Source organism: Lissotriton vulgaris, chromosome 1_1 (genome assembly GCF_964263255.1).
Source record: "Lissotriton vulgaris chromosome 1_1, aLisVul1.2, whole genome shotgun sequence".
In the NCBI taxonomy this organism is placed as follows: Eukaryota; Metazoa; Chordata; class Amphibia; order Caudata; family Salamandridae; genus Lissotriton; species Lissotriton vulgaris.
In genome coordinates this window covers 1,952,059,968-1,952,571,685 of record NC_141685.1, presented here as the reverse complement: position 1 = coordinate 1,952,571,685, position 511,718 = coordinate 1,952,059,968, and the positions used below count along the sequence as shown (strand labels likewise).

At 44.7% G+C, this 511,718-nt stretch overlaps 1 protein-coding gene across 1 annotated transcript; it reads left to right on the top strand.

Moving 5' to 3' along the window:
* The first annotated feature begins 29,748 nt into the window (after positions 1-29,748).
* SLC6A15 (solute carrier family 6 member 15) lies at positions 29,749-344,095 on the top strand. The gene is made up of 12 exons (XM_086919649.1): positions 29,749-29,875; positions 99,212-99,652; positions 150,350-150,507; positions 191,656-191,782; positions 204,904-205,085; positions 237,872-237,982; positions 253,706-253,947; positions 254,053-254,245; positions 297,789-297,981; positions 324,607-324,766; positions 325,395-325,557; positions 337,495-344,095. The coding sequence occupies exons 2-12, from the start codon at positions 99,364-99,366 to the stop codon at positions 337,879-337,881; spliced, it is 2,205 nt and encodes a 734-aa protein (XP_086775775.1). The 5' UTR covers positions 29,749-29,875; positions 99,212-99,363; the 3' UTR covers positions 337,882-344,095.
* The last annotated feature ends 167,623 nt before the right edge of the window (positions 344,096-511,718 follow it).

Here is a 511,718-nt window from a genome sequence, read left to right as displayed (position 1 = left end):
TTGCGCAACCGGGAGCCAGTGCAAGGTTTTTAACAGCGGGGAGACATGTTGATGTTTGGGTTGCTGGAAGATTAATCTGGCTGCCTGGTTTTGCACCAGTTGAAGCCGTTGAAGATGGTAAGCTGGGATCCCCACGTATAGACAGTTGGCATAGTCTAAACGTGAGGTAACCAGGGCCAAGATGACAAGAATAAGAGCCTCTGGAGAGAGGTACCTTCGGATCTTACCGATCCTGCGGAGGTGGAAAAAGCAGGCCGAGGTAACAGCATTGATATGCGGCCGCATCGAGAGGTCGCTGGAGATGACGACACCTAGGCTCTTCACGGAGTCAACTGGGCAGGGGGGGGGGCCGAGGGCAGGGGGCCAGAAGTTGGAAGTCCAAGGATGTGAAGGCCCACCGATCAGGACCAGCTCTGTCTTGCTAGGATTGAGCTTCAGCGGGCTGAAGTTCATCCACTCGTAGATGGAGAGCATGGTGGTTTGGAATTTAGAGCAGGAGAGAGGAGAGGAGTGGATAGGGAAAATAAGTTGCAGATCATCTGCATAATTAAAAGTGGTAACAGAAGAGTGACGGAGGGAGACCAACAGAGGCTGCATATAAAGATTGAACAGAAGGGGCGATAAAGCAGAACCTTGGGGGACACCGCAGGAAAGTGAAGTGCAAGGAGCAGAAAAGGAAGATAAGTGTACAGATTGGGTCCGGAGTTGGAGAAAGGACACAATCCTCTGTTCCTCTTGGGCACATTAAGCATATTTAATCAAAGTTGACAGGTTGTTGTGGGTTGAGCCACACCTGCCTATTTTAAATATGGCTGCATGCTTATGTTTACTAACAAAAGAGACATACTTTACTTATTTTCTGCTCCTGTTTTGAATGGTATAGCAGGCCTTTAGCTTTATCTTTACTTTTACTTTGTGTTTGTCACATGCTAAATCAACTGTATACTCTGTGTGGATTTTCTGGACTATAATTTATAGTCATATTCTATCACCACCTTAATATTGCCATATAGGTATTAGATGCTGCCTTGAGTCTGTCAAACTGAAGCTACAGGTATCTAAGCATGTATTACCCAAACATTAAATTAGATTGTTACATGCAATGTAATGAGAATCATGCTTACTGGGGGGGTGTTTTGTTGTTGTTGAAACACACAAAATTTGTTTATCTTTCTATGGAGTTTTTCGACCAGTATATTCCATGGCTGAGTGATATAACACTCCACCTACTGTTTTTTTTATAAACACTTTGCCACTGTTTTAAAGTTATACATGTGATTACTGTATCTCGCTTTCTGCACTTCTTTTTGGTCCTGATAAAAGCCACTGCATTCCTACAGGGAGCACTAGACTGAAACATGTCGACCTTTACATCACTTTGACAGATTGAATTGCCCTTTGTCATAGCTACTTTTCTTTTAATCCTAGCCTATGAATGCACTATTAAAATTGTTTAGCATATCATAGAGCTAGTTTTAGTCACCTTCACTACCACCTCTCCACATTGTGCTCATCTAGAGGTTTAGTATACCTCATTATCTCTACCAAAACATCCCTGAGCTCCTCCTTCTCAGAGAGGGGGTTGTAGTCCTCACTACATCTAGGTTTGTAGTGCAAGGAGATCCCCTATGATGAAGCATGCCACCCTCTGGTGGGTGAGGGGAATCGTCCTAAGAAATGGATACCCCAATACTCTATTTCTATACGAGACCCAGGGGCCGTCTATTGTGTTTTAAACATATATATTTAACAATCATAAACTTTTTTTAAACACTCACAGTCACTGGATGATGTCATCAGTGATGTCATTTGAGATGTTGTGAGTGATGTCACTGACCATGTCATGAGTGATGTAATGTGTGAGGTCATAAGCAGTGTATTGTGGGGGCGGATCGCGGACATAATATCAAGGGACAAAATATAGACTACTAAAAATATAGATGCCAAAATATTGAAAGACAAAATATCGAATTTCTATCTACAAACCGGTAAGTAAAAAAATATCGAATCCAAAATATCGTTTAAAAATATATACTTTGTAAAAATATCGAATTTCTTAAAAATAATGTAAAATTAAACAAATATTAAAAATAAATCACTAAAATATACTCAAAAATACTAAAATAACCTTACATTTATTAAATAACTAATTTAAGTTATACAAACATAATACAATGTTGTTTGTTAAAACATATATATATTAACATAATAATATTAAAAAATATACAATATTATTACCGTAGGATAGCAGGAGTGTAAAAATTACTATTCCCACTCCAGAGAGTGCAACAGTAGGGAAAGCGTTGGATAGCGTAGGGGTAAAAATGACTATTCCCACTCCAGTGAGTGCAACAGTAGGGAAAGCGTGGATAGCGTAGGAGTAAAAATTACTATTCCCACTCCAGTGAGTGCAACAGTAGGGAAACTAAATACTTCATATATTATTTAAAATATATATATTTTAATATCTATAAAAAATTAATTAAAAATAATTACCAATTTAATATAATATAATAATTAATCAATTAAAAATAAAAATAAAAATGAATGATTAGAATTAATTACCTATTATTACACATTAATTATACATTAACAATTAATGAATTAGCAATTAAAAATTAACAATTCAAAATATATACCAATAAATACATTTAAATATTTGATTAATTATAATTAAATTGCTTCCCACCCTATTCCCCTATAAACCCACAACCCGCTACGGAAAATAATTATTAAAATTAACATAATTATCAATTAATCAATTAAGTAAAAATAATTGCCAATTAAAGTGTAATTAATTACCAAATAAAAATTAATTAATCAATTAAAAATCAAAATTAATGATTAGAATTAATTACCTATTAATACACATTAATTACACATTAACAATTAATGAATTGGCAATTAAAAATTAACAATTCAAAATATATACCAATAAATACATTTAAATATTTAATTATTTATAGTTAAATTACTTCCCACCCTATTCCCCTATAAACCTACAACCCGCTACAGAAATAAATTATGCAAAAATTAAATAACATAATATTCATTTCTTAAAATAAATTATAACATAAATATACACTTTTCACACATAAACTAACATACAAAACACTATAAAAAATTTGATATTATTAAGTTCGATAATTTTAATAACCAATATTATATACTTAAATATTTTGACTTTCTATATTTATAAAATTCGATATTACATTACTTACCTTAAAAACAATATTTTTGATGACTATATTCCGTCCATTCGATATTTTGTCCGTTCTATATTTTGAAGTTGATATTTTGTCCATTCGATATTTTGAAGTCTATAGTTTGTCTGTTTACCGTGGGGGCATGAGTTATAGTTAGCTCAGCTAACTATAACTGCTGACTCTCTCTGGTTTTGTACGAGTAAAACCTGACCCTAACTATAACATATCTGTAACCTTTTTATTTTTTCAGTGAATATCTAAGGTTTTTAAATTCTATTTCCTAACTATAATATCCCTGTAAGCTTTGTTTTTTTCAGTGAATTTCTAAGGTTTTTTAAATGCTAATTCCTAACTATAATATCCCTCTAACCTTGTTTTTTTCAGTGAATTTCTATGGTATTTTAACTAATAGTCATGTTTGCAGAGTGGTGGAGAAAGGGGGCTGGGCAGTGTAGGACTTTCCAGAATGGCTTCTTATCCTGCAAGGTCCTTCAGGAGAAAAGTGGATTACATCATCAACCAGCTGTGTTTGCAGAGTGGTGGAAAAAGGGGGCGTGGCCTCCAAAGACCTCTTAGCAATCCCGCTGTGTCAGACTTATTGTAGATAACGGAAGGGGTAGTTTTTTAAATTCTATTTACTAACTATAATGTTGCTGAAACTTTTGAGGGTTTTTTGTGAATTTCAAAGATTTTTTTAGTTTTGTTTCCTAACTATAAGATCCCTGTAACCTTTGAGGTAATTTCTAGGGTTTATTTTTAATACTAAATATACAACAAAATATTTCGATTTTTAAGTTACCTTTTTTTTTAAATGCAGACATTTAAGAAAATATTTTCTTTAAACATGTTTTGAAAGGTCAAAATGACATTCATACATACTTAATGTAAAATAAATAATGTTTTTGTAAATGTAATTATCCAAGTTTCATATTTTTAAAATAATTTTTGTTTCCGTGGTACCTCCGCGGGTCCTAAAACATAGACGGGACCACAAGTACTGTATGGTTTTTAATTCCGATCATGTGATCGGAATGAATTTGCAAAGTCAGATCTGCGGATTCACGTAAAAATGTAAATTATTTCACATATGTACCTCCCTCTATTTTCATTAATGACATCAGTGTGAACATATTTACAAGTGTGTGTATGTACGTATCTATATATATATATATATATATATATATATATATATATATATATATATATATCTCCCCTATATCTGTTTTTCATGAAAGTCACTCATTTTATTAGTTTCGCAAAACCTTGAATCTGTTGACCGGATTCGTGAATTTGCTCGGTGACACACCCGAACCTTGCCTTTTGATTGGGCGCATCATCCCACCGATGTACATGTAAAAAAATACCCCCAAAAACTTTTTTCTTCAGTGAACTCTGTAGAGTGAGGATTGAGAATCAGAGGTGCTATGCTTTCATAGGATGGCTAAACCTTCATCTTCTGTCCAGAAGATGCACCACCTCCAAGAAAGCAAAGTGATGCATGGAAGTATTTTATAATGTGTTCAGGGGCAAGGAATGGTAGAGCTAAATATGGGCAGTCCAGGGGCACTTCCACAAAGTATTCACATAGAACACGTTTACTTTTTGTTTTTAAAAAAAACCTAAAAAACCCTTCTACCAAGAAACTTCTTTTTAGAACCATCATATGGCCAAGCAAAGAGCTAACTCTGTGTTTTTAATGTGCTTGAGACTGTATCGGTGTGAGACTGGGTGTGTCAGTGGCTGTATCGGTGTATGCCTGGTCGTGTCAGTGGCTGTATCGGTGTATGCCTGGGTGTGTCAGTGGCTGTATTGGTGCGTGCATGAATGTATCAGCCTCTGTATTGGTGGGTGGGTGGGTGTGTCAGTAGCTGTATCGATGTGTAAGGGGGATGTGTTATTGATTGTATCAGTGGGTGCCTGGGTGAGTCAGTGTCTGTAACTGTGTGGGACTGAGTATGTTAGTGGCTATATTGTTGTGTGCCTGTGTGTGTCAGTGTCTGTAACAATGTGTGCTTAGTTGTGTTAGCGTCCGTGTTAGTGTGTGGCTGGGTGTGTCAGTAGCTGTATCAGTATGTGCATGAGAGGCTGTATCAGCGTTTGGCTGAATGTCTAATTGGCTGTATCGATATGAGGCTGAGTGTTTTATTGGCTGGATGAGTATGTGCCTGGGTGTGTCAGTTTTTGTATCAGAGTGTGGCTGGGTTCGTCAGTAGTTGTATCAGTGTGTGTCCGGGTATGTCAGTGGCTGTAATGGTGTGTCCCTGGGTATGTCAGAGTGATCCTTGGTGTGTCAGTGAACCTTGGTGTGTCAGTGACTGTATTGGCCGGTACATGGATGTGTCAGTCTCTGTGTGGCTTAACCAGCATATGGGTGGGTGTGTGAGTGGCTGTTGTGGTGTGTGGCCTGATGTGTGAGTGGCTGTATGAGTGGATGTGTGAATGAATATATAGGTGTATGAGTCTATGTGAGTAGGTGTGTGCATGTACAAATAGGTTTCTCTCTGACTATGGGATTTTGATTGAGTGTTTCAGTGTATGTGCGGGTGTGTCAGTACCCATGTGAATGACTCTATAGGGTGTGTGAGTTTAAATAAATGTAACATACCTTATTTAACTATTTACAAATACAAGAACACACCCAAACCTGAACTTCTCATTAGCTACACTTGGACCACACTGGAGTACTTGCAGTGCTGCTATCTATTTACTTTAAATCTCCAAATTTGATAAATGTGTGATGTTTTGCCAATGTGGGACCAATGAGTACTGGTATCTCAAGTGCATGTTGCGACATTTAGGAACACCAACTTGGTTTCTAACCCTCAGTTGTGCAGAATTTCTATGGGATGACTTCCATGACATTTTGAGAGAAGCAAACTCTAACATTAAAGGCATCAAATTCAAGACATTAGGAGAACTAAAAGATAGTGTATTTGTCAAGTTTGTGCAGTTTAACATCTGGAGCAAGCAATTATCAAGAGGGACTGGTAAAAAGTATTCTTATGGGATAAGTTCCATGTACAAACATCTTAACACCATCTACGAAAGGACATACAATCACTTGAGGCTGGAGAAGGGAAGTGGAGGAGAATCAGACTCGTCACCTGTAGTAGTCTTGGGGGAGCATTCAGATATTCAATAAATAACACTACCAGCTTACAGCAACACGTTATCTGAGATGGTAACATTATCATACAAATTAAACAAAACAATTAACAAATAAAAATAAAATAATTTATTTAACTATTTCCAAATACACTTAGGAAGAGATGCCACTTTCAAAAACGGAGAGTAACGTTTATAAACATTTTAATATTTCTTCAGTAGAGAAAATTTTAGTGCCAATTTTGTTTGGTACAATGTCTGCAGCATGCGATTGTCGAGACAGACTGGGAAGAAGGATTCCTATAAGACAAGTTCCATGTGGAAGTACGTCAAAACTATCCATGAATGCATGTGCCATCGCACAATATGGGATATAGCAGGTGCAGCACAAGAACAACTATTATTTGCAGTAGCCCTACGGGAATCATTGTCACTGGCTTTCATAACTGTTCCAGCTGTCTCCAACAAGTTATCTGAGACAGTAACTCACTGGACCAAATGCCAGAAGACAGTGCCTAAAGATGTCGCCCGTAGCTACAAACCTAGAAACAGTAAAGACTCACTGTTGTTAAAATTCATGAGCTCCTTGTTGACCCTTCATGTTTTTCATAGATTTAAGCCAGTTGCTTCTTCCCAGTTGTCTTCCATTACCCATTTTAATACCTCGTTTGTTTTCTTCCTAAAATAGAATTAGAAAAGAAATATAAAACTGTTAGTGGTGCAGTACCATAACTAGCATTTGATTTACAGGCCCCGTGCACACGTAGTGCACTCTACTAGTGACATACAGATGCATTAAATATCCTAATTGTGGTTAAGTCAATCAAACCATGTTTAGGGGAGAGACTCATATACTTTACCACTCATTCTGACCATTCATTATGAGCAGTGGTCCTAAAACTGTCAAATCTAAGACATAGCAGATTGAGGGACTCCCTTTTCCTAAAGTTAAAAAATTGAATTATTTAAGGATTCCTCTTGATTCTACCTGAATTTGGCGCCACCTTTTAAATTTAAGATATCATCAGCTCCATGGAGTGGTTGAAGTGATCTTTAAATATGGTTTGATATTAGGTCATAAACCAGTGAAGGAACTAATTTTGATATACATGAGCAAATGTATTGCAGTGGGGCTCTTTGGGGCTGATGCCTAGGGATACATTAACGTAGAAACCCTTCAAAAGATAGAAAATATTTTTTTTGTGTAGGATTTTATCTGTACCTCAGTGCACAGCTACTTATATCTGCCATGCGGAGATAGGAATTAACTATTTGTAAGTCATGATTACGGTGACCTCTCTGAGGCTTGGCTTAAGCCTGAGGCTGGTTTCTCAGACAGTCCTTATGGATTGCCTGTTACTAGATAACATAGACTAGATCCCATGTCTCTCCTATGTAAGACAAACATCTGCAAAGCTGGGTTTACCAGAGCTTTTCACCAACCCAGACCTTGTAGATGCTACTATTAAAGTTAAAAATGTTAATTAAGCAATGTACTAGTGCCTGTTAAAATAAGGTATAAACCATGCAGCTGATAGTTAAATATTCTTGATGATACCCTTTCCTAATGTTGGAACTTACTCTTGTCCTACTAATCAACCCTCAATACAGATTTTATCTTCCTTAATTACAACTTTGCACATTGCTCATTTTGGTAGTGTTTCCTTTTCAGGGTACATGGATTTTGAGCCTCTTGAGCTGCCCCAGTGACAACTTGCCTGGTCAAAACACTATTCACTTTATGATCTTTTGTACTTTATACAGCCATTTAAGCAGACATTTTTTTATTTCCATTTTGCAGACAGCTAACATCAGAGAATATAAAACTGGTATGATATGTTCACTGCAATTCAGGTCTTCACAAATTGGCCATGCTGTAATAAACTACATCACGAGTTCATTACCAATTTAAAAAGGTTATGGTACATCTATTTCATAGTAATTATATGTATTTTAGAATCCGTATTTTAGCAATGTTTGTCCAATCATCTAATCTCAGAAGTTAAGTGATTTTGTTATTGAATTTTATATTATGATATATTATGTTTAACAATTCAGTTTTTTTATTTATGTGTTTAAAAGATTTGTATGAATTGGGTGTTAAGTTGCTCTAGATCACGGGTCTTCAAACTCTGGGGCGCGACCCCCAGGGGGGGCGTGGAGTGATGCCAAGGGGTTTGCGCCGTCACACTTCTGCTGAGGCCCAAGGGCTTTAGCCCCCTCCTCCCTCATCGTGTGTCCCAGCCCGGCTGCTGCTGCAGTGAAACTCGAGCTGCTGGGGGCTCGGCTGGGCAGTGTCTGGAGTCATCTCCTGCACGCTGAGTTTTTCACAGGTCTTTAAAGACCATTTCCATATTTACATGTCTTTGTAAACTTGTTACAGAGGCTTAGTTTTTTTCCTGGTTCCAGTACCCCCTGGGCCCCCACTCTGCCTGTTCCTTACATTTGTATTTTACAATTACTGTTGTACTATGAGAATGCATTTAATGAAAAGGAATATAAAGTAGGGTTGCCAAAAGAAAAATGCCTGCCTGTTTTGTTTAAAGAGCCTGGAAAGACCTCCTCTTGACCCTAAATAGACTTTTAAATACAAAAGTATGTATGCATTCCTTATGTGACTTTTCTGTCTTTTTTCTCTTCCTCAGTCATGGATCATTGAGGCAGCCCTAGAACACAATTAAAAGTGCTTTCTATTTATATTTGCTGTTCGAAGTATGCACAGATAAATGCTGAAAATACAGCTTTAGGTGACTGCTTATTTTTGTACCGACTGGGCCATCAAAATAATCTGCTGGCAACCTAACCATAGGACTGTAAGTTTGTTGCAGGATGAGCACATTATTTATTTCCTCCACCCTCGTTCCCCGATTAATACCGCAATAGTTTAACTTAGATCTTAAACCCTACGCTGCCGTCAATAACATGATGAGATACTTTAAGTGTCTGGAATGCGCCCTGCATTCAGACAACTCGCTCCTCATTCACGCTCACCCTGCACTCACACTGATCACGCACTCACACCATTCACCCACTCACCCTGCACTCACAATGCACGTGCACTGTTCACCCTATACCTCACCCTGCAGTCACACGAGTACACTACTCATCCTGCACTCATGTGACACTTCACTCACCTGTCCCCCTCACTGCTCAATATGCAACTTACTCAAACAAACCCATCAGTAATCATACATTCATTCGTCCCATTCTGAACTTGCATTCGCACCCAAATTCATAAATTCATACGCCACCTCACTCACCATGCAAACTTCTCTTACCCTACTCTCGCACTGTTGCATCGCTCATAGTGCACTCACATTGCCACTCTTGTCACCCACACAGTGTGCAGAGGGTTATTCTGCCTGCTACAAAGAACATGTACTATGCAGTTCACAGAACTGAGTGCGAGTAAACTATGAGTAGCGCTATAAAAAAATGAAATGTTTGTCAGAAAGGTGCTATAGAGAGATGAGGTGCATTGTTGGTGAGTGGCAGTGAAGGAATTCATGGAGAAGGAGGAAACTGGGGTGGGGCACCAAAAAAGACTGTTGCACCGTGTGCGACCAGTGTTAGGACCAGCCCTGGCTGGGAGTGTTAGTCCTCTCTGAATTTCTGGTCTAGTGCCTCCCCTGCTTCTGGCTATATTATTATTTACATTTGTAGTGCGCTACTGTTACCAAAAGATGTCCTGTGGCTAATAACCATCTGCTGCCTGTAGGCAAATGAGAAACACACAGAAGTAGAAGGAGAACCAGCCAAAAATATTGTAACCTACAGAGCATAGAGAAAGGTTTTTATATCTTCCTTAAGGATAATAGATTCTTGGAGGAGCAAAGCAAAGGAGGGTGTAAGTTCCATTACTGCGCGGCCTGCACGAAAATAGCGAGACAGACAACTCATGCCTTCTTGAATTAGGGAACAATAAGCAGAGTGGCACAGGTTGAGAGGATCATACGGGTCTGACCCGTGTGCTTGGTGAGGAGAGATGAGAGGATGAGAGAGATCAGCAAGGGTGTGCGAGAATTCGATTGAAGAGGTCAGGGATGAGGAGAAATGTGAATTGCCGAAGAGAAGTGTGGACACGCAAGAAGTGAGTGTGAGCCAAAGGTGAGGGCTTCTGTTAGAACAAAGGGGAGATGTGAAAGTTCAGTGGGGCGACTGGAGAGGTGTAAGATACAAATAGACAAAAATTTGAATGGAGAGACCAGGTGAATGAGAAGTGCTGAGGGGCACGGGAGGTGACGGGACCAGAGAGGCTATGAGATAAATGCGAGAGATTGCTAGAGATGAGGGCAGTGAAAAGAGAGACTGGCAAAAGTGATTAAAGGTGAAGTGAGAGGTTGAATGGGGAGAGTTCAGAAGTTGTAAAAAGGGGTGACAGAAAATGGCCTGCAAAGTGAGAGAGGGATCCAGGGTTAGGAGAGGAGAGAGGGATGGAAGGGAGGGGGTGAGAGGAAAGCTGCATGGGTAAACTGCTTAACTCTGCACAAAGCCGCCAGGTTTTTAAGGGATCCCGGCTTCTCCTAGCCTGGGCCAGGTAAGCTCCTAATGTGGCAGCACATATTCCTGCGAAGTGGAAGGCCCTTTTCAAAGGTTGACTAGAAATCTTTCTGATGTTAATTGTTGTATTTTGGTTATAAACGGGTACTGATGGGGTGAAATCTTTCCTCAGTGTTACTGTGTGTAAAAAATGTCAAAATAATGAAGCAATGCTATCCCAAAATACACAGCATCACATAACATCATTTACATTTTCTTCCCACACAATTTAGTCAAGCTTGCCGCGTAATTTGGTCCTCACCTGCCTCATAATTCTAGTAGCCCTGTCTAAAAGTTTAGAAATTTTTGTCAGGAGGGGGTCCTTATGCCTCAAAATGTTGACAGGGGGGGTCTTGGCATCCAAAAGTTTGAAGACCTCTGCTCTAGATACACAGTTTAGACCTGTATATTTTTGGGCTTGGTGTTTCTACGTACTGCTGCTTTTGAGGGGTATGCTATTTGGTTTTATATTTATTTGTATGTTTTGTGTATAGACTTCTACGCCTAAAACTATTTAGGGCCATATGCACAAAAGCACTTTGCTTTTCCTGATTATGTGAATTGCAATTTCGGGCAATTAGGAAATGCAAAATGCCGTTTTGGTATGTATGAAAGGCATTTGCAGTGGCGCAAAATGTGATTTCTACCTAGTAGAAATCGCATTTTAGAACTCACAAAATAGGAATCGCAGATAGGGATTTCAAATTGCGAATCAATTTGGATCAGTTGGTAAAACTATAAAAAAGCACCCATAATGCATGAAGCTCTCTCATAATGGTAGCTTTGTATATTCTGGCAAGGAAAATGAGGATTTTGTCTTGTAGGCAGAGAGGGACGAGGAGACAGGAGAGGATATTTAGGGTGAGTGTCATCCATTTTTAACAGAGGAGATTTAGGAGAAGTACAGACTCAGTAGTCAGGTAATTCTTTATTTAATTGCTGAGTTTCAACCTTAGCTAAAGTATCCAACACTCAGAAGCAATGCAATCACACCACATGTGAAGTTATTGTGGTGCCAACACCCCGTTCTGGCAGTTGCAGGGGGGGCTGTCACAAAGTGCCTGTTACAGGTTCTTTATTTAATAGTGATAATCAGGGTTGAGATATTTTATTTTAGTATGGTCTGATTTTTTTTATGTATTCCAGATCCCATCTGATGGTTTTATTATGCAATGTTAGTTTTATTTGTGCATACTTTTATAGTTTTTTTTGCCAAATAAAGGAATTTTAACTGACTGCTGGAGAGGAGCTGTTCGGTTAAACGCTTTGAGGCTGATTACGATATCGGTCGGTAAGGCTCCGAACAGGATTGAGATTCTCTGAATCCGATTCGAAACCTATTATTCCAGATAAATCGGATACATTTCCAACCATCCGATTATGATTCAAGGAAACCGTTTGGGCTGTCTGATTTGATTTTGATCGGCCTTCGGACAGCCCGAGTCGTTGGGCGCGAATCGTACATCCCTATGGACACGGTTTCCGACCAAGCGATTACGATGTCCGATTCTGACAGCCGTTCTGAATCGGTCTACCCGACATGAAATGACTGTCAGAATCTGACTTTAGGGGCCTGTAGCAGGCCCCCCTTCACCCGTAGGCCTCCTGTTGGGACCCGTGTGGGTACCAAAGGGACCCATCTTTCCAACCATGCACAGTGTGGCAGGCACAATGAGTTGCCAGCCACAGAGTGCAAAGTTTTCCTGAACCACACATTTTTAGGTTGAGCCTGAGCCAGCGTGCAAGCACTGCTCTGGCGATGATCTTTTGTAGTACAGTACGGGAGAGAAGCCTCCCCCACTCCCCCGTCCATATTTTTTATTGGCTTGTGTCTTTGTAAATGCTGTTTTCTGATTCCTAAATGGGCTTGTTAGTCCCTCCTTAGTACGGCCATGTCTTCATTTGTATCCTCCCATGGCTACTGGTCCCTTTACTTGGTTGTTACACGGGTACGTGTTATTTACTCTTGTAAGCACGATTTTCTCTATTGAGTTTCTCCTACTTCAGGCATGACGACGTTTGTACTCATGCTCCGTGACTCACGTATTAGGCTACATCGCACACCATGGCAGCAGCGTACCTTTAATTCTTCGGCACGGCGCCTGCAGCGTCTTGCACCTATGACATTCAAGGTTCCTCCCCGCAGCCCAGGCTTTTGAATCGCTGCTGCGAAGCTCCCCAGCAGGCATTGCGCAAACAAATCAAGTTGTCTAAAATGGCTTCCGCTCGCTGTCTGCAACTGAACAAGCGCTTTCACTTTCACAAGTGCTTTTAAAACCCCAGTTATACCAAATCCATCCGAGCATGTCACCTGCTCCTTATTAACTCCCCATTTGTATCAGATCCACTCGAGCATTTCACCCCACTCCCTACTAATCCCCCAGTTAGACCAGACCCAGCTCAGCCAGCACTACCCATGGCTTGCCATCCTCCCATAGCACTAGCCTCCTTGCCACGCTCCCATAGCACTAGCCTCCTTGCCACGTTTCCCAGGAACCTGGCCTCCAAACAAGAAATATGAACATGGATGCTACACACTCCTGCATCTTCAGTAAGATGTTCTGAGCTGGTTTTTGTACCACAATACTGTGTCAGAAATAACAGGTGTATCTCAAGTCAGATGTTTAGCGCAAGCCGGTATTGGATGTTGTTGAGGTGAACGACCCCCACATGATTTTGTGAGCGTGCACCCCAGTCCTGAGTTCCCACTGTAAGTAACCACTGCATTCCATTTCAGTGCTCGCCCTGCACAACAGTGCTTGCAGCCTCGCTCTCCAAAGTGCCACTGAAGTGCTCGGACTTAGCCCTGTGCAGTCATCCCGAGGGGGGTGTGGTATGCGTGCAAGGCGAGTGACATTAAGAATCTAAGGGACAGGGGAGCCAGTGGGATTTAATTTAGGCTGTATGTCATGATCTCTGTTTGGGGTGCGTCAAATCGTATTTTAGTCAGTAAAATTCAGATTCTTTGCCCTGGTGACACATTCAGAGCTCTGCTGGTCACCAGCAGTCCCTCTCACCTGCTCTGGCCCATCATTGCCTTGTAGTATACTCGCTTCCATTTGGGACATTTGACTCACACCCATCTGATGCTCCTACCCAAGACATGCGGCGAGGTTGGTGCCTCGTGCTCATGTCCGCTGGGGGTCTGGAGAGTGCAAGGAAGCTCAAACCAAAGGTGTGGTGCCGCCGCCAATTTTTCAGACTTCAGTTACAGTAAATGAGTTCCCAGTTGACCCCACTGAATACATCTTAGAGTTGTTCTCGGAAGTGCCAATATACGTAGGTTGGGGTGACAACAGAGTGGCCTGATGCATTTTGGAAGGGCCAGCGACAATGGAACCCAGTTAGAAAGAGCCCATTATTCCCTAGAGATGTCATGCCTCCCGTCACAGTGGAAAGGGATGGGGCAGCCATGTCTATTCAGGTACTACTGCAGCTTAGAGGAAGAGACATTTGTCTGGCGCTAAGCTTGATGAAGTGGGAGGTGCGATGGATGGCAGGGCCTGGGTGTCAGGCCACCCTTTGAAGATCCCACGGCCATTACTTCTCCTTTTTTTCCACGTGTTCAGTAGTCTCCATGTGCCAATGCCCACCAGAAGAGGGTAGGCAACGTTATGCTTCCTGGAAAATTGGGCACACCGGAAATCAGGCTTAGGGGTGGGGTGGATGGAACTGTGAGGTTCTTCACCCTAAAAGGGTAGGACAAAAACTCATATAACAAAGGGTCACGGCATGGGGAGTGGGCAGAATCGCTGCATTATCGCTGTGTCAGTGCTGTGCTGAAAACAAAGTGCATGGAGCCCCAGTGAATCCATATATAGGGAAAACTGGAAGAGAAGAGAAACCCGCCCAGCTTTCTGCACCAGTAAACCAGTTAATGGTGGAGTTCTCAATGTAACGGGGCGTGGGCCACAATGGGTGTAAACACTCTTTCAATACATTGTCATCATGTGCAGTCTTCTTCTATACATCACTATTTTTTTAGAGTCAGGTGAGTTCTGAAGCCAGGATAACTCCGTTGGTAGAGCATCAGATTTTTAATCTGGGGGTCCAGAGTTCAAGTCCCTGTGTTGGCGGGGCAGATTCTTATCTTTTTACATGTAGTCATATGCATTTTATATTTTCTTTGCTATGGAGACAATTTTCTTTTGTCTCCTTATCAGCAATAATCTGGCAGCTTTTCCTTCTTTGATGCTTTGATGCTCTCAGTCTGTGTTAGTGCTCCCATGTTAACAGGTGTTTGATAAAGACTCAGGAGCCCCACATACTGCCTCATCGGAAATCCTCAGTTTCTCAGCTCCACATTTTGAAGGTACTCTGTGAAGTCCTGTGAAATTGTGATGAACTTGTGATAGTCACTGATTGACACACTTTTAAACATTACAAAATTACCAAGCCAAAGAACACTATTAATAAAACAATGTAATAATCAGATCAATACTCTTTATTTCGGTAATTAAAAATACCATAAATGATAAAAGAGACTATGAAATAACCAAGAAACTATAAGCATAACATCTTAAAATAAACCCACCAGATGTAGAACAAATTAATGCATTTCCGATAAGGTGACCCGATTTTTAAAACCAAAAAATGGGACACTCAACAAACATAGAGGCAGGAGTACAAATTAGCATCTACACATGTGCACAAAACTTAGGAAGCAGAGACAGTGAGGCATTTAGGGTAATTAAATACAGCTTTCACACACAATATTATCTGTTAATTAAATTATTTTCAGCTAAGGTCTGCTGGCCTTATAAGATCCCAAAGGCGAGACCAATTGCATTGCAAATGCTTGTTTCAATAGGAGACTGTGTTCTTGTTCAGACCACAGACTCCTATTGAAGTCAATGTAAGTCCAACTGAACGATGTTCGGAAGCCTCGTAATCGGTCAGTTGGGCTTGCAAAACCAGATTCGGTCAGAAACTATTCCGAAACCGGTTCGGTCGGAAGAGTTTCCGACTGACATCGTAATCAGCCCCTTTCTCTTGAAGTTTGTTAGGTAGATGAGCCTCTACCTTCTTGTTCATCTGTTCAGAAGTTTACATATCATCTGGCCCCCATGATTCTGGGTGATGAGGAGTTAAGAAAATGTTTTAGGTTCTGAGGCTTGATAGCCACCTGTCCTAGTTATTTTGAAGACTTCATTAACCTTAAGGTTGGGATTTGTTGTCTTTCCCTGATATAGCCTGTGAATTGTTTCTGCTAATGCTTCATTTATTAACCTAGTTCATGGATAATATTCAGTTGCAGTTGTCTATAGGTTTGTCTGGGAGTCGGACTACCCTCCTCCTCTATCCTCATTGTTGATGGAGTATCTTAGGAGCATTTGTACAAGGGGATTGCGATACTGGAGTGTCACTTTTTTTGATGTTCCAGTGGCGCAATGCCTGAACCATATTAACAAAGTGGCGTTAAGCAACTTGCCATGACTTAACGCCGCTTTTTGAATATGGTAACCTTTCATGCAGGTATCTGTGTAAAAGGAGGGAGCAATGGGAGTTGCTGTGGGCGTTCCACCACAACATCCATTGTTTTTTTTATGGTGCCCCAGATTTGCGAGGATGTGCAAGTCTGAGGCAGGGCCAAAAACCATGCAAAAGCACTTACTTTTATTTCTGCTTGTTGACCTTAATGATAAAATAATAAATAATAAAAAAACAGTCACTAAATATTGGCAGTTCGCTACTTCTATGTGTCCTGCATTGTGTAGGACACATAGAAGTAGCAAATTGTCATTATTGATTGTTTATTTGCAGGAAGGATCACCTTCCTGCATAGAAACAAACATCTACGCAATGCAAGTATCCTTGCACCATGGTGCAAGAGTGTCTGTGTCTGTGTTGGTGCCCGGCAGATGTTTTTAGTCCCAGCTCTAGGGAAAATACAGGGGTGTGCCCTATTCTAGTAAATATTGCACATCACTGCATTGTGGAAATGACAAAGCCCGGCACTGCAAAATGTGCTGCAGCGCAGCTATGCGCCATTTCCTTATACATTAGCCCCTTAAACTTCTTTTGTTTCTTTTTCAAAAATTGCTTTCCATGAATTGTCCATGCTCTGCTTGGTATTTTGCTGTCAGTGCTTGAATGGAAATGTAACCTTCTACAAAAAGTTATTGACTAGAACTTTTTGTTCTTTAAGATCCAGACATGTTTTTCAGGCAGGTCTTTTTTTTGCGGCTTGATCGGGTTCTTATAGTTGATTATAAGCAAGAGGAATTCAGTAGTTAGTGTGTTTACTGATAGTACTTGTAGAAAGACTGTTTGACCTGACATCCTTGGTGTGGTCTTCCCCCAAACTTTTTGCCTTTACCCCTTCTGTTTTCTGAATTTGGCTTTTGCTAGCACTAGGACTTTGTGCACTTTGCCCTATATGCCAATAGGGCAGGGTGCATTGTATTTTAAAAAGTAGGACACATATTTTAGGTTTCACATGTACTTGTACTGAAAAAGTTATACATTTATTTTTTACTAGTGTAAGGCCTGTCTCTCTAATTAGAAAACATTGGATTACCTTGTTACACTTACTAAGTGCTACCTTTTGACAAAGAACAGGTAGGAATGTCATGTTTAGAATCATATGAATTGCTACGTTAAATCCTCCTTAATAGTTCAGTTAGATTTTAAGTCCTAATTCTGAAAATAACACTTTTAGAAAGTATTCTCAAAAATTAGGGCAACCCAAAACTTCCCTTGTGGGCTTGGATACTGAAGAGTATCAGGTAAATTATGAAGATCAGTCAAACAACCTTGACTGTTGGAAGAAGACGCCATGCAGGGTTCCCGATAATGACGGCATTCGGACCAGCTTTAAAATGTATTCACTATCTCGTACTGTGTGAAGGACCACTCACTAAAACATGTGGCATTTAGAAAGGTAGCTACAGATTTACTCATCCATTCTCCTCTATTTTTGACAAGACCTACGATTCTTTTCATACGATCAGTACTTGCAAAAGGGTTGTTAATCTTCAAAAGATTATTTTTTCCTGTACGTGGTCTTCTAGATTCACCACAAGAAAGACCAAAACCTTGACTCAACAACCGTTTTTCTGTTCAATTGCTGTCCAAGAATGGTTATGGAATGAAATCTAGGCACTAAGTATAGGCCAGTTTTCTGATTTGCTAGAGAAATTGGTTTTGTACATTGCTGACTTGAAATATGTGCAATATACAAAGGTGAGACATGTGTCACCAATCTGCTTGAAGAAACATTTGTACACTCAAATCTGATGCAAAAGGCTATAAATGTATACATAAGAAATATACTTGTCTCTGCTGAGATTGATTTCTTTGAAGAACTTTAAAATTCTTTTAGAAAGTAGCCATTATCTTGCCCTAACCCTTTGGTGACTGCTGCCACTGCCGGGGTGACATGACTGTGAAGGGATCTGCTGCTGGGCTTTGTGTATTTCTTCCAGACATTGAGACAAAAGGGGAATAAATATTGGCAGGATGGTTGGGGAAGAGCTATTCCCTGCCCCAATTACATTTCAAAGGGCTTGTCTTAGCACATTCAAAGGAACCTGGCACTAGTCTTTTTTCATACCAGATTTCTTGGAGCCTTGGCAGGGTAAGGGTAGAACTTCCCAGAACCAGATGTAGCGGTAGTCCAGGATGTCCCCCCACTTCAAAGGCTGGCACCAGGTATAAATACTGTACCCTCAGAACAACTCTTTAGCACACTCCTGGCCTGTGGAAGATTTCAGAAGGACTGCCCTGTACTCCCAGAGGACTGCCCTGCTGCTTGATGCCTCCCTTATATCCCAGAGGGCTGGCCTGCTGCTTCCAGAAGATTGCCCTACTGCTTGAGGTCTTCACTGCTCCCCAGAGGGCTTACCTGCTGCTTTGAGGCCTCCTTTGGTGCTTGAAGAACTGGGCCTTCTCCAGTAGTAGGGGTGTCTTTCATAGATTCACATGCTTGAATATTCCCCGTCGTCGAAGTGGGAGTCCAACGGTACATAAAGATACCAATAATGCTAATATATATATATGTAATAACATAATACATAATAAAATAGAGATAATACACACTGTAAAACCTCCACAATGGTTCCTCCATAGGAATGCATTATAAAGAGAAAAACTCATTTGTAACATATCAGAGTCATTATGTTAGTCCAAACTGCGGCCAATCAGGCTCAAGCACCCTCTAGAACCTTCTCCTCAGAAGCTCCTGTCCTCAGATTTTCTACCGCACATCGTGTGAAGGGAGTCTCCCTGAGCTCTGCTCAGTTTTGTCTTCACAACTCTTCTACTTCTAATTCTCAAGATGTCAAGTAAGAAGTCTTTGTTTAGACCTTGCTCTTCCTGTGGGAAACTACGTTTGTTTGAGAAGGATCCCCACCAAAAGTGTATTTACTGTTTGTATCCAGAACACAAGGTGGCTGACTGCAAGTTCTGTAGAACTTTCCCTGCTAAAACTCTCAGAGACGGGGAGGGTCGTCTCCTTCTTTGGTTGAAGCGCCTTCAGGACAAGGACGCAGTTTTGTCAGACGCAGAGAGTTTCCAGTCAGGTCCTTCAACTGCTGCTTCCAAGCGTGGCAGTGTTCAGTAGTTACCATTTTGAAAAAGAAAAAGCTGGCCTTAACTGTAGCCCAAGTAAAACCTACGGCTACTATGACTTCTGTGTCTACACCCACGCCCAGGTGTCATAAGTGTTGTAACGCTTATGACACCTCGGTCGTCGACGGGCTCGTCGACGACCATTCCGTCGACGAAATTGTCTGCTGTGGCTTCGTCGACGATTACAGTGATGACGACGTCTGCTTCGTCGTCGTCTACGATTGTCTCGTCGACGGCTCTCAGGTCGACGAGAAATTAACTTCTTCAATCTCGTCGACAATCCCTATTATCTCGTCGACGAAGAAGCTTCCGTCGACGAAGAAATCATAGTCGACGCTGCATACCCCGTCGACGAGTTCAGCGACGAAAATCTCGTTGGCGATGAAAGTTCCGTCGACCAGCTCGTCGACGATGGCCTCGTCGACGAAGAAGATGACACCCAAGGAATCGTCAACGAAGTTCCCGTCGACGAAGGCTCCGTCGACGGTGGTGGGAAAACACTTGTCGTCGACGACTGTATCTAAAAAATCACCGTCTCCGACAGCTGTAATATCTAAGTCATCCTCGTCGACGGCTGCTCCAGCTAAAACATCTACATTGACTAAGTCAACGACAGCAACGGCTACGTCGACGGCAGCTTTGCTTTTACATGCTGAAGCGCAGCAGGAAGACGCAGCATCCACTTCAGGATCACTGTCTTTCGCCACTATGCCTCTAGTACCTTTGAACACTTCAAGTACTCCAGTCATAACAGAGCCTCCCATGGACAATACCCAGGCTACTCCCCAGTTGCCACCTCCTACACTCCAGCCTCCCTCACCACTGTTGGCTAATGAACAGGAAACGGAGTCCGTTGCGGACGACAATGCTTTTGGCGATGCCCACAGTCCATCGGCTTTGATTATCAAGTGTCGGGACACAAGTTCTGAAGAGAACGAGGAGGAGTACGATAACCAGCAGGAGGAACAATATGTACAGGTTCCCATGGCAACTTTTCCTGTATCCCTGTTTTCTAACCTCCAGCATATGCTGGATGATTACAATAGAAGATCTCCTCCTACACCTCATGATACTCCGAGCCATGCAATACCTGAGGTAACAGAGCCTGATCAACAGCAACAGCAGCCCTCAAGGCAGACTGCTCTTCAAGAACAGCCCCGTCTACCTATCCCCAATAATTCTCAACAAGAGGTGGAGGATGAGGCAGAGCTGGAAAGAGAGGAAGGAGAAGTTCCTCAGGATACGGATGATGAACAAGACCCTGATATGGCAGAATTAGATGACTATCGAATGCAAACGCCCTCTCCTCAGCCGGGCGACTCCGGTGATTCACCTCCGGTTGACATCGCTAGCTTCCATATATTGATGGATAAGGCGGCAGACCGCTTCAAATTACCGAGAGCGCAGCAACAGGAAGACTGCTTTCTCTATGACTTTAAGAACCAGCCCTACAAACAGGTCCACACCATTCCTATTATCGAATTTGTGTGGAAGGAGGGAATAAAGATTATGCAGGCTCCTAATTCCTTACTTGCTCAACTCCCTCGGCTGGAGAAGAAATATCGGGCCCCTACGGGTTCGCCTGCTTGCTTGCTCTCGCATCCTAAACCGGATTCAGTGGTGACCCAGGCAGCGCAACGACGGGCACGTAACCCTGCAACTCCTGTCACTACTCCATCGGATAGAGAGGGTCGACGTTTGGATGCGATTGGCAAGAAATTTTCAACCATGGCGTCTACATCAGTCCGTGTCGCAAATGCGTTGGCTGTTTTAGGTCGTTTCGACCGTCAAATGCGGTCAGACATTTCTGCGCTAGTCTCCTTGATTCCAGAGGCATCCAGAGCGGAAGCGCACCAGATCCTTCAGGATGGCATGAGGACATCAGAGGAGATCATCGACTGTGCTGTGGATGTTGCGAGTACTGGTTTTCGAATCCTTGCCAGTGCTGCGGCTCTCCGACGTCAGGGTTGGCTTAAATCCACGTCGTTTCGACAGGAGGTCCAATCGAAGATACTTGACATGCTGTATGACGGTGAGTCTCTCTTTGGCTCTCACATCCATGAGGCACTAGAATCGATAAAGAAGGATACCGATACGGCTAAGTCGCTTGGATCCTTACGGTTCAAAAAGCAGCCTTTTCGTGGGGCACGTGGACGAGGCACATCTTCAGGCACTTTTCGTGGAGGGCAGTCCCAGTACCGCCAATACACACAAAGAAACCAGCGTTACTCCAGCCAGCAGTCCAATCGTCAGCAACAGTCCAAGCCCTATAAAGGAAAATCTAACTATAGGGGTAACAACAACAAACGTCAATGACTTTCTAGTACCACAGACTCTTGGAGGGCGAATCTCGCAGTTTTATTCCCAGTGGTCTATGATAACTTCGGACCAATGGGTATTAGACATTGTGCACAGGGGTCATGCCTTGGAGTTCACAGAGATTCCTCCACATTGTCCACCATCAGGCCCGCCACCTCCCCATCTCGGGGAATTACAACATCAGGTTCGTCTTCTGATAGAAAAGGGTGCAGTCGAAGTGGTTCCTGTATCTCAGCGAGGGAAAGGTTTCTACTCACGGTTTTTCCTCATTCTAAAGAAGACGGGAGAGTGGCGGCCCATTCTAGATTTGAGGGCTCTCAATTTATTCCTAAAGCAACAATCTTTCCACATGCTAACGTTATCGGAAGTCTTGCGACTTCTCTGCAGCGGAGATTTTCTGACAACAATAGACCTGCAGGACGCCTATTTTCACGTGCCGATACTCCATCGGCATCGCCAGTTCCTGAGGTTCAAAGTAGGTCAAAGACACTATCAGTTCAAGGTACTACCTTTTGGCCTACGATCGGCACCTCGTGTCTTCACGAAAGTTTTGGCTCCAGTCATGGCTCATCTGCGTGTTCAGGGAGTTCAGATTTTTCCTTATCTGGACGATTGTCTTCTAAAGTCCCAATCTCCTCAACAGCTGGTTCACGACACACGTCTATGTCAGCAGACGTTCGAATCATTTGGGTTAACCATCAATATGGAGAAGTCACACTTTGCACCGCTGCAAAGAAGAAACTTCCTGGGAGCAATTCTGGACACGAACCTGTCAAAAGCCTTTATCTCCCTCGAACGTCTTCAAAAGATAGTTTGTCTGGTCTCTCTCATCCGGTCAAAGCAGTCAGTTTCTGTGCGGACGTTAAAGTCGTTTCTGGGGATGGCATCATCCTGTATCGCAGTGATCCCAAACTGCAGATTACGCACTTGTCCTATACAGGAAGAGTTAGACCTCCAATGGCGCCAGGTGTCGGGGTCTTTCAACGACCTGGTGTGGGTAACGTCCCGCATGAAGAACAGTTTGCTTTGGTGGGAACAACCATCCAATCTGGACGAAGGAACTTCGTTTCTAGACCAGTCTCCGGATCTGACGTTGACTACAGACGCGTCCATGGAGGGTTGGGGCGCTCATCTCCAGGACCTTTCCATCAAAGGCAAATGGACGGCGACACAACGAACCTGGCATATCAACCGGCTAGAGTTGATGGCGATCTTCCTAGCGCTCAGATCATTCTTGCCCTTAGTGCAGGGGGAGTCGGTGCTGGTTCAAACAGACAACAACACCAGCATGCACTACATGAACAAACAGGGTGGCACAAGATCTCAGCCACTATCCCGACTAGCTCAAAGGATTTGGGACTGGGCTCTTCGTCATCAAATTTCATTAACGGCGGTCCATCTGCCGGGGGTATCCAACATCTTGGCAGATTCTCTGAGCAGGTCCACGTCATCCACTCACGAGTGGGAATTGCATCAGCCTACTCTAGACCTGGTGTTCCGCCGTTGGGGTCATCCCACGATAGACCTCTTTGCAACCCCAGTAAATCGGAAGTTCCGATCCTTCGCAAGCTGGCATCCCCACCCAGAATCCAGCGGGAATGCCCTTCTCATGGATTGGAACGGACTGTTTGCTTATGCATTCCCACCAATCCCGTTGGTGTCGAGAATGTTGTGGAAGATGCGCAGGCAACCCTGCCGTTTAATACTGATCGCCCCTCTTTGGCCCAGACAGGCATGGTTCTCAGAACTGCTTTTGTTATCCCAATGCACACCCATCCATCTGCATCCACATCCAGACCTCCTGACGATGGACGAAGGTCAAATTTGCCATCCAGACCCATCCATGCTTCAATTATCGGCATGGAACCTGAATACATTGAATTTGCAAATTTAGATATGCCCCAAGAATGCAGAGACATTCTAGCGTCTGCTCGAGCTCCATCAACCATCAAGACGTACAAGCTAAAATGGAAGCGTTTTTGTCACTGGTGTGCTGCATCCAATATCCATCCAATCAATTCCACTCCGGAACAGCTTTTGCCTTTCTTTCTGAGCCTCGCTCAGTCTGGTCTCTCTCATGCCACCTTGAGAGTTTTTCTAGCAGCTATTTTGCGCTTTCGGCACGATGGTTCAACGTCTCTCTGTTCATCCAGAATAATCTGACAGTTCTTTAAAAGGTCTCTCCAGGAAATTTCCTCCTGTTCGGCGCCCTCCTCCGGCATGGCACCTAAACGTGGTGTTATCGCAGCTCATGAAGCCTCCTTTTGAGCCAATTCACAGAGCAGACATCAAGTATCTTACATGGAAGGTTGCATTACTTTTGGCCTTAACATCTTCTCGTCGTGTAAGTGATCTTCACGCCTTCACAATCAAGCCTCCGTATTTGCAATTTAAGCCCGATGGAGTGTCACTTCGTACCAATCCTTCTTTTTTGCCGAAAGTACCTACTGATTTCCATTTGAACGAACCTGTCTTCTTAAAGACTTTTTTCCCTGATCCAAGATCTCCGGCGGAACAACGTTTACATTCTTTAGACATCAAACGATGCCTGAAATTTTACATTTCAAGGACTACCCCTTTCCGTAAATCCGATCAACTGTTTGTAGCATATGGACGGATACGAAGGGGACATTCAATAACAAAACAAACAATTGCAAGATGGCTCTCAGCAGCCATATCTTTTTGTCACCAGCAGGCTGGCAAGCCTTTGCAGTGTTCAGTGAAGGTACATTCAACGAGAGCGATGGCATCTTCCACCGCTTTGTTTGCTGGGGTGCCCCTACACCAGATTTGCCGAGCAGCGACATGGTCCAGCAGGCATACCTTTACCAGACATTACTGTTTGGAGGCCATCAACGAAGCGGATACCGCAGTGGGGCAAGCAGTGCTTCGTCATTTTTTTAAATAAGGTGAGCCTCTGTTCCCTCCTCCATTTCTTTCTGTGATTGCTATCTGCTTTTAAGCTGTATATTATTGTCTTCCAATTGGAGAATGTATTTGCAATCCCAGCTCTAGGAGGTTACTGCTATCTATTCAAGCATGTGAATCTATGAAAGACACCCCTAATACTGAAGAAGAACAATTGTTACTTACCTGTAAACAGGTGGTTCTCCAGTATTGGTGTCTGTCATAGATTCACATGCGACCCACCCGTCCTCCCCTCAGAGGCTCTTTTGACTCCTCATGCACTCTACTTCACTTTGGTGCTACGAAAATCTGAGGACAGGAGCTTCTGAGGAGAAGGTTCTAGAGGGTGCTTGAGCCTGATTGGCCCCAGTTTGGACTAACATAATGACTCTGATATGTTACAAATGAGTTTTTCTCTTTATAATGCATTCCTATGGAGGAACCATTGTGGATGTTTTACAGTGTGTATTATCTCTATTTTATTATGTATTATGTTATTACATACATATATATATATATATATATATATTAGCTTTATTGCTATCTTTATGTACCGTGGGACTCCCACTTCGACGACGAGGAATATTCAAGCATGTGAATCTATGAAAGACACCAATACTGGAGAACCACCTGTTTACAGGTAAGTAACAATTGTTCATTTCCTTGAACCCAGGACCACCAGATGTGAATCCAAGAGCTAGTTGGCTGTCCTTCTGTTTTACCTACAGGGACATAACAAGCTCCAGACAACTTGAACCCTGCACATGGCCTCTGCTAGAGGAAGTTCTTACAACTGAAGTAGTGCCCCCCATGCCCTGGACCCTTGGAAGTGGTGTGAGAGGTGCTGCTTCTGTCTAGCCCTAAAAGTTGGAATTCAGAAAATGTTTAACCGAAGAGTACCAGAAGAAGCATGAGAGAACTGGGAACAACCTCCCAGCCAATCCAACTTAGGTCATCACAGAATGTTTGAATTTGCAGTAGCTCCCACTACATTCTTCTCCACAGCAGCAAATCCTGGTCAGCAGGATCTCCCAGCAACGGAATCCAGCCTTAGGAAGCCCTCTACATATCTGTCCCGCTGGAGGTTTTTGACTTCCAAAAAGTTGCTCAAGTCGGAAGGTGAATATCTTCACCGGGTTCGACGGCGACAGTTTCCCCATTGACAATGACCTCCTCGGTCTGAAAATCCAGTTTTGCTCACTCTATCTTTTCCCTCCATTGTTTATGGCTTCATTGAGACCTCATCCAGTGGCTCCCCGATGACAACAACGGAATTCAATTTGTTTTGTTGTCATTTTATTTATTAAAATATTCTCTAATCTTGTAAATTGGTTTAGGATTTCTCTTATGTCGTGTTTTCACTTTATTACTGTTTGTGTGCTGCATAAATACTTTACTCATTGCCTCTAAGTTAGATCATATCACTGCATTGAGAAGTACTTATTAAAAGTGAACGATTTTAAACATAAACTTAGAAACATTCATGCCCTCCCCAGCTGCAATGCAATAAGTGAAATAATATTGTATTGTAAAATAGGGGTTTACCCAATTATCCCTACTTAAACCTGGGCAACTATATCAAAAACAAGACGCAGTATACTGAAGAGAATAAATCAACCTAGGGTACTCGTGCCACAATGAAAAAATTTATTTCCACTGTAAATTTTACTCAATCAAACATAAGTTTCTTATATCAATTTATTCAATAAAGCCCGTCTGTACAGTTGTCTGTATTCCAAAACATAACCTCCTTCTAGATCTCTGGGAGGGATATTAAGTGGAATGTAGGCAAGGTAATTGTCAAGCGCACACTACGTGTGACCTAGATTCTTATTATACATGGAGCAACATAATAGCCGATTAAATTAAATATAAGGTTTTTGTACAAGTCACAACCTGAAAGCACATAGTATAAGTTGCTGCCATATGTGACAATGAAGGACAATGATGAACAATGTGGCTTGGTGAAGTTAAATACATCCTTTGGATCACACAATTTGGTCAAAAGGAGAAGCCAGGATTAATCCCAGATTTTATGGTTGCACATTGTGCAATTCAGCCACTACACAGTAATTGCTTTCCCTATCCTGCTTTTAATTAAAGAGTAACTATTTGTATTTCATTCTTGACACATAAGGATAAAGTGTAAGCGGTGGGTCACACTAAAACTCGGCTCGTTTTGGGCTCAAAGAGGACCTCAAACTGAATCATAGCTAGGCACCTGGCTCAAGCTTTACAAGTCACGCCCACATCTATGAGAGCAAGCAAACTATAAGAGAGATGTGCCCACCAGATTGTGGAGAAGTGTGGCTCAGGGGTTAGAGGCGGCAGACCCGGAAGCTGAGATCGGCCCTGGACCAGGGTTCAATTCCCCGCCTCGGCGGGTCTTGGGCTCAAAAATTCCACGGACTCGATAATTCTCGCTCCGGTGCCTTCTCGACTCACGGGTTCACACTCTGCGACTCTGGGCAATAGCTTGCTTAATCTCCACAATGGCCCCTCGCGGCGGGATGCCTGGCTTTCACCTTGTGGATACCCTGCCGGGGTTATCTCACAGGGGAATACCAGGACGGGTTCCCTAAGCAAGCGCCGGGAAACCCTTTGTGGGTAGCTGTGCGCTTTATAAGCTCAAATACATTTACATTTACATACACCAGATTGAGCTTTCTACTGTGGGAATCCTGTGACATCCTATAAGGCATACAGGAACTCCAACCCACAACCTGCAGCCTATAAAGCTAGAGCTCACTTTACTAGACATCTACAGTGAACCCTGTTGGTCCTCTTCCTCCCTGAGAAGTGAACAGTAGGAGGCCGGGAACTCGTTAGCTCTTCATAGGCACTGGAAGTTGGGTTGCTGTGAGTGCAGCGGCACTCCCATATTACTATGCTTGATTTAAGGAGGTGAATGTAGAATATAGAGGCCTGCTTTGGGTTTCGTTTTTTTTTTCTTGTCACATCTGTGGGTTGTCAGGCTATGTCTTCTTACAAATCGCTCCTCAGACTTTAACAGTGAGATTAGTTTTTTATTTTCTTTCTCTAACTGCAAAGTAAGAGTATTTTGTTAAGTGAAATGTGTGACAATCTTGCTGGGGTATAGGGAGTGTAAAAGGGAAGGCTGTAGGATGTAATTTGTATTCTAACACAACATTTAAATACGAGTAAATGGACTGTACAAATAATTCAAAATATATAAGACATTAGGAAAGTACTCTAGGCATTTTTTTTGCAATCGTGATGCAAATATAAATTGTAATATGCTTCAAACAAATCAAGACTCTTTTCTTGGTGATGTGCAATTGATAAATATTTGCTCAAACCTGATTTCGGTTAGTTCTTGGTGGAACCAATTTTCTGAAATAAATGGGCTAGAAATAGCTATTATTAAATGCAATCCAGAAAGAAAACTACGTGAAAAAATGTCGGCTCTAATAATTGAGTGGACGGATTTAAACAACTAGCCCACTTAAGAGTGATTATATATTTTGGTTTTGTAGATTTTATTTTCTTCTTCATTAACCCTCTTGTATTTTGGTACATTACATTATGTATGTATGAATGTAACGGTGTCAAGATGGCTTGTAATATTTTAGGTGTAATACTGTGTATCAACTGTATGATTGTTTTTAATAAATAAAAAAACTTTTAAAAAGAAACCATATTCCCACATATTATCATTTGTGCACTATATAGTTTCATCAGTAAAACTACGTCTGCAACTTTAGCGGTCATTTCAGTAGAAACTTGCAGTCTATAACTGACCGTATTATAGCAATACTAGTAGCTACATACTACATCAGTATCACTCTCCTTCTAAATGTCCTTGGCTCGTTTGTTATTCTTGTTCTTTGCGTGACGCTTGGATGTGCCTTAGTCTTTATAACTTCAGTAATATAACAGTTATGGCAGCACCTCCGTTCTGAAAATTGTTCCAGCACCATTGGCGTTCTCAATCACTCACTCTCACGAGCGCAGCATGACAGGCAGGGGTGCGGCCATTTGAGGCGCCAGGGAGATGCGCAGCCCTACATCAACAGCCGGCCCCGAGTGCCAGCCAGAACACTTGTCTCCAGACGTTCTCTTAGAAAATGACTAGGGGAAAGCGGAATGTGTCGTTTATGCAAAATGTGTATTATCATCCTCAAGTGGCGTGCGCCGCTGGCCGACGTGCTGTAGGGGGCGGGCTCACGCGCCATGATCTGAATTAGTACTGATGCCTCTGAATGCATGATGCAACATCTTCCTTCTATGTGGTCAAAGAGGGGCTTTTGTAAAGTACACGTTGTCGTGCAGTGAGACCAGAGCAGGAGCTCTGGATGGGTATGAAGTGTCCGTGCTTTAGCAAACATATTTGTGCAGTAAAACGTCCCTGTTCATCGCTTCAATGCACTTGCATTTTAGGAATATTTCTCAAAGATTATATGTAATATTGCGTTTCACGCATGCATTCTATGGGAGACGGGGAGCTTATAGGTAATTTACCACCAAAAGAAAACAAAACTTTCAGTTTCACGGAAATTCTGCGAATGCAAGTGCCATGTGTGACTTCCTGCAGAAATGACGTGAAGAACATTTTGGTTTTGGCGCTGAATCATTGGTACTTCCCTCATACGGATCATACCACGAGGTGTTCATTGAATTCTCTCAACTAGACGAACCCAATAGCCCCCGGAAATTAAGCGCCTATGCTACCCGACGACGCTCTGTGCATGGTATGGTCTTCTGTTTCCGTGTACAAAGGGCAGTGTTCTTAATCATTTAAGCCACCACCGGCGGGATCATAGGGGATGACGGTGAGACGCCAGTGTTCTAGGTACCAGAGCCGGATTAGTCTGCTGACTAGTAGACTTTAGCATACGGTTCAGCGCGAGGGGTGGGACTGAAGCATCTACAGCCATTAAGCGTTAAGATCCTCGTTTTTAATGCCTCTTATATAGCTCATGGTTTTGGTCCGAAATGTCAGCGTCAGTGTTACTTTCTTTAAGCAAGTTTATATTGTGCCGCAGCAATCCTGGTCCTTGACGTTTTTTCACAAAACCCCCCTCACGTTAGCATGGTTTGGCCCATTCTCGGACCTGCCTTAGGATGCTGAGAAATGTGATGCGAGCCACCTCTGCCGCTCTGGCTTAACTGAAGCCACACGACGTCGATTGCCCTGAACGGCAGCAATTTGTTCAAACTTCCCAGCATAAGGATGCTACAGCGGTAGAATGCGCTCGTCAAGCACTGTAAGTACACAGCGCATTTCGGGGGAGGAGGAGAGGGTTGTAGGTTAACCTGAGGGCAATAAGGCATCTTTTACTACTAACTTGTGTGTATGTACGCTTGGTAGGGCAACGTTTATTGAAGAGCGGATCGATCATTATAGAGCCTAATTGTGTATGTTATGCCTTTCTCGGATGTTAAATATGTTATTTGCAAACACACGTTAAATGTATAAAAATACATTTAAATGGTTTGCACAGTATGTGTTTATCATATATTGAATGTATTTTATGTTCGTTTTACACTAAAATGTTTTTCTGCCAGACAGAAAAAAAATCCACCGTGCTACATACACAACCTTATCTATTCCATTGTTACTTTTACTCCTGTCTGCATGAGCACTTATTTGTCCGCTCGAGGACCAGAATCGTATCCCGGCCTGGCACCGGAGGGGCGGTGGGGGTATTTTGCTCCCACTTCATCTTGTAAAGTTGCAATCCTTCTTATCTGCACCGCAATACAGGTTCAGTCAAGTGTACAATGCCTGACCTCGCGCGCTGCTGTTTCAGTTGAATAATGAGTGAAAACACTGCTGTTTGGTTTTTTTTTTTTTTCAATTGCGGAGGCTTGTTTTATGGAGCTAGACTTTTAGAATCCACTCATCGGAGCGGCTTCAATTATTTGCCTTTTGATGTTAATAACTTACTGTGTGAGGGGAAGTGTTTGGAGTATTTTAGGAAGGCCGCAAAGAACAGAATATTAACAGCGAAGGAAATTGAGTAAATACCTCAGGGTCCCATAAACTTGGGTTAAAAAGATGAAAGCACAAAGGGGCAGCATCATACGAGGTAGTCAGAGTCTTGTGGTGAAGAGTCCGACTGTCAATTACACATTAAAAAAAATCTCTTACGCCAAATAATTTGGCAACAATGACAATTTAGATATTACATCTCTTATGGCTTACTTAGTTGATCGCAAACATTGCATTTAAAAGTATCGTATGGGGTAAATGCACGTGTTGCAGAGATCATTGTGTACGCAAGAAACTTCAGGGTATAGCCGCAGTAAGATATTTGTAGTGGTTAATGCACTTGCCGAGGAGACCACTCTGCAGGTTGTAATCAGACGCTTTATTCATGTATTTATCAGGAAATAGCATAGAAGCTGCTACAATTCACTGTGAATAACCTGTAGGTTACGGGTTGATATTTAATGTAGGTAGCTTAGAGGGTTACTGCTTTTGTTTCAGAGATCCTGGCTGCCTGCAGGTAACAAGTTGCAATCCTTTGTTATATAGCTGATTGAACTTAGTGAACTATGAACTGGCATCAAAGAGCCACATGTTTACTGGCTTACGTTTAGAACCTTCCATTTTGCTCAATCTTTTGTTATTCTAAGGTGGGTTAAACAGTATCCCTTTGAGTAGTAATAAGCAGTGCTATATAAATGGTTGTTAGTGTAATTATTGAAATAGACTGATATATCTGCCCTTCTTACAGTGTATCCAGGACCCAGATGTACAAAGCTTTTTTGAGGTCGCAAATGGCCCGATTTGCAAACTTTGTGACTGCAAAAAAAAGCCTTTTTCAGTGTACAAAAGTCAAATTACAATTCAGTAACAAGTTACTGAATTACAATTTGTGTTTCTGACCCAATTCTGATATTCGGTATTTGGAAGGGGCATGTTTAGGGCATCCCTTCCAAATACTCAATCACAGTTGTTAGACCTGTCAGCCTTAGGATGGTCTTCCTCAAAACATTTTGCCTTCCTCCTCCTGATTTTGCTGAATCCGTTTTTTTGGCCTGAGGACTCTGCACACTTTACCACTGCTAACTAGTGTTAAAGTGGTTGTGCTCCCTCCTCTGAACATGGTTTTGGCTTATCCACAATTGGCATAGTTAATTTACTTGTCAGTCTCTAGTAAGGTGGTATTACATTTACCCAGGGTATGTTAAATAAATGCTACTAATGTGCCTGCAGCACTCATTGTGCCACTCACTTAAGTAGCCTTTCAAACCTGTCTCAGAACTGCCATTGCAGCCTGTGTGTGTAGTTTAAAACTGACACTTCGACCTGTCAAACTAAACCTTTTGCCAGGTCTACACCTTCCTTTTCAATACTAATAAGCGATCCTTAGGGTCGACCCTAACAGCTCAGAAATCAGGGTACAGTGTATTACTAAAATTGGACATGTGGTTTTAAGGTTTATATGTCCTGGTAGTGAAAAACTCTTAACTTCCTTTCTCACTACAGCAAGGCCTACAGCTCCCATAAAATAATATTGGGTTACCTTATTGCAGTTAATAAGTGATAACGTTCAGTTGGGAGTAGGTATGAATGTCAAGGTTAGTCTCTAAAGAACCGCAATTGAAAACCTTTTGTGGTAAAGTTGGATTGTAAGTCACAATTATGAAAAGGCCAATTTTAGAAGGGACGAGGGAGGACCGGTGAGCTGAAAGAGATTCATACAAATATTTTTAAAGCAACAAGGACAGATCCTACAGAAGTTAGAGTGCCTCAAGGAATTCTGGAATAGACACATACAGAAGGATCAAGTGATAACTTGAGAGAAACCGTGTCACAAAAAAACAGCCCACCAGTAGCTGAAATGGATTTACCAAGACCACTAAGTCAAAGTCCTGAGGAGAACCCCCAAGTAGGACAGTGTTCGAAACACGTTGGCTTGTGCTCATGGGATAAACAGCTGGGTGTGCAACAAGGGAATACCTACATCTCTTTGTCCCCATAAAGATAACACTCTTTGAAACAATTATTCCTTGAGCGTTACACACAGGCAGGACAAGAGGCAGGAGCCTTTCTGGTTATATTTGAGTGTCTGCCAGGTGTATTTGTAAATCAAGGACTGGTTACTTGTACTTGTATTGTTTATATACTGTTCTATGTATTGTATTTGGAACTGTGTGTTGCATTTTTTGGTGTGACATTACTAGTTACTGTAGGACTTGGCCTCTTTGGTTAAAGTTCCCTAAGCTTTATGCTTCCCCCCTATCCCGTTTTCCTGACCTAGAATAGCCAATTTAGATGCTGTTGGTACTCTGCCACTGTTGATCAGTGTCAAAGTACCAGAGTTCCCTGTTTAAAATGTAATGGTTGGCCATGATTGGTATGTTTGCCTTACTAGTAAAAGTCCTAGTGATGTGCACTGTGTGGCCAAGGGCTAGTAATGCAAGGACGAGCAGAAAAGGGAACACATGCCTTCAGTGTAGGACCTTCGCTCAGAATGCGAAGTTAGCATGTTGTCCTGACAAGTGCAACCACTTGTCAGGCCTGAATTTCCCTTCTAAGTAGAAACACATTGGGCACCCTTGTGGCAGGTCCCAGGTAACCCCTGGGCAGGGTGCAGTGTAGGTAAAAGGCAGAACATATTCTGAGGTGTGTGCTATGTTCTGACAGTGAAAAACTTTCCATTTCGTTTTTCACTGCTGAAAGGCCACCCTGCCCACAGGACAGAATAGGGGAGGCTGGGTGTTGTGTTTGTTAGCCTAGTTTCCTGTCAGTTTATAATGGAGTGGTGAAGTTTAGTATGAATGAACGCACAATGTCATAACACACCTTTCTGTGAAGGTGGTTTTGTCACTGTGTGTTCTTAAAGCACTCTTTTAGAAAGTGGCTGAGTTTTTGTGCTCTGAGCACTTCCGTGTGTCTCTGCAATGTGGATTGTCTGCCTGGAACTGAAAGGTGAGAGGAGCTGGGAGATTTCTTGACCCAGCGAGGGGTTGAGATGGCACCAGGCTGTCCTGCATCGGGAGAGTAGGGGGAGGAGAAGCCCGGGAGGTGAAAAGGCCTGGGCTGGTGTTCTAAACCAATTGACCCAACTCCCGCTGAGTGATTAAGGATTCAGACCCCCAGTATCAAAGGGAGAAAGGTGACACTGGGAGAGAGACACCCAGAACTGATTTAGGGAGAGGTCAGGGACCCCTGAGCACATAGGAGCTTCAAAGACATTAAGGGGTATAATTAGGAGAGCTGAAACCCCTGAAAATGGGAATGAAACAGATATGGATTGAGACTGTAAAGGCTTGGACCCATTCTGTGGTCAAGAGGAACCTCTGCTAAAGAAGGAGCAACTGAAGAGACTGCTGTGGACAGACCAATCCTTGCTTTGTGATCTGGGGCTGGTCTGCACTTTGCTGTTTGAACTAAAGGAGAGGCTGTTGGGACTGTGCTTGGAGGTGCTGGGTCCCCCTGCTTGAAGAAGACTGTGCTTTGTGATGTGTCTTGTAACCCCTAAGGGCCAGTGGTAAGCTGTCTCCCTGTTTGGAAACACAGGATCATAAAAGTTCCTGGAGAAGTCCCAAGCAACGCGGTGTGCGCATGCTTTTGTAGCTTGAGACCGTCAGAAGTTGTGCCGCGTGACCGTGGGCACACAGGAGTAGGCAAGGCTCGGCTCGGACAAGCAGGGTGCGTGTTGTGGTGCAGCCCTGGTGTTGATGACGAGTGCCTGGGCCTTGTGTGCACCAAAGGAAGAAGCGAGACTTGGACGCGCTTGGTTATGTTATGTTATGTTATGTTATTTGTTCTTTTGTATAGCGCAACGGTTACTCAAAAAGAGTGTCCCGGCGTTTTGGGTAAGGAGAACAGATTTCAGAATAACACAACACAGATAAAAGAGGTTAAAAAGCAAACAGAAAAAAAGCGGAACTACTGGCAGACCTATTGGGAAAACAGCCAGGTTTTGAGACCTCTTCTAAAGTTAAGGAGAGTAGACGCCCCCCGCAAAGGGAGCGGTAATGAATTCCACATCTGTGGGGCCAACAGACTGAAAGAGCGGCCCCCGAGGCGAGCCCTCTTCACACGCGGAACAGCCGCCAAAAGTAGAGATTCTGACCTCAACGCGCGGGTCGGGTGGTAAAAGGTCAGTCTCTTTTGGAGATGTTTAGCTCCCACAGCATGGAGCGCCTTGTAGGCCAAGGTCAGAGCCTTAAAGGCGATCCGTTTGCGGATGGGTAGCCAGTGTAACGTCACCAACGTTGGTGCATGTCATAGTGCAGCCAGGGCATTGGTGAGGAACGACTGGACATTGTGTTCACCAGTGGACGAAGTGAGTCTCTGAGGCGCTGGGTTTGTGTTGTGGTATCCTGGAGCACCTGGGCCTTGTAGGCACCAAAAGAAGAAATGAGTTTTGGACGTGCTGGGTGTGTGTTGTGGTGCAGCCAGGGCATTGGTGAGGAGCTCCTGGACATTGTGTGCACCAGGAGAAGAGGTGAGACTCGTACGCGCGGAATGCGTGCCTTGGTGCAGCAGGGCATTGGTGAAGAGCGCCTGGACATCGTGTGGACCGGGAGAAGAGGAGAGACTTGAGCGCACGGTGTGTGTGTCAAAGTGCAACCTGAAGTGCTGGTGAGGAGTGCCAGAGTAGGGGGTGCACCAAATAGTAAGTAAATTCTCCACAGTGCTGAGGGCGGATCTTGGTGTGGACTGAGACCGCCGGAAGGAGGGCCAAGTCATTGGGCCCTCGGAGTCAAGCGCAGCGGTCTGGACCGGCAGCCACGGAAGAGCTGACTCACCGGTCTGAGTCCGCTGCACCCCGTGACAGAGTTCTGGATCAAGGCCCAAGTCGCTGACATCGGGGAGGAGAGTGGGGTCGCGCCTCGCCTAGGTAACGTGGATCAATACCTGGGGTGGGGTGTGGGCCCGAAGGGACACTCTTTCGGCTTCCTGTTTCAGTCAACTGCGCGAGCCGTTGCTTCAGCTTAGATCCTGGCCATTGCTAACCCAAGGAGGGGCAGTGCTGGGGCCAGAGTGGGAAGCAGTACTTTTGTGTCATCATTTGATCCATAACTGGGGCACTGGTAACGTACACGTAAATCTGTCGTATTACACTTTGCATTATTGTTGCTAACGAACTATCGCACTGTCGTTTGACGCCTGACCCATTTGTTCCTGACGAACTACATGCTTGGTTTGCTATGCACTGTGTTATATTCCCCTTTCATATTACCTGATTGTAACGTGCGCATTGCATTGTTTTCTCAGTGCACAGTATTTGAGTATAACGGTATAACGTGGCGCAGTGCATTATTTCTTCATTGCACCATACAGGATTGTAGCATGACGCATTGCTTTGTTTTCTCCTGGTACAGGTCATGCTGGTGGTGATACACATTGCATTATTCCTTTAATTACAAAGTACATGACTGTGGCGCTACATATGGCATTGTTTCTCTGTTGCACAGTATAAGAGAATATCGTTCTGCATTGCAGTATTTGTTTCCTTTTGCATCGGGTGTGATTGCAACAACACGACTGGCCTAACCTTTTGGAAACCGTTAGAAATAAGCCTGACTGTTGGTTAGAAATGGTTGTTGGGATTAGAACCTACCAACCCACCGGAAAGAATACTACCCATTCTTATATGTTGATTTTGTATTGAGTGGTCGTATCGTATAATTACTTATATAAAGATTATACTCATTTTATCAAAACTCGTGTGGAGTCTATTTGTGTTGACAACATGGGGTTACTGTGAGTGCGGTTGCACATACTGAACACTCATGCCTTGGAGATAAGCCTGGCTGATCGTGCCAAGCTACTAAGGGGGTGAGCAGAGCTATCTCAGATGGTGTCCTTACTTAGCCTAACGTTGAAGCTAGGGGTCGGGGACGCCCTCCTCCAGCATTTGGAGGCGGCGGTAAGCGATAAGGACCGCCACTTCCAACAGTTACTGTTTTGAATGTTTAATATTTCTTTGAAAAATATGTTTTGCCTGACAAGATGACATGAGAATAATGGCCCAATCTTGTTTGAAAAAAGTACAAAAAGAAGTAAAATAAAAAGACACAGGCTTTAGAACAAAGCACTGAAGTGCTATGATTAATTAAAAAGTGATCTATCCTGACACTGTGTTTGTTAGTACAGTTTAAGAGTGGTCTAGTCCAGATAGTGCACAGAACCAAGCCTTCCATGTTCATAAACATTTAGAAGGTTGGCATTTTCATGTACCAACCATGTGGTACCTGTATCCTGGATCACATGTCAAGGTATAGCTGGCAGTTGGTCTTTTTGTATTCCCAAAAAATTCCCCCAAAAATGTATTTCTTTGTTTGATTAATTACAATCTTACAAAAAAATTGCTAAAAATGTCATCAAATATAAAACTTTTAAAAATACTAAATATATGATTATCATATCTTATACTTGCTAAAATTCAATACACAATAATTTTTAGAATACAATGGATAAATAGTTCAAATATTATTCCTTTTTTTTTTCAACCGCACACAAAAAATTTACAAATGCAGAATTCATGAATATGTCTTTAGAGTTGAGGCATACTATCAGTGCTTGCCTACATGTCCTTACTCCACGATCATTAAATAATCTCTTAAGAATAATTTTCCTTTTAGTTTCTAATTCAGGGCAAAGACATAATAAATGTATAATGTTATCTTGTCCGGATTTACATAACCTACATTGAGTATTCTCTTCTGTGTTCTTCCATGTAGGTAAATGATATAAACCCGGCAATACGCCTAAACGTGCTTTGATAAAGATATGTTTGCTTTTCTGCGACCATGATGTTTCAAGATATTCTTGGACCTTTTTTTTTTTTACATAAATCCATTAATAATTGGCCATGCATGTTTTCTTATTACAAATATATCATTATCTTTTATTCTTTTATCAGCGACAGATGATTAGTAAGTTTGTTAATTGTTTTTTTAAAACTTTCCTGGGAAATTGTATTCTCCCAAATCGGTATTACATCAAATTCTTCCAGCGCTTTATTTAAAGAAGGCCTTGCCTGCAGTTTCCTATTATCTTTGACTTCTTGCCATAATAGCTGAGACATTTGGTTTTCTTGATCGTTTTTTATTCGATTCCACACGTTAAGAGCTTGTCCCTCTTATGCATCTAGCTAGTTATTTAACCCAAATTCCAGGCTCACCTGCGCTTGTGAGGCGCTGTTCGGCAGGCAAAATATATTTTTATACGTTTTTGCAACCGCATTATTATTAATCTCTGCATCTTTCCCATTTAATACCTCACAACCATATGTCAGGATAAGTAATAATTTTGCCGAAATAACCTTTAGTAATGGGCGATAAGACAAGTCACTTATTGTTTTTTGTAAAATCCTAAATGCTGCAACCGAAGTATTTGTTTTTCTGATCATATCCTTTTTTTGCGGAAGAAAATTTTCACTGTCATTAAATATAACTCCAAGATACCGGTAGGAGTCAACGTGTTCTAATTGCGTTAATTCCAACATCCATTTATATTTATTTTTAAATCTTGGATTTTTTAAAACCACCATTAATTTGGTCTTTGCTTCATTTATTACCATATAATTTTCTTTTGCGTATGTTGATATACGATCAATTAACCATTGCAAACCAAGAGATCTGCTAAAAATAAATATAAAAAGGATGGGGCAAGGACGCACCCTTTTTTTAATCCTCCAGTCGTAGGTATTTCCCTGGTTAGCGTCTGACCAACCCCAATCCTCACCCTGATCCAAGTATCATTGTACAAAAGTTGAATCATTTTTAATAGAGAGTCTGTAATTTCTTGATCTTTGAGTTTCTTCCACAGACAGCGTCTATTCACACAACCGAAAGCCGATTTAAAATCAACAAAACAAAAATACAAAGGCTGTTTTGCTAAAATTGCTTTATCCATTAATATCGAAAGTAATAATATGTGTGTGGAAGTTCCTAGACCTTTGATGAACCCTGATTGACTCGGGGGCAATATCCGTTTGTCCTTTACCCAGTCTTTTAAACTTGATAATAAAAGCCCTGCAAACAGTTTTGCATCAGTATTTTGGAGGGTAATCAAACGATAGTTCTCTGGTAACTGGCAATTTCCTTTTTTAAAGATAGGCGATATTAATGACCCTCTCCAAGAATTTGGAATCAAACCAGTTTGTAGGACTTCGTTGAAAACCTTTGTTAGATATATGGACCAAAAGTCTGTCTCTTCTTTGTAGAGAACAAACGGGATTCCATTGGGTCCTGGTGCCCCGTCTTTTTCTTTCTTTATTCATTTAGCAACTTGTGCTTTTGAAATACAGAATTCAATATCACATTCTAGGTCTGCTTTAACCATCCTTGTCTGCTTGCGTTCCTGAAGGTTTTCTTTGGAAACAGGGTTTATGAGCTTTATAAGAAATGCAAACCATTCATCTTCAGTTAATTCGTATGCTACCACAGATTTATTAGGTCTGGCTAGACCATTATTCATTTTCCAGAACTCCCTTGAGTTTGCTTGATTACTAGCGTAGAAGAATTTTGTCCACAATTCCTGCCGGGCTTTATTTTTTTAATTTCAAATTACTTTGCTCAAATTATGATTGATATTTTTAAATTTTAATTGTATTTCTTCATTGTTTGGGAACGTAATTAGCTGTTTCCTAAGTCTGTTACGGGTCCGTCTGATTTTTCTTACCGTATATGGGAGATTGATGTTCATATCCCTTTTTTCCGTTTGAGTCATTTGTTTTTTATGTACTCGAGTAACTGTATCATAAGGTTTAACTATTTTGTGTGTAAAGTTTCCCAATTGCTTAATTACAGACCTCGTGGTGTTATCTTGAAAAAATTCTTTGATTAGTTCTTGTGCTTTTTCCTTCATATCATCCATATTATTTGTTTTCCATAAAAGTTTTCTATAATTAATGGTACAGGTCTGACCTTGTGTTGTCTAATACTTTTGATGTTTCAAACATGCCAATTTTATATTGATTATATGTTGACTATGGTTGCTATCCAGCACCTTCCTTACATGGTAGGAAATAATATTGTTAAAAATATTTAGATACCATTGTATAGTCTATTTGTGACTTAAACTTGTGTGACTGAAATGTCCAAGCTGGTGGAATATCTGATGCAAATCTACCGTTTAATATTCATAGTCCCCATGCTTCCACGTCCATCAAATAGTTTCTCCCCATTAGAGTTTGCTTAGCATTACTTATGGGATCCAGCATTTTTTCTGGGATTGCCCATTGCTGATTTTGAGACTGTATAAATTCGTCCCGTATGAAGTGTATCAGTAAATTTATATTAAAATCCCCTGTTACAATAAAATCTGCAAACAGTTCTTACATTATTTGCTCCAATAAGAAGGTAGTAAGAGCAGCACACATATCTTTCCTTGAAGTGTGATTTGGTAGAATAAATATATTGATTAACATTAGAGTTTTTGATTTTTTTCCTCGCTTGTTACATATTTCAACTTTACCACTTGAAAGTTAGAATTATTCATAACTAATTTCTCATGTTCAACTTTAAGGTCAATCAGTACAAATATTGCTAGGCCCTGACAGGTACTACCACATTTAAGCTGTTTAATTTCAGGCTCAAAGTATCCTTTGTATCCTTGTAGTATAAAAGGGTCCATTGCCAATGTTTCTTGCAATAATATAATTTGAAAGAGATTTGATAGTGTAACTAATTGGGCATTTATTATCTTTTTGCATAAACCATTTATGTTCCATGAGCATACTCCTTTTGTTAAAATGTCCATATTCAATTCTTCTGTTTTATCTTGTAATGTATTCTGTCATTTTTCTTTGTTACCATGTAATGCTGTCAGAATCCATTTTTCATTTATTCCTGTTACTTTTTCGACTTTTATTTCATTCTTAGACTTTTCCTCATCGCAGCATATTTTCCTCAGGGGATTTTTTAATATAGAAAAGACTAAGTCGTCTTTTATCCCTTTTACCCTTCTCATTGGACTTTCTTCTTTTATAAGTGGAGTTGGATAAACCTTTGGGGCTGGTTGACTGATTGTTATCCCCCAGCTATGAAAAGGTTCTTGTTCCTGCATGATTTGGTCCGCTATAGAATGAGTATCTACAGATTAGAGTGTTATTGGTTGACTACCTTCGTGGTTTTGCAAAAAACCTTAACATTCAATATCTTCCATTCAATATCTTCCATTGTCAATTTTTCTAGTGATGGTACTGATTTCAACAGCCAAAGGATATTTCCTCTATTCAAAATATCATGGTTGCCACATGAGTCGTATAATGGAGTAAGAATCATTTGGGCAGACCTTTTAGAAAACAATGCTTCTCTCTTCCTATACTGAGAATTTTGGTGTTCCTTATATATAAATTGTGTATCTTAACCACTTCTTACAATAACTAGGTCATCTCATTTTGGTTTATGCCTCGTATCCACAATCATTTCTTTCGATATCATAGAGTTATTCTTAGTTTCCTCTATTGAATGTTTTTGCGCAACTAGGTTATCTTTTTGTTGTGTCAAGTTCCAGTCTACTCTTTGTGCATTATTTTAGTCTTGGTGAATTGTTCTCTGAAGTACTGGACCAATATACCTTTGTTCTTCATTTTTGCTAGTTAGTGAGATTTTAGGTTCAAGGGGAGTTACGGATTTCGTATTTTTAATCGGGTCGCTTTGAATATCACAAGTAGATTCCTTTGTTATTACACAGCCATTCCTTTTTAGGCTATATATTTTTTCTTTATCTTGGACTTTCTTCCCCTCCAGTTCTAATATGCCAGCTATTCAATCAGTATTATTCATTAATATAATTGAATTTATCGGGAGAGGGTTTTGGTCGGCAGGGTGTTTCCTGGGTTTTATAAATATATCATAATATTTTCAGTTTGTTATAAATATTTTTGCAGGTTGACTCCCAGATAGATCTCTATCTTGTTTTCCTATTGAAATTTTCCTTTTTTTCCCTCTACTTTTGTCACATCAGTTGGTGTTTCTAGTATGTTTTGACTGCGTTTTCTTTTTTTGCCATATTTCTTGCTTTACATAATTTTTTCCTTTTGTCTCTTTGTTGTTTTAAAGGCTATTAGATCTTCATTATCCTCTCTTTCTTTATTCAACTGTTCTGGGAAATCAAGCAGTATTTCTTTACTTGTTAACTTACTTGTTTCTTGTTTTGTGCTCTGCAGTATTTCTAAGTTTAGTTCAGTCAAGATATTAGACTCTATTATGTCACCAGTTTGCTCAATTTTTCCCTCTTCTGCAGAAGCAGATGGATTTTCGTCAGAATAACATATCTCTTCTTTTTGGTCTTCATGTTTTTTGTGCACAATCAGGTAGATGCATCAAGGATTTTTGCGAGTGCATGCGGGGCAAATCGCAAAATTCGTCCGTTTGCGCCCGCAAAAATGGCATTTGAGATGCATCAAGGGTTCATGCACTCGCAATTTAAGAATTTGCAAATAATTGCGAGTTCTCAAATTGCGATTGCATTTAAGGAATCGTAATTTGCGATTCCTTAAATGCAATGCATGAACCATTCCAAGATTGCGAATTCGCAATCTGGGGTCGCTATTTACCGCGAATCCAAACTACGTGGTAAATAGCAAAAACTTAGTTGTATATTACACACACACATGTCCTTGGGAAATGTGTGTGTGCAACACCAGTGAACATTATCATTTCAGGGGTGCAACAGGGTGTCCTTTGGACACCCTGGCACCCTTGAAATTGCGGCACATTTGCGACATAGGAATGAATGGAAAAGCCATTCCTTATTTGCGATTAGCAATTAGCGAATCGCAAATAAGGAATCAGTAGGAATCGCAAATAACATTGCGATTCCTACATGCATTCCGTTTTGCGAGTCTTTAATAGCGAATCCTTAAAATTTGCTATTAAGGACTTGCAAAACATAACTTTGATGCATCTGGGGGAATGTCTTTAACATCTTTTAGTATGGAGTTCACTACATCAGGAATAGTTGATAGTTTATTTATTATAATTTATGGGTGAACATGTACAATCGAAATAATTTGATTCTGCTTCTTTTTGAGCTTTGTTATTAAGGAGTTTAACTCAGCTAATTTACGATCGATTCCGGCGACTGAATTGACCATAACTCCAAGTATTTCAATTTTAGCATCTATTTTATTCGACTGATATGTCAGTGCTACCAGCGTTAGTGTTGATATTTGATAAAATATATCCCATATAGATTGTAGGTTGTGATTATCCTCATTTTTAGTATTTTTTTCGATGTGTATTTCCCTGTTACTAATGGGAGTTTTAGTGTAAGCCTGATGAATTTCTTGGTTTCCTAATTGGATTTTTGATTTAACCATATGATCGTATTTACCGCTGTATTCAGTTTTAGATATCACTTGATCATTGCTTTCCATATTTGTTTCCTTAATAAGTGTTGTTTTTAACTGGTTAGCAGTATCACCATCTTGATTTTCATAACACAATTCCATATTTATTTCTCCACTCTTTCTTATTGACATTATTGTTCCCATTGCAGAGTTAATCATACCAGTAATTTGGTTTTGCGTTCCTTGTACAAATGTGACTGCATTATTTACGGTTTGCTCGTGATCTAGTGATTTGTTATGTGATGTGTAATCATTAGCTGATTCACTTTTTTCCCGTATTTCAACCCTAACTTCTAATGGTAACGGAACCCCTGGAGTCATTGATCTCGTAGGTTTATCGACATGTGACAGGTCATTCGTTGGTATTTTCATCCCATTCCTAACCATATCTCTTTCCTCCGTTTGGGTTAGCAAACCTGGCTTTAGTAATTCAGATTGCACTCTTTGCTCAATTATTTGTCCCTCTAGATCCTTAATATGTATTGCTCTCACAGTTGCACTCCCTCTCTAAGCCAACTGCTATTACCTTTCCTTCCAAGTGGTAATTGGCTTTTTTGTATTGCTCCCAGACAATGAGACAAAGTGGAATACGTGTTGGCAGGATGGGCTATTTGTCAGGATGAGGGGAGAGTTCACTTTGCAGATCACAAAGGCTCTTCCTAAGCGCAATCACAAAGGGTTTCACATTAGTCTTTTGTGCCCCTAGACAAGATGGGGCCAGGGCAGGGAAGTAGAACATTTTAGTCACTTCTGTAGAGGTAGGACTTTCATAGTTTTTCCCACTTCAAAGCAGGCACCAAGAATAAATAAAGGACACTAAGATATAACTCTTCAGTGCACTTCTGGAGCTGTGGAAGACTGAGAAGAAGGACTGCTCTGCTGCAAGGACTACTGCTCTGCTACTTTGCTGCCCTGTTTTAAAAAAAGTACAGCTGCACAGTGGATATGCAGTCTTTAAGTAAATAATCACATCTGACAGGTGGTGTAGGGACAAAGTTAATTAATTTTGCCACAGACATAATGGATTTTTGCACCCATTTAATAATAGCAGGCACACAGAAAATGGAAAAGTGGATTGGAGTTGATATTCGTCTGAAATATGACAGTTCTGTCTCATGGACAACACTTGACAAGCTATATATGTTGATTTATGTACCAAGTAATGTCATATAGAGATGCAGCTGTATCAGTTATTGCATACTGGCACTTTAGAGGTGGCGCCCTGTTTAGCCTGATACCAGATCAGCTCTGCTGCATTGAAATCCCCTTTTCTGAAGCATTATTGTCTCCCCTGGTATGCCAGTAGCTAAGTCAGAACTCATTACAAATGCCAATTGAGAGATAGTAGTGTTGTCTAAAGTTTGACACTGTAATTCCTGTGGAACCTGAGTGATAAGGTCAGGTCTGTAATTATCCTGTCAAGTAAAAGATAGCCCTACTTCATAACTGATCCAGAGTCTACAAAGTACATGTGGCACGAGCGATAGTTCTTTTGTCAAATTTTAAATGTGTGCAATTTATTATCCAAGTTTTATCACTAATATTAGCACATCTTTAGGGAATGCTGAAATAGGACCAGTCAATTAGAATGGGTAACATGCTCGCACTGGCTACTACTGATTGGATGAATCCGAATCAATCAAGCAATCGAATAGTATTTGTAAATTGCTGCTTATCACCCCGTGGAGTATGCAGGTGTTGTGCTGCTGGTGTCAGTCAAAGAGCCAGGTCTTAAGTCCTTTCCCGAAGAGGTTGAGTGAGGGTAAAGTGTGCAGGTGGAGGGTGTTCCAGGCTTTTACGGCAAGGTGAGAAAAGGAGAGTCCTCCGTTGCGGCTACAGTGGATGCATGTTGCCTGTGCGAGGTGTGGGGAGCGCAGATTTCTGGGGGGTGTTAGTTCATGTAGTGTGGCCCAATATTGTGGAGGGCTTTGTAGGTGTGGGTCAGGAGTGGAGCTTGAGCTGGCACCTCTTGTGAATGGGAAGCCAGTGGAGGCCTTTGAGGTGTTGGGTGAGGTGTTTTCTCTTGGGCAGGTTGAGGATCAGTCTGGCTGCTGTGTTCGGTATGGTCTACAATCTTTGCATGAGTTTGGAGGTTGTGCCAGCATAGAGTGTATTGCCATTGTCGAATCGGTTGGTGATGAGGGCCTGCATCACAGTTTTCCTGGTGCTAGTGGGGAGCCATCTGAAGATGTTTCAGTTCATCGAGATGGTGTTGAAGCAGGCTGATGCAACGGTGTTGACATGGCATCGCATGGAGAGTTCGCTGTTTAGTATGATGCTGAGGTTGGGTGCGTGGTCTTTCGGCGTAGGAGTGGGTCCAAGCTCTGTCGACCAAAGGGTGGTGTGTCTGCTGAAGATCAGGACTTCCGTCTTGCCTGTATTTCGCTTGGGGCAGTTGTTTTTCAGCCATGTCAATACATTCTTCATGCAATTGTGGAAGTCGGTCTTTGTCTGGGTGGGGTTCGCTGATAGTGAGTGGACAAGTTGGGTGTCATCGGGGTGATAGATGATGTTGATGTTGTGTGCTCTGACAATGTTTGTAAGCGATGTCATATAGATGTTGAAGAGACTGGGGCTGAGAATTGAGCCTTGGGGTACTCCGCAGATGGTAGTAATTGGGGTGCGAGGTGAAGGGGGCAGGCAGACTTTCTGGGTGCATCCTGTGAGGAAGGACACCATCCATCTGACCACGTTGTTTGTGACTCTGATTTGGTGAAGTTCCTGGATGAGCATGTGGTGGGAGATGGTGTCGAAAGCTGGGGAGAGGTCCAGGAGGATTAGGGTGACCGTTTCTCCTCTGTTGAGTAGGGCTCAGATGTTGTCTGTTGCTGCAATGAGGGTTGTCTTGGTGCTGTGGTTGGCTCTGAAGCCTGTTTGGGTTGGGTCCAGTAGATTGCTTCTTTCTGGATGTTTGGTGAGTTGGGTGTTGATGGCTCCAGGACTTTGGAGGGGAATGGGAAGAGGGTGAGCTGACTGTAGTTCTGTGGATCTTTGGGGTCCACAGATAGTTTCTTTTCTTGAGTAGGGGTCTGACCTCCCCATGCTTCCTTGTGTTGGGGAGTGTTGATGCGGTTATGGAGGTGTTGAGGATGGAGGTGAGGTGGTGGCTGATCTGGTTGCTTCCGAGGTTGAAGAGCCATAGGGGGCAGGGGTTGGTAGGAGCCCCTGAGTGGATTGATTTAATCAGGGTAGTGGTTGTCGGTGTGCAGAGTTGTTCCCTCGAGGTGAGCAGGTGGTTGGTGGTTGACTGGTTGCCTAGGATGTCGGACGGCTGGGGTTTGCAGTTTGTGCAGATGATTGCTATCTTCTTGTGGATGTGGTCAGCCTGGGAGTTGCAGAGTTCTTTAGAGGGAGGGATCGCGTTTTCTGTGGCTGAGGGGCAGGAGAATTCTCTGACAATGTGAAGAGTTCCTTGGTTCAGTTGGTGCTGGTTTCAATGCGGCTTGCAAAGGCCATTTTTGTGGCTTTGAGCTGGCGGTGATAGTTGTTGAGTTTGGTTTTGTAGGCTGCTTGTTTGATGGTGTTCTTGCTGGTCTGCCACGTTCTTTCTCATTGTTTGCATTTGTGTTTGCTGTGTCGAGTTCTGGTGGGTACCAGCTGGCTTGTTTCGTCAGTCTGTGTGTCTTGGATGGCTTTGAGGGGATGACTTGGTTGGCAGCGTTGGTGATCCAGGTGTTGAAATTCTCTACTGTTTGGTTCAGATTGGCCGTGATGTTTAGCTGGGTGGTGCTGAGGGCATCTTTCCATTGTTGGTGAGTTACTGAGGTCCAGCTGAAGTAAGCAACTGTTAGCATGGCTATTTCTGGTAGGCTAAGGCTGACGCCAAAGCCAGGCAGAAACCACCATTCAAGTCAGGGCAAGGGAGTCACACGCCAAGATAACCCCTGCTCACCCCCTGGTAGCTTGGCACGAGCAGTAAGGCTAAACTCGGAGGCAATGTGTAAAGCATTTGCGCTAGCACACAACAGCAACAACATACTAGGCACACCACAAAAGGAACTCCACACAAGGTTATTATAAAATAACTTATGTATTGTAACACATCAGATAGTATCACACAAAATACATGGTGCCAACTGGCGCGGGCAATATTCACAAGGGATTATTTACAGGACAGGGCCACATGGGCCACTGTCAGAATCAGCGCTTAGTAGAAATTAGAATATAGGATATAAAATCACTTCTAGAACTTAGAATAAGTATAGCACAAAATAACAGTTATAAATCACATCCAGTAACTACTGGGAACATGTACCAGGACCTCACTAGGACCACATGTACTAAAAAGAACAACCACCTAAGAATAAAATACATTTAGGGGTAGAAACAAGAACACATTACCCATGATGCATGACACCCATTCAGAGGAGTAATAAAGGAAAAACACATGATGCCTAAAAACATTCAGAGGTGTAAGACAAGGGAAACACATGATGCATAAACCTACACATTCAGCGGTGTTCAGAACAAAGCACATGATGCAATAAAATACATTCAGAGGTGAAGCGCAAGAAGACACATGATGCCTAAAACATTCAGAGGGTCAGCGCAGGGAAAAGGAAGACACATGATGCCTAAAAACATTCAGAGGTGCCAGAACAATACAATAGCGCAAAAACACACAGTAGGCAATTACCACCCTAAACATAGCAGGTGACCACATTGCGCAAAACTCACATTAGCAATTACTATTAAAAACATAGAAATCACATTGCGCAGAAATAAAGTCTCATAACAGCCCCCATCTAATAAAGGGACTAAAGAGCCCTGTGTCCAGAATGTCAGGGCGCGCTGCCATGCAGCGCGAGTCAGAGGTGCGCCACTGGCGCAAAACCTAAACGTAGCAGGTGCCCACTACTTGCTGGGTACCTGAGAACCACACAAGACCTAAACGGTGCAGCTGCCCACTAATTGCTGGGCAGCTGAGAGTCCAAACTGCGACAGGGTCCTCACTGACCCTTAGAACAAAACTGCGCTCAATCGTTGGAGCCACACAGGCTCTTACACCACACTGCGCAGAACGTTGGAGCCACACAGGCTCTGGAACTATGTGTCCCCAGGGGCCCTCTAGGAAAGGTCAATGGCCCCCTAAATCACGCTGGAGCCTCAGGGGCTCTGAAAACGACAATGGTGCTTTCACTGGCACTAGAACGACACAAGCCCAGGAGGGGACGGGCATCGACAATATGCCCCGAGGTGTCCCGGGAGCCATCTAGGCTCCTTAAACAAATATGGCCTGCGTTGGAGCCACACGGGGCTCAAAAAGAAAACATGCCCCACTGTTGGAGCTCCTCTCGGGGAACTCGGTTTCCTATGCCCCCAAGAGCCTCTCAGGCTCAAGAAACACTAATGAGGGCTGGGAGCCACGAAGGCTCTGGCAACATTTTCCTCGTAGCGGTGGGGCGGCCCGCTGCCATCCGGGCCGCCCTAAAGGTACTCCATCCTGCGCCCGTCCTCCCGCACCAGCAGAAGCCTCAAGGACCCCTCCCAGCCCTGTCTACTCACCGGGTTGTCTTCGGCTTTACCGGGGCTCCTCCGGGCAGGCACCGGCACCTTCTGTGTTCGCGGTGGGGGCAGGCACCGGCAATGTGCCTCGCACCCCCTCCGCTTTTTTTCTCATGCCGCTCGGCTTCCTTCTCTTCCCGGGGCTCCCTCCAGATCACGGAAGCCCCGTGTGGCCATCACTCCTCTCGCCTCTTCTCCCGGCCGCACTTCCTCTCTCTCGGGCTGCGGGGGAGGGACTTCCGGCCGGCCGCGCTGCAATTGGCCGGCTGGCCAACCACTCCTGGGTCGTCGCGGGCAGCGTGGCGGCCCGTTTCAGGCACTTGTAGGCTGGGGGCTAATTAATCGAGGGGTGGGCTCCTTCGAGTTCAATTAAAAGAAATATAAAAAAAGCGGCTCGGGCACCCGCCATGTTTTAAAATTAAATCCAAAGACGCAGGGTGGCACCTGCATAATAAAACTTCAGCAGGCATAAAAAGGAGGGGGGAATCCCTACGAGGGGGATTCCCTTGGGAAGGTCTGCAGCGCGGCGCTGCTCAGCACTCAGGCTCCCCCATCAGCTGGGAACATCACCAGCATCCATAAAGCGCTCCTCCTGGCAATACAGTGCTCTGCTGCAGGGGAAATAAAATCCTACCAGGTACTTACAGAGAAACGGTCCACAAAGATAAAAGGGGGAATCCTGGATCTCAGAAAGATGGAGAGCAAGCAGCTCCCAAGGAAAAGTCCTCCAGCATTCAGGGATCCAGGGGCTGGGCAGGGCCCAAGGATTCCCCTTGGCCCAAGCAGCAGCACGCCCCTGGCAGATTCAAGTCCAAAAACAAGAACCAATCGGAAGGGGACACAGCCCCTTCTTAAACAGAGAAAAGTCTTTGAAGTCTTTGTGCAGGCAGTGTGAGAACCAGCTAGAACTGGTTATAGGGAACTCTCTTCAGTGTCAGGGACAGAGGTGACAGTCGCCCAGCGGGAGGTGGAGCCAGCATTGTGGTCAGGCAGGCACAGCCCTAGTCACTCCCAGGTGCCATCTCCTTCCACTTCCCTGGCAGCAGATGCAGCCTTTCATCCACGGGCTGACTCAGACAACCTCCTGGGGCTCCCCAGACCCCGTCATCCTCAAACCAGACAGTCAATCCACAAGCAGGCCCACGCACTCCTGGACCAGGCTCACCAGCCAATCACACACCAGACACAAATTACACAAATATACCAACTTCTAAAAGTGGCACTTCTAGACTAGACACAGTCATGCTGCATATACCATTACGCAGCATTCAATCTCACGAGTTCGCACATATCAAACTCGCCCCTGCACTCCCCACATATCAGGAACTACCATGGGCATACATATTCCCCATTCATTCCTATGGGAGGGCAGGTCACTCACCACACATACACAGAGAGCTCAAGCACTTTACACTGTACCACGGTGAAAAAGTGCGCAGAGGCCTAAAATCACCACCACCAGGTTCCAGAAACAGGCTAGGAAAAAGCAAAAAAGTCTCGGGGTGAACCTGCCAAAAAGGGCCGGGTCCAACAGGAACACTCTCTCGGATGGAGGTGGTGTGCAGTAGGCGATCAGGGGTAAAATGTATGATGTCGTGGTCCATCCAGGTGAGATCTGATTTGGGGCTGTATCAGATTCAGTTGCTGGATGTGAAGATAGGGCCCAGCGTGTGTCCTGCTATATGTGTGGGGTTCGGTGATGATTTGCTTGATTGATTGATACTCTGCTGCCCTGCTAATCTGCTGCCCTGCTAATCTGCTGCCCTTCTGCCTGAGTGAGAAGGAATTGACCTGCATCTTGATCCCAGGATTACCAGAGAGACTCCAAGGGCTTGTTGGATGGCCTCCTGATTAGAGCTTCAGAGACTAAAAAGGCTCCAACCTCCTCTAACCCTGCACTTGGTCTCTGACTGTTGTGAGTCCTGCTACCCCCAAGACATGCCATCCAAGTCTAGGACCCTTGGAAAGTTGGCCTGAAGGTGCTCTGCCAGCCCAGCTGCTTTCCTATCAGAACTGACACAATATGACACATCCCCGCACAGCTCATTGGAACTGATGATGTGCAACTCATTTAGACACATGACCTTGCATTGCAGCCTCATTGCTCCTCAGAACCACTGCTGCATGACTCATCCCCAATGCAAAACCTTGCATTGCATCCCCTCTGCTCCTTGGAAGTGCTCCTTTGCGAAGCATTTTTTAATCAAGACTTCGCATCACAGCCCCTCAGCTCCTCTGAACCACCACTGCGTGACACATCCACAACATGGGAACTCACAACGCTCCACAATCACGAATTAAGGTACTTTGCTCAGTGGGCCTAGCTTGGTCTCTGTATCCAGCCCGTGCTCCATCATGATTGGCCTGAATTTGTGACTATATCCTGGCCTGGCATGACCATCTAACTACCAGTTGGTGCTTTGTCTTTTTAAGTACTATTTTTATCCGAACCTTTACAATTGCATATCTTTGGTTATACCAATTGGGATTTTGTTGTTTTTGTGTCAAATAATTTATTAAATTGAACTCTATTTTTCAAAATTGGTGTGCTGTAGTGGTATGTATTAATGTTTTGCAACCAAATTCTGGTTGCAAAACAGTAATATTTTACCAACACCTTGAAAGATGTGTTAACCCATTCACAAATGGGAAGGGGTCTTCAAAGCATCCCCATCTCTTTGAAAATGTTCAAATAAATATTTTGCAAGGGCAGGCAGTGGTCCTACTCCTACTCTCAAAAAATAAAATGTAAAAGTTTCATTAAAAAAAAGCATCCCTTTTTCCGTTAAGGAAAACAGGCTGTGTTTAAAAAGAACCTTTTGCTTTATTCTACCTAATTAGTATATATGGGGTAGGTCAATTTGCAACACCATTGGAATCGCAATTTTAAAAAGAATTCTTTAGTACATTAGGAATTGCGATTTGGTAAGAATCACAATTTGGAAATTGCACTTCCTAATTTTAGTACAAAATGGACCCATATCTCCTAGAGATTTGAAAAGTCCGAATATTGCCTCTATAATAATTTATCTCTTAAGCTCCATCTTGCTCCCTGCTAGGATGGGAGTCAAACTAACTGGGCATTAAGTGAAAACTCCCTCACCACCTGCAGGTTTCTGCTAAGGACCAAAGCACACAGTGTGCAAACCCCACTGAAGGTGGGCCCACAGGCACACACAACATATGTCACTGGTGCCAGGCCGGAATTTGAATCCAGTTCAACATCACCTACTAGATCTGTGATCAGACTGGATGTCTCACCATTCCAGGGCTGGCTATTACAATAACTAGTTAATTGTAATCAGGTAAAAAATATATACTAGATTGCTTAGATAAAAATGTGTTACTTCATTATAGTCAGTATCTGGATAAGGAGCCGATACTACCTTTCAGTATGTACCTCAGCATAATCTGAGGTTTATTTATATTTATTAATCAAAAACTGAGACCTTGTTTTATCAGCCTTGAAAGAATGAAGGGATGAATCTGGTAGGGGCAATCAAACCTGCAACTTAATGCAGAGAGTACATTAATTTAATGAACTATTGTAGCTGGTTTACCTACTCCACTTTTTTGTGCAGAGGGTGGACTGATGTTGCTCAACATAAGCTGACATTTCCTTGCCCCAAAATCCACCTTGAGCAATGCAATGCAGTTAATAATATCTTTGGGTAAGAACAATCTGGTGGTACCCATTTTGTGAAACTCGCAAGACTGAAAGACTGAAGGGCACTGCTCAGATTAATACATGTGATGGATAGGCTGCACACAGATCTTTCCAGCGGCCACTCTACCCAGTATTCTTTTTGAGCCATTTTTTTCTGCTGGAAAGCATTTTACCATTAGTAAATTACTGACTGTTCAGGCCTGACCTAACAACGCTGCTGTGCCAGACCTTATGTGATCTACAGAAAAAGAACTTTCAGAAGTACTACGAAGAGAGGGGGTTGTGCTCTGCCCACAGGTTGGTTACACTGAGTACAGCATTTGATTGGGCAGAAGCTGTGTGCTTCCATTGATAAAGAGTGCTTATAGAGCCCTTTATGTCTTGTGGAAAAGTAGAAATTCATTAGTTATAGAGCAAGCCAGTGATCAAGGTTATAAGCCTGAATTGTTTATTATGGAAAGTAGCAATAAAGGAAACTAACAGAGTGGTACTGTCTGTAGTGTTTCAGGGCCTGATTCACAAAGGGCCTTCACACTCGTGGTGGAGGCTCAGCAATCGTGGGGGAGTCTCCGCACTCGAGGGCAGAATATCTGCAATGATCCGGATGGGCAACATGTTGTTTCTAAATGTGATGGCCACACTGGAATTTTATACCAACAATAACCATGTACTATACCTTTGCAACATGATCACCCACTGTTATTTTTAATTGTATGTGTTTTTGCAAGCATATGCTCACCGTATATATATTGGTGGGTTTGTTTGTGTTTGTTTTATTGTTGTGTAAATGGGTGGATGTAAGCATGAGTCGAGTTGTTGGGTGAGTGAGTGCATGAGTGCTAGGATGAGTGATAAAGTGTGTGTAAAATATTTAGCACCTAAACCATTAATGAACGGAAAGGCGTTTTCATGTATAAGCGATACCTGTTGCCATTTTCATAGCTTGTTTCTCTCTGCCACCTGTAGTAACCGAACAGTAAAAGTTGTCTAAATAATTTTCCAAACAGACGCCATGAAATGTAAGGCTGTATCCTGGTTAGGGAGACTGATTATCTCATAAAAAATTAGGCACGAGATGCCCTATCTCAAACATACTATGTGAGAACTATTTGATGCAGTTCGTTGAGAAAGAGTCAGCATCTCTACCATACTTTTTATTTGGGCGTGAAAGTAAAATATTACCCATCATGTTTGATTTCCGTGTCCTTCGCACCAGTGGTTCACCTTTCTGTTTCAAAATAAAATACCTTGGTCCTAGTTGTAATGTGAAAATACATTTACAGAGGCAGAGAAAACATTGGTTCAGTCCCGGAGATGCACCCCTCCAATTTAAGTAATGCTCTTCTCTCAAAACCCCACTCAATGCAACCCTGAAAGTGCCTCCTATTGATGAAGATGATTTTTAAAGATCTTTGCACATTACCAGGTACTCAAACACAGATATACAACGGTGAATAGGATCATTAATTTTCTTCCATGGTTAGATTTTAAAATTTCAAAGCCAATGACTGAGATTAATTCTGCAGGTTCACATTTCTAAACTTGCAAGGTAATGTTCCTTATTAATAATGTCCAGTCTTCTGCTATCGTGTTTATGTCCACAAATGTTGCAAAGAATAATTGTCCTGCACCAGCGGCGTCACTAGGGTTGGTGTCACCCAGTGCGGAACTCATGGTGTCACCCCCTCACAGAGAGGGGGTGACCTCAGGACTCACTCCATTTTTTTTTTTTTTTTTAATATATTTTTATTGCAGAGTTATAAACCACAGGATACAATTAGTCAGCCAGTTCACTCGTGACATCCCCCCGTTCAATAGTAAAACACAGATCGTACACAGCCATTCAGCCCGCATCCCGGAGGCCGGGCGGCATAATACTCCACTCAAGAGGAAAACATCACGGTGCACGTCCCATAGGGACCATGGTTGATATATCGTTTTACGTATCTGCTTTTACCCCCCCACCCTCAACATTGCTCCCGTCAGCCATCCCAGTGGTAATCAGTGGTACCGCCCCTGTCGGGACCTGCCCCAGGTGCTGTATGTCTATCCTGCTTGGCCGCTCCCCCCAGCCATTCCTCACTCCACGCAGTACCCCACCAACCTATTAATTCCAATGTGCCCTGGCGGGCCACCATCCATGTGGCTTCCGACCCACCCCAAACTCCCATTAACCAACCCCCCCAAACCTCCCCCCCCCCCTGGCAACTGCTAAGGTGTATGCCTCGTCCCGACAAGTTGGATGGATCTATTACAGTGCGGGTTATGATACTGTTTGTGTTCGCCCCGCGGTGTCCACCGGCCTAAGTCTCACCGTCCTCATCTTCCACCATAGAATCACGCAAGGCCTGCACCACTAACTCCCATGCACGTGCCGCATCCAATGCCTTCTCATTCCCCATCTTGACGGCCTGCTTCATCCGGAGCACACTCTCGCAGTCAGACCACCGCAGCAATTCATTCTTCCATCTACGCAGTGAGGGTCCCCCCCTGGACTTCCAATGCCACGATATTTCCCTTTGCGCCAATATCAGGCCCAGATCAATGAATTTGCTCGTCACCTTGGTGTGTTTGGTGTGCGGGAACCAGAGCAGCAGGCATGCCGCCATATCGAATTCCACCTCCCTATCAGTCACTTCGTTCAGGAGGTCCCCTACCTCCACCCAGTAGGCCTCCAAGTGCGAGCACCCCCAGAACAAATGGTCCATGTCCGCTCCCAGAGACGAACACCGTGGGCATCGGGCATCCGGTACCTGAAAGTACCGCTGTAATTTCTCAGGGGTTAAGTAGGCCCTATGAAGCACATAGAAATGTACTTGCTGAAAGCGCGCATTTCTCGTGCCCTTCCACGTGTGCCGCAGGATATGGCCCCACGCCGTGTCCGGTATGGGCCGGCCCACACTCTCCTCCCATTTAGACTTGAGCCCCTGGAGCGGTTCCAGTCCCTCATTCAGCATCCTACTATGGAGGCACGTCACAGCTTTGAACGTACCTGCCGCCATTACCACATACTGGCACGCCATAGTCGTTGTCGGTTCCATGAGTCCCCCTTTCCAGTGCTTCTGTATGGCAGCCACCACCGCCGCGTGCAGGAGGAACCCCCCGTCGGGCAGCCCAAACTGGTCCCGGAGCGCTTCGAACGGTGCCAAAGCCCCGTCTATGTATAGGTCGCCTATTACCTGTAGTCCCGCCTCTTCCCAATCCAGCAATGGGGACCAATCTCCCCCGTGCGGCAAGGCCGTCAGCATGCCGATCGGGATCTCCGGAGCATAAGGCCGCGAGGCCTTCGCTCTCCGAAGGCTCCTCTGCCAGCACAGCCGGAGTGTCCGCTCCTCCATAGTGAGGCCCCGCAACTCAAGCCTCTGTTGCATGATAATATAGGACAGTACGTGGCGTTGTATCCCCCGATCCCGGTCCTCCTCTGGACCCCGAAACACCCTAGCCACGTTCTGCGTAAGGACCTGCAACTGCGCCGCTAGATAGTACAGCTCGAAATCGGGCACAGCCATGCCCCCTTCTATCTTGGGGCGAAGTAGCGTGCTCAGGGCCACTCTTCGGCGGCCTTGCCCCCATAGGAAGCCAATAATCATTGACCTCAGGTCTCTGAAGACCCCCTGAGGAATCCAGACAGGCAGCGTCCGGAAATAGTAGAGGAAGCGGGGGAGCGCCACCATTTTTAGAAGTGCGATCCTACCCAGCACCGTCAGCGGGAGGGTCGACCAGAAGGGCAAGCTGCCCCTCAGTGCCCGGACACATCGACCAATGTTGCCCTCCAATAGGTCCGCAGTCGCGTGGTAGATGCGGACTCCCAGATAGGTGAAACAAGATGGCTCCCAGACCACGCCTAAATCGCCGCCGGGGTCGGGCGATCCCGCTCTCAGTGGAAACACACAGGTCTTCGCCCAATTGACCTTAAGGCCCGATAGCCGGCCAAACTCCGACAACAGGTCCATCGCTCCGTCCAGTGCCCGCGCCGTGTCAGCGAGGTACAGGAGCAGGTCATCCGCATATAGCGATATATAGTGCCACTGCCCGCCGCTGGCTATCCCCGCGTACCTGTCACCCGACCTCGCATGGACCGCCAAAGGTTCCATCGCCAGAGCAAACAATAGGGGGGATAGGGAACACCCCTGTCGCGTGCCCCTGCGCACCGGGTACGCCGCAGACACCAGACCGCCCAAACGCACCCTCGCCGTCGCCGAGGTATATAAGACCCTCGTCCACCTGCGGAACCCCTCGCCCATGCCAAACCTCTCCAACACTCCATCCAGGAAAGACCACTCTAAACTATCAAAGGCCTTCTCGATGTCCACGGACAGGGCCGCCGGAGCTCCCTCCCCGTCCAAGATGGCGTCCATTATTCCCACTAGGCGGCGAATATTCAGCGCCGTGCTCCTCGTGGGTATAAACCCGGCCTGGTCCCTGTGTACCAAACCCGTCATGTGTGGGGCCAGCCTGGTGGCTAGAATTCGGCTCAGAATCTTGTAATCCACCGTCAACATGGATAGCGGGCGATAGGACCTTACATCCGTTGCATCCCGGCCAGGCTTTAGGAGCGGTACAATCAAGGCCTCTCGCATGGATCCAGGCAATTCCCCAGCCTCAAAAGCTTCCGTATACACCACCAGAAGCCTGGGAGCCAAGCTGTCCACATACTGTTGGTAAAATTCAATCGGCAGTCCGTCCACCCCAGGCGTTTTGTTACGGGCCATATGTTTGATGGCCACCCGTATTTCTGCAAGCGTGATCGGGCCGCCCAGCTCCCTCGCGTCTTCCTCGTCCAGGACCGGAAGCTGCCTCTCCCCTAGGTATTCCGCAATGTCCTGAACCCCCACCCCCAGCTGACTCTGGTACAATTCCTCATAGTACCCCCTAAAACATTCCAATACCGCTGCCTGGGAGTACACCATCTCCCCCCGCGCATTACTAATGCTGAGGACCGGGCAGCCCCTAAGTTCCGGGTTAGCTAGTCTGGCCAAGAGGGTGCCCACCTTGTCCCTTTCCGCATGTGCTCTGATGATATACTGCCTATAGTCGTAGCACCTTAAACGTTCTGTCTCGGTGGCAACCACTTCCTTTGCTTCCAATAACTGGGTCTGCAAATCCGGCCTAGCCGGCCTGCGGCGCTCCAGGTCCCTCAAAGTCTCTTCCGCTTTCATGAGTGCATTCAACACAGTCGTTCGAGCATTCGAAAACCTACCCAAACACACCCCTCTCACCACCACTTTCATTGCATCCCATTCAGTGGACCTACTCGTGGCCGTGCCCTCATTCACTCCGAAATAGCTATCAATGCCTTGCTGGACCGCATCGCTGAACACAGAATCCTCAAGCGTCTCCGGCCGAAGCCGCCATGTTGGTATCGCTGAGCGCTCCCGCTGCCACTGAATATGTACCAATAGGGGGTTATGGTCTGAGATGGTCCTAGCCAGGTACTCCGTATGAGAGATCAATGGGGCTAGGGACCCACCGCAGAGCACCGAATCGATCCTGACATGCAGATCATGGAGAGCAGAATAAAAGGAGTAATCCCTGGCGTCCCTGTGCCGCTCCCGCCAGACATCCAGCAACCCCCATCTATCCTGCCAGTCCTTCCTGTGCGCGGCCAACCTGCGCACCGGGGAGTCCACCAGGGGGGGATGGGACCTATCCAGAGCCACATCCGTGATCGAGTTGAAGTCCCCCCCTAACACTATCGGGCCCGCCAGGAAAGAGGCCAAGGACCCCGAGAGGCCATCAAAATATCGAGCTTGATCAGTGTTCGGTGCATACACACAGCAGAGAACCACATCCCTTCCATATAACCTCCCCTCCACCGCCACAAACCGGCCATCTGGATCCACCACTTGATTCAACACTTGAAAGGGTATCCCCGCCCTCACCCAGATCAACACCCCCCTGGCATACGCCGAGTAAGTGGTGCCAAACACCTGGCCCCGCCATCTTTTCTGCAAAGCAGTGCACTCTTTTTTGGTGAGATGAGTCTCTTGTAGCATAGCAATCTGAACCCCCCTACGCACTAGGTATGCATGAACTTTGTGGCGTTTTATCATAGTTCGCAGCCCCCGGACATTCCACGTCAGGCATTTCAAATTAGGTAATGTCCCCATTCCAACTTCGAGCAGTCCGATTCAAATAACGAAGGTTCATAGCCCCCCCAATGCAGTTGCCCCCCCCCGAACACACCCAGAACAGAAAAACTCCCCAAACCCCACTCCCCAGGACAGAGCACACGAACCCAATGTCAGCCCCCATCCAAACCTTGATCCAACTTCCCACACTCCTACCCTGTGGTCTCCACCACAGTCGGCCTTAAGGGCCCAAGGGGGGTGAGTCACCGCCGACCCCAGCTAGCGGAGCCCGCGCCCCACATCTTCATCCCCTACTAAGCACTCAGCCCCCCCACCCGGCAACCCGCCCTCCGCCAACAGGATACCACCCTACCATGAAGTCTCGATCAAGTCCCAAGGCAGTCTCAGCCGCAAAATATGCCATCCGATGTCTGTGGGGTCACTATCGGCCCCTTCGAGCTTTCCGCCTCTGAGAGTTCTTCTCCCGTTCTGCTGCCTTCCCCGCCTGAGTCAGATTCTGCCAGTTCACTGGTCTGTTGCGACCCCGTAATGGCCGCCGTCACTGCGAGTGCATCCCTCTTCTCCGCCGCCATTTGAGCCTCCCGTTTCTCCCGCTGGCGCCTGTTGCGGGACCTGATGCGCTGCGATTGCCTCACCCGGGGCGGCTTAGGTTGATCTCGCCTACTTTTATGCGATTGTCCCCGCTCTATACAACTCCAGCCATTGCCAAACTTCATCCGGAGTCTGAAAAAAGTGCGTAGTGCCATCCATTATGATCCGCAGCTTGGCTGGGTAGAGCAAGGAGTACTGGATGCCTTCCTCCCTGAGCTCCTTCTTCACCGCTAGGAACGATGCCCTATTCTTCTGGACCGCTTGGGTGTAGTCCGTGAATATCGTGACCTTACTGTTCTCCACCTCATATGGGCCCGACATCCTGGCCCGCTGGATGAGGAGATCCCGGTCCTTGTAGTGGAGGAGCCGCACCACCATCGGTCGTGGGGGGCTGCCAAGCCCCGGCGGGCGAGCAGGTACCCGGTGAGCTCGCTCCAGAGTGAAAAAAGGAGTAAGCCCCTCCGGCGCTACCACAGTACGGAACCAGTTCTCCATATAGGCCACCGCATCCTCCCCCTCAATCCTTTCCGGCAGGCCTACGACCCGCACGTTGTTCCGTCTATTGCGGCCTTCGGCATCCTCCGCCCGTCGCTCCAGCGAGTCCAACCGGGCCAATATATCCGTGATCCTGTGTTACGCGGTCACCACCGATGGCTTCAGGTCCAGCAACAGTTGGTCATGGTCCTTGACCCTGTCCGCTAGCTTCGCGTGGTCCGCTCGTAGCAGCCCCAGGCCCGTGGCCACTTGGGCGATGTCCTGGTGCAGCGCCTCCTTAGTCGAGGTGATCGCTTCGAGTATGGCATCCAAACGCCGGTTCGGCCGCTGTTCCTGGCCCAGCTCCTGGGAGGGAATCTCGCCCAGCCGGGTTGATGTCGCTGGGTCCCCCTCAGCACGCTCCTCGGCCATCGACCCTCCGATTGCCGCCATTCCAGGGTGTTGCGTCACAGGCCCAGGAGCCCGTTTGGCGTCCGCTCTCTTAGTTCAGTGCCAGCCCCCTGGCACCGGGCAGTGTTCAATGTCGCCACCGATGCCCTCGGGAGCAATGACCAGCTTGACGAACTCCGTTCAGCTGACCCCCTCGGTAGCCTGAGGGGGGAAGGATGGGTCCCGGGACGGCGGCCAGCGAGGGTCCCCAAGGTCCGGGCGAGGCAGGTCAGCGTCCCCTGGTCTCTGGACACAGCACCGCTGATCCCAGTGCTTCGGACAGCTGATTGCAGGATCTCTCGCCAGTCGGCGACAACTCGGCTCAAAGCGAAAGTACGGGGCCGCCCGGCCTCCTCGCCGCCATTTTCTTCGCACCCTCGGCAACACCTCGGTCGTCTCTTCGGCTCGATCTCCTCGGGGCCAGCAGTCCCCCAGCGACTCTCCGATCGTGCCCGGCTGTCCCCTTACACTTCAGAGGGCAGGAGCGTCGTCTCCGGGTCGCCCAGGGTACCGAAAACAGGAGAATTAGCGGGATTCCGCGCGGAGCTGCGAGCTCACGCCGCCATCCCGATCGGCGTCCAAGCCACGCCCCCTCAGGACTCACTCCATGGACTTCCTCCGAGTCCACCAGAGTGAGAGAATTTGGAACTTTATTGCTCTAATAAATCAGAAGGCGGGCTCCCGCTCTTTCAATAAACGGTTGATGGAAGACATGCTCCGGGTAGAAATTGGCACCACCTTCTAGTAGTCAGGTGTGCTGCGCACCCATCTGCAAGCAGCAGAGAACACATTCAGTGAGTAGAGGTCCCCTGTCAAGTATGCGTCCCACCGATCCGCATGCATCAGAGAGCGCATTCAGAGAGGACAAGTCCCATGTCAGGTATGCTGCCCACCCACAGTCAGGTGTGCTCCGCATTCAGTGAGTAGAACATCCCCCGGATTGCCCCCTCCCCCTCAAATCTGGTCAGGTGTGATGCCCATCCATTTGCATGCAGCAGAAAGCACCTTCAGTGAGTACCCCCACCCCCGTTTTGGGAGGGCACCAATACAACTAATTTCGCCGGGTGGTACCTCAACCCCCCAATGCCCAGCGCACGGCCCTCTCTCCCGCGCCCTCCCCGGGCACTGACTGCCCCTCTGCTCGCTCACCTTGCTGTGCTTGACGCCCAGGTTCCAGACGGGCCGGGGCGGAGCGGCATCTTCTGGGGCTGCCCGTTCTTACAGGTGCCGTTCATGGTGGCCATGGCGGGTCGTGCAAGGAGAGCAGACAAAGGGGCCTGGGGCGGGGGGAGGGGCGGCAGGACGGCAGGGCCGTGGAAGGGGCGCAGATGTTACTGAAGGAGCGTCCGGAGGGGGTACAAGTTCCGAGGGGGCCTCGTAAGTGCTGGGCAGGGGCTCTTGCTGCCTGTCACACTCAGAGCTGTGTGGCGCCACAGCAATTATTCTTTAAGAGACATTGTAAAACGCGGAACCTGCCAGCCAGTGCTTTAGGTCAACTGGAGGGCACGCCCGAACTTAGCCTGCAGCGGGAGCAGGGCAGGCAGACACAGACAGCGCTCCTCTGCCTACTGCTGCCGTGCCCCAAACTCAGTGCCAATGCTACATTGACAGTTGACACCTATGCAAATATGCATGACAACGCATTTCAGTGAGGTGATGGGGAGCACTGTGGTGATGGGGCCCTAGGCCTGCATGCTAGAATGAAATGGGACACCGGACACCAGTTGTGGATATAGGATCTGGCCTCGAGCACGTGCGCTCGGCCTCTTTTATTGACGGGGCCACATCACGCGTGGCACCCGTGATGGATGGATGGATGGATGGATGGGTGGGTGGGTGCAGTGTGTCCAGCCCTCATGGGAGTGGCTGGGATTACAGCTTCCTTCTGGACACTAGACCGTGTCCAACAGTGAAGTAGTGTGGCTCACTGGTTAGAGGCGGCAGACCCGAGAGTAGAGGACGGCCCGGGACCAGGGTTCGAATCCCAGCGCGGCAGGTTTCTGGACCAGGGTCAGCGGACTCGATAATTCTCTCGCCTCGGTGCCCACTCTGATCAGCGATCACACTCGGCAACTCTGGGCATTAGCTTGCCTCATCTTCACCAACGGCCCCACCAGACCGCCGGGGATGCCTGGTCTCACCCTGGAGATACCCATTAAGGGACCATCTCTCATGGAAGCCAGGAAGGGTTTCGCAGCGGTCGAAGCGCCTTGGGACCCTCCGGGTAAGTAGTGCGCTATATAAATGCCTATACATACATACATACATACACTACATTCCTTTCCAACTTTATTAAAGAACAAACAAAAATGTTAGTCCAACCTGTGGGGACAAAACATATAACTAAAACACCACAGGGTCCATCAGTCTTCTGAGACGGGGAGTAGGAAGACGCCAGACGTGGGCTGACGACTCTGCCTGCTGCTGGACCTTCTCGGTTGGCACTCGTAGTTTAACCTGAAGGGTTCAGGACACGACCGCTGGCTTGGAGATGTCCGCTGCATAGCAACAGTTCACTTGTGATGGCATGTCTTGCATGACTTCCCTTTTGTTGACGTCGATGATGGTCTATGGGGAATCCAAACAGTTCTTTCAATGGGTTGCATCGTGAGCATGGACAGAGTTCATGGTGACGGTTCATGGAGGTGTTGCCTGAGCACTTGTCACTGTGGACCATTTTGGCTGTATCCACTGAACCGTCGGTGGGGCAAAGTCTCTTTTCACTCTCCTGTCTGGAGAGGCCCATTGCCGGGGTTGCTGTGGGACTGCAGGAAGGTTACGCTGGGGCCACTTGTGTGCCGATGGGGGCAACTGCAGGACCACCTAGGAGCCGTTGCTTGGTCGCACGCACAACCCTCTAGGGTGGAGGTGTCTTGGCCGATGCTTGCTCTCACTACTGTGGTTCAGGGGTGTGCCCGGTTCACAAATAGCCTCTGGTCTCTTTTCTTGGCTGGTGTGGCAACAGCGTGTGACTCCAGTCCATCGATACTCTGGTAGTGGTTTTTGACGCATGTGGTGATGGCTGGCGTGATGGCGGTTGCCAGCCATGTGGTGACTCAGGATGACAGGTGGTGGTGACGTGCTGGGAGAGTTGGATGTCAGGAGGGACTTGGTAGCCCTGTGCCTCTGCCTTGTTGAGGTTGAGTTTCAGTGTCGGCGTGACACGTAGTGTGTGGATCCTCTCTTGCCTGACTTGGGATTTCTGATGACTCCGTCTTGAGGTGGTGTGAGGAAAGACACTTGATACCCAACTTCACCCATGGCATCTGCAGTCAAAAGCAGGGATGCTGTTTGACTTAAACTGCTGACATTCTGGGGTGGACGATCCTCTGGCAACGCGTTGGGATGATACACGGTTTGCGTTTGCTGTGGCTTGTGTTCGGCTCTCCCGTGAGGCTGTATCCAGGGACACCGGTTGACACTCACCTGGGGAAACTTTGGGATGATACTCAGTCTGCGCTCGCTCCGGCTTACTCTTGGTTCTCCCTTGAGGCTGTATCCGGGAACGCCGATTGACGCACACCTGGAGACGCATTGGGATGAGACCCAGTTTGCACTTGCTGCGGCTTACTCTTGGTTCTCCCTTGGGCCTGTGTCCAGGGACGCCGATTGACGCTCACCTGGGAAAGGGGATGAGACTCGGTTCTCACTTGCTGCCGCTTTCGTGTGGTTATCCTTAGTGCTGTCGCCAGGGCCGTCGGTCCGCTTTGGTTTCTGTCTGGTGTCTTTGGAGGTGTTCTTGGGTTGTGTTGCTACGAGTCCTCGTGATTCTCCTCTCTTTGTCTTTGATACACCTGCATCTGGGCCGCTTCTTCTGGGTGACACGGTTTCCACTCTTCTGCTTCTTCTCCGGGTGCAGTGACATGCACCATGTTTTAACAAGGCCAACGGGCCTATTAACTTCAATGGTCTCCGGGCCATATGGGCAAATCTTCAGTCGCTCTTCTTGGCAACATGGCAAGCAGCCACTCCTATTGGGTGCTTTTTCTTCAGGCAGATTCTTGACGCTCCTACTCCGGGTGTTCCCTCTCCAGGGAATGACTTCCACGGGCAGTGGTGAGCTGTGGTGGCGGCTGGCCACTTGCGGTGTACGACTCTCCTCTCGTCAGCCTTGGGTCACTGACGACTCCTGCTTGCGGCAGTGTGAGGGAGGACACTCTGCTGCGGTTGGCCCTGTCTGGGGTCCATGGCTGTTGCTGCTGTGGAGATGTGTAGGATCTCCCTGCTGGTTCCAGACGTGCTTTTTCTCTTGGCAACCAGACTGGGTGGTCGGCTTCTTGGGTGCGTAACGTCGTGTGACCGTCCGTGGTACCAGACTTGCGCGATGGCGCTCCATGTGCTGTTCTCCCTCCGTACGGTGGCGTCTTGTCGCCACGTGGCGCGCATTCTGCGCCCTTATGCTTCGTCTCTTCTGATGCTTTGTTAGCTGCGGAGGGTTACGTCACCGCTCCTAGGGCCTTCTCTTGGGCATGCCGTCATATATGCTGATGATGGCGCTCTGGTTGCTGTGAGACGTCGCTGCCTTACTCTGGCACCTTTGTGTGCTGTCCTGTGGCGTTGGCGTGTCGCTGTGCAGCGTCACACTGGCTGTTTAGTGACCTTGCGTCACTCTATCACTGACGGTCCGTGTGCGTGGAGTTCTGCCGCTCCTGGCCCGTTCCGGCGCAGTCCTGTGCGGTCCTGGTGTGTGCTCGGATGTCTTGTGTTGTCTTGTGGACCAAGACTGCTTTTCCTCTGGGCGCTGCTACACTGTGCTGTGCTCCTCGAATGCTGTTCTCTTTACTGCGGTTGCGGTGAGAACCTGTGGCCACCAGGCGTCACCCCGTTTCTCCTCAGCAGAGAGTGTGGGTCACAGTCTCCGTTTGCGTCGCTGCAGGCTTGCTTTCAACTAGTGATCCTTTCTTTGGATTGTCTTGGGTTTGTTTGCGGCTTTTGGCGCAGTTACACCCAGTGTCCACTAGATGGCAGTGTAGGATTAGGCTTGAATCCAGCAGCAGCCTCCTTTCCAATTTGACTTTCTTTCCGTGATGTTTCTTTCCTTCTTGCAGGACCTGCTTCTAATGGACTGTACAGGGGGCTGGAGCCACTTCTGACCCGAGACATCAGAAGCAGGACATAACCTCCTCCTCCCGGTGAGTTTCTTTCATTTTGTTTCCTTGTCTGGGAGCATGAAGGTACAGGCATCATTTTCGTATTGCCAGAGGGAGGCAAAGCATTTCTGTGCGTATGGCATTTCTGAATCTTTGCTGGTTGCATGGTGGCAGCTTGTACCATCGCATACACGGTCCTTCCACTTGTTAACTTCCGCGGCACTGGCTGCTTGCAGGCATTTCCTTACTCTGCTGCGGCTCAGGAGGTAGGGGCACATTCCTTTCGGCCATCTTCCGTATTTTCTTCGCCCTCCCTGCCCGCGGCAGCCTCGCACAGTCCTCACCCGGGCAGGGGGGCTATGGGCCATGTGTAGCTGTGCGTGGTTGGCACCGCCGGCTATTTATATCCCTTTACGGCGGCGTTAGGTGTTGTTGCATGGGCGTGTGCCCGGAGATGGCTGCAGGGCTTCACTTCAGTGCCCTCGCAGCGCTGTCGGTAGGGCTTCGTGCAGCGCTTTCCTCCGGGGCGCTGACCAGATGCTGATTACTCCCCCTTCTCTCCGGTCCAGCATTATAAACCAGGGAGGGGGTTTTGCTGGTGCCGCGGGCCGCATATCACTTCCGCTCCTGCGCGGGTGGAGATCGGAGCTACCGTCTGGGCCCAAGTTTCTACCGCTTTCTCTTCTCTCACCCCCGCCGCAGCCTCATCTCACACATGCTGCGCGACGGAGACAGGGGACGCTGCAGGCAGGCCGCGGGTGGGCCCCGCTGGCCTTGCTTCACTTAGTGTTTATAGTGGACCGCCATTGAGTTCGGCCAGGCGCCATAACTATGCGGGTGGGCTCCGCTTTAATGTGCCACCATGAGGAGGGGGGGTCGCTTCATGTTTGCGCGGCTCCCCCAGGCATTTCTCCGTGCCTGAGCTCGCCTTCGGCCCGCAGGCCTCACTACAGCGGGGCCACCTTGTTGCGGCCGACGCTGGTGGGCTCCGGTCGGTCCGCTCTCTCCCGGGCACTTCTCTTCGGGCCCCTAAGGTGCAGGGTAGGCTCCCGGTCACTGCGCAGCTCATGGGCTCAGTTGCGGCCGGCGAAGGTGGTCTCTGCTCGGTCCGCTGTTTCTCCTGCGCTGGGGTTCCACGTGTGGGGTAGGCTCTCGCTGGGCCTCGCTTCGTCCTCCAACTGTCGCAACCGATGTGGGTGGGCTCCGCTCGTCGCGCTCATTCCGACCTTCACAGGGGTGCCCTCTATGCGGGCAGCAGTCTCCCCCTCATTTCCTCCATTTTGCGGCCGCTGCACGCCTGGGCAAGGCTCCTCCTCGTCGCCAATGTGGTGATGGGGCTCTAGGTCCGCATGCTAGAATGAAATGGGACACCGGACACCATTTGTGGGTATAGGATCTGGCCTCAAGCACGTGCGCTCGGCCTCTTTTATTGACGGGGCCACGTCACGCTTGGCACCCGTGATGGATGGGTGGGTGGGTGCAGTGTGTTCAGCCCTCAAGGGAGTGGCTGGGATTACAGCTTCCTGCGGGACACTAGACCGTGTCCCGCAGGACACTACAAGCACCACACTGAAATGCGCTAGAGTCTGATGCGTGATACTTGGCAGGACTGCACGGTGTCACCCCATGTGATGGTGTCACCCGGGGAGGTCCGCACTCCCCCCGCCCCCCTAGTGACGCCCTGTCCTGCACAGTGGGTCTGTTTTCATTCACATTATATACAAGTTTTGCTTTTGGGTGTGTGAAACAGTGCAGTAAACACAGCAATAGGATACTGCTGTAATGCAAAGTAATCCGTGGCATACAGAGAAGGCTGCTGCATACTGCTCCCCAATGATGGCTACAATTGAATGAGATCAGTTAAAAAAGGCAGGAGTACTTTTATCCTGATAGCTGCTTCCGTAACAGTCCAAGCACACACTCTAAGCCTAGAGACCTAACAAGATTACTTGTAAAACATCGTTCACATTTAAAAAAACGGCTCCTGAAAAATCACATCTGCAAATGCGGAACACAAAATCATGTTTATTTTCTAGATATGACTCAGTGCTGGTGGTGTAGCTAGGTTGTCATGAGCCTTAATGCTAGCAAAGAAAATTGTCATTCATTCTTTATCCTTTATTTGGCCATATATGGCCATAAAAGACAGAAACAATACAGAGCAATTAAATGGTTATGAAACAACTCAATAAAGCACAACATAATTTTTGAGATAAATGATCCAATAACCATATAGCATGATATCTAATGCTCAACAAAATAAAATTACAGCACATAAGTCCTTTAAAACAATTCTCATATATCCGCATATAAAGAGCATGATGCATCTATAAAATATGAACTAATCAAGTACAGTAAATATCTAAAATCTGAATAATTTATTTTGAAACAGGCAATACTATTCCTCCATAGATTTACTATCTAAAACAGCTGCTTTAAGGAAAGAACACACTAATTGGGGTATCTAATGATTGCAATTTGTGCAAGGCCTGTTTACAGCTTTGGTACCCAGAGGATTTTAAAAGCGGTTTCAAAAAGAGTCTCTGGGCACAACAAAAAAGGATGTAATACATTAGTGATTGTAAAAGAAAATTGTCCCTTTTACCCCCAAGTTGTTTTTAAGTTAGTCACAATTTGGGTCCAGTGGGTCTCACGCACCAATGCCACTACAGCTGCTTCACCAATGATAGATTTGTCCATGCAAAGGGATTTGGAGCACCCTGCTGACACGTCACAGCTGAATTACCTCATGCATCATGGTCGATGTGGTTCAATGTTGCTCGCTTCACACACAGTTCTCACAGTTTGTTGGCCAGTGCCAGTGCCAGTATTCTTTTCAAGTGTATCCCCAGACACGTGTTTCTAGATTCCTCTTTCATCAGTGGGGAAAAATGTTCGTAGGTCGCTGGACGTGCTGCCGCAGTTTCCTCAGGGTTAGTGCCACTCTCAGCACGCAGGTGCTCACAGAGCTGGTACTGGCACTGTCCAACAAACTGTGAGAACTGTGTGTGAAGCGAGCAACATTGAACCACATCGACCATGATGCATGAGGTAATTCAGCTGTGACGTGTCAGCAGGGTGCTCCAAATTCCTTTGACTGTTTAAGATTTGTCCATGCATAAAGATCTCCGAGTAGCCCATTGTGTGCTTTTTTTGTCTTACTTTCCTTTCTCCACCCTCTCATTTTCTTCCCTGTTCTCACATTGTCTTTATCCTGACCACTACCAATTCTTTCTCTTCCCCTTTTTTCTCACTATCTCAATCCTCCCTTTCTACTTTTTCTTCTCCTGTTCTTGATGTCCTTCACCCTCTTCTTTATTAACATATTTTCTCTCTCCTCCACTTCTCACTAATCATCTTTTCTATAGATATGCTTCTGTTCTTTCCTTAATCTTTGTGTACTCTTTACTTTTTACCTCTTTCCCTTATCTTTTCTTTCACCTCTTTTTCCATGTTCTCTAACATGCTGATTTTGCTGGTGCCTGCCTTGGGCTAGTCTCTCCCTGCATGATGGTGACTCTTCCCCCCAATTACTTGAGGAAGAATCAAACCTGAACAAGGCACTAGGGAGGCTCTTGCAAAAAACTATTTGCAGCAGACAACCTTTTAACTAAACTAAAGCTGGTGCCGAGAATGTTGAGATTCTCTTGTCTCTGGGCCCTGTGCCACTGAACTGGCTGCACCATTGGTAGCTACGCCCCTACTCACAACTTCCCTTCATAATTTCTTGCTACTTGTTGCTTTGCTGAAAGCCATCTTTTGACCACCTGCATAGACCTCTCATCCTACTAACTGCCCATAGTGCTCACTTTAGTTTTTTGCTCCATCATTACTTGTTTCTTTATCACCTGAGTGTCAGACATTTTCTAATTTGTTGCTTTGGGCCATTTTAAACTGTAGGTTTTGCTATTGTATTAATTTCATCATTTAATTGTTCTAGACCATGGCATTTTGGAAATTTGTTATTGTTTCTCAAAAATATATGAAACACCATAACGTCCTGTAGGATGTATTTCCTTCGCAAAAACATACATAGTAAAAAACAAAATAAATATGAACAATAGTCGCATATGAGCAATGTTGCATGCACCACTGTGAGTAACACAGCTACCCCAGCAGCTATATCTCAATCCATTAAAATGAAATTTGTAATTTATCAAAAATATCAATTTGGGCCATTTTGTGTGGTCACCCCCTTTTTGTTGGATTATATTGCTGGTTTTCTGGCTCTGCATACTGGAACACTGTTGTCCAGTGCCCAGTGTATGTGCTCTGACCCCATATACATGGCAACATTAGCTATGCACCTACTTGGCATATTTAAATTACCTATAAGTCCATTGTATGTGGTACCCAGGGCCTGTAAGTTAAATGTCACTAGTGGACAGCAGCCCACATTGTGCCACCACAAGAGTAACAATACCAAATATGACTGCAGACCTACCACTTTAACCTGTCTGCTCCGTTTTAAAACTGCAAATTTGACTGGTCTAAATAACCTCTTTTCACCTACTTAAACACTAATTTAAAATATTAATAGGTCACCCCTAATTATGTCTTAATGCCAAATAAGGCAGGGAACAAGGTATTTAAAATGTTTAATGTAAAACATGGCCTTCTAGTGACAATGCCCCAAAAGCTGTTTTTGCTGTTGCAGGGTTAGCTGTTCCATAAAAACTCATTAGGAAAGTTCTTGACTACACATCTAGGGTGGCCACAGGTGCTTTGCACAGGGTAAGAAATGTTCTACCATGTTGGATTTTGGTAGCAATGGGGACTGGGATTGTGTGCATTGGGCACACAGGGAGTGCTGCAAAAGTGGGTAGCTGTCCCCCAGGGAACTTTTTCTCTTTTGGTTAGGTAGGTGTCAAGATTCGCCCCACCCCCAGACTAGTGGCAGGCACAAATCTGGCACCATTAGGCACCCTCTTCAGAACACTACTGGACCTCTGGAAGACAGAGGAAAGATTGCATCTGCTCTTTAGACCAGTGAGAACACCTGAGAGACTGGACGTGCTCCCACTTGTACCCAGGACAAAGAAGTAGAGTCCAAAGGTAATTTGGCTGACCTACTGTTTAGCTTCAGGGACACAAAGCTACAAGGAGCCCACTTTTCTGAAGAGCCCAGCTGAGCAGTTCCAACTAGACTTGATCTGGGCCCTGATGGTGGCTTCTGCTGGAATTATTTTTAACCCCCAGTGCTGTTCCTGAGATCCTGGGACACTTGGCTGTATCTAAGTGTACTTCTTCTAACATCCTGAGAACCTGTAACCTTTTGGCACCAAAGAACTCTGGAGGACCGGGACAAGTCTGCCAAGATAATTTGATCAAAGTGCATTGTAGCTGGGCCAAAGGTTCAGTCTGCTACCCCTTTACGCAGCAGAATTTTATTTTCAGCCGGACTTTGCGGAGAAGCTATCTGGCCATGATTGTCTACAGCTTGTAGGCATGGCCTGCTGGAGACATCTGAGGTAAAAAAAGTGACTAAGTCCCAATATAGAAATTTTCACAAGGAGAAGGCACTAAAAGTATCCAGATTGTGCAAGACCTACCTTGGCACGGATTTTGAATTTCTCTCAAACTGAGCTTTCACACCAAAAGTCAATAGCTTCCACAGGACAACTATATGGACTCTTGTCGCCCTCCTCAGCCGCAGCCTGCTGCCTGTCCCCGCTCAAAATGTTTTACTTAAATCTCAGAGACTAAGAGGGTCATTAGGATCTCGGGCGGATCTCCACCGCCCGCATGGTGGAGGTGATCCGCCCGAGATCTGTCCCAGCCCGCCACCCATTTCCCCCGCCATATTAATATGAGGGGGACCACGGCGGACGGAAAGACCATCTGCCGCTTTTCCGCCTGGTCGACTTTAAAAGAGTTTAATATGGTGGCGGTGTCTGCTAGACACCGCCATCCATATTATGATGGGGTGGACACATGCCGCCGCCACGGAAAGGCATGCGGGAATCTCTTGCGGGGGCCCGTTGCGTACCCCCACATTGCAATGTAGAATGTGGCAGGCACCGCGCAGTGCCTGTCACGTTGTGCATTGAAATGCATGACGTGCATTTTAGCATTGCGGCGGGTGGTGCTGACAGCCACAATGTTAAATATGTGGGATGCGCCCGCCACTATGGCGGGTACAAACTAATGGCCTGCACGGGACCCCCGCTCTTATGGCGGGTGTTCCCTTTTTACGTCGGGATGTCCGCCCGCCATCCTAATCCTAAATCTGAAGGTAAACCTTCTGACTAGGAATAACTTGGTTTCTGTATCCGACCCACACTCCATCGCTGTCACCCTTAAATCGTACCGAAGTCCCTGCCAAGTGCAACAAGGCTGTGGTTGGTGCTTAATGCTTTTTAGTGCTATTTTCATTTGAAACTTTGAAAATGTATCACTCCGGTTTTCATTATTGGATTTTTTGGCAATAACTTTGGCGCTGTTTGACAAATCTTCTCAAAACTTTCCGGAATGCTCTTATTTGGTTTGTTTGTGCATGGAAAGTTTTGGGATGATCCCTCAAGTGGGGGCTGGGAAAAAGTGGAGATACCAAAATGTAAAATCAAAATTAAGTTCCATAGGCTTTTTAAAGAAGCACTACTACAAACATTTCTGAAAAAAATTGCACCAATTTTGGCATCAAGCTAGATTGTGGTCCAGAAAATGTGTTTTTTGTGATTTGGTATTCATCCGTTCAGTAGTTTGAGATAATAAGTCTCAAAACTATTCATATGTTTGGACGGTTGGACTCGAGGGACTTTTTCTAGAGTCTCTTGAACCCAATTAAAAAAAAAATGTGATTGTCCTAGGCAGCTTTTTTTCCCTTGGGCCAATTCACTCCTGTGGCAGTGAGCACTCTGATTGGTTGCCTGAAACAGAAGCCAAATGTTGCAGGCAGCCATTACAAGACTTTATGCCTGATTATGATCTTGGCGAATGGGATACTCTGTTACAAACGTGACAGATATCCCATCTGCTGTATTACAAGTTCCATAGGATATAATGGAATTGTAATTTGCTGGACGGGATATCTGTCACATTTGTGATGAAGATCGTTATCAGGCCTTTAGTCCTCTATTCTGAATTTGATTGAAAAAATATGTAAGGGCCATGGAGGGAAACCCTGTCCCCTTAAGCCTTGTTCCAAGACGGCCACCCAGGGCTAAAATATATATATGTTTTAAAATAGCCACAATCCTCCAGGAGTCCCACAGGAGTCCTACTGGACTCTTGTGGCAGCACAAATTTAATAGTGGTACCATCAGAGTGAGGCAGGACTCGGGGGTCTTATTAAGAAATATTTGGGGAGTGTGAGTGGGGCTCCTCTCACCTAAGCAGTCATTGCCCAAGGGACCCCATCACAGGGGCTAGCTAAACTCAATAATAAAGGGGAGGGAGCAAGCAGCCCCCCTTCCCACACCGCCATTGGGCCGTGGAGACCCAATCCCCCAGAGCTAAAATACCAAGAAAGGGGGATGGGTTAGTCATGCTATTGGCAACAAGGACTCTATCACCCAGGGTGCAATAATCTCTAGTGCCCAGGTATCCACCCCTGAACCCCTGAGACACTGTCGCTCTCTGCCTGGGAGAGTGTGGGCATACCCTGCCCACACTCTTTCGGGCAGAGAACTCCACTTTGCTCCTGCCCGGTGGGAGCAGTTGTAAACAGCTGCTCCCATCAGGTGGGAGCAAAGACAAAATAAGGGCCTGATCATGATGCCAGTTGGACCAGCTTCTGCAGTCCTGTTGGAGGTGGTCGATCACTGCGATCTCGACAGAAGCAGTTGGTCCAGCCAATGGATAACAATGCATGCCTCCTGTGGTCTGACCAACCTCTGAAAGACTGCCAATTCTGACAGCCTTTCTCTGAGTGCTGAGATGGAAGTCAGAGAAAAACAGCACCCATAGGGCAGAACAGGGATCTCCGACCGCCATTTGGATTACGATGCACCAGGACACTCCTTGGAGTAATAGGTAGCACTCTAGAAATACCTTCACAATGACATTGACATTGCTCTGTGTTCCTGATGAGCCGACCGTGGTGCTAATCTAGCTATCGGAAACAATGAATTTGGGGTGCATACTCGCCCAGTCAGCTTCTCTCTAATTGTCTCCAGCCAGGATCCCTTTCTCCAGGTAGCCCCTACACTGAGTCAGCAGAACCCCGACTATGACCCTGTGGGCCCCGGAATGCGGGTAAGTCAGTTGGTGGCATGTATCCCCTTGACTGCTCTGTGCACAGCTCACCACACTCCAATCAATGGGGTACATGGTGCACAAGGCATATCCTTACACATACTACAACAATCAAAAGGATGGGTGGAGGGTCCGAGGAAATGTGTAACAACCTCAGCACAGTTACAATCCCCCTAACAAACTATAGAATACACAAAGAGTAACTGTGGGTCTTTAACAAAGAGAAGGCTAAGTGTGTGTGGGGATGACTATGTGTGTGCTTCCAACTTAAAGCAAACAACCGGACATTTACCCCATGTGAAAAATGTCCATCAGTTACTTTTCCTGTGCCGCCCAATTCATCAGTTGGTCTACTTCACATAGTAGGCAATCCATATTTTTACCATCTCTTGAGATATTAAAATGAGATGGATGGTTCTGGTGATGTTAATGCCCAAGATGATTGGTGGATGTTGTCTGTTTGTAACTGAAAGCAGTGCATATGTGATTTGTGAAAAGAAGAAAGTGTGCTCGTGACGCACAGGTAAGTGCCATGCGATGTAGTTGGCTCCTCAGAAACGATGCGCGCGTTGTTTAGGATGGGGGTTAAAACATGCAGTTAAATGCAGGCCTTTAAGCGAAGGGGAGACAATGATTTGCTGTATAGATTAACTGTGGCATCCATTCTTCTGTTCTAAAGCGGAGGTATGCTCCCAGAAACGATCGCGTTTTTTGACACACACTTAGCCTTCTCTTTGTTAAAGACCCACAGTTACTCTTTGTGTATTCTATATCCTTACACATGTCATGCATGTGTGTACGTATCATTTATCCTGTGATTGTGCAAGAGCTTGCAACAACATATTTTGGGGTATGTGTACAGCTATAGATGAGACCTCAAGTGGTAAAAGTGATTGCATCAGAATATGGCAGGAGAATTTTCCTGGCCTTGGCGGTCGGAATCGGATTGCAGCAGCGGTGTTCAGATGGTCGGTCCAACCTGCATGTAATCAGGCCCAAAAAAGTGACAGCTCCTGCAAAGCTGGCTGGGGTAATGGGCAACAGGGGCCCTGGGGCTTTCCCTGTGGCCCCCAATGTAATGCCTTGTGGTTAATAAATTGGTCAAGAAAACAGTCAATTACACTGTACTAAATCCTCCATCCAAATATTTATTTATATATATCCACTCATTCTTCAATGCAAATTGCTATATATATATATAATGCATATTTAAATACCGAAGCAAACCACATTCACTGGATGATGTCATCAGTGATGTCATCAGTGATGTCATTTGAGATGTCATCAGTGATGTCACTGACCATGTCATGAATGATCTAATATGTGACATCAGCAGTGGATTGCGGGTGCGTGAAATATAGTTAGCACAACTAACTATATAGGAGCAATTTCAATGGTTTTTTAAATGCTAATTCCTACTACATAAGGCCTGAAACCTATGGTTTTTTCAGTGAATTCGCAAGGTTTTTTAAATGCTAATTCTATTAGCGGATAACGTTTAAATATGTTAATATCCTTGTGGGACCACCTGAGCAGCCCTAGGGGGTCAGGTTCTTTCTACCCTGCCACCTTTTTGCATTCTACACGTTTGTTTTTCTGCTTCTTTTGTGCCTCGGTCTTCCTAGCACAAGATGAATGCCAACACTTCCTGGTTAGAAGTATTGACAGCCAATGAGCATGCTGCTTTCCTGTGAAAGGCATGCTGAATGGCTGCCACTGTCTGTCAACTCTCCAAACCAGGAAGTGTTGGCAGCCATCTTGTGCCTCGGTAGAACCAAGGCACAAGAAAGCAGTGAAACAAAGGTGCAAAACACGCAAAGGGGGCAGGGTAGAAGCCCCCTGACCCCCTAGGCCTGCTCAGGGGGTCCCACAAGGACCGCCCAGGCCCAAAAATATATATTTTTTCTGGTTTTCCCTATGGTACGCTCAGGGTACGCGTACCGGGAAGCGCACATGTGAACGCACCCATCGCTTACCCCGTGAAAATAAAAAATAAAAAGTTTTTTGCCCTTCAGGGTCCTTCTAGGCCCCCCTCAGAAAACCTAGGCGGGTCAGGGGGTGTCTACCCTGCCCCGTTTTAATAATTTCCCCCTTTTTATTTTCACCTCTTGTGTCTCGATTCTACCGAGACACAAGATGGGGGACTCTCCGGACTGTTTAGAATGTTGACAGACATCCGAGAGCCAATCAGTTTTCCGCTCGCGCAGTCCCGTGGCGCGCCGGGTGCACTCCCCGGTACTCGTACCGGTGAGCGCTCGGAGCGTGCCTATAGATATATATGTGTTTTTGAAGTTAATTTTCGAAAAAAACACTGGAGCAATTTTCACCAAATATAGCAAAGGCACATCTGCGTACCAGTCCCTACAAGTTTGCAAAGTTTGGTGTAATTCCGTTCAGCGGTTCGGGCTGTAGCCTTGTCAATTTGTCCAATGGAAATTAAAATGGGGAAAACACGTTTTGGGACCCCCCTTTTTTCTTGGCCCCCACTTCACGAATCCCCCCGAAACTTTCAGGGAAGGAGCGGAGCGGATCTGGCCTAAAGTTTGGAAAATTAAACGCAAATTTCTCAACCGCCGCCAAAGTTATTCCCAATAGAATGTTGCGGATTTCCTATGGTAGCTAGGTCCTAACTATATATACCTACTGGCTATTGCCAGTAGGTAAATATATATATATATTTATATATATATACTTTTTGGGTTAATTAATAATCTTCACATTAAGAGTTTTATATTTGTTGAAAATGAAAGGGGTTATTCAAATATGTTAGGTGTTTTGAAGTAAAGTACTTTCCCTACTGTTACTAGGGAATAGTAAATGTAACCCCCCCCCAAAGTCCAATGTTTTCCCTATTGCTGCACAGACTCGAATTGGAATAGCAATAATACCCCTCCGTGGTCCAGCACTTTCCCTACTGCTGCAAATACTGAAGTGGGAATAGTAAATCTTAACCTTCTGAAGTCCAATGTTTTCCCTACTGTTGCACAGAGTGGAGTGCGATTAAGGTAAGTACATTTTATTCTCGATTAATTGAAATCAGACAAAATAAAATCATAAAACGAAAACATATTACGGGATAGGATTTTAAAACCACTTAAGTACGTAAAAATGCTTTCAAATTACAATTTTTAAATTTATTTAAGATTCCTAAAATATCATCCACCAGGTTTCTTTGATTGAACAAAATTACTCACTGGTCCTCCTTTCTATCCCCACTGAGTAGACCCTTGAGTACAAGTCTTAAAGTGCAAAATTGCCATCTCGTTTGTAAATAATTTTGTCACCTCATTTAAAATATTTTGGCAAATACGTGCAGTGAAATTAAACTGAAATAGGATCATAAGGTTCCAGTTTTTTAGTCGCAAGTATCAGAAATGCGTTAAAAGTGCAATTCAGACTTGTACCTGATGTTCTAAAACATGCTTTTATTGCTTGTCTGCATGTACGTATTCCCCGTTTATTAAAGAGTGTCTTTAATAGCCCCCCTCTTTCTTCCAATAATGCAGGACAGAAACAGACTTAATGAATAATGTTTTCTTCTCCATTTTTGCATAATCTGCACCTTGTGGTTTTTGTTACACACAACCAAGGCATTGCATGAACCAGGTTCGGGAGAGGACCAAATCGTGCTCTTATAAGAAAATGTTTTGCTTCATAGTCCCACCAGTCTCTAGATAGGGCTCTGATTTAAAAGATTTACATTCGTTCAGTATCATCCAGGCAAGCGCCATTTTATTCCGTTGATGACTTTTTAAAGAGTAAAAGAGTATAGGGAAGAAAAATAATGCATACAGATCGAGCTGAAAATATGTCTATTGCTGTTTGTTGATACTTCCAAGATGGTGAGTTTCAAGTTGTTTGGACTTCTTTCCAGGAGAATTTGGCACAGAGGATTAGTAAATCCTACCCTTCTGAAGTCCAATGCTTTTCCTACTGTTGCACAGACTGGAGTGAGAATAGTAAATCTTACCCTATCGAAGTCCAATGCTTCCCCTACTGTTGCACAGACTGGAGAGAGAATAGTAAATCTTACTCTTCTGATGTCCCATGCTTTATCTACTGTTGCACAGACTGGAGATGTAATAGTACATTTTTCCCTTCTGAAGTCCACCACTTTCCCTACTATTGCATAGACTGGAGTAGGAATAGTATATCTTACCATTCCCAAGTCCAAGGCTTTCCCTCCTGTTGCACAGATTGGAGTGGAAATATTACATCTAACCCTTCCAAACTCCAGCGCTTTCCCCACCTTTACAAAGACTGTAGTTGGAATAGCAAATCTTACCATTACAAAGTCCAACACTTTCCCTACTGTTGCATAGATGGAGTGGGAATAGTAAATCTTACCTTCCCAAAGTCCAAAGCTTTCCTTACTATTGCACAGCCTGAAATGGGCATAGTAAATCTTACCCTTCGGAAGTTCAACACTTTCCCAACTGTTGCAGAGACTGGAGTGGGAATAGTAAATCTTACCACTCTGAAGTCCAATGTGCTCCCTACTGTTGAACAGACTGGAGTGGAAATAGTAGATTTAACTCCTTTGAAAGCCTTCACTCTCACTACTGTTGCATAAACGGGAGTGGGAATAGTATATATATTATTCCCAGACTTCAGTAGTGCTTTTTATTTATTTAAATATATATATTATTATTATTTATTTAATTGTATATTATTTGTGTGTATATATTATAAATAGTTAATGTTTTGAGTCAATGTCTTTTTGGGGATTTGTTTGAGTTTAATAAAATTGTTAATTTATTTAATGTTTTGTAGCTGATTTGTTAATATTACCTATAGTAAGCTGAGTAAACTATAACTGGTGAATATTCGTTTTTTTTGTTTTTTAAACTTTAGTTATATGTTAAAGCGTCACCTAACTATAACCTGTGAGCTTCTAGTTTGTTTTAACACAAGCTTGGATCTTATTACCACACCTATCTATAATGTTACTTTAACCTTTATTTTTTCAGTAATTTGTTTTATTTTAACGTAAGGTGAGATCATATTACCATGACTAACTATAAAGTCACTTAAAGTTTTATTTTTTCAGTGAATTTCTCGGTTATTTTGATCATATTTAGCAATTCCCCTACTAAGCATGGCTTTCAGCTGTGCACAGGGGGTTGCTGCCCTGAGCCCAGCCCGGGCCCAACATCCATAGGTACCTAACCCCCACTGTGCATGGCCTTCAGCTCTGAGCAGCAAGGGGCGGCCGTGGGTTGGGCCTTAGGGCCCTGCACCCAAACCCACCATGGGTTGCTAACAACCTGTGGCTCACAGCCTTCAGCCTCTTGCCATGCACTTGAGAAAAGGTTTGCTTATTAGTTTGCTGAAGGGGCTGGACTCCAGTCAGGCCCAGTGCCCAGCTCCTCGCAGGTTGCCTACTCCTGCTGTGCTGAGTATTCGGCCATATGTTGCAGGGATTGGCTGGCAGGTTTCCACAAGTAAACTGGTGTGGTACCACAGTATTATCAGATTGACCCTTGAGGGACAGGTCCCGCAGAGTTCTCCAGTACCTCACAGGAGTACCACGCTGGGTCCTGTGACAGTGCTGCGGTGTCCACAGCACCAATTGTCTTTCTTTTGGCGCCGTGGAGGGGGGTCCCTGTGGCCCACAGACGCCAAGTCCCCTAGTCCCTTGATGGCAGGCACAATATTTTCTTCTAAATTGCGGCTAGCCAATCAAATCACTCGGTACTGTGAACTCTAGACCAGTTCTGATGTACCAAAATGGCTGACGGGATAAAAATATCTCAAAGACAATCAGAAGGCTCTATTTTTTAGCTTTCAGTACCCTTGGCTCCTGAGGGTCCAACCTTCCAGCTATATGTACGTTTTTAAACCCCTTCAAGCCCAACAAAACACCTTTTTGAATTAAATTTTTCCAGAAATGACTTAACTGAATTACACCAAATTACATAAAGCACACGCCTTCTAAGAAAAGGTCTAACTTTTTTCCAAATTTTGAATAATTCCATTCAGCCATTTTTTTCTGTTTTGGAAGGCAAAGTTTCCTATGGGAATGAACATGAGAAATCAATGTTTTGGGATGCCACTATGTTTGGCCCTTAATAGATCAGCGCCCACCTTTCCATGAAGGAGCTGAAATTGATAAACTTTCTTTGGTAAGTTTCATGCAGTTTCCTCAAACAACAACAAAGGTATTAGCAAAACAAAAACGCTCTTGCCATGTACACTCTGACATATCTATAAGTACACAATGGTGACAACCACTACATATATCACAGTTTTACTCTTGCCACACTGACCACGTTCTACAAGCATTGGTTAAGGCGTTGATTTCGCATATGTAATGAAGAAAGAACTGTTTTCATCAATCATCGTCCTGCAAAAGGAAAGAGCTCCATGACAGGTAACACAGGAGGGGAGAGGATGTGGCACAGTGGCCATAGCTGCTGCTCAAGCACTGGGGATCCTGGTTCAAGTCTTTGCAGAGCCGCGCAACATCCTGTGATTCCATGCAAATCACTTAATCTCTCTGGGTGATAAATTGTTATATAAATATGCTACAAGAATAAAGGGCAACATTTTAGGAAAATATAGTCCTACCAAAGCGGATGGTAACAGTATTTCGGTGTGGAAAACTGATAAGAGAAATAGACGAGGAACAAGAATTGGTAAGTGAGGGAAATAGGCTAAAGCCAATAGAAATGGAGGAAAGGTAAGTGGCGCACACAGGAATCAATGAGAATCCAGGAAAGAGAGGAAACGGGATGTAAAGTCCCTTTTAAGTTAATATTAAAAACAATAGATTTCTCAAGTGCAGCGCAAGCGCTGTGCAGGCGAAACCTACTACCAACCTTGGAGCTGATCTATAAGCTCTTTCCTTAACATATTCCACTTCTTGTCACATGGGTGTCAGACTTTGAGATAAACACAACACTTTTTGAACATCTGGCCATATTTTCTATCGCACATTTTCAAACTGATACTACAAACATTCCTGTCTGGAGTTTATGTGTAAGAAACTTACTTTGTAATAAATGAAATGCAGCAATAAATTACCTCATGGATTTCAAAAATTACATGTGTTTTAAAAGCATTTTAACATATACTTTTTTTAATTGTATTTTTCATTTATACATTTGACATAAGCATATTTGACTTCTAAACAATCTTTTCACAGAATTAATTTTAAAACTATATGCAAAATAGTCATGTGAATTATTAGTAATATTTCTATGTGTATCTCTAGTTACATTTTCATTCATCAAACCTTCCCAGTTCATTATTCTATTTGGGATATGTTGTACAGAACCATCAATTATTTAGGACTACACACAGCCGGACTGGCTGTAGCGTGCGCGGGACATTTCCTCAGTGGGTCGCCAGGGCGGGGCCCGGTTTTTGGCCCCTGGGGACCCGGTTTCATTACCAGGGGCCGGCAATATCAGCCCCCTGTAACAAAAGCGGCTGAAACTGGCACTAGTAAACAGCTTGGCCGCACCCCTCTCTCCCCCACGGGGTCAGTCGACCAGTATGCCGGGGCCGGTTTCGGTTACCATTCCGGCCAGTGCTTAATTTGAGCCTGTTCTTTCCGGTTCTCAGTACCGGCACTTAATTGGTTTACGGTGCTTGGCACAGGCACCTAATTGCCAACACCATACTAGGAACAGTCCACCACATGGTGGCGCTGCTTATCTAATTGAGAAATGGGCAGAACAACGGTAGTTTAGGACTACAATACACATTAAAATTGCTAATACCTGCCTCCCCAGCCATTCCTTTAGCTTTGGGAACCTGAAATTATCTGAACTGTCACATTTATATGCAAGAGAGATGGTTCATAGTTGTTTTGGCAGTGATGACAGGGCGATGGGTGGTGCAAGCTGCAGTGTAAGTGCAGGTTTACCCGTTTTACAATCCAGGTGCTTTCCCCAGCTGTCATGGTTCAGTGGAATTCAGCGGTTTTATTTGGGTCCAGCCGGAACCCCTGGAGAAGCTAAAGTTAAAGGCTGCAAAGATTGAAAGGTATTCCTTACGGCATGGGTACTCACAAACTTTTTCTCGGGGGCCAAAATTACAGTCTGGCTTGTGGCTGAGGGCCGCCCAGATGGGCCTGCGTGATGGAGGCAGGGGTGGTGGGAGAAGCGGGGTCAGGAGGGGCAGGGCTACTGGGGTGAAAATAAAATCAACCCCTTTTCAAAACATGACTAGACAGTGCTGTATTTCGAAATGCGATATATGTGTGTATTTAACCTGAAAAAATGCTATCAATATTTTTTTTTTATTGGGGTCTGTGTGCTTCTGACCATAGTTTTCTAATTTTGCCTTGTTTTGACAAAAACCCAGTTCCCTGCTCTTGCGCCCTCAGTTGCGCAGATACTTGGACACACCCTTCATTTGTCACTCAGAAGACACAACTCATACCCCATGCCTCTTAAAGTCGCTACGAACAACCCTCAATGGGTCTGTTGAGTGTTTGCAGTACCAAGCCCCAAGATCATCCAGAAACACTCAGAAGCGTAAAAGCTAAGTGCATTGATAGAGGTAGGTTTTCTGTTCCCTGTCCAGCCCGCTGTGCACACCCCAGCTAATGAAACTTACCACATGAATGTAACCGCAGGCAATACAAGCAACAGTGACAGCAGGAAGCCATATTCATAATGAACTGAGACAGTACATGCATAAATGGCCCCATGCTGTAATGTGGATGTACCATGTTACTCCGCATACTTTTACTCAGCATACCGTTACAATGCGGTATTTACAATGCATACCATTACAACGCATAGCACTTTGGGGTGCTGGATAGTGGTAAGTATAATTTACTATTCTAACTCCAGTCCCCGTGGACCCTAGGGAAGGTGTTGGATAGTAAATTATACTTATTCCCTATCCTAGAGCGCCCCCCAGCGCAATGCGTTGTAATGGTATGCGGAGTAAAAGTCGCGTTGTAATGGTAGTGTGGAGTAAAAGATGCGTTGTAACGGGTGTATACCCTGTAATGTGTATGCTTGGGCCCACACAATACATTCATTCATGTACTTGGACTGTAATGCACACTTAAAATGGCACAATGTCCGGCATAATGGGCAAGAGAAGTGCTGTGTCTCACATTGCCTTCTCCTAGTCAATGAGCTTGTCCAACAATAGAGCAGAGTTATTGTATTGTCATCTACAAAATGACTATCATCTCAGGTAGGTGCATATCATTTATTAATAATGCATGTATCAGGCAGCACGTCTACTGCTATTCTCCCCTGAGCCCCACACTCAATTACTCTGCTCTTAGGGTCTGCTGTGATCCTTGGTTTTCACTCTGTCCCTGCACTCTGACTCTGACCCTACCTTATGACTGTTTCATGGTTGCCATATTCCTCTACTCTACCCCCTCATCCCACTTCTTTGGCCTTAATAATTTCCTGACCCATCCTGCAGCCTGTCACAACTTTACACTTCTATTGTTTTACCCTTAATGTACACCACTTGTTCTGCCTCTCCTGTTACCCATGGTTATTTCCTTATCTAATAAATGCCCCTCACACTGTCCCTATCCCCACTTTCCATTACCATCATCACAATCTGCTCCCAGTACCTCTTTGCTAAGCTCATAAGCTTCCTCTGTCTGACTCTCCACCTCATGATTACACTGCTCTTCACTCTGCTTCTACTCGTTTCCTGTGCAAAAACAACAGTTGATGGACAGAATGCAGAACAATGTCATGCATTCATCCTAGTACAGAGATCTGGGACTAAATCCATCGTTTTTTGCACTCCACACCACCCTTGTTCAGACATGGCCATATGCAAATCAGCCTTGACCCTGTGCCTCATTGGAACAGTCCAGCCCGAACTGCCAAGCCATGTCTTCCCTGGACCGGAATCAAGCATTCTAGGACCGGTTTCTGGCTATCAGCCAGGATAGCTTGACTCCAGTGGTGTGGAGAGCACGGGACTCACGTTTGAGCATACCCGTCTCACTCGGGGTGACAAATGCAAAAACAACAGTTGATGGACAGAAAGCAGAACAATGTCATACATTCACACCAGTACAGAGATCTGGGCCTGCAGGGTCAAGGCTGATTTGCATATGGCCATGTCTGAACTGGGGTGGTGTGGAGTGCAAACTGGGGTGAATGTATGACATTGTTCTGTATTCTATCCCTCAACTGTTGTTTGTGCATCTACTCATTTGCTGGCCCTTCTATTTCACTATGCTCATAGCCTGTCATTTAACACCTACTCTGGCCCCAAGTTCTTAAACTGCATTCTCTCTCCACACCTTGATGTTTAATGCTGCTCCTGCTCTCCCTCCATCACAGTCTACCCCTATCTGGTGACACCCTTTTAGGGCCACATTTGTCTACTTTTTTCCAGCATTATTTCTCTCACTCTCCTCATAAGCTATCAAACTGCCTACCCTCTAAGTGTGCCCCTAACACCTCATCCTATGCCTAACCTTGCATTGCACGCTAATGCACCACTCTGCGCCCTATTGCGTCACTCAGCGCCAACCCACTCATTGTGCCTGTACTTCTTCACTCTACTGACGGTTCATCCTATTGACAAGACAGTCCCGTGTTCTTCCTGCAGTTTCTTGAGTAATGCACATAGCAAGTTAAATAGCCTGTAAGAATCGTGGGGAAGCTGGGATTTATACATCCGGCTGCTTCCGAGGCATATAACGTTGTGTATAAACTGCATCCCCCTATCCCAATTCCACATGCAAACTTTTCCTAGCACCACTGCTGTCAACATTGAGCCTGTAGGTATCTCATGGAAAGCCATGCCATAAAACAAAAGGCTAGGCGCAGCCCACGGATCGACATTATGACATTTCTGGATCCTTGTTTTATTTCTTTTGTTTACACTACGTGCGGGCATTGAAAGGCTGAGGAAGGAAAGGCCCAGCTTGGCTGAAACCTAACTCAGGGCCATAAAAACATAAATGTAATTACAGAGACAGCTGATTTAGCAGCACCAATTGAGACATTAAAGAGGCCACACTGTGAGCAGCGTGCACAGAGGCGCAACTAGAGTCAAATTTCGGGGGGGCTAAGAAATATTTTCGGGGGGGGGGAGGGGTGGCTGATTCTTAAAGAAAAAGGCAGAGTGGAGCTGCAGGGGCTTTAATCAGGGGTGCATCAAAGCCTCATCAACAAACAAAAGGTCTTTAAAAGACCTGTGAAGTGCTCGTGTGCGGTGCGGCTGTGTGCGCTCGGGAAGCTGTCTCAGCCCGGGCTGACACACACAACGTGGGGGGGGGGGGGGCGGAAGAAGCCCTTTGAGTCCAATGGGCTTTGCGCACCTGCACAGGCAGCACAGGAAATGCTCTCAAAGGCAGGGTGAGCAAGTGACCTCAGAGAGGCAGGTGAGGGCGGGGGCTCCGGGTGAGAAAATGGTGTTGAGTCCTTGCCTGCTGTTTTTCATGGGGGCTGCATGGAGTGGCTTTGAGTACTGCCACCTTATGGGTTACATGGCAGTGTTTGCAGTCAGTTAATAATCAACCGAAATATTTTACCATATATGGAGTTTGGAACAGCAGATAACATGGATCTCTGCAAAAAAGCCATAATTTAAAAATCTTACTTATGCAGACAGGTGACTCGCACTATGCATTTCTCTGTAGCCCTGTAATCAACCAACTAAATTACTTTATGATAATTTAAAACCAAAAACCTTGCACTAAATAACTTAATCATGTAAATTCTCTTGCAAGCATTGCACACTGAACCTTGCTCAATATGCATAGATCTCTGTAAAACGTGGTTTCACTAACAAAGCAATCCAAAATAAGTTTTGCTTTTGCTTTGTTTCATAGCTATGGCCCTGACCACAAAACATTTATGGTCATTGTTATTTTGCTGTAAAAAGCACAGCACTTGATGCAAACATGTTTTAATTTTGTAAGCTAAGAGTCTTTGTTCATGTTAAGGTAGATGCACTACATTTGTAGGACAATAACAACACAAAACCAAAACACTACAAATCATGACTGTGGGTCAACAGCACATCTCAATAGCAATAGTAACACACACATCACACTAGAAAAACATTGCAACAACGCAACAAAATGCAGTAACCTATGTATACAGTACAATAAAACAACACCAACACCTTGTTGCACTCCATGTACACTCGTCCAAATGTGTTTCCTGTTGCACTTCATGTACAGTAGTGGTGGGCTCTTTGGTGAGGGAGAGGATGAGCTGGGTGTTTTCGGCATAGGATACAATGCTTAGGCGGTGTTATCAAACGATGGCTGCGTGGGGGGCCATGTAGATGTTGAAGAGGGTAGGGCTCAGGGATGAACCCCGTGGGAATCAGCAGGTGATTTTCATGGGGTCGGAGAGGAAGGAGGGGAGTCTGATCCTTTGGCTTCTTCCAGTGAGGATTGATCGGATCCAGTCCAGGGCTGTTCATTGTATGCCTGCATTATGTAGTCTGGCAACTAGCGTGCGGTGGGAGACGTTGTCGAAGGTCGCTGATAGGTCGAGTAGGATGAGGGCTGTTGAGTGGCCTTGGTCCAGAAGGTTGAGGATGTCATTTGTGGCAGCTAGTAGTCTCTGTGCTGTGGTTGCTTCATAATCCGGATTGGGACAGGTTGAGGACTGCGTTCTCTTCAATGAATCGTGTCAGTTTCCTTTTGACTGTTTTCTCTGCAACTTTGGCTGCGAAGGGGAGGAGCGAGATGGGCCGATAGTTTTTGATGACGGTGGCATCAGCTGTGGGCTTCTTGAGCAGGGGTCTGACTTCTGCGTGCTTCCAGTCATCTGTGAAGGTGGCTGTTTTTAAGGTGGTATTGATGGTGCATTGTAGTTCGGATTCAATGGCGGCCGCGGCTCAGTGGTATATGTGAGGCAGGGGTCAGTCGGGGCTCCTGAGTGGAGGCTTTTCATGGTCGAGGTGGTGTCTTCAGCCGTGATCGGTGTCCAGTTGGAGATGGTGGGCTGGCTGGTGTTTCTGAGGGAGTTGAGTGGGGGCGTCTATGGCACCTGGTGGATGGTCGATGAAGTTGTCGTACAGGTTTATGATCTTGAGGTGGAAATAGGTTCCAAGCTTGTCGCTGAGGTCGTGGGATTGGGTAATGTCTGTGGCTTCGCTGCGTGGGTCGGTGAATTCTTGAATGACACTGAAAAGTTCCTTGGAGTTGGTGAAGTTGGCCCGGATTTTGTTGTGGATGAAGTTCCTCTTGGTGGCTTTGATCTGGTTGTGGTATTCCGTCATGGTGTCCTTGTAGGTGGTGTGGTTTTCTGTTGTTTTGTTGTTTCTCCAGTTCTTCTCAAGTTGTCTGCAGGTGCGTCTGGCTGCTTGGATAGCAGTGGTGAACCAGGCGGGTTTCCTGGGGTGTTGTCTGTCGGGGTTGCATAGCGAGCGAGCTCGTCCGCACAGTTGGAGATCCAGGTGTGGAGTTCTGTGGCTGCATTGTTTGCATCGGGTGTCCAGGTGTGGTTGTCTCGGGTGAGGGTGGAGTTAAGTTGCTCGTCTGTAACCTTGCTCCAGTTTCTTCATGATGGGAGTGGGGCTGGTTTGGGTGCGTTGGGTATGTTGATGGCGAAATGCACGGAGTGGTGGTCCGTCCATGGCGACTGAGTTGTGTTGTTTGAATTGAATGTTGTTTCCTGCCACGAAGATGGGGTTGAGGGTGTGTCCTGCTCTGTGGGTCGGTGTGTTGACGAGTTGTTTAAGTCCGATGCTGGCAAGGTTGTCATGAAGGATAGTGGAGTTGGCGTCGCTGGGGTTTTCGAGGTGGAAGTTCAGGTCTCCAATGAGTATGTAGCTTGTTGAGGCGATGGCGTGGGGTGCGATGAAGTCGGTGATGTGGTGGCAAAGGGTGTTTGGGGGCCAGGGGTCTGTAGATGAGGCTTCCTTGGAGTGTGGCTTTGTGGGTGGCCTGGATCTGGAAGTGCAGGTTTTCGACGGAGGGGATGGTCTAGCTGGAGGTGTTGAGGCAGTGGGTGCTCTTGTGGGCAATAGTGAGGCCCCCTCTTGGGTGGTTGGGGCGGTTTTTCCTCTAGATCTTGTATCCTCCTTGGATGGCGGTGCTGATGTTGGGGGCAGAGAATGCGTTGGTCCAGGTCTCTGTGAAGAAAGCAATGTCGGGTGAGAGAGAGTCGAGTAGGTTCCAGATTTCCATGGCGTGTTTGTCTACGGAGCGTACATTGAGGAGGATGCATTTTAGTGTGTCGCCGGTACTGGTGTTGGCGGTGTTTGAGGTCGGGGTGGCAGTTAGGGTCTGGTGGCAGTGGAGGCAGGAGAACAGGCAGTGGGTCATGTTCGGCGAGGCCTGTTGGCATTCTCTGAGTCATCCAGGGTTGAGTGCGAGGAGGGTGGTTGTGTCGTAGCGTTGGGTAGTGGGAGGTCCAGGGTCGCGGACGGATGCAGACGGGCTTGCCTTTGGAGCGCCGGCGGCGCGACCGCGCAGCGACCACCATTAAGTAGGGAGGTGGGAGGGAGGTGAGGCTGGGAGGTGGGAGAAGGGGAATTCCGGGGAGGGAATATAGGGGGGAGGGGCCGCAGGAGCAGCAGCAGCGAAAGGTGAAAGGAACAGGCAGGCACGAGAAAATAAAAACAGTAGTGGAATTAGAGCAAGACCCAGATGGGCACAATAACAGTGGCACAACAGGGAAAAATTAGGAAAAAAACGGCTGAGAAAGGTTACGGTGGTTGCAGGCAGTCTGGTCCCAGTTGGAGCGGGCAGCAGCCTTGAACCTTCCAAGGAGGAGGTCGGGGTCTGGAGGCAAGAGACGGCACAGCGGAGCTGCGGGGAGAGAGTCGACCTAGACTGAGGGTCGGAGGTCTTATGAAGATGTGACTAGAACGTGCATGGTAAATGGTAAGACCCAGCTGTGTTTTAATTATTTTGAATCACAAAGGTTTCCTTTGGATATATTTATACTTATTATTTTGTCCCATTCTCATTTCCACTTGGTGTACCTTAGCACCAACGCCACTAACAGAGACTGAGGTATGTTGAGGGCCTAGGATGAATCTTCATCACTCCCATTAAATCTGGATACTGAGGTTAGCGCACTTGTGAGATTGCCTAGCTCATGTTTACCTTCCAGCCTGAGCAATGTATCTGTCAAACACTTTACTGATTGCTCTAAATGTTACCACAACAGTTCTCAGAACAAGACTCTCCATTTTGAACTACTAGCAGTATGACGGAAGGTAGAAACCGGTGTTCAAGGCACAGAAAGGGAAAAGTCAAGAAAAACAGCATTGTTTCTAGATCTACATGGTACCGACCCGTAGGCGCTTCTTCCTCCCATTTGAAATCATAGGATTCCCAGTTTCTCCCAACCTACGATTGCTCCAAGAACAGTTTATTCCTCACCACCAGTTAATGCATTTCATCATGTCCAAGTGATTGAACCTTCTAGTCTAACCCTAACTCCACCTAAGGGCTGTTATAAAGATAGCCATAGATTTAATTTAATTTAATTTAATTTAATTTAATTGCGGGTTTATATAGCGCTAGGATTGATTCCCGGAGGAGTATCTCCGCGCTTCGACCGCTGGGGAACCCGTCTTGGCTCACCCTGAGAGATGGTCCCTAATGGGTATCTCTAAGGTGCGACCAAGCATCCCTGGCGGTCTGGGGGGGCCGTTGTGAAGATAAGGCAAGCTAATGCCCAGAGTTGCCGAGTGTGGTCCCTGACTGGAGTAGGCACCGAGGCGAGAATTATCGAGCCCGCTGACCCTGGTCCACGACCCTGCCGCGTCGGGAATCGAACCCTGGTCCCGGGCCGTCCTCTGCTTACGGGTCTGCCGCCTCTAACCAGTGAGCATAAAACAATGTAGAGCATTCAGGTACAGGGGTTTCATCACTTTAATGATTGTATGGCTATCATCCCCAATGCCGCCCCTAAGAACCTCTCCACAACACTCAGTTATCTTTGATAAAGTAGCACCCTGTACACATTTGTGAAATCATGTGTGAAGTTCTTTGAAATCCTTGCTAAAGAAAAATCTGCATATATACCTCATGCAAATACTGTAGGAGACCAGGATTGGTTAGCAAGAAAAAATCTACGACAACTAGGTTCCATTAAGTAAAAATTATGTTTCGTTTGACCTTTTTATGTGGAGTAGAAAATCAACCCAGTGGCTCTGAAAATGAAATGACCTAAATCTATGCTTAGAAACCATGTGCTCCATATTAAACCCCTACTCGGTAGACACACGCCTCTTTCCAAAACCTGCAGCAGTTCAAGAAGCTGGAGAGTTGGAATATGAAGTTCAGCGAATACTGGATTATACATTGTTTGACAGCACTGTTTGCTATCTAATTGACTAGAAGGGTTTCGGTCCTGAAGAAAATTCTCGAGAACCAGTGACCTACCTCCACACTGTCAGGCTGTTTTACAGTTCCATACTCTGTAACGACAGGCACTCCAATTTGTAAATGGTAAAGCCTGGACTGGAACAAACATGGTAGAGGGCATATCTAAGGCTCTGCTGTGTTATTCATTTTTTGGTCCTATTCCCCTTTCCTCTTGGTGCACCTTAGCAAAAGGGTCAGATCCTGAGACTGAGGGGCAAGGTTTTATCTTCATTGCTCCGGTCAGAGCTGGATACTGAGTTTTAGGCTTATGTTAAAATAAGTAGAACTACAAAAGAGTAAAGAATGGAATTCTTAAATCAGTCTCAGCTATTAGCAATTGCTTTGGGCCCCATTCCAGTCCATCATTTTTCTCTCATCATGCCACTAAAGACAGAGGCTCACTTATGCAAATCAGTACCAACCCTCATGGCAGCAGTCCACCCTGAACTGCCAGGTGAGGCCTCTACTAGAAGAGACCAGAAGCAATCCCAGTCCAGCCTTGACCTACTAGGTCTAATCAGTGAAGTATAACTTGAGTCTTATGACACAGTGAGCATGGGACTCACATCTGGGCATACCCGTCACACATAGGGCAGAAACTTCAATAACTACAAAGTGATGGATGGAATGCTTGTATTAATCTCAGCCACTGGCATTCGCTCTGGTCCGCATTGCAGTCCATTGTTTTCTACACTTCATGCTATTTTAAACAAAGGCAACCAACAAAAAAGCGTAACACATTAACAGCACACACTAACGCAGTAGAGCAATGCAACTAGAAAATAGCAACAAAAAAACTATACAATCCAGAGAAAGAAAGCAGCACAACACAGTTAAAAAACAAAACCTGACAATGTATCATAACATGACACCAAACATGAACACAGAAATAAACTGGCACAGTGGCAAAATACAGCAAACAAACACTACAGAATAAAAAGACAATAAAATAAGTAGAAACTTCAACACAACAGACCAAATAGACAATAGAGAAAAACACCCCAAATTAACAATACATCACCGAACGCATCAGCAAAGGACATCAGTGCAATTCACAAAATAACAACCCAGTATACCACAACACACATACCTAGAAAAAAAAAACCGTACTGTAAGGCCATGTTAGGTTACGTTGGTGTGCCTTCTTTTGTGATGTGATAATTTGGTGTTTTGTGTGATTGTGCTGTATTGTGTTATTTTATAATACTTTGTTTTACTTTGCACTCAGTTGTTTTGTATATATTGAGCGTTCACAGTTCACACGCTAGGACTCCATGAAGTCGGAAGTGGTGCAACTGCTGTTCAAAATGTTGAGAGCAGGCATTGCTTCATTTTCTGAAGCAAGTACATTCAGATTTTATTTAGCTGTAGTTTTAATAAGGTGCATTGTTTTACGGTTTTACCGGTTAAAATAGGAAGCACAATGGAAAACACTAACCTTTGAACAATTAATTATGAACGCTGCCCTGCCAAGGTCATAGAAGCTTCGCGGCAGACTTTTCAAATGGTTGACCCGCCTAATTAACGAGCTACAGAATATCAATAACTAGAGCTTTCAACTGCAGTATTGTCTTCTGTATGGAGACTGTGAATTGCTTTCCTTTCACAGACCTGATCTCTGACCTGTTGCCGCTCGTGAGTACCTGAAGAGTGTCACTGAGGAGAGGGCGAACAGACCCGCACTTTCCGTGCATACATTTACTTTGCAGCCATGTCTCAAATGTACTTAGTTTCTACACGAACCTATTGCTGTATGAATGTTGCATACGCGTATCCACTGTGAGTTAGTGTGTTGTTGAATGTTGTACTGTTGTTTAACTGTGTTGTGTTATCTATGTAAGGGAGTGTTTAGCACCTGTTGGTAATCTAACTTGACAATCATTTTCGACGACATGGCCATGTGGCGAGCGGCGTGGATGAACTCTACGGCCATGGAAAAGTCTTTTTATTCTGTAAAATAAACTGAGACGCAGACAGCAAAACATGCACGACTACATCCTCCTTTGCAGCACCCCCGTAGTTTTAGCAGAGACCCCGCGGGACAATGTTCCTATTATCGTAGTAGTTGCCAACCAAATGTATCATTGTGCTCGGTCATATCTGCCTCTCAACCAGTTATTCTGATGGGATTTCCTTGCCTTGACAAGGCACATTTTTGTGCCCCCCACTCCCCCCCCCCCCCTCCCCCCGCACCCGCACCTCATTTGGCATTTGAGCAGCCACATTCCTACTCAATAGCTTCCTTTATGGCTTGTCAGGCGGGTGACTGTATGGAGTCAAACTATGATGGACTCTCTTTTATGGACTGAAATAAATGTTTGAATCCCAGTGAAGGGACAATTGAATCATGAAGTTAATTCATTGGACTGCTGGGACTGTGCTGGTCATAGGAGGACAGGTTTGCTTGGTGTTGACCTAACTTATAGAATTGGGAATGGACTGCTGAGGCTTCGGGCTATTTCTAATAAGCCAATGACTGTCTTGACAATGCATCACCTATTCAAGCAGGCCTATGCCCGAGTACACGGAGGCCCTTATTTCATATTTCTTTCATTGCACAGGTTAAGGGGTTTGTGCTGAACATAGTGTTGTGATGAGGGGGTTATGAAATGTGTCTTGTAATGCACATGGACTAGTGCCCTCTGTTGAAGAACAGTTTATGTACAACATATGGGATTTTTGAATATTTTGTTGCTCAATTGAAGATAGTTTCAAGCAAGCAGTATAATTTTTTTTAAGCTCGGACCAATCTGAAATGTGATTTTTCCTCAGCCTTTCGTACTTCTTCGCGTGACTTTTGAGCTATCCATTGACCTCAGTTTTGCAATAATTCAATCTTATCAGGGTCAGTGGCTTTGCTATCTGGCTGGGAAAATCTACTTCATTGTCTATACTTTGCCTTTCTTACACCTGACCACTCCATTGATCTGTGGCATGAAGGACAGCTTGCGTAGTTACCTTACGAGGCCAGCCAAAGGTTGTGATGTGGGAAGGGACTCCTTAATCTCCTACTTTTCCCAAACTTTCCATTGCAAGGGTGGTCCAGCGTGGTTGCCAGACATAGTCTCCTTATCCTCTTATGGTCGCCCACTGGGACCTGGGCCAACTGACTTCTCTTGCTAATGCTCTGGCAGATTTGGTTGAGGGCAGATTGCATATCGCCTGGGGGGGAAGATTTTGTTCAGTACTCTCTGCGTGTTACAACAAAGACAATCCATGCGTTATTCTGCCTCTTTATTCGTCATGACAAAAAGTGGTGAATACCAGCCTTTTTCATAATTTTTAAAGCACATTGCAGACATAGTTATTGTATACAGCTGTACGCGGCACAGTATTGACATCAGTGTACAGAAAAATCAAATCACCTAAGGCTTAACATTGATGCTGTGAGTCTACACATATACTTAACATTCTTATTGAGGTCATTGGTTTTCAGTGAATGAAAAATGCAGGGACAGCAATTTTATCCGCCTGAAGAAATTCATAACGAAGTGTAATATGTGAGGACAAAGTAGTTTAAATACCCATAAATAGCTTAGCCACATGAGAGACCCTAAAAGAACTACAAAGCTGCCAATGAAATTGCCTGAAGAGGTTGGCAAGCTGCCAGGCCCTGGTGGAATTTAAATCATGTGACAGCCTTCTTCGGGGATTACGCAGAAAGCTGAAAGTAAAGTGAAATGCTGATGATTAAGCCTACTAGCGGCTGGCTGATAGTCTTACCCATGAGTAGTTATGGATTACAGGCCACCACCCACTTTTTTAAAATTTCTAAGTGCGTTGTATATGGACCTGGAGCAAAAACCACCTTATTAAACTGCACAATGGTCGCTATTTGTCTACTTCGGAGAGAGAAATGAATGTGATTCAATTTGAACCAGCGGAAAGAATGGAGCAAACTCATTTCGCAGCATAAGTGGCCTGTACATAATGAGAAGTGGGTCCAATTAAATTCCTCCTTATTCAAATATTAAGTGTGGGCCTCTGTTTGAGGAAATAACTGTTTTTCCCACTGCCAGTTGTATAAGCATCAACAATAATTATCAAAAGTTTTTTTCTGACAAAATACAAAAGCACATAATAAACAGAAAGTAGGAGAAATGCAGCCACCTGAGTGTCCTTCGACAAAGAACAAAATGCACAAAAAAAGCTCTGAAACTCTCAGATATAACATATTTACCCTGGTTACACTGGAAAATATCTGGTGCATAGTTTAACCCCCTCAGGAGGCCTTTGACTCGCTACGCAGTGCTGGAACCATGCTGCTATAACCGCTTAACTTTAGGAAACAGAGAAGCACCCTAGTCTTTATTTGAAGCTTTTCTAAATTTGGAAGCTATGGGGCATATTATCAAGAATGGCGTTAAAATATTGCCGATTTAGCGGAGGAAACTGCCGCTAAAGTGACGATAATGCGCTTGATAATAGGCCCTTGCGAATTCCCTTAGAAGCCCAGGTTCACACCAGAACCTGGGCTTCTATGGGAATTCACAAGGGCATATTACCAAGCTCATTATCTTCGCTTTAGCGGCAGTTTCCTGCCGCCATAGTGGCGATAATTTTAACGCCGTTCTTGATAATATCCCCCCATATACCCTCTGAAATACGAACAATTGCCTCTTTTGAAGTATTCAGAAAGGACTACAACACCTGCTAATCTTATCGCTAGCCCCTCGGTCCCTCTACTTTCTCCCCAGTATCTCCTAAACTACACTTGGAGCAGCCAATATACTACCAACATTCATTTTGTCATAAAAGTGTGATTTCTGTATGTTTATTTGCAGGGAATCCGATAATCCTCCACCCAATGTTATGCACTCATGAAAAACTTGTTCTATATGAAATGTTCAAAGCTGTATCGCTGTTTTAATTTGCGCTGACTTCTGTAAAACATGTTGGGTTTAGTAGAACTGGAGTAGTACTATTAAAGTACTACAAAATGCTATTCACTAACCTTCGTGTGGAGATCTTCTCCTCCGCCGTCCGTCTTGCGTATCTTCTATGTGTGGCGGTCTCCGCCCTGGCTGCGAAGGTCTCTGCACATGTAGGTTTTCTTTCAGTAGTAAATATGTGAGGTCCTGTGGGGGGCGGAAAAAATGGTGAAGAATTACAAATATAGGACTTCCTTGCCAACATACTGATCCACTATACACACTCTAGAAGTGTACGATCCACCAAACAGAACTTGGTGGTCACACCCAAAACACTGTATGCAGCCTGAAACTCCAATCTCTCTACATTTTTGCCCCATCATTGAAGTTCACTTTGACAAATGCTATGAATTAATAGCGACACTGAAAAGCTAGCTCATGAGACTGGAACAACAGAGCAATTCATGGTGCACTTTGTACCAAAATTGTTAATATGTTCCTATGTTAAGCAGAATTGTTTTATTTTTCTCTCTTTAGATCTTCTACTGGGTCTTCATCTCGAAACATGCCTGTCACATATTTTGTTTATGTATTTATGAATTTGTTAGCAGCTTGGACATATTTACCACCATAGATCTATATGAGACTTCATGCTCATGGATTCTAGATAAATGCATTAATTTGCTATGATTATAAGTGCAAGTATAAGAAGTGTGAGACTGCTTCTCACACAAAGTGTAGCAGTCTCACATTAGTCGCAGTTTGACCTTTCCATCCGCATCCATTAGGGTGTCCGAATAAGCAAAGGTAAATGGATAAAACATGGCATATTTCGACCAAGGATCTCCTTACTGGCCATGTGTAAGCCAATTTACCTTCATTAATTCTTTGTCCAGCACACAGTTATGTCACATCTTGGCCTGTATGTACTCTACTTCCATTGTTTTCTTGAATGGGGTAAACCAGCTGAAAGTCATTTATATGAATCTGAAAGTTCAAGTATGGCTGTCTTGATAACGTCAGGCAGTAGGCAGAGATTGCATGGAGTTAGAAAAGTGATAGTGTCCATGTGAATAAATACGAAGTATAGCGAGGTGGAAGAAAGATGCATACGGTGGGATCATGCTTGGGCCCTCTTGGCATTTGACACGTCAAGATTCAGACGTTCCAGAGAATAATTTTGGCACATGCACATAACAAATTACGCCATGGGCCTTTGGATTCTCTTGCTCAGGCATAACTTATTTTTCTGAGTAGACTTGTTTTGAAAGTACCATTTCTCTGTATCAGATATAGTATGGTATGATTTTACTTTACAGATAGGGGTCCCATTACATAATTGTAGGAAATACCGCTTTTTGTACCATCACCCCCAGAGTTTTGAACGGATGCTGCTAGTTTCTTTACTCAGATAGTGCTCTGAGGCCTGCTAACCGACCTTGGTGCCTGTGCCCTGATCTAAAAGTGTGTATCTTTGATTTGGCTTATACCCTATTGGCAAAATCTAACTTGATTGTAAGTCCCTAGTATTTAGTACTCTGGGCCTGTAAGTTAGGGGGTTTCTCCAGGGACTTCCATACTTGTTGGGCTTCTCCGGCCGCGACAAAGGTAAAACATGACTCGTAGTCTACCACTGTAGACTAAAAGGACAGTTTTTAACTTCTCACTCGACTGTGTCATGTAAAGTAATGGCATAGATAAGTCCTCCCTTTTTAATATATGCAAGTCACCCCTACAGTAGGTCTAGCGAACCCTAAGGCAGCGTCCTATATATTAGGACGTGGAACGTGTGTTTTTCCATGTTCCAACTGTAAAAACATGCAACTTTTGTTTTTACTGTGGAAACTAGTAGCCCCATTGGCAAGTGCAGAGTTGCAGGCTGGCACAACAGCGCATGTTAACTTCTGACTGGGACTACTAAAGTTGGTACTGTAATGTAACAAACAACTCATGCCATTAAGCCCGACTTTGATTCCTAAGTCAAAATTACTGTAACTTGTAGCAGTGTGCAACTCATACAAAGTTGCCACTTGTGCTCTAAATCCCCTGTGCCCATCCATGGTTGCACATGAGGTCTGTTCCAGAGACAGCTCTCTGCCCTCCTTATGAGACATACAGACATCTCCCAGGAAAGGAGACAATAGAAGCCTGGCAGGAAGCTGCACAGGTGTTAGTCTAAGAGGCGAGCTTGAAAGGAGAGCCACCTTTGGAAAACAAATGTTGAACATTTAGGAGAGGGGCAGCTCTATTGTTTAGTTAGACATGATGGCACTCAGGAAGGAGAGGGGAACCAATTGCCAAACCAGTTTTCAAAGGACATGGAGCCCCCTTGTTAGCCACACCTCTGGACTGTCTAGAGAGCCCTGTATGCCAAGAGAAGGGCTCTGCCATGTTGAAATCAGGGTGAATGCTGCATCCTTAGATAGCCAGATGCCACACGTTGCAGAAAATGGTCATCAAGAGTGATGGCACATGTTAGCACATCGGCTAAAAGCTGCTTCTTACCTTGAGGGCATTATCTGAGCATAAATAGGACACTCAGAACCTTATTTCTTATTGAAATGGAAAAGAGTACCAAAGAAGAACTACCCTGCTGCACCAAGGACCCTAGGAAGGAAGGCTGCACCAATGTGGGCTGCTCCTGTTGAACACGGGGGACAGCAAAGGAGAAGGACTGTGCCTGCTGTTTCCTGCTCTTGGAGAAGTCGTTTCCTGCTGGGGCAAATTTGTAGTCCAGATCTTTGCATTGTCTCCACTTGACGCTGTGCAGCTCCAAAGAGCAGAACATGACGCTCAAAGTTTCACCCGGTCTCTGAGACCTGGGAGAGTTTTCAGAGTGCAGCTTGATCACCCATAAGACACGTTATCGCCCAGGGAAGGATTCTGCAGTAACCGTGATACTGGGCAACTGATAGCTCACTGGTGATTGGACTTCTACCAGGACTGAGAGGACCTTAAGGGAAAACGACCCCTGTGGCCAGGACCACCTCACCAAGTTTGTGGACTGAGCAGGAGCTGCAGAAAGAGCCCCGTTGACTGCAGCGCCTTCATTGCATCCTTGCGCATCTTCATCATCCTGCATCCCTTATATCAGAACCACTTCCATAGAAACCTATAGCAAGAGAAAAAAAGTGCCTGGAACTAACTGATAATTGCTTCTCCTGCCAAAGTAACTGTTTCTACGGACCTTGCTGGTTTCCCTTAACTAGTTCCCAGGCAGAGTTGGTCCCCTATGTAAGGTAACTGGAAATAACTGCATTGATACTTTCACAAGTTTTTCATGGAAAGATTTCTGCCAAATTTGTTGAAGTTGCCAATGTTTATTCACTGTTAAGTGAAAAAGTGCATATTTACAATACCTTGTAAATGCTGTAACTCTGGAATCCTTTGGTGGATCTTTTTCATTGTGGTGTCTAAAACATATAAAAATGCAGTCTATTTTTATAAATTGGTGTCAAAGTTTTGAGTGTCTCGTTTATTTTTTTTCCAATTGTTTTGGCGCTGTTTAAATGCTTAACTTGGTCCCTTCATGTAAGCCTGAGTGCTCGGAACTACAGCTACCTAGGGTTGAGCTAAGGGTTTCACAAACTAAACCTACTGGGCCTTAATGGTTTGACATGTGTATTAAACTGTGAGATCGCACAACCACACCATATACTATACCCAATTTCCTTGCACTCTGTAAGTCAAATCAAGTGAGAGTAAGCTAGCCAGGGAGCAATGGAGTTCAGTGGTAGATGGCATTGATCGAGGTGTGGCGGGGCAGGGAGCAGGGCGCTGGTAGGGGTGAGGGGGTGTAGAAAAAGAAAAAGAAACTTACCTCCTTGTCTCGTCTCACCTCCGTCATCTCTCCGCGTCCAGACGGAACTGGGGGCGAATCACAATGCTGCTGTCAGCAGCGTTGTGGTTGGTCTGAGCACTGTGGTTTGGTGCTCAGACAGGGACTGGGAGCAAGGGCATGTTCTCCACCCAGGCTGTAATACAGCCAGGATTATAAACATGCAAAGTACGCATGATTGTTTGGCCGGCCCAAGACAGCTGGCAATACCGTCATGTGCACTTTACAGAGTGCCCACCACTCCTCTACCTGCGCTGTGAGCAGAGCAGCCCTGCCGCGCCCTGCAAGTACCTTAGCAGGAAAAAAAGGACAATAATGTTGAGTTATTATCATTATCATTTTTTTTTTTTTACACTGCTGAAGATGTTTGGCGCCGCCACTGTGAGTGCTGTGCTTGAGGGGCGGGTCCAAGTAAGAGTTAAGCAAGTTAGATATTAAAGGGGACTAGGAATAAAATGCATCTGGTATAATGTCCCCGCCTTTGTAGCAAAATGACAACAGCCCAGCAACTTAAAAATATTCAATTCATGAGGGAGAATAACTAACCGCTCTTTCCCAGAAGTGCCTGGTATGTCACTCATTTAACTCTATTCTGCAAGTAAGAGCCGGACCACAAGGTATCAAATTTGTTTCAGAGCCTGAAGGAGTGATCACAAGAAGGGCAAAGTCTCACTTGTCTATATCGCTCATTATCGCTTATGCTAGCTGACGTTTGTGGATTTTGTGTTGTGGTATAATTGGTATAGAAGTTAAAAATAATTTATAACACCGCTGCATTTATTGAGATAAAAAATTAATGAATTTTTCTCACTTCGGAAAAAAACATGTCCTTATAGTTCCTAAAGTCTTGTGGAGAAATGTAGTTGTGAATCGGATATTTTCTCATGTATTTCTTGACTCTTGATGTGAGAAAGTAGAGTACTCCTAACCTCACTTCCCCTTCACTTGCAGAGGATTTGTATATTTATTCATTTTTATATCGTATATTTCTAACAATTTATAGTTTTTTGTTTTTTTCTCATGGCCCCTCTGCCCCCACCTTCCCTGCCTCTGTGGTATTTTATATCGCTTTCGTTTGTAGTCTTATGAATACTTTATAAACATATGCTTACAAATATTCCCGCTAATTGAATTAGTATTTGTGAGGGAATTATGTTGTGGACACAATTTACTGGTTTATACTAACTGAATTATTTTTTGCAGGTACTGTGATCCAATTAAAATTTGAACCCGAAGTCCTCAGCTCTACCTCACTAATATTTTAGCAAGGATTTGATTTGGGACCTTGTCATCTTTAAATTCATCACATTGTATACGGACATCATCCCTACACATAGACTTGTCCTCTACACCAAATGCCTAAGAACAGTAAGGTGATAAAAAGAGATCTAGACGATGACGTCATCGAATCAGTTAAAGATCTTCTTTCCAATGAGGACTCTGGTGATGAAAGCTTCAGGAAGAGTGAGTTGATGGTTGATGATAAATTGGACAAAGACGGAGACATAGAAGAGGGCTCTGATGTAGAGGATGAAAGACCAGCATGGAACAGTAAACTCCAATATATTCTGGCACAAGTTGGATTTTCTGTTGGTTTGGGGAATGTGTGGCGGTTTCCTTATTTGTGTCAAAAGAATGGCGGAGGTAAGAATAACTTTTCATACACGTGTATCAAGTAATGCATATATGGTTTGCTGTTTAGGCCTTTCGACAATTCTTCTGTTAAGTGTTTCTCTACTATAAACATGTAGGCAACGATGCAACTCATTCCTAAGAAGATATTATTAATGTTTTGTATACTCCAACGTTATTATTGCTTCATCAAATTTAACGTGTCCTTCTTGCTGTTCGGGTCAAACAGACTTTTAAGCAAAATCTATGGAATGTTTAATTTTGTCTCAGATTTAAAAAGTGGGAAGCGAGCAGGGACTTCATAGAATAGGGACACACTACGACATTTTTCACACTGTGCCTCATTTAATAGCTTTCATTGTTTCTAAGCACTGCAGATAACCGGTGTTAATATTACACACGTTAACATACTCAATTTACTGACCTTGGAAAGCTTGAAGGCGGAGTCGGACTTGTTAGGATCAGAACTTGTGGCTTGTTGGTCACTGAAGTTGTCAGCAGTGAGTAGTTAACTCACTGACCCGTCTTACCAGGGAGATTTTGTAAGGATACATGTTGTCAAACAGAACAGTTCTAGGTATGGACAGGAGAGAAGAGAAGAATGAGGCTAAGATTTGTTTTCAAACTGGCACATAGATATAGAAACAAACAAAGAGAAGAAATTAACACATTTTCTTTTACTACCAAGACAAGGTGGCCTGAGTATACCATGCCAAGAAGTCTGTTTGAGCCTGGAGGGATACAAGAGCAGAAGATGCAGTGGCTGAATTTCAGGAGAGCACATTACTCTTAATGCTCTTTTAGGACTGAATAATAAGTAAATCCTCCAATGTCAAGAGGAAATGCTAAATTCGGAAAACAATGCACCTGACAAACTACCTCCACCTTACTATTCCTATTGTGGAGGTTGTCATGATTATTGCTATTATCATTACGTGATTACTACTATTATTATTATTATTGTTATTCAATGAATGCAAGTCTTGATTCATAAACCCAACCATCTAGAAGCGTATCACCAATGCCCCTCACTAACAATTGGAGTTAAAGCCATACCACTTCAGAGGCAACTGACTAAGCAGACTTATAATTAAATCCATCCCAGGACCCATCCGATTCCATTCCTGACCTGCAGAGGCTGGCTTCCTCCTTATTTTATCTCTTTTCCTGAGTAACATACTCCCTCAAAGATCCTCATATCATATACCTATCACACTGGACGATCCTAAGCAAGCACAATCTCTTTTTGGAAAGAATACTTTACTAGTGTAAGGCCCATTCAAACAGAAGTCCAAAACAAGACAAGCATTTGCAATGCAGTCAGTCTTGCATTTGTGAAAAGTTAGAGCTACTGGCATTGTAAATGACAATGGGCCAGATGTACGACCCTTACAATTTGCGAGTCGCAAATTATGTAGTTTAGCAACTTGCAGTTTGCTACTCGCAAAATGTAATTTACAACATTGTCTCTGACACTGGTAGCGATTCCTAATGGGTTCTCAAATTGCATAACACCTTAATATTCATGAGGCAGCTGCAGTTTGAGACCCCATAAGAATGGGTAGCACTCCCAGGGACGGTGACCGGCTATGGTCAATAGACCACCATGTCTGTAACTGCTTTTTTATATAAAGCAGTTAAAAAAAAAAATCCCGTTTTCCTTAAAGGAAAACGGGATGCATTTAAGAAAGTAAAATTAAACATTCCATTTTTTAAGAGTAGGCAGTCCCTGATGTTAAAAAACATTTTTGCATCCATTCACAGAGGGGTCCCCTGGGGACCCCTTCCCAGTGCGAGTGGCTTACCACCTACTTCAAGTTGGTGTTAAACTGCGAGTGCTTTGCGACCGCAATTGCGTTCGCAAAACAATTGTACATTGAAGTGCGAGTCACTATTAGGAAGGGATGTCCTTGGCACGCCCTTTCCTAATAGTGAGTCGCAAACCCTATTTTGCGAGTAGGTAATAGGTTACCAACTCGCACAATAGGGTTTGTACATGGGGCAGACCAATTTTGCGGTCTAAAATGGGCTGATTTCCCGTTTGCGACTGCAAAAATTGGTCGTACATCTGGCCAAGTGTTTTATACTTTTGTTTTTTTGTTTGCAGTGGAGTTATCTTTTTTGCATAGCGCTATTGCCATTTGTATGAACTGGCGGAGCTGGAAATCCAGAAAAAGGGAAATAGGTTACTAGGGAGGGTAGTTGGAAAATAAATGACATAAATGGAAATTAAAAAATAGGGAAGCAGTTGCTGTAAAGGGTCAGGGATAATGCATGACAGGAGAGACCATGATACCAGAGAAGGATTTGTGTGTGAGAGACAGAGAAAGAGAGAGAAAGAGGGTCTAGAGAAAAGTGTGCCTGAGGGACAGGGAGAAAGGGATGGTTAGAGACGAAAGGGGCAAGGGAGAAGGAATATGAGAGGGAGTGAGAAGCAGAGGGCGGTTGTGAGTTTGTGAGAAAGAGATTTGAGCAGAATAGATGAAAGAGAGAGCTCGGGAGTGTTATGGGAAAGAACCCCTTGTGGGAATGGGGCACACTTTTTTTTGTTAAAAGATTAGAATAAGGACAAAAACTCTTGCAACCAAGTAGGCTCTAGGCTTGCCCCACCTGTACATTCTATTCACTATCCTGCCACGACGCACCAAATAATTGGCATCTATTAAAATGCACTTCAATAAACCAGACATGTTCAATTTAAGAATAGAAGAATCTGTCTCACAAAACAATGGTAAGTTGAGGGAGGCTGTGTGAAAAAAACCTTGCCATTCTCAGCGCCTTCCGATCAGGGAGATGTCAAGAAACACCATGAGAGTCCTCATGCAACTTGACAAACACATATTAGGACAACCAAATGGAAAAATACACTATTCCTACATTCCTTATAATTGCTGACCCAATTAGGGATGCACATCAATAGATACCTGAAACATTTTTATATATTTATTTATTTTATTTATTTATTTATAAAGTTTTATATAGCGCAAACATGATCCCGAAGGATATCAGAGCGCTTTACAATTTGAGGAAAAGGAAGGTAATAGTAGCAGTACAATCTTCAGAAGGGGTACCAACCTAAACAAATCACATATGCATACCAAACGCAGGACTTTGAGTGTAGGTCCAAAGCATTAGAGCAGAGGATCTGAGACCCTTTAAAGATAGGAACTTCTTCATGAGGAATATTTTTACCTCCAATTTTAAGCCAACCCTAGACGAGATTCTGAGTATTTCCGGTGGGAAAGCGTTCCAGATCTTGGCGCAGAGCCTGTGAAAGCTCAGTGACACGTATTGTTTTTGCAAAAGATCTGAGGTTTCAGGAAGAGTGATTTAGCACTCTGAGAAGGTCTACCCCTTCTGGGTAATTCTAGCTATTGCGCTAGATAACTGGGGGTTTTGAAATGGAGGGTTCTGTGAGATAGACAGGCAATCTTTAGTTGAATTCTTGCTTCATAGGGCAACCCTTTTAGGGAGTTTAAGACTGGGGAAATGTGCTTGTTCCTTTTGGTCCCCATGAAAAGTCTGGCCGCCGCATTAAGTGATGCCCTTAGTGGGGCCAAGGTATATTTGAAGAGGCCACAGAGCGTAGCACTGCCATAATCTAGCCGCGGCAAAATAAGTGTTTGGACCACTTGCTTGAAGTCAGCTTGTGGGAGGAAAGGTTTGAGATTAATGAGTATCTTCATACACTGATTCACTCCCTTACACACCTTGCTGATATGAGTTTTCATGTTCAGATGCTTGTCTAGGGTGAGTCCGAGAGATTTGGCTGAGTCAACAATGAGGGGGGAGCAGTTGAAGGCAGTGAGGTGGTTCATCCAAAGGTCTATCTTGGGGATGTGATTCGTAGGGAAAAATGACAAGGAATTCTGTTTTTGAGGTGTTGAGCAAGAGGTGGTTCTCAGTTAAGCAGTTATCAGTATTTATTAGGGTAGAGTTGAGTGCTTTAAGGTTATTCGGGGAGGAGATTTTCAGATAGAGTTGCGTATCATCCGCATACATATGAAAGAGAATGTCAGCGAAATTTAGAGCATTAGCTACAGGTTCCAAGAATAAACTACAATTAACTATTTTCAAATCAGCATACCAACTATAATGTTGCATAATTTATGAGCTAATTGCAATGCTTATAACTAACTCCGCGATTCAGAAAAGGGGGGGTGGTGATGAGCAGAGTGTCTGAATTAAGCAGACCACTCTTACCCAGTCCAAAGACCAGGGCTTGATCCATCACCGTTATTTATCTCACTGCATCATCCCAGTTCAGAACCTGGCTATATGCAAATCAGTCTGTCCCTGGCCCAGTGCATCATGGGAACAGGGCAGACTAAACTACCAAGCCAATTCTTCACCAGAAAGGAGACAAGCTACCGGGGACCGGTTTCTGGCATTTCAGCCGTCGTCGGCCCGGCTTGCTTGAATCCTGATGGTGCCGTGAGAAAGGGACTCATGTCTGAGTATACCCTGCCACACCTATAGTGGCCAAAAACGATTCAGAAAAGGGGGTGGTGATGAACAGAGTGTCTGAATTAAGCAGACCACTCTTACCCAGTCCAAAGATCAGGGCTTGATCCATCACCGTTATTTATCTCACTGCACCATCCCAGTTCAGAACCTGGCTATATGCAAATCAGTCTGTCCCTGGCCCAGTGCATCATGGGAACAGGGCAGACTAAACTACCAAGCCAATTCTTCACCAGAAAGGAGACAAGCTACCGGGGACCGGTTTCTGGCATTTCAGCCGTCGTCGGCCCGGCTTTGTCCACCATAAGCGTGGAAGGGTATACTCAGATGTGAGTCCCTTGCTCATTGCACCATCAGGATTCAAGCAAGCCGGGCCGACGACGGCTGAAATGCCAGAAACTGGTCCCCGGAAGCTTGTTTCCTTCCCAGTGTAAGAATTGGCTTGGTAGTTTGGTTTGCCCTGTTCCCATCATGCACTGGGACAGGAACAGACTAATTTGCATATAGCCAGGTTCTGAGCTGGGATGGTGCAGTGAGTTAAAAAACGGTGTTGGATCTAGCCCTGATCTCTTGACTGGGTGAGAGTATTCTGCTTAATTCAGAAACTCTGTCCATCACCACCCCTTGTTGTTAAATATTATAACTAACTCTGGGCTTCATGAACTAGCGTGCTACTCCTCTGCAAAGAGCTTCAACACCTTGTCAGGGGTAGTAAATACTATATAAACCTATATTTTGACAGCCTGTGTTTAAGCGGCACAGTCATGGCCATTTAAAAACACCCCTTCAGCGAAATAAAAAAAAAGTTCAGCATGAAGTCTGCTCATAAAAGATAGCCAGTCGCTCCCCAGTGAACATCTCCAGTAATTTTTTGTAGGACACTAAACAGAGCACATGAGGTTCAAATTTTAATTGTATTAATATTGCGCTTACTAACCCTGACAAGGCGTTGAAACACTTTTCGGCGAGTAGTAAGCTACTTTGGAATCCAAACGGATTAGTGATGGATTAGTATAGGGAATTATTATTATAGTATTAGTATAGGGAGGTACGAGTTAATTTGAATGTGTCCTACATAGACTTTAAGATAGATACACAGCAGAACTGACTCCGCCTTTCCTAATTGTGAAATTGATAAAACCATCTTGATTGAGTTGGATAAAAATGTACGCCTATTATTTTAGCCCCAGGAGACATTCAGTTTGCGGCATTCTGTATAAAGATAACTAATGCTATCTGCCCAAAATTGTGCAAAAAAGTTGCTTAAATTATATGGCAAGAAAAGACAAATTATGTGACAAGTTGTGGAAGTATACATTCATCATTTTGTTTTTTTACACATGCTAACATTGTCACTGCAACATTTCCACCTAGGTAGCATGCGTTTAACACCTAAATACAGCAATATGCAAATGAGAAGCAACATGCCCAGAAAAGATCCTGCCACAGGACAGTAGCACGTATGGTAGCATTTTCGGTAACTTTTGATCAGTTTGAGCTGCAAAAATGTATTTGTCATAATCTAAAAATTATGCTGAAGATGAAGAATTAAATGGCATATGTGGCAAATCCATTACTATGAGGAAAACACAGCGGTTATAGACCATATAAATCCAGTGGCCGTGATTGAAACATAGAAGCATTGCTCTGAATTTCTGCGGATGCGTTGGGTAAGTATGATGAGATTTAGGGCCTTCTTGCTCTTTTACACCATCTCTTGTTGGACACAAAGCCCAGGTCCCTATCTACTTGGAAGTCAATGATTCCGGCTCTTGAAAGGAGATGTGTAAACGAAAAGAACAGGTCCCTATCTACTTGGAAGTCAATGATTCCGGCTCTTGAAAGGAGATGTGTAAATGAAAAAAACAAAGGAGTTATGGCCACATCTGCCCAGGTCTTTGGGATCAAGTACCATCACATCTGGCTGTTGGTGATGCGTGCATTGTCCCCCTGACTTACTCCTCCTAACCTATGTCTACAATAAACCTGCTCAGGTGACTCGGCCTTTATCCAGCATCCCTCTCTTTGTGCACTGGGCCACATCTTTGCATTGATGACGACCCCATGTGAACCAGGAATTTGAAATAGCTCATGATTCTGGAGAAGCAAAGTATCAGACTAGGCAAAAAGAAGAAAAGAAAGTATATAAAGCCCCTCCAGTGCCTTTGTGCCACATGGAAGTCACTTGGAGAACAGCAGGTCAGCAGCAATGGTGACAGCTCTTGCAGACCAGAATGTAGCCTAAAGGAAGTGAGCAAGGAAGCAACAGATGGCTAACAAAAAGAGACTATGACTGAAATCACAAGCAGCGGCATGGGAAGGACGGCAGCAATGAAGGGAAGGAGGGAGTGTGGGCGAGGAGGCAACAGATGGCCAGATATGCCAAAAAAAAAGAACAATCAGTGATTCTGATGGGAGGGAACCAAGCACCCAAAGGTGGGACAGATGTACACTATTCACCAACCAGAGCAGAGGAATTTTGAAAGGCAGGCCAAACAACCAACCAAAAGCTGTGGGTGTGTTGAAAGCCCATAGACTGATTATAGCATGTCTTGCATCCGCGCATGAGCGCTGCCTAGCTCGACCTAAAAAACAAACCTATCAAAGTAAAAAAGTAACTTAACACCTAAATACACAACAAAGGCTGAAAAGAAGGACAGGGCACACTAGTAATTGATGCACTGGCATAACAGATATCTTTAAAATGAACAGTTTTTAGTCTCATTTTAGTCACATACCTTTGTCTACAACCATCAGGTTGGCGATGATCTCATACCAAAATTAACGAACCCCGCAATCATACCCCTTCCTCCATCCAGGGTAATCATGTAGCCATTCATATACCATACATTGAAACTTGACCACCATGCATCTGTTGTAAACTCTCTGTGGAAGAGGCCTTCTGGGGGCATTCTTCTCCATGGATTTGTGTGATCTTCAAAGTGTAGAGTGAGTTGAATTGCCGATTCCATTGCCAAGCTATATGTTTGCCAACAGGGTGAGTCTTATATGGCTTAGCACCCCAGTGGGAGAGAGGTACTAATACCACCCCAAGGTCCTATGGTGTACTAGTTGCAAATATCGATTCTGTTCCCTGCAGTACCATCTCCTTACAAACGCCCTTCTTCAAACAGTTCCAAAGAAGATGAAGTAGCATTCCCATCATCTGACAGCCGCTCCATCGAATGGATGACTTTGCATTGTTTCACTTGTGCAATTCTTTGGATGTTTAATACCAGTGTGTGAGGACTTTTTACATGGCCCCCTTCCATTCAGTTTCTAATTGCCACTCTGTGTTTGTCAAAAGCTTTCTCCTACTTAGTCTCGATTATTGGTCTGCTCTTTTATGACTCCCACCATTTCTGGCTATAACATGGTTGCTCGTGTGAGGAAAATATTCTAACAATATTGTCCTAAATGTGCTTGAACTACCTCTACACTGTGTAGTTTTACTCTGTACGTGTGCACAGGACTGTTGCTATTGTTGTGTGTGGTTGGTCTTTCCACCACAAAGTAAGGGGTTACTAGGGTCGGCCCTTTCCTGTGAGCACCGTAACCAATAAGCTTATGTCCAACTGACCTATGTTAATTTGCAGAGCGCCTTCAGCTCCTATATACTAAAACCCTAGTCTTTGGCCTCAACTATTCTATCTATCATAGAAACCAGATGCTTATTGGGTCACCCCGCTTTGCCCACTTCTCAAACAGTGTGAACTCATGCTCTGCTTCTTTTCTTGCTGGCATATGCAGCACCCAGAGGTGGACTTGATGGTATCTTAACTAATTTAACTGCGGAGGATTACATTATTTTCTGAGCTCTTCAAGTTATTTAACATTTTTCCTTCAAAATAGGGAACATAGCATAAAACATTTGCAGTCGCTCCAATCTCTTAAACTGTCACAGACTAAACCCAGCTTGAAATTAGGATTCTCGCAGTTGAATGAAATGGGAGAAGGGTACATCATGAAACTTTTGATTTTGCCCAGGGTGCCCCACATGTCCAACAATTCACTAGCCAGAGAGGATGAATGTAGCCCCCTGTTCTTGTGCTGCTTATTGATTTATGGGACGGTTCTAAGAACTACATCTGTAATGGTGTGGTATACAAAGCACAATTGTTTGTCAGTTTTCTCCTTGCCCTCATCCTAACAGGATGTGTAATTGTGTAATTTGGAAGTAGTCAGCCAAAAGTTAGAGGACCAATTCCTACTGCAATCCAGAAGTACAGAAGTATAGCCTCCACTCTGGGCCTCTTCTTGCCTCAAAAGAAGATATTAAGAGTCATTTGAAACTGTCACGGAAGGGAAGGCGAAATTGGGACCAGGATATTTTAATAAGATAAATGTTCTCTAGAAGAATTCACATTGACCCTACTAAGCCAAGAAACTGGCCGCTTGTACCATTATTGTAATTCCTTATGTATTCCCGCCAGTGGCAGTGAGTAGTTTAGGTTGACAAATTATGCCATTGTGGGGAATTCTGAATCCTCAAGCCAAAAACTACATTGAAAAAAGACTGCCGGAGGGTAATGGCAGCCCTGGGTTTGGTCAGGTGATTATTGAAAACCAGGGCCTCAGAATTTATAATATTTACATTAAAGTCAGAGACTGTGCTATATTCCTCCTATTCCAACTTCAGCAAGCATTGTTAATGTGAAAGCAATAGTCAATGGTGGTTTTGAAAGCCCTAGTGATTATCTGGCTTCGTATTCAGTTTGCAAAAGGTTTGAGTGCTAGTGCAAAGAGTAGGGAGTACAGTGAGCAGCCTACTTAGTTGGTGCTCCTCTCTGTTGGGAAAATACAGGATTTAAAGTGGTTCACTTTTAATGGCTTGAGGGTCTCAGTACCAAGCCATTAGCCATGTCTCCAATCTTGGGCCAAAGCCAAGAGAGTGCCCTAGGCATTTCATTCTTACCCAGTTGACCCTCGTCAACACATATTTAACATTGAGAGATAGGGACAATACATTGTTTCACCTCAGCTGGACATTCTCCTCTACTTGCAGAATTTTGTTTGTGTTTTTGCCCCATTGATGGACCACCAGAAAGCTAGACTGGTCCTAGTGCACTAGCCACATCATCTTTAAGTTCACCCTGGCCACAAAAATACCAGTGAACGGTTTAACATCAATGTTTAGGAGGACGGGAGACTGGGACATGATCTAACTCCTGCCCCTGAGGAGTACCTACCCCTAAGGCCATATTGGCCACCCCTGTATAGGTCCCACCAGTGGGTGGCTTCCTTGCACACAGTCCCCCTGCTTGTGTCCTAGCTGGGAACACTGAAATCAGTGGGGTTGGAAATGGGGCAACTGATCCACCGCCCTCCAGAACCTCCCTCCTTCTCAGAAAGGACATGGAGACCCTTACCTTCCCCCTTAACCTCAGACTTATCTGAGTCTCTCTTGACCTCCCCCTCACTCTGAACCATCCTCCTTGAGATCACCCCCAGGTATTTTATTGGACATTCTGGTGCTGACCCAGAGTTTCGCCCCCTCAGCAAGCTAGCTTCAGTCAGCAAGCTTGCTATCTATGACACAGCCCTGTAAAGCGAATATTGAGCATGTGCTCCCTCAAATATAGGTTGTATAGTCCAGTAATATATCAACTTTGCTGTCCCTCACAAAGCCCCTTAGTACCTTGCTGGCATGATCTAAGAAATACACTCAGGACTGATTTGGAAGCTTGTGGCTGTCCAAAATCAGCAACATAGGGGCTTACATAGTCTGATCCTCTGCCACTAGCATCAGGAGTGTGTCCCTTCCCACAGTGGGTATGTGTTTCCACAGGCTACCTCCACAATACTCCTCTGGGACCTTATGTGCCCTGATTGCAACTTCATAAGCAGCAAAACACTTGTCTATATTCTCTTCCACCCCATAGTTAAGCACCAACTCCTTGGGTATGCCGACTCTCACTGCTTCTGCAGACACTGATAGTACACTGCCACTATTACTGTTGGGTCTTGCCGGTTGCTTGCCGATAGCCCTCCCTCATGCTTTTTTCATGCTCCAACAGTAACATTTTCTTAGCCAAGGCCCTCTCAGCCACAACCCTCTTCTCCTCAGCCATGGCTTTATCTCTGGCTAAGTTCCTTTCAGCCCCAGCCCTTTTCTCCTCCTTCTCCTCCTTTAATGTGGCCAGATCTAGCATGAGCTTCCTTTCCTCTCACCTGTTCTCCATCTTGTCTGGGGTCAGGCCCCTGGAAGACACACTGCTTTCTGCACGGGGAGAGATTTCCAATCCTGGGAGTAGGTTACCCCTCTCCTCAACAGGATGCATTCCAAGGCTTTCTGTAGCTCCTACTCCAATCCTTTCCAATCATTCTCTCCCTCCACATCATCTGTCGGCCACTGGTGGGCCTCTGCCCATTCCCTCAAGGCCTTCGGGACCTCCGCCTTCCCGGTGTTCCTTTTGGTGGGCGCTCCCCTCTCTCTCCAGGTTGACAAGCTGAAACTCCATCATTGCAGATGGGGCCACATACATAAATATTCAGGTACCAGTAGGAATGAATTAAAAATACAAAAAGGCCAATCAGAGAAATATGGGGATGAAAGTGTACACCGAATCTCTGCATGGCACTGCATAAATACAGTCCAGTCCTCACCTCTGATCACTAATGCTGAAACTGGGCTACTATTTGACTGGGGTGTCAAGAAGCAACCGCAGTCCTAGCAAGGGTAAGGCACAAGCAAACCCCAAATTAACCTGTGATCACCCCCTGGTAGCAGTCAGGTTTAACCTAGAGGCTATGTGAAAAGAATGTGTGCAACCCTTCAAACAGTAAAACAGTGCAAACACCACACAAAAATATCCCACACTAGGGGGTCGATTAGGATTGCGGTGAATCTGAATCCTCTGGGCCTGCGGAAACCACCGCCGGCCTGGAGGATGCGGATTCACCGCCGTGGACATCTGAAACACCCACCGTCACATTAGGATGGTGGTGGGATCAGCGGCGGACAGCAAGTCCGTCTGCCGCTGATCCGCGGTGTATGCAAGCACATATTGTGGCGGTGTCTGCAAGACACCGCCAGCCACATTAGGATGCAGGCTGAAACATGCTTTTCCACGGTGGCTTTTCCGCTGTGGAAAAACATGTGGTCTTTTGTGTTTGGGGGCCCTTTGCGGGCCCCCAGGGTGTCGGGGGGTGGGGGGTGCACATGGGGGGTACCTATGGTCCCCCCTGCATTTACATGCACAAAGTGGCAGGCACCGCGCAGTGTCTGCGCTTTGTGCATGTAAATGAAAAACTTGCTTTTTTAACCTTGCGGCGGGTGCTGCTTTAAGCAGCACCCGCCGCAAGGTTAGAGATACGGGATGTGACTGCCAGGGTGGCGGTCACATCCTAATTGGCATGCAGGGACCGCCGCTGCCCCTGCGGACGGTCCCTCCACCTCGGGGGTGGCGGACGGAAGCAGGACCGTCGGCCATCCTAATAGGCACCTAGGTTAGATAAATAGAGCTTAATTTAATAAATAAGACAAAACCAAAATGACAAAAATCCAATTATTAGAACTGGAGTTCTGAATTGTTTTGAGGAATAAACTGTAAACTAGCACCAAAAAATACAAAGAGCCAACTGCAGTTATCTGGTCAGGTTGGACAGGGTCAAAGTCAGAATTTCAGGCTGACCACAATTGAGTGCGGGTCAGATACAGTACCAGGTTAGTTCCACTGAAGTTTTAACTTCTCAAGTTTTGTGCCACGAGTCCCGCTCACTTTCGTCAGGGTCGCAGGTGGTTCGCCATGGTGCGAAAAGCAGGCCGGGCATCGCGGTTAGGGGGGCTGGAGCGTTGTGGTAGCGTTCCTCCAAGGGCGATTGATTCTTGCTCTGTGAAGAGATGGGCTGGCGCCAGCTTGTGCTGCACTTTGGTGCGAGTGGAGTGGTTCTGGTGCAACCTGACCTATTTGCAGTCACGTAGAGCCCACATGCTTGATTTCAAAAGCTGTGAGGCCCACCAGGGTCAGGACCTGAGAGGCACCACTTGGAGAGTCAGGAACCCACTAAAGCTGGTTCCAGGAGCTTTTGGGGAGCCTTTGATGTCCCTCAGGCTCAGATCAGGAGGCCAACAGGCGAGCCCTTAGAGTCACTCTTGAGCCGTGAAGTCAAGATGAAATTGCAGGTCCAGTTGTTCTTCCCCAAGCAAGATGGCAGCAGGTTAGCACAGAAGAGCAGCAGTTCCTAACGAGCAGCAACCGACTGAGTGGCAGTCCTTGAAGAAGCATTGCAGTCCTTCTTCCTGGCAGAGTATCCACAGGTTCAGAAGTGTACAGAAGAGTTGATGTATGAGGTCTTTCTATTATACACAGTTGTGCCTTTGAAGTGGAGAGAAGCTTCAAGAGGCATGCCTTTGTAGTTCACAGATGCCCTGCATTCCTGGCCCTGGCTCCAGGCTAATTGCAGAGGGTATGCAGCCCTTTGTGTGGAGGCAGGGAACCGCCTATTCAAGTATAAGTGGGGCTGTGCCCAGCTTCTCCCTTTAATCCTGGCATTGATGGCCCATCATGTCACACCTAAGCTCTCGTTGTAGGAATACACAATGCTCAACTGTTACCCACACCCGGTATCGTGACTCAGAGATAGTCTGCAGGCACCAAATGGCTAAGGCAAGAATATGACAACTTTCTAAGAGTGGCATTTTCAGAATTGTAATTGCAAATCCAACTTCACCATGAGTTAGGATACCAGAGAAAGCAAACATGAACTGGTAATCTTTTCCCATTTAAAAATTACACTTATATGATGTAATAAGGGACCCACAATGTTATCATCTGTCTAGAAAGGCCTTGCAGTAGTGAAAAGATAAATGTAGGAGTGTTTCACTACCAGTTCATGAAAACCTTAAAAGTAAATGTCCTACGTTTTAAATGCATTGCACGTAAACTTCGGGACTGTCCAGGGCATAACATAGGGGTGACTTATATGTATTAAAAAGGAAGCTTTGAATTTATTTTGCCAGGTCAAATTCATAGTTTAGACCACACACAGGCTCTGCAATGGCCGAACCGAGACATGCTTAAAGTGCTACTTACATGGGTGGCACAACCAGTGCTGCAGGCCCACTAGTGACATTTAATTTAAATGTCCTGGGCACATGTAGTGCCACTTTACTAGGGACCTATTAGTAAATTAAATATGCCAATAGGGTATACACCAGTGTTACCATGTTTTAGTGAAACTGCACAAGCACTTTAGCACTGGTTAGCAACTGTAAAGTGTGCACAGTCGTAAGTTCACAAAAACGAATTAAGCAAAATGTGGAGGGAAAAAGGCAAAATGCTTAAGGGTTACCCTGCTAAGAGGGCCAGGTTCAACACCCATGCATGTAGGACTCAACCCAGAAACCCTTCTACCAATGCCTCATCATACAATTTTTAATAAACAACAAAAAAGGCTATGGCTGTTTCCACGTGTTTTGGGACCAGTCTCCCAGCTTCAAACCATATTCCCTCAACCTCAGGCTTCTCCAACGAGTAGCTCGTGAGCTACTGGTAGCTTTCAGCTACCTGATAGTAGATTTCCTGTGTGCAGTCCAGTTTACTAAATTTGAAGTATTTGTCTGCTGAATTATCATATGTATACCAGCATTGAAATGTGTGTGTCTGAAACAAAGATCTGTGCATTTTCAGATCTCATAAGCTTATGTTTGGAGACAAATGGGTGGATTTCCAAAATATATTTTAAGCTTATATTTAAGTGTTAATTCAATTGGCTTTGGGGTAGACATGTTACATATAATATTACCTTGGCGCCATGAGCATTGTAGATATTGTGGCTATGTATTATTCATGTAAAGGCATTCCAAATAGACAAAAACCTTTTACATTGCTTCTGGCAACACTGCCTGATGCTCTGAAGTGGTCCCTTCTGGAAACTCTGCACTGAAGTGACCACTGCTAGCAGGGTCGGATTGGGATCACAATTCGGCCCGGGCACTGACGAAAAAAGTGGCCCACATTCAAGAGGCGTAGCCCATATTTAAGGGGCGTGGCCCACATTCAAGGGGCGTGCCCTTTCATGAAACACCATTTGCACAGACAAGGAATGAAAGTGGGAGGATACTGTTCTTGCACACAACACAGGGCCAAGGTAACAATGGCCTACATGCTGAGCAACTAAAAAAAATAGCAAGGCCCCTTTTTGTCACAAAATTATTCCAGCCCTCCAGCACAGGAGCACCTGAAAAGCAGCAAAGTCCCTGCTATTACTAACCTACTCAGCCCTCCCCAGACCTTCAGCTCAGGAGCACATGAACAGAGGTAAGGCCCCTGCAATTAGTAAATTAATTACCCTCCAGGCCTTGGGAAAATGTCCTGGCAGGGGAGCACAAAACACAGCTTTCTGGGTCATCCAAGGTAGCCAGGTAGCCAGGTAGCCAGGGGGGAGGCTGAGGTGAAGCTGGTGCATGGGAAGCGCCTTCCCAGTGTGTTCTGGCAATTTGAGTATTTACCATTTACTGTTGTAGTACCCTTGTACCTGTGTATGGTACCCTTTTGTAACTTGCACAAGTCACTTTTCTCCTGTAACACACTGTTTGCTACCTCTCACTTTTGTTTGCTTTAGATACTTGCACAAGTGCCACCATTGCCTACGTAACGTTTGTTCTTGTGCTGGAGTGTCTGCCATTAATTGCAGTATTATACCTCTACTTGTATTTTGTACGCTTTTGTGACCTGCACACATACCTCTTTTTCCTCCTGTAATGTATCGTTTGCTCCTCTTGTATTTTGGTTGCTCACTATTGTCACTTTTGATTCATGTAACTTAACGTTTGCTTTTGTATTTTGTCCACTTATAATTTTCTCCTCATGTATTATTGCTGTTCCTAGTGTGAAGCGCTCTGACACCTTTGGATAAAGTTCGCGCTATATAAAATCGCATAAATAAATAAATAAAACAAAAAATTCCAAACATCACCAGGCCCCCACAGCAAGACCCATTCTTCCTCGCCCACTATGCCCTGAATGTGAAGGGCTGTGGGCGAGGTGTTAAGACTAACACCGTTTCTGGGCTGCATGGGCGCCAGGGGGCCGAGGTGCAAATGGCTCAAAGGCCTGAGAAACACCTGACCCCCAGGGAGGCCGATTATTGCAATCCATCACCCCTCCCCAGCCCAGCCTCAGCTTGATTGCTTGGCAGGGCAGGGGTGAAGGAGAGCCCACAGCTGAAAATCGCTGTCTGGCCGCACAGCGAGGCTGCTTGCATTTTCTCAGTCTCCGTCTCCGTGCACTCTGTGGGCCGTTTTTTTACCTCCCCTTTCCTAGTCCACTCTCTGTGGACTGGGACAGGGGAGAAAAAAAACGGCCCACAGAGGGCACTGAGGCACCGGACCTTCGGCCCATTCCCGAATGCCCGCCTTGCCAATCCGCCCCTGACTGCTAGTAATCTTGCACAGGGTGGCCACAAATGTAATTTTGTCTGATGTGGTCATTATTACAATACTAAAAATATTACTAGCTCTGGAAGATTTCCATTTAGCGTAACTAGCTCTTATAGTAAAGGTTGGAGCCCCAAGCTATACACTTTCTTCAACTCTTTTTGCTGCAAACTTGGAGGCTGAGAATCTACTTTCTTTAACTCGAGGTATAATACTCCTGTTTGTTCCTCAGAATAGCAAATTGTGCTTTATCATTATCTATCACATGCATCTAAGAGAGTAATGCAAGATCACAGCTTGGCTGCTTTAGTTCTCATACGTGCTGCTTTGAGTGTGCCTAGGTTTTTTGTCTGCTCTAACCTTGTTGAGGTCGAAGAAAACTGAAATGAAGATTCCCCATAGAACCCTTTTAAGTGTGTGCTATTGCATTAAGCTACACATTGTATCCCTCTCTTTTTGCCATTCCAGATACGCTTACTCAGTGTTTTTTTAAGCGATATCTCATGCCAGCCCCTTCAGTCAGTCAGTCAAAGATCTTTATTTGGCTAATTTAGCCATAAAAGAGCAATAAAAAACATTTGAATATACATAACAAAATCCATCTCTGACAAAATCAAAACACCAGAATAATTTTTTTACAATGTTACGAAGCCGAAAGGCAGAGGAAATAAGCCTACAAATCATTAAACAAGTAAATTCATTGTTTAAGAGAAGTAGATGGTGTAGCACAGGTTGGCACTTTCTAATATTTAAAAATATTAATAATGGTTTTAAAAAGGTGCGTCTCGGGCCAGAATAGAGTTTACAAAAAAACATGAAATGTACAGTGCTCTGTGCAGAAAATGAATCAAATGGACACATTTCTAGTTTAGTATCACAGTATACATCACATGGATACGACACCAGGAGATGAGCAATGCCCATCCTAAATCTAATCGAGTAAAACATTTTAACCTGATTAAAATAGAAGGAAAGGTCTGGTTCAATTTTTAGATAGCTGACTAATAATGAGTACTCTACAACCATTTTTTGCCATCTCTTTACTGTCTCTTACTTGCTTCCAATAAAAGAGAAAATCATTTTTCAGATTATTTTGTGGGATTAGAGAACTATCACCCAGTGTGCTGAAACAGTCCTCCAAACCCAGCTTCACTAATTGTTCGTGAATTTAAGATAACCAAGGATTTTTTTACAGAGTTTAGTTTCAAGCAATCTAAAATGATATCACGATTCAGGGCTGGTTCCTCCTTAGTCAATATGTTATGCCAAAGCTTCAGGGGAACTAATTGCGTATAAAAAGTCAACGGTGTTACACCTAGTTCTTTGTGGCACATAGTTGTAGATGTGCTTTTAGGTAATGTCAATATGCGTTTTAACATCATATTTTCCGCTCTCTGAAGCCCCAGAGTATTAGTTAAGCCCCAGACTCCAGCATCATACAAAGCGACGGCACGTGTCCATGCTTTGTAGATGTCTATTATGTCTTTAATTGGGTGAGAGCCTAATTTTGTTTGTGAATCTGAAGATGGCCTCTGCGATTTTGTTAAAGCTTCCAATCCTTGCATCTACTAGATGTGTCCATTAATTTTTTTCATTAAAAAGTATGCCTAAATAAGAAAAAATTGGTACCCGAGACAGTATTTCATTATTTACATAAAAAGTTTTTTTTTTTGTTGGAGATTTACCTATTACCATTACATGTAATTTTGCAACATTGTTTTTTTTAGGCCAAGGTCACTCATAAAATCATTAAAAACCATTTAAAGCCTTTGTAATCCCACCCCAGTTCTCGACCTTAAAACACAATCATCAGCATATAGTAGGGCCATTAGAGACCTGTTACCTACTATTGGTGCATCTATATTGCCAGTTCTGATGTTACTTTCTAGGTCATTTATATATAAGCAGAATAAAAATGGAGCAAATACGCATCCCTGGCGTACCCCACCATCCATCTTTATTGGTGGGGTAAGCTCACCAGCTGCTCCATAAAGTATTCTCCCTGTGACTCTGTGATGCATTGCTGCTAAATAATGGATGATAGATGGATCAATGCCCATGTGCAGCATTTTCTCCCCCAGTCTCCCCCTCTGCACTTAGTCAAAGGCAGAAGTCAGGTCCATAAACCCAAGGTATAAGGTCCCCGGCTTTGCCATGGTATATTTGCCGATGACTAGGTGCAGATTTAGGCATTGATCCAAGGTGCCCAGACCCTCTCTAAATCCATACTGAATGTTGGAAAATTTCCCATTTTCTGCTATTTGGGGTCTGACCTTTCTCCCTTTTTGTATATCTGCACTATTATTACCCATCTCCAGGAATCTGGTGGACCCAAGGCCGTATAGCAGCCTAGTATATTTGTTAACACTGGTAGCCATAAGGTTGTATCTGCTAAAAAATAAATCCACAGGTACCCCATCAAGCCTAGGAGCCTCATTCTTTACAGTCTGGCAAAGCGCTCTCTCTACCTCATCTAGGCTCGGGGTTTGCAAGGGAGATACCTCATATTGAGTATCACTAGATGATTCACTACTGTTAATTAGAGGTCAGTAAAATGTTTCACCCATGTTTCCGGCAAAATAGTTACGTCAGTGTTACGGAAATATTCCTCATTCACTGTCTGCCAGAAAAGTCTGTAGTCTTTGCTCTGTGACGCCTGATGTGATTTACCCCAGGCATCTTTCCTGATCTCCATCTTACAATGCTCCACAGCACACCTATAATCTATACGAGCCTGCCTAACTTCCTCCTTGTCGCCGGGTATGACTTTTAAAATTGTAATTCATTTGTTATGCTGATAGAAACATTCTCTATTGAACCACCTTTTGTTTTTTTGTTTCCCATCACGCTGACTCTTGGTTAAAAGTTCCCTAATTGTCTCAGTTATTGCCTTATATGATTTAATCATAACTGGGATATTTAATTTAACTTCCAGACACTCCAGAACATGCTCAAGGTTACGCTTTATTATCTCCTCCAGAATGAGGTCTGGGTTAATAGTGGACAATTTCTTTATTAGCACCTTGGCTCATAGGTTGGGACCATCAGGTTCAATATTAATGGGTAGTGATCACTAAAATATACTTTAGGTATCTTAACTATTTGAGAGTTAAAATGATCAGACAAAATAATAAAATCAATCATAGTGCCTTGGCCTTTACCCACGTATGTTACCACATTTTGCCAGTTCTATAGAATCTAATGTTAAAAATAGTGAAAATTTCACCAACAGAGATTTGAAAATGTTCCAGCATGGACTGTGTTCAAAATGATAGCCCCCTCATTTCCCTGGGCATACGGTGACAGGCCCCACATTTGGACAGAGAGCATCATTTACAATTAAAATCACCCCTCATAGTACTACAAAATCAATTTTCATCTCTTCTATATGCTTTGTTAATGCCGTTAGCCATTTCTGTGCTGGTGTATGTATGGAGTAAAAACCATTCATATGAGCTGCATCATAACACCAGGTTTCCTATAAGCAGACTATATTATATTTCATAACAAAATCTAACCATTCTTTACTTTCCAGTTTGCTTTGCAGTCCTGCTATATTCCAATACAAACTGCCATTAGCAATAGCACTGGTCTGGATGTGGTGGTCATTCTCTAAACAACAAATAGCTGGATTAACTGAGACATCACTCACTACCGTCAACTTTTCTAGTGACGTACTGAGATCCTGCGCTTCGGCCAATAATATGTCATAGCGCGCTGACAATAACCCCATGGCATTCTCATGGGTGGTATTAACAAGATCAGGTGCTATCAGATCCACCGTACCATCCAAGATCTGATGATACATTTCCCCCATGAATTTTGTTTCAATATTACTGCTAATATTGGATAAAACCCTTCGAGTTACTATTGGCGCATGATAGCCAGCTCCATCTATTAGTGCTGATACACGCATCAAAGTAAAAATATCAGCTCCAGTCTTCATCCGGGGCTGGTGATTTAGTCATTCCACCTGGTCTAAGGGTGAAAAAGAATGAAATGTTGGAATAGAGAACAGGGGAGGCCTTTTAAACTGTGAGGGCACACGACTAGTGACAGTATTAAACAGTGGCTTATAAAAGTATCCTAATGGTACGGCTTCAATAGAGCCACCTGTGCTTTCGCTCCAAACAAGCCTATCCATGAGTCAATGTACCAAATTCCTATCCCTAAAGTTCACCACAATAGAATCTCCTACTTCAGTTTTTGTATGTGAACCTAACCAGGACATACGTTCAACACTATTGATGTTGTACATGTAATATATCACAACCAAACTAATCCAAGGTCTTTACCAACCAGCGCACTGGTTTTTTTTTTAAGTTGTTTCCAATCTTCTTCTTTACTTTGAGGCAAGGATGGAACATTTTTAAGAACAATAACATAAGGAGTTGCTTCTGGAGGTAAATGGAATGTTCTCAAATGGCTTTTCCTTGCATCAGCTAAGAGTGAATTAATATTCCTACCATTATGACTAAATTCTCCATTTTCCAAGATGGCTTTAGAAGGACCTGGACATACTTTATCTGATTGAATTAACTATAAGTTTGAGGGTTGCATTGGTGTCTCAATAATATTAGTGTTACAAAGAGACAAGGGAACCCAAAAGGTATAGTATAGGGACCTTGGGTAGTATCATGTTATAGAGAACACTGGTCCCTATTGTGGAAGGACAAATTACATTTAGACAATAATCATACTCTAAATAGTTAGTATGTCTTTTGCCCACGTGCAGCCGGACAAGCCATTGAGCTCCCGCTTTTTAATTTGTGCGATCGCGCACTTCTATGGATCAGCTATTACTTCAACCCAGTTGGATACCCCTTACTTCACGGTCTCTTCAGCTGGCCGACCGCCAGTACTGAACACGAGCAATCACGCCCGCTCCTATTTCTAATAATTTCACTAATGCGATTAAAGCATAGTGTAATTGTAATTCCGATGACAACAATGATTTATTTAATTGTCCTGAGGATGATGCCCAGTATGCAGCGCTGGCATCGAAACGTCGTCGACACCCAAAAGCCATATGCAACATGACTAAACAATATTGTAATGTGCAATGGTGTACAAAATAATGATTTAAGTCTGTAAAATTTTCAAATACGAGTGTACAGACGTATTTCACTTTGCCCCTTGGCCATTCTGTTTTCGTTGTTTTGTCTCAATGTTTTGTGGGTCACGGCTGTGCCCACTTGTCATCAACTGTTTTAAGCAATTTAACTCTGCATATAAAAGGAAAATAAATTCTTGTCTGGCTGGACAAAAGACATACTAACTATTTAGAGTATGATTATTGTCTAAATGTAATTTCTCCTTCCACAATCAATATTATTAGTGTCACCACCCACAGGGATCGACATCAGGGGGGGGGCTAGAAAGAATGAGGAAGCCCGGTTTGTGTCCAAATTTATATTTAGGGAGGGTTTAGTCGAATTAGTCAAACACCCTTGGGCAGAGGTTGCCTTTGAAATACTAGACCCAATTCATATTCTCAGCCCCTCCTCTCCTCCAGTCAGGGGTCGTAGTAAAGTGCTGGTGCTTCCTGGGCCAGGGACCAGCAAAAGTGGTGAGTGCTGTCTCCCAGCCCGTTCTCATATCTTACTAGTTCCATCAAGATAAGCCACACTCTGAACTGTGTCGAGGTGCATCTTTATGTCAAGTGGTCACTTGCCCCATGCAGGATGAGGTTTATATTGCCGCCTATAATCATTTCCCCTCCAATCTCCTAAATATATTTCCAATGCCAAATTTCATAAAGGGTATCTGGCTTACATTTGGGCAGTAAAGTGATAAAACTGTCATGGTTTGTGAGCCTAGCATGAAAATCGCTCTTAAACCTCTTTCTTCCTGCCTCAGCAGGTATGACCTGTGAAAGTGTTTAGGGCTGAGAAGCGCCACGGCTACCTTTTTATGGTTGTCTGATTAAGGAACTACCTGTATTTAACCTGCCCAAGTTCCACTTGAGGAGATGTGTCTGCTAAAGGAGGCAGAAGCTATCTTCCATGATTTAAAGAGGTTGATAGTGCCAGGTGTTTAACTGGTGCATTATTCAGTCTAATTGCATGCTGAGTAAATGGGAGCATCTGATTTAGGAATATGGCATGGACCTGTCCAACGTGAGCTTGCAATCGCCGTGTAATATCAAGCAACCTGACTGAATGAGCTAGGCAGTGTCTGGTATGTGTGTGTTCTCTGGAATTGATACTATCTCTCCCCAAATGCGTTGCAATGCTTGCAAACATACAAAAACTGAAAACAAAAACAAAAGTATCAAGTTCCTCTAGTTCTGTGTGGGTCCCCCATCAAACAGTATGTAAATCAGCATTAGCCCAAAAAAAATCCCCAAACATTTTCCTTCCCCTCCTGTTGCACTCCCTCAGCCCTGAGAGTTCCCCAGAGCACCAGGTTTGGTTCAGTTCTCCACGCCAATTAACTGAGACAGGTGCCGGGGCATCTCTTGACTGATTTACCTCTTCAGTGTCACCCCATTGGATACTTAGCTACTGCACCTCGTACTGTGGTAAATGTAAATTACCTATACTTAATTTATACGGTAAAGTTCAATAAGAATAACTCAGTCAAAAAGAAGAGGCAAAATCCGTGATATTTGAGGTTTCTCAAAAGGGGTTTTATTCCTTAAAAAGGAATTGGTATTGGTTCGAACCAAGGTGGCATACCATTCCGTCACCACGTAGGTTCGGGAAGGGACTGACAGACAATACTTTATTGACAGTTAATAGTATATATAGTCAATGCATTACAGTAAAGGCAGATGCAGAAGGCGTAACAGCTGAGAGGAGAGATAAGAATACACATACGTAATGAAAAGGCGTTACAATAGGCGTGCATGAAGGCGTGTACTAGAAACGTCATTAAGAAGATGTCACAAGTGGGTGGATCCATAAGAGAATCCTGCAGCGTCAGCAGAAATACATGGCAGAGATGCGCGCGCAGGCAGCATGACGTGTGATTGACGTGTAACTGGAGGGTGAAGGGGACTTGACATTTAGCCCTACATGAGGAGACAGAAGTCTGGGATGTCAGATCAACCTAATCCTAAATCGTATCTAATATCTCATGTTTAAGGAACTATATTATCTGGAAGGAAATGTCTCTCGGGCAGAGGCTATTCTATACTAACTGTGAGTGCGTGTATAAGCGTCTACGTGTCTGCATGAGATGCGAGGGGGCATGGGCCTACCATGGTAACAGGAGCTATGAATTACTTGCACGGAGACAGTGAGGCCGAGCCCTTTGCTCTGCAGCTGAAAGGATGTTTACTTGAACTACTAGACAGGAATGTATTTTTCGAGGAGCGGAGCAGATAACTTGAAGGTTGAATACAGTCTTGGCAGGCAACAGGCCGAGCCAAGCACCGCTAGCCGCGCAGGGAGTAAGACAAAGGTCACGAATACAGATGCAGGCCCTGGCTGAAACATTCAGAGGCAGAAGACAGGAAAAGGCTCGATGGCAGAATTCAGGGCCTACTTCGCCAGAGCTGAAAAACGTGTAAAGTACACCACATAAAGACGTTGGCAAGGCATACTTAGGAACGGAATATTCGACCCATTCATGGTGGATCTGAAAGAGGACATGTTAACGTTGGACACAAATGTATTTGCGTCTTCATAGCTGGAAGTGGAGGGAACATACATGTACTTGTAGCACGTACACGGAGTCGTTGGGGTCTAAGATTGGGGACACGATTGATCATAAAAATTCATATTTCCTCATTCCCTCCTTGTCCCCTACGGACCCTTCATGATATATCGATCCTCATGAATCGATCAATCTGTTCACGTAACATCATTTGCTCTTCTTTCTTCTTATGGCGTTTTGAATGGGAACTTGAATGTGGAATACATGATGTGGCACACAGGCCGCAAATCGCTGGCCCACATTGCAGACATAGGCAGCAACTGAATACTACGAGAAGGGCAATGCCTAGGAAGGATAGGACCTTCCATCCCCAGGCGGTCAACGTTGTCCAGAACCAACCGGACCAAGTCCAGGTGCCTGGATTCTGGTGTATCAAACTTGCAATCTTATGAAGACGGGTAATGGCTTTATATACTGATGGCGCGTTTTCTGGAATGAAAACACAGCAGCTTGACCCGATGACCTTACAGGCTCCGCCCCTATCGGCCAGGATGACGTCAAGGACGAGACGATTTTGAAGAACAACAACCCGCATAGCAGACTGCTCCTCTGTTAAGTTGCCTAGGGCGGAAGTAGTTTCATTCACTACTGCTTCGAGGGTTCTAGTTAATTTGCGTATCAGTTTACTATTAAAGACAGCACCTAAGTAGGGAAAGAAACCTTTATTGAAGTCTGTGTATTGCTCCCATGCCGTTTCAGTGTAATCGACAATCGGGAGATCTCTTCGGAGTCTATGGTTTACTAGATTAGTGTTTCTATGATAATCAGGAGGGGCTAGGAAAACAGGTGGCAGAAGGAATGCAATGTAACAGGTACCATCCCAATCTAGAGGTAAGCGTATATATGCGGTATGACCACAAATGAAGTAGGAATGACGAGTAGCTCTGAATGTAGACTTGCCTTGATCACTGAATTCGACCACAGTAGAACATTTACTATGACCTAAGTGTACTGAACCATTCTTTCTGACACATAATTCACCTGTGACTGGTAATACTGACATAGCAGGCAAAACTGGTGCAGCTTCGGATTCAACATTCAAAATCATGAGGTTAATGGTAAAGTTACCTAATCCATATACTTCATTTTCTAGATCAGTTCCTGTCCTTGTGGGAAGTCCCTCCTTGTTAGGGTAGCAGGCTTTAAGCAAAACTAAGTTCAGGTTTCCCCAAACCCAATTTCCTTCATAAACTATAGTATCAGAATCTAAAGAATTAATCAGTCTAAACCATGCACCACATGAACCATTGTGTGTGAACGGGTACGGAAAGAGGGGCAGAACTCCCTTGTATTTCTGGTAGGGAGGGAGTTGGCCACATATCCAACAATTTGTAGCGTTGTTGGTCAGATGGGAGTGATGTAACATACTAATGAATGTGTTGTTGCGCAGCGCAAGTCTGTAAGACAATTCATGCGGAGGTAATTCGCTAAAAGAATGTTCGGCAGTAACGTTGAAAGCAGAATGTGTACGCTTGAAAATAGGGTAATATATATGCAATAATATACTGGCAGCAATAATCAGCAGACTCAGAAAAAACATAATCAGTAGTGTCACTTTACAGTGACTACGAAGTGATTTACAATATGCACGTTTCTTGAGCTGTATCTGTCTATCTCTCTCTCTATCTCGGTCTAGGGGATACATGTCAGAGACTAATTTAACTGATTCACCTAGGGGAGGACTTAAACAATTAAACTGTCTGACTTGCTAGACCGTAGTTTCAGTCTATATTCCTCGGAGGCGGTTTTCTCAACCAGGGGGAGTTTTGAGTCAGTCTGTGGAGGAGGGCAGGGCTTAGAGTCCAAGTCCGAAGGGAGTCCGTGAAACTTCTTAACGTGGCTTGAGTGCAGCCACCCTTTTCTGCCCTCAACCTTCACAGCGGTCCTTGTCGTCAGAAGAACCAATTTCGGAGTTTGCCAGTGGGGCTCCAGCGGACTTCTTCGATCAAAATTGCGAACAAACACAAAATCCCCGGGAACCACTTCATGGGGCTTCACCTCGGAAAGGCTGCAGCTACCTGTGAACGACAAGATTGTAGTGCAGACATCAAGGAAGCAAGATAATCTGTCAGCATAATACAGTCAACATCTGTGATTTTACGCGGTATAGGCGTCCCCCACATATTTGGTGGCCTACCAAAGACCACCTCATACGGGGATAGCCCGGTTCGAGAATGCGCTACCATCCTCATATAAAAAAGGGCAACTGGCAAAGCTACTATCCAGTCAACGCCTTTCTCTCTGCAGATTTTAGAAAGTCGGATTTTCAGAGTCTGATTGTGACGCTCCACGAGACCTGCTGCCTCGGGATGCCGGACACAGTGGAATTTCCACTGGTAGCCTAACAGGAGTGTAATGTGTTTCACAAGCTCGGATGAGAATGGCTGACCGTTATCTGAGTACACAATACGGGGCAAACCATACCGTGGGAAGAATTCACGAACCAGCTGCTTGGCAGTGGTCGGAGCAGTGTAATCTGGGACTGGATATGCTTCTGTCCATCGGGAAAGCGCACATACGACTACAAGGACATATTTGAATCCTCGACAACGTTCCATCTGGATATAATCCATCTGGAGGACTTCAAAAGGGTGATCGGGAGGCTGAAATCCACCTTGCTCTACAGGAATGCTTTTACCTGGATTGAACTGACAACAAATCATGCAAGTACGCACTTTCTGTTTGGCTGCTGCTCGTAAGTTTTTATTGAACCATATGTGTTGAATACTGTCTAGCATGGCTTTTTCTCCTAGGTGTGCTGGACTATGTATTGTGTTAATGATGACTTGAACCATAGAGTCGGGGAGAAACCATGTAGATTTTCCCTTCGTCATCCATCCCTGATCTGTTTGGATCCCTCCTAATTCAGTCCATTTCTTGATTTCATCTGGTGTAGCATGTGTCTGTATGTCAATTACATCATGTGCGGGATCCCTGACTGTCATGCAATGTGTCGATGTCGGAACTATTGTCTTTGTCACGTCAGTTACATGAGTTTGATTCTGAGCAGTTTGCTTAGCTGTTCGATCTGCCAGGTCGTTACCCTGGGAAATGATATCGGTGACTTTTGTATGTGCTTTACACTTCATGATAGATATTGCAGTAGGCAGATGTATTGCATCTAACAGGGCTTGAATGAGGGGACCGTGTTGAATGTTGGCACCGTGAGAAGTTAAGTAACCTCTCTCTCGCCAGAGGACTCCGAAGTCGTGAACGACTCCGAATGCATAACGTGAATCAGTGTATATGTTAACTTTCTTATTTTTGGCTTGAATACAGGCTTGTGTCAGAGCGATAAGCTCTGCCGCTTGAGCTGACAGGGTGTCAATACAATTGGTTTCAATAACTTCAGTGTCTGTCGTGACTGCGTAGGCGGCCACTAATTCACCTGTACTTGTTCTCATACATGAACCATCCACATAAAGTGTCAGGTCTGGATCTGGTGATGGAACGTCTGTCAAGTCTTGTCTGGGTTTCGTCGTAATAGTAATGACTTCAATACAATCATGTGCCAATGGGTCTACACCACTTAATGGCAAAAGTGTGGCAGGATTTAATGTACTACAGCGTCTGATTTCTATGTGTGGCTGAAACAATGTTAATTCATAACCTGTCAGTCTTGCTATAGTCAAGTGTTGGGTCTGTGTACGGTTTAAAAGAACTTCCACGGAATGTAGAACTTGCACTGTCAATTGATGTCCTAGTACTATGGAATCGCTTTGTCTGATTGCTAAAGCGGTCGCTGCAACTGATTTCAAGCACGCAGGCAGAGCCTGGGCTACTGGATCCAATGTGCTAGAGAAGTAAGCACACGGTTTGTGTGAACCTGCTTGTTCCTGAGTGAGTACTGACAAGGCAGTACCATCACGTTCTGTGACAAAAAGTGTAAAAGGCTTACTGTAACATGGTGTTGCTAAAACTGGTGCTTGACATAAGGCTTTCTTTAAGTCTTCAAAAGCTTGTGTATGTTCTTGAGTCCAAGGGAGAACAGTCGATGTCGCTGCCTCCTGAGTCGTCAACTGAATAAGTGGTTTTGCTAGAAATGCATATTGGGGAATCCATTGTCTACAGTATGAAGTGAGGCCTATAAAGGCCCGCACCTCCTTTTGTGTCTTGGGTGGTGACATGTTTACAATTAACTGGATGCGATCAGGTGTGAGCTGTCTCCCCACTTTGGACAGCAAGTGACCAAGGTACACAACTTGCTGAACACAGAATTGCAGCTTCGAAGGGGATACCTTGTGTCCCTTGTCGGCCAGAAAATTTAAAACCGTCAGTGATGCTCTCTCACATTCGGGTTCGCTTCGGGCGGTGATCAACAGATCATCGACATACTGAAGTAGGGCGGTGTTAACAGGCATGTGGATACTGTCAAGTTGTCTTTTCAGTGCTTGGCTATAGATGCTGGGGCTTTCTGTGAATCCTTGAGGTGCGCGTGCAAATTTGAAACTTCGTCCATTTAAACAGAATCCGAACAAGTATTGGCTTTCCGGATCGATTGGGACGCTAAAGAAGGCGTTCTTGAGGTCAATTACAGTAAAGAACGCTGCTTCTGGATCAATAGCTGTCAGTAATGAAGAGATATCTGGAACCACGGGGTACTGTGGTACAATGCATTTATTCAATTCGCGCAGATCAATAACTAATCGATAAACTGGTGGTGCATTTGGATCAGTACGTTTAAGAACTGGAATGATAGGGGAATTACATACATTAGAGTCGGTCTCTACGACCACTCCTTGTGCAATGAGCTCGTCAATGATTTTCAGTAAAGCCACTACAGCATCTGGGGGTAACTTGTATTGCCGAATTCGTGGTAATACCACTCCTGCTTTGAGTGTGACTCGATATGGTGTAATGTGCATACAACCTACATCAGTGGGGCCCTGTGCCCACAAATGTGCAGGGACATTCTGTAATCGGTGATCCATGTCTCTCAATACATAGTGACCTTTAAAATCTCGCAAGAATAATCGTACTCCTTCCGGAGAACAGCATATTATAGCTCCTAGAGCTTTCAGTGTCTTTATACCTAGCAAGTTTTCTGGGCATGACTTTGTAAGCAATAAATCTGTAGTCCGTGTCAGAGGACCAACTGCAAGAGGAAGAGGTTGTGATACTTCGTTAATAATAGGTTTTCCTGAAAATCCAAGGGAAACATTCTGTGAGCCTGAGAGGGGAGCCCCTGGAACCTCATCGTGACTAATAGTTGTTCTGCTTGCCCCTGTATCAATTAAGAACTTTCTGTCTTTCCCTAATACTTGACTGTGTACATAAGGACCCTCTTGATCTACAGGAACCTCAATAAGAGGCAAGCCAACCTCCCTCTCTAGGCTGTTTCATGTGTATCGCTGGTAATCGGGGTAGTCATTCTGTGCATACTGGTACATCTGTTGTGTCGTGTTTTGTGTTGCGGCAATAGGCTGTGGCTGTGGTACTGCTACGGTCTGTTGTGAAGCTGGCATAGGCGGTATATGCTGTATATTCTGGCGTACTTGTTGTTGGGCTTGATCTTATCTAGGTGGACGTGGTCTCTCCTTGGTCTTACCCGTGGAGATATTGTGTTTCAGAACTGCACAATCGTTTATATAATGACCTGGCTGTTTACAATAGTTACACACCCCTTTAACAGGAGCCGTCGAATTACTGGGCTGGGTCGCACCCTTTTTGTGACCGTCAGCTGGAACTGACTGAGCAACTAACATTTTCATTTTCGTGTCTTTCATACGTCTTGTTTGTGTTCTTGTTCTTCTCTAATTCTATTCTGGTGATACTGTAACATTTGTAACATTGTGAAGGGGTATTAGCTTGCCAAGTACTCTCGACTTTTAGTACTCTGTTCTTAACCTGGGGCAGTGAATTCTCGACTAATTTGGTTACAAAAAGATGTGGATATGATTCGCTACTTGCCGCTGTTAATACCAAAACATTTTTCAAATCGGGAATAAAAATCACTAGTGTCCTCATCGGGTTTCTGTTTACAGGCTGAGATTGCACCCCAGTCTTCCTTTTTCGTACTTAATAAACGTGGCAATACTTGTACTAACAATCCTGGTAACGCTTTAACTTTGTCTCCAAGCCCTAGGCCTGGAATTCGGGTATTTTCTTCGTTTTCCAATGCAGCCCAATCAATCTTTGCATTTCCCACTTCCCATTCTTTTTCTTTGAGTTTCTCGTAAATACCAGCAGGCAGTAGTACTTTCAATATTTTCATAAGGTCAGGATAAGTGTAATCACCCATGAGTAACATGTCTTTTATTTCACGATGAAAACCTGCTGGATCTTTGTCATGGCTGGGTACTAATTTTTTCATTTCCAATAATTCTATTTTAGTTATGGGCGTGTACACAAACACGCGTCTAAGCGTATTATCAGCATTCTGGACTGGGTGCACTTCTCGTAACGGATTCTGTCTGTCTATGTAATACATTTTTCTTTCCATGGAGTGTGTTGAATCAGGCTGTGGACACAGGAAGGCACTATATCTGTGCCGTTGTTCTAGAATTACTTTAATTAGATCGGTACCTAGACCTCTCCATTTATTCATGAGTAGTTCTGCTAATATATCAGGCAGGGGACCTGGATCAGAGTGTTGGCTTCTATACAATAGGAGTAGGTGTTGTATCATGTATGTACCAGCTAAACGCTGTTCGCTTGGTGTCATATTCAAAAATGTGTGTGCTAACGCATCATCACTATATTTCTCAGGATTGTCAGCCCATTGTACTGCTGACCTAGCTAGTTCTTGTTCGTCCATAGAATCGAGTACATGGTACCCCATTCGTTCTCGAAGTCTGTTATCAGTGGCTTGGAATAAGTGTTCAGGCGTTCTCGGATTAGACATGGCTTCCTGAAAAATTCTTTTACTTTCCGGACGTACTGGACGCATTGAATTATTATAGGATCTTCCTTTACCTACATATGCTATCATTTCTCTAGCTGGTAATTGTGTTTGTCCTGCTGCCGTTTCTGGTGCCTCCTCCTCCCCTGAGGATTCAAACTTGTCTGATTCTATTTCTGGTTCTAACTGTCTTATTTCATGTATTTTTATTACTGCGCTTCTGATTCTTTGGTACATGTTTTTTATACAACTCTGTTTATCGTGGTTCCCGTCTGCTATATTCTGACCCCATCTATTAAGTGCTCTCATTTCCTCCGGGTCTACACCCGGCCTATCTTGTTCTCTTATCAGGCAGTTTATGAAAAACCGTAATATCTTGGCTTGAGTGTCAACTTTCTGGTGAGCCATGGCCTGGCCAATACTTTCAGGGCCTTCCCCTGTTTGAACAAAATGATATATTCTGTCTAGATGATCAACCATTCCAGGTAGTGTCAATAAAAAGTTGGTAACCCGTCTTAGTCGTACTGATGCGAGCATTAATCTGTCGTCATTTTTACCGGGTACTGGATCATATCTACAGTCCGAAAGACGTTCTTTATGTATGTCAAAATCGGCCGCTTGAGGTGTACGTTGTTGTGCTAAATCCCTATAAGTCCACCTATGTGTTGGTGGTGGGGTTTGGAAACCTACCGCCCCTCCGGACGCGCCTCCCGGGTCCGAAGGGATTCGTTGGGTGCAAAGTAGGAAGAATAGGTGCAGGAAGAGGTGGAAGAACGGCTGGAAGGGTTGGAACGGGAGGAGGAGTAGCTTGTCGCGGAGGTGGGGGTTGACTATCTCGGGGTCGAGCGCCGCCAGTAGGGGGTGTGTGCGGCGGTACGGGGCCTGCAGTATTAACATATTCGGGGGCTACATCGTCTAGATAGGAAGAAAGGAAAATATCCTTTGCTGTTTTATGATGCATTTTAGTCGGGAGCATTGGAGGTGGCAGATCTTTTGGTACTTCCGGGGTGGCCTTAGGTAAACCCTCGGCCAGAAGAGGATACATACCATTCATAAGGGTGTTTCGTTGTCTATCTACTTGCTCTATTTTTACTCGGATACCTTCCTCAACTAATACGTTTTCTTTGGCCTTGTCCGAATCCTCTCTACTTTTCTCTTCTTTTCTGTGTGCTTTTTCTGTACGCCTATGCGATTCTTTACGCATAATTCAATGGCATCTTTCTGTGACTGTCTGGCTTTCTTTTTCCATAATGCTTCTTCTACTCTCATGATGCAATCTGCATCCCATGTCCCAGCAGCGGGCCATCTCTGATTCTCTGCTAGATCCTTGGTGTAGTCCACCCATAAATCGAGATATAAAACGGCATCTAGGCCATGTTTGTGGTACATAAAGTACCCTGGAGTGTCCCTAGGTGGAATGGGAACGGCTTCCTCGAGTATCCCTTTTCTAGTTTTTATCTGTCTTAATTTGGAGAATAACGGCATCTTAAAACTCAGGCTACTTGATCCTTACTTAGATATGAACACAATTAACACAATAATCACAATAATGAAAATCGAACAATCACTCATACCACGACATTTTGAAAAACACATTAAAACATTATAAAACGAACAACAATGATTAGTATAAAACTAGCTAACGACATGATACTGGATGTACTGCTAAACAGTACAGATACACCGCTAAACAGTGCAGACAGGATATACTGCTAAACAGTACAGATACACTGCTAAACAGTGCATACCAGGTCTGTGTACCCAAACCCGTCTTGACCGGCACAAATTAATGCGCACGTCTAGATGCGTCCCCAGCAATGGTACTCACCGGGAAGCACGGAACGGAAGGCCTCGGAAACTGGACTGGACTGGACCGGACTCGATTCGTGACGCAGAAACTTTGGAACTTCGGAACCTGGTGGGCCTCTGTATACCTCGGATCTTGCTCTCTCAGCTAGGCTCTGGTCGGGATCCTCCGCACTCCTCACCGCCTCGTCTGGGTGTTGATCGCAGCCTCAGTCACCTCCGTTGGCCTGAGGGAGATACAGGAAATCCTGCGGGTACGCGTAGTTGTCCGTCCGGCTGTGGCAGGGGGCTAGGCCTGCAACGCAGCTCCGGCGCGTGAGATGGGGGAGGGGTCCCTATTCGGGCGCCAATTTTGTGGTAAATTTAAATTACCTATACTTAATTTATGTGGTAAAGTTCAATAAGAATAACTCAGTCAAAAAGAAGAGGCAAAATCCGTGATATTTGAGGTTTCTCAAAAGGGGTTTTATTCCTTAAAAAGGAATTGGTATTGGTTCGAACCAAGGTGGCATACCATGGCATACCATTCCGTCACCACGTAGGTTCGGGAAGGGACTGACAGACAATACTTTATTGACAGTTAATAGTATATATAGTCAATGCATTACAGTAAAGGCAGATGCAGAAGGCGTAACAGCTGAGAGGAGAGATAAGAATACACATACGTAATGAAAAGGCGTTACAATAGGCGTGCATGAAGGCGTGTACTAGAAACGTCATTAAGAAGATGTCACAAGTGGGTGGATCCATAAGAGAATCCTGCAGTGTCAGCAGAAATACATGGCAGAGATGCGCGCGCAGGCAGCATGACGTGTGATTGACGTGTAACTGGAGGGTGAAGGGGACTTGACATTTAGCCCTACATGAGGAGACAGAAGTCTGGGATGTCAGATCAACCTAATCCTAAATCGTATCTAATATCTCGTGTTTAAGGAACTATATTATCTGGAAGGAAAGGTCTCTCGGGCAGAGGCTATTCTATACTAACTGTGAGTGCGTGTATAAGCGTCTACGTGTCTGCATGAGATGCGAGGGGGCATGGGCCTACCATGGTAACAGGAGCTATGAATTACTTGCACGGAGACAGTGAGGCCGAGCCCTTTGCTCTGCAGCTGGAAGGATGTTTACTTGAACTACTAGACAGGAATGTATTTTTCGAGGAGCGGAGCAGATAACTTGAAGGTTGAATACAGTCTTGGCAGGCAACAGGCCGAGCCAAGCACCGCTAGCCGCGCAGGGAGTAAGACAAAGGTCACGAATACAGATGCAGGCCCCGGCTGAAACATTCAGAGGCAGAAGACAGGAAAAGGCTCGATGGCAGAATTCAGGGCCTACTTCGCCAGAGCTGAAAAACGTGTAAAGTACACCACATAAAGACGTTGGCAAGGCATACTTAGGAACGGAATATTCGACCCATTCATGGTGGATCTGAAAGAGGACATGTTAACGTTGGACGCAAATGTATTTGCGTCTTCATAGCTGGAAGTGGAGGGAACATACATGTACTTGTAGCACGTACACGGAGTCATCGTCTCTGCTTCAACATTTAGACAATAATCATACTCTAAATAGTTAGTATGTCTTTTGCCCACGTGCAGCCGGACAAGCCATTGAGCTCCCGCTTTTTAATTTGTGCGATCGCGCACTTCTATGGATCAGCTATTACTTCAACCCAGTTGGATACCCCTTACTTCACGGTCTCTTCAGCTGGCCGACCGCCAGTACTGAACACGAGCCATCACGCCAGCTCCTATTTCTAATAATTTCACTAATGCGATTAAAGCATAGTGTAATTGTAATTCCGATGACAACAATGATTTATTTAATTGTCCGGAGGATGATGCCCAGTATGCAGCGCTGGCATCGAAACGTCGTCGACACCCAAAAGCCATATGCAACATGACTAAACAATATTGTAATGTGCAATGGTGTACAAAATAATGATTTAAGTCTGTAAAATTTTCAAATGCGAGTGTACAGACGTATTTCACTTTGCCCCTTGGCCATTCTGTTTTCGTTGTTTTGTCTCAATGTTTTGTGGGTCACGGCTGTTCCCACTTGTCATCAACTGTTTTAAGCAATTTAACTCTGCATATATAAGGAAAATAAATTCTTGTCTGGCTGGACAAAAGACATACTAACTATTTAGAGTATGATTATTGTCTAAATGTAATTTCTCCTTCCACAATCAATATTATTAGTGTCACCACCCACAGGGATCGACATCAGGGGGGGGGGCTAGAAAGAAAGAGGAAGCCCGGTTTGTGTCCAAATTTATATTTAGGGAGGGTTTAGAAGAATTAGTCAAACACCCTCGGGCAGAGGTTGCCTTTGAAATACTAGACCCAATTCATATTTTTAAAGAAACATCAATACTATTTAAGACCACTACCAAAGGGTCAATTACTGACTTAATTATAGCTTCTACTGAATTTATTGTGTGTGTAGTTAATACAGTCTCTCCAGAGGCTCAGTATTCATAGTATCCGTGGCAACAGCCGGTACGTGGGCTTTTGTGACTAACTTTCGTGGGGGGGCCATGGTTTTCTCCCATGTGGCCATAGGTTAATGTCTCTTTTTTGGTTTTTCCACAGGCCTTGGGTTTTTTACATGGTGGAGGGCAAAGAGTATCAATGATTCCCCCTAACTGAATAATAACAGAGCTGACTTTGTTCCAGCTAGCTTGGGTGAAGCAGAGACGATGTCTTCTGTGTTGTCTTCGTGCTCGTGGACAATCACAGACAAATTACTATTTTAAAGGGCTCTTTGTGTTTCCCACAGTCTCTCCTCCTCCGACTCTATCTCACTTGTTATTGCCCTATTAGAAAGTTAGTAATTGATAAAGTTAATGATCTTGCTTTAGCAATAGGCATGTGTGTATTTCGTTTTCCCATCCTCTTGCCCTGGTATGCTGCCTTCCTTCTCGCTCTAAGAGTGGCAAAGATCTTGTTCCAAGCACTCTTCTATCCATTACTAGTACCAAATGACCTGGCCCAGCCCGGCGTCTTCCAGTCTATAACGGGCTAAGACCGGCCCGTCTTGGCCCGGGCGAGCCCGGGGACGCCCGCACGCGTCCCATGCTGCGGGACCGGCGTTGGCCTTTTCAGGCGTCCTCAGCCCCTCCTCTGCTCCAGTCAGGGGTCGTAGTAACATGGTGGTGCTTCTAGGGCCAGGGACCGGCAAATGTGGTGAGTGCTGTCTCCCGCGCTGCAGGACCGGCGTTGGCCTTTTCAGGCGTTCTCAGCCCCTCCTCTCCTCCAGTCAGGGGTCGTAGTAAAGTGCTGGTGCTTCCAGGGCCAGGGACCAGCAAAAGTGGTGAGTGCTGTCTCCCAGCCCGTTCTCATATCTTACTAGTTCCATCAAGATAAGCCACACTCTGAACTGTGTCGAGGTGCATCTTTATGTCAAGTGGTCACTTGCCCCATGCAGGATGAGGTTTATATTGCCGCCTATAATCATTTCCCCTCCAATCTCCTAAATATATTTCCAATGCCAAATTTCATAAAGGGTATCTGGCTTACATTTGGGCAGTAAAGTGATAAAACTGTCATGGTTTGTGAGCCTAGCATGAAAATCGCTCTTAAACCTCTTTCTTCCTGCCTCAGCAGGTATGACCTGTGAAAGTGTTTAGGGCTGAGAAGCGCCACGGCTACCTTTTTATGGTTGTCTGATTAAGGAACTACCTGTATTTAACCTGCCCAAGTTCCACTTGAGGAGATGTGTCTGCTAAAGGAGGCAGAAGCTATCTTCCATGATTTAAAGAGGTTGATAGTGCCAGGTGTTTAACTGGTGCATTATTCAGTCTAATTGCATGCTGAGTAAATGGGAGCATCTGATTTAGGAATATGGCATGGACCTGTCCAACGTGAGCTTGCAATCGCCGTGTAATATCAAGCAACCTGACTGAATGAGCTAGGCAGTGTCTGGTATGTATGTGTTCTCTGGAATTGATACTATCTCTCCCCAAATGCGTTGCAATGCTTGCAAACATACAAAAACTGAAAACAAAAACAAAAGTATCAAGTTCCTCTAGTTCTGTGTGGGTCCCCCATCAAACAGTATGTAAATCAGCATTAGCCCAAAAAAAATCCCCAAACATTTTCCTTCCCCTCCTGTTGCACTCCCTCAGCCCTGAGAGTTCCCCAGAGCACCAGGTTTGGTTCAGTTCTCCACGCCAATTAACTGAGACAGGTGCCGGGGCATCTCTTGACTGATTTACCTCTTCAGTGTCACCCCATTGGATACTTAGCTACTGCACCTCGTACAGTGCGCCAACTGTCGCTCTTTCCACTTCTGCAGTAGAGGGTGCGGTCATCTGCTCAGTGTGCCTTACAGTTCTCTTCTGCCTGGGATATCTCAGCCGGGCTGTCTTCCCCATACCTGATCTCAGTCATACTTTGCAACATCTAGGATTGCACTGGCTTTGTGTATTGACTTCAAAAAGAGCTTTGCGGCGTTCCACACAAAAATAAGTCAGAATGGACTTTTTCAGTCATTTGTCGAATTTCCTATCTTCTTTTCAACATGGCGAGGGCGAGCTTGTGGAATAGCTGTAGAGTGTGGTTTTCAGAGGTGACGGAATCTCTGTAGAGCACCAAAACCATGATTTATTACTCATCGGATAAATGGACGTGTGTCAGAAGGTCCTGGCGGTGCTTTATATTGTGTACCATGCAGACATCTGTATTCTCTGTGTAATGTTGAATTGCGGTTCAATACACTGATTCACATACGAAGGGATTTAGCTAAAGAAAGATGCAGTCTTTTCACCATGGCCCCTAAATGCCTGATATACGGATTTAAGAAATGACCGCTAAAAAAGCTGGCTCATACACCATCATAAAAGGAACACCTTTTAGGATATGAGAAACATTAGAACCTGTCCTATTGAAATGAACATAACTGATTATAGTTATATTGTAGATGATCACAATCCGTATAAAGGTCAAAGTTGAGTCACCTTTAACGGACTCTGTTGTGCCGTATTGCCGCTGTGAGCCGTGAGCCGTGACCCCGTGACCCGACGCGTGACGTGACGTGTGCTTCAGAGCGCTTCAGAGCGCGAAGGGAGCCAGCCGATTTTGAAGTTGCTGGTGCCGAGCGGCACGAGAAATATAAAAACCTTTAACTACACGAACTTCACGAACACAATATTACTCCCCAAAGAGGTGCGAGGAGTAAGTGGAGTGGGGGAGCAAGGCATCCAGTGCCTGTGGGACCCGTGTGTCCAGGCTGTGCTCCAGCCCTCGCCCCCACCCTCGGAGGATCGATCCCAGAGCCCTGGCCCAAAGAGGTGCGAGGAGTAAGTGGAGTGGGGGAGCGAGGCATCCAGTGCCTGTGGGACCCGTGTGTCCAGGCTGTGCTCCAGCCCTCGCCCCCACCCTCGAAGGATCAATCCCAGAGCCCTGGCCCAAAGAGGTGCGAGGAGTAAGTGGAGTGGGGGAGCGAGGCATCCAGTGCCTGTGGGACCTGTGTGTCCAGGCTGTGCTCCAGCCCTCGCCCCCACCCTCGGAGGATCGATCCCAGAGCCCCGGGCCAAAACCGGGTGGCCAGTAGTGGAAAATTAAGCCCCACAAACCCGATCTTGCTACCTCCTCCGTAGGTGAGGACGTGATAAAAAACTTGGACTACTTGGCAGAATAATCTGCTTAGCCCAGATATATATTATTTTAAAGAAAAAGTGGAGAAAGCCACGGGTCACGAGCGCAAGGGCAAGGCACAACAGAGGTAAGTGGAAAGAATTTTCATTTATTCAATTAAATTGTCGTCGAAGCACGAAAGGGAAGTGATTAAGGATTAAAATGGCCCCACGAAGAAATAAGAGCACACTAGGAACATCTAGGAAAGCAAAGCCTAGCAGCGAAAATAGACAAGACGACCAAGAGAGTCCGACATCACCTGTGGTCAAGGAAAAAACAAAACGTCCCCAAAAGAACAAAGAGAAAACTCCCAATAATGGCCAACAGGGAGGAAGTAAGGGGAATGTAGCAACCCATACAATTAAAGAATTTGTGGGAAAACACTTCAAAAGGGTTTTTTCACCGGCTAAGTCTAATGCTACTGAAGAGGAGGAGGAACCATGGAAAGGGGGCACGTCACTAATCTTTGATGACCGATTGGCAGACTCAATAAATCTAGTTGACCGATCAGTACAGTCCCTGCCAGGCCAAAAAGGGACAATAATGTCACCGCGACTTTCTTCCTCACCGCGACTTTCTTCCTCTCCGCTATTCGAACGACAGACGTTGGAGGATGTAGTTAGCTTGAGCTCGAGGCACAGTGATGAAAAAACCCCAAACATAGATGGAAGTTCTAATGGCTCAGGAAAAATGGCATTTTCAAGTAGCAATGACCTTGTGGGCTTGGTTAAAAATGGTGACACAAATGGGGAAAACCAGCATCCTGAGATAAACTTGGAGTCGTCGGAATCCCCAGCATCCTCAATCTTGGAACTGATGTTAATGGTGCAAAAATCATTACAAGGTCTGCTAGAAGTAACAATGTTAAATCATGACATTTTGAAAAGTCAAAAAATGCACCTGTCTAAAATTCAGGGAGAATTACACGGGATTAGGGTTCAAATGCCCTCAATGTTAAGACCCGTAGCAGACTCAGTGATGATGAGTCAAGAAGGGGAAGAGGAAGGTGGAACAACTAAACCCCGACCAGCAAGCCAGACTGACATAGCCCCTTCTGGAGGAAACCAAGTTTATGTGTCAAGATGGCCAATGCTGGTAAAAAGAAGAAGTAAATTTATGAGTCACGGTATACTAAAGAGAGACAGAGTGGCAAGAAGGAGGGTGAAAGCAAAGCTAAGTAAAAGAGCGATAAAAACCCACAAAGAAAGGCGTGAGTCAATAGAAGCAGTAGTGCATGACCCTAAGCCCCAGCCGCACAAGATGGCGAGTGTATCTAGATCAATGAGACTAAGATCTGAGAATCGGGACAGGGGCCTAGTGGATGAGGAAAGCAGCTGTAGAAAGCAAACCCTCCAGGAAAAGGTGATAAAACATAAGAGACAGGTGGCTTCAGAGCAAGTGACTACACCCCCCCGGAAGGCCACAGCGAAAAAGAAGGTATACTGGGAAACTAGCCTAGAGGAAGGTTGTAGAATTAATACAAAACTACACCAGGGTGAGGGTAAATTTGGAGAGGAGATGAATGAAGGGAATAAGCAACTCTATTTCGAACAAGTGAAATTGGGAAGGGGCGGAAAAAAAGTAAAAAAGTGCGCTCCTTTAAATAGGTCCTATCTTCTTAATATGTTCGCACTTTGCCCAAACCTAAAAAGTATAGGTACAGAAGACTTGAAACAGGTGGGCTTTCAAGCAAATGGCGATGGCAAGGAGGTTACTAAGGTACAGTTCTATTCCGCTCTGGCTGTTACAGCAATAATAAACGCAGAACAGGAGATTCAAAAAGAGGGGGTTAGACTAGTGCCCAAAGAAGAGCTAGGACTAGGCCAGATGGTGTCCCAACAGAGAACCTTCCTAAAGTACCATGCAGGGCTAGGAAAGAGACAAGTGAAATTACCTGGAAGAGAAATGAAACAAGGGCGGGAAAATATCAATATAGTGATAAATAACTCGGACCTAGTAGAGTCCTGGAAAAATTGGAGTAATATTGAAAGCCCGGCAGGCCCCTCACAAAGCTATAGGGAAGAATCAGAAATAAATGACCCCCTAAGCGATGTAGAATAGGAAAGGGGGCAACCACGGAGCACAAATACGGTCTCTTGGAATATAAATGGGATGGGTACCCAAGTAAAACAGGAAACTCTGAAGGAACTCGCAAAAAAGTGTGAAATCATTTGTATTCAAGAGACCTGGCTCAGTGGGGAACCCCCAATAGTGGAAGGGTTTAAACAAATCTACCGCCCAGCAGAAAAATCTACATCTGGCTGCCCGGCCGGGGGCTTGCTGACTCTGATCTCAACATGTATACTAATAACGACTTTACAGATACCTGTGACATCTAAGTGGCTGTTGGCTTGCAGAATACAAACATCATTTGCTGATAAAAAAAATATGAATGTATGTTGATCCTAAATGTGTATATGCAGTGGAGCTCAAGGAAGGAATATGGGGATGAACTGTTACATTTTAAAAATGACATGGATATGCTGTGTGATAAGTATGGAAATGATTTAATGCTGTTAATGGGAGATTTTAATCATAAATTAAACCCAAAACTGACTGATCAGTTGTATATTGAAATTCTAGATGCATGTGATGTGAAAAAAGCAGAATTCCTGGAAACAAAAATAACAACTGATGCGGCCAACTTGGGCAACTTCTTGGCGACAAAAAGTTTATTCTGTCTAAATGGGAGGACAACGCAGGATTGTCCCGCAAAGAAAACTTTTAATTATGGGACGCAAATATGCCCGATAGATTATATTTTTATGTTGGCTTGGAATTTTGAATTGATAAAAGATTTCAGGATTGCCCCTGCGGAATGTAGTGATCATAAAATGTTAAAACTAGAGCTTGTAATCGCCCAACATTTAGCATGTGATATAGTTATCCCCCAAGAGATGGATTATCCAAAACGGATAACCACTCGTTTAACTGAAAAATATATCGCCAGGTTGACTAAGCTGCAACAAAAGGTGCAATTAGGGCACTTATGTGGCCAAAATTTACCTTGGTATGTTGAGAAAATAACTCAAGTAGTGGAAAGCATAAGCGTAGAATTAAAGTATGATGTAAGCGCCAATAAGAATAATGGAAGGTCACAAGCAAAGCGAGAAACTTGGTTTAATCAGGAATGTTTACTAAAGAAAAGAGAAGTTAGGCGAGAAGAACGTAGCCTACGGAAAAAATTAGTGCAAACCAGGGCAGAAAATCTAATAAAAATAAAGAAGGAATATACTACTCTAATCCGTAATGCTAAAAGGACCTATAAAGAAAAGTGTTGGGGCAAACTATTAGAAGCAATCGAAGCCAAAAATATACGGCAGTTCTGGGAGTTAATCCAGACAGCAATGGTACCTGCGGTTGCCCCGATGAGTTGCGTAGTGGAAGAGGGGGCGTGGATACAGTATATACAGCAATTATATGCCCCAAGGGGAGGGACTGGAAATGAGGTAGCTGGGGACTGGCGTGGCCAAGTAGAGGATCTAAAACAAGAATGTTTAACAGCAAATGTTCTTAGAACAATAAAGACACTGAACCTAACTAGGGCAGCGGGCCCAGATAACCTACGAGCCCTGATACTAAATTCAAATCAGACTTGGTGGGCGGAATTCTACGCAAAAATGTTTACTTTAATTTTAGAACAAGGGATTATGCCCCCAAATTGGAAGGGAGCTATAATAAGACCGCTACACAAGAAAGGGGATGCATATGCCCCAAAGAATTATAGGCTAATTAACCTATTAGATATAGGAGAACATTTTTTCTCTAAAATAGTCCTTAGTAAGTTAAAAGTCTGGGTAGAACAAAGTTCTATCATCCCGGTTGAGCAAGGGGGCTTCAAAGAAGGCCACTCTACGATAGATCATTGTTTTGCATTGTGGGCCCTGGCTAGGAAATCGATGGAACAAAATGGCAAATTATTTTGCTGTTTCGTCGATTTCCGAGCGGCGTTTGACACAGTAGACCGAAATAGCCTTTGGGAGGTACTGGAAAATTATGGAATACCACAGGGATTATTGAACATCTTGAAAGAACTTCATAGTGGTAACTGGGCACAGGTCATTAGAGATATAAAGGGTTCCCTAACCCAAAAAATTCCAATAAAAAATGGCTTGAGACAAGGGTGCGTTTTGGCACCCTTGCTTTTCTCAATCTTTTTGGCAGACCTCCCAGCGACTTTGGAAATTGAAAAGAGTGCGAGCCCTCGTATGAATAATAATAAAGTGTCATGTCTCTTGTACGCTGATGATCTTGTGATTTTGGATCAAACAGAAATGGGCCTACAAAGGAAGCTAAATGTGTTCAATAAGTACTGTGATAAAAAGCTCTTAATAGTGAATATGGAAAAAACTAAGATCCTATGTTTTGGAAAGAGGGTAAACAATTTTAATTGGTTTTTAGGACAGGATAAATTAGACATAGTAAATGAATATAAATATTTAGGCCTCTGGTTTAATGGCGCATTAAAGTGGAATACCCACTTGGAGGCACAGAAGGCAAAGGCCTATTCGTCTGTCTGTGGGCTGAAAAAATGTAACAAAGATTATGGCGATATGTCACACAGACCGCTTTTGAAGGCTTTTGAAGCAATGATCCCCCCACAAGTGCTTTATGGAACTGAGGGGCTTTTTCTGAGTGGTAAAAATGGGTGGGATCGGGAAGAAGGAAAAATTGTGAAGATGTTGTTGTCCTTACCAAATAGCTCCATGATTCAAGCAATTAGAATGGAGGTGGGTTTAACATCATGGGAGGTAAAGTCCCAATTGTCTCTAATAAGATTTTGGAACCGACTGGAGACTGGTGGCGATGAGAACGTTTCAATCTGGTGTAGAGAGGAAATTCGAGTAAGCAGCTTACGCTGGGCGCGAGATGTGAAGAAAACCCTCCAGACGGTAGCTGCGAACTTGAAATTGAGCCTTTCCCAACCACTGTTAAATATAGCGTGTACGAAAAAGATGCTTAGAGACCAAGGGCTTGATTACTCTAGATCAAAAGATATGGACTATCTAAGGCTAAAAAAATCAGTGAATTGGGTAAAAAATGAGTGGGAAAAGAAGGTTCGGTACCCATACCTGGATTTATTGCCTAGTAGATGGCTAAGAAATGAAATTTTGAAGATTCGGGTGGGACTAAATCCATGGAAGATTGAAAGAAAAATAAGTGTGGCCCTGATCCATCCGGATGGAACTTGCAAATGTGGACTAGGTGTAAGGAATAATATTTTACATATATTGTGTGATTGTACATGTATTTTAGCAATTCGGAAAAAAAATTTACGTCCATTTTTTTAAAAAAATGAGGTGTTCTCACGGGCTGAGGCTATTGGCCTCCTTACAGAAATGTCTTCTTTGGATACTACAATTGCGTTGGGGAAATTTCTGAAAGCAATACGAGAATATGTAATGGAGACAACAAAGGAGAATGGGAGAGTTTGAATTTATAGAGTATCCCAATTTTATGTATATGGCCCTCATAAGTGTTGTAATTGTATAAAATGAACTGTGGTTTTAAATATTGTATGCGTATGGTTTTACAAGTGCTGTAATATGTAAAATGAATTGTGGTTTTAAATGTCTTATCACGATACGCGATCCATTGTTCTATGTATGATTTATAGACTATGGTCTAAATAAACTTATGTGTTAACAGTAACAGATTTAGCTAAAGAAAGATGCAGTCTTTTCATCATGGCCCCTAAATGCCTGATATACGGATTTAAGAAATGACCGCTAAAAAAGCTGGCTCGTACACCATCATAAAAGGAACACCTTTTAGGATATGAGAAACATTAGAGCCTGTCCTATTGAAATGAACATAACTGATTATAGTTATATTGTAGATGATCACAATCCGTATAAAGGTCAAAGTTGAGTCACCTTTAACGCAAAACATAGGGGTAAGTGGACGAATCTCTAACAAAATATTTGCAAACTCACGGTGTTTGCAAACACAAATTGTAATTCGGAAGTTGGCAAGAAAGGAGTAGTAATTGTATGACAGTGGCGGCTCCTCCGCTATGGTGGCAGAGTGTCGCCCCACTGCATTGCAGAAGTGAAGGAAAGGAAAAATAAAATGATTGTAACTTGATATTATTATAATTTTATAGCCTGGGGTTGAGGCAGGGCTGCTCTGCTCACAGAGCATGGTAGAGGAGGAGTGGTGGGCACACTGAAGTGCACCTGTTGCTTTGGCCGGCCGTCTCGGGCCGACTAAACAGTCATGCTCACTTAGCATGTTCTCCACCCAGAGAACATGCCCAGGCCCCAAGTCCCCGTCTGAGCACCGAATTATGGCATTCAGACAAATCACAAGAATGCATTGCAGCGTTGCTATTGGCTTAGGGGAACCTGGCTGCTGCCTGGTCAGCCGACGGAGAAGAGACGACATGGGAGATGAGCAGCGAGGAGGAACGTGAATGTCTTTTTTAACACCTCCTTACCCCCTCGCCCCACCACCCCAGATCAGTGCCAGTTGCCACTGGGTATGTATTAATAATTGGCTATGGTAATTGGGAAAGCAAAGCATTGATTAGCTATTTACACCTTAAAGGAGATGTTTACAGATTGGAATTCTTGTCAGGCGATCTAGGGGGGAGCAGGCAGTAAATCAGGCGACCACTGCCGCCTCCTCCCTATTTATTCCTAAACAGGAAACCATTTTTTAAGCAGTTCCTGTTCCTTTAAAGAACAAGGGCTGCTTTACAAAGGTTCCTTTTGATGATGCAATCCCAATGATGGCGGTGTGCTCTTCCTAGCAGGTCACCAACTCTGTTTGTAGCTAGTCTTAGGGGGTCAGAAATAGGGACCTGCATAATTAATATTCATTATGGATTTTATGCTGCAACTCTTTGCAACAGAAGATTTAGCAAAATCAGGGACAAGTTGCAAAAAATCTGCACGCAATTTGCTACCCATCTCTTAGCGCATTGGGAACATAGTTTGCAGTTTATTTAATTACTGTGCAGAGTATTTGGAATCCCTGGCTCAGTTTGGTGACTGGCTGGAAATAATTTGGGGTTCTCCTGGGGAGTAATAAAGTTCCTAAGTCAGGGATAAATAAAGCAATTTTACTAAAAAAATTCTTAGGCAACTATACATGTTATTGTCACTGCCATAAATCGCTACTCTATTGGGAGCGTTCTTATATGTGACCAAAGAGACCCAATATATATTCAAATGTTGTGCTTTTATTATATTAGAAAACAGTTAACCCCTTTGATGCGTCAAACGGCCGGGGGCCGTCCGAAGCATCAGTGCTCATGTGCGTCGCGCTCACGTCATTGCAGAGAAACCAAAACTGAAATGAGCCAATGGGCTCATTGCAGTTTCCCTTTCTAAGTGCTTAGCGGGCTGTATCATTTTCCTTGGGGGACTGAGGAGAAAGCTGTGTGGTAGGACATTTGTGCCGGCACTGTGATCCCACACAAAACATTTGTGGCAAATGTGATTTGTTTCAGCTAAATTTAAGGTTTGCAAGGGATTCTCGGTAGGAAAACATTGGGGGATCCACTCAAGCCATACCTCCCTGGGCTACCCCGGGTGTCTTGCTTCCAGAAATGTGTGGGTTTAGTAGGTTTCCCAAGATTGCCGCTGAGCTCGGGACCAAAAACCCAGATGCCCCCTTGCAAAACCAGGTATTGTACCGATAGGTAATTTTGATGTCTCCTTAATACGTTTTGCCTGTTGCAGATTCTTGGCCCACCCATGCGAGTGAGGGACCATTTTTATCGGAAGATTTTGGGGAATTGGGAGGGTGAATTTTGTGGATCCACGCAGATTTCATAACTTTCCATCACAGAATTGTCAGGATATTTTTTTTTTTACAAACTTTCAGTTTTGCAGGGGATTCTGGGTAACAGAACGTGGTGAAAGTCACACAAGTCACCCCCTCCTGGATGCCCCTGGGTGTGTAGTTTTCAGAAATATATAGGTTTGCTAGGTTTCCCTAGGTGCCGGCAGAGCTAGGGTTCAAAATCTACAGCTAGGCACTTTGCAAAAAAAGGGTCAGTTTTCGTTGTAAAAATCTGGTGGGTTCATGTTGGATTATGGTCCGCTTCCTGTCACGGGCACCTGGCCTACCTACACAAGTGAGGTACCATTTTATCGAAAGACTTTGGGGAATGCAAGGTGGGTGGAATTTTGTGGATCCACGCAGATTCCAGAACTTTCCATCACAAAAATGTGAGGAAAATGTGTTTTCTTTTACAAAGTTTAAGGTTTGTAGGGGATACTGGGTAGCAGGAATTGGTGAGAGAAACACAGGGCACCCCCTCCTGAATTCCCCTTGATATATTGTTTTAAAAAATGTATAGGTTTACTAGGTTTTCCTAGGTGCCAGCAGAGCAAGGGTTAAAAATCTACAGCTAGGCACTTTGCCAAAAAAGTGTCAGCTTTCACTGTAAAAATGTGGTGTGTCCACATTGTGTTTTAGGCCATTTCCTGTTGGAGGCACAGGACTACCCACACATGTGAGGTGCCATTTCTATTGGAAGACTTTGGGGAACGTGGGGTAGGTGGGATTTTGTGGACCCACACAGATTCTAGAACTTTCCATCACTGGAATGTGAGGAAAATGTGTTTGGTTTTACAAAGTTTGAGGTTTGCAGAGGAATCTGGGTAAAAGCACCTGGTGAGAGAATCACAAGTCACCCCCTCCTGGATTCCCTTGGGTGTCTAGGTTTAAAAAATGTATAGGTTCGGTTGGTTTCCCTAAGTGCCGGCAGAGCTAGGGTTTAAAACCTACAGCTAGGCACTTTGCAAAAAAAGGGTCAGTTTTCACTGTAAAAATGCGGTGTGCTATGTTGTGTTTTGGGCCATTTCCTGTCACCCACTAGGCCTACCCACATAAGCGAGGTACAATTTTTATCGGAAGACTTTGTGGTGCGCGGGGTTTGTGGAAATTTGTGGATCCCCACATAGTCTAGAACGTTCCATCACAGGAATGTGAGGAAGATTTGTTTTTTTTGCAAAGTAAGTGGTTTGTAAGGGATTCTCGGTAACAGAACCTGTAGGGAGCTGCACAATTCACCCCTTCCTGGATTCCTTTGGGTGTCTAGTTTCAAAAAATGTATAGGTTTGCTAGTTTTCCCTTGGTGCCGCCAGAGGTAAGGTTCAAAATCCACACCTAGGCACTTTGCGAAAAAAGTGTCAGTTTTCACAGTAAAAATGTGGTGGGTCTACGTTGGGCGTTTCCTGTCGTGGGCACTAGGCCTACCCACACAAGTGAGGTACCATTTTTATCAGAATACTTTGGGGAAAGAGGGGTAGGTGGAAGTTTGCGGACCTGCGCAGATTCCAGAACTTTCCATCACAGAAATGTGAGGACATTTTTTTTTTTTTTTTACAAAGTATGAGGTTTGCAAGGGATTCTGGGTAACAGAACCTGGTGAGCACCGAACAAGTCACCCCTCCTGGATTCATCTGGGTGTCTAGTTTTCAAAACTGTTAAGGTTTGCTAGGTTTCCCCAGGTGCTGGTATAGCTAGGGTTCAAAATCCACAGCTAGGCGCTTTGCAAAAAAAGGGTCAGTTTTCACTGTAAAAATGTGGTGGGTCGACGTTGGGCACTAGGCTCAGGGGCAGACTGGCTACCAGGCGTCTTGGTGTGCTGCAAAGTTGGGGGCCGATTTCATTGATGGGGACCTGCATGTGCTTAAAACCATTTGTTTTGCTTTGTTTATTTTGCAGCACACGCAGCTCCCCATCAACCAAATCAGCCCCCCCCTGCAGTGAAATCAGCCCCCAGCTTGGCAGCCCACCAAAACGCCCATGGCTAGCCCGGCCCTGACTAGGCCTACCCACACAAGTGAGGTACCATTTTTATCGGAAGACATTTGGGAACTCAGAATTGTAGAGCAACTGTTACCTATTGACTTTCTATGCATTTCTGCCTTCCTAATGTAGGACAATGTGTAAAAAAGAAGTGACTTTGAAAAATGTCCTACAATTCACTAAAAAGCCCCAAAAAGGCTTAGTACAGGGGAAAAGGGGGCGGGGGGGTTGGGGGTAAGGCCTAGCAGCAAAAGGCTTAATAAATATATACATATCAATCCATATACAATAGTAAATACTTCTTCTAAAAAATACCATTCATATCAATACTCATATAGGTTTCAATCATACAATCATGCATCCTCATTCATTCTTCTATATTGCCCAATGGAACATCACAATGAATTATCTCAATTTACATGTATCATGAGTACATGCTTTTCTATTTTTAATATTCAAACCTTTGAAAGCTAATATCAAATAGCAGGAAACTTCTTATATATGATGTTAGCTTCTTTCTGTAAAGGACAGTATTGAGATAATAGAGACTGTATGAATCAACTATTTTTATTTATCATGGCTGTGTGGTCCACTATGCGCGTTTCCTCTATAGAGCCTTCATCAGGAAGCCATGCATTTAAGAAGAAAATCCTGGTACTTCAAAATAGAAGTATCATGTCATTATATGATATTTTGGTACTCCAGGTGGCTGTTCTTGTCTGTAGTTATACAGGGGATAATGATGGTCCTGTTAGTAGCGTTGATACAGCTAATCAAGGTTAGGTCTCAGAGTGCAGTTTGGGACAGCTTCGGCCTGGAATCTGCTCCCATTCGCTCTTTGTAGCATCCAGGACCCCAATCTCTTCAACAAAAGACTGAAAACACTGCTCTTTATTTATTCATTTTCTCTTCACTCGTCAAGGTTCGCACCGGGACACTCCTTGGAGTATACTCATGCGCTTTAAGCATATATAACGTAACATATTTACTCTCTCTTTGATAGCTCACCTGTGATAGACCTGTGACATATCGATAACCATAATATGTTTGTGGCCAGCCAGCCAAACAAACAATGGGCGCTTCTCTGTAAAGACAAAGGTTGTCAGTTTGATGACCAACAGATGTCTCCATACTGAAATTATTAGATACGTCAAGATTTGAGGAAAACACAAACTACATCTTTAAATACAGAATTCTGTTTATGTGCATCTTGTTGGCAAAACCAATCATACATGCATTCATGTGAAGTACACAACTAACTTGTAATAATATCTTGTGAAAAAAAGAAAAATAATACCTATGTGTACATTGTATGTGATGCAAGAGCACTTACATGGTATTGTTTTCTAAGTGTTTTCCTATGTGGGACAGGGTGTTGATTTGAGACTTAGGGAGTACAATTTCAAAAGTCTCCCTTATTTGTGAAATTTGTTGTTTTAAAAAAGTTTTTATACTTTGTAATGAGATCTCTTAAGAGACAAGTTTTTAACAAAAAGATTAAGTTTTTAACACACAGTGAATAATAAAGATTCATTATTTTTCTACATTATGTTCTTGGGTTCTAATTAGTGCTGTCAGAGTGAGTCATGATTGAAAGAGTGTGATGTGTGCACAAAAAAAGAGCCTAAAGGGATTATTGTTTTTAGTGTTTAGTAAGTACAGAACTTACCCATACCTTAAACTTTGCTAACAAAATCAATTATTTACAGTCTTCCTTAAAGTAGGAGATCGGTTTTGACCGAAATCTATCAGTCTTCTGAAGGTACAGGGACACATATGACTGACTGACTGTGCACTTGCCAAGCTGTTCTTTCAGAGGCATCAACTTGGCAAGTGATCAGCTGTGATACTACTCAAGCAGACATTCGAAAAGCAAAAGATGAGCATTTAACTAAAGCTCTCCCAGCCATACTGGCTTTTCAGAGTAGAAAATGACATATGGCTAGCGTTGCCCAAATCCTATACATTCCTCATTGATAAGACTCAGAAGTGACCTCTGAGTTAACAGACTGTGGCTTAGCTGTATGGTACGCCTTAAGGTACCATTCAAAGAAGATGTATTACACTTCAGCTGAAAACAATCAAACAGGCCCTGACTTCTATCTTACTGTGGTCACCCTCTCTGCCATCTCATGCCTCAACCCATGCCATAATTAGCTACCAAGAGAAAGACCTTGGTACAGAGATGTAGTACTTGTAAACTGTGCATATGAACGAAAGTGATTCTGTGATAACTATAAATTAATTGTCGGTGCATTGATTTGTTCTTTCTTCCCTCCACTCCAATGGTCCAAAAAATAAGCATCAGATTTGCTATGTGGCTATAAACCTTGCCACCCAAAGAGAAATTCTGCCCTCTCCAAGTCACAGAAATGCAATCTTTCTGATTGTGAGTTTTCAAAAAATTCTTTAATAAGAGCTTGATACATTGATTGGCCGCTCATTAAAGTTTGAAAAGAATTGACGACTTGAATTAATTTGTTATTTCAATTAAGTTGTTGATCTGTTGCTTTATTTAGTTCAATAGTAGATACCATCCTACCACAAACACACACACATATGAAGAGTTCCTACAGAATGGGGAATAATCATGCAGCCCCATTATCACAGGAGAAAAGTGCACAGGGTAGGCCTTTCTTACTCTCATTTTCCACCTTCTCCGAGCATGTAGTGAGTGAGTCCGGGGGCAATGCAGTTCCGGTGGAATGATGATAGAAAAGTGAAGCGCAGGATGTGACCTGGTAGGTGGAGCATTAAATGCTTTCCTAATGTCTGAGAATGGGGTCAAATGAAAGTCAAGGGTAGTATTCACTTCAGGCCAATCCCTAGGCGATTTGAACAACTGGAAGGTGAAATGTGGGTCAGAGAACAGAAGGCTAGTTATAATAATTAGTAATCTGTTTTATTTTTAATTGAGTCAGAATTCAATTCCAAATGATGGGCTTGTGTGATGTTTGGTGGCACTGTCATATGCAAATCTTAAAGGTGAAACTCAAAAGTGCACAATTTCTCTTGTTTGAGTGCTAAGGCAGATAGGATAACTACAGTAAGTTTCCATGCATTTTGCAGAAAATGTTTATCCTTCTACTGTAGATTAAATATACTTTTCCTCTACTGTAGATTAAGTATACTTTTTCTTGCTCTGATAGGTGCATATCTTGTGCCATATCTAATTTTGCTGCTGGTGATAGGAATCCCACTTTTTTTCCTGGAGCTCTCAGTGGGACAGAGAATCCGACATGGAAGCATTGGTGTGTGGAATTACATCAGTCCAAAATTGGGCGGAATAGGATTTGCAAGTTGTGTGGTGAGTAGAACTTGAGAGGAGTTGAGAAGAAAGATTTAAGCAATGGACAATGTTCCTTCAGTCACATGTTATAAATGTAATGAATATAAACACTGATGCAATTGTTTTACATCCATTTTTTATAACTGTAAGGATATCTAACTTTTTGTTGTGTTCTCCAGACAATAAAGTCTATCACAATCTATTGCTTTAAAATTAGTATTGTAACATATTGCATGATCTCTAGCAGTGTTGGTATTGCTATGGGCCTTATTTGATTTTTATAACTGCGGTGTTAATGCTGAATATATATTTAAAGTACGTCAGTTTGCCTTGTTTAGCACCAAAGCACATCTGCTGACCCGTATGTCCACGCCACCCGTCGCGGTGTTTATGCTTTCTATCCTCCGTGTGGATTCTCGGCTTATTAAGAAAAAGAAGCCTTTGAAATTGCGCCATATCTCACCCAGCCCGTGTTTTTCTCTCACCAGACAAGCTTCCCAGACCTACACCTCGCCCTCTGATTGATTTGGGCCTTAATTGAATTCCTGCCCTTGCATCCTCAGACCTACACCTGGCGAACCACACGCTGGAATTATAATCTCGTGCTCACCAGAGGCACATATCCTCCTGATCTATAACCAGCTTCGTTGAATACATTTTCATACTCGCCCAAAAAACCTGTGAGCGAGATCTTCTCCTATTCTGGCCATTATTTGTGCAGCCCCTTTGAGCCAGCTGAAGTACCTCATTGAGTACCTAATAGGAATTGAAATTCCCCATTGTGTTTGTTTGCTGTCCTCGCCGTCCCATCCCTTCTTCCCCTTTCTATTGTTTGCCCTGACGAAGGTGCGGCCTTACGATTTGGCCTAGCACCGAAACGCTCTGAAACGGTCCTGTATCTTGGCCATCTTGTTTCCAAGTTCCTCTTTGAGACTCTGCAGGACCCCTTATTTATGTATAACATCGGGCAACTATAGGCTGATGTATATTGAATGGATATTGAATGTGGGAATATGTGTGAATCTTTGGATTTGCATGAGTTTGTTAGAATGTGTGATTTTGCTGGATAATTGGCTAAATGAGTGTTGGGATGTGTGGTACTCTTATTGAACTATGATTGATGATTTCATCTGTGTAATGTCTTGTTGAATTGTATTATCCGCTGTAAAATATGTCAATTGATTCTTTAGTTTTTTGAAAAATATAATAAAAGACAAATATATTTTTGTATCATGAATTGCATTTGAGTGAATCTATGTTGTTCTGGGTTTCAGTGAGCTCATGTCTGATAATTCTAGTATAGGACTCTAAACAGAGCCTTGTTTATTCATTTGAAGGGCTAGAATGTTCTTTGTTCGGAATTGATCTTGTTTCCCCTGCTTGTCTGCCCTATATCGGAGTCCTCAGGAGGCCCCCTTTTGCCTATTGATAGCACCAAAGCACACACTTATTTTCTTTAATACCAACATGCACACTGTGGGGTGTTGATTGTCTTAGGGGTAGACCTCAAGCAAATGAGGATATCTCTTTTGCCCTGGCGTGCGCTCCCACTGTTCTGCATTCATCAGGGCGAATCACCTTCAGTAACCAGTACAACATGTCTCTTATTCAAGGTGTGGTGCATATTTTAGGTCTTCCTGGGTGTCCCTTAAAAGAGAGGAAGTAGAACTCGTTTGACCACCAAGGACTCTGACTTGGGCTACAGAGGCTTTGGAAAGTTAGGAATCCACTGATTTCAGGTTTTAAGGGGAGCTCTGGTTAGGAATTGCCCATCTTAGAGGTGAAAGGTGCGGACCCATTGATAAGTTGTTGGACCCTGAGGCACACCCTAACAGTATAGTCTGGAAATTGATATTTTAGTTTGATCATATTTTTTGCACCATGTGATGAATCTTCAGAACATTTTCAGAATTTTTTTTTCATACACCTCAACTTCTTCCTGGAAAGATTTGGGGTGATCCATCAAGCTGGTCAAGGAAAAAAGGAGGGACCCAAAATGCATTTTCCCCAGGCAGTTTAAATGGGAAAATTCAATAGCAGTGCTTTAAAAATGGCTGAACGGAATTACACAAAATTTGACAGAATGCTAGATCTTGATACAGAAAGCGTGCTTTTCTGTAAATCTATTCAGTAGTATTTTGTGAATCTAGGTTCTAGGTTCAGGATTGAAGAGGAATTAATTCCCCAATCTAAAAAGCGCCACAGGGCGTGTTTGCACACATGTTACCTCAGGCCCCACCCCCTTCCTTCACTATTGAGCAAAATATTCCTGTAAAATCAGCCGAACTACGAATTCCGATTTACTCACCTGTTATCACAAGAAACATCAGTGCTGCATCTTTGAGCGCACTACTGATCCTGAAAAGTAATTCTAACCATACTTACAGTAACTTGAATTTCCTTCCATAGGCGAACATTGACTGGTTTCACTTGGAACTTTTTCTAGTTGTGGCGTTTCAGAACTTAAAAAAAATTCCTCAAAAATCAGTCGAACTACGAATTTCAATTTACTCACCTGTTATCAGGAGATACCTCAGCGCTGCATCTTTCAGCTCACTACTATTGCTGAAAAGTAAATTTAACTGTACTTACCAGTAACTTGAATTTCCTTCCGTAGGATATCATTGCCTGCTATATAAATTATATATAAATTAAAAAAAAATTAAATACAAAAAAAATATTACAATTTCAATATTAACATTTTTTTTCAATTTATAATAAAAATATGTAATGTAATTTAAAAAATCAAATATATAAAAATAAATACTTTAAAACAATGAAGTAAATTAGTATAAAAAAATAACAACTAATACATTTTAAAAAAATTATCATTTACAAAACCTTTGAAATTCACTGAAAAAAACATAGGTTTCAGCCACATTATAGTTGGGAATTAGCATTTAAAAAACCTTTGAAATTCACTGAAAAAACCATAGGTTTCAGCCACCAGATAGTTAGGAATTAGCTTTTAAAAAACCTTGCAAATTCACTGAAAAAACCATAGGTTTCACACATGTTATAGTTAGCTGGACACTTCACTCATACAAAACCATTGAAATTCCCCCGTTATAGTTACTCAGCTAACTATAACTCGCGCGCCCGCAATGCACTGCTGATGACGTCACATATTACATCACTCATGACATGGTCAGTGACATCACTCATGACATCTCAAATGACATCACTGATGACATCATCCTTGTGAAAGAGTGGCAGACCTCCTCTCACCCTAATATAACCTTTGACACACACATTCAAAAATAGAACCTACAATTTAAAAAAAAAATGGAGATCCCAATACCAGTTAGAACAACCTATTCAGTAATTCCAAAATCTACATACACATCCACTCATTCACCAACAGTTCTACATAGTCACTCATACATGTACTCCCTCATCATATGTACTCATACACCTATACATCCTGTTACCCACCTACACATATACATAGTTATTTACACATATACTCACACATGCAAATAAATGATCAAACATCCATTTACTTGCATATACAGCTCTACACACACCACTACACTTATTTCTACAGAAACGTACACATACTTACTCTCTTAAACAATTAGTTATAGAAACACATACTTATTTATACAGGAACTCTTCCAATCTGTCACTGTCATATATCCTTACGTATATACATCAATACTCACATATACTAGTTTAAAACATATGTGCTTACTCATAAAAACACTATTGAGGCAGTCATTCATTCACTAACACACCCATACACACACTCATCCACCCATAGAGTCCTGCACACATGCTGTCTTCAAAACATATACAAACAGTGAGTCAGTCATTCATGCATCTGTGCGCCAAGTAATACCCCCCACCAAACCATACAGACACTCATTCTGATATTCAAGAAAACAACTAATACCCAATATAGACACTCCTGTAGCTACTCACGAACCCATGCAGCCACTTATGCACAAAGTGAGACACTGATACAGATATTTACATATTTAAACATTACTCGCTAATACATGTATTCACTAAGATATACTTAATAAGTCAGTTATACAATCAATTTTACCAAAAAAAACATTTAGACACTTATTTACCCATTTATTCTTCCATCAACCTTTCGATATACATATATAAAAAATATTTATTTTTCAGAAAGACACACATTCACTGGATGTTGTCATCAGTGATGTCATCAGTGATGTCATGAGTGATGTCACTGACCATGTCATGAGTGATGTAATATGTGACGTCATCAGCAGTGCTTTGCGGGCGCGCAAGTTATAGTTAGCTGAACTAACTATAACGGGGAATTTCAATGGTTTTGTATGAGTGAAATGTCCATGTGTGAAACCTATGGTTTTTTCAGTGAATAAATATATATTTATACACACACATATGTATGTGTATATATGCCTTCTGATATATTGCTTGAGATTGCCTTTTCAAACACATGTTAAGGGGAAAATAAATAAAAAATACCAATGCAAGAAAGCCTGAGCTTCAGCGGTGTGAAGTCCGTAATTTCCGAATTACCGAATGAAAAAGTCTGCCACTCATGGGGTTCATGTACCATATTTGTTGTTCAGATTTTTATTTGTGTACATTTTAAACAAGGCATTTTACATTTAATAGGCCTGATTCTCAAAAGGCCTCCACACTCGTGGCGGGGGCCCCGCTGTCGTGGGGGAGTTTCCACACTCGTGGATGGAATCTCTGCAATGAGAATTCTCATTGCGGAGATTCTTCCCTGAGTGTAGAGACTACCCCATGACTGCGGTGCCTTGACCATGAGTGTGGACGCTGTTTGTGAATCAGACACAACAATGTTTAACTATTTTCCATTCCCTCGTCTTATCCTCACTAGCATCCCAGTCATTTAAAGTGATTTATGTTAACGAGAATCAATTAGTGTAGTTAGGTTACATGCGCATTAAGCTGCTGTTTATAAAGGATTAAAGGAGAAGAAAACTGTCTATCTATTAGCAGTAAACACTCCTAAGAATATTAGGCAAGAAGTACTAACAGGCATGTGACAGATACTGCATGCAAACTGTGTACCAACGTTTTGTGACATGCCTGTCATTTTGTAGTGTGACATATGCTCTAATAGAATGCTGTGCAAATGTAGATTTGTAAGGGGGCAATGGAATGACCTACATAATAAATGTTAATTAGGTTGGTCACTATTTGCGATCCCATTCAATTGGCTGTAAAAATAGGGATGTTGGCCAGAATGGGACAACAGTTCATAATTCCATGATTTTCTTTCTCACGGAAAAAAAATATTGTGAAGCACTCCTTGTTCTTTAAAGGAGCTGGTATTGGTGGATCACCAATGAGTAGCCCCAGGCCCTCCCAAGGGCATTTAACACAATTCCCTAAAGAGAAGGATATCAAACCATTGGTACATCTGATTATGATTTGCAAATCAGAGGTGGGTGCCCATTTGACTCCCGCTCCTATTTGTGATGTGGAATGAGTCATAAAGTCTCTTTGCGAGTCTGAAAGAGTTTGCAAAATGACCAAAAGAGCTCAGGGAACTGTGTAAAACGATTTGTTGTTAAACACCCAGTAATGGTGGATATTACAAAGTTTTCAACTGTAAAATGGTTTTGTACATCTGTCCTCTAGTCTCCAAATATTTCAGCTTCTAATTCAGGCATGTTACAGTATATGATAGCTACTGCTTCCTTCCGATAGTTTACATCCATGCTTTATAAATGTATTTAACAAAGTTTGAACTTGTGTACTTTGGTTCCTCACAATATTTGGGTCCATTAATGTGCAGATGTATTAGTGTGACAACTTGTTTAAGCACTGATGTCCATTTACCATGTCATCATATATGTTTTGTGGAGACTGTGATAATCGTAAGAGCACTTGTAGAAATATAACTGCAGTTTTGTATGCTATTGTTTAATGTAATTTGCAGGGCCCCCTCTGTAGTTCGAAACAAGCATATTCTTGTTGAATGCTTGCTTCAAGAACAGTTACTAAAGGGATTTCCTTTCTGCTTAATGACTGTAGTTTAATAATAATTCAGTTTAATAAATCAGCACAAGACAACAGTAAAACAATTGAGTCATTTCATTTCTTGTTATGACCAAGTGGATCATAAAACGTGGACATACTACTCCCTGGCTCTGTTGTGGGAGATTACATTTGTATAGGCAAGGACCAACAAGACTGAATTCTTTGGCCGGGGAATTTCTTGTGGGAAATATTACCCGGAGAAATCTACAATCTTCTCAGAATTTGCGACACAAACACAGCACATGCTTACAAGTTTGGCTCCTTTATATGACACCAGAAAGTAGAGCCCTTCGGGTATATAGTATTATGCAAACGATGTTGAATAGGTGAATTCTATAACTACTACTTGGCTTCAATATACTATTAGTTGAGTGTAAAATCTGAATATAATTTACAGGACTAATGATTTAGATCAATTGCTCACGATCAGGAATCAAGCTAATTGGGACCATCTGTTAGGGACACCAGCGTTCTGCCCATGGCAAGTTAAAAAGTCTTGCAAGAAGGCAAGGAGCTGATTAATCACACAGAGTTCGGGGAGACACCCAGCCACTCCTATGAAGATGTATCACTAAGTGGATATCGATGCCAAAGGCACAAGCTTTGGTGTCTCACTGTCACCTTTGGAAGCAATGATAATCTGAATAATAATATAAACCGACAAGAAGACAAAGGAGAACAGTGGGAGGTACACAGAAATATGAACTGGGCTCATGGAAAATCTAGACTGGATTAAGGGTTAGGAACACTAATGGACTACACAAAACAGAACATATTGGAAATCTGCACACTAACTAGGATAGGAACATGAGTCAGAACAGGAACAAAGAACTGCTAGACAAGGACTCTTCATATACAAACAGATCTGGATGTGTGCAGTCAGAACTAGAAACAAGGTGAACACAAGAACAAAGAGGCAGGATACCCAAGAGAAATGAAACAGACAGAATACCTAATCAGAATAGAAACAAGGAGTCAAACAATGAAAACAGAAATTAAAAGACTGGAGTAAGGATCAGAGCCAAGTGTGTGAATAGTCCAGAATGCATATATAGAGAGATCAGAAAGGCAGTGGGTCCAAAAATCAAGATAGATAATAGAATACCATCAACAGGCGTGACCAGGGCAGGGGTTGGAGAAAGAAAGGACTACAGGAACCATGATGCACCAGGAAGGTTGTGCAGAAGCCTGGACTGGAATATGAAGCATATCTGGTAATGGAATGTGTAGAAGTGTATATATTTCCATTCTGAGATAAAGGCCCTAGAGGGCCTTTGTGAGAACCACTTAGTTGCCGGATGGCAAAATCCTAACAACATGTACCCTGATTATGTGTTTATCACTCAAATTACATTGAATATAACCCTGGTGAATGCCAGTATTCATGTGCACCTAATTTTTTTAATCTAAGCATACTAATCATACCCTGGCCTACCTAGTCTTTTGGTACTTTGTTGTTCTCCAAAAACTGCTCACTAAAGACTGTTAGTGGCTTTTCTTATACTGCTGATGCTCCACTGTGAGCGCTAAGATGCTATGTTTCTGGTACAGCTGGTCCTTTGTTTGCATTGGGGTTCCCTCAAGAGAATAGACAGCTTTGCCAACTCTAATACATCATTTTTGCAAATCGCAAATTATCGATTTGCTAAGTCCACTATGTCATTCCTGCGAAATCGTTAATGTGTGACTTATTTCATGACATGAGGTTATTGGACAAAATATTGAGTCACACAAATATCAAGTTTTTAATATCGTGATAGATAAATATTTTGATGCAGGAATATAATTTACAAAAATATCGATTTTTTTAAGGTACGAAATATCACTATCAAAAATATGTTATTAATTTTGTTTACAAACTTTCAGTTTTCGTTTTTAATTATCTTTATGTAGTGTAGTTTATATTTTAATTGTTTATGTGTATATTTGATCTTAATGTTTTAAAAATAGGTTGTATTTTTTAATTATGCTTAAATGTAATTGAATTATTACTTGTAATTTATAGTGTCCTAGTGTGTTGTAGGGTTTTTAGGGTACAGAGTGGGAAGTGAACTAATTATACATACTTAATAATCATTTTTTAATTAATAATAATATAATTGATAATCATGTACATTGTGTAATTAATATATTTTGTAAGTGATATTTTAGGTGCGGATTGTTTGGTTTGTAGGGTTTAAGGGTGGGAAGTTTATTAAGGATAATTCATTAATTATTAATTGATTTATTATTAATTGTTTAATTGATAGTTATATAAATTGCGTAATAAATACATTTTTGTAGACCTATTTTAGGTGTGGGTGTTGGGTTTGTATTAGTAAAGGGTCAGAAGTTAATTAGGTTTAATGTATTTATAATTAGGTATTTAATACAATTATTTATTTGATAATGAATGATGTATTTGATCATATTTTATAAGTTAAATATTAGGTGTGGATTGTCTAGTTTGTAGAGGATTAAGGTGGAATGTTAAGTAATGATTAATTGCTAAATTCTAATAAAGTTTTATTGAAATACTTAGTTTAGTGATAATTTGGTAAATTATTTAATAATTTGGGATTTTTACATTATATATTAGGTGTATTTTGTTGTGTTTGTAGGCCAATAGGGTAGAAAGTTATTTAAATAATAATAAATAAATAAATATGTATTCATATATTAATTGTTTTATATATTAGTTAATATTTTAATTGCGTTATACTTTTTTATTTCAATTAGATTTTATTTGTTGGTTGTTATGTCTGTGGGAATATAGTGTGGCATTTTAATTTAATTATTTGCATTTCTTTAATTGACAATACTTAAAAATTGTAACATGTATGTATTTATTTCCTTTTTGTTTTAAATGTAGGCATATAAAGTTTATATTAAGAATGATATATTTTTTGTTAATTAGTAGAGCTGTTAAAATATGTTTTTGTTTGAAGTGAACTACTCTTTATCTACTGCGGAACAGAGTGGAGTGGGATTAGGAAATGCTACCCCTCCAGAGTCCAATGCTTTCCCTACTGATGCACAGACTAGAGTGGGGAAAGTAAATTGTTCCCCTCCGGTGTCCAACGTCTGTTTTACAGGTTCACAGACTGGAGTGTAGATAGTACATTTTACCCCTCCTTTATTCAACGCTTTCTCTACTGTTGCACAAACTGGAGTGGCAATACAAATATTACTCCTCCGGTGTCCGAAACTTTCCCTTCTGTTGCACAGACTGGGGAGAGAATAGTAATTTTTTCCCCTCTAGAGTCCAAAGATTTTCCTACTTTTGTACCGATTGCCATAGAAATAGTATATCTATTTTTCACAGATGTTGTTACTTTTGCAAGATTGTTTAAATGTATGTAATATTATTCATTATTTTAATTGTTCACATTTATACTGGTTTTTATATTATTTGTATATACATATATATAATTTTTGATCTTCCCAAAAAGTTTTTGGGTAAAAAAAAGAAGTTCATTCAATTTGTGAATTATGTTATGTTTTATGTATGTATATATATATATGTATGCATTTTATATTAATAAAATAAGAAAAATTATTTAACGTGAAATATTTTGTTTTACAAATAGGTTTATGTTATATATAAGTATATATAAATATACAAACATATATTTTGCATGTATGTTTCTGTAAGTAGATATTTATATAGTATAAAATGTTACTTAAAATTATGTATTTTTCATTACAGTTATGTCATATATTAAAATATTTAAGAAAAAACGTCCCAAATGCAGTACGCTCTCAATAACGCCAGACCAAGCCAGGAATAATTTCAGGGGTGTTTAATCCTTTGACATTTACTAACCTTTAAATTTCTATTAGAAATCAATATTTGTCTTTTTTGAACGATATTAGTGTAAACCGATTTTTATTTTCAATATTTTTTTGTACTTATCCTTATATGCATAGGAAAGCGATCATTTTGTGATCGATGTTTGTGACACGATATTTATGTATTACAATATTTGTGTTCTCGATATTATGTCACTGAACCGGCATGAGCCACAAATGCAATGACTTTTCTATTTCTTAAAATTCAAACTTTTATGAACTTGTATAGTTTTTGCCCCTAATGATTCTTTGTTTCATGTAATATAGCAGCTGTTGTTTGTTGTTTGACACTTGATAATATGTATGTACTTGATGGAAGCTATAAAATGCTCTCCATTTCCACTTAAATCCCTGGTGCAAGAAAGCACATTTGTTTCACAGTTCCAACAGTAATTAAGGTGATGAAATGTGAGTGAAATGTAACTATCAAGCCTACCTGTTACCTTTTGTCACACTTATTGTATGTAGACCAGTTTTGTTTTTGTTATATCATTTCATGCCATATTGTTCTCTGGCCATATGGATTTAGGCAAGCTCTTTATGCATAACTCAATGAAGTGCAGTTTTTAGGTCCCTTGCGCAATATACACTCATGCTACTCTATATGGATTGTTACAGCTTTTGGGTACTGCTCTTTTAGAAAGTATAAGGTACTCTTCATCATGTGATCCTCGTTTGTATTTCCAACTAAGCTTCAACTTTGGCTTTGCCTAATTTAAAAGTACTTATTTACATACTAGTTAAGCCCACGTATGACAGCACTTACTTTAATTCTGTTTACCTGTGTGAGCCCTTTAACTAGCAAGTAGCAAAAAATAGCATGACTTTTCACACTTCTTCAGGCAATAATAGCCTAACAGTATTTTTAAGAAAGCATTTGTATTGAGGTATTTCACTGTTTTTGCTCTTCACGTCCTTTACTGATTTACCCCAGTTTGTTATATGGGCCCACAGTGTTTGTAACTTTTACCTACTTGTAATTTGATTTGTTAAGATGTGTTTTGTACGGCTGGAACATGTTGACTTGTTGAAGAAGCAAGATGTTAATGATGTGTTTCCTGTGATTATACATTGTGTGTGTGAATACAGTTCTTGTGTAGGTATCTACTCTGTTTCCTTTACCAAATATTTAAATACACAAAATAAGCATATGTCTCTTAAGTCAGTATTATGGAATATTGTTGATTTTTGGTCGAAATATTTTAACTTTTGATCTAATAATAAATAAGAATGCATCTTTTAATACTTCCCATCATTGTGAATCCAGTTCCTGGCATATGGGCAGTTCCATTTGCAACCACTACGTAGACCATCATTGATATTGTGTTCCATTGTCTAGATTGCAGAGAAATAAGCATCCCTGTCTCCCCGTTTACTATTTAATCACAACAGTTTTTTCTTCCTGTATTTTATCTCAGTTGGCTATATCTTTGTAAATTCCTTGTAGCTGTCAGAATATTCTAACCTTGTACTCTAGATTCAAGGGGAGTAGAACACTCTTCTGTCTCTCACTGCTGCCACCAATGACCACATAGACAGAAACATGATGGCCAGGGTTAGAAAATGGGGAAGGAGGATTGGGATGAGTGAGAAAACAGTGAAACTGGATCAACTACGCTGACAAAGAGCTAGAATTAGTAACTAACTATGAAAATCCTGTATTAACTAGTAAGAGTCAATTGCTATACCTCGGTGATGTCTCTGTGTTACCAGCTCTATGTACTTTGATGTGAAACATAGTTCCTGAAATTAACCATGCAAGAAAATAGTATCTTAAACATATGTTTACCAGCGTTTCTCTGAACAAGTTGAATAACTTCCTCAAGCTTCATGTATTGTAAATCTACTTGACTCTTGTATCACTGCATGGTAATTTGGAAAGAGGAATGTTCTCCAATTCTAGACAAAGCATCTCTTATCAACATAACTAAAATTCTAATGCCAAACTCACTAACATAAATGTATTGCTTGAGTAAAATATTCTTTGCTTAATAGTCATTCCTGTTTCATCACAGGACAAATCTCAAGTGTTAAGGAACAAACCCTACAGTTTTTAGAAAGTTCATATTAAAAGCTTAAATAGTTCAACGTTTGTTTACATCACACTCTCAGAAACATTTCGCTGTATTCCCAGTGTCCTTCAAACAACTTGAACAGAAGCTACTGTTCTTTTCAAAGGATATCATAGGGCAACATAGCAAGATCCTGGCTACAGCACCATTGTATGACAATTGACTAGCAAAGATGTAATGCGCCATAATACCCAGAAATCGAAGATGGCCTGCAATGTCTATAAACTACATGAGGATGCTTGTCAATGATTTTTTTTTAAATATATCTTTTATTGATTTCACAGGATAAAAGACAACTGTATTGTTACATCTTGCATCTCAAGCATGTCTGTCATAGTTGAGGGACGTATCACATTTTGCAGTAGTACTGCGCTGCATACAGCGTAACAATGATGCAATACAATTGTTCCAGCCGTGTCAGTATAGTAATCAAGAAAAAATGATATCAATAAGTAAACAACAAGGGGTAGTAACAAAACCTATAGGAGACTTAAGGGGGGGGGGGTGTGTGGTCATCTAATGTGAGGGTGTGGTGGGTGTTCCGGATCAAGGATCTATCAGTGCATTTCGGGTCATGATCGCCATTTGGTGGCGAGTGCGGGGTATCTCTAGGCGTCGGGAAGGGGCGAGGGCCGGTGGCAGGAGGTGTGTCGTACGCGCGGGGAGTTAGGTATGTCATCACAGTGGTGAGCCCGGTGGGGCTTCGTCGGTAGGTGCATCAGTATCGTCTTGTGGACGATGAAAGGAGCCCAGCATCTCGTCCCACAATGTTGCGATCGGGAACTTTTGCAGTCCCGCGGTTTCCTCATTGTGCAAGGTGATGCTCTCTGCCTTCGCCCAATTGTCCAGGGAGGTGCGCCAGTGTTCAGCTAGGGGTGGGGTGGGTCGCTTCCAGTGTTTCGTGATCAGCCGCTTGGCCGTAAGGAGGCCAAGGTCCCAGAAACGAGAGGAGACTCTATTATGTTTGGTCCGCTTGTAGACGCCCAGTATGTAGGCCTCCCAAGTGTGTGGTACCCGCATGGCGGTGCAGCGTTCCAGTGCCGGCAGCACTGTCTGCCAATATGTCTGAAGTTGTGGGCATTGCCATAGCATGTGCAGTAGGTCTGCGCCCTCTAGTGTGCATCGCGGGCAGCTAGCTGTGGCGCCCGGGAAGTACCGGATAATTTTGTCTGGCGAGAGGTACGCGCGGTGTAAGATGTAGAACTGGATCAGCTTAAAGCGCGCATTTCGTGGGATGTTCCTGGGGCCCGATAATATCATCGCCCACTCTCCATCTGTCCAGTCCCTCCCCCTGTCATCCGCCCATTTGTTTCGCAGCGGCTGCAGCGTGTGTTGCGTGTGTGTCAGCAGCGCCTGGGTCAGCCAGTGTACCACATGTGTGCCGTTCCCCATGACGTGTAGGTGCTGTATCAGCTGGTGTGTGGGTGGTTCCTCCGCAATATTCCCCCATCGTTGCGTGTACGCCCTGACTATGGAGGCATGTTGCAAGAACTGCCCCGCCGAAAGACCAGTGTCATCGGCCAGTGTCTCGAAAGGTATCAGGGCGCCATCGGCATATAGGTCTGCCATGGTGTCCACTCCCGTGCATGTCCAGTGTGTCAGAGCGTCTTCCGTGATGACAGATGAGGCTGTGGGGGTGCCCAGGAGTGGTAACGCGGGGGCCTAAGGTTTAATGTGCTTAGTCAGTTTTAGGCACCTGGCGTAGCAGGTGACAGCAACGGCTGCATGTAGTTGTGACGCTCTCCTCGTGGGCGCCAGGGGGTGGAAGAGGGAATATATTTGCGCATGTGTCAGCATATCTGCGGCCGTGGCTGTGTCCTCCAGGTTCCTACCCGCGAGCCAGGCTGTTACCCACTGTAATTGCGCTGCTAGATAATATAGTTCTAGATTCGGCACTGCAAGGCCTCCGTCGCCCACCGGGGTGTACAGTTTGCGTAGGGCCACCCTGGGTCTTCCAGTGTTCCAGATCAGGTCCCGGAGCAGGGTTTCCAGTTCTCTGAAAGTGCGGGCCGGTATATAAGTTGGGACATTAGCAAAGTAGTAAAGGAGTCTGGGTAAGATGATCATTTTCGTCAACGTCACCCTGCTCGGTACATTGAGTGGGAGCGTCTTCCAGAAGGAGATCTGGGATCTTATGGACGTTATGGCGAGCGTCAAGTTGCCATCCAGGACGTCCAGGGGTGCTCTGTTTATATATATGCCGAGATACTTGAACGTGGTGTGGTGCCATGGTAGCTGTTCACCCTGGATTGTGATCCCTGGGTCGGGAGTGTCCGGAGCGAAAGCGTATGCCCCCGATTTGGCCCAGTTGACTTTAAGGCCTGACATGGACTCGAAGGTTCGAAAGATTTCTGTCAGCTCCGGTGGTATGAGGGTGAGGTCTTTGACATATAAGAGTAGGTCATCCGCATAGAGCGACACTATGTGCACGCCGTCTGCCATTGGAATGCCCCAGTACGTGCCTCTGGCGCGTAATACCTCGGCAAGTGGCTCTATTGCCAGTGAGAATAGTAAAGGGGATAGTGGGCAGCCCTGTCTGGTGCCGCGACGGACCCTGATGGAGTCAGACATCAATTTGCCGGTGCGGACTCGCACCTCTGGGTGGCCATAGAGCAGTCCTACCAGTTCAATATAGTGGTCTCCCAATTCGAATTTGCGCAATACCGATAGCAGGTAGGGCCATTCGACCGAATCTAATGCCTTTTCAAGATCTAGAATCAGGCAGCCCGAACGTGGCCACTCCCGCACCGCGTAGGTCTGTACGCGGAACAGCCTCCGTATATTGTGGGAGGTGCACCTAGTAGGCACAAAGCCGTTCTGGTCAGCGTGCACCAAGGTAGGCACCAGGGCCGCCAGACGTCTGGCTAGTGCCGACGCCAAGATCTTATAATCTGTGTTCAGCAGCGCCAATGGCCTATATGATCCAAGATGCGTGCCGTCTCGGCCTGGTTTAAGGAGGGTCACCAGCGTCGCCTCATTCATTGACTTGGGCAAGGCTGCGTCTTCCAGCACCGCCGAATACACCCTGATTAGCTCCGGGATCAGGACATCGGAGCAGGCTTTGTAGTACTCCGCCGGTAACCCGTCTGGGCCCGGGGCTTTACCGTTTGAGAGAGCAAAGATGACCTTGCGCAGCTCGTCCGCCACTAATGGGGCCCCCAGATCGTCACGCTGGTCGTCCGATAGGACTGGTAGTGTGATTTCGTCCGGATACGTCGCGATGGATGAACGTGGGGTCAACAGCCAGGACTCATATAGTGCTCTGTAGTGTGCTACAAAGGCCTCGTGTATTTTTGTATGGGTGTATGCAACTGGGCCGTCGGCTGGGTGGATCGCTGTCACGGGCGACGTGCGCTCTTCACTTTGTATCAGCAAAGCCAATAATTTTCCAGGTTTATCCCCAGTGTGATGTGTACGGGCTGAGTGGGCTGCGTAGTTGATGTGCTTCAGCCGATTGATCAGTCTGTCGTGTTCCGCCCGTGCGTCCATCAAGCTAGTGTTGTCGTCAGTGGACGCTGCCTGTTCCGCCTGTAGTAAAGTCGACTCCAGGCGTCAGAGATCAGTTTCCAACTGCGCCGGGAGTGGGCCTGTGTGCCCAGACAGTGCCCCCTGAGGACCACCTTGAACGCGTCCCATTCTATTTGTTGTGTCGATGCCGTGCCTGCGTTATCCTCTAAATATTGCGCTGTCTGCGTGGTATGGAGCTCCGGAACGGGCCGTCCAGCAGTAGGTCCGGTTGTAGCCTCCATGAGGGTACCGGGGGTCGTGGTTGCTCCCAAGTCAGGTCCAATATGTGCGGGTTGTGATCAGAGTGTGTGCGGCCCAAGTAGCAAGAGCCAGTGACGTGCGGCAGGATCTCGCTGGACACCATGTACCTATCGAGGCGTGCATGAGCACCTGAGTAATACGAGTAGAGTCTAGTATGTGGATTATGGCTACGCCATGCGTCGTGTAAATCCCACTGTGTGGACCATGCCTGAAGCGCATTAGCTGTGTTCTGTGCCTGTGAATGGGGTGGAGGAGGGTGCGAGCGGTCCAGGGCAGGGTTCAGCGTGCTGTTGTAATCACCGCCAAGTACCCAAGGTACTCCGTGCCAGGGGGCCAGTGTGTTCGACAACTGCGCGAGGAAGTCTGCTATCCCAGTATTAGGTGCGTACACGGAGACCAGTACCAGCGGGTTACCGCCAAGTGTGCCGTGGACCGCGGTGTGTCTCCCCTCAGGATCTATGTGTGTGTCTATCGTCGTCCAGGGAACGCCCGGTCTGACCCACACCAGAGCGCCTTTGGCATATGACGAGAATCCTGTGGCGTACAACTGCCCGCGCCACCTTCGTCGTTGCGTGGGTAATTCCATAGTGTTGAGGTGTGTCTCTTGGAGAAGGGCGATTTGAATGTGGTGGCGTTTGAGGTATGAGTAAATTTGATATCTGCGTGTCGGCGTGTGTATACCTCTCACATTCCACGTACACAACTTAACCGTAGACATTACTGGTCGTAGCGATCTCCGCCACCCGGATCCCTCTTCTCCTCCCCGAACACCCCATGTTCGCCATCAAGCAAGCGTCACCCACATTATGCTAGTACATAAGAATGCACACCACTTCGGAAAGAACGAGGGAGGGGGGATGGACATGGCTAACGGAACATGAAGCCATTGAACAGTATGTACATTAGAAATACCAAAAGGTCGGATGCGAAACGTGCTCCCGTCCATACTCTCTAGGAGAGCAACAATGTCTAAGTTCAAGGGGGTGGAAGTGCTATGCGCACAGTGTCAGTAGTTACAAGTCAATAGAATTATCGTGTGAAGGCTTGCCTCTATCCCGGGGGTGATATGCCAGTCTATGCCGCCCGTGCAAGCAGGGGACCCGAGTAGTGTATGCAGGAAATACCATACTTTACGTGTCTCAAGCCATCCGCAGCTGGACGAAGCGTCTCTGGCGCCATGCAGCAGGCGGGCTTGAGTGTCCCATGCCTCTTCCGGCCTGTTGTTTGCCAGGGGGGGGGGTATTCAGTTTGGATTGGCAACTCTCTCAACCGTGAGGTGCCAGGGTGTTGGCCGTTGTCTTGTGTACGTTCCTTTGCGGCTATGCTGCGGTCCCACCCTTGCACATCATCAGGTCCGGTCCGCCGTGGCTGTCCTTGGTGGCGACTCTGAGGTGTGCTGTTGTCCCGGCGTGGTTAGCCTATGTAGTCCGCTGTTTGCGGGGTGACGTCCGGTTGGGCCCCCGACGTCTGTGAGTCTGGCAGACCATAAATTGCTTCGTCGTAGCTGGGTAGTTCCTGCATGCTGCCACTCGCCGCTTCGCTCTGTGCGGGGGACCTGCTGAGCTCCTTGACCAGGCGGAGGGCGTCCTGTTTCTCCTGCCTCGCGGCATCCGCCGGGGGTGGAGTCGTCGCCGCACCCGGTGCGTCGGTCCGTGTCCGTTGGCGGGGTCTGCGTTTCCTTCTATTGCCTCCGGGCCGCCTCCGGGGCGCGGGGCCCGTGGATGTTCTGGGGTCCGTGTCTACCCCGCTGTCTAGCCACGCTTCCACGTCCGTTGGTTCTGTAAAGAAGTGAGTGCGTTCCCCCGCCACTACTCTTAACTTCGCAGGGAACAGCAGGGAGTATTGTAAGCCTAGTTGTCTTAGGCGTTTCTTCACTTCTAGGAAGGAGTGCCGCTGCCGCTGTACTTGTACCGTGTAGTCCGGGAAGAACATCACAGTCGCGTTTTCCACCCGGATGTCGTGGAGTTTGCGCGTTTCCCGTAGGATGGAGTCCCTGACACGATAGTTCAGGATGCGGAGCAGCATGGGTCGTGGATTGGAGCCTGTCGCCAGGGGCTTGGTGGGAACCCTATGAGCTCGCTCTATCACGAAGTGAGGGGAGAGTGAGCCCTCCGGTAGGATGTCTTTCAGCCATTGTTCCATGTGTTCTTCTGGGGTCCTCCCCTCCCATTTTTCCGGAACCCCGACTAGGCGCACGTTGTTTCTCCGTGCCCTAGCTTCCGCATCTTCGGCCCTGTCTTCAAGGAATTCCACTCTATTTAGTAAGTCCTGGATCTGTTTGTGCGACTGGTCGGTTTGAGGTTTGAGTTCCTGTACGTCGCTCTCCAGAGTCGTGGTGCGCTCCGATAATTTTTTATGGTCCGCCCTCAGGTGTGTTAGGTCTATGACCACGCTGTCGATTTTCGTGGCTAGGGATGTGCGGGTCAGTTGAATGGACTCTTCCAACCTCTCCATGGCCGCCAGCATAGTGTCCAGTTTCGTCGCGGTCTGGTCAGGGTCAGGGCCTTTCCCGGACTTGTCCATCTTGCCCTTCGTGTTGGAGCCGCCGGCCCCGGTTCCGGTACGGGTTCTAGGCCCGTTAGACATTAGTCGTTGTGCCTTGCTTCTGCCCCAGCTGCGCGGGCCGTGCCAGGTGGACTGTTCGTCGTGTTTGGTAGGCACGCGGTCACTGTGGGTCGTGGGTTGGCAGGAGGTTGTGGCCAGGCTGGCCGGATAGCGCTCAGTGCCGCCCCGCGTCAGCTGGGTTACAGGGTCTTTGGGGGTTTGCAGTTGTTGGCCGGTGTGCAGCCTCCTGGAGCGCTGCCGGCGTAGTTTGTGAGTTGCGCGGGTCTCCGGACCCCCTGTGTGGCGCCTCTGTTTGCTAGGACACTATAAGTCCGGGGATGTAGGTATTTGTGCTCCCCTACCGCTCTCCGCCGGGAAATGGGTGCTCTGGTCCCTGGCGTAGGCTTCCGGGTCTGCCTGATAATGGTGCCTTCGGGGTCGGCCAGGTCTGCTGCTCAATTCGGTTCTGTTCATTCCCTGGGGTGGGCAGCGCCTGCATGTCCGACCTTCCGGGACTGGGGCGAGTGTGCAGGCGCATTAGGCAGACAGCTGTGATTTCCCGCGAATGGCGGGTCAGTCCCGGTTTCCTCCACCCCAGGTCCGTGCTCCCCCGGTTGGCGCCGGTCCGCTGCGTGCTGTCGCCCTGGGGCCTCGTGTCCCAGTTGGCGGTGTGTTGCGGTGGGGAGCCCCAGCTAGGTCAGGACGGGTCCCGGGCGCCGTGTACCTTATTTTCTCGCTGTGCGCAGGCCCTGCGAGTGGGCCGCTGGTCCGGGCCTGGCGTGTCTGGTGAAGCCCCGGCCTGTCCTGAGCCCTCGCCGATGTTGGATGCGACGTGGGCGGCCTTGCCGTCGCTGGGTGCTCGGTGCGGCGCGAGTGCACCGATCGCCGCCAAAGTCGGCAGGGTGTCGGAGGACGATGCCTTATTGCCGCGCCGTCGGTTTTCGGCTGGCCAAAGTTCGTTTTTTCCGGATAATAGCACCGGGAAGGGGAGCTCGGAGCGGAGCCCTACCCCAAGGCGGCCATTCACGTTGCGTGCTTAGCCACGCGCCCATGAGGATGCTTGTCAATGATGGAGTGATATTGCATTATGCACCACTCTCTCACATACACACACACACACACCTACACATACCCTATCTACAGACTGTGACAGCATTCTGTGAAGACCGACATTCTTTCCTTCCTCCAGCAAGCCAAACACAAGGTCCCTGATGCTCACCAGGTCTTAAGCAGAGAACCATGCTTCCTGACAGCTGTGCCTTTTCAGTTAAGGATTTAAAAAATATAGCCTGTACGTTGGTTATACTTTGGGACTGTAAGAAGTTGGGTTACTGTTGGGGGGACCCTACTCAAGTAGGAAACACAATGCTTGTCAGGATGAACTCACAAGCAAAACCTAAATTAACCTGTGCTCAACCCTCAGGTAGTTTGTCACAGAGCAATCAGGCTTAAATCAGAGGCAATGTATAAAGTATTTGTGCAACATTTCAAACAATACCGCAGCAAAGAATACACTACAATTAGAATTCCACACCATATTTGAAAAATAGAGCACTTTTTTATAAATGACAACACCAACATGGCAAATCCTTAATCATTAGATCTGGAGATATGCTGGTTTAAAGATTTCAGCAAGAATTGCGCCAAAAATCACAAAGACCCAGACCCGGAAGATACAAGTTCAGGTCAACCACGATGGAATGTGGGACGGCTACAGGGACCAAGTTAGGCCTGCTGCACGGAGATTTTTACATCCTAGTTGCAGAGGGTTGTGAGATCCCACGCCGAGGATGCAGCACAAAGCTAAGGAGATGTGTTGATTCTAAGGAGCTGGGATGTGATCTTCTTTGTCATCCCTGAGGATCCCAGTAACAATGCCTTGCAATGCAAAGTCCAGTGTTGGAGGTGCGTCTTGCAGTTGAAGTGATACGCAGGTTCAGAAGAACTTTGAGGGCTGCAACGCGAGAACATGTGAAATCGTTGAGACTTCCATTGATGAGAGATTTGTGATGTGAAGGCCTGCTTCGAGGAAGCTTCTCACATTCGATAATTACAATGCGGGCTGCGACTTCAATGTAGAGACCTTTGTGTCGGGAAATCCCTCGCAGCATTGCGTCGGTTCTGCTCAGGTTTGCACTACTCAATAGAGGGGATGCATCAGTTCTGCTGAGTCCACAGATTGGCTGGTAGTGCACCTTTAGACCCACTTCCAAGGGTCCAGGATATGATCATTGTACAACCACTTTACTGACACTCCACACCTTCCAATTATTAATACACAGAGCATATAGATGTCTGTTGTGCTCATGTGTAGCAGATGAATTTGTCAGCTGCTCAATTTGAAATAATACAACAGTTGCTTAGTCCTTGAGCATGATTTAGAAAAGGGGGTGGTGATGAACAGAGTGTCTGAGTTAAACAGACCACTCTTACCCAGTCCAAATATCAGGGCTTGATCCATCACCGTTATTTATCTCACTGCCCCATCCCAGCTCAGAACCTGGCTATATGCAAATCAGTCTGTCCCTGGCCCAGTGCATCATGGGAACAGGGCAGACTAAACTACCAAGCCAATTCTTCACCAGAAAGGAGACAAGCTACCGGGGACCGGTTTCTGGCATTTCAGCCTTCTTCGGCCCGACTTGCTTGAATCCTGATGGAGCAGTGAGAAAGGGACTCATGTCTGAGTATACCCTGCCACACCTATAGTGGCCAAAAACGATTTAGAAAAGGGGGTGGTGATGAACAGAGTGTCTGAGTTAAACAGACCACTCTTACCCAGTCCAAAGATCAGGGCTTGATCCATCACCGTTATTTATCTCACTGCCCCATCCCAGCTAAGAGCCTGGCTATATGCAAATCAGTCTGTCCCTGGCCCAGTGCATCATGGGAACAGGGCAGACTAAACTACCAAGCCAATTCTTCACCAGAAAGGAGACAAGCTACCGGGGACCGGTTTCTGGCATTTCAGCCTTCTTCGGCCCGGCTTGCTTGAATCCTGATGGAGCAGTGAGAAAGGGACTCATGTCTGAGTATACCCTGCCACACCTATAGTGGCCAAAAACGATTTAGAAAAGGGGGTGGTGATGAACAGAGTGTCTGAATTGTCCCTCACCACCCCTTGTTGTAAATATTTTAGTCCTTGAGCATGCCCTCACACCTTGAAAGTTGTGAAATATTGATTGTGGAAATCAATTTAAAAGATCAATTTTGTTTGAAGCGCTCCCAAGTTGACTATGGCCTGCTTTGATATCTCTGCACTCTGAGTTCCTTTGACTAATCTATGTGTATGGTTTTTATACAGTTTTGAAATTTGAAATTTTAATAAGTCTATATAGTTCTTCTAGCCCTTTGAACTTTTCCAATATGCACTAGGACCTTTTTTTCCCGATCTTTGCACTATTGTGCCCCTGGAAAAGTGAAGTCTCCATTTGGTGGTGTCTCCTTCCAATGGCAAATCCCTCTGCTTCTGTCTGCACCTAGACCTGGCCCAGGGCCAGAGATGCTGGCTATACAGCAACCAAACTTTTGTGGGAAAATGTGCTTGCCCTGTGTAGGGCCACTTTCTGTTTCTTCCTCCCCCTCCTCCCAGCTGCAGGAAGTTTGTCATAACATGTCTTTCCTTCGACCCAATGGGTTTACTAAGGTAAAATTGTGTTTTAATAAATTTACCTCTGCTGCTGGTGCATATATACCTGTTCTTCTCAATTTTCGCTCTTCAATGTAAGATCTCTGCCGAAACACTATTCTGAAGTGCTGAATTGATTTTACACAATAAGCTGGATTGCTTATTCCTTAATTATTGGATGATTATACACTAGGGAACCCCAATTCCCCACTGGTGTTTCAGTGGAGTGAGGAAGCCATAAACAGGCTGGTGGTGAGTGTACTAAGGGCCCCATGGTGCCTCAGGCCATGGTGATGCATGCAGGGGGGCACATGACGTGCCCCCGTGTACATGCACCTCCTTTCCTTTTCTGACTGCAAAGGCACCACCGTGGGACTGCTAAAGGAACGCCAACCGGCCAACGAGAAAACTCACAATCTGGCGGGGGCTGGAGGTGGGATTTGGTGGTGTAGGTGCGGGGTGGCAGTGTGGTGGTCCTACTCCCACACATTCAAAGTCATTATCAGGCCCTAGGGTTTGCCTTCCAGAACACTCATTCCAGAGTATCTCACTAGGCTCTTCAGAGGTATTTAAGATCAAGTACATTAATAGGTTAAATAAACAGAATGGTGGGGTGGTCTGCATCTATGAAACTTCTTACTCCATCAACACTAGCCCAGTTCTAGGAGCAGAAGATCGTTGTGAGAAGGTGGCCTGATATGCAGTGGTCACTATTCTAGTGAACACTATGTATCAGTCCAGCAACCCTTATTGATGATTGGTTGTAAGTCAACCTTATAGACCAGCTATCCTAGTAGCGTGGATACGAGCAGTCTAAGGCTAAAGACTCGAGAGGGCGTGTTAAGCCAGCTGTTATACCACATATACCCCTTGAACACCAAGTGAAAGGACACCACACAAGTGTTATGAAAATAAACAGTTATTTATTAAAGATCACAACAGCCCTGTACTCTTTATGAGGACAGGGTAATAAGCACAAACCAAAACTCTTACAAAAATACTTAAGTTAGCACAGTATATACAAATGCCCGAGGGGCACGGAAAACCATATACTTGAAAAGTAGAATGCGAAATTACTAGCAGGTAAGTACGGTACTAATAGGCTTTGGAATCGCTAGGACTTGACCATAGAATCGTTAGATTACTTCTAGGAGACCCAGGGGACTCGGGTGCAGTGTGTGCACTCTCACGCGAGATGCGGGACAAAGTCTATGGTAGCTAGAAATTGCAAAGTTAGTGTTCTCGGGCGAACCCGACCTGGTAGGGAGAAAACGAAAGTAGATTCTGACCCTTGGATAGTGAGGCTATGCTGGGGCACCGAAATGCCGAAGTTACCTAGCCCAGGGGCTGCAGCTGCATAGGACTCAAAAGACGTCGGGAATCCTCGTTGACGGACCAGGAGCCTGGAAGAAAGAAGTTGCTGGCAGGCGACCAGTGAAGAAAGTTCGGTGGATCCAAGCCTGGATCGATGGAAGATGACACCTGAAAGCAGAGGGGACCAAGTTCGAGACTACTAGCCAGTAGTCAGTGGGCACCAGGAGGGCACCGGATGGTAGCCACCTCGACAAGGCGTGTGGGTGACGCTGGGCTCGGAGATCTCACGGACCAGGAGGCGTTGTCGGCGACCAGGAAGGAGGATCGAGCTGTCCCACGAAGATAGAAGCTGTCGGCGTCGCTGGACCCAGGATTGGGCAACAAAGCCTTGGCAAATTCAAGCCCACGCGGTGGACCTAAAATGGCGTCTGGAGTGGACCAGGAGGGTCCAGGGTGCCTCTCTTCAAGAAGGAAGCAAGGGCCAGTCTGGAGCAACCAGACCAGCAGCAGTGATGTCGTCGGGCGTCGTTCAGAAGGCCACAAGCCAGCCGGCTAGTAGCCAAACAACGCGGTGCACAGCAAACAGCAGAAGGGCCCCACGCAGATCGTGGAGATGCAGGGAGGCTGACCTTGGGTGCTGGAGCTGCGCAGGGTCGGGGCTTCTCGGACCCCAAAGCACTCACCCGTGGAGGACACGGTGGGCTTGCAGTAAAGATGTCGTGCAGTCTTGGCGATCGTCGGTCCCTCGAGGTCTCGTCGCACTCACGGTTCTCAGCTTTGCTGTAGAGGTGAGTAGAGGTCAGAGGTACCAGGGAAGCCGGGTCTCGTCGAGCTGGGTCGTCGGATTCGTGATGAAGGACTTGCAGCAGACCGCAGTGTTCTTTAGGATGGTGCCTGCGGATGCAGGGTGACTACTCCTTAGCCACAAGGGAGAATCTTGAGGAAGAAATCTTGACGTCCTTTCGCAGAAAGTCGTGTCTTGATTCCAAAGATGATCTAATTTGAACAGGGGGCCCGCTCCCATCTTTATACTAAAAAAGGGGGCTGACCCGGTGACTAGGTCCTGCCTATGGGTGGGACTAGGTGGGGGGTGGTTACACCCCTCAGCCATGCCGGACTTCCCCAGGCCAGGGGCTGGTGTGCCCCTGGAACTGGTTCAGACCGGCCTATGCGTAGTGAGCACCGGGGTGCCACTCAGCAGTCACCTTCCTGAAAAGCCCTGCCTACCCAGGATACACAAAACCATGTCTGGGACGGTGCTAGCACCGCCCCGGACAGGAAACCCTTTGTCCAGGCCTCCCTCGCTGGAAGGACTCCCAGCAGCAGGAGGTCAGACTCGTGTCTGTGGTGGCAGCATCCATTTTGTGGAGCTGAGGCTTCAGTTAACTTTAACCGGGGTTCACGGTTACATACATGTCGTGTCCCTCTAGAAGGGTGGAATGCTAACCCCGTCGCCAGAATTGGCGAGGGGTTAGTATTCCAATTCGTATGACACCTTACTCGACATGTTTTGATAAAGCAATACCAAAGTTAGCATTTAACCGCGAGGATTATAATGCACTTAAGAGTATATGGTATGCGATATCATGGAACAGCTATTAGGACTTGGTTCCGCAAGCTGCAGACAGGCTCAGCTCATGCCAGAGCACCATCTCACACGATTCCAAGCACTCTGCCTTCAGGATTGTCAAGGCCTGCCATAGGAGTGACTGATAGGAATTCGTGTGCCCATTTTAGGGTTAGGTATAGGTATACTACACCTACAGCAAAGGGTGGTTACACGCGTTTGCCCCAGCTGTCGTGCAGCCAGTTGTGTCAAATTTAGGAGGCCAGCCAGGGGTGGCATAATACATGCTGCAGCCCCTGGTAGCCCTGGGTACACCTATGCCCTGAGTTACAGGGTCTGATAAGGTGGCCCAGTACCAATTGGTAAATGCACCTAGGGTACATGTCGTAATTTAGAAAGAGAACAGCCAGGCTGTGGGTCTGATTGGCAGGCCCACAGCCAGAGAAAGTCGTAAACCAGTGAAACAAAAGCAAAAAATCTGGGTGATCATAGGATTGCAGACCCTACTCTCCTACATGACCCCCCCCCAAACTTTGGGACAATAAGCTAACCTTGGCCAGGTGAGTCTTCTTGTTCTAAGTGGAAATATCTGGAGAGCCCATCGGCATTGCCATGATCAGTACCAGGTCTATGTTCCACTGTAAAGTCCATCCCCTGTAGGGAAATGGACCACCTAAGCAGTTTGGGGTTTTCACCCTTCATCTGATTTAGCCACAAGAGGGGCTTATGGTCGGTCTGAATCTTGAAGTGAGTGCCAAACAAGTATGGCCTCAGCTTCTTCAGGGCCCAAACCACAGCAAAGGCCTCCCTCTCAATAGCTGACCAATTCTTCTCTCTGGGGGTCAGCCTTCTGCTTATAAAAGCAATGGGCTGGTCTTGACCATCAAAATTCAGTTGAGAAAGAACAGCTCCCACACCCAACTCAGAAGCATCTGTTTGGACAATGAATGGTTTGGAGTAGTCTGGACTCTTAAGGATAGGTGCTGTGCACATGGCCTGCTTTAGGTCATCGAATGCTTTTTGACAGCCTGCTGTCCACTGAACCTTTTTTGGCATTTTCTTACTTGTCAGTTCATTTAATGGTGTCACAATTGAACCATAGTTCCTGACAAACTTTCTGTAGTATCCAGTCAGGCCCAAGAAAGCTCGAACCTGAGTCTGGGTGGTTGGAGGAGCCCAGTCCCTGATTGACTGTATTTTGCTCTCCAGTGGCTGAACCTGGCCTCCACCTACAAGGTGGCCCAGGTATACAACCTGTGTCTGCCCTATCTTGCACTTGGTGGCCTTGATAGTGAGGCCTGCTGCTCGCAGAGCCTCTAACACTTTCCTCAGGTGGACCAGGTGATCCTCCCAGGTGGAGCTAAAGACAGCAATATCATCTAGATATGCTGCACAGAAGTCATCCAGCCCAGTAAGGACTTGATTCACCAACCTTTGGAAGGTGGCAGGTGCATTTTTCAGACCAAAGGGCATTACCACAAATTGATAATGCCCACCAGGGGTTGAAAATGCTGTCTTGGGCTTGGCATCCTCAGCTAACCTGATTTGCCAATACCCAGCTGTTAAGTCAAATGTGCTTAAGTAGTTGGCAGAAGCCAATCTATCTATCAGCTCATCTGCCCTTGGTATTGGGTGGGCATCAGTCTTAGTGACTGCATTGAGACCCCTGTAGTCTACGCAAAACCTCATCTCTCTCTTACCACCCTGGGTGTGAGGCTTTGGCACTAGAACTACTGGACTAGCCCAAGGGCTATCTGAGGGTTCAATGACTCCCAACTCCAACATTTTCTGCACTTCAGTTTTTATGCAGTCTCTAACATGATCAGGCTGCCTGTAGATTTTACTCTTAACTGGAAAACTGTCACCAGTGTCAACCTCATGGGTACACCAATTGGTCTGACTGGGTGTCAGAGAAAACATATGTCTGAAAGACTGAAGAACCTGTTTACAGTCTTTCTGTTGATGCTCAGAGAGGCTGCCACAAAAGACAACACCATCTACTGACCCATCATCAGGATTCTGAGTGAGAAGGTCTGGGAGAGGGTCACTCTCTTCCTCCTGTCCCTCATCTATGGCCATGAGCAAACTCATGTCCTTCCTGTCGACATATGCTTTGAGCCTGTTGACATGGAGTACCCGGTGGGGGCTCCTGGGAGTTCCAAGGTCCACCAGGTAGGTGACCTCTCCCTTTTGCTCAAGAATTGTGTGGGGCCCAGACCATTTGTCTTTGAGTGCTGCTGGGGCCACTGGCTCCAACACCCACACCTTCTGTCCAGGCTGATAAACAGTCAGGACAGCCTTTTGGTCATGCCAAGCTTTTTGAGGTTCTTGACTGGCCTTAAGGTTTTCTGATGCCTTCTCCATATACTCAGCCATCCTGGAGCGGAGACCAAGTACATAGTCCACTATGCTGGTTGCAGGCTTTTTGAGAGGTCTCTCCCATCCTTCCTTCACCAAACACAGGGGGCCTCTCACAGGATGCCCATACAAAAGTTCAAAAGGGCTGTAGCCAACCCCCTTTTGTGGGACCTCTCTGTAAGCAAACAGAAGGCAGGGAATCAGGACATCCCATCTACGCCTGAGCTTTTCAGGTAGTCCATGAATCATCCCTTTTAGGGTCCTGTTGAACCTTTCAACAAGCCCATTGCATTGTGGATGATAGGGTGTAGTGAATTTGTAATTGACACCACATTCCTTCCACATAGCAGTTAAATAGCTTGACATGAAGTTTGCACCTCTGTCAGAGACAACCTCCTTAGGGAAGCCCACTCTGGAGAACACTCCAACTAGGGCCCTTGCCACTACAGGTGCTGTAGTGGTCCTAAGTGGAATAGCTTCAGGATACCTGGTGGCATGATCCACTACCACCAGTATAAACTTGTGCCCTGATGCTGTCTGGGGTTCTATTGGACCAACAATGTCAATCCCCACTCTTTCAAAGGGCACCCCCACCACAGGCATTGGTATAAGGGGGGCCTTTGTTGTGCCACCTGACTTACCACTGGCTTGGCAAGTGACACAGGAGCGACAAAACTCCTTGGTATCCTCATTCATGTGAGGCCAGTGAAAGTGTGAGACAAGCCTGTCCCAAGTCTTTGTCTGGCCTAAGTGACCTGCTAAGGGAATCTCGTGGGCCAAGGTAAGTAGGAAACCTCTCTGAGACAAGGGTTCAACCAGCCTCCTGGTCATGCCAGGCTTGGGGTCTCTTGACTCAGTGTACAGGAGTCCATCTTCCCAGTATACCTTGTGGGTACCTGTGGTGTTCCCAGCAGCCTCAGCAGCAGCCTGCTGTCTGAGGGGTTCAAGAGAAGGGCAGCTTAACTGGTCCTTCCCCAGGTCTTCCCTTGAGGGTCCCCCTGAACCCAAGAATTCAACTTGATCAAGTTCAAACTCTCTGGGCTCAGTTTCCCTCAATTCCTGTAGGTCAGCCTCCTCTGAGACTTGATCCTCAACCTGGGGCAAGGGGGAAGGCACAGCCTTAACCCTACTGCTCTTCTTCTTGGTAGGTGTCTGGTCCATTGTTCCAGGATCCAGCACCTGTTCAGTGGGGCATTTCCTGACCTGTGACCTAGTCACAGCAAACACATGTGCTGGCAAGCCTAACATTTCCATGTGAGTCCTCTGCTCCACTTCTGACCATTGTGATGACTCCAAATCATTGCCCAACAAACAATCCACTGGGAGGTCTGAACTAACTACAACCTTCTTTTGGCCAGTTACCCCTCCCCAGGAGAAAGCTACAATTGCCATACTGTGATTGGTAGTGACATTGCTTGCATTGGTCACCAGGAATTCTGTACCTGGCATGATCTGTCCAGGGTCCACAAAGTTAGGTGTCACCATTGTGACACTGGCACAAGTGTCCCTATAGGCCTGAGCCATTTTTCCATTTATGAAAGGTGTCTGTCTGTATTTGCCCAAAGTATTGGGACTTATGTCAGGGGACATATCCATATCCCCTGTACTGACAAGGACAGCCTGAGTGAGTGTACCAACTAAGTTGTCACACCCCTCAGAACCCAGGGTTAACCCTACTAAACCCTTGGGAGGTGCACTACCACTGCTGGCTGTACTAGGGGGCACAGGTGCCTTAGGGGCTGCAGTGGCAGGAGTCTGCCCTCCTCCTTTCTTGGTGCACTCACTAAACCAGTGAGTTTTACTTTTGCAGTACTGGCACCACCTTTTAGATTGGCCTTCTTTCTTCTTTTGGGGAGCCTGACCCCCACCCTCTTTGGGTTGTTGGGGACCTGTCGAAGACTTCTGGTCATTTTGTTCCCCCTTAGAATCTTTACCCTTCTGGTCTGCTTTCTTCTGACCACCTTGATTCTGGCCCTAGTTCTGTTTAACTCTTGTTCTAACCCATCTGTCTGCCTTCTTTCCCAATTCTTGGGGAGAGGTCAGATCTGAGTCAACAAGATGCTGATGCAACAACTGGTTCTGACAATTGTTTAAAATTTGTTCTCTCGTCATCAAATTATACAATCCTTTATAATCAGTAACCTTACTGCCCAGCAACCAGCCCTCAAAAGCCTTAGTGGCACAATCTACAAAGTCAGACCAATCTTGAGACTGAGTTTTCTGGGTATCCCTGAACAGCACCCTGTACTGCTCAGTGGTTAGGCCAAACCCTTCAACCAGTGTATTCTTCAAGACTTGGTAATTGTTAGCATCCTCTACCCTTGTGGTGAGGAGCTTGTCTCTTCCTTTACCTTCAAAGGAGAGCCACAAGATAGCTGCCCACTGACTCTGGGGAACACCTTGCACAGTGCAGGCCCTCTCCAAAGCAGTAATCCATTTGTGGATGTCATCCCCTTGTTTAAAGGGGGGCACTATCTTCCCAAGGTGTTTTGTATCAAAACTCTTTTCCCTATTGCTAGGTACAATGCTGCCACCAGTGGGGACTACCCCACTTAACTGTTGCTCTCTAGCAAAGGCAAGCCTCTCTTTGGCCAGGGCAAGTTCTTCCCTTTCAATCCTCAGATTGGCTGCCCTTTCTTTAGCTTCATACACTCTCCTCTGAGGGGATGTCATCCCTCTTTGAGAAGAGTTGTGAGAGCCATTGGTTTGAAGGGATCTGCCAGAGCCTCTTGACAGAGATCTGGCTCGTCCATTCCCAATGTTAAGCTGACCTGATAGTGGCCCCAGGGGTCCCCCAGTACCACTGTCATGTTTGCTTAAGTTGGACCTGGTTAGTCTAACGACTTCTACCTGTCCCTTGTCTGCCTCATCTCCAGAGGGATCCTCATTCTCATCCTCCTCCACATCTTCATTCTCAGTTGAGAGGTGGATGAGGTCAGGGTCACCTCTGGTTCCCTCAAGGGGAGGCATGCCTCCTTCTGGATTAGAAGAGCTAAGAAGTCTCTCAGCTTTTCTGGCATCATAAGTCTCCAAGAGACCAATCAGAAAGGAGGTGGTGGGGTTAGCCCCTTGCTTAATCTTCCTAGAGGTACATACTTGTCGTAACTCATGGAAGCTAAGCACAGTATATCTTGAAGGGATGACCTGTGGAAGGTCAACTGACACAAGGGGAGACTCAGTGTTTCCTCCTTTGTCCGACATACTGTTTCTAGTGTGGTGTAAGTGATGCACCTACCTACACTATGTGTTTCCCTACTGATCCCTTGCTAAGAGTCGCAGCCAAGGTGTGCTAAGCCTTGAGGATTCTAAGCTTGATTATATGTACTAACAGTACTTATGTGATCTTTCACAAGATATTCTTAGGATACGTGTGGTAAAACAACAGCAAGCTCAAATCCCAACCGCTGCTCACCAATGTGAGAAGGTGGCCTGATATGCAGTGGTCACTATTCTAGTGAACACTATGTATCAGTCCAGCAACCCTTATTGATGATTGGTTGTAAGTCAACCTTATAGACCAGCTATCCTGGTAGCGTGGATACGAGCAGTCTAAGGCTAAAGACTCGAGAGGGCGTGTTAAGCCAGCTGTTATACCACATATACCCCTTGAACACCAAGTGAAAGGACACCACACAAGTGTTATGAAAATAAACAGTTATTTATTAAAGATCACAACAGCCCTGTACTCTTTATGAGGACAGGGTAATAAGCACAAACCAAAACTCTTACAAAAATACTTAAGTTAGCACAGTATATACAAATGCCCGAGGGGCACGGAAAACCATATACTTGAAAAGTAGAATGCGAAATTACTAGCAGGTAAGTACGGTACTAATAGGCTTTGGAATCGCTAGGACTTGACTATAGAATCGTTAGATTACTTCTAGGAGACCCAGGGGACTCGGGTGCAGTGTGTTCACTCTCACGCGAGATGCGGGACAAAGTCTATGGTAGCTAGAAATTGCAAAGTTAGTGTTCTCGGGCGAACCCGACCTGGTAGGGAGAAAACGAAAGTAGATTCTGACCCTTGGATAGTGAGGCTATGCTGGGGCACCGAAATGCCGAAGTTACCTAGCCCAGGGGCTGCAGCTGCATAGGACTCAAAAGACGTCGGGAATCCTCGTTGACGGACCAGGAGCCTGGAAGAAAGAAGTTGCTGGCAGGCGACCAGTGAAGAAAGTTCGGTGGATCCAAGCCTGGATCGATGGAAGATGACACCTGAAAGCAGAGGGGACCAAGTTCGAGACTACTAGCCAGTAGTCAGTGGGCACCAGGAGGGGACCGGATGGTAGCCACCTCGACAAGGCGTGTGGGTGACGCTGGGCTCGGAGATCTCACGGACCAGGAGGCGTTGTCGGTGACCAGGAAGGAGGATCGAGCTGTCCCACGAAGATAGAAGCTGTCGGCGTCGCTGGACCCAGGATTGGGCAACAAAGCCTTGGCAAATTCAAGCCCACGCGGTGGACCTAAAATGGCGTCTGGAGTGGACCAGGAGGGTCCGGGGTGCCTCTCTTCAAGAAGGAAGCAAGGGCCAGTCTGGAGCAACCAGACCAGCAGCAGTGATGTCGTCGGGCGTCGTTCAGAAGGCCACAAGCCAGCCGGCTAGTAGCCAAACAACGCGGTGCACAGCAAACAGCAGAAGGGCCCCACGCAGATCGTGGAGATGCAGGGAGGCTGACCTTGGGTGCTGGAGCTGCGCAGGGTCGGGGCTTCTCGGACCCCAATGCACTCACCCGTGGAGGACACGGTGGGCTTGCAGTAAAGATGTCGTGCAGTCTTGGCGATCGTCGGTCCCTCGAGGTCTCGTCGCACTCACGGTTCTCAGCTTTGCTGTAGAGGTGAGTAGAGGTCAGAGGTACCAGGGAAGCCGGGTCTCGTCGAGCTGGGTCGTCGGATTCGTGATGAAGGACTTGCAGCAGACCGCAGTGTTCTTTAGGATGGTGCCTGCGGATGCAGGGTGACTACTCCTTAGCCACAAGGGAGAATCTTGAGGAAGAAATCTTGACGTCCTTTCGCAGAAAGTCGTGTCTTGATTCCAAAGATGATCTAATTTGAACAGGGGGCCCGCTCCCATCTTTATACTAAAAAAGGGGGCTGACCCGGTGACTAGGTCCTGCCTATGGGTGGGACTAGGTGGGGGGTGGTTACACCCCTCAGCCATGCCGGACTTCCCCAGGCCAGGGGCTGGTGTGCCCCTGGAACTGGTTCAGACCGGCCTATGCGTAGTGAGCACCGGGGTGCCACTCAGCAGTCACCTTCCTGAAAAGCCCTGCCTACCCAGGATACACAAAACCATGTCTGGGACGGTGCTAGCACCGCCCCGGACAGGAAACCCTTTGTCCAGGCCTCCCTCGCTGGAAGGACTCCCAGCAGCAGGAGGTCAGACTCGTGTCTGTGGTGGCAGCATCCATTTTGTGGAGCTGAGGCTTCAGTTAACTTTAACCGGGGTTCACGGTTACATACATGTCGTGTCCCTCTAGAAGGGTGGAATGCTAACCCCGTCGCCAGAATTGGCGAGGGGTTAGTATTCCAATTCGTATGACACCTTACTCGACATGTTTTGATAAAGCAATACCAAAGTTAGCATTTAACCGCGAGGATTATAATGCACTTAAGAGTATATGGTATGCGATATCATGGAACAGCTATTAGGACTTGGTTCCGCAAGCTGCAGACAGGCTCAGCTCATGCCAGAGCACCATCTCACACGATTCCAAGCACTCTGCCTTCAGGATTGTCAAGGCCTGCCATAGGAGTGACTGATAGGAATTCGTGTGCCCATTTTAGGGTTAGGTATAGGTATACTACACCTACAGCAAAGGGTGGTTACACGCGTTTGCCCCAGCTGTCGTGCAGCCAGTTGTGTCAAATTTAGGAGGCCAGCCAGGGGTGGCATAATACATGCTGCAGCCCCTGGTAGCCCTGGGTACACCTATGCCCTGAGTTACAGGGTCTGATAAGGTGGCCCAGTACCAATTGGTAAATGCACCTAGGGTACATGTCGTAATTTAGAAAGAGAACAGCCAGGCTGTGGGTCGGATTGGCAGGCCCACAGCCAGAGAAAGTCGTAAACCAGTGAAACAAAAGCAAAAAATCTGGGTGATCATAGGATTGCAGACCCTACTCTCCTACAATCGTTCTTTCATACTCCGATTGTTCTAGCACTGCTCCTGGAAGGCATATCTCCTATAGATACCTCCTGAGCTATCTACTAACTTTAGCCTTTTTGAAACTTGCGTCAGCTTGACTATTAGGTAATAATAGATGCTTGTTTCTTGGAGACTTCATTATGCACCTTGGGGATGTGACTTTCAAAGAAAGTGCAGTATTTTCACCTGCTAGAGCCAGTAGTTCACTTTCTTCTAATAACTCAATGAATTCTTTCTTTGGATGTTCCTTCTTTATTTTTTTTCTCCAAACTAATGTATTTGTTTAAGAAACCAAATTGTGAATTATACCTTAATCCTCTCCTTCTCAAGTCCACGTAGAGAACTTCGTTGCATCTAGATTGCATCAAGCCATTGTTGAGTAACATCACTGGAAATGTTTATTAGTTGGTCACCGAATTGACTGGAACTTTAGTTCTTGCACCTTACCAGTTTTCTTTTTGACAGTGCTGCTTACACCTCTCTGTGTTTGTGCAAAACTGACTTGTATCTGTAAAGATTTTTATTACTGACATGGTGAGGGAAGATGGATTGTTCTGTGCTTCTCAGAATAATGTGCTCGTTAGTATGCTAGCCTTATTGTTTCTCGTCTGAGTTGCTGTACAAAATACTTGTTATATTCTATTAAGCCATAATCACTGCTTTTAGCATTGTGGCCAATTCCAGATTCCTTAAAGGTTTGGTAGCACTAGGCATATGGTAGTGCTTTGGAGAGTGACACCTCTTGAAAATGGATTCTGACACAAAGGAGGTGTGATGTTTGTGAGTGCACATTTCAACAACCACATGTGACTTTATTATTAATACATTTTGGATTTAAAAAAACACAAATATAAAACTGGTATGTGAGGAAAGATGGGAAGGCTGAAGTTGTATTATTGAATTGTCTTTGAACTTAATTGCTAAAGTGAAGAGTAAAAGATTAATAAGAGGACTAAGTGCCTTATTACGACTACGGCAGTCCATGGGACTGCCATAGCTGTGGTGTCAGGCCGGCCACCGCCACACTGTAAGACCATCGGTAGTGTTATAAGTTTGGCAGTCGGACTGGCGTAGATCAAGGATCCAGTGGAGATCTGGTAGTGGTTTGAGGCCAAAATATGCTGGTGGTGTCTCAGTTGCAACCCCGAGCATATTTTAAGTTGTCTCACTGCCACCCTTTTCATGGCGCTCACACCACCATGAAAAGGGTGGCGTGAGGCAACAAATGGGACCCTACAGGGCCCCCTTGTGCCTCTGTACATTAAAAGAGGCACATGTCGCGCCCCCTGTAGTTCTGCACCCCCAGTTCCTGCAAAGGAAAGAATGCAAGACATGGTGCATTCTTTCCCATGCAGGTACGTGCACTGGCAGTCCCGCATCAGTGCTGTTTAAGGGTCCCAATGAGTCTTTAAACAGCACCGCCGTGGGACCACCACACTGCCCTAAAGCCAGACCACAAAATTACTTGTAATATGACACACTGTGGTGAGTTTCAGTGGTCCTGGAGTGGAGCGGTGGCAGGCCGCCCGCTCCAGCACCGCTGAAATTCTATAATAAGGCCCCTTAATTCAGAAAACAAAAATGCACTTTCATTTCACAACTTACAGCCATTATCATCAACAGCTAGGGCCATTTCTTGGAAACTTTTCAGACAAGGACAATGAAGAAAAAGTGATTTATTTCTTTTTTCCGTTTCTCTAATTTGTTAAAAAATCTTAAAAGTAGCAGCGATACTGGAAAATCAGTTAATTAAAATTTGTCGTTTATGGACTAGTTTTTTTTTTATTAAATACATTTCTAACTTGTTAAGACATTTCCCAGAAATGCATAAACTATATATGACTTCACAGTATATTTCATGGGAAGAAGAGAAGGGCTATTGACTAAATAGCCACTTTCCCTTGATTATGAGTTTGGTGGTCCTGGAGCGAGCTGCCATGCCAGCGCCCCGCTCCAGGACTGCCAAACTTGCCTGTCCCTCAACAGCCGCCTGTCAGATTATGAGTAATCTCGTCGGCTTTCCTTTGTTGTTCCCATTTAATTTAATTTAATTTAAAGGAGCTTGTAGAGCGCCTGGTGACGCCTCCCGGCGTGTCCCCGCGCTGTGGAGAAAGTGTGAAGAGGTGTGAAGGAGAAACCCATCACCCAGTAAAGAGGCACGTTTTCAATTTCTTCCTAAACAGGATTTCATTATTCTCCATCCTGATATCCAAAGGAAGGAGGTTCCATTTCCTGGCCGCTAAAGTCCGGAAAGATCTGCCTCCCATTCTCGCTTTTTTGGGGCATGAAGTTCTAAGCAGGCCCATACCTTTAGATCTGAGCGACCTGTTAGGTTCGTAAACAGAAGCCAGATCCGACATGTAGGCCGGTGCTCTAAGATGAATTATTTTATGGCACCAAAGCATAGCTTTAAAGTCAATCCTCCTCCTGATAGGCAGCCAGTGGAGGGCTACCAGAGAGGGGCGTGATGGTGCTCGACGAGGGAGCCTTAGGACCAGGCGAGCTGCCGAATTCTGTAACACCTGCAGCTTTTTAATATTTTTCTCAGATGTACCCATGAGCAGTACGTTTCCGTAGTCAATACGGGACGTTATCAGTGCTTGCGTCATGGTACGCCTGGAATTGATGGGTAACAGGTCGAGGGTGCGGTACAAGGTTTTCATCACCCCAAAGCATTTGCCCACCGTTTTTCTAATGTGGCTATCAAAGGACAATTTATTGTCCACCCACACACCCAAATTCTTCGCCTCTCGAGAGGGGGAGGGCAAAGGACCAAGGCAGCTGGGCCACCACTCAGTCGTCCATTTAGCTTCATTGCCTCCTATGATGAGGACCTCTGTCTTAGTTCCATTTAGTTTCAGACAGTGGTCATTCATCCAAGTGGCCAGTTTAGTCATGCAGGCATTAAAATTATCGGCTTCCTTGGAAGGGGCTTGGGTCAGAGATATGAGGAGTTGCGTGTCGTCGGCGTAGGAGACAAGCTCCACGCCGAACGACTGCACTACCTCTGCCAGAGGGGCCATATATAGATTAAACAGGGTGGGACTCAGGGCAGAGCCCTGAGGCACCCCCTGCTCAAGCCTCACCCTATCGGAGAGAAAGCTCCCCCTTTGGACTTGAAAGCTTCTGTTAAGCAGAAAAGCTTTCAGCCATCCCAGTGCCTTATTGGTGACTCCCGCTTTGTTTAGACACTGTAGCAAGATGGAATGTGCTACAGTGTCAAAAGCGGCACTGAGATCAAGCATGATGAGGGCCATTGTCTTTCCCTCATCTGCTCCCTCACGTAGGGTTTCTGTGGCCCTCAGGAGAGCTGTCTCCGTTGAGAAACCAGATCTAAAGCCCGACTGGGATTTATGGAGAACATTATGGGTCTCCAGATGTTCCATCAGTTGGGTGTTGGCGATTTTCTCTGCCAACTTGGCCACATAGGGTAGCAGGGATATAGGTCTTAAATTATCCATTACGTCCAGACTGATGTTGGGCTTTTTCTTAATAGGTAGCACTATTGCCTGTTTCCATTCCTCCGGGAGACAAGAGGTTGAGAAAGAAGTTCGTAGCAAGTGCCTCAGGTGAGGTTCCAGTACTGAGAAAGCTTCAGCTAAAATTTTCGGTGGAGCCGGATCTCGAGGCGATCCTGATTTGATCTTGTTGCACATCTTGGACAACATCTCATATGAGGGAACTTCAAAAGATTTTAGACATACCGGCGTGTTTACAATTTTCACATTTTCAGTAAAATCTGCGGCCAGGGCTCCCTGTTTAGTAAAACTAGCATAGATTTTACTAATTTTACCCGCAAAGTACTGAGCAATGTTATTGCACGACTCCACTGAGTCATTTTGGGTGGAGGAGGACATCTCCACTATGGATATCTCCTCATATATTTGGAACAATTCCCTAGAGGAGTTGCCTGCTTCCGTGATACGAATATGATAATACTCAGCTTTTGCCAGACGAACAGCTTTGTAGTATTCTTTCTGTGCAGTTTTATACAGTATTTTTATGTCTGCACAGAAATTGAGGCGCCAGGCTCTCTCAAGTTTCTTGCAGGCCGTTTTCAAGGTCTGTAGTTCTTGTCCGAACCACGGAGCAGTTTTCTTAGACCTCCTAGCATTGGACATGGTACGGCTAGGGGCAGTGATGTCCAGAGCCTTAGTAACAATGTTATTTAGATTTTCATTGGCAGCCTCACAGTCAGTTCCTTTCGGAGGACCTTCATCTTGGACAATGTGAGTGAAAGAGTCTAAGGTAAAATTCTTCCATTTCCTGCGTGTGTAGCGCAAAGATTGCTGACGAAAAAGCTCAGTTTTGTCAATTTGGACTGAAATGGGGATGATAAAGTGATCCGACCAGGGTATGGGTATCGGGTCAGTAGTGTATACTCCCAGCCAGTTACCAAAGACGGGGTCTAACAGATGTCCTAGTTGGTGTGAGGGTTCTTTATTTTTAAGGTCAAATTGAACCGATTGCAGTTCCATACGAATTTCAGCTGCATCTTTATCTAAATGATCATCAAAGTGAGCATTAAGGTCTCCCAGAACTAACAGTTTAGATTTCCTTAGTGCAAGATGGGTGACCGCCTCCATAAGGGTGGAAGTGAAATCATATAATCTACCCGGTGGTCGATATATCAGAATACCAGAGATCGAGTGATTAGGACCAGTGTTGATAGTAAAGATGCCAGCCTCACTATGATCCACCTGTATGTGTACTAGGGAGCAGACGAGAGGTGCTTTAGTAATAATGGCGATGCCACCACCTCTACCGTCCTTTCTATCTAACCTGGATATAGAGTATCCATAAGGTAGAGCCTGAATAATGTCCGGATCCGAAAATTCATCCAACCAGGTTTCCGTTAGGAAAAGGATGTCAAGATTCCGGTCATCAATCAGGTGATAGATTTCCATCGCATGTTTGCGCAATGATCTACAATTCAATAGAGCTGCTTGGATAAAATGCCCGGGACTAATATCAGGGGCTTGGGGGCGGGGATCAAAGCTACACCTCCCGCATTTTGTAAGTGACTGGGCCAGCAAGGTGTGTTTGCAAGTGGCATCCGTGTTAGGTTGTAATGCAAGTAGTGTATGTCTATCATACCTTATGGAAGTTTGAGTCAATCTACCAGGGTCTGTGGCCCCGCGCCCCGTCCGGCCGCGGACGGGCGCAGACGGGCTGGACTTTGGCTCGACTTCGGCGCGCTTCCGGCGCGCCCGCTGCACGCGTCCGCTGCGCGGTCGCTGCCCTAAGCACATTTATAATGGAGGGAGGGGTCGCTAGAGCGCTGACCTCTGCTCCCAGAGCCCGGATGTGCAAGGCTCCTCCTCGCCCTCCGCATCAAACGTCCATGATTGGACGCGGCGGACCGGGGCGGGAGTGGGAGAGTATCTAACTAAACAGCACTGAGAGTGCACAGTGAATCACCCACACTGAACGTTTATAAAACACTAGCCTAAGATGCTATTTTAACCATAGTGGTTACTATTATAAAGGCACCTCAATTGGAATGCCAATGCACCTTCCTGTATGGCATGGATCGGTACAGTCCATACCGTGCTAGAATGGGGGTGACTGCACAGAGGGGGTCACAACATGTACCCCGCCCCAACCCCCCCTTGAAGGCACACTTTGGCCCTAAGGAAATAGGGGGCCTAGTAGGGTCCCCTTTGTTTCCTCACTGCCACAGTTTTCATAGCGGGCTCACAGCTGTGAAGACCGTGGCAGAGAGAAAACTCGTAATATGCTTGGCGGTGCCAAAGTGGCACTGCCAAGCATATTGTGGCCACAATACTGGTGCAACACCGCCAGGGGTCTTTGATCTTTGGTGGTTGCAGTGGTCCCATGGTGGTCCCACTGCTGAACTTGTTAGAGGGCAGTTGACCGCCGGTGCAGTGGGGCCTGCTCGCCACTGTGGCTACGGCAGGTGAAAAAAATCATACAAAAAAACGATCAAAGAAATTCTGTGAGATGAACATCATGCATATGCAATCATGCAGTAGCCGTCACAGTGGGAGGTCTAAATTATTCTCTCCTTCACTTCTTTCTACAGACATCAACATCATATTTAGAGAAAGAATTGTTTTTTTTTCATTAGCTGTATATGTATTTTGTTTACTTAACAGAGGACATTCTACTGATTGACGTGATATTCAGGGTTTTTCTTACAATACACATATGCCTCTAAGCTCACATTCCTCATGTTTTCCCTCAGGAACTATGAATACATTTTCAGGTCATCTCGGGTATCTTTTGCAAACTTTCTTCAGGTATTTAATAATCTCTAGCAACAAATCATTGGTCTTTTCTAAAAGTGCTATGTCCTTCCTTCTACTCATATAAGCAACTTAAAGCAACACCCCACAACTACTCCTAAAATTCTGTGTTGCTGTTATTCTCATACATTTCAAATAGCAGTTTATGATCTTTTGAAATGTAATAGTTCATATTTTGAAAATAAAAATCACACTGAACTTCTTTCCCCCGCTTTTCACCTATTTTCAGCAATTCCTAGCCCGGCTATGCCTACTCTTCCTCTAGACGTATGCTAGTTCCCCAACATATTTTTATTTGCCTCATTCCAAAAATGTGTTCCCACACATATACCACCCCTATAATTTTCACTACATATAGCAATAAGATACATTTCGAGTGCTGTGAACAACAGTGAGCGTCCACTCTATATTACATGCATTGTACTTCTATCTGACATTTACTTTATTTGTCACTTTTTGTTATTTTTCCTGTTTCTTATTTTTTCTGCCTTTCATCTTGAGTTACAGATTTGAAAAACCAAAGGGCTGAGCACCTTTTTATCGGGCACATAATGGCTGAACAAGTAAGGGAATGATGTATTTATATATTGTGCAGAGAGGGAAGTCCATCGCAACTGCGACTGAGTTCCCCTTGCTAACATAGTGGTCCTCCTAGCCGATTTAAATGCGGGCTGACCAAAAATGTGGTTATGTTGGTGACTGCTCCATCTCTGTCATAGCCAAATAAGTTATGTTTTGGCAAACCCTGGCGGTGAGGGACAGTTAAAATCAAGGGGGACATTATCTTTTTTATTTTCAGGAAAAAATCAAGCTTTGGGAATTTTGGAGGGAAATATAAAAAAAAGCTGTTTGGTGGAAGGCTCCATCATGTTGACGCAGCCTTGCACAAAACTGCTAAAAGCATTGAAGGAACTTCTGTGACGCCGGTTCCTGGCAATGCTTTAGAAATGACTGCCAGCTCGACGGTCATTTCTAAATCTGGGGATGTTACATCCTCCAGGACGACAGAGTAATTTCCTCCATCCTCCGGGTGGAGCAACGGCCTTCCGCTCTTATCTAAATCAGGACCAAAACCCGTTAACAAGATGAATGATCATCGCTATTAATTGTGCTAAATGCCATTCAACTGTAATTGTGCATACTCCTTTGTGTTTTCATTTCAATGTACACCAAATTAGGTCACATGCCATATGACAATTGTAAGGTTGTAATAACGTTAGTATGTCGTCTTCTTATTATGAACACAGTACACTATTTCTGTAGTATGGTCTGGAACAAAATTTCATTTTCTCATTCTTAATGAACTGGCAGAAGAAAGGATGCAAACAGATGTGCCTATATATTTACCTAAAGTCTGTGTTGCTGTAATATGGTCACTAATATCCATTGCAGAATACGTTTTGAATCTCCATTTGTTACACTGCTCCTATGGGTCAAATCCTGTTTAAGTGGTTGCACTGGGGGTATTCTGTGAGTGTTGTTCTTGTATATTATAGCTGTGTAATATTTTATATGACATATCAGACATTGAACTTGTACTGTTGGCTAAATAATTTGATTCATTCAAATTGTTGAACATAATTGTCATGCATGCATGGGGAAACTATAAAAAATGTGTAGTAATATTTGCCTTTTGCTTTCCTTGTAGGTTTGTTTCTTTGTAGCTCTTTACTACAATGTCATCATTGGATGGAGTTTATTTTACTTCTCCCAGTCATTTCAGCATCCTTTACCGTGGGATCAGTGTCCTTTGGTGAAAAATTCAACAGCTACATGTAAGGTTTACATTCAAACTTCTTTATGTCGGTCTTTCAGTTTCATCTATGTCTGTTAAATGTATCCTCATTATGATTTGATATATTGATTTGGGGCTGTATTATACGTAGGGCCCTATTATGAAAAGGGCGTACTTTCCCTGTTTGCACCAGGCGCACCTTAAAATAGGTGTGCCAGTCGTAAACAGGGAAAGGGTGCCCCTATTACATGCAATGCACTGCCCAAGGGCAGACGCCAACTAGCACTGCTCTGGGGGCGACACATTTCAGTTAAAAACAGAGCGGGCTTTTTAAAGCTGCTTCGTGTTTTCACTCTGCAGGCAGCAGATTAGAGATCCCCTTGTCACTGACTGCACCTGCCTGCAGGGGATATCTGGGGGGGGGGGGTCCAAAGGACCCGCTTTCCCCTCTCCAGAGGGCTGCTCTCAGGGGGCGCACTCACAGTGCACCTTCTTTTTGTTGGTGCTCTGTCAGTGCACCTCCTGAGAGCTTCTTTGCCTCTGCGTCCACGTCTGTAATATGGCGCGGGCACAGAGGCAAAGGGATTCCCTCATTTGCATGGGGCATGCCCCCATGCAAATGAGAGAACGCCCCCTGCAGATAGTGCTGGCGCTTTATGTTCGCCAGCACTATTGGTATTACAGAAGGGGCCGCACAAGCATCTTCGGTCCCTTCTGTAATACCAAAGTGCACTGGGGGGCACGCAAAGCAGGCGAGAACCCCCCTTGTGCACTTTCTGTATTAAGGCTCATAGTGTCCCTGGGGCACAACAGACTTGTGTGCTTGTTTTGTGCTCTCCTGGGGCACTACGGTATTACATAAGGGACAGGAGACACTTGTGCGGACCCAGTTGTAATACTGAAAGTGGTAACGCATATGTAGATCCATCGCTATCTTGCGAAGGCTTTCCTTCTGTTGCTCCATGCAAATGAGTAAATCACGTAACCTCTGAGCCATTGCTCTGTTACTGACATGAGTGCAGAGGCAAACCAGCTCTGACATTGTAACACAGAAAGACTATAAATAGTTAGTGTGCTACCTGAGCAAAGCCCTCTGAATGAATGAATGAAAATTGCACTTGTATAGCGCTAAACTACCCGGAGGCCTCGTAGCGCTTGTGACTGAAGTTGCTTAACGCGGGCTCAGGGCAGATCAGCAGAATTTGGCGTACAAGTGTGTTTTCAAGGCTTTCCTGAAGGACAGGTGATTACTGTTGCCTCGAAGGGATAGAGGGAGGGTGTTCCAGAGTTTGGCCGCAGTATGGGAGAAAGAGCGGCCTCCCCATCGAGCTTTCCTGACTCTGGCGGAAGTAGCCAGCCGGAGGGTGCAGGAGCGGAGGGAACGGGACGGGACGTAGGGAGTAGCCAAGGGATGCAGAATGGCGGGACCTGTGCGATGAAAGGCTTTGTGTAGGATACACATAGCCTTAAATTGTACTCTTGCCACTATAGGGAGCCAGTGAAGCTCCCTTAGGGCATTCCTCGCTGACTGCCAGCGAGGGAGATTGTAGAGTAGGCGGGCGCACTATTTTGTGTGACTTGGAGCTTCTGGGTGGCAAAGGTCGGAGCTCCCATGTAGAGGGCATTCCCGTAATCCAGGCGGGAGAGTATAAGGGCCTGGACCAGGATCCTCCTTGCCTGGAATGGGAGCAGAGGGAGCACCTTCCGCAACATCCTCATAAGCCCAAAGCAGGTGGCGGCGGTCTTTGTGGCTTGGACTGAAAAGTCCAAAGCTTTATCGAACCAGATCCCGAGGCTTTTTATTTGGGACTTGGGGACGGGGGGCAGGCCCAAACATGGTGGCCAGATGGATGCAAGAACAGAGGGAGAAGGATTGCCCAATAAGATGACATCTGTCTTCTCCCCGTTAAGTTTTAGGCAGGAAGATTGCATCTATCTGGCAACAGCCTCCAGACAGGGGGCTAGGGTGTGGGACGATCCCTCAGAGTGGTCTAAGGAGACCACCAGTTGGGTATCATCCACGTAGGTGATGATACGCACACCGAAGGGATGGACTATCCTGTCTAGGGGTTCCATGTAGGCATTAAACAGGGTGGGGCTCAGGGAGGAGCCCTGGGGGACCCCACACCTGAGTGGGTGTTTAGGAGACACCGCCTCGCCCTCAAAGACCTGGAAGAAACGGTCAGCCAGGAAGGATGTCAGCCATTCCAAGGCCGCGCCCGACACGCCCATGTCCGCCAGTCGATGTAATAGCGTGACATGGTTCACCGTGTCGAACGCGGCGCTGAGATCTAAGAGGATGATGGCGACTTTTCCACCCCAGTCCAACACAGCTCTTGCCTCTTCCGTCACCGCTAAGAGAGCTGTTTCAGTCCCATGCAGAGGACGGAACCCTGTCTGAGAGGCCCGCAGAAGACTATTAGACTCCAGATAGTTCATCAAGGTGTTATTTACGTGCCTCTCTAGCAGTTTGCTCAGCCAGGGGAGTAAGGAAATAGGACGGTAGTTCGCCAAGTTGTTCTGGTCAAGATTGGGCTTCTTCAACAGAGCCCTCACCATCGCGCACTTCCATGAAGGTGGTACGGATTTAGAGGTGATGGATGTGTTGAGAACGTCCAATATGACTGGGCGAATAATGTCCGTGACCTTAGTGAGGGTCTGGGGGGGTGCTGGATCGTTGGGAGAACCAGAGGTGATTTTGGGGATGAGTTTATCCAAGGCAGGAATTTCCAAAAGTGGGATTGTATCAAGCGTACAAAGAACAGAGGAGTCGGAGGTTGTAGATACGAGGGGTTCTGTATCATTGTTAGCGTCCCTGAAAGAGGAGTATATGGCCTGGATTTTTTGGGAAAAGAAAACGGCCAGATCGTTACAACGATTTTGGGCGCCCTCGGCAGAGGGACTCTCAGCAGGGGGGGAAATAAGGGATTTGACCATTTTAAAAATTTCCCTTGGGGCATTAGCGGCTGCATTAATTTTGCCACCGTAAAAAGAAGCTTGTGCCACCTTTATCTCCTGTTTGTAGAGCTTAATGGCAGCTCTATATTCAGTTTTCCTGAGTTGGGAGTAGTCCTGTCTCCAGGCTCTCTCGATTTTCCGGCAAGCTAATTTCATGGTCTTAAGGGCAGGTGTGTACCATGGGGCTGCTTTGGGTCTTTTTATGGAGTTACTAGATTGTATGGGGAGAACCAGATCGAGTGTGCTAGAGATCCAGCCATCGAAATTGTTGGTGGCTGTGTTGGGATTCGTTACCTTCCTAGGTGGGTCTCTAGCAAGGGCGTCTTCCCATGCAGGGAGGGGGATTGAGGACCACTTCCTACCTCGATGTCTAGCAGGATGGAGAGTCGAGGGAGGGGGGTTTGTGCGCCACGTGAAAGGTATCAAAAAGTGGTCGGTCCAAGGTAGTGGTGTAGGGGGGTCCACCACAAGAGCATCTATATTGCTATAGATGTGGTCAAGAAGATGACCCCTATTATGGGTTACGTGAAAGCCCTTTTGATGTAGATCCAAGGCTTGTAAGTTGGAGCGAAGATTATTAGCTGTAGTGTCGTGAGGATCATCTAGATGTAAGTTAAGATCCCCCAACAGGGTGAAATTAGGCGAGGACAACACAAGACTTGCAGCAAGGTCTGTTATTTTAGTAATGAAATTTTTAAGAGCGCCAGGTGGGCGATAGGCTAGGATGCTAGAAAAGGTGGTAGTGGGGGAGAATTCTAGTGAAAAGTGGAAGCTCTCACAAGTTGGTGAGGTGGTGGGGGTAATACGGCATTTATAGCTGTCTCGATAAATGATGGCCAATCCGCCACCTCTCCTGGTCTGGCGATCCAGTCTTTTAAGCGTGTATCCTTTTTGGGTGGCCCATACAATAGTCGGATCGTTATCTGTGTGAAGCCACGTTTCAGTTAGGAAGAGAGCTTCAGGTTTGAGCTACTCAATCAGTAAGTGCAGTTCGGTATAGTGTTTGCATAAGGACCTACAATTAAGGAGGAAGCTGGGAAAGAGTGTTTGTAAAGCACTGCTACTCATCTGTGAGGGTCTTACAGTGCTTTTCAAAATATCTGGTGGGTCTACTGGTTAGTCAACAGGAATGAATACTGCCAGTGTTAAATGTAAAAAACACAGAGACTGTAAACTTACTGAAGAATGTTAACTTTGGAAGAAAATGTTTAGGAAGTTAGACTGATGTATTAAATTAGAACATACATCTTTGTTGTGGTTTATTTTATTCTCTTAAGAGCAAATTTGCTAATTTTTCATACAATGCAGCAACTTTGGCCTGCGTTGCATGAAAGGGAGAGAGCTGAACAACACCATATTGTCCAACATATGGTCCCATATCATTGTACCCCTATGCTGGTGCACTTTAGGCTTCCTGTGCCAAGCACACCACCTTGAACTGTTGTGAATTTGTGTGTGTGAAGGCAATTGTTTGGATGGAAAAGCCCTCTGCATGGTAATTGATGTGCACCTCTGCCCTGATTTTTGTTCTCATGGGCAAACATGGACCATGCGTGTGCACCATGATGTACACCTGTCTCACAGATTGTGGTCTTGTTGGACCAGGAGAGGCATCTAATTGCTTCGCTCATAGTGGTGGAAGGTTACTGTCTTCACCAGGAGTTAAGAAACATGAGCGCGGTGGTGGCAGTGTACAGTGTGGTGTGCAGTAGAAGTGAACTGGTCTTTTTTAACCTGCACCATTATCGTGAGGCCTACAGGGTCACTTACCTTTGTAAAGTTCTGCTGCTTTGTGCTTAACTCACTTGTGGCCTACATCAGTTACATTTGAAGTGCTGTGCAGTGCAGCAGTGGTGACTCCAAACTGGTTGTATGTGTACCTGGGAATGGTAAAGAGCAGGGTTAGAGCAGTACTGTGCAGTTCATGCATGGTGAGTGCATGTACTGGGTGTATGTGCACATGCGAGAAGTATAATACATGAAGGGTGTATTGTTGAGCAACATGTGCATGGTAAATCTATGGGTTGGCTGTATGTCTCCCTACAAGTAACACTATACAGGAAGGCTACAGTACTGAGCAGTCCACACAGTGTGAAAAATGTGTGCTATGGCACAGAGCTTACTAGGAAGTGAAGTATTAACATAACAATAGAATCATGTGCTTTCATGTTTCCGAAATCTCTCTTAGTGAAGAATGCCCAAATATATTGTAAAAGTTACTTTGAAGTCCTGATAGACTGAGACCCAGTATGTTTTTGAATGCAGTCTTTTGCACTGCTTTTTAACTGAAATCAGAACGAACCTGAAATTTCTCATCCTACTCAAAGGAAACATTTGCCTTTTATTCTTCTGAAACTACTTGAATAAGAACCCATAACCAACTGTAAGACATATTAAGCCAACATGAATGTTACTTGTCTAGTGAGTTTTAAAATGCACCACAGGCCACGTATTGTCCAGAAAAATGGATCATCTTGGTATGCGGAGTTTCTCAACAGTGAAGGGGAACCACAAAAGGTATTTTGACCCAGGGTGTGAAGATGGCTCTGTCCCCATTGTTCAAAGTGTTAGCCCCCTGCCAAAGATTTGGCCTAATTGTGCCTATGCACCAAGTAGAATAAATAGCTCCTCAACACCACTAGACCAAGGAGATTTAAAGACCTCCTGGTTACCATGCACTGCTGGGCTGCCTACAACCTAGCGCACAATTGTTTGTATCTCTGGAATCACCCTCCATGCTGTGGAAGAAACTATTATGACTGTGTACTGGCATGCAGTGCCTAATCTGCAAACTAATATGTAGCGGGACAAAAAGGATTGCTTAGAAGCCTGCGGCTGGCGCTGTCAAATGTCGGGGTAATGAATACCAAGGCAATATAGTCCAGATTCCACACCATGCCTCTTTCATCCACCACCTGACACCCCATGCCCCTTTATTTCACTCATGAAGGTTCCTGCTTTCTTGTTTTTACACGTTTTTATATCTTTCCCGTTCTACTTTTTTCTCCTTATATGTTTTCACACTCATGCGTCATATGAAAGTCTAATAAAGGAAAATAAGTGCCGGTCCACAGAAATAAGTGCAGGTAAGTCCCACCTGCAACCACCGACTCATATTCAGTACTGCTGGCAGGCATGCATGATTTGAAGATTCGAATGTGTGGTGATGGAGAATATATACTCCTCTGGGCTGATTCAAGGTGTGATTGATATAGTCTCTAACCAATGGCTAAATGGTGCTCCCCAAAAAAGACAGTGAATAAAGAGGGCTACCCCACCAACCGCTGTGTATATTGTATGCAGCAGGGGTTGGAGACAACAGTCCTATCAAGAGATACCTACAACATAGACTACAAAACCGTACGTTCAGGTCACATTTGCTTTGAGTCCAGACTGGACCAATTGATGGACAGAATGCAGCACAATATCAAACATTCACCCCAGTACAGAGATCTGGGCCTAAATCAATTGGTTTATTGCTCACCATGCCTTTCCAGTACAGACCCAGCCATGTGCAAATCAGTCTTGACCCTGTTCCCTATAGGAAGAGTCCAGCCCGAACTGCCAGGCCAGGTATTCCCTGGACTGGAAACCAGCATCCTGAGACCGGTTGAGGGGCATCACCCCTCAACTGCCAGGCTAGCTTTACTCCAGTGGCATGGAGTGCACAGGACCCACATCTGGGCATACCAGTCCCACTCTGGGTGACAACTGCAAAATGATGGACAGAATGCTGCACAATATCAAACATTCATCCCAGTATAGAGATCTGGGCCTTAATTAATAATTTTTGTGCTCCCCATGCCTTTCCAGTTCAGACCCAGTTATATGGAAATCAGTCTTGACCCTGTTCCCCAGGGGAACAGTCCAGCATGAACTGCCAGGCAAGGTCCAACCTGGACTGGAAAAAAGCATCCTGGGACTGGTTTCGGAGCATCACCCCTCATCAGCAAGGCTAGCTTGACTACAGTGGCATGGCGAGCACAGGACACACTTCTGGGCATACCGGTCCGATTCGGGGTAACAAATGCAAAAAGAATAATTGATGGATAGAATGCTGCACAATGTCAAACACTCACCCCAGTACAGAGACCTGTGCCTAAATCCATAATTATTTTGCTCCCCATTCCGTGGCTTGAAGGACAAAAGAACAATAGTATAACCCAGATCTTTGTGACTGGGGTGAATGTTTGCATTGTTCAGCATTCTGTCCATCATTTGTTCCTTTTACATTTGTCTCCCTAAGTGGGAAGGGTATGCCCAGATGTGGGTCCCATGCTTACTGCGCCACTGATTTCAAACTAGCCAGGCTGATCAATCAATCAGGGGCTTTTAAAGTGCGCTACTCACCCGTGAGGGTCTCAAGGCGCTGGAGGGGCGGGGGAGGTGCAGCTCCGGATCAGCTGAAAAGCCAGGTCTTGAGGCTCTTCCTGAAGGTGTGCAGCATAGGGGAGTGTCTGAAGTTGATTGGGAGCTCATTCCAGGCCTTTGGAGCAACATAGGAGAAGGCTCTTCTGCCTGCTCTGGTTGTGCAGAGGCACGGGGTCTTTGATGAATGGTAATGCCCCAAAACCGGTCCCAGGATGCTTGTTTCTGGTCCAGGGAAGACCTGGCTGGGCAGTTTGGGCTGGACAGTTCCCATGAGGAAGACGGTCAAGACTGATTTGCATTTGGCTGGGTCGAAACTGCAGTGGCGTGGTGAGCAAAAGAATGATGGATTAAACCCAGATCTTTGTGACTAATGGTGAATGTTTGCATTGTTCAGCATTCCGTTCATCATTTGTTCCTTTTGCACTCAAAAGATATATAACACATGCAATTCATCCTTTTCAACATGTGAAAGTGACTACAACTGCCAGTCCTCAGTACAGATGATTCAACCATCATAGTAGATAAAATCACATGTGCCAGAGAGAAAAACTGGCACAAAACCATGAAAGACTACGATGTTGGTAGATTTGTACTAGTAATTTACTGCTACTTCAAATGATGCAACAATCATAGTAGATGAAATCACGTAATATCTGAGAGTACAGTGGTAGTTTTTTTCTGCCCGTAAAGATGATGCAACCATCGCAGTAGACCAAACCACATTCTGTTAGAGAAGAAAAAGTTACACCTGTTCTTCCTGCAGACCTAATCTTTCTTGTTCATAGCTACGTTATAAACTGCTGAAGAACTGCTAGCAGTGACCGCATCCTTTCCCCACTGCACAGTACAAGCTCAATTGCCATATACCATTTTGTGTCGGTGTATTTTGGAATACCCAATTCTATTGTATGGTGTTTGTGAAAGAAAGTTGATACTTCTCCAAATAGTCCTTTTTATTTTATGGATCAATAAACAAGGAGGTCCCACAAATGACCCTGATTGGGTAATGCGTTCTTATAGGTGCCCAACGTTATGTCTTTGCAAATACCAATCACACATTGTTGTACTTGGAACTTAAGACTCTATAAGTCTATACGGCGGCCAACACTTAGATACAAACAATAATTTTCTGTCGGTATTATCAGAATTTAGAGAAGGACAAGACATTCAGGTTTTAGAAAAATATAACAATGTATATTTATTTCAGTGTAAAAAAGTCGTTCGCAAAACACAAGTAAAAACAATTTATACAGTAGCTAGTTTAAAAACATGGTTAAAAACATTCAGTGATGTCAGCAACAAACAAGTAATTCATACATTAAGTTTATACACAACAGATTTATCAAAAAATGTTTTACAAGAACAGGGGTCGACGCAGCGTTTCGGTTTTGGGAAACGATTGGAAACCTTCTTCAGGACCAAGTTCTAGGAAGAAACATACAATTACTTCTTTTGCGTATGACAGATATTAAGTGCATATACATAGAGTTTTCTCTTTTTTACAACAACCTTCTCTACCTAAAGCATATCCTTGCAGTTATGGAAACGGAACGCTTGGTTTTTATTCTTAGTGGGCCATGACCTGCGTAACTGGGTTAAGTACAGATATTGGTATTTGTAAAGAACATATTGACTTAGAAGCGGGGCATGTCGCTGGTGGGTGTCAGAGATTGGTATATATAATATAATTTATCTCTGCGGTAGGGTTAGCAGTGATTGCCTTAATGTCAATTAAACTAGTTAGGTGATTCTGACATATCTAGGTGTGCTACACATAGGTAACTCCTTTTTAGTCAAATGTTGAGTAGTAGATGTCTCTAACTCAATCTAGATTATTATTTAATCAGGCTGAATTACCTTCAGTGTAAAATGCCTTTCCTCTCAGTCATTCAGGGGAGAGTTACTGCCCAATTATATTTTTGGGTTTCAACTGGGTTGCATATTGCCAGGTCTGCATATAATACGTATTTCCTATGGAAAGATGGTAATGAGAATGTTCACGTTAAATACCAACCATATATAGTGTCTTGGATAAAGGTATAAGTAATTGATTGCATCTACCTTGTAGTATCTCTCAGGAGGTTCTTACGATAGAGGTAGGAGCCACCGATATGTATAATTCATAGGGCTGAAAGATAAGTCAATAAGGAGTGCTAAGTAGCGTTTTTTTGGGCTTGTTACACTTTTACCAAAATACAGAAGTATGGGGTATTTGACTTACCCAGGTTTTTAATTGCTGGATCCCCAATCCAACACAACCTTTTCGTATGGCGTTGTGTTGATGAGCGCTGCTTGACAATACTGCGCTGCTCCTTGCTCTGGGAGTGAACAAGAGAGAATGGAGTGTTGTAGGTTACTACCCCAAGTCTGTAGTTTATGGTTTGTCCTGATACTTAATAAGCATATGTACTTCTTATTTCTATTTGGGTTCTAGATGTGGTAAAGAAAATGCTATTTATCTGCAGTTCATCAATAAATTCAGTCCTATAAAACCATGATCTTCTGTGTGATAAGCTATGTTTAAGTGGCTAATTTAATATGCATTTGTACAGCCTTGGGCGAATTTTTATCCATTTTCATGACTAGTTGTCAAGGCAAGCCTCCTTAAGTATTTACTTCGCGTTGCCTTGATCTATTGTCGGGTATATGGCATTATTCTTGTAAATTGAAACTACCATAGTCCAACCTTGCGTGTAATTCAATTAATGTGTATAGCCTGATGCTAAAAACGAGCATTCTTGGTGTATATACATTGTGTTGTAAATCGGTTACCTTAACCTATGTTCTGTTATATCTAAAAAGGGTGCACCGCTGAATATGTGTACCCTCGCCCCTCTCTACGTGATTTTTTAGCTCCATGTATGTCCGAGAGAGATTTAATAAACATTCCTACAAAACGGTACCCAGGTCATCTTCCTTGTATGACCTCAAATAGCGGTACGAATTTAGAAGCTACGGGGACGCGGGGGTATTTGACCTAGTCCCGGGAAACGGAACAGCTGGCTTACCTTTGTATTGAAATTCGGCCTCCCTGCTCCTACCGATAACGTCCTTCCGCGGTCTGCAATAGACGGATGTATGGAGATGGTGGCCATCCCCGTCGGTTTTATGCACCGGCGCTTGTGATTGGGCGGCAGATAGCTACCATATGATTGGCTCTGCGGCGGTCACGTGTGCGCGATGTTTGTTTACACCCCAAAGAGTTTTTTTATTTATTTATTGAACTCACAGCATACGTGCAGAAAAATGTGCTTGATTTTTATTGCTCATGGTCAAACAACGTGTGATTTTTGTGCACACTGGCCCACATTCATTAAGATCCTATGGTTAATGAATGTGGGCCAGTGTGCACAAAAATCACACGTTGTTTGACCATGAGCAATAAAAATCATGTGTAACGAACGGACACTCTGGTCTAGTAATAAACAAATATACGTCCACTTTACCTATGTGCATTATACCAATAAGCACATTTTTCTGCACGTATGCTGTGAGTTCAATAAATAAATAAAAAAACTCTTTGGGGCTACTTAGCACTCCTTATTGACTTATCTTTCAGCCCTATGAATTATACATATACTTCTAGCTCCTACCTCTATCGTAAGAACCTCCTGAGAGATACTACAAGGTAGATGCAATCAATTACTTATACCTTTATCCAAGACACTATATATGGTTGGTATTTAACGTGAACATTCTCATTACCATCTTTCCATAGGAAATACGTATTATATGCAGACCTGGCAATATGCAACCCAGTTGAAACCCAAAAATATAATTGGGCAGTAACTCTCCCCTGAATGACTGAGAGGAAAGGCATTTTACACTGAAGGTAATTCAGCCTGATTAAATAATAATCTAGATTGAGTTAGAGACATCTACTACTCAACATTTGACTAAAAAGGAGTTACCTATGTGTAGCACACCTAGATATGTCAGAATCACCTAACTAGTTTAATTGACATTAAGGCAATCACTGCTAACCCTACCGCAGAGATAAATTATATTATATATACCAATCTCTGACACCCACCAGCGACATGCCCCGCTTCTAAGTCAATATGTTCTTTACAAATACCAATATCTGTACTTAACCCAGTTACGCAGGTCATGGCCCACTACGAATAAAAACCAAGCGTTCCGTTTCCATAACTGCAAGGATATGCTTTAGGTAGAGAAGGTTGTTGTAAAAAAGAGAAAACTCTATGTATATGCACTTAATATCTGTCATACGCAAAAGAAGTAATTGTATGTTTCTTCCTAGAACTTGGTCCTGAAGAAGGTTTCCAATCGTTTCCCAAAACCGAAACGCTGCGTCGACCCCTGTTCTTGTAAAACATTTTTTGATAAATCTGTTGTGTATAAACTTAATGTATGAATTACTTGTTTGTTGCTGACATCACTGAATGTTTTTAACCATGTTTTTAAACTAGCTACTGTATAAATTGTTTTTACTTGTGTTTTGCGAACGACTTTTTTACACTGAAATAAATATACATTGTTATATTTTTCTAAAACCTGAATGTCTTGTCCTTCTCTAAATTCTGATAATACCGACAGAAAATTATTGTTTGTATCTAAGTGTTGGCCGCCGTATAGACTTATAGAGTCTTAAGTTCCAAGTACAACAATGTGTGATTGGTATTTGCAAAGACATAACGTTGGGCACCTATAAGAACGCATTACCCAATCAGGGTCATTTGTGGGACCTCCTTGTTTATTGATCCATTCTCCCCTGTCCCGGAACTGACAGTTAAGGGGGCCTCCTTCATTTTTATTTCTTTTTATTTTATGAACAACTTGTTTCAACATTCAGTACCGCTGATCAATGGCAATGCCTCCATCAAAGAGAGGATATGCTACAAATATCGAAGATCCTATATTTGCCACTCTCTTATTGAGGAAGCATTAGACCTTTGGAAAATGTGGCTGTTCTGCTGCATGTCCGAGGGAATCATATTTCTTTTGAAAAAGTTGTCCCACCTTGGCTTCTACCTTTTTCGGTAACTTAATAATGCTATAACAGTGCAATATGTACATGGGGAGAACATTCACTTTAGCACTGACAAGTGTAAAATTCTCATTATCAAACCTGCAATTTTATTAAAACGGTTTGGTGCTAGTATTTCCTTATTAACTGATTTGTTCAAAGAAGTAGTTTCGCAATAGCATGGAACACAATATAAATCAAAAGAAAAACCATAATACATGAATACATTATTAAATGGAAGGACAATCTCCTGTTGCCTGGGTAATGTACATGGGTGGGTAAAACAGGCAGTGTTTTTTTTCTTTGGAATATATCCACGTGTCCATTAAAGTTAGTTTTCCGTAGCATTAATATCACCTAACATACTTTCACTCCTCTGTAGGCTCTATGTGGCTTTCCTAAATCCCATAATGGGATAAGAAGTCTTTTTGCTGAGGTCTTCTTCAGGGTGGTATTATTTGTTAGTATGTGCGACACTTTCAGGTTGCTTTTTCATTACAGTTCTGAGAGTTCCACTACTTTTGTTCTGAGCTGGATGCAGTTTACGTCTGCTATATTGTTTTCTGGTCTATCTTACCCTGACAGAGGCAAAACCTCCAAACAAGCTGCACAGCCTCTCTTATGGTACTGACACCACTCCTAGCGTGCTTCAGAGAAGAAACCGTCTTCCAAGCAGCCAGATCATACCTTCCCATGATTCAAACTTGTGATCTGTAGCTTAAATCATATGCCAGCAGCAAACGTTTAACACTGAGACACCTGGGTAACTAATATGTCATACAGCTCCATTCTTTGCAGGAAGGAATTTCTGTGTGTGAATTGCCTATGTTTTTTTATTTCAGTTGTGGAGCCAGAATGTGAAAAAAGTTCAGCAACCACCTATTTCTGGTACAGAGGAGCCCTAAATATTACCAATTCAGTATCTGAGAGTGGAGGTCTGAACTGGAAAATGACAGTCTGCTTACTTGCCGCCTGGGTTATGGTTTGCTTAGCCATGATCAAGGGCATTCAGTCTTCAGGCAAAGTGAGTACATAATTCAACATTTTTCAAATTATAGTAATTTTTCATGAAATACTTTAATTGTTGTTTGTTTCAATTTGCCAGATGGAGTATCAGTTTTAGGATTCTACAATGGAATTTCTTCGTTTTTCCTTGCATCTTGCATGCAAAATTTAATGTTGGAGTAGTCCAATACAAGAAACATATGATAAGTGCATATACCTGAACACAAAATTAAATGAGGTCCCCGAATATTACCATTAAGAATTTCTGATTTTTGCTCGACCACGCCATGTATTAGCTGGTTGAACGTCAACCAAAACAATATCCTTCACTTACATAATTAGCTTTTCACTTCGTATGACACAAAGTTGCCTGCTGTTGCCACGGTCAAAGTAAAATGCATGGTTTGATCCTCAAAAAGAAAAGAAAAATTACCTTGTGTCTACAAATGAGTTATTTTTCCTTTGCTTCAGTGCTGGTTCTAGTCAGTATCTTGTCGCTTCAATCTTTCCTTAAAGGCCCTTCCGTTGCAAACAGCATTGGGTATTGAAATGCAGTTAACTCTACTGCAGACTCCGCAAACCATAATGCCGGATTTTTCCAGATACATCTAGCTGGGGTGTCGGGATCGACTGGACTTTCTTTTGTTGCCATTTTAAAAGTCAACCTGGAGATTGTTAGTCCAATACTTGTCTGCCCATGTCTGTTTTAAAATAAGTTTTCTAATATAGTAATATCATCTTACTTTCCAATACTGCGAATTGATTTTTGAAAACATATGTACCACCTGGCATTAGAGTTACCATTTTTAAATGAGATCTTGTAAATAGACATTACATTTAGTCGGCTTACCTAACCTTACAGTGGTAGGAGAAGTGGCATTATGCATCCTTTGACCACTGATGAAATCTCAGGGTTGAACTGTACCCCCCCCCCACCTAGCATAGGACCACCACACAATTTCTGATGAGTGGCGAAAGAAGGATAATGATGGAAACTACAATCAATCAATCAATCAATCAATCAGTCATTTGTTAAGCGCACTACATAACCACGAGGGTCTCAAGGCGCTGGGGGGAGAAGGTGGGGGCTGCTACTGATCGAACAGCCAGGTCTTTAGTATCCTCCTGGAGATCAGCAGGTCTTGGGTCTGTCGTAGGCTAAGTGGGAGGGTGTTCCATGTATTGGCGGCGAGGTGGGAGAAGGATCACCTGCCGGTGGTTGTTCTTTTGATGCGCGGGACGGTGGCGAGTGAGAGGTCAGCAGAGCGTAGCTGGCGGTTGGGGGTGTAGAAGGAGAGCCGCCTGTTGAGGTAGGCTGGGCCAGTCTTGTGGAGTGCCTTGTGTGCGTGGATTAGGAGCTTGAAGGATATCCTCTTGTTGACATGGAACATCCTCCCACTGAGCCTACAGCAGACCCGAGACCTGCTGACCTTCAGAAGGATACTAAAGACCTGGCTGTTCTATCAGTACAGAAACTAAACCTGCATATATCTTATATACTGAATCTGGATATAAAAGCCCTGTTGACATTCTGTTCATAGCTGTCTTCATGAGCTCTGAGAGCAGAAGTGGTAAAGCTGAGCATAAATTACACCTGCTACCACAAGTAATGTCCATGAGTAACAGTGCTTGGGAAAGTAATAATAGCTTACGTATTTTTTGTGTATGTGCTATGTGTTCTTTGCTGTAACTAGCGTATGTTGTTGTATGATATATTTGGACATCAGGGGCGTACTTTGGTCGGTAATATTGGGGTTGGGTGAGCTTCAGATTTGCCAACAATCACGCTGGGAAATAATCTTAAACTACAGAAGACGGTAAGCAGGGCGCGGAAAGGGTGAGGAATGCTGATTGATAGTGATACCAAGTGAGAGAAAGCACATTAGTTTGTGAAATAACCAATATTTTTCAAGCCTTTCCAAACAGGGAGTGTGCATACAAATTCCTGGTGAAATCCGACAGACACCTCACCATATGTGACTAAAAGCAACTGTTCCCAACTATTTATCACAAAATACATTAGAGGAGTGTAACACCCCTCACCGCCTGAAGCTATGCCTCTGCGTGTCTTACCAGCCAATTTCTCTTCTAAATATCGATATTAACCTATTCACTGGCATTCTGGCAGCTCACCTAGGCCCCCTTCTACCAAACCTCATTGCCCTAGACCAGGCAGGCTTTGTGCCCCATCGCCAATGTAGCAATAATGTATTGATAATATGAAACGGCTCCTACATTTATTTGATAAGGCCCAACACTCAAACCAAGATAGAATGCTCTTGGCTGTAGACGCCGAGAAAGCATTTGATCGTGTTCATTGGCCATAACTAACGGCTACAATTTCATTTAAGACTTGACCAACGCATCTGTTTGTGGGTTCTCAGTAAATGCAGCCATCCGGTCGCAACTGTTAGGGTGAATGGACAGACATCAGCCTCTGGCCCAGCGAGTAAGTGGTAATAATGGCATTAAAGGGATTCCTTTTGGTGTGGAAGAGCACACCATCAGTTTGTATGCCAAGGATGTCCTAATGGCCCTGGAAGAACCGTCCACTTCACTTTCGGCCATTTTGAATGAACTGGAGGCTTTCGGAAAAGCGGCAGCATTCCGAATGAATGTGCACAAATCCCAAGACCTTAATCGTTCTCTCACACTGCCCACAAAGATGGCCCTTTTCCACAGTCATCCGATGCAATGGGCAACAACTTACATCCCCTACCTGGGTATACAATTGGCCCCTACAGCCCAGACAACTGGATCCCTCAATTATAAAATTCTACACCAACAGAGCAAAATGGACTTAACTAGATGGAAGCCATATCGCCTCTCTTGGTTTAGTCGAGAAGCCGCCATGAAAATGTTGATCCTGCCTAAGATCTTATTCAATTTTCAGGCTTGGCTGATTGATCCCCCTACTGGTACCATCCAAACCCTGCAATGTGACCTGAAATGCTTTGTGTGGGCCGATGGCGGCTCCAGCGCGCAGAAGGAGATGAGATACACCCCCCAAATGGGGGTGGCCTGGGCATCCCGCATCGTTTACGCTGTTATCAGGTGGCACAACTTTGATTCCTACTTGCTTAGTCTCGCTAGGAATCTGAAAAGCATTGGCTTTTCATGGATAGGGCAGTGGTGGGACAGCGTCTTTGGAAGATCCCCTGCTTGAATAAGAGTTCCCGTACAAGAAGCTTCTATTTCTCCCCATTACTAAAACCTCTCTAGATGTTTGGGATCGAGTGGCCAAACGAGGTGGCCTAACTTTGTTCCCTTCCCCATTGACACTGATTGTTGATAATGTGAATTTCACCCCAGGACTAAATGCAATAGCATTCCAGCATTGTCAACGTGCTGGATACCGGTCCATAGGCTACGTGTTCAACGAGGAGGGTCCCCTGCCCTTTCAACAACTCCTATCCGACTATGCGATGCCTGAAACTGAACAGATGCATTCACTTCAGACTCGGCACTGGTGGATGCATTCTGCAGTTTGTCCTGGGGTGCAGCGCTCTATTACCACTTTTGAAAAGTGGCTGGTTACTAAGGCATCGGACAGATGCTTCCCCCCTGAACTCTACTTCCTCTTATGCCCACCCACTGCACAGGTCAAGTCGACAAGCCAGCGGTGCTGGGATTTAAAGACTGGCTGAGCACTGAACTAGTAGGAATGGGACGAGATATAAAATTGCATGTGACACACAGTCAAGAACACAGCCACTATCGAAAGGACTACCAAGATTGCCACTTGGTGGTACCTCACGCCAGTTCGCCTACATTGGGGTAATCTCATGTGCAAACCCAAGTGCTGGTGTCGCTTCAGTTCCCAGGGCACCTTACTGCATTTAATATGGTGATGTCTGAAACTCACCTCTTACTGAACACAATTATTATATGATTTAGACAAGCACCTGAACGCCCACCTTCCTCGATTTTCTGCCCATACCATTTAGGGGTTGTCCAATGCACTCTTCTTCCTGCTCAAACCCCATAGGGGATGCCTGATTGGATTAGCTTTGGGGCCAGCCCTACAGAATATCCTGACACACTAGGGTGTGAGACAGATTCCTACAATCAGGGTTGGCTCCACCGCCTCTTGTACATACTGGGGTTGGAAATGTTGACCCTCACTCTCTTGGCAGAAGGCACTTCATATTCTGAGCTCTTGCATCCCTTTATTGCTTTATTATCCTCCAAATTCTGTGAACTCACCAGCCCCAGATGCCTTAGTCTTCTCCGTTTAATGGAGGCTTCTGCTAAATCCAGCCAAGAGTGTACTGATTAGGATGCCACCTCAAGACATGTGAGACCACATTATTTACTATATTCTTTAGCACAGTGGTTCCCAGGTGAGAGGGGGGAGTTTGGGGACTGTAATGTTTATTCATATTTGTACCATGGATGCTGAACGATATTCGATTACGGTAACACTATAATTTTTCTGTTCCGAAAATCAATAAAGAGATTTGAACCATAAAATCCTAATTTATGGTGAAGTCAGATTTTAAATTACAATTCTGAAAATGCCACTTTTAGGAAGCTGGCATTTTCTTGCCTTAGCCATTTGATGCCTGCATCCTGACTCTGGTCACATGACTGGGTGTAGTTGGTAGTTGAACTTTTTGTATTCCTCCTTGACAGCCACAGAAAATGAGAGCTTAGGTGTGACTGGATGGGCCATCACTGACAGGATTACAACACTCTAATCCCAATCTCTCTGACTGTTTCAAACAAACTACAGTGGTGGCTGACAGTTCCTATAAGCAAGGTTACTTTCCTTTCTCCTCCAATCCTTCAGACAATTACAACGGATGCCAGCAGTCTCGACTGGGGAGCCATATTGGGGCACGCTTCAGTCCAGGGTCTAAAGATCTAGACAGAATTCATCCAACTGGAGGGAACTGTTGGCACTTTACAGAGCACGGTTGTTGTTCTCTCCTCAGATCCAGAACTGTCCAGTACAAACAAGAATGGACAATCAGGTGGCAAAAGCCTATGTGATCCATCAGGGTGCACCATATCGCCCCTGAAGGTGCAGGTGTATCTGGCAGAGGAGATAGATATATGGGCCAAAATGAACTTGATGTATCGAACAGTGATTTATTTTCTGGGTAGGGAGAATGGGCTTGCCGATCTCTTGTAATGGTTCTTTCCCTCCTTGGGCTCCCTGTCTCTCTCTTCTCTAATAATTCAGGAAATTGCTTATCAGTTGAGAAAGTTGTAGCTGTATCTATTTGCCTCTTCCCAATGATGCGCTACTGCACTACTCCATTGTCAAGAAGCCTGGGACTGGATGCAATGAGCTTTCCTTGGCCTCAGACAATTTTATATGCCTTTTCCCTGTTCTTGTCAAGAATCAGAGGAAAAAAGTTGAGATCCTGCTAGTAGTTCCATCCTGAGAAGGCAACCATTGTATCCAATCCTTCTCCATCTAGCAATCCAGCCTCCTTGGATCCTCCCGTTGATCCTGTCATCTCTCTGATTTCCCATTTTGCCGTTCACTTTGCTTCATTGACTGTCTTTGGGGGCTTATAAATTGAAAGGAAGAGGTTATAGTCATTACGTTTGTTGTCTTATAGTGCCACCTCTATTCATAATTCCAGAAAACATAGCACACTAAAGCTTTCCCTGCGTCATTGGGGCAACCTTTCAAAATAGTGCTCATCCAGTGGTTTACTTTCAGCCTCAAGTGAGGGAGGTAGCATTTTAGAATTTCTGAGAGATGGCCGCAATTAAAGCCACTTGAGGCCCTTCAATATTGTTGTTTGGTTCCCTAGCTTCTAGGTAACTGCCTGGTTTTCATGTAAAACAAGCACTGGCGTTGCCAATAGGTCTCGCAGTAGGAAAGTTGGAGCTATTACAATTGCAAATAACAATGCCTTTTATTTTTGTTTTCATTTTAAAAACATAAAGGGCTTTGTCATTTACAAAACCAATAGCTCCAACTTTCCTGTGAGTGGCGTTGCGTGGGTGAGTGGCGTTGCGTGGGTGAGTGGCGTTGCGTGGGTGAGTGGCGTTGTGTGGGTGAGTGGCGTTGCGTGTGTGAGTGGCATTGCATGGGTGAGTGTGGCGTTGCGTGTGTGAGAGTGGGCTTGCTTGGGTGTGAGTGGCGTTGTGTGTCTGAAAGTGGTGCTGTGTGGGTAAAAGTGGCACTGCGTGGGTGTGAGTGGATTTGCGTGAGTGAGTGGCGTTGCGTGGGTGAGTGGTGTTGCGTGTGTGAGTGGCGTTGCGTGGGTGAGTGGCGTTGCGTGGGTGAGTGGCGTTGCGTGTGTGAGTGGTGTTGCGTGTGTGAGGGGCGTTGCGTGTGTGAGTGGCGTTGCGTGTGTGAGTGGCGTTGCGTGTGTGAGTGGCGTTGCGTGTGTGAGTGGCGTTGCGTGTGTGAGTGGCGTTGCGTGTGTGAGTGGCGTTGCATGTGTGAGTGGCGTTGCGTGTGTGAGTGGCATTGCGTGTGTGAGTGGCGTTGCGTGGGTGAGGGGCGTTGCGTGGGTGAGTGGCGTTGCGTGGGTGAGTGGCGTTGCGTGGGTGAGTGGCGTTGCATGTGTGAGTGGCGTTGCGTTTGTGAGTGGCGTTGCGTGGGTGAGGGGCATTGCGTGGGTGAGTGGCGTTGCGTGGGTGAGTGGCGTTGCGTGGGTGAGTGGCGTTGCATGTGTGAGTGGCGTTGCGTGGATGAGTGGCGTTGCGTGGATGAGTGGCGTTGCGTGGATGAGTGGCGTTGCGTGGGTGAGTTTTGTTGCTTGGGTGAGTTTTGTTGCTTGGGTGTGTGGTGTTGCTTGGGTGAGTGTGGCATTGCGTGGGTGATAGTGAGATTGCGTGGGTGTGAGTTGCGTTGCGTGTCTGAAAGTGGCACTGCGTGGGTTGGCTTTGCGTGAGTGAGTGGGTGAGTGGTGTTGCGTGGGTGAGTGGCGTTGCGTGTGTGAGTGGTGTTGCGTGTGTGAGTGGCGTTGCATGTGTGAGTGGCGTTGCGTGTGTGAGTGGCGTTGCGTGCGGGAGTGGCGTTGCGTGTGTGAATGGCGTTGCGTGTGTGAGTGGCATTGCATGTGTGAGTGGGGTTGCATGTGTGAGTGGCGTTGCGTGTGTGAGTGGCGTTGCGTGTGTAAGTGGCGTTGCGTGGGTGAGTGGCGTTGCGTTGGTGAGTGGCGTTGCGTGTGTGAGTGGCGTTGCGTGGGTGACTGGCGTTGCGTGGGTGAGTGGCGTTGCGTGGATGAGAGGGGGACTATTCCACTTGCCAGTCAGTACGCCTGTAACTCCGCTCACCGCGCCTGCATTCTACCGCTCTCCCCCGCCGCCGCAGTTGCCATCGCGGTTGCAGAGAGGGGGGAGCGAAGGGGGCAAACTACAATTCCCAGCATCCCTTGCTGGGAGGACAGACGGGACGCCCACACCAGCGCCACTTTCCCGCGCCCGGAGGCGCATATAGAGGCGGTGCTCCTGCTGAGGAGCGGGGGACTATTCCACTTGCCAGTCAGTACGCCTGTAACTCCGCTCACCGCGCCTGCATTCTACCGCTCTCCCCCGCCGCCGCAGTTGCCATCGCGGTTGCAGAGAGGGGGGAGCGAAGGGGGCAAACTACAATTCCCAGCATCCCTTGCTGGGAGGACAGACGGGACGCCCACACCAGCGCCACTTTCCCGCGCCCGGAGGCGCATATAGAGGCGGTGCTCCCGCTGAGGACGGGGGACTATTCCACTTGCCAGTCAGTACGCCTGTAACTCCGCTCACCGCGCCTGCATTCTACCGCTCTCCCCCGCCGCCGCAGTTGCCATCGCGGTTGCAGAGAGGGGGGAGCGAAGGGGGCAAACTACAATTCCCAGCATGCCTTGCTGGGAGGACAGACGGGACGCCCACACCAGCGCCACTTTCCCGCGCCCGGAGGCGCATATAGACGCAGTGCTCCTGCTGAGGAGCGGGGGACTATTCCACTTGCCAGTCAGTACGCCTGTAACTCCGCTCACCTCGCCTGCATTCTACCGCTCTCCCCCGCCGCTGCAGTTGCCATCGCGGTTGCAGAGAGGGGGGAGCGAAGGGGGCAAACTACAATTGCCAGCATCCCTTGCTGGGAGGACAGACGGGACGCCCACACCAGCGCCACTTTCCCGCGCCCGGAGGCGCATATAGACGCGGTGCTCCTGCTGAGGAGCGGGGGACTATTCCACTTGCCAGTCAGTACGCCTGTAACTCCGCTCACCGCGCCTGCATTCTACCGCTCTCCCCCGCCGCCGCAGTTGCCATCGCGGTTGCAGAGAGGGGGGAGCGAAGGGGGCAAACTACAATTCCCAGCATCCCTTGCTGGGAGGACAGACGGGACGCCCACACCAGCGCCACTTTCCCGCGCCCGGAGGCGCATATAGACGCGGTGCTCCTGCTGAGGAGCAGGGGACTATTCCACTTGCCAGTCAGTACGCCTGTAACTCCGCTCACCGCGCCTGCATTCTACCGCTCTCCCCCGCCGCCGTAGTTGCCATCGCGGTTGCAGAGAGGGGGGAGCGAAGGGGGCAAACTACAATTCCCAGCATCCCTTGCTGGGAGGACAGACGGGACGCCCACACCAGCGCCACTTTCCCGCGCCCGGAGGCGCATATAGACGCGGTGCTCCTGCTGAAGAGCGGGGGACTATTCCACTTGCCAGTCAGTACGCCTGTAACTCCGCTCACCGCGCCTGCATTCTACCGCTCTCCCCCGCCGCCGCAGTTGCCATACCGGTTGCAGAGAGGGGGGAGCGAAGGGGGCAAACTACAATTCCCAGCATCCCTTGCTGGGAGGACAGACGGGACGCCCACACCAGCGCCACTTTCCCGCGCCCGGAGGCGCATATAGACGCGGTGCTCCTGCTGAGGAGCGGGGGACTATTCCACTTGCCAGTCAGTACGCCTGTAACTCCGCTCACCGCGCCTGCATTCTACCGCTCTCCCCCGCCGCCACAGTTGCCATCGCGGTTGCAGAGAGGGGGGAGCGAAGGGGGCAAACTACAATTCCCAGCATCCGTTGCTGGTAGGACAGACGGGACGCCCACACCAGCGCCACTTTCCCGCGCCCGGAGGCGCATATAGACACGGTGCTCCTGCTGAGGAGCGGGGGACTATTCCACTTGCCAGTCAGTACGCCTGTAACTCCGCTCACCGCGCCTGCATTCTACCGCTCTCCCCCGCCGCCGCAGTTGCCATCGCGGTTGCAGAGAGGGGGGAGCGAAGGGGGCAAACTACAATTCCCAGCATCCGTTGCTGGGAGGACAGACGGGACGCCCACACCAGCGCCACTTTCCCGCGCCTGGAGGCGCATATAGACGCGGTGCTCCTGCTGAGGAGCGGGGGACTATTCCACTTGCCAGTCAGTACGCCTGTAACTCCGCTCACCGCGCCTGCATTCTACCGCTCTCCCCCGCTGCCGCAGTTGCCATCGCGGTTGCAGAGAGGGGGGAGCGAAGGGGGCAAACTACAATTCCCAGCATCCCTTGCTGGGAGGACAGACGGGACGCCCACACCAGCGCCACTTTCCCGCGCCCGGAGGCGCATATAGACGCAGTGCTCCTGCTGAGGAGCGGGGGACTATTGCACTTGCCAGTCAGTACGCCTGTAACTCCGCTCACCGCGCCTGCATTCTACCGCTCTCCCCCGCCGCCGCAGTTGCCATCGCGGGTGCAGAGAGGGGGGAGCGAAGGGGGCAAACTACAATTCCCAGCATCCCTTGCTGGGAGGACAGACGGGACGCCCACACCAGCGCCACTTTCCCGCGCCCGGAGGCGCATATAGACGCGGTGCTTCTCCCGCGTCGTGGGACGTGCGCGGCCGGCGCCGGGCTGAGCCCGGGCAGAGGGCGGGCCACCTCCCTTGGCCTTCAAAGAGGAGGTAAAGCCACTGATTGACCATTCCACTGACTTTTACATCTGGCTAGATACTGTTACCCATTCCTATAAGGGAGTAGTTACATAATATATCCCTCTGGTTGAACTTATGCCCTAAGATACAAGACGGGCATGCTATCGTCAATGTGGTACGAATGAACGTATAGTACAGTTGTTATTTTTTTTTATACAGCTCAGCTTAAACATACCCCTACTAGCATGGAACCCCCTTCTAAAACATCTAGTACAGCGCTCAATCTCCCTTGGCTAGATGATTTAAACAGTATGTGTAATATCAGGTATACCCTTGTTACATCACCCCATCCGGTAACTAACACCAGCCCGCTAGCCCGCAGCGTTAGTACACAGGGGTCTCTACCGACACCCATAAAAGTAAATGCAAAAAGTACAACTCCCGTTAAGGTCACATCTGGTAAAAGGAAACATGACGGGGTGGGAGAAAGTGGGTCCCAAACCAAAACATCAAAACTGTAGAGTGCGTCATCAGATATAAACCCGCCTGTTATCACGGCTCTGTTAACTCCAGAGATGGGCAAAAAACTAGATGATCCAGCATCCTCTCCCCAATTGGTTTTACTGACCATGATTGAACAATTGATCAAAACTATTATCCATCCCCTGATCGAAAAAATTAACACCTTGGGGGATAGACTGACAGGGATCGAGGAAATTGTTAAACTCAATCTGGCACAATCTTCCCACACTGTAACATCTAAGTGTTCACCCCATGCTGGTCTTCTTAATTCGCCCAAACAAACTATGCAAAACACAGTTACCCCAACACAAGTAACAGTCTCCACTACTGTGTGCCCACTTGTCCCTAAAGCACCACCCATACCTGCCACAGATCGCAATGTCGAGCCTAGATTAAAATGTATTAAGATTCCTCGTATTAATCTTCCCTCCAGAGGCCGCTCCATTCGTGTCCATCCTATCGGGGGTTCCTCCTCTGAAACATGGAAAATCTGAGAGAACCAGCGATCTGCTAAATAAAGTCAAGTTTTGGCTATCGAAAAATAGACCCTTACCCCATAACCTTGATGGCAGGATAGTCAGCGTGAGGAGAGTGGGATGGTTGGGTCCCCTTCGAAAAGATATCTGTGGCGACCTGGTTCTAATCAGATTTAGGAGCAGACAAGTTGTCCCCTATCTCCAGTCTTGGCAGCCCCAAGAAGGTGATGGTCCTATAACAACTTGGGACCTACATGACTTTTACCCAAGTGAATCATATACCCCCTTCCGGAAACAAACTGCAGATCACAACACTAAGTTGGGTTATAGATCCTGCCCATCAAATGAGCGCAGTTTCCCCTCCTTTAATCGATTCTTTTTTCCGCAAAGCAGTTTTAAGTATAGCAACCTACCTCAATTTAACCCTTTCACGCCATATAATAACTGTCAATATTAGGCTGGTGCATACTGTGTAAATTATTCAGACAATAATAACTATTGGGTTAGCTAATTCTATTTAACCTATTGAGATTATGTTGCTTTTTAAAATGTATGTTGTTTGTTAAATTATGATTGTATTTTTTAAACTGTATGCTTTTATGGTTTGAAACAAAATCGAATAAAGCTAATTTTGATTGATTGAGTGGCGTTGCGTGGATGAGTGGGGTTGCGTGGGTGAGTTGTGTTGCGTGTGCGAGTGGTGTTGCTTGGGTGAGTGGCGTTGCTTGGGTGAGTGGCGTTGCTTGGGTGAGTGTGGCATTGCGTGGGTGACAGTGGGCTTGCGTGGGTGTGAGTGGCGTTGCGTGTCTGAAAGTGGTGCTGTGTGGGTGAAAGTGGCACTGCGTGGATGTGAGTGGCTTTGCGTGAGTGAGTAGCGTTGCGTGGGTGAGTGGCGTTGCATGTGTGAGTGGTGTTGCGTGGGTGAGTGGCGTTGCATGTGTGAGTGGCGTTGCGTGGATGAGTGGGGTTGCGTGGATGAGTGGGGTTGCGTGGATGAGTGGGGTTGCGTGGATGAATGAAGTTGCGTGGATGAGCTGCGTTGCGTGTGTGAGTGGTGTTGCTTGGGTGAGTGGCGTTGCGTGGGTGATAGTGGGCTTGCGTGGGTGTGAGTGGCGTTGCGTGTCTGTAAGTGTTGCTGTGTGGGTGAAAGTGGCACAGAGCCTTTGATGTGGCCTGGCGCAGGAGAAATGCTGCTGCTGCTAATTAAATATAAAAAGTGTTTAGGGACTCACTGGCTGCCGAGAGTAACAAGGCACCTTGACGCCCATTGGGCTAAGTTTGCGCATGATAAGACCCCTTTTATTATTTTTATTAGGCAGTGCTGGGAGGGGGGCTGCGCACCAACTGAAGTGCTCTGGTTGCACGGCCTGCGGCCGGCCGTGTGAAGTGATAAGCCTTTGAAGTACACAGGCATGCTGTGACGGAGGTGTGAGAGGTCTGGCAGGGAACAGATGGCCTGGCTGTGAAGCAGGGGGCGGGGCAGCGCTGGGGAAGCCTGTGGGAGGGTGCTTGATGCCTTTGATGTGAGGAGGGAGGAGAGCCTTTTGCGAGCCTGCAGGAGAAATGCTGCCGATGCGCGTGCATGTTTAATCACGTGATTCACGTGAACTTAAAGAAAACCGCGGCTGAAAGCCCGTGGTTTGAAGAGGATTTTGGCCACTTGAATTCTCGTTCCCTCAATGCGCTTGCGCGCATTGTAGGTCACGAGACCTAAAAACAGTGGTTTCCCTTGGGACCTACCTCTGGAATTGTCCTTCCTGCAAGGTGCTCCTGTTGTGCCCCTTATGGCAGTTTCCCTGAAATGTCTTAACTTGAAGGTATTTTTCCTTGTGATAAAATCTTCGGGGCATAGATTGGTGCTCTCCTCTATCACAGTCACTATTTTTGTAAAAAGGACAGTTTCCTTTTAGAAGGTGGAATTTCTTATCCTCTCCTTTGAATTGGACAACAGAAGTCAGCACCCAAAATAAGGTAATAGTACAAATGAGTTTTACAGCATTTTCAAATGCAAAAACGGCGGTGCAATGCACTACAAAAAAAGGGAGGCAATAACGTTACCAATAAATAGTGAAACCACGTGTTACTCCTATAAAGACCACGTGTAACGGCATACTAATTATTAAATGCACAAACTAATGAGCGGGGCTTATTAGTATTCTGTGTTTGCATTCTAATGCAAAAGCTGATTTATTATGCTAATATTATAAAAGTAGCAGTGTCCCATTTTGTAAATGCAGTGCTCATGAATGTTGTTCTGTTTTCTTAAATACTCTCATTATTTTGCATGGAAGGTTTCTCAGCAAATGCAGGTGCTTTGTGTGCTTGTGCTGCTGCTGGCGACGCTTTTACCAGTTCACGGTGTGACTGGAAGTTTCTGAACATCCCCTGTGCAAGGGACGGAGCAGGCAAATTAAATACTTCCCCCCCACTCCCCCACCCCCCACTTTGAACCATATTCTAAATGACACTGAGTGACTGAACAAACCAAGGTAGCTTAGGAATCTATAGTAGAATTTGTGGAAATGGCTGCTCCCTGAGACAATCTTTAAACCAAAGGGCCAATGCTGCAAAACAAAATATAATATATTAGGGGCCACCTACCAAAGCTGGAAGCCCCCCTTTCTTGGAGTCACTCTTTCTTAAGCAAAGTTTGAAAAAATGGAGCCTCATAATTCATTTTACTGCATATTTTAGAACATAGTTAATACATTCATTGACTGGAAAAGCCATAGGCATTTTAGTCACTCCACTCCACTCTTACTTTTCTTTTTTCATATTTTTTCTTTCTCCGTATTGTTGCTTTCGCTCTTTTAATATCCCATGGTCCTGCTCTTCAGCTTTTAATGCTATTCTTTTGTAATGTCAATTGTGATCTTCAGTTTCGAGCAATACCGGATTGGAAACCAAATGGATCCTGGCACATACATCCAAACCAGGCTCACAATGCAGTTAACCAGACTAGAATGGGGGCATGATTGGATCAAGGCAGTGCACCTAATGCTACCAGCAGCCTCCAAGGCTGCAGTCATCCTAAAAACAGTACCTGATTCCTGGTGACCTTTTTAAGAAAAAGTATGTATTAAAATGTCTCCGATTTAGGGATATGGGCTTGGCTCATGGATTATTCCTAAAACGTATGAAGGCCTTCACCCAACAAGGTGGCACGCTTCATCAGTAGGCTCCTCCTCAACACAAGACCCATGTTAGTAGAATGTTTTTGGCTCCACGGGGAGTTGCTTCATGAAGTTGTCATTTTTTTAATCTCGCCAGTTGCCTTTCTAGTGGGTGGAACACTAATTATAAGTGTAGAGTGAGGCTGGTTTGTTTTATTAATGTTTCCCAGTTGCATCAATAAAACCAGTGCACATAAGGATTTTGTATAATGCAAATCCTTGCTATGTTATATATTTAACTTGTTTCTGTCCATGTGATTAGTCCCTATGGGTAAAGACATTCATCAGGATGGTGTCCCTCTACTGGGCCATATATTGTTTCCATATTATTCCCTAATGCTCCTTAATCAGGCCCAATAACATAGTCAGGGAAAGGATAAAATACAGAGATTATTACTGTCTTTGCAATAGGTTTTCACACAGTGGTAGCCGACCTAAAGATTTATTTTACAGAATTAGCCAACATCAAACACCGTTGCCTTATTGCCTTGGGAACCATCCTGTCAATTTTTATAGAACAAAATCAAGCAAGGAGCATAACACAGAAAACAGTGGTAGGTTCACATCAATATTAAAAACAGAATCAGTTCATGTCAAGTCACCAAACTTTAAGTTGTGACACAGCCATATGGCTTGATTGGGTCTTAGGTTGGTTACCCTAGCTAATTAAAGAGTAGGTTGTATTTGAAAAGGGAATCCCTTCTGTGGAAGTCCGTGGCCTATGGAAGCTATTGCACACTTGTGTCTCTCAGCGGTCATGGCTTGCCTCTCTGGCAGGCACCGCAGGCTTTTTGTGAACCTATCTGCTGAACGGTGCCCTCTCATAGTGGCATACAGCTATTTCTGGTGTTGAGCTAATGTGAGACACCTGCAGTAGGTCATGTCATTCCATTGACATAAAAGTGTGTCTTCACTTTGAGGACTGTACAGTAACTTGTAAGGAATGCTGCAACAGCTAGAGTAATGCTAAGCTCAGAACAAGCAGAGGCCACCTTGGAAAAGGGGCCTTACGCTAAGCCAAATGTGTTCGCTCCGGGGAGAGGTTACTCAGTAGTGTTTGAAAGGCCAGTCCTGCCCTGTTTTGGAAACAAGCATCTCCAGTGAAATGTTTGATATGACCCAGAAATACACCAGTTCACCCACTGGAACCAATATTGTGCATTACCTGTTCTGTGTGTCTGAAGGAAGATTACACTGCATTGCTGGCACTATTGTGGTACTCCTCAATTCACATGTATAACATGGTGTCTGGAGGTGTTATCCTGATGAGTTGAATTTGGTAGGAGAACCAGATCAGTGCCATGTAATTCCATTCCTTTTGTGATGGAAAGCTATTTTATTGATCTGGAATTGAGCTTCCTTGTAATCTAGTGTATGTGACATCATGCAGGACCAGGGGCCAAATGCATAGGTCCAACTGTGTGAGGAATATTATGCCTTTCATGACTTGTGCTTACTGCTTCAGTGCTGCAGTTCGGTTGAAATCAGATCACAATTTTTGTAGAACAGAATTGATGTTAACGGTGCCTTTTGGTTGTATAGACTCTGTTTCCTCAATTATGTTTTTCAGGATTGTATGTTTGTATTGAAAAAGTAGCTGACATGTTCCTTAGGGTTCATGTTTGCTTTCAATCAGCAGCAAAGCGAAGAATCCATATTTTTATAAATTATTTTTATTGCCATTTATTGTAACTTACTAACAATGCAAGTATGCAAACCTCCACACTTCCAATAGTTGGTATGCAGAAATGGCAAAGGCAATACATATAAACATATGGAATTATAGTATTTTCACTTAGTTGATTTCACAAATTAAATACCACTCCTCTGAGAAATCCTTAGTATCCTGTCCATTTCCTTCATGTCTTAAAGTGCTTTTGCAGCGCCCCCATGCTTTGTAGACCAGCAATTTCTAAGAGTCTACTTTCATCTAGGTCTGCTTTCCACTTGGAAACACTTAGGGCCTGTGGTGCTCTCCAGTTCAGTGCAATATTCCATTCTGTCATGACTAGACTCCCTTCCAAGAAGATGTTATCATATCTATTTAGCCCATTCTTCTAGGATGTTCAATAATGCCATTGCTCCCTACAGTACCTTACTGAGTCTGCTACTCCAGTCATTATGATAAAGATCTCTGTCTTCTGTTTGACAATTGAGACAAAAAGATGAGGAATCCATCAGCATGTGCCATAACTTCCGCCTTCTTTAACAGACTTGGTGTAGGTATTTAAGCATTCAAGGCAACATCTTGCAGGTATCGCTATTGCCCTGGGTGTCAAAAGGACCTCCTGCAAACCTACATATTTGCAAGACCCCAGATGAAATTCCCTGTTTTGCCCAAGAACCCGAAAAATATACATCCTGGATATCTTTTTCCCACCCAAGTGTGTGGAAATGGTGATAGTCTCTTCTAAAAGATTAGACTGAATGTTCACTGTCCATGGAGCTAGCACATGGCAAATGATTTATTGGCATTGTGAGAACTCCCCCAAACACAGATATCTCTACCTTGTCCTATCACTCGAATCCTCGAAGGGCAGCCACCAAACTGAGTTGAGTGCCAACCCATATAGGGTTGTATTAGTCAGTTTTTCCATTTGCTGCTATTGTTTCATCAAGTCTCTCCTTACTGCATTTGTTGATGGATGTAAGTAATAGCTGGGGGACATTACCCATACAGTAGCAGTGTTTTTCTCCCAGGATACATAGCTCTGTCTTATAAGCTAAATCAGAGCCAGGACTGAATATCCAAATATTATTTACACTGAAGTAGGCTGCTCTATAATAAGATACAAAATCTGCCATGCTCTGCCCACTATCAAAAGACAATTTGCCACATTTTGTCGACACTCTTAGTATTCTGTTTGTTAAACAAATGGTTGCAGCAGGGAGGTCAGGCATTTGAAGAATGATGGAAAAAATCTAAAAGGGGTAGTTTTGCAGGATGTTTAGGGGCTTAGGCAAGGCCACAATATTGACAATTGTGAATCTTCGAATCGGGGACAAGGGAAGTGGATTCCAATGGAGTAAATTCTTCTTGAGCCCCTCAAGCATAGGGGGTATGTTTTCTGCCAATATTTGTGCTGCTTCTTGCACTACATATATCCCTAAATATTCAAAACTATGAGTGACACTGATGTGAGACCATGTGGCTGTTACTCAACATTCTGCTACTTCTTCTTCTTGCACTACAAGTATCCCCCAATATTTAAAATTAGGGAGTATTGCATTATTGTGGGTCCATAAGACCCATGCCTCAACCCCAGGCATGTCCTGTCTTGGAAGAATATTGGGTGCCCAGTAAAAATTCAAAATTGTTTGAGAGCCTGTTCTACCTGTGCACCCACTTGCCTAGGGTTTCTGAGATAATTCAGGGTATTCTCTGCATGTAGAGGTACTTTTTCTGCAAGCTCCGGGTCCAGCTGACTCTGATCCTTATGGTACCAGAACCATGCAGTGAGTGGCTCAACGGCCAGCGAAAAGAGTTCTGGCAATAGTGGAACTCCTTATCGGGCGTCCGGAGCTGTAGTAAATAATTCCAATAGGATCATCTTGACTTTACCTCTTTGTGTAGGCTTCCTTTGCACCAAACATATAAGCAGACATTCAGGCCACAAACCATACTCAAAAGAAGGAGGAAGAGGTAGTCCCTACTGAGGTTATGACGTGCGTATTATTGTGCGGATTAGATCTTTGTTGCATAAAGCCACTACAGTCCTGATAAGCAAGGTTTTATATAACTACTGAGAAGCAGTTCACAAGTACCTTGATTTGTACTTTAATGTCTGTCATAATTAACAATATAGGCATTTTAGAGGCACAGCTAGTTGCTGAGTGACCTAGCTTCAAGTGTACCATGAGGATGACTTATTCGAATATGTCTCGAGGGAGGTTAACTTTCTGTGAGAATTCAAAGAATCATTCTCTCCTTAAACGTAAACAGCTACTTCTGTGGCAGCTGGAATCCAGTGCCGCTGTGGAAAGCACCTTCATACCGTGCTTTCACCTAGCGCTGCCTGCATTTTCAGTGGCACCAGAGGTCAATCGTGTGGGCAAGGTTAATAAGGATGTCTGGGAGTGCTCCACTGAATTGCTCCTGCCATTTTGGCTGGTGTGGCCAGACCACGTAATTTTTGCAAATATGTATTGTTTGAACAAGAGATGCATTGACTATGTTGAAGGAATATATGCTTGTTTGGAAAAAAGATTATTAGTTGTGTATAGGAGCATATAATCTCCATAAGTAGGGTATTTAATGGTGGCAAGTTTGTTCGAAGGGTCCTTATGAAGAACACATTTAAAGAGATCTATTTCTATATGTTGCATTGACGGACGGAGCAGATGGCAGTAACTTGCGTAGCTCAGTGCAATGACTTAATGCAACTAACTAACTGTTGGACAGCACAGTATTTGCAACATGTAATGAAAGAACCTAAGGATACTTTGTTATCCAAAAATACAAAACCTGATTTTATTAATATTTGTCAATACATATTACACTGTAAAACTCACTCATACAAACTCACTCAGGTCCACATACATACCTCCCATCAAGACATTCTTTTAAAAACACAATATACAGGAGCAGTCACAAGATAGTTGTTATATTTTTTAACAGGAGCTAATCTATTTTGCTCCAATGATAATTGACAATTTTGTTACAAACTTACATAGAAGTTAAACATTCCCAAAGACGTTTTTTTGCATTAGGACAAACAGTGTGGCCGATGATTTCCTTGCTTAACTACATCTGGTATTGTTTTGTAGAATAATAGGTTTATCACATTGCAGTTGCCAGCTAAACCTTGTATCATAGATATGTGAGAACAGATTGAAGCAATACTTGGAGGATTTGATGGTGGCATTCATAGATTTAAAGATACAAGATAGTGGTTGATTTAATTTGCTTTAGATGTGGAGATGAGGTTTCTGTGTGAGGAGTAAAGAAATACTAGTCTCAGATTTGAGTATTTTTTTCTTTCTTGTTTGCTGATTGCTCATTTGCTATCAGTGAGTAGATGGTTGTACCATGTTTCGATGAGCATTAGTTATATAAGATTCAATATCAGAAGCTGCGAGTATCAATGACTTTTGGATGAGGTTGCCTAAGTGTAGGAAGGAGCTAACACAAAGGTAATTGTGATTGCTAGGGTCATTTCATAGGTACCCACAGAAGCCTGGGCAGAGGTAGGCTAGCCCATATCTTAACCTGCCCCTTTCATGTGATGCCTCCTTTCATGTGATGCCTCCTTGGAAAACTGGAGTAGTTTAAAAGATAAAAAAGCAAATACCTCACAAGTCAAAATAGAATCACAATCATACAAGCAGATTTTTAGGTAGTAAATTTGACCCCTATTTTCTGAAAAATCATCGGTTGAATGTGACTTGCAGGTTTCACAAATGGTGAAAATGCAGAAATGTTTGTAAGGCAGAGAGATAGGGATCGGTGCAGTGGGATCACTGACATAATATAGAATGCAAAAATATCGACCTACCAAAATATCGAGGTGAAAAATATAGAATGCCAAAATATCTACCTCCTATCTCCAAACAGGTAAGTACAAAAATATCGAATCAAAAATATTGATGTAAAAAATATAGTTAGTCAAAATATTGATTTTTTTAAAATGCTTTAAATTAATTAAAAATTAATTAAATAATAAATATAATGAACTTAAACATACTTAAAAAAGGGTAACATTTACTATTACCACTCCAGTGAGTGCAACAGTAGGGAAAGCGTTGGATAGCGTAGGGGTAAAAATTACTATTCCAACTCCAGAGAGTGCAACAGTAGGGAAAGCGTTGGATAGCGTAGGGGTAAAAATTACTATTCCAACTCTAGAGAGTGCAACAGTAGGGAAAGCGCTGGATAGCGTAGGGGTAAAAATTTATATTCCCACTCCAGAGAGTGCAACAGTAGGGAAAGCGTTGGATAGCGTAGAGGTAAAAATTAATATTCCCACTCCAGAGTGCAACAGTAGGGAAAGTGATGGATAGCATGGGGTAAAAATTACTATTCCAACTCCAGAGAGTGCAACAGTAGGGAAAGCGCTGGATAGCGTAGGGGTAAAAATTACTATTCCCACTCCACAAAGTGCAACAGTAGGGAAAGCGTTGGATAGCGTAGGGGAAAAAAATTACTATTCCCACTCCACAAAGTGCAACAGTAGGGAAAGCGTTGGATAGCGTAGGGGTAAAAATTACTATTCCCACTCCAGAGAGTGCAACAGTAGGGAAAGCGTTGGATAGCATAGGGGTAAAAATTACTATTCCCACTCCAGAGAGTGCAACAGTAGGGAAAGCGTTGGATAGCGTAGGGGTAAAAATTACTATTCCCACTCCAGAGAGTGCAACAGTAGGGAAACCGTTGGATAGCGTAGGGATAAAAATGACTATTCCCGCTCCAGAGAGTGCAACAGTAGGGAAAGCGTTGGATAGCATAGGGGTAAAAATTACTATTCCCACTCCAGTGAGTGCAACAGTAGGGAAAGCATTGGATAGCAGGAGGGTAAACATGACTATTCCCACTCCAGTGAGTGCAACAGTAGGGAAAGTAAATACTTCATATATAAATAAAAATAAAATAAATAATAATACCAATTACAAATTAATTAAAATACTTAACACTTTTATATAATATATTAATTATTCAATTAATAATGCAAATACAAATTAATTAATAAAAATAATTACCTACTAATACAAATTATTTACCAATTAACAATAAATGAATTAACAATTAGAAAATAATTAAACATTTGATAAAATTAAAAAAATAATTAAAAAATAGAATTAATTACAATTAAATTACTCCCCACCCTATTCTCCTATAAACCCACAACCCACTACAGAAACTAAATTTATAAAATTAACATAATTATCAATTAATAAATTAATTAAAATTAATTACTCATTATATTTTAATTAATTACTAATTATTAATTAATTAACAATTATTTCACAATAAACACAAATAAATAAATAAACATATTTAAATATTTATAAATAAATAACTTCCCAACCTATTCCCCTATAAACCCACAACCCGCTACTGAAAATAAATTACTAAAATTAACATATTTATCAATTAGTTTTAATTAATTACCAATTATATTTTAATTCATTACCAATTAATAATTAACAATTAATTCAAAATAAATACCAATAAATAAATTAACATATTTAATTAATTATAATTAAATTACTTCCCACCCTATTCCCCTATAAACCCACAACCGGCTACAGAAAATAAATTACTAAAATTACCATAATGATCAATTAATCAATTAATTAAAAATAATTACCAATTCTATTTTAATTAATTACCAATTAATAATTAATTAATAATTAATTCAAAATAAATACCAATAAATAAATTAACATATTTAATTAATTATATTAAATTACTTCCCACCCTATTCCCCTATAAACCCACAACCCGCTACAGAATTATATTACACAAAAATTAAATACCATAAAATTAATTAATTAATATAAATAATAAAATAAATATACACTTTTCAAACATATACTAACATTAAAAACACTTTAAAAATTGATATTAACTTACTTAACTCAAATTCGATATTTTTGTAGTCTATATTCTGTCCATTCTATATTTTTGTATTCTATATTCTGTCCATTCGATATTAAGTCCATTCTATATTTTTTTATTCGATATTAATGCTATCCTATTCAATATTTTTGTAGTCTATATTCTGTCCAGTCTATATTGTGTCCAATCTATATTTTCTAATTGATATTAATGCAAATCAATAATAAAAACTCGATATTTTGACTGTATACAGGTGCGGTGGAAGCTAATCAGTGGAGGAGGTATGATGCTGGGTCTGGTTGCAGGATGTGCATAGCCATCAAAAAAACATCCATGAGCTTGAAGGCCTTACCCATCGTCCACCTACAAGGAAAAAAAGAGGGGTAGGCAGGACTTTCACAGTACAAAGTAAACATTACAATAAAAGCACTAGCTGTAAACGCGTAGGTACTAAAAAAAGGGGTAAGCACAGCAGACCTTACTCCTCATTTAGCACATGACAAAAACCACCATGTAAAAGAGGGAATGCCTGGTCATTATAGCACTGGCGCAATATGTGCGCCAGCACTATCAGTATTACAGAAGGGGCACACAAGAGTCTGCAACCCCTTCTTTAATACCATTGCACCAGGGGATGCACAAAGTGGGCACGAACTCATTGTGTCCCCAGGGCACAATGTATAATATGGCCCTTGGTGTCCAACTAGGTTCAGGAGATTTATGATCTTGGTGTACAAGTCACGCAGATCCTAGAACCTCAAACAATGTTACAAAATGGGTGACCAATTCTTGGGTAGCTGAATCCACAACATAGGGGTCGATTCCGATCCTGGAAAATAAAAGTCCGTCTGATTCGTATTCGTAGCCCGCTCCGTACGAATTGTACAGGTCCGTACGATTAGCGTAGTACGAATCGTACTGAGCAAATACGTACAAATCTGTGTGATCCGAACGAGAAGCTGGAGCAAATCCGTACAAACCGCACAACCACGGTTTTCCATACGAATCGTAGAGATGCTGTACGACCCGACAAGTACGATCCGGACCGGGGTACGCAGACGCGATTCGTACGGACCACGTCAGGTAAGGCGATTCGTACGAAAAGCGCACATTCACACTGTGCGGTGCGTACCCCCGATGATCGCAGGGGTATGCACCGTACCCCTGCGATCATGGGGGTACGCACCGCACATCCCAGCGTACATGCGGTACGCACCGTACACCCACCGTACATGGGGTACGGTGTGTACCTCATGAACGCTGGGGTGTGCGGTACGTACCCCCATGATCGCAGGATACGCACCGTACCCTGCGATCATCGGTGGTACGCACCGTACCCGGGGGGTGCCGTTCCGTACCTGTTTCGGGGCAAACTCTGCTTTTACATCAGTTTCCAGCTCCCGTAGAAAAAGGGTCGTACGGAGCGTACCCAATACGGATCGTACTTGCCGGGTCGTAAAAAGCAGCTGCGAACCTTACAAACGTCGCATACAGCGGGTTCTGAGGGCGATTCGTACGGGAATTCTATTTGTACGGTCCCTGGTACGATTCGTACGGATAGCTGCATTGGGTATTGATCGTACTACGTCATTCATACGGAGACGGTTACGGGTACGATTCGTACGAAAAAAAACGCTCCGTACGACGATTCGGAGCGCTTTTTACCGGATCGGAATCGGCCCCATAGAGTCGGGAATCCTCGGGTTTAGGGGTTAAGGTTTTTCTGGCTTATGAATAGGTTTTGTCAATCCTCTGTGACAATCAATTTTTTAAACTTTTAAGTTTAGTGAATGACCCGACAGGACCCACCACATAGTCCTAGGGTTCAGCATGTACTCATCCTACTTCCTTATGTGCTCATCTCAGGATGTGGGGACCATGCCAGCATACTGTAATGACAGTTGCTAGAGATTTTTGTTTCTTTTTACAATTCATCAGGAAACTCAGGCATCTGCAGAGTAAATTTCGTAATGTTTCAATAATGCAGCACATATTTTCTAAACACAAAGGCCAGTGTAGGTTTTCTGGTCCTGTATTGTGTTCGGCTTTGTATGTGTGCATGAGAAGTTTCAATTGTCTGCGCTTATGACTGGGGAGCAAGTGAAGCTTACTGAGGTGAAAAGTAATGTGAGTGTGGCATGGGTCGAGTATGAGTCTTGCAGCAGTTTTCTGAATGTTCAGGAGTCTGTGTAAGAGTTGCTTCGAGATTCCAGTATTGAGAGTGTTGCGGTAGTCCAGCCTCCTGGTGATAAGGGCTTGTGTGACATTCATCTGGTGTTCTAAGGCAACCTTTTGAAGATTTTTTGCAGTATTCAACAAGTTGCAAAACACGTTTTGGCATAAGGTAATTCTGCAATCAACCTGTAGTAGAAAATGTTTTCATAATATAAATTAGTAAAGATAGAATTTTAAAATTCAAAAATCTCTTTTAGCTCATTGACTTTGGTACCAATCTTTTAATTATTTATTGTAGTAGATCCTGGAGGAGCCACCACACCAACTTAAGTCAAGTGGAAGGTCCTGTTAGGGTTACCCTCCATTTTATGTTCATCTAATGTACCGTGTATGTAATGAATAATAAATACAAGTATTCACTTGTTTATTTACTAATTAATTAAAGCTTTGAGAAGCATAAAAAAGGCAAGCAGAGACATGAAATTCACAACAAGATAAGTTGCATGCCAACCTTTTGGAGTTCTCAAGAGTGGTTCAGATTGTGAAAAATGTATAACATTTTTTCAAACGGACATTTAAGAAGAACATAGTACAGATATTTTCATTTTAGGCATTTGAACAAGCTCTATTGCAGCTATATCTCCAACAATAGGAACATCAGGACTTTGCAGAAAACAATTTTAGTGGTGTACGTGCATCAGTAGCATTCTATGATATACATAGGACAACTCTGGGTTTCAGGTCAGCATTATAGAAATTAGTATTTTATTGTGGAAAATGAACAGAGATATCATAAATGAGACAGTACTTTGTTTTATTTTCACATTTTATATCACTATTACACAATAACACATATTTACAATTTAAATCACTATGGGAAGAGCGTCTCTTAGAAATGCACAATGTTTTGGACACAAACTAAATCGAGAATCCCCAAGGTATGCTCACATACCATTTGTACATTTTTCTTTACATTACTATATGGCTGAGATACCCGCCACCCCCTCTCAACACAATCCCCAAAGGAGGGAAACAGGAAACAGTTCTTGAAGTTTTTTGGAAGAGGGAGGGAGTGACCCTCCCGGCCGTATTTATTAAAACAAAATTAAAACATTAAATCAACAGTTTCATATTAATGTACAATTTCATTACCACATTGCGATGTTTGGCTAACCTTAACAGATTCTCTAATACAGAGGTTCTCCTAGCCGAACTAACATCCTACAAACATTTACTTGAAATTATGAAATTGTACATCCTAACGTTTAAGGGCCAACGGCAAGGTCGTAACCGGTGTCAAGATCCCTAACCAGAAATACCCCCCCCACTTGTGAGGGGCGACAGCACTGAGGCGTACCTCGAGTGCAACTACCAATTTCCCTTTGACTTGACGGGGGCACCAATAAAACTCGACGGCACTTAAAGGTCGTTCGAGGACTCGTGTGAGGTATCTAGAAGGTAGCGTAGACCCCCCCCCAAACCCCGCACAACTTACCACATCTGCCGTCGCAGACGTCACTGGCCCCGGGAAATTCCCCAGGAGGGGGCTGTAACCCCTCCTACACAGGAAGGGGCCTTGACCGCCTTTCCTTATCTTTCGGCGACCCATCCTTAGAAGGGACCGCCTCCCCGTTGAGGGGCCAATGGCCACCTCTCCCGAGCGCTCCCATCCGTGTTGGGTGACGCCCACTCATAGGGATCTTCCAATTAGTGCTCACCGATCATGACCTTACCGCCCGACCAAAATAAATACGACAATGCTAACTAACCTACTGAACTAAAAGTACATTGGCTACTACGACCGTATTAAAAGCATGCTTATAAATGAACACTAAAGCCGAATTTCTTTAATCACAAAACTTAAATGAAATATACCATTCTTTATTACACACTCAAAATCAACACGATAATACCACAACCTGTAAACGAAATTAGAATTATCCATCAACTTTTATTCAAAACAACTGGCTGTCTTCAGGGGCTGGTGGGTGGGTCAAAATTGGCTCTTCGTTCCGTCTCGAGCTCACGTGCAGCGAGGATGTGCAGCTTCAGAGCACAGGAACAAGAGGATGCCTTCTGGTCTTGCGTCCCCTTTTATCCGTCTTCAGGGCGGGCGTAAACCCGCCCCTGCCTGCCCCGAGGGCGTGGCCAGCCGCGTCAGTGTCTAGGCCAGCCCACTCTAGGGCGGGAAAAAGCGCGCCCCGGCTACGCCGCTTCGGGCATACCAGCCGAGACACGCTTCCCGCCCAAGATGGCTTCCCGGGGGGATCGTGGTACTCTGCCATACGTGCGGGGGGACCGAGTGGTCGCCCCTTTCCATATGGCTGAGATACCCGCCACCCCCTCTCAACACAATCCCCAAAGGAGGGAAACAGGAAACAGTTCTTGAAGTTTTTTGGAAGAGGGAGGGAGTGACCCTCCCGGCCGTATTTATTAAAACAAAATTAAAACATTAAATCAACAGTTTCATATTAATGTACAATTTCATTACCACATTGCGATGTTTGGCTAACCTTAACAGATTCTCTAATACAGAGGTTCTCCTAGCCGAACTAACATCCTACAAACATTTACTTGAAATTATGAAATTGTACATCCTAACGTTTAAGGGCCAACGGCAAGGTCGTAACCGGTGTCAAGATCCCTAACCAGAAATACCCCCCCCACTTGTGAGGGGCGACAGCACTGAGGCGTACCTCGAGTGCAACTACCAATTTCCCTTTGACTTGACGGGGGCACCAATAAAACTCGACGCCACTTAAAGGTCGTTCGAGGACTCGTGTGAGGTATCTAGAAGGTAGCGTAGACCCCCCCCCAAACCCCGCACAACTTACCACATCTGCCGTCGCAGACGTCACTGGCCCCGGGAAATTCCCCAGGAGGGGGCTGTAACCCCTCCTACACAGGAAGGGGCCTTGACCGCCTTTCCTTATCTTTCGGCGACCCATCCTTAGAAGGGACCGCCTCCCCGTTGAGGGGCCAATGGCCACCTCTCCCGAGCGCTCCCATCCGTGTTGGGTGACGCCCACTCATAGGGATCTTCCAATTAGTGCTCACCGATCATGACCTTACCGCCACAGGCCGGATAGTTGACCGGCTATCCGGACCCCCCACAAAGCTCCTACCTAAAGGTCATGTTTTAACGTTTTTAACCATGCTAAGAAGTCTCCTATGAGTAACTCATTCCCCACCCGAGACAAATGCACACCATCCCCCAAATACATACTGTCATCATTAATACAGCCATGCGAAATAGAATGCAATGTCCTGGAACGGAACAACCTACTCACTTTGTTATTCAGCTTTCTCACAGAGTGATTCAAAGCAGGAACAGAAATAGCCCCTCGCCACACCTTTCGTGGGATCATATGGGACCACGCAATTGTGCACCCCGGAACTCTCCTCGCCAACCAACTTACAGTGGAAAGCATAACCTCCAGGAGAAGTCGTCTACCGGTGGTGACCAAATCATTGCCCCCTAGATGTACTATGACTATAGACGGCGGTGACCTCGTCCGCCCTAACAAACCCTCGAAAAATGCTTGAAACTGGTCAATACAGAGACCGCCTCTTCCGTAGAAGGACACACTGTACCCGTATTCCCCAGCTACGTGAATCATGTCACCTGCTTTGAATACGTCCGCGGCACGCCTCACGTATGAGTGGCCCACGACCCACACCTCCTTTTTCACAGCCGGTGATGTCTGACCGCTGGCCCGGTGTTGGGTCGACTGCATAGTCCGCCCCGCCTCGTAGGCGTGCGCAACTGAAAACCAAACAAAAACAGGAAGCGTGAGTACATCATTACAGCTTCACAACATGTGCAACCGCACATACCTCTTATAACAATTGGAGGACCAACGCCCCACTCGTTTCACTTGTTCAACATTAAGACCCCTAGCTGTAGCTTCCGTAGCAGCCCCTATCCGAAAGGAATGGGTCCCAAACTCGCCCGGGTTCAAGCCCGCAGCGGCAATTGACATCGCAAGCACCCGCTGAAACTGAAATTTCGTCAGTGGGGTGGCGTCCGCGTGTCTCAACAAGGTCCCCCCCCATGATGCCATCCTTCGTGCTAGGTAGTCTTCTAAACACTTTACCGGACACATGGAGGACCCGGGAATCCTGCGTATGATTATGCAGTCACCCATCCCATCTTGATCGGTCTTGGACCTGACAAAGGAGACAGTCATTGTCTCTCCTCTGATCTGAACGTGTTCCTGGCACAAACCCCCTGTCACATCCTGTTTGTTCCTTGCCACCAGTTCGCTTACCCGCATCGCTCCATGAAATGCCAGCGTAAAAGCGGCTCGGAACAACACCGTCTCAAACTGAGATGAACATGTGGCAGGGAGTGTGGCCAACAACTGGGCCAACCTATCCAATCCTATCGGGCACCTCTCATCTACTCTGCGACCCTCAAGGCGTTGCCACCCACGCAGCGCTTTCTGTACAACGAAAGACGCTGTCGGGTCCTGGATACCATGAGCCCTGGCAACAAAGGAAATGGCAGCACGATGCCTCTGGGCCGTAGCCACCGATTTCCCAGCCCTACGTAAGGACATCAGAAAATTCACTACCCATTCCTCGTGGCCCCAAAGCCCCTCTCTATCAGTCCCCAAAAAGGCTAAATAGGACCGAAACGCCCCTTCATATGCCTTCCTTGTCCTTGGTGCTAGGCTCTCTCCCACGAGGTGACGAAGTTCGGGGCACCGAGAGACCAGAGAGCTTCGGGAAAGGGTGCCGGCTCTGGGTCCGCTGTGGGAAGGAAACCCGAGAAAGCCTGCATATGAAAACGAGACAGTGCATCAGCCGCCCGATTCATTACCCCCGGGACATGTTTTGCTCTGAATAGCACATTCAGTTGCATACACAGTAAAACAATTTCTTTGAGCAGTCTTAAAATCAGTTTACATCGTGCTGCCTGGCTATTGATGCACTCGACCACGGTCATATTGTCAGACCAAAATACCACAGAGTGATCTTTGAACCCTTCGGGCCAGGTTCTCAGGGCCACCAAAATGGGGAAAAGTTCCAGGAAAGCAATATTACTTGTCAGTCCATTGTCATGCCACCATGCCGGCCATCTTTGTGCCGACCATTTTGTGCCGAAGATGGCACCAAAACCTATGCTACCTGCCGAATCTGTCCATAGCCCCAGCTCCTCAGAGGACACGGCCGGTTTGTTCCAGACGACTCGACCATTAAAATCCGCCAGAAATGCTAACCAAATGCGCATGTCCTGGCGGACCTCAGCCGATAGTCTCGTGCGATGATGACCCTCCTTTAGGCCGACCATAGCTTGGGCAATTGAACGGGAAAAGGGGCGGGCCATCGGTATAACCCTCAGGGCAAAATTCAACTGTCCCACCAACTGCTGTAATTGATGCAGCGTAACTTTAGATCCATTTATACACATTTGCAGGGCTGCCCTGAACTTCCCCACTTTGTCAGCTGGTAAACGAAAACAACCCTCACTGGAGTCTAACTCGATCCCCAGAAACTCGAGGCAAGTCGCAGGACCCACCGTCTTACCTGGTGCCAATGGCACACCAAACTGCTTCATTAACACACAAAATTCGGCCAAGGCCTGGCCACATTCGAGATCCCCGGCTGCCCCAAGGAACAGAAAATCATCAAGGTAATGCATTACATGTTGGAAACCCGTCCTCTTTGTGAAGACCCATTGTAGAAAACTACTGAATTTCTCGAAATAGGCACAAGATATAGAGCACCCCATCGGCATACACCTATCCATGTAATAATGACCCTGAAACATGAAACCTAGGAGACGCTGGTCGTCTGGGTGTACCGGGAGCAATCGGAACGCTGACTCGATATCTGACTTCGCCATCAGCGCCCCGGGCCCCAGGCGATTCAAAATGGCTACGGCCTCATCGAAGGATGCGTACCGCACCGAACACACTTCTGGGTCTATTGCATCGTTTACAGAAAGACCACGTGGAGCTGATAAATTATGAATCAGTCGGAACTCACCCGGGTCCTTCTTGGGGACCACCCCTAAAGGAGAACAAACAAAACCCTGCACCGGGGGTACACTAAACGGGCCGGCAACCCGACCTCGAGTAACCTCTTTCCGGATCTTATCTTGTACCACGGTCGTATGCTGCAGGACCGAAAGTTGATTTTTACACTTCTCCACACCCTGAAAGTCCCCTACTGGGATGCGGAAACCATACGAAAACCCGTTCCGCAGCACCCCAGCAGAAGTACGATCCGGGTATTCACTGAGCCAGGGAATCATCGCCAAGGTATCAATCGGGGTAGGTAAAGGCGCCCCTCGGACTATGTTAGACCTGTTTGGCGCCTCCTCTACCCCCGTTATCACCCGTTTTGGCTCTGCACGTGGACTCAGGATGGGACGACCCGCACCCACTACATTCATGTTTAAATTTACACGATCCCTGGGGCCTAGTACATTTACCTCTGTTGAAATTCCAGCAGAACCCCCTTTTCCCTGTATTGCTGGCAGGTCTCGAGTAATCGTCGGTACCCGTACCTGATCGAAAGGGCGTCCCCGCATATTGGCGGGAGGATTCGCCAACATTACTCCCTACCAATGGCATTTTCAACATACCTGTCTCCTTCATTTTATCCCATGTCAAAGAATCGTAACAATCCCAGGTTAAGCTTTTATTATGCTCTTTGGCCTTTCTAAAAAGATTATCGTAGCAGAACCAATGGTTACCCTGGTGTGACGTCGAGTACCCCATGATTCGCGACTGATAGGTCGGCAACTCGGAAAGCAACTCGGGCCTACGTTCCCCCAAGATCGACGTAAAAATCCCCCATGCTTTGCCCCAATTGCCAATATTCTCATTCACTTTAAAGGCGGCCATTTTTGCGCGCCAAACACTCGGATGCATGAGGTCTTTCTGGCCCTTAACATGCTCCACCTCATAATGATCAACAAGCAACGAGGAGATGTTCACATATTCCCCCGCCCAAATCTTCTCTTTAATTGCCAAAGGCACATGTTGACCCAACCTTTCTCTATGAGAGGGTGCTGACTCATCCCTCGCAATCGGCAATGGCCGCTTACCTGCACCGGACGCTGCCTCTGCGGTCGTAATCGTCCCTTGTGGCTTGTCAACTACTGCAGCCGGCGCGGACACCTTGGCTGCATCCCGTTTCTCGCGCAATTGCTTCATCAGCGCCTGCGCGTCGACAGCCGTGGCGCCCTCACTACTTTCGCTCAACCACGCTGCAAGTTGTGCTGCCAGCTCGGGCGGCATATCTTCTTGGACACCGGGGTGACCACCACGGGAATCGGATTCCCCTCCACGGGTACTGGGGTTGGCGCTTCGAGCGGGGTACGGGGAACCGGGACGTCTCCCCCAGCTGGTCCCCTCCTTGGCCTCTTGGCTCTCCCTCCTGGGGCTGCTCCAGCCGAAGGCCGTTCCGGCCCCCCTTCCCCCTCTCTCTCCGCCACCCGCTTTTTCAGCTCGGTCATCTCCTTCATGAGGACCCGCAGCATCTGTTCAGTCGTCATTCTCTTTCCGCCTTTCTTGGGCATTTCTCCGACAGAGTATCTGTATGACAAAAGAAAGATTACAACGCTCAAAATTGGCTCTTCGTTCCGTCTCGAGCTCACGTGCAGCGAGGATGTGCAGCTTCAGAGCACAGGAACAAGAGGATGCCTTCTGGTCTTGCGTCCCCTTTTATCCGTCTTCAGGGCGGGCGTAAACCCGCCCCTGCCTGCCCCGAGGGCGTGGCCAGCCGCGTCAGTGTCTAGGCCAGCCCACTCTAGGGCGGGAAAAAGCGCGCCCCGGCTACGCCGCTTCGGGCATACCAGCCGAGACACGCTTCCCGCCCAAGATGGCTTCCCGGGGGGATCGTGGTACTCTGCCATACGTGCGGGGGGACCGAGTGGTCGCCCCTTTCCATTATAGCTGGCCAATCCACTTTAAAAAGCAACATCTTTGGCACATGGATAATTATACCATAATCAACTATTGTTAAAACCCAATCACATATTGCAGCATTTTTCACAAGCATTCCTACAAGTAAAATAACCTTGTGACCCTGACCAACACAACAATTGAGTCTTTATTTTTGTTGCTATAGTGAACCTGTAGTCTTGGCTGCCTTTCTGAGGGTGCTGTGTTCTTGCTTGAGAATTTAAATTGCAAGTCTGTGAAATGACTATGGTGTAGAGGGGAGGCTCATTGACTGGTGAGTGGTTTGTGTCAGGTGGACGATGACTATTATAGCACCATCATCTAAACACTCTAGTGCCATTTGAAATACTGTATAGTTTGAAGACTAGTTTCACAATGTTGATTTTGATCTGGGTTGGTTTAGTAGGTTGTTTGACATTCATAGTGTCATGAAGGTCCAACAATGCTTCTTTCAATGTCACGCTTGGGGAATTGCCTGGAGGTTTGAAGTCAAAGTCTAAAATGGTATTGAACTAGAAGTGCTGATGAGGTCTATAATTGTCTTAATGTATGTTCTAATAGGTTCAGGTCTGCTGATCAGATGAAAGGTTATGTTCAGAGAGTCGGAAGTGGCAGGTACATCATTTTATAGTTATTGGTAGTGTGTTTATTGAGAGTGTTTGATCTGTTGGACAAGTGGAGATATTTGTCATTTTGTAGTCTAATTCATCTACACGTTCCAAAAGGGAGTACAACACATGTCTGTTGTCATGGGTCCCAACGTCCTGTTCTATCATAAACGAATTCACAATTATCTTTCTGTTTCTTAAATGTAGGTATCAAATTGGTTTAGTTGAAACCAGAGCAAACAGTATGTTACAGTGGCAAAAGGAGGAAATTATGAAAAATCAGTAAGGAAATTGAATATTTCATTGTACATCCGTTGTCAAACTCCCAGATTTCAGGTGAACTCAAAGCAATCAGCCCAAGTGCCAATGTGCCACACATTTTGTACTATTCTTTCATTGTTAGGCTTATATTGTCTATGAATTTTGTTAGATGCCTTGCTCATGCTGTTTTGAAAATAATTAAACATTCTGGTGAACAACATTGTTGTCCTGTTTGAAGTTACTGTTTTTTAGGAAAATAATGGGCATAAACATTGTCTTAATTCCTTTTATCTCTATTTTTTACCAGATCATGTATTTCAGTTCACTCTTCCCATATGTAGTGCTGATATGCTTTCTAGTGAGAGGACTTCTTTTAAATGGTGCAGTTGATGGCATTCGGCACATGTTCACCCCTAAGGTATGACACCTAATTATCAGTGCATTAAGTGTTCACCAAGCATCAATGATTAATCAATGCAAATGTTATCCACACATTGCTTTTTTCAACTTTTATCTTTGCTCTCATAATATTATAAATAATTTCTATCTAAAAGTACTTCACAAACACCTATAGCATGTTCTATTAATCTAGGAAGGAAACATAGCTGAGTAAGGGGCTCAGTTAGATACTATTTTCTGTTTCCAGATCATGTATTTTAGTTCCCTCTTCCCATATTTAGAGCTGATATGCTTTCTAGTGAGAGGACTAATTTTAAAAGTTGCAAGGGATGGCATTCAGCACATGTTCACCCCTAGGGTATGACACTCAGTTATCAGTGGATTCAGTATTCATCAGGCACCAATGATGAATGGCTGCAGATGCATCCATGCATTCCCTTTTACAACTTTTATCTATGTTATTATAATATTATGAAGAACTGCTATCTAAAAGTACTTCACAAACACTATTAGCATTGGCAAAGAAGGCTTATCGGTCATAGTTAAAAAGACAACAAATCTCAACAAAGCTAAGGATGTTTCCGTACGCTTGTGAGACCCTCCTTGATGGATCCAACCCTACACCAACCTTTTCATGTTACTTTCTCCTCTACAGACCATCGCCTAGCAATCAGGCATTCACAGACTCATTGCTTTTTTACAATATACATTTTACACTAAACTCAAACTCACTGGCTTAGGCACACACAACCTACAGCAACTCATTCCCAATCCCCCACACATTACTGGACACACATTAGATATCACCTTCACCAACCCAGACGTAGTAACGTTCCAAACAAATACTCGAGTCACGTCGTCAGACCACCAGCTCGTTGCTGTCCAGCACAAGGCACCAAATATCACCCAAATAAAATCATCTTGCCTTCAACTTCAGATCTACCTTGGAACAAGCTACATTTAGAGGAACTAGAAAAACGACTTACCACAAACACGGAACTGATCGCAGTCAATTCTGTACAAACACTCTATGACTTTTGAGAGATTTTGGCCACCTAATTCTTCTGAAAACATATACGCTTAACAAAAGAAAACATGCTCATTGGATGAATTCAAATAAAAAACTATAAGAAAACTAATTTCTACACTTCAACGCAACTAGCTCAAAACAAGCAATCCTCAAAACAAGATGTGCCAAAACAGACACAACAGAATATACAAGTATACAATCAAAAAGATATAAATACCATAATATTTCAACCAAATCCACAAAGTAAAGTGTGCTTATAAAGAATTTTATAAAATACAGAATTTCATAAGCCAAAATGCCCAGAAGCTACATACCCCATTTCTCTAGAATTTTGTAACACTCTGGTAAATCATTACATAGGGAGGCCTGGGTGGAACTAGTAGAAATACACTCCTCGGAATCATGCAGAGTTAAATAAAAACTCCACTAGGTTCTGAGGAATTCCACAAAGGTGCAGAAAAAGTCAAGCGCTGCTTGCCCTCCAATTTTAGCACGTTCAACAATAAAAAATCAGCGCGAATGGCACCACGTTATTTCTGAGTTGATTTTGCTGCTTCTCGCGTAGAAAATGTATTCAGGAAGCAACCACCGCCTGCATTTGTAAAATCACAGCGGAAGTCCTCCTACCGACTCGAAATAGCCTAAGGGGACGCGCTCATCACCTTACATTCTGAAGCCTAATGTTGTTCCCATTGTCATTGAATTACACGAATGGGAAAAACTTCCACCACACATTAGAAGAGTACCGCAGAGTTGCTAAAATTCTCCAATTTCACACGCAGAATAAAAATTCCACCCAGGCCGATTCAAAACTAAAGCAAACATGTTGGATTCTTATTTGAGCAACAAAAAATGAACAGCCCCAACCCATTTCCTACAAAAAACTCCAGGGAAAGCCAAGTAAAGCCGCTACACTCTTTCAAAGAACTATCACTAAATGATTTTTTGGGATGTTGTCAAAGTGATCAATCCAGCTGGCATTCTAATATAGCCCCATACACCGCCGCAGCGGGCTATACCGACCATAAATGGCCCACTCCAGCATCGGCTTGGGCCTTTAACAAGGGAGTGGGCCTTTAATGACCGATGTATATACCAGCTGTGGAGGGCTATAAAACTATTAATACATTCTGCCCCTAGAGAGCATAATGTTCTAATTTGTAAAACAAAGGCCTCACCAAGCCCGAAGGGGTTGAAATCCCCTCGGGCTCCATGAGGCCTTTGTTCACAGCAACAGCTGTGAAAGGCAAACATTGGAATGTTGTTGCTCCTTGCTTCAACCAGTCATTAGAAATCTGGAGCTACTCCATTGTCTTCAATAGAGCGCTCAACATTCCATGGTCTAATAAAGATTCTATTATCAACTTTTGCGGCCTTCCCTATCCGAACTTTAATCAACTATTCCTTAATAGCCGAATTTTTCCCAGATGAAGTATAAAAGATATACATATGCCCATTATTAAAAAACCTACTCTGGACAATCAAAATCCCAACAACTACAGACCCACAGTAAATGGACCATTCCTTGGCAAACTTATAGAAAGGCCAGCGTTCGCCCAGATGTCACAATTCATTGAAGTAACCTCCATACTTTCTGACTTCCAGACTGGATTCTCTCCAGGAAGATGGGCCAAATATGCCTGTATCTCTATCTGGAATGACCTTAAAAACAGGCTACACCAGAACAGGGTTGCTGCCCTACTTCTCTTGGACCTTTCAGCAACTTTTGACACAGTGGATCATGGCACACCAATCCAAAGACTTAAGCAAGCTAAACTAAAGGGCAAGGTTTGCGCTTGGATCACATCATAACTACGCAATAGACCAAATATTATACATATTCCTCCTTTCTCTTCTAAACAATTACACCATTAAAGCAGTAGTCCCTTGAGACCCAATTATCTCATTTATGCTTTACAACATTAATATGAAACCATTACTAAATCTTATCAATGGTTTTGACTTTACCTGCTGTAATTAATCTGATGACACACAGATATTTCTGAAACTGAACACCCAAAGGACATTGGAACCGTATACATCTGCAATTTCTTCAAAACTGTGGAGTCAACTCAAATTGAATGCCTCCAAAACCTAAATATTAATGTGTGGTGACTAGAAAATATATGACCCTCTCTTTATCTGGCCTGATGATCTAGGGCCACCAACAAAAATATTTAAGGAAGTATGAGACCTTGGAATTACCGAAGATACCAAGCTATTAATGAATGCACAAGTTAACAAGGTAGTGAAGAAACACTGCAACACATCTTCAGAAACCTAGGATTTCCTCAACAGGTTCAAGCTACTATATCTCTTGTCCTATCAAAACTAGACTACACTAATGGTCTGCATCATGGCTCACCTTTGAAAACTACGAGAAAATTACAGGGAATTCAGAACGCTGCAGTTTGACTACTCCAACATGTAAAGTCACAAGCGCACACCTCCCCTGCCTTGAGGGCCCTACACTGGTTACCAGTTGCCAGAAGATCCAAATTCAAGCTGCTTTGTATCACACACAAAGCGATACATGTGAAAAGAACCTCATCATCAGGAAGAAAATCAACAAATACATACAAAAAAGAAACCTATGCTCAAGGATCGCTCCCTGCCTCATCATTGCTACATACAAGATAACCATGGGTGGGACATCTTTCTCTGTTCAAGCAGCCAAACTATGGCATTCACTACTAACACACATAAGATCCGCTGACAAACATCTTAGCTTCAGAAAGTTAGACAAGAGTGGCTCTTCCCCACAATATAACTATACTCCCAACACAACAGTGTACCACAACAGTATAATCAAATGTGACAAACTACGCTTCTCACAAAATAGCGATGAAGTTGTTATACACACGTCATTGTACATTAAAATATGCTTCCTGTTATAAGCAGGTATGTTCACATAAAGAGAAAAAATGTACATTACAACACGGGATACATATCTATACCAGACAATGTCATAATTGCTGATGCATAGAAGGGTTTATGCCTGCACTAAAACTTCAAGAAATGCCATTGAAAGAATTTGCTTACTTCACCAACAGATAAATGTGCACACCAGACCATGTAAATATTACTGCTTCTATGCACATTTTATATAGAGGTTTTTTTTCAGGCAATATGTGTCATGTGCATATGTGTAAGGATAAGTTAATTTCAATCTTTTGATATTGAATAAAAGTAGTACTTTCAACCTTAGTCCCATTCTTACTCTCTCCGACTAATCCCAAGCCTTTCTTACTACTATGAGCCCCAAAACATCCTTCTCAAACTTTCCTCTCCTTTTTTTAAGCCATGTCACCGACTAACAGACACACATGACCACTACTCACAAATACAACTTTCGAAACCATTCCTGTCATTCAGTCCCTACTCTAAACTCTAATAAACTCTCAAGAAATCAAGACCATATACCTAACATAGCTAATGGACAAAGAAATAAATATATACTAATCTACTAACTTCTAACCTCCAATCTTGGGTCCGGGATTAGTGTGCTACTCGCCAGAAAGCAGTTCAGGCCTTGTCAGGGGTAGTAAATGCTATATAAATACAATTTACAATTACAATATGGAACTGACAACTCCCCGGTTTCAGAGGATATTTGTCAACGATTTGTCCGAGTGATGTACTAATCTGATTACAGTCTCTTTCAGCAAAATAGCCTGTCCTACTATATGATAGCTGGAACAAAAAGTCTCTGATATTGTACATGCCATGCAAGCATTATAGATCGGGGAAGTGAAGTGATAAATAGGAGGTGTTACACCATGCTAAGAATAGACAAATGCATGACAGCTTTACATGAAACATTATTTGCTTTGATGTTTGTGGATGGGAATGTTGTATTCTACTAAACCCTGTTTTGATTAAGTGTTTGACTTTACATATCCAATGATTTTAAACTCTGTGTAAAGAAAGAAATGCAATTTTCATAAAAAGAAAAAGAGATTGACGCTCGCCACTTACTATTTGTTATTCGGCTGGTAAGTCAAGATATCCAACGGCTGACTGGTTGCAAGAGATAAGTGACATTCAAGCCTTGATATACTGCATCATATTGTTTGTACTCCTTTGAATGAATTGATAAGCACTGCAACATTTCACTATCGCCACCCATTTAATGAAAGGGTCTAAGTGACAAACTGTATAATTGCACATGAATAGTTTAAACTGATTAGACGTTACTCATTTTCATTGTGAATGCAGATGGCTATAGAAGAGGTTCTACACCATAATACAACTGCTTGAATTTATACACACTGCAATTATCAACACAAAGAGTACACAGATTAATTATGTAATACACAATTTAAATACATACATAAATTCTATACCACTGGCAGATTTGCATGATGCAAAAACAAAAAACATAAAAAAGCTAAATTAATAATAATGAGCGCGTGCAAAAGAATGAGACAATTCACAATAAAGTTCAACAGTTGTCATTTCAGTTCCAGTATATATCTTGCAGGATGTTTGGGAATTGGTGCAAAACTATAAACCACAACACTTCTGCTTTACTATGATGGATATCAATACATTGTATTGCTGTAGGAAATGTAGGATTTCCATTCTGAGTAACTCTGAAGTGCTTACTGCTCTAATGCTCGAGCTTCTTATGGTATCCCCAACATAGAGTGATTTAAAAAGGCATGTGGATACATATTATACAAAGCTGAAATGGCAGATGATTAACTAAAAAATCTTAAACTCAGCAAGAAAGAGTTGTCTGAATCTGTCTTTGGTTTTATAAGTTTGGTAATTTCAGACCTTGAGGGTGAGGAACTTTTTGAATTAAACAGATTTGAGCTCATTCCAGACATTGTCAGAACACAGGAGAAGCAGTAGTATTGCAAGAACTGCCTTCGATAGATTGTCAAATGTAAAAACAACATTTGATGGACAGAATGCAGAACAATGTCATACATTCACACCAGTACCGAGATCTGGGCCTAAATCCATCTTTTTTTTGCACTCCACACCACCCCAGTTCAGACATGGCCATATGCAAATCAGCCTTGACCCTGTGCCTCATGGGAACAGTCCAGCCTGAACTGCCAAGCCATGTCTTCCCTGGACCGGAATCAAGCATCCTAGGACCGGTTTCTGGCTATCAGCCGTCATCAGCCAGGATAGCTTGACCTCAGTGGTGTGGCGAGCACGGGACTCACGTCTGAGCATACCCGTCCCACTCGGGGTGACAAATGCAAAAACAACAGTTGATGGACAGAATGCAGAACAGTGTCATACATTCACCCCAGTACAGAGATCTGGGCCTAAATCCATCGTTTTTTTGCACTCCACACCACCCCAGCTCAGACATGGCCATATGCAAATCTGCCTTGACCCTGTGCCTCATGGGAACAGTCCTGCCCGAACTGTCAAGCCATGTCTTTCCTGGAACGGAATCAAGCATCCTAGGACCGGTTTCTGGCTATCAGCCGTCATAAGCCAGGATAGCCTGACCTTAGTGGTTTGGAGAGCACGGGACTCCCGTCTGAGCATTCATTGCAGACTTTTTTGGCACATCCCCCCAAAAAAATCTCTGATTTATCTGCATTTAGTTTTAAGACAGTGGACATGCAACCACTCTGCTACCTCAGAAAGACACTGAACTAGGTAATCCTTTATTTTGTCACACTCATCAATAGAGATAATCAGTTAAGTGTCATCAGCATACATGTTAATCTCACATCCTCTTTTTTCACAATGCTAACCAGCGTGTGTAGCCCCAAAAGAGCCTTGAGGAACTCAACATTGCACATCTTTAGGGCTACATCTAAAAGGTGGAAGCTATACTGATTGCAATCTATTACTTAGGAAATAATAGAGCCAGTGCAGGGTGGCTGAATGTGGAATTTCATGCAGCCTTCAAAGTAATGATGGTGAGACACAGTAACGAAGGCTGCTGATAGGTCTAATAGTATTACTACAGCTGGTTTCCCTTGATCTACTTATGACCTAATGCTGTCAGTCACTGCAAGTAATGTAGTTTCGGTGCTATTCTTTGCCGTGAATCCTATTTCAACTGGATCCAGGATGTTATTACTCTCTAAGTATTGAGTTAATTGAGCTTTAAGTAATCACTCCAGTATGGGAGTGATCATTGGAGAGCGTGGAACTGTCCACTCCTTCTTAGCTAAAGACACAACTAAGGCCTAGATGTATTTAGGAGAAGTGTTACCAGAGATGCAATTACCAGGATTAAAAGAGAATAGACAGAATGGGGGTAAGGGTTCAAGCTGACCCAGACCTCATAATTCCTATTGTCTTTTGCACCATTTCAACTGTTAAACTCACAAACTCACCCCAGTTGGAACTTGCTTCTCAATGTATATTGTAAGGAGTAGGGCCATTAGCGTAGCGAGTGTCCAGTTCTTTTGCAGAATGTTACGTCCCTAGAGAGAGAGGTTCGAGGGACGAGGTCGAGGGACCGATAGGGGTCAGGCTGCTGCAGTCTCTCATGGTCGTTCTGATAACAATTACTTTGATGACCCTCGTGATGTACAGAATTATCATGATGATTATGATACAGATGAGGTCACAGAGATGTCTTACAGCTAGGATGGCCACGGGCAGAGTGAGGGACCAGTTTTGAAACCTGTAGATCAGCGTGGCCCTTATGTCAGCACAGATTTGCATGGCTCAACTAAGGAATTTTTAGTGGATACAGGTGCAACAAAGAGTTCTGTTTCTTGATCTTTGGTCCCTGGGGCGGCTCTGTCTGGCCATAATAATATTTCAGTAGGTTTTTCAGGTGTACTGGTTGTAAGCCCCATTTCGCACCTTGCACTGACTGTTGGTCCTTTGATTGTGGATTCCCCATTTTTGTTTATGTCCAATTTTTGTGAACATTTTGATGGGTTTGGATTTGTTGAAGAAATTGTATGCTACTATGCATTATTCCTCGGCAGGTGTTTACATGACGATTGGTCCAAGTGTAGGTACTAAACAGTGCCTGTCACTCCCTCTTCCCGCTGAATTTGCTGACATACCATTCACTCTGTGGGCGACAGTGATACAGATGTGGGGCTGCTGCATATGCCACAGTTTTCGATCCGGAGAAAGATAATGCTATTTTGCCTTGTATTCCTTGGTATAATAATAATAATAATAACTTTGAATTTGTAAAGCGCACAGCTGCCTCTGAAGTGGTTTCCAGGCGCTGGGGGGCCTCGGGAAGATTAAGCGAGGTATTGACCAGAGTCACATGGTGCTGGGCTGACCTGCCGCCGGTGCCAGGGATCAAACCGTGAACCCCGTGGTTCGGAGTCAGTCACCCTGGCCGCTGCTCCACACCTCTTCCAAAAGTATAAGGTATTAGATACCTCAGGCGGGAGAACGAGCCCTTCTACAAATCATTCAGGATTTGATATGCAAAGGAGTAGTTGAAGGGACAATATTTGTAATAGTCCCATTCTTCTGATTGTTAAACGGACACCCTCAGATTCCTCTGATGATCATGAAGAGGTTTACCATTTTGTGATTGATTTGTGTGCAGTCAATGAAATAGTGGTTCCCCAGTTTCCAGTGGTTCCTGATCTCACTACGCTTCAGATAATGATTCCTTTTACTGCTAAATTCTTTTCTGTTATTGATTTGAAAAATGCATTCTTTAGTATTCCTATTCTTCCATATAATAGATATCTGTTTGGGTTCACCATAGCTGGGAGGAGCTTTAGGTTTTGTTGAGCTCCTCAGGGCTATACTGAGAGTCCAAGTATTTATAACCAGGCATTGAAAGGTCAGTTGGATTCCTTGTCGCTTCTCTCAGGTAATGTATTGGTGCAGTATGTTGACGACTTACTTATCGCTTCTGACACAGAATAAGGTTGTAAAAACAGTACAGTTTAACTGCTGTTAAATTTAACTCAGCATGGTCAGAAAGTTTCTCTTTCTAAATATCAGTATTGTCGACAGGAGGTCACCTATTAGGTCACCTACTGTCGAAGGAGGGTAGGAGGTTGACCCTGTGCGTATCAACACCATTGTTAAAATGCCCTTTCCACAGACACAGAAAGATGTGCGCGCTTTTATAGGTATAACTTCCTACTGTCGGCAGTGGATACTTACTAATTAAACCTTTGCTTGCATTAACAACAAAAGAAGTGCATGAGCTTTTGCCTTGGACGTCTGACTGTCAGCAGTTTTCGGAGCAATTGCAAACTACGCTGTATTTGGCTCCAGTACTTGGCACCCCTAATTATGGCAAACCGTTTGTGTTTGTGCCCTTTCTGTTCTAACACAAACATTTGGGGATAAGCAACAGCTGTGTGCTTATTTCTTTGCAGTGCTCGATCCTGTTGCAAGAGCCCTCCTGAGTTGTCTAAGAGCGGTCACAGCAGTGGCCACTTCAATCAGACAATTGGCTGGACACATGCTTGATACTGACCTCAAAGTTATGGTACCCCATGCTGTGGATCAACTCTTGAATAAGACAAAGACACAGCACCTCACCAGTGCATGTTTTACTGGTTATGAATTGACAATGTTCGCTACACACATCACCATTAAAAGATGTGCTATCCTGAATCCAGCCATTTTACTTACCCCTCCCTTCCGAGAGTGATGAATTTGGCAAACATGATTGTATCTTCTGGAGGAAAGAAGAGACGAAAGGACAGGTAAACTTGACTGACGTGCCCTTATCTGGCCCACAAGCGGAACTATATGTTGATGGCTCTTGTTTCAAATTACCAGACGGCACTACAACTGCGGCTTATGCTATTACCACACTGCGTACAGCAGTAGAGACATCACAGGTCCCTAATCAGTAGGTTCAAGCCACTGAGCTTGCTGCCCTTATTCGAGCTTGTGAATTGAGTGAGGAACTGGTTGTCAATATCTATACTGACAGCCAGTATGCCTTTGGGGTTGCGCATAATTTTGGGTGACTCTGGGCTCAGAGAGGGTTACTTACTTCTCATGGCACAAAAATCTAACATTTGCACCTCATATTGAGGCTTTTTGCTGCTTTGACGCTCCCTAAGAAATTGGCAATAGTGAAGTGTAGCGCCCACCGGAAGGTCACTGATGATGCATGCAGATCAGACAGCTAAGGAGACAGCCAGAACAAAGATGAAAATAATGTTTGTAGCAGGTCCAGCTAGGTGTGTTCCTGAAGTTTTTATGTTTGAAGACAATCTTGAAAGTGTAAAGGAGATACAAATTGAAGCCACAATAGAAGAATTAGCAGTGTGGCAGGAAAGTACAGCACAATTGAATGACGAAGGATGTTCGATGGATAAATCAGGGAAACAGAGATGGATGTTGGCAGATGCATATGTTCTACCTGTGGTTACTATGGCCCACGGTCCAGCTCATATTAGTGCTAAAGGCATTTGCAAATTGTAAGACCCTGTTTGGCAGAATGATAACATCTCTAAGACTTCTGTCCACTTAGTGAAGTACTGTATGGTATGCATGATGCATAATCCTGTGAAAGGTACGTAGGGCTGTTTCCACCATTAGGCAGGACAAGGCAGCCGCCTAGGGCGGCAAAATGGGAAGGGCGGCAAAAAACATGAGTTTGTGCTGACCCTATCCAACATTTCACAAGGCTGGTTCATTTGTAACCAACCACGCATGTAACCTGTGCTCGGTAGAGAAAGCGCTTCTGAAAAACAAAACGTAGTTGACAACAACTTGAAAAGAGGAGACACAGGGTGCAGGCACCAAAACGCTGCACGGTTGTTTGTGTGCCGTTTTTTATTTGATAGAGTTGTTGTGTTTTTTTGCACAGTGTCTGTCAATAAGGTGTTTATGATATAAACAAACCCAGATGCCTTTCGAACCGTTGAAAACAAATGTATCTAAAGGACAAAACTTTTTTAGCTCTAGGCAACAAATGAATTTTTCTCTTTTATATGCAGAGAATAAGAACTGTACTAAAAGTCATGTGCTCATTAGCGAGAAAAGACGCGAGGTTTGATGACTATTGGAAGTCCAATTTAGATATACTTACTGATTTTCCGAGTAGTATGCTTATGTGTATATACTTGTTGCTGTTTTGTTGTGTACAATGGCAAGTTTTGTCATGATTTAAGAACATTTTGTACAGCGCTTGCAGGTGGCGAGGTTTCGTATTCCAAGATAAGCCCTTTCTTTCGGAGCATGTAGTCCACCTGTCGCAGCTGGGAGTTCTATAGATTTCACAGGTCACAGCGACAGAAGCATTTCCTTCAAATTCGGGAGCAAAACACGTTTTACATCGACCAACAGGCTACTTTACCTGATGCTACAACGGGAAACATTGTCAGAAGAAGAAACATGCAGAAGTGGAAGATTGCGAGACGTTAGTGCACACTAGAAATGTAATGTGTTACACATCAGAAAAATAGGCTTTTTTATCTGTTTACAGTCTTTGGCGCGGCCCAGTAAACTATGGCATTGTGCATACTGACTGCGCAGGAGAGATTTATGTATAGGAAACAGGTTTAAGTGAAATACAAACAGAACTATGTGAGATGACAACAAGAAATATTAAACCCATAGCTAAGATCTGGGGTGGTGTCATGAAGGCGTGCGTTCCCGCAGGGCACTGATGTCTTCCTGATTATGCGAGGGACTTTCTAAAGCACATACAGTAAACTTGGGTTGTTTTCAGGGTTACAACATGTGCTGCAGAGAGCACCACTTGATAACAGTGGGAGGTGACTGCCTGTCATTCTAGTTATGCTGCTTGCTGCACATCCTCCAAGAAATTCCGAGTTAAGTGTTTGTAATTTTTTTTTGTTGCAGTTTATATACTGCAAATTCGACCGGAAGGTATCAAGTGCACTTTACAGGAGCACCAGTTGCATTACAGAATTACAGACGGACACATTCATTTTTGTTATTTTCTAGACACAGGGAGATTAAGTGATTTGCCCAGAATCACAGGATGATTGAGCCTCCCGCCAGACTCCGACCTGGTCCCCAGCTTAAAAGTCACAATAAATTCACCTAAAAACAAACACGCATCTGTGCCCTGCACGAACAAGCACCCACATCATAGGACCGTATTTGTAGTTCAATGATTGGCCATTGAATAAATTAAAGTGCATTCCAGTTATTGTGGGTGAATTCGGTACACTATATCTGGGCTGCGTCACCTGCTTATCAGCATGCAGAGAACCAGAGTGATGTTCCTTGGCACCCACGAGCCTCACCTGCCAATTAATTCTTCTAGCCTGGATGACGGGGGAGAGACTGATGGTAGTAAAAGGGAGGGGGCGGCATTTTTCAATTCTTGCCTAGGGCGGCAAAACACCTAGAAACGGCCTTGAAGGTACGCCTACACCCCCTGGTAACTTTGCATCATCTACTTTTCCCTTTGAAGTCCTTCAAATGGACTATGTAGAGTTGGAGAGATGCAATAAATTGAAGTATGTTTTGGTGGTTTTATGTGCATTCAGTAAATGGGCCGAGGCTTACCCCACTAAAGATAATATGGCCATTACGACTGCAAAGGTGCTCCTGATGAAGTACTTTCCTAATTTCGGCATGCCGCGAGTGATCTGGAGTGACAACGGAAGTAATTTTAATGCAAAAGTGATCCTATTGATTTGTGAAGGACTGCACACAAAGCAAAAATGTCATGCTGCCAATCACCTGCAGTGAGCAGGTTTAGTTGAGAAGTACAATGGTACTCTCAAGCTCAAACTGACAAAAATTCAGGAGACAACAGGGTTAAAATGGCCAGATGCTTTACCATTAGCTCTTTTGTCAACAAGAATAACAGCACATTCTAGAACAGGATTGTCGCTGTATGAGGTCGTGTTTAGACGCCCGGCAAATGTCTGGGGAGTCCCGCGCCCTCGGCGGTATTCTGATATTGAGTATCCTATGTTACTTGATTATCCTGGCCAGTTAACGGAAAGTTTACGTTCTATTCACCAACAGGTCCGGGATTCCCTGCCTCCTACGCCAGTGGGCCCTGGCCATGGCATCCAGCCTGGAGATTTTGTATTGATCAGAAACTTTCAGGGAAGAAAAGTTTGGAGCCGTAGTGGAAGGGCTGGAACAAGTCCTTTTGGCAACGCATACCTAAGTGAAAGTTGCTGGTCGTAAGAACTGGATCCATGTGACTCATTGACGCAGGGTCCCTCTGCACCAGCCCCATGACCAGTGGGTGCAAGACAGCATCCGGGACTTCGAGACTGAGCAGGTACCCCGCTTTGTCCCGTTCAGCGATGCCCAGCTAATTTGGACTCAAACGAATAAGGAGAATGAAGATGTGCTGAATGCGGCACTTCCTCTGGAAATACGAGCTATCCAGGAGCCCTTATTTGTTGATCATTCTGTGCCTGGGGCCACGAGGTACAATTTGCACCCTCAGCTGATGGCACTTGCATCCAGGGAGAAAAGAGATTAGGGATGGACTGTGTAAGATAGGTTGTACTGGGTAGTGGTACCAACAAAATTAGTTGCAACTGTCATAGCACGTTTGTTTACCATAGTTTAGTTGTTTGGGCATTAGATAGGGAAAGCCAAAGTATACCTTGAAGGTATACCATTGAGATCGACGTGGGATACGAGCTTAGGACAGAGCAAGCTCCACCGAGTGTGCTCATAAGTGACAACGTATTGATGGACAATAGGAGCCTCTACCAGTGAGGCTCTGACGGACAATGGGAACTTGTGTATTTCGCCTGCATTTTGCCCCCATTCTCATCATTTGTTATGCATCCCTTTGGTAGAATGGTTGCTGATGAAGAGCAGCCAGTGCTTCTTGTTGCCCAGCACAATATGGTGTGGACCCATAAGCAAATGTTGACATGAGTTGCCCTTGTGATTTTGCTGTTAATAATATTATGTGGTGTATCATGGGTTTGGAAAATGATCGAAGTGTACCTTTACATAGTAAGGGTAACCTTATATTCCCCTAACAAGAAACAAAAGAGCAGCTCAAATAAGGTATTCTTAGAGACACATAAGAGGTTCTTTGGAGAAGGAACAGCTTGTTACCCCACTCAATCTGTCACTTGTCTATGGACCACGCACCCTTTATCACTTGTGAATTATACGTATAGTCAGCCACCTGATTTTTTAGAAGTAAAAGGAGCGTTCGGGTTTGGATACTCAGGGCCATGCCGTTATTATAGAAAACCATTGGGGGAGGGTTATCCCGGTTGCGATGATAGTACGTACTGTGATAATTTTTATATGGAGAAACAGAATATAACTTTGGTGGGTTGGCATTGCAAGGAATTGACAGTTCCCATAGAAGCTAGTTATTATCCTACTTGTTGTCCAATTATTAACAGTACTGATACATCCTTGTACTAAACTGTTGAGGAATTGTTTTGCATAAGACCACGTTCCCCTTGGTAAATTTATAGGACCCCAGTTCCTTTGGGTGAAATTCCCGATACTCTGCCGTGGATTATGATAGACCGATTTATGCACACCCAGATTTTTTCTTTTTGTCTAATGGGACTTGTTCTAATGTCCACAATGGTACAAACGATGTGGCACTTGGGATGATACTGCCTTTGGGTGTACCTTGTAACAGTGCGAAGCCTATGGTAAAATGGATTAAAAGAACACTGACCAAAGAATTATGTCAGGGAGTGATTGATGTAGAGATTAATAATTATAGTAATGGCATCACCTTTGGATACATCCTTTCCTCTATTTTCACTTTGGGTGGTACTTCTATGGCCCGAGGGGAGAAAGCCAGAGAATATTTTGGGTGCAAGCTCCAAATTTGATCTAATACTACCGTGGCTGCTTTCAGCGATATCACTACTCAGTTGGAGAGTATGCGAATATATTCGAACAAACCAGATGTCCTCCTAAGCACATACCAATAACAATATTATTTGGCAAAGACAGCATAAAGTGTTTAAGGTGCACTATGCTCACACAGAAATCGTTTCTGTTCTGCTTGTAACTTTTCATATGGTTACTGAAAACAGCATGTGGAACATTTTGAGAAGGGTTCCTCTTTTATATCTTTTTTGTCCTGTACCAACAACTTTGTTTTAAATGTGAGTGTTTATATAACACACAAAACAATTTATGGGCTTGATTTAGAGTTTCGTGGACAGGGAGACGGAGTACCATGGCTGCCAAACATTCTTGGTTTGCCAATGCTGATCTTATGTGCCCAATAATGTGCAGCGTTTAGCGAAATTCTACGCACTCCCAATTTTGCAGGTTTGGGGGATACAGAGACAGTAAGTGACATTCCCAAGATCACACAAAGTAGTCCAGATTAGACCCAGATCTCATCAAACTTCAGCACACGATTTAGACATTAGATCAAATGCCTGACAAAGGACACATAAATAGGAATTGATGTTAAAGTAAACATAATTACAACTATTTTTACCATTGCCCGACTCAAACAGAGATTAGTTTTCTACTTCACACTGCAAAATTGTAGTCTTTGCAAGCAAGAGTCTTAATTATGTACTTTACCTTTCTAGATAGGCAGCCCAAAAACAATTTCACATGTAATATGCCAGAGGCTTAGCAGAAAGATGGACTTATTTCATAAGATTTAATCATGAACATTTATATTACTGGTTTAGATAAATGAACTGGGGGCAGAATTTGTTTTCTTGAGGTTAACCTTGCCTGCTTTTAATGTTTAATTTTCCAAAAAGTGTTTTCAGATTAATAAAGAGTTGGTTATCTTTTTGCAAATATGTATTCATCAGCGAATCCTTCTGCATGTTATCACCGACATGTATCATTTCTGATTTCCAACAGCTTGAAATAATGCTGGAGCCCAAGGTTTGGAGGGAAGCTGCCACGCAGGTGTTCTTCGCCCTGGGCCTTGGATTTGGTGGAGTCATTGCCTTTTCAAGCTACAACAAAAGAGACAACAACTGCCATTTCGATGCTGTCCTGGTGTCATTCATCAATTTTTTTACATCTGTTCTAGCAACACTGGTGGTGTTTGCTGTGCTGGGCTTCAAAGCCAATATCATAAATGAGAACTGCATTACCCAGTATGAATCTACATTTCCTATTTGTTTTAATTTTTTAGCTTTACAATTCTCGAGTGCTTGAGGGTAACCAACTCTAAACTTCCTTTGTCTGGTTCTGTCTTATAGAAACTCACAGAAGATCGAAAGTTTTTTAGAAGTCGGTAATATAAGTAGCCAAATTATTCCTCACCATATCAACTTTTCAAGAATTACTGCAGAGGACTACCATCTGGTCTATGACATAATTCAGAAGGTTAAAGAAGAAGAGTTTCCAGCGTTAGGACTTCAAGCTTGTCAGATCGAAGACGAACTCAACAAGGTAAGAAACTCAATACTTCACAAATAGGACTCTATCAGGTAGATACATCAAGCATTTTTGCGAGCGCAAACGGTGCGAATCGCAAAAATCGGCCGTTGCGCCCGCAAAAATGGCATTTGAGATGCATCAAGGGTTCATGCACTCGCAATTTAAGAATTCGCAAATAATTGCGAGTTCTCAAATTGCGATTGCAGTTAAGGAATCACAATTTGCGATTCCTTAAATGCAATGCATGAACCATTCCAAGATTGCGAATTCGCAATCTGGGGTCGCTGTTTACCGCGAAGTCAAACATCGTGGTAAAATATGCACTTTAGTGCATTTTTCTAAGTGGTATATCACACACACACATGTCCTTGGGACATGTATGTGCGCAACACCAGTGAACATTGCCATTTCAGGGGTTAAACAGGGTGTCCTTTGGACACCCTGGCACCCTTGAAAATGCGGCACATTTGCGATTCGCTAATTGCTAATCGCAAATAAGGAATGGCTTTCCCATTAATTCCTATGGGCCTAAAGGCCCATAGGAATGAATGGGAAAGCCATTTCTTATTTGAGATTAGCAATTAGCGAATCGCAAATAAGGAATCAGTGGGAATCGCAAAAAAAATTGCGATTTCTACATGCATCCCGTTTTGCGAGTCTTTAATAGCGAATCCTTAAAATTCGCTATTAAGGACTCGCAAAACATCTCTTTGATGCATCTGGGGGTATGTTTTCAGCTTTCTTCCTCTTGGAGTTCTTGCTATTCAGAGTCCTGCGATCTTTTGTTCCAGTACTGTATTTACCTATTTTTCATACAGTGCAGCATCCAAATTCACTGCTCTGAACCAGAAGAAAATCACAGCGCAAATCTATATTTACTATGATTGGCCTGCTGCTGTACTCATTCCCTAAGCTGGACCACAAAAAGCCTACATTGCACGACACATAACGTCTGCACAATGGTGGCGAAATTAGTGTGCACTGTCTTGCTTAGGATTTGTACTGGAGACATTCCCTCCCAGTACAAATTCCTATGCACAGAATCTCTGAAGAATACCATGCATTGAATGTGTGTTGTGCACTGCAGAACACATGCAATGCATTGTGTTTTTTAAGCACTTAACACATGTCCACTAGTTTGCACCTCCTTTAAGTAGGTGTTACTGTGAGAAATTGAATTCCTGGTTGAGTGGGGTGAAACCCTACTTAAGCAGCAACTACAATCCTTTTCAGGGTGAGGCACAAGCAACCCCCAAATAAACCTATGCTCAATCCATTGGTAGGTTGGCACAGAGCAGTCAGGCTTAATTTAGAGACATTGTATAAAATATTTATGTAGCACTTGAAACAGTACAAAAAAGTCTAAACACAACACAAGAAAAATCCCAAACCAATTTAGAGATATAGGGCCATATGTAGGTGGCCAAATACCGGTCGGTAAATGTGAAAGTCGTTAAATTTCACTGTTAAAGACTGGTATTTAGGCATTTGAGATGTAGGGAGGATTCGGTATTAAGGAATCGGTAAATAACGATTCCTTAATACCGATCCCTTATGGCCTTGCATTTAAGGAATCAGTAATACCAATTCCTTAAATGCAATGTAGGTAGCACTTCAAAAAAGTGCTTTTGTGCCTTTAGGAATCGGTAATTACCACCAATTTCAAGTTGGTGGTAATTATCAAATTCCTTAAAAAAAACACTTTCTTGCTTATTTTTATGTGCCATGTGGCACACATCCATGCCCTTAGGGCATGCATGTGTGCCACATGTGCATGTGCATGCAACAGGGTGTCCTCTGGACACCCTGGCACCCTTGAAATACCTCCCAGTATTACTGATTCGGTAATACCGAATCGGTAATACAGTATGTCTTCACATTCATTCCTAGGGGCCTCCAAGCCCATAGGAATGTATGGGTAGGTATTCGTTATTACCGAATCTCAATTACTTTTTGTTGTAATACATTTTCAATCATGAAACAACCATAAAATTCATCTGTCCAAATTACAGCCAATAAAAACGATAAAAAGACTTATATACAATAAAAAAGAGAGACCCAGAGGGCCTAAAGTGCAACGGCAATACAATCATATAAACTAATCTGATTGAACTACAGTTGTCTAGCTCATTTTATTCTTTAATAGCTTTGTACGTATCAGCCAGGCCTTTCCCAGGTACTTTGCAACCCTGCATACAATAGTTAGAGATGTTGTATCTGTTGTAAGGATGTGCAGGGCCATCCTGTATTGTCTGACTCCCAACTCTATACATACTAGTTTCAGCCATCTTATTCTGGCCCCCCTGTAAGCTTTACAGGCAAACAAAAAGTGCGGTAAGGACTCACTAGGGCATGAACAACCTGGACAGGTAGTTTGATGGGACTGTGACTTTTTCCAACTCTCGGTAAATTCATTTAGTGGCAGTGTCCCGTATCTCAACTTTAAAAAGAGCGATCTATCTCCTGGAATTTGAATAAAAACTAAAAAAGGTTCAAGCTTCCTAATAGGTTTATGCTCTAGAAATTGATTGGTTAGACTCCCCCACTTAGAGCCGTGTAATTCCTCAGCCTGCACCCAATCCCAGTAGATTTTCTTAACAGTTTGTTTGGGTGGGGGGGATTGGGTCATCCAAGATTCACCCATCCCCAGGTTTATGACCAACTGTCTCAATTTCTTCAGCCACACGATCTTCTTTGAGCTGTTCAAATTGATAAGTTCATCAAACACTGCTGCATAGTTTGCCAATTTGGGTGTCCTTCTCAGGCGCACCCAAAACAATAAAGGGCAAAGGCGAACTATGTCTTTGATTGAGCGTTTACCCATGTCATGGAAAAGGGGCTTTATGGGGGTTGAAAGTGGGAGGGAAACTAGGTCTCTCAAAAACTTGTTCTCAGCTCTGACCAAGTCCGTGGTATTCTCAAACCCCCACTATTCTGAGCCATAAACTGCAGAGGCCAGTGCCTTCCTTTCATATACCGCAAGAGCCGGGGCTATTGGTCTGCTAATAGAGACCCGCTGGTCTATTAAAATTGGTCCTGACACTCTTTTGTGGTGAAGAAGCATTTTGGCCACATGGGAGTCCCATTTCATTCTGTTATTAACCCTGACTCCCAAGTAGTCAAATGCCTCCACCACCTCCAACGGAGACCCATTAAGGGTAATATTGATCCTCCTTGATTTTTTTGACAGTGACAATACTATTAGTTTTGTTTTGGAAGTATTGATGATTAGACCCCGTTCTTCACAAAACAAACTAAATCTTTCTAACAGTTTCTGGAGGCCCGAGGGGGTTTTGGACATCAGGAGGGTATCATCTGCGAAGAGGAGGGTCGGTGTTTTCTCCCCCGCCAGGGCTGGGGCGTCGGCTGGGTCCTCTCTCAAATGGTCTACCACCCCATTAACAAAGAGAGAGAACAAAGTCGGGGCCATCACACAGCCCTGGCGGACTCCCCTATTCACAGATACCCTCTCTGTCAGTTGTCCCTGACTCCCCCATCTGATTTTTGCATAATTATCCTCATGAAGTCTCTTAATAAACTCGAGGAGATATCGAGGAAAGCCCATATCCTGTAACACCTGCCAAAGCTTATCGCGGGGCACCAGGTCGAAGGCGGTTTTCAAATCTATAAAGGCCAGGTATAAACTGACTTTCCTGATGGACACAGATTTCCAGTATACCGCAAAGAATCTGAAAACCTGGTCCATCGTACCCACCTTCTGCCTGAATCCCACCTGGAAATGTGTCAAAATATTCCCTTCATCCAACCAGGACCCTATTCTGGAGACAATGACCCTGCCCGCTACCTTCTGGACTGCATCAATTAAACTAATCGGCCTGAAGTTGGCCGGGTCCTCTCTGGCACCTTTCTTGTATATGGTTACAACTTCAGCTCCCTGCCACGATTCCAGGACAGATTGACCCTGCACAATCAGATTCATTAGAAGGGCAATAAAATTGGCCCACAGCATAGGATCGTGCAGGCCATCCGGTCCTGCGGCCTTACCTGGGTCTAAGTTCTTAATAGCCAAATGGGACAGGCTCTGCTCCGTTTCTATTGAGTTTGTTTATCAATTCCCAGAATAAGGTTGAATCCTTTGAGTGGGCCGCAATTTGAAGCTCCTGCCAATGTTGTTCCTCCCAGTTCCGCTTAGCTAGTTCTACTGTGTTATTATACTCCTTTCTGGCCACCCTTACGGCTGCAGGATCTTTTTTCCGGAGGGCTACGGTTACGGCCTTTCTCTTTTTCCTACACAGGGCCTTATACCATAAGATACCACATTTAATTACTTTGCTTTTGTGCCCTCTGGACTCCCTAGCAATAAAAAAGGAGCCCAATTTTGTTATTAAACTCCTGTAAGATTTGCTCAATTGGAAACCCTGCTCATTACCCTGGGCGGTGTTGAGCGATGAGAGTTCTATACTCTTTAGTTCAACTAACTCTCTAATACTAATCAGTACATCCTCCTGACATGCAACCTTATACCATTTTAGTCTGCGATTGTAATTAGATGGCACTACCTCTTTTGTTGTTAATAATGTGGGATTTGATACTTTTCCAATGCTTCCCCATCTAATTTTCATGCACAGGGGATTTGTGGTCACTATCCTGCGATTGTTTGACCTCCATGTCCACTAGGTTCCCCCATAGACGGGTATCGAGCAATATATAATCAATACGCGAGGGGCCACTAAGTCTGTTAAAGGTCATAGCCCCGTTTGGGTCAGAGATTGTCCTACCATTCAATGCTCGTAGGTTATATTCTAATGTTAGGGCATTAATTTGGATCGCCCTAGGTGACCATTTCCCGATTGGCGTCACACTCAGTGCAGGGATAGACTGTCTCACATCGTCTTCATTAATTCCCAAAAAATCTTTCTCACTTAGGGGTTCATATGTGCAATTTAAATCGCCTCCCACAATAATATTGGACAGGGGGGAAATACCTGCTAGTGCTATTTCTAGCGATGCTATGGTGGCTGAAGTTTGTGCCTCTGGGGTGCCTCTAGCATACACATTGAACAGCTCCACATTATTGCCATTGTGAGGACCTTTAAATGATAAGTGTAAGATGTCATCCGAGGGTGAATTATGCATGCAAATATCCCAGTTCAGAGCCAAGCTGACCCATATATGGAGGCCCCCCCGATGGTCGACCCTTCCCTAGGCTTGTCGCTGGAATAAAGTAGGTGGTATACCCAGACTTATGTAAGGGGATCATGCTCCAAGTCTCCTAGAACATGCAGACCTCGTACTTATTGATGAAATCGTTCCATTCTGGAATTGCCAATTTCTTTTAGAGACCTGCTATGTTCCAGGAGAAGAGCTGGACCACTCTTGAATTTTCTTCCTCAACCCTGAGCAGACCCGGATTATCCAGACCCATCATTTCCATGCTATGGGGACTTGGAATTGTGCTGATTGCGCGAGTCAAATTCTCGAGCTCGAGTGAACCCTGAATATCCAAACCCATCTCTTCCGTGCTAGGGGGACTTGGAGTTGCACTGATTACACAAATCAAGTTCTCGGGCTCGCCCATATTGTATGTTTCTACCGGGTAGATATCCTTGGATAGTCAATCAATTACTGATTCGGTAATAACAAATATTAAGAATTCAGTATTTTTTACCAAATTCTTACCTACATCTGAAATACTGATTCTTAAATACCGAATCAGTAAAATTAGGTATTTAGGAATCGGTATTTCCAAGTTACCTACATCTAGCCCTATAGAGCCTAATTTAATAAATAAATCAAGACCAACCTTACACATATTCAATCAATAGAACTGAAGATATGCAATTTTAAAGATTTAAATAAAGATAGCACCAAAAAGCCCAAAGTGTTACTTGCAGCTATCTGGTCTTGTGAGACTGGGAGAAAGTCACAAGTTTAGGCCGACTGCAATGCAGCATGGGTTGGGTAGAGTAATCTGGTTAGCCCCACTGAAAGTTACCTTCTCAATCTATCGCAAAGAGTCCCGTTTGCAGTGGAAGAGGCTATGAGGGGCAGGGAAGAGTTGAGGACGATTGTCATTTCATCGCAAAGAGCAGGCTGGATATGGCAGACGATCGTCGCTGTAGCATGAAGATCTTGATGTAATCGCAGGTGTTTTGTACAGAGCTTCGCAATGGCGTACCTTGTGAGCAGCCGATGTTGTAGTGCAAAGGGTCGGGTTGATGGAACTTTGTGTTGGTGGGCAGTGCAAGCAACAAGGTTTGGTACCAACGGGCCAGTTCAAAGTCACACACATTCCAAAAACTTCAAATCAGCTCTGCTGAAGCCACAACAAGAGTCCAGGACCTGAGGAGCACGACTTGAGGGTCAGGGGATTACTGCAGCTGGATCTGCATGCCAGCCGCGGCAGGTAGTGGGAGTACCTTGCCGGGCAGTGACGTGGGAAGGGGCAGGATGGGGGGCAGTAATGTATGGATTACAGACCTTTACAGGTAAGTAAACATATAAATAAATAAAACGAATTTTGTTGCGCACACTGCATCTCATTTGGTGATGCAGGGCACGCAACGAAATATGTTTTATTTATTTATATGTTTACTTACCTGTAAAGATCTGTAATCCATACATTACTACCCCCCACCCTGCACCTTCTCCTCCCCACGTCACCGCCCGGCAGGTACTCCCACTATCAGCCACGCCTTCTGCGTGCTGGTTCAGGTGGTTGGGATCCTGCTATGTCCCTGAGGCTCTGAACAGGAGGCAGGCCGACTAGCCCTTGCAGTCACTCTGGGAGTTCTGGGTTCAAGTGCAGGTTCAACCCCTCTACTCAAGCAGGAGGGTGCAGGGCAGCAGTCCAGCAAGACAGTAGTTCAGCAGTGCGGAAGTCCAGCAGAGTGGCAGTCCTCTCAGCAGCACAACTGTCCTTCTTCCTGGCAAAGTCTACACAGGTCTAGAAGTGTACTAAAGAGTTGGCGTCTGTGGTCAAATATGTATACCAGGTGCCTTGTTTGAAGTGGGAGAAGGTTTGAGGTTTACCTTTCAAGTGCACTTGTTTCCTGCCTCCCCTACCCTGGATTCAGACTAACCACAGGGGTTATGCAGTCCTTTATGTGGAGGCAAGACACAGCCTATTTAAGTGTAAGTAGGGCTGTGCCCAGCTCCGCCCTACCATCATGCCAGTGATGGTCATCCAGGCAGGCCTAATCTCCCTATTGTGTGTGGTTGTCTAGGAGGAGTACACAAAGTCCAACTGCCAGCTACACCCAGAAATGTGACCCATAGACAGGCTGCAGGCACTAAATGGCAGAGGCAAGCAAATGCTAACTTGCTTAAAGTGTCATTTTAAAAGTAGTATTTAAAATCACACTTCCCCATAAGTTACGATTTTTCATTTTAATTCCAAATACACCACACATGAACTGGTTAACTGTTTCCATTTGGAAGTTGCAGCTTAATACAAGTAATAAGTTAACTACAATGTTATCATTGCAGTAGTGAGAAATGAATGTAAGAGTTTTTCACTACCAGGACAAGTAAAACTCAAAGGCACATGTCCTGCTTTTTAGATACACTTCACCCTGCCCGCTGGGCTGTCCAGGGCCTACCGTATCGGTGACTTATTTGTATTAAAAAAGAAGGTTTGGGCTGGCAAAAGTGTTTTTGCCATGACAAATGGCAGTTTAAAACTGTGCACATGACTGCAAAGGCAGGCCTGAAACATGTTTAAACGGCAATTTAGGTAGGTGACACAATCAGTGGTGCAGGCCCTCTAGTGCATTTAATTTACAGGCCCTGGGCACAGGTAGTGCCACGTTACTAAGGGCTTTCAAGTAAATATTCCAATTGGTTTAAAGCGATTCCACCATGGTTTAAGGTGAGAGCACAAGCATTTTAGCACTGGTTAGCAGTGGTAAAGTGTACCAAGCCATAAGGCCAGCAAAAATAAAGTCAGCAAACAGGAGATTTGAAGACACAAAGTCTGGGGTTAAACATCCTAGGGATGCTAGGTATAACAGTGCTTATTAAAATAGTCCAGATTCCTCTGTGGTGCTGTTCCTATAAAAGTTAGAGGTCATTTAGGTTTGAAGTATCTATAAGAAAGTATACCAACAGATTGAGAGAAGGTAACTCAAGACTGTTCTCCAGCTAACTCATATAGGACCCAATACATGTTCTGTGATAGTGAAGGATTTGAGACCCTGAGTTGAGCAAATCAGATCAGGAGATAAAAGGCAGCCGGTCAATTTTTTTCCTTCTGTACCTCAGAGAAGGGGACCACAAAAGATAGACACGGAAGCTAAATGGTGCTCTGGGTTAAAGGGATATCTAGAAGCATTGTCCAAAGTAGAATTTGACCCAGTGTGCAAGGTTGACCTACTCTGTCACTATTACCAGCCTTTGATGTGTAAGATGCTGTTTCATATGTCAGGAAAGGCAGTCATTTCAAGAAAAGTGAGAGACCAAGAGAAATATCATCCTGACAAAAAGTGTGTCCCATAAATACACCAAGCCGATATCGATCTCTAAAGTACTTTTTGATAGCTTTCATGGCTCTCAGTTTAGCTGAAAGAATTTCCATGGTGAGAAAAATTGTCAGGTGGATGTCCCTAAACTGTCTGCAATTGAATGGAGACAAGACTGAGATACTACTCTTTGGCAAAGCACATCTTCACTGGACTGAGGACTGGTGGCCTGTGGAGCTTGGCTCTGCCCCCTCTCCCAGAAGCACAGTGAGGAATTTGGGCATTCTCTTTGATAAAAAGCTATTGATTAAGGACCATGTGACATCTACATGTCGCATGTGCTTTAAGACAATGCGCCTTCTTAGGAGAATTTTGCAGTGGCTGCCACTGGCCTTGCGCAAGATTCTCATCCAGGCCCTGATAATCAACCGCCTGGACTATGGAAACATGCTTGTGATAGCTTCAAATGCATCTCTTCATGCCAAGATGCAGGGAGTACAAAAAACGGTGGCCCGACTGGTTTACAAACAGCCACCGGTCACCTCTTCATTCCCACTGCTCAGAGCCTTGCATTGGCTTCCCATAAAGAAGAGATCGATTTTCAAACTCCTTTGACTGACATATAAAGCACTGGCAGTTAAGAGACCCAAATACCTATAGGACAAATTGGTTCCTTATCTTTCAGATAGAAACCTTAGATAAAGAATTCAGCTACTTCCCTGTCCTCGACACATTCGCAAATTCAAGTACGGTTGATGGACTTTTACTTACCTTGCCCCTTACCACTGGAATTAACTCCCCTTTGTTATTAGGGCTTGCACTGATTTCATAGGTTTTCAAAAGCATCTCAAACTTGGCTATTTTAATGACTGCTCCCGACTTTTCTTTTGCCTCAGCACCAAGATGCCCCTTTGGGGACGATTCGAGCACTATACCAAATAGTCATTAACATAACAAAGTGAAAGAGATATTTATACTGACCTTTAAAAGCAGCCTCTATCAAGTGTGGGTACTTTTTATCCGTTTCGCTTTGTATATTGCTTCTGTCTATTGAAAAATTGTTCAGACTTGTGAGTAATTAAAAAAAGGTACCACATAGCAGCAGTGGAATATTTTGTCCCACATTTAGGCATGTATGACTCTTGCTGCACATGTTGAACTTATTTATCTAGATGCATATGAATGTGTGAGGAAGCATACACTACTGCCAATTGGCATGTAACTATTATTTGGCCCTCTTTATGAGTGGCCCATTAAATGTGGGATATTTGCAGAAACCTCTGTTACCACACATATCACACATGAGTGTTTAGCACCTAACACATCACTCCCAAAAATATTTTGGCAGGTCAAACCTGTCAAAACTGATCCTATGAAAAATGCTGGATATATATTGGGATATGGATGTGGATACGTTAAGGACCAAAATATGCCTGTCATTTCTCTTTTTTGGGGACAAACTCATAATTGGGAGGTAGTTATCGGACCTGGTAAATACTGACCCAGCAGAGTCTTTTTCAGGTGGGCTAAATATTGGTGCACATAGCAGGCCATTCTTAAAGAAGACTCCTCATTCTCCCTGCCTGTGTTGTATTTCAGTGAAGCCTGGTGAGTTAACTTTTATTACATACACATAAAAATTATTTGCGCTATCAACTGGGAGTAAGTAGGGTACAAGAGAAGTGACCACAAAATGCAAGTTTCGTATGTTTTAGAAAATCTGCATTTCAGGCTATGGGGAGAGAAGTCAGGTTTGATGTAAGCTGTGACTAAAATAGCACTCTAAACTAAAACGCCCACCAGTGTTTCATAATTTTGTCCTGACTCTTGGTAGCTTGGGCTTAGTAGCAAGGTAGTCTTCCAGAAAATTATGCATGCCGTGTTTATTTGCAACAAAATCTAACTCAGATTATAATATTGTTAAAAAATACAGAACGTCGAAAAATAAAGTTTAGAAAAACAAATCTAAATTGGGAAAATAAGTAATATGTATTACCTATTAACTGGTTTCACAACAAATAGGTTAACTATGTTATGTGTATTTACAAAGCGTTATCACCCGCAAGGGTATCCTCGTGCCAAGCAGGTGTGTCTGTCTAGCCCTGCCTATGGTAGGCTGGTTAATTGAAAAGCCACGTATAAGAAATTGGGCTGTTGGTTGACTGGGGTGTAGGTCCTGGTCAAGCAGCAACCACAATCCTTGTCAGGGTAAGGCACAAGCAAAACCCAAATTAAACTGTGCTCGCCCCGTGGTAGTTTTGTACAGAGCAGCCAGGCTTAACGTAGAGGCAATGAGTAAAGTATTGTACAACACTTCCAACAATAAAACTGTGAAAATACACCAGAAGAGGAGCCCACAACAGATTTATAAAAATAAAGTAAGTTTTAACAAATAGAATAAGATAAAAATAACAAAAATCTAATTAGTAGAACTGAAGATATGGGGCACATGCATCAAGCGATTTTGGAGTCGCAAACGGTGCGAATCGCAAAATTCGGCCGTTTGCGATTCCAAATTCACTTTTTGGGATGCATTAGACAATTTTTTAGAAATCGCAATTTTTTGCGATTTCTAAAAATGCGATTGCATTTAAGGAATCGCATTTTTGCGATTCCTTAAATGCAATGCATGAATGTTTAAAAAAATGCAAATTCGCAAATAGCGGGAGCAAATTAACACAAGGGTGAACCTCGTGTTAATTTGTGAAATCTTTCAAAAATGCTCAAAAAAGCATTTTTGAAAGTGTCATGTTACACACACACATGTCCTTTGGACATATGTGTGTGAAACTTTCACTTAAAATAACATTTCAAGGGTGCAGGTGGGGGTCCTTTGGACCCCCTCAGCACCCTTGAAATGCGTTAACAAATTGCGATTCGCAAAATGAAAATCGCAAAATGTTAATGCCTTCCCATTGATTCCTATGGGCCTTTTGGCCCATAGGAATCAATGGGAAGGTTTTCCTTAATTTCGATTCGCAAAATGTGAATCGCAATTAAGGAAAATTAAGAAATCGCAAAAATATTTGCGAATTAATCATGCATTGCCGTTTGCGATTTCTAAATTGCGATTCCTTAATTTTCGCAATTTAGGAATCGCAAACGGGTGCAATGATGCATGTGCCCCAATCTTAAAGTTCATAGTGAAAATAGTGCCCAAAAGCACAAAGAGCTGCTGTGGATATCTGGTTGTACCTGACGCGGACAAAGTCACAAATTCGGGATGACTATGATGGAGTGTGTATTGGCTACAGGGACACAGTTAGGCCTGCTGAACAGAGTACCTTAAATCCTGGTTGCGAAGTGTTGCGTGGTTCTGAGTCAAAGATGTGCCCGCAGCCAGAGCAATGCGTTGGTTCAGAGTGAGGTCCCGTTGCATTGTTGCTCAGAGTCCTGTTAATGGGGGCTTGTGATGTGGAAGCCTACGTCCAGGATGCAGTGTGCAACTGGAGGTGCATCAGTTCTGTGGAGCTGCGAAGCTGCGATGCAGAGTCCATTGTCATCATTGAGGCTGCTGTTGATGAGCAATGCGAAGACCTGTTTAATAATGCTCCATGCCATCCAGGCAAAGCATAATTTCAGAGGGCTTGCAGGGCTATGATGCCGTTCTTTTACAATGGGTCCAATCCAGGCGACATTGGCAATGTGTTCGTTCTACTCGGGGGTGTGCTGCTCAGCTGAGAAGATACATTGGTTCTGCTTGGGGATGCTTTGCTCAGCAGAGAAGATGCATTGGTTCCGCTGGTAAACATCTTAGGTCCACTTCCAAGGGTCTAGAACTGGGGTGGCACCACTTGGCAGGGTAGACAAACATATGGCAAAGTCCAACTGCAGGAGGCTGGAAGCATGCTATATCCCTTCGGATTCAGATCAGGAGGCCAACCAACTACCCCTTGGAGTCATTCTGGGTTCAAGAGGGGGTGCCACAGGGCTCATGTTTAAGCCCCACATTATTTAATGTGTATGTGGCCCCCCTTGCTGAGATTGTGAGGAAGTACGGATTCACACCAGTGTCGTACGCCAACGACACTCAACTTCTCTACCCTTTCCATGCCCCTGACCCTAATGTCAGGGAAAGCTTTGCGGAAGGCATGAGGGCCATCTCCAACTGGATGGCCGCCAACTACCTCCAGTGCAATGTCGGGAAGACCGAAGTGATGTTCTTTGGGAAAGCCAGCATGCTTTGGTCTCCTGATTGGTGGCCCCAAGATTTGGGACCTGTACCCTCCCCTAGACCCACCATCAAAAATCTGGGTGTGAAACTAGACCAAAATTTAACTCTTAAAGAACATGCAAATGTAATTGCAGGTGCTTGTTTTCACACCATTGGATTACTCAGGCGAGTCTTCCCCCTGTTACCAGACACCTACAGAAAGACCCTGGTTCAAGCCCTTGTAATAAGTCGCCTCGACTATTGCAATGGGCTTCTGATACAAGCCAATGAGGATGCCATCAATCGTTTGCAGGTGGTCCAGAACACGGTGGCAAGATTGATTCTGAATGCCCCCCCTAGAACATCTTCTGGACCCCTGTTGAAAAAACTACACTTGCTCCCAATACGCCAACGGGTTCAATTCAAAATTTGCTGCACTGTACATAAGTGTTTATTCGGAAATGGCCCCAAATATCTAGCCAAACTACTCCAGCCCTACAAACCGGAACGAGATTTACGGTCAAGTAACCTACTCCTGCTCAAACCACCATTCATTAAAAAAGCCAGACAAGGCGGCCGAGCCCTCTCATCAGTGGGGCCGGCCCTGTGGAATAACTTGCCGCTCAGCTTAAGACAGATCTCCAATCACCTCACCTTTAGAAAAATGCTAAAAACAAATCTGTTTATGGAGACATAACTATAGGACTGCTGTCTATACAGTATCTTTGCCGCCTGTTGCTGTCAAAGCGCGGAGATAACCCTTTCGGGCTCGATTCTTGCGCTATAGAAATATATAAATAAATAAATAAATAAATAAAGAGATGTAGGTCCAGTCCTCACTCAGTCAAGAAGGCAGCAGATCAGCACAGCAAAACAGGAGTCCAGCAGAGTGCATTTCAGCGGAGTGGCAGTGCTTCAGCAGCACAGTAGTCCTCCTTCCTCGTAGAGTATCCACAGGTCCAAAAGTGTATTGACGTGGTAGTGTCTGAGGTCCTTCTTTTATACATTGTTGTACCTTTGAATTGCACAAATGGTCTGTCTTCCCTGCCCATAAGAGAATATTTTTCATTAAAATTCCAAAGACACCAAAAATTAACTGGTCATTTATTCCCTACTTGGAAGTTACAGCTTATTAAATGTGATAAGGAAAAACGAATGTTATCCTTTCAGAAGTGACAAACAAATGAGTTTTTCACTACCAGGACATGTAAAACTTAAAAGTACATGACTTACTTTTTTTTAAAAAAAACACTGCACCCTGCTATCTGGGCTGTCCAGGGCCTAGGGGTGGCTTATATGTATTAAAAAGGAAGGTGTGGGCCACATTTACTATATTTTCACTGAAATCCTTGAACGTATGTTTCTCCGATTCTATGGATTGGATTTTTGTCATTTTGGCCTCGAGTTATTGCCACATTTTACAAGAGACTTTCACTCCAGGTATCTCAGTCTCAGGGAGCAGCATGTTGCATGTTTTCTGCCACTGACCAAGATTTCAACATCCGTAGAACTATGCTTAGCTGCCTGACTTCTATTACCTTGTGGTATTTCCTCTTCAGGCAGAAATTTAGGCTAGACCTTAAAAACTCAACTACTGATACTTCCTCTTGCAGGCAGATCAGTATCTTCCTTCAAAGCAAGTAGGCATCTTCATTCTGTGTCTTTCCTTTAGTAGGCTAGAACTGCATCAAATCTAAAAGTGTACAGGATACACTGTCATTGGTGGGTATCCATAAACCAATCCTTAGCTGCCCCTCATATGGCCTGCTCATCTACCCTTTCCCAACAGTAGGATTGTTAGTCCTAGGCATGGTTCTTCTCTAGCATTTACCTTCAACCCTCTTGTTTTGATTACTTCGTTCTTGCTGGCTTAAGGACCCTGCACACTTTACCGCTGCTGAGCAGTGCTAAAGTGCTTGTGCTCTCACCTTAAAATATGGTAGGATTGGCTTACAGCCTATTGACTTATTTCATTTACTTGTAAGCCCCTAGTAATGTGGTGCTACCTGTGCCCAGGGCCTGAAAACTAAATGATACTTCCAAGCCTATAGCACTGATTGAGCCACCCACTCAAGTCACTCTTCTAACATGTTTCAGACCTGCCATTGCAGCGTGTGTGTGCAGTTTTAAACTGCCAATTCAACCTGATAAGGTAAGCCTCTTGCCAGGCCCAATCCTTCCTATTTTTATACATATACATCATTCCTAGGTTAGGCCCTACACAGCCGAGAGGGCAAGGTGCAGTGTATTTAAAAGGTTGGACATGTACTTTTAAGTTTTACATGTCCTGGTAGTGAAAAACTCATACATTCATTGTTTCTCAAATCTGTGGCTGGCCTCCTGATTAGAAGGCCTGAGAGGTGCACTATTGTGGGACATCATGGTGTAGTTGCGCCGAAGCGGCTAGGAGGAGGGGGGAGGGACAGCGCTTAGAGCTATCTACGTGGGAGTGTGGAGATGGTTCGTTGGCAGCTATTAGGTCTGGCCCGTCGGGTGTCTGGGCCCCTTGAACATCCTCCCGAGCACCCTCAGGGTCTGCAAGAGCCATTGGGGAATCACCCCCTGCGTCTCCACCCCTGTCGCCATTTCTTGTGTGAAGGAGTGAAGCAGCATGGCCCAAGGCATGGAGATCGGATGCTTTTGAATTCCCTGGACTTCCTCCCCTCGTAGTATTCACTCTTCCGCTCTGCCCCATTTCTTAACCGCGCCCACCCAGGCCGCCAGAGGAGGGCCTTCTGGTGCCTTCCAGTGCCTAGTTATACACCGTTTGGCCAGGAGAAGCACGAGGGAAGCAAAGCGCATTTCTACTTTCATGTGTTTGTGACGCTTACAGATACCTAGGGCTCTAGTCTCTCATGTATTAAGGTCCCGCAGCCCTGTGATCGTTCTAAGGGTAGTATGGACAGTACGCCCGTAGCTGTGGAGGGACGGACAGTTCCATAGCATCCGGGAAAATGAGGCAGCGGGCACCTGACATCTGGGGCAGGCGAAGGAACCATCGGGGAAATACTTCTGGAGTTTTTCAGGAGTGAGATATGCCCGATGCAGGATATGCAATTGTATGTTTTTGAAGCAGTAGTTTTGGGATACTTTTTTGGTGTATGCTAGTGCTTTGACCCATTCCCCATCATGTAAAGGCCTGCAAAAGTCAGTTTCCCATTGTTCCCTGAGGGACGCAAGTGTGGGTTGCCTAAGGGACCGTATGGCGGTATAGATCCAGGTAACTAGGTGTCGCCCTGAGCCCATCTGTAGGATTGCGTGGAGGACCGGGTGTGTAGGGGGTTCTTTATCAATTGTGTGCCAATGTTGACAGCATTCATTTAAGAGCTGCCTGTGCAGCAAGAACTGACCCCTAGGGAGCTCAAAGTCATTCACAAGTGCCTCAAATGTCTGCAACTGTCCGTCAAAGTAGAGAGCCCCAACGTCCGCCAGGGCGTGCTATGTCCATATGTGCAACATTCTCTCTGTGTAGTGTGTGCGCCCTTTGGGAAGCCCTAGTAGTGGCAGGAAAGGGAAGTACGGAGGCGCCGCGTGATGCATTTTGTGGATTTTGTGCGAGACAGGCACTCGCCGTCATCAGCTGGAGTGGCTTAGTCGGGGTGTGCAGCTCTTGGTAGTAGCATACGGTGTACAGCAGGAGTTTGAAGTTGTCCAGCCGTGGTGATCAGCTCTCTCTGCGCCCGACCCGCCGTCCAGCGGGACACCCATTGTAGTTGGGCGGCCAAGAAGTAGGCCTCTAAGGATGGCGCAGCTAGTGCTCCTTGGTCAAGAGGTATCTGCAATTTTGCCAGGGCGATACGCCTGCGGCCAGATCCCCAGATAAGGGTCCCAAGCAGGGTATCTAATGCGCTGAAAAACCAGTTGGGGGAACCACTGGGAGGTTGGAGAAGAGGTATAGGAATCTTTGGACTAGGATCATTTTGGCTATCGCTATCTTGCCCGTGACTGCTAGTGAGAGTTCTTTCCAGAAGTGTATGGATGATCTGATGCCCACCATCAGCTTTCAATAGGTACCCTCATAGATGTCCTGTGGCGTATGATACAGTCGGACTCCCAGGTACTGAAAGGCTTTTTACAGATCCAGGATAGATGGAAAAGGCCTGTTGCCTTCTTTTTTCTTTTTTGCACTTCTCTTTCAGTCTGGTTTGGTCACTGATATTGGGGCGGGACGGTGAGAACCACTGGAGTTGGTGATCTCATCAGTCAAATAGATGAGGATGTAAGCCATGATGGCTTTGTAGCTGGTTTGTAGACAGTGGCGGCCCCACCACGTGGGCGTCTGGGCGTTGCCCTACTGCTTTCTCGCAGTGCGAGAAGCAGAAACATAAAATTGTATAATTTTATGTTTCTGCTTCTCGCACCGCGAGAAAGCAGAAGGGTATGCCTGATTTCCAGGTTGTGGGCGGGCAGGTGGGCGGTTAAGGGAGGAGTGGCTAGCCCAATGTTATGGGCGCTGACTCTTTGGCCGGCCCCAGGGCCGACCAAACCAGTCATATCACTCTCTGTTTTCTTCATGTAGGCTGCAGCGCAGTCTGCATGAAAAAACGGCCTCCCCTAAGACGCCTGTAAGGACGGCGGCCTATCCAATCACAACGCTGCCATTGCAGCGTTGTGAAATGCAAATGAATATGCGCTTCAAAAATTGCATTTCGAGTGAGTGTACTGACACAATAAACAAAATATTCATACAACACTCATATAAAACAAGTAGATATGACTGATGGAAAGAGGATAGGTCCAGTGTGAGCAAATGTTTGTGAAGACATGAAGGGAGCAGGGGGAGGAGGACTGCAATGTAGCCCAGTCTTGGTGGTGTGCCTTCAATGAGAAGGAAAACAGAAACTTTTCAGTCCTCACCACTTGCTCACAGTTCTTTAAGCCTTAATGAAACTGCAATCAGCACTACCAGTACAGATCAGCTTTAGTGAGCCCTTACATACTAGTGAGGTGAGATCTCCGTGTATTCAGCACTCTGTGTCTGATGCTCCCCTGCCTCTGGGGGTCCATCAGCCCCGACCGGCACCACAGCCCGGATACCCTTGGCACCAGCTCCCATTGAAGCTGTACAGCGCCTCTTTCAGTGAGCAGACAGCGATGGATGGCATTTCATGTTTCTTCACTTGATAACGATAAGAATGTGTTTTTTTTAATTTAAAGAGGACTATTGAGTTTAATGGATGTGTGGAGAACAGGTATTCAAACTACGAGGCTTTTTCTGCTTATTTTTTAATAGGGAAAGTTTGTGGACTGTGGACATGATGTGCCCAGATACTAAATTATGATAGGGCACAATTTAAATGTTAAGATATTTTCAAATGCTTAGACTAATAATACATATATTGTGTTTTTGGAAGTGCATAGATGTATATTTGAAATATCTGCACATTTTTAGGTCTCGGCTAAAAGACGCGCGTAAGCGCGTCTCCGCCGAGATCTTATGTCAGCGAGTAGCAGTCCCAGGAGACAGTCCTGGCCACGCGCATCCTTCCAGGCGATTTGTAACTGGAACGCGCGCTGTGGCCAGGCGCTGTCTCCTGGGAAGCGCAAGCACCACACACGCATGCGCATACACACACACGCGCGCCCATGCACGCACGCACATACATACATACAGAGACACCACCCCTGACTCATACACACGCGCGCGCACACACACAAGTGCACCGAGGCCCCCCTCCCCCTCCCCCTCCCCCGCCGTCACCGTCGCGCACATACATACACACACACACACGACCATACACACACACAAGTGCACCAATCGCGCTCCAGACCCCCCTCCCCCTCCCCCGCCGTCACCGTCGCGCACATACATACACACACACACACACGAGCATACACACACACAAGTGCACCAATCGCGCTCCAGAACTTACCTTACCTCAGCACGCGGCGCCCAACCTCCTGCTGGCGCGGCCCCGGGGCTCTACACCGCTCACAGGAGCCCCGGGCCGCGAGACGCTACGACTCCGCCTGCCTCCTCTTCCGGTGTGAACGTGGCCCCGCCCCCGTCACAGGCGACCGTGCCTGACTTCCGGGGCGGCCGCGAGTTCAATGATGAAAGACGCTTTGTTTACATCACCCATTGATTGAACTCGTGCAAGAAAATCGCTTGCCGTACTGCCAAATTCTGTCTCTCTCTCGTTGAACCCGCATCAACATTTTGGATTAAAGCATACAGTGAATTCCAACAGCCCTCAAGCCAACGTGCGATAGAATGTGAACGTTTATATTCAAACATATTCAGAAGGACGCGACCACAGAGTTAAAAACAAGCATTGGAAAAGCCAATAGGTCTCGTCTACATAAGGTATTGGGTTTGTCAATGCTTGGTGGTGGTGAGTGGTGAGTGCAGAGTGGTGAGTGCAGAGTGGTGAGTGCAGAGTGGTGAGTGCAGAGTGGTGAGTGCAGAGTGGTGAGTGCAGAGTGGTGAGGGCAGAGTGGTGAGTGCAGAGTGTTGAGTGCAGAGTGCAGAGTGGTGAGTGGTGAGTGCAGAGTGGTGAGTGCAGAGTGGTGAGTGCAGAGTGGTGAGTGCAGAGTGGTGAGTGGTGAGTGGTGAGTGCAGAGTGCAGAGTGGTGAGTGCAGAGTGGTGAGTGGTGAGTGCAGAGTGGTGAGTGCAGAGTGGTGAGTGCAGAGTGGTGAGTGCAGAGTGGTGAGTGCAGAGTGCAGAGTGGTGAGTGCAGAGTGGTGAGTGCAGAGTGGTGAGTGCAGAGTGGTGAGTGCTGAGTGGTGAGTGCAGAGTGGTGAGTGCAGAGTGGTGAGTGCAGAGTGGCGAGTGCAGAGTGGCGAGTGGTGAGTGGTGAGTGCAGAGTGGTGAGTGCAGAGTGGTGAGTGCAGAGTGCAGAGTGCAGAGTGGTGAGTGCAGAGTGGTGAGTGCAGAGTGGCGAGTGCAGAGTGGCGAGTGCAGAGTGGCGAGTGCAGAGTGGCGAGTGCAGAGTGGCGAGTGCAGAGTGGCGAGTGCAGAGTGGTGAGTGCAGAGTGGTGAGTGCAGAGTGCAGAGTGCAGAGTGCAGAGTGGTGAGTGCAGAGTGGTGAGTGCAGAGTGGTGAGTGCAGAGTGGTGAGTGCAGAGTGGTGAGTGCAGAGTGGTGAGTGCAGAGTGGTGAGTGCAGAGTGGTGAGTGGTGAGTGCAGAGTGCAGAGTGGTGAGTGCAGAGTGGTGAGTGGTGAGTGCAGAGTGGTGAGTGCAGAGTGCAGAGTGGTGAGTGCAGAGTGGTGAGTGCAGAGTGGTGAGTGCAGAGTGGTGAGTGCAGAGTGGTGAGTGCAGAGTGCAGAGTGGTGAGTGCAGAGTGGTGAGTGGTGAGTGCAGAGTGGTGAGTGGTGAGTGCAGAGTGGTGAGTGCAGAGTGGTGAGTGCAGAGTGCAGAGTGCAGAGTGCAGAGTGGTGAGTGCAGAGTGGTGAGTGCAGAGTGGCGAGTGCAGAGTGGCGAGTGCAGAGTGGCGAGTGCAGAGTGGCAAGTGCAGAGTGGCAAGTGCAGAGTGGCGAGTGCAGAGTGGCGAGTGTGCAGAGTGGCGAGTGTGCAGAGTGGCGAGTGTGCAGAGTGGCGAGTGTGCAGAGTGGCGAGTGTGCAGAGTGGCGAGTGTGCAGAGTGGCGAGTGTGCAGAGTGGAGAGTGTGCAGAGTGAGTGTGCAGAGCAGTGAGTGCAGAGTGGTGAGTGTGCAGAGTGAGTGTGCAGAGCAGTGAGTGCAGAGCAAGTGTGCAGAGCATTGTGTGCTGTTGAGTGCAGAGTGCTGTGTATTGGCAATGTTAATGACAATGGCCATTTATTTTTGATTTAAAGAAAAAAAAAGAAATGTCATGAGCAATGCCAATAGCTCTACCTTTAATGATGCCGAGACCATTGCATTGCAAATGCTTGTTATTACTTTCTTTTCATCTTAGTTTTTCGGACAGCCCAGTGCGAGGCACCTTTTACTGTATGACAGCAGCAAACCCTGAACATTATTTATTACACAGTTTATATTACACGCCTGCAGGTATTTAATCATTGCATTCTGCTAGAGCGCTACATGTAGTATTGATTTCCTGTCGTAGTAGCATGTCACCTATTTATTAAAACAGCGAGATCACATTTCTTCTTTGACCATCATATTCCCACCGCATCTGATTTTTCCATGATGACGAAGTACACGCAGAAATACCCTGGTAGGCTGGTGGACAGTGTGCTGCTCTCACTGGATGAATTTTCTGGGGAATTGTCAGTCCAACATTCATGTCAAGGTAGTGTTGCACCGTTTCCTTGCAGACACATCGCTTAAGGCAAGCGTAGAGTTTCTAGGTAATAGTGCACAAGACCTGCATGGCATAAGGGAGAACAGGGATATCATGTGGCCAAAGATTGAGAAGGATTCCAAGGGCACCAACATAAGGAGCCTCAGGGGACCATAGAGTGAAAAAAAGCTTATAAGTCCCACCTCGGACCCTGGGATGGCTTTTCTACTGGGAAAAGATAACATGGGAAGCCTTTGCTGTTACAAACAGGCATTTTTGCGCTCGCTCGTCGGAGTGCAGTAAGTCAAAAATTTTACGCCCTACCACTTTCAAATGTCACCAGCCACCACTGTTTGAAGATGTTGCGGGCTGGCAAGGGGAGCCAGTGAAGTTTCCTCAATCTGAAAGTGATGTGGTCCTATTTGTTTATGCCTGTGAATAGGCGTGCCGTAGTGTGAAAGATGCCCTTTAAGGGAATCAGTGAGAACTCTGGGATGCCGTAAGGCAGTGAATTGCCACAATCCAGTTGCAAGAGTACCAGGACCTAAAAGCATTGGCATAGCCAATAGGTCTTGCCTTTGGTTCCTTACAAGTGTTTAGCCATGCGGCACATTATCAGACTATTCAAAGCATTGCAAAACCTACAATAATGAAATGAAAACAGTTTGATAATCTATAAACTACCTTCTGGAGAAAGTCTGGAGCACGTAATGAGCTTGTGGCGCAGTCGAAAACAATTCAAAGTATGTGTTGTAAGTTATGCAATGTGAGAGCAAAGCAGTTGTTGCAGTAAGAGATACTCTGCACAAACACAACTTACATTTTACTCTCCATGTCAAGCCACCAACAATAAGCACAGTAAGCTGGACAAAAAATGCCCACAATGCACTACTCCGCTACCAAATAAACAGCCCACAAACCAGCTACCTTGCCTATGACTCATTGAGATTGACCATGTGCAGCGCTCCGCTGCCCCAAAGGCTAGGTTTGCACTAAAGAGGTGGCAGATAGACACATACAAAGTGAGAAATGCAAATGAAAAAAGTCAAATAGCTGCTTATCAGAATCTCAGAACACGTACAAATGAGCAATACATTTCTCTAAGAAGTGTGACAACCTTCTGCTCCTCCACCGGAAGTGGTGCGTTTCCTGACAAGGTTATCTTCCTGCCAGATTTGCCAGAGCACTTAATATATGCAAAACTATTAATGTACGTATGATATAATTTGCTAAACTTGGATACTCGATGTGAGCTGTAGTAGCAACAAACACATTTGTGAAAATGTGTGTGCGTATTAATAGACCTATGTACTGAAATGTGTGCATGCATATGAGTATGTAAAGGAGCACCCATGCAGCTTCCGCACGAATTCATGGTTAGATACCAACACACACAAATACATACTCGCATGCACGCACACTTACAGACTCTCATATATATTCACTGTTAGAACATAAGTACATGCAGGCTCATGCATATTCATAGACACAAGCACCCATAAATAGACAGACAAAATAAACCTGGCCTGAAAATATATTCTTGATTATTTGCCCATGAGTGGTACTTTTGCTTTACAAAAGGTTGTTTCACCTGAAGGCACTCATGTAAAATCATAGTCACACACACACACACACACACACACACACACACACACACAATTGTTAAAAAAAATAAAGTGTTTATGACATCGAAGTGGCAAGGTTCCCTGTAGTGCAGCCCTCAAGGATTAAACACATTCATCAATTACTAGATGCCTATGGCTTTCAATGCAGTTAAGCTACCACGACGGCATTCACGCTCCCCTTGCAATGCGCGTCCTGAAACAACACCTTTGTTTTTTTTGCACTAGAGCTAAAACACGAGAGAACCGCTGCTCCTTGGAAAACCCAGATATCACTGGATTGATTTGTAGGCATATTTACGCAGCTACTTCTGAAGTGAAAAGACTAGAAATGCGTCTTATCAACATATAAAGTAAATGTTTTTAAAACGTAATAACAGAGTATTTCCCGAGTGCTCCTCCATCTCTATGGCACACTAAGGTCAAATAAGTACCAAGGGCTTTTAAAACGTCATTATTGAATATTTGACCTGTGCTAAACTCATGAAACTGTAACATACATACTACCGTCCGGGACAGATGAAGTAACCAAGCACCAGACCTTTAAGAGCTATAAATGATTAAAACAAATTAATTCTGCACAATCCTCATCCCAAACTCTGAAATGCTTCGTGTAACGGAAAAACAGGTAAACAAAGAGAAGGACATGCCAGCTGAACAGTGCAAATCGATTTTTGGGGCTCCTATAAAAGATTCTCTTTTTCCAAGACATACATAATAGACCTACACAACCAGATCCTAAGGACAAAACACGGATCGAATTATTCAGAGAAGGGAGACTTTGAAATGTCTTTCAGAGCCTTGCTGTAATGCGGCTGCATTTATAATGGTGCCAGTCCCTTTCAGACTGGTTTCATTTAATGTATTCCGTGCCATGTCGTGGCAGACGGTATTTCCCCAAACACCCTTGTCATGCGCCACTTTCATAAGGGACAATAAGATGGGAATAGTAACATTTGGAATATGTTGCAGGATTCGAAGGTATCCTGTTTGTTCCTGACGGAAACTTGGTTGTCTGACTCTTCTGCCCCCGATTTGGCAAACGCCGTACCCTCCGCTTACAATATATTTAGGAAAGATAGGCCTTCTGGCAGAGGCGGTGGAGTGGCTATCATAGTAAATAAGAACATAGCATGTCGCACTTTCCCTGTAGATAATATACAGGGCAGCGAAGCCCTCGGCTTCACTCTCCAGCTCTCGTCTTCCCAGGCTTGTACAGGTATTCTTGTATACAGACCACCAGGCTCGGTGGGGCCGTTTCTAGAAGAACTGCAGGCAGCCCTATCGACTCCATGCCTTAGGTCCAATCATTGCCTTCTATTGGGTGATCTAAATATTCATATGGATAATAGTTCAGATCCGGACACTCAAAAACTGCTGGATATTAATTCCGTGCTCGGACTATTTCCTTATGTGGTAGGACCGTCTCACAATAAAGGCCACACGTTGGATCAGATTTTTTCCACTCTTCCTATCTGTGTTGACCCTTCCCTGCCAGTTTTCTGGTCAGACCATTTTCTCATTACTTTCTCCTTTCCTGCTATGGCTTCATCACGGTCCAAACCTGCTGGGTCGTTAAAGCATCTCTCTAAATCTTTCCATCTTCTTACTAGAGAGATGCTATCAAATGCTTTAACAAATTTTCCCTGTCCTACCTCTGACAATGTAGAGGATTACATTGCTCTCTTTCATAATTGGCTTGCAGATCATCTGGAGAGCTTGGTTCCGGCCAAGAAACACATTTCTGCTGATAAGAGGACATCTGCCCCATGGTTTACTCCTCATTTAAAAAAAGCACGACAAGATCTTAAGAAAGCTGAATGAGCATGGAGGCGATCTAATGATCATTCTGAGAGGCTGAATTTTAAGGCGCTGACTCGAGCCTACCATAAATTAATTTGGGCAGGTAAAAAATCCTATTTGGAATTTAGAATAAATGAGGCGGAGCATTCTTGCAAGGAAATTTTCAGGGTGGTAAAAGATTTTACCTCTCCATCTGCTTATACTCCGATCCATGCTCACTCAGAAGCTTGGCTGAAGGAATTGGCTGTCTATTTTGTACAGAAAATTACCACTATTCAAGAATCTCTCCAGTCCACTTTTCAGCAGCATAAGGTGAGTCTGGGATGTCCCTTGCCAGACCATGGTCCCTTCTTGTGTGACTTTCCCCCATTAGATCATGAGAATTCTCTTGACATCTTGGCAAGTCTTAAATCCGGATCTCCACAGGATCCTTGCCCTGCCAAGTGTCTAGCAAATATGGCACCTGTTCTAAATGACCTGGTTAATCCCATCCTGAATCTGTCGCTCTTTTTCGGGGTAGTTCCTAAGGCTTGGAAGAGCGCCATGATCCTGCCACTCATTAAAAAACCAGCACTCGACCCTTCAGTCCATGCCAATTACAGACCCATTTCCCTACTCCCTGCTCTGGCGAAAGTGACTGAGAGGTTTGTTCACAGATCTATTTCCAATTACATCGAGGAAAAAGGTCTGTTGCATAGTACTCAATCTGGTTTCCGTGCAAATTTCAGCACGGAGACTGCGCTCCTTGAAGTCACTGACGCCATCAGGGAGGAGTTGGATGTTGGAAGAAGAGTTGTACTGATTATGCTTGACCTGTCGGCGGCTTTCGACACCGTTCCCCACGCACTTCTCCTTTCCAGACTCTGGGACTTTGGTCTGCGGGGAACGGTGTGGAATTTATTTATTTATTTATTTATTTATTTATTTATGGTTTTATAGAGCGCGTAGTCACCCCGAGGGTATCCCAGCACTGAACCTCTTACTCGCAAGGGGGAATAGTCAGGAATGATGACGGCTCAGGGGAAGAGTAGAGTTTTGAGAGATTTCCTGACCCGCAGGAGGTTTGGTTCTGATCTGAGGCTCGGGGGGAGTGCGTTCCATTTTTTTCCTGTGTTGACCGAAAAGCGGCGGCCACCTATACGGGCCTTCTTAACCTTGGGGATCGTGATGAAGTTTCCATGCTCCGAGCGAAGCGCTCTCGTGGGTCTATAGGGGGTGATCCAGTTGTTTAGTACTGGGGGGCCGGTATTATGGAGTACCTTGTGGGCCAGACAGAGGGCCTTGAAAGTGACCCTTTCCCTGATAGGGAGCCAGTGCAGCTTCCTCAGTGCAGGCTTGGCAGATGTTCTGGCTGGGGTGTTCGTTAGGAGCCGGGCTGCGGCATTTTGAGCTTTTTGCAGAGTTTGGAAAGTGGATTCTGGAGAACCCAGGTAAATAGCATTGCTGTAGTCCAGCCTGGATAAAATTAGGCCTTGGATCAGCATGAGACGCGACTGGAGAGGCAGTAGAGGGATTACCTTCCTGCAAGATCTAAGTAGTCCGTAGCATATGCCGGCCGTCTTTCTTGCCTGTGTCCTGAAGGTGAGATCAGTCTCCAGCCACACTCCGAGGCTCTTGACCTCCGTCTTAGGGGTGGGAGGTTCACCCATGCAGGCAGGCCATATGTTAGGGGGGAGGTTAGTGGTGTTATGCCCTAAGAGCAGAATCTCCGTTTTGGAGCCGTTTAATTTCAGGGCAGAGCCACTCATCCACTGATGTACGTTGGAGAGGCAGTTGTGGAGATTGGAGGGCTCTAGCTTGGGGTGGGAAAGTGTCACCACCAGTTGTGTATCGTCAGCATAGCTGACGATAGTGACTCCAAAGGGGGAGACCAGTTTCTCCAGTGGGGCCTCATACACGTTAAACAACGTAGGGCTTAAGGATGAGCCCTGTGGCACGCCGCACTGGAGGGGGATGGAGGGGGAGCGGCTTTCACCTTCCCATACTTGGAAGGAGCGTCGGGCGAGGAAGGACGAGAGCCATTTCAACGCCCTGTCTTTTACCCCAATGTTATCGAGACGTTAGGTTAAGACCTGATGACTGACCGTGTCAAAGGCCGCGCTCAGGTCTAGGAGGACCACTGCCACTGATCCTCCTGTATCGATAATTTCCCTGGTTTTTTCTACTGCTGCGAGAAGGGCAGTGTCCGTGCCCTGACCTGGTCTAAAGCCTGTCTGTGAGTCATTGAGGAGTTGGTTTGACTCCAGGAAGTGTGACAGTTTTTTGTTCGCAAGTTTTTCGGCGACCTTACCTATCCAGGGGAGGAGTGAGATAGGTCTATAGTTGGAAAGGTCTGCCGGGTCTAGGGATGGTTTTTTAAGAAGCCCTTTTACGACAGCCTCCTTCCAGTTTGAAGGGACCTCTCCCTGTTCCAACGAGATGTTAATGAGGGCTGTCAATTGGGGGACTATGGTCTGAGAGATGTTTTTGACGAACCGTATGGGGACTGGGTCGCTAGGGGCTCCGCTCTTGGTTGAAGTGAGTGTAGCCCTTACTTCCTCTTCTGTAACTGGGCCAAACGACGCTAGAAAAGGCGTATCGGGTGGGGGCAGCGGCTCCTTCGCTCTCTCTATGGAGTCTGAGTTGGCGGCGGGGAGGGAGGTGAGGATTTTTTTGATCTTTTTGTCAAAGAATGTGGCCAGCTTGACGCATTTTTCCTCCGCTGCTTTGGGGTCCATGGGTTTTTGCGGGGGGTCAGGGACATGGAGGAGCTCTTTGAGGATGGAGAAGGTCTCCTTGGCTGAGCAAGAGGAGCCTTTTATTTTTTCCTCGTAGTAGGCCCTTTTGGCGTCATGTAGGGCTCGTTTATGTGCTTTCATGGAGGATTGATAAGCACTTTTCTCTTCTGTTGACTTGTTTTTCCTCCAAGTGCGTTCTGACTTTTTGCATTCTTTCTTAAGGGCATTGAGGGCGGGTGTGTACCAGGGAGCGGGGTTGATTCTTTTAACATGTTTTAAAGTACTGGTAAGTGGGATGAAACTGTCTAGGGGATGGACTAGCCAATCGGTGAATTCTCTGTCCGCGGTGTTCGGGTTCGAGGACAGAGGGCCAACGGTTTCACGTAATTTAGCTTCCCAATCCTCTGGTACTAGCTTGTGCCATCGTCTGGTTTGTATCCTTGTTTTCTGTTTGAGTGCTGGTGTCGTTTTGAGTGACCAGTGTATAAGGATCAGCATATGGTCTGTCCAAGGTAGGGTAGTGGGGTCCTGGGCATTTAGGTTTTTGATGTTGGTAAAGATAGGATCCAGGAGTTGTCCTTTCTCATGGGTGGCTTTGGGATTACAAAGATGGAGATCGGCTGTAGTGAGATCAGCAAGCAAGTTGGCTGCGGCATTGTCCGCGGGGTCCAGAAAGCGCATATTAAGGTCCCCTAGGAGGAGAAAGTTAGAGACTGAAATAGTCTTGAGTGAGATGTGGTCCATTAGAGTACTGGTGAATTCGCCTAGAGAGCCTGGCGGCCGGTACACTAACAGTCCCGAAAGGGAGATTGTTGGTGAGATCTGGATGGTGAAATAGCAGTTTTCGCAGTCTTTGACGGATCCACATTCAATTCTACATTTAAGATGGTCTTTGTAGAGTATGGCTAGGCCGCCACCTCTACCGACTGGTCTATTCAGGCAGCAAATTTGGTAGCCGGGGGTTGTTGCATTGACCATGTCGAAATCACTGTGCGGGGTCAACCATGTTTCAGTCAGAAACAATAGGTCTAACATCAAATCCTGGACGAGGATGTTAATTTCGTGGGCGTGTTTTACTAAGGATCTGCAATTCAGAAGGCCAAGCCGAAGTCCTTGATGGCGTACTGTTTCCTCGGGTTTGTTAAAGAGGATACATCCTACATAGGGGGCGTCTTCCTTGAGGATGTATTTGCACTGGGGATGTTTTTTAGGGTTCCAGGCAAGCAGTGTATCTTGGGTGTAGGAGATGCGTTTTCGCAAATTGGGCATAGTGGCTAGGCCTGAGGCCGTCTGGGCCCGGACGGGCCCAGACGGGCTTGCCTTTGGCGCGCCTTCGGCGCGCTGACGGCGCGCACGCTGCGCCCGTCCGCTGCGCGTCCGGTGATTGCACATCTTTTTGAGGGTGGAAAAGGGGCGGATGGGCGTGGCCTAGGGTAGGCGTGGCCTCGATTCCTCGCCGTCAATGGCGGCAGGATAGTTTGCTTTTTGAAATTGTTTGTTGCAGCGAAGATCGCTGTTTTTAGGCGTTTCTATAGCCCGTTCCGGTGGAGCCAGGCAGGTAAGTGCAATTTAAAAAACAAATATTAACAGAATTAGTGACACAAGAAATACGATTTAAAAAGAGGTGGTCTCCCGGCTTCCGCCTCAGGAGTTAAGCAAGGTTCTGGTATCGTGGCGCTGTCGGCAGCGTTTTATACTGTGTTTGGGCGGGTGGGCATGGCCTAGGGTAGGCGTGGCCTCGATTCCTCGGCGTCAATGGCGGCAGGATAGTTTGCTTTTTGAAATTGTTTGTTGCAGCGAAGATCGCTGTTTTTAGGCGTTTCTATAGCCCGTTCGGGTGGAGCCAGGCAGGTAGGTGCAATTTAAAAAACAAATATTCACAGAATTAGTGACACAAGAAATACGATTTAAAAAGAGGTGGTCTCCCGGCTTCCGCCTCAGGAGTTAAGCAAGGTTCTGGTATCGTGGCGCTGTCTGCAGCGTTTTATACTGTGTTTGGGCGGGTGGGCGTGGCCTAGGGTAGGCGTGGCCTCGATTCCTCGCCGTCAATGGCGGCAGGATAGTTTGCTTTTTGAAATTGTTTGTTGCAGCGAAGATCGCTGTTTTTAGGCGTTTCTATAGCCCGTTCCGGTGGAGCCAGGCAGATAGGTGCAATTTAAAAAACAAATATTCACAGAATTAGTGACACAAGAAATACGATTTAAAAAGAGGTGGTCTCCCGGCTTCCGCCTCAGGAGTTAAGCAAGGTTCTGGTATCGTGGCGCTGTCGGCAGCGTTTTATACTGTGTTTGGGCGGGTGGGCGTGGCCTAGGGTAGGCGTGGCCTCGATTCCTCGCCGTCAATGGCGGCAGGATAGTTTGCTTTTTGAAATTGTTTGTTGCAGCGAAGATCGCTGTTTTTAGGCGTTTCTATAGCCCGTTCCGGTGGAGCCAGGCAGGTAGGTGCAATTTAAAAAACAAATATTCACAGAATTAGTGACACAAGAAATACGATTTAAAAAGAGGTGGTCTCCCGGCTTCCGCCTCAGGAGTTAAGCAAGCTTCTGGTATCGTGGCGCTGTCGGCAGCGTTTTATACTGTGTTTGGGCGGGTGGGCGTGGCCTAGGGTAGGCGTGGCCTCAATTCCTCGCCGTCAATGGCGGCAGGATAGTTTGCTTTTTGAAATTGTTTGTTGCAGCAAAGATCGCTGTTTTTAGGCGTTTCTATAGCCCGTTCCGGTGGAGCCAGGCAGGTAGGTGCAATTTAAAAAACAAATATTCACAGAATTGGCTTAAATCCTTCTTAGCCGACCGCCGACAGACAATCTGGGTGCCTCCCTACTCCGCCGAGATGTCACCGCTAGAAGTGGGGTTTCCCCAAGGTTCCATCTTGAGCCCCCTCCTTTTTAACCTCTTTATGGCCCCCCTGGCGGTGAGGGCGGAGTCTTTCGGCGCCCGGATTGTCACCAATGCTGACGACACCCAGCTCCTCTTTGTAAGCAACAAGGATGGCCTGTTTGACGATGCTCAGGTTACGGGCTGTTTGAGCGCGGTTTTTGAGTGGTTTGGACGTCATGGACTGAAGTGCAACTCCGACAAGTCGGAGTTGCTCTTCTTTGGTTGTACCTCTGAGCCTGATTGGAAACCCTGGTGGCCGCAGGATATGTTCCCTCCCACTAGCTCATCCTTGAAGGCCAAAAATTTGGGAGTTATTATTGACAGTGATTTATCTTTCGGACCGCATATTTCATCTCTTACTGGGAAATGTTTCGGCATCCTTCGGATGCTTCGTAAATTTCTCCCTTTAGTGTCCATCCAGCACAGGAAAATCATTGTCCAGGCACTGGTCGGCTCTAGGCTGGATTATGCGAATGTTTTGTTTCTGGGACTCCCCAAATATCTGGTTAGGCGTCTACAAATCGCCCAGAATTCCGCGGCCCGAGCCATCTTTGGTCTTCCAAGAAAAGCCAGAGCCACTGATCTTCTCTCAACCCTACACTGGCTACCTATTGCTAAAAGGATTTTGTTTAAAACTTTGACCACGACTTTTAAGGCCCTACATGGTATAGGCCCTAAATATATCTCCAAACGATTGTCCTGGTATCACCCCTCCAGATCTCTCAGATCTTCGTCCCTATCTTAAATGAGTGTTCCCATTATCAAGCGCGCTAGAGCAGGAGGACGGTCCTTTCGCTACTTAGCTCCTCATGCTTGGAATGACCTCCCAATTTCTTTGAGACAGGCCTCTAGCCTTCTGTCCTTCCGAAAGGCCCTTAAGACATGGCTTTTCCCTTAATTTGGTGTTGCTTCCTGTATATGCGTGTCCTCTCAGTGTTATGTTCTCCCTTCTTCGGTTGGGTTTCCTTCGATAAAGCACCGGGATACTCCCTGGAGTGGCCGTGCGCTATAGAAGTATAATAATAACATAGCATAACATAACATAACATAACATAACATAACATAACATAACGTAACTAAACTTGACCTTTCACAGAGCGGTACGGAGCTTTAACTGTGTACGACACGCTCAAAAAGATGTTCTGCACTAAAAAGTCAATTTGGATGACTGGGCAGCACGGAGACAACCCCAGCTTTGCAGCAGAAGATGAGCAATGTAACGGGAGACCAATTGTTCATCCTAGCAGAGGTGCACTTTCTCCCTTGCAGGTATGCATCCCACCATGGATGCAGACCTTGAAGTTTACACTGCAGCGTGACTGAACGACCGGAGACCACTGCACCGGCACCACTCCCAACAATTCACACGGTTGGGGAAAAAGAACATCCCTGGGTTCGTCGCTACAGCCACTGCCTTACACGTCCAACTAACCTCATATCAGGTCAAAAAACATTTTTTCTGCAATTTCGGAAACGCTGATGTTCTGTCACGATCACAATTCGCAGTTTTTTTTTCTTTTTAGCAATTAGCAGTTGATTTTTTGTCTTTTTAGGAAAACAAATGGAGCCGCTTTGGCTGGTCACTAACAAACCTTGCTTTTCTCCTTCTGCTGAATGATAGCAGTTGCTGCATGCATGCATTGTTTGAATCCTCCATTGAAGCCATCCACGGCCCACTACTTCAGGGATGTCCCCCAACCATGACGTTGGTATTGACAGAGGGAAACAGAAGCTAAACACAGAAGAAGGACAAGGATGCATGCCTTCCACTGTACGTGAGCACCAATGGAACATAAAAGGAAACAACCGTTGTTAGGCTGGAATGTCCATACAGTAGGAGGGGCCATCACACGCTGAACAGTGTGATGGCCAAACAAAAATGTTCTTCGAGTAAAGTCGCCAGTGAGGTAGTTAAGCCCACAAAGGAGGGACATTTTCACAAATGCACCAATAGCAAGTAGGTATTTGTAATTATTATTATTATTATTATTAATGGACATTTATTAAGCGCCTGGTTACGCCACTGGCGTACAGACATAACAGACATAACAGCCAATGGCAATTGGTGAGTTTTCCAGAGCCCATAGAAGAGGATAAAACAGTTCAAGGCTCGACGTAATAAAACGGAATACAATCCAGGTGAGGAATTTTTTCAATTTCTTTAGGAGACACAGCTTGTTAGACCTGTCAGCCTTAGGGTGGTCTTCCTCCTGAACCTTTTGCCTTCTTCCTCCATTTTTACTGACCTTGTTTTGTCGGAGCTAGGACTCTGCACACTTTACCACTGCTAACCATGGCTGGAATGCATGTGCTCACTTTTTAAAATATGGTAACATTGCCTTATCGGGAGGGGAACACGCCGATGCACTGCATAAGGACCGTAGTCTTATTCATTAAACATGTTCATCAAAAGTCTAAATGTTTGATTTCCAAATGTTTTTATTCTTCACGTGGTGAATATTCAATCATATTCTTATGCATGATGATATTATAAATCAAAAACATGTCAATACGCATTCAATAATCCAATCATTGTAATCCACAACAGAAGATTCCCGATGCATTTCGGGCAACAGCCCTTTTTCAAGGGAAATGCTCTACAAAAAGAAACAAACGTAACCAGAATCAATAATCTGTGGGAGGTTAAATAAGTACGATCGAATGCATGCGTGCATTAGCCGCATTTAAAGTGCCTAGACAGGGAGTCACGGTAACTACAAACTAAGTGAAACATAACACAAGATTCCACCTCAGTGCATGACAATTTCCACTGTAGTGAAGAGAAAAGTAACCAAAAGCGGTGCGCGCCAGCAAGAGGTTGGGTAAATCGCCAACAGTGATAGAGAGCGATGATAATCACATTACCTAACCCGAATAAGGGTGTGAAAAAACATAAACGTGTTCAAGTGCACAGCAGCGAACTTACATGGAGAGGTTAACAAGGTGCCTCGCGGCGTGCCAGCGGGGTAATGATGCAGGTAATGGGAGTTCAAACACGAGTATAACTGTGGTGCTAGACATAAAGGAAGGACTCAAAAAGTGAAGTTAATAAACATGATAGAGGGACCACCGTGGTGAATAATAGGTCGCCATATTGGAACGGACAAAAAAACATTGTGCCCTCACTGTTTGGCCAGACAGTGTCTACCCGATTGCACGCTACAATCCATCACAATCAGTCAAATTTGGTTTACCCACGCTGTGCGAGTTCCTATTTGTTCGAACCCCTTTTTCTGGTTTGTTTTTTTGCACTTTTTTTGACACATAATTCTGTTTTTTAACTGTCACGTCCTCTGGCTAGGGTGGGCCTTAGCGCGCCTACACCACCGAGGTACACAATTACATGGTCCTGACGAATGCCCAGTAATATCCAAACACTTAAAGGGCAGAAACATGTTGACCCCGTTGTAATTTAAAAGGGGAAAACACCCAACACATTAGTTGGTATATTTCCCTGCACATACCTTTTAACCAATACCCAGCTAACCACGGAATAAAGTTTTTTGTTTGGTAAAGCTGCCTGTTATTTTTTAAACTCACTTTTTTCATACACTTTGTCACAAAAAAATCCCGCTCCGCAGTAACCTGGCGTTGCAGCACACCAGGGAGGCATTCGGCTTCTCCTGGTGGAAGCATGTCACCACCCAGGGTGGTGAGTGAGGGCTTCTAAGAAATCCCTGAGAAATTCCCACTCAGGTTGATTTGATTTTCTTTTCTTCTCTGTGCTGGACACTACTATCCCTGTGTGGGCACTCTTCTGTTGATTGTAACTATTACCTGGGGAACCGAGAGTGCCACTTCCTTCTCTCTCAAGTTGTTGTTATTATTACTGTGCCAGGAAGACATACTTCTGTTCTGTTGCAAGGGCTACCACTCTGCTGGACTGCTGCCCTGCTGTGCTCACCTGCTGCCTGTTGCCCTCTTGCCTGTGTGAGAAGGACTGAACCTGTCTCTCTTCAACCCAGGACCCAAAGTGACTCCAAGTGCTGACTTGCGCCTCAGGGACAGAAGGCTCCAGCAGCCTTAAACACAATATCTGGACTCTGCCTTCTGTGAGTCTACCCTCCTGCTAGTTCTGTACATCTGGAAGGGGTCCTAAGGTTCTCTTCCAACCTGGTACAGCTCAGAGCAGAACCTCATTACATCGATATCCATCACCGCTTCAGAAGCGCCGCTGCGCAATGCATGCTCAGGAGAAGCCCTTGCATCCCCCATCAACAGCACTTTCAGTGACCACACTGGACTCCGCAACGCTGCTTTGCAGCTCCTTGGAACCGGCACATTACAGTGACTGTGCGACACATCCTCAACATCGGACTTGCATTCACAAGCTCACATGAACAGGATTCTCAGTGATAACGCAGAACCTGGCACCGCAGCCTCACTGCATCTCGGAACTGACACATCGCAACAGGTCCACTGCGCATTTTTGACTTAAGGTACTATGTTCAGCGATCTTAACTGGGCCCCTGTAGCTGGACCACACTCCATCGAAGTTGGCCTGAACTTGTAAATTTGTTCCGGTCCGATGCGACCAAAAATTCACAGTTGGCTCTTTGTGCTTTATGGCACTATTTTTACTGACATTTTTAAAGTTGAATATCTATTGGTTGGATTTTTTGTCATTTTGGTCTTGTATTATTTATTTAAAATTACTCTATATTTCTTGTTTGATGTGGGCTCCTTTTGTGGTGTGTTTTCAATGCATTATTATTTGAAGTGCTACACAAATACTTTACATATTGTCTCTGAGTTAAGCCTGACTGCTCTGTGCCAAGCTACCTGAGGCTGAGTGCAGGTCAATTTAGGGTTTGCTTGTGAATTTACCCTGAGAAGAATTGTGGTTGTTGCTTAAGAAGGGTTTTATCTCCCTCAATCCCAACTTCTTATACCTCTTCTACCAGATTACCTTGTTTTTCTTGGAGATGTGTTCTTTGTGGGTGAGGGCAGGGCCAAGGGTGAATCTGAATGACTTGGTATTTGGTGAAATATGGGGTTGAAATTTGTCCAGGCTTTTGTTGGTGAGGCAGGTTTGGACTAGTTGTCGCTTACTGTTCCTTGTCATGAACAGGACATTTGTTGTGGTGTGGTTGAGCTTCATTAAGTTGAAGGACATTCAGTCTGGATAAGATGCAGCAATAATTGAGGTGTAGGATTTCTGAAGCAACAAACACTTCAAAATATTGTTGTATGTCATTTGTGTTCTAGTGAATTACTTTGCTATTGTTAGTAACTAGGGTCATAGGTGGCTATCATTTAGGGTTTTGAGGCTGTGAGGTTTGCAAATGCAGGAGTTTGAAGGATGAAAATTGTCGGATGTAGTGCAGGGGTATGATTTGTGGAGGAGAAGCAAGTTTGTTGTTGTTGCATTACTGTCTGATCATCTGAAGAAGATGATGATGGCAAGGCATGTGTCCTTAGAGTATGGGATATGAAGGCTGTAGATATCAATCAATCAATCAATCATGAATAGTGTTTTTCTTCTGTTGGCAGCTTCATTGATGTTTCTGGTGTCATACCTGGCTTTAGTTTTCATGTTGTGCAGGATGAATTCAGTAGTATGAGGTTATTAAGGTGAAAGGGTCGTTTTTTATTACATTTTCTTTCCTGTCTGCATATCAAGCTTTTGTTGCCAGTGAGGTCTTTCAGGTACTGAACAGATTCTGGCAGTTAGGGGACCAGGCGTTGAACCACCGGGAGTAATCACAGTTAAAAGAGAACAGTTGCCCAGCTTTACAGACTAGCTGCCAATTGGTCGAACATTAGAACCATTTACACATAGTCAAGAGGCAACAAATCAGGTAGTTCAACAAAGAGTTACAAAATGAGCCATTATAAGCAAAACAGGTAAATCCCCTGCTTGTGTGTATTCTTTTATTTTCACTTTTCTGCACAAATATGGAATACAACACAGCCAACTTGTTTCGCCCACATGAGGCTTCTTCGGGGCTGCAAACATGTAAAAAACACCAATATTAATACATAAAAATATCTAACAACTATGTTTTTAAACCAACCCCAGTCTACAGCATTCCAATGTGCGTGTATAGCTGTTACTCAACCATTCATTAAAAGGCAGAGACTCTCTAAACATTGAAACATGAGAAAATTGCAGAAGTTACGTCTGAACACTTATACTTTTGCCAATAAGTTGATTAATGAGAAACAGGCACAGTGGAGAGAGTGTGATTTGCTATCAGATCAGAATGTCAGTGCTTGAAAATCGATTTCCCCTAGATGCACTTGTCTGTATCATTTACCTAATTTACATAAAAAGGACGATTCCCTCCAGGATGTCCGATTATCTCGAGAATAGGCTTTCTGAGTTTCAGAAAGATGTCTTTCATTTTTCATGCTTGAGCTGTCTGGGGCATTAAAGTCTCCGAGGATGATGGCATGGGATCATAAAGAGGTCTAAGAATTCATCAGTCTGTATATTTATTACAGAGATGAAAGATTGAAATTTTCGTTTTAGATTATAATGCTTGGATATAATGTACTAGTCATAAGTGGGTTCTGTGTGCCAAGCATAAAGGGAGACTGTCAACTTCACCCATACCGTAGACATGTAATACAGGCAAGAAAAGGTGGGTTCTCCGAGTGTGACTTAAGAATGTAGTATTTGCGTAGCATTCACCTTGCACAAATGTAGTGCATATGCATAGGATTCAATACCATTGACGCAGTGATAAGCATGTTTTAAGTTCACATGTATTAGCCATCAGGTAGTGGCAAATTTGAGGGATTTCCTACAGATAAAGTAGAGGATATGGTCTGGGCATTCAAAGCTGTCTTGTATGCTTGACCTGTTAAGATGAGGCAGTGTTCCCAGCTCTACTGGGAACTAGAAAAATCACCTATTACCATCTGGAGCAAGAATAGAGAAGACCGAGTACCAACCGCGGCTCGAGAGTATCCCTAAGCAATGTCTAGAGTCTTTTGATTATTAATGTAATGTAAAAGGCACTTCTAAAGCTCAACTGTTACTCTGAAGAGTGTCCTGGTGCTCTGCACTGTAAGTCGAGAAACAAAGCGATCCAAGAGAACCGAATCAGTTATTCGAAAAAAGCCAGGTTTTCAGCTTCTTCCAGAACAGAAGGATGGATGTGATGCATCGTGATTCTAGAGTGATTTATTCCATAGAGACAGTCCCATAAAAGAGAAGGACCTGACCCATATTCTAGACCTATGAATCCAGGAAATTTTGCCCAGAAAGAGATTGTCTGAGCGCAGGCATCTGGAGGGAGCTTAAGAACGAATTCTCGCTCTCATTTAGAGTGCTCCTGGCTGATGCAGAGCTCTGTGCACTTTCAATTAGTGCAAGAAATTATCAAAAGACCGTATTCTTATACTTTATCCATATGGGAGTATCTGTGGGTGGTGTGAAAGGATGAAAACTCTCAAACTGTGCCTGATAACTTTTGTAATGTAGGGACTTATGTAATCATGTGAAGTCATAAGTCAAGTATGCCACCAATCATGTTCTTGCAGTTGTCATTAGTGATGTCATGAGCAGTGCATGACAGGCGTGAGTTATGATTAACCAAGCTAACCATACCTCAGTAGGTATTAAGTTTTGCTTTCTAAACATAATATCACTTGAAATGGGTGCCGACCCTGAACATCGATCCTGGATTATCAACGGAACACAATATCGAGTACAAAACATTAAAAAATATATATATTAACAGGTAAGTATAGATTTTTATAGTTAACTACACATATATTTGAATCAGTGGTACATATAGCTTCAAGGTATGTAGATGTGGAGTTTGGGATATAAAATCGATACTTTCCTATATGCAATTTTGTTCCTTTATATTCTATCTTCAGTATTCTTATACCACAATATCCGGGGGTTGATGTTCAGCAATACAATCCTTTGAATATGTTCATGTATAAGTACTGTTTTTTCTTTTGTTTCTTTTAACAAACAAAGGCTAGTTTAATCTGAGTAAAGGTAATAGCTACTTCAGTTCAGCAAAGTTTTAAATGATATACTGCAGCACACCCACCTCTGCAAAATGTTTGTCAAGGCAACTGGATATATGTGGCTAAGTCATGCAGACAGCTCTTACCCCACCAACTCAGCTGTGCAAGGCCTTTAGCCATGTGTGGAGACCTGTGGGCACAAAGTCATTCATATGGTCAGACCCTGCACCCACCCCTCACCATACCCAAATCAACTGCACACAGCCTTCAGCCATCTGCAGTGTTTGCCCCATACCTGGTGTTACATCATGTGTGGAAGCTACACATACAATATGGTTTTGCCCAGAAGAATTTTGCTGGGTCATGGCCGATTGCTCATGTGTGGTGTGTGTGCTCCTAGTAACCGGGCAACCATTAAAGTAATGTGTGGTGTGTGTGCTCCTAGTAACAGGGCAACCATTAAAGTAATGGGGTAACCCATAAGGTGCTGGTCCTGGGTATCAGTCAATATTAAACAACAATGGTCCAAGACCTCTATATTTCCAATCAAATTGAATTGATCAATCAAAATTCACAAGTAAGGAGCATGTACGCATTGATCAGCTCCACTCAATTTCTGGATCCATCCAATGTGGGAATTATCACCACCTTGACTCCTAGAAGGGATCATCCTAAAGATCCCTGTTTGCCCCGTATATTATGTCCTGAAGAAGACTCACATGGCCCAGGCATAACTAACCGCAAGGCCCTAAGACGAGTCGAAACGTCGACACCTTACTAAACCTGGACCACCTATTTTTATTCTCTCTACGATTATGTGCATATATTAATAATTTTGTCATAAATCAAGAAAGAGAGATTCTTTGTTTATTAATTAAGTGGCTAGGTCATGCAGATCGGTGATTTGTAGGTCCGATACTGTCTTCCAAAAATTATTTGAATTATATGTCACCTTTTTTGATTTTTCCTTCTCCTTCTTCTTCAATCACTTCACATTTTCTTGGCACCCTTTGCTATGCTGCAGGCTCTATTCGGGGCAATATATATTTTGTACTGACGTGCAAATTGAATTTTGAATTTTATACTCTTGGTTTGAGATTGAGACAATAGATTAAAATACTGTATTGTTTCTGGAAATGGATGCTGTTGCCTTATTTATGTGTTTATCATAAATTGAGTGGAGCTGATCAATGTGTACATGCTCCTTACTTGTGAATTTTGATTGATCAATCCTAGTAACAGGGCAGCATGCACTATTAGCATGTTACCCACAGTCTGCAGTGCACAGAGACTAATTTGGTATGAATTGTGCAACAGGTAAATACCAAACCTCCTGCAATCAGTTTTTACAGGATGTGCAATTTGCACCCAAGAGGTCAGACAATTTGTGGGCCTACTGTGATCAGGGCCACCATGTTTGCTAATATGTACAATTTTCCTGTGACATGCTTCTTATGCCCCTTAGGTCAGGATTTCTATTTCTACATTGTGGCTAAAAAGGGGTGATTTCTCTGATACACTCCGATCTAAATAGACACTCGTTTTTTGAGATCCTGTAAACACCTTGGGTAGTGTTTTTAAAATTCCTAAGAATAACCAGTGAATAAAGTAATTTCATAATGTTTATTTGGATATGCATCCTTGATTTTGTTTTTCCAACTCACCCATGGGCATCACACTTGCATCATCATTTTATTTAATTATGTATGTATAGACCTCCTTAAGCGATATTCTAGCTGTGATACACAGAAGACCATACACATAGGCGATCATTATGAGTGACCTGCAGCAATCCGAGTTATTTCTCCTTCTTTACTCCTGGATTTGCTGTGACCAGGGACCTGGGTAATGTTGGAAACGGGAAATAGTGAGGATTATGAATTTTTAAAGGAATAACATCCAGAAATTGTAGTGGTCATACAAATGTCTTCTCCCAGGCATTCCACCCGCAGACTTTTACTGCATGAAGCTGGTGAAATCTCCAGGTGCAATACATTTTACCAGCAGTGGGTTTTTGAGCTTTTAATTCCATAATGAGTGCCATAGTTGGGGAAACCGTTTACATTCATATACGTAGTGGTAGAGAGGGCTATCTTCACGTGCAGCCAGTGGGGAAAGACAAACTAGGGGTTTGTTGTAAACATCAATGTTCAGTATATGAAATTCAGATCTGAGTTTGAAACATGAGAATGCTCCTATTTTGTTGTTTTCCTTTACACATCTCTTGATTCCAAGTCGGATGATATCAAGAATTCCCAACTTTCTGCATCTTGAGGGTCTTTATCATTTGCTGATACTTACATTTTAGTAGTACCAAAAACGAACAAGAAAAGAACTGGAGCTGTGCCTTATCGGTCCTTAAGGCCAGAATTGGAGACAGTGTAGTGCTGCAGTCTAGATTAACTTGTGTTCACGTGTAAGACTGACGCTCTATATCCTTTCACAACGCACTAGTCTCTACTCGTTTTGGCTTTGGCCATTGTCAAATATTCAAGAACGCTCACTGTCAATGGAACAAGTAGGGTGATAGGTGTAAAAAATAAAAATATTTAAAAAACGTATTAACATAATAGATGAATACTATTCAGATGGGCAGAGGTGAACAACATCATCTCACCCTTTCAGGCAGGTTTCAGGGCATGCACAGGCACGGTTGATCAAGCTTTTAGGTTGCTACTCCTTCATTGGAAGGTGGTCACCATTGGCAAAGGCGGTCTTTATTTGGCATTTATTGACTTAAAGACCGCCTTTGACTTGGTCCCCCATGAACACCTTTGGCTGATATTGGTGGAGATGGTGATTACTCTACCAATCCTAAATCTTCTGGCACGCATGCATGATGGAACCTATGCCCGCATTAGATGGGGATCTCAAGAGCAGAAAATTGACAAAATACCTGTGAATCGAGGGGTACGTCAGGGCTGCGTGTTAGCCCCAACACTCTTCACGCTATTTGTGAATGGTGTGTTCTCCTTTCTGCTCGAAATAAATGCTGATGCCCCGGTCTTGGCGGGTGACAAAGTGCCCACCCTCCTGTTTGCTGACAACACGCTGTCGGTTTCAAAAACCCCCGTGGGTCTGCAAAGGCTGCTGGATCGTTTCTGTCTGTTTTGTGAGCGGAGGGGCCTGGTCATAAATACCTCAAAAACCAAACTCCTTTACTTTAACCCAAGTAAGGCTTCCAGATCCACCCTCTCCTTAGATGGGGTGCCACTGGAACGCGTAAACAAATTTGATTACCTGGGTATTAGAATCTCACATAATTTAAAGTGGCAACCTCACATAGATAAAATGGTATTAAATCACAAAAGGGTAGTCGGAGCATTAGGGCGAGAACATCGCACATCCATTTCTAAGCCCATCGCTCCTGCCTTGGATATTTATGCTGCAAAATCTGTAGGCTGCGCCCTTTACGGCACAGAGCTGTGGGGCTTTGATTGTGTTGACGCCCTGACCACCTCTGAGAATAAGTTTTTAGGGAGCTGACATCGCTACCAAGGGGTACCCCCATCAAACCATTAATGAGCGATTTGGGTCGCCGTTCCATTAAGGATTTAGCTAGGTTACGTCCTCTTCTATACTGGGCCAGGTTATGGCGGACCCCCGAGCTCTCAAAGTATTTAGATGGCTTGAAATAAGTTATGAACCTTTATGGTGCTCACAAAATTAGCTGGATTCGCAATATAAAGAAGCTCTTGCTTGAATCTGGCATGCCAATCGATTGGGAGCCTGAGGTTTCTCTATCCAAGGATGAAACTAAACGAGCCTACTGGAAGTGGGTTGATGAAAAAGAATTAAGGGACCCAAACCAAGGCAGGCTGACTGAGGCGTTCATGCAGCATAAAGTAAAGCCTCGTTTGGAGCCCTACCTGGATTTCATTAAGAAACCAAGAGACAGATCCCTATTTAAACAGTTTAGGTTGGGAAACCTCCCCCTCCGTGATTATACGTGTAAGTGGAAGCCCCCGCATCAAACCCCAACTGACTGCCCAATCTGTGAAGGTGTCACTGAAAACATCCCTCATGTCTTTTTTGTATGCCCAGACTATGCAAAACCCAGACAGAAATGGCTAAAACCAGTGTATTTACTGCTTGGAACTAGGGATCATTCCTCTGCACTCAGAATACTTAAGGCTGACACTAGTACAACCTTAGTGTGTGGGGTGGCCAAATTTCTAAGCTGGGCTTGGCTGATTAGATTGAAGGCTACTAGATGACCATAGTATTAGTTGGATTTTTTTTTCAAATATAACTCACAAAGCTGCTAATGTTTAATATCTTTTTAAACTATTTATTGAAATATGAATGGTTTTATTGTAATGTACTTTTAAAAAAATGTAATGTATATGAATTGTGGTTTTATATTTCTAAGTGCTTTTATGATATTCTGTATATCCAAATAAAGCTTTGATGATGATGATGCTGATAATGATGACTATTCAGATGTAATTTGTCCGATGCACACGTTTACTGCCACATAAATAAGGTAGGCATAGTTTCTGCTTTGCAAATCAAATGCATACATGTTCTGTCGACATACCAGAGTCGCACAGCTTCTGCTCCATGAGAGATTCTTGCAGCTTGTCTCCCGTTCATCAGATGCACATCTTTTGTGATACTCATCACAAGCATATCCTGTTACATACTTGGTGCATACATGGGTCTACCTCTGCCCATCAGGTGTCCTTCATCTGCATACTTGAGAGGAACACAGCTACTGAGAAACACGTTGGGGTAACTGCTTCTGCTTCATACAAGTGATTTATGGAGCTTCGAATCCACATCCTGTGGTCTTATCCACTGTGCCAGAAGTTTATGGCGCATGCACCACACATGGCATGTATTCTATTGCAGCACTTATATAGTGCGCCCTAACCCTATGTAGGGTGCATAATTGCTTGTGTACTACTCAAACCCAACATATTATTTCCATACTGGAGAGCCAAACAGGTCTCTTCCTAAAGATGAACACAAATCTGGTCCGCCACACATCAGACCCACATGTCTACTGATCCCGTACGCAGATGCAAACAGACTTTACCTCACTCTGGTGATGTACATAATGTTTCCCCATACATGAAACTCACAGCACTTGCCTAAAAGAAATTAGATGGACAGAGCTGACAACCCTAGTCTTTAAAGACACACAACATGTGTTTAACACAAGTGTCACACACAACCCCTACTGTGCTTGCTGAATGTACAGCCCCTTTTCTGTACACGTCTACAAAGCTCTTTCCTCATACTTGAGCCTCATAAACAATATCTGCCGCAGAACGTAGGTCCTTTTTACAGTCCCTGCTCCACACAGTTTCTCTTCACAGTTCCTGCTCCACACAGCAGTTGGACTTGTCTTCTGCTTGATACATACAGGAAAGGCATACAACTGCTCCACAGATGTGAGGCACATATCTCACGTCTCACGCTTTACATCCTGGAACAACCAACGAGCTGTGCCGCGGAATAGGAAACTTTATTTGCACTGCCATAAATAAAATGTTGTAGCAACTACTATGTAAAATGTTGTCTATTTGTTCCGTTTTTAAAACTCAAGTGATGTAACCACTTTGATTCTATTTTTTTACGGATAGTACAGAGGTGGTGTCATGTATAAACTAAGAAATCCATTACACATATATAACTATGTCTTGTTTTGAAGCTACTATGACAAAGTTAAAAACGGCATTATCGACTTTCGCAAGCAGAGCTCCCGATGAAATAATTTTGGATTCGTTTGCTGAAGAAAGTGTGTAGAAATATTGTAACTGTTGATGTATTCTCGATTGATTCGCTGCTTATCTCACAATTGCCTTTTTATTGACGTCAGTCTGTTCAAGGGACCGGCTTGGCTTTCATTGCCTTTACGGAAGCAATGACGCACTTCCCAGCATCTCCTTTTTGGTCGGTGATGTTTTTCTTGATGTTGGTGAATCTGGGGCTCGGCAGTATGTTTGGAACAATAGAGGGGATCACAACACCCATTGTGGACACTTTCAAAGTGCGCAAGGAATTTCTTACCGGTGAGTTCTTTTCATCTTTTCAAGTATGCTTTCTGGTACTTTTGTGTTTATTATTATTTGTCGTGGGTGGTAAATGAGTAAAACGACAAAGGCAAGCAGGTGCAAGGGAAACATTTCAATGAGGAAACAAATAAACCCTCTCAAAAACCAGTCGAGATGGAGAGTTACGAAAAATATGAAGGAAGCTGCTTTAAGCAAGTCCATGGTAATGGTAAGTGTTGTGTTGGGGGCCCTGGGCCTCCATCCTGGAAGGACTGACACAGACACAGTCAGCTACATAGTACAACTGGCCCAGAGCACATGCGCTCGGCCACTTTTATTTAAGCTGTGTCACCTGACCAGTGACATCAGTGGTGGGTGGGTGTTTAGTGTAGGGCATACAAAACAACTAGACTGCAGACTGTGACTCTGGGTCACTACATCCCTCCCAAACTTTGGGGAAAATTGAAAAGAAAAGAAGGTCCAACCTGTGGGAGGAAAGTGCAGTTCGCAAACCCCACGACAGAGTTCAATCTGTGGGAAAGAAAATGTACATACAATATAATACTGGACTCTATAGTTTGAAGTGAGTCTCTTTGGTGGATTGCAGGTCGCAGATGGTGTAGTTACTGCATCCAGGACTCATGAGTCACTGTGGCATGGTTTGCCGTTGTTTGGCGGGTCCTATCTTCTGTCTGCGCCGCCTGGACGTTGTCCTTTGCCTTGTCTTTGTTTCATACCACTGGTGGCAGTTGGTGGCTAGATAGAAGGGTGACGTGATCCGAGTGTTGTTTGTCTTCTCGATTCTCCTCTTCAGTCCTGGTCCTTGGTGATGTCTCGGGGCAGGCTTCAAAGTATTTCTGGGCAGATGAAAAGAGTAGGTGCATACATCCCTCTCACTAGGATGCCCCTCTCGCCGGTATTCCTCTCTCACAAGATGTCCGGGAGGACCTCTTTGCCAGGTTTTCACTGGACTGGTGTTTTCGTTCATGTTGCTCCACCATAGCCTTCGGGCCGTGAGCGGGACGCTCCACGATCTTCACCGTTGTGTCCTAGTTCCACCTGAAGGTTACGCTGTTGACTCTTTTCTTGCACGCAAAGCTTTCCTCTCAGTGGGTCTTGCAGACGCACCGTTGTGGATCTGTCTCTCTTGCGGGACTTGCTGCCACCAGAGTCCCTTGAGGCCTTTGCTTCTTGGGCTGCCACGGGTTGGTGTGGAGTGGTCAGTTCCTCAGCCGGATGTGTGAGCACTCTCGCCATCCAATCATCCGCTCAACCCCAAAGGTAGATTATTGTCAACAGTCCAAACTTGCCCTCTTCTGCGATTGCCACATTGATGGATGGCTTGTAGGTGGACATCTTTGACTTGTGCCGCCGGTGTTCCTGCCAGGCCTTGTTCTCCGCTGCACTCCGGTGTTCTGGTGCATGTCCCCATCTTCTTCTGATGGGTGTGTGAGTTGACTGGTCACACCTCTTCTCTTCTCGTGTTCTTCTAGTGGCACCGTGGCACTCAGAATCAGAATCAGAAAGTACTTTATTCGATTAAATCAATAATCATAAAAGCAACAACATGAAAATTACAGTTTACACAAGTCAATTTAAAAATAACAAATCCCTTATATTACATTAGCACCAATGCTTAAAAAAACTTGAAAGTACAGCAACGGTAAAAACTGTGTCCATTCTCTGACATTCTATAAAAGCTAAACGACATCTGTTAAAATTCATATTTTTAAGAAAGGGGATTATACATTTTCACGAGGCATAGAATAAAATTTACAAAAAAATAAAATATGAATATCTGATTGGAGTGAGGAATCATCACACGGGCAGGTAGGCAAATTTCGCGACCATGAATTCATTTCAGGGAATGACAAGAGTCTAAAGAGAATATTTAGTCTAAAACGGGTCAAGAGGAATCGATCATAGTTCGACATCATCAAGGTTAAGTAGGGCTGTACTTTTACACCAGATAATGCTAAGTTATACGAGGTAACTGTCTGTTTACTCATTTCCACTCGTCTTCTCTTATCATCAAGGTATTCCAAACTCAGTTTTTTCAACAGTTTTCTGGAGATGTTTCCCATTGATGGAGGATCCTCATAGTATTCACGGCAACCAATTTCAATCATGAAATGTTTGATGTAATTTAGCCAATCAACACTACCCACATTATCCATATTTAGTATATCCTGTAGTACAGCCCGATTGACTACACATTCATTTGTAGTCCATACCCTGTGCCACAGAAGGATGGGCTGTATTCTAATTAGATCTGAGATATAGGGTAAACCCAGTTCAGTATGACAAATATATGTCGAGACACTCTGTGGTACTGCAAGGATATCCCTTAGAAATTTGTTTTCAGTTAATTGTAATGATTCTATATTAGAAAAACCCCAAAGTCCCGCACCATACAGTGCAACCGAGGTACATGTAGCATTATATATAACCAAGATTTCTCTAATTGGTTTATGACCCAGCTTTTTTATAAAAGTCTTAATGGCCATTATTGTTTTTTGGAACAAAAGAGTTCTGGCCTTTACAGCACTTGTCCATCCCCCGGATTCGTGAAATAGTATGCCCAGGTAAGGGAAAGTGGTAGTATTTTCCAGGGGAACATTATTTAAATACATTCTTTTTATTTGTACCCTGGATCTTGTGCCACAGTTCATGGAATATGTTTTACTGCTATTAATTTTCAAATCTAAATTCAACATGAACTTTTCAAAGGATATTAACAGTTTTTGTAAGGCCAGGGGAGTACGGGCCATTAAGACGGCATCGTCCGCATGCAAGAGTGCAGGATTCGGCCTCTTACCCACCCTAGGCATATCCCTGCACTCCTGCAGGAGACGACATTCAAGTCCGTTTATATAAAGGAGAAATAAAAAGGGGGCCAGGACGCACCCCTGACGTACTCCGCGTCCCACTCCAAAATTCCTCGTACATTCTCCCCCGCGGCCATATCGGACTGAGGCTGATGCTCCTGAGTATAATTCTCTCAGGAAGCCAATAATCGAGTCTTCCACGCCCAACCCTTTCAAAATTTCCCACAACTTTGAATGTGACACGCAATCAAATGCTGAGGATAAATCAACGAACATAAGATATAACCTTTCACCTTTAACCCTCATGTACTTTTGCTGGACAATCATTAGATTCAAACATTGTTCTATGGTTCCCATGCCCTTCTGGAAACCATACTGTAGATCGCTCATAATTTCGTTTTCCTCTGCCCAGTTCTGTAGTCTAACCAGGATGATCCTACCGAGAATTTTTATAGCTGAATCAAGAAGGGAGATTGGCCTATAACAAGCACAGTCTTGTCTATCACCCTTCTTGTAAATTGGAACGATAATCGAGGTAAACCAAGATGGATTCAGACCCTCAGCGAGAGCAGCATTAAAAAGCTGTACCAACAAGGGGCCCCAGAGCTCGTTATTCGCTTTATATAGATCTGCAGGGATCCCATCAGGGCCAGCGGCCTTGCCTCCCTTCGTGGCCTTCAACCCCATCATAACTTCCTCCAGAGTTATCACCAATTTTTCATCCTCCACTCCAACGTTACCCATTTTAAAAACATTTCTAGAATGATGATCATCTTGAGACTTATACAAATTTGAAAAATGTTTCACCCATTCATCCTCAGTAATTGCTAGCTCTATACGAGCTTTATGATTATCAAAGAGGAAGGGGGCATTAACTGCCCTCCAAAAAGCAGATTCATCCTTCGATAGGGCGGCCTCACAGAGTGCATCTAAGGCGTCCTTTTTTATAGCGTCTTTTCTATTTTTCAGGGCCTCATTATATATTTTCCTTAACCCTCTTATTACTAATGGATCACGGGGAGACCTATGAATAGCGTGTTTCAAATCAGTTAATGCCCTTGTACAAACGGTATTCAACCAACTTTTAACGCGCCTGTTCCTATTCTTTACCTCCACCCACAAGCTATTTTTAATTTCATAGGCTATTCTATTGAAATGTTCCAATATCTGGTCACAGTGAGACGTTTCCCCTAAACAAATAGCGAAACTATCAGAGCAAACATTCAAAAGCTCCTCCAAGAACCTATCTGGTGCGACCTTGCCCCATTTTAAGCTATACCCATTTTTGCCTCCCCAGAGTCACATCAGGGACCTTACGTGAATCAGGAGTGTCTTCAAGATGTTCAGAAAAAGGGTTGTCGAGCACTATTATTTGGGGCAAATGGTCACTTAGGGGTAGTTCTAGAGTCTCTGACTTATCAATCCCGTGACAATAACTGTTTGATGTAAGAATAAAATCAATAGTAGATGATGCCCCTCTACCAATGAACGTGGGGGCAAAGGGAGTTGGATTTTGGGCTATTTCATTTGCATAACCCAAATCATGCGCAAACACTAATTCATTAAGTAAATCCCCGGCCAAAGAGTGATCAAAGTGTGTCAAACTGTTATCCTGTTCTAACATGAGGCCACAAATCCCCTTTTTTCCCTTTGTACAGAGTGGACAATTAAAATCCCCCCCCCCCCATAAAATTATCAGTTCCCTATCAGACTTGTCTATTTCATATTGTATGTCCTCCCTGAGCTTTTTTAGGATATTGGGAATTTCATCTTTCGAAATGTTGTTGTAAAAGTTTATCACAACAATGTTGATTCCCTTCTTAGTGCCTAGGGTTATTACCTGATAGTAACTAGATTTGGGCGTAAAATGTACTTTCTCATACTTAAGCTGGTTGGAGATAAATGTAATTAGGCCTCCCTTTGCACGACCGAATTGAACCCCCACAGCTGAAGTAAAAAAGGTTCTGTAGCCACTTATGTGCACTGGTTCCGTGGACCAGGTTTCTTGAAGGGCCAAAATATCCCTCCCATTGATTACCGTCTCTCACGATGGGTTATTAATTTTATTCCTTAATCCTGCCACATTCCAAAATAGAAGTGTACAGGATTTCCTTTTCTCCTTTGCTTCGGTAACTCCCAAGGAAATATTGCCTGATACCTTATTGAGTAAGGAACCTACTTCTCCATGATTCCCACTCACGTCTAACTCCAGAGAACTCGGTGTTTTACACAGAGGCTCTTCAGAGTCTCCGTGATTTATATTTAGGGGCTGTTCTGAGGGTAGGGTAATCTTACAGCCCTCTATTGGCCTATGCACTATTGAGTTCCCCTTGGAATCAGTAACATCAGTGGCACCGTGGCACTCACTACCCTTCTTCTCCTCCATGCCTTTCATGACGTGGTCGGACCCATTTCTTGTCTTCACTACTCAGGCCATCTCCGTGTGGCGTGCACTCCACACGTGTCTCCCTGGTTGCGTCCTACCCTTAGGACACGCCTTCTCTTCTTCCAATGACCAAAACCAGGCATCGCAGCTTTCTTCCTGTCGCTCCTCCTTTACTTCGGGTCGGTGTTATCAGACCTCTTCTGGGTCCCGTCCCTGGACCTCTTGAACTTCAGGTCGGTCTTTATGTCAGAATATTCAGTTCTTCAGCTTTGACCTTCTGGCAGGTCTTAGCAGTCATGACCTTCTGGCAGGTCATCTTCTCCTTTTATTTCCGGGTGACCATCTGACTGGTCATCTTCTCCTTGACTTTCCGGGCGACCATCTGACTGGTCATCTTCTCCTTTCCTTTCCGGGCGACCATCTGACTGGTCATCTCCTCCTTTCCTTTCCGGGCGACCAACTGACTGGTCATCTTCTCTTTTCCTTTCCGGGCGACCATCTGACTGGTCATCTTCTCCTTTTCTTTCTGGACGACCATCTGTCTGGTCAGCTTCTTCCTTTCCTTTCGGGCGACCAACTGACTGGTCCGCTTCTTCTTTCCTTTTCTGTTCAGGTGACCATTCAACTGAACCGCGTCTGGCGGTGACTTTCTGGCAAGTCATCTTTGCTGTGACCTACTGACAGGTCTCCGAGGACGCGATCCCTGCGTCACTCAGTCATGGTGGCGTGGAGTTCCTTCACTCCGTGCGCATTCCTGCGCAGTGCTGTTCGGTCCTGAGGTGTGAAGTTCCTTCACTCCTTGCGCGTTCTTGCGCAATGCTGTTCGGTCCTGAGGTGTGGAGTTCCTAGTGCTGTTCTGTGGCATCGGCGTGTCGCTGTGCAGCGTCACTCTGGCACTCCTGATCTCTGGCGCTCCTGGCACATCTCGGCGTGGTGCTGGTGCTGCACTGTCCTGGCGTGCGGGTGTGGAGTTCCTTCACTCCTTGCGTGTTCCTAGGGTTTCTAGCCCGTTCTTTTCCGCTTCTGGCACGCTTCTGCGCAGTCTATTTTGTATCCTTAAAGCTATGTGGCTAGGCTTGGCGCTACTCTGATATAGCAAGTCTCTTGTGCTGCTGGTTGCTGTAGGCTTGCCTTGGGGAGGGTTCCTCGATTCCTTGCGCTGTCCCTGGAGTTTTCCGGTGCGTTCCTGCGCTGTCTCCTGGCGCATTCCTGAAGGTTTTAGCGCTGTATCATTGGCGCGCTTTTGTCCGCGCTCTTCCTGCGCTTCTTTGGTGCGGAGGGTTACGTCACCGCTCCGAGCTTCTTCGTGTTCAGTCACTTCCCGTTACGCCACGGGGTGTGCTTGCTTTCTTCTCGGGACCCTGGAGCAGTGTCGGCGGTCGTCGCGCTTCTTCACTGTGTCGCACTTGCCTGTTGGGGAGTCTCGTGGTGGTGCTCCTTTTCTTTCTTCCGGCAGTGGTGACGGCCTGTGGCCACTAGGCGTCACCGTGCTTTCCATTGGTGTGGCGTCAGTGCTTCTGAGGGATTGCGCTTCTGGTCCGTCGTCCTTCTGGTGCATGGAGTTCCTTCACTCCCTGCGCCTCTCTGCGCATCGCAGTGCTGTGCTGCCCTGGTACATGTGTAGAGTCCTTGCGCTCCTGGCGCACTCCTGCTCACTCACTTGTTGGTGTCGTGGCATCTCTCCTATGGTGTGACATCTGTGCGCCAGTCCTGCGCTGCTGTGTTGTCCTCCCCGTTGGGTGGTGCCCTGGCACCCTTATGGCATGTCTGTATGCCTCACGTTGTCCTGGGGGGGGGGGTCATGCATGCCTTGGTTGTGTCTCAAAATGCTGCAGGGATTTGTTTTGCTTGTTGCAGGCTTGTCCATTTTCGTTTGCGGCCATACTGAAAAGGTCCACGAGATGGCATTGCAGGGCTTGCTATGTCAGCCCCTGGCCGTTTTCCTTCGTTTCTGGAACCTCCATGGGTCCCGTGGTGCTGCAACTTGTCCCGACGAAACGGGTGGGGGGGGGGCAGAGGAGTTGAGGGCAAGACTCTTGGCGAGTGGTTCCTTGTTTGCACCTTGATGCCCGCAGTGGTGTACTGTACACACTTATGTCCGTCTCAGTGAATGTTAGGTGGCATTTGACCGTGGGCGGGCATTGGTTCCGACGGCCGCCTATGACACACACCTTGCGAGGCCCTCTCGCCTGACGGCAGCCTCTCCTCCCACCTCTCGGTAAGTTTCTTTATTGAGCCGGTGTTTTTCCTTTTGTTCTCGCGGCCGCGGGCCGCACTGTCCTTTGCTTTTTTCTTTTCCTCACCCACCCGCGGCAGCAGTTTGCAACACTCTCGCTGCGCGGGGTGGGGACGGTTCACAGGCGGGCCAGGGGTTCTTCACTGGGCGCTCTTTTCCCGCCCTTAGATGGAGCGACGCCTCCTGCACTCGGCTGGGGTCATCAGCGGTAGGCGCTACAGGGTCGGGGTGAGCACCCGACTTCCTCCGATTTGCCAGGGCCGCTTCGCTTCCTTTGAAGATTGTACACCCCGCCGCCGCAGCCTCACTTCACATACGCTGCACGGCGGGGACGCTGCAGGCAGGCCGCGGGTGGGCTCCACTGGCCCTGCTTCACTTAATGTTTATTTTCGGCCGCATCGCACCTCGCCAGGCGGCATGGCCATGCGGGTGGGCTCCGCTTTGATTTATCACATTAGGGGGGGGGGCGCTCCATGCTTGCGCGGCCCCCCAGGCACCTCTCCACACCCGGGCTCTCCTCCGGCGTGCGGGCCTATTCACATCGCGGGTGGGCTCCGCATCGGTCCTCTCCCTCCGGGGCACTTCTTGCCGCGCCTCCACGTGGCGCTCAGTTGCGGCCGGCACAGGTGGGCTCTGGTCGGTCCGCTGTGCTTTATCGTCACGCCGGGAGGCTCACGCTAGACATGGAGGTGCGGGGCGGGCTCCCGGTCACCTCCTCCTGAATGTCTAGGCACGGGGCACTGCACACGCCCCTCGGGCCTCTCCGCGGCCGGCGCCGCTTCCCCGGAGGGGTGCCTTGCACATGGGCACTTCCCTTCTTCTTTCCGGGGTTTTTCCTTTTGTCTGCGGCACGCGTGGCTAGCGTCCGCCCGCCTCGTCGCCAATGTTGTGTTGGGGGCCCTGGGCCCCCATGCTGGAAGGACTGACATAGACACAGTCAGCTACATAGTACAACTGGCCCAGAGCACGTGCGCTCGGCCACTTTTATTTAAGCTGCGTCACCTGACCAGTGACATCAGTGGTGGGTGGGTGTTTAGTGTAGGGCATACAAAACAACTAGACTGCAGACTGTGACTCTGGGTCACTACATCAAGCATTGCTCGGGCGTACCTTAGAAAAGAGAGTGACGTAGGACAATGTTATTCTCAGTGGGACTCGAACGTACCCCAAGGGGCTGGGGCAAGTAAATTGAATGCAAAATCTAGCAAACAAACTTTACATTGCATGAAAGACTAGCAACGGAATAAGCAACATAAATTGTCTCAAATCGATCATTATTATGAATTTTTGATACCAGTAAGTAACCACAAGATGATGACAGCAATTCCTGTAGCTGGACAAATGACAAAAAACACTTTTTATCTTGAAAACGGACACATTAAGTGGCCATTTCAATATAGAAATGTTCATGAAATGTCCCCAGCCCAGAAGAAGTGATTACTGAATTTTGGACACCATTGTAAATGACTGTACACTGTAAAGGAAGATCTTGGTTGCGATTGTGTGGTGTGGGGGTGTTATTAAAGATTTACCTTTCTTGACTTGTTTTTCAGTTCAAAATCTTCGGTATTGTTCTAGGAATGAGAAAGATTAAATGTTGAAGTAGCAGGGATTTATATGCCATGCAATAGGTGTGATAATAGTGGCAACAACATTATTAGGCTAACATTAAAACAAGGTAGGTTTCGTGCATGTGCACCAGTGGTTGGGAGGGGGTGAAAAGAACGCTCGACTGGGGAAGAGGACCAGACCTGCCAAGTCACCAAATTTTCACTTCTTCTAAAAAATTTTTTTTTTAAATAGTCCAAAAGATGGTGTTCTTAAAACAGATCCCATCCTCATTGCCAAAATTATGATGTAATCCATGAGACAGAAGTGATAGTTGATATGAGGTTTAATGAAGAACAGCTTGTACATCCACAATCTTCAAGAGACAAACTTACAATGCCCAACTCCCACAGATAGAATGTAGAAGTAAGAAAGAACCATAACAATTCTAATGGAACAGAATGGAGGAATACTACAGTTCACATGGGATTATATACATGACAGGGCTAATCAGGCCACTGTCAGCACCATCACAAGCACAAGTAGCAAAAATAACACAACCAATAACTACTTTACAATACTGTACTTAGCATTATCACCTGCAACATAAACGCATTATGTCTGCATCACATTAGGCATAAACACATTATGCATAAACCTCATAATCATAAGCACATACACAACCTCTGTAGGCACAACCTATTATGCAATAGGTATCACAAGAATAAACACATTATGCAATAATCATGGGGCATAAATCCCTTTTAGCAACAATCAGATTAGGCATAAACACATTATGCAATCCTTGTAGAGCCTTGCTCCCTACACATATCACCAAAATGGCCCCAGGCCAACTGGCCTTTCTCTGGGGCTCAAAAATGCCCGCTGTCCCAAATGTCAGGGCTGGTCATTACAGGGCCGCATAAGTAGCCCTTTGACTGTCAAAGCAGCAAAACCAAGGTGCGTCATGCACTGGGGGCCGAGGGGTGCATCTCACCCCTTCCTTATCATCTAAACAAGAAATGCCCCCCGTTGCAGCTGCCTGCTCTCTCGCGGTGCAGCTTTGTAGCAGAGAAAGCTCTGGCACTAACCGTGCCTAGGGGGCCGCCCCTTCAATAAGGGCTTTCCGTGCCTCTCTCGGCACCAAGAATGCAGCCATCCAGAACCAACACTGGCACTCTCCCTGCCTGAGGGGCCCCGCTCTGGGACTCCAGAACCAAATTACCCCCCAATGTTGTAGCTGCCCGCTCTCCTGTGGGGCAGCTGAAGGAAACAGGCGCTGGCACCAACAGTGTGCCACTTCGAACCCCACTCACCAGGACTCTCTTTGACTCCTCTGTCCCGTCCTCACTCACCGGGACTCTTCACTCACGGGGGAAGTCTCTGCACTGGGAGCCCTCCAGGCAGGATCAAACTCCTTCTCTTGACCTCACTCACCAGGATAGAGTCTAGGTCATCTCTTGGCTGCTTGCCAGCGCGGGGTAGGCTCCTGCCTGGCTTCTGGTCACAGGATGGAACCCGCAAGACTCCGATTCTTTGCCCACATGCGGGGCTCCCACCGGCATACGGGGCATATTTGGCCTGGCTCCCTGCGTCTTCCTTCCGGCCACGCCCCCAACCAGGCAACTTGCCTGGCTTCCAGGTCGCTGCTCGTAGGGCAGCAGCCTTCCTTCTCGGCTCACAAGTGCGGGGTAGGCTCCCGCCGGAAAAATACACAAATGCGGGGTGGGCTGCTGCTGTAAAAAGGACACAATTGCGGGGTTGGCACCTGCTAACAGGAGCACCAAAAAATGCCGGGTGGGCTCGAGCTCCAAATGGCATCCAAAATGCGGGGTAGACTCCCGCTTGTCTTCCCAGCAACACGGGGGAGCCCCCACACTGGGATTCCTCCTGGCAACGTCGCAGCCCACTGCTACAAAGCCCCAGCACTCCTCCTGTCCTGGAACAAGGACGCAGCGCTCACAAGACATTTAGGAGCCAGAGTTTCAGGGGCACAAGGCTGGGCCCAGGCAGGCCAGCTCGCAGGGCCCTTCAGCAGGGAGGCAGTCCATTGTGGCGGTTGCTCCTGGGGCCCAGCAGCAGTCCCAAATCCCAAGGAAGCACAAGCACACCAAACATGGGGTCACAGCCCCAGTACTTATACAGCATTTTCCTTTGTTCAGCCCTTTGGCACATGGCTCAGGGGAACCAGCCTCAACTGGTTCTGGGGGGTATTGGAGCACATTGTTTACAGGGCTTCTCTTCCCCTTTGTCAGGTGGGGGTTCGGTCATTAGACCACCACAGGGGAGCAGAGCCAGCATTCACCCAGGCAGGCCCAGAACTATTTAGGGTCAGGGAACTACTCCTCCCACCACTCCAAATGCAGATCCCCTATTCAGCCTAGTGCTGACTCACCATGCCCTCCCTGGAGCCACACAAACCTCCCCAGCCCCTGTCACTCCACAGCCAGACAAGTAATACACATCAGGCAGGCAGACACGTAGCACAAAGAAATGGCAACTTCAATAAGTGCCATTTCTAAAACAGTGATAGTAAATCTGCGCACACCATTGCGCAGCCTTTATTATTACTATTACAAATATACCAAACTTGACCGTGCTGCTCCTCCTATATCAGGAATGACCACTGAAACACTTATCAGGGAATCCCCAATGCATTCCTATGAGAGGGCAGCCTCACAGCAGTGACAAAGCAAAATGGCTGTTTGTTACTACCAGGACATGTCACGCACTTAAGGTATATGTCGGCCTTTTACCTACACTGCACCCTGCCCATAGGGCTAGCTAGGGACTACCATAGGGGTGACTGACATGCAGTAAAAGGGGGAGTCACAGACATGGCACACACTTTAGGTGTTCCGTCACAGCGGCAGTAACACTGCACTCACAGGCCCTGCAATGGCAGAGCCCTGAGACAGTTTTGAAAGGCTACTTTGGTGGGTGGCGCAATCAGCACTGCAAGCCCACCAGTAGCATTTAATTCACTGGCCCTGAGTATCTGAGGTACCACTTTACAAGGGACTAAAAGGTAAATTAAATATGCCAAACAGATGTAGAACAACCTTACCATGTTTACCACAGAGAGCACACGCACTTTACACTGGACAGCAGTGCTAAAGTGCCCAGAGTCCTATAACCACCAAAACCATGTCAGAAAAAAGGCTACGAGGAAGGCAAAAAGTTCAGGGATGAATCTGCAAAAAGGGCCAAGTCCAATAGAAGCCAACACCGAATTAGAGATTTTCAGCTCTGATGCATTTTCAGTCAGTTTAAAGGTAATAGATAAATAACAGTGGCTACATTAGTATGGTCAGTGCTGGTCTAAGGGAGTGCCAATTAGTGTAATTTCACACTGAATGACTTATTTTAAATGCTGATTCAGCACATCTAGCTGAAATTTTAAAATAGTTATAATGGAGACAGACAGTATGAGCTGAAAAACTGTTCAGGAAATGCAGAGGTGAGCTTTTAAAAAACCCCATCAAAATAGCATTTTCTACTAATAAAAAAGAAATCAAATAATATTAATTTTCAGTGTGTTACAGAGAAATGGCCTGTAAATATTGAGACTTCTTTGACGATGAGTAAGGATACGATGGAAAGAGGAATGGTGGCTTGGATGTGGAAAAAAGCAGTAAGCCAGTGTGAAGCTATTTTACAAAATGGCCGATGAGCCTTATTTTACCTTTCTTTTTAATCAAAATTACAGTTTTCTGTTATAACCCTCCTCAACTTTCAGAAAGACCAAAACAGTTCACGAGAAATTTCAATTTGTACATGAATTGCACTGATTAGTATAGGGAATGGGTGCAGCCGAAGCGGGTTCACACCTTTGGACATTACAGGCCATGGATCCAATAGCGCATTACATTCTAAAACTTGTAGTTTTAATTTGCCAGTTACAACTAAATTAAGAACTCACTAAAGCTGTCAGTTGTAGTCGGCAAGACAGCTGAAGTGAGTAGGATATGAACAGAGCCACAGAGAGGATTGACTGTACATGTGCCATACAGGGACACCCCCAGTAGACAGAAGGGCAAAGGGCCACTTGAGGGCTGGAGAGGCTGATGGGACCTCAGCCCATTAGTGTCCAGGAGTGGTACTCAGTGTTCCTCTAGGCACAGATTTTGCTGATGTAGACAAATGATACTGTTTGTGAACTTCAGGAATGTACCACATTTTTCCGTTTAGAATTGCATATGAAAACTGTATTAAGCAGACGCTGGGCGTAAGAAAGAGATGAGGAGAGGCCCTTTGGCTAAAGATACCTGGCAGCAGGGGGGGTGATTGATATGGGTGGTATGCTTAAGCAGTGCACCGTAAGAAACAAATCATTTTTTACCATGGAACCACCGCATTAAATTGGTATAAAGTAGAACACGCATTTGCAATGCAATATGTCTCGCATTCAGGTGAGTTTGAGCTATTGGCATTGTAAATTACAATGCCTTTTATTTCTATTTTGGGTTTTAAAACATAAATAAAAGGCATTGTCATTTACAATACTAATAGCTTAAACTCTTGCAAATGCAAGACCTATTGCATTGTAATAAAGAGCCTATGCAACCTCTTGTTAGATTGTAAACATCAGAGAAAGAGACCGGCCTGTGACATCTTCAAAGTAGTGATAAATAGTGCAGTGGTAGTATTGGTGGGGGTATTGATGGTGGTGGTGGTAGTGGTGTTGGTGATGGTGGTATTGGTGGTGGTATTGTATTGGTGGTAGTAATGAATTGGAGGTGGTGGTGGTATTTGTAGTGGTATTAGTGCTGGTGGTATTGGTGGTAGGGGAGATGGTGATATTGGTTGGGGTGGTGGTATTGGTTGTGGTGGTATTGGTGGTAGTATTGGTGTTGTTGGTGGTATTGAGGGTGGTTTTGGTGGTATTGGTGGTGGTGATATTTGTGGTGGCATTGGTGGTGGCATTGGTATTGGTGGTGGTGGTATTGGAGGTGATGGTGGTATTGGTATAGGTGGTGGTATTGATGGTGGTGGTAGTGGTATTGGTGGTGGCATTGGTGATAGTATTGGTGGTGGTGGTATTGGTGGTGGTATTGGTGGTTGTATTTTTTTTTTTAAAGAACTTTATTCGTGAGTGTATATTTCCAACCTAACATACATTTATCATAGGCATGTCATACATCACAGTTTTCATTTTTCTCCCAACCTACAAATATAATTCAGAGCTTTAACCATTTGTATTTAAGACTCAGTGTTGCTTCCAATATCAATAGAATCTGTGAACTTCAGAGGTTGTCCCCCTCCACCCCATACCCTCCCCAACTAACCCTCCCCCACCCATCCAACTCCGGTGCTTAAGTCCTCCTGTCTAATTGATCTACGCTCCCCAGCGCTGTTCTTTCTCTACCAGGATTTGCAATGAAACATTCTCCAACCAACCCCCACACATCTCAGTGCCTTTCTCGTGCTATCATAGTTCCTCCAGGTCTCAGTACGCTTAAGTGTCCTGGGACTGGGGCTGATCAATATCTTCCAATGCTAGGAGCATAGTCTCCCAGTCCAGTGCCATCGGGATTTTCCGCCTCCCCCTTTCTTCCTCCTTTCTAAGGGCGGCACTCTCTGCTCTACCCCATTTCACTACTTCTTTTCGCCATGTCTCTACCCTAGGCGCTCTCGGGGATTTCCACTGCATTGTGATTTTCCTGATCGCTATGAATAGGGCCAAGTCTACAAATCTCAGTTTGGGCTTCAACGTCTTAGGGCGAGGCCTGGCTCCAACCAGGCAATACAATGCACTGTCTTTTACCTGAATCTGAGTTACCTCTCGTAGCATCTGGCACACCTCACTGCAATACCCCCGCAATCTCGGGCACAACCAAAGCATATGGAGGAAGTCCGCCTCGTCCGTTCCAAATCTCGAGCATTGGTGGGAGGCATTGGGGAACATCTTGTGTATCCTCTTCGGGTGAGGTATGCCCTATGGAGGATCATGGCCTGAATGTATTTAAATTTCGCATTTCTGGAGACCCTCCTTGGGTGTTCCAGAGCCACCCGCCAGGTCGTGTCCGTGAGTTCCTCCCCAGTGTCTCGGGACCAGAGCTCTCTTAGGGTGTCAAGGGATATTGCGGCCTGGGCCCTAACCCCGGTATACAGCCATCTTACCAAATGTCCACCGGTCCCCATGTAGTGCATTAGATGTACTAGTTCGTGCTACTTTGGGCGGTTGCGTTGAGGCGCCCAAGTCGTCCTAATGTAGTGAGAGATCGTGGCGTTTAGTAGGTAGTGTCTGTCCGAGGTCCCGGTAACCTGAACGAAAGTGCGGTGATCTAGCAGTAGGTCGTCTCCGAAGAAGCTGCCCACCTCCTCGATTCCATTTGCCGTCCAGTCCTTAAGGGCATGTCTAGTGAGTCTTCCCTGTGGTGTCGGGATACCGAGCAGTGGTATGTTGTCTGCGTATGGCAGGGCGGCGGACGTATAAGCCAAAGCCTTCTTCCAGCATAGGAGGGCAACGCGGAGCAATGGGTGACACTCTCGCGGAATCTACTTTTGGGTAGCAGTAGAGCGTGTAATTCCCCTCGGTCTAGACGGCCCGCCGTCCATCCTATCTCTTGGAGGTTCCTCCCCGCCAGCCAATAAGAAAACCATTGAAGTTGGCTTGCAAAAAAGTAGCCTTGGAAATCAGGAGCACCCAGTCCTCCCTGTGAGGTACTGAGTTGTAGTTTCCGCAGGCCAACCCGCCGTCTGCCCGGCCCCCATATCAGGGTAATCAGTAGGGATTTCAGGGACACAAAGGTACGGCGCGGTACGCATATGGGCAGATTCACAAAGTAGTATAGCAGGCGTGGTAGCATGATCATCTTTGCTATCGCCACCCGGCCTATGACCGACAAGGGGAGCGAGGTCCAAAAACCGACACTACCCTGGAGGCCGTTTATAGCCCTAGAAATATTGCCCTCTAGTTGGTCCTCCGGCTTCCGGTATATGTATATTCCCAGGTTTTTAAAGCTAATTTGGGCTACCAGGATTATATAATTGCCAAATGGCAGAGAGGGCGGGCGAGGTCCCTCATGGAAGTAAAACCCCGTTGATTTGTCCGGGTTGATAGCCAGCCCCGAAGCCGCTTCGAAGCGGCGGAAGGTGTTGTATAGTGTTGTGTGGTCGGCTTCCAGATCCCGGAGGTACAGCAGCATATCATCTGCGTATATTGAGAGAAGATGGGCCGATCCTGCCACCAGTATCCCCCTCTCCTCCGCGTTTTGGCGTAGGGCAATGGCTAATGGTTCCAGTGCTAGCACGAATAACAGTGGGGACAGTGGGCAGCTCTGCCTGGTGCCCCGGTAAACTGGGTACTCGTCTGACACATGGCGTCCCGTGCTCGCCCTAGCAGTGGGACCGGTATATAACAGCGTAATCCATCGTATCAGTGGGCCCGGGAACCCGAATCGGCGCAGGGCCTCGAACATAAAGAACCAAGAGAGCGAGTCAAATGGTTGCTTTAGGTCCAACGCGACACAACCCGCTCGCGCCAGCGTAGCCGGCGTCGCCGTCATGACAGCGTGCAGGCGTCTCGTGTTGAGGGAAGTGCTACGTCCTGGGAGGAAACTGCATTGGTCGCAGTGTATAAGTGTGGTCTGGTGGGGCTGGATTCAGAGGGCAATGGCTTTACTCAGGATTTTGTATTCCGTGGCCAACATGGACAACGGTCTGTAGTTCTTAAGCTCCAGAGCGTCCCTATCCGGCTTAGGGATAGATATCACCACAGCCTGCATGGTCGAGTGTGGCAAGTGACCTTTCTCGAAGGCCTCCTTATAAATTCGTTCCAGGATCGGCACTAGTATGTCGGCATAGGTGGAATAGAACTCCACCGGGAGTCCGTGCATGCCCTGGGTTTTGTTTCTGTTCAGGTGTTTGATTGCTGTGCGTATTTCGTGTTGGGTTATAGGGCCTTTTATAGATTCTCATACCTCAGCTGTCAATTGGGGAAAGGGGAGGTCCCGCATGAAATTAGTTTAAGGGTAGGGTCTTCCGGTCCGGATCGGGCATACAGGGCCTGTAAGTGATCATGAAACGCCCGGTTTATGCCACATTGTGTGTCCACTAGGTTGCCCTCTGGGTTACGTATTTGGGTAATAACTGGGGTGTCCGGCTTATCTCGTATGATGCGGGCAAGCAACGCCCCTGAGCGGTCTGCCTCTGTATGTTGCCGTCGCAAGTAGGCCTTGTAGTCTATATTACGCAGCGTTTCTAACGTCTCAGCATGTAAGATGTGTTGTGTCTGTAAAGCTTGCTTCCTCCCCGGGTCTTCCACTGCTCCCTGCTCAAGTTCCGCTAGGCGGTCCTCCACCGCACACAGTGTCTGGTGGATCCCCTGTCTGGCGCCTACTAATTTCCTGATCGCCTCGCCCCTCACTACCACCTTCATCGCATCCCAGACTACTAGGTTAGAGGAGGCTGTATCCCAGTTTACCTCCAATTACCGTGACAGGGCCTCTGAGAGAGCTGCTTTAAATGGGCCGTCTTCCAAGTGTTGGGGGTTGAGTCGCCACGTAGGGACTGGAGTCGGGACCCTACCCCAGGAGATAGTGCATTTGAGGGGCCTGTGGTCCGAGAAGGTCTTTGCTAGGTATTCTGGGGCACTCATCAGTGAGATCAGTGCTTGAGAGCATAGGAAGCGGTCTATGCGTGTGTGCAAGTCGTGTACAGGGGAGTAGATGGAGTATTCTTTATGTGTGGGATGTACCTCCCGCCATATGTCCCTGAGTCTCCAGCCTTCCACCCATGCTCTGAATGTGTCTGTGAGCTTAGTCGCCCCGGCCGCCTGTAGGGGCGGTTGTGACCTATCCAGGGCCAGGTCCAGCACAGCATTCCAGTCCCCTCCAAGCACCCAGGGAATGTCCGCCCATGGAAAGAGTGCCCTCCCGACCCTCTGTAGGAATAGATCCTGATCATAATTCGGAGCATATATGCTTCCTAAGACTATCAACTTGCCATCTAAAGCGCCTTTCACCAGGATGTACCTGCCCTGATCGTCCACTTTCTTTTCTATAGCAGTAAACGGTGTTCTGTGTCACACCCAGATAGTGGCCCCTCTGGAGAATGCAGAGTAGGATGTTGAGTATATAGTCCCTCTCCACTTTTTCCGTAGCTTCTGAGCCTCGGATACCGTAAGGTGTGTTCCCTGCAAGAAGGCGATTTGTGTATGCTGCCTATGGAGATAGGCGTGGACCCGGTGCCGTTTCTGTACTGCCCCCAGCCCTCGCACGTTCCAGGTGACTACCTTATATGTGCCTATTTGGTCAACCATGATCAGTGTGTGGGGAAATCAGTCTCGGGGTTGGTCCTATTTCGAGAACATCGGGGAGCTGAAGGCAGGAGTGTACACCTGTAAAGATAATTAACAGTTCTAAACCAAACTTGGCGCAGCCATATAACCTAGCTGGGCCCAACGCTAACAGTAACAACATATAGAGCCAAATGTATGTGCATCCGCCTTGAGGGGGTGGGTTCAGCACACATACAGTCATTTTGTTATCAGTTCCGGTCTCCACCGGCTCAACTGTGGCCCGCCCGGGCACTCAATGTAAGCATCATGTGTTCACGGATGGGGTTTTCATAATTGACAATTAGCGGCCATGAGCCGCACCCCGGGGCTCCACAGTGCAGTACCTGTTCCAGAGAACGTGGAGCATTTTGGGGGAGTGAGTTCTTGTCTTTTCACCCTTTCCTCTCACCCCCCTCCCGCCTCCATCACTGCTCCTTCGGGGTCCGACCCCCGGGGTCTAGGCATAACAGAAAAGGATACTTTTGTACATTGTAGTAAACTTGCTTCAACTGCTGTAGAGGAGTCTACTCGGGGTAATACAGGTCAGCTGTCTATGAGATCATCTGCAGCTCTAGGCGTGATCGTAGGAAAGAGCAGTACGCTGTTATCTGAGTCCGAGTGACCGGTGGTGTCTTCGGAATCCGAGGTTATTTTCGCTGGGTCTTCCCTAAAGGTGCCGGCGAGCGAGATGGCCTCCCGTTGTCCGTCCCTCTGATAGTTCCTTGACGGGCCGCGCTCAGTGTTTCCTTTTCTGGATCCAGTCAACGAGCGGCGGCTACCTCTCGATTTCTCCTCCGATGCTCTCGCCTCCGCCTCCTGGGATGCCTCTTGGCTGCCATCCAGGCCCATCACCTCAAGCAATTATTCAGCGTCCGTTGGGCTCTCGAAGAAATGGGACTTCTTCCCGTGAATAATTTTTAGGCAGGCGGGGAAGAGTAAGGAATATTTCAGGTGCGCGCTTCTCAGTTTCTTCTTCACCTCCATATTGGAGGCCCTCTGCTTCTGCACCATATTCGTGTAGTCTGGATAGAGCGATATTCTCCGGTTTTCAAATTGAATGGTGGATTTCTCTCGAGCTTTCCTCAGGAGGGTGTCCCTATCCCGGTAATTAAGGATGCGGACGATGAGAGGGCGAGGTGGACGCCCCAGCTGAGGCTGTCCCGTCGGGATCCTGTGCGCTCATTCCACACAGAAGTATGGAGAGAGTCCATCCGTCGCCACGTGGTCTCTGAACCATTGTTCCATGAACTCCGCAGCCCGCTGTTCCTCACATCGTTCCGGCAGACCGATCACCCGTATGTTATTCCTTCGGTTGCGGCCTTACGCATCCTCGACCCGGTCCATCAGTGCGGCCACCTGCCCCTGGATGTCCTGGATAGATTTACCGTGGTCTGCCAGCCACCTTGGGTGTGATGTCCGTGAGCGTCAGCCCCTGGTCCTTGACCCTGTCTGCCAACTTGCCATGGTCCGCTTTTAAGAGGGACAGGTCACTAGTGAGGGTCCCCAGTTGGTGCTCCAACGCTTGTCCCTCCACATTCCTCTGCCCCTTCCGAACCATGGTGTGCTAAACCAATTGTCCTTTGCCGAGCCCTCCAGTTGTCCCTCCGTGTATAGTTAGTGGACAATGTCCTTCAGAGTACCGGCTGATTAAACAGAGGGCCCAGGAGTCAGCCAATCATGTTCAGGCAGTGGCTCTATTGTCCAAAGACCCTATATTCAATTCAGCTAGGGTTGCCGTCGGTCTCTGCGTAGGTCCCGCTCGGCATGCACTTTGACCCCCAGTCCTTATAGTATGATCACAGCAGCCTCGTTGCGGTATACCAGGAGCCTACTCTGCCCCTCGTTGGTGTCGGCCCTCCGGGCTCCTCCCGCTACGGGGTGCGTCCCCGTCTCTTAATGTGGTGCCTCGGGTGTCCTCGCTCCCAGCCCTCAGGTGGGGAGATGGGCCGGCGTGTCGTAGGGTTCGGCTCCGAGCGTAAACAGCCCCCCCGGGCCCGGGCCTGTATTTGGGCCTCTTCAGGAAGGGTCCCCCTCCTCGGTGTTGTTGCCTCCCTAGTTCGGGGTCTACACAGGGCCAGGGTCGTCTTCAGAGGCAGCCCCGGTCGCATATAGTGCACCACATCGGGTCTCGCCCCCCCTCCAGCTCCCGGGCGAAGTCAGCCTGCCAACCACAGTGTCTTCAGGGGGGGGGGGAGTTCAGCAGGCAGTTCGCAGGGAAGTCTAGGGCCCCCAGTAGCTCAAAGGGCTCACCTCGCTCCCGGTCCCCTCTCCAGTCAGGCATCGCAAAATGGCAGGTCCGCTCCGTCCTGCGATCCACGGCGGGCTCTCGGGCCTCGGCGCGCCCGCCCCAGGCTTCCTCGCTGCGCTACGGCCACTCCTCCCTTAGGCGATGGTGTCCGCGGGTGGCCCGCCGATCGGCTCCGTCCTTCACTGGGCGCTCCCGCAATCCCGGGCGCCGTCTCCTGTCGGGTCTCAGTGCTCCCAGGGCTGCTGTCGGGTCTGCAGCGTACTCCACCTCCCGGTCTCACTGGCCTGCGCCACGAGTCTGGGCGCGGCCTGGAAGTTGCTCTTATCGGCGCAGCAGTTGCGGGTGGTTTTATCGATCGGTGTCCCCTGTAAGTCCGTGTGGCGACGGATTAAGCCCGGCCGGGCTCGGAGCACTAGTGAAAGCCGTCCGCCATCGTGGCTGTTCGGCCACGCCCCCCGTGTTGGTGCTGGTATTTGTGGTTGTGGTGGTATTAGTGGTGGTGGGGGTATTGATAGTGGTGATGTTGGTGGTGGTGGTTGTGGTGGTATTGGTGGTGGTATTGGTATTGGTGGTGGTGGTATTGGTGGTGAGGGTTGTATTGCTGGTGGTATTTGGTATTGATGGTGTCATTGGGTGTATTGGTGGTGGTATTAGTGGTAGTATTGGTGGTGGTTTTGGTGGTGGTGGTGGCATTGGTGGTGGTATTGGTATTGGTGGTGGTGGTATTGAATTGGTGGTGGTGTTGGTGGTGATATTGGCGGTGGTATTATTGGTGGTGGTGGTATTATTGGTGGTGGTATTGGTGGTGGTGGTATTGGTATTTGTGGTGGTGGTATTGGTGGTAGTAGTGGTATTGGTGATGGTATTGGTGGTGGTGGTATTGGTGATGGTATTGGTGGTGGTGATGGTATTGGTGGTGGTGGTATTGGTGATGGTATTGGTGGTGGTGATAGTATTGGTGGTGATGGTATTGGTGGTATTGGTGGTGGTGGTATTTGTGGTGGTATTGGTGGTGGTATTGGTATTGGTGGTGGTATTGGTGGTGGTGGTATTGGTGGTGATGGTGGTATTAGTATTGGGGGTGGTATTGATGGCAGTGGTAGTGGGATTGGTGGTGGTGGAGGTGGTGGTATTGGTGATAGTATTGGTAGTGGTGGTATTGTTGGTGGTATTGGTGGTTGTGTTGGTGGTGGTATTGCTGGTGGTGGAGGTGGTGGTATTGGTGATAGTATTGGTGGTGGTATTGTTGGTTGTGTTGGTGGTGGTATTGGTGGTTGTGGTGGTATTAGTGGTTGTGGTGGTATTAGTGACGATGGGGGTATTGGTGGTGGTGGTATTTGTGGTGGTATTGGTGGTGGCATTGGTATTGCTGGTGGTGGTATTGCTGGTGGTATTTGGTATTGGTGGTGGTATTGGGTGTATTGGTGGTGGTGGTGATATTGGTGGTGGTATTGGGTGTATTGGTGGTGGTGGTATTGGTGGTGGTATTTGGTATTGGTGGTGGTATTGGGTGTATTGGTGGTGATGGTATTGGTGGTGGTGGTATTGGTGGTGGTATTGATGGTAGTGGTACTGTGGTGGTATTGGTGATGGTATTGGTGGTGGTATTGGTATTGATGGTGGTATTGGTGGTGGTGGTATTGGGTGTAGTGGTAGTGGTGGTTTTGGAGGTATTGGTGATGGTATTGGTGATAGTGGTGGTATTGGTAGTGGGGATGGTGGTATTAGTGGTGGTATTGGTGGCAGTGGTATTGGTGGTGATATTGGTGGTAGTGGTATTGGTGGTTGTGGTATTGGTGGTGATGGTGGTGGTATTGGTGGTAGTATTGGTGATGGTGGTATTGGTTGTGATAGTATTGGTGGTACTGGTGGTGGTGGTATTGGTATTGATGGTGGTATTGGTGGTGTTATTGTTATTGGTGGTGGTGGTATTGGTGGTGGTATAGGTAGTGGTTTTAGTGGTGGTATTGGTGGTGGTGGATTGGTATTGATGGTGGTATCGGTATTGGTGCTGGAGTTAGTGGTATTGGTGGTGATATAGGTGGTGGTGGTAGTGGGGTATTGGTGGTGGTAGTAGTGGTGGTGGTGGTGGTACTGGTGGTGGTGGTATTGGTGGTGGTGGTATTGGTGGTGATGGTGGTGGTATTGGTGGCAGTGCTATTGGTATTGGTGGTAGTGGTATTGGTGGTGGTGGTGGTGGTATAGGTGGTGGTGTTGGTGGTGGTGGTATTGGTATTGGTTGTGATGGTATTGGTGGTACTGGTGGTGGTGGTATTGGTGGTGGTGTTATTGGTATTGGTGGCGGTGGTATTGGTGGTGGTATAGGTGGTGGTGGTGGTGATGGTGTAATTGGTATTGATGGTGGTTGTGTCAGTGGTGGTGTTATTGCTATTGGTGGTGGTGGTATTGATGGTGATATAGGTGGTGGTGGTATTGGTGGGGGTGGTTTTGGTGGTGGTAGTATTGGTGGTGGTGGTGGTACTGGTGGTGATATTGTTGGTGATGGTGGTGGTATTGTTGGTGGTGGTATTGTTGGTGGTGGTATTGGTGGTGGTGGTATTGTTGGTGGTGGAGGTATTGGTGGTGGTGGAATTGGTGGTGGTGGTATTGGTCTTGGTGGAATTGGTGGTGATGGTGGTGGTATTGGTGGTAGTATTGGTGGTGGTGGTATTGGTTGTGATAGTATTGGTGGTACTGGTGGTGGTGGTATTGGTGTTGATGGTGGTATTGGTGGTGTTATTGTTATTGGTGGTCGTGGTATTGGTGGTGGTATAGGTAGTGGTGGTATTGGTGGTGGTGGTATCGGTATTGGTGCTGGAGTTATTGGTATTGGTGGTGATATAGGTGGTGGTGGTAGTGGGGTATTGGTGGGGGTAGTAGTGGTGGTGGTGGTGGTACTGGTGGTGGTGGTATTGGTGGTGGTGGTATTGGTGGTGATGGTGGTGGTATTGGTGGCAGTGGTATTGGTATTGGTGGTAGTGGTATTGGTGGTGGTGTTGTTGGTGGTGGTGGTATAGGTGGTGGTGTTGGTGGTTGTGGTATTGGTATTGGTTGTGATGGTATTGGTGGTACTGGTGGTGGTGGTATTGGTGGTGGTGTTATTGGTATTGGTGGTGGCGGTGGTATTGGTGGTGGTATAGGTGGTGGTGGTAGTGATGGTTTTGGTGATGGTGTTATTGGTATTTATGGTGGTTGTGTCAGTGGTGGTGTTATTGCTATTGGTGGTGGTGGTATTGATGGTGATATAGGTGGTGGTGGTAATGGTGGTATTGGTGGTGGTGGTTTTGGTGGTGGTGGTACTGGTGGTGATATTGTTGGTGATGGTGGTATTGTTGGTGGTGGTATTGGTGGTGGTGGAGGTATTGGTGGTGGTGGAATTGGTGGTGGTGTAATTGGTGGTGGTGGTATTGGTGGTGGTGGAGTTATTGGTGGTGGTGGAGGTATTGGTGGTTGTGGAATTGGTGGTGGTGTTGTTGTTAATAAAACAGGCTTTTGAAAACAACCCTTCAGGTGTCTTTAAAACAGATGATGTAACACAGGTGTGCTGTTGTCAGCTTCAGCCCATTAGTACATGATTATGTGCTACCTGCATTCATAAGACTGAATTTGCTAATCATTTCTAAATCCATTTTACTGGGAGTGTTGAAATAGGCCCGAGATAATGCCAGGTTAAAGTGAATGAAAGCGGGTGCTGTGTTACGGGGCAGCCGTGCTGCTTAAAAATACACAAGTGGTTTCATCTGAAGCACCACATGTCTGGCCTGCAGTAAGAGAAACTCAATAAAGTAAATCATGCTTATAGACTAAATAACAGGTCCTGTGTAACAACCAAAGTAAATGGGCCAGTCTCCATGGGAGGGTGCAAATAAAGAGAAGATCATACTAAGGAGGGACTAAAGCCTATTAACGAATCCGAAGGCAGCATTTACGAAGGACAATGACACAAGCCAATGAAAAATATGGGCGGGTGCGTGGGTGCAGCTTCTCTCCAATACGCTACTATAGCAGGCTTGCGGAGCACGCAGCGCATGCGTGCTGCCGCTAGGTTCGACCTAAAAATGAGTAGGGCAGGTTTCCCATTCTCTGACCGTGAGTGGGTTTCATTTTGGAAAAACTGTTTAGAATTAGTTCTGGAGTTGCAGGGAAGAAAATCTTGACATCAGTTGGCAAAAAATAAATCAAAAATTATTTTCCCGAACATCTAGTGAATTATTTAACTGTGTTTTATCAGAACAGTGAACGCATGTCCCAAACACTTTGAGATTTTAGTGTACGGTCGGTTGGTTGAACTTTGAGAAGAGTAAATAAATCAAAACGAAATAATCAAAGGTGTATTTCAAACTCTTAAAGAGTGCATAATGTATGTATGATTGTGTGAACGTCTGTGCCAGTTTGTACAGTTTTAACTCTGAGCTGTGTCAGACTGTAGAGTTATAGCCAGCTACTGATGGTGTGGCAACAGAATATCGTGGTCAGAATATTGCCTAAGCACACAATAAAAACTCAATTATTTCTAAGTAGTTTAATAATAGTTTATATTACAGAACTTGGGTACTCATTGTATCACATCAGAATGGTCAAAGTATAGAATTTGATGGTACTTGGAACCAGAAGATTACACACTAATCTTTGTAGAAGAGTCTCAACAACCCAGGCTTTTGATGTCACCTGAGGTCCTACATTCCCGCATTATCCTGTTTAATTTTCCCAGGAATGTCTGGCTCTTGGAACAAATTAAGTGTGATGGTGGTGATGTCACGTATGAAGGTGGAGAAGTCTGGAATGTGTCAGCTCATTACACATGCTTGGATCAGGGACACCTTGTTTCAACATTGATCTGGAAATCATAATTTTAGTCTCTTCTGGTAGTTGCAGGTCTATTAGGCAAAACTGCTAAAACTACAAAAAAAAAGACAAGTGAGACGTATGTCTTGCTGTGCAAAGTCTTTGCCACTATAACAAGGTAGGTCTAGGCACAAAAGGACATTAGAAAGTTAGTATTTGTGTCTGCCTCCAATTTTCGTTGTTATGTTCATAAAATTGACTGTACTTAACCAAAAGATGCAATGGTTATTATATATGCAATGTCACTGAACCAGAGCACTGAGAGAGACAAAACAGCAATTAAAAACTACCATAGTCTTCAAGAGTGGAATTTGTGAAGTGGGGCAGCTCGCTAATGCGCATAATTATTTGCAAAATGTTGCTAGTTTCATGCCCCTCCGCAGGATCCTCTACCCAAGATCCATTATAGTGCTGCTATATCAAACCAGCTTCAAAAGTGCAACCCACAACTTTTCAGATTCTTACTGGCAAACACAACAGACTCGATTCACAAAGGTAAAGTTAGACAAAAGTCTAACTTTACGACTTTCAATATTCACAAAGGGCATTTACGAGTAGTAAATCTTAATATCTTTAGAATTTGTTTTTAATGTTCGCATCTATAAATGTCATATATCCCAATACAATTCATATTCTTGTGTGTTCAAACATGAATAGCTTAGCAAGGTTGAGACATCCAACAAATTATATGACACTACTTAGTTTAGAATCGATGGGAGAAGTGCATTTCTCGTAATAAGAAAAACGATCACATTTTCAGAGGCATTTATAAATGTACCTGTAAAACACAAATTTATACTGCAAACCGAATTCTAACAAACATCGAATGCCATGTCATAAATATGTTCTCTGATTTATTGTGCTCACTTTAATGCCATCGGTCCATCTGTTCCGTTTTATTAAGCTTCTATCATAGTATGATTTAATGTCAATGCTCACCACTGTGATTTACATCTGTGTATGTTAATAGTCTAAATGTGTTAAATGTTATTCAAGAAACATTGCAAGAATCTAGCATGACTTTTTAAACATTAGACTAATCGTAACACCCGCTCTCTAATAAAGAAAATTGTACCGAAATGAAATGTTAGTCCACAATAACCGGGCACTGAAATTAGAGAGAAAGAATGAGGGGAAAACAAGGGAGTGTGAAAAGAGTATACCTTGTTAACTCTTATTACTTGATATGTTTTGCTGTGACAAGTGGTTTGACGGTGGATTAACTGAACTGACATTTACCATGTTATTAATGATGCCATTTCATTCCAGTTGGATGCTGCCTTTCTGCCTTTTGCATTGGACTAATCTTTGTACAGCGGTCCGGAAATTACTTTGTTACTATGTTTGATGATTATTCAGCAACACTGCCCCTTCTGATTGTGGTCATTTTAGAAAATATTGCAGTGGCTTGGGTCTATGGAGTAGACAAGTAAGTTCTCTTTTGTACGGATGTCTTTCTTTTTTGCCATTAAACCCCAGTTATGAGAAGTGTAAACAAAGGAGTAAAAGTTGACTGTAATATTCAGTAGAATGATTTTGCATTTATTTACTTTATAAATGAAATCATGTGATGATTGTACTTACTTATGTTAAAACACAATAAAGAGTTTAAAAAAAAAATCATTGTCTTCATAAAATATATTGAATGTAAAGGTTTGATGTATACAGAGCTACAATAGACGTCTAAGAAACACAAAATACTATCATACCACTCATTTCAGTGTGCAAAACTCTCAACTTGTAATTGCTCACAACAAATTATCCCTAAATATTATTATTTTCATCGAAAAGAACAGTACATTCCTTTCATTAAACATATTATAATTTGCTTGTTTCTGTAGTATAGCAGCATAGCATTTAACTGTGTTCTTACACTTACCTTGATGCTCTCTGTGAAGAAGGTATAGACAACACAAGATAAAGAACTATCTTACATTTGCCTTACTTTGGAGATAAGTTTCTTGCCAGTTCAAAAACTAGTGACATTTTTAAAATAAATGTTGTAAATCTCTCCAGGGAGCAAGGTATACAACCTAATGATTTCATTTTATTTCCAGATTCATGGAAGATTTGACTGATATGCTGGGTTTTACTCCATACAAATATTATTACTACACATGGAAATACATCTCTCCAATAGTTTTGCTATTTTTGCTGATCTCAAGCATTGTTGGAATGGGATACAACCCTCCAGGTTACAGTGCATGGATAGAAGAAACAGTGAGTACATGTTAAAAAGGAACTTAAATCATGTTTATAAATGGATATCTCTGTTGTATGTTGTTTTAAATCCCACAGGTAGATCTTGCAGGTGATACAGTGTATACTGTTCGATGAGAACCATGGTCATCGTCTTGAACCTTAATGGCATAAAGTGCCTGCAGTGAATTAAACAGTACTTTAATTTGTACCATTTATTTGTTCATTTACCACATTTCCTTATTACAGAAAGTCCAACAAGGCCCCTACATAGTGCCAAGTCCACTAGAACACAAGGTGGAAGAATGCAATTCTATTTAAAATCTTTATTCAGTTTTGAAATAAAATCATAAAAGTATAGATAACAATTCCATAAAGCACAAAAAATACATCATCATATTGGTGTCACATATAACATAGAACACTAACAATAAGTGCAAAATATATCACAATGTGTTAAGATGTTTTAAAATTCTACATAGATGAGATGTAAAATAATAGCAAAATATAAATTATGAAACTAAAACAACAAGTCTTTAGCAGTAAAAGTAGGATAGCACACTATGCATTAGGCATTTCAAAACTCATCATCAATAAGGAACAGAAAATAGCAGCATGAACTTACAATAGCAATGTATAAGGTCAGCCAACTTATTATAAGGTGCTAACATTATTTAATATGTTTAGATCGGCCCCATGGGTTAACAAAGTGCCTGTGCAGATTAGTGAGTTAAAATGGGTCTAATTAAAGCTTAACAACGACTAATGCAATTGCTGTGCCATGTTGCCCAAAAACATCGTAAAAGACTTGGTGTAAAAAATCCCACAGTTTAACCATTAGACTCTATAAAACAAAAACCTCTAATTAGGGTCTGTTATGTTAATATAAAATAAAGTGGCAAACTTACTGAAACACAACTTTCAGACATAATCACAATGGCACTAAGATCCTTCAATCCAACCAAGTCATACTAGTACCTTCATAAAAGCAGAGCATTATGGCTAGATTACCAGGCCACTGTCCCACAATGGGACGCCAGTTTCAAAGTGTAGATGAATAAAGGTTTGGGACATCAACAAAATTGATATGATGCCAGAAAATATCTTAATGCATATAATTAAGCTGTTTCCTAATGCTGTTAGAAATGGGGGTCTCTAGTTGGCAATGGTTTGCACCTTTGTCCAAGTAGGGACCCTTCCTCCCTGTCGAGGTAAAGGGACTATACTTCCAAAATAACCCTGCTCGCCCCCTTGGTAGCTTGGCATGAGCAGGCAGGCTTATCTCAGAGGCAGTGTATAAAGCATTTTTGCATGCATACAGTAACATAGTGAAAACACAACAAATGGACACCATACCAGTTTAGAAAAATAAGCAACACTTTATCTAAACCAACAAGACCTAATACGACAGAAATTGAACATACAGTACTATAAAAAAGAGTTACTTTGCAAGATAACCTTTCAATTGCAGAAGTATCCCCAAAACACAGTACTTCTGAGTCGGTAGCTCAGTCCGAGGCTACCGTGATGCTGAAGATGATAGAGTCTAACAGTTCCAGCTGACCGTGTCGGTACGGGCCAGCTAAAGGTGCTGGTAGGTTGTGGTGCAGGCGATGGAGCCGGTTGATGTTCAGGTTGTGCAGCGACAGTGTCAATGACGTCCAGGCAGGGGGAGGCGAGGCAGGGCAGAGTGTGGTGCCCACAGGACACGGTGCAAGCAACAGCTCAGTGACGATCGTCTAGACAGCATCAGTGAGACCAAGGATGTGTTGCGGAGTGCAGCGGGGCCTTCTGCTGTGCCTTCACAGCACAGAATCGGTGACAGAGTCAGCTGCTCCTTTCTTCTGCGGCAACTGAAACCAGCGGTTCCAGAGACGGTGCCCAGAAGGATGGTGAGATCTGTTCCTATGACCTCTTGAACAGGGGCAAGCTCCACTTCCAAGCCCTTGGATATACATTCTCAAGCAGGATGCACACACAGTTCCTCTCCTTGGCAGAAACAGCTACTGCAGGCCAACGCCAGACAGTGCACAGCAAAGGGGCAATACTCCTCCTCCAGTTTCTTCCAGCTCTTCTCCTTGGCAGAGGTTCCTTTTTGAAGTCCAAAGGTGATCTAAAAGTCTGGGGTCTGGGCCCCTCTTTTTATAGCACAACTCCCTTTGTTCTCTGGTGGAAGAGAAGCTCTTTGCCCAGTCAAAACCAGTGCTGTCCTCTCTGGTGCAGCTGCCCAGCAGGAGGTGGAGAAAGCATTGTACAAAGCAGACCGGACCCACTCAGGTGTGAAAGAAATCTACCCCCCTACTCTGAATGCAGACCAGGTCTATTTAGCCCAGCCCTGACTCATTCAGGATAGGCAGTACACATATCAACCCCCCAGTGGCTCCCTGAGATAATGCACATTCCCAGCCTCTGTCTCTCCAAAGCCTAACAGTCAATCCACAAACCAGCAGAGGCAAACAGGATGGCTAAGCGAGAAAATACCCACTTTCTAAAAGGTGGTATTTTCAAACACACAATATAAAAATCACCTTTACTGAAAGATGCATTTTTATATTTTGAGTTCAGGCATACTAAACTCCAACTTCCTATCTTGTCCTAATGGTAAGTTATATGAATAAGATGTTATAATAAATCCCCGTTATATTATATGGGACAGATAGCCTTTCAATAGTGAAAAAACGAAACTAGCAGGACATGCCACACACATATTAGGGCATGTCCTACCTTGGGTCTACCTTAGGGGTGATTCACATGTAAGAAAAGGGAAGTTTAGGGACTGGCAAGTGGGTGCACTTGCAATACCAAACTGCGCACAGACACTGCAGTGGTAGGTCTGAGTTACATTTACCGGCTGCTCATGTGGATGGCACAATCAGTGGTGCAGGTCCAATAGTAGCATTTGATTTACAAGTCCTGGGCACAAACAGTGCACTGTACTAGTGACTTACCAGTAAATCAAATATGCCAATCATGGAATTGCCAATCCATAAACACAATTTATAGGGAGAGCATATGCACTTTAGCACTGATAAGCAGTGGTAAAGTGCGCAGAGTCATAAAACCAACAAAACAGGGTCCAAAACAGGAGGCCAAAAAGCAAAAAGTCTGGGGATAAACCCGCTGAAAAAGCTAAGTCTAACAAATGGCTTTCCATATAAAGGAGGAAACTCTAAAACACATTTGTATCCTCCAGGAAACATGGATATAAATAAGGTTTGTTATAGCTCCTAATAATACTTTCTAAAAACAATGGTTTTAAATAGAATGTCCTAATTTCAGCATATAAGCTACAAAATAAGATCAAAAACATTGTGGTTTAAGTCAGTCTTCTATCACATGGACATTTAACAGCTGCCTCTGGCCACTGTTTCATTTTTGCAAAAGGCTATCAAATCGTAGACGTGTCAGGACAAAACGATTTTGGGTGTAAGACGTAAATGTAAGATATCTCTGAAGGCTCTCATTTTGTGCCACTGAGAGGTATCTTACAACTGAGGGTCTAGTAATATCTTTAGTACATTTAGGATCCACCTTCTTTAAAAAGAAGAAAAAGCTTCAATTCCCTTTTACTAAAGATCATTATGCTACCAGGTTCATGTAATAATGGAGGATCATTAAACTGTGCCATCTGTCTGGAGATGTACAAGATCCACTGGATTCCCAATACATTTTCTAGTTTTAAACCATCCCTTATAATGCTTTTGTGAACTTTGTCTCTTCTTTACTTCAAATAGAGTGCCATAGCTGGATTGTCTTCATTGCTAGGAGATCTTCCAAATATTAGAGCTAAAGAAAATATCCAGATAGGAAAATTAAGTTACCATTGATATTATGATCACGTGATTTATATGCTCCCCTTCCACAGATCATTGTGTAGGTTAACTTCAGGTTTATTTTAGGATTCCTGTCCTCCATGAATGCCGCAAAGCAATACATTAGTCTTTGCAGGCCATTTGCGGATAGCATCCTCAACATGGATTAGAACAGGCACTGCCCTTACTTCCATTCATGGAGAGCCGAAGACCACTCTGGAGCAAACTATTTACACCATTAATAAATAAAGAAAACAAGAACGGTGCCAATAAGCACCCTTGCCTGACTTCTCTCTGAATGTTAAATGGTGGAGCTCACCCAAGCTGACAAATTGCTATGTAATTGTGATAATAATTACATTATTTCTGACAGTGCCACAATCGAGATCAACGTTTGCCACAGGGCTGAATGATTTAACAAATCATAGGCACTGGACAGGTCAACAAAACATAATCGTATATGAACTACCTTAACCCTCGTATATTTCCCTACGAGGAGATCTAAATTAACACACTGTTCTACCATTCCCAGACCCCTCCTGAACCCATATTGTGACTGTGTGAGGACCCTGGTATCCTCAGATCATTGTTCTAACCTTTCTAGGTTCACTCTCCAAGGTCTTAGCAGTGGAGTCCAGGAGGGAAATGGGGTGATAGGATTTCGGATCACTTTTACAGCTCCTTTCAAAAACTGGAATTACCAATGATTCTGCCGAGGTTATCAGAAAATATCCATTTACAGATACGTTCAATGCTTGAGTCAGAATAGGATCCCATAAATACGGCAGATATTAATATATATCAATCAGGACACCATCTGGTCCTGTTGCTTTCCCGCATATAGTGCTTAATAAATCACCTTTTAATATAAATGACTACAATTAATTTGCCTTTTCTCTTTTATTAGTTTAATGTTGCCAGACCTGCATTCAATCTATTGAGATTATCCACACTTTTTAAATGTGTTTTATTTGGTAGTTTGGCAATTCCAGTCTCACATTTATCTTGTTTCCCTCAGAACTCCAGTGGAATACTGTTTTCGGTTAACAACCAATGTATATGTTTACTACACAGGGAAGCAAATTAACTTCTAGCATTTTCAGCTCATCATATAATTTAGTCTATTCAGGCAAATTTAAACATGTGCAACTCTTAGTGGGAGTCAGTCAGCTACGATCTCTCTAGACGAAGTTGTAATGGCTATTCAGAAAAGTGCAGGCCACAGAGCTGCCTCAAAGTGCTGAACATTGATGGAGGTGGGGGTGGTACACTTGAGCGAATGCAGTGGAAGACAAAATGCAAGGAAAGACATATGAAGGAAGTCAGCAATGTAAGCACTTTTGGGTTCGGTTCGTACTCATTGTAACATTACACAAACTGAATGGGGTGAAAGAAAGAGGAACATCGTTACACTCAAAGGAGTAGCTCAGACAGAAGCCAAGAAACTGCGGGGCATATTCTCAAGAACATGTGATAATTACCGCAAAATTAGCTTAAGGCAACTCTTCACATCACAGTATATCAAAGGAAAATAATGCTGTGTTAACGTGGTATTCTGAACACGGCGGTACCGTGCGATAGTCTCACATTAACGCATCAAATGATTGCGTTACAATCAACGCAATGACGCAAAAACGTGAAACACGAACGCGAAAATAGTAGCGTTGTCCCAAATGGCAATACATGATAACCAGCAACCGGCCTGCAATTCCCATGCATCATACGGGAAAATGCACCAGAAAAGTAGAGGAAAAAAAGTGCAGAGGCCAATGCGAACCCCACAAGCCCCACAGACCACGACCAAGGAACCCCGGGGTCGGGGAAAGCCAAGGAGAAGAGGAAGAGGAAGACTGGGTTCAGTCCGCAGGAAAACCGGATGTTCATCACCTCCACTGTGTCATTGGCAACACAAACGGAAACATGCCAGTCCATCGTGAACAACGTGAATGCAGTCGGAGTGTTGAGGAGGTTGATGGAGGAGGTCAAGAGGTGCTGGCATGATGTGAAAAGTCAAGCCAGGCAGAAACTCGCTGCCAACAGTAAGGCAGCCATGGCGACTGGAGGTGGGAGTCCTGCGCCAAAGGAGGAGCTGAAGGAAATGGTGGCCACAGTCAACAGTGGGGAGACGGTGCAAGTAGTTGGGAGTCCGGACACAGCTCTATATGACCTGACACAACATCAACAGGGTGAGTAACGACCAGGGACTGGGGGGACGGGGAGAGATGGGCACAATGGCACACATGCATAATCATGTGTAGCACGCTGTACACCCACAATGATCCTGGATCATGTCCCTGATCCCTGTGGCACACTGCAGCACACATACAAACACCAAGTAGGCCCCCTTCCACCATGTGCCCAATGGGGCCTCACCCCACACATCACCAATCTCACAACCAACACATGCACACAGGCAAAACACAGCAAAGATGCATATTTGTGAGCCACACTGACAATGCAAGTGACACTACATGACGATCAGCGTGCCTGCAGTACAATCATCATGACGTCGTACACGCCAGGACACTAAGGTGGCTGAGTGTGGACCACATCCGGAAAGGAGCAGGTCACACTCTGACACATCCACGTGCACAAACAACCCCTGACATCAACAATACATCTGCATACAAGCAATGCACACAAGAACAAAAACCATCCAAGAGCACAAATGACCCAAGTCGCCAACATCTCAGCGCAGTAACAGCACAAAAGTCAAAGGTACACTGCCTCAAAGGGATAAGGGGCAGCAAAATCACTGCTGAACGGGCGAATCCCCCACAAGGCAGCACATACATAGCAATAACAGCACATCCACATTGACGACATTGTGGCACAAAGTGCAACACTTAAACTGCAGAACAGAGGGCACAACTGGGTCTGAAACAGGCCAATCACACCTGCCATAGCATGAAACTGTGGGATTTAAATGTACATGTACAACTACACATCCGTGATGTAGTCCAAATGTCCACTTTCCCGCATCACATATTCGGCTACTCCCAAACAGTCACAATGTACATTGTCATACAGTCTGTATGTAAACATGAACAATGCATCAACATACATGTCAACACAATGTCAAAATGTATCCCCCCTTCACATTGCAGAGAGATAAACACCACCACCAGCAGAGAAGACCAGACAACTCATCTGCAATGAGTTGTCTGGTCAGAAGGAGGTGGCCAAACGGGTGCGGGTGGAGTTTGACCTCATGGAACCCGAACTAGATCACATACGTGGGTGTCAAAGTCCCATCAGGCACCACTTACACTCCCCAACGGAGACCCACACTGCAACCGAGACACATGCATTTGCACATTTCCAGTACTGAATCACACCCAGAGCCCGATATAATCATTCACACCCCCACGCTGGACTTGCATACGCCAGCCCAGTCCACTCCTCTTACGTACTGATTGAGGGACGACAAAGCTACGTGTCCAAGGTTTCACCCGCTGCCTGTGGTGACATGTTTGCATCCGCTGTACACAGCACAATGTAATGTTGTAGGGCCCAGGGCCCTCATGCATTCATTTTGACCACACGAACACACTCAGGTAGTTTGTGGAACTGGCTACGGGCAAGTGCGCCCGGCACCTCTATTGCCAGGGTCACATGTACAGTGACGCCTGTGCTGGATGTGTGTGGGGTGAGTGTAAGCCAGACCTCATGGAGTTGTTGGGGCTGGCAACAACTTGAACAGTGATCACAATTAAAGTGGAAACAAAAAACAACAGCATAACAGAAGCAACTGCGAAGCATCTTGGTGGTTGCCGGAGCAAGTACAGAGGTCACCCAATACGCAATCTGAAGGGTCTGTGAGTTGTAGTGCACTAAGGTTGGGGCGCCAGAGCTGAGCGTGCTCATGTGAACAAATTGTCTAGCATTGTGTCCTTTCGGGATATTCCTGCTGCAGCTGCAGTGGGGTGTGTTACACCTGCATCATCTTCATCATCGTCCCAGGTCTTCCACACTGCCTGAGGTGACATTGCTGTGTGAGCTGTCCACAGCACAGAACTCAATCAGAAATGGCCCATGAGTTGTGTTGCACCTGAAGAGCTGAACAGTGTATCAAGCTGATGATGGCACCCATGACTGGTGTGAGCAACTCTGGTAGTCTGGCAGTAAGACACTTCTGACTCTGGCACCTATTGTTTGGAGTTGGTCCTGGCAGAGGTGGCGTGTGTATCCTGCGGTGATGCGACATCCGGGCAGGACTCAATTTGATGTGTGAGCCCAGGTGGACCGCAGTGGAGGCCGGAGGCAGCGGACAGCGCAGGACCACATACACATGGCGTTGATGACCCCCAGTCCATCGACCCAGAGGTCATCCAGTATTCTATCAGACAGGGTCCATGATTGAGCTGCACAGAGTTAGTGTGCCCAGATGCACTGCGACCGGCACAGGCACACCGCCATGGGACGGTGACTTGTGGTGCACTGAAGTAGGGCCACGTGAGCTGAGCGGGTCCTCGTCGATGTCGAAGGTGAATGTAGCGGAGGGTTGCGGGGGACAGTGGAAGGTGTCCTCCAGGGCATGACGCAGAGGGCAGAAGCCAGCAGGAAACAGCAAATGGAGCAGTGAAATGCTACAGCCTCGTTTTTACCACCAAGTCAGTATCACCGGAATGATGATGAAGACAACCCCCAGTCCAAAGACTGAGTCACAACCAAAGTTCAACCAGAAAGTGTCCATGGATGTCAGGGCACAGACTTAGTGGCACCGGAGTTGCAAGGGGATACAGTCTGCGATAAGGCATGTACAATGCAAAACTCAGTTCCAAATGTGTGACCTACTCAACCGCAGTGTAGGTCCAAGGCAGCGGTCAGCAGGGGGCCACAGCCTTGTGTCGGTGGTTAGTTACACCAGAGCAGTTTTTGGCAGTGTTCGATCACCTCTGTAACAATTATTCTTTTTTCCTCCAGACTCAAATGCGTCGTCCTCTTACACCTCTCCTTGTGTGCAATGATATGAACTCTGCCATTGAGAAATCCAGACTTGGTTCCGAATGTGTGACCGACTCGACTGTAGTGTGGGCCAAAGGCAGTAGTCAGCGAGGGACCACAGACATGTTTGGTTGGAATGCTATACACAGACTTGGAGGCACCACATCAAAGGGAGTACAGTGATATCAAACGTCCCATGAGCATATGAACTCGGCCATCAGGATATCAAAACTCAGTTCCAAATGTGTGATCTACTTGACCGTGGTGTAGGCCGGAGGCAGCGGTGGAGTACATAACGAGAAAGGAGTACAGTGGGCCTGTGTTGCGGAGGCCGTGATGGTCGGGGGAGCCTGGCAAGGTTGCGGGCCTCGTGCTTGGAGCTTGCACCGGCACGTGGTGGGCCCTCTTAGAGACAAACCGGTGTCGGCAGGTGAGCAGTGAGGCCTGGGTGCACAGGGCGGCCAATTCGGGTTTAGGGACAGGCAGCCCGGGGTGCAGCAGGCGCAGAGGATCGCAGGCAGCACTGCTCACTGTGACGGCCTTGTGGCGGGGTGGGAGGGGCCACCCTGGCAGACACGTTGGCCATTCCAGAAGAGAACCACGCCCAGAGCTACGTGCTTTTTATTCACACCCCTATGCTAGCCTGGTATACGCCGGGCCAGCCCACTCCGCTCATGCTTACAGGGGGGGACATAAGAAGCTACATTTCCGCGATCTTCCCCTCTGGCTGGGGTGACATGGTTGCGTCCACTGTCCACTACACTCCAAACACCAGCAGTGTAAGCCAACATGAATATATCTGTGGTCTGCATACTGCAGTCTGTCCAGCACATCCTGCCACACTTGGCATTGTGTACATTCTCATTCATGCGTCACTTGCCTTCTTTGCACATGCCTGGTTCCCACTTCTCCCCACATTCTGCTATTGTGTGGCTGGGGTGCCATGCCGTTGTTGGCTCAATTACATGGCTAACCTGTGTTACCACAGTAAGTTGTGCTGTTGTGTCTGGTGGGTGGGCATGTTGTTTTGGCATGTTGTGTGTAAGTTTGTAACATGTGCATTCCCATATTTGTGAGTTGCAGGATTGTGGAGTGTGTTCATTTGGTTCTTACCATTGAGCAGAGCATTTCGGTGGGTGCCATCCGGGAAGCACCGGTTGATGTTGGACTGTCGTAAGATGTAGGTATCATGCACATTGCCTGGGTAGTTGGCGACAACATTGGAGAAGAGTCCCTGGTGGGCCACTAGTGCCTGCACATTGATGGAATGTGTGTGCTTTCTGTTGCAGTAATTGTGTACAGTCTCGGCAGGGTGCATAAGTAGGACATGTGCGCAGTCACTTGCCCCAATACGTGCGGGAAGCCAGCTATGGCGTAGAAGCCCTGCTTGGTCTTCAGCTGTTCCTGTGCAGTGTGGGGGAAGTGAAGGTGCTGGGGTACCAAGCTGATGTTGGCATCCAAGACAGGTGTGATGAACTTTAATAGGGCTGGCTGTGAGACTCCTCCGTCTCTGGCAGTTGTTGGTTGGAAGGTACCAAAGGCCAACAGATGCAGCACGGCCAGCAGCTTTGTCTGTGGAGGGATGTTGGTTGTCCTCTGTGTGGGTACCATCAGTATGTGGGCAATGATGTTCAGGATGCGGAGAATGAGGATGATTGTCCTTATGAGCATGTAGTGGGCAATGACAAACACCAGCAGTGAAGTGAATGCCAACATGGATATGTATGTGGTCTGAATACTACTGCATCCTCTTGTGTTGGGTCTGTGAGGCTGGTACGTTTTCTGAAGGTCTGTGGTAGTCCTAATGGGGGTCCGGGGGGGGGTGGCGAGCCTGGGTGTGTTGGCTGTGGGTGTTGTGGCCCTCTGGGGATAGCTCCCATGCAAATGTTGTTCTTCAGGTGTGGCTCTGTCCTGGGCTCCCTTTTCTGGTGCAGGTTGTAGTCCGACTTTACACCAGGTCAGATCAGGTGTTAATTTCCTGCTGCTAAAGGGCCTTATCGCCTGTTCGAGGATCTTATCGCCAATCTGGCTGGTCATTGAGAATGTTGCGGAGTGGTGTTGTCGTGGATTTTTGCACGGGAACGCCTACTCTGCATCTCATTAGTGATAGTTACCGGGGTCATCTTTGGCGTTGTTTTTGGCGGCTACTATCGCACGTAAACTGATGATATCGGCTGTTAGCACCAGCTTGTGAATGGGGCGAAAAATTTATCGCCACTTCGGCTGCAAAAAAGGGCCGTTAACTCTGCGATAAAACCTTAAGGATGCACCCCTGCTAATGTTATCTGCCCATAGTCCTGGATTACGAGCGGTTTTATAAATAACACCTATTGCATGTGTTGTCCTGTAAATGGGGCAAAACATCAAGAGGTTTTGATTATTGTACTAAATTTTACCTGTTCGGCTAATTACCACACTCCCTGCCCCCCTTAAATCCCAGTAGTGTTACCTGCTGCAATTTAACAGGGATGGTTGATGTTACGCTTCTGGCAATTATCGGGTGTGATAAAGTCTGCACCCCTCATAAGGCAGACCCTGCTCAAACAGGGGTTTGTGCAGGGGCCTGAAAAAATCTGGTCACTGATAATCGAGGCCATAGAGTTGTGTAAAACATTGTCAGAGTTCAAAGCTCAACTCTCAGATGTTTTTCATGAAGAACTGAGGATATGGAATTTTGCTAGAAATGCACACTAATAAATAATGCACAAAACAGCCTGTGATCTTTTGGACTACTTTGAACACACCATGCAGCTTCAATGTGTGATGGGATATGTAAGGAATAATAGAAGAAAGGCTTAGTGGACTGAGAACAAGAATTATAATAATAACTATTGTTGTGATACTTTTTGTTTAGTTTGTGATCAATAGTCGGAATATAACTGTTTTTGTAACATGTAAAAAACTGAACCCCCCCTCAATTAGAATAAATGATTTACACACACCGCCTATTCCTGCATTTAGTTTTACTGATCTTTGCCTGTGTACACTTATTTATTGCAATCATACTAAATGCGCTGTAATGAAGCTAAAAAGAGCACTGGCATGGGAGCATTTTTGGGTTGGGAAGAACTGCCACTGCCATCCATGAAACATGTCCATTGAGTGATGTTCTGTTTTTGCTTTCCAGTTCTTCACTGGTTGTGTTTTATTCTGATGAATACTGCTGTCTTGGTAATTCTGTTTTTCTTGAACCTTTCAGGCCACAGAAGAATTCAAGATCTATCCAACATGGGGAATAGTTCTTTGTATGTCACTGATAGGGGTTGCAGTACTGCCTGTCCCTATAGTCTTCCTTGTTCGCATATGCAATCTTATTGATGATAGCTCTGGTGGACTGGCTGCGGTTTCTTATAAGCGAGGACATATAATTAAAGAAACATCTAATCTGGAAGACGATGATGCCAGTTTGATTCATGCAAAGATTTCCAGTGAGATGCCATCCCCAAATATTGGCAACAGCATTTACCGGAAGCAAAGTGGATCACCAACTCTAAAAGTTGACACTGCCCCCAATGGGCGATATGGTATAGGATATATAATGGATGATATGACAGATATTCCAGATATGCCGGAATCTGACCTATAGCAGTAAAATGTGGTGATGTTAGTGTTTTTGTTCATATTAATGAACATTAGCTGTGGTAAACATAGCATACCATAACTTTTGAAAGTGTAGTAGCAGCAGCCCAGGTCTGCAGTTTTAATCCAAATTTAAAAGATAAATTGCCTTTAAACAAAAGATTGGCCCTCTCTCCCCCTTTTGCACTGAAACTAATTTTTAGTAGGGAAGAATGAATACCCTTCACTCCCCCATGTGTTTCTCAAGACAGGTTTATTTTGTATTACTATGCAGTAAAATATGCATTCGCCCATAAAGGGCCTGTGCTTTTAAAAATAGCAGGTGAATAATCCTCAAAATTATTTCTAGAAAAATCATAATTTTGTATAGTGACCCACCTCCCAAGATATTATCAAATCAGACTTCCTGTTTCACAGTGAAGGCTTACATTGCAACTGGGTTTCCTATTTCCATCAGCATTGTTGGACTTGTGTCCTCTGTCCTGTTTCCAACAGGCTTTCTTCAACAGTGCCCACATTAAAGTTTATTTTTACGTTTAACCCATTCTAGTACCATGAGGTACCCCTGCTGCAACAAAGTGTATCTTAATGTTCAGACCAAAGTCTCCAAATGGTAGAGGGTCTGTTTTAACATCTATGCATATGCAATTCCTCAAAGGATGGGGCACCTTCTTAAGCCAGATACTTAGTAGGCTTAGTGTTTCATTCATGATAATATCTGTATAAACAAGTCTTGAACATTGGCTTGGGTTGTTAGGTTGCTATAACTTAGTCCCTAATCATAGTCCTATTCAGAATGTAGGTTTCCTCACCATAAAACCTTGTCCACATGTCTGGTAAAATCTAAGTCTGGCACCTGCTTCAATCATTTAATGCGCAGTGATGCTGCAGTGTTTTGTCTAATCAATTCTGGCATGTCCATTTAAGTGGTGTTAGGTTGCCTCTCTAGATCAAGTTCTCATCTAGCATTCTAGGTCTTCACTCATCTTGCTCTAGTTTCTACATAGGAATATGTCAAGTTTAGCTATGGACACCCCTGGTGCCTGGGAAATGGTTAGTGGATAAGGCTGCCTGCTTGCTAACCCTTATTTTTAACTTACCCCCTATATTGATCACCTTATAGTGCCAATATGAAGATGTTACTAAACACATGTGGCATTGCTCAGTCTTCCAACACATCTCTGGAGAGGGACATCTTAAATCTCAAACATGTCACAATATTACCGTTTTTCCTACTCTCCCCATATATTTCTGGGTGATGTGGAGTGGAAAGTAAGAAACAAAGCAATCTGTATACATTTCCAATGTTTTGTAGCATACAAGAGTGAATATATCTCCTGTAAAACCAACAATCATAAACAATTTCTGCTTCATGGATAGGGTATGTTCCCACTACTGTGTCAACAAAATGACAGATGCTGTGGGCAGTTAATCCGCCCACTGTAAGTGACTGATTCTTGATTGTGTACAGGATTTCCTTGATATGGTTTACAAGGTATTTCTGATAATCTACTTCCCTCAGGATCAGTTTTGAGTTTCACAACATCTGTCACCTGTACAGAAGAGCAAGTAAAATGAGCGCCTTTATGAGCAAGGGGATTTTGGAATGAAGAAGTGGGGTCATTGGCAGTCATATCGTTCCATTGTATGCTTTTTGTTAGCTGGCATTGAGTGATATCCACAAATAAAAGGATCCCACAGAATTGAAATTTCAAATCACAAAAACATCACTGTGCTTTGCAGCAATTTTGAGGACTCGCTAGAGGTACCTAGAAAAACATGCATACCTATCTACTATACACCTCCCAGAAACATCCATTCCTGCCAAAGTCACATTATCTACCATGAGAGGTTTGTAGGGAAGAAGCATTGGAGTAGGCCAAACCTTAGAGGGGATGGCATATGAGATCTCGATCAATTTCCCAATCTCCTACTTAGACTCTGTAATCCCTGCTGTTTGGACAGTTCTTTGACCGCTATATCTCATCCCAGTAGGATTCTCCTGTTTTTACCTCAAACTTACTGGGCCCCACTGCATATTCAATTGCCTTTGCAACTTCATATCACTGCTGTGACCTACTTGTTATTGAAGTCATGCTTTGAGGGTTTTCACAAGGAAAGAACTCAATTCCTGAACCGCCAGGTCACCACTTATGCTCTTTCAATTAAGAGTTTAGAGCCCCACCAACAAGCGTGGCAGAGCTGACACAAACAAACACTTCCTTAAAATCATTCTGTACAAAAGGGAAAATAAAACATCTGTAGTTCAATACAGATTCAGATTCTTTCTATGTATTTCACTAACTGTTGAATTGCAGGGCTCTAAAGGCATCCATATTCTTACACTGAATCCATATGCAGAGTTCACTGCTTTTTTTATTAAATCACACCTTCGTTTGTAGTCACATAAGTAGTTCTACCAATTATTTCATGCTGTCCTTGATCATTTCTGAATCTAGGGGAATACAAATCTCCTTCTGCTCTGAAAACTATTGCCTACAAGCCAGTTCAAGGTTGATTTTGACGATTTAGTGAGGGCTTTTGTAGATCAGAATCATTTGTCAATATGGAGAAATCAGTGCTAGTTACCTGTCAATTACCTGCTGTTTGGGGGCATTCACAAACCAAGAAAATAGTAAAGCTTTCATGTCTGCTCTCATGCTAAAATGTGGATTCCAGGAAGAGAATAAAGACAGGAGTGCCACAATCTTGAATTAATGCAGAACTAGTATATTGTTCATACAGAACCAATATAGTGTTTATACATGATACGTATACCTATCAGTGGTGATAAAGCTCAAACTCAATGTCAACATGTCACTCATGTATTGAAAACTCGTCCCAGCCCTTGCTGCAGGAGAAATCCTGATTCACCTACTCTTCCCATTATTCTTTGGTAAGTGGTACATTGGACCTATTGTGGGGAAGTCCTTTATGTTCAAATCTACTGTTTACCTGTATATTATGCTCATAAAGCTTTAGCACATTAACTAGCAAGACATTGGGTACAAATTTGTCATTAAAGGAATGATTGGGGGGTCCTTCCACAACCTTATGAAAAAGTACTGCCGTAAGTGGCATATTGTAAGAGGCCAGTAATCCCTGATTTGGTCAGTATGGGGAGTTTCCAGCCATCTAGAGTTACAAGGTCTCTGGGGAAAACTGTGACTCATCTGTTTTATATCGGATGTTCGGTTGGCTAAAAACAGGCATGATAATTTGGCAAAGCATGCAGGAATCGATGTAGAAACTTTGAATCCCACCCATATTGGTCATTTCCAGAGTTCAACATGAAAAAGGCCTGGTTTTCCCTCATCCCAGAAGTACCAATATCCAGGTTATCAGTACGTCTGGGTACCTGAAGACCATTGAACCCTGCATCAGCTTTAATCAGTGTTAAGTAGTTTTATTCAAAGTAAAGCTGGCATTGCTGAGAAAGACCTAAACTATATTTTAGTTATCTAGATTAAGACTTCATTTGTGCATTAAAATACAGCTGAAGTAACAAACAAGGAAGCTAGACTTTGTACTATCACACTACATTTTGAACTACGGATTTGGTTTTTAATCCATGGCTCCAGATATTTTGATATAGTTTAGTATGCTTTGTATTAACGTGATAGTGAAAGGGTAGGAAGTGGAAGCCGGTCGGGTGATAAAAAACAAATGTAACCATCGGATGTAGCAAGAGAAACTAGTGACACGAGAAGAAATTGGTGACAGGATAACGGATAATGCTGAAAGGAGCCACGAGGCAAAATGGAAAGTGGGGACAGTATTGTGTTATACAATATGGAAGTAATACAGTATGAAATTGTATCATTAATCTGGGGAGACAAAAGACACAGGTATGGTTTGGCCTATGACTGAGTTGTACAAAGCCCAAATAATTGGACTCCTTAAGTGTAAACTTTTCTGTCAGGAACAATGGTTCACCTTTGGTACATTGGGTCAGACAGCAAAGCTTTGTTCAGAGAAATGCATGTGATATTTCTGCAACAACCTCAAATCAACAATACAATTACGAAATAACGAATTAAACATTTCCTTGCCAAATCAGTAAATAAGAAAGAAATGAAGGTGGAAAATGTCACTAACACAGGTATAGGAATTATGAGCGATTGCAAAAGCAAGAACACTTCCATAAGAAACAGTAAGAAAGTTAAAAAGAATATCAAACTCTTTGATGTTGTAAACTGATAGCCTGACACACTTTGTGGAATGACCTATGATGGAGCTCATCAGTTAATACGTTGGTCGATTCACGCAGCGCAAAACTATTTCCCTTAGGCTTAGCAAAAGATTGTTAGTAACAAATTATAAGTGGTACAAGACTGGTACAGTAGAAAATAAGGAGTCCGCAAGAGAATGTTTTTTCTTGATTTTTTTTTACTAAGCAATCCTGCTGTCGCCTTAAACTGAACTCAAAAATAAGAATCTCCACGTGAGATAAATCATGTTGATAAAGCCATCTGTCATCTTTTTTTGACAAGGCTTTTTAGTTTGGTTTGGTCCTCCAGTGCAGAATTGTTCCAACCTCCAATTCTTGGGAAAGCTCTATATCTTTCGTCCTAACTTTCTCTGTCCTTGTCCTTAGTAGCTGCTGTATGTTTTGTGGGAAAATGTACCCCAGAGTCCCATTAACCACAGAAAAAGAAAATACTATCAACGTTACTCCCTTATGCATATGTGTTCCTCTGTACCAATAACTCCCAAAGCTGGACCAAAAACTCCAATCACGAGTCAATTGCCAATCCTATATCTGTGCTGCTTCCCAACCTTTCGTGTCCTGACGGACCCCACTTCTGCTGAAAAAACTATTTATAAAGAGATGTAACTTGGAAGATTGGAAATAATGTTAACTCCCTTTCTGAGCCATGTGCAGTCCAGCAACTGGCCTCCTCAGCCTGAACTGTGATGAGGTGTCAGAAATGAAGACTAGGTCGAACAACAGGAAGCCAGCCAGGAATATAATTGTTCTCTTGCTAAACGCCTCTGCTAAGCCTAGACAGGGTATCTATAATAACTTAAAATGATAAATAGTATATGAAATAAATATCTAACATTGCCATCAAATTTCTAAGATGGATTACCTATGGAATGTTAATGTAAATTCTGTAACCATCTCCCAACATAATTTTGCAAATAAGAATTCTTTTAACCAATTTGCATTTTTAAAAGTAGTCTTTTGCAGTCTGCTGTAGGCACCATGAGGTTTTATATACTTTAATGTTTTAAATACAAGTAACGAAAATACTTCTTCAAGTCTTTGTCTATGCAGAGCACATTATCTGGAGCCAGACTAGCAGGAATCTGTTTATTCATAGGTTAAATACAAGATACCCAGAGCAAAAAAATTAAAATAACTCGGCAAAAAAGTTGGATTCTTTAAAAGTAGCAAGTTAGGATTTATAGAAGAGGAAGGTGGCTGCCCAATACCCCATTTACACAATTTAACAAGGTCAACATAATGGTGGCATAGTTTATATCCCTAGATCTATGTCATTTACAGTTCTAGGGCAGTGAGATGACCGCAGTCTCATTCTCCATGACCGCTAAAGTTGAGCAAAAACATAACTATGCTTTTTGTATGAATGGAGAAGGAAGAAGAAATAGTGGGCGACGAAATGAAGGGTGAGGGAAGAAAGGAAGTGGCATTGCAACTGGATGAGATAATGCCATACAGCATGATGAGCCAGATGAACTACCATACCACATCACAGGTAACCTTGTATATAGACGCATGCATGCATACACCAGCAAAAGGACTGGGGATCTCAACTGGGAATGCAAAGGACAGACATCGAGGCCTTGCAGGGCGATAGTGGCTTTTGGCTGCAGGTGAATGGATGCAGAGTAAGCAATGTAATAATATCTGTACACGTGGCACAGTTGTATGGCCAATTATTGCTCTTTTAGAAGTCATACGTCTAAATATATACTCATATTTAATATTCCCAATAATAAACACAACCTATTACATTTTTACTAAACACATCAGCACAATAATAAACGCATTCCAATTGTTTTTTAAGCACAGTCAAGCCATAAATACTAGTTTTTTTAAATTTCCCTTAAAACAAGTGACTTATTTTCCAGAATCGCAACGCTATGAAAATGTTGTACATGAATAAACAAACAAGAGAACAGATGAACAGGCTGCCCCAGGTGCAGTCCTGAAGTGTGCAAATGTCTTGGGTACTGATGTTGGGCCCGATTCATAGAATGAACTAAAGACTAAATCCTAAACTGACTACTATTTAGTATTCACAGAATGCACTTACTACTTTCGGCATTCACAAAGTGAACTTACTACTTTCGGTATTCACAGAATAGATTTAAGACTACTAACTTTACGTCCGCACTCGGGCCAGAAATTCCGGCCCGGAGGCGGAGTTTCCGGGCCGGAGTCGGAGTTTCCGGCTTGGGGCGGAGCTAACGGCCCGGAGCCGGCCCGAGTGCGGACGTAAAGTTAATTGTCCTAAATCTATTCTGTGAATACCGAAAGTAATAAGTTCATTCTGTGAATCCCAAAAGTAGTAAGTTCACTCTGTGAATCCCGAAAGTAGTAAGTGCATTCTGTGAATACCAAATAGTAGTACGTTTAGGATTTAGTCTTAAGTTCATTCTGTGAATCGGGCCCGTCATCATTATTGTTGGTGACGCGTATGCAGTCCGGTCCAACATGAAAATGTGTGGTACAGGAGTACATCAGTGAGGCGCTATCGCGAGCCTACTTGCATCACATATTGTGTGTGCACACATGACTTTACCGTGATGACAGTGTTCCCGACTGTGAGGTCTGTGGTAGGTGGTTCAGGAACAATATTCATCTTTTCAGCAAGAGAAAGAAGATCTTTATTCATGGCATGGGACAGAATTTTCACGCAGTTGTTTCTACCTTTTACCACTAAACCAAGATAATGAAATCACAAACATTTAGCAGCTTGTATGTAATGGAAGTGAAATCTTTAAAAAATATGCCCACATGAATTGTGTACTGCAAAATTGAGAATGCTGTTAGATAAAGAGGTTATTTAACATTTGTATCCGAGATGAGATCGCTTGGGCTGACTGAATGTGTTACTGTTTTCTGAGCTAAAAACTATGCACAGATTTTTTCACTTTCATCGGTGGTTCTCGAAAAAGGCCAGGCCAATTATCTGTAGTAAATCTCAATGAGCGAATTGTTACAGGAAATGTTTCAAGCATATGCACCCTCATGTGATGGAACCAGTTCTCCAGTGACTTTATACTATCTATCCTCTTCAGGAAGATACACAATGTTTATAATTTTGTGTAACATCTGAAAGAAGCATCATTAACATGCAGATTGTGTTACTTTGGAGCAATGTATTTATTCACATGCTTATGTATTTTTATAAAATGTATTTTACCAGGTCTTCTGTATTTTTGAGCTTCAACAAGTTAAATAGTGTTTGAAATAATGTATCTTTTTACCGAAGAGCTACTTATAAATGACAGACATAAAATTAACTCATAGAAACCACAGTGCACCAAACTCAAATTCTAAACCACTGTCTTGAGTTTGGCCTGTAGATTAGTAGTGTATTTTCCTATTTGTCTTAGATATTGGCAGGCACATTGACCCCTGACAATACCAGCTTGAATTAATTTTTCTTTTTTAGAGGGAAAAGGCTATATAATTAGAATTTTGGACATATTCAAATTAGAGATCTCTACATCATTGCTGCCAAGTAAAGTCTCTCCACCTTTAGTAAACATTACTGATGATAATAACTTTATGGAAGAGGTACAATTGAAGGCAAGAAAGAAAAGAAAGAACATATGTATGTTCTCCCTGGCTGTACTGCAAGGTGTAGCAGTTGCCCTTGTTAGAAGGCAGTGCACCGGTAAGCGACCAAGAAACTATTTAGTGTGATAAAATTAAATATCTTATCATGGATATTTTAAGTGTTGTAATTGATATTGAAAAAGTAGCATTCAAGGTCATCACATTCAATGTATGTTGCTTTTCAAAAACATTTCAAATGTTAAATGCTAAACCAAAAATACTCAAAGAATGGTTTTAATAGACAGATTATTCTGCATTGACTACTTTCATAAGATTGCTATTCATTTTTATTGTAGTTATAAATATCCATACTGTATTCCCTCATAATTGAAGCAATGCCTTCCATAGTCTGGTGTTTTTCCCTCAACCACACTGATGCTTTTCTGTTTTGTAACCATATGATTATGTAGACATCGACAATAACTTTAACATAGGTACTGCTGGACATGAACATTAATACATCCAGGGCTAGCAGATGATTATTATCAGAAGAAAAAATATAATTCTTTTAAACAAGTAACTTTTTATGGAAAAATGAACTGAAAACTTGGATGGTGAATCTACTTTCTTATATTAAATGTGACTGTGACTTTTTTTAATCCAAAGAAGTTTGACCGAATGGAGATTTTAGTTTATAGATCTTGATTGGTATATTCCTTGCTGCCTTGTTCTTTACTCCTATTACTAATCTAGGGTTTTCTGTGCAAGAAACATTAGACTCTTTGCTACTTCTTACTCTTGACATTTGCTATCTTCAGCGTTTGGCATCATTGATTGTAGTTATGGCTTACTTTTTTACAAATGTGCATACCCTAGTTAGAGGGAGATCTGGAATCTTTGGCATGTTTATTTTCACTGATGCCCGGTTGTGCCTGAACTGTACAAAAAAAATCCAGACAAGATCCCTTGTGTTCACTAATTAGTGAGCTAATCATTTGAGGATGGCTTCCTCTTTTAAATGTCTATAGCAAGAGCCACCAACTCTAATTAGGGATTTTCAAATTTACTCTAGCCTGTCAGAATTCTTTATTTCCTCAGATCTCAAAGACCTTTAACTGCAATTGTTTTGATACCTGCTTGGGAAAAAGATGAAATTAGCCTGTATCCTGGCCTGACAATCCTTCCTTCCTTTTAAGAAGGCTACACAGAATTCTAAATGAAATTGCATCACTGTTCCTTCAGCTGTTCTTGCGTCAGCTCATCTTTCTGGCATGGGCAGTTCCACCACACACCTTTCAGTAGGAGCTGCCAGCTCCTGGCTCTTTACACTTTGTGTGGGACCTCAATTGCTCTGGCAAAATTCACCCATTATGGCCTTCTTATTGATTCACCTTCCGCATGATAGGGGCCAAACTGCAGAGCAGCCTACTGGAAGCAGTCTAGGAAATTGAATATCATCCATGTTTCCTCTGAAAAAAATCTGTTTGCTCGGCATCCATCATAGGCACTATTTGCTTTGTGCTAAAAGGCCATATACCGGCATACCAAGAGCAGCACCTAACATAAAAAGTACACTAAATGCGGTCAAAAAGAACTTCCTTCTATCTATGACATAAATATGTCACAAAGTTTGCTTATAATGGGCCTCATATTTCATGTAATGTGCTTAATCTTGCATCTAAGATTAAAATTGTGCTGCAACACAAGTCTGTATATTATGTTAATAGGCTTTCAATTATTTTGGTAGCATTTTCTTAACTTTTTGCTGCACACAAAAGCATTTGCTAAATATTTTCTTATGTGATCCATGTACAGACAAACAGTATAAAGAAACCAACAACAGCACTTACAGCTGAAAAAAGTTAATAAAAAATCACTGGCTACAGTTGTAAATTTTATGTAAAAGATTGTTTGTCTTGAGTGCAAAACTATGATTTAACACTGTGTTGCCTGACTACAGACGCACATAGTAGTACAGATTCTGCATTTTTACATGCTGTGTGCCTAAAATACTTGTTGATATGTATTGTGATTACAAGAGTATATGTAGTATATTTATACAATACCTGTATTGTAAATATGTACAAGTGAATGTAATAATCTGAAGACTTGAAAACAAGACTTGAAACATTGCATTTGCTGAGCTAGAGTTTTTTTGCTTAAGAGATAATTCTTATGTTTGTATTTAGCAGGGCCAATATGGCATTCAATTTATTGTAAAAATAAAGAAAATATATGTATTACAAACAGTTGTCTCAATGTAATACTTGTAAAGCGTTTATGAAAAATTACATACCATTTGTTTTAGTTTTTGAATAGTGTGACCTATGCTTGGTGATTAAACACACACACAGCACCCCCTCCACCAACACACACAATAGTTAATGGGTAACCATGTTGCAAGGATCCTGCTCATACACAGGACTGTGCACCTAGGACATCAGTGAATTGTGGTGTACCAGAAACTCACCTCAGTATCTAGAAAAACCCCAAACAGCTAGCATCAGTGTCACATTAGCTCTTCGTCCTATAGCAAAGTAACCAATGATTAGACAACCTAGAACATGCGACTTAGTACAAACTCAGGAATGGTGGAATAGTGAGAACACTCTTTCGTTATACTCTCATATCAGTCTACAACAGGAGTAAAGAAGAGACACTTTAAGTTAAAATATTTATTTTACCGACGTGATCTCAAATGCAGTATCTTAGCCAACATAAGCAGACATATGATTAGAAATAATATGGTCAGCATTGTTACAATTCCATAAAATACAAAAGGAGAAATCATATTACAATGATGGTGAAAACAGGTCCTATAGCGCCTAGTTTAACACCCTTACTATATAGGAACTATGCATTACAAACTAAAGTAGGTCTCTTAGGTTTATTTGGGGGACCCCATTACCTTTCCGCTCAGTAAGAGTGAATCCCATTCGGATGTCTACAAAGTGTTACTCGAACATGTTGAAAAACAGCTAACATATTTTGATAACCTTGACTGCTTCAGCACTCACTGTGCAGACTAGGGCCATGATGTAAGTCTAGAGATGTTGAAAACAAAACCGTTACTCATGTGTAGACCTTCATGAAGGCTAACTTACAAAACAGATGTGCAGTGTTGTGTGCAAAAGCAGCGAAAGGTAAAATGGCATCTAAACTTCTAATAAGCCATGCTAACATAACATGCATGCAAAGCAGGCCTTAGGCCATACTACACCCTCCCATGATCGGGTAACACACAATAAAGGGGGCAAGACTCATAGAATGCAGAGTTCAAGTTCGAATGAGACCGTACCAAGTTCAGGAATTTTGCCATACTTGATAATTGGAACTAAAAATCCAAATTAACAAGGAACCAAGTCAGTGAAAAGAATCACGGGTGGCCATGGTGTGAAAAAGACTTCAAGAATTAAGAAAAACATTAGGGCATTATATAAAAAGAATTTTCACCAGGTCAATACGTGTCTATAAAGCAGAAAAAGTCACACTTCAATCCAACAGCGTATATGCACCGTACGTTGCAACCGCCTCCAATAGGAAGTCGTCGTCATCATACATGATCAGCCATCCAATTAAGTAATACATGTTCTTCAACAACCGGAGCCTCTAGCACCATCAGAGGACAACTCAGGCTTTCTTCAAGATAACTGCGTGCCAGAAAGTCATTGGCCATAGTCCATATGTTCAAATTGCCTAGAACCCATGAGCCGCTGTGCAGGCCATAAACCCGAAACTAGAACAATCTATTTCATGAGCAACTAAGGGACTCATTAGTAGATTAAAATCCAGGTCAGGAGACAACATGTTGCAGAGACAGAAATCCAGGGCCATTCAAATCCACAATCCAGGCAATGGAAAACAGGCTGCACGCAAGTTAAGTATGAAAACCGGAAAGTTAAACCATGCCCACACTCGCCAGAGGCAGCGATCCATAGTATTCTAGCATCCGGTTACGAAGCTGGAGCAGCCAGGGAAGATCGTCGTGGGGCACAGACTGTGCATCCATTCTGAAGTAAACAAATCAACAGCAGCACACCTGCGCCTAAAGCGAGAATTATCTGGAAACCGCCGAAAACACTCGAAAAAATTGAATGAAAAAATGCTGGGATCACACCAAATATAGTTTGGAATGAGGTCACAAGGCCACAACTTGCTACTTTAAAAAAGTGTGCCAGGCCCGTAGTCAACGACGCATTAAAGATTGTGTGAATCAAAGCACCAAAATGCAGGGGCAAGTCTGTGTTTAATAAGGCATTCACCTCAGCACAAGTATTTGCAATGTGAAGGACGAATGTCTCATGCGCATATGTAAGGGGGACTTCCTTCTGGGACAAAAGAGCTCTTATTCGACTCATTTTGTTGAACTCTGCTTTCAAGGTCGGAATAGAAGGCCACATGGAAACATCGAGCCTCCCATGTGGAGGAGGAAACAGGACTTTCTTACAGCAAACTACACGTTGGGAAACCGTAACAATATACGGAATACCAGCAAGCATACCACAGCAATCTTCATTATTTAATAACAAGTAACTACAGTTTGCAAGCAATGTGAAAATTGGTGTAATAGCTTGGGCGGGGGTGCCTTTCAAAACACACGCAAGATTCGGTGCTGTAACATTACAAGAACAGTGAAATTGCAGGTTTCTACAGACTAAAGAGTGATCTGGTGTGGAAGTGCAGTCTTCACCCTTTAGTTAAACCTCTTTTCCCTCTTTCAAGCACCTATATGTAAATGGGAGATAAGGTTCAAATCTGCCTATGGTATAGTGTTTCATGCATGACTCAAACTTAAACAAGGGGACCAGTAGAGTTATTAACCCATGGATGAGCCAAACTTCAGAATTCGACTCGGCCACTGAAAATTGTAACGGTTCCAATTTTTCAATATGCAACAGCGAAAACGTGGCATCTTTCATTGACATAAATTGTTTAACAGTCAAATTGAAAGGCAAAAATAACGATGTCGTGTTCATGTAATCCCAAGGCATCTTCCCAGATTTTAACGTTTGAAGAGTCCAAGCAAACTGCATTATAGAGCGCAATTGATTTTGTCCATGGTACAGAACTGCAACATCTTCTTGTACAAGATCAACAACAGATGAAAGAATATTATCTAATGTGTAAATACGGGAAGAAAGGGTGTTGATGCAATTATCTACTACAGTAAGCACTTTTTTAAATTGGCCTGATCAATAGCTCTAAGCCTAGAAGCAGCTTCAATCTGGGACAGTTTCCAAACTTCGTTGTAACCCGCATATGTCCATCTTTTCGATCTGCCTGCTGCAGGACCTTTTACAAAATCATTAAAATCAACTGCGTCAGTCAGTTTGGACAAATGTAACTTAACGGACGCTAAGGTCGAGTGTCTGAGGCAATTCTGACTCAATTTGCCTACAGAATAGGTAGTGACTGAATGCTGACTCTGAAAACAGGGATCTACTCTAACCTCTGTATAGAATTGGGTCAGACCCAGAAAACAGTGCTGGCAGGAATCTGCACTTTTTTGCCATAGCAACCACCCTTCGGGATTAATGCTGGAAACATTAAAAGAGGAATTTCTCAACAGGGCTTGTAAATCACTAAGGGAAGTACTGGTGTAATTATTCCAATGGGGGTATTCACCCAAATCAGGAAATTAAGGCGTATTTAAGTTTTTAGAAGTAGCCAATCCAAAGCAGGTGGTTTGTGAAATAGTGGCATTCTGAAACAACATATGGTTCGGGATGAGACCTGCACGATGCAAAGCCTCTGTGCCTTGCACTTGCCAACTTTTAGAACCCCAAACAGATTTAAGATCAACTGTACTTTTCCACAGCTCATAGCCCTCAACAGCCTACTGGCCAATAAAGAACTTTGAATACAGTAATTTTGTGTGGGTAAGTCTAACCTTGGAAGAGGACTTCTCAGTCATCTTAAAATAAAATACATTAGGGTTTGATTGAATCAAAATCAGTAAAATAAGAAAACAGTTTCAAAAGAGTTTTGGAGCTGCCTTCAACAGGTGTGGGACAATGTAGTTACCCACATTTCTAAATGAATTTGTCTTATGCAGAAAGTGATTTGCAAAATGCTGGTAACAGTACAAATCACCATAGTTCACAGACTCTAAATATAAATCCTCAGCATAGAAGGCAGCATAATATTTCAAATCAGAAAATAAAGCCTCTTCGGCCTGGACATTCCAAAAATCAGAGCGAATATTCTGTTTAACCACATCCCCCATAGAAACACGGAGTACATTGTGAACATTAATAACCTCTGTGGGACCATGAATCTGGAACTTTACAGCATCCCATACAATTCCATCCAAAACGGGTCAACCAGTATATTCACCAATGTCTGGTCCCTCTTCATGATGTGCGAAGAGGAGTGGGGGTCCAAAGCTCCATCAATTAGTCTAATTTAAGTTCTTTCTTGAACGTAGTGTTCATTAATAAAACAAAAAAAACACCACAAATCCAATGGACATGAATAAAAATATTGATAAAAGCACCAGCCAAATGTAAGTCCAAGGTGGTATCAAAAATGTTTTTTAAACCAGGTAGCAAAAATTTAAACTTTTGAAGGGGCCTTAGATGTTGTAGAGCCAGTGTCAAATGAAGAACTTGATCGATTAGCCACACGCGTCTCCAAGTCAGGCATGGACAAGTCAGTGGGGTAGGTATATTCAGTATCATTAAGAGGATCACCAGCAGTGAATTCAATAAAGGATTCGCAGCTGTATTAATTTCAATGACATGATCAGGCCGAATATGGCAGGATCTGGGACCAAAACAGAGTGTTGCTCCATTGCTGGACACGAAACGGCAGGAGTCATACTATAAAGAATCGGCCACCCTGTAGAGTTTGACATTGTCAATGGAGATGTACCTGTTCCCCTTTCGCCAAGGAAAAGGAGGTCAAATTACTGTTCTTGTACCCTGCACACCAAGCACAGGAACTGGAGCTCGATAGGAGGGACCAAATTCCTTCTTGTTCTCGATCTTCTCTCGGATCAGTTCTCCAACTTGGGGTATCCAGCCCACCACCAGAATCTGCAACGCACCATCTGATGTGGAGGGTAAGTGTTCCTTTGTAAGACTGTCTCTGGTCTTTTGTAGGTTCTGTAAAACATTAGAATAATCATCCACGTCAAAGGATGCAGCTGCTGCCACCATGTCTAGACCATCAAGGTCCAGGACAAACATTTTGATGCCAAAGAGCATTTCGTATGGGGTCAGCCCGCCCAAGGACCTTCTAGGGAGATTATTTTGTGCACGCTGAACGCTATTGAGGTGGTTAAGCCAGTCTCGGCCAGTACCTAAAACCTTAGCTGTCAAGGATTGCTTTAAGTCACGGTACATCTGCTCCACAACACTATTACCCTCAGGCTGGTATGGAGGTGAAAATTTGACCTGGACCCCCAATGAAGCCATGGCATCTTTGTACGCCTTAGAGGTGAACGCTGGACCCTGATCCGAATGGAAGGTACCACATACAAAAATTCCCACAAAGACACGCAAATCCCTTATGACAGTTCTGGAATCAGCACTCCTTTGAGGGCACAACCACACAAAGTGCGTGCAAGAGTCAACTGCTACTAAGATGTACTTATACGCAGTATCAGATGAGAAAGGACCGCAGTGATCTAAATAAACAAACTCAAGTGGTTTATTAGATATGTCAACTGAGTTTGGGGCGGGCGTGCAGCAGTAGAAGGTTTAATTTGCTGAAAAATGCCACATGAAGGACATAATCACGCGTTTGTTTGTACAAACCCCGCATCCAATACCGTTGTTGGAGAAGAGACACATTAGCTGACACGCCGGCATGCGATGAAGCCATTTCAGCGTGGGCTGCTGTAATCAAAGTCTGCCTGCGGTACGAGTTGGGTCATAACCTGTCACCAACGTCGTTAATTCACACATAAGGAACTTTATCAGGATTTAAATGATAAGAGTACTTAGAAGAGAAACATTTAGGGTAATTACCTCCCTTCTCTGTTGCAGTAATGGCTGCCAAGATGTCATCATCATTCTTACTTTTGGAACGTGTAACCGCTGCCACTGCATATGTTGCAACTGCTGTCTTTGTGGCTTCATCCACGAGACAGTTGCCAACAGCGTGAACTCCAACTTGCTGGTGACCCAGAGTATGAATTACAAAGACAAGTGGCAGCCATTCTTTAAGCTCAGCTACTCGAACCCAGATCATTTTATGTTTTATTGTGCGACCTTTGGAGTCGCGATAATCATTTTGAATCCAAAAGGGTAGTTTGCAATTGCATGATTGAACACAGTAGTAAGAGTCACTTACAAAAAGAGTACTCACACTGGGGTCTGTGTACTCCAATGCAAGCATCAGAGCACGGAGCTCTGCCAATTGGGCAGTACTGTCCCCTAATGTCTGTGTATGGACGACATCGGACTTGAATTTACCATCTACCATAGTACCAACCATAATTGCGCAGGCAAAAGAATATGCGTGCTTTGAATCCGAAGTGCACTTCTGTCAGTGTAAATGATACAACTCCTCATCCTCAAGTGGGAGCATAGTCAGAGGAGCAGGATGAACAAATTCATACTTCAAGAACTCTTGCGTCTGCAGTGAGGAATCAAAAATGAGCATGACATCCGAAGATGTCAAGGACGTGGCCCATTGTATCCACCCTGGGTGTCAAACTTTGGAATTTGGTATACTGGCTTTTGTCACTGCCTCCAAGGCAGGATACGGAGTAACAACTAAAATGTGCTTTCCTTGCGACAGTGCACGTTCCTTAAGAATCGCCATTTGCACTGCTATCAAAACTTTTTCCACAGTGGAAAACTGCAACTCAACCGAAGTGTACAAGTGTGACTTGTACGCAATAGGAACTTTGTCACCCTTATTAAAAGTGAGGTACATGAAACCCACCACCCCTGGTACAATTCTTATCACCAGGTTGGTGTGGTTATCACGGCTCAACAAGAATTTAGATTCTAGAAGATCAGCCTGCAAAGATTGCAAGATGGCTGAATGTTCAGGCAGCCAGCACGATTTGGAAAAAGAAGGTTGTATCAAAGCGTAAAGAGGCTTGATACGCTAGGCATATTCGGGAATGTAGGTACACCCAAAATTCAAAAAGTCCAGTAAAGATTGTAGTTTCTTCAGTGTTGTGGGAGTGCACAAAAGTGCGCATTTCTCCAGGAAGTGAGGAGCCAAACCTCGACCTTCATTGTTAAGCTCGTAGCCCAGGAACAACACTGTGTACTCTGCATTGTGAGATTTCGCACAGTTAAATTTGTAACCAAAATCTGCAAATTTACAAATTATGCGGTCCACTCGGCACAGATGCGGCCATAATTTGTTATCTGTGAGATAGATATCATCCTCTTACAAGCATGATTCTGTGTCGATCCCCTCCAAGAGAGAGATAACGAGGGCGGCAAAGACGCCAGGACTGTTCTTGGCGCTGTTTGCCACCACTGGTAAAAGCTGTCCATTGACTACTAAGAGGAGACAGATTGTGGGCTAAAAAAACATTGGATATGTCAAGTGTGGTTTTGAATCTTTTACGCACGAGACTAGCCACAAGAGCAGAACTGTGTGTATTCTGCACCGCGCACATACGCTAATGTGAGTTTAAGTGGCTGTAATCCAATAGCAAACGGTACGAGCCATCTGGCTTGGTCACAGTAAAAAGAGGGTTATTCATCGGAGACACAGGCGTTTCAATTACACCTTGATATTCTAATTGTTCAAGGATTTCCACAACGGAAGCTTTTGCTTCTCGCCACATGGGGTATTGGGGTTGAGGCTGTGGCATTGGCCGCAATGTAATCTCATGCCGAGGGAAACATTTGTCCCATCCACAGTGAGTACAGTACAAAGACGTCGCAAGCACCTTAGCCCATTCTTCTGCAAAATGCAGTGCCTGCTCTTTTGGCACTGTGTGCGCGAAACTAGTGAGGATTACCTCCTACCCCTGGGGAGCAGGTAAGACAGAGGGCGGGGGCCAGTTGACCTCCGCCAACAATATATCATAGGTAGTAGTAAGATTTTCCCCAAAATCCCCTTTTATGGTACATTCTATGTCATCTTCAATTACAAGGACAATTTCATGAAGTCTGTCAGGGGGAGCCACTCTAGTGTCAGCTGTCTCAACTACAACAAAGGTGTCAGTTGCTGTCACCTTCAGTAGTGGACGCAGGGCCTCTCGCACTATGGTAATCTCCACTGCGTTGTCCAACAGTGTCAGCGCCCATGTCTGATTCAAAAGCTGCGTTCTCACTATCTGTGGCGTATCTCGCTGTTACCGCAGCAACTTTATTCTTTTGAAACTGGGGTCTTTGTCTCGGTGACTCGTCCTGCTTGCCTTTTCCATCAGCCTTACGAGGCTGCTCACGGCTCTGTTGGGCACCTTGACCTCTGCTGCCGCCTCCTCCACCGGTGGGTGAGACCGATGTTTCCTGCAAAGAGCGAGGAGAACGTTGTTCAGGAGCCTGAAATCTATCCGGTGACTTAATAGTAGTGCGGTCGCGCAACTCATATGTACGCTCAGTAGGGGCAGGTGTAGGTGAAGCAGGACAGGACCCCTGTTTCTGTTGCTGTCTTCCCTGTTTTTTGTTCTTACTCCAATTTTGTTTCTGAACTTTCGGGCGGTCATCTTTATCAGATGATGCTTGTTGAGTTTGCTGCTGTGTTTGTTTTTTAGCAAAAGGCGTAACACCCAAACTATTACTGCCAACGGTCTTATAAGCCTCCGTAAAAATTCTCGGTAACTGACGGGGTTTGTCTGCATTGGGGACATCGCACAGAGCATTCGACACTTGGAAACTTACTGCATCCCCCTTAACATTTGCAAGGGCGAGATCGCGAACCATGTCAAATGCTCCCACGAGTCGCATTCCCAACTCCACAGCTGCCTCCAGTTCGTGTTCATCCTGAACACGTTTAATGATGGAGGGCAGGACAGCCATTGACAGGGTACCGAAGCGCCTAGTATAGACTTCTGCAAAAATCACACTCCAAGTGGTAGTCATTTACGTCTGGCACTAAATCTTTTTGGAAACCAATAGTAAGGATCCTGTGCTTGTCCACAGGACAAGTATTCAGGAATACTGCCTCCAATTGTTCGAATTTCTCTGCAAGCCTAAAAAGGCATCTCATCCTTATCCTGGGGACACTTGCCCATAACCGCATTAACCATAACAGGACTAAGCTTTAGCTTGTTTGCTCCAACTGGATGCGCCGCACCAACCTGGGCCCCACCTGGGAGGTTGGCGGAAATGTAATGAACCAGACCCCTTATCACTGTTACAGCAGAGTTATAAAGGCGTCTCAATTCAGGAGCTGTCAACGCGGCACATTAGAATGCAGGGTATAACTAGCTAAAACAGGCCAAGAATTGCCTGCAATCGACAACGGTCCTTGTCTGACCGCTGTTATTACGCGTGCGAGGGCGCCTTTAACCAAACGGCATGCTGCCAAACAGAAATCGGAACTTCCTGTGTCCTATATGGAGCGTACTCTGCAGGCACGGCAGATAGAGTGTAGGAGTGAAATGCACAAGAAACTGCATCTATCGCAGGAAACGTAACCTATGAATAAAATAACTCAAACGGGTATGCTGCTACAGCAGATACTACAAAAACCACTGCCTGTGCTCCAAAGAGACTAGGAAATACTACATATGATTCCGCACAAACGACTGTGAGCTGGGATATCAACCGCAGCCAGTGAAACAGTACAATGCAATATAAAAAGCACAACTGGGTAGTAATTCAATAGAAAGACCTATGTAACTATAGGTAGATTTGTCTGTCAACCGGAAACTAGTGAGGGGTTGTGGACTGATACACGCGCTACTCAATATTCTCACAATAAGACCACATCGTTGGTGGAGCCATGTTGCAAGGATCCTGCTCATACACAGAACTGTGCACAGAGACCTAGGGCATCAGTGAATTGTAGTGTACGAGAAACTCACCTCAGTACCTAGAAAAACCCAAACCTGCTAGCATCAGTGTCACATTAGCTCTTCGCCCTATAGCAAAGTAACCAATGATTAGACAACCTAGAACATGCGACTTAGTACAAACTCAGGAATGGTGGGAAGTGAGAACACTTTTGTTATACTCTCATACCAGTCCACAACAGGAGTAAAGAAGAGACACTGTAAGGTTAAACTATTTATTTTAACAACGTGGTCTTAAATTCAGTATCTTAGCCAACATAAGCAGAAATATGATTCAAAATAATATGGTCAGCATTGTTACAATTCCATAAAATACAAAAGGAGAAATCATATTACAATGATGGTGAAAACCGGTCCTATAGCGCCTAGTTTTACACCCTCCCTATATAGGAACTATCTATTTTAAACTAAAGAAGGTCTCTTAGGCTTGTTTGGGGGACCCCATTACCTTTCCGCTCAGTAAGAGTGAATCACATTCGGATCAGTCAAAGGTCTCTGCATACCTGGAAATTGAAAATCTTCCAAGTGTGTGAAATCATGACAAGTAGGCAATGATAAATGAACCAGAATCTTAGTTGGCTCGCAGCTGCCAAATTGTTGTCTAGAAAGCGTTACTCGAACATGTCGAAAAACAGCTAACATGTTTTGATAACCTTGACGGCTTCAGCACTCACTGTGCAGACTAGGGGCAAGATGTAAGTCTAGAGATGTCAAAAACGAAACCTTTTCTCATGTGTAGACCGACGTGAATGCTAACTTACAAAAACAGCTATGCAGTGTTGTGTGCAAAAGCAGAAAAAGGTAAAATGGCGCTTAAACTTCTGATAAGCCATGCTACCATAACATGCATGCAAAGCAGGCCTTAGGCCATACTACAACCATATATTATGATCCTGTATTGCGATTAATGTTTTCTGGTGGTATGATAAATATGAATGTTCTTTGTTCATTTACCTTTCATGAATAGCATGTAGATTAAAATTAAAGGCAACAGTGAAGTCTAGCAGCAGGTTTTGGTGATTTTATTATCTCAATGCACTTCCATCTTTATAGAATAATTAGCTGTAGGGATGAAAATCAAGCTAATCAGAGATTATCTCTTATTTGAAATGTGCTCAAAATGATTCACAGGTAAGACATGATCCCAGCGAAATATGTTTTATAAAATAGCTTTTTTTTGTGCAACAAGGTGAACAGAAATTGACTAAACATGTTATAAGTTTCAGAGATGATTCTATAGAAGATTTCACAAAGTCGTTCAATACCTCAAAGTTTCCTCAGTAGTTTCCAAGCTTTGATAGATTCTAATGCTGTACCATGTACATCATGGCCTTATTTACAAAGACATTTTTAACTTATACTAATCACAGGTACATTTTGCACTTTTTTACATATCCAAACAGGTTTTATTTATGACTCTTGGAACACATAGATATGTGTATCATATTTATGAAACAAATACACCCCTGCCTTTTTAACTAGCTGTAAGTTTACTTGTATTGTGTACTGCATAAAATATGCAGGTGTAAGACTAGGGGAGATCATAAATTCTCAATGTACCTTCAGAAATCCTTTGTTTTTCACTAATAAATTTCCTTGCCTCATTCTTTCTTCCTGCATCCTCTGTGAAAACGGGGCTTATCATTGATTTGTCTTGCATTTAATTCAGCCCTTACATATGTAAATTACACACACACTGCATAGTGTAGCAAATGCATTTGCTACCAGCATTTGTATGAAATAATACTGCTTGCACAACTATGGACAAGTTCTGCCAATAACTGTGTCTAAAATTCTCGGTAACTGACGGGGTTTGTCTGCATTGGGGACATCGCACAGAGCATTCGACACTTGGAAACTTACTGCATCCCCCTTAACATTTGCAAGGGCGAGATCGCGAACCATGTCAAATGCTCCCACGAGTCGCATTCCCAACTCCACAGCTGCCTCCAGTTCGTGTTCATCCTGAACACGTTTAATGATGGAGGGCAGGACAGCCATTGACAGGGTACCGAAGCGCCTAGTATAGACTTCTGCAAAAATCACACTCCAAGTGGTAGTCATTTACGTCTGGCACTAAATCTTTTTGGAAACTAATAGTAAGGATCCTGTGCTTGTCCACAGGACAAGTATTCAGGAATACTGCCTCCAATTGTTCGAATTTCTCTGCAAGCCTAAAAAGGCATCTCATCCTTATCCTGGGGACGCTTGCCCATAACCGCATTAACCATAACAGGACTAAGCTTTAGCTTGTTTGCTCCAACTGGATGCGCCGCACCAACCTGGGCCCCACCTGGGAGGTTGGCGGAAATGTAATGAACCAGACCCCTTATCACTGTTACAGCAGAGTTATAAAGGGGTCTCAATTCAGGAGCTGTCAACGCGGCACATTAGAATGCAGGGTATAACTAGCTAAAACAGGCCAAGAATTGCCTGCAATCGACAACGGTCCTTGTCTGACCGCTGTTATTATGCGTGCGAGGGCGCCATTAAACCAAACGGCATGCTGCCAAACAGAAATCGGAACTTCCTGTGTCCTATATGGAGCGTACTCTGCAGGCACGGCAGATGGAGTGTAGGAGTGAAATGCACAAGAAACTGCATCTATCGCAGGAAACGTAACCCATGAATAAAATAACTCAAACGGGTATGCTGCTACAGCAGATACTACAAAAACCACTGCCTGTGTCTCCAAAGAGACTAGGAAATCCTACATATGATTCCGCACAAACGACTGTGAGCTGGGATATCAACCGCAGCCAGTGAAACAGTACAATGCAATATAAAAAGCACAACTGGGTAGTAATTCAATAGAAAGACCTATGTAACTATAGGTAGATTTGTCTGTCAACCGGAAACTAGTGAGGGGTTGTGGACTGATACACGCGCTACTCAATATTCTCACAATAAGACCACATCGTTGGTGGAGCCATGTTGCAAGGATCCTGCTCATACACAGAACTGTGCACAGAGACCTAGGGCATCAGTGAATTGTAGTGTACGAGAAACTCACCTCAGTACCTAGAAAAACCCAAACCTGCTAGCATCAGTGTCACATTAGCTCTTCGCCCTATAGCAAAGTAACCAATGATTAGACAACCTAGAACATGCGACTTAGTACAAACTCAGGAATGCTGGGAAGTGAGAACACTTTTGTTATACTCTCATACCAGTCCACAACAGGAGTAAAGAAGAGACACTGTAAGGTTAAACTATTTATTTTAACAACGTGGTCTTAAATTCAGTATCTTAGCCAACATAAGCAGAAATATGATTCAAAATAATATGGTCAGCATTGTTACAATTCCATAAAATACAAAAGGAGAAATCATATTACAATGATGGTGAAAACCGGTCCTATAGCGCCTAGTTTTACACCCTCCCTATATAGGAACTATCTATTTTAAACTAAAGAAGGTCTCTTAGGCTTGTTTGGGGGACCCCATTACCTTTCCGCTCAGTAAGAGTGAATCACATTCGGATCAGTCAAAGGTCTCTGCATACCTGGAAATTGAAAATCTTCCAAGTGTGTGAAATCATGACAAGTAGGCAATGATAAATGAACCAGAATCTTAGTTGGCTCGCAGCTGCCAAATTGTTGTCTAGAAAGCGTTACTCGAACATGTCGAAAAACAGCTAACATGTTTTGATAACCTTGACGGCTTCAGCACTCACTGTGCAGACTAGGGGCAAGATGTAAGTCTAGAGATGTCAAAAACGAAACCTTTTCTCATGTGTAGACCGACGTGAATGCTAACTTACAAAAACAGCTATGCAGTGTTGTGTGCAAAAGCAGAAAAAGGTAAAATGGCGCTTAAACTTCTGATAAGCCATGCTACCATAACATGCATGCAAAGCAGGCCTTAGGCCATACTACAACCATATATTATGATCCTGTATTGCGATTAATGTTTTCTGGTGGTATGATAAATATGAATGTTCTTTGTTCATTTACCTTTCATGAATAGCATGTAGATTAAAATTAAAGGCAACAGTGAAGTCTAGCAGCAGGTTTTGGTGATTTTATTATCTCAATGCACTTCCATCTTTATAGAATAATTAGCTGTAGGGATGAAAATCAAGCTAATCAGAGATTATCTCTTATTTGAAATGTGCTCAAAATGATTCACAGGTAAGACATGATCCCAGCGAAATATGTTTTATAAAATAGCTTTTTTTTGTGCAACAAGGTGAACAGAAATTGACTAAACATGTTATAAGTTTCAGAGATGATTCTATAGAAGATTTCACAAAGTCGTTCAATACCTCAAAGTTTCCTCAGTAGTTTCCAAGCTTTGATAGATTCTAATGCTGTACCATGTACATCATGGCCTTATTTACAAAGACATTTTTAACTTATACTAATCACAGGTACATTTTGCACTTTTTTACATATCCAAACAGGTTTTATTTATGACTCTTGGAACACATAGATATGTGTATCATATTTATGAAACAAATACACCCCTGCCTTTTTAACTAGCTGTAAGTTTACTTGTATTGTGTACTGCATAAAATATGCAGGTGTAAGACTAGGGGAGATCATAAATTCTCAATGTACCTTCAGAAATCCTTTGTTTTTCACTAATAAATTTCCTTGCCTCATTCTTTCTTCCTGCATCCTCTGTGAAAACGGGGCTTATCATTGATTTGTCTTGCATTTAATTCAGCCCTTACATATGTAAATTACACACACACTGCATAGTGTAGCAAATGCATTTGCTACCAGCATTTGTATGAAATAATACTGCTTGCACAACTATGGACAAGTTCTGCCAATAACTGTGTTTTAAAATTCTCGGTAACTGACGGGGTTTGTCTGCATTGGGGACATCGCACAGAGCATTCGACACTTGGAAACTTACTGCATCCCCCTTAACATTTGCAAGGGCGAGATCGCGAACCATGTCAAATGCTCCCACGAGTCGCATTCCCAACTCCACAGCTGCCTCCAGTTCGTGTTCATCCTGAACACGTTTAATGATGGAGGGCAGGACAGCCATTGACAGGGTACCGAAGCGCCTAGTATAGACTTCTGCAAAAATCACACTCCAAGTGGTAGTCATTTACGTCTGGCACTAAATCTTTTTGGAAACTAATAGTAAGGATCCTGTGCTTGTCCACAGGACAAGTATTCAGGAATACTGCCTCCAATTGTTCGAATTTCTCTGCAAGCCTAAAAAGGCATCTCATCCTTATCCTGGGGACGCTTGCCCATAACCGCATTAACCATAACAGGACTAAGCTTTAGCTTGTTTGCTCCAACTGGATGCGCCGCACCAACCTGGGCCCCACCTGGGAGGTTGGCGGAAATGTAATGAACCAGACCCCTTATCACTGTTACAGCAGAGTTATAAAGGGGTCTCAATTCAGGAGCTGTCAACGCGGCACATTAGAATGCAGGGTATAACTAGCTAAAACAGGCCAAGAATTGCCTGCAATCGACAACGGTCCTTGTCTGACCGCTGTTATTATGCGTGCGAGGGCGCCATTAAACCAAACGGCATGCTGCCAAACAGAAATCGGAACTTCCTGTGTCCTATATGGAGCGTACTCTGCAGGCACGGCAGATGGAGTGTAGGAGTGAAATGCACAAGAAACTGCATCTATCGCAGGAAACGTAACCCATGAATAAAATAACTCAAACGGGTATGCTGCTACAGCAGATACTACAAAAACCACTGCCTGTGTCTCCAAAGAGACTAGGAAATCCTACATATGATTCCGCACAAACGACTGTGAGCTGGGATATCAACCGCAGCCAGTGAAACAGTACAATGCAATATAAAAAGCACAACTGGGTAGTAATTCAATAGAAAGACCTATGTAACTATAGGTAGATTTGTCTGTCAACCGGAAACTAGTGAGGGGTTGTGGACTGATACACGCGCTACTCAATATTCTCACAATAAGACCACATCGTTGGTGGAGCCATGTTGCAAGGATCCTGCTCATACACAGAACTGTGCACAGAGACCTAGGGCATCAGTGAATTGTAGTGTACGAGAAACTCACCTCAGTACCTAGAAAAACCCAAACCTGCTAGCATCAGTGTCACATTAGCTCTTCGCCCTATAGCAAAGTAACCAATGATTAGACAACCTAGAACATGCGACTTAGTACAAACTCAGGAATGCTGGGAAGTGAGAACACTTTTGTTATACTCTCATACCAGTCCACAACAGGAGTAAAGAAGAGACACTGTAAGGTTAAACTATTTATTTTAACAACGTGGTCTTAAATTCAGTATCTTAGCCAACATAAGCAGAAATATGATTCAAAATAATATGGTCAGCATTGTTACAATTCCATAAAATACAAAAGGAGAAATCATATTACAATGATGGTGAAAACCGGTCCTATAGCGCCTAGTTTTACACCCTCCCTATATAGGAACTATCTATTTTAAACTAAAGAAGGTCTCTTAGGCTTGTTTGGGGGACCCCATTACCTTTCCGCTCAGTAAGAGTGAATCACATTCGGATCAGTCAAAGGTCTCTGCATACCTGGAAATTGAAAATCTTCCAAGTGTGTGAAATCATGACAAGTAGGCAATGATAAATGAACCAGAATCTTAGTTGGCTCGCAGCTGCCAAATTGTTGTCTAGAAAGCGTTACTCGAACATGTCGAAAAACAGCTAACATGTTTTGATAACCTTGACGGCTTCAGCACTCACTGTGCAGACTAGGGGCAAGATGTAAGTCTAGAGATGTCAAAAACGAAACCTTTTCTCATGTGTAGACCGACGTGAATGCTAACTTACAAAAACAGCTATGCAGTGTTGTGTGCAAAAGCAGAAAAAGGTAAAATGGCGCTTAAACTTCTGATAAGCCATGCTACCATAACATGCATGCAAAGCAGGCCTTAGGCCATACTACAACCATATATTATGATCCTGTATTGCGATTAATGGTTTCTGGTGGTAGGATAAATATGAATGTTCTTTGTTCATTTACCTTTCATGAATAGCATGTAGATTAAAATTAAAGGCAACAGTGAAGTCTAGCAGCAGGTTTTGGTGATTTATTATCTCAATGCACTTCCATCTTTATAGAATAATTAGCTGTAGGGATGAAAATCAAGCTAATCAGAGATTATCTCTTATTTGAAATGTGCTCAAAATGATTCACAGGTAAGACATGATCCCAGCGAAATATGTTTTATAAAATAGCTTTTTTTTGTGCAACAAGGTGAACAGAAATTGACTAAACATGTTATAAGTTTCAGAGATGATTCTATAGAAGATTTCACAAAGTCGTTCAATACCTCAAAGTTTCCTCAGTAGTTTCCAAGCTTTGATAGATTCTAATGCTGTACCATGTACATCATGGCCTTATTTACAAAGACATTTTTAACTTATACTAATCACAGGTACATTTTGCACTTTTTTACATATCCAAACAGGTTTTATTTATGACTCTTGGAACACATAGATATGTGTATCATATTTATGAAACAAATACACCCCTGCCTTTTTAACTAGCTGTAAGTTTACTTGTATTGTGTACTGCATAAAATATGCAGGTGTAAGACTAGGGGAGATCATAAATTCTCAATGTACCTTCAGAAATCCTTTGTTTTTCACTAATAAATTTCCTTGCCTCATTCTTTCTTCCTGCATCCTCTGTGAAAACGGGGCTTATCATTGATTTGTCTTGCATTTAATTCAGCCCTTACATATGTAAATTACACACACACTGCATAGTGTAGCAAATGCATTTGCTACCAGCATTTGTATGAAATAATACTGCTTGCACAACTATGGACAAGTTCTGCCAATAACTGTGTCTATAATTCGTTCAGCCCTTACACAGGGACCTTACTGATGTAAATTACATGCACTGCATAGTGTAGCAAATGCATTTGCTACCAGCATCTGTATATAATAATACAGCTCGCACATCTACGGACAAGTTCTGTCAACAACTGTGCCTACGATTGCTACCAACAGAAATGACCATTGTTAACATTAAGACCATCAGGAGTTGCCAGAATTAATGCTTATTTCCAACATGAGTAAAATCAGTGGCTGTGTTGGAGGCAATGGTCCTGTACGACCCACAAAGTGGGAGAAAAACAGGTCAATATGTTTTTTGGCTTAAATGGTCATGGTTGATCTGAGCAATTCGTATGGACGATATAAACCTAAACTAAGAATGAATGGGATTGTATATTTAAAGTTTAATATATTACCTACTGGCAGCCACCATTAGGTAACTATAGTGAGGACCATTATTCATAGGAAAAGCTTTTTTGTTTTGCCAATAACCTAGGCTCCATTTGACGAATCCTCACGAAATTTCCAAAACGAATACAACGGTCACTTCAGTTGCTATCTTTAAAGCTTTGAGGTGATCTGTCAAGCAGGGGCCGAGAAACAGGAGCTGCTTAAAAGCACGTTTTCCACAGATTAATTCCCATAGGATCTTTAGACATGGCTACAGCCGGAAAGCTGAACGGAATTACACCAAATTTGTCAGAAAGGTAGATGTTGGTTTAAGGAAGTTCCTTTTTGTTATCCGTTCAGTATTTGCTGATAAACTTAAAGAGATTTCTAGTTGTATGTATGGAGACCCCTCCCGATCTCATGTTGAGATGTAATTGGCTGATATTTCTTCAAACCAGGAGGTGTCGGCAGCCATCTTGTGACCCGGTTGAGCTACATACCCTTTGTGAATACATATACATTTAGGGAGCAGGTATGCTGGACCTTAGATGGGCTCCCAGTACTTCCTTGTTGTGTTGTTACACCAGTTTTGGTATGAAGCTCGATCTTGTTCCAGAACCTTGTGATTTTTTAACTTAGTGTCAATCCGTTAAGTAGTTCTTGAGAAATTAAGGTTTAAAATTATTTATATATCTAGGTTTGCAGGAACTGAAAAAAATAGTGTTCTGATTGGCCTACAGGGCTTTTTTTTCCTTTGGCCTCCTTGCTCCCTCGTGTTGAAGGTGACGTGGGAGGGAGCGCTCTGATTGGCTGACCGTAGCATGAAAACAAATGTTGAGGTGGCCATTACAGAACTCAGGAACTTAGGCCCTCGTTCTGAAAATGTTTTAAAAACCACCACATAACTGGGCAGGGTAGGGATACCCAGATCCCCATACTCCTAAGGCCAAAATGCTTTTTGTGCCTCAGCCAACCTGAACTTTCATAGGATCTCAGCAACAACAAAAAAATAGCGTGCACTATTATTTTTTTTAAATTAAAATGACCACCTTGGTGGGCCAGGGCCTGGACGTAGGGGTCAAAGTTTATGTACATTTTTGGGGAGAGGGCCTGGCTCTAATTGTGTGTCTGAGAGTGTCCACTCCCAGGATACTGTTTCCCTACATGCACAAGCAGGGAAATAAATATGCATTCCCTCACTGTGGGAGCTGCAAAAATGCTCCTGCTGGGCGAGAACACACATTTTTTCCCTGCCCACACTCTTGTGGGCAGGGAAACATAGATTGCTCCCATTCAGCGGAAGAATAGAAAAATACCTGCTTCTATCAAGTGGGAGCAATGCTGGCTTCTGTTGCACTTAAAAGGGGAAACGGCAGGGCCACAGGGTCTATGGGGCTTCCACCCCACAGCCAACAACTTTCTGTTTTGTGGGTACCCTAGGTAGGCACCAGGCCACCTACCTAAGGCCCTGAGTAATGAATCCCCAGAAAAAATATTAGCTCAAGGAGGGAGTAACGCATCTTTTCCCCATAAAAATAAAATACATCCCCAGGGGATGGGATCCCAGGGGTTTTAACGAGTGCATACCTCCCTCCCCATAAAAAAGAATATGGCCCAGAGGTGTGGAGACCCCCTCCCTCATATTATTGAAAATAAACAAAAAAAGATTGACTCCTCTTACCAGCGCCCTAGAGGTGGCAGTGGCACTACAAATCATTTTTTAATGTTGTGATGGGGGACTGCAGGGAGTGTAGCAGCACCCAAGATACAATAAAAAGAAACAGTAAGTCTCCTGGGTCATTGAATCCATGACCCCAGGAGAGCTTGAAATATTTTTTAAGGCAGCCCTAACTGGAGCTCTATGCCCTTCAACTGTAGTGAACAGCCTTCTTTGGTCAGTTCTGTGGCTGCACTTTGTAGCTTGAAATTTAAAAAAAAAGATTCAACGACAATTTGATTTCTTTTTTAATAATGCTTTATAAATAATGACAATCATTTTAATTAAATATTGAACTGTGTTAATTAGTGAAATATAAATTCCATTATAGTTTTTGGACATTTCCTATCAAAAACAATACATATGCTTTATATATGTTTATATATGTTAATATACTGACCACTTCATACAGCCAATAAGTCCAATTTTTACTTGGGTACTTTAGGTTATATTTTCTTGAGATAACCAGAACTAGTATATTTCAGTGGTTTGTTAGTTTAAAATAGCATGTTTTAGCTGACATTTTCCTCTAACTATAAGGTCCCTTTAAACTTTGTTTTGTTTTTGTGTGAGAAACTGAGTAGTTTTAGATAAGACTGTGTTTCCATAGGAAATTCATTTTTTGTGTTGCTAATAACTTTGACCCAGTATGATAAATCTCCACAGAACTTTCCAGGAAAGTGCTACTTGTTGATTAATTTGCGCATGGACATTTTGGTGGTGATCCATCAAGCAAGGGAACGAGAAAAATGGGGGGTCCCAAAATGCATTTTCTAAACTCATTTTTCCATAGGAACTTTAGACACACCGCTACAGTGCAAACCACTGAACGGATTTACACCAATTTTGACAGAAAGCTAGATCTTGTTTCAGAAAGAGGGTTTTTTATGTTGCAGTGTAAATCCATTCAGTAGTTTTGGAGAAATTAGGGTTACAAATAATTCTATATTTCATGCCGCGGCGGATCCATCCAGCCAACAGATCTCAAAATGAGAAACAGGAAGTAGTGGCAGCCATCCTAGGACCTAGGATTCAGTCTGAGTCCTAAAAATAGCACAAAAAACATAGGGAGGATGGGTGCAGATACCCTGACCCTCAGGCCTGGTGGGGTTCCAGAGGGACCCTGTCTGAAGCCCAAAACATTTTTTAAAAAGAAGCCCAGTTTCCTGCACTTCTTTTCTAACCTCCCTGGGGTGGGCCCATTTCTGGGGCCTGAAATATTTTTTATGGGGATGTGGCATGCAGCCCATCTCCCCGGGCTGTTATTGGCCCCTAGGGGAACTTTTTCTGCTGCCTGATGTATTTTTTGAGGGGAAGGGGATATTCAGCATCCCTCCCCAGTCAACTGTTGGCCCCAGGGTCCTTATCTCTGGGGTGCTAAAATTTGCAAAAGGGAGGGGGCCATGTTGTCCCACCTCCCTGTTTCTTCTGTGGCCCTGGGTACCCTGGTCCGGGGAATGGCTCACTAGCTATGTCCCTCGGAGCCCATAGCGGTCTCCGTGCCTGCATGGGGCAGGCAAAGAAACCTGTTTGCTGCAGCTTGGTTGGAGTATTTTTGTATCTCCTGCCAAGTGGGAGCAAACACTATGGGATCGATTCCGAAAAAACCGCTTCGAATAGCCGTTCGGAGCATTTTTCCCGTACTAATCATACCCTGCAACGCCCCTCGTACGTACGATGAAGTACGATTCGTACCAGGAGCTGGACTCCGTACGAATCGTAAAGAGACCGTACGAATCAAATCCCCGTATAAATCTCCCTCGGAACCCGCTGTACGCGACATCTGTACGGTTCCCGACTAGTTTTTCCGACCCAGCAAGTAAAATTTGTGTTGGGTACACACCGTACGACTCTTTTTCTACGGGAGCTGAAAACAGCTGTAAAAGCAGAGTTCGCTCCGAAACAGGTACAGAACGCCCCCCCCCGGGGGTACCCCTACGATCATGGGGTGTACGCACCGTACCCCATGTTCACTGGGTGTACGGTGCGTACACCCTGCGATCGCAGGGGTACGCACTGTATCCCGCGATCATGGGGTGTACAGACCGTACGGTGTGTATGTGATTGTGTGCTTTTCCCAACGAATCGCCCTTACCTGACGTGGACCGTACGAATCGCGTCCTCATACCCCGGTCTGGATCGTACTCGTCGGGTTGTACTGCATGTTTACAATTCGTACGGAGAGGGCTCCGGATACGAATCATACGTACGTTTTTTTCCAGGATCGGAATCGACCCCAAAGTCTGCTCCCAGCTGAAGGGAGCTTTTAAAATGTTCCCACTTGCTGGGAAAAGACTTTTGATATGTTTCCCTGGCTGAAGTAATGCAGGAAGGGAAACTGTTAGAAGTATTTCTCTATAGAAGCTGCTTTGGGTCAGAGACATGCTGGCTACTGCTGCATACAGAGAGCCAGCTGGGGCCGCAGGGGCCTGTGGCCCCCCCTGTAGCCCAAAATGAGTATATGGTGATTTCCCTGACTGGGCACCAGGCCACCATTCTTTAAGTAAAGCTGGCCCTGGAAGACCCCATCCCCAGGGCTGATAGCAGTTTGGCCCCCTCTCCTTTATTTCATGCGCCCCCCCTCCCTTTTTATAAAACGAAAACAGCCCTGGGGATGGGGTCCTCAGGGCCTAGTAAGGCTGGAGTAAGGGGGCCACATGGGTACCCTCCACTTTAAAATAAATAAGGTCCCTCAAGATGGGGTCTCTAGGACCTAATGAGGCATGGGCAGTGGGCCATTTGCCCCCCCTCCCCTGTAAAATATATGTGGCCCTAGCGATTAGAGACCCCAGGGCTAATTTAGGCTTGGGGAGGGGGGAACACAGCCCCTCTCCCTTTACAAAATAAAGGCCCTTGAGGATTGGGGTCTTTAGCCATGCCTTGTGGCCAACCTCCTGCTGGGCACAGCTGAAGGCCGTGAGCAGTGTGGGGTTGACTGGCTTTAGGAGGGTTGGCCACATAGCATGTGCACGGTGGGGTTTGCTGCATGCAGAGGGTTCCAGGGGGTGGGGGTCCTCAGAGCCTAACATGGATCGGATGGGGGGCACATGGCCTCTCCCTTGTAAGATGCAAAATGGCATAGGGGGTGGAGTCCCCAAGACCTAATGAGGCTTGGTGTGGTGGGCCATGCCAGGTCCTGCGCTGTGTGGGGTTTGCTTCCTTTTGGAATGTTGGCCATAGGGCCCTGCATAGTGTGTGGCTGGCTACATGTAGGGGATGGCAGCAGGACCTGGCTGGAGGCCAAGCCCTGCAGGCAAACTCCTGCCATGCACGACCTAAGGCGCTGCACAGTGGGGGGTTGACTGCCTTTAGAGGGGCTGGCCACAGGGCCAAAACCTTTAGCCACGATTTGCGGACAAGGATTGGATTCATTGGATCACTGACATAATATCGATTACACTAATATCGAATTACAAAAATATCGACGATTAAATATCGACTACAAAAATATCGAATTCCTATCTACAAACAGGTAAGTAAAAAAATATCGAATCAAAAATATTGTTTTAAAAAATATAGTTAGTCAAAATATCGATTTTTTTTTAATGTTTGAAAAATAATTTAAAATTAATTAAATATTAAAAGCAATTAACTAAAATATACTTAGAAATACTTAAATAACCTTACAATTATTAAATAATTAATTTAAGTTATAAAAAGACATACAATTTTATTTTTTAAAACACATCTATATATTAACATAATATTAATAAAAAATATACAATAATATACAATATTCTTACAATAGGATAGCGGGAGGGTAAAATTTACTATTACCACTCCAGTGAGTGCAACAGTAGGGAAAGCGTTGGATAGCGTAGGGGTAAAAATTACTATTCCCACTCCAGTGAGTGCAACAGTAGGGAAAGCGTTGGATAGAGTAGGGGTAAAAAATTACTATTCCTACTCCAGAGAGTGCAACAGTAGGGAAAGCGATGGATAGCGGGAGTGTAACATTTACTATTCCCACTCCAGTGAGTGCAACAGTAGGGAAAGCGTTGGATAGCGTATGGGTAAAAATTACTATTCCCACTCCAGTGAGTGCAACAGTAGGGAAAGCGTTGGATAGCGTATGGGTAAAAATTACTATTCCCACTCCAGAGAGTGCAAACAGTAGGGAAAGCGTTGGATAGTGTAGGGGTTAAAATTACTATTCCCACTCCAGTGAGTGCAACAGTAGGGAAAGCGTTGGATAGCATAGGGGTAAAAATTAATATTCCCACTCCAGAGAGTGCAACAGAAGGGAAAGCATTGGCTAGCGGGAGGGCAAAATGTACTATTCCCACTCCAGTGAGTGCAACAGTAGGGAAAGCGTTGGATAGCGTAGGGGTTAAAATTACTATTCCCACTGCAGAGAGTGTTACAGTAGGGAAAGCGTTGGATAGTGTAGGGGTTAAAATTACTATTCCTACTCCAGAGAGTGCAACAGTAGGGAAAGCGTTGGATAGCGGGAGTGTAACATTTACTATTCCCACTCCAGTGAGTGCAACAGTAGGGAAAGCGTTGCATAGCGTATGGGTAAAAATTACTATTCCCACTCCAGTGAGTGCAACAGTAGGGAAAGCGTTGGATAGCGTATGGGTAAAAATTACTATTCCCACTCCAGAGAGTGCAAACAGTAGGGAAAGCGTTGGATAGTGTAGGGGTTAAAATTACTATTCCCACTCCAGTGAGTGCAACAGTAGGGAAAGCGTTGGATAGCATAGGGGTAAAAGTTAATATTCCCACTCCAGAGAGTGCAACAGAAGGGAAAGCATTGGCTAGCGGGAGGGCAAAATGTACTATTCCCACTCTAGTGAGTGCAACAGTAGGGAAAGCGTTGGATAGCGTAGGGGTTAAAATTACTATTCCCACTGCAGAGAGTGTAACAGTAGGGAAAGCGTTGGATAGCGTAGGGGTTAAAATTACTATTCCCACTCCAGAGAGTGCAACAGTAGAGAAAGTAAATATTTAATATATTAAGAAAAAATAAATAAAATATCAATACCAATAAAAAATGTATTGAAAGTAATTACCAATTTAATGTAATATAATAATTAATCAATTTAAAATACAAATACATATTAATTATTAAAATTAATTACCTATTAATACACATTAATTACCAATTAAAAATTAATTAAAAATTAATTAACAATTAATACCAATAAATAAATTAAAATTAAGTAATTACAATAAAATTACTTCCCACCCTATTCCCCTATAAACCCACAATCTGCTATGGAAAATAAATTAATTAAATTACCATAATTATCAATTAATCAATTAATAAAAACGAATTACCAATTAAAAATTAATTAATTGCAAATTAAAAATTATCAATTATTTCAAAATAAATACCAATATATACATTAAAATATTTAATTAATTACAATTAAATTACTTCCCACCCTATTCTCCTATAAACCCACAACCCGCTACAGAATTAAATTAGGCAAAAATTAAATAACATAAAATTCATTACTTAAAATAAATTATAAAAAAATTATACACTTTTCACACATATACTAACATAGAAAACACTTTAAAAAATTCGATATTATTAAAAATTCAATATTGTTGAATACCTATATTATCTACTTCGATATTTTGACTCTCTATATTTATAAAAATCCATACTAAATTACTTACCTTAAATTTGATGTTTTTGTTGTCTATATTCTGTCCATTCGATATTTTGTCCATTCTATATTTTTACTTCGATATTAATGTAATTCGATATTTTGAATTCAATATTTTCTGTAGTTACCGATTTACATATGGTAATTAAATGTTACTTTGCATTACAAATACCCTCATAATTCATTGAAAAAAACCGAAGGTTAAAGTAAACGCTATAGTTAGGTAAAATGGTCAGTAACAACCCAATGTTTTAAACTCTAAAAACACATTAAATAAGGTGAGGCTAAGAGCGGACCTCAGGGGTCTGTTCTTAGCCTCACCATATTTAAACTGTATATCACACCCCCTGTTAATCTTATTCAGAGTTTTGGCCTGTCTGTATTCTCCTACACTTATGATACACAAATAGTGGTATCTATCTCATTGGAGAAGGAAAAGAAAGCAAATAATTTCTGCAGATGCATGGCCTAGGTTGCAGGCTGGATGCAAATAAACTGTCTCAAGCTGAACTCGGATAAAACTAAGGTTTTACTTTTTGGAAAGGAGATCACCTTTTGGGATGAATCTTGGTAGCCTTTCGATCTAGTTGCTTTACCTAGGCCAGTGCAGAAGGCAGGACATCTGGGAGTCATCTTTGATACCAAACGATGGGCCTCATTAGGATGGCGGACGGACCTGCGTCTGTCCGCCACCCCCAAGGTGGAGGGACCGTCCACAGGGGCAGCGGCGGTTCCCTCCGGTGCAATTAGGATGTGACCGCCACCCTGGCGGTCACATCCTGGATCTTTAACCTTGCGGCTGGTGCTGCTTAAAGCAGCATCCGCCGCAAGGTTAAAATAGCATGTTTTACATTTACATGCACAAAGCGGCAGGCACTGCGCAGTGCCTGCCGCTTTGTGCATGTAAATGCAGGGGGGTACCATAGGTACCCCCCATGTGCACCACCCACCCCCTTCACCCTGGGGGCCCGCAACGGGCCCCCAAAGCAAAGACCGTATGCCTTTTCACAGCGGCAATGCCGCTGTGGAAAGGCATAGGACCGCCGGCTTCCAATTATGGCTGGCGGTGTCTCGCAGACACCGCCACCATATCTATGCACTTTTTCTGCCGGTCGCGAAGGCGACCGGCGGAAAAGCGGCGGACGGTGTTGCCATCCGCCGCGGACCCCCCAGCCATCCTAATGTGGCGGGGGGTCTTTTCTGTGAGGATGGTGGACGGATTGCCTCCGCCGGGCCGGCAGTGGCTACCGCCGGCCTGGCGGAGGCAATCCGTCCGCCATCCTAATCGGCCCCCATGTTTCTCTGAACAAATCAATGCTGTGACCTCAGAAGGTTTTACATGCTGAGGGTTCTCAAGACAATACTTCAGTTTATTCCATTTGATCTACAGAAGAAGGTGATGATGGCACTCATCTTCTTAAAGATAGATTACTACAATGCCCTACATTTAGGCACTTCTAAATATCTAATACAAAAAACTCTAGTCCTTGCAGAATGCAGCAATAAGAACGTTACTGAAGGTCCCCAAATTTAGACCAATCTCTCATCTAATGCACGTCCTCTACTGCTTGCCAGTTGAAAAGAGGATTTCATTGAAGGATCTGTGCATAATCCACAAAGCCCTCTACAGAGCCGGTCCACCCTTTTTTAAGGATCGGTTCTCCTGGCATATTCCCTGTGGGAACCTTAGATCGAGCTCTGTGCAAATGATCACTGTCCCAAGAATAAACAATTTGAATTTGAATTAGAATTTATTACATTTGCATAGTTACTTAAAACCATTGCAATACGAGTTTCAGATAATTCAATAAAATCATAAGATAAAATGACACATTTCCAAAAATTCATAGCTGCTTAAAAGGTTAAAACCGTTAAATTGCTATCAGGTAAAAATTGCTTTGTTTTTCATACACAAAGTTCTCAATGTAATTTATGCGTTCTGCCCGACTTCATATTCTACCCAAGAATAAACAAAGTAAAATAGAGTGGAAGAATGCTCTTGTACCGTGGAGGGAAACTATGGAACTCATTGCCTCTTCCCTTACGCTCGTGACCCATCATGCAGCAATTCAGAAAACAGTTGAAGACCTGGTTGTTTTCTCAATAGGGTTGTCCTCAGGCAGAAGGTTTTCCTGGTTTTGATCCATACAGTGCCAAGACACCTACAGGTATTGCGCCCTATAAAATTATTTCATTCATTCATAAAAACCACGGAATTTCAACAGTTATAGTTATCTCAAGTAACTATAACTTGTGTCCTAAGGTGACTGCAGCTTGCAACCACGACATTAACTAAATATTCCCCGACATATTACATTGCTCATGACATCGTCGATAATGTCACTGTAACGTTTGCAGTGAAATTATTGATGAGAAAACTGTGCATGGCGGGGGCACAAGGTATAGTTACCTTAGTTACTTTATTACTTGCTAATAGTATTCTGACATAGAAATACAGAGCCACTACCGTCTCTTGCTATACAAATCAAACACCTACAAATGCAGTTGACACAAATATAACCACATCACACTTATACTGAGAGAATTCCATTGGCCACCCTTAGAGACCTAAGTAAAAATGAGATTGGGTGCCTGGTTTAAAAGGCAATTAATTAGAAGTACCTTTTCTACTTCACGATCATCCTCACTATCTATTGAGGACTCACTTTGCCTACAAACCCTAATATTCAAATCCTGCCAAGGATTTGATATTAAAACTTTCAGGTGGCTTTTACTTTTTGGAATTTTCTCCTTCCTGTTTCAAAACCACAACTCTCCCTCCTCACTTCAGTAAGTAAAGAAGAGTCACTGTTGAAAATGAGGCATTAGTTGTGTGGCCTGCACAAGTAATGGGTCTACATTTGTCCTCCACTGGGAACCAAACACCCCATTGTAGCACTTTACTCTCATAGGGTAGAGTTGCGGAGCAATCCAAGGCTTACTCGAGGGAATTGATATGGGCTTGTAATCACCATTCACAGATACAGAATAATAACACTCAATAAATGACTGTCCTGTCTGTGCTTTTCTTTAGAAAAAGGAAAAGTTACACATAACTCAATACTATGCAAGAACGTACAAATATACATAAGCTGATGGAAATACTTCTTGATGACATTACGTATTCATTCTTACCCCTCCCAAAGGAAGGGGGTTTAGTACCTCAACTCACATGTTTAAACATTATCTTGTCCCTAAATGCCATGGGTTGAACATGGCAAAGCGAGTGACAGTCCGCCTCCTTATGTCTACAAGCATTTCACCATAGGAATAAATGCAATAATTACATATAACCATGACTGAGAGCCCCTAGTAATGGCAATAAAGCAAACAAACTTTAATCACAAATGGCTGACAGTCTCAGTATTCAATTAAAGTATTAGCAAGAATAAATGTCTAAGCATCGCTAGGAGTGCAGTGTACTCATCATAACTGTTAGCATGAAAACTTTAATTCAATCACAGCCCCTAAAGGGCATCAAATTTATAATTACAACTCTATGCAATTATAATCATGGACCCATAAAGGATGCTTACATTTATGGAATTCGAAATCACATTTAGCTTTACATACTGCATGTGAAACAGTCCCTAAAGGACAACACTTGTGTAAATGCATACCTGTACAATTACAACCCTTCACCCCTAAAGGATGTATCTGAATATAAAAACTCATTTAACCACTTTCAGCTCCTAACTCGGGCAGCCATTCTCTTTGCCTCCAGAAGTCGCATCCTTCAGAAAGAACATAAGTGCCAGCAGAAGAAGGCTTTGAAACAAGGTTTAGGCAAGCCTGGTGGGTCACAAATAGGTCACATTTCTTGTTCCTAGAATGCTTCAGCCGGACAATGCAGTATACTGAAACCAGTTAGAATCCCTTGACATCAGGCACTTCTTTAATGAGCTCCAGTTGAAGCCTCCAGTTTTGGCTCTAAACGCTCTGAGTGGAATAAAGTTGGATTTCATTGCTGCTGAGGTTCTTTCTTTTATCTTAGTCTCAAGTCATCTAATGTAATTGAAACCCGAAAATGTAATAAGTTCAAATGACTTTCAGTGGAGTTTCACAAGCACAGGTACACATATTCAATCATCATGCAGTAGGCTCGAACCCCAGTGAAAAATGTTCTCAGCGGCTTAAGCAGTAAATCTGTTATATCCTAACTAGCTCCTTTATTAGGTAGCTTTAGTGCCATGTTCCAGTCCTCCAGAGTGAAAAACATAGGTATTCAGAGAATAGTAGGTGTTCCAATATGTCTACATAAGCAGAGGGCCCTGGAGAGATCTCTATCTGCCTGTATGTATTCTTATGGTATGATGTCGGTGTTTTTATAGCACTCTAATCACCTGTGAGGTGCTCTGTCGCAGGTGTGGGAGGCCAGCCCTGCGGGCGTACTCAAAAAAGTAATGTCTTTAGCTTCTTGCAAAAGTCTAGAAGGAGGAAGGATGCAGTGATGTGTTGTGGGAGGTCGTTTCAGGATTTAGGGGCCAGGAGCTAGAAGGCGCCACCCTCAGCTCTGATTTTGTTTATTCTGGGGTGCGTGCTAGTAATAGACTGGCACACCAGAGGTGTCTAGAAGGTGTTTCCATAGTCTGGTCGCTGGTGATGAGGGCATGGGTAATTGTTTTCTTGGTGTTGTCAGGTAGCCACTTGAAGATTTTTGCCATCATCCTTAATGTGTGGAAGCAGAAAAAGACCACTGCGCTGACTTGAGTGGTCTTGCCCAGTTTGCTGTCTAGGATGATTCAGAGGTTTCTCACTTGCGAGCAGATGGAGTCCCATGGTGAGGCGTTTTTCCAGAAGACTAACTATTTGGTCTGGTCCAAATTCAATTTGAGACAGTTAGATTTCAACCAGGGGGCAACTTATGTCATGCATGTGGTGAACTTTCAACTGATACTGTCCCTCTTGGACAAAACACCAGGAACATGTCATCAATGTGAGGATATTTAGGTTGTAAGCTTATATGATGTCAATCAGTGAGCCAAGTAGATGTTGAAGAGCTTTGAGCTGAGTGAGGAATCATGCATGACTCTACAAATCAGGTCCTGTGCTTCAGAAGAGTAGGGGGCATGTTAATAGTTTGTGCTCACCCAATGATGAAGGAGCAGATCTATTAGAGAGCAAGTCACTGGATGCCTTCTTTTTTGGGTTATTGGATTAAGATGGGGTGGAAGATGGTGTTGAAGGCTGCAGATGGGTCTAGAAGAATGAGGACTGTGGTGTCCACCCTGGTCGAGAATCACCCAGTGTCACATGTTGTTGCCATAAGGAACAGTTTCCATACTGTAGTTGGGTCTCAATCGTGATTGTGTGGTGTTTAGAATCTGGTGTTTGGAGAGGAACTTGATGATGCCTTTTTCCCAGGAATTTGGTTGGGTAGGGAAAGAGGGATATCGGTTGGTGATTGAGGAGTTTGGTCGGGTCAGCAGCGGCTTTCTTTAAGAGGGAGTTGATGGGTGCATGTTTTCATAGTTCTGCAAAGGAGGCTGCAGTGATGGGGGTGTTGACGATAGAGGTGAGGGCTTGCTGATTGGGATTGCTCCTTTGTCTAAGGCGTGGTGTTGGCAGGGGTCAGCTGAGACCCCCGAGTGAATGGTCTTCATGATTGTTGTGCTGTCCTCTATGCTAATTGTGTCCTATGTGGTGATTGTGTCAGCATTCTTCATCACTGTGAGACTTGGAGAGGGCCAGGGGGTTTGATTGCAGGTTGATGTTTCCTGTGATGGCTGTGGGAATGGTGAAGTCTTTGAATACTGCAAAGATTTCTTTCATGCTGTTGGAGCTGACGTTTATTAATTCGAGTAGAGCCTTCTTCTTTGTTGGTGACAGTTCCTCTGGGCGGATTTGAAGGTTAATTCTTTCACTTCCCCTTTGCTGGTTCTCCATTCCCGTTCCATTTGTGTGCAGTGCCGCTTGGTCATTTGAGGCCTTCTGCATACCAGCAGGCCAATGTTCTACTTATAGATGTTGCTTCGTTTCCTGGGGCCCACTGTTGGCGGAGTTGTGATCCACTATTAAAAGTACTAGATATCGCTTGCCAGGATTGTAGGTTCTGGTTTATTTTCATGTAGGGCACTTGCCCTGTCTGCCTCTGTTAGATTGTTCTAGAATCAGTATGGTGTTCCTGCTTTGGGGCTCTTCTTGGCTAATCGATGTTGGTTGTCAAACTTACTATGGTGTGGTCTGTACAGGTGATAGGTATTGGTGTGTTGATCGCAATGTTGTCGACACAGGTGAAGACGGGGTCTAAGATGTGTCTGTTGGTGTGCGTGGCTCTTTAATTCATTGGATTAGTCCTAAGTTTCTGAGGTTGTCAAGAAGGGCAAATGAGTTCTGAGGGGGCGACCTACCTGGTGACAGGAGGGTCAACCCTGACAACAGCCTGATTGATGGATGTCAAAGCAGGTCTTCTTCAAGGCTAAAGGTGTTGTAGGCAGCCTAAAAATTAGTGCCCATAACATTAGACTAGCCACCCCTTCCCGACTCACCCGCCCCCAACCAAGCATACCGTTCTTCTGCTTTTTGCAGTGCGAGAAGCAGAAACGTAAAATAGTATTTCTACCGTTTTACGTTTCTGCTTCTCACACTGCGAGAAAACAGTGGGGCGATGCTCCAACGCCCAAGTAGAGGAGCCACCCCTGTGAATTGGGATAGTTTCCCCTATGATAACTGTGTGGCACTGACAACCCGTTAGCATTACACATCCTGTACTGGCCACGGTTCACAAATTCACTGTTGCTCCAATGCCTGCAGTGATATCAGATGGCAATAGCTGCTAAGAATGTAAGGCTTGTCCTACCTACAATGCTAGGGGATCTTTGATGTAGTCATTGAAAGGACCACCAACACCTCAGGGGACACAGTTCTTAGCATCCAAATGTGTCTTACAGATGTGAGTGTTCTGAGAGTGGCATGCGCTTTATATATTACAAACAAAAAAGGATCTCTTTGGAAAACCATAACTAAAAGACCACAGCGAAGCCAATCTAACACAACCGTCCACTCCATGTAAAAGGAAAAATTAATGCCAGAAGCAATTTAAGTTTGCGGATTCTTCTCAAACATAAACAATATGGGCATAATGCAAGCTTGGTACGGTGCCATGCCAAGGGCTTCAACCCAGTACTTTAAAACTGTCACTGTGTGCACTGGGACAAGGCTGTGTCATCACAGGTGAACTAAGCAGCAGAATTTACTGAACAGGAAACAAACTATTTTCAGAATTGTATTGCTTTTGTACACATGTCCTCCACACTTCAAATGTAAAAGTGTACCCTAAGTTTGTGGCAAAATCAGTTAGTTGTATTTTGTGTATCACACTAGTAGAAACAATAGTGCAAAATCAGTTCATTCATTTTTTTACATAATAATAGTCGATTAAGATTTATTTTCTTAAATTCTCAATTACACAGGTGAATTGATTTATATTCAGTGACGTTGTCATTTGCATAGCAATCCTGCTACAAAAAACTTTCTGTACACAAGACTGCACCTCCTCACAGGATATCCATAGGCATGCAGTGTATCAAATCAATCCCTCCACTCTGCCAATCATCCATCCACTCTGCCAACCATCCATCCACTCTGCCAACATCTATCCATCCTGCCACCCATCCATTAATCATACATTTATCCACTCTGCCATCCACCCATCCACCCATTTGTCTATCCACTTCACCATCCGGTCACTCATCTTTTTTTACCCATTCATCCATCATCCCCTTACTCTGCCATCTTTTCACCTGTCCATCCACCTAGATATCCATCTATTCTCTCTGCCATCCTTTCACCTGTCCATCCATCTATCCATCCATCCATTCACTCTTGTGATATGGCCTGGTTCCATATTCAACGTTCTAGCGTGGAACCAGGACTTTGTAGGGTTCTGGGTTTGTCAGTTGGCCCAGCGCTACGATGGATGGGGTTTGCTGAATAAAGCTTTACCTTGTGCTTACCTTTACGAATCGTTCACGTCTTTACACTGGCGACGATTGCGTGGGCAAGACGGCAGAGGCAACCCCAAACAAAGTGGAGAACCCTCAAATAAATTGGAATTTGCTAATACTTTGGCTAGATTATTACCCATTTTTAACCCTGATGTCAATTCCATGGAAGAGAACATCTCTGATTGGCTATTGTCGGCTAACAATGCACATGTTCTTCTTACTAAATTTTCTCGTGACCGCCACTCAGACGCCCATAAATGGTTTACCACCGAACTAAAAAAACAAAAACTCGAGCTCCGTCAAAAAGAGAGAAAATGGAGGCGAAGATACTCCACAGAAGACAAAATGCAGTTCTCGCTAGCTCGTAGAGAGTATAAAAAAGCCATACTGGAAACCAAAGCGGCCTACTTCTCAGCTACAATATTAAATGCCCACAATAAACTAAAGAAAATCTTCACTATTGTGAACGACCTGTGTCATGACGAGAGAATATTGCCCAGCCAGGCACCCACTCAAAAGCTATGCAACTCCTTCTTGGACAAAATTTCCATCATCAAAGCCAGCATCCCCGCCACCGTCAGTACAGAACCGCTGGACTTTATGTCCAGTAACTTATCCACCATGGACTATATCCCAGTCATATGTCCCAATATATTATCAGACTTAATGACCCATGTTAAATCTGGGTCGCCTAATGATTGTTGCCCACCTTATGTCCTGAGGGACACCTTCTCCGTCCTAGCTCACAGTGTACTCCCCTTCCTCAATGAGTCCCTCGCACAGGGCAAGGTACCCAGCGCCTTCAAGAACGCTACAATAGTCCCTCTTTTAAAAAAATCAGGGGCTGACCCCTTGAATCCCTCAAACTATAGTCCTTTATCCCTCCTCCCCTATCTGGCCAAGATCTTAGAGGCCCACATGGCCAGGTGTCTCTTCAATTTTATAGAACAATCAGAATAATTAGAGCCAAACCAAGCTGGCTTTCAGCCCGCGCTCTCAACTGAGTCAGTCATCCTTGCGGTACTGGACACTCTGAGAGCAATTGCGGACAGGAGTGTCCTCCAGGCTTTGGTGCTCCTGGATCTGTTGGCCGCGTTCGCCACAGTTGATCATAACATCTTGATGAACCGTGTCGAACAGGCAGGCATACGAGGTCCTGCATACAATTGGATTAAATCTTTTCTTGCAGGCAGAACTCAAGCAGTACAACTTGGTGCTTTCACTGCCCCCAAGCTTGCCACCACATGCGGGGTCCTACAGGGCTCATCCCTGTCCCCACTATTGTTCAATCTTTACAGGCCCCTGATTCACTGATTAAAAAATAGAAAGAGAACCATATTCAATTACGCCGATGACCTTCAGCTCGTCTTCCCATTGGATTCCCCTGACTCTGCAGTTGAATTTCAAACTATTATGCTTCATATGCAGCGCTGGATGGATCTTAACCACTTGAAACTCAACCCGGGCAAGACAGAATTAGTGTTGCCTGGGAAGAGTGAAATCTTCTGGGGCCCCCTCTGCTGGCCGACCAAACTAGGATCCCCCTACTCCCTCCCCCTCAGTGAAAAGCCTAGGGGGTCATCATAAATGCACATCTCTCGCTTAGAGGACAAGTGGGAGCAGTGGTATCCACTAGCCTTTCCCAACTTCATAAAATTAGGAAGATCACCCATTTGCTGACCCACTCAGCCCTCATACAGGTTGCGATAGCTCTGGTTCTTTTGCGTCTTGATTTCACAAATTCTATTTACCTCAGCCTACCATTGTTCCTACTTGAACGCCTACAAATAATACAGAACCAGTCTGCAAGATTAATCTACAAACAGCCTAAATGGCAATCTGCCAGACCCAGGCTGTTAAAACTCCACTGGCTACCAATGGCCCAACGTGCAGCTTTTAAGACAGGGTGCTCAGCCTTTAAGGCCTTGTACTGCAAGAGCCCTAAATTCATCATCAGCATGATCGTAAAGCATGTCCCTCGATGAAGCTTATAGTCAGCTCATCTTCATCTACTAGCAATCCCGGCTGTCAAACTCAAATGGCGGGGAGGGTGTCGGTTCTCCTACTGTGCCTCTAAATTCTGGAACTCCTTACCATTGGCAATCAGGAGCTGTGACAACCTGTTGGTTGTTTGAGCAAGCCTATGCATAGTTCGATCTGCGGCGACACTACCCAAGATGAGGGCAATGAAACCTCCTGATGACCATGCGCTTTAGAAGTTTCTGTTAACATAACATAACATAACATCATAAGAGAAAGTGTTGGTAGCAGGCACGATTGCGTTGAGTGTATGATGTGTAGTTAGTTCCGGCACAGAAGAAGGGAGGAGAGCTTTCCAAAGGTCGGTGGCCAGCGGACGGTGAGCGGAGCGGTAATTTGGGGAACTGATGCCTGGAAGTAGCAGCGGGTTCATCAGAAGCGAAACGCTGTCCTGTGGAATGCAGAGCCTGTCTGCGGTTCAGCATAGGTGGCGCCACATGTAGCCTGAGCCCCACTGCCCAATGAAACAGACGCTGACTGCAATGTAGCCTGAGCCCCACCGCCAAAAGAAACAGGACCAAAGGCAGATCAAGCCCAATCTCCCATTGAAAGAGGGCCTAATGTTGAGGAGGTCGGCGGCCATTTTGAAGATTCAGGTTTATCGTCTGATTTCACCTAACACTTTTGAAATAGGTTTGGAACTTCCTTTAAATTGCTTCTTTAGGCTTGGCATCACGGTGACAAGCACACCTCTGGTCAAATAATTTTAACATAACATAATCTCTTAATACTGTGCTTATGGTCATGGGTGCATTCGTTAAGTGACATTTCTGGCTTGTCATCAAGGAGACAAGAACACCATGTATCGTGAAAGTTTGGAGGACTTTATTTAAAAAAATTAGTAGGAACTTTACTTCTACGTCGAAAAATTAGTGAAACATAAAAAAGGGAAAGTATTAGTTGTTATTTAATTGAAATACATTTCCGAGTTAAAAAAAAAAGGGAAAAGGTTCACGTAGAAGGGTGGTGGAGATGCAAAACGTAACTGCACCCCCATTTTTATCTGTCAAATCCTGTGGAACCTCCAGTGAAGTAGAAAAAAATGGAGGAAAATATTTGAAAATTATGCAAGTTTGTGGTACTAATTTGAGTGCGGAGAGGAAACAGGCACTATTACTTCACTGTTTAGGTGGTGAAGGGCAAGAGGTGTTAGAGAACTTGCCACAATTGAGCCCAGCAGTGCAAAGGGGGTTAAATGAATATGAAATATGTATCAAACAATTAGATATACATCATTGGCCCAAGGTAAGCACCATTATGGAGTGATATGACTTTGGATTGAGAGAGCAAAGGAAAGAGGAAACAGTGGAGGATTGTGTGACTGCTCTCAGAAAATTAGCTTCAAGTTGCAAATTTGGTGAGCTTGTGGAAGAGAGAATTCGTGATCAATTTGTTTTAAGGTGCAGCAGTGATAAAGTAAAGGAAGAGCTTTGGCTTAAGGATGAGCCGCCTTTGGATGAAGTAATGATTATTGCTAAACGTGTGGAACACATACTTAAATGTGTAAATAACATAACATAACAAATGTATTTTAAAGCACACGATTACCCGAAGGTGTCTTGGCGCTTAATAACAGATGTTTATTGTTACCTAACTCAATGTCACTCATTTTATCGACCTCAAATGGATGAAAGGCTGAGTGGACCCACCAGGATTTGAACCTGTGACCATGAGGTCAAACACAGTCCCCTGCAGTGGCTGCGTTAGTCCACTGAGCCCCCAGCTTCGGCAATGAGTTGAGCAAAGTGGGAAAATCTTCTGCTTCTGTTGAGAAAGTAGAGGAGGTTGAGTGTCATGTAGTACATAAGCCTGACACCACTAATAACAAGGGTAGAGAAGAAAAAATAAGGCAGCAAGTATGTTTCATGAAAAGAAAGGTGTAATGGCGTTTCATTGACCGTGTTATCGATGTGGAAAATTTGGTCACAAAGCTAATGCAAGAGAATATCCTGCTCTCAAGGTAGTTTGTAGCTCTTGTGGTAAAAGGGCTTAGTTTACAAAGAACTGCTGTTTTCGCAAAACAGTTGACAGCAACAATGAGGTGAGAGAAGTCCGTCAGGTGAATGAGTGTGGTGTGGAACAACACTCTGAGTGGATCAAGGTGGGAGATGTTAAAATGAAGATGAAATTTGGCTCATGCTCTCACCTGACGTTTATCTCTAAGGAAACCTTTGAGAGGGATTTTTCTTCTAAAGTATAATTATTGAAATCTGATGTAAGGCCTACAAACTATGGTGGAATCCCAATAAAAATGTTAGGCTATTTTCAGAGTTGTGTGGCGTGCAATGGGAAGTTTACAGATGCGGAGATTTATGTGGCAGAAAAAGGGGACAATTTGCTGAGTTGGACTCATCAAGCATGTCTGGGTATCATCCCTAATTCTAATGGTAATCCTCCTGTGCAAGTGCAGTCAGTTGAGAATGTGGACAGCAAGTTTGTAAAGAGGTTTATGGGCTTGTTTAAAGACGCATTAGGTTGTTTAAAAGGATAAAGTCATCAGATTAAACTCAAGCTTGGTGCTAAACCTATTGCAGCCAAGGTCAGGAGAATTCCCATCAGTGTGCATGAGGCTGTTCAAAAAGAGATTTACAGGTTACTTGTTACAGATGTGATAGAGACTGTAGAGGCTACAGAGTGGTTGGCTACCATAGTTGTAGCGAGAAAGGCCAACAATGAGATTCGTCTATGTGTGGATCTTCGTGCTCTCAATAAGGAGGTTGTTGTGGACAAGTTTCCACTTCCTAATATTGACGAAATGGTTTAGACATTGGAAGGTGCTTGTTATTTTAGTACTTTAGATCTAGCATCAGCATCTCACCAGGTGCCCCTTAATAAGAACTCACAGGAGCTGACTGCATTCATAACTCCCATGAGGGCATTTAAGTACTTGAGGATGCCCTTTGATTTAGTGTCTGCTGTTTCTGTTTTTCAGAGGATCGTGAATGATGTGATCAAGGGCATCCCCGGAGTCAGATGTTACTAAGATGATGTGTTGATATATGGTAAAACCGTTGCAGAACCTTATTGCAGCGTGGTAAATGTGCTAGAGAGATTACTTAAAGCAGGTTTGACTTTACGTCGCGACAAGTGTACATTTGGGGTGACTGAAGTTGATTATCTTGGACACCACATATCTGGGAGTGGCGTCAGATCCAAGAAAGAGTTAGTAGACACCATAGAGAATTTCAAAGAGACGTGTTCAAAGGAGGAGCTCTCCTCTTTTTTGGGCATGGCTGAGTTTTATAGCAAATTCATTAGAAAGTTTGCGGATAAAATGTGTCATCTCAGAAATTTACTGTGCAAGAAGACTGAGTTTGTGTGGGATGAAGTGTATAGGGTGAGTTTGCAGGAGTTAAGATGGATCTCAAGAGTGCCCCTAATTTACATGCATTTAAACCATTAGATGTGACATACGTCATAATAGATGCGAGCAGAAAAGGTTTGGGTGCCCTACTGGTTCAGTTGAGAAATGGTCACAAGCAATTGGTTGCGTGTGCTTCGAGATGTCTGAGGGGTGCTGAGCTTAACTACTCAGTCCTTGAAAAAGAGGCTCTTGCCATTTTTTGGGCACTCAACAAATTTAAGAAATGTATTTGGGGTACATCCTTTATTGTCAGGTCGGATAACAAGCCCTTTAACATTTTTTTTTAGATAAAGGGTCTTGACTCAATTTCCTTTAGGATAAGGAGGTAGGTCATCTCTTTGCAGGAATATAATTTTGTTTTTGAATACATGCCTGGGAGTTCATATGTGGCTGCTGACTGCCTCTTGAGTCTAGTGGACACTGTGGTCTCTACTGATCCTTGTTGTGAGGAAGGAATGGAGGATGAGTTTGAAATAAGGGTGTGTTATATCACTTTTGGTGTGATTAAAGAAGATGAGTGGAAAGAAGAATTGAAGAAAGATTCAGAAATGTTAGGTGTGATAGAATTGTTCTCACAAGATAAGGGAAACAGACTTGAGAGGTCCTGGTTGTTAGTGTATAATGAGTTAGCCAACATGCACGGCATTTTAACCAGAGGCACAAGGCTAGTTCCACCTGAGAGTTTAAGGAACAACATTATTCAGATGGCACACAAAGGATATATGGGAATTTCAAAAACCAAAGAAGGCATTAGACAAGATTTTTGGTGGCCATGTTTGGATCTCATGGTGGAACGGGCAGTGCGTGATTGTGTTCCTTGCTCTTTGAGTGACAAAATTCTTAAGCCCAGACAACCACCTATGGTTTGTAGTTGATTACCCATGTGTCCTTAGGATGAAGTAGCCATTGATATTGTTGGTCCTCTTCATGGTGAACACCTAATTCCATTTTTGATTGTCTTCTTGGATTTATACTCTCAGTGGATTGAAGTGAGTTCTGTGAGAGATATCACGACACAATTTGTAATTAAGTTTTTGGATTCTATCTTCAAGCGTGAACGTTTTCCTTGTTCATTATTATCTGACAATGGCCCACAATTTCGTTCACATGAAATGGAGAAATATTTATTAAAGTGTGGAATTGAACACAAGAAAATCTCTCTTTATCATCCAGAGTCTAATGGCGCCATTGAGAGGTTGAACAAAACGTTGAAAGAAAGAATTTAACTGCGAAGAGTCAACTGTTTAAACTAGAGAGATGAGTTACAAAGTCGCATTTATGCTTACAGATTTACACCAAACTCCTCAACTGGGAAGACACCTTTTGAGTTATTCAAAGGATGATCTCCAAATACCATCATGTGTTCAGGGTGGATGATTCTGGATAAAGGTCTCAAGGACAATGGTATTGGTGAGTGGAGGGTTAAGGAATTAACTAGCCAACAAAAAAGGAAGATCTATCTTGACACTCGCAGGTCTGGTAAGGTTGCTAAGTTTAATGTTGGTGACAAAGTCAAGGTTAAGTATCCAGTCGGTTGTCATAACTGGTCCAAGTTCCCTCGTGTAAAGAGTGTGATGAAACTGTTCAAGAACGCTGTCAAAACCAACGATGGTCGGATTTGGAATCACCGTCATGTTGTTCATGTTAGACCAAGCAGTGACCACACTTGTGAATCAGAGTCTTCTGTTGGTGTCTCTTCGCGTTTGGAATGTGATCCTACACGTAAAAGTGTTAAGAGTCTGCAAAAGCACAAGTTATCTTAATGATTGTTTGAGAAGTTAATTGTACATTACTATGAATTTCTGACATACTGTTTGTTTTTTCCTTGTTTTGTTAATTAAGGGAAAGAAGGGTTATGTTTGAGTTTCTTGCTGAAATGTGTGAAAGGCTTTTGTAAAAATCTATTTCAAATGGAAAAGGGAAGAAGTATGATATTGCCTGGTTCCATATTCTATGTTCTAGCATGGAATCAGTACTTTGTAGGGTTCTGGGTTTTTCAGTTGGCCCAGCGCTACGATGAATGGGGGTTGCTGAATAAAGCTTCATCTTGAGCTTACCTTTGCAAGTCTTTGACATCTTTACAACTCTGCCATCCTTCCACCTGTCCATCCACCTATCCAGGGGTTGTCCGTCTGTAATGGCATAAGACCTAACTGTGCCAGCAAGTGTCTGCACGTGATCCAACAATGCATGCTTATCTAATGATCAGAACCAACCCCTATTACTTTAGTCCACCATAAAAAAAACGGAAATGGCTCCAATGAATAATTTGTTTTGAGCGTGCAAGACTAATCACAGTAACTAACAGTAATAACCCTAAACTGACCATTAAACTTGGGTTCCTGAGCAGTGTGTTGCCCAGCGTAAAGTTCTTAAATGCCTTGTCAGTGGAAGTCAGCGCTATATAAATGCAATTACAATCTATACAGCACACACAGTATTACATTTATGATGTATTAGGTAGTCTGATAATGTGCTGCATGGCTAAACATTTATACGTTCTCAAAGGCGAGACCTATTGGCTATGCCAATGCATGGCCTACATTTTTTTACCCAGGCGCTATTTCTAAAGGGAAAAGTGTCAGAACCCAGTGAACAGGCATTTATCGATTTTACCACTCCCTATGGCCGTGTTAAGCTATTGCTTTTGGTATTTCTTTTCATGTCAGGGTAAACTTGTCTACAGTCTCTGCATGCATGAGCTGGTGCACGAGTGCTGGATTCTCCTTTCTACAATTGTGCGAGCAGCGGAACCGCTCGTCTCTATTGAGCGGCTCACGGACTGCTAGCTCTCTTAGTTTTCACAGAAAGAGGATTGTGTGTAGACAGTAAGCGGATTACGGAGCCACGCACACAAACTGCATAAAAAAATGGAGAAAAATTCAGTGTGCTACCTTCGCTATTGGCACATCTCTACTAGCGAGAATCTGCAATTGATATGTAGTTTCCAATTCAGCCAGTTCTCTATGTTGGACCAGATTGTCCTCAGCCTCCTGAACTTTTCTACAGCACCTTCTTCTGGTTACATTCGGCTACTGTTTTTTTCCTATTTATGAAAGTGACTACAGTGATTGGCATGCTTTGAAAAGGGCACCAGGCAGATTTTTCTGCTGCGACAACAGCAACTGGCTTTTCAGGTTGCAGTGAACTTGATACATATTTTGAAGGAAAGTTAAACCTGGTAGTTCATAGACACACGGTTTTTGCTCTTATCCAAAAACTGGATGAGCCTATTAATTCTTACATTACTGATCTTAACATATTTGTGTCCTATTGTGAATTTGAAAGTTTTACATCTCAACTCATTTGTGACCAAATTGTATCGATATGCTATTCAAAGAAAATTCAACAGAAGTTGTGAACTTGCAAAAATCCATAACATGATGAGGCAATTGATATTGCAAAAAGCATAGAATGGTCTAAACAGGATGCAAAACAATTAGAATTGAAGGGGCCACATATGGCAGGAGCAAATATCAATGCTCAACGCAATAGGCAAAGTAAATGTCTTACTCGTGAAGCTAAGGTAAGGGTAGAAATGCAAGTAGTATCTATATGTCAAATCTTCGAAATTGTCCAGCAATGGCACAAGAATGCTGTAAATATAAAAAGGTGGGTCATTTTGGAAACGTCTGCCGTGGTGGTAAATGCATGCCTGTAAGAAATGTTTAAGAACAAAAGATCTTGCAATGGTGCAAATGACTTGAACAGAAAAGTAGATGAACTGTTTCTGTCTGTGGACAGTATGCAAATTAATAGTGTATCTAATGAAGGTAAATAATAAAAATAGATGATGTTGATATGCCTCTGCTCATAGATTACTACATCTTTTGAAGGAAGTGGAATTGATTTGGTGGAATATTTCTGAGCTGACATTTATTTCGAGAGCAAAACTATAAAAGGAAAGGTGTATGTAGCACACAAAGGTAATAATGTCCTAGGGTGGTGGCATCAAGCGGATTTTTGGCATGATCATTAGGCCTTTGCCAGAAATATCCAATTTTTCTAGTTGGGCCTGTTTCTAACCAAGTATGGAAGGAAAGGTTTACAGATGTTTTTAAAAAGAAAGTGGGCAAAATCAAATATTTTGTGCATACTATTAAAGTTAAGGAAGGCGTTCTTCCTCATAAACTCTACAATGTATTACATAATGTACAATGTGAATTAATAAAAATTCTGAGAGAAGTGTAAGATGATGATGTTATTGAACCTGTTGACACAAGTCAGTAACTCTCTCACTGATTGTTTTGGCAGAGAAAAAATCTGTTGACTTGCATCTTGTTTAGATCTTAGGTCTCTTAATAATGCCATCTAGATTGAAAATGATCCATTACCTCCTATTGAAAATCTTATCACAGCTGTAGGTCGGTCCAAATGGTTTACAAAATTAGATCTTCGTACAGCTTACCATCAAGTGGCTTGGATGGACAATCACGTCTTCTCACTGCTTTCGTCAAACCTGATGGAACATTTCAGTTTGGTTGCATGCCATTTGGGCTGGCCTCTGCAGCCTCTGTTTTTCAAAAGTTTATTCCTAGGATGTTTGCTAAAATTAATCATGTGCTTGATTTTCAGGATGATAATCAAATTCATACAGTGAGACATGTGAGACACATGGCAGAGCTGTGAAAAGTGTTTTATCTGTTTTGCAAAACAATGGGGTCACTGTTAGAGAGGACAAATACACTTTTTATGTGAATTAGATCAAATATCTGGGTCATGTGCTGTCAGGTGAAGGTGTGAAACCCAACGAATTGTTGATGGAATTGTCAATGCACTGCATTCTGCTATTGGACTATGCGAATTTTACTGAAACTTCATTAAGACTTTTTCTGAGCTTACAGAAGCTTTAGAGCAGTAATACTCAAAGTATGGACCGGATGTCGCATGCGGCTCTCCTGACCTTTACACGCGGCCCCCTGGTCAAGAGCAGCACTGTTTACGTGACCCAACACTAACATAAAATAATACGTTAAATAAACCGGCAAGCATTTATTTGAAGGTCAATTGAAATTAAGGCAAGGAAGTAAATAGGGTGTCCTAAAAGACTTAATTTTAGGAACACCATCATTTATAAAAACATCTTGCAATAAAAGTATGATAAATTCTGTTAATAATTTATTAACATGCAGAACCGTTTCAATTTAGTACATCCGATTATCAGTGTATTGAGATGTATTTTTTTAAAGTGATAGTTTTCAAACATGAATTGAGAAACATTCATTCTTCCCTACACCCTGATAGCAATGTCAATAGTGTACGGAGAGGTAAGTCAATTGTCATGTACACCTTTTGGGAGTTGGGGTTTCTATTATACATGAACAACATACAGTTAATTAAATCAAACACTTGAGAAGGCTTTGTACAGCACACATCCTGAAGTCATGTATTTCAAGGTCCTTGTGTGCTAATGAAAAAATATAGCTAGGATCACACAGTTTGGTTAAGCGGAGAAGCCAGGATTAATCCCACATTTTTGGATTCACGTAGTGCAATTCAGACACTGGATGTATACACCTATCCTCCCTTACACCACCTTACAACAACCCCCTCTCCGAACCTTGACCTTCACATTACTGGTATTAATGTAGCCCTCTGTAACATTACAGACCAAATTTGTGACCCCTGGGAAAATGTTTGTGAGTACTCATACTTCAGAGTATTATTAAAAAAGGAAGCAGAATTTGTATGGACATCAACATGGCAGGAGAATTTCGAAATAATTAAGAGATGTTTAGTGGAAGCACCAACACTTACTAACAATACTTTAAAGGGTATGACACTCTCCTAAAAGTTGATGCCAGTGCCTGTGGTATGGGTGCTGTACTGTCACAAGCAGATGGAGGAAGAAAAATCACCATTGGTTTTGCCTCTAGGAGAATGAGAGGTGTGGACACGAGATATTCAGTAATAAAGAAAGATGTGTTGGCTTGTGTGGGGCATAGAAAAGTTCAAACCTACTTATGGGGAAGGAAGTTTTGATTAAGAACTGACCACAGGCCCCTGGTAGATATTCTTTTTGGAAATAAGATTTTTTTTTTAAAACAACTCCAAGATTGGCCAGACCAACAACAACATTTCTAGAATTTCATTTCATGGTTAGTCATATTGAAAGAGGATAAAACGTGAGAGCAGATTTTTTTGTCAAAGATGCCAGTCATTGAAGAGTTATGGGGCATATTATCTAGAACGGGGTTAAAATTATCACCGCATTAGCAGCAGGAAACTGCTGCTAAAGCAGAGATAATAGGCTTGATAATAAGCCCTTGAGAATTCCAATAGAAGCCCATGTTCTGGTGTGAACCTAGGCTTCTATGGAATTCTCAAGGGCATATTATCAATTCCATTATCGCCGCTTTAGCAGCAGTTTCCTGCTGCTAAAGCGGCAATAGTTTTAACACCATTCTTGATAACATGCCCCTAAGTGAGAAGAAAGTTCAGATTGAGCTTGAGGAATGTATCTTTGCTAGTGTAGAAGATTGTGTTGTTTTTTCTGACATGGATGCATGTATGATGCTCTCAGAGGAGAGGTTATATTGAGTCATGTCATGAAATTGGTGACCACCGGTTGGCCAAAAGAAAAGCCAGTTGAATATTTGTTGCAATATTTTTGCAAGGTAACAAATGAATTATCTATAGTGAAAATGTTTTGAAAAGTAGACAAGTTGATTCCTCCTGATTACTTCAAACAAAGAATTTTGGAAAATGCCCACCCAGGACATTTAGGAGTGACAGCCACTAAATGTAGCATAAGGCATGGTGTGCAACGTTGTTAAAGTGATAAACACTTAATCACATCCACACCCCATCTCATCCCTGTGGTGTGTCTAGAAATGTTTGTCAGAGAGTTGCTGTGGATTTTCTAGGTCCATTTCATGTGTTACCTAACAATATGAATCTTTTCATTGTTTTAGTGGCTTATTTGTCTAGGTGGGTGGAAGTAAAGGGAACATCTGAACTCAACACAAAAGCTGCAACTCACTGCTTTCAAGAAGTATTTAATAAGGAAGGAGTGCCAGAAGAATTACTAACATATACATTTGTTCAGTTTATGTTTTTGGTGAGTTCCTGAATAGGATGGAGATAATACATCTATGCATGTCCTTGTATCATTCCCAAGCAAATGGTAAAGTGGAAAGGTTTAATAAAGTATTGGTGAAAGGCATTCAAAGCACTATCAAATCCAAAGTTGATTGTTAGATTGCTATCAGAGAATTGTTGTAGGCAGATATAACTACTCTACATTCAGTGTTGGGTAAGGTACCATTTGAGCTAATGAGAGGTAGAATAGTTATGTCATTGTTGAGTTCATTTTGGAAAGTTGAGGTATTGGATCAGAGATGTGATGTTGAGAAGTCTTCACAAGAGGCTAAGAATGCTAGCTAGTGATGAACACTATGGTGTGAGGGGTGAGAGAGATGAGGTTGAGGTAATACAAATTCTGCCAAAAACAAGTTCAGTGTGGGTGACTTTGTGCAAATCAAGGATCCTATATTGCTGCAAAAAGGAGCTTCAAAATTCAGAGATCCCATGTGCATTATTGAGGTTAGAGGTCAAGCAGTAAAGGTATCAAGTGGACAATTAGTGATTTAGGGAATGTACCTTTTTGAAGTGATGTATTGACTATTTTTAGTACATTTTTGGCAATATCTTGAGAGCAGGATTTTAGTAAGCGGGCTTGCTTGTGGTCAATAACATGGAATGAAGTCTTAGATTCTGAAATAATCTTCAGTAAGGATTGGTGCTCGAGTTTGTTTGGTCGAGTTTGTTTAATGATGAACATTTGGTCCTGGTAGAAATGTAGAGGTTGGATCCCCTTTGATAAGCATGTTTTAGTTCTTAATGTATGTTGATACTTTCTGGTAAAAAAGGTTTACTATCCTGGAGACAAGGGTCAAAGAATATTGGTTTGGTTGGCACGGTGATGGTTTGGAAGAGCACTTTGGGATAGTTAGTTGTTTTATTCATTCTTTAAATACTTAATTTGACCTGAGCATTAGATTCTTGTGAGTACATCTTTGAAGTTGTAAATCTTGTAGATATTGGTTTTTTTTTTAAATTGTGTTGGTTGACTGGGGTGTGAGATCAGGTGTGTCTGGGGGGGGAGACGTGCTCAAGCAACAGCCACAATCCCTTGCAGGGTGAACCACAAAAAGTCACTAAATTAACCTGTGCTTAACCCTGGGTAGCTTGGCACAAAAATCAGTCAGGCTTAACTTAGAGGCAATGTGTAAAGTATTTATGCAGCACAGTAACAATGTGAAAACAAAACACAAGAACAATCCCAAACCAATTTAGAAAAAATGAGCAAATTTAAATAATGTGACACCAAAATGACAAAAATCCAATAAGTAGAACCGGACTCACAAACTTTAAAGTTTTTAGTGAAAACTAGTGCCTAAAGATCAAAGTGCCAACTGCAGACATCTAGCCGAACAAGACTGGGTTAAAGTCGAAAAATATGTCCGTCTGTAATGGAGCGATTGGGGCGGGTGGTGCTTAACTTCAGATTTAGAAAATTCTTGAGGAAAAGGAGAAGGTAAAGTTTAGTGGCGCAAGGCTGTAGGAGGTATTTGAGAAGGGATTGTCATCTCTGGATAACCCTCCACATTCAGATTTAGTCACTGAAATGAAGGATGAAAAGCTCCAGTGGGGTGAGGCAGTGGGCTGTAGTCAAAGACAGCTCCACAAGGTCGAATACCCCTTTGGTGAAGGACTACTGAAACAGGTTTCCTGCTGCAGAGAAGAACATAGCAGGAAGATTCATGACATCAATCCAACCTGCAGTACACCACAGGCTGGTTGGTCCAGGTGTCCTCCCAGTTCTCAGTGCAGTTTGTAATCAAAAAGTCCTCACTTTTGGCTTTTGCCAACTGGACACCTTTGGCATCCCTTCCAAGGTTCAAGGATTGGATGGACCCCACGTGGATAGTCAGCACTAACTTGGCCTGGGTCAAGGTGCGGGTTTAAGATGGAGGAAGGCTTTTGACTCCCTGTGGCTGTCAGGATCTGAGTATTCCTGGGTCGCTGATTGGCATCGGCGAGGACACAAATCACAGTACAACTACGGTTCCCGGCATGCCCGGGGAGAACGTTACGTGCGGGACGTAAGGCACGCAAACCCGGAGGTAAAACAAGACCGCGGAGATGAGGCGGCGCCGATAATTTTGCTGACAACCGGAGACTGTGGTTTGTACTTGCTGTACTTTTGGTGAGCGTTGCATCCTTGTTTGTTGGTCAATTCCCGGTACTCCCCGTGCCGGCTTTGGGCTCAAGTTCTTTGTGGGAGGCGAGGCGGAGTCGGTCTCGTCCTCTCTCCGTGTTCCTGGGGACGCCCGCTCGGCAGAGAAGCCTTTCTGCCGTTTTGTTACGGGGAACAGCCAGACCAAATGCACCACTCTGTGTATTTGAAAGACTCGTGCTGATCGAGTGCTAAACCATTCCGGTTGTGTTCCAGTGAGTGGAAGAAAGACTGGTTGGGGCTCCAGCCATATTTCAATTGTCTACTTGTCTCCTACCCTGGGATTTTGGATGAAGGGACTTTAGATCCGTGGAGCACCAAACATTTCATGACTGTGTTCTTTAAGCAGCCTGGGTTAAGAATCGATTAACCGAGGCTTGGTGCATTTCCTTTCGTTGTTTTCATTAGTTGTTTCTCTTTATGTTCTGACTACAGGGGAGCCTTAGTGAGAGAGACTCAGAGGGATTTGTCTATCTGCAAAGTATGAACATATGTATATATAGGTATGTGGTGAGAATGCTAACATGAACTGGTTTACGGTGAAGTTAGGAATAGCTTAACATCTGTCTTGTACCTCTCCCTTTGCAGTTGATGAATCTCTGATCTCGCCTCATACCTCATCCCTGATTTCTGCCTTCATTCTTTTCTTTACAGGTAGGGAAGAGGACAATACCCGGGGAAAGGAAGTAGAGTGTTCTTGTTGATGTAACTCATGAGTGTAGGCTGCAGATATATACTCAGTGTATGCTTTTATCATTTCAGGTCTCTTTCCCTGCCGTCCCCTTCCTTTCCTTCCCTCGCCTGACTATCCTAGCAGTCTGTGTCTATTTCCAGACTCTTGGGGACGTCGTGAGGGGGAAGCGATAGGCAAATCAGCACAATCCCGAAGAAGCAAGGGGTGGAGCCTGACAGTGGCTCTGAGCATGAGGCCAGAAAACTAGCCCTTGGGAGTCACTCTGGTGGACCTGGGACAGTTGAAGATCCAGTCATTGTCCCCAGGTAAAAGGTAGAAGAGCAGCAGGACCAACAGGGCAGTGGTCCAGGCAGGTCAGCAGTCTTTTGTAGCAGCAGTCCAGTTGAGTGGCAGTCCTTCAAGCAGCACATCAATCCTTCTTCCTGGCAGAGTATTCACAAGTGAGAGGTATACTGAAGAGTTGGTGTCTTAGGGACGGGTTTTATGTATGCCCTTGTGCCCTGGTTCTGGAAGGTAGGAGGTGCTTCTTGACAGTGGCTTTTAAATTCATGGAATTTCCTGCCTCCCCTGATATTAAGCTGACTGAATTGACAATGCAGAGTCGTTAAGCCCTTTGTGTGAAGGCAGAGCAAATGCTATTCAGTTGTAAGTGAGGTTGTTCTTAGCCTGCCCCCGTCCTGCCAGCATTGTGTGACTACTAGTAGGAATTCCCAAAGTCTGTCAGTTGCATCCGATCATGTGACCCAGGATAGGCTATTGGCACAAAAATAGCTAAGGGCAGAAAAATGACAACTTTCTAAAAGTGGCATTTTTATAATTGTGATAAAAAACCCAACTTTACCATTTAATAGGGCTCTTTGCCACCGTTCCAAAGACACCAAAAATGAAATAGCTACCAGCTCCCAAATGAAAACTACAGCTTAGTAAATGTAATAAGGGATCCCCAAGTTATCCTTTGGGAGCAGTAGGCCTCACCATAGTGAAAAATGAATGTAGGAATTTTTCACTACCAGGACACACAATACTTAAAAGTACATGTAAAACCTTTTAATTACACAGCACCTTGCCTTATAGGCTACCTAGGGCCTACCTTGGAGTTGATTTATATGTAATGAAAGAGGAGTACAAAGCTTGACAAGGGGGCTTTCATGACAAGTTGGCATAGCAGTTTCTAACTGCAATCACGCTGCAGTGGCAGGCCTGAGACATATTTTAAGGTGCTATTTAAGTGGGTGGCGCAATAAGTGCGGTAGGCCCACTGGTAGCATTTAATTTAAATGGCCTGGGTATAATATATATCACTCAACATTGGACGACAAGTAAATTAAATGTGCGAATTGGGTATAAGCCAATTGAATCATGTTTAGGGGAGTCAGCTCAAGCACTTCAGCACTGGTTTGTGGTGGTAAAGTACATAGAGTCCCAAGGTCAACAAAAACAAATTCAGCAAAAAAATGGAGGGCAAAGGCACAATGTTTGGGGGTCACCCTTCAGAGAGGGTTAGGTCCGACATTTTCCCATTGGTTGTTTTATCCAGGTTTTATATTCACATTTTCTGCTCACTTTTTTACTTGGTATACAAAACATAGGAGGTTCTTTCTTAGGCATAGTTGAGAGAGAGATGATCATTGCTGCAGTTTTGTAGTTGTTTGAAAGATCCTCCGTATTATGAATGTTATTTTGGCTTGAAATTTTTTATTTGAATTTTTCAGATAGTGCAGTATCTGAGATGTCCTTTGTGGAACTTCTCCAGATCTTGTTAGGTTTAGACTGGACATTTTTTCTGTAGCTTTAAAGATGTGGTATGAAAAGTAATGCCTAAGTGGTCCAACCAGTATATAATACTTTTTCAGTGTTTATTATGTTTTGTGTGGGCTAATACTAGGTTCAAGGTATTTCCCTTCTTATGGATTGGGTAGGAGGAGAGTTGATTAAGCTTTTGCATGGAACAGAGTTCCAATAATCTACCTTCAACAAGGCCTATCCTGTCACATGCAGATTTAGCTAACACATTGGTTTGCCCCTTCTTTGTCCCTCTAGTCACCCAGGCACCAATACCAGTGGGACAGGAGCTGCCTTTATAAGCGATTTTAAGTGACCTCAGACCCCCTCTCCACACCTCTGGGGTGGGCACAGGAGCTCTACACAAGGAAAGGAAGGTTCTGATAGAGAGGGGCACTGTGAGTTATGTTGCAGTAGGGCATACAGGAACTGCTGCAAAAGTTGGTTGGGTTAATCCTGGGAGCATTTCCCCTATTGCCTAGGCAAGGGCCAGGAATCAACACCACCAACAAGCTAGTGTTGGGTGTATATGTGGCATCACTGAGCACCCTTTTCAGCACACATGTGGACCTGTGGAAGGCAGAAGAAGCACTGTACCTGCTTTTTGAGATGTGTGAGGTGGTACAAAAGGGGGTGGTGATGGACGGAGCTTTCTTCCTAGGACCAGTTTCTGGCATTCCAGCCGTCTTCAGCCAGGGTTGCTTGAATCCAGTGGCAAAGTGAACAAGGGACTCACGTCTGAGCATACCCTGCCGACTTATGGCGAACAAATTTGTCCAAAAGGGGGTGGTGATGGACGGAGCATCTGAACCAATCAAACACTCACACACAGTCAACAGATCTGGGTTTAATCCATCACCGTTCTTTAGCCCACTCTGCCACCCCAGTTCAGACATGGCCATTTGCAAATCAGTCTGACCCTGTGCCTCATGGGAACAGTCCAGCCCGAATTGCCAAGCCATGCCTTCCCTGGACCGGAAACAAGCTTCCTAGGACCGGTTTCCTGCATTCCAGCCGTCTTCAACCAGGCTTGCTTGAATCCAGTGGCAAAGTGAGCAAGGGACTCACGTCTGAGCATACCCTTCCAACTTATGGCAAACAAAGCGGTACAAAAGGGGGTGGTGATGGATGGAGCATCTGAACCAATCAAACACTCACACCCAGTCAACAGATCTGGGTTTAATCCATCACCGTTCTTTAGTCCACTCTGCCACCCCAGTTCAGACATGGCCATATGCAAATCAGTCTGACCCTGTGCCTCACAGGAACAGTCCAGCCCGGACTGCCATGCCTTCCCTGGACCGTAAATAAGCTTCCTAGGACCGGTTTCTGGCATTCCAGCCGTCTTCAGCTTGGCTTGCTTGAATGCAGTGGCAAAGTGAGCAAGGGACTCATGTCTGAGCATACCCTGCCAACTTATGTGAGGTGACATAAAAGGCTGGCCCTGCTGTCACTTGTACCCAGAACAAAGAAATGGACTCCAGGGGTCAATTGGTTGAGCTCCTGTTAAGCTACAGGGACATACCAAGCTGGTATACACCCTTTCTCTGATGTGCCCAGCTGATCAGTTCCAAATAGACCTGCCTTGGATCTTGCTAGTGGGTTCTGCTGGAGTGAGTCTTGACCCACAAGGGCTGTTCCTGAGAGCATGGGACCCTTGGCTGTGTCGAAGTGTGTTCCTCCCAATTTCCTAAAAGCCTGGAACTCAAAAATGTTTTGGCTCCAAATACCTCTTTAGGACAAAGGCAAAAGAGCCACATCAATCTAACAAAGGTTTGAAACTGATGGGCCAAAGATCCAGGTTGCTCCTGCTCTAAGTTCTTCTGCAGCTACAAATCCATTTCAGCAGGATGTGGCAACAAAGGTGTCCTGACTTTTAGAGCCCTGTTCAGCTGCAGCTTGCAGTCTTGGCCTGCTGGAGGACTCTGAGCTAAAAAACAGCAACTAATTCCGAAAGTAGAAATATTCCACCGGTGAACGTGGCAAAAGTATCTGGGCAGTGAGATACTTTTCTTGGGCACAAATGTTGAAGTCCTCCCATTCGGAGCATCCCGCTAAAAGTCAATGGGTTCACTGAGACTGGGTCTGATGGCTATATAGCCTCCTCTAGGCCACAGCTTGCTGCCTTGCCCTCTGAAGAATTTTGACTTCTATTTCAGAGACTAAACTCTAAAGGTAGACCTTCTGACTGAGATGAACCTGGTTTCTGTATGTGATCTGCACTCCATCGTGGTTAACCTTAAATTGCAACTAGGTACCAGTCAAGTGCAACTATATGGACTAGTTACAGCTTTCCACTTGTTGTTGCTGTATTTGTATTTAAAACTTTAAAAATTAATGTATCCAGCTCTAATTTTTGAAATGTCATTTTTGTGTAATTTTGTTAATTAAAATATTCTTTGTTTTTATAAATTGTTGAAGGGTTTTTGTGTTGTGTTTTCGACTTTTAAACTGTTTGGCATTTCTAAATACTTTACACCTTTTCTTAAGTTAAGTTAAGCCTGTCAGGTCTGTGCCAGAGCTACCAGGGGTTGAGCTCAGGTTTAAATTAATGAAACCTTTACTGGACCTAACAAGTATAGTGACATTATTGCTTGCACTGTACTACCATTCGCCCCCAACTAATAATCCACGTTCTCACCGGAGGCTTAACACATAGAGATGGATGACAGTTAAACCAATGGCATGAAACATTTTTGTGGAACCTAACTAGTGCCAGTAGAAACAATTATAGTTTGTACCCATTAGAAGAGTTAAGGTAATGTGGAACACCGTAAGAGAGGTATAACTGACCTAGGGGGTCACAGCTCGAGGGAGAGCATATGGATCTAAGCATAACATGAATAAGATTTGAGAATGGAAGTTCAAGAGGAAAAAGATAATTTTAGGACAATATATGTGTATTACCAGCTGTAGCAGAGAGCTGAAGAAAGTTCAGTCATTGGCCAAAGGTAGTCAAGGGGCAGATGTAAAGAACCAGACACATTTTTGAGTTGTGCTTATCAGACAAGAGAAAAGGTGAAGGAGAGTGATAAATTCAAGATTTTGATATACTAGATGCTGGAGAGGGAATGAGTGAGACTGTCCTACTCAGAATGAAACACTGACGATAAGTCAGTGACTCAACAAAGCGAATGACTATGGACTCAATTTTAAAGTTGGCAGTCCTCAACAGGGTGATGGTGCAAATTGCTCCATCACCCTGGCGGTGGTCCCAACCATGACATTTTGAAATGTCTGTCAGGCCAACTGACATTTCAAGCATTTTCAGAAACAGCTGTCAAGGCGGCTCCTGCCAATGTATTGTAACTCCGTCAAACACGATGGAGCCATATGCCAATGTTACAATTTTTTTTATTTTCAAAAACAGAACCCCAAAGCTGGATTTAAAAAAAAAAAAAAAAAAAATTAAAAAAACAATGCCCCTCTTACCATGGGAGTCATCTTCCATGGTGAGGGGGGCATTTTGCAGTTTTCACTGCCCCTTACCAACAGGTATTTCATGGTGATGATAGACAGTGAAAACTGACCTGTATGTCTGCCCATCTAAATAGATTTCAAATAGTCTGGCCCTCACTTACTTCTGTTTACCAGTACATCTTCTTCCAATGACAATATATAATCCCAACTCTAAAGCACGTGCAGGTATGAGTCACACACTTGAATTGCTTTTCTCTGCTCACTTTGTCTGATTGGTGTTCTGTTTGATTTCATTCATTCATTCACTCTCGTCTAGTGTCACCCCAAGTCCCATCTCTTTGTCCTCAGCTGTCTCAGCTTCTCCATTAATCAGGCTCTAGCAGAAGTACAATACCAAAACTGTCAGGTTATTATAACTCCCAAAATATTTAAGATATTTTCCAATATTGTATCATTCTTCCTTCGCTATTATCTGCGAACCGTTAGAGACAGTTTTACAAGTGCAAGCATCTCTGAAATATTTCATGACCAGTCAGAACACTTCCTTTAATTACTCAAAGAACACCAATAATTGTTTCACCTGCAAGTTACCCAGTCTCATTATGCCATTGTGTTACAATTCTGTCACTCATGGCCTGCCCCTATCTTATTAACCAATAATCTAATAATTTAATCATTCTCCAATCATTAAACGAGCAATCAAACTGACTTGTTTGATGTCTGCTATATGACTTACACTGATGTGGCGTGCAGAGTCCTGTCTGCACTCCTCAGACCCTAGAGCCTCTAGGCCATGTGGTAGACCCCACGTGGGAAGCAATGGAGTTCAGGTCTTCCCCCATATAGTCCTGGAGAGACCCATCCCAGTCTTTGGGGTGAGCTGGTAACAAGCTCCTTATTCTTCCTTGCACGGATTCAGGTGGATCCTCTGTCCAGCTGGTCATCCTTCCGCTCTTGTTACCTCTCAGGTCCAGTCTTCTCCTCTGCCTCTCCCATCCCAATCCTCCTCCAGAGAACCGTGGGGCAATCCAACATGGTGCTGTCAAGTTTTCTCTGAAAAGAGCTCATCTGAGGGCCTCGGCTCCACCCCTACCTGACATCGCTGCCAGATCCCTACACCAAAACTGTAAAGGTGATCCTCTCCTGCATTGACTACAGATGTCTGGGCATCCTCCTTTGCTCAGTGGACCTGGGCTGTCTGAACCCAGGTACAGGGTGACAAGCTGATTATCAGGTGCATATTTTCCCTATGCCCCTTTATTCTCCTAGAAACTCAGTCAAGCACTGATAATTGCTCCTTTTTTGTCTTATGAGCAGCTGAGCCAAATAAATATGACAATTTCTGAAACCCCACATGATGTTAATTTAGGGCCTGATTACGAGTTTGGTGGTCCTGGAGCCGGCCGCCATGCCAGCTCTCCCCTCTTTGACTGCCAAACCCATAGTTTGTCCTGGTCGGGCAGGCGGTCCTTTGGCGTTCCCACGGCGGTGTCTATTAAAAAGGCACCGCAATGGGAATGCCATAGCCCATTCTAGCAGGGCATGGACTGTGAAGTCAATCCCGTGCTGAAACAGTGGGTGAATGCGCACAGCTAGGCACAACATGTAGCCTCTGGCTGGCCCCCCTGGCCCTGAAGCAACAGGGAGGCCTGTAGGGCCCCCTTCGTTTCCTCACTGCCACAGTTTTCACAGCGGCCTCACTGCTATGAAAACTGTGGTTGTGAGGAAACTCCAAATATTCTTGGCAGTGCTACAACCTTACCGCCAAGCATAATGGAGCCTCTCACCGCCATGCCACCACTATGGATCGAGATGGTTGCGGCGCTATTGAAGGAAGTTGCCCACTTAGGGTCACCCGGTCACTCACGAACACCTCTCATCCTTCAATACCAAATGAGTCGGTCAGACAGTAGAGAATACAAACCAATATATTTATTCAGATACACTCGAGCAGATCCTGGTCTGCCCATTCTCTTAGGAGTGCTGCAGAGGGACCGACATCAGCAAACATGGAGATACATCATGTACAATGCAGAATCAATGAAGACATGCACATAATGGACTTTTCCAGGCAGATGCAGCTAATGAAAGAAGTACAGTAGGATAGGTTTTGACTCTGAGGCCTGGCACACACTATCTCCTACCCAAGGTCACTATGTCCATGTCTGCCACTAGACTGGTGGGAGAAGTCCTCTATCTGGTGAGAAAGGTATGCGCTAATAAGAACAGTGTATTCATCAGCAATGCAAGGCCTTGGAGAAATGAAACTCACCAGAAACCATTTTTCAGAGAGACAGGCATTAGTTTAGATCATGGTTCAAAATAGTGGCCAAACATAAAATGGCCATCCCCTCGGGAGCCAGATGTGAGCTTGTGACCCACAAACAAAATAGACATTATGGGGCAGGATCAAAGGCAGACGATTAGTCGTATTCAGCTTGTAGGTGAAATTACATTCACTGTCCTTCACCTTTACCTCCCCAGTCCCCTGGACACAAAAACGAACTGTTGTATTGACCACTGACATGGGTATTGGATTATCTTTGGTAATATTTCGAGCTCGGACGGATTGGAAGTACTGAGATGTGTTAAAACATTCGAAATCAGCCATTTTCATTCAGAACCATGCATTATTCTTCATTTTACGGTATGTGTTCACACATGACTTTGAGGACAGAGTCACTAGAATCCCTTGTCCGGCCAGTCCTATGGGGGTAAACCCTTGATAGAAGCGTACATATTCAAGTGCAGCTTCTTAATAGCTCTTATTTCTGGAGGAACCGTTGCATTCAATACTTCATCATTTTGCTCATCTGTTTTGGACCAGGTAATCTCGCATCACTAAAATGAACAAACTGGGGTACCAGCTCGCATTCGGAGTCCCCAACTCCCTCCTTCACCCATTCTTTATAGGGCAGAGGAAGAGGGACCTTGCAGCAATGGCTGGCATGCACCCAGGTCTTCCGGATACCTATTTTTACAGCGATACGTGTGGATAAGAGGACCAGTTCGGATCCCTTCCAGCGCCACTCCAATCTCTTCTTCCGCTGAAAGTTGCAAACCAGCACAAAGTATCCAGGCTGAATATCGTCTCTGAGCCCCTCTGGTGTATTTGTTAGGGACTCCCTGACCTTTTGGTGAATAGAATGCAGACTTTCAGTTAACGGACAAAGATAGTCTACTAACAATGGATACTCAATATCACAGAAGTTACGAGGGCGCGGGATGCCCCAGACATTTGCAGGGCATCCAAACACGACCTCCTATGGTGACAATCCTGTCCTAGAATGTGTTGTTGTTCTTATTGACAAAAGTGCTGAAGGTAAAGCATCTGGCCACTGTAAAACTGTGGTCTCCTGATTTTTGCCAACTTTAGTTTGAGAGTACCATTGTACTTCTCAACCAAACCTGCTGACTGTGGGTGATTAGCAGCAGGACATTTTTATTTGATACTCAAGCCATCACAAATTAGCTGTATTACCTTAGTATTAAAATGACTTATGTTCTCACTCCAGATCAAACGGGGCAAACCGAAATGAGGAACGAACTCCTTCAGGAGTACCTTTGCAGTTGTAATGGCTGTATTGTCCTTAGAGGGATAGGCCTCAACCCATTTACTGAAAGCACAGACAACCACCAACACATACTGCAAATGATTACATCTGTCTAGGTCTATGTAGTCCATCTGAAGGACCTCAAAGGGGAAAGTAGGTGTTCAAAATTACCTGACCCTGTTCCCAGGGCCGATCGCTCCTCGCACCGTGCGGCTCCCTCTGAGTGCGACTGGTCTCCCCCACTGCCACTGTGAGTTCGCCGCTGCCCCTGAGGGGTTTTCTTTTCTGTCTCTTGTCTCTTTTTCATGCCTGATTCTGTTCTTGTGCCCTGTTGTTGCCCCTGCTTCTCTCACTGTATTGTTGTGCATATGTTGTGACTGACTCTGTACTTGTGCCCTGCTGCCGCCCCTGGTATCAGCTCTTATTTTTCGCCACCCTTAGGACCGCTTTTCCCACTCGTTTCCTCCCCGCTGCTCCTCCCTCCTACTTCGCCACTTATGGCGGAGTCCACGCGTACGCGCAGCGGGCGCGCCGAAGGCACGCCAAAGGCAAGCCCGTCTGAGCCCGCCCATGCCTGGACCGCACCCAGCACCAGGACCCCTGGCCCTCGACGAGGCTGGCCCACCCGACGGACTTACAACGCCGCCACCCTCCATGATCTCAACAACGGTCGGAACCCCGCCTGCTACCAAGCCATCCCGAAAGGCACCCACGGATCCTTCACCTGCCAAGCCTGCAAATTCACCTGCCTCCGATCCTGCACCGCACCCGCCAAGCCAAGCACCAGCAACAATCAACTCAAATGCATCCTACCCAACATCCGCTCCGTCCACAGGCACGCCGTCGAACTCCGGAACCTCCTTGATGTCGCCTTCCTCACAGAAACCTGGATGAACGCCTCCTTAGCCCCCGATATCGCCATAGCCATCCCGGATGGCCACAATATCACCGGAGGGACCGCGTCAACCAAACCGGAGGAGGCATCGCCGTCGTCCACAGAAACACCATCCGCATCACGACCAACTCCGAGGACACCCTCACTGCCGCCGAGCACCTTCACTTCCGCATACACGCCGACCCCAAGACCACCCTCAGAGGCACTCTCATCTACAGACTCCCGGGACCACGCACACAATTCAGCGAAACCATCGCAGACTTCGTCAGCCCGCACGCCCTCACCTCCTCAGACTACATCCTCCTAGGGGACCTCAACTTCCACCTGGAGAACAACAGGGACTGTAAAACCGCCGCCCTGCTAGACAACCTCGCCAACCTCGGACTCAAGCAACTGGTGAACACCCCCACCCACTACGCCGGCCACACGCTTGACCCCATCTTCTCCTCCAGCAAGCACATCTCCTTCAGACACTCCACCGGACTACACTGGACAGATCACAGCTGCGTCCACTTCAACTTCAGGAGAACCACAACCCACCACCACCCGCAACAGGTTCCCCACCGAAGCTGGAGCAAGATCACCGCCGACCAGCTCACCACCGCCCTCAGCCAGAACCCACCCACCAACGCACCAAACCCCAGCGAAGCAGCCCGCAACCTCACACAGTGGCTCACCAACTGTGCCGATGACCTTGCACCACTGAAGAACCCTCCCAGCAGACCCGATTGCAGGGAAGCCCCGTGGTTCACCAACAACCTCAAAAACTCCAAGAAAACCGGCCGCACCCTCGAGAAAGCCTGGCGCCACAACCAGACAACAGAAAACATGACTTACCTCAAGAATGCCACCCGCAAACACCACCAGCTGATCCGCACCACCAAAAGGACAACATTCAAAGAATGCCTAGACAACAATACCCACAACAGCAAGGAACTCTTCAGCATCGTTAAAGAGCTCTCCAACCCCAGCGCCTGCAACAACGACATCACACCCTAGCAAGACCTCTGCGACTCACTCGCCTCGTTCTTCCACCGCAAGATCACCGACATACACAACAGCTTTGGCGCACAGACCACGCACCCAACCACCGAACTAATGCCCCCCAACACCACCCTCTGCACCTGGACCCTGTCAGCACTGAAGACACCACCTGCCTGATGAACACCATCCACTCCGGCTCCCCAACTGACCCCTGCCCACACCACATCTTCAACAAAGCCGACTCCATCATCGCACCCCATCTCCGGAACATCATCAACAGCTCCTTCGCATCCGCCACCTTCCCGGAGAGCTGGAAACATGGCGAGCTGAGCGCCCTCCTGAAGAAACCCACCGCGGACCTCACGGACCTCAAGAACTTCCGCCCCATCTCGCTCCTCCCTTTTCTGGCCAAAGTCATCGAGAAGACCGTCAACAAACAACTCTCCGCCTTCCTCAAGACAAATGGCTCCCTCGACCCCTCACAGTCCGGCTTCTGAGCAAACCACAGCACCAAGACCGCTCTAATCGCAGCTACAGATGACATCAGGTCCCTGCTCGACAACGGGGAAACTGCTGCCCTCATCCTCCAAGACCTCTCAGCAGGCTTCAACACCGTATGCCATCGCACCCTGATACAGCGCCTCAGCAACACCGGAATCCAAGGAGCGGCCCTGGAGTGGATCACCTCGCCGGAAGAACCCAGAGAGTCCGCCTCCCCGTTCTGATCCGAAGCCACCGAAGTCATCTGCGCGTTCCTTAAGGATCCACACTAAGCCCCACCCTCTTCAACGTCTACATGAGCCAACTCGCAGCCATCGCACTCCAACACAACCTCAACATCATCTCCTACGCCGATGACACCCTGCTGATCCTCTCCCTCACCAACGACCCTGCCACCGCCAGAGCCAGCCTCCAGGAAGGAATGAAGGACGTCGCGGAATGGATGAAGCTCAGCCGTCTGAAACTGAACTCAGACAAGACGGAAGTCCTCATCCTGGGACCATCCCCTTCTGCCTGGGACGACTCCTGGTGGCCAACGGCCCTGGGCACCGCACCCAAGCCAACGGACCATGCACGCTACCTGGGCTTCATCCTGGACTCCTCCCTCACGATGACCAAACAAGTCAACACCGTCTCATCATCCTGCTCCAACACCCCGCGGATGCTCCGAAAGATCTTCCGTTGGATCCCCACCAAAACCAGGAAGACGGTCACCCAGGCCCTTGTCACCAGTCGACTAGTCTACGGGAACACCCTCTACGCTGGAACCACAGACAAACTCCAGAAAAGACTCCAGCGCATACAGAACGCTTCTGCACGACTCATCCTGGGCAACACTCGTCACAGCCACATCTCTGCCCATCTGAAAGACCTGCACTGGCTACCCGTCAGCAAGAGGATCACGTTCAGACGCCTCCTCACCCACGCACACAAGGCTCTCCACGACATGGGCCCAAAATACCTCAACAGCCGCCTCACATTCTACACACCCACCAGCCAGCTCCGATCCGCCAGCCTCGCCCTCGCCGCCGTCCCACAAATTCGCAAATCCACCGCCGGAGGAAGATCCTTCTCCCACCTGGCGGCCAAGACGTGGAACTCCCTCCCCACCCACCTATGACTGACCCAGGACCATCTCTCCTTCAGGAAACAACTCAAGACCTGGCTGTTCGAGCAGTAGCTTCTCCCCTCAGCGCCTTGAGACCCTAGCGGGTGAGTAGCGCGCTTTACAAATTTGTTTGATTGATTGATTGATTGAAATTACCGGGTGGTGTAGGGGTACCTTTTCCAGGACTGTGCATCATGCATACCATGCAGTACTTCACTAAATGTGTGTCTTAGGTATATTGTCATTTTTCCTTGCAAATATCTTTAGCGCTGATATGGGCTGGGCCATGGGCCACCATGACCACAGGAACATATGCATCTGGCAACATCCATCTCTGTTTCCCTGACTTATCAATGCAACACCCCTCATCGTTCAATTGTGCTGTACTTTCTTGCCATAATGCTAATCCTTCTATTGTGGCCCCACTTTGTATCTCCTTCACATTCTCAAACGTATCTTCAAACATGGTAACATTAGGCACACACCTAGCGGGCCTGCTATAAACATTCTCTTCATTTTAGACAGTGCCTTTTCCTTAGGTGTCTAGTCAGCAAAAGCATTCCCTTTACCTACATCGTCAGTAACCTTCCTATGGGCGCTGCACGTCACTATTGCCAACTTCTTAGGGAGTGTCAAAGTCGACAAAAGCATCAATATAAGGTGACCATGTTGGATCTTTGCTCCATGGGAAGTAAGGAACCCTCTCTCAGCCCAAAGTCGCCCAAAATTGTGAGTGACCCCGAAGGCATACTTGCTCTCAGTATAAATACTGACAACCAATCCCTCGCTCAATTCATAAGCTTGAAAAAGGGAGGCTAACTCAGCTGCTTGGGCTGACTGATAAGGGACTAGTGATGTCTCTATGACTGTACGCAATGTGGTGATAGCATAAGCAGCAGTTGTAGTGCCATCTGGTAGTTTGAAAAAAGAGCATCGACCTATAGATCTCCTTGTGGGTCAGACAAGGGAACATCAGACAAGTCTACCCATCCTTTCATCTCTTCTTCCGTCCGGAAGATACAATCATGTTTATCAATTTCATCGTTTTCACAAGGGAGGGGCAGTAAAGTACTGGATTCAAGTGCCATATATTTTGATCGTGCTGTGTCTGGCGAAGAATGTTAGGTCATAACCTGTCAAACATTCACTGGTGAGGTGCTCAGTCTTAGTCTTATTCAAAAGTGTATCCATAGCATGAGGTACCATGACTGTGACATCAGTATCAAGCATGAGTCCAGCCGTTTGTCGTATCGAGACAGCACAGCCGCAACCGCTCTTAGACACCTCAGGAGGGCTCTTGTGACAGGGTCAAGAACAGCAGAGAAATAAGCACACAGCCACTGCTTATCTCCAATAAGACGTACAACACAAATGGCTTGCCATAGTTAGGTGTACCGAGCACAGGAGCCGAACAAAGCACAGACTTAAATTGCTCATAAGACTGCTGACAATCAGGCATCCAAGGCAAAGGCTCATGCACATCTTTAGTGGTTAGTACCAGCAAGGGTCTAGTTAGTAGGTATCCACAGCAGACAGTAGGAAGTGATACCTATAAAAGCGTGGACATCTTTCTGAGTTTGTGGGATGGACAAGGTAACAATGGTACTGATGTGCTCAGGAGTCAATCTCCTACCCTCCTTCGACAGTAGGTGACTAAGCATGGGTGAATTTTGCAAATTCACGATCCGCGAATTTGCGGATTTGCGAATTCGCGATCCGCAAAATTCGCAAATTTTTGCGAATTTGCAGATTTTTGTTTTTTGCGTGTACGCGGTGTTTTTTGCGTGTTCGCGGGGTTTTTTGCGTGTTTGCTGGGCTTTTTGCGTCTTCGCAAGCCGCTTGCATAGCGAAGTTACCCATGCAGTCGTTTATGGGAGAGGGAGAGAGAGATAGATAGATAGATAGATAGATAGACAGATAGATAGATAGATAGAAAGAGAGAGAAAGAGAGGGAAAGAGAGAGGGAGAAAGAGAACGAGAGAAAGAAAGAGAGGCCAGATCTCTGAAGGGCCAGATTCCTGAGTTGCCCCTACAGAACATACAGCTTTTTATTTTTAGCAAAATGCATATGAAAATTGTGCTGTAAAGGTCTCTTTTAGTTTAACCCCTCCTGACAACTCAAAATGGGTGTATTTGCCATCCTCTCCCTTCTTCCTGTTTTTTATATCTGTAAGTGCTTCCTGATGAGGTTTAATTCCTTGGACAGGTGCCTCGTTGCCTACTTGTAACTATTCTCTGACCCTGCTTCAAGGGTCAGAGCAGGGTCAGAGAATAGTTGCAAGTAGGCAACGAGGCGCCAGGAAGCAATTAGCAGCAGGTGTCCAAGTTGAAGTTAATTTGTTTGAAACCCTTTTGTAAAAGGTTACAAAGAAATTAGGTTCAACTTTTGCACCTGCTGCTGTAACCCTTGCTTGGCTGAAAATTCGTCCCCGCTGATTCGCGGATTTTCCCGCAATTCCGCGAGATTCGCGGATCGCGAAATCGCGGAAAATCCGCAAATTCGCCAGCGAAACGGATTTTACGCCCACCCTTATAGGTGACCCAAATAGGTGACCTCCTGTCGACAATACTGAAATTTGGAAAGGGACACTTTATATCCGTGCTGCGCCAAGTACAACAATTTGACTGTACTATCCCTAGGACCTTGTTCTGTGTCAGAAGCAATAAGGAGATCATCAACACACTGGAGCAATACATTACCTGTAGGAAGCGAAAGGGAATCCAATTGCACCTTTAAAGCTTGACTATAGATACTTTGACTCTCAGTATAGCCGGAGGAGCTCGACGGAATCTAAAGCTTTTGCCAGCTAGTGTAAAGCTGAACAAATACCTGCTGTCTGGATGGATAGGAACACTGAAGAATGCATTTTTCAAGTCAATGACAGAAAATAATTTGGCAGTGGAAGGAATCATTGTCAAAAGAGTAATAATGTCCGGAACTACATGAAACTGGGAAACAATTATTTTATTAACTTTGCACAAATCAATCACAAAACGATAACCATCTTCATGATCATCAGAGGAACCCAAAGGTGTCCTTTTAGGAATCGGAAGAATCGGACTATTACAAATATACACAGTTGTCTCTCTACAACACCTTTCTCAATCAAATCCTGTACAATTTGCAATAAGGCTCACTCTCCTTCCTGCAGTATTTTATACTGAGGGATACAAGGCAAAATAGTATTATCTTTAACTTGGATCAAAACCAGTGATATCTGTAACAGTCCCACATCTGTGTTGCCTGTTGCCCACGAAATGGGTGGCACATCTTTAAATTCAACAGGAAGGGGCGCATCTTTGGACAGACACTATTTAGCACATACCACCTTCGGACCTATTGTCATGTAAACACCTGCTGGGGAGCAATAAAACTTAGCATACAATTTCTTCAACAAAGAACGAGCAATAGAGCTGTTTGTTGCACCTGTATCCACCAAAAATTCCTTAGCCGAACCATGAAAATCCGATGTAACGTAAGGACCGCGCTGACCTACAGGTATCGGAACTAGACCCTCACTCTGTCCCTGACTGTACTAGCTATAAGACATTCCTATCACCTCATCTGTGTCATAATCATCATGATAGTACTGTCTGCCTGAGGGTCATCAACATAATTATTATCAGAACAACCCTGCGAGGCCGCAGCATGTTGAGCCCTGTTTACCCCACCAGCTCCATGACCCATCCACGAAAACCTCATCCTCTAGGGACTACCACCTCCTGCGACAACACAGGACACTCGTTACGCCAGCTTCCCTCCTGATTCGGCCCTGAAGGTGTAGTATTTGGCTGCCTGCTAGTACGTGGAAGCTGTTGGGCCAAACCACCACATCCTCTACCATTCCCTCAAGAAGCCTGCTGCAACAACACCTTTGTCTTCAAATCCGTGTGCCTCTTCTCCGTCCTCTCCTTGTCTTCATTTTCCCTGTGCTCATAATACTGCTCCATATTCAAAATACCAGAAGGGGAAGAAGTGGACCAAGGGCTTTCGGAAGCCAGCAAATGAGCCACAACCTCAGGGAGGAAATTGAAAACAAATGTATTAACAAATAATAGGACACCTCCCTCAATTGACAAATCCTGCCCATTATAATCCAGAAACACATCTTCAAAGCGTGTGAAAAAATCAGACAGACTTTCATCTTTCTTCTGGTTACAAGCCATTAACTTGTCCCAATCAACCTTCCTCTGTGGAATGAGAGAATGCAAATACGGGATAATGAGACCTGGCAAAGCAGGTATCTCTGCCTTAGGCTTATCACCGGGCTTCCTTTCCTGATCCCATGTACCACCCAGTTCCGCAACATGATCTTATGCGTGCACTTGCCTCTAAATATCAACTGGAACCAATAAACCAAAGAACGTTTCAATATCTGCAAGTGTCATTACTGTGGAATAGGCAGCTTTTGTCAATTCTTTATAATATGCAGTAGGATTTTTCCTAGGGGGGTAATTGGGTCTTAAGAGACAATATTTCACTTCTTTTCCACAGAGTATAAACCCATTGCTCCTGAAACATTTTCACTAATGCCGCTCGAGTAACATTACCACAACCATATGTTACTTCGGGTATCTCGGGGTCATATATAGGATGAACCTCTCTCATTGGAAACTGATATACCGAAGTGGGCTCTTCTCAAGTACCCTTCCCCTATAAGCAATCAATGTTGTAACGCTATCAAAAAGTTGACCAGGCTCCATATTAGTAATATATACACGGTCTTTAATATCATATAAAATCTGCGGTGGTGCATCTTTGAAACACTGCTCCCAAAGACTAATCAGAGTAGCAGACATATGCTTAAGGGTATGCTGTTGTACAAAGGGCTCATAATCTTTCATCACAATCCACACATCTTCCACACTGTAAATGTGATGTTGGGCTCATGGCCCAGCCTAGTTAGCCACTACCATTTTCTCAACATCTCCCACTTCAGATCGCATATAGGGACCCATGCAGTGATTAAACTTTGCCCAATCTGCGTCTCCAAACCTGCACACAAAAGTCCCATCACACAAGGAAACCGCAGGATGAAAAACCAGGGAAGGAGGGGCAACCGGAGTGACAGGTGCCAACGATGCTGAGGGCTGCGTCACGGGAGAAAAAGCTATCGAGAAAGATACTGAAACTATGGGCGTGGGGGGGTGCTAACAGTCAGAGTTGTTGCGGACTGCAAGGAAGCAGAAGGAAGAGAAAGAAGAGAAGGATCCGATGCCACGGCCGTCGAAAAAGCAGCAGTAGATACAAGAACAGAGACGGTGGGAAGCAACAGTAACAGCAGACTGTTAGGCAGATGGAACAGGGGTATATATCTTTTGTGATCCGTACGGGGTGGGGGTATATTTTCTAATAACTCCTCTAAGAAAGTATATTTTCTTCTTGGGCCACATAAGATTTGTCAATATTTAATCGAAACCTCCTATCCTCACGTTCAATCTCTATCTCTTGTTTTTCTCTATCATGTGCTACAGCTTTCTGGGTCAACGTTTGCATTCTCCACTTTAGGTCCTCCTTTTCCATTTTTTATCGTCTCTGTTTAGCATACTTCTGCCACATTTGAAGAAACTCAAAACATAGACTGCCTACTTCTTTTCGCAAATACTTATTAAAACCCCAAATTTTTGTTAATCAAAAGTGCCCGTCAATGGCCATTGCAACTCGGCATTGTCCCTGGTATATTTATGGCATAATGCACTATACATAATAGGGCCATTACCATTTTTCACATACGTATCACAATTAGATAAGTATGTGAAACATGGTAATGGCCCTATTATGTCTTGGATTATGAAACTGGTTAGTTAGAAGCAAAAAATCCTGACGGACTAAGTGGGAAGAACCCATGTGCTATAATTGCCATGTCTTACTTAAAAAATCAGGTAGTCATAAATGAAAAATCCTGGTGGACTAAATGTGTTGACGCATGTGCTACAACTGCCATTTCTTACTGTCACCATTTTTCTAAATGTATTATTTCTAGAGATATATTTCTTAGTGGACAAATCCCAGACATCATTAAAATCCATTTTAATCGAGATGCCAGTCTTATTCAGGACCTCTAAATATGCGCTAATTTGAAGTTGAACCCAATATAATCCAATAATATATGCTTTTACCCACCATCCATTCACCACATGATTTCTTTTAATTTTGAAATGCAATATTTTGACCATTACACCTTTCAGGTTTTTTCAAGACGGGATTCACTTGCACTCGCCTACCTATCTATTCTGGTTATTAAGATGCTCCTCGTACATCAGGAGCGTCTTTGACCATTACCAAGTATTCCTTTTCATTGATTTGGTCTGCCAAAACTGTCTTTATTTTAATTGTTCCATTCAGACATTTACTTTTAAGGAAAGCACCTTGGCCAGTAGCATTGTGTGTCACTGTCCATTCATTCTTCTGTTGTTGAAGCTGACCAGAGTTAACCCGATCACACCGGATTCACATCTATGGGATAATGCCACTTGCGTTTCATTTTTCCACATTTATCTTTTCTATAAATGTTTGCCAAATGTATCTTTTAAATTCTTGCCCACACCGTTTCTCTAATCCAAGCCTCCCTATTTTCATTCTCTATCCTAGCCTACCTTTTTCTTTCTACTCCACCACCTTCTGACCACCAGTCCTCCTTTCGTGGCAATACTTAACTTCTGGAGCCCAGGTTTTAAATTGTCAACTTTTCTGCAGTTAGTAATGTTCTCACTAGTGAAGATGTTTTCCTTGCTTATTGACAAGTTCTACATCATCCTCAAAATAATCTCTGAATGGTTCACTCTCTAACCTCTACCTTTCTCTTGCTTCGGGGATGTTCTAAAGCACTTTTATAGTGTGCAGTTAAAAAAAAAATACTTCATGTAACATTTGATTATGTCTCCTGAAAGGATGTTTTTCTTTTCTTATCTGAGCAGTATAAAATTATCCAGATGCTTTAGAAAATATGGGGTTTATTTATGAGAGCCCTGTGTCACTTATGAGGCCATGTACGCATAAAGATTTACAAATCCATGCAAAGCCACCCTGCGTGGCTTTGAGTGACCTCATAAATCATGAGTAAGATGACCCAGCACAAACTGATGCATCAACTTACTCTGCACCCAGGAGGTGTTCCGTGAGCATTGCAGTGGGTTTTCCTATTAAACACTCACAATGCAATTTGACGCTGCCCCTGATTTATAAAAACATGTTAACCTGGGAAAGGGTCAAATCTGTTCATCTCCCATGATGAGGCGTAACGAGGAGGAATAACCTAATTTCTGCTCACTTTTTCCTCTTCCACATGGAAAGAGGAAAACATCTCTTAGGATTATGATTGTGCAGGAAGGTGCCTGTTTCTGCACAAAAACAAACCTGCCTGCAATGGAGGCAACCTTGCACCATAGTGCAAATGCAAGGGTGCCACTTGCACTATGGTGCCTACGTTGGTGCAAGGCTGCCAAAATAGCGCCAGCGCAGGCAGAAAGGACAGGATTGCACCGTATTGCTGCCCTTTTACTTTTGGCGTAGGGCAGCGCAACAAGGTGCCTTGCTGCGCTGCCATTGGCCCTTAGGGGCAGATTTATGACGACTGGGGCATCCCAGCAAATCAGCAGCGATGAGCCAGATTAGATGCGTCATGCAAGTTTACCCTTGTGCCACCACAGATGCGCCGCATTTACAATGCGGCACATCATGGCGCAAGGATGAACATATGAGTGATGCATCTCCCGTCAGAAGGGTGGCGCATTGCTGGAGTCGTGACCTGACGCAGGTTTCATGTGGCGCAGGGCTTTACAACGTGACGCCTCTCTCTAGATGCTTCACGTTGTAAATCCATCCCAACATGGCGCTAGCTTTATGCCGCTGCTGCATCACAGAACTGAAGCAACGGCGGCGCAAACGTTGCGCACAGGCCTTGTAAATCTGCCCTTTAATGTTTTACAACAAATCCAAACGTTCCGTATTCAGTCCATTCTGCCCGCTGCACTTTCGGAGCCAAAACAGCATTGTCTATTGCAGACGCCTATAACTCAAAAGGAATTTGCAGTAGATACAGAAATAGTAAATGGAAAGGAAAATCAGAAAGGACAGAGTGAAAAGGTGTGAATTTATTATCTGCTGGGTACTATTCTCTGTTGGGTACTGTGCAAGCTGTAATAATATCGTACTTTTCCATTTGATGTACTTTAGCAAATGTCCACTAGATGGTAGCATTAGACCTAGTGAGGTTCATAAATGTTATGAAAAATTCAGTGACAAACTTTCACGTTAAGTTACATTTCAACAATTTGCTACACACTTAAAAATATGATTGAGAAAGTTCTGCGAGCCATAAACATGAAACTCCTCGCTTGTCTTATTTCAAAGCACCTCGGGGCTTATTTACGAGAATGTATCGCTGTGCAGCACAGTTAGCAACATCACTGAGCTGCTCTGCGTGACAAGGCTTGTCTTCAGGACCAAGGAAACGAACTCCCTGATACAGGGCAGGCTTTAGCACTGGTGGCGCACGGTGCGCCAATCACTTTTGGCGCCTCCACATCCCATGACCGCCTCCTCGTAGTCCTGCAGAAGTGCCCCATATCTGTCATATTGCCAAGCACAGCGCCCCCCTGAGGTCACATTACCCCCCTCCACAGGTCAGCGCCCAGTGCGGCCGCACCAGTCGCGCTGCCCTAAAGCCGGCCCTGCCCTGATGATACCACTCCTGTTGGAATTTTTTTAGCTGCACACACTGCATGCTAAAAATTTATTTTGTCACACGGCGGTAATTACGTTGTAGAAAAATGGATGTATGATGGTACAACACGTGCTTTTATAACGCGTACAGTTACGATGCAGGTTTTACAATGCAAGTCGTTACAACTACTTGCGTTGGGGGGCGCTGGATAGTGAATAGTTTAATTTACTATTCCAACTCCAGTCCCCGTGGATAGTAGGGAAGGTGTTGGATAGTAAATTAAACTATTACCTATCCTACAGCGCCCCCAGCGCAATTCATTGTAACGAATTGCGTTGTAAAAGTTGCGTGGTAAAGGTAGTGCATGGTAAAAGTTGCGTTGTAAACGCTGTTTACCTAGAAAAATAGGATAGACTCAGTCAATATGGCACATACAGTGGTTTATCAATTTTAAATATTGTATATTGCCAGTGTCTTTAGGCAAACTAACTTTCCCATTAAGTTTTTACCGAACTACAAGCAGTAACACCAAGTAGATGCTCTATGCATGTGTATGTACCTTTTAGCATGCAGTGTGTGTGCAGATAAAATAATATAGCAGGAGTGGTATCAGGGAGTTAGATTCCTTGGTCCTGAAGAAAAGGCTTGGGGTACAACTTGAAACATGTTGACCTGTTAGAAAGGCAGGCACACTATGACCTACTCTTTCTTGTTCCCCTGTTTTTAATCATACTGACTAGAGGCCTGAATAAATAGTAATTTACCTACTAGGCAGGTATTGTTAATCTCACTTTCCACACAGGAGCTCCCCACTCCAATTTTTGTCATAATTTTAAAACATTTAATAAAAAACCAAAAAGTGCTTCCACGTAACGGGTAGGTCTGAGCATGCCCGTTCCGCAGCAGAACGGATGGGCCCAATGAGGAAGTATGCCACCAAGGGGCAACCCTGGTAGGTGAGGGTTATATAAGAACACCTAGCATTTCCTTTTTCTAGTGGAGAGTTAGTCCGTGCAAACAGTAGGGTTCTCTTTAGTTCTGATGCACTTGATAGGACAACAACCCTTCTGATTCGGTCTCCTCTTTCTCCCCCTTTGTTGAAAAAAAGCATTATATGCATGTCGAACAATTTCATGGAACAGCAGAGCCGAGGCAGACCCATAGTTCGTCTCTGTTCCACTCTATTCATTTGCCTGCATGCCCTCCTATCCTTGCGACTTGGGCTTAGTACTTGGCACCATCGCTCCTTGATAAAATGATTTGTAAAAGGAGAGGACTAGAACACATGAAGCCTGTCCACATGCACCTGATCTAACACCCCCGCCACCAAGCCTTCTTCTAGCTGAGACGAAGAGCAGTGTATGCAGTGAAAATACTTTCAAAATGAGTGATCTCATGTCAGAGACTCCAGGATGTTGTTTTGTACATGACCACAGTCATGAGTTCCCAGAGGGTCGTGGCTTCAGCAGGGATGTTTGGGGTGTGGCACCCCTCTAATGCATTCTTGGTTGGTAGATGGGTCAGGGCGTCCTGAGAGGGGGTTATTTCTGTGTTGGTTTTTCTCATCATTTTTATTTTGCTAAGAGGTTTTAACTTGTCATTGTTTAGATTGGGAATTTAATATATATATGTAGTGACCAGTTTACCTAAAAAGTAGTAAATCTTCACCTATGGAAGTTCTCCTTAAATGGATGGAAATGTACTATGTTTTGGAATTCACAAACATTGGTAGTCACAAGCCTGCAATGCTGCGACAGTCTCATGTTTCCAGGTACACTACTGGCAATCAAACACCCAAAAGGTGATGAGACAAATGCTGGCATATAGTCTAACCAGTAGAAATCGCTTGCGGTAGCATTCCAACTGTGAGAAGTTGGCCTGGTATAAGATGTCCACTATTCTAGTGAGCACCTTGCACTAGTCCAAACGACCCTTATTGATGGTAAGTTGTAAGTCAACTTTATAGAAAGCTATCCTAGTGGTAGCTGTGGAGAGCAGCCTTCAGGCTAAGACTTAGATGCGAGTTAAGCTAGTTGTTTTACCAATTATAATCTCTTGAATGATCAAATGAAAGCACACCACACAAGGTATATATCAAATATATATGTATATATTCTAAACACAACCCTTCTGGACTCTTTATGAGGTCAGCGGTAAAAGTACAATACAAGGAACCTAATTAGCATAGATAAGTTGCACAGTATACGTTATACCCTAGGGGCCTCACAAACCATATACTAACATAGTGGTATAAGAACCACGTGAGAGTTTGAAAGCAGGCCTAGGGCCTGTAGAACCACTGGGGCTACCTATAAACACCTAAGGTTATAATGCAGGAGGCCCATGGGGACGCGTGCAGTGTCTAAACACAGTCGCGGATCACTATTGACTTTCTATGGAGAACAAACAAGTTACAATTTTAACGATTAAGGGCACTTCTATGTGAACTAGGATGGAACCCTTTTAGACTAGGACACTTCAAGAGTTAAGATCCACGGGAGCACCAGAGTACTTTTGTTATCTCACCAGGGAAGCCGGGTGCATAGGTGTCTTTTGGTGTCGGGTTTGGTTGTCTATTCCAATGGAGAGCTGCGAAGAAATGCTGCAGGCGGCCTGAGGAAAAGTGTCCGGGTGGATCCAAGGGTGGATCGGAGATGTGAAGAACCTGAAAGCAGAGGAGACAGAGTCTGGGTCACTAGCCAGTGACCACGATGGCGAGGAGAATATGCCCGCGATGTCGTGTGACTTCAGGAGAAAGAGGTGAAGCTTGACTCTTCAGCCACGAGGACCCGGAGAAATCGATGATGACCAGGAGCTGGATTTGAGCTGTCCCACAAAGGATCTAGTTGACTGCGTTGTAGGAATCCGGATTGGACCCAACAAGCCCTGGCAACAGCTATCCATGCAAGATGACAAGATTGGTTTTGGTGCAGACCAGCAAGGTCTGAGGGACTCTTCCTTTGGAGAGGAGTGGGAGCATGTTTGGAGCAATCAGAAAAACTCACTAAATCAAAGATGGCCCTTTGTGGGGGCTCGCTAGCCAACAGACTAGGAACTGCAAAGGGGCCTCAATTGGAAAAGCACAAAGCGGGGCCACAGGACACTCGTGGGGTGTAGGCCTCTGAGCTTTGGTGCAAAAGGGTGCTTGGGGGAGGGGCTTCAAATACCCCAATGCACAACTTTAGGATACCTCGGGAAGTATGTGCAGTTGCAAAGATGGAGGATGTCCAGGAGTTCCGGCCCCACATCTCTCGTGTCCGCTACATGTCTCAGCTTTACTCGGAGGGCAGGTCAGTGTCAGCGATGTCTGGAAGTCTGTGTCTTGTGTCACAGATAGTTCGGGACCCTGCGGGAGCCTCACAAATGCAGACTGGCAAAGATGCATTTGGTGCCTGTTTGAACAGGGTGGTCACTCCTTGACCACAAGGGAGATTTCTTCCATCTTCCAGTCGATATGGAATGTCGAAGGCCCAAGATATATGTTGCAGAGTTTCATCCAGGGTAATCTAAAGTCCTAAGGACTGGGGTTCTATACTTATAGTAAGTTTAGGGGTTGGACAAACTCTAAGGTCCCTCCTATGGGTGGACCTAGGGAGGGGGTGGTTACACCCCTTCACCTTTGTCCAGTTTCGCACCAGAGCTGGGGCTGAGTGCCTCAGCCACCGGTTTGAACTGGGAAATGCATGGAGCACCTTGTGTGCCCCAGGCAGTGTCTGAAAAGCATTCACTGAATGCAACCCACCCTGCCCCAATACACTAAAACCAGTCTGGGAAGGTGGCAGCACCTCCCTGGACATAAAACCTATTGTCCAGGCCTCCCATGCCGGAGTTTTGTCCAGCAGCAGGAGAGGAGACTTGTGTCTGTGGCAGCAGCATCCATTTTGTGACGCTGGGACTCTGTTTAATTTTAAACGGGTTTACCAGTAACTACATGTCTTCTCCCTTTAGAAGGGTGGAATGCTACCCCTGCTGCCAGAACTAGCTGGGGGTAGTATTCCAAAGTGTTTGGCACCTTACACAACATGTTTTGATAAAGCCAAACCGGAGTTAGCATTAACCGCGAGTATTATAATGCACTTAAGAGTATATGGTATGGCTATATCATAGAACAGCTATAAGGAGATGGTTCCGAAAGCTGCAGAGGAGCTCAGCTCATGCTAGAGCACCCTCTCACACAAAACCAAGCACTCTGCCTCCAGGATTGTCAATGCCTGCAATTGGAGTAATTTATAGGTTAATATGTGTGTATATATATATATAGACTGCAAGAACGGTGCCAGTAAATCGGAATACCAGTCTCCTCTCTTCCCTACCCCATTCAAGATCAAAGAAAAATTGAACTGTCGATCGGAATACGCGGTATATGTACTGGAATGCCCGTGCGGTCTGAGGTACGTGGGCAGTACCAGACCGCAGGTGTACAAAAGAATTTTACAGCATCTAAGGGCCATCACTAATGCTGATCCCGCGTACCCGGTCGCCAGACATTTCAATCAGGTACACGCAAAAAATGCTTCTCTATTAACTTATTTTGTAATAGACTGTGTACCCCCACAACGGAGAGGTGGTGACAGGGAGGTTTTATTGAGAAAACTGGAGACTAGACATATAATTTTACTTGACACAAAGATTCCAAATGGGCTCAACACGAGTGAAGATTGTTATACGTATCTATAGGTTTCCATTCTCTAAGAATTATCATCGTTACTGTATGAGATGGATACAAACCTAGTACAAAAACTGAATACAAATGAGTTAATGAACTTTAGGTTGTTTTTGCCCCTCTGTATAAGTCCTCCACACATCTGATATTTCATGAATTTTAACATCGATTACATGGTTTTTAAAAATCACTGGTAGCACTTTTAAGTTTTACATAATGAAGGCATACTAGTCGAGAATTTAAAATTGCGTATTTTGCACAAAGGGGTCTTGCCCACTTGGGCGGTACTATCTGTTGTTTTATAACAAATATCAATTTGCATAACTGACCCTATATTGAATCAGTATTGCTTGCCCACTTGGGCTTTATTGTTGTCAACTTTGGAAATCAATCCCAGGGGTTGTTTTTCGAAATAAGGCATTGCATTTTTATTTATTTTTATTGTTGCAGCTAATTCTGCATACGGTAAAAAATAATGCACTTTCAACAGTATTTGGGTGGTAAAAGTGAATATTTATTGTTTTAAAGGCACAGTATTTAAAATGATTGTTTTTATCTCTGTACTCACATTGCTGGCTATTTGGAATTTTGGATTTCTATTAATCCAAAGTACATATTACTTTGTTACTGATTGTACAAACAATTATTACAGCTATTGTTTGCTTTAATTGAGAATTGCACAAACGCATTCAAACAGCATTATGCTATTAAATGTTAAAGTATGTCTTCACTTTTCATTATGTAAATGAGCACTGTGCACTTTAAATAAGGGTCATCAGCCCCATGTCTGTGTCATGTGATCAAGGCTTGTAAGAGCCGAAACGAGTCATGTCTTACTGGTGTTGGGTCGCACAATAAATTGAAAACCTGCACTATCTATGGGTCCTGCCTCGTTATTCAAGACACCAACTTGTTTGTGACGTCTGTGCTTACCGAATATATATATATATATATATATATATATATATATATATATATATATATATATATATATATATATATATATATATATATATATATATATATATATACCCAGAGAAGCCTGTGGACTGACAGTGCACTTTCACCAGCAAGCCCCGTTCTGCAGTGCACTTTAACCACAAGGACTATCACTAACTTTTCCCCACGCAGCACCTACCCGGAAAATGATGCATTCTGGGTGCTGTAGGACTACCAACACTACGGCAGGTGAGCGGTCACATGACAGGGGAGGTGCTTCCTATCTACAATGGGAGATCTGCGGAGGCATTTAAAAGCGGAGCTATGTGACTGGCGAACAGTGCAGCAGTAGCATCTGAAGAAGATGATGGTGTCGAAATGCATTATGCTTACCTGCGTGTCCAAATAAAGGTTTCTACGGTAATTCCCCGCGTGGCCTCTTCCTACAGTTCGTCTGGAGGTTCCTGTGTATATTTCAGCGTCAGCCAGAGGCGCTTTAAGAGGTCCCGTCTGCCAAGAGGTTGAAGTTTCACTGGCATCCTGCGTGAGCAGCTCTTCTTGCAACCGAGTTATCGGATCACTTCAACCCCACCTTTCCAGCCCAGGGCGCTTTGGAGCTTTCTGCCAGCAGGCAGTCCGTGACTGCACGGACAGGTTTTGGACATTGTGCCGGCCTGAGACCCGATGACCTGGCGTTGTGGGAGGTGTAGACGTGTTGCGGGGACCCAGAGAAGCCTGTGGACTGACAGTGCACTTTCACCAGCAAGCCCCGTTCTGCAGTGCACTTTAACCACAAGGACTATCACTAACTTTTCCCCACGCAGCACCTACCCGGAAAATGATGCATTCTGGGTGCTGTAGGACTACCAACACTACGGCAGGTGAGCGGTCACATGACAGGGGAGGTGCTTCCTATCTACAATGGGAGATCTGCGGAGGCATTTAAAAGCGGAGCTATGTGACTGGCGAACAGTGCAGCAGTAGCATCTGAAGAAGACGATGGTGTCGAAATGCATTATGCTTACCTGCGTGTCCAAATAAAGGTTTCTACGGTAATTCCCCGCGTGGCCTCTTCCTACAGTTCGTCTGGAGGTTCCTGTGTATATTTCAGCGTCAGCCAGAGGCGCTTTAAGAGGTCCCGTCTGCCAAGAGGTTGAAGTTTCACTGGCATCCTGCGTGAGCAGCTCTTCTTGCAACCGAGTTATCGGATCACTTCAACCCCACCTTTCCAGCCCAGGGCGCTTTGGAGCTTTCTGCCAGCAGGCAGTCCGTGACTGCACGGACAGGTTTTGGACATTGTGCCGGCCTGAGACCCGATGACCTGGCGTTGTGGGAGGTGTAGACGTGTTGCGGGGACCCAGAGAAGCCTGTGGACTGACAGTGCACTTTCACCAGCAAGCCCCGTTCTGTAGTGCACTTTAACCACAAGGACTATCACTAACTTTTCCCCACGCAGCACCTACCCGGAAAATGATGCATTCTGGGTGCTGTAGGACTACCAACACTACGGCAGGTGAGCGGTCACATGACAGGGGAGGTGCTTCCTATCTACAATGGGAGATCTGCGGAGGCATTTAAAAGCGGAGCTATGTGACTGGCGAACAGTGCAGCAGTAGCATCTGAAGAAGACGATGGTGTCGAAATGCATTATGCTTACCTGCGTGTCCAAATAAAGGTTTCTACGGTAATTCCCCGCGTGGCCTCTTCCTACAGTTCGTCTGGAGGTTCCTGTGTATATTTCAGCGTCAGCCAGAGGCGCTTTAAGAGGTCCCGTCTGCCAAGAGGTTGAAGTTTCACTGGCATCCTGCGTGAGCAGCTCTTCTTGCAACCGAGTTATCGGATCACTTCAACCCCACCTTTCCAGCCCAGGGCGCTTTGGAGCTTTCTGCCAGCAGGCAGTCCGTGACTGCACGGACAGGTTTTGGACATTGTGCCGGCCTGAGACCCGATGACCTGGCGTTGTGGGAGGTGTAGACGTGTTGCGGGGACCCAGAGAAGCCTGTGGACTGACAGTGCACTTTCACCAGCAAGCCCCGTTCTGCAGTGCACTTTAACCACAAGGACTATCACTAACTTTTCCCCACGCAGCACCTACCCGGAAAATGATGCATTCTGGGTGCTGTAGGACTACCAACACTACGGCAGGTGAGCCGTCACATGACAGGGGAGGTGCTTCCTATCTACAATGGGAGATCTGCGGAGGCATTTAAAAGCGGAGCTAAGTGACTGGCGAACAGTGCAGCAGTAGCATCTGAAGAAGACGATGGTGTCGAAATGCATTATGCTTACCTGCGTGTCCAAATAAAGGTTTCTACGGTAATTCCCCGCGTGGCCTCTTCCTACAGTTCGTCTGGAGGTTCCTGTGTATATTTCAGCGTCAGCCAGAGGCGCTTTAAGAGGTCCCGTCTGCCAAGAGGTTGAAGTTTCACTGGCATCCTGCATGAGCAGCTCTTCTTGCAACCGAGTTATCGGATCACTTCAACCCCACCTTTCCAGCCCAGGGCGCTTTGGAGCTTTCTGCCAGCAGGCAGTCCGTGACTGCACGGACAGGTTTTGGACATTGTGCCGGCCTGAGACCCGATGACCTGGCGTTGTGGGAGGTGTAGACGTGTTGCGGGGACCCAGAGAAGCCTGTGGACTGACAGTGCACTTTCACCAGCAAGCCCCGTTCTGCAGTGCACTTTAACCACAAGGACTATCACTAACTTTTCCCCACGCAGCACCTACCCGAAAAATGATGCATTCTGGGTGCTGTAGGACTACCAACACTACGGCAGGTGAGCGGTCACATGACAGGGGAGGTGCTTCCTATCTACAATGGGAGATCTGCGGAGGCATTTAAAAGCGGAGCTATGTGACTGGCGAACAGTGCAGCAGTAGCATCTGAAGAAGACGATGGTGTCGAAATGCATTATGCTTACCTGCGTGTCCAAATAAAGGTTTCTACGGTAATTCCCCGCGTGGCCTCTTCCTACAGTTCGTCTGGAGGTTCCTGTGTATATTTCAGCGTCAGCCAGAGGCGCTTTAAGAGGTCCCGTCTGCCAAGAGGTTGAAGTTTCACTGGCATCCTGCGTGAGCAGCTCTTCTTGCAACCGAGTTATCGGATCACTTCAACCCCACCTTTCCAGCCCAGGGCGCTTTGGAGCTTTCTGCCAGCAGGCAGTCCGTGACTGCACGGACAGGTTTTGGACATTGTGCCGGCCTGAGACCCGATGACCTGGCGTTGTGGGAGGTGTAGACGTGTTGCGGGGACCCAGAGAAGCCTGTGGACTGACAGTGCACTTTCACCAGCAAGCCCCGTTCTGCAGTGCACTTTAACCACAAGGACTATCACTAACTTTTCCCCACGCAGCACCTACCCGGAAAATGATGCATTCTGGGTGCTGTAGGACTACCAACACTACGGCAGGTGAGCGGTCACATGACAGGGGAGGTGCTTCCTATCTACAATGGGAGATCTGCGGAGGCATTTAAAAGCGGAGCTATGTGACTGGCGAACAGTGCAGCAGTAGCATCTGAAGAAGACGATGGTGTCGAAATACATTATGCTTACCTGCATGTCCAAATAAAGGTTTCTACGGTAATTCCCCGCGTGGCCTCTTCCTACAGTTCGTCTGGAGGTTCCTGTGTATATTTCAGCGTCAGCCAGAGGCGCTTTAAGAGGTCCCGTCTGCCAAGAGGTTGAAGTTTCACTGGCATCCTGCGTGAGCAGCTCTTCTTGCAACCGAGTTATCGGATCACTTCAACCCCACCTTTCCAGCCCAGGGCGCTTTGGAGCTTTCTGCCAGCAGGCAGTCCGTGACTGCACGGACAGGTTTTGGACATTGTGCCGGCCTGAGACCCGATGACCTGGCGTTGTGGGAGGTGTAGACGTGTTGCGGGGACCCAGAGAAGCCTGTGGACTGACAGTGCACCTTCACCAGCAAGCCCCGTTCTGCAGTGCACTTTAAACACAAGGACTATCACTAACTTTTCCCCACGCAGCACCTACCCGGAAAATGATGCATTCTGGGTGCTGTAGGACTACCAACACTACGGCAGGTGAGCGGTCACATGACAGGGGAGGTGCTTCCTATCTACAATGGGAGATCTGCGGAGGCATTTAAAAGCGGAGCTATGTGACTGGCGAACAGTGCAGCAGTAGCATCTGAAGAAGACGATGGTGTCGAAATGCATTATGCTTACCTGCGTGTCCAAATAAAGGTTTCTACGGTAATTCCCCGCGTGGCCTCTTCCTACAGTTCGTCTGGAGGTTCCTGTGTATATTTCAGCGTCAGCCAGAGGCGCTTTAAGAGGTCCCGTCTGCCAAGAGGTTGAAGTTTAGCTGGCATCCTGCGTGAGCAGCTCTTCTTGCAACCGAGTTATCGGATCACTTCAACCCCACCTTTCCAGCCCAGGGCGCTTTGGAGCTTTCTGCCAGCAGGCAGTCCGTGACTGCACGGACAGGTTTTGGACATTGTGCCGGCCTGAGACCCGATGACCTGGCGTTGTGGGAGGTGTAGACGTGTTGCGGGGACCCAGAGAAGCCTGTGGACTGACAGTGCACTTTCACCAGCAAGCCCCGTTCTGCAGTGCACTTTAACCACAAGGACTATCACTAACTTTTCCCCACGCAGCACCTACCCGGAAAATGATGCATTCTGGGTGCTGTAGGACTACCAACACTACGGCAGGTGAGCGGTCACATGACAGGGGAGGTGCTTCCTATCTACAATGGGAGATCTGCGGAGGCATTTAAAAGCGGAGCTATGTGACTGGCGAACAGTGCAGCAGTAGCATCTGAAGAAGACGATGGTGTCGAAATGCATTATGCTTACCTGCGTGTCCAAATAAAGGTTTCTACGGTAATTCCCCGCGTGGCCTCTTCCTACAGTTCGTCTGGAGGTTCCTGTGTATATTTCAGCGTCAGCCAGAGGCGCTTTAAGAGGTCCCGTCTGCCAAGAGGTTGAAGTTTCACTGGCATCCTGCGTGAGCAGCTCTTCTTGCAACCGAGTTATCGGATCACTTCAACCCCACCTTTCCAGCCCAGGGCGCTTTGGAGCTTTCTGCCAGCAGGCAGTCCGTGACTGCACGGACAGGTTTTGGACATTGTGCCGGCCTGAGACCCGATGACCTGGCGTTGTGGGAGGTGTAGACGTGTTGCGGGGACCCAGAGAAGCCTGTGGACTGACAGTGCACTTTCACCAGCAAGCCCCGTTCTGCAGTGCACTTTAACCACAAGGACTATGACTAACTTTTCCCCACGCAGCACCTACCCGGAAAATGATGCATTCTGGGTGCTGTAGGACTACCAACACTACGGCAGGTGAGCGGTCACATGACAGGGGAGGTGCTTCCTATCTACAATGGGAGATCTGCGGAGGCATTTAAAAGCGGAGCTATGTGACTGGCGAACAGTGCAGCAGTAGCATCTGAAGAAGACGATGGTGTCGAAATGCATTATGCTTACCTGCGTGTCCAAATAAAGGTTTCTACGGTAATTCCCCGCGTGGCCTCTTCCTACAGTTCGTCTGGAGGTTCCTGTGTTTATTTCAGCGTCAGCCAGAGGCGCTTTAAGAGGTCCCGTCTGCCAAGAGGTTGAAGTTTCACTGGCATCCTGCGTGAGCAGCTCTTCTTGCAACCGAGTTATCGGATCACTTCAACCCCACCTTTCCAGCCCAGGGCGCTTTGGAGCTTTCTGCCAGCAGGCAGTCCGTGACTGCACGGACAGGTTTTGGACATTGTGCCGGCCTGAGACCCGATGACCTGGCGTTGTGGGAGGTGTAGACGTGTTGCGGGGACCCAGAGAAGCCTGTGGACTGACAGTGCACTTTCACCAGCAAGCCCCGTTCTGCAGTGCACTTTAACCACAAGGACTATCACTAACTTTTCCCCACGCAGCACCTACCCGGAAAATGATGCATTCTGGGTGCTGTAGGACTACCAACACTACGGCAGGTGAGCGGTCACATGACAGGGGAGGTGCTTTCTATCTACAATGGGAGATCTGCGGAGGCATTTAAAAGCGGAGCTATGTGACTGGCGAACAGTGCAGCAGTAGCATCTGAAGAAGACGATGGTGTCGAAATGCATTATGCTTACCTGCGTGTCCAAATAAAGGTTTCTACGGTAATTCCCCGCGTGGCCTCTTCCTACAGTTCGTCTGGAGGTTCCTGTGTATATATATATATAGGCAGTGCCGCTTCACATCAAACAACCAAGTTTGCCTGCAGTGAGAGGCCCTCGACAGGTAAGTGTTCATAGGCTTTTATTTGATGGGCGAAGACAGGCAAAGCGGCGTGATGCCGCACAATGAATTAAAAGTCCATCCGACGCGTTTCGTGCTTGAAGGCACTTCTTCCTGGGATCTGGGCTTTTCATCTGCTCCATGCTTACGGCGATATTACAGCTCCACCTTGTTATATCCTTCCCGCCCGGGGTGGGCGTGGCCACCCGCTAGGCCTGTTGGTCTTTGTGGTGCCGTCAGTAACACCTCCAGTGAGTCGCCGAGCATTTCACAAATTAAATAACTTGCCCCAGTGGGTTTGTGAGAGCAATTCCGTCGCTTTCCAAGCCGTTAACATCTTCCATCAGCCAGTACCCGTTCCCATTGTCAAAACGCCACATGACGCCTCGGCAGGACTGCACACAGGCACAGTGGGGCGCTTCTCGCGGCTCAGGCGGTGCCGCTTCACATCAAACAACCAAGTTTGCCTGCAGTGAGAGGCGCTCGACAGGTAAGTGTTCATAGGCTTTTATTTGATGGGCGAAGACAGGCAAAGCGGCGTGATGCCGCACAATGAATTAAAAGTCCATCCGACGCGTTTCGTGCTTGAAGGCACTTCTTCCTGGGATCTGGGCTTTTCATCTGCTCCATGCTTACGGCGATATTACAGCTCCACCTTGTTATATCCTTCCCGACCGGGGTGGGCGTGGCCACCCGCTAGGCCTGTTGGTCTTTGTGGTGCCGTCAGTAACACCTCCAGTGAGTCGCCGAGCATTTCACAAATTAAATAACTTGCCCCAGTGGGTTTGTGAGAGCAATTCCGTCGCTTTCCAAGCCGTTAACATCTTCCATCAGCCAGTACCCGTTCCCATTGTCAAAACGCCACATGACGCCTCGACAGGACTGCACACAGGCACAGTGGGGCGCTTCTCGCGGCTCAGGCGGTGCCGCTTCACATCAAACAACCAAGTTTGCCTGCAGTGAGAGGCCCTCGACAGGTAAGTGTTCATAGGCTTTTATTTGATGGGCGAAGACAGGCAAAGCGGCGTGATGCCGCACAATGAATTAAAAGTCCATCCGACGCGTTTCGTGCTTGAAGGCACTTCTTCCTGGGATCTGGGCTTTTCATCTGCTCCATGCTTACGGCGATATTACAGCTCCACCTTGTTATATCCTTCCCGCCCGGGGTGGGCGTGGCCACCCGCTAGGCCTGTTGGTCTTTGTGGTGCCGTCAGTAACACCTCCAGTGAGTCGCCGAGCATTTCACAAATTAAATAACTTGCCCCAGTGGGTTTGTGAGAGCAATTCCGTCGCTTTCCAAGCCGTTAACATCTTCCATCAGCCAGTACCCGTTCCCATTGTCAAAACGCCACATGACGCCTCGACAGGACTGCACACAGGCACAGTGGGGCGCTTCTCGCGGCTCAGGCGGTGCCGCTTCACATCAAACAACCAAGTTTGCCTGCAGTGAGAGGCCCTCGACAGGTAAGTGTTCATAGGCTTTTATTTGATGGGCGAAGACAGGCAAAGCGGCGTGATGCCGCACAATGAATTAAAAGTCCATCCGACGCGTTTCGTGCTTGAAGGCACTTCTTCCTGGGATCTGGGCTTTTCATCTGCTCCATGCTTACGGCGATATTACAGCTCCACCTTGTTATTTCCTTCCCGCCCGGGGTGGGCGTGGCCACCCGCTAGGCCTGTTGGTCTTTGTGGTGCCGTCAGTAACACCTCCAATGAGTCGCCGAGCATTTCACAAATTAAATAACTTGCCCCAGTGGGTTTGTGAGAGCAATTCCGTCGCTTTCCAAGCCGTTAACATCTTCCATCAGCCAGTACCCGTTCCCATTGTCAAAACGCCACATGACGCCTCGACAGGACTGCACACAGGCACAGTGGGGCGCTTCTCGCGGCTCAGGCGGTGCCGCTTCACATCAAACAACCAAGTTTGCCTGCAGTGAGAGGCGCTCGACAGGTAAGTGTTCATAGGCTTTTATTTGATGGGCGAAGACAGGCAAAGCGGCGTGATGCCGCACAATGAATTAAAAGTCCATCCGACGCGTTTCGTGCTTGAAGGCACTTCTTCCTGGGATCTGGGCTTTTCATCTGCTCCATGCTTACGGCGATATTACAGCTCCACCTTGTTATATCCTTCCCGACCGGGGTGGGCGTGGCCACCCGCTAGGCCTGTTGGTCTTTGTGGTGCCGTCAGTAACACCTCCAGTGAGTCGCCGAGCATTTCACAAATTAAATAACTTGCCCCAGTGGGTTTGTGAGAGCAATTCCGTCGCTTTCCAAGCCGTTAACATCTTCCATCAGCCAGTACCCGTTCCCATTGTCAAAACGCCACATGACGCCTCGACAGGACTGCACACAGGCACAGTGGGGCGCTTCTCGCGGCTCAGGCGGTGCCGCTTCACATCAAACAACCAAGTTTGCCTGCAGTGAGAGGCCCTCGACAGGTAAGTGTTCATAGGCTTTTATTTGATGGGCGAAGACAGGCAAAGCGGCGTGATGCCGCACAATGAATTAAAAGTCCATCCGACGCGTTTTGTGCTTGAAGGCACTTCTTCCTGGGATCTGGGCTTTTCATCTGCTCCATGCTTACGGCGATATTACAGCTCCACCTTGTTATATCCTTCCCGCCCGGGGTGGGCGTGGCCACCCGCTAGGCCTGTTGGTCTTTGTGGTGCCGTCAGTAACACCTCCAGTGAGTCGCCGAGCATTTCACAAATTAAATAACTTGCCCCAGTGGGTTTGTGAGAGCAATTCCGTCGCTTTCCAAGCCGTTAACATCTTCCATCAGCCAGTACCCGTTCCCATTGTCAAAACGCCACATGACGCCTCGACAGGACTGCACACAGGCACAGTGGGGCGCTTCTCGCGGCTCAGGCGGTGCCGCTTCACATCAAACAACCAAGTTTGCCTGCAGTGAGAGGCCCTCGACAGGTAAGTGTTCATAGGCTTTTATTTGATGGGCGAAGACAGGCAAAGCGGCGTGATGCCGCACAATGAATTAAAAGTCCATCCGACGCGTTTCGTGCTTGAAGGCACTTCTTCCTGGGATCTGGGCTTTTCATCTGCTCCATGCTTACGGCGATATTACAGCTCCACCTTGTTATATCCTTCCCGCCCGGGGTGGGCGTGGCCACCCGCTAGGCCTGTTGGTCTTTGTGGTGCCGTCAGTAACACCTCCAGTGAGTCGCCGAGCATTTCACAAATTAAATAACTTGCCCCAGTGGGTTTGTGAGAGCAATTCCGTCGCTTTCCAAGCCGTTAACATCTTCCATCAGCCAGTACCCGTTCCCATTGTCAAAACGCCACATGACGCCTCGACAGGACTGCACACAGGCACAGTGGGGCGCTTCTCGCGGCTCAGGCGGTGCCGCTTCACATCAAACAACCAAGTTTGCCTGCAGTGAGAGGCCCTCGACAGGTAAGTGTTCATAGGCTTTTATTTGATGGGCGAAGACAGGCAAAGCGGCGTGATGCCGCACAATGAATTAAAAGTCCATCCGACGCGTTTCGTGCTTGAAGGCACTTCTTCCTGGGATCTGGGCTTTTCATCTGCTCCATGCTCACGGCGATATTACAGCTCCACCTTGTTATATCCTTCCCGCCCGGGGTGGGCGTGGCCACCCGCTAGGCCTGTTGGTCTTTGTGGTGCCGTCAGTAACACCTCCAGTGAGTCGCCGAGCATTTCACAAATTAAATAACTTGCCCCAGTGGGTTTGTGAGAGCAATTCCGTCGCTTTCCAAGCCGTTAACATCTTCCATCAGCCAGTACCCGTTCCCATTGTCAAAACGCCACATGACGCCTCGACAGGACTGCACACAGGCACAGTGGGGCGCTTCTCGCGGCTCAGGCGGTGCCGCTTCACATCAAACAACCAAGTTTGCCTGCAGTGAGAGGCCCTCGACAGGTAAGTGTTCATAGGCTTTTATTTGATGGGCGAAGACAGGCAAAGCAGCGTGATGCCGCACAATGAATTAAAAGTCCATCCGACGCGTTTCGTGCTTGAAGGCACTTCTTCCTGGGATCTGGGCTTTTCATCTGCTCCATGCTTACGGCGATATTACAGCTCCACCTTGTTATATCCTTCCCGCCCGGGGTGGGCGTGGCCACCCGCTAGGCCTGTTGGTCTTTGTGGTGCCGTCAGTAACACCTCCAGTGAGTCGCCGAGCATTTCACAAATTAAATAACTTGCCCCAGTGGGTTTGTGAGAGCAATTCCGTCGCTTTCCAAGCCGTTAACATCTTCCATCAGCCAGTACCCGTTCCCATTGTCAAAACGCCACATGACGCCTCGACAGGACTGCACACAGGCACAGTGGGGCGCTTCTCGCGGCTCAGGCGGTGCCGCTTCACATCAAACAACCAAGTTTGCCTGCAGTGAGAGGCCCTCGACAGGTAAGTGTTCATAGGCTTTTATTTGATGGGCGAAGACAGGCAAAGCCTATGAACACGAAAGCACGAAACGCATCGGATGGACTTTTAATTCATTGTGCGGCATCACGCCGCTTTGCCTGTCTTCGCCCATCAAATAAAAGCCTATGAACACTTACCTGTCGAGGGCCTCTCACTGCAGGCAAACTTGGTTGTTTGATGTGAAGCGGCACCGCCTGAGCCGCGAGAAGCGCCCCACTGTGCCTGTGTGCAGTCCTGTCGAGGCGTCATGTGGCGTTTTGACAATGGGAACGGGTACTGGCTGATGGAAGATGTTAACGGCTTGGAAAGCGACGGAATTGCTCTCACAAACCCACTGGGGCAAGTTATTTAATTTGTGAAATGCTCGGCGACTCACTGGAGGTGTTACTGACGGCACCACAAAGACCAACAGGCCTAGCGGGTGGCCACGCCCACCCCGGGCGGGAAGGATATAACAAGGTGGAGCTGTAATATCGCCGTAAGCATGGAGCAGATGAAAAGCCCAGATCCCAGGAAGAAGTGCCTTCAAGCACGAAACGTGTCGGATGGACTTTTAATTCATTGTGCGGCATCACGCCGCTTTGCCTGTCTTCGCCCATCAAATAAAAGCCTATGAACACTTACCTGTCGAGGGCCTCTCACTGCAGGCAAACTTGGTTGTTTGATGTGAAGCGGCACCGCCTGAGCCGCGAGAAGCGCCCCACTGTGCCTGTGTGCAGTCCTGTCGAGGCGTCATGTGGCGTTTTGACAATGGGAACGGGTACTGGCTGATGGAAGATGTTAACGGCTTGGAAAGCGACGGAATTGCTCTCACAAACCCACTGGGGCAAGTTATTTAATTTGTGAAATGCTCGGCGACTCACTGGAGGTGTTACTGACGGCACCACAAAGATCAACAGGCCTAGCGGTTGGCCACGCCCACCCCGGGCGGGAAGGATATAACAAGGTGGAGCTGTAATATCGCCGTAAGCATGGAGCAGATGAAAAGCCCAGATCCCAGGAAGAAGTGCCTTCAAGCACGAAACGCGTCGGATGGACTTTTAATTCATTGTGCGGCATCACGCCGCTTTGCCTGTCTTCGCCCATCAAATAAAAGCCTATGAACACTTACCTGTCGAGGGCCTCTCACTGCAGGCAAACTTGGTTGTTTGATGTGAAGCGGCACCGCCTGAGCCGCGAGAAGCGCCCCACTGTGCCTGTGTGCAGTCCTGTCGAGGCGTCATGTGGCGTTTTGACAATGGGAACGGGTACTGGCTGATGGAAGATGTTAACGGCTTGGAAAGCGACGGAATTGCTCTCACAAACCCACTGGGGCAAGTTATTTAATTTGTGAAATGCTCGGCGACTCACTGGAGGTGTTACTGACGGCACCACAAAGACCAACAGGCCTAGCGGGTGGCCACGCCCACCCCGGGCGGGAAGGATATAACAAGGTGGAGCTGTAATATCGCCGTAAGCATGGAGCAGATGAAAAGCCCAGATCCCAGGAAGAAGTGCCTTCAAGCACGAAACGCGTCGGACGGACTTTTAATTCATTGTGCGGCATCACGCCGCTTTGCCTGTCTTCGCCCATCAAATAAAAGCCTATGAACACTTACCTGTCGAGGGCCTCTCACTGCAGGCAAACTTGGTTGTTTGATGTGAAGCGGCACCGCCTGAGCCGCGAGAAGCGCCCCACTGTGCCTGTGTGCAGTCCTGTCGAGGCGTCATGTGGCGTTTTGACAATGGGAACGGGTACTGGCTGATGGAAGATGTTAACGGCTTGGAAAGCGACGGAATTGCTCTCACAAACCCACTGGGGCAAGTTATTTAATTTGTGAAATGCTCGGCGACTCACTGGAGGTGTTACTGACGGCACCACAAAGACCAACAGGCCTAGCGGGTGGCCACGCCCACCCCGGGCGGGAAGGATATAACAAGGTGGAGCTGTAATATCGCCGTAAGCATGGAGCAGATGAAAAGCCCAGATCCCAGGAAGAAGTGCCTTCAAGCACGAAACGCGTCGGATGGACTTTTAATTCATTGTGCGGCATCACGCCGCTTTGCCTGTCTTCGCCCATCAAATAAAAGCCTATGAACACTTACCTGTCGAGGGCCTCTCACTGCAGGCAAACTTGGTTGTTTGATGTGAAGCGGCACCGCCTGAGCCGCGAGAAGCGCCCCACTGTGCCTGTGTGCAGTCCTGTCGAGGCGTCATGTGGCGTTTTGACAATGGGAACGGGTACTGGCTGATGGAAGATGTTAACGGCTTGGAAAGCGACGGAATTGCTCTCACAAACCCACTGGGGCAAGTTATTTAATTTGTGAAATGCTCGGCGACTCACTGGAGGTGTTACTGACGGCACCACAAAGACCAACAGGCCTAGCGGGTGGCCACGCCCACCCCGGGCGGGAAGGATATAACAAGGTGGAGCTGTAATATCGCCGTAAGCATGGAGCAGATGAAAAGCCCAGATCCCAGGAAGAAGTGCCTTCAAGCACGAAACGTGTCGGATGGACTTTTAATTCATTGTGCGGCATCATGCCGCTTTGCCTGTCTTCGCCCATCAAATAAAAGCCTATGAACACTTACCTGTCGAGGGCCTCTCACTGCAGGCAAACTTGGTTGTTTGATATATATATATATATATATATATATATATATATATATATATATATATATATATATATATATATATATATATATATACTATATCTAAGTAAGGGGTTCTCACACCACCTTTCCCAGGCTGTAAGTACAGACCTGTGGTGTCAGTTTGGAAGGCTAACCAGGGGTGGCACAACACATGCTGCAGCCCCTGGTTGGCCTCTGGGGTCCCTATGCCCTGGCTACCTAAGGTACCATATACAGCTGCTCACAAGGGTGCCTTGGTAACCAAGCTGGTATGTACCCAAAGTTCATGGTATCAATTTAGAGAGAGTACTGCTAGGCTGTGGGCCTGATTAGCAGGGCCACAGCCATACTAAAGTTGAAAAACCAGTGAAGCACAGCAAAAAAGTGGGGGTAACCATAGGAAGCAGACCTTACTCTCCAACACAACCCACCCCAACGTAGGGACATAAAACTAACCTTGACCAGTTGAGTCTTCATGTTGTAAGTGGAAATATTGGGAGAGTCCATCTGGATTGGCATGGTTACTCCCAGGTCCACTGTATAGTCCATCTCCTGTAGGGAAATGGACACATGAGTAGTTTGGGATTTTCACCCTTCATCTGTTTTAGCCATAAGATGGGCTTATGGTTTGTCTGAACTGTGAAGTGAGTACCAAACAAGTATGGCCTCACTTCTTCAAAGCCCACACCACAGCAAAGGCCTCCCTCTCAATAGCTGACCAACGTTTCTCTCTAGGGGTCAGCCTTCTGATAATAAAAGCTACTGGCTGGTCCTGACCTTCTTCATTTAATTGTGATAGCACAGCCACTACCCCCTACTCAGAAGCATCTGTTTGAGCAATGAATTCTTTGGAGTAGTTAGGACTTTGCAGAATTGGTGCAGTGCACATGGCCTGTTTCAGGTCATTAAATGCCTTTTGACAGCTGAATGTCCACTGAACTTTCTTAGGCATTCTTTTAGAAGTTAAGTCATTCAGGGTGTCACAATGGAACCAAACTCCATGACAAATCTCCTATCTCCCAAGAAAGCTCTGACCTGATTCTTGGTGGTTGGTGCAACCCAGTCCATTATGGTCTGGATTTTGCTCTGCAATGGTTGAACCTGGCCTCCACCTACAAGGTGGCCCAGGTATACAACCGGACTCTGCCCTATCTGGCACTTAGTAGCCATGATACTTAGGCCTGCTTTCTGCAGGGCCTCCAAAACATTTTTCAGGTGGATCAGGTGATCTTCCCATGGTCCACAAAGTCAGGTATCACCATTGTGACTCTGGTACCTGTGTCCCTGTAGGCCTGAACCTTTTTCTCATTGACTAAATGAGTGTGTCTGTACTTGCCCAGGTTACTGGGACTCACAGAGGAGGAGATATCCATGCCTCCATTACAGATCAAAACAGCCTGAGCTGGTATTCTGACTAGGCCAGAATCCATCTCAGTTCCCAGGGTTAACCCTACTACACCCTTCTGTTGAGAACCACCACTTAGAGCTGAATTAGGGAGAACAGTTGCCTTAGGGGCAATGGTGGCTGGAGCTGTCTCCTTTTTGGTGCACTCACTGGTCCAGTGAGTATTATTTTTTACAAACTTTGCACCAGGATTTTCTAAGACCTTCTTTCTTTTTGGATTGGGGACCCCCACCATTAGAAGCTTTTTGGGGACCTTGTGAAGACTTCTGGTCTTTAGCTTTCTCCCAACCCTTTTGGTCTTGCTTCTTCTGGTCACCACCTTGGTTCTGTACCTTCTGCTTCACCCTGGTTCTGACCCATTTGTCTGCCTTCATTCCCGATTCTTGGGGAAAGGTCAGATCAGAGTCAACCAAGTGCTGATGCAACAACTGGTTCTGACAATTATTAACCTATTCCATGCTCATTACGAGCTCAGCTCGTCATGCAGTACAGTGCTCCTCTGCTCATGACGAGCTGAGCTCGTCATGACCACACCCGTTTTTTCATTGCTGTCCAGCACAACAGAGGAATCTCTCAAGCAGCGATGTGGTTAAGCATCTGTTCTCTCATTATTAGATTATATAATCCTGTATAGTCACACACTTTACTGCCCAGTAACCAGCCCTCCAGAGCCTTAGTAGCATAATCTACACAGTCAGTCGAGTCCTGAGTCTGTGCCTTCTGAGTATCTCTGAACTGCAACCTATACTGTTCAGTGGTTAGGCCAAACCCATCTATTAGAGCACTCTTCAGGACTTTGTAATCATCGGCATCCTCTTCTCTAACACTGAGGAGCTTACCTCTACCTTTGTCTGCAAAGGAGAGCTACAAGATTGCTGCCCACTGCTCCTGGGGTACCTTCTGTACTTTACAGGCCCTTTCGAGTGCAGTGATCCATGTGTGGATGATCCCCAGTCTGATAGGGAGGGACAATCTTATTTAGGTTCCTATGGTCATAAGACCTATCCCTACCACTAGGGATATTGCTGCCACCAGGGGATTCTATCCCCATCTTCTTTTTCTCTCTTTCAAGAGCTAGGGTCTCCTTTTCTAAGGCAATCTCTTGCCTCTTGGTCTTGAGCTTGTCTTCTCTCATTCTAGCTTCATGTTCCCTCTTCTCAGGAGAAGTTATCCTCCTATGAGATGAGGCAGAGGACCCTGTTGATGACCCAGAATGGTTAGATTCCACTGAAGGTGATCTTGGCCTTCTAGGTACACCATTAGGCCTATGTGGGGGATGGAGGGAGGCCCATTTTGGCCCACTTCATCTCCAGGTAGCCCTGTTTCTCCCAGGTTGGGTCCATTGACACCAGCCTGGTCCGCATCCTCATCTTCCTCAAAGTCCTGGTGGGGTACTTCATTGGGATCCTCTTCAGTTGATGGTTGCACCCCATCCCCATTACCTAGTCTATCAGGGCCTGATGCTTTGTATAATTCATCTGCCACTAAGATATCTATCAGGTGTTGGGTGGTGGGACTTTGTCCTTGTTTTAATTTTCTTATGGCACACAAGCCCCTTAACTCCTGGAAGGAGAATGTGTCATATTTAGATGTCTGCACTTGACTGACATCTGGCAGAGATACACTAGCTCCTGCCCTTAAAGCCATGACTAGTGAGGTGTGGTGTGTGCATGTTGGGTAATAAATCCATTAAGTTGGGTAATAAATCCTCCAACCCTCCTCAGAGCAACGCAAAGGAAACAGACCCCAGCTGCCACAAAACACCGGAAATGTTCTTGCACCTTTGTCCGTTTATTGGCATGCCAAGGCAGGAGGCAGACGCAGTGTCACGTCTTGGAACAAGCTTCTTCTGCCCCTCATAGATATTCACAGGAGAATATATAGGGCAGAAAGTGCAGTCATCAGTAAAATCATAAGATGTGGACAAGGCCAAATACGGTTGCACATATACAAATAGAAGTGTCATGCAAGCCCAGGACATAGAGCAATATTAGGGCACAAGGGACCAGAAAGCAAGTTTAAGCCAACCTGTAAGATTCAGAAGCTTTTCACAGCTGTTAACCCAGGGCGTGTCAAAGAGGGCAATACAGGTCCTGGGGTCAACCTTTAACCCCTTCGCTGAGGCTCCATTCACCAGCTGTGCTGGGGGGAGGGGAGGCGCGCACAGCGCCCCGGTGCTCATGACGAGCTCAGCTCGTCATGAGACAGGGTTCTTGTGTGCTCATGACGATCTGAGTTCGTCACGACCACGCCCGTTTAATGGAACGCTCAGCACAGCAGGGGAATTAGCCCAGCGTGCGAGCGTTCCACGGGCCATGACGAGCTCAGCTCGCCATCAGCACACGAGCACCGTGGCTGATGACGAGCTCAGCTCGTCAGCAGCATGGGAGGGGTTAATAGATTTGTAAAGGTAGGGGTGTTTAGGAGCACAGAGTAAGCAGTTTGGTCAGAGCAGACCTAGTTAGCTCAGTGGGTCTGAGATAGTGTGGAGGAGAATATGGGATTGATTCACTTATTTAGCTGATACAAACATATATATATATATTTTTCCTCACAATATCCCTCCTTTTTGATAGCAATATCAAATACCATTGTAAGAAAAATATGAATATATACATATGAAAGAAGTACATATCTTTGACTAGCATTACACAGTGTTTAAATAACATGCATATATTGGCGTAGACCCATCCAAGAGGTATTCATTTTTCAACATAGATAAAATTATATGCTAATACTCAAAGCATTTACATTATATATCTATAGCCATTAATTGAAATGTTTCTTTGTGTGCTTTCTCTACATCCTGTTGTATTTGGAGATATTTGTAGGCCAGCTCCTGCTCTGTAGGAGGTAGAATTGTAACTGCGGAAATTGAATGGATGCTTTTACTACACAATTGCTGTACCATGGAGCAGCAACACTGAAGACAACACAAAAGTATCACTATTGTTAAAAAGATACCCAATAGCGCTAAAAGTAAGTGCTTTAACCATCCTGTTGGTAGCCATGACCATAGTCAGGACTAGTCATCAGAATCTGTAATTTTCCCTGCTCCACGGAATATTTGAACTGCATTCTTAATTTTGTGCCACATCTCTTGCTATGTTTCCACTTTTGTTTAAAAAACAACAGCAAGAGAAATTTAATAAAATGCACAGTCCTCCTTGTCAGGAGATCAAGTGCAATTCGGTGTTGAATAGTCATAGAAGCTACTGAATAAATTTCCACCTGCAACTGTTGAAATGCATCTCTTGTGGCATTGAATGCTACAGCTAGCTCAGCAGACATATAACTAGAGACAATTCTAAATCGTATACCCCATATCCAGGGATAAATATACACATTAGTTCAAAGAATAGACCTTGTCTAGTTTCCAGAATAGGTGCATGTTTATCTCTTTTATATCTATGAGCAAAACTCCTCAAATGTAGTGGCTCATGGGCTGCAATGTGTGGCACGACTGAAATGTTTGGTGTAAGGTAAGAAATAGCACACATGCCTTCCCAGTGCCGGGGAAGCACTTTGTATGCTTTAGTGCCACAAATAAAATACATTCCGCCCTGTAACTGTGTTTCCAATGTGTGATATTTACTGAGAGGAAGGCCTACCCTTCAGGAAAAGTGTTTTGGAATTGACCACACCATTTGTAATCAATCCTTGAAGAATTTATAACCGTAACATTTGCCCATGATGCCATGTATGAGCAGCGGGCTGACCATAAGGGGTATTCTAATATTTTAGAAATCACATTTGGTGCCCTAGCATGCTTATTCTTTTGCTCAATAAATGGATCATATAGAAGACCATCATGTGTTATTAATAGTGTCTCTCCATCTACAGTGATGTTCCAGTAATGCAATGTATAGTTTACTTGTTTTCCTCGTACCTTAGCTGTCCAGTTACTACTTACTAACTATCTGTCTTTTATGTTTCAGTCCCCTGTGATATTATCAAATTCTAATATGTTAGGACACTGGCTACTTTTTAAATGTCCATAGTATCCTGAAGCTGGGTTGTATCCTGAAACATGATGCTATAAACATACAGGAAATGCTTTTTCTTTGTCTTGGTATTCTACTGTAGGATACACTTGGTATTGGGCTTGAATATTTGGCAGTATGGTACAACGTGGGTACCATCCAATCCTTCCTTCTCCACAATCCCAGGCTACATTGGATATGAGGCATCCTATTCCTTACGCATAATTTTGTATAGGCACTGGTGTTTCATAACGGCCAATTGGGTCACTGGGGTGCCTGGATAATTCCCTACAAATCCAGCAATTTTGAAGACCTAAAGCCTGGGCAACTTTCTCATGTACTGCAATGAGGGGATGGTCAGCAGGTTGTTGCAGTACAGGTAGCACACACATAATTAAGGTACTAAAAAATATTGTTAGCATAATGCAATGCATTTTCTCGACAGTGGTAAATGTCACTTTCAGAATTTAAAATGTTGTTAGGCAGTGTCTTTCTGTCTCAGTTCTAGGGTACTTTCTGTAAGTGTCAATAATGAAAGTTCTTGTAGTGCGTTGTCATCTGCTGCTCCTCCTGGTCCATAGTCATCTTGTTCAGGGGCGGTTTCACAGACCTGCCCTGCGTGCTACACTCAACAGCATCAGTTGCTGTCACCGTTCCCGGGACACTTGATGATGGACCCTCAGTGTTGTTGTTAGGAAATGTCTGGTCAGTCTCCCCCTTATCCTGTGTTTCGCGCTGCTCCACTTGTGGCCGTTGCTCATCTGGTAAAGGTGCCTCTGCCTCAGGCGTTGTTGGTGCAGCCCTGTATCGTGTTCCGTGCAACCACTCGGGACGTCCCTGCACCTTTAGTGATGTTCTGGTAACCAGGAGCACGACGTGGGGTCCAGTCCACCTAGAAGTAAGAGAAACATTTTTTTATTTTTCTCCCCATGACCATCTCGCCAGGTATAAAAGGGTGTGTTTGTTCTAAGGAAGAATGGGGCAAAGCTTCCTTCTCCTGGAGATGGTGATGCCTCAATACCACTGACAATTGTAGAGCATAGTCAGAAATCTGCTCATCCATCCACAGCAGTGCTGTTTGGGATGCTGTGAGAGGCAACCTCAACCCCACCGACAGAGGCCGCCCCATCAATACCTCAGGGGGGACAAGGGAGTTGTTCTAGATGGTGTTGCTCTTATGGCATGCAGCACTAAAGGCAGCACATCTGGCCATTTCAGGCCTGTTGCATCAGTTGTTTTGGCTAATTTATGTTTTATTGTGGCGTTCATTCTCTCTACCTGGCCTGAACTTTGTGGGTGGTAAGGGGCATGCAGTTTCCACTCTATGCCCAAACAGTCACACATCTTTTCCACAATGGCAGCAACAAATTCACCCCCTCTGTCACTGTTTATGCTCTGGGGGACCCCAAATCGTGGTATTAAATCTTGCATCAAGCATCGCACAACAGTTGCTGCATCATTCTTCCTAGTGGCAAACGCCTCCACTCATTTTGAAAATTGATCCACACATACCGCAAATATTTGAATCCATTCACTGGGGGCATATAGGCAAAGTCTATTTGAATGTTGGTAAAGGGACCCTCTGGTACTGCAAGTGATCATGGGTAGTGGGGGACCGACCTTTAGCATGTGGGCACAGACAAGACATTGAGAGCAGAATTGTGCAGTGAAAGCTGTTATCCCTGGTGCAAACCATTCTTGTCTAATCAAAGCATTCATCCCTCCTTGAGCCATTTTAGTGGGTCCATGGGCAAGCCTTGTAAGGGGCAGGAACAGAGTGTGTGGGGCCACAGGCCTTCCATCCTGGTGGACCCACAATCCTTCATCATTTGGCTCACATCCAGCATCACTCCACGCTCTATCTTCCTCTGGTGGTGCAGACCATTGTGCTTCTTTCACATCAGCTAGCAAGAATTGTGTCTGAATCAGCTGTATTTTTGTAATACTTTTTGCCCATGAAGGCACCATCTGTACTGGCTGTAACATGCTCTCTTTTGCTGCTGTGTCAGCCATGGTGTTACCTCTGGCTATCTCAGTATTAGCTCCTGTATGTGCCTCACATTTTATTACTGCTATTCTGTTGGGCAGTAGTATTGCCTATAGCAAATTCTTCACTAAGGGGCCATTTTGAATGGGGCATCCTGCTGCTGTTATGAAACCATGATACTGCCACCGCTGGCCAAAATCATGAACAATTCCAGAGGCATAACGTGAATCAGTGTAAATATTAACATCTTACCCTCAGCTAGGATGCATGCTCTTGTTACAGCATACAGCTCGGCTTGCTGGGAAGATGTGCCAGGGGGGAGCGGTGTACTTTCAACTATGGTGTCTACGGTTGTTATAGCATACCCTACTCTGTAATCAGTTTCTGTTAGTCTGCTAGAGGAACAGTCAGTTTACCACTCATAGTCAGTTTTTTTTAAGGGTGTTTGCTGCAAATCTGTTCTGGGTGTGGTGCATGTCTCTTCAACTTCAACACAGTCATGGTCAGGGGTCTCATCTGAATCACCTAGTGGAGGTAATAATGTTGCAAAATCAACAGATGGGCATCTTTTAATGGTGATATTGTTGTTAGACAACAGAGTTACCTCATAACCTGTTTGCCTGGCCGCCGAAAAATGTTGTGTTGCTACAGATGACAACAACAACTGTACCGTATGTGGCACATAAACAATACAAGGGTAGTCCAACACAATGGTAGCCATCCTCCCTACCATCACAGCTGCTGATGCCACTGCTCTCAAACAAGCTGGATGCCCAGTTATTGCTGCAGGCAAAGTCACGGAGTAGCATGCTACAGGTCTTTTTCCACAGCCATGCTGCTGTGTCATCACACCATTTGCAATGCCATTTTGCTCTGACACATAGAGATGAAAGGGCAGTTTGTAATCAGGCAGCCCCAGGGCTGGCGCAGTACACAAAGTCTCTTTCAGTTTCTTAAAACAGTGTGCAAGTTCATTAGTCCATACAATCCTTTTGGGAGCGTCTTGGAGTGTACAGCGTGGCATCATAGGATCTGTACTCAGGGATCCACTGGCGGCAGTAGTTCATCATCCCCAGGAATGACAGCATTCCTTTCTTGGTGGACGGAGGCTGCACGCCCTGAATCATTTTGATCCTGGCAGGTGATATGCGGCGTGTACCTTTGGATACCACATAACCCAGTTAAGTCATCTCTTTTTGGCAGCACTGGAATTTTGACAATGAAGCTTTGTGTCCTCTCTCCTGGAGGTGATTCAGAAGCGCTACAGTGTCTTTTTCACAGGCCTCAAGTGATGGAGCTGCCACAAGTAGATCATCAGCATACTGCAAGATGATGCTACCTCCTTCCAGGTGTAGGTTATCCAGGTCTCTCTTTACTGCCTGCGCATAGACTGTGGGACTCTTAGTATAGCCTTGTGCCAGTCTTCTGAAAGTAAATTGGGTATTTTTCACTGTGAAAGCAAAAAGGTACTCGCTCTCTGGATGGACTCTAATACTGAAAAATGCAGAGGAGAGATCAATGACTGAAAAGTACTCTGCCTCTACAGGTATAGAAGATAATATAGTATTGGTGTCAGGCACAACAGGTGCTAAGGGAACAACAATGTTGTGTATCTGTCGTAAGTCCTGTATGAACCTATGCTGCCCAGTATTGCCCTTGGTTAATGGAATGATAGGACTATTACAGGGGCTGGATGTCTTTTTAATGATACCTTGTAGCAAGAGAGATTCAATCACAGGTTTTCTTCCCTCCTCTGCCTGAGGTGACAGCCTGTACTGATGGACATAAGGTAATTCAGCATTCTCTTTAAGTGTTACTTTATGGGGAGGGCATGTTTTCAATAATCCTGCCTCATTTTTGTGTTTTGCCCAAACCTCTGAGTTCACTTACTCTAGCACCTTGTTTTTAGTCAGCTTTAAAACCATATTCCCTTCAAGTTTGTAAAAAACTGCAGTCCTGTCCTTTCTGTTCATACACAACGTCCAACACCACCCTTCTCCATCTCCAAACACAGACACCGTTCCTGAAGGAAATGTAAAATCCTTAGTCCGAGGTAAGTCCTGAAGGCGTTTGACCATGGGGCCCAAATCTTTAGGGTAGTAACATAGTGCTACAGCTATGGATACATGTGGTTCAGAATCTGGAACTTGAAATAACCTAATTTCCTGTGGTCCTGGTTCAATGCTCGTTGCACACCCTTCTTTTCCTACATATAATGTGTGCTAAAGCAACTCCATTGTCCAGTGCAAATGTTTTTCTGCCCTGTAGGCGTACCATTCAGGCACTGCTCCTGTGAAAAATGCTGCAGTACAGTGTATGGGCTCAGGTACTAATGTCAACTGCACTAAATGAGTAACCAATTCACTCTCCATGTCAGAGCTGTATTTAAACAGTTCTTGAAACATGTTTTCATAAAAATCTCCATATAATGGAGTCCATTGGTAACATGTTGGAGAGAGACAAGCCGGGGGTTGAACATAACACAGAGTGCTCACTTAATTTGCAAGCAGTAAGTGCTCTATTAGCCAATTCTAACCTGTCCTCGGGTACTTGTAAGTAAATCCCATTTTGTAAAAAATATAACGTTGCATGCAATTTACAGAGGGCAAATTGATGGGTGCATCTGGTGACAGCAGAAACTGATGAGTCGTTGTGAAGAAAGGCAACAGAAACTGGTAGGTGTTCTGACAATTCTTCATGCATCATCATTCCATTTATAGCTATAGTAGTGACTTTTTCACTACTACCAGGACACAACTTGTTTTTTACTGCGGATAGGGTTGCACCACTGTCTATTAGGGAATCGAACTCTTTATCTCCTACCTTAATTTGAAACATGGGATTCTCCTCTGGTGTCTCTGATACCTTCATCATAAAGCACTGGGCTCTGGTTGCTGCTGTTTGTCCCATCTCTCTCACCGCGTGGTCCTATGCTGATCCATGTTGCTCCTGGAAAGGATTCCTTAGGAAGTGCTGGGTCTGCTTCAGGTCTCTGGGCATGGGTGGTGGAGATGATTGGGTCTCATTTCTGTCAAACCTTTCATTCCTGTTTCTATCATTTCTATTATACTGGTCACTTCTCTCATTCCAGTCCCTTCTACCTCTACTATTTCTACAATTGCGTCCCCAGTGCCCATACCTCTGGGAATTATAGCACCGATCCCTACTCTTGTCTCTCCTCTAGTATCCTTGTCCATTATCCTGTCTTTGCTGTGCCCCCTAGTAGTATATTCCCTCTGGCTCCTCCTCTCTTTGTACTTGCTGCAACATCATTCCTTTGTCATTTTTTGCACTGTCCTTCGTTACCTTAAAAATACAATCTCTTTCCATAGTTATGAGAAGCGTGCAAAACTCGTGATATCCTTTAGTGGACCAATCAGGGTGGCGTAATATACAACTGCGGGCCACAGAAGCTAGCAATCCATTCATAAGGGTTTGCGAAGCCAATACCTTATAGGCCTCTGTGGTTTGCGGTACCCCCACACTATTATCCCATGCTTCATTGTACCTTAAGATGTAATCAGCTACTGACTGACTGGCTTTTGCAATGTGGCAGTGACTTGAGAAAAATCACCATGTTTAACTGCTAGGCAATTAATTGTGCCCCTGATAGACTCTAGCCAATTAATCAATCTTTTTTCGGTGACATCCATATTATTAGTCAGTATGGTCCAATCCCTTTCCTGTGGAATTCGGAATGCACTTTTTACTAAAGACCATCTGCTCCCATATCCTATTTTAAATAGCATTTCTACGTCTCGAGGGAGGGGGTATAGGCAATGCACATTTTATGAAGCCACTCATAATATTTTACCCTGGCAGGGAGTAAGTCAGGCGCGCACTTGGTAATTTGGGTTGCCTCCATGGGGTCCATGGCTTCATCATGGCTGTCCCCCCAACACTATTTTTGGTGCAGTTAGTTTAGTGTTCAATAGTATGTCATCAGTATATGAGTTCTCACCCTTTCCCTTTAGGGTCCGTGTTCGTGACCGTATATGTATCAACCCTTCCCTCCTCTCTAGCTTATCCTGTAGTTTATTAATGCAGCGTTGTATTTCCTTCCTATCAGTGTTTACTTCTTCATGGAACTCATCTGCCTCTTTCCTCAGGTGTGTCAACTGCTCATGTTCCTCCTCATCTTTTCTCTCTTTTGCACTCAGCCCTAAATCTTTCCTCAGACCAAAAGTGGAAGGTTGGGCTGAGGATTCAAAAGCATGTAGCATGTCCCCTTGTTGTGTTTATATCTAGGACCCTAATTCGATATTCCCGATGTATGCCCTTGTGAGGTTATAATCAATAATATCCCGATAAAGGCATAAGAATCAGATCCATATTCAGTAATAGCCCATGCAGTCCAAAGCACAGCACGGCTACTCCCATCGACAAACCAAGCCTCCAGCAGCCCGGGAAATTCCCCCCTGCTTTTGTTTTGATTTGAACAAGAACTCCTGGAGTCCAGCAAGAACTGTTAGTTCTTGGTGACGTCTTATGTCCAACCTTACGTTAAACCCGGCACCTTTCAGGTATAAAATACCAACAGTTGCCTTAAGCAAGCACACGGTGGTTTGGAGCAGAGCGGCCATCTACTTGTCCGAGAGCCTAGCTGATGCGAGAGCCCACGGAAGCCGCCCCTCCCGTTTGACACACTGAGAGAGACGCTGTCTTTTTCTCCAGCCGAGAAAATCCAGCTCCGGTGTTTCCAGCCTACCCTTGCGGGTTGCTGGGATATCGAGTCCTGAGGAAAGCGATACCAGACCTCCCACATTCTATTACCAAGGTACGGAGCTGCCTAAACCCTTAAGAGAATTCTTGATGCAAATTCTTGGCAAAATAACCTTAACCAACTTAACTAAAACTGGTACTTACTCATCCCTTCCCAAGTATTAGGCTTAGGTCAGGTACACCGGGGTAGGCTTAGTTAGAAGCACCAGTTGAGTACGTTAGTCAATGTATTTATGTATGTATATATTTTATCCATTTTAAAGTAACATATGGCTAAGAAAACATATCAATGCTTTTACAGTATTATTTCCTAATACTACTTTTACTGTACGCACTTTACTTTAAGTATGGCAATTGTGGCAATTCCTTTCTCTTGCATGAGAAGGAAGACTGCTCAATAAATAACACCTTTTATTGAAAACGCCCGTCTCTCTATTTCTCTGCATTCTGGTGAAACTAAGTATGCACTGCTGACTGAGTGAAATAGCTGTCTATTGTTTTCACATGACTCTAGAGATACACTCTTATTCTGAGGGAGGAAAGTTGTCATATTTATGCGGTTGTCGGAAACTGAATCCCTTCTTGTCTGAGCCAGGGGAGCTTGTCCCTCCCTATTCATTCAAGAAAGTTTCCAGTGACCTCTGAGCTAGCTGGCGCAATCCTAAATTAAGTTTAACATAGTCAGTAGAAACCTAGATGACCTCAGTCCTACGTCTACACTGCTGTTTATGTTATTCCAATGCGCAGAGCCTATTGCGAAAATAGGAACTACACTACACCCTCCTAAGGATAAGTGCCCATTCAGAACTGGTGTCTCTCTGGGGCTAGTTGGTATGTCAGGTACCCTAGTTATATCACCTTCCAGGGATGTCCTTGGTTGTGAAGGCAGTGCTTGCTCAGGTGTGTTATGTCTTTCACACTGTATGTAGGGGCCTGAAAGTGATGGGTAAATTGAAGTTGCTGGAGGAGGGAAGGAGAATTGAGGTGTAGGAGACACAAGCCCTGCTGACTGGATGTGTTGTCCAAATGTTTGGTGGCTGTTCTCATTGCTGGCTCTATCTGAGAATCAGGAATTAAATTCACTATTTGCATCTACTCTCTATCTTTTCCTTTCTTCCTCAGTAAGCAACAACATCTCCTCCTCAGTCAATGCGCTACTAGTTATTTGCTCATTGTCTGTTCCTTCCCCCAGTTTGGCAAAAAGTCCTTGAGACTTGGAGGTGATAAACAGTTTTTTAAACTTATTTATGTCAATATTTACTTGGCGTGCGTCCAAATACATAGCAGTGCAGCAGCCCGTCTAGAAGTAGTAGCATTTGATATTTCTTTAACCCGGTCTGCTTCAATTGTTGAAAACCCACACTTTTGCCATAGTGACAACAAATGCAGTTCTGTTTGCACATAGTTACTTAATTCCAATAAACACTGGCTATAAGATGTGGGCCAATCTTTTGCTAATTCTAGCTCTTTTTAAGTAGTCTTCTTAGACTCACTATTGACCATTGCTATTGCAGAAGAGTCTTTATATTCAGTGGAGGCATTCCCCTGGCCTTTCCTTTTTGAAAGGAGAGCTATATTTTTTGCAATTGAAAGCCACTGCCTGTAAACAAACTTTTACATAATGTGAATCGTGAATCCCATGATGGGTCACCCTTTAAGTGTATAATTTCTGACAAGCGTTCAATATCATCTATCTCAAGAGAACCAAATCTAGGCCACAGCCCTTCATTCCCTTTCCACGTCCATACTAGCGCGCAAAAAGGAGTTACATATTCTAAACAATTTGTATCGTTTACAACCTGAGCTGCAGGGCTATATGCTGGTAATTTAAAATCCTTCTCTAATGACAGTTATTTAAACAATTGTTTTGTCTTTTTCACCATGCACGGCCTTACCACCTCCATAGTTCCTTTAGAATTGCTGGTGCCCATTGTGCCCTTTACTCACAATTTTAAACCCTGAAAGATAAACAGATTTGTCTCCTGGAAAGTAAGATTTGTTAAGATTTGGATATAGAGACTTGAGAGAAAAAATCAGCAGCCATGGATCACCCAGACATCACACAAAACAATTTGACTTCTCTAATGCTATTTGTTTTGAAATCACTTAAAGACGCATTTTAAAGAAACATAGCGGGACAATACTTTTAAAGATCAACACATAAACATAATTAAATGCAGTCATTGATCAATGACAGAACAGTGCAAATTTGAAAATCATTTCCTTTTGTCCTGCAGCCAGTCAATATTCAATGCTTCCCACACTACACTCTGGGAGGGTTGATTTTATTTCTTTGTCCCTCTACTCTTGGGTCATAAATTATTTTTTTGCCTAGGCTCTCCTGTTGCGTGTATGGGGCCCCGTAGAACCCTGTCGCATATCTACTCCAAGGTATTGATACAGAGAAAGATTTCAATGATGATAAAAAATTCAATCACTGATGGAAAAAAAATTCAATCAATGATGAAAAAAATCAATATTTCTATACAGTACCCTAGTTAGATTAGATGCCAGTTACTACCCCTTCTCTGTTAAAAAAAAATACTATGCTCTAACTGAGCATTTGAAACACAAAAAGGTCACTCGAGCAAGTTATTTTAGCTGTACAGCCTACTTACCAACTTGTGACATTACAGTCAATGCCTCTCACTTCTGAAGCCACTTCTGTTGGGTAATAAATCCATTAAGTTGGGTAATAAATCCTCCAACCCTCCTCAGAGCGACGCAAACCAAACAGACCCCAGCTGCCACAAAACACAGGAAATGTTCTTGCACCTTTGTCCGTTTATTGGCATGCCAAGTGAGGTTCCGTGAATTCTGAACCCGTTTCATAAAGGTCATGGTTTTGTTACGAATTTGATAGTAGCGAACTGTAACTAGTGAGGGTGATGACTACGGCCGAACAAGTCTTTAGTACACGTACACGTTAGTTGACTTCTGAATGACCTGAGTGAGCTGACCTCGTTGCCTGAAGCTGACCTTGCTAAGCCAGTTCCTTACCCGATAGCTGATCAAGATTGAGGATCAGAGCACAGGACATTGTAAAGTTTGGTATGCACACACACACACCCCTTATCCTACTTCTCATCTTTTCTGTTCCTTCCTTTAAGGCCTCTTTTATGATATGGGTTGTGGTCCTTTTATTAAGGGTTTGTCTGGCCTGTTCAAGAAGGAATGTTGGGCTTTCCTGTGTAATTAATGGTGGGCTGGACAACTGAAAAGTGAGTTTGTCGTCATGCGATACTTTTTGCAATAATGCCTATGATTAGACAAATTGTAAATAGTGGGTGTTTGTCCGGAATGCGATTTTTGGCATAAATGATGATGTCTTGCCTTACGAATTTGAGCAGTCTCTGACAAATATACCTGTGTTGTACTTCGTGGACTTCTGTTCCTGGTTATAGCCAATAAATTTGATCTTTGACGCCACCGAGAATTATCCTGTGTCTCTGTATTCTAAGACAGGTGGACCCGAAGACTTTGGGCGTGCCCCTGGCACCGCTGGGTTCTAAACCCTGGTTCTTCACAAAGCAGAAGGCAGACGCAGTGTCACATCTTGGAACAAGCTTTTTCTGCCTCTCATAGATATTCACAGGAGAATATATAGGGCAGAAAGTGCAGTCATCAGTAAAATCATCGGATGTGGACAAGGCCAAATACGGTTGTACATATACAAATAGAAATGTCATGCAAGCCTGGGACATAGAGCAAAATAAGGGCACAAGAGACCAGAAAGCCAGTGTAAGCCAACCTGCAAGATTCAGAGGCTTTTCACAGCTGTTAACCCAGGACATGTCAAAGAGGGCAATACAGATCCTGGGATCAAGCTTTAATAGATTTGTAAAGGGAGGGGTGTTTAGGAGCACATAATAAGCAGTTTGGTCAGAGCAGACCTAGTTAGCTCAGTGGGTCTGAGATAGTGTGAGGAGAATATGGAATTGATTCACTTATTTGGAGGTTGCAAACATATATATATATATTTTTTTCCTCGCAGTGCACCTACCTACACTACTTGGTTTCCTACTAGAACCTCTCTAGGAGTTGTAGTCAGGGTGTGCTAAGCCCTTAACACCTACAACTTCTATGTTCAGTAGAATGTATGTATTGTAAGCTTCATTTATACGTACCTACTGGTACCTTAATGTGATTTTTCAAATGATATTGGCAGAGCCTATTCTCCTACACCAACCAGGGGCGGCACCTCCGTAATGGCGGAAGAGCATGGCCCCACTGCCATTAGATGAGGGGTCAAGCCATGGCCGGGAGGAGTAGTGTGTACTTATCAGTGCGAATGTCAGTTTGGCCGGCCGTCTTAGGCTGGCCAAACAGACTTTGGCACGGTTCATAAACATGACCTTCACTTTTGCTACAGAGGTCGATGTCCCACGAAGACCGGATGGTCTCCAGTCAAGAAACAGTTGCCACTGTTACACTGGTCTCCAGTGACATTAAAACCAGCAGTTCCCTTCTACTGGCCCTAACTTTCCTTATGGTTGACCAAACTGCACTTTGATGACTCTCCTAGGTCCAGCAGACTCAGGCGCAATGTTTGGGCAACAGGACTCAGTGTTTTAGGTACGCTTTGGTGGCGAGTGACGATCTGGTGATCTTGGCCACCTACTCGCCAAGGCAGGCTTCTTCAGCTTTTGTGGCTGGGGAGGAGCAGTGGCTCCAGAGAGCCTGATGAGTCAGGACTGGGCTTAATAGACCTGAACTGCCTTTAGAGTAGGGGAAGAGATTTCCTTTCACCTGAATGGGCATGGTCTGCCTTACACAATGCTGTCTCCACCTTCTGCCAGGAAGCTGCACAAGAGATGGCAGACCTGGCTTTGGCTGGGTATAGGGTTTCTACTTTATATTTATACTGCAAAGGATTTTGTAGTATAAATATTGGGACTCAAACCCCAGAACTTTAGATCATTCCTGAAATTCAAGAGGACCCTTTGCCAAGGAGAAGAGCTGGAGAAATTGAGGGGAAATACTGCCCTTGCCGTGTGCCTGGGGTTGGCCTACAGTTGCTGTTTCTGCCAAGGAAAGGATAAGAACTTTGCTGTGTGCTGTGTCCCTTGCTTGAAGAAGATTTCCAAGTGCCTGTGTGTGCTGGCTTCCTGTTCTGAAGTCTCAGGACACAAAGACTTCACCCCCGATCCCCTGAACTCTGCTGTTGTGAGTTCTGACTTGTCTAGAGGTGACTGTGCCAGTTTTGGACCTCTGCAGGTTGTTGATCCTGTTTGGCACTGGAAGAAACAAGAAACGTGAAGAACTGCTAAAATTGATGCATCCCTCTTCTTGCAGCTGTTTTCTTGACACATCTCCACGGCGTGAAAAGAATTTCCACACATTGCTGTGCTGCTGCAAAAACCTTTGCAGCAGCTGTCATCGCAGCAAGAATCAAAGCATTGAGGGATCGCGGCTAGGAGGACCAACGCAGCACCATTTGATACCTCCTCGTGTCGCAGAACTGTCGCATTGCCTCCCCAAGGTCTCAGGAGTGTTGCATCTCTTTATTTTCTGACTCTGTGGCTGTTTGGCTTGTGGAAATTTGACGCATCAACAGGTACTTTAGTGAAAAGTCACAGATCGATAGATTTCTATGGTACAAGTTCTTGAAACCTTTTGAAAGTCAAATGTTTACCTGTGTATGTTGGATTTTTGTTGTTTGGGTCTTGTTAAATTTAGATAAAGATACTTTATTTTTTTTAACTGTTGTGGTGTCCATTTGTGGTGTTTTCAGTGTTACTGTGAGTATTGGTACAAATACTTTACACATTGCCTTTGGGATAAGCCTGTCTGCTCGTGGCAAGCGACCAAGGGGGTGAGCAGGGGTCATCTAATTCAATCACAACATTTGTAGAGCACACTACATACCTGTGAGGTTTCAAGATGCTGAGGGGTGGGGGGAGGCAGCTACTGGTCTTGAGAAGTCTCCTGAAGGTCAGCAGGTCCTGGGTCTGACGCAGGTGGGCAGGCAAGGTGTTCCATGTCTAAGCGGCGGGGTAGGAAAAAGATCTGCAGCTGCGGTCGTTGGGCGGATGCATAGGACAGTGGCGAGGGCGAGGTTGGCGGAACGGAGTGGAGCTGGTGGTTAAGGTCGTAGAAGGACAGTTGTACTTTGAGGTTTGCTGGCACAGCGTTGTGGAGTGCTTTGTGAGCATGGGTGAGGAGTTTAAAGGTGACACTCTTGCTGACCGGGAGCCAGTGTAGATCTCTTAGGTGGGTGGTGATGTGGCTGTGGCGAGGGAGTCCGAGGATGAGGCATGCAGAATCGTTTTGTATGCATTGGCGTCTCTTCTGGAGTGTAGCCATGGTTCCTGCGTAGAGGGTGTTGCTGTAGTCCAGCCTGCTGCTGACAAGTGCTTGAGTGACCGTTCCCCTGGTTTCGGTGGGGATCCATCTGTAGATCTTGTGGAGCATGCAGAGGGTGTTGAAGCAGGAGGAGTGTGTATCCCCCTTACCCTGACTAGAAGCAAGGCTCCCTATTTGGACAAAGGTACCTACCTCTGCCAACTAGAGACCCCCAGTTCTAACAAGTAAAAACAGAATGACAGGTTTTTACGATTAGGACCTTTATATATGAACTATATGAACTACAGGTCCAACCTTTGAATATAATGCATCCTGCCTACAGGGCTCAGTAGCCTGCTTTAGGGATGACTTACAATCATTAAAAAGGAAGGAAGGTTCAGTTAGCAGTTTAAAACCGCACTGCCAGTCAGCAAAATCAGGCTGGGAGTCATGCATGTGCTTTGTCACACTCATGGCGGCACAACCAATGTGGAAGTCCACTAGCGACAATTTAACTTACAGGCCCTAGGTACCCCCGGTACCACATGCTAGAGACTTACAAGTAAGTTAAGTGATGCTGATTGAAGATGTACTTTTAGGGATCAGAGCACATGCACTGAGTGTTGATTATCAGAGCTCATGGCATTGCTGTGTTGTTATACCAGAAGCTAGTAATTAAAATATGATGTGAGTGAAATAAAGGAAAACAAAAACTGAGAAATGACAATGGAGGATAACAAATTATGGAAAACCAATGTTAAGGAAAGACCGTTTTAAAGAAATAACAAAAATAGGAAAGGAAACATTTTAAAGGAAAGATAATTTTACGGAAAATCCAAAATTACAGTAAACTTGAGTCGGACATAGGACTACTGTGGGGCTTTTTTTGGCTCAGGGATAGGTAATGTTTAGGGTGATGAGGGGGTATTAGGCGTCAGGTAGAAGCGCCGCTCACAAATAGAAAGGAGCTTTGAGGGTTTAGAGATGGTGTAGTGCAGGGGTGGGAGGGGTTTTTAGGGTTCATGAAAGAGGGGTGTTTAGATGTCTGTGTTAGCATTCTGCCATCCTGCCACTAGGTAGTGCTCATGAAGGTCTTCTGAACTCCTGCCTTTAACATTAAATATGATGGTATGCACTTCTACACCTTGCCAGATACACTTTATATTCCAGTACCAGCTGCCACTTTACTGTCCTAATGTAATATGGTCCTTGTAATTCCCTCTTTCCTCAGACCCTTTCTAGATCACATCCTGGTGGTGGTTTCTTGTTAGCCAGATTTGTTCCAGGATCCTACAGTAATTTTGAACCCTTTGTTTGTATTCTGGACCAGTCTCTCTCTTTGCCCCTATCCACACTCCGTTCCAGGCTTTTCTGTGTCCTATCTCTTGTCTCCTGGTTTCCTTGGTCTTCCTTCAAACATGCCTCAGTTCAACCTTCTTTTAATTGGTGGTTTCCTGATTCCCTGCACCTGGTTAATTCCTTGCACTTGGCTCTCTCTTCCTGCACCTGTGCCCCTCCCATGAGCCTTCAGCTATTTCAAACCTATGAGCACAAAGCTTGCTGGCTTTGCAACTGACTCCTCTTGTGTCTCCTTCTCCTCTGTGTTACTACTGCTGAAACTATAAGCATGTCCTTTGATTCTGTTTCATTTTTCCTTGTACCTATTTTTCTCTCTTTTGGCTATATGTTTTATCTGTTTCTAGTTTTCCAGCATCTCCGCTCCTCTGTAAGCAAGAGTTAACAGACTTCTGTCTACAGTCTTCCTGATCTGCCCTGTTATAGGCAGACTTCTTGCCTTGTATTCTGTGTTCCTGTTTGTCTGCATATTTCTGCCTTGCCTCGTGTGAGTTCATAATTTTCCTACGCTTGATCTTAGAATTCCAGCCCTGTTCCTGACCCTGATTTTGAGTCCTGCTTTGCCTGAGCCCAGGTTAATCTTTTGGTGTTCCTTGTTCTGTTCCCCGTTGTTCTGTCTTGTATTGGTATCTGGATTTTCATTGCTTCCAAGGGTGCCAGTTAGATTCCAAGACTTGTGCCTTTGTCACAGAGAATCACCCAGTGCACCTTCTCCATAGGAGCTGCTGGGTGTCTCTTGGAACTAAGTGAGATTAAAGCGCTCCCTGCTGCCGTATAGAATTTTTTCACTTCACAGAGAGATCATTACAGAGGAGCAGATAAACTAGCATTTATGATAGTTGTCTATTGTTTCCTTTTATATTCCTTTTCCAGTGCACTTGTCACAGTCTGTTTCCAACCTGCTTCAGTCCTCTGCTTCTGTCCTGCTTCCCTTCCAGGCCTTTTAGAACTCTCTTGTTTGTATTCCCTTCAGAGATCACACACAAACCTAGTATCCAGTCTAGTCCCAGTATCACCCAGCTAGTCCTCTGAACAATCACCCTAATAGTTACCTCCTAGACCCATCCCGACAGAGTAAGGTGTTTTTAGGTTTCATGGATGGGTGGAGTATAAAGGTGTTGACAGGGTTTTAGTGTTCATGGATGGGCAGAGTTAAGGGCTGGTGAGGGTTTTTAAAGTTCAGCTATGGGTAGCGGCTGAGGTGGTGAAAAGTTTTTATTGTTCAAGATGGGGTGGAGTTAATAGTGGTGTGGGGTTTTAAGGATTCAAGGATGGGTGGGGATTGGATGAAGAAAGGTTTTTTGGGGTCAGGGATGTGTAGTTTAGAGTGATGAATGTTGGGCCATGGATGGCTGATGTTTAAGGGTGGTGAGAGTGTGGAACATGAGCCCATAATTCTATCGATGCCCAGGCCGCTGGCGCAAACCGCCTCTTAGTTCCCATGTTGAATAATTACCAAATAAAGAGACGGGCGCTGGAAGCAGGAATCAAGAACAGAGTTTAATTCTCATGAGGAGAGCCAGTCATTTCGGACACGAAACACAGTGTCTTTCGGGAGGTGCTCTGACAAGTGAGCTGAGACTCTTGCTTTTATACCTTACAAAACACTTGATAGTACAATCAGGACAGTGTGACGCAAAAGAAAGACATCCCTATAATCCTCGTGTCAATCCTACCCCACATATGTTCACAATGGGGACCCTTGACCTGCTGATAAGAGGGGAGGGCCATCACGCAGCTGAGTGTTCCGTAGGATGTGTACGCCTGATCATAGCCCAGGGGGTGGGGTGGCTAGGATCAATAGTGGTTCCTTTGAAGAGGAGTGACTTCATACAATAAGGGCAGTAAATGGTATCTCCTGGCTCAGGCGATGGCCTCGGACATGTGTGGTCAGCCGGACTCGGGGGAAGGGGTCATCAAAGGAGTGGTATTCATGCCGCGTGGGCAATCGAGCGCGGAGGGAAGGTTTGTCAACAGAGGGGCATTCATGGAAGGAAAGGAGGTGTTGGTCAGGCGCGGTCGTGACCCTCAAGGACAGAGCCTTGCAGAAGAAGAAGGTTTATGACTTGCCCATGTGAGGAGAAGGGAGGGGTAGCCAGGGTGGACACAGGGACGGAGTCACACAGAGAGAGAGAGAGAGATCTGATGACCCGTACATGAGAGAGCGGGGGCAGTCAGGTGCAGCTGGGGAGGGCTACGTCAGCCAAGGCGAAGGATGCCTCTTCAAGAGGGAATGGGGGGGTTTTGTGCGGGTCAAGCAGGAGAGTTGCCTTTCACAGCAGGGTCGCGCAGAGGGAGAGGGTTTCATGGTCTATGCATGAGAGAGGGGGTTTTAAGATACGCGCAGGAGGGAAGCCGGGGATTCCAATGGGTAAAAGGCCATGGTGCCTAGAATGGCGGTACATATGCATATGGGTACGGGCTCTTACTGGCAGAGTGATGCGGTCAATAATCTACGGTATTCATGGTGCTCACAGGGAGGGGAGTGGGAGAAGAAAGGGAATGAATGCTGTCTATGTACATCAATTTCTTCAACTTTCACAGTCGCCCCTTTTTACATAACAGCAGTCATTTTTGCAATTGATGGGTTTACAGGTAGACAGGCATCGTTGATGAATTAGCATTTTGTCGATACTAACATTTGGCGTACAATCATAGACAGTCGGGGTGATGGGCAGAATGCAGCACATAGGAAATTGCATTTTCGTTGTGTTCCTGACAATTAAACGCACTACATAGCATAAATCTTTCTAACTTAAAAATGTGACCAATGAACAGTTTTGACCAGGTAGTTGAGAGCGGAATTCAGTTCAATACACGATATTTCTTCGTCACAGTGTCTTTTTATCATTGAGCCATCACTGGTAGGCTCTAGTCCGTGTACTTTTGTTGGCGCTGTTGAGCACCGGCGGTGGAGCTATAGGTCCAGCTCGGTTCTATCCTTACGCGTTGCAGGGTGCGGTCAGTCCTCTGCTGTTAGACCACAGTCCTGTTCCCTAAACAATCCGTTTGGCGGCGCCTTATGCTCGGCACCTATATTTCTGTGGCAACACCCTATTCCCATATGAAGGCAGTTCTTCCCTTTGGCAAAAAGTCACGTGGAAAAGAGGGTGAGCATGGTTCAAATAGTCGATAGGAGAGAGAGCGAGCGGAGTTGGGTCAGAGTTCCTGGGACACCCAAAAGGGACCAAGGGAGCAAAGGATAACAAGCAGGCAGGCCCATCAATCGAGCCCAAAGAAGGGGGACGGAGACTCCAGGCACACGTGGGTTAGCAGACGGAGGGCTTCAAGGCGGCCCATCATTTTTCATTTTCCACGTTGAAATTGCGGTCTCGTCCCGTATCCTGTTGCTCTGCGGCTCCACCTTTGGTCGAGGTCACACGTGTCCCAAGATCCGCAGTCGGGCTGTACGTCACATCTGACCCATCTCCTTCGATGATCGTGAATCTTTGAATAGGTACAAGACAAGGTTTTAGAGAAATGGCAAAAGAAGATATCTACGCATGTGAATTCCTCCCTCAATTCTACGCATTTGGGAGATACGCTCATTGGTCACAGTCAGAGGTCCATTACCAAGCAGTGCATGTGTCAGCATTCCTACTGAGTTCATGGCAGGTTTATTCATTGTCCTATTTATAACTCAAGTGAGGGTAAATGATATTCCCATCAACTGTGCATTTCATCATATTCAACATTACGGAGCATTTCACTTCAGGACTGGCTAATCCTTTCAAACAGGGCGGGGGTGCCATCATCGAGAGTCAGGCAGAACAAGGTTTTCTCGAGGGTCAACAGTTACTCATGGTCATCATGTTTATATCCGGGACAGCAACTGGGGTCTATCAAAATGGGGCGGGGATGCTTCGGGCGCTCGCGCTTGGGTGCAAAAAAAAAAGGGGGGTGGGGCAATCTGGGCATTGGGGGTCAATTCTAGACGTTGGCGTTCGTCTCTGAAGAACAGACATAAGGTGCCATGGACATACAGTTCCCCTATAAATGGCCAGATTTGGGGGACTTTAGTCGTCTTACCTGTCCTTTCTTTTTCAGCCAATTCAAGTTCATTCATTTTGCAGAAAGGAGAGGCAGTAATATGGCGAGATACAATCATTTTAGTTTCGGTCAATTTCGCTGAACACCTTCGCGTTCAATATGTATCAAATCAGACTGGTGCCGGTGGGGCACAATTTTACCAAAAAGAGGGAGAGAAAATAGGGAGACTCTCATAGAGAGTGAGAGTCGTCCGCAATCTAAACGAGCCATTCGGTACACGTATGACATGTAGAGAGTGAGGGAGAGAGAGAGAGAGAGATAGAGATAGAGAGAGAGATAAGGGGTGGTGAGAGAGAGAGAGAGAGAGAGAGAGAGACGTGTACTAAAATAGGTCATTTAGTGCGCTCACAACACAGAACAGCAGAGGTCAGGTAACACGCAAATACAGACAGAGGGAAGACATAAATCCGTACATTACACACACACAAACTCAGACAGGGAAGACGGCACATGTATTACACATATATAAGACATTCACGACAAGACAGGAAACAATTGTCAGCCAACAAGATCTGTTTTATATATCCTACGTATCTTTACTATCCTATTTATCTACGTGCTTAGCTCTTTCTACCCTTCCCTCCTTTTTCTTCTCGCCTGTCACGTCTGTGAGCGTTCCCAATTGCCAATACTCACACCTCGGTTGGTCGATCAGAAATTAACCTGGTCGTGCTAGTTACCCATGGTTGGATCTTAAACCATTTTCAGTTCCTTCCTTTGGTGGGAAGTTCTCCAGGCTGAGGCAACGGCAAGTATTGATCGGGAGAACAGTCGGGCAGCTTGGCTATATCTATAAGAGTGTGAGAAAGGGGGGCAGTGCATTTTGAACATCAGCAACATTTCTAACTTCCCAGACGGGTGGTGCCGTGGCAACCCTTACCCGTACATTTTTCTTTCCCTACCTAGTCAAACGTCCAGTTACATTATTTAACGCGTCCTTTCTAGTCAATGTTCGTCACTCAGTACCTGTCCAGTTTCTACGTCAGTCCATCCTCCCAGTCGCCATGTTCCAAGGAGGAACAGTCATGTTTAAGTCTACGTCTTTAAAAAACTTATCGTTATGAGGACTACACACTTATTCCCTCTTTCCCTTTTCGTCGGTGGTCCGACCATCGCTCTTCCATACTTCAGTCGACGTTCTGACGTGACCTGCAGAAGGGAGGAGAAAGAAGGGGTGGGGGGCAGCATTCAAAACACATCAGCATGCAGTAGTCCGAAAACGTTTTTACCTACCACTTACTCGACCTATCTCCACGTACTGCATTTCGTTACCATCTCGGCGTTTAAGCCCAGAGGGACCAGTAATGTCAGATAGATAATCATTGACGATCTGCGTATCTACATGAGTTACTTGGTCGTAACCCTCTTTGTCGGGTGCAAGGGTGACGGTCAGGTGGCATTTCTGTGGTGTCGTTTTAAGGGTGTCTAAAACACTTTTCCGGCTGCCCGTGACACATAATGTAGCTGCTAAATATCTGATCCTTTTTAACCTTCAGTTTCCATCATACTTATTCTTCGCTCATAGTAGAAAAACGTCCAAAACTCATTAATGCAACCGCTACAACCATGCTTTCTTTTTAAAAAATACCTTTAATAAAAAGTGTTGAGGTACAAATACAGGCCTACAACTCAGTGGGCCGGCTACGAAGCAGATTGAAACTGTACATAAGAAGAACGAAGCTGGTGGCAGTTCATTGCATAAAGTGCAGCAGTGCAATAAAATCGTATTAAACTTCCCTACGGAGCAAGCATGATGCATGTCAGTAATTCATCTTTAATAAATTCATAAATTCATTATCCAATGTTCATTCACTACCTAAATTACACCAATTCATTTTCCAAATCATAATCAGTACCCACCCTAAGTCAGTTCATTGTCCAAGCACATACTCAACATTCTTCATATCTACTTTCATTATCCAAAAACTGCATATATATCTCGGGACAAAAAGCTGCGCAATCAGGGTGCAACAAAGTTTATTCAAAACGTCTCATTTTGTGTCGGCGCCATTTTGGGTGGGGTCAGGCGAGTTCCAGCACAGTCAGAATGTCTCCAATGACTCGTGGTTGGACCGGAGCCTTCCGTTGGAAGTTCAAAAAGTTTTGAATTATGTGGTTAACAGTTCTAACAATATGGACCATTAGTCAAAGAGTGTGGAGGGCGGCAACAATTTTCCTACCGGGTCATTCTGGTGTTCCTCCGGAACTGAACAAGTCTATGCCGTGGCTGCATTTTAGCCATTTCCAATCCGAGGCTGGCGCCGGCAGGAGTTGCACCGATGTCGTGGTTCCCAGTGAAGGGGGCGGGGCGCCCATGCGGAGGGATCGGGGTGCCCCCCGGCTCTTATAGAATCTTCAAGGTTGAGGAGAGAAGGCATGGAGCGTGTGCCCGTCCTGGGCAGAAGACCGCTTTTTGATGTTGACCCTCTTTAAGTAAGAGCATTGGGGTGTCGCTGGAAGCCTCCACCTGGAGGGAGGTGGGGGAGGCTCGTTCGCGCCGCCTCCCCCTTCCAGCGACCCCGCGCCGTTCCTCGGCTCCGTCACTTCGATGTTGGCCGTGCTGGCTATTGAAGATGGGGGGGGGTGGTCGGCGGCTGAGGCAAGACAGCCCCCCCTTTTCTCTTGACATGTGGCGGGACTACCTGGAACTGTCCAGGCGTCGACATGTGGCGGGACTACCTGTAACTATGCAGGCGATGGCATGTGACGGGACTACTTGCAACTGTCAGGCGTTGGGTGTAGTTGCGGCCATTATAGCACAAAGAAATGCCGCCATCCTTGCCTTGGCTTCGCCCATCAACGAAAGCCGGATCGGGTGAGAGAGAGGGGTGGTCGGTGGCCAAGGCAAGACAGCCCCCTCTCTCCCCGCGGCCTGCAGGGCGGCAGAAGAGAAGAGATGGAGAGGTCCTTGTCATTCTTTGGACCGCCTGCCCAACATCATCTCCTACTGACCGTGGCCAGGCGGGCCCCTCGTGCCTCGAGGCCTCGCCTTCCGGATGGGCGTAACCGCGGACCTGTTGCATTTCGGGAGCTTCCGGAATGGGGGTAGGTACCTATTGAATTGTTTCTATTTCATGTGACCGTTATTTTGGGCGTGGCGGGCAATGAGGCAGACATGTTGGGAGCAGGAATAGGCAGTAGAGCCTAGCTACCTCGTGGCTATCTTTGCTGCCAAACTTTTCGCCATTTTATATTTCTTATTACGAACTATTTCTAATGTTTCTTATTTTTAGTGAAGTCAAAAGCTCATCAGGGGGTTACTGACTTAGCCTGATTTCTTTTTATTTTTCTTTCTCTTCCTTAGCGTGTTTCGAGCTAAAGCTTTCTGTTAGTAGGGAACGGTGATCACTTCATATTTTTATGTGTCCTTTTCACTAGGGGGGTACTTCTGGACGGACCAGACGAGTTCCCTCCAATAAATGGTCCGGGGTGGAACGAGATTATCGATCAAAAAGGGGAACATATATTCCTTCATTAGGGTATCATCCTGGACAGACCGAGCGATGTACTTCCACTTACTAGGGTAGCCTCCTGGACGGACCAGATGGTCTACTTCCACTAAATGGCCCATGAGCGGGGAGCATATGTCCTCCATAAGGGTAGTCTCCTGGGCGGACCATGCGAGCTACCCCCCAAATAACCAAACAGTGGGGAGTGGGTAGGACTGACGAATTCACAAAGGGGCATAACCTACCCTTTACTACTTGCAAAGACTAGATAGAATATTTCTACTCCACGTTGTTTGCAGGCAGAAAATACCTCAAACGAAACAATTCCTGGAACAACAATGTCCAGGCAACCAACCAATCAGTGGGGAGAAAAACAGGCATGACGGATTACAACGGGGACAAACGTCTGCATTACCTGCCCTTCGCTATCCAGAAAGGAAGACAGAATATTTCTACTCGTCTCAGTTTGTAGACAGGGAAGATCTCAAAGAGCAACAATCGATTATTAGTCGATTTCAAACAATCCAGTGGGGAGAAAAGTAGGCATGACGGATTACAACGGGGACAAAAGTCTGCATTACCTACCCTTCTCTATCTGCAAAGAGGGACGACGTTCCTATTCGCCGCTGTTTGCAAACAGAGAATGTCTCGTTCTCAAAAGAGAACCAATATGTCAAGTAGCATTCAAAGCTAAATGAACCAATACCAACAATATCAGTATACAAATACCGATTTCAATACAAACAATCAATCAATCAGGTGGATAGAACCACCCTACCAATCAGGCGTAAAAACACCCTACTTAATCTTACCCGGACCGGACCATACGGACAGTTCTTCGACTCCCTCCTCCAGCGCCCGATCGTTCTCTTACTCCATGTAGCATTCCTGTGGGATTCCAGTCAGGACAATAGGTCGCTCAAGAGAGGTCCGTTCAGAATTGGCGAAGTTCTTTCGATCGGCAGCCGGGCGAGGGCCCTCTCAAGGCAGGCATACCCCGATCATTTAGATGTTCACTTCTTCGTCTGGATCTCTCTTACCGAACCTTATGTCACTGATGGGCCCCGCGTTGGGCGCCAATTGTGGAACATGAGCCCATAATTCTATCGATGCCCAGGCCGCTGGCGCAAACCGCCTCTTAGTTCCCATGTTGAATAATTACCAAATAAAGAGACGGGCGCTGGAAGCAGGAATCAAGAACAGAGTTTAATTCTCATGAGGAGAGCCAGTCATTTCGGACACGAAACACAGTGTCTTTCGGGAGGTGCTCTGACAAGTGAGCTGAGACTCTTGCTTTTATACCTTACAAAACACTTGATAGTACAATCAGGACAGTGTGACGCAAAAGAAAGACATCCCTATAATCCTCGTGTCAATCCTACCCCACATATGTTCACAATGGGGACCCTTGACCTGCTGATAAGAGGGGAGGGCCATCACGCAGCTGAGTGTTCCGTAGGATGTGTACGCCTGATCATAGCCCAGGGGGTGGGGTGGCTAGGATCAATAGTGGTTCCTTTGAAGAGGAGTGACTTCATACAATAAGGGCAGTAAATGGTATCTCCTGGCTCAGGCGATTGCCTCGGACATGTGTGGTCAGCCGGACTCGGGGGAAGGGGTCATCAAAGGAGTGGTATTCATGCCGCGTGGGCAATCGAGCGCGGAGGGAAGGTTTGTCAACAGAGGGGCATTCATGGAAGGAAAGGAGGTGTTGGTCAGGCGCGGTCGTGACCCTCAAGGACAGAGCCTTGCAGAAGAAGAAGGTTTATGACTTGCCCATGTGAGGAGAAGGGAGGGGTAGCCAGGGTGGACACAGGGACGGAGTCACACAGAGAGAGAGAGAGAGATCTGATGACCCGTACATGAGAGAGCGGGGGCAGTCAGGTGCAGCTGAGGAGGGCTACGTCAGCCAAGGCGAAGGATGCCTCTTCAAGAGGGAATGGGGGGGGTTTTGTGCGGGTCAAGCAGGAGAGTTGCCTTTCACAGCAGGGTCGCGCAGAGGGAGAGGTTTTCATGGTCTATGCATGAGAGAGGGGGTTTTAAGATACGCGCAGGAGGGAAGCCGGGGATTCCAATGGGTAAAAGGCCATGGTGCCTAGAATGGCGGTACATATGCATATGGGTACGGGCTCTTACTGGCAGAGTGATGCGGTCAATAATCTACGGTATTCATGGTGCTCACAGGGAGGGGAGTGGGAGAAGAAGGGGAATGAATGCTGTCTATGTACATCAATTTCTTCAACTTTCACAAGAGTTGTTTAGGGTTCAGTGACGAATGGAGTTTGTGAGTGCTCATGTGTTTTAAGAGGTGTGGGATGAGAGGGGTGTATGGTTAAAAAGAGTTTTAGGGTTCACAAATGGGTGAAGTTAGGGGTAGTAAGTGATTTTATGGTTCACAAAGGCGCCTTGATGCCCATTGCGCTAAGTTCTGCGCGTTATAAATTTATTTTCATTTCATTTCATTTCAAATGGTGGATTGTTGGGGTAGAAAGGGGTTTTAGGTTTAAAAGATGAGTGCAGTTTAGGTCTGATGAAGGGTATTAGGGGCAGTGATTGATGGTGTTTAGGAGTTGTCAGGAGCAAAAAGAACCGTTGATGGACAGAATGTAGAACAATATCATACATTCTCCCCAATACAGAGATCTGGGCCTAAATCCATTGGTTTGTTGTTCCCCATGCCATGCCAGTTTGAACCAGCCATACACAAATCACTTTTGACTCTGTGCCCAAAGGGAATAGTCCAGCCAGAACTGCCAGGCCAGGTCCTCCCTGGACTGGAAACAAGCATCCTAGGACCGGTTTCGGGATTTCACCCCTCAAAAGCCAGGATAGCTTGACTCCAGTGGCATGGAGAGCACGGGACCCACGTCTTGGCATACCCCTCCCACTTGACAAATGCAAAAAGAACAACTGATGGATAGAATGCAGTACAATGTCATATAATTCGCCTCAGTAAAGAGTAGGGGTTGTCAGGAGTCATTGATGGATGGTGTTTATGGGTGGTGATGGGTCAGAGAGCTAAAAGCATCGAAAGTAATTGTCTGACAATGTAAATGATATACATATAAACTAATTTCCCCTGAAGCAAAGCACTGAAATAAATATCTCAGACAAAACTGTTTCTGAAAGTAAGACCTGCAAAAATTGCATTTACACTTGAAAAGATAGCATTCAAAAACAAATGTCCATGAAGAAGAGCTTCCATGAATTGGTTTCTAAAAAAAGTTAAATGGCATTCATATTGAACATTTTCATTAAACAGTTTAGATGAAATGGTTTCTCAGTAATGGTAATCCATGAATTCGTTCTTCTATGAAACCACATACAACCATCAAAATGGGAGCAAAAAGTGAGGATGAACCAGCAAAAGCCTGTTTCCTTACATATACTCTTTAAACTGCATTGTTATTGTTAAGCTATGTGTGAAAGGCCATCTAAAGTAACGTGTTAATAAACTGAGCAACTGTGTGTGAAAGCGTCTGATGGAGAGGAATACTCCCTTGTGTGATATCTATGAAGCCACGGCGCTGGGAAATTTTGCATTGTATGACTCATGATAAGAGGGACAACACAAAAAGTTACATGCACATTTAGTTTAGATTTTTCCTTCTCTGTGTAAACCGTAGAAGTAATATTGTGGTTCAATTTCATGATTTAATTGTTCAATTTGGTGCTAGATAGTTAGACTTCTGCCCACCCTTAGAGGTGGACGTCTCTTTCGCTCTTTTCAGAGATCTGATGATCTTTTTATTTCTGCTCATAGAGTTACTCTCTCGGGCAAGCACATTTCTTCTTTTTCTGATGGGACCATTCATTTGGCTCATTTAAGGTACTATATTTGTAGACATGTGCTGCGTATGTATTTCCCAGACTTTACCCAAAACTTTGGTTTAACATTATTGAGTTTCCCATTAGGAGAACTAAGTTTTTGATGATTTGCCAACTTTACACTTAAATAATTTGACTTCACCCTTGCTGTTTGGCCTGTTTGTATTATATGACTTTATACAGTAATAAGATGATCATTGAATTTTTAGTAAACTGATTGATTTGAGTTGTAACTTTACACATTTTTTAATAGAACTTTCATGGTTTGTACATCTACTACTCTCTATAATTACTGTGGGGCAATATATTCTTCACTGTCATTGATATATTATTACATTTCTGATGACAAACCTCATTTTGAGACAAAGATCATTCTTATGAGTCTTGATGAAGTCTGAAGATTTGCACTATCACTGGTGAGTATCATAAACTTAGAGGGATATTTACAAGGAAATGGTGCAGCGTGGCACCACACGCAATTTTGCTGCACCGAGGTGCATCATTTAAAAAAACGCAGGGACATGCCGTATTTACAGGACTATGGTGTGCCCCTGTGCTCTCCACTGGGCCGGCGCTAAAACACCAATATTGTTGATTAAAAAATCTACTTGGATTTTGACTAATTGTTATGAGTTCTGAATGTACATGATATCATATGATATGATATGGAAAAAAGAAACAGTTTGGTCTAAAGTTAAATAAAAAATATGATGAAAAAGTGTGATCAGGTTAAGTACATTTCTTGAGCACTAAAAAAAGCTTTTTGTTGGTAAACTGATGTGAGACAAGGTATATTCTGATACTTTTGATTTATAAGTGATCCAACCTTCCTGGTTGAAAGACTCAAACCCTTGGCCAGCACTTTTAGAAAGCTGGCATTTTCGTGTCCTAAACATTTGTGACACAAAGGAGATTAGTGGATTAGATGTGGACAGGATGTGCCATCTGTCGTGATTGCTGGGGTGGAGCTATTTCCTGACCCACTTACACTTCAAAGGGACTTCCCCTCGGCACACATAAAGGAGCCTGACACCAGTCTTTGTCACCCTAGACATCTTGGAGCCATGACTGGGGGACGGAATACATTTTGAGAAACAGATGTGGAGGTAGGACAGGTGTTTTCCTTACACACAAGGTCTGGCACCAGGTACAAATAGTGGGCCCTCAGAACAACACTTCGGAACACACCTGGACCGTTTAACATTACACAAGAAGGACAGCCCTGCTGCCAGAGAACTGCCCAGCTGCATGATGCCTGCCTTGCTACTGAGAAGGAAGACTGAACCTGCCTATCTTCAGTCCAGGCTAAGCTGAGTGACTTCAGTGGTCAGTTAGCTGACCCCCAGTTTGAGCTATGGGGACTTAAGCTCCAGAGGCCTCGTTGTAATTGCCCAGCTGACCTGCTGCAACTGGACCTCCGACTGGACGTGGCTGAACCCTGCTGGTCTCTGATGGAGTGAGCTCCTGATGCCCAAGTGGTTCTCACAGGTTCTAGCCCCCTGGCTGACAAAAGTCGGTGCTTCTCCCAAGAAGAAAAGGTGAACTCCCGAAGTTAGAGCTCTTCACGACCATGAACGGAACTCTTCATGCCAGCACTCTGCCAAACGTGATGACTGCCAATGTGAAGCTCGAGTGAAGATGTGCTACGGGCGCTGCCAGCATTGACCAGCAAAGTGATATCTACACTTCGTGCTACAGCAACAGCTCACAGTGCCTTACAGCACTAAGCTTCAGCAACGATGGTCTTTGAGAAGGTAACTCTTTCAATGGTATTTACCTGGTACCTACATCTGACCAACGCTCCATTGCAGACGGCCAGAACTAGTGATCTTTCCCAGGTCTAGCCCAATCAGATGACCACGAGTGATGCTATATTTACTTGAAAATTCTGAACTGAATATTTCCTGGTCTACTCATTGGATTTTTGTTGTGCAAGTATTGTTTTATTTATCAAAATGTCCCCTATGTTTTAAAGTGGTTTACGATTTTTCTTGTGTGGTGTTTTCCCTTTATTGCTGTTTGTGTGCTGCATGAATACTTTACACTTTGCCTCTATGTTAAGCCGGACCGCTTTATGCCAAGCTACCATAGGGTTAAGCACAGGTTAATTTAGTGACTTTTGCGGTTCCCTCTGACAAGGATTGTGGTTGTAGCCTGATTGGGGCCTCCAACCCTCTCTACCAATATCCCAAATTCTTATAAAAAGCATATTTGCGGACCAGACCCCAGGGCTTCCAGTCATAAAATGTCCAGAAAACTCTTGGGATATGGAGGACCTAACTTATGTCTCTCTAAAGATGGAGACCTGTTGTGAAGATCTGTCTTTGTCAATCACAAAATTTGCAGCAGGTTAGTTATGCTTACGGAGCGACTATCCTTTGCACTGTTCACGCTGATAGGAAATTATAAGAGACCAGCAGTTGATCATGCCACTTTCTATATATGTCTTTTACCTTCCCATACGATTTTATGTAATGACCCTCAACTAGGAGTGGGCGTAACTCGCATAAATCAGTGTATCATAATCACGTAGAATTACCAGAGAATTCTGCAAGATTAATCTTAAGTCAATATGTAGCACTAATTTTTAGAGCAAAAATGCTGCCAAAATGGTGTGAGAATGCATTTGCATAAAAAATAGCGCTACATGCAAAAGAACACAAACCGCGGCTGCAAGCAGCTGCTCAGGTTCGTAAAATGTGCTCTTGGCGTAAGATTTCCCCCCAAATTACTCCCAGCATTTAGCGCTATTTGCTGAGCGCAAAATCACCTTTGCATCTAAAATGAACACGAGGATGCATTTTGCACTAATAAATAGCGCTAAATGCATCAGAACACGCATATCAAGCGTGAGCGGCAGCTCGTTAAATGTGCTCTTGTTATAGGATTTTCCTCTACCACCCAAACAACTCATATTTCATCGGGCAGGAGCATTTGCGTAATTATCTGTAATATCAAAGAGTAACACAGAATTACTGAAATTGCTCTCATTACTTCGAAGTAATTGAAATTATGCTGGGACCTACCCTCAAAATGTAATTAAGCTCCAAGAGCCAATTTAGAAGAGAGATAGAAAATCACACAAGATATTCATATCCCCACCTGCATTTGCATACCTTCTAGCATATAGCCATACAATTTGCATTAGATGTGAACAACAAAAAACTCCTGTTACAACAGGGGAGGGTACAAGTTAGTGCGCTACACACCTGAAATAGTAATTAATGCAAAACTGCCAGGATTCTATGATGTGTAGGTTCCAGTCTCTAAACTTCTAAATGATAGTTAATACATAATTACAAGCATTGACATAGCCAATAGGTCTCGCCTTTGGGACCTTATAAGTGTTTAGCCATGCAGGGCATTATCCTGGGTGCTGTGCCACCAGGGATCGAATGGCTATAAATTACTACACACTGGGGTATGCAGTCTGATTCAGGAATCCAAGCAGAGACAACAAATAGAAAGCCAAAAAATTTGAGTTACAAACCACAAAGCCAATTGTTGTGAAAGTCCACAAGATTTCTTTAGCAAACCAGACAGCTGTACTGTAGGATGCAACCTAAAAACAGTAGGCTCTTAAGGAGTGCAATGTTATGGTTTCTCTAAAGGTGACGATGGAAATGGAACAGAGAAGGTGACTGGACTATGATACAGCAAACACAAGAAGATGATGGATGGAGCGCTGAATCTTTTCAGATACTCACCTCCAGCCACTATTAGATCTGGGTTGAATCCATCATCACTCTTTAGCGCACTTCGCCACCCCAGTTCAGACCCGGCCATATGCAAATCAGTCCTGACCCTGTTCCTCACGGAAACAGTCCAGTCCAAACTGCCAAGCTAGGTCTTCCCTGAACTTCAAATTAGCATCCTGGGACCGCTTTTCGGGGTAACACCCCTCATCAGTCAGGCTGGCTTGATTCCAGTGGCAAAGTGAGCGAGGATTATAATACAGCAATACATACAGCCTGACTGCCCTCCTTCCATCTGCGCTGCTGCCAGAGAAGAACAAACACCTTAATTATTTAGGATAGCATTGCAGTGGAAAATGTTTTACCTAAGGATCAAACTCTGTTGTAACACATTAGTTAGACTTGACAAAGCTTGGTAAACACATTTTTACAGCCTTAGGAGGAAAAGCACTTTTTTCTGTGTAAACAATAACATACCACTTCAAAACATGTCCACCAACATGTAGGCCGAGCTAAAGTCCATCTCTTAGTACTCCTGAAAACTCTTTTTTTGGATGATCACATGACAGTGCAGGGATCTACAGAGGGGAATCCTATGTCACCCCTCGGCCACCAACCTTAGGCCGTGGAGGCAAGGGGGCCCTGCTAGGGGCCCCTAAATGTCACTTTCTGAAAGCCTTTCCGTGTGGGAAAGGCCAGCACAAAAAAAGCTGGAAGACTCTAAGAGCTGATCAGAATGACCAGCCGGTTTACCTCCGGCCCCCGACATTGTATATCTGCGGTCAGATTGCAAACTGACTGTGTCTGTTGGAAAGCCTTCGACCGCGGTCGGAAAGCCTCTGACTAGCGGTCGGAGGCTTTCTTACCGATCTCGTAATCGGACCCTAGGTGTGCATGACAGTTTGGCTGGCCATCTTGGGCCGGCCAGTCATTTGCGCTTTGCATGTTCTCCACCGGTGATATTTCACCGCCTGGGTGGAGAACATGTCCAGCCTCCCAGTCCCTCTCTGAGTTCCGAGCTACCAGTTACAGGATTCCTACCATTTGGCGTGCATGCCTATCCGCCTGGTCATTTCCCAGAACCCATAAGCCCAATGGTACACGTTGGGTACCCATTGCCAGCTCGACATGAGGAGAGTATCTGTCATTAGATGAATCAGGCTCACAGGGCAGGTGTGGTAGACAGCACTGTGACTCATTTGTACCTCATCTCAAGGAGAGCTGGAATATTGTGCCTTGACAAACGTTATGTCACCATATTTCTGCCTGACCCTGGGAAACACAAATTCATTGTGCACGCATGGGAGTTGATTATCATTAAAGATCACTAATGCAGCATTAGGTGTATTTTCAACAAGGTTACTCAGATGATGCTTGCCACATTGTCTTCCATTTCTTTATCTTGAAGTCCACTGTTAACTCCTCAAATCACCCTTAATCTTTGTCATCTGTCTGATGTAGCTGGCCTTCCACAGTGATAATGGAAGGCTGTTCCTTCTTTAGTTCCAAAAGATTTGGGTAAGCCTATATCTGTAACGACTGATTTTTAGAATGAACTTCCTAATTGTATTCCAGAGGGCTTTACATCTACTTCTCCTACTTTTTCTTCGTTCTGTTATTTGCAACCAAACTGCTATGTTGACTACTTGGGTTCCTTTTGGTTCATAGCAAAGCATTATTATATTTTTTGGTGATCCTCTTTAGCAGTTATGCAGTGCAAGATTGCACCAATGTACTTAAAAGCACTTTGCTAAGTTTTATTGCTGGTGTATGTATTCTGAACACTGGGTGCTGCCGTCCAGTGCTCAGTATATGTGCTCTACACACATTGAAAAAATGAAAAACAAGGAGAAATAAAGATATATCTCCTCATTGTGCCTTGTGTAAGTTTTTGGTGCTGCCTCAGATTTACAATTTCTCATAAATCTGAGGTAGTGTCAAAAAGCCATGGATGTTGCTGGATACGCCCCCCATGAAATGCCCCTTTGACGCAGACAAACTGTGTTAAAAGGTACCATATTTATGAGGCAGCATTACCAGAAAAAAGGAGCTTAATGCTGCCTCGTAAATATGGAGCAGGTTCGTCACAGAAAGTGACATTCTGGTGGTGCAAAGGGCCTCATAAATGAGGCCCTAAGGGTATACCAAGGTCTGGTACAGAGAACACAAACCTAGGGTCGTTTATTTCACAAGCAGTGACTGGTGAAGGGCTACTCAATAAGGGAATTGCATTACTAATAGCCGCCTACCTGTTTATGTTTCCCGAGGGTACCTGGAAAGAAGGAGAACGGGGGACAAGAGAAGATGGAACACAAAACTAAGAACGTAGCACAAGGAGTGCTATTAAACCTTTTGACCCTTACTCTTGAAACTAGAGAGTAGAGACCTGCTATAAAAAGGTCCAGTAACTGAATAAAATTCCCATAGTGATAAACTATAACTGGTCATCGCCCTTCTTGTCCAACAACAGAAACTTTTTCTGAACTTTTTGCCAAAAGAACCAGGATCCACCACTAGGCACCGATGAGTTGTAGCAGCCTACACTGAACTGCCTATAGGACTCAAATTGCTGAATTGCCCCACTGAAAAAATCCAGAGTACCAAAAAATATTTCTAAGTCTTAATGATGAGCACTTTACCCGGGACTAACGCCGAGCATCAACCCTATATCGACGACATCATCCTGGTACATAACTTTGGCCAGTCTGGATTTTACTGCCTTTAGCATTGAGAGCCTTAAACATTCCGTCCTACTAAATGCTTCCTCAAAGTCAAATGACTCAGCCTTCTGCTGTGGAATAGCCCCTATTTGGATCCAGCTGGCACCCTGACTCTGACCTCATTGGCGAGGACTTTTAAACAGAAAAACTACTAAGTCAAAAGGTATACTTTTTTGCCCCAGGATTAATTTGGTCTCTGTATCCAACCTGGGCTTCATCTTGGTTGGCCGTAACGTTTGTTTTTGACCTGGTCTAATGTGACCAGATAGTCAGGGCCGGCTGTTTGTGCTTTTTGGTGTTAGAAACATCTAAAACTTTGAAAAATTATATCTCTGGTTCCCTACATCAGATGTTTAACTTTTTATTCTGCTGTGTTTTCTACCAATTTAGTTCTGACAAATGGTTTACAGATTTCTCATAACTCTGCTCTTACTTTAAATTATTGAAACCTAACTTGGCACAGAAAGGAATTGTGCTATTATTGCTTGAAGAGGACTTCCATCCACTTCAATTGTATTCCACTTTCTTCCAACTGGCATTTAAATTTCAAGTTTGCTTGACACCTGGAGATGCTATTCTCAAGCTATTGAACATCCACGGGATAACACAAATTAATTTAATTTTGCAAAGGTACTGATACTATTATTATCTTATTTCGAGCTCCAATCCCAGGTTGTTTTTTCACAACTAATCTTTCCAACTTCTCTTTCCACAAATAATTTTTTATGTCCATCACCAAAGGCAGAGTATGCACAAAATAGTTACATCCACAATGATCCTCTTCCTCTTAAAGAGGAAGCGCAAACCCATGCTTAACACCACCTTCTGTCTGCAGGCGTTCTAATATGTCAGCACTTTCACTTTTTAGCACACTATTTGGAGGTATGCAGAGTTGGAGCCACCACCCTCCATTGAATTGTATTACGCAGTGACGTGAGGTGACCACCTCCTCATATTCCTAGAACAGGTTTCCGAACATGGACGTCAATTCAACATAGTGCCAAGGCAGCAGGAGTGTCATCATCCATGTTGATCTAAATGAAATCACAGGAAGTGGCGTCATAGGACCTTTGAATCTGGTTCATTGCAGGAAGTGAAGCTACATGACCTTAGCTCTGATGACAGCACAATAATGGACATTGCTAAAGTTCCATTATAACTCTATGATTAACGGATACTATCTATTTTACATACCACCTATTTTAAGGTGCTGACATAATATGTCAGAGAAACATTACTTGTTTCTCCTTCTATTACACGAAAAATTATGTGTTTATTTGAAGACTGTTAGACTTGGCGTATCTGGCGAGTTACCCCTGACTTTTTGCCTCTACCTCCTGTATTTTTAAAACTGTGCTGGATTTCATTTTTTGCTGGCTTAGAAGCTTTGGGCACTTTGCCTCTGCTGATCAGTGTCAAAGTGCAAGTGATCCCTATGTAAATTGTTGCTATAATTGGTTCTCCCTGATTGGCATATTTTATTTTACTGGTAAGTACATAGTAAAGTGCATTGAAGTGTGCCAGGGCATGTAAATCAAATGCTACTAGTGGACCTGCAGCACTGATTGTACAACCCACATGAGTATCCCTGAAAAAGTGTCTCAGACCTGTCAATGCAGTGTCTGTGCACAGTTGGTAAGTGCCATGTCGACTTGGGAAGTGCCTCCCCTTGCCAAGCCCTATGTGCTGGTGTGTGTGACATATCCTGATAGTGAAATACTGCCAGATTCGTATTTTACTAGTGAAAGGCTATCTTGCCCGATATGATAGAATGGGAAATGCTTTGTAACATCTTACAAGTATAACTTCTCATTGGGACAAGATGGAGAAATACAGTTTAGGCTCTGTGAACTCAGAATTTAAGAATACATCTTTTAGTAAAGATGGTTTTTAAACTGTTGGTGTTTTAATTGTTAAATTAATGGTTTTTAAATTGTGTGTTTGAAACCACTTTCTTTTCACTAACTTGTGGAAGAAGTGTGGCGCAGCGTCCAGGGTTCCGAACTCCGGACCAATGGGGTTCACGGTTCGATCCCCGGCGGCAGGTTAGCCCAGCACCATATGACTCTGGGAAATAACTCTCTTAATCTTCCTGACAAACCCCAGCACCTGGACACCTCTCCGTAGGTAGTTGTATGATTTACCAATGCTGGTATTTCCTTAATATTTCATTTCAAAATGCCACTTTTGGAAAGTACAAAAACAACAGTTGATGGACAGAATGCAAAACAATGTCATACATTCACCCCAGTACAGAGATCTGGTCCTAAATCCATTGTTTTTTTGCTCACCATGCCATTCCAGTTTGAACCCAGCCATATGCAAATCAGTCTTGACCCTGTCCCCCATGGGAACAGTCCAGCCCGAACTGCCAAACCTGGTCCTCCTTGGACTGGAAACAAGCATCCTAGGACCGGTTTCGGGCTTTCAGCCCTCATCAGCCAGGATAGCTTGATTCCAGTGGCATGGAAAGCACAAGACTCACGTCTGAGCATACCCGTCCCACTCGGGGTGACAAATGCAAAAACAACAGTTGATGGACGGAATGCAGAACAATGTCATACATTCACCCCAGTACGCAGTTGGCAGTTCAGGCTGTACTGCTCCCATGAGGCACAGGGTCAGACTGATTTGCATATGGCCATGTCTTAACTGGGGTGGCGGTGTGAGCTAAAGAATAATGATGGATTAAACCCAGATCAGTTGACTGGGGGTGAGTGTTTGCAATGTTCAACACTCTGTCCATCATTCCCTTTGGTGTTGCTTTACTTTTAGAAAGTAGTCATTTTTTTGTTTAATCATTCTTGGAGCCTTCTTGTGTCCGTGACGACACATAAACATTATATCTTAACAAATTGGCTTCATTCCAGTTCCCAGGGCCCTCACACCGGCAGCCAGCAGGAGAGGCGAAATACAACCATCTCCTTCCCGACGAGTACCCAGCTCAAGTGTCCCGTATTCCACCCACCAGAATTCCACACCTACACCTGTAGATTCTAATAGGCCAGGTACAGATGATGAAAATGAATACTTACCTACAAGAATGACCCAACTCATCCCACCTTCCACTTAATATTAAAAATGTAGGAGTGCATAGGCAATGCAAATCCAACTACAGTTAAACTCTACAAAAGTAAAACAGCAAAACTGAACAAAATCCCAATACATGTATAAGGCTGTAGAAGGAGCAATTCATGTCCTAAGAGGAAAACTTAAAGTAAAAATCATCTAAGAGTGTCAGCTTCATACATACCCTGCCAAATCTGGAGACAGTAGTTTGAGGTACACTAACAGGGAGCAGGCTATCAGTACCTGAACCACATCCAAACCGTTGCTCTACAACCATATGCTCCAGAGCAGAGGCCTACCTGTTCCTGTCATCTTGTCTTTCTTGCAGCTCCCCTCCATTGTGTCAATCACATAGACCAGGACCACTGCAAATACTTTCACTCTAGGTACTATCAGAGAAGAAGTGATCTTTTCAGTCCTATGACTTGGGACCAGAAACGACTTTCTTTTCACTTCCTCTGAAGACAGCCAACCTTTTAGCATGCCACACCTTGGCATCACTCAATAGGGCGGTATTGCACAAAACTTTGATGACTTTTAAAGGTTCTGAAAATATGCTTTCACCCTTACTCACCAGTTGCCCTTTTTTTACTTTAACTACGTCCCCTTCCTTAAGATCAACTCTTTTCACCCCCTTAGATGAGTCATATTTATGTTTCTAATTCTTTTGTCCTTGTATCATACGCTTCCTCACTTCATCAGCTGACTACTCAACCATCCTAGAATTTTTTAACCAACCCATGTTGTCAGTGGTACAAACTGATCTTCCCCTCATCAGTTTGGATGGGCTGTGTCCCATGCTAGCCCTTTTGGCAATCCTGTATGCTGCCACCGTTTTCCTTACTTCCTTCTCCCAGGTCATGCCATTAATGTTAGATTATTCTATAGTGCCCTAGATAACCCTATTGAAGCGCTCCACATTTATATTTCCTTCTGGATGATACTAAGATGTGGTTCTGTGTAATATGCCAGTTTGTTTCACAAATGCTTTAAACATGTCAGATGTAAATTGTCCTCCATTGAAGGAAACTATGGTCTTTGGCCACCCTTCCCAACTAAATATGTTCTTTAAAAATTCTACCACAATTGCTGAATTTGCTCTAGACACAATTTTGAGCTCTGTCCATTTTGAGAAATGGTCAATAACCCCAAGTACAAATTTAGTGTTGCAGTCGCTACCTTGAACATGACTACAGATGTCCACCCCAACTCTCTCCCATGGCATAACCGGCACCTCTTTGGGATGTAGTGGCAGTTTGAACGTGACCATGGTTTTGTCTGAATTGGTACAACTTATACATTCCCTAACTACTCTTTAAATCTCCTTGTCAACTCAAAGCCAACAGTATGACTGCTTAGCTCTGCTCTAGGTTTTTACAATACGAAGGTGTCCTTCATGACATAATCTGATTACTTGTTCTCTTAACTTTGTAGGAGGAACCAGTTTTCCAGCCAGTAGCAAAAATTCCTCTTCCACCTATAACTCTAATCTCACTTCCCAGAAGGGTAAAAAATCCTTGCCTATAGACTGTTTTTCAGGCCATCCTTTAATGACATAGTCCTTGATCCCGCACAAACACTTATCTTGCGTAAGAGAATCAATCCGGTCTTTCTGACCAATACTTTGCAAATTCTCCCCTACTAACAAAGCTATGCAGTACTTGTCCCACTCATTCTTAATATTTTCCTTGTTGGCCAAAGGTAAACGACTAAAAACATCAGCAATTCTGTTACGTACACCTGGAACGTATTCAACCTCATACACAAAGTCTAGTAATTTCATAGATAATCTGCTCACCCTAGGAGAAGCATTACTCAAACCCTGTAAGGTGAGTACTTTCATCAGCAGTTTGTGATCACTCCTCAATACTACACTACCACCCCAAATAAACTGCCTAAAATGGTTAAGGCCCCAGATATACGCTAACATTTCCCGTTCATCAATGGAATACTTCTCCTCAGTAGGAGTGAGAACTCTAGAAGCAAACTCAACGACACGTTCGCTACCATCCCTTTGCCGTTGTGACAAGACAGCCCGCAACACTTTCCCCTGGCTACAGTTGTGACAAAGGTTTTACACATTTAGTCAAAACCTTGGAGAGCAGGAGCTCTACAAATGTCCTCCTTAATGGTTTTAAAGCTTGCGAGACATTCCTTTGTCCACTTGAAACTGTTACCCTTTTTTATCATCTGTCTAATGTCATACATTTTCTCTGAGAAGTTCTGCCCAAATTTCGAGTAAAACTCCACCAATCTTAAAACAGAGCGCAGCTCATTTTGTTCTGTGGAACAGGGGCGTCTTTTATCGCATCCACAAGAACGGAATTAAGACTAATGCCTTTTGAACTAATCTCGTGACCAAGGTAAGTTACTTTTTTCCTGCAAACTTGCACTTAGACCAAACTTCTCTTAGGTACTGAGTACTGCTAGTAGTTCTGCATCATGATCCTTCCTATATTTCTTCATGACAAGGTTGTCATCATGGAAAAAAATTACCTTCCCCTTAAACAGTTTGTACATCAAGCGCTGAAACATGGCTGCAGCTGAGGCTAACCCAAATGGAACCCTCTTAAACTGTAAACAACCATTGAGAGTAATAAACGCTGTGAGATGTTTGCTACTGTCATGCAGGGGGACCTGGTGGTACGCTGACGTTGGATCAGTGGTCGAGAACCACTCCATTCCCTTTGTTGCCGCTAACAATTCCTTAATCTTGGGTTGAACCCTTCTAACTCACCTACCTTCCCTGAAAAAACTTTTGGAAATTTTATTACCATATCTGCCTTCTCCCCACATTCATATTCCACAATCAGAACAGGGTCTGGACTGTTGGGTGTCTAGTATTATATCCAGATCTCCCCAAGCTAAAACACATGGTCCCGCAGCAGCTACATATAATTTACACGTCACCTCTCTACCTTTGAAATAAAAAAGAAGTTTCCGGAGACCCAAAAGAGCAAAAGGTTCTCCCGTGAAACTCTGAGGAGAGATGTCAGCTTCTTCAAGGTCTGAACCAATCTTCTCACAAAATAATTTCAACCATGTTTCCTTATTAATGATTACAAATAGAGACCCAGAATCAGCTACCAGTGACACAAGAACACCTCCTGCAAACACTTCACATACAGGTTTCTTCCTCTTTGTGACTTCTACATTCAACACATCACCTTCCAGTACACACAAAATTTGGGAACTCTCCATATCAGAATCAGTTACATTCTTAACCCATTTCTTCCACCACACACTTGACAACTCTGGATTTACGACACACACACGCAAAATTACCCTTAGTACTACATTTGCGCATTTCTGCCCATACGCAGAACACGTTTTGTCATGTGCTAAATGCGCGAACTTCCACAACAATAAATTTTCCTTTCAAATCATGCATCCTATACTTATTCTTCCCAAGAACTTTCTCTTCAATTCTTTATTACTCAGGAATGTCCTTTTTCTGTAATTTCTTCTTTACCAGTCTCAAAGTGTCATCAGTGCTTTCCCTTTTTGCATAGGGCACAACTGCTTTAGCGCACCAAGATGTAAGTTCTGATTTCCGTGTAATATTTGTGACTTCTTGTAAACTTGACTCTCCATGTACCCACAACCTATCCTGTAAGCTTGGATTATTGCAATGCATTATACAGTAGATGGCTAACTCCATTAGGGTAGCAACATAGTCCTCAATTTTCTCCCTTGGCCCTTGCTTACTATGGTAGAAGTTGTAACGATGTATTGCCTTGCAAACTGTAGGTGCGACATACACACCCAGGTTAGCTAAAGCGTGTTTGAAAACATCACCTTCATCGCAATGTAACAATGTGCTTTTCTTCCTTTCTGGTGTTAACTATCCAAAGGTATAAATATAATTAATGAAAACGTCTTTCCACTCTTCCCATTTTGAACTGTTGACTTCATCCTCAATCATCATGAAAGGTTGAGGAGCTGGCAAATTCACATTTGCATTGCTTTAAAAATTCTATGCCCCAACGTAATGAACACATTTTTCCTTAAAATACAAATATTAAAAAACGAATGAAAAACCTTACAGTACTATATACATTTTTTTAAACAGGTTCCTGACACGGTTTAAGATGAATATATAACACAACTGTAGTTAAATTCACCTAAAAAAAAATGGGTGTGGCCGTCACCGAGCAGGCAGGTGTGCTTGTCACTGAGTACAGGCTGGATAAAATATTTCCTGCATTCCCGTTACTGAGTTAGAAAGGTGTGCTAGTCACCATGTGCCAGCTGACCTCTGTAAACATACAATATTGGTTCCCAAATGAGAATGGCAAGGTGTGCCCATCATTGTGAATTCAACTATGTTGATACCTTGGGCTTGAGTTCATACGCTGTGAAGGTGTGCCTGTCACCAAGTGCAGGCTGCGACCTCCTCAAGATGGTCGCCGGGATGTGTGCATACATGCTCATGTTGTTGCTTATTCCAAATCCAGTGCGTCCTCCCAAGTGCGTGAAGTAGAATTTGCCAAGTTTTCTGTTGAGCCGGCAAGATTCTCCTCACACTGCACTTCCTTTGCACTCTGCACTGGTACGCATCTCTCTGGATGGCAGTTGGAATCCTCACACACGTAAGTGACTGTGCCGAGCAAGTCACAGTTCATATAACTTTCCAATATAGGAAAAGTTAATTTTTAAAGTTCGCTTGAACTTCCGGTGCGGCGGCCGCCTTATTTTACAAAGCTGCGCAGTATTAGTAAATTTCCTTACTTGTGGTCGAAGAAAATGGGTTCCTTTTCAGTCCAGGGAAATCGTAGCCAGATGATATATCTTCACAAGTTGGCTTTATTCCAGTTCCCAGGACCCTCACACCGGCAGCCAGCATGAGAGGCGAAATACAACCGTCTCCTCACCAACCAGTCTCCAGTTCGAGTGTCCCGCATTCCACCCACCAGAATTCCACACCTCGCCTGTACAGTCTAATAGGCGAGGTACAGATGATACAACAGAATACTTTCCCACAATCACGACCCAACATGCTTTTGCCTGTTTTTGTATTGACTGTCTGGTTTTGGAGCGACAGGGGCTGGGGATGCGCCTCCACTGGAGACAGCAACTGGTGGGGGCGGTTTGAGGTGTGCCTGGCCGTTCCTGGATGACTGAGAGCTGTGCTGACTAGACCTTGATAAAATTTAGAGTAGTGAGAGGAGATTTCCTTGCACCTGAATAGGGCTTGTCTCCCTTGCACAATGATTTCTCCACCCCCTTTGGGCATACTGCACCAGTGAGGACAGAACTGGTTTGGTTTGGGCTCAGAGACCTTTGCACAAAGAGAAGAAAGACGTTTTGGGGTAAAAGTATTATGCCTAAAACCCCAGAGATTTAGATCACTTCTAGACTCAAGAGGAACCTTTGCCAAGGAGAAGAGCTGAAGATCTGTGAGGAGGAGCACTGACCCTTTGCTGTGTGATGTTTGGGGTTGGCCTGCAGTTGCTGTTTCTGCCAAGGAATGGACAAAGAGTGGAACTTTGCTTTAAACCTGCTTGAAGAAGATCTCCAAGAGCCCGTGTGTGCTGGCCTCCTGTTCTGAAGTTTCAGGGAGACAAACACATCACCCCCAGCTCATCAGAATTCTTCTGCTGCGAGTTCTGATCTGCCATGAGGTGCCTGTTCCACTTCTGGGCCTCTGAAGTTGTGCTTGCTGCTGGGAGCTGGAAGAACTGAAGAGATAGACGCATCTCTCTTCTTGTGGCTGTTTATCCGATGCAGCACCGATGTGCGAGAAGAATCTCCATGCATCGCTGCTGCCGAAACCGATGCAGCACCTGTTAACACTGCAAGAACCGATGCACAGAGGGATCGCAGCTGAAGAAACTGCCACAGCACCGCTCGACACTGCCGCATCGATCCCCGGCGCATCCTGGATTGCAATGCATCGTACCTGAGTGACAAGTTTTCCCAATGCATTGCAGAATCGAAGCATCACTTCCACCAAAAGACAGAATTTGACGCATCAATTCTCCTGCATGCAGCAGAACTGTTGCACCTCCTCCCCATGGTCTCAGGAACTGACGCATCCCTTGTTTTTCAACGCTTCCCATCTCTGCGGCTGATTGGTCTTGTGAATTTTGATCCATCTACAAGTACTTTGTGAGAAATCATGCATCCATAGATTTCTATTGACCCAGTTGTTTAAAAGTTTTGAAAAGTCATATTCGAATTACATGTATGTTGGATTTTTGTTGGATTTTTGTTGTTTTGACCTAGTTGTGTTTAGATAAAGATACTTTATTTTTCCCTAACTAGTGTGGTGTCCATTTGTGGTGTTCTCACTGTATTACTATGTGTTTTGAGTACAAATACTTTACACATTACCTTTGGGATAAGTCTGTCTGCTCATGCCAAGCTACCCAGGGGGTGTGCAGGGGTTGTCTAAAGTGTGTATCCCCCTTAACATGGTTAGAAGCAAGGGTCCTTATTTCGACAAATGTACCTCTACCAATTAGAGACCCTCATTTCTAACAAAAGCATATGGAGTCATAAAGCACAGAACAGCACTGAGAGCCTTAAATTATTTATACAACAACTGTCATTAAATACTAGTTCCCCTTGTATATACCACAAAGAGAAATATATTTATAAACCATAGTGAAAAAAAACAAAATGTTAAAAAATAATAGTAGATAATAAATATGTCCACATGTATTCATTGAAATATTTCATAAACCAAATATGAACTAAGTTATTGATTTATGAATACTTATTGCTGATGTATATGCCATGGTATTCTTCCTTTTTGCCAACGATTACTTCCTCTATTCCAACCTCAGCATTTTGTCACAGGTGTTCCCTAGACTAAAAATGTCCTTCAGTATGCCAGTACCAGTATTTTTACATGGGTGCCCATATCCCAAGATTTGCCTCCATTATAACAGCACCAGCATTTTCTCGCAGGTGTCCATATGTCAGTATTACTTCTAGTAAGCAAGTGTCAGTATTTTGTGATAGGTACAAGACATGCTAAGAATTGCCTTCTGTATATTAGTGCCAGCAGTTCGCCATGTCTGTCTATATAAGCCAAGAATTACCTTTGGTATGCCAAGAATAACTGAAAACTTGAAATTATAGCACTACATTCAACATTGTTTCACACACATCCATTCTCACTCACACCCACTTGCACTCATTCATTCTCACTCTCATATTCAATCTTTCTCTCACTCATTCACATTCGTTCACACTCAGTCTCATTCTTACTCACTCATACTTTTTCACTCACAGTCAATTGCACTCACTTTCCCTCACTCTAACTTGATCTCACTTCTATCATTCACTCATTCATACTCACTCACTCTTACTAATTCTTACTCACATTCACTTTCTCTCCCTCAAACACTCCCTCGTACTCATTCTTTTTCACACACACATGCTCCTTGTTAAACCTGGCATCTTTTGGCATGATTTTCCCCTGTCTTTTTTTCTTCTGACCTCCTGTGTGTGACAGTGTTCTACATTTCTCTTTTGCTGATTTTAGGATCTGTGCACTTTACCACTGCTGACTAGTGCTAAAGTGCAAGTGCTCCCTGTGTTAATTGTATTGGTGATAGGTGTATCCATGATTGGCATATTTGATTTACTAGTAAGTGCCTAGTAAAGTGCACCAGGTGTGCCCAGGGCCTGTAAAGAAAATGCTACTATTGAGCCTGCAGCGCTGTTTGTGTCACACATATGAGTAGCCTTGCAACCATGTCTCAGATCTGCCACTGCAGTGTTTGTGCATGCAGTTTTAAACTGCCATTTCGACTTGGCAAGTGCACCCACTTGCCAGGCCCAAAGCCTCCCTTTTACCACATGTAAGTCACCCCTAAAGTAGGCCCAAAGTAGCCCCATGTGCAGGGTGCAGTGTATTTAAAAGGAAGGACATGTACTGTTGTGTTTTGCAAGTCCTAATAGTGACATACTGCTAATTTCTTTATCAACTATTGCAAGGACTGTTTCTCCCATAGGTTAACAAGCGGATTGCCTGTAAATATATTTTCAGTGTAATTTGCCATTGGGAGCAGATAGCGAGTTGGAGGTTGGGACCTCTGAACTCACAATTTGAAACTACATCTTTTGGGGAATTTGTTTTTTTAAATTGCCTTCTTGAAAATGCCACTTTTACAGAGTGGGCATTTTCTTGCTTAACCATACCATGCCTTTGACCGTCTGTAGAATCCACGTCTGGGTTAGGATGACAGTTGGTCTCTTGTACTTTCACCCTAGACCATCACACAAAAGGGAGCTGAGGTATGTCTTGCATACCCTGATGGGCCATCACCAGGCAGGTGGGTCTTCCTGAGCTAGAGTGGGGAGAAGAATTGTTACTCACACCTGAATAGGGCTGTGCCTGTCCTCACACAAAGCTGTCTCCGCCCCGTAGTGTGCCTGTAGTCAGGTCAGAGAAAGGCAGGGTCTTGTGCACTACAACTACTTTCCTTTGACGTTTGCCTACTTGAAAGGCATAAATAAATAAAAGTATTGGACCTCTGACACTCTCAAATCAGAACACTTCTCGACTAAAGGACACTCTGCCAGGAAGATCAGCTGGATACTGTAGGGAGAACTGACACTCTGCCTGTTGCTTTGTTGTGCTGGCCTGCTGCTTGCTGCTTCTGTCCCGGGAGTGAAAGGACTAGACTTTGCTCTATGTATCCTACTTCCAAGGTTCTCCAATTGACTGTGTGTGTTTGCCTCCTGTTAAGAAGTCTCAGTGCCATCAAAGGCTTCCCCTGCCATTGCCTGGGCTCTTTTGCTGAAAGTCCTGACTTGCCAGGTGGTGCCACTTCAGTTCCTGGGCCCTTGGAAGTAGAATCTGGTGAGCTGAAGGAGAAAATCCAAGCATTGACATCCAACATATGTTTTTATTGACTCATCGCTAGGGATGGGCAGAAAAATCTACTCCGTAGGTGGGGTTTTTAGCTACTGCGCACTCCGCTTAGAGTGCTAAGTTTAGCAAAACTGTGCCATTCGCACATGAGTCAGAGTTACCCAGTACGAGCCGCTCACCTACACTACTGATTAGCATGGCACAATTCACATGCCACAAAAGGAGGCGTCCTGATGGCCTAGCCGTACAGTTTCTCTGAGACAGAGATAACCAGGCATGAAGGAAGACAGGGCCTGGACCTGTGGCTCGCTGGTCGCCGTAAAGGGATCAGGTGAGTTGCCAGTGCCACCAGGGTTCAGGGGGGCCTGTATTGTTACAGATGCTGTTTGAGGGCATGGCACAGCCGGAGTGGGCAGTGGGTGGGATATGTTTGTTAGGGTTTTGTTTGTGAGCTAAGCTCGTACTTAGGTCTTCAGCCCGACTCCCTGACACAGCTACCTACCAGCTAGTGCTGTCGGAAGCTCGTCCTCTGTATCCAGATTGCGATGTCACATTGCAAATGCAAGCTAGATATATCATATTTAATTTTTTTGTATCCTAAGTAGTTACAGTCAATACATAATATTATATATCAGGCTTGCAATTGCAATGCGACCTCAGCAGTTGGAGGGGGGCTTGAATATTAAAAATACGGTGCCTGGGTGGGTTGAATTGAATTCAAAAGGTGATCTATAGTACAAATGGTCATGCTTCTCGAGTTGTTTTGTTTTCTGCAAGTAGAATGCATGCGCAATAGTGTTTTACACAGGGTGTTTCATGCCGGTTACTGACTTATTGTTACAGATGCCAAAGATTTTAAAGTATGTGTATGTGCAAGAAGTTGAACAGCTGTTCAGTAAATTGGACTTGTTAATCCCTGCACCAGTGCCAGTAGAGCTGCGCATTATAGCTGTCTGTGATAGGAAACATGATCCATCAGCATAATATAAATTTGAGCTTGCATCTCCATCTAGTGGCATCTTCACTATATTCAAGTTTACTTACGTATGTCAACTGAAATTAATTCTGGGGCTTCGACGTGAACACTTGAACTCTGTTTTAAGGAATCAATTTTCGGTGACCGATCAATACTCTGCTTGGTCTTGAAGTTTTTCTGTGATTCCGTTGAATTCCGCAGTGAAACTCTGCAAACTCCACCCAGGCCTGCTCAACGCTACAAACGTTGATGCATTGCTGCTGCGAGCCACGGAGCAAGGTTCACGATCAGCACATCGACTACAGTTTTCAACGCAGGCAGCAGCTTTCTGTCGTACACTTAACCTCTTCCCTGCTGATGACGGAACCGCTCTGTCATCAGCTGCGGTGGCGCTGTGCTGATGACGGAGCGGTTCCGTCATGGCCTGCCCGCCGCTCATGCGCGGCGCGAATTCCGCGCCTGCGCTGAGCGTTCTATTGAGCGGGCGGTGCCAAGACGGAACCGCTCCGTCACAAGCACAGCGCAACCGACACTGGTGACGGAGCGGTTCCGTCACCAGCATGCGCCAGCCGCTCTTCCGCCCCGCCCCCTTAGCACTGCGGTGGAATAGCCGCCGCAGTGAAGGGGTTAAGAATAACCACCGCAGCGTGAGTTTCAAGCACTGCATCACCTAAGTCTGTGACACACTGCTCCAACTCCGAAGCAGCACTTGCTTCGCGGCTGTGGAGTCGATGCAGTGGGTCTGGATTTTTGACTCATCATCCTTGGAAGCTGATTTCTTCATCGATGGAACTGATTTCTTCATCGATGTTGCCCAGCAATAAGGAACCGATGCCATGTGTCCGGCGATTGATGCATCACTTCCCCTTCTAGTAAGAAACTGACGCATCACCTCCCATGTGCAGCAGTAAGGGACCTCCCCTGGCAATAAGGGATGACTCAACTCCTCCACTGGGAGTAAGTAACCAATGCATTCCTTAGTTTTTTGGGGCCTCACCTCCCCTGTGACTTGCATCGACCTTGAGTTGTGACACATCCAAGGTACTTTGTGCTCAAAGAAACGCATCCATTGATTTCTATGGATTGAATTTATTTAACTTTTGAAAAGTGATATTTTTACTTCTGTATGTTGGATTTTTGTTGTTATGGTCTTGCTTTATTCAGATAAATGTTGGCTATTTATTTTTTTAACTGGTGTAGACTCATTTTGTAATGTTTTCACTGTATTACTGTGTATGTACAAATGCATTACACATTGCCTTTAGGATAAGTCTGATTGCTCATGCCAAGTTACCAAGGGGGTGAGCAGGGGTTAATTTAGCTATGTGACACCCTTGTCCTGACTAGAGTGAGGGTCCCTACTTGCACAGAGTGCAATCCCTGCCAAATAGAGAGCCCATTTTTAACACTCACCCATGCAGACACTTGGTCACACATTCACATGCTGTCTCTCATACACATTCCCACACATAACATACATTTGAAGCCATATTATTTACTTATTTCAGTTGCTAGCAAAAGCATCATCATAGCTCCTAATAGTCAAGGTGTCACAAAGACAGTGTCATGGGTAACAAGTGGCAAGCCAAAGGTCACAGCAGAAACCTTCAGCAAAACCTAAATTACTTCCAAAATACTGAAGACACAAACCAGCTCAGCATACACCTATGAATACTCAACAACACATAGGTGCGCATCACGAATCCCGCATCTTAACAGTGCAGTGCATCTGACAACAGTGACAGTCACTGCAAGACTCCTGCATTCTAGTGTTGAAAGATCATTTTTAAATCGACCAGCACCAATTTATTTTTAATTCACATATTCAATCAATCAAACAGCATTTGCAAAGCATGAACACTGTCCCCCCGTAGGGTTTCTGGGCCCTATTTCTCCAAGCCAAGTCTTGAGTCTCTATTTGAAGTCTGCCAGCAAGGGACTGTACGCAGCTGGAGGCGCAGGTTGTTCCAGATCGTGACAGCGAAGTAGGAAAAGGAGTGACCACCACTGCGGCTGATATGCATGCAGGGGGTATGTGCAAGTGTGAGTGAGGAGTAGTGCAGGTGTCTAGAGGGTTGGTGGAAGTTCAGTTGATGATTGATGTAGGAAGGTCCTGTGTTATGGAGGGCTTTGTAGGCGTGCATGAGGATGTTAAACTGAAATCTCTTCTGGATGTGGAGTCAGTGGAGGTCTCTCACTTGGGGGTCGATGCAAGTTTATTTGGGGAGGTGCAGGTTGAATCTGGATGCAGCGTTCTGTATGGTCTGGAGTCTTCTGAGGAGTTTGATGGAGATGCCAACATAGAGCGCATTGTCGCAGTGGAGGCAGGATTAGTTACTTGAGTCATGGCATTGGAGAAGTTGGTTTTGGCATTGGCAGGGTCATTGGTGAGCAAGAGGATAAGTTGAGTGTCATCTGCGTAGGTGATTATGTTGAGGCCACGCAATCTGACGATGTCTGCGAGGGGCACATGTTGTGTGTTGAACAGGGTGGTGCTGAGATATGATCCTTGGAGTATGCCATATATGATGTCCTTGGATGCAGAGGATAAGGGGTGCAGCCAGATGCTCTATGTGCATCCTGTGAGGAAGGAGGCGATCCACTTGAAGGAGTCTTGCTGTTTGCCTATGTTGTAGAGTCTGTTGATGAGAGCGTTGTGAAAGATGGGGTCGAACACCATGGAGAGGTTGAGGAAGTTCAGGGCCACATTTTCTCTGTGATCGAGGGGAGTCCTGATGTTTTTTGCGCGACAATCAGTGCACTGTCAGTGCTGTAGTTGGCCTGTAACCCTGATTGTGAGTCATACAGTAGGTGGTTTTGTTCACGAAATTCAGTGAGCTGCTGGTTGATGGCCTTCTTGAGGACTTTTGCCTGGTGGGGATAAGGGAGATCAGACAATAATTTTTGACATCACTAGGGCCGGAGGATGATTTCTTTACGAGGGTTCTGATGTCTGCATGTTTCCATCTGTCCGGGAACATTGCTGTGGAGATGGAGGTGTTGCGGATAATGGGAAATCATCTGAATTTTGGAGGACAATTTAAACCCATGGGGGAGAATCCAACAACAGTATTTCCTCTAGCTAATGGAGAGAATTGTGGGGAAACTTCCACTGGTGGATTGTCATCCAGATTCATAATTTGCTTCCAAAGTTTTGGAATTTACTCGAAATTTGGGGGCATAATTACAAGCCCTTATTGCCACAGGAACGTCACTTTTGATGACGTTCCTGTGGTGATAAATGCTTTGCCTTATTTACAAGGCGGCTTTAAGCCACTTAACGCCACCTTGTAAATGAGGCCGTGTTTCACGCTACACTTAAAATGAAAGGGGCGTGCAATGGGTGTTGTGATGTTGTGATGGGCGTTTCACCACAACATTCATTGATTTTGATGCTGCCCCCTATTTACAAGGGTGGTGTAAATAGGAGGCAGCACCAAATAAGACCAGAGAAAATCTGGTCTTAAAATGGTGAAACGAGGAGAAATGCTTTATTTCTCCTCATTGTTGCTGTGTCTATGTGTGCTGCACTGCGCATAGAAGTTGCAAACATCATTCTTTATATCATTGTTTATGTGCAGGAAACATCCAGAATGGCGATCTGTAACTTCTATATGTGCTGCATTATGCAGCACATATACAAATTGCAAATCGTCATTTTTTTAATGATTGTTTATGTGCAGGAAGGGAGACCTTCCTGCGCCTAAGCAATCATTCATGTCAATTTGCTCTTTTTATGTGCACTGTGCAGCACACATAAAAACAGCAAATTGCCCTGAATGCCATTGGAAAGCCTGTGTGTGTAATTTACTGACAATCATGTAAAAAAAGACGATTTGCAACTTGTATGTGCGCTGCACAATACAGCATACATAAAAGTTACAAATCGCAATTCTGGATTGTTTATGTACAGAAAGCGACACCTTCCTGCACATAAACCATCATTCCCCCAATGCAGGCTCCCTTGCACTATGGTGCAAGGGGGCCTGTGTTGGTGCTAGGCATTTGAATTTAGTGCCAGCGCAGGAAGAAATGGAGGGGTGCACCATAATACTGTGAATACGGTGCATCCCTGCGTTTCTAAAGTGATAGAGCACAGCGTTAGTAATTTTGGAGCTACTTTGCTCTCCAACACTTTCTTATACATATTCTTCTTGATGTCTAGCCTCTTTTCTGGATAACAGACATTTATCTGCCTCTGGGGTACTGAAAGCTGGCCAGTATGATGCTGAACATCCTTGTGTTTATGAACACATCCTAAAAAGAAACCACTTTGCACTGCTTTAAAAAAATAGAAACAGCCCACGCCTGGTCTCATGACACAGGTAAAGTCTACTTGCCACACTGTCTCACTGCTTCCATCTCAGTACTCAGTAATGTGTCAGTATTTACAGAAAATCTATTGCAATGTGTTATTGTTGTGCTAATTATGTTTGTCATTTAACATATGTAACTACTACAATATGCATTTTCTGTTTTTACAGAGAAGACTGGACAAAAGAGTACAAATGTGTTAACATCAGTTGAGTATTTTTCAATTAAGTGAAATTCTCCCCCCCTCCCTCCCCCCCCCCCCCCCCCTGAAATTGACCAGTGGCTATTGAACTTGCTCCATTGAGTCACTGAGTTACAATATTCATACTCATAATGAGTGACCAAAATTCCAGGCTGTAGCACTACTAGGCAATTATAAATTAATCAACTATAGGTACCTGTGGAATGGGGCATAACATGCAAAATGCAATGCTGCTGCTCTATTTTCAGCTCAAAAACCTGCATCTAGAGACTTTTTTCTGGTGACAAATTAATTCAGGTTTCGTATATGGTATTTCCCCATTCCACAATACATCTGAGCACAAAATGTCTCTTTTGGTGGTCTTCCCCCAACTTTTTCCCTACTTACCTCTGCTTTTTTCAGTTTTTTTTGTTGTCTTTAGGACTCTGAGCACTTTACCACTGCGGAAAATTGCTAAAGTGCCCGTGCTTCTCCCCTAAAACATGGTGACATCAGTTTATACCTGTTTGGCATATTTAGTTTACTTATAAGTTCAATGCAAAGTAGCATACCATGTACGCAGGGCATTGAATCTAAATTGTACTAGTGGGCCTGCGGGACTTATTGTGCCACTCACAAATGTCGCCTTTCAAACCTGTATTAGGCCTTCCATTGGAAAGCCTGTGTGTGCAATTTACTGACATTTCGGCTTAGAATTTAAAACCACTGCCAGGCCTTAAACTCCCCTTTCATTACCCCCTAAGGTTGGCCCTAATTAGCCCTGTGAGCAGGGTGCTTTGTAACTAAAAGGTAGGGTATGCACTTTTAAGCTTGAAATATCCTGGTAGTGACAAACAGCAAAATTCATTTTTCACTACTGTGAGGCCTACTCCTCTCATAGATCAACATTGGGAAGTCCTTCAAGCACCTTTAAGCTGTAATTCCAGATTAGAAAAAAAGTAGCTAAATCATCTTTCATATCTTTGGAATGGTATGATAAATCCTCTTTAATCATGAAGCTGGATTTGCCATTACTATTTTAGAAATCCCACTTTTAGAAAATGGACATTTCTCTGCTATAAGCTATGCTATGTATGCCTGCATCCTGTCTCCAATACATGTCTGGGCTGGGTGACAGTTACACTTCGTGCATTCCCTCTGAACAGTCACAAAAACAGGAAGGGTAGGCTCATCTCCTTTCTGAGAACTCATTGGCATTCTGATAGTTCTTCCTGGGCAGGGAGGAATGAGGGGCTGATACACTTCAATAGGGGTGTTTTGTCCACATATTTGTGCACTTTAGAGAGCTCCTTTGAAGTCACCCCTACATCAAAGGCACTTTTGGGAATAAGTACTGGGGATCTGACTCTACCAAATAAGTACATTACTGGACATGGGAATAACTCTGCTGTAGTAAAGACTGCTGTGCTGTAAGGATTTCCACTTTGCCTTGACTGACTGTTCTGAGAAACTGCTCCTCCACTTTGCTGAGCTGCCCTGCAGATCTCTGCCCTGCAAAAGTCAAGGACTAGACTAATTTCACTTGGCCACTTAGTGATTCCAAGGGCTTGCTGGCTTGCATCCTGTTTTCTGAAGTCTCAGGGACACGAAAGACTGCCTGCAAACTAGCTGGTGCTGCTGGACTCTGCCATCTGTGAGCCCTACCCTTGCCTGAGGTGCCCCTTCCAGTCATGAGCCTCAGAAGCCAGTTCTGTAGCTGATTTCTGCAAAAACTGACACATCACCCTGAGTGAGTGAGAAATTCCGCTGCATTGCCCTTCGAGGCTGACGCAGAGTCTGCTCAATGACAGCAGATCCACAGTCTGCGTGCTCGACTTGAAGATGCATTGCATTCACTTCAATGGAGCTTGCCGATGACGTGGGAACCCCTTTGCGCAGCACGATGACAAACCAGTAGGCTCTGGATGTTGACACTTGCTCCTGCCAAGGTATTTTTTTAGCGGGACCTGTCTGGGAACTGAGCCGGCCTGTCCTCCATCACAGTTGGCCTGAACTTTGGATTGGTGCCGGTCCCTCGTAACCTCAAGTAACCTTTTGACCGCCTTCTAAGCACTATTTTTGTATTTATTCTTTAAAATTCATATCTTGACTTCTTCTGATCGGATTTCTGTTCTTTGGCTCTTATTTTACTCAGATAAATATTCTATATTTTGCTTAACCTGCTTTGAGTCTTTTTGTGGAGTTTCATTGTGTTACTTTGTGTTTGCACATTGCACAAATACTTTACACATCGCCTCTTAAAATAAGCCTGCCTGCTCTGTACCAAGCTACCAGATGGTGAGTGCAAGTTAATTTAAAGCGTGTACATAGATTGCCCTGATTAGGATTGTGGTCCCTACTTGGACAGGGTGCAAACCTTTGCTGAGGAGAGGAACCAGAGAAGCTGTGGGCTGTCAGAGGGATTGGCCTGCAGTGGTTGCCTGACTGCCAAAGAAAGGAGAAAGGACTTTGTGCTGCTTCTATTCAATTTGTGAAGGATCTCCAAGGGTTTGAGATAGAGTTGCCTCCTGCTGAAGTCTCAGGAACAACAGACTTCACCCACCAGCTCCCCAAGAGTTCTCTGGATGTGCCTGCAGTTGTGTTGAGCTTTCTGAGGGACTGCGTGTCTCAAGAAGCTGTAAGCACGACTCACGAAGAAGATGCGTCGCTGTCGCTTTGCCTCACATAAAGGGCCTCGCATCGCCAGAGAAGAGTGTCGCCGTCACATCAGACGCCGTTACATCATCGGGAAGTGTGTCACCTCCGCAGCTGTCGCATTGCATCGCCGAAGCATCTCGCATCACCGGAGAAGAGTGTCTCTGTCACATTAGATGCTGTTGCATCACCGGAGAAGTGTGTCGCAGGGCCTGTCGGAGCTCAGAAGAATCATTGAGTCGCCGCATGGCCGACGGGCATGCACGCATTGTCGCATCAAGGAGAAGACGCCATTTTTGTTTCATTGCACTGGATCTTCATCGCATCACAGTGCCGCTGGTCGCATCGCCACGGAAGCGCAGTAAGAAACCGACGCATCACCTCCCCGCGCTGAGAAGAACCAACGTATCCCCTTCGCATCAGTAGGGACCTGGCACATCACCTTTCTTGCATGTAAGGAACCAACACATCACCTTCCCTGCAACACTTTCGTTGTACATATAGCGTTACGCATCCAAAAGTACATTGAACTCAAAGTGTTGCATTTACCATCTAAGGAGAACTAAGCTATTTCTACCATTTTTAAAGTATATTATTGTGGATTTTTGTCATTTGTGGTCTTGTGTTAAGGCTATAAAAATACTTATTTTTATTCTACAACTTGTGTGGTGTCCATTTGTAGTGTTGTCTCTGGGTTACTGTATGTGTTCGCAAACGCTTTACACACTCCCTCTGAGATAATCCTGCCTGCTCGTGCCAAGCTACCAAGGGGGTGATCAGGGGTTATTTTAACAGTGGACCCCTTACCCTGACTAGACACAAGGGTCCCTATTTGGTCAAAGGTACCCACCTCTGCCAACTAGAGACCCCCTAAACCAGCCTCATTCTATAATAAAATTTGAAATCAATCAAGCTTTAAATTCTTCTTTAAAACATGAATTTGTCAACTTAGTGTGCCCTGAATTTATCTCCCATTGTTTGTCTGAAAATGTACTTCAACTTTCTTTAAAAATATAGTTAATCCTATCCAACAGTACATTTTCACACATCCTTTTTCCCCCACAATCTCAAATATTAACAAAATAATCAAGACGCTGGATGCCACCTATACAATGTCCTATTTCAGCTCATTAACTCTAGAGGCGAAGTTCAAAATCGTGAAATCTATTAAATCTGGTTCTCCATGTGACCCATGAAAACTTGTATTCTGTATTTACCAGCACACGCTGTGGCTTCTTCATTTTCAATACTGGTACATTCACCTTTTCAAACAGAAATGCTCTAAATTGGAAAAAAAGGTTTGCATCCTCCTCCTGCTGAAGAAGACATCATTGGATAACAGGCCTTCAAACAACTACAGATCGATCTCTCTAATACCTTTCAATATTCCTATCTCAATATTCATCCTTAATAAATCATTGCTGCATCCAGATCTGGTTGGCTTTCAGTTCCCAAATGTGGTACTAGCTGTTCAAAATAAGCTACCTATAATCCTGGTCCAAGGAGAAGTTAGTTGTGCTGATTCCTCTCAACCTCTCTGCAGTCTTTGTCAAGATGGAAGGAGGTCAGAAATAGAGGCAAAGCTTTTGACTGGATTCAGTCCTTTTTTTAGGCTGCACCCAGACATTATGCATGTACCCAGTTGTGTAGTGTCTCCAAAAGATCCTCAATGAGTCCCATGCTTTTCAACCTCTTGATAGCTCTTTCAGCCAGGCTCATCAGTACTCACCAGCTGACATGCCTGTGCTAGATTGCATATCCTGGATTGCCTGCTCATGAGCACTTTTGTCTTTCTTACTCACACCAGGTGAAAATGTATACTGCAGACTGGAAATAAAGTAAAGCTTAAACTCCCCAAAAAGGGTCACAATTGCAGGTTTAATTAAATCTTTTACATCTTCAGCACAATCCAGTGCCATAACCAAGGTATGCTTTTTGCTATGCCAGCACATATGTTGTGTGCTTTGAAAACTTAGGTCATTTTAAAGATTTCTTTTAGTTAAGAAGCCATCATCGCCGTAAACATACGTCGGCATGAGTCTGTTGCATACTCCAATAAATTGTAATGAATGCAGATAGGCTTCAAGAAAGTTGTATATTTTAAAAGCACATATTTTGATAGCAAACACGAGCCAAAAAAGCCATCAGGAAATGAAAAACCTGACAGCTTGAACCCTCATAGCTTGAATACCGTTCTTACAGCACCGCTTTTACATCAATCTAGAAAAAATATTGCTAATTCTGTCACTGAAATCGGCAGAACTCTTGGCAGACACATAGATCATTTTGGCACTTGCTGCTTTGTAACGGCATCAAATGCAATGTTTTGCTGACCTTTCAGCGTGCCAGGCAAAAGGCTTTTCTTGACATCTTGTTCATTCCTCGTGGCATGTGTGGAAGAAGGGAGATGAGTGAGTGGCGAGGTTGAAAGGTGACGATACATCTCGCAGGATTAACAACATGAAATCAAGTTTTTTTTTATTTTATGCTGGGAAACCATGAAATAGATACCATCTCGAAATGAATAGATTAGTCACACCATAAAAACTAACCCTGCCTTCGTTTAGGAAACCAAATACCATATAAAAAATTCAAGAAGTGCTTGTAGAAGGATTAGGATAATAATGCGCCTTGTACAATGTAATCCTTCCTTTCATTTTATAACTTTAAATCCCATTCCACAGCCGAGCATCTGTAAAACAAAATATTCTTGGGTATTTTAATCTCCACATACATCATTTAGATAGCTGGTCTCCCCTTGGCTCGACTGTGCCCTCTCCCCCTCATTATCCTCACGCAGCTCCTCCAATTCATCCATCCTCAGAGGCATGAGGTAGAACTGGCAGTCAGGCATGCCACTAACAGCCATAATCTTACCAAGGACATGTGATCGCATTCGCAACCAAGGAAACGTGATACATCAGTTTTTCATCTTCTCAACTCCAACCTTTTCTCCTAATGGTTTCATCACATAGAACAGAACCATAGGTCTTCCAATGGAATTCAATTCACTATCATCACCAGTTCAAAGTGTCATCCATTCAAAAACGTAGGTCCTGGTTATGAATGGGTCAGTGTTTTCTGATCCCTGCAGAAACTCCTGTTTGTGCAGGGTCCAGAATTACGAGTTAGATGGAATTTACCCTATCCAGGGGCATATTATCAAGAAAGCTTGATACATTATCGCTGCTTTTATCGGCAGGAAACTTCAGATAAAGCGACCGTAATGGGCTTAATAATATGTCTTCACATATAACATGGGCTCCGATTGGAATTCCATAGAGCATATTATCTTTTTTCCTTTTTTTTTCCCCCACGTCCGATGATTACGACGAAGCCATGATATCCTTACTCCGCTGTGCAACCTCGCCTTCTTTGTTGGGTATAAAGGTTGATTTAAGCAATAAGGAAACTGGCTGATGGTTGAGCATCCGTCCAATAAGTTGCTGGGGCTAGAATGTGCAGAGTGATTGACACAGCATCTGAGTTTTGGCAACTCCGCAAATCAGTCGTACCCCTACCAGTTCATACTGAGTTTGCGTGTCACATTCACTGCCTGTCTTTCTTTCTTGCCAGCCCAGAGATTCGACAGATTACAACCATGGTGGAGATGAGGACAAAAAAAAAAAAAATAGAGCATGTTATCAAGCCCATTATCGCTGCTTTATCTGCAGTTTCCTGCCGATAAAAGCGGCGATAATATATATCAAGCTTTCTTGATAATATGCCCCTAGTGCTTGCCGATTGCGTTAAATATCTCACTCTTCATTACATTTTGGCCGGCAAAACCTGCTGGGTTTTAACAGGGGACAAGTAGTTGCTGTACTATGTGAATGTTGGTGTAGTAAGAACAAAAATCTGCTGTAGTTTGATAATAGGTACTATTTATTGCACCAGAGTACAAGCACCTGGATTCTGACAGGCTTGGAACCAGGACCTTGTTGGTACACATGAATGACATTTTTGTTCCTCTTTGACCTGTGCTATTGTTAACCATCAGCCGAAAAAAATTGATTTCAGATTTTTAAATGATCACTTAGTCCTAGCAAAATTAGTGTTGTCCATCAGTAAATGGGCGCAAATCACGGGCATTTGAAACATTAATTTATGACCCTTTCGGTCATGCCAAGTGCCACGCATCTCGGGTGAAACTGCAACATATTAAAACGGTTCTCGCATCGTCTCAATGATTGGGAAATTGTTGCGCGCTCTCCAGGGCCGGATTGGCTACTGGGCATTTTGGCATGCTGCAGAGCTGGAGGCTGATGTCACAGCACTGGGAGCTAATTTCGTTTATGGTCGACCTGCGTGTGCTTCGAAATAAACAAAGTAAAACGAATTTCGTTCAGCACACGCAGGTCCTCATCAACGAAATCGGCCCGCCGTAGGCAACGCCTCAGCTGAGCACAAAAAGCAGACGGACTATTTTTGCGTCAGCTGCTGACTGGAGAGAGAGTCTGGGCTGGACTACTGCTTTATGTTTGAATGATGCTGCAGGCGAAGGTCACACTGCCTTCTTTGGGCTGCGCTGTGTTCTTACAGTTCGAGGCTCTCTCGTTCCAACTTGTATCTTGGTAAAAACACTAAAGTTAGAAAAGGTTGTTGCGTGTTTGAGGAAATGATCTGTCTGGAAACAGGTGATGTCTTGCTATATTACTAGGATATTTAAAACCGTTGGGAATTCGAACAGTTGATTTTTTAATAAGAAAAGTCCAGACAGTGAATTATATGAGAGTATGAAATGAAATAAAAAATTGTAGAATATTCTCCTTGCTGACAAAACGGATGCCTGTGTCTTGACTGAAGTTGACAGAAATCCTCGCTCTGTAGCTAAACTTCTGTCTATGACGAGTCTGGGGGCTCAGAAGGGGCATAGCTGAACATAGGGGGAAGGCGGACAGAGACGGGTATGGAGAATGTAGGAAACAGGCTTTGCACACACAAGACTTTCAGAGCACCTGCTCTGGAATGCTGGTGTAAGAAAATACAAGGTACAAAGTGCCCACAAGGGAATTTATTTAGAATAAACTTATATTATTGTACGATTACTTAATGGGTCAGTCCTTCCGGAACAAACACCAAAGTGTCATTAGACAACACCAATCAATGCAATTTGTAAATATACACAACACGGGGAATCATAAAAGTTTGCAAGTATCATTTTTTTATGTATAGAAAGCACTTAAAAGGGAATACAAATACATGAAATCAATCAGCAAAAAGGTCATGGACAGAAGTCGAATTAAATTAACCTAACAGTACATGACAAACAACTATTCCAACCTAATCACAGGCAACAAATCACTGAATGAGAATATGTGTCGCTCTAGAATAACAACATTTCTGAGGAATAGAAGGTGGAGTTGACGTTTCGGTCTTTGTGGCTTCAGTCCATCAGACCATCTTCAGGAAGGTAGTTTTTGCTAAAAAAAGGCTCTTCTGTTATATGTAAGAGTCAGCCTAGTACCATGAACTTGATCTAAGGTCGCAGCTGTTTTGCAATAACTGCTGAGGTATAGAAAGGATGTATGTATTTTGGGGATCAGCAGCAACGTCTGTGTCAAGAACAAGGAATAATCTTCCTTATGTGATGTTTTTTATGGGATGCTCGGATTTCCGGACTGACCCCGGTCTCCACACTACGATTATAACTTAAATCTCAATTGAAACATCACATAAGGAAGAACTACCACCGTGTTGTGAATTCCACGTTGTCACAGAGTTGTTTTCCCGCGATGGGCTACGATGTTGAAAGTTGCGTTACGCTACTCTTGCGGTAGTTATCACATGTTCTTGTGAATATACCCCTTTGTATTTAAACCATTCGTAGTACACTCCCTTTCTGGCCTAAACAAGTCTGAAGACTGCCTTAAGAAAGTGAAAACTATTAGTAAATCAAACCCTGGCTCACATGGCATTTTTCAGGTGAAAGTCTACCATATTCTTGGAAAAACCTATGCTGTGTGATATGTCTAATTGTAGAACCTAGACCGGCCCTAAATGCATATTTAACTAACTCATGCATAGAGGATGCGATTGAAGGTATTGATTTGAGGTACCACCGTGGGAGATTCCAGGGCAGGGCTGGCTTTAGTACAGTGCGACTGGTGCGGCTGCACTGGGCGCTGACCTGTGGAGGGGCGCTGACATTGGGGATGAGGGAGCAATGTGTTTAGCAATAATTTATGATTGGAGAGATGTGGGGCACCTTTGCCTGGTCGTGTAAGAGAATCCAAGGAGGTGGTCATGGGATGCGGGGGCGACAAAATGATTGTCTCACAGGGCACCACCAGCGCTAAAGGTGGCCCCGTTCCAGGGTAATATGGAAGGAGTATGCACACAGGTGTGGCTAACACTTGTGGATCCATAATTTGATTGATATTCAGAAACATTTGCTAAAACAGTTCCTGTGGTTTTTATCACATTCAATTTACAGTTGGATAATTTAGGTTTAACTACTGCTGGAAGTGTGAGCGAGTACATCAGTTACTCTAGTTTGCAAAGTTCCATGTGTTAATATCAGAGCAATTAATAACGTTCACAATTTCGAGTTTATTATTGTAATTTATTTTCTTGTAACTTATTTTCATTTCATTTATTTTTATTTAATGAAGAGGAATAACTCTAGTGCACCGTCACTCCTTTCTCGTTTACCCTTCACTCATTTATTATTTTTCTTTTAAAATATGCATTCCCTTCCCTTTTTTATAAATTGCTTAATTTAATTAACAGAGGACTCTTCCCTGAAACACTATTTTCTTTTAATTGCAATAGTCAGTGGCTCTTTTAAAATCGTAATGTATTTTAGAAAAAAATTATCTGGACACAGTGACTTGCTAAGATCAAGAACGCATCAGTTTAAGACCTCAAGGAGAAACCAGCAGGAAAATGATAACCCACATAAGTATGCTGGAGCATTGAGTAATATCTAGTTAAAGAAACAAAGGTGCTTTTTACACAATCACAATATTCTTGGAAATAATGTTTCGAGATAAGCTTTTAAAATTGTAAATGAATGAAATAAAACCAACGGTTATCCACCAAGTAGCTCAAATGTCAGAATTAAGTTATTCACTGATAAAATATCAATCAAATCAAAACACTGTGGGCCTGATTCACAAAGTGCCTCCGCCCCGCCCTGCCCTCGCGGTGGCGCTCCTGCAGTTGTGGGGGAGTTCCTGCAATGAGATCCCGCCTGAGTGTGGAGACCCCCACACAACTGCAAGGCCCGCGTAACGGAGGCCCTTTGTGAATCAGGCCCTGTATATCTTCTCTCAGACTTCAGTTTCTGGATGGGTACATTGAAGTAAAATATCCCTATATGAATCGTAAAAAAACAAAGATACATTGTCATTATTCAATTTTTACCCGTATCAGCCCAGGATGTAAACAGGATTGTTAGAAAGGTGACGTCTGGATGCCCTTTAGACCCATATCCAGAAAATAAATTACAACCTTGCTATGGAATGCTCCTAAATATAGCCCCTTAATTGGCAGAGATTACTAATATTCAATTACGTACTGCTAAAGTTCCTATGGTGCGGAGAAAAGCCACAGTGAGACTCATACTAAAACAAGTCTGCTGACCCGGCACCAATCTCATTATTACCTTATATGCTATGGTTGCTGCAAAGATGGTTATACCCAAATGTCACAGTTTATCAAGGCTTATAACAAGCTGGATACTTCTCAGGCACAATTGAGACTTCACAAAGGGACTTATGTTGCCCTTTTTACAGAGATGAACAAGGTGTGGATGATCCAGGATAATGGAGGTGAGGCAGCAGTAATCCTTCTGGATCTATCCGCAGCATTCAATACTGTGTCATACTCTATCCTTATTTCACAAATTTTTTAATTGATTTCTCTAGAACCACCATCAAGCTTTCTCTGCGCCTCCTTTCACTTTTAATGAGGCGAATCTTGAATGTGGGGTCCTCTCTGAGCCTGACATTATTCAATGTGGATGGTCCCCAATTGATCTGTCTGCTAAGATCCTGTAAGTTTGTTGGTATAACCTATGCAGATGATACACACATTATCATCAGTCTGGATGGAGAAGCGCCGTGGTCACATACTGCCTTTGTGGCTGACGTAACTGGATGGCTGAATAAAAACATTGAAGTCTAACAAAAATATTTTTTGATTCTGGGAGGCTCCTATTCTGCATGGAATGACGGGTGGTGGCCATCGTCTTGAGGGGGTGGTAGGGCAGAGAAGGTTTTTTTTTACTCACCTGTAAACTTGATAACATTCAAGAATATTTCCTACAAAATAATCATGAATAGTTCAAGTTAGTTTTCACAACTCATCTTGTAAATTCATCTCTGTTTTGCAAATGTACTTCGAACAAATCCAAAGTAAAGCAACCTTTCCGTGAAAGGAAATCCTAGGCCCCCATGACAAGGTACCAGTTGGAGCAACATCGTATCATGATTGCCTGGCAAAGACACCATGGGGGATATTCTCAAGAACAGGCGATAATTATCGCCAACCCAGGTTAACACAATTTTACATAATGCCCTCTATTGCGGAAAACTAACGCGTGTTAACAGCCTATTCTCAACATGCCGGCAACAGGTGATAGTCTTCCCGTTAACGCGTCAAATGTCCACTTTAAAATTACCGGGACGCCGATAAAAAAGGAAACCCAAACGTGAAAAGAATTGCGATGGGTCCAACAGCGATAAAAACATGAGCGAAAAGCAGCGCCAGGCTTGCAATTCCTACGTCAGGCGGGAAAAATCACCATAAAAGCTGCAAAAAAAAAAGAAACCCAGCCTACTGAGAAGCACCATGGAGGATGCTGGAGCAACTACAGAGGCCAACTAGAACCCCACAACCCCCCCCGGAGGACCAGCCAGGGACCTCAGGGAAGGAGAAGGGCAAAGAGAAGAAGAAGAGGAACCCGCAACTCAGTCCACAGTAAAACAAGATCCTGATTACGGAGGTGATAGAACACCACCAACAACTGGTCATCACCTCCACTGCGTCTTTGGCAACTGGAAATGCAATATGGCAGTCCATCTTGGCCAAGGTGAATGCAGCCAGAGTGAAGAGAAGGGAAGTGCATGACTGCAAGAAGCGCTGGAATGATGTGAAGCACAAAACCAAGCTAAAACTTGCTAACAACTAGAAAGCTGCAATGCAGACTGGAGGTGGGATGGAGGAAATGGTGTCTACAATCATCAGTGGGGAGACGGTGGCAGGAATTGAGGGATTGGACACTGCTCAACATGACCTGACCCAACAGCAACAAGGTGAATAACGAGCAGGGACTGGGGGGATGGGGGTAGATGGGCACAATGGCACACATGCACAATTAAGTATAGGACAGTGCACACCACAATGACTCTGGATCATGTCCCTGATCTCCTTGGCATACTGCAGCACACATAGAAACAACAAGTAGGCCCAGTCGATAATGTGCCCAGAGGGGGCACTACCCACACATCACTAATCTCACAACAAACCCATACACATTTGCTGAACCCAGAAAAGCTGCGGTCTAAGAGCCACACTGACAATGCAAGTGACAATGCATGATGATTAGCATGGCTGCAGTCCAATTATCATGACATGGTGCACACCACGACACTGAGGTGGCTGAGTGTGGACCACATCCATAAAGGAGCAGGTCACACCCTGGCACATCCACGTGCACAAACAACCCCTGGCGTCAACAAGATCTCTGCGGACAAACTACGCCCATGAGTCCCAACTCCCACCAAGAGCCCAATTTACCCAAGTCTGCAACATCTCAGCACTGTATGAGCACAGAAGTGAAAGGCACACCACCTGAAAGGGATAAGGGCCAGCAAAATCAGAGTTGCAGGGGCCACTCTCTCACAATGCGGCACACACACATGAGAATCAGAGCACATCAACATTGACAACAATGTGGTACAAACTGCAACACTTTCACAACAGAACAGACGACACTACTGCTGCCGCTTGTGAGTAGAAACTGGCCATAGAAGGATGATGTGAGATGATAATGTACAAGTACAACCTTACATTCCTTATGGTATAGAAATGTCCACTGTCCCACATCAAATAGGCACCTTCTCCCAAACAGTCACAATGTACATTGTCATGCAGTCTGTTTCTAAATTTGTCCAATGCTTGAACATACATGGAACACACTGTTAAACTGCATCTCCCCTTTACATTGCAGAGGGAGAATCAACACCTCCTGCAGAGCAGACCGAACATCTCTTCACTGATGATGAAGAGGACCTCCACACCATCAACACCGACGCCCTCCAACAGCTCATGGACACCATCAGCACCCCTCCCGCAGGAGCAAGCAGCCCAGCTGCACCGAGGAGAACCCACCCCCTGCACAGACCACTCAGCAGGAAGCACCCACCACCATGGCTGTCTCCCAGGACCCCCACGACCAACACATGGCATTCCAACGCAGTGTGTTAGAGGGTTAGAAGGAGATGGCTGATCAGGTGCAGGTAGGGTACAACCTCATGGTAGCCAAACTAGATGCCATACGTGGGTGTCTAAGTCCCATCAGGAACCACTTACAGTCCCTAACAGACACTACCAGTCCGCTCCATGCTCTCCAACAAGCCATGGCTGGCATAGCTGAAGTCATGACTCTGAGACAAAAACAACTGTCTAGTCAGAGTGGCTCCAGCGATGTCACCCGAGAGTTGGGACACATGCGGAGATCATGGAGAACATGGAGCGGATGCAGGCAGAAAGAATGGCTGCCATGGCTGAACACCAGTGAGATGTAGCTGGGATCTTCCATGCCCTGCAGATCCTCATCATGGCATTGCTGACACAAGGCCTGGTGCAGATGAATGCTGCTGCTACTACTCCATCCACATCTCCGCCCCCTTATGTGTCAGTGCCTCACAGTGCGGCAGCCATTCCACCTCCGGCACCCGATGTGGTACTGCCACACAGTGCTGCAGACAAAACACCACAACCCACATGTGAAGCACATCACACATCAGAGGAAGATGATGTGGATGATTATGCGATTCTTGTAAGAAGGAAGTGGTCGCATTAATCTCCGCCCTGAAATAACACCTTCCACTGTCCTCCGATACACTCTGCGAAACCCACCTTGGCCCTCAACATGGACTGCCATATTTGGTTTGGTTACCAATGACAAGAAATCAGACTGCGGACTGAACTCTTCCTCTTCCGATGAACTTGTCAACCCCTAAAGGACTCTGGCTGTCCCTCCACGGGGCAACAATGTAAAGTGAGGTTTGCATGGCCATGTACTGGTCCAGCTTCAACACTTCACTGAATGTGATTAAAACATTCTAATTCACACAGATGTGTCATGTCTATGAGCAAGCAAGTATGCAATTGAGGCTATGCCTTTGGCTTATGCTTCGGCAATGAAGATACACACAAAACAGTTGGCATGTATGAGCCAAGACCTTCAGCGGTCTTGCGCTCCTTTTTTTTTACATTCGGGCGAGCCCACCCTCCGGGTGCATGCTACATTACAACATTGTCAATTAAGGTCCAGGTGGTGCCGACACTACAACAGATAAGCATGCCATAGTTACTTTTGTGGCCAGCCCAGTACGAAAACACACCCTGAACCCGGGCCATTTTTTGACACTCCTCACACGCCTACGGGTGGGCTGCGGTGCTGGGATGTCGTGCGCTTCAGAGTACGTCTCCAGACGTTCCACCCAGGCTTTCCAGCAGCCTGCCTGGGACGGGGGTGGCCCCATTACTGTAAAGGGCTCCAGTGGGGTTACAGAGGGCATGCTGTTGGCTGCTGGAGGCGGACTCATGGGGTAGTCCCACGGGACGATGACTTGTGGTGCACTGAGGTAGGCCCACCAGAAGAGATGAGCGGGTGTGCAGCCTGTGATGATGCAGTGGCCTGGAGGCTGGATGGTGACTTGAGGCGCACCGAGGTGGTGGCCCCTGAGGCACGGCATCCGGCAGGGGTCTACCGCCACATGGCGATGACTTGCTGTGCACTGTGGTAGGCCCACCAGAAGAGCTGAGCGGGTGTGCAGCTTGGATGATGCAGAAGGCCTGTTGGGCCGGACTGGAATGGATTTGTCTGGGACCTGCTGGACCGCAGTGTAGGCCAAAGGGGGCAGTCAGCACACACAGTACTCCGTGGTGCGGTGCCGCAGGGTGCGGTGGGGGCCTGTTGCACGGAAGCCAGTGATGGGCTGCAGAGGCTGCCAGGCTCGTGGGCCTTGATCTTGAAGATTGCTCTGGCACGTGGTGGGCCCTCTTGGAGACACGCCAGTGGCAGAAGGTGAGCAGGGAAGGGCAATCACTGCTAGGCGCCGGACGGGTCTGGGGACCAGCAGGCTGGGGTGCAGCAGGTGCACAGGATCACGTAGGCACCACCGGTCATGGCGGCGGCCTCATGGCAGGGTGAGGGGTGCTGCTCTGGCAGACTCACACCACATCGCCGGTGTAAAATTGGCCATTGTAGGTGGTCGGCCATGTGTGTGTAGGCCTATGGTCAGGTTATAGCGGACACAGAGACTCACGCAGAAGGTCCGCTCTCTTGTTCTGCGCTGCCTCGGTGGTACTCTGGGGGGTGGTGTTCCTGGGGGTGGGAGTGGTCCTGGGGGTGGTGGCGGTGGGTGTTGTGGCCTTCTTGGGTCTGCAAGCTGCATGATTAGTAGCTCCAGGGCATCTGTTGGTCTTCAGATGTGGTTCTGGGCTGGGCCCCCTTTATACTGCAGGTTTTCATCCAGAAAAAAGCAGGTCTTAAGTCCATGCTGCTAACGTGCCTTATCGCCTGTTTTTGGACTGCATCACTGATCTGGCTGGTCGTTGAGAATATCGGGAAGTGGTGTTATCGTGAGTTTTTGGACGAGAACGCCTTCTCTGCATATGATTAGCATTAGTTGTCGCTGTCAGCTTTGGCAATGTTTTTAGCACCAGCTATCGAAGGTAAACTGATGATGTTGACTGTTAGCACCGGCATGTGAATAGTGTTATAAATCTATCGCCACTTTCATGGCGTAAAAGTGCTGCTAAATTGGCGATGTGTCCTTGAGAATATGCCCCCATGGGCCATGTTAAAAGTTAGATCCAGAAGTCTGCCATGTCTCCAAACTACTTGGTAGTAATGGTCTGTTGAGCTGTTGTATAGTGTGTTCTCCAGTCACGTGAAGCCTCTTTCCAAACACAGTTGATTTCCTGCAAGGACCATTCCTGAGATGTACAGAATTATATTTGGCCGGGCCCATGGAATATAAGTTTATGAAGTTGCAGCTATATTTTGAGTCTTACATGTCTCATGTAATGAATTGGGAACAAATACTCCTACTAGTAGGATTAAAGCCATCATCCTACAATAGCCATGAAACTGGGCTTGAAAGTCATATGTGTTATTTGAAAAATGTTGTGGATAGCTGAAGTGAAGCACAAACAAGTAGATATTACTTGAGTGAACTACCACTTCTGAAATCTAAAACCCCCCAAGAAAGCAATCTCAATTCTGTGGAAAAAAAGTGTTCCATTAATACTAGTCGAAGCCTGGAATGTTTATGCCTATACTTTATAAAATACCTAAATGTTTTCAGGCTGAATCATGATATTTTAGTCTCCAAAATCACTGTTGACTTCACTTTTGTAATTTTTATACAACATTTTAGGAAAATGAATTTGACTTCTTTAGAACGAAATCTGAATATATTTAGAACTACGTCTGTTAAAATACTTCATAGTAGAAGATATTCCTATTACTGGAACAGCTTCCTCACCTCCTATACCTTTTAAGATCACATTTTTCTGAAACATTCCCTGGATATGACATGATTTAAACCCTGCGGTCTCTTCAGCTAGTTTTCATATTTGACCCTACCACAACAGCATTTCCATCCACATCGATTTTAGTTAAAGCGAGGTGACCAGTTACAGAGCAGTAAGGTCTTCACCAGGAACAATGAGTATGAAGGCGAAGTCTCAGAGGGCTGTGTGGTACTCCACCATCATTACTACTGAGATGTTCTCCCCATCAAATGAGGATGCCACACCATAATTCTCCATTTGAAATTCTTTCCTGAAGTTGTGGATGGGCCTACCAAAAAAAGGCCAATTTTTAGTCCTACCTATTTGCTGTCATTTTGGGGAGGGCCATAAAGAAGCAAGGACCTGTTGTCTATCGCTAGATGGATCCTGGTTAAGCCAAAAGATTGAACTGGCATTGGCACAGCTGATAGGTCTGGCTTTGTATTAGGCTACGTGCTTGACAATTGATGGCCATGTTTCTGTGAGTCTTTATTAGTGGATGAATCAATACATGTGGGGATTATATGAGTGAGTGAAATAGGTGAATGGATTGATGACTGACGGATGGATGAAATGGCGGGTGATTAGCAGAGGTGAAATTGGAGCATAGCCTCCTGTTGTATATAATATTGAAACAATTGTCTTACTCATCCATTCATTTATCCATGCATTCAAAAATTCATCCATATATACATTAAGTTAGTCATTCATATTCCTCTTTCATTCGGAGATATTCAAGGACAATGATAAAAAGAGGTGGCGTCTTTTTTGAATTTCTCAAGGAAATTAAGAAAGCTCAACTTTTTTCAGGTAGCAGAAAGTAAAGGACTATGATAAAAAAGAAAGTGATGTCATGTCTTCATGTTAATTTTGACAGCGGAGTGGAAATGTTTGTAGCAAGATTAGTGAAGGTGAAGGGGAGGGTGCGAAATGGGCAACTTCTGAGTACAAATTAGATAAATAAGGGCTGAATTGCAAAACTAACAATTAAACCTGAGGGGGAATCGTGGAGTTTGATACTGTGGAATTACATCAACATTCAGTGGAAATCTGTTGAGGGGCAGAATCCGCAGTGGGCACGCTGTAGAGACAGAAACAACAGATCCCTGTATGCTGCATTGCATGCAGTGCCAGTAAAAAGTAACATCATGCAGGCTCGTGCTGGGCTACACTCACCTACTTGAGCTGAGCCACCTCCTGCCAGATGATCTTGTACTCCAACTCCAGCCAACATTTGCCTGGGATAGAGGCTCCCCTGCCTAGGAACCCCAGCCCACCAGCCACAACAGGGAGAGGAGGAGGCACTTCTACCACCTAGGGATGCCAGGATCAGTTATCCCTCCAAGGCAGCCTGTCCCATGTAATTACAAGCTCAGAATACAAGGGTCAGCACTCATTGTGCTCGTGCTGGGACCTGCATGACACTTTCAGAGGCATGCTCATGTAAAGCGCTCTGATACCTCCAGGTCTAGCCAGCGATATATAAAACTTTGCAAATAAATAAAATGCTCACAAGTGGCAGGTGAGCTGCAATGAAGACAATGTTTCATTGGTTCATTGGTTTGCACAAGTACATGTGACTCATGCCACGCTGCTTGGTAACTGCCACCCTAAGCAACTGACCTCGATGTCACATTTGTGTCCCTCCCCTTCACCCCACCCTCCACTCACAGGAGGCAACACAGATATAATGCAGAATATATACCGAGTGTATCACCTCACCGCCAGTGCTCTCATTAGGTTCTATACGCATGGCGTTCTTTATCTGCCCCTAAGCCGAGCGCTGGGACACCAAAAGGAGTAGACAGAGTCCTCAGTGAAGGGTCTTAATGCATGGACATGTAGCAGGAAAGTTCTGTGTTAGGAGGGAAGTACCTCTGGCAGTAAGAGAGGAAACCAGTGTTCTTGTCTTGTTGCATCCTTAGTGAGTTCATCACTCAGTGAGACTTGAAGTCCCTGGACCTAAGTGAGCACACTTTCTGGGGCCCTTGCCAGATTTTCATATGAGAGCTACCTAGGGTGACCCCGTTCACTGTGTCCAGTCCTGGTCTGTCGTGTGATGATATCCAGTGCTGATTTTTAATTTGGCTGGCGAAATGGAGCAATTCATTCTTCTCTCTGTGTTACATGCAGAACACAGAATTCTGCCCACCCCTAATAAAAAAACAGGGAGGAACTGCCATGTATAAGCTTTTAAAACAAGCAATCATGGTAGCTTTGAAGCTGGCAGGTTCTACATAATGCAGGGCTTCATTTAAGCAGTATCAATGGAGCTATGGTGAGCTGCAAAGGGGCAGTAACCTCTTAGCGATGTGGTGGGAGGAGCAGTTGTCAGGCTCTAAAGAACAGCACCCCCTACTCAGGAATTGCCAAGAATAGGATGTCATCCCGTTCATTTGCATGTGGATACCTTATGGCAGGGCCATTGGGGGAAACTGGAATTTGGTTTGAACTTGCAGATCAAGCACAGTAGTGGGCGGCTGAGAGACAGTTACAAGGTTTTCAAGTTAAGGCGTTGGAGCAGAAATCTCACAGTAATCTCTCTTTGGAAAATGTAGGAAATATAGCACAATTACCTTTGATTACCATTAGCCTTTATTCGCTCAAGGAGATAGATCTAGGCCACCGTGTTTTGACAAGGGAGTTCCAGCATAAACATGGGCAATAAATCAAATGCAAATAAACATTTTAGCCAATAACGAGAGTTGTGAGTAGTTGTAAACGGATTTATTTTCCAATCAATATTTAGGAATCTCTGACTCTTCATTCATTAGTCAGGTTACAGAATTGATAATAGAGAAATTAAGTTAGTACCACGCATATCATGAATTACCAACCGCTTGTTCCATAAAGGCAAAAAGAATTCCTAAACTAGGACTATGAGGCACAAATTATGTCAGTCAGAACTCATGAAGAGTTCAAGAATAGAAGCAAGAGTGAGATTAGCATGAAGCTAAATCAATAATTAATTATTGCGGAGTCTCCCAGGAAAAGAGACATGAAGCCAGTTAGTCAAAGCATGAAGCTATGGGATTTTAATAAAAGACAGAATGGACAAAACCTTCATAAAATCTGCCTACGTCTGCCTCTCGTCTGCTCTCCATCAAGGCTTGACCTCTTTTGCCCTGCATCTGCACATCACATCTGCTCTCCTCCCTTCATTTCTACATCGGAGTCCAAAACTCCTCTGCAGCCTTCCGTCTCTAAATCTGTCTGCCTGTTTCTCTCAAAAGGCTCTGAAAATGTTCTGAAAACTCCTAACTAGGAACGCTTTTATCAAAGAATAATGTTACAAAGCATGTGGCGTGACTTCCTCTTCCTCAAACTGGAATCCAGCATTTTCCAAAAGGATGCCTCCACTCCTCGCCAGATTGCATACATCATCTCTCAGACGGGCAAAAGTATTTTCCATGGCATATTCTGTATCTTATTTAATATAATTTCATCTCATATCCTTCCTTTAAATAACATTTTATTTCTAACTAAACACATAACATTAGCTGCAAAAGAACTATGGGCCTGATTACGATGGCGGAAGGCCCACCACTGCGAGCCACGCGGTGGCGGGCCCTCTGCCATCGGAAAGCAATTTCCCCCAGTCATATTACGATGGTGGGGGGAATCGTTCCAGTACTGTGGTGGTCATAAAGACCGCCCGCCACTGTTCCGCCACAGGCTATCGGCGGAGCGGTGAGCTTGTGTAAAATGGTGGCGTTGCCTAGCAGGCACCGTCTGCCAAATTACGATGCTGGCCGCAGCCAGCCTTTAGTGTTCCTGTTGCTGTCTATACTACTGTTGTTGTTGCTAGCGCCATGAGACCTTCCTGTGAGATGTGCGCTTTGCAAGAACATTTGATATTGACATTGACATGGCAAGTAAACCGTCATTGAAAGGCTGGCAGAGAATGCATTTGGGGGCATGTTGCGGGCCCCTCTTGTGCTGGGGGTAGTGGTGCACTGTGAGGGTACCCATGGTACTTCCCTACATATCACTGCAATAGGCGGTAGGCACGGCATGGTGCCTGCCACATAGTGCAGTAAAAAGCACGACCTGCATGTTTAGCAATGTGGCGGGTGCTGCAGCCAGAATGTTGATCATGCACCATGCGACCGCCACGGTGGCGGTCACATCGTAATCTGAGGTGCGCGACCGCCGCGTTGTAGGCGGGCGAACCCAGGCACCACTAAGGTGCCAGGCGGACTTGAGTCCGCCCGCCATCGTAATGACACCCTATGTTATTTAATTAAGCAATATACGTTAAATATAATATGGTAATGCACTTTTAAAATATGCATATTTTCTATTCTCTCTAAAGCAAAGAGTGAAATGAAGATTTGTTTAAA

Excerpts from the sequence above, each read along its gene's own strand:
- SLC6A15 (XM_086919649.1), top strand. The coding sequence starts at position 99,364 with ATGCCTAAGAACAGTAAGGTGATAAAAAGAGATCTAGACGATGACGTC. Across the intron at positions 99,653-150,349 it reads GTGTCAAAAGAATGGCGGAG|GTGCATATCTTGTGCCATAT; the intron begins GTAAGAATAACT and ends TTGCTCTGATAG. Across the intron at positions 297,982-324,606 it reads GCGCAAGGAATTTCTTACCG|TTGGATGCTGCCTTTCTGCC; the intron begins GTGAGTTCTTTT and ends ATTTCATTCCAG.